Below are 576,716 nucleotides of genomic sequence, written 5' to 3'. Positions count from 1 at the left end.
ATGAAAGCTAATAGTTTCACTTTATCCTTTTAGATTTTTACTCTTGCCCTTGGATTTCTGTTTAGAATGTGGTGGAAATGTTGTTTTAATTAGCCACCTAATAGCTGGCAACATGGTAGGTCGTAAGAGTAATATAACAGCCTCCTTGTTTTTCCTCCACAGGTTTTGCCTTTTCTTGCCCTTGGAGTTGGTGTAGATGACGTTTTCCTTCTGGCACATGCATTTAGTGAAACAGGGCAGAATAAGAGAATTCCATTTGAGGTAATGACCAAATAGGGACTTGGGGCAAACAAAGGAAAATGTTTGGTTCAGACATAATGTATATTGTGCCTAAGATTCACGGTCTTGCATTAAGATGAAAACTCTTAGATTAGAAGACTTAGTTTTGTGGGGCAGGAGAAATTCTAGTCTGTCTGTTTGTTCAAGCAGATGTTTATAACAGCCCACATTAGCATGATATCTGAGAGCCCCACACACAAAATATATACATTCATATTTGCTTTGCAATGTAGTAATGGCATTGATTAATTTTCGCTTAGAAGTTTGATATTAAACTGATTTAAGAGTTCGTTCACAAAGATCATTATTCCTCCCTTCTCTATGCACCCAAAACTCCAGGGAAAAGACAATGTAAGTTTTGGACATAAAAGAAGGACAGGGTTGTGGCCTTAAAATGGCAATTTTTTTTGTATCCTTCATTAAGAGTATTACAGTGAAATGAAGAAGTGTCCTCTTCAGAATAAAAAATGTGTTATGTTACATAAAAGAAATTTGAAGTGATGATTTTAAAAAAATATACTTTTTCCTCATTTTTTTCATTGTTTCTTTTTATTTATAAAGAGGTGATAACTGAATAAAAGCATTATGATTGGTAACATATGCTATGAGATCTAAAATCCCCTAATTTTTAAAGCACTTCCACTTCTAGTTCTCAGTCTCAGGTTTCATATCTAAATTACAATCTGTTTGAAAGTAACATGTATTTGCCTGTTTTGCTTTTTATACTAACTGGGCACATCTACAAAACTACATGAGATGCTACATCACTGTAGTGATGAGCTACATTCCCATAGCTCATTGCTACGCAACGTAGCATTGGTGGGCACAAACTGTGATGCTGACACTATTGCACAGTAGCAGCAAGCTACTGTGCAGTAGCATGGGAAAAGACCCATGTAGCATCTGGACTGCGCAGAAATGTCAGTTACTGTGCAGTCATTTAGTACTTGCTTAAGCAAGTACTAAATGACTGTATGGTAATAACTGCACTGTCTGGCATCTGTGTAGATGAATGCATGCCTTCCATGCATTCTTTGTCTGTTGGGTTAGCATACAGGCACTAGAGACTTACTGTCTTGTAGTTTCCTCATGCTTTTAAACCAAAAGCAAACACCTGAGTAGGTTGGGAAATGATCCTTTCTCAATCTTTTTAACAAATTATTAAATTTTGTATGGTCCATGATTTATTTCTACATACTTTTCAACACTTGCAAATGAATAGTTTCACTATCAGGTTCATGCATGATTCTTTGTCTGAAAAGTATTTAAAATTATGCAAAACCTTGTTAATAAAAGATATGTTTGATATCAGCCTCAGTTTAGTTTTGAATTCTGGTGGCATGCTAAGCCTTCTCATATCATTTTCCACCTAGGAGTAGTTAATGGTTTATGTTGAGTCTGCTGTATTTTCAGATTACTGCAAGTATGATATTTTATTTCAGTATGAACTTGAAATAGATTTTTGTTTTCATCTTATAACATCTACGGAAGTGATCACTTGCTGTTATTTTACAGTTCAGTTTTCAGCACCCAGGCCTTAAATACCGAGTGTTGTATAAGTTTTACTATTCAGATACATTTTTGTTTTGCAGGACAGAACAGGTGAATGTTTGAAGCGGACAGGAGCAAGCGTGGCCCTTACATCTATCAGTAATGTTACTGCATTCTTTATGGCTGCCTTAATCCCTATTCCTGCTTTACGGGCATTTTCACTCCAAGTAAGTTTATATCATGTTATGCTAGCTCTAAAGGTTGTGCTTGTCATTGTAGTTTTCTGTATACCACACACCCCCAAATAAGACATGCACTTGATTTTGGAAGGCAGGATGTAGAGAAAAAGATTTTTTCTAGAGTCATGGCCAACTGTGTGACATAGAGTAAATTGTCCTGGAAACAAGAGTGCCCTGGAATAGTAGCATCCCAGGAGACAGTCTGGGGGAGGCAATAGGAACTTCCTGATGATGCCTGACAGTGACAAGGCTAGCTAGCAAGAGCAGTAGTGAGGCTGTTACTTCCTTCACTAGACATAGTTCTTTATAAAATATTCATGTAAATAATAAAGTGTTGTTTCCACATCACAAGCCTCATCAAGATACTACAGATTGCATGCAGCAGCTCACTTGCCCTGAGCTAGTTGAGTTGCTGCTTCAGGAACAAGCTATAGTGCTCTGCCACAGTAGGGGTTTGTGAGAGGGTTACAACTAGACTCTGCCCCTGCTGCTTTCTCAGCCAGAAAAGTAGTATCTGGGGAGCATCTTCCTGCTTCTATTCCAGCAAAGAAAAATCACTTCCCCATTTAACACATGGACCCCAGTTTTGGAGGGTTGATTTTGCTGGGAAAGATGCATGTGGTATGAGAGTAAATACATTATGATAGCGGCTGTCATTGTATCACAGGTGAGGCCTGGTTTTTCCCCATTCCAGTGACCGAGCTTTGCTCCTCTGTCTTCCATGTGTGTGGGGATGATGATAACACCCGCTCTCTTTTCCCTGACTCTGGCTTTCTTGACTGTCTTTAGCACAAAAATAGAAAAGTAAAAAACTAAATAGAAACATAGGTCCAGTGAGATTTGAATGTGCAATGGTCCAGAGCAGCAGGCTGCACCCCAGTTTCTATACTACAGAACTACCTGGAAATATAATTCCTTCATTGAATTTTGTCCTAAATGCCTCTATTACTGAGCATGCATACTTGCAAGTGTCACCAGCAAGATGCATTCCTGCCATGTTAGTATACACTGCCAGTACGTTTTTAATGGAGTATTGGAATAAATATATCAAGAACATCACATGCCAATGACTGTAAGAGGATGAGTGAATTTTATGAATGGAAGTTCCTCGCTCTCCCTTGCTCTCTTTCTCTCATATTTATGTTTGTGATGATATATCTTCAGAAAGACAAAAGTTTAAAGTATACTGAAAGAAGCTGCTTTTAAAAGCAAAGCACTCTTTGAAGAGAACTCCAGGAGGTTCTCCTCTTGACACTGCCCCAGCACACAGGCAATTTATAGCACTGTCTGACCTTGGTAAAGATCAGGGAAACTGTACTTTTTTTAGTAGTCATTTTTCTTCTGCTGTAGCCTGGCTCTCCAATCGTTTTTCATTCTACTTGACCCTTGACCTACTCAGAGGAAGTGAGAGCTGCAATTTTTCTTAATACCTGTGGCAATTATTGTAGCTTTCAGCAGCTCAGACATGCCCACAGAATGATAAGCAGTTAGTGATTGTGGCTGCACAAAGACCAATCAGCAGGAATCATTTTGTTTACCATTTTCTTCTTAGTTGGCAGCTTGATAGTGGCTCCAATGATGATGGTGATGAATATAGTCACTATCAAATTTCCTGTCAAATACTAGAAAGTACAGATGACTGTATTTTGCCTTATACAGGATGTCCTTTTTATGATACAGGCAGTGATCTCAAAAATAAGGGTGCATCTCTGAGTGCTTAGCAACAGTTAATTTCTTGGGAGTGACACAAACCTAAAATCTAGTTTTCACATTTTATGGAAGATCTGACAATGGAGTTCTGTAATATTTTATGGCAAAGATCAATTTCAGTGTACTTTGCTCAGGATTCAGTTGCTCAAGATACACTTTCATAGGAAATCATTGTTAGGAGATATTTTTTTAAATAGCTTGCTTATGAGCTTGTTCATAAGAGGGCTACGTTGCATGAATGATTTGTTATATTGTCTTCTAATCCCTGGTCCAAATTCAAGGATCAGTACCAACAGAAATAGCAGGAAGGGTATTGGGGATCTCCACTGGGAAATGGGAGAGAAATCATCTTCCCCCTCTCATTCACTGCCTATAGAGTGACTACAGAAGGGATTTGTGGAGGCTATTTCAGCCTGGTACATTGACCGTAAAGAAAAGAAATGGAGGATCCAAATGGAGCAAGTTCATGTAGCTCTATTCATGTGTTTTGTGGGGATGACTCCATGCTGAACAGGAGGTGCTCAAGCCGTGAGCACCCATCCTGAAATATATTAGAAATATGCTGGTTCCACTTTTGTGGGGTGTTCACAGAGATTGCAGCCATGTCTGATCTTGTGTATACTTTATATTAGATTTAACATCTTTATGTTCTTTTAGTCTGACCTTAGCATGTTGTCATATGTGCAACACTTTCAAAAAATAAGTTGTGTGACAGTATGTTCCCAATAAGATTTTAGCACACTCAGCACATTTATGTTCACATTATTCAGGACCACAAACATCAGGACATTTTCTCTTGCAAAGCAGTGATCAGTGTAGAATCTGCCTATAGAAACTTCCTTTTGCCTCATTAAATATTTACAAAATGATACTTGAGATGCCTAGACCAGTCTTTTTGTGTGTAGTGGCATGTTTTTTACACCTAAGAGAGGAAGCAAATGTTCAATATATATACAGATGCACCTTATGATTTATGATTTGCTCATATCTGAATGATGTGTGACCACAAATGAAAAAATACTAGAATGACAGCTTTTTGTTAGGAACAGGGACATCTATTGTTTGTTCTGTATAGCTTCACCAGGTGTAATCAAAATCAGGTGATGCATTAATTGCAGCATTCAAAATCAGTTAACCATGTAAGATTCGAATGGGTGGTCTGTATTTACATGTGGATTTCTTTATTTACAATCTTCTTTTTCCCTCTCCCTCTTATTAAACTTTGTTTGAACAAAAGAGCCTTGCTGTCTTTAATGCTTTCCAAATGAAGCTTTGGAAGCATGGAAATACAGCATTTTTTCTTTTCATAGATATTGATTTCTATTCATCTAGATAGAAAACCTTTAGCAGATGGGTTAAAAGGCTTGATTTGACCTTATTTCTCTCTTCATTCACTTTCTACAAGACGTTGCAAGATAACTGTCAAGTTTCCATGGCTTTTGAGGCCCAGTATTTGTAAAATAATCCAGCTGCTGAGGGAGAATAAATGGTTTCCTGACTAGTCACTACAAATGGAAACCCAATTTACAGCCTTGCGTATTAGTGCTTTCTTCCTTCTGAACGTCTGTTGTGTCAGAACTAATGGAGTTCTTCTATACTTCTGAATTGTTCATTTGCTTTTATAAATTCAAATTAAAATGGGATGTGTGCACTCTCTCCCTTTCTCTGTCGCACTCTCTCTCTCTCTCTCACTCGGTCTCAAAAGCTGAACTACTTTTTTTTTTTTTAATCAGACTTACTCTGTAACTTTAACAAATCTTACATGGTAGATTAACCATTGTTAAATTAAGAAATGCAAACTATCTTAAAATGTGTCATTAAAATGAATTAGTGGGTGGGGGGTGAGTATTTTGCTTTACTATGGATTGGTGATCTTTTTGCTTTCATCAATCCCAGGAGAGAGATTTGGAGAAGCTGGATGTCTCATGGGCACGCAGAATTCTTGAAGGTCCTCAGTACCTCACACAATTGGATCCTAAGTTTTCTGATCTGTGCAACCTTTTTAACATTAATTTAGGGTTTTTGGTTATATTTGCTACAAGAACTTCTTTAAAAAATAGCTGTTTGTTTTGTCTATATTGGAGGGGGAAATGATAAAAACTACGAGCTAAATGTCCTTAGTGATAGAATAGCAGTCTTTCAGCCCTTGTCGACTGAGGGCACAACTTCATCAAAATACACAAAGCTTTTGCCACTTTCACAGGGACTGAATTTAACCCTTAAACTCAAGGTGTTTTTGAATGTATGCGTAATGATGGGTGGAACTTAGTCCAATAAGTCATAACAGTAAGCATTTTTCTCAATACAAGAAAGACTAGCTCTTTCCTAAATACAAAAGTATGTTACAATGTGATTATGGTGGTTTTTGCAAGAAAGAATGTAAATTGCAAAACCAATTCATTATCTCTGTCTGCTGAATAGCACTGAAAAGGCTTGCCCCCCTCCTCTTATCCAGCTCCTTAAACTTTCTCTACTCCTGTCATGAGGACTTAACCAGCAAAATTAAAGCCTGAGGGGGCTGGGGGACGGGGCGGGTTCCTAGGCATATATGCTATCAGGAGGGAGTTGCAGATAGGCAGCAGTAAGGTGGAAGTCTGCCTGACATCCCTCCTCATCTGTTCATCACCTCTGGCTATGCAGTACGCCCAGTCTCCTTGGGTGGTCTGCCAGGAATGGCAAATAGCAGCACATACCTTGGGCAGGGCCCCAGCCTTGCTAGCTTCTCCCTCAGTGACTCCAGCACAGACTTCCATTCTTTTATATCAGTTAACAGTTACAGCCGCAGCCACCAGATTTTGAGGCTGTGGATTACTAAAAGATTCAACATTTGAGCTTCAATTAGAGAAAGCACCTACAAGTTTGGCTGCTTAGCCAAATTCTCTAAATGTTTCTGATGCTGTTACTATAGTGAACCCCTTCATCCCACACCCCCAAGGAGGCCCTAACTCCTTTCCCTCTTCCAGACTAATCCCAGAGCCCACTAGCTTTGTTGATTTTTTTTTTTTTTAGGCCTGAGGCCCTCCTTTCTCCCTTCTGACTGCTCCTGTTTGGAAGCCCTTCCCACTCCTGGTGCCTCTTGCAAAATCTCTACTTCATCATGGAGCTGCTGAATAAAGATTTCATTCTGCTCTGAGGCACCATTCCCACACAACACACATTGTTAACTTAAAGTTAAGGTTGTTCATTTCCTATCAGTGTAATCATAACAATTCAAGGGTATAGTCAGTTAAATTCATTCACATGCTTCAGTGCTCAAGCATGACCCTCTTCGGACACCAAACTTTTACAACAATCAGTAACACTGCAGGGATCATCATGCACCTGCCCCTGAAGATGGAGCTCAAATGTTCCTGGCACTGCAGCCCCCATGCACTAAGCCTAGGTCTCATCCTATTCAACCCCCACTCTGCCCAAGTCCCCCGATCTCCCTTGCTTCTTTGGATCCTCCAGAGTCTGACTGATGTACATTAGGTGTTGATTTGGGGATTCAGGGAGGTATGCTGAGCATCATCAGTTCAGTGGACTCTTCTTTGAGGTGTCAAATCAGGACCAATCTATTTCTTCTATTTATCTATTTCATTGTAAGAATTGAAAACCGTCATGCCCCCAAGTTATCCTAGGGAGGGGGGGTGTGTGTGTGTGTGTGTGTGTGTGTGTGTGTGTGTGTGTGTGTGTGTGTGTGTGTGTGTGTGTGTGTGTGAGAGACATGTAGAGTTGTTGGGAACTGAAATTTTTAAGCTATGGGAATCTATTAAAGCATTAGGCTCTTAAGGATTTTTTTATAAAAGGATTGTGTTTGAAATATTTTTAATGGGAAAAATCAACCTGTGACCAAAATAGCATTAGGGTAAAGTCAGTTGTCTTAGAGAGGAGTTGGTATATTAAACATTGAGACTAGATTAACCCATTAGACAGTTGTAATAGGGAGGAAATAAGTTGAAAGACTTTAAGTAAAATTCCCAGTGCAACCGTAATCATAGAGAACTAAGGGTCACCTCTATAATGCCTTGGACAGCAGCATATGCCACTCAATTACATAATAATTGAATTTAGCAGCAATTGAAACCCAAAGATGCTGGAGGAATAGAATGAGGCTGGGGAAGTCTGTAGAAGTATGGGGTGGTGGGGGCTTTAGGTGGAGGGTCTTTAGGGGTGCTGGAAGAAATGGGGACTATACTGGGACCAGGCCTCAAGTGACTTTCCCAACCCTCAAAAATGTTTGGATGAAGGTTGACAGAGGCTCTTACTTTAACAGAACTAATTACTCATGCTTTACAGATACTTCAACTGTGATTGATTTAGCAGAATTAAAAAGAAAACAGTTGTACAAACTAGGCTTAGTAAATACCTCCCCTGCTAAAGCAGCAGTTTGTTTTCCTGACAGATTCAATCCATTCTAGAAAGGATCAAAAGGAAGTCACTTAATTTTGCAGTCCTGGCTATGACCTTACATACCTTTGTGTGTGGGTATTTATAAATCATGGAATGGTCATTGGATCTCTTCCCTGAAAGAGTCAAGTGATGGTTAAATGCTAATTAGCCTTTTAAACACCAGATAAGGTCTGTTTCAATAGTTGCATCTCCAACCATATCAATGGGGGAAAAATCTTAGTTGAACCAGATTAACAATCTCAATATAAACAAGTAAAAGGAGCATCAGTATAAACCACTTTCATGTGCAGTTTATTTACAGCTTTAGAGTTAATATAACTAGATGTTTACATGACTGGTTCTGTCATCCTCACAGAGCTGTAACAATAGCTGGTTCTTCTACAGCGCTTTACAGCTTCAAAGTACTGTTCAGGCACCAATTAACTCATCCCAATAACACCTCACAGAAGTTGATTATTCTGATTTTACAGATGAGATGTACAAAAGAGGTTAAGGCCTATCTTTTCAAAAGCACAGTTTTTGGATTTCTCAGTGATTAGGCTACCAATTGTGTGATACCTGAACTGATTTTCAGAGGTACTGAGCACCAGAATCAACCATAGACTTTATTTGGAGTAGTGGATCTTTAGTCCTTCTAAAAATCAGGCCTAAGGTGTATCAGGGTTAGGCAGCCATAATTCAAGTAACTCAACTAGCAGCAGTTTTTTTTCAATGTTAAACACTCTCCCACATAATTCTGAAGTTATACTCAGGCAAGAACAAACCAGTCTTCTAAAATGAGTCACATGTACTGGGTTACAGTAGAGGTGCTTATTTCTGGAATGTACTGGATGATATGGAAGGTGCTAAAATTGTTACTTAGTTGTTGGTAGGGTTGGAAGGGACCTGAGCGGGTCATCATCCCGGGGCTTGTGTGCGGCCTCCACCCAGACAGAGCCCATGGTGGGGCTGGCGTCCCCCTCCCCCCCTGGCCTGCAGGGGATGTCTGTTGACTTTTCAAAATAATTTTGAACATTGCTCATTTACTTTTAAATTCTATGTTTTCTTTCTCTGCCAGCCAGCCTCCTCCTTCTCTACCAGCACTCCAAAGCATCCATTCTTAGTGGGTAGCATTGCCAGACACTACTGCAAGACAATTACATAACATAAATTAGCATTTAATCATCACTTGAATAACAGTGAATAACACTATTATTATTCCTGAATAATAGTGACGTGTCATATCAAAGGTGTTATACAGAATCTGAGGGGGAAGAGTTGAGGCTTGAATTTAATTATTTTTTTAATGTTAATATCTGTGACTAAAAATTAACTTTAAATTAATGTCCTTGTCCCATTTAAAATGCTCATTTTATTTAAATACTCATTTTAAATACTCATTTTATTTATTTAAGCTGGCTTATTAATCAAGCTCCACTAAACAGGAGTAGAGGAATTCTACAAAAATTCCTGAGATATTACTCGTTATGCTTTTATAGCTCAAATTTAGCTAATTACATCAAATATGTAGTACATTACCAAATAAAGTAGTTTCATTAAAGTTTAATTAGAGCTTTTTTCCATTATTGATTTAGTACTCTCTTGTAATGTTACATTGGTAGCCAAGTGACTTCAGCACCATTGAAATGAGAGCTACAGTTTTAGCCCCAGGGTTTGTTTTTGTTTCTTTTTGTATTAACAGAATTGCAGTAATGCAAAGTCTCATACAAAAATATTATTTATGATGTCTGTTTTTTCCAGTTTTAAAATCTATCTGTCACCAAGTCTCTGGGCATGCGTATGCAAGACCAATATGAAATTTCATATTAAAGACATTAATTAACTACTGTAGACATAATGAGACAGGAATGTAAAAATATCCTTCCCAGCACCCTCGGGCAAAAGCTTAAATGTGTTGATGAGCTGACATGATAAATGGGTAGACAGGTTGGAATTGAAAGGAGTTTGTATGCTTTTTAAAGCCTGTGTCCTTAAAGCATGAAACTTAGTGATGATATCTCTTCCCTTTTGCTTGGTTTTAGGCTGCAGTTGTTGTAGTATTCAACTTCGCCATGGTTCTGCTAATTTTTCCTGCTATTCTGAGCATGGACCTGTACCGTCGGGAGGACAGGAGATTGGATATATTCTGCTGCTTTACAAGGTGAGGCTATCTGGTAGGGTTACCATCAAACATGGTAATACATGGAGCTTAGTCTCTCCTCTTTTGTGTGCATAGCTCCCATTATACTAAGCAGAGTTTTGCCTGCGGAAGAACTGCAGGATCAGGCCTATAGTAAAATGTTGTCATCATGGTTTCACTGCAGGCAAGTAAAGCAACTGTCCTGTCTTGGTTTTCTGGTTGACATATGGTAAACAATAAGATGGCACTTTTGCCTTGCACACTGAGCCACTGCGTTCATTTCATCTTATGGAGACTGGTTTTCCACCATCAAAAATGTATGAAAAGATATCTCCTTGATTCTCCATCTCTTACTCATCTACTTAAAACCAGCCACAGTTGGGTTGGGTTTGTTTCTGGGGGAGATGTTTAACTTTAGTATAAAGAGTGAAGTTATCTCTTGCCATGTTTTCAAGGTAGTAGGAATGATAAATTCAGAGAACTGATTGCAAGCCAGGGGTACGAGGTAAAGTTATTGCTCAGAAAAGGGTAATAACTTTATAGCTGGTTTCTGTCCAGCTTAATTTGCATCTGTAGGCAATCTGTGGCTGAGAGACCATAGCTGCTGCAATCTCCAAGCTGCTGGGGAGCACAGTGCACCCCAGGACTGAGAGATCACAGCAGCTACAGCCTCCCAGCTGTGGGAGTGCAGGGGTGCTCCAAGCATCTGGGTGTTAGTTGCTCATGGTCCCCATGGCTAAGAACCCCATCAGGAAAAGGGGCTCCCAGCCATGGGAGCCTGCTTCTTGCTGATGCAAGGGAAGCCCAGGATCAGGATCTCCCTACACCAGCAGTAAAGCATGATTGGATCTAATGTGCAATCACACCTCCTGCCAGGCACATGTGGCTGGAGGTGTGATTGTGAGATTGAGCATTAGATTCAATTGCGCCTTTACCTGCATGTGTAGAGGGGACCTAAGTACAACAAAACATCTCAGAAGCACTTCCATTGTCAGTGCTTCAAATGGTGTTTACTGTCTCCTCAGTTTTAAGGTTTTTAAAGAAAAAGCTTATCTCTGATAATTTGAGGTCCATTGTTGTTTTCTCAAACAAGATATCCACTGTGTTTCTGTATGTACGAAGCTAAATACTTTGAGGGAAATCTGTAATTTCATCTCTTCATGTCGCTCCCTTCTTGGGAATTAATCCTCACTTATGTTTACTTCATTTTTCAAACATGCAGTCAGTATATGGCAAGTAGTTTCAAACTGCTTCCAATTTACTGTGGTTTTCCCAAAGGCACAAGATCTTATCCAGAAGGCCCAAATATTATTTAACAGTTGACTGATTCAAAATTATAGCTTCAATAATGCTAAGAAAATAATTCAGTTCTTTGTACGTTTATGTTTCAGTATCCTAAATAGTATAACCTTTAGCATGGCTATAACAGGTGCAAACCCAAATCCATGTTGTGTATGCAGATTGTGTAACTACATGTCTATTGACCTGATTTGCATGTGTAATTAATTATTTGCGTGAGCAATGCTAGTTTCTTCATGTAAAAGTTGGTTTTGTGGCTATTAGTGTGCTCCATAGATACAATAGACATTTTTTTCAGCCACATTGAAAAATAGTTTCCTTAAAGGGCAAAACAAAATCTTCATCTGACTATTTTACATAACTAAAGTGAAAACAAATCCAATATTAGTAGCAGTAGTCTCAGATGGAAACAGATTACACTGTCTAGTCTGATTAAAATGAGAATGTATCTGAATGTCAATGAGTGTCTTTTCTTTTTTCTTTCAGTCCATGTGCTAGTAGAGTGATTCAGATTGAGCCTCAAGCATATGCAGATAACAATGACAATGCTCGCTACAGCCCACCGCCGCCCTACAGCAGGCATAGTTTTGCACAAGAAACTCAGATTACAATGCAGTCCACAGTGCAGTTACGCACAGAATATGACCCTCATACGCAGGTGTACTATACTACAGCAGAGCCTCGCTCAGAAATATCCGTGCAACCAGTCACAGTGACACAGGATAACCTCAGCTGCCAGAGCCCAGAAAGCACAAGCTCAACGAGGGATTTGCTTTCCCAATTCTCAGAATCTAACATGCATTGTCTGGAGCCACCCTGTACTAAATGGACACTCTCATCTTTTGCTGAAAAGCACTATGCTCCCTTCCTGCTAAAACCAAAAGCCAAGGTAACTTGTGAGCTGAAAAAAACACATCTGGTTTTCAAAATTACTCATTTCTTCCTTGCCTAAGACTAAAAGAATTTGGTAAATTGCAGTTGCCCAAAAGAAAAAAGTGCATTTTATTTGAAATGCTGATTCTTAAATATCTTGTAGCTATTTTCAGGCTTGAAGTTTTTTACCATTCCTCTACAGTTTCTATGACAGTATTCTTACACAGATTATGAGTGGAGGGTTTGCTTGCATTCTGTAACTTAACTTGGTTTCGCTGTTCACAAACTTATTGCTAGATTTCTGACTTTACTTCTCTTTAAAGCTAGGAGTATTATTCAATTCCCATTGACTACAATAGAAATTAGATTGGGCCCATAGTATGAATCAGTGCATAGCATTAAAAGAATAATGCTTTGAAAGTTAATACCAGAATAGTTCCTGTAGTGTGGGCTATGGCTGTAAGTATTGTCAATTATTTGAAATGTAGAACTGACTGAATTTCTATTTTCTACTGCAGATTGTGGTTATTTTCCTCTTTCTGGGTTTACTTGGGCTCAGTCTTTACGGAACTACCAGAGTGAAAGATGGACTGGACCTCACAGACATTGTACCACGAGAAACCCGGGAATATGACTTTATTGCTGCACAGTTCAAGTACTTCTCTTTCTACAACATGTATATAGTGACCCAGAAAGCAGACTATCCCAATACCCAGCACTTACTTTATGAACTTCATAAAAGTTTCAGCAATGTGACATATGTTTTGTTGGAAGAAAACAAGCAGCTTCCAAAAATGTGGTTGCATTACTTTCGAGACTGGCTGCAAGGTAAGAAAGAAGTTGAATGGCTAGTAAAGATTTTCTGTGTCTATATTTTTTAAGAACAGTAGTAAGATCTCTGTATTAAGTAATGGCCTCCTGTTAAGTGTGCTGTGACCACTACAGACAAGCATTGTCCTTGTGTTTCTTTGTCAGTCTTTTGTTCCCTGTTATATACTTAAATTATTAGCTCTTTAGGAAAGCATCTTTTTGTTCTGATTTTGTTCAGGGCCTTAGAACACTGGAGTGCTGAGCTATGACTAGAGCTCCAAAGTGGTAAGGCAATACAAATAAATAATAAAGGATTATTAGGATTAGGATTATTATAGAAATTCATTCTGAAGCAAACAATTTATTAGTATGTAAAATAGTAACATTTTCACAGGTTTAATATTTCTTAGGTCTGAGTAAACAAATTCAGCCTAGAAATGCCTCTGACTCCTCTCCATCTTTCAGTTGGAAGGACTTTTAAGGAGCATTTACCAACTGAAAAATAAATTGCACTGACTTGCCAAGACTGCAAATTTTAGCCTTCATGGTTCACAGGTAGCTAATGTAGTAAATGATCCTTGAAAGTCATGCACCTAAATGCCTTTTGAAAATATGGTGGGCAGAATGAGGGAAGTGGGACATTACAGGACTGATTCTGTAAAATGATCAAGTTCTAGCTGTGCTTTATTCCTTGATATATCAGGCTGAGAGGACCCATTAGTTGTTATTTAAAACTGTAATTTGTCCGAAAGGCCTAGATCCACCCATCAGTTTTGCTTGCTTGAGTTTTGCTTGCAATATTTTGCTCAAAAACATACTTAATTGCAAGAGAGAAGGCAACACCTTTGAATATACATTTCCAGTACGCTCAGAGACTTCAACAATTTGGCATTTAGTTGAAACACGTTTCTCTCATGATGTTGCTTTTTACATAAAGCAGTTTTGAGGTAACAGTGGGTAGATCTGTCTTGCTGTTGGCAGCATGTGGTAAACCTCTTCATAGTGTATCACTAGAGTTGCAGGCTTTGTTACTTATATAAACTGAGCTCCTGGCACCTTCCAGAGACTACTTTCATTCTTCCATTTCTATCCCCACAGGCCACTTACATGCCATCCTTCCATCTTCTTTTATTTCAGGGACCAAAAATACTATTTTCTTTCTCAGTCACAATTTTTATATATTTAAATGTATCATGAGGATTTTTGGTGATCTGTAAATTACAGTGATCCTGAAATCCTCTAGAAATGATAGGCAGTTAACAATGGTTCCTTAGGCATTCTTTCAGATGCTTGTTAGTCGTGTCAGTGTACCAGTTCAATAAGAAGAAACTGGCACTGGTATTTTTTGTCCATGTCAGCAGCATTGTAATGGGGATAACCCATCCAAGTCAAAAAGCTTCAAAATGGATTTGGGACTCTAGAGGGAGGATCCAGATTTCTTCTAAAAGCTTTAGAATAAAGGGGAGGGGGAATAAAAGACTGGCATTTTTTTGCACATTTTACATAAGCATACTGTGAACACAATTGTATGCTTAATTTGCAAACACCAGTTGGGTAATTTGCATGCAAATAGATAATTCTCATTATTTGCATGTCTAGTTATCACTCTTTCTTTATATGATTTTCTTTTGATAATAGTCTGAAAGGTCTGCTTATAAATATTGTCTGTCTGGCATGGTGCCTTGTATGCTCATTTTACCAAGGAAAGTCATAGCTATTGTAATTTAGAAGTTAATCTGTGTTTGGTGGTCCTTCCTTCTCTGCCACATCCTCCTTGAACAGCCCTCCTTTTAACTCCCCAAATCATCTTTTAAATTCCTCCTTACGATAATAAAAACCCTTGCACTTAACTCCCTTAGTGCAAGAATTACCCTGACATTAGCTTTCTTTTAACATTATACTGTTTCAGAAAAGGCTTGTATGGAACAACACTGTATGCAGGAAGGAGAGATTAGTATTTTTCCACTTTCTAAATTATGTTTTACCCGCTCTGTCCCCCCCAACAAATAGAGCTTTCTTACTGGGTGCTTTGAAGTTCCTTAGATGATGATAGACTATCTGGTGTTAAGTAGTTGCCCCCTGTTTCTGGCCAGGTGCTGAGGAACTGTATTTGGCAGGTTTGTTTCATTGCTTTGTTCTGAACCTGTTGACTGTGAGTTGGTATGATTATATAGGACTACATGGGAGGTGGTTTTCCAGGGGGAGGGGAAAGAGTTTGAAAATGTGAATGAGCGCTCAGGCCCTAAGGCTGTGTCACTTAGGCCATGTTTTCTCTTCCAGCACTCTTATCTCTTTACAGCTGTAGCTAACCTATCAGATCTGTAATTATGGTTTTGATTACAGACTCACAGTGCAGCTGTGAGGTGGGTCGGAGCCTTTTTTTTTTTCCCCTCCCTCTGCCTTTTCCTTTCCTTCCCTGGACATGCGGTTTGTCATCTGTTCTCACAGAGCCTCCTTGTACTGGGCTGTGGCTTCCTGTTCTTAAATCTGATCCAAATTTGTGCTGTGAGGTATTTCCCCCCACAAAGGGTGGCAAAGAGGAAAATAACAGTTGCGAGTGAATAGGTGTTAGCTGTGATCTTTACACGTGCTGGCAGCAGATCCCACGACTTGTATTAGCTACACAAGTTGAACAGATGGAACAAATTGACAAAATCGTGTTCACTCACGCTGTGCTCAAGAAGCAGCTGAGTTGCTTTTTGAAGCTAAAAGTTGGAGTGTGGTATTTTTCCCTTGTAGTGGAATTTCTAGTCATATCATAGAGCCTATTGCCTTAGCCTTCCCCAGTAGCACAAGAGTTAATGAGAGTGGTGTGTATCTTCCTTCCTCTCTTTGATACACCTGGCCAGCATCTCAGAGAGGGAGGGGAGCATGGGGCATGAATTTCTTTCTAGACAGACTACATTTCTTTCTGATTTTGACTGCACTGCAGTCAAGGGATAAACTTGGTCCCTTCTGTTTTGGCACTGTTCACTGTTGGGTAAAACTTCAGCAGTATTTAGGGGGTGGGGCAGTAGCAAACAGCGGAGGTAATAAATATGATGGGATTTTGAATATATTAATTGGAAACCTATGGTTCATTAATACAGACACCTGGGAATGCCCCCTGTTTTGGGGGTACAAACTGAGTGATAGTTTCTGATCTAATTTGGTCCCTTGTGCAGGGGCAGTGCACAGCTGTTCCGGCCCAGGAGAAGCCCTGACAGAATTGTGGCTCAGAGTCATAATTCCTTTCCTGCTCTCCCCTTTCTCCTGGGAGGAAGCGGATTACTGCAGCCTTCTTCTAGGCACAGGTTACAGCTCCCTTTTGCTAGCTGAACTTGGCTGGTCAGCACAGGGTTGAACCAGTCTTTCTCCCCATGCCACACGTGTAGCCAGCTTGCTGTGTCCCCATGCTCCAACTACAATGTAAAAGGCCATAGTCCAGACCTGCATATTAAAAATGGCAATTACTTTTGTTTCCTTCAACTGTATGTTTAAAAGTTTCATTTGTGATTTACATGTTTCAACTTTCCCACTCTTCCCCAATTCTCTTTAGGACTTCAGGATGCATTTGACAGTGACTGGGAAACTGGGAAAATCACATATAACAATTATAAAAATGGATCTGACGATGCTGTTCTGGCTTACAAACTTCTGGTGCAAACAGGAAACCGAGATAAACCCATTGATGTCAGTCAGGTAGTGTCCCAGATGTCACGGTGACCATGCAGATATTTATGGAAATGCACAAACTGGTGGTATTAGTTGGAGAAATGGAGACTATTCTGTTGGTTTCTTGAATGTCTTGATGAGTTGACATGGCCAAGCCTGCAGTCTCACTTGAGTATCCCCTCTGACTTCACTAGGTCTGCCTATGGAAATAATGACTGCAAGGCATGTATTCTGTTACATTAAAAATTAATTCTTCCAAATGTCAGTGAAGTCTTGGGTGTGGTCTGTTAAATGTCTCTTATGCTCTCAAAGACATGGAATCTATGTTCTGTTCTCATTGAACTCAATGGGAGCCTCATCCTTGTATTCAAAAGTGTGGTTGAGCTTCCTCAGACTTCATTCTCCCCCAGCTTAACACCACTTTACTTCATTAACGCCACTTGCTCCCTGAGCTGTGAATAAGGAATATAGGTTTGGCCCCTTTTCTTGGTCCCCCTTAGAAGTAGATTCCCAGTTACTTAATTTATTCCCAACAATTTGTATTGAAAAATGGATTTTAGGAGGGTAATAGAATTAGAGAAATCGCATACAGTATAATTGTGTACTATCATTACTGAACATAATGATGTACTAGAATTAGGAATGTCAGTTGGTTAAGCTGCCTGAATAAAACACATCAGAACTCCTTTTTTATCATAATCATAAAATACAGCTGCATTTACAGCTTTTTATGATGATCACATTTGGAAGACAGAACACTGGGTTGACTCTTGATATCAAAATTAGGTTTTAAAACTATTAAGAAAAATATTGTAGTCAAATGGCTTCTCTTCTCTCAGAATCATACTCAAGTCTCTGTGCTTTCGGGCAAAAAATAGTCACTCTAATGATCTTTCCGGCAGCTCTGTTTATTGTCTGCCTTTTTTTGCTGGCATTAAAGGTGACAGATTTACGGAGTACATTGTTCAAAGTTACTATGGTGTGTAAAATACAGTGCCGTATGGCAACATGTAGCACACTATCAGGTCTGACAGGAGCCTGAGCTAGGAATTAAGCAAAGGATGGAGATGCCCAAGTAGTTTTGTTTGGTGGTATGTACCGGGTACACCATGGAACAAATGTGATTGGACCATGGCTGCTGATATAATTTCCTGTGCCTGGGAGGGAGAAAAGTGTGGTGCAACCACAGGGGCTGTGAGCTGTACTGTGCAATTCCAAAGACAGCTTGAAGACATACAGTTGTTGCATATCCTGTGGATTAATTGAATCCAGATCCTTGGAATTCAACTTTCTTTTTTTTTTTTTTTTTTTTTTTTTAACTGCTGTCACTGTTGTTTTTCATTTCATTAAAAAGACCTGAAACTGGAGTCAGGCCAGAATTTAAAATAAACAAAACAAAAAATACAAAATGCTTTTCATCCAGAAAGTCCTCGGGCATGGCTTTTGCTGTGCAACATTTGGCTATGAACCCTGGAAATACACCACCACTGCTACCCTGCAGATACATTTGCCCACAATGACCCAAGCAACACAGTGCATTCGTCTGCCTTCTTGGCGTTGGGCGTTTTCTGAATACATAGGTCATAGGAGGCAAGTGTTAGCAAAATTTATACAGATGTTGTTTTATTTTTATAGCTCTCCTTCATTTACTGGGTGGCATTTCCTTCAGTGTTAACAACAGAGGTTAACTGCACACAGACATGTATAGGGACTCTTGCCAGGTTTTTTTTTTCCTTCTTAAAATATTTTTGCTCCAACTTGGTCGTTTTTCCCCCTTGGCTGTAGACAGTCTTTCAGAATTCATGTTTAATTGGTTCAGTCTATTCTGGAACCATCTGCTAGGTTAGTGTTTGTAATAAATATCATATCTTGTTCACAAAATAAATACAACACTTCTGTAGTGATTTTCTTTTTTTGATATTTAGATGTTTTGCACTCATTTCCAAACAATAGTTTTCCTGTTCAGTCACTTCATGTGCAGTCACATACTGTATGTCCACATGCATTGCATCTTCCTGTCATCTTTTGTTTTAAGCTGTGCATAAAAAAAGTCCTGAAAAAACTCTGTTCTGAAAATCTTCTAATCTTTTCATTTTGCAGTTGACTAAACAGCGTCTGGTGGATGCAGATGGGATCATTAACCCAAATGCTTTCTACATCTACCTGACAGCCTGGGTTAGCAATGACCCCGTGGCCTATGCTGCCTCACAAGCCAACATCCGGCCTCACCGTCCAGAATGGGTCCATGACAAAGCAGACTATATGCCAGAAACAAGGCTGAGAAGTAAGTAAAATTTCATCTTAATGTCCTACAGTTTATATAAGTGCCTCACTCCTTCCTTCAAGGCTCAGTAACACTCTAGTTAGTTGATACTATACAGGTCCTGGAAGCATAAACAAAACAATATATTGTGTTACCTTAAAACCTCAGCAGACGGATATAGCATCATGTGGTACTGCTTCAGGGCTTTATCATTTTGAAAAATGCATTCTTTATAATAGTTTGTATCTAAGCTCTGAAACTTACAGTAGACAATTTTGAATATTGCTTGTTAATTTTATAAGTTAAGGAAGCCTTGTTGTAAGGTAGGATTTGTAGGGTATTCTGCCTTTGCTATTTCTGTGTTTCATCACTGAGAATTATATCATGTTTATCCTAAATTTGCCAAGTTAGCATGGAAGGAATTTTTGGCAAGTTAGGTCATTCATATAAGTCATCAACACCTGTATTATGCTAGAGATGTTTAGGTAGTGCAGAGATGTGTGGAAGAGTGTGTTCTCCTTCCTTTTTACCTACCCCCCATTCACCACTTTCCATTCTGAATTGGTAATCCTGAGTTGGTCTGCTTTGCTTTTACATTCGATTTATTTGGTAGATCTCTAGTTGAGTAACGAGGGGTGGAGGTGGAAGGAGAGTTTGGTTCTCTTGGAAATGTGATTGAATAACAAGCTAGTTGTGCTTCACTGTATCCGAACCCTAGAGCTTTGTGGCAGCCAGCCAAGTCTTGTCTTAATGAAAATTTATAGTTGAGATTATAATAAGTCAAATCATGTTTAGCAAGTCAACTGAATGACCCTGCAGGGTCTGGAACACACAGCAGCAATAACAAAATGCTTGTTGTGGAAGCCTTTTATTTCTTTTTTCTTTTTTTTTGGTATTACAGTAGACTTAGCATTGCATTCAAAAAGAAGCACGGAAAATCTAAATTTGTCAGATTATTAAAGGATAAAAAGTTATGCATTTCCTCAATAAACCATTACTTATATGTTTTTACCTCTCTTAGTGGATAATGCAACAAATACATTTCCCGACTAACTTTCAGACTGTTCAACTGAAATACTAAAAACTAGCAGGCCTCATTCACTACTACACTGTAGTTTGACCATGCCATTCCACTAATCTAAAAGAAGTATACTTGATTTTCATAGAACTACACCAGCATAACAATTGGAGTATGAAGTTTTACTCCAAACTAATTTGCTTTAAACAAAATGTTTAAGATATGGGGGAACTTTTTGAGAAGGCTGCTCTTTTATTCGTTTTGCATTATATACAGAAAACTGTATATAATGCATTTCAGGGACAGGTGTTATAGAAGTGTATATGTATACAAATCCATATGCATTTGCTTGTAAATAATATCAAGCTGATCTTGATACACACAATCATTCTATTAGGTTGTGTGGTAAAACATGTCCTGCTCCTATGCTATGAGGGTTTTTAAAAACATCCACTTGTCACAAAGCTTCTGGGTTTAAACTTGCCTCAAATTTAACATATTTTAGATTTTGCTTTAGAGAACAAAGTGCTTTCATCATGTTTACTTCTTTCAGATTTTTCTTCTTACAAAATCTGTATTGAAACATTATTATCTTTGTCCTAGTTCCAGCAGCTGAGCCCATTGAATACGCTCAGTTTCCTTTCTACCTCAATGGATTACGTGAAACTTCTGACTTTGTGGAAGCTATTGAGAAAGTGAGAGCTATCTGTAATAACTACACCAGCCTGGGCATCTCCAGCTACCCAAATGGATACCCATTTCTTTTTTGGGAACAGTACATTGGGCTTCGCCACTGGCTTCTCTTGTCCATTAGTGTGGTTTTGGCTTGCACGTTTCTGGTGTGTGCCCTCTTCCTCCTAAACCCCTGGACGGCTGGGATCATTGTAAGTTTATTATAAGGGTCTTTGTTGAAGTCAAATTCCTTTCAGCATAGCTCTTGCTGTAGTCGGAAAGGTTTTGTTTATGTCTGGGCCTCTGGTGGAGTATGTATATTGCATCATTCATGATATATTTATTCAACTTGAGGGGGTAGGGTTCATGGCAAAAGTTGTAACCCTTAATAACCTTAATCTTTGGGCCATTCTCTTGTAGCTTTAAAGCTTTCTTATAAAGTTATCTAAACTTTTGCCCTTGCTCAGATACCCAGCAAGATGAGAAATAAACCACAAAGAGAAATAGGAATGCTAAGTAGCTATTACAAATTTTTCTTTTTTCTTTTTCTTTTTTTAATTTCTCAAACAAAAATATTTTTGTGACCATTTCAGTGATTGTAGCTTGCCCATAAACAATAAATTCTTGTACTGACATGACCCTTAGAAAGATATGAGTAGTTAGGATGTTAGGAGAACAGTTGTACATCAATATGCACTAAGAAAGGAGTGTAATTTTTCTGTCCAAGAGAAAGAACAGTAAAATATTAATTGTATAAAATACTCCTTCATGTATTCTGCAAGGCACTGTTAGCCTTGCAGTAAACATTCATGTTAAATTGAAGGATGATGTTCCTGTGTTTAAATTCCATAAACTATTGTATAGCTTATAAAATGCCAGAGGTAGAAAAGCACAGAGCAGTTACTAGTTTTTGTAATGTATATTTGTACTCCAGGTATGTTAAAAGGTAAATGTTTAGTCTAGAATATTTTTCACAGCACTTAAGCAATTTATGTTATCATTCATGATTCATTAGCTTATAAAATCATTTATTGTAGTTCCTACATTTTTCTTGAAGAAGGGGGCTTTAGTCCTCCATCCCTTTTAAAAGAGTATGTATTTTTTTCTCTTGGCTCCAGAAACTTTTAAATCTATTCCACAGATTCCCCCTGACTGTCAATTTTTTTTACAAGGTAGATGAAAGAAAAATAAAAGCTTTCTTTTAGATTTAACTGTTTGCTTTGTCCATCCCAATCCCTCCACATTTCTTTAAAGCTAAGAGGCCCTCTGTAACCTGAAACTCATCAGCTGATTACAGCATTCACTTTCTTCCGGACTTTAAATTTACTCTAGAGTCATCTTCACTTACTCCATAAGTTGTACAAAAAGTGTTACATCGAAGTTCATTTATTTTATGTTTAGTAAAGTGAAAGCAGAAACATTATATTATGATAGGTGCAGACAGAGAAGAATAAATTATGTTTAAGATTGCATGGACAAGTTGTAACAAATAGAAAATCGATGTTTGCTCTGTCCACTGGGTCCTGGGGGAATAATTTAAACTGACTCTTGAGAGTCATTGCTATTGAATTAAATGAGATAAGACAAAACAGCTTGCCTTTGAGGGTGTGAGGAGGAATGCCGTAAGGGATGTATTTTATATCCCTGTATTGTTTTGAATCATCCTCATTTCTCTAGAGTACAAGATGTTACTAACGGACGTTTGAAATCATGTAGGTGGTGGTGCTGGCTCTGATGACAGTGGAACTGTTTGGCATGATGGGTCTCATTGGAATAAAGCTGAGTGCAGTGCCTGTAGTTATCCTGATTGCCTCAGTTGGTATAGGTGTGGAATTCACGGTTCACGTTGCTTTGGTAAGTACAACACTTTTTAAAGCACACATACTAAACATTTTGTTCACCATTTTTAAAACTACATCCTTAAAGTTTTGCTCCTAAAAACCCCCCAGATATTTAGAGGTATAAATAAGTGCTCTGATTTTTAAGGAGAAAAAAAAATAAGCTTGAACATTGCACAAGGGTTAGTGTACAAGTCAGATTGTCCTGATAAACTGTAATTGATTTGATATAATAATTAGCATCTATGAAGTCAGTGATGCAGTAAATAAGAGGTATTATTTCATTTCAAGTCAACAGTGCCTTATTAAGTGTTTGACTATTACATTACAAATCTCAGATTAAAGTAACACTAAAGTATGTGGTAGGTATTTCTGTGATCCATATGAAAATTTTGTTTAAGCAGAGCTGTTAGGGTCTTGTGTGTCAGTTCATATACTACTACTCCATCTTGGGCTTCTGTTGTTGTCCCTAAGTAAGGCTGAAGATCTTATAACAGTACACATTGTTGTGACAAACTATGAAGTAAAATCTGTAGTTTTCAATATCCAGGTTTGAAAATCTTGGGCTTTTAGGTGACATTTGTCATACCATGGTTAAGGGTCTATCTGGGCCCCCATTCTATACCCTGTTTCCTACCACTTCTAACTTTGATAAAGTAAACAGTTTGTTTGCAAACTGCAATTCCTGAAAAGGCACGTGAAATTATTTCTTTTCCTTGGGATGCAGAGTGTAAATTGAGTGTGTGTTCCTTAATGTTTCCTAGTATCTGATAAAGAAAGGGTTCTTCACAGTCCCAATCCAGGATCATTCTCAAACATTTATCAGGAAAAGATTTTAATATTTCTTGTCCATATGGAGTGGGGTCATATTAGAGAGACTTTAAGATCAGATGAGTCTGGACAAGCCAGTTGCACTGCTTTGGGAAGGATCATGCCTGTCTGTTACTATTTTCTGCTTTTCAGTAGTATCACTTAAGTCCAGTAGTATCAAAGAATGAGAGGAGAACACAAAACTAGAGGTTATTAAGTCTAGTCCCCTGCCATTTGAGGCAGCCTTGTGAGTAACCTTTAATCCAGAAGAGTCCACAGGAACATCCACTCCATCTCTACCCACATATCACAAGCCACAGCAAGGTCCCTAATATCTTTAACGAATGTACAACATTTAATACAAAATATCAAAAGGCTCAAGAACTATAGTATGCTACAAGGATGACAGGAGAGGCCAAAGGCAATAACGAACAGAGAGAGGAAGTAGGTATGGACTAGATCAGTGTTTCTCAGCCCATGGGTCACAACCCGAAAGTGGGTCACAAGCATATATAAAAGGGTCACGAGCAAACTTTAGAAATTGATCAACAAACTTTTTAAAATGGATTCTCCTTTAAAGGAGAAAAACATGGGAAACTGCGGCTTTTCCCTTGCAGGTTGGCAGAGTTCCAGCCTGCAAGGGGCTGCATGGGGCTCCCCATATCCCACACACCCACTCCCTGCCCCACACAGTGTGTGGCTGGGACCTGGCGGTGGGGGAGCAGTGGGTCAGGAGTGAGGGGCATTGGGTTGGGACTGGCCACTGATGTTTACAAATGGGTCCTAGTACAAAAATGGTTGAGAACCACTGGATTAGATGGAGTCTAAAACTAGAGAGCAGAACTGGGATTAAAGAGCTGGGGTGTTGAGAGCATCATTGGGTGATGAGACTGAGAAGAGAGGTTTGAGCATTGGAAATGAGAAAACATTGGAGAGCTGCTGCAGGTGAGTTGCACATTGTAGCTGTGGGGGAACCCTTAGTTTTAATTAAGTTTAAGAAGGTCTCAAAGGGTACAGGGACAGTAGGCCTCAAAGGATACAGGGATGACAAGTCCAACAGTGGTCAGACTTTTTGAGATAAACCTAGCCTACTGAGGCTTGGGGCAGGGATGATGGGTATTTCAGGGACCTCCAAACAGCCAAAAACTATTTTTAACAGCAAAGATTTAAAACAAAAAAATGAGACTATATAACTAGAAAACATTTGACTGTGGAATGGGAACTAACTGAAAAGACCAAACTAATTCATCAGATTTTTACATAAATTAATAAAATTACATATGATTTAAGTTTCAGTCTCCAGCAAATTTTAAATCCACATTTTTTCACATTAACATTGGAATCAAAACCTTCCAAAAATGGGTTTTACAATGAAAATACTTACTAGATCTTAAACCATAGCACCACTGCTGACCAATGTATTTGTAAAACTTATGGAATCTAAATATCCTTAAACCAGCATTGTATAAACAAAGTATGCAGTATACATAGTGTTGATACAGGCCTTAATTGCACTTTTTAAAAGCAAATTCACAATCCAGTTGTGGTTCAGCTTTTCACTGCCACTTGAGTTGTGACCTCATTTTTTAAATACCTACAAATAAATTCTGAAGCAACATTGCATCTATTGCATACTTCCTTTAAAATACACACATATGCATATTTTGTTTGTATGTTTATGGGTCTGATTCTACAACACTTTTACATCTTTTTTTGCTTGACCCATAATAATAGAAAGCCATTACTTAAACTTAGGTGAGTATGTATAAGATATACTGATCCTGCATATGCCATTTTTTCTTGGGTTACTTGCCTTGAATAACACACAATACTGTATGTTTTGAGTTGTATATTCAGCAGTGGTGGTATGGGTACTACGTAAATTTATATTCATGCTCAAAGGAAACACAATGGGAAGCAGTATAAAACCTTGAAAATGTTTCTAGATATCTGGCTACTGGTTTTGAAGTAGTAAAAATTGCAAATTGTAAATGCTTAGCTAGAAGGGACCATAAATGTAAAGAATAACAGCACAATCCTGCTGTACTTATTTATATTACTAGTTTCATTTAATGCATTGGCTCATATTCAGCTCCCCTTATTCAATAGGACATACTTTGAGCATAAAGAGCCTCTAATCTGGGGTCCTGTGCCCATAAGGAGACCTACACAGGCATCAAGGGATGCTTAAAGAGTGACAGAAAGATACGGGCCATGATTAGGATGCTCTGCTCAGTGTGATTGTTCATGTCACTAGAGACTGCAGAATTTTGATCAGATCCAAGTTCACAAACACTGCTTCTAGTTGTACAGTTCTTAATTCAGCAAAACTTGCCTAACATTAATTAATATTTGGCCTAAGTAAGACCTGCAAGAGTAGTCACATTTTACACCTGAAGTGCTTTCAAAATGAGACAAGGCTGTTGTAGGCAGGAACAAGCAAACATAGCAACAAATGAAACGCCTCATGAGATAGGCAGAGGGTCATTTGAGAAAATTATTGCTGTAGCCCTGACCCTGCAATCAATCCTCTTGCCCTACTCCCCTGACTTCAGTAGCAGCTGTATACAATGGCTGCAGGATGAGACCTTGTCTTGAACTCTAACCAGCTAAAAGATATTTTAATACACTGTAATTTGGAGTAATTGACATGGGAAAATATGCATGTTCTGAGAGAGGCTGAAAATTTTGAAAGGCTGTACATAAAGATCTGATGGCATGGACTTTATTATTTTACAGGCATTTTTAACTGCTGTAGGAGACAAGAACCGCAGGGCTGTCCTTGCATTGGAACATATGTTTGCACCAGTGTTGGATGGAGCAGTGTCTACTCTGCTTGGAGTGTTAATGCTTGCAGGATCTGAGTTTGATTTTATTGTCAGGTAAAGCATATGTTTGTGTATTGCTTTTCTGTTCTAAATAAAAAGAATATGCTCCATATTTGGTCAAACAGATTTATCTGCTGTTTTTTTTACCTTTATGCATGATGTGTCAAGCATGCTTACATCATGGTCCTGCTTTCTCTCTGCTTTATTAACTCCTTGTTATGTAGTAGTTGCAATAGTGTTTCCATTGCTAGTGCTGAATTCTGTTCCAGGAAAATCTGACTCCCAGCATAAATTGAAAAAAGAAAAAGGTCCTCTATGGCCAAGTTTGCTTAGTTCTAAAATAAAGTTAGTTCCAAACAGCTAGTATTGTCTAGCAGTTAGCTGAATTTGACCTGTAACCTAAGAGTCTTCCAAACTTTTTGATATGTGCAACATTTTGCATGGAAAGGATAGAAAGAACTGTAAACATCCTGAAACTGACACTCTCCTCCTGTCCCCTTCAGTCTCTGTTACCACTATCTGAAGTTTACAACAATTTTTTAACTGACCGAGTCGGGGGTGGGAATTAAAGTTCTCTTTAGGAACAAGAGAATCATAAGTATGAACACAGAACTTCATATGAAAATGTGGTGAAGCACACCCTGGAGGCCCTTCTGTTTAAAGGTACAGGCAAGCTGTTTCTTGTGGATTTAATTAAGAATGTGAATTTGTCAAGTAGAAGAAGGGAGCAAGTTTTTCTTTTGAAGGGAATTTGAGAAGTGCAATGAAACGGATCCTATTCTACTCCAAACAACCTGTGGAGCTCTGCAAAATGGCTAATCTTAGAAATAACACTGGTTCTTTGTGGCAGATTATGGCAAAAAAACCAGAAGCTGGACTGAGGTAGGGCTGGACCAAATATGAATGGTTTGGCAGATGACTGGGCTCTTCACTGAGCTCTTGATTTAGTTTACATCTGTTTAAGTAACAAATAACTATATACATCATAGAAGTCTAGATCTGTGCAACTTCTTAAATGTCTTCTGTGTCTGTATATTTTTTGTTGGTGATTAGGAAATGAGACAGAACAATTCAGTTAGGATCAAATCCTCGAAAGTGTGTAGCAGGATCAAATTGAAATTCATAGCATGTGTTTTGCTACAGTAATCTTTCATACTACACACATTAGATTGTTGCAAGCACGTTTTCTGACATAGCAAAGGACTGCCTATTTGATTCCAAATTGGGATTTGATACTTGCTGAATAAAAAAAATCACCCTTTCAAGCTTTTAAATTCCTTTGTTTCAACTTTGTCTGCTCACTTTTCTAGCATAATCTGACTTTAGTTCCCCTTGTTTTTCCAAGATGTTGAATAAACGAACAAGGCTCAAGCATTGTTACAAGGGGGGTGAAGAAGACACCAAGCTTCCGGAAAGGGATAGATTAGCCCACTAATATGTAGGAAGATTAAGTAAATTAACAGACATTGTATATGCTAAGTGGTCAGAACTATAATCAGCCTGTTTATTCTAGTGTTAGATGGATGAGATGCAAATGTTTTTTAATGCCTGTTGTTGATATATGTCCCAGTATAAAGTTCTGGTAGTTTACATTAGCGTAGGAGATCTGTTCGTTGATTTTTGCAAATGTAGATCTGAAATCCTAAAATGTTTACAATAGCAGGATATTTGTAGTTCTGCAGCAATCTGATATATTTGATCAGATGTGGAAACTTAGGCAGTAAAATTTGTTGCCAGCAAAACAGTGTGATCTGCAGAGCCCATTAGTAGGAAATTTGCCCCTATTTCTTCTTCTGCTCCCTTTGCCTCCAAAAAATTGCCCAAAACTGAGCATTTGAAATCATTAGTTACAACGCAGCCTTAAGTTTAGTCTGAGCTCCAGCTGTGCTGAATACCAACTAGTAAGGCTTTCCTTTTACTGACAGGTTTACCTTGGTATTCATGAAGGATCCCAGACCTTAGCCCTCAATGGTGGGAAAGGACAACCACTTGTGCACTTTCCTCTTCTTCCATAGTACTTCAGCCTTTATGTTTGAATTGGCTGACGCAAAACAAGAGTATTCAGAGATGCTAAATTGTTCAACAAAAGATTAGCCTGCAATGCAGCTCTGCCATTGTGGAGTGCTCTTACTCAGTACAATGCTGAAGCTTACTATAGAATGGGCAGCATTTTCTTTGCAGAAAGCTGGTTCCTGTGTTCTAAAAAGGTTGCAATTTGAGCTATTTGGTAAAACTGGAACTCACAGAATTCTAGGCGGAAAGTTGTGATTAATGAACGGCGAGGGAAAGCCTTACCTGATACACTAGAGATTTAATTAGAGATTCTGCTGTAAGATGCAGAAGCATTTCACAGTGGATTAGCCGCTGGGAGAAGTGGGCTTCTTTTCCTTCTAGGCTAAATTGTTTAAATTCTACACCCTTCACTTCATTTGTTTGCTACTGCTGGGTTTTCACTAATGGGGGCCCCTTTTCATTGTATTTGTGCTTTCAATCCATTCAGCCATTCAGTTCACATTCCATATTTTTGTGTTTGTGTAACACATTCATAAATAACATTACATGCCACAAGATTTTGGTAAATTAACAAACATAATTTTTTTTCTTTCCTTTATCAACTAACACTTTGGGTTGTGGAATGTAGCTTCTCTAACACAAAAGGTAAAAAAAAAAATAAGAAGTCATATACTGGTTTTGTCCAATATTTTTAGTTTGTGATTTTTTGTGTGTTTATTTTTTAAATAAAATTAATGCAATATTTTGAGAAGTGGAATGTACTCTTCTGTGTTTCTAACTACACTGGTATCTTTCCCTTTCTGCCTTCAACAATATTCCAGGTATTTCTTTGCTGTTTTGGCAATCCTAACAATTCTGGGAGTTCTAAATGGATTGGTGCTGCTTCCAGTTCTACTTTCCCTCTTTGGACCATATCCTGAGGTCAGTAAATCTCTGAGATGAAGAAATTAGCATCTTTAAAAAAAAAAAAAAAAAAAATCCTAGATACCTATTAGCTTCTTAACAGTTCTGATTTGTTTTAATCTCATTTTAAGTTTCCTGCTTTTAAGAACATGCTATTCAATGTGCTTTTCTTTTGAGAATTTGAGAATATCAAATTAGGCAATTTCAGTAATCATGATATGTATTTTAATAATGAATCATTTGGAGGTGATAGGCCATGGTTCAGATAAAAATGCTGGCTTTAGTTAGGTTTTTAAAGTGGAATTTAATGTGTCATCTATGCCGTAAGACCAGGGAGTTCCCTAACCTTTGCAGGACATTTTGTAAAAGACTGTTCATTCTGTAGACCCACCTTCCCTCTAACACCCTGGTTCCTCAATTGCTTTCCTCAAAATATTTAACTCAGTAGACCACCAGGAAGGGCCCCACACATCACTGGTGGTCCACAGACCACACCTTGATAACCACATCTTTAGACCAATAGTTGGCAAAAGAGCCCTTCCTTATGCACCAGTACACCTCCATGGTATCTGATTGACTTCCGTGAAGTTCTGGGCTGGCAAAGTGATCCATGTGGTCGATCCATTTGTATGAACAGTCTTACAGTATACAGTGGAAGTCCAGCTATAGGACTGTCATAGCTTCAGATTTATGCTTGATTATTCACTGAGTATAACATAATTATTCCTAGATGGCAGGATCACTGGCTTCTTTTGGGTGGTGCTATGAAAAGAGAATTGTTCTGTGGTTGTGTGATCGTGCATGTGTGTATTTACATTGAATTCTTGCTATTTCTGTCTGTGTATACAGGTTCATAAGTATTTATATTATACAGACATATTTTACACAACTACAGAATCATTCTTTTAATAGGCCGCACTAGAAAAAAAAGCACACATGCATACACAGACACATGTGAAATTCGCAAAAGTTTCCACAGAGAGAGACTATTTCTCTGTTTGGTACCACGCTGAGCAGAGTAAATGTTTAGCAAATAAATGCCTTCAGGTTTTTAGTGACATACAGAGTTGGCGGAAGGATATTTTTCTTGAAGACTAGTGATTAGAAGGGTTTTTAACTGTCATTACTAGGTTTCTCCAACCAATGGACGGAACAGATTACCTACACCATCTCCTGAGCCACCCCCTAGCATTGTGAGGTTTGCACTGCCACCTGGACAAAATAATGGATCAGATTCTTCTGATTCTGAGTACAGTTCTCAAACCACCATGTCAGGACTGAGTGAGGAGCTCCATCAGTATGAGCCTACTCAGGGCTCTGGTGCACCAATGCATCAAGTAAGAGTGGAAGCAACTGAGAATCCTGTGTTTGCCAGATCTACGGTGAGTTATCCATAGTCATAGCCTGAGGGAGAGGGAAAGACAATTTTTGAAGAAGGGGTCTTTCTCTGTATATGGGAATTTGGGGGTTTTGTTGTTTTGATTTTTTTTTTTCCTGACTGATTTCTGACTGATTTTTCCCCCCCCCCTTTCGCTCCCTGCTGCAAGTGCCCCAAACTTCAAAGCTCTTCTAAAAGTAGGGGGTACTCTGATTTTTTCCACCCTTTTACTTAGGAAAAAATAGGGATAAAATGGTGGGACTGAAGCACAGCACACATGCAAATGTAGCTGCCATTGCAGCTTGCTGGCTCCATCCCCAAGAGTAGGGCAGGCTACCCCCTTGATGACTATTCTAGATGCCTTTGTACAAAAGAACTCTGCAAATGGTACAGCTTACATTTTTCTCCATCAAGAGCCATGTGGTTCACCATCAGGCTGTACCTCTCCTCTAGCAACACATTTTAGAAGGGCAAGAGGAAGCCTTGTATAGATCAGAAAAAGGATGTTTCGGGGTTTGTTCTAACAGGTGGGTCTGCTGTGAGTCCCCACTCTGCCAGAGCCCTATGCCAGTGGGCCAGCATAACTTTAGTTTTAAAGAAAAGAAAAAACTCCCCTCCTGCCCCCCATGATGCTGCATGCTGAGCTGCAATGCGGATCTGTTTTTGTTCAGCAGAGGCCTAAAAATAGGTACAAGCAGAGCCACATTTGAAGCTGGTCACGGTTTATTGACTGATGTGGCCGCTGTGCTTCACGCTTTTTACAGAGATCCAGAAACCAGATTCCTGCCACCTATACAAACCATCCCACTAACAAACATCCTGCATTCATACTCTGGCTGGAACAGAGCCTTTTCCAAAGCCCAACAATTTTGATTATTGAACCACTTAAGACATAGTGCTAGCTGGCCAGGCCTTTGAAAAGACAGAGCGGCATGTGGGAGGTATATCTAGTGTTTTCAGCTCTAATCCTGCATTTATCTGTGAAGTTGTAAGTTGGATCTTATAACAACTTCAGAAGAGACCTCTCTGGGCAAAGCTAAGCCTCTGGAAAACTATGCTTTTAGGGTTAGATATAGAATGGTACACTTACGTGCTTAACCAGGGAAATATTTCTGAAGCAGATGTTGCACTTACTTTTGTCAGAGGCGTAACCACATATCTCATTTCTAGGTGGTTCAGCCAGAGAACAAGCATCATCAGTCAAATCCAAGATTACAAACTAACCCAGAAGCTGGGTCCCAGCAGACGTGGCATCAAAACAGACAAGCCAAAAGAGAATCAATGGAAGGACTGCGACCACCCCCATACAGGCCACGCAGGGACGCTTTTGAAATTTCTGCTGAAGGGCATTCTGGACCTAACAATAAGGACCGCTTGGGCCACAGGGCTCGTTCTCATAACATTAGAAACCCAGCATTTACTGCCATGGGTGCTTCAGTGCCAGCATACTGCCAGCCTATCACTACTGTGACTGCCTCAGCTTCAGTTACTGTTGCTGTACACCCTGCTGTGCACAGCCATAACTCTCGTGGAGGAGGCTTTCCATCCTATGAGGGATACCAGGAAACCGACCATGGACCATTTGAGGACCCCCACGTGCCTTTTAACGTACGGTGTGAGAGGAGACACTCTAAAGTAGAAGTCATAGAATTGCAAGACGTTGAATGTGAAGAAAGGACACATGGCAACGGCTCAGATTAAGGTATGTCTTGTGTCTTCATTTGAAGAAAAGATAACAGTTTCTGAAATAACCTTTCCTCCCAGATGCTTCATTTCTGGGCAGCTGTAATCCAGATTGTCCAGCCCATGTAAAATTTTGCTTTAAGAAATTAGCTCAGGTAAAACAATAATACATAGCCTTTTACTTTCATTAAGCAAATAAAGACCCTTCTGAGGTAAGTAAGTAAATAATTATTATCACATTTTTCCAGATGGGGACACTAAAACTGTGTCACACATCACACTATCTAGTGTTCAAAGCCAGGGAGTTGAGCCATAATTCAAGGTTTTCAATGCTTCCTTGTCCTGTGCTCTGATCGTTAAACCAGGCAGCCCCCTAAAAATCTTACACACAACAGTTGCAGGAAAGGCCTACAGCCACCAGCTACTCGCATTCAAAAGAAATTAATATACATGATATACAGAAAGGACTATACAGATTTATCAAGGGTTAAAACAACCTGCTGCCTCAGGACCTCTGTCAGAGGCATGCCAAGGAATGTGAAGTTTACATTTACCCAGCAGCAAACAAGCATTGTCCAGGAGACAGAGCTCTGTGCACTTGGAGATGACCAGTGGCTTCCTATATGGCAAAATTCATTAATCAAAACTGCATTTAGGGGTGGACTGTCATTATAAAAGCTGTTCAGTTTGCAATAAATATCACCAGGTTGCTCAGTAGAGGTATCAAAGGTTTGTCAGAAATTATTTCTGACCTAGTAGGATTTGGCCTGTGAAATAAAAGTAAATTCTTTCACAGAGTAGCCTTCATAGAGGAGACGATACTCTGTTTTATCTTCCAAATAATTTGTGCAAAATAAAACTGGAATCAGTATCTGTCTCTGACGAGATAAAAGGAAAATGAAAATTAGAAGTGGTCAATAGAAGTCCATATATTTCACCATATATTTAGAAAACGTTGATTCTGTTTTCTTCAGAAATTCTCGTAATCTTTCTGTTTGTTTTTTACAATAACAAAAACAAAATAGACCCTGGATCCTTTTGGTAGTGGAGTATCACTTTCTCATTATTTTTACTTTTTATTTATTCTTCCCTAGTAGAAGAAAAGAAACAAAATGTCTCTAAAACCAGAATGTAATTTTTTGTGGTTATAAAGACATTTTGTTTCTTTTCTGCTAGTAGGGAAAATAAACAAAGAAGTAAAAATAATGAGAAAGTGGTACCCTGCTACCAGAAGAAACTATGGACTATTTTTTTCTTTGTTCTTATTGAGGAAAAAACAAACTAAGAAAAAACAGCAAAAAATATTATGGAAAGTTTTGAAGAAAATTATTTAAAAAAACACTTTGCTATACTAAAACTTCTCTGCAAGGATCTCAGTGCTCAATAGTCCTGAATGGATTTATGCTCACTGAACTCCAGGGAAAATAGCAAGTAATATTATTCAGAGGAAGGACAATACTGAGGTAGAGAATCTCAGGCCCAAATGTTCAAAGGTGGATACTAATTTGAGTATTATTGTTGTGAATGCCCATTTTGAGGTGCAACATCATTCCCCCACACTTTTTGCTGACTTCAGTTGGAATTGTAGATGAGCGTCTCAAGTTTGGCACCCAAAATAAGTAGAACTTACAAAAAATTGGTCTTACAATTTCCTAACAGGAAGTCAGGGTCAGACAAAGAAAGAACTTATATTTCCTTACTCCAGGTTCTATACCTTAACCACAAGAATCATCTAATAAGTTTGGGGTTGGCTTGGTTAGTTTGTAATTCATGAGCTTTAAATGAATGGCTGTACTTTCTCTATATCTCTAAAGGGTAATAACTGAAGCAAAGAAGAGGCCAAAGATGGAAAACCTCCTCTTTCCAGAACTGCTTGAAGAGAACTGCTTGAAGTTATGGAAAAGGACATGCTGCATCAGGACAACAGTTCACTGTTACTGTAACCTATTGTATTATTTTGTTAAATATTTCTATAAATATTTAAAAGGTGTACACAGATGTAATATACAAAAAGAACAATGTAAAGTAGTATAATCTGGAGTTGTTTAACTCCTGTTAATAGAGTGGGAACAATATTGTTTTTGCTCTGTACTTAATGTACATTGATCTCTGTGCCACAACTAAGCTTAATCTAGTTCTAAATTTCAGCATATGTTGCTGCTGCTTAAATATTGTATAATTTACTTGTATAATTCTATGCAAATATTGCTTATGTAATAGGATTATGTTTTGTAAAGGTACGTGTCTGTTTAAAATATTTTAAATTTGCTTATCACAACCCTGTGGTAGTATGAAATGTTACTGTTAACTTTCAAACACGCTATGCGTGATAATTTTTTAATGAGCAGATATGAAGAAAAGCACGTTAATCTTGGTGGCTTAAATAGGGTTAGTTATGTGCAGGTTTTGTTTTGCTCTGTGTGTGTGTGTTTGTGTGTGTATGCGTGTGTGTATATGTTCCCAGCGTACTGTATTTTTTTACTGTATGGTAACCCTTAGTGGGCTTATACGCTCACTGATTCTGGCAGTGTAGATGTCCTTATTGTTAAGCACTAATGAAAAATACATTGGTGCTAAACAGTGGAAGATCCAGACTGCCATCATCAAAGGGCTAAAATAAAACAGAAGAGAGGACAGGGAGTCAGGGCTTGTGGTTTCTATTCCCATCTCTTCGCTTGTGGCATGTGACTTTGGGCAAGTTTCTTTACCTCCCTGTGCCTCCGTTTCTGCATCAGTAAAATGGGTATAATAATACTTACCTACCTCCCAGGAGTGTTGTGAGGCTTAATTACTGTTTGTGAACTGCTTTGATGTTATTAGTGAAAGGTGCCATGTAAGTACAATACATTATAACTATTTTTCTTAACTGCAAAGGTGCTGGATATTAAGAGGTGCTTGTGGATATAGAAATTCATTAAACATGCCTTATTTTGATACACATATTGTAGATTATGGACCAGCATTACAAACTAAATAATCTGGTAGTTAGGTGGTGAGTCATTGCTGTGTTCTTACAGTGTTACTATAACTGTATATTTTAGAGCAAAACAGTATCCTTCATCACCTTATTTGCATGGCAGGAAGCAAGTCTGTATGCAGTGAGAAAAATCAAATATAAGGAGAATGTTTTTAGAAGTCTTCCGTTTTAACTTTTAAATATAATTGATTTTCTACTGGATCCAGGACCATAATGAATGACAACTAAGGCCTGGAGTGATTTTTTTCGCCCCCAAGGTAACTTGTACTGCATTGGCACTTTTAATTAAATAGTTACACCAGGAGCCCTTTGTGAATCTAATTTAGCTTTTTTTTTCTTTTTAAGTTACATTGCTGCAGGTGAAGGGCCTCCAAAACACTACAATGGTTAGTCTCTAAAAGGAACAGTAATTTAAAACAGGGGTCGTCAACCTTTCACTAACAGCAGGCTGAATTAACACAGGTTGGACCTCCTTGGTCCGGAGGTGGCAGCTGATGGAAATGGCGGACTGAAGCAGCAGTTGACAGAAGCAGCCACTAAGTGGTGTGTTCTTGCGCAAACATGCATGGTGAGCCACAGGTTGCCAACCTCTGATTTAAAATACTAGAAAAGAAATCTTCACTATTTTTCCCTCTACCTTTTTTTTTTGTGTGTGCCCCTCTCCTACCTGTCTTTTCAGCACAGAGGAGTAGGTTAAAAAGATATATGCTTAAAACACATATGCAGCGTAAGAAAAAAAAAACAAGCTCTGTGTTGAGAAATATAAGTGGCCACTCCCGGTAGGCATTGCTTGTTTGATACAAAGCTATACTTCTCCAATGGCTGAAAGTCCTGTCCTTGCCTACAGACTTTCCCAGCCCAGCTAAGGAGCATGGCTAGCATGAACTAATTGTCATGCCTTTTTTGCTCACTTGAAAATCCTTTGACACGAGGCACTTGTTTACAGATCTCCAAGGTGAACATTCAGAGAACAGGTGATGAGCCTGGCTTTGCTCCAATGGTACATAAGCTACTGTTTAGATGCACACTAAGGGTTAATCTCGTAACTGCCTACTGGTCCAGCTCACTGTCTAACATGAAAACTCTTAATGACAAAAAGACAACAGGCCCCAATTTAGCACTAGCAGCGCAGTGACCTCAGATCATAAAAACTCTGCAACAAAACTGTATGATACTAATTGGAAGCTACCTTCAACTGCCAAGTGTATATGTTACTGTGTCAGAGGTCACTATGGCTTCCCACTGCTACTGCTTTGGTGTCTATCAGTCAGTCACTCCCCACCCCCACCTTTTTTTTCTGGTTGATGACAGGAAAGAGGGAGCAAAGAAGAGTCTTAATGTGTCCTATCTCCCCTAAATCCTTGTTCTGTATGTTTGTGTGTGGGTGAGCTGTCTGCTGCTTTCTGCACAATGTAGACCTTCTCCTATAGTCACATTGGCAAAGGGAGAACTCAGTGGCTGGCAACATTTTTGGTTTGTTTTTTTAACTTTTTTTTTTAATCGTGGGTGATATTTATATTTTTGTATCATAAGAATGTTTTCTTACAGTATTTGTCATGCCAGTTTATAACAAACAGAATGCAGGGATTTTATTTCTATTGGAAACACTATTACAGCTATGTTTTTACTTTTTAATGGAATTTTTATTTGTATAGTGTGCTTACTAATGTTAAATAGGAAAGAGTATATAACATTTACATTGAGGACTCGTCGTAGCTTTTAGTGTAAGGAGTTAAAAGGAAAAAATATTCAAACTGGGTCTCATTGCCTGCCTATTTTGGCAGGAGTGGGTTTGTGTCATTACAGTTACAAAGATAAAAGTATGCCATATAATTTATTTATATGAAAATCTATTTTTGTAGTGTACATAGTAGCCATCAAGTCTTTTGACAGAAGTATATTTTTAAAGAGTTTATATGTAATGATGATACCATTATGTTTTGGAACATTGCTGAGATGTGATTACCGTGCACACTTTTCCTTGTAAACCCCATTGTGGAAAAGAAAATGTTTAACAGTGTTAAGAAAGAAAGAGAGTGTGAATATTCATGCAATTCTGAACTGTGTTTTAGTTACCATTTGTGATCTAGTGTGGTTCTCATTTTAAACCTTGAGTGGAAATTGTACAAACTCTCTAAATATTAATGTTCAAACACTGATAGAAATTCTAACATGAATAAAAAATATTATAACTTATTGGTTACGTATTTAGTTGTTTGTAGAATGCTTTTTTTAAGTGGGGCAAAGCTACATGGCAGAACAGTAACAATCTCCTTGGAAGCATGGATTATACTGGTGGCAAATATACCTAATGCAACAGTCAGAAGCAGCAGTACTTGCACAACAGTTTTCGCTTTTACTGCCTGACTTGGGCCTGAGCCAAAATGTAGGTATGGAGTCCCATGTCTGAACTTCAGATCTCTATAGTTTAAGCAAATTCAGCATCAGATCTGGAACCTGCAAAACCTGGGGTTTGGAATTGGGGTCAAATAATGCCCAACACTGGTTATTTCTGCTTGGAGGAAATACAATCAACTCTATTTAGCTTTTGCATTCTGTTTAGTGTCCCCTGAAAGAGACAACTGATAGAGGAGTGAGATGGTGGATTTTGTCCACTCTCTGGAATGGCCAATGGGATTTAATTCCCAAATACCAAGGAACTACAATATCAAATTCTACAACAGTTTGCAGGTTCTTGTGGCAGTACTGCATTGGCAGGACCTCTGATATTACCTGCTTTCCAAGCCCCACCCCCATATCTGGTTTTGGAGAGGAAGATGATTTCTGTGTACTGAGAAAGCCAGTATAAGTATTGACTGGCTCAGCATTCACTTATAACATGATTCCTGTGTAATTTATGGCATGCAAGTGTCCATCAATATACCACAGAGCCATCAGGCCCCTCTCCACATCTTATTTATAAAACTCCTTGTGTAAATCCACCATCACAATCTTTGCCAGCCCTATTAATCAAAGACATTCTCTGACCCTGGTTAATTCAAATTAAACTCTTGAGTGTCCAATATCTGTTTTCTCTTTTATACAGCTTTGTATTTACATGCTCTCTAACACTGGTTATTATCAGGGATCCTGGTTGTCTCTGATAAAAAAAATCCAAAGTGTTCTGATTTAACAAACCTTCCTCCTTCCCCCCCACCCCACAAAATCCCATCCACATTTCTGTGATTAAAACTAAGTGCCACTTTAGAGAAAGAAAGAGGGCATTTTGTTTTAATCATGGAAAAATGTGGATTTGGGGGCGGGTGGTTAAATCAGAAAATTTTGGATGTTATATATTAATGGTGTTCATTTTTAATCATGAAAAAATGTGGATGGGTGGGTGTTAAATCAGATTTTTTTTATCTGATAAAACCAGGATCCCTGGATTAGTTTACATGTTAAAAACCTGAACCGCAACATTTATTTAAATGTGTTGTCATTATTCATAAGTAAGTCCAACGAGGTCCGCAGGACTTTAATGAAAGAATTAAGAAGGAGTATTCATATAAGAAATAGTTTGCATAAAACTCATAAAAATGGACATAAAATCATTCATTCTGCCCAGCTGGAGATGAATGGAATGGCCTTCCCTGTCATGGCAATTCACGGGAATTATTCAGTTCATCAGACTGGAAAAATATTAATAAGTTGACAGTTTCTTCCAGTCCGAGTATAGTGTATTTCTTTTAAAATCCCATTTTATATCAACAAACATCGCTATTTACCTTGAATTACTCTTCATGTTTATATTTCTTATAAATGACACATTTTCTTACTTTCAGTCTTATTAAACCCAGGTAAAACTTTAATCAGCGTTTTTGTCAAAGATCAGCCATATTTATTCAGGGCTTAAATAAACATGTGGCCAAATTTTTGTTGGCATAATGCACATATTTAACAGCTTCAGGAATGCTACATGCTGCTAAACTGCAGCAGCATTTATGTATAAACAGGTGTTTCATTTTGGGCAACTTACATCTCCAATAAGTATCTGAGTCATTGGCTGTTTATATCTGAAAATTACCTTTGCTGAGCTTTAATTACTTCTAATGACAGCCACAAGGAATGAGAACAATTGCTAGTTTCTTAATCCATTTAATCAGTCCTGTGCCATTGTTGGAGTCACAGTGGACCTCTTTGCTGGAACAGGATGCATGCCAGGAAACTGGAGAGCCCAGTGTAAGTGGCTTAAAAATACTTCCCCATTTTAACTTTGCACAGTTAATTTTAGCTAATAAAATAAATGAGAGTAAATGTGTGCGCTCTTTCTTAGAACTAAAAAGTAGAAAGGATGCTGTCACATTTAGGGAAGCCAAGATGCAGTCTACTTTTAAAGCACAAGTCAAAAACCCCTGCACCTCACATTGGCTCTGTCTATAACAGAATGCAAACCAGGGCCTAAACTATTGTTATCTTTGTTGGGAAATCTCTTTCTATTCAGTATAACTACTGCAACTTTACTGGGGGGATTATTAGCATAGAGTACTGGCATTGTGACCATGGTGCTATATAAATCTGCTCCCTACAGATTTAGGGTATATCTGACCTCCTCATGCCATCCTCCCCCCCCCCCCCCAATAAACAAACCCACAAAACATAAAAAATATGCTCTTGATTCAGATTGTCTTCACTGCCCTTTTAACTTAGATTTCACTGCAGTTCTATAGCAGTGGTTTTTACTTTTACAGGCTCAAGGCACCCCTCGGAAAATGCCAGCTGTTAGCTTTCATTTATCTTTTGACTGTCGAAAAATAATAGAGCAATTCTGTTGCCAAGAACTCAGGAAGACCACAACAGGTCAGAATATTCTTGACACTGTGGATTCCTATTTGAAATCTCTGGCTTTATCTTGGAATTATGTGTAGGTATTTACACATATAGCAATGCCCACTGTTACCCTTAAAAGATACCCCAGGGTGCTTTTAAGGGGGTGAGAATAATTGTCCCATAGGCTCTAATTTGAGCTGTTAATTTGTCTCAAACAAACTACCTTCACTGTGAGTTTAATTTGAGTTTGCCAACCAAATTTTAAATACAGGCTTTTTGGCAAAATAGCTGTAGCCTTAGGTCAAGGTTCTTCAACTTCTAAGCAGCTGGGAGGCTGCACTAGTGCAAGCCCTAGGTCCCCAGGTTGCACCGGTCCCCTCTGCTACACCATCCTCATGAAAGGCTCCCACATTGCAATGCTTCCTCAGCTCCCTCACTGCAATGCTCCCCTGGTACCATGAGTGTGCTGTCCTACCTCTTGGGGTGAGAGCAGGAAGGAAAAGGTGAGTGAGGGAGGGGGGCAGCTGCTCTTGGAGCAATAGGGGAACAGCAGCCAGGCAGAAGCCTGGGGGCAGGACATCAGCCCATGGGTTGCCAGCTGGACAGTCCTGCCTTAGAGGAAGCAGTGATAGGACTCCTGGTGTCATCTGCACCATAAATTTTCACGACAGATGCAGCTCCACTGGCTATACTGAGAAGAGATATTTTTCAGAGGGTCTCTTGTGGGCATAGAACCATTTGAAAAGGTTCTTCTTTTTTAAATATGCCACTGACTTATTCAGTGTATGGCCTTTCTGGTGACATTGTCAAGAAAGGGTGCTTGTTCATGTGACAAAATTGCTGTTTTTAGTGGTTTAATTGCTCTTTTACAGTGATTTAATTGCATTACACATTACACATGCAGTGTGTATTGCACTTTAATTTTATCACACTGTACAGATGCCGCAGTGTATTGTGATATAAATTACTTTGTTACGTAGCAAACTAAAATGCATCCCACTGTAATTTAAGTTGCTATGTAACAAATTGCAGTGATACATGCATCTCTGAGCTCGCTCAGGCTTCCAGTGCCTCGTGCACCATTCCCACTGCCTTCCAGCCACCACCATACCCAGCTTGCCCCTGGGGCAGCACAGGGAGGTGGCAGGAGGGCAGCTGAGTGTGCTGGCTGCTGGAGAAGATGGCAGGGACAGAGCACAGTGCACAGGAAGCCCAGGCGGACTCAGGAAAGCTCAGGTTTGACAGGCTTCCAGCACCCCATGCACCATTGCTGCTACCTTCACCAGCCACCAGCACAACTGCCCTCCAGCTGCCTTCCTGCACTGCCCCAGGGGCAAGCCAGCCTATTCCCAGGTGGTCCCAGGCAGCAGGAAGACAGTGGGGATCGTGCACAGGGCACTGGAAGCCCTGGTGGGGAAAAAAAATTGGCAAGGAGCCTGATCCTATTTTTTGGGACGGAGCCTGCCCACAGCTGGGAGGTGAGCTGCCAGTGGGCCAAGCAGCCCCTGAGCTGTGGGAGGCCCTGGTCCTTCCTTCTGTGGTGGCCAGTGGTGACAATGGGCAGGGGGGGCGGGCAGGAGCACCGGTGCGCCCCCTGCAAGCACTAGCCGATCTCTGTGATCGCTGCAGCCGCTTCTGGGAGCGGCTGCAGCTATCAGCCAGTGCTTGCTCCCAGAAGCGGCTGCAGCCGCTCCCAGAAGTGGCTGCAGTGATCAGCCAGTGCTTGCTCCCAGAAGCAGCTGCAGCCGCTCCCAGAAGTGGCTGCAGCGATCAGCCATGGCAGGATCACCTGTGGGGGACCCATGCCCCGTCTGCAAGATCACCCAGGGGGGATCCCTCCCCCCCGGTCCATGGGATCACCTGTGGTCAGCAGGACTGGTCGCACATACTCCCCCTGACTAAAGTGTCACCAGTCACCTATGGTGGCAGCAACACCCCCCAGGGCTGCCTGGGTGGGCTACTAGCAGGCCAGGTGCTGCCCCTGCTTGGAGCCAGCATCCGGCCTGCTAACAGTCTACCCGGGCAGCCCCAGGAGGTACCACTGCTATGAAGGAAAGGACTGGAGCCCCTTGCAGCTCAGGGGCTACTGGCAGCTCGCCCCCCGGCCACGGACTGTCCCCGCCACCAAAAAAAGGATCGTGCCCCTCACCATAACAGTGACAGAAGCCCCTAAATTGAAATGGTGGGATTTTAATCATTACAATTAAAAATCCACCAATTAAAAACCCACTATTTCAATTTAGGGGACCTAAAACCCATCAAGTGTACAAGTGGCCACTGGTGCTAATGCGCGTCAGTTAGAACAGACAGCAGACAGCACAGAGGTCTGCAAGAAAGCATCTCAAACACTCAGCATGCAAATCAAGTCTCTTTTATTGCTATAATAGATTGCATGAGAAGTCAGGGTTTAAGCTGATTATTCGATTAAGGGATACATTTCCCAGTATGCCCTGCATTTGAGCTACCTCAAACCCTGGTAGGAGGCAGCTCCTTAAAGCAGGCTGGTGGAAAAGAGCTGCTATAAAAAAAATCTCTATAAGCAAATGTATTCAAACTGTAGTTTAAAACATGGGTGGAAAGACTGGTTTTTCAACAAAAAGATTAGTCCAGATTACTAACCCTGGGATTTCCCTTTCAAACCTGAGGGTTTAGAAGGACCAGACTTCAAGAAAAAATGTATGTAGCTAACCTGAAAAGAAAAGAGGAGAAAACAAGTTCAGGAAAGGAACTCCACTATTTAATACACACAAGGGAACAGAAGAAAGTGTCTTGTTACATTTCCCTTTTTTTAGCCTAGTGTTTTTGGTGGTTTTATGAAGGTTGTTGTTTGTTTATCAGAAGCAACTCTCCCATATGTACATGAGTGTGTGCTCTTAGCACCTGTACAGAGGAAATAAAAGATGCTGGAGAGGGTTGAGAAGCAAAAGGCCATTGCTTCGAATGGGCTTTAGATCAAGCTTCTAGTTCCCCTGCAGAAACACATCTCCTGCAGGCTGCAGAAATTATTGTTTACTGAAAGTTTCAATTAATTTTGCACAGGTCACTAAATATACATTAGATGACAAATGATCTGTGGTTACTGCCAAAATGGTTGGATTCAAACCAGTAAAATTATCCAAGTATCCTTATCCAGTTACCGAGTTCCTAAGCCATTCATAAATATAAGTATAAAATTTACCTCTAAGAACCAAACAAATGCTCCCTTATCTAACAGGAGACAGATATCACTTATTATTTAAGACCTGAATTTGAGCTCCTTACATCAATACAACTACTCATGAGAGTCACTGTTTTCCCATATAAAAGGCTCACAGTCTCCCACTAAATAACTTAATAAATCCTCTAACAAGTATGGTCAGAACCTCTTTTCCAGGCAAAAGCAAGATTTCTAAAAGTCCATTTTCTGTTAGTATGCAGCATATTAATAGAGCAGTCATGACTTAGTTTAGAATATCTGCTTCTGTGATCATGTTGAAGATGTTTTTAGTTCAAGAGTAGGCTATTCATATTTTAGTTTTAAATGGACAAATAAGTGTCATTCTACAGTGCCACCAGGCTTAAAGTGTTGTATGTATGTTTAGTTTTAAGGTGGCAATTGAAAATTTGGAAACAATTTGATTCTAAATATATATTATAAAGTTTGTTGATCAGGCATATGGAAAATGTATCTTGTTTGTACTTCTAACCTGTAAAAATCATTGCAAAAACTGCAAAATTCTGGTGGCATAGAAGCTAGAAGGATGAAGAAATGCAGTAAGTGAAATCAGTGGTTACAGCTAGCTATTGTATTCAATAAGGAAGTAGAACTTTAAATCCAAGAGCCATGCACATCAGAGTAATTTGCGGGGAAAATATTGTAAAGAAGAAGGTTTTCTATTTGTTTTGGTTTTTAAACCATATTTTCCTGTGAAAATATTAAACCATTTTAGAAATGAAATTCCCAGTGAATTTTAGCACATGGATTTAAACAAACTTCAGTGGATGTTCTCTCTAACTTAATTGGTTGTAATGCTCCAAAGCAACCGTTACAGTCCATTGAATCAGTAGCCCATGAACTAACGAGGATTTACACATTAGCCAGTTATAGTTCCTTTGGAACTATTAAGAACTTTTCCCTTTTTTTACCATTTCTTTACTGAAATAAGTGTACACAGAGTATCGTGGAGCTTCCTGCTAAATCTAGTAGGACAGCTTTTAAGTCCCTCACCTATAAGGGTTTTAATCACATGCTTAATTTTAAGAAAATGAGTACTCATATATGGCACTTTTTCATTTGCCTAACTTCTTGCATGATTCAGCCCATAAAAAGAATAATGAAAGGAATGGTTTTGCTTATGCCCTGTTATCAAGTTAAAGTTTTCTGTTCTCTCCTTGATGTTGTATTACTTTATTGGTATCACCCTGTGAAGCTACTCAATGCATTTATAGTAGGCTTGCCTTTTGGAGCTTGGGTTGAGTCCCAGGCTTGAAATCTTGCTGTTCTGATTGGTGGAGCTCATCCCCCAATCAGGAGGCAGCAGGAGGAGTTCAGTCACGCCCCTTTCCTGATGGGAGGAGGAGATGAGTCTTCCCCCCCCCCCCCCCCCCCCCCGTGGACCTGATTGAAGACTGCAACACTCAGTTCCGGAAGACTTCAGGGGCAGAGCCCTGGAGTATATAAAAGGAGCTGTGTGCTCACCATGAGGGCAGCACATCCAGGAGAGCAAACAGAGAAGAGTATGGCTTAGAAGAACTGAGAAGAGCTGCTCAGCAGGGCGAAGCAGTAGCCCAGAAGTGCTCCTGAAGACTCCCATCAGTGGGGAATGGCAGATGGCTCCAGCAGCTAGGCTCTCAACATCCAGACCCTGGGAGCTGCATGAGGCAGCTCAGGTCTGCACCCTCTGGCATGCGGCTAGAGACACAGTGCACAGGCCAGTGCATGGAGTAAGACCTTTAGGAGCGCTCGGGCAGCTCAGGTCCTCAACCCCGGCACGAGGCTGGGAGCTCAGTGCAGGAGGCGCTGCACAGAGGGTCTGGGAGCGGACTGAGCCTGATGCAGCATGAGGCAGCCCAGGCCTCCGACCCATAGCAAAAGGTTGAGTCCAGAGAGCCAGATGGTGATCAGGCTACTGAGCCAGCCAACAGGGCCGAGCCAGAAGCCCCAGAAGCCCTGCATAGCGGAGCCCTGTTCCAGGGGACAGCGACCTCCCCCCCCACACCCCCCAAAGCCCACTGCAGGCAAGAGAGCAGCTTGGCGCAGAGGACGAGGACCCCCCTCCAGGCCTGGGAGCTGTGAATTGCAGGGAAAAGAGGATTCCCACAGGGGAGGGGGAGTCCCTCCCCGTTAGTTAAGGGCTCCTGAAAGGGGAGATCCCACTGAGAGGGCCCCCCTAAAGTTATCAGCTTCTTTGTAGGGCTTGGGAAAAGCCCAAGAGCATTGGGGTTTCCCCTCAGGATTGAGTTTATCTTTGGGGTTTATCTGTTTCAGATCAGATACTTACCTGTATCTGGAGCACTGGTATAAGGTTTTATGTCATTTACCCAGAGGGTATTGTTTATGTTACTGGTTTAGATATCTTATATATATACATTGTACATATATTTATATCCATGTTACTTTTCCTTGTGATAAGTTAATGTAAATAAATGAGTGTATAGTTAAATCTCCTGACTGTTCTGGCCAGGATCTATAGGGACAGAGGGAAACCGAGAGGTCTGCTGTTCCCACCCCACAGCACACCTGCCAGCTAACAAACCCCTTCAATTGGAGAAGGGGAGTATATACCCAGGTTACCTGGGCTGCACATTCATGTATCCATAGATTGGCAGCTTTTCTGATTTTCACTGAATTATGAGACATTAACTTGCACAAGAATATGCAATATGGAGCTGATGGGTTTTGCCTGTGCCTGTGACTGTGCATGTGCCAAGGCTGGGCAGCTTCCATCTGTGCCCATGCTGCTATTGCTTCTCCCCACCCTTCTGGCTCTGGCATAGGCCATGTGTTTTTGTAGAAAGAGGCTTTCCCTGTGGCAGCACTGGGGCCAGGCAGCTGGAAGCTGCACTTGTGCTGCTGCAACTTCACTCCAGCCCCTTATTCCCCAGCTTCTGTGGGTGAAGCTTATAGCCTCTGGGGAGCTGCACCAGGGCCAGCATCCCTGCATCCATGTCATCACTGCAGCTTCTTCCCCCTCCTCCCCAACTTCCAGATCATGGGGAGCCAAAGAGATGTGGGGGGAGTAGGGAGAAGTGGCAGCAGCATGGATGCAGTTTGTAGAAACCTGGTCTTGGCACATCTCCGTACAGTCTGGAAGGTGTGTTTGTACCATAGCCAGGAAGCAGTGGGCTGGGAGAAGCAGCAGTGGCATAGGCACAGCTCCCAGCTGCCTGGCCCCAGCATCAGCGTGGGGGAGGGCCCCCTGCTGCTAACGCACCACCAAAGCCTCCCAGTCCACTATTTGAATTATTTTGGAATGGTAAAAAATTCACGTTCAAGAAAAATGTTTTATGTTAAATGTTCTGGTCTAGAATGTACCTCTTTGTTCCTTAGAGGGGTTCTCTGGATAGGGAACTCCCCTCTGCTGCTGAGATATGAGGATTCAGCCACCTCTTCAACATCCGTTTTCTTTCCTGCACACTCATAATCCTTGTGGTGATCTCTCCATATAGGCTTAGGTCTGTGGAGTTTGGGAGGGCTAAGGAACAGTTTAGCCAGCATGGGCCCAGGATGGATATACATTGTCCCCACTGTGGCCTCCCAGAGAGGGGTGAAAAAAAGATTATTCAGCTTTAGGGTTATCTAAGCATTTTACTATAAGACTATGGGCCTGAAGGTAACTACTGCCAAGGGAGCTCCTTGACACGTGACTTCAATGGACCTATACTGCTAAGGAACTGGTGTGGAAGGCTAACACTTCTTGGAGATCCCTAGGCTGTGCCAAGTTTGGGGATGGGCAGGCCTGCATGGATCTCAGCCCGGGAATCATTATCATTAGAGACTCCCAAGACTTTCTTTGACGGGAAGGTATGATCTGGGCCTCTGCTTTTGTCCTATTTTGTGAATACATTTCCTACACATTTTTTGTGGCTCCAGTTTTATGTATTCCAGAGTTATTGTAATAATTGTATTACAAGCATGGATAGCAACTGTAGTTATACCAGGTGCACTTAGCACCAAGCATTCTGTTTCATTCAGGGAGAGGAATTCAGACCTCCATGAAGGGAAATGACCTGATCCTGCAACCACTAATCCATGTGCTTAACATTACTACAGTGAATAGCTGGGACTACTTCCAGCAGCACAAGTGAAGATGTGCATAAGCTCAGTGCAGTTTACAGAGAGTTTTTAGAGAATATATATTATATCCTTATATAGAAGATACAACACCTGTGTGGCCCTGTGACTAAAGAGGCAGCCACACACCACACTGTTGGCAAGAGTTGCTATAATTTACCTCTTCTTGCAGCAGCTCTTGAATGGGCCAATGTAGTTTTATAGCTAGCTGGCTGAACAGAGAGGACAACGACAGTTCACACTGGTGTCACTGCCTTACTACTCCATCATGCAAGTAGATGCCTGTGTAAGAGGGGAGAGTTCTCTGCCCTGAAAGGAAATGTCATATCTCAGAGGAATTGTCCTGAAGAAGAGGATTTATCGATGTGTGGTGTAAAAGGCCCTGGCATAATTGTGAATCAGAACTTGGCCTTGAACTGATAAAAACAGTAACTACAGCTACAGGCAGTCCTCGGACTTATAACACACTTGGTTCCTGAAAACCACGTCTTAAGTTAAAACGTTGTAACTCAGAACTGATTTTCCCATAGGAAACAATGTTATAAATGGGAGATTGGCTCCTGAACCAAGGTCCAATACCCTATTTTCACTAAAAATACCCCAGAATTTTGTACTCAATCAATTATAGATGAGTAATATAGCTACATTAATGTATTTATATTGTATCATATTGATTTAGAAGGACTTCTTTGAGGTGACTTTGCTGGACTTTTTGAAGGGCTGTTGGTTGGACTTTTTGAAGGGTTCTTGGCTGAAGTCTTCTCGGGAGTCTTGGCTGCAGGTTTTTCTGGAGTCCTGTCTGCTTTCTTAAAGAAAATGTCCAAGGAAGTTTGGACAGACGTTCCCCAGGAAGATGAGCGACACAGCAAACTTGTTCACTGTCATGGTGTTGCATCGGATCAAGCATTGTAAAGTCGAAACTGACATCATAAAGCTGAAACAGGGTGCCAATTTATAAACATTGTAAGTGCGAAATGTTGTAACTCAAAATGTTGTAAGTCGAGGACTGCCTGTACCTTTGATTTAAAAAAGTCACCTATCAAATCAGCATTTCCCAAATGACATTTCCTGAATTATTAGAAAGGGGTACCACCTGTTTGTCTCTCAAAAGGATGTAGGAAACCATTAGTGGCAGGGCTACAGTAATTTTAATATTTTACATACTATTATAGTCTTCACAGGAATAGGCTATTGTGGAATCTTTTGTATCTATATGTCAATATTGATGCAAAATTCATCACAGGTTATTCATGTCACCCACAGGTCAACTGGGGCCTTAAAGACTAAGTCCCTTTCCCTAGTTCAGAGGAAGTTTGCACTAAGTTGGATATTACACTTCTAAATGTCATAAAAAGAGAGAGTTGGGTTCATCTCTCTAAGAGATCAGCTCACCCTCCTTCCTCCAAAACCTAAGGCAGACCTATTAAAAGGAAGGATACATGCTGGACGCACCAGCAATGGAAGGAGAATGGATGAATGCATTTGGAATTAAGAATGGATGCAAGACAAACTTGGAAAAACCAAAAATAAGAAGTCAGAGAGACTGGAGAAACCACAACAGGGATCAGGATGAGAGTATGGAGAACACATGGGTCAGTAAAGCGGGGCCTAGGGTGAGGGAAAGAACAGGGACAGAGGAATTGGACACATGTGACAGAGAACTGGAACATGAAGGTACCCAGAAATAGGAGAGTAAGGAGTGAGGAAAGGGAAGGACAAACAGAGGGAGCTTTGCAGAGAATATTTAAAAAATAATAGAGCCTGATCTAGCACAGGTGGTAAAACAAACTCTGAATGCAAGTAAAAATGGTACCAAAGAAAGCCCACAATGACACAGATAAATAGACAACAACAGAAAATAAAAGAAAGGGGGAGAAGAAAGCAGGAAGAGAGAAATAACATGAGAGAAATTAAAAAAAATATATATAGAGACTGTATTTAGTACCAACATATAACCAAAAATACATGTTTGGCTATACAAAATCATCAGAGGATAGGATTCTGCAGGACAAGGGAGGCTTGGGGGACTTGGCTGTGAATGGGTAGTGGGTATAAGAGCCTAGTGTTCCTACTCACAGGGGAGGTGATAACCTGCTTTGGGAGATATTTTTTTATAATGTTGATACTGGCTTTTCAACCGCTTTTCTATACAGTGTGTGTGTGTGTGTGTGTGTGTGTGTGTGTGTGTGTGTGCATGCATGCGCATACTGAGAAATACGCAAGCACGTAGAGGGCACTGTGGTTTCAGTGTGTGGAATTTGCTACTGGCAAGTTATTTTAGCACAGAATCCAAGAAAAATACCAGGTAGACTTATTTTTTACATACTTTTTTAAAATATGTTTTAAAGGTCTTATAAAATACAGGAAGTTGCACCTGGAGGGTTTCAGAATTTTCTTAGGATGGGGGTCCCTGGTGCCCATTGTTTAGTGTTTTGTTCCCTCAATTCATTTTGTCTGGCAGATGCAGACCTGGGGAAAGGCAACTTGTAAGGAGAAGATACAGAAAATTGGCATTTGTAGTTGACTTTGTGGGGCTGTCCCTTCAGAGATCTCAGGCCCATGAGAGATTCTTGGTCACTTTCCTAACTCCTGAATTATTTTGATATGATTGCACCTTTGGGACAAGCATTGCGCGAACTGGAAGGGGTGGGACTTGTGTGAAATAATGTCCTGCAGTTTCAGCTTTCTAAGATCTATTTCAAGCAGATGTAATGGGAGGAGAGCCCTTTGGTCTGAGGATGCTGAGGTGAGGTATTTAAATAATTCGCTCTCATGAGCCCCTCCTTTGTAGGGCTTGCTTATGCATGAAGTCTGCTCTAAGTTTACTTTACTCATCTTAAAAAGTTCTCTATCTATGTGACACTGCTCTTCAGGTGCATTATCTGACCCAGAGCTGGCAGCCTGCGGGCTGCACATGGCCCATGAGGGGCTAAGATGTACCCCTGGGGCTTCTGCTGCTGCCCCCATTACTTTCACAACAACGGCAGCTGAAGTCCCTGGGCTCTGCATCCCTCCTCTGGCTTCCACTGCCTGCCTTTGCCCCAGGAGGTGGGTCAGTATGGGGAGCAGCACAGGGAGTGGAGGGGAAGTAGGCAGCCAGGTAGGAAATATGGGGTGGGGGGGATGTATCTGTGTGTGCCAGTGGTGGAGTGGCACCGTGTGCAGTAGTGCCTGTGAGAACATGTGCTGCAGTGCAGGGGGGAAATCACACTCATGTGCCTCCATACTGTAGCAGGGGGAGACCAATATTGGTGCAGTGGGGGGATGCATGGTACAGCGTTGGAGTCTATGTGGGGGTGAGGGCAAGTGTCACCTGGTGAGGCCTGTATGGCATGTGGCCCACAGGGCACTCAAGTTGGACAGCCCTGATCTCATTGTGTTAGTGAGAACCAATGTTCACTTGGACACCAGCAGGGCACATAACACACTGGCATTCATCAAGTGATGCATCTCATGTAAAGCTAAGGAAGTGATACTCTTGCTGTACTCAGCACTGGTGAGACTGCAGTTGGAGTACTGCATCCAGTTCTGGGCGCCGCACTTCAATAAGATTGTGGAAAAACTTGACAGGGTCCAGAAAAGAGCCACCCATATGATCAGGGACTTGCAAGGTGAGCCATACAAGGAAAGGCAAAGGGACCTGGGCCTCTTTAGCCTAAAGAAGAGAAAGTTGAGAAGGGACTTGATAGTGGCTTACTGCTATATCAGAGGAGTGCATCAGGACCTTGGTGAACAACTGTTCATTAGGGCACCCCTGGGGAAGACCAGGACCAATGGATACAAACTCCTGGAAGGCCGCTTCAGGCTTAATACCAGGAAAAACTCCTTTACGGGTAGGGTGTCCACACTGTGGAATAAACTCCCTCCAGAGGTGGTGCAGTCACCTACCCTGGAGATTTTCAAGAGGAGACAGGACAGTCACCTCGCTGGGGTCACTTGATCCCAGTTGTCTTCCTGCCTAGAGTGGGGGAATGATCTGCAAGGTCCCTTCCAGCCCCTAATAGTCTATGAATCTATGAAAACCTTGACTCCTCCAGTTGTCATCCTGCAGTGCTCTTGCATCCCACCAGGATGACTAAACTGATTACCTGTGTGCCTTCTACTGTTGTGGGGTAATGCCAATCTCAGGACAACCTGCAGAATTGTGCATGCAATTAGTAATCATATCTCCACCCCCAACGCCATATCCCCACCTACCAACCCACTGAGATTTGCAAAGCAACCCCACACTCCCAGGTCCTCCTCCTCAAAATCCACAAGGAGCATTCATCCACCAAACTTTCTCTGCACGAGAGGATTATTGCATTGGAGTTTCAAGGCACAGAAATAGCAAGATGGAAGACAAGCTTACCATCCCCAGAGCACATTAGTACTGGGAAGGGGCTCTAAGGATGGCATATGGAAAGTACGGGGAAAATGTTTTATTTAATCATGGGGCTAGGGAATTCTGTTCTCAAGCTACAGAGAAAAGCACCATTTCTGCCTTGGTAGAGGTCCCTTTAAAATGGGAAGCTGATTTATCTCTGGCTCCACTCCCTGACTGGGATTACAAAAGGATGTGAGCTGGGAAAAGAAGTCAGTTATGACCAGGTGTGGGCCTGAATCTTAGCCTAACCAGTGTTATGTTGAGAAGCATTACATGGCTGCCTAGTCAGAGTGAAACTGGACACTAAGAACTTGAAGAAAAATTGCCATCTCTGTCAAATGGGAAGTAGCATGTGTGTTGGTTGTGTCAGCTAGAGCAGAGATACAATAAGTTTTTGCTTTGTTTTGGGGTTTTTTGTGGAGCCGAGTTTTGTGGTTACATTATCTTAGCTTGTGTCTAGCCAATTGCTAGATTAATTTAGCAAGCGGGCCCATGGGAGATAAATAGGTGGGGTAAATAAGTAAGTGGAAGGTGACTGAAAAGGTTCTACAGAAAGCTCCAGGGGCACATCTGTCCTGGTGATCAGCAAAAGTGATAGATAAAAAGAGCAGGTTGAAATCTGCAAAGTTGCTTAAACTTCTGGAAGAGAGATGCTGAAAGACAAGAGCCCTACCATCCTCAGTCACTTGAGGACAGATGGACCAGCTGACTGAGGGGACTGTTAATCAAATAGCACAATCGTATTGCCATTTCAGTTATCCATTGTTGCTCCATTAAAATAAATTCTCTGCTTTAACAGTCTGGCTGGAGTTTTGTGTCTTACTGAAGCCAAATGGGGTCAAACTCCAAACTGGAGCAACAAAGGCAGCTGAAGAGGTTGGAGCTTCCAGTGAGAGTAAATGAGTAGTTTGCAGTGGACTGTGGCTCAGAGGACTAGAGTCTGCTGTGGCTGGGATGTCCAGAGATAGCTGCGTGAAAACAACCATGAACAGGAGAGGCAAACAGGATCCCAAGGAGGAGACAGAGTTGGAGATTCAGAAACAGACCAAGATAGGAAGTAGTCCAAGACATTACATAGGATGTTGAGGGGAATCTGGGCTCATAGGTAATCCTCACAGCTGTTCGAGGCTGGGACCCTGAGGAGCAGAGCGGGCCTGGATGCTTCTGCCTTGTCCCTTCCCCATTGAAGGGGCAGTCATTGATACCACCAGCTGGTGACATACATGAGATAATATGGTGACTGTTTAGTATCATGATAATGAATCACAGGAGAAGGATTGTTAAGATTCTGCACCTCCACCTCCACTCCTGGGGAAGTTCCTCTCTCACGGTCTCATAAAAAGCCCAAGGCAGAACTGATCTAAGTTACGCAGTTTTCTGTAAGAGGTGTAGTTTAGACTAGTAGTGAACAGAACACACATTTGCCCTTTGGTTCCACCATTTTTAAACCAGACTGTGTGCCGAATTTCTGTTCTGTTATGCGTGTAGACCAGTTTCCAATCACTTATACCAGTAAAAGTAAAATGTCTGTACCTGGCCATAGTGTGTAAAACATGATATGCAATTATAATCTATTGCAAGTATTGGCAGCAGCTTCTGTCCTTGTCATGTGACAGCATCAACTCATTCTTTAATCTCTCAAAAGCACCTAATACTGTTATTCTCCTCCTGCATAGAAAGTAGTTAAACAGTTCCCTTATTCAGTGGTTCTTAACTGGGGTCCCCTTAGGGGTATTGCAATGCAGATGTTGCCACTGCTGTGGCAGCCTGGTAAACCTGCCCTGTGTCCACTACTGCTGTGTTAGGGCTCTGATCAGTCTAAAGCAGGCAGGAGTTGGGCTGTTGTAGCCCTCCCACATGCCTCAGAAACACAGGCACGCAGGACTACCCCCTGCTTCTGTTTCCAAGGGGAGTGGAGAGGGGACCAGACCAGGAGGGGCTGCACAACACCTGAATACAGATCAGATCAGATCAGAGAGCCTAAATGCAGTAGTACTGCATTAGGTATTAAAGTGTTTGTCCTGTATTTGCTACAAGGAGAATGTTTTTTTAAGTTTGAATTCACAACTGTAATTTTTATTATAAACGTTAGTTTAGAATGGAGATGGGACTTGCTGAGAAGCAGCCTATGATGGCATACCTTGGAAAAGACTGTCCAGTGAAGTAAAGAATCTTATTATTAGCAGCTTAGACTTTAGGAATACACAGCCATATAGTCAAGGAAAACAAAGCTTTCAATCAGTGAGTTAACATCTTTAAAGGTGTCATTCTTGAAGTTTTAGATAAACTCCTTGTTTGGCTACTATATACTCTTTCATAGTTAGAAAACAAGCAAAAAATAGCAGCAATAACTTGACCCTGTGTCACATGTACAGAATTCTGCCTTCCCAAAAGCCTTTTGCATATTTTGTCTATTCAGTTTTTAATGGCTTCCTCTATGCCTTCTGAATGTATGTTTGGAACTTCAGTATCAGTCCTGTCTTGTTACAGCTCCTCTACACCTGTGCAATGTTGTACTTATGACTGAGAAGCAAACAGAGCCTCTGTACCATTTTACACTTGGTCTTTTTAAATATATCTTAAATATCAACATGAATGTTTAATACATACTTTAATATATTTAACTTCAGTTCTTTTGAGCCATCTGATATCAAGTGTGACTTGTCCCTACCTCTTCTCTTTGCTCCCTTTTCTAGAACGTGCCTAAGTTTCAGTTCTGTGCACAAGACTGGGAATATTTACATTTCATAGACTCATACAAAATTAGGGTCGGAAGGGACCTCAGGAGGTCATCTAGTCCAACTCCCTACTCAAAGCAGAACCATCCCCAGCTAGGTCATCCCAGCCAAAGCTTTGGCTCCAAGGATGGAGGGGTTTTTGGGTAGCCTGTTCCAGCACATTACTACCCTCCTCATGAGAACATTTTTTCCTAATATCTAACCTAAACTTCCTTTACTGCAATGTTAGACAACTGCTTCTTGTTCTCTCATCTGCCACCACTAAGAACAGTCTAACTCCGTCCTCTTTGGAACCACCCTTCAGGAAGGCTGCTGTTAAGTCCTCCCCTCTCCACCCCTCCCAGTCATCTCTTCTGCAGACTAAATAAACCCAGCTCCCTCAGTCTCTTCTCAGAAGTTGTGTGCCCCATCCCCCTTACCATTTTCATTGCCCTCCACTGGACTCTTTCCAATTTGTCTACATTCTTTCTGTAGTGGGGGGCCCAAAACTGGACGCAGTACTCCAGGACACCTATAAATGTGCTGGACATCTGCTCTGACGCATGCTAATTAGCACACGACAGAGCAGACTCGATTAATTGAGTCTGCCAGAGTATGTTCATTTACACGCTCCAGCAGCCTCTGTGTCACGTGTATTCAGCATCCCCGTGCTTCAAAAGGGCAGTGGGGGCGCTTGAACTAAAAGCTTGAATGAGCTTTAGTTCAAGCGTCCCCGCTGCTATTTTAAAATGTGGGAATATACATGACGCTGCAGGCGCTTTAATTAGAGCAGCTCTCAGAGCTTCTCTAATTAAAGCACTGCCACTCCACACCCTGGAGCACATGTATAGACACCCCCAGATGCGGCCTCACCAGTGCCAAATAGACTGGAATAATCACTTCCCTCATTCTGCAGGCAACACTCCTACTAATACAGCCTAATATGCCATTAGCCTTCTTCACAACAAGGGCACACTGTTGGTTCATATTCAGCTTATTGCCGACTGTAATCCCCAGGTCCCTTTCTGCAGAGCTGCTCTGTAGCCAGTTGGTCCGCAGCCTGTACCAGTGCATGGGATTGTCCTGTCTTAAACTGCAGGACTTTGCACCTGTCCTTATTGAGCCTCATGAGATTTATTTTGGTTCAATCCTCCAGTTTTTCAAGGTCTCTCTGAATCCTAGTCCTACCCTCCAGCATATCTATTACTCTTCCCAGCTTGGTGTCATCTGCTGACTTGCTGAGGGTGCACTCCAGCCCGTCTTCCAGATCATTGATGAAGCTTTTGAACAAAACCAGCCCCAAGACTGACCCCTGGGGCCATGAATGACGTGTGCCCCTGGAGGCTAGGGGGGCACGATGACCACCCGCAGACAGTGGTGGCAGCAGTGGGGGTGTGGCAGCAGTGAGCAGGGAGCTCCTGCAAGCGGCTGCGGCAATGTCAGTAGTGAGGGGAGGTTGGTGAGCACCGACTTGCGGTCGGTGACCACCTGCAGAAGCTGCTGGCAGTGGCAACTGCCCGCAGATGCCATTGGTGGGGGGTGGGGAGGGGGCAGGAGTGACAAGCAGCGACCATCCGCAGGCACTGCCAGCAGTGTTGGCAGCACTTGTCTCAGGGGTTGCACCGCCAATCTCAGAGAGTGCATGTGCACTCACGTGTACCCACTACACATCGCCAATTCCTGGCGCACTCTACTTGATACCAGCTGCCAACTAGATATCAAGCCACTGATTATTACCCTTTGAGCCTGATGATCCAGCCAGTTTTCTATCCACCTCATCATAGAAAGCAATTTGGCATGACTTGCCCTTGGTGAATCCATGTTGACTGTTCCTAGTCACCTTCCCCAAGTGCTTAGAAATGGATTCCTTGAGGACCTGCACCATGATTTTTCCAGGGACTGAGGTGAGGCTGACTGGTCTATAGTTCCCTGGATCCTCCTTCTTCCTTTTCTTAAAAACAACCATTATATTTGCCCTTTTCCAAACATCCAGGACCTCCCCCAGTCACCATGAATTTTCAAAGATAATGGTCAGTGGCTCTGCAATCACATCAGCCAACTCCCTCAGCACTCTTGGGTGCATTGTGTCTAGCCCCATGTATTTGTTTGTGTCCAGCTTTTCTAAATAGTCCCTAACCTATTCTTTTACCACTGTTGACTGCTCACCACCTCCCCAAACTGTACTGCCAGGTGTAGTAGTCTGGGAACTGGCCTTGACTGTGAAGAGTGAGGTGAAAAAAAGGCATTGATACTTCAGCCTTTTCCGCATTGTCTGTCACTAGGTTGCCTCCCCCATTCAGTAAGGGACCCACACTTTCCCTCATCTTCCTCTTGTTGCCAGCATATCTGTAGAAACCCTTCATGTCTCTTACTAGCTGCAACTCCATTTGTGCTTTGACTTTCCCAATTTCATCTCTGCAGTGCATACCCAAGCAATAATCTTATACTCCTCCCTAGTTGTTTGTCCAAGCTTCCGCTTCTTGTAAGCTTCCTTTTTATGGTTTAACTTACTGAAGAGTCCTCTTCTAAGCCAAGCTGGGTTTCTGCCACATGTGCTTATCTTCCTGTACATCAGGATGGTTCATTCCTGCACCCTCAGAAAGGTTTCTTTAAAATACAGCCAGCTCTCCCGGACTCCTTTCCCCCTCAGACTGGCCTCCCAGGGGATCCTACCTATCAGTTCCTGAGTGAGTCGAAGTCTCCTTTTCTGAAACTACTCTGCTGCTCTCCTTCCTTTCTTTCCTCAGGATCCTGAACTCAACCATCTCATGATCACTGCTGCCTAAGTTGTTGTCCACTGCCACATTCCCCATCAATTCTTCCCTGTTTGTGAGCAGCAGGTCAAGAGCACAGCCCTTATTTGACCTCTATAGCAGTTGCACCAGGAAGTTGTCCCCAACACCCTCCCAAAACTTCCTGAGTTGCCCGAGCACTGCTTTATTGCCCTCTCAGCAGATGTCATGATGGCTGAAGTCCCCCATGAAAACCAGGGTCTGTGATCAGGAAATTTTTGCTAGGTTTTTGAAGAAAGTCTCATCCAATTCATCCTTCTGATCTGGTGGTCTGTATCACACATCCACCACAACAAAACCCTTGTAGCTCTCCCCTCTTATCCTAACCCAGAGACTTTCAACAGGCCTATTTGCAGTTTGATACTGGAGCTGTGAGCAGTCATACAGCTCTTTTACAAAAAATGCAATTCCTTCTCTTCTCCCCTGCTTGTCTTTCCTGAGCAGCTTATACTGATCCATGACAGTGCTCCAGCCATGCAGGCTATCCCACCAAGTATCTGTTATTCCAACCACAACATAGTTCGGTCACAGTGTGAGGACTTCCAATTCTTCTTGCTTGTTTCCCAGGCTCTGTGCATTTGTGTACAGACACCTGAAGTAAATAGCTGATTGCCCTACATTGTCAAGAAGAATGAGAAGGCATCCTCCTGCTTGTGCTTCCTCCAGTCCACCCACTTCACCACTTACCTCTGGGCTTTGGTCTCCATCCCCTGGTGAACCTAATTTAAAGCCCTCCTCACTAGGTTAGCAAGCCTGTCTGCAAAGATGCTCTTCTCTCTCTTCATCAGGTGGATCCTGTCTCTTCCTAGCAATCCTTCTCCTTAGAACATCCAGTGGTCAAAGATGCCAAAGCCCTGCTGGCAACACCATCTGAGCAGCCTTGCATTGATCTTCCAGATGTGTCCACTCCTGCCTGGGCCCTTCTCTTTGACCAAAAGGAAGGAGGAGACCACCACCTGAGCCACCATCTCCTTTACTTTGCACCCAGAGCCCTGTAGTCACTTTTGATCTGCTCAGGGCCACCCTGGCAGTATCATTGGTGCCCACATGGAGAAGCAGTACAGGGTTGTAATCAGAGAGCTGGATAAGTCTCGGTAATCCTGCCATGACATCTTGGATCCAGGCTCTGGGCAAGCAGCAGACCTCCCAAGACCACAGGTCAGGCCGGCAGAGGGATGTCTCCATCCAATGCGGAAGGGAGTCTCCAACCACCACCATCCGTCACTTCTTAGTGGCAGTGGTCTTGATCCTTCCAATCTTGGGGATGCCTGGCCTGGCCCCTGCCACTAATGAAAAGTGCTCCTTCTGTTTCTAGGGCTCCATATCTGTTCTTCAAGCAAACCACCTCAGGTGGAGATGATAACTTGTACTTGCTGCCACAGGTCACAAGCTTCCATCCTCCACCTGCCTGGGAGTTCACATCCTCTTCCTTCTCTAGCACTGCCCTGGCAGTCCTCCCTCTACAGTCCTAGAGGTCTCTTCCAGCTTCAAATTGATGATATCCTCATGGCAGAGGATGCTTTGGAGTCTTGCCACCTCCTCTTGTAGCTCTCTTGCCTGTTCCTTGAAAGACATCACCACGAGGCATTGCTCACATTGCAGGCACTCACCCACCTAGCTCTCTCTGGAAGGTGCAGTCTCCACAGTGCCAAACCAGGGCCTGGGTGGACATAACAATAGTGAACAGTCCTGCCTGGACAGACACCTCAGGTGCAAGCAGAGGAAGAGCTGGCAGTGGCTCTGGCATTGTGATGTCCTCCAGTCATTTCTCTGGACCTCGTAATCCACTACCTCTCTCTTGCTGGCCCTTTTTTCAAGTAGACCTTTCTTAGCAAACTCCTCTGTAAACTGGCCTGTTTGCTGCTCTTTGGTCCCAAAAGGTTTCTTTTTCCCTGCTTCCACTCACCAAGTTTCGAATGAAAAAAGGTGAGAGACAGTGTGGCGGGCCAGTAGGGGGTGCTTCTGCATTGAACCACCCACCTCACTGCACCCGACCACCTTCCAGGCTCCGAGTGCCTCCCTGGGGGCACCTCATGTCTGGCCGACCCCCTTCCTGGAGCACACCCGCTAGCCTGGGGTAAAAACTGCCACCACCCAGGGTTGGGCTTTATTCTGGCTCTGTGTACCCTGGGAAACACAGGCCTAGTAGCCCTCGAGGGTACTTGATTCACTTCAAGCACTTGGGGGTGCTTCTCTAAGTTGGAAGCACAAGTGGTGGTCTCCCTTAGTCAGCCGAACCAAGGGGACCCCAAGGCATAATCTAGACCCACACTCAATAAGTCTCCTATGCTAGGTACAAAGGAGAACTTTATTGGTTACAAGGGGTAGGGTTGCAATAGGGTACAAGGTAGAGCAATATGAGAGAAATCCCATAGAGAAAACTGGCATGGCTGGGTAGCCTTTGATCATGCATCTGAGTTACTGCAAGCTATATATCTAGTTAGATCTCAGGTAGCTTACTTACAAGTATCATCCAGAGGCAGGTGGAGATTCCCTCTGGGGGCAGGCAGTTCCTTGATCATGGGTTTTGAGAGAGAGAGCAAGTTTCAGATGGCTCAGCTCTTCTCTGTCTCTGAATCTTCCTCATGGCTGCTGCCCCCTCTTCCTGGGCAGTCTTTAACTTATATAGCCCTTATGACCTCATTTCCCTGGTCCAATGGAAGCCAGCACCTGTTGGCTGTCAGCCAACCAATTTGAAATGCATCACTAGTTGCTGGTCAGACTGGCAGTTCCTAGCTCCCCAGGGAGCCCAAGCCCCTCACTCAGGTATGTGATGCCAGTCATGTAGGCAGAGGGAGCAGGTTTTCCTCCTCCCTCAGGAATGAATGCAGCTCAGGTTACCTAAAGAGATAGGGTAAGGTGTGTATCCCCTGCTAGGCCCATCCTAACCAAATTGTCACAGAGCAGAGTTTTTGGGGAGAAACAGAGGTGACCTTCTGCCACAGACAGTTTACAGGCAAACTCCCAAGTAAACTCCTCCTTGTTTGGGACTGTAGTTAAACAAGGGACTTAAGTATTAGTCTAACTGCTGAATTTTAGCTACTTACACACACACACACACACTATACCTCTACCAACCTGTTTTGTAACCTCTATGGTTCACTTGACAGTCCAAAACACAGTTTTACAGTTACACCATTCTTAGTCCCATTACAAAGACTTCACCGTGTACCTACACACCCATCACCGTCATCTTTAAACTATCAGAGTTACACAAAGGGCTGTCTCAGTTCCCTCCTCCCTATCCCCTCTTCTCTCCCTTTCTCCCCTTCCCAACTCCCCCACCTGTTTGACCAATCCTGTCACTCATCATTGTATTCATCATTGTGTCCATCCTCATCATTGTCCTCATCACCATCCTCATTGCTCTGTTTGGAGGGCTTGCCTCTGAAAAGTCTATGCCAGTCACTTGCAACCTGCTTGCAAACTGCCCTGTTTGCTGTCCCTGGTAGCTCAGGGAGTCTCCTTGTATACCCTGCTGGCACTGGCTCCATCCTCTTGTTAGGACTTTTGTCAGACACAGGCAGCAATCACTCAGCTAACAGCACTCCCAGCTACTCAGAGCACACACCCAAAACACATAGCCCACCAAACAAACACTCAGCAAGCCAAATACACATGCAGCCCTGGCTCATCCTGCTTCCTGGAGCAGGATCTGGTGCTTGGTGCCTGGCTCTTCATCCTCTTCCTCCTCTTGCTTCCAGTGAATTGCTTGCAAGCTGCCCTGGAGACTCCGTATGTTAATGTATTAGCCTTTCACCTCTGAAAGTAAAGGTTACATTTCAGTTTAGGTCACAAGCCACACTTATTAGAATTCTGTTTATTCTATGAAAGGGGCACTCTTTTGCTCTTGAAATGTCCAGGGTCACTTATTTCATTGGATGCTGGTTCTTTTATTCAGTCTCATATATATTAGAGGGAATTTTCAAAGCATTATTTTTACTATATGCATGTTCCAAAGAAAGTGGGTTCTGAAAACAAACTCATGAGTGTAGCTGCAGCTCTGTATTTTTCAGAATATTACCCCTTTATTAATTTTATGGATAGAAGATCATAGGTGGTTGTTTTCTCATTTTAAATAAGAGAAGAAAGCCGACTAGCTGCAGTTATCAAGTAGAGAGAATCATTTTGAAATTTCAAGGCTGTTCTTTAGATTGGTATTTTAAACTTTAAAATATGAGCATCTCTTATGATACCGTGTGTACTGTGAATATATTCCATGCTTCTGAATTCAGAAGGTGCACTAATACTGATAAAAAACAATGTCTGCCTCATCATTATGTTTATGTAATCAAGAATGTTTTTCTTGGAAAATGGGCTATTATTGTGGTTACTAATATTAAAGAATTAAGACTGTAACTGGACTGTACCAGGACTACTGAATGATACTAATGGATTCTCAGGTACGTCAATAATTATGAATATTCATTAAATGTCCTTTTCCTACAATCCTCACAGTGAGGAAAATATGGCAGCTAGGATTAACTGTGAAACATGTTGCTTCTCTTTTTTTTATCAAGTGCTAGCTACTTTGGGGACCTTAGCCACCAGTCAGTTTCTCAATTTCCCATTGCAAGAAAGACTGATGGTATTGAGACCAGAGGTATTCTACTGTAGTTTATTTACAGAATGTGCCCAAATCCTGTTTTTGTGAACAGAAAGGGTCACAACTTGCATACAGATCATTCCCTTGTGCAAAAATCTCAGCTAAGGCACCACAGCAGCATCACCAAGAACTTTCTGTATCTTGGGCCATGTCTGTACTACAGACTTGTGCCAGCACAGCTGTGTGTGTCAGGCACATGAAAAAATGTGACTGTTGCTTGGCCCAGCTGTGTCGGCAGTAGTGTAGACAAAGCCATACCAGTAAAATTGTGTTTTTTACTTTCACAGTCTGTTTTACTCATGCAGAGGTGATTTTAGTCCAGGAGTTCACAAACCACAGCTTTGTTGTTATAGCAGGCTTAGTCTACTCCTTAAAGGTTTGGCTGTGTAACTATATAGCAAGGGGTGTGAAAAGATCAATGTAATCAGGTCATTATAATGCAGCTGATAATCCATCTCTCCATCTGGATGCATCCAGGCTGGCAGAAAGATTCTACTGGCCTAGCTCCTGTCTTTCAGGGAAGGAGTGTAGGTAGCAAAGTTGGCAGAAAAATCCCCATTTGTTGTCATGCACCTCATTTCCACTAGGGGGCTCTGCCACCATAACTATGCCGGCAGTGCTACATCAGCCCCAAAATATAGAAAGGCTTGTTGCAGCCACATGAGAAGGACTTTGCTGGTGTAGGATACTGGAATTCCAGTACTGGTAAAGTACCCCTCAGTGCAGACACGGCTTTGAAGTCCTGGAGTTAAGACACTTCTGTCTCAGACCCGGCCTTTGATCCTAGAAATTTCCTACTGCAAAACTGACCTAGAACCACAACACAATGGCACTTCAGAAAAAAAAAATGACTGTCTAAGCAAAGGAGAGTGACTGAAACCCACATATTCATTCCTTGAATGACTATCTAGTTGTGGTTACTGCAAGTAGTAACACTAACATTTTCTTCAAAGTGGTTGATCTTGAGTCTTTGGAAGGTTTGAGCCCAAAGGATTGTATATGAATGACTCTTTCTTTAGTAACTTTCACCATGACTTCCTTCTACAGAGAGGTCCAAGGTCCATCCTACCACTCCAGTTAAAAAAATTAGAAATAATGTGATCTAGTACATACTGAGGTGTTGGACAAAGCATCTTTCCCCTACCATAGTTGTTGGATTAACTCTCCACTGTTTTCAAATATGAACCTAGGATCACTAGATTTCCACAGCTAGAAGAAAGGGGTCCATGGTTTATCACTGTGAAGGCATCTTGAATGTTTATATAAATGAGAAAGTGGGAGATGGATTCTTAGACATAACCTTTACTATAAAACTAAAAATGGATTCTTTATTCAAATGAATCTGAGTTAACTAGTTTGCATTAACACCTGGCTGAGGGTATGGCAATTGTAGCTTTCACACAAGTTAGCAGACAATTATTTTTTTTCATTCTGCAGCTTCCAATTTCAAATTTTTTAGAACTTTTCATGTTACAAGCATGTTTTTATGGCTGGAATCTTTGTTTGGAATGGAAAATTAGTTTGAAATATCAACATTTTCCACAAAGGAAAATTCCAGTGTTGAAGAGATCTGTGAGCAGAGAAGAAGTGGAAGAAAAAGCTTACTATAAAACAAGTTTTAACAAGAAATAAGATGCAGGGAGAGGGGTTTGGAAAGATGTATTTATGTGTACAATCCCTGAGAGCAAATAGAGCAAATAAATCAAATTCGGTCTATGCCAATATCATGCACCATTTGGAAGGAGTGGATGATGAGTAGGAGAAAAGAAAACTACACTTGCTATGCTCCTCTCGATACCACCTGGTAAGTTTGTTAGTCTTTCTACTGATGCCAGGAGCATGCACATTCAAACGGTGGATTCTCTTGAATGCAGCGTGTTATGGGGTAGAAAGTTTCAGAGCATGTGAAATTTGAAACTACATGCAGATTGTATACTATTGTAAGAAAGAGACCACCTCTTTCTTTGCAAAATATGGTACTTTGCATAATTGCAGATGATGGTATAAAATGAATAAATAACATGCCAGGGAGGTCAGAAATACTCAGCTCTTTCTAATGTCATCTTTAAGATAGGTGAATGGAATTCAGATGTTAAGGGAAAGGAATTAAAGCCTGGGTCTCGGGAAGCTCTTGAGGATGATACCCAGCAGCATAAAAAGGGGTAGGTGAGCAGGGCACTAGCCTTGGGTGCCCATTTAGAGGGCTGCCAGAATGGAAGCTCCTCAGAGTCAGTGGCGTGGCAACAGCCCTGCACTGCAGCTATAGCAGCAGAAGCAGCAGCAGCAGCAGCAGCCAAGTGCAGAAACCCCTATGCTGATGCTGTCAATGCCAGCAGCAGCAGTGACCGGGGTGGGTAGACTACTCTATGCCAGTAATAGCTGGGGCCTTTGGGTCCCTGGGGCAGGTAAGACTGACCCCCTTTTTCCCCACCTGCTCTCTGGGGCTTGGTACCTCCTTCTCCCAGCCAGGTTTTGCCCAGGGTACAAAACTTGCTGGTTATCCCTCTGATGATACCAGCTCTCTTAGAGCTTCACCCACTGAGATACCAAACATTTCCTGGAAGATGCTGACTTTGGAAAGAGCTGAGGACGTACAACTTGACAGGCTGGACTCGCTAACTGATGTACACCTAATTATTTGTTTTTATCCATAGCAGTAGCAGTAATATTGTGGTAGCATCTAGTAGCCTCAGCCATGGCCCAAGAGAAATGCACACTTGAATCTGTAGCGAAAATAAGGTTGTGTGAAGCCTCCTAGTTCTAATTTATTAGATTTCAAAATTTTATATCAGACTTTGCTGTTATGCTTTGCTAGATCTCATGACCTCTGAGTTTCTGTAGCAGCTAAAACTTTTATTGAAATATGGAACTGTGGAACTACATCAGCATTTCATTTTGGGACTACCAAGGTTTTTAAAAGCATTTGTCTTCACTAAAGTGATAATTTACCCTCTTACTTAAATCTGGCTCCTATTTCCCCTTTAGTCCATCCACAAAACCTTCTTGTCAAGCTTCGTAGCTCTTTAAACTTAGGTTCCCTAGCTCAGCCGAGGGTATAGGCTTAAGCCCTGATGCCTCATTCACTTAGACTAGTAACCCACTCACCAAGAAGTGAGGATTTAGGATAAACTACTCAAGTGATAATAGCCTTGAAGAATGTGTGGGCCGGGAGCGGTCTGAGGCTTTCGGGGGCGCGTGGCAGGCTATAGCCAGCAGCCCTGGCATGTGGGTCGGGGAATGCAGGTCAGCGGACTAGAATTAGGCACGGACGCGTAGCGGTTGATTAAAGATTATTTTACTTACACCGTAGATGGTCGCGGTGCAGGCAGGAGAAAACTTAGCTTAAGTTGCGGTTACAGATAGGAAAGAAGAGTGGACAAGAGTTCTAACCACGAACTGTAGTCCAAGGCCGGCTGAAAGCTCTAGAATCGCGAGCCCATCAAATCAACTGGAGAAAACAACTCAGAGAAGAGCTCTGGATATACACACACACATGAAGTTTGCTAGGCTCCGTGGAACGAGTGCACAGGGAAGGGTATGTCGAGGGATTAGGCGGTGACGGGGAGAGGCTAGAGGTTGATCAGGCCCCTGTATCCTCCTCTAAGGCACACGCGGGGTTTGTTAAGCTCCGCAGCGCTTAGAGTTCTCCACAAGATGGTTACGGAGTCTTCCCTTGGGGGGTTCTCCTCGGAGTTCTCCAACCTGGGCGGAAACCGCTCAAGCCTCTTATACGGCTAGCAAGCCAATCGCTAGCCGCCACATGGGAATAATTTAGAAACAGCCAATAGTGGGGAACAAATTTGCATGCGAATGGCGGGAACTCCTTTGCACCAGGGTTTTCTCTTTGCAACTGAGAATTGCACCGTGCAAAGAAAGCTCCTCATGGTGGGAAATAATTCTGCAGTGCCGAAGCACATACAAAATCATACCCTTGGATTATGACAAAGAACAGACAAGTTATCTCACAAATCTCTGGGAAAGAGCCAGGGATCAGTATATCTTCCTGCAGCACAAAGAATCATGAGATGTGCTAACACAATACCTCATGATACAAAGAGGTAAGTGCAACAGCAGTGAAGACGCAGTAACTCTGGTGTAGCTATCCATGCTTGGGCTAGGTGAACCTGGGTGCTCAGAGCTGTGCGTCAGTCACTCAAAGTAACTCATGTTCAGACATGTCCCAAGAGTGGGTGGTATAGTCTCAGGTAGCAAGGCATCCTTTTACTTTCATACAGTAACTGAGAGTTGACAGCACACACAGTTTGTGGGAGATGTGCTTAGTTTTGCTTTGCCTGCTGTGGAGCAGTGCTGACCAGATTTGGGTTGCGTACACATGTTCAAATGACCAAGGAGAATTCTCTTAGGTTTGTTTCCTGGTAAAAAGAAACTTACCTGGAGACACCTAAACAGACTTTTAAACTCTGAGCCCTTGAAGAATAGAAAGCTCACTGTGCTTTATAGGTTTCTTTAGTCAGCCTGGTGACAGATGGCAGCAGTGCACAGGGCAGCCCAGATTGGCTCATGCAGGTTGTATCCCTGCAGCACAATGTGGGGATGGTGAAAGGGACATGTTCTGCTCCCTGCTTGTCTTGAGCAGAAGAGTCTAGCCTGAGCAACACACTGTGTCTGGCAGGGGTGGGGGTGAGAAGGGAGAGGGCAAGACCAAAAGACCCTGGGATGGTGGAGGACTGTGCTGTGGCTTCTCTTAGAAGAAAATGGGTACAGAACTTGCTCTTGCAAGGAGAAACTTCTTTAGAAGTGAGTTAACTTTGATTGTTCCCAGGTTATTTTTCTCCCTGAGTGGCCATTTTTGCTTTGGGAAAAAATATCCTGAACATCTGTACACTCATAGTTTCTCCTGGGAGAGCAGTGACTCTCAGCAGGGAAGAGAAGTCACGCAATATGTGATTAATGTGAAGAAAAACTCTGAGTGCTTGGAAGACCTTCAGGATTAACAAAAGGATTTTCAATGTTTTCTTCAAGCAGATGCTTGTCTGTAGCAAAGCAGGCTGTTGTATGAAACCTAGGGATATTTTAAGATCTTGCTGGTATGCAACATAGCACTTCTGTGGTGGTCTCGTTCCCTCTAAATCTATGAGCCTGGTGAAGAATTTTGGTTACAAAGTAATGTACCCTTGCTAGATAACCAGGTGCCTCTCTGCCAAGATACTGGGACACTGTTTTGTTATATTTTTGGATGGTGGTTTTATTATTAATTGTCTGTTTGAGAGACTTGAACCATTTGGTGCTTGGAAAAATTGGAATCATTTAAAGTAAATAGTTTAATCTTGGCATCCTTTCATTCTAACTGCTGCAACTTGTCCTGCTAATGTTGGAGGGGTTGATGTTTAATCTTGAACAATCTTTTAGAAGAACAGAATTTGGTCTTATGAACATGGTCTTTTACACTAAAAGCACTGAATTTTCAAACATTGCATGAAAGTCAATAACTCATAGGCAGCCACAGACAGCATTTGAAACCAACAGCGCCTAAACTGAGAAGACACCCTTATATGTAAGTGGAACCTAGATAGTCCTGAATTGAATATGGGAGTATGAGTTCACTGGCCAGATTCTGTTAACTCTGTCTTGTGACTGAAGGTTGGCGTGGGAAGATGGATAAATGAAAAAACAGGGCTGGATAAAAAGGAGGTAAGAAAGAATGTGGGGGGAAGCCCCTAAAATCATGGGGACCCTGTCACAAATAAACACATTTGGTATCCAAAATAACTTAAAGTTTAATCAATACACAAAGACCCTATTGCTTGCTAGCTTTTATTTCATGCATAGATTTAATTCTTGAATAAAACAAATAATATAATCAGGAGTGAAAGGACAAAACATACTGCATTTATCCTGAACAGACAGTTTATATTTATGTAGACATGAGAAAACTTAATAGAAAAAACATACATGCATAAAAGTCAAATATTATAATCTATTCCATCTGAAAGAGTCTCTGATCCTGCAAATGTTTATCTAGTAAGTAACTTTGAGATATTTTCAATGTATGAAGTCAAGCACTGATCTGAGTGTTTGCAGAATCAGGGCCTGAGGATTTGCACTAAATCCTACTGATATCAATGAAATTTGGACTAGGCAATCAAAACTCTTAAAGTGTGTGAGTGTGGGTGTGCGTGGGGGTGTGGGGGGGTGATTGTAAGTGTGGACATGCATGCATGCATGCGCACACACATAGAGATATGATGTTAGGGTATTTTTAAAAGATTTTAATTGAAATGGTAATATAGAAATAAAAACACTTAGATATCACTGGAAATAATCTTAAATCAGGTGGAAGTAAAGTAGCTTTCAGCATCAATAGAGAAGTGAACATTGTATGGGAGAAAAATGAAGCAGCAAAATATAAGAGTTTTTAGTGAGAAGGCATGTTGACCAGGATATAAGGATTATCCCCTGTTCTTTCCTTAAGGATGAGACTCACTCTAGTGTAAAGAACTTATACAAGTTCAATGAATTAGGTCATCATGTAAGCTCGGTGTTACAGGCCCAAAGTGAAAAATAAGGCCTAGGGCAAGGGCTCTAAACATGCTGAGAAAATAACGGGACTACTTCGCCCAAGTTTACATGTAGGGATTTCAAGGATAGCAAAAGGATGTGTGTGTGAATAATTCTTGCTGTCCTAGTAAAGGCTGGAGAGGATTACTTTTAAAGCTCCATCACATGCATTATCAGATGATAGTTTCAACTATAAAATTCAAGGGTGAAATCTGTTAAAACGAGTAAAATCTGCATTTTTTTAAGTGATATTACTTTAGGGTTATATTAATATAATTAATAGCTTACCAGGCTCAAACGTTTCAAAGGAACTGTCTACATTGGGAGATCTTATAAGGTAAAAATAATTATTGTTATGGTAACTTTACATTGTAGTAGTAGTACCTAGAGGTCTTATATTACGAGGAGAGACTAGAGAAACTGGACCTTTTCATACGAGGAGAGACTAGAGAAACTGGACCTTTTCAGCCTCCGCAAGAGAAGGTTGAGAGGCGACCTTGTGGCTGCCTATAAGTTCATCACGGGGGCACAGAAGGGAATTGGTGAGGATTTATTCACCAAGGCACCCCCGGGGGTTACAAGAAACAATGGCCACAAGCTAGCAGAGAGCAGATTTAGACTGGACATTAGGAAGAACTTCTTCACAGTTCGAGTGGCCAAGGTCTGGAACGGGCTCCCAAGGGAGGTGGTGCTCTCTCCTACCCTGGGGGTCTTCAAGAGGAGGTTAGACGAGTATCTAGCTGGGGTCATTTAGACCCAGCACTCTTTCCTGCTTATGCAGGGGGTCGGACTTGATGATCTATTGAGGTCCCTTCCGACCCTAACATCTATGAATCTATGAATCTATGAATAGGACAGGACTCCAATGTGCTAGGCACTTATATGATAAGGTATCCTTGTGAGTTTTCAAAAACTTCAATGATTTTAGTAGCAAGAGAAATATTCCAAAGACAACAACACTTTTTGCAATATACTTGTGTCAACCAGCTTTGTTTGGTGCAGATTAATGTTTATAAGCTGTTTCATTAAAAACCTCAAGATTTATTTAGGAATTTGAGGTGAATATCTGAATCAGTTTCTATTTTATCTGAACTAATTGCTATCCTTGCTCATAATGCTGCCTGACATTATCCTGAGGAGAAACACTTCGACTGACTGAAGGTAGCATAGCCTCTTTAATTCTGTTAACATCCATTCTAAATGGATTTTCTCTAGTTTGGTTTCTGCTATCATGCTATAATCCCTAAAATCCATAGATTCATAGATGCTAGGGTCGGAAGAGACCTCAACAGATCATCGAGTCTGACCCCCTGCCTAGGCAGGAAAGAGTGCTAGGGTCAGATGACCGCAGCCATATGTCTACCCAATACATTTTAAATATAAGTATTTATTGTTTTATGGGAATTTCTAATTTGTTAAAACCAATTTAAACCCTGTCTAAGTTAAATCCCCATTTTCACCTACAGACTCTCTGGTATACCTGTATCTGGTATATTCATAATGATCTTGTCTGCGTGTACACACCATGCAGTTAGGATGTGGAACAGCTCTTGAAGAATATACATAAAGGGCTAAATTTTCAGTTGCATCCATTGTCTGCTGAACACAAATAAAGGGGAGGCACAGGTGGCTGTAACTCCCTGAGTTCTTGGCTATCCCACAAAAAAACTGCACCTTCAGGAGAGAATCTGGTTTATAAAAGATCTTCTCAGAGGCAAATTTCTCTGTAGCATTTTTTATTTGTGCGATGGAAGGCAAAAGCAGTCTATGTCTCTCACAAGGTCATAGACTAACTGGATAAATTGATTTGAAAAATAAAAGAGCACTTTGCTTCCACCTTTCACAATAAATTTAATTGAAACTATATGACGAATGGAATGTTGAGGGGTGATTTGAGCAATCGGACCCGTTAATATTAAGAAGGTGTAAATTCTCCAGAAAAGCTCTATGCGTACCAAATGAAAACACAGCCCCATGAAATAAATCCATGTGCCTACATTTGTTATAACAGTAATACTGACCCTAGTGCAAGGTGTTTCCTAAGGATTTTTTTTTTAATGACCAGCTGGAGTTAATGGCCTTTGGCTGTACCCCAGGCCTTAAACTCTGCCCAGCCAGTCATTAATCTTCAGGAAATGCTCTGCTCCTCAATTGTTACTGCTTAACTGAATGACAAAGTGGAGTGTAAATAGACTTCAGCATAGTAAATACGATTATTGTTAAACGAATATAGTGTCTTTCCTCCTAAGGGATCCCAGAGTGATTTAAGGACCCTAACCTGATAGAGTGAGTGGAGCAGTTTTACTCATCTAAGTATAGGCTGTACCACAGCAGGCAGGGGAATGAATGAACCTTCGTGCTTAGCGTGTGACTCAGAACTTGTACACCTATGTATCTGTCTCAACCAGCTGCTGGTTTGCTGATTATAGGGTGGAGAAACATTGCTGCCTTCCGACACTGAGCTTTAGGCAAGAGGTTCCATATGTTGTGACAATCCATAGGAGACAGGCCAGTTCTCTGCAGATACCCAATGCAGATTTCCCTTGCAAAAGTGCTGGGCTGTTTTATCTTTGATGTACTGCAGAAACAGATCTACATAAGCATAAGTATATGCCCATTATGTGGCTGTAAGTTATATCCCTGTATCCTTACAGCAATATAGCCTCCCCTGGGTTCAGACTGACAGCACACAACCAAACCCTGAGGGAGGGGACTAGAGTAGACCTCTGCTCTTACATGTGACTTGCAGGGTCGTATTAGAAACAATTACATAGGTATTATTAACCTAAGTTTATCAACTGCAGAAAGATAAAAAGCTGAATTTACCTTGCCAGGGCAAAATCATTGATCTGAGGCCAGATTCTCTACCAAAGGAAAAGAAATTTAGTCTTATTTTCCATCACACTACACTTGTGTCAAACTTGGCCTCGATCCTGCAAAATGATGGACAGTAATACCCTGATCTATCAAAGGCATATGCATATGCTTAACCTTACGCACACAAATAGCTCCATTGAATTGATTACCCAATTGCTTAAGACTAATCATATACTTAAGAGCTTTGTAAAGCTTTTAGGATCTGATCCTGTTTCCACAGAAATCAGTGTTAAAGCTGCCCATTGACTTATACTATACAGTTTTAGGTTTCTTATGCTTAGGCTGTTAAAATCAACCTGATATTTGTAAAAAGATCCTTATTTTTCAGCATGTTCCGGTTAAGGATTTTGTGTTAGTGTAACTATGTGGAAGCCGTGAGTAGAGTTCTATGAGAGTTCAGCTGACACATTCCTTCAATATATTGATTTTTCTGGCTTCAAAATATTTAATTAAATTAATAAGTATAGGTATAACAAAGATTAAACTGTACAACACAAGCTAAGTCCCTGTGATGCCTACCAAACATTTTTTTCACAATGAAGTGATTACAGACTTCTTAAAATATTGCAAAAATAAAAGTTTGACCTTTGTAAGAATCAAATAATATTTTTCATAGCAGTTTCTTCTTAGTTAAGGACTCCCTGTAACTAGGGATAGGAAAGCTTATTATACCAATCTAGTTACAAGTTCTCTGAACAAGAAAGAATAGGTTTTACTATGATTTTAAATGGTGTGCTGCTAAAGCTAGCTAAATGACATTTTAAAACCTGTTTTTCAATGGTGGCAGATTCTGTTAAAAGAACAGGCCTCTTGTATTTTCCCCCTGCAGTTTCTTAATTAGGTTTTCTTTATTACATCACAAACACTAATCACAACATTACGCAGTTACAGATCAGTCTTAACATGTCTTTCACATCCACATTAATGTACTGGCAGAGCTATGAGCACTGTTTAATAGAGTTTCATTTGTAATTTCTTTCTATGGCACAGAACATCCATTATTGAACAGCATGCCTTGCAAACTGTGAATCGTGGAGATGTCAGTGTTACTGCAATGCCAGCTCTGACAATGAAGGCTCCAAACCTTATAGAATATTTACTTTATCCTTGTTACAGCATGAGAAAAATTCCAGATGAGGTCAAGTTCTTAGTTCTCTCAGCCATCTGTTCCTATCTACAGCTTGGCTGTAGCTCATGCAGTATGTGATGGATTTTCTCATTAAAAGTAATGTTATATCCTATGCTTGTATATTGAATACCAAGTCAGGGTACACATTAGAGTTAACAAAGTACTATTTAAGTTATGCAATCTTTACACATGACTGTACATATCACATTTTTTAAAACTCACCACTAGATTGTATGTATGCTATTAAATGTACAAAATGTTTGGGATTTCACTGAAACCCAGGGCCAGATTAACCCTATAGTGGGCCCTAGGCCAACAAACTCATGGGCCCCTACTTTTTTCCACTCAATAATTATAATATGTAAAAGAAGTACAACTGGGCCTTTTCTTTGCTTGGGGCCCTAGGCATGTGCCTAGTTTGCCTATGTGTTAATCCGGCCCTGCTAAAACCTAGCTCTTCTATGTCTGAATGAATATTTCATACCCATCTCCTAATAATATTTTTCACATGCATAGAGCATCTTTAATATGAGGATCTCAAACTTAAATACAACAGTAGGTAAATACTATTATTTCTATTTTGCCCATGGAGGAACTGAGAGACAGAAAATATGAATTCCCTGCTTAAGGATACACAGTGAGGTAAAGGCAGAATCAGGAGAAATCAGCTCAGTTGATTTCTAACTCTTTGTTTTAATCATAAGATCACATTCCTTCTGCTACAACTATATCAATGTTTAGCACTTAGGTACTGCTTCTCAGCTGCACACCTCAAAGCAGAGGTTTGTCCCCATTTTACAGGTGGTGAAACTGCTGCACAGTATGGAGAAGTGACTTGCCTGAAGTTAGCCAAAAAGCTAGTGGCAGAACAAGGAACAAAGCCCATATCCAATTCGGTGTCTTATCTGTCAGAAAAAAACTGCTGCCTTTTACCAAGGCATAAATACCATCTCAAACCTCATTTAGCACCTTAGATGCAGCTACCTGTAATGTATTGTGATTCATATATTGGGTTCACTGGGGAAGAATGAAATCTATACATGAATAGAGCTGCTGTTACCACCCATTAGCACACTAAGGCTAGGTACAGACATTCAAAAAGCCTGGGGTGGAATCAATCTAAATTAAGCAGCTTTCTGTACATGGTGTAGTTTAGACTGAGTATGGACAATGTTAATATGACAATATTATTAGTATTACAATATCAATACAGTATTGTTTATATTATATTATATTATTAATATTATAATACATCTGTTCTATATGGATTGAAGGTCACTTAGCCTTAGTGTCATTTCTCTTTGTAGGGTCAATGGCTGCATGCTAGGCTGGGCCCTGCAAACACCCCATTTCTCTCCTGCTTTAGTTTGCCTATCCATTGAGGCATTGCCGCTAGAAAAAAATAGATGCAGGAGAAGAGGAAGGGCCCTGCAAGTGCAGAAAAGTTAGGTCTTGAAAACTGGGCTTCACAGACTTCTCCATTCACCAATGCTCTTACCCAATAAGTCGGCTGTAGATGGAAAGCCAGATTCACCAGAACACTTCATTTGCTTTGTGCTGCTCTGATGAACCAAACTATCCATAGACCCTGCAGAATGGGTCAATTTACTCTCACTGCTTTGCATTGCTCTAGTCTAAAAGCATTTAAAAGGAGAGGAGTTAAGGTTGATGATACATATCTGCTGTCATAAATATCATAATGTGTCATTGTCTTGGGAGTTTTGTTTAGCACTGTTTAGCATGGTAGACTGAGGATGATTCAGCAGCTTCAGCTTAGAAAAAAAATATAGGGCTATTATCATTTTCCCCAACTAAATTACACACACAAGTGATTCAAAGTTGAGATACAATTTAAATCTGCCCTATAAAGTTGTGCGGGCCGGGAGCGGTCTGAGATTCTCGGGGGCGCGCGGCGGGCTGTGGCCAGCAGCCCTGGCATGCGGGTCGGGGAATGCAGGCCGGAGGACTAGAATTAGGCACGGACGCTTAGCGGTTGATTAAAGATTATTTTACTTACACCGAAGATGGTCGCGGTGCAGGCAGGAAAACTTGCTTGAGTTGCAGTTACAGACAGAAAAGAAGAGAAGCAGACAAGAGTTCCTTCCATGCGAACCTCTAGCCCAATCTGGTTGAAGGCTCTAAACACGTGAGCCCGTCGTGTCAACCGAAGAAAACAACTCGGAGAAAGAGCTCTGGATACACTCACACGAAGTTTGCTAGGCTCCGTGGAACTTGCGCGCAGGGAAGGGGTTCGTCGAGGGATCGTTCGGCGACGGGGAGAGGCCAGAGGTGAACCAGACCCCTATAGCCTTCTCAAGGTACACGCTGGGTCCGATAGGCTCCGCAGCGCTTAGAGATCTTCACGAGACGTGAAGTTCTCCTCCTCCAGATGGTTGTGGAGTTCTCCAACTTGGGCGGAAATCGCTCAAGCCTCTTATACGGCTAGCAAGCCAATCACTAGCCGCCACGTGGGAATAATTTAGAACTGGCCAATAGTGGGACACAAATATGCATGCGGGTGGTGGGAACTCCTTTGCACTGTGCATTTCTCTTTGCAACTAAGAAATGCACCCTGCAAAGAAAGCTCCGAGTGGTGGGAAATAATTTAGCGGTGCCAAAGCACACACACATCAAATCACACCCTTGGGTAGTGACAAAAGTGAAGTGAAAAACCTTGTTAATGTAAGTAAAAGAACAGCACAAGTACCTAAACAATCTCAAGACCTTATGTCAATCCTGCAGTAACACCCTAGGTGAAAAAGTTTTTCCCCGAAGGTGTTACTGCAACTGAAGGGGTAATAAGAACCTGGTATTTTAAAAATCAGCTAAATCCAATATGGAACCACATACACTATGCATTAATCATCAACCAGAGATTAAGGACCACTAACTGCCCTGTCCAATATGGCTGAAGTGAACAACATGAAAAGGATTTGTTCAAGAATGTATCCCAGTTTTGTTCCATTTGTGACAGTGAAATGTTTGGATAGGCCATAGTCTGACCCTGCCATGCACACCGACCAGCAGTTGTCTCAGCATCCTTGGGAACGTCTTTGGAAAGCTGTGCTTCTTTCTTGAGGCTTATAGCCATGATGGACTTATTGTGCTAAAAGTTTTGGAGAGGTCAATTAAGGTAAGTAGACATCTTGGGCACATCCTCACATGCATGCACATGCAGTTTGTGGCACGGCAGACCTATCTGCAGACCCGTCTGCAGAGCCATGAACTGTATGCACCACACATTCAGGCGTTTGCTACACTGCTAACTTGTAGCATGGTGGGTTTTATTTGACACAAAGAGATTCTGGTGTCAAAAAAGGAAAAAAGTGGGGTGGTGTACATGGCAGCAGATTGTGCGACCCAAAACTGGATCTTGGCTGGCCAGAGCCAGGCTCTGGCTGTTGGCCAGGCGCTGCATACCTGGATTGCCTCTGCTGGAGCCCCAGGAAGCTCCCAGGACACCAGGTAAGGCTGCTGAGACCAGTCCCAGTGCTGGCCTTAGACTCCCCTACTCCACTTGGGGTAACTTGCCATGTGTCAGAGCACATGTGCAAGGGCATTCCCCAGGGACAACCAGTAGCAGCACAAGTATGTGCTGCTATCAGCTGTCCCTGGGGAACTCACGTTCCTGCTCATGGGAACCTCTTGATTTAATTCCTGGTACTTTCCCAGGATTTATGGGGCAATAGTAGATTGTATTTTTATTATTATGTATTTCATCCTGAAACTACAATGTTGACTCTGGGATTTTCCTATCTGCAATGTGCAAGAACAAATAGTTGAGGAGGAGTTGAGCTAGGATCTTTGTATCTTGGCCAGGGCAGAGATCTTCTGATAACTATTGCTTTTGGACTTGTTACCTTTGATCTTGTAGATTTTAATACTAGTTGGATCTTGATGCTTCAACAAACCTCATTCCCTATTTGCCAGAAAAAAACTGATGTAAATGCTCAATTAGGATTTGGGTTGGTCTAATAAAAGATATCAAATTCACCCAAGGAACCTTGTCTGACTATGTCCTTAGACCAACACGGCTACAACCCAAACCCCTGCAATTAGGATCCCACATTCAGTGTCATAGACTTTTCCAGGTATTTCATACAGTTCAGATGCTTTGCCACTTTTTGTTGAGGCTACAGCATTTTCCACTTCCTCCAGAATCAGCAGTGCAATTAAGGCACGAATGCATCTCTTTTACAGAATATTGTACAGCACATCCTCAACAACATTCAATTATGTGTTGTAGAGGCCTTTGAATTGCAGTGCCAATCATCATCTTATACATTCTCAACTTGATGCTAGTACTTCATCAGCATCATCACATCATTCCGTGGTCCATAGATGGTTTGGAGTGCTGCAGAGAATTACTGTCTGTAATGGCTGCCAGCATGTTGCTGAAGTTCTGCTGTAGCACTCCACCAGTGATCCTGCATGAGTTGAAATTTGTCTTGTATTTTGCAATAAATATTCTTATATCTGCCTTGATGGTCAGAGTTGGGATGAGCTACTAGGTTGTTTTTTTCATTTTCTTCAAATAGTAACTGAAGAGCTTTGTTATACCCATCAAACCAATCTTGGAAGTGCCTAGACACAAAATTAATAATTTGCTCAATAGCATGATACACAGTCTCAGATACTTTCTCATGGCAAAGTTATATTGATATCACTTAGGTCTCCTGGCCATATGATGATGTAATCTTGGGACCCTGAGCGCATCCATGACGATTTTTTCTTCTCCAGTTGCCAGGAAATGTTATTTGTAATAATGAGTTCATGCCTAGAGCACAGAATGAGAAACTTATATCCATTAATATGCGTAGTGCCAATTTAATGCCTATGTTATGCTAGCATCCTTACTTACACATAATGGGTGTGTTAAAACCTTCTATAACACTTAGTATGACAAACCTGGGGGGCATTATTGTAGATCAGTTTGTCTAACTTTCTGTAGCATCTCATCGAAATTAATCATGATTGGAACATATACACTAACGATCATAACAGAATCCACATAAAAGAGGAAACTGCTTGGGCATCAGTTGGTTATTTATGCCCTTAAGTAAGCCATCCAGTTTTGTGGCAACATCTGCACCATAATGTTCTTTAGCCATGTGCCCTTGCCACAAAAAAGTATAGGTTGCACCATTTACAGCCAATTGCCCTTTGTTCACTAATCTAGCCTCAGTATAACAGCAACATCCACTCTGTATTGTGCCACTTCCCTGGCAATTAATGCTGCCCATTGGCATATGGACGATACAATAGTACACATCCCATCTAGTGGGGGTTGGAGTGGTGTGGGCATTAAGGTACACAATTGACAGCCCAGAGGTCACAAGCTAGAGTTTGTAGCAGAAGTACTCATGGTGCAGCCCCGTCAGATCAGATTCCAATGAATCTGCAAATTCTGCTAAATAACTTGTTACAACAAGGACATGAGAAGGAAGAAAGGATCCCATCCAACAATAATAAGAATGTCCTTAATTTTTACTTTTGACTGAAGAGGGTGACAGACGAAGAGCAGTAATCTGGTCAGAGTGTTATATTTTGCAGACAATCTTCCCTAGCTCCTTCACCAAAAGTGGGCTGCTCAGTCACCCAGAAGATCATGCTACCACCAGCTTTGGCATCCAGTAATTGCATTCTAGGTTGCCTGGATGCAGGTTCAAGAGCAAAACGGTCAGGACCCCCATACCAGCCACTTTATAGCTTGCTTATCACTATAGGACTTTTTCTCCATATATTTTAACATGTACATGTATAAGAGGATGATATTGACTGTGGTTTTGCAGCACCACCAGCACTGACCTTCCCCTTTATTCAGAGTTCAGTAGGTCATGACAATGAAATGACCAGCAGGACTAGGGGAAACAGTCCACCATGGAGCCTTATGATTGTTGTGTCACATCATTAAGAGATTTTTCTAGTACTTTGATTGTACATTGGTGTCTATGAACATATTTTGACCTAGATTTGTAATGCCTGGATTTCAGATAATAGAACAGCCCTGGGATATTTTCTTACCCTTATGTTAATGGTACATATTCTCAACGTTAACTCTGTCTTTTACCATGACCTTTTTTATTGATTGGTGTATATGTATATTGTCTTACATTGTATGTACAATACAATACAGATACCTTCCATTTGTATAGTGCATTTATCTAATATCTGTTTACTTTTAAATAGTCCTGTTTATCCCAAGGAGCTTTACTAAGCTTCACATAGCACTTTAAAATGAGCGGCTCATATATATATAGTATATATTTAAGTGATTATCAGCTGTGAATCAGATTTACTATATGATGAATATGGAAAATTTTAAGGCAATCCAATGTAAATATGCAGTAGAACCAGTAAGGAATTTTAGGAAACTAGAGAACACTACTTTAATGAGAGAATGATAGGAAAACAAATTGATATTTTGTCTGGGATGTCATTAGGAAGGGACTAAATCTGAAGATAGACAAGGTTAAAGAAAGGTTAATACCAATAAAGGAAGAAGGATTGCTAAAACAACTGAGAGGAGATTTATGAAAGGGTGCATACCAGAGATTTGCAACTATGGATATTGCAGGCAAAGGAGTGTGGATGACAAACTGTTTAAAGAAGCAATGAAGACACTAGAATATCAGGGTTGTATTTCCTTCTGGAGGTCAAAGAAACACCATATTGTACTATTCAATAAATTAAGTGAAGGAATGGGGAATAAAAAGAAGACATTAAACCAATGAAGATGGTTAATGTAAAGACAATGAGGAGAAAAACTTGTTATTCAGAGCAAATTCCGTTTTCTGTAAAGGAGCAAAGGAATTACATTTATATTTTATATTTTGGTGATACCTATTTCTAGCTTCTGTGATGGTATTAGCCTAGAAATAGCACAATTCTAAAGACTTTACCACAAGCATAGTAGCTTATTCCCCAAAATGGAGGTTATTATCATATGAAAGGGGATGCTACAGACAGATTTACTGGTAGTGAGGTGACAAGTTTTGTAACACTGAACAAAGCAAATCTCCACTAAAGTACAAAGGTTAGTGCAATGGCCTAGCAGACATCGCTATGAAGGAAAGACTCAGAGCAACAGATGGAAAAAAATTGAATCCACTGGGACAATTTCCCTGGATCTGGTCAACTGAAGATCATGACAGGACACCTGGATGCTCTCTTTCCATCACTTCAACTTTTCCTTTCTGCCTTACATTTTTTCCTCTTGTCTTTTCTATTCTAATTCTGATATATCATAAAAATAGGTGTTGGAAACATTGCAATTAATTCAACCATTGGGTCAATATCTTATTTTCTTATTTTCTGATGTATGCTCCTTTTGTATCTGCTCTATACATTGGCATCTTGATGGTTTTGTTTGTTTTGGGAGAAAAAACAGGATTGAAAAAACTTAACATGTAATATTTCATACTAAATTATGAGAGTCTGGAAACTATGTATGCATCTAATATGTTTTGTTTTGTTTTCAATATGGTAGATGACCCAAATGATAAAGTCCCTGTACAAGAAAAACTTACCTACTTCAATTACTTACTCCTGGGCTTCCTGTTATTTTTCAATGTTAGCCAACCAATGCACTTAGCTGCATTTCTAGTATAGTGGAAGGTAGTCAACTTTTGCTTCCTCATGTATCAGATCACTCTGGGACCCTTATGATTTAGCTTACATAAAGCTGTATGGGATCACATAAAAACGAATGGTATGTTTTTCAGAATGCCTTTGTTTAATGGAATAAGAGATTAAAATAGCAAAATGTTGGAAAGAGTAATAGTTTGTAAGTACTATATGTCACATGTTGGTTCTAAATAACTATTAATGTATCTCATCAGAAAAAAAGCAAGTTATGTAAACAAGAGCTATATTGAATTTTCATTTTAAACTAGCAATCTTTGTACTTAATTACAATTTCAAACAAAAAAAATGGAGGTTGGTATTTGGGCTTGCCATTTTGGTATGCTGGCTAACATTCAGTAGTATTTAGTACATCATTATTATTAAGTACATAATTATTTTATATTAATTATGCTGGTTATTTAATTTTTGTTGCCAAAAAAGATAACTTGGAACTATTTTATTTAATTTGAATACACTAACAATTCATATATGATGACCAGGATTCAAATCATGATTTGGGTCATAAATGAACTTAGTTTGGAAGTTATATTTTAGCTCTTAAGAGGTAGTTGCCTACTCCAGAAAACTGCCGAAATTTATTCAAGCATGATTCTTATCTTCTCTTATTCATAGATTTGTCATTTTGGTACCCGTTCTCTGTCAATGAAATTAATGTTTTCCCATTTATTGTCTTGGTAAATACTAAAGACTTTCATGGTCTAAAATAAATATGTATACATTTTAGTTTAGGAGATTAATTAAAAATTATGTACAACAATAGATAATACATCCATATATTTAAAACTGCTTTATTCAAATAGTTTGCATTACTAGCAAGTATTAGCGAGAGAATGGGTCAAGACAAAGCCATTAAATTTCCATCCTACAGAAAGCATTTCTTGTCCTTTCCACACAAATCATAGAATCTTTTCAAAGAGAAACAACAGGGAATTTCATACAAATGAATCAGTTTTTTGCATCTGTGTGCTGTGCTCAGTTCCTGTGCAACAGGCTACAAAAAACACTCAAGACATTTATCAAATAGTCTACCATCCCACAACAGCAACAGGAAGCTAAGGAAGGTTTTTATGTCTTGCTGTTTTCCTTGGGGTCCTGGGAGTGACTGACTTCACTTGTGTTTTCTCTGTGGCACCTGCTGAGAATGGTGAGAGATGCAGGAACAGAAATTATTTTCACAGTATGAATCCACAAGAGAGTTTGTGATGGCAGAAATCTAAGCGATATTTAAACTAAGTACTTCAGCTCCTTTTAGAAGGCATATAAAAATATTGAAAAGATATGAGTTAGGACTCACCTTCATCTTTGCAAATCAGTAAAATCAGTGGTTTTATAAAGGGTTAACACATGTGTTATAAAAACTGCAAAGCATCAAGGGCACAGCTTGAACAAAGGCTGAAAGAACAACTAAAATTTTTTTATAATTGAGACCAAATTTCCCTGGCATACTATGGACCAAATCCTTCTGAAATCCACAGAAGGTCCTCTGTCAGAAGCTTGCCAGCAGCTCTGTTTAGACAAAAAAAAATTTAGTTTGTTTCTCTTGCCAAGAGTGGAGGCTGTAAATGTCCATAGTTTTCCTTATTAGGTAGGGATATGTTAAAAAAAAAGCCTGAAACTTGCAAATAAGTGGAAAAGAGCAGAAATATGATTCATACCAGCAACATAAAGATTCTCTTAATGGACTGCCTATGAACTTGTCTAATCAAGACAATCAGCTCAATGCACAGAACCTTGTGCAGGGACATGCAGTTTCACCTCTCTCAGACAAAGAAAATTTTAATTTATTATATAGGAAAATGCAGAAATAAGATTTTGGATGACTCAGAAAAATGAAGTAACACACCAGGCCAAACCAAACCAAAAAGATGTAGTATTGTACAAGAGTCAGGCATTTTGATATTATGTTGATTGCTGCCTAGAAATACACTATATGAAAGGGAACATTTTCATAGGTATAAGTACCAGTTAGAAATGGTACTTTTGTGACTACAAAGATTATCCTTAAGTGGTGAATAAACTGCAGTGAACTAATGAACTGGCTACTTGGTACCTATGACTGTCCTCTTTAGATGGTATTGGACCTGCTTGAGTGTGATTATGATGCCTTGTAGCAATTGTCCTAAACCAACCACAGTCCCATATCACACAGAGATTCTCCTTTAATTCATGTATCAAAGTTCTGTTTGTCCTTTTTTAGCAGAAGGTCTTGGGTTCTCTAATGCAGCATGTGTTGTTTAGCTAATGATTGTAATATGTATGAAATATACCACATATGTGGTGGTGATATGCATTGATAAATTGTATTTACCATGCACCTTTGAGTGCCTCACCTGCACTTTGTCCCATTAATCTGTCTCCCTCTGTATTTATTCTAACATTCCAAACCTCTGAGCAGCTTCAGACAGCTGTGATTTTTTTTCAAAATCTGCCTAAGATATTTTCTACTTTCTCCGCAACTGAGGGATTTTTCCCACCAAATTATGTCGTCCCAGGGACCAAGCTGGGGATATTTATCTCTGCATCAAAAAGTATAAGGTCTGGTATCTCATGGATCTACAATGCTATGCAGGGACTCTTTTATACCCCTGAAAAAATAAGATGCCCAGGATTCCAAAGGAACATTCAGTATTTATCTTTTGACCTGAAAGATTCTTTCCTGAAAAATCACACCATAAAATCATGGCACTCTTGTGTATAGGAATTCTGTTTTAAATTACTCTTAGATGTATTAGTTATAATATTTTCTCTTTGAGAACTGAACAGCTACATGCGCTGTAAACAAGGCACTTCATGTTACTGATACAAGAATATGAAAAAGTATCAATAATAATTTTTAGAACTTTGAAACACTTTGTTTTTTGTAAGAGTTGAAAACCGCATGCCTTTATTTAAGATGGCCTCCATAAACCATGATTTAGACCATTGCTACTTGTAACATGGCCAACCAAATGGGTGTCAACAAACCTATTAGGTATTCTTTCAATGTATTTCTCCATCCAGTAGTAAGTCTACATTATATATTCATGCATATGTAGACACACAAACACACTTACTTTATTCTCCATCTCTGCCATATAGCTAATCATATATTCCCTAAATACATATCCTTACTTTCATCTGTCTTAGATATAATCATTCCCATTACTTTTTTCCTATGGGATTTTTCTCCTCCCTTTTAACAACTTCTGGTGTGCTGTAATGATCTTTGGCTGAGAGCTAAAACATAAATGCTGGCAAAGGTAGAGGAAAATTACTATGATGATGGTGTAATGATAAGTTAATTTAATAAAGACAGCTTTTTGCTACTATAGGAACATAGAACATACCATGCTAGATTAGGCAAAATTTGATGGTACCCTATAAAAACTCCTTCCAGCATTGCTGAATGCATCTGCTAAATTGATCAGGAGCAAAATAGTTAATATTGTTGACATCTAAGGAAGTGTTAAGATAATTGATGGTTGTAAATATATATATAAGTTCATCTGTGCTTTTATTTGACAAGAACGAGAAGGTTAAAGAAATGTTTAAAGACGTGCATGAATTATGAATTGATGTCATAGTGTGAATATGGGCATTACACCCAAAGTTCAGTGTTGTTTTGCAGATGAACGTGGGAAACAACTCAGCCAGTTTGCCTCAGCAGGTCAAGCAACCTTGTCTGAAGAGCAATTGCTAGTCCTCAGAAAAGCAGTTGAAAACTTCTAAAATCCAGGCTTCTGAATTAATTGATTCATCTGGTATTAGTGATTATTAGTGATTAAACAATAGCCAAAAAGAAAGAAAACAGTGTAAGAAATATTAACATGTAATGCTACTGTAAGCTGCAGGGGGAATATATGCTCATTTCTGTAGGATCGTGAGTTCATTTGATAGGAACTACAGAAATAAAGCTTGGTGATTCAGAAAAGTGCTATAGCTGGAAAAATATAACAAATACTTCACAAGAATCAGGCATCTGGATATCAGATACATTGGTTTAAAGAGAAATCAGTAATGTTTTGCTATCTGCGATAGGTGGTATTCTAGCAATTCCGCAGAGAAAGGCCATCTAGAACACCTGACATAAACTAGTTTAACTTGGGGGTCTGACCCAAAGTCTAAGTCAATGAGAGTTCATGTTAGACCCATTTGAACAAACAGGTTGGAAAGTTTTGAGAGATGTAGGAAGGTACTTCTGGTATGATCTAGATCCTTTCAAATTGTTTCCTTTGTTTTTCTACATGTGGCCTAACAGTGAGTGGCTCAGTGGTTACTACTCTTTTAAAGAAGAAACTGGGACAGAATGGCAGAGACATTAGGATTTATTTTTTCACATGACTGGAGGTTAGGTAAGGAACTAAAAGTATTCTATGTGTTATTGCTCTTTTTTCAAAGGGGGGGGGATGCAGAAAAAGATTTGCTTAGAGGTTCTTGATTAGGAGCAATGGATGACTAGGAACATTTCTAGATGAATGTAGGAAGGGTTTGAGCAGATGAATCAGAGACAGAAATAACAAGATTTTAGGACATAAAAAAGAAAGATTGGATAAAGAAGAGTTAAAAGGTGAAGGGGTGTGAGGATGAGGAAGAGGAGGAATGTGAATAGAGGAGAAAAAAGAAGAGTTGGAAACAGCATCTGAGGATAGTTGCACTTGTTAAGAAGGATAACAAAGAAAATGAGTAGGTATATGTATGATTTTGGAAATGAAGAAGGAGCTACCTTCTCAAGTATTAAACTTGTTCACAGGTAGTAGATTTATTTGCAGAATTGCACCACTATTCAGCAATAGTAAGAGTGGCAGAATCTGGCCCATATTAATCAATTCACTCAATAGCAATTTTAAGTAGATGTACATATAAATGCATTGGCAGGCAAGACAGATGGTGTCTAGCGCAGTGGGGGCCAACATTTTTGGCAGGCTTACCACAAATGAACCCAGCACCTCCCCCAAGGGCTACTCCTATCCCGTTCCCCTGCATGATTCGCTGCTCTGGTTTCTGCTCCCAGCCCCGTGATTCCTGCCTGATCTGAGGCAGGGGGCTGGACTCGATGATCTTCTGAGATCCCTTCCAGCCCTAACGTCTATGAAACCTATGATCTGCTGCTCAGCTTTCCACTCCCAGCCTCATGCTCCCTGCCTACTCCACTGCTGTTTTCTGCTCTTAGCTTTGTGCTCCCTGCTTGATCCACTGCTCAACTTTCCACTCCCAGCCCCGTGCTCCCTATGGCATCACAGAGACCTGGTTGGACATCTCTTATAGCTGGAATGTCAACATTGAGCCTTACACTCTATTTTGGAAGGACAGGGTTGGGAGAAAAAGTGGTAGTGTTATCTTGTATATCAAAAAAACATACACTTGCTCCCTGGTTCCACAAAGGGATCCTTTGACCCTAGCTGACTTCCTGCCCTTGGGGCAAGGGGCTGAACTCGATCTTCCAAGGTCCCTTCCAGCCCTAATGTCTATGAATTCTATGAAATGAAACAAAGCTGAATGCATTTGAATGCAGAGGAAAGATGGTGCACCAATATAAAGATTGGAATTTCTTATAGACCAGCAAATCAGGAAGAGAAGGTAGATGAAGCACTCTTCAAGCAGGTGACAAACTTGTCCAAAAGCTATGAGAAGGTATTGATGGGAGACTTCAATTTTCCAGATATCTGCTGGAAGAACAATGCTGCCAAACATAAAATGTCGAGCCAGTTCATAACTTCTGTTCTAGAAAGTGGAGGATACAACTAGGGGATCATCTACCTTGGATCTTGTCCTGACCAACAGGAAAGAACTGATGAAAGTAGTAGGTAACTTGAGAGGAAGCGATCACGACACAATAGAATTCCAGATCCTGAGACAGGGAAAGCATGAGAGCAGCAAAATTAGGAAGCTAGATGTCAAAAAGGCAGATTTCATTGACTCAAGGAGTTAATAGGGATGATAGACTAAAGGATAAAGGCACCCAAGAGGGTTTGGAGCTTCTAAAGGGCACAGTATTGGAAGCCCAACACGAAATTGTCCCAGCACGATGGAAGCACAAGAAGAATGGAAACAGACCGATGTGGCTGCACAAAGAGCTTCTAAAATCCCTCAAATGCAAAAGGAAGCATACAGGCAATAAAGAATGGGCAGGTCACCAAGGATGCATACCAGGAAACAGGAAGAGACTGCAGGGACAACACCACAAAGGCAAAGATAAAGAATGAGCTGCACCTGGCAAAGGAGGATAAGGACAACAAGAAGAGGTTCTATAAGTATGTTGGCCAGAAAAGGAGGACCAAAGAGGGTGTGGGTCCTTATTAACAAGCCAAGGGGAACTCCTAACCTAGATACAAAGAAAGCAGATTTACTCAACAGCCATTTTGCCTCAGTCTTCCCAAAAAATTAAGCTGCAGCCAGACGCCTAATAAGGATTATATGGATAAGAAAAGGGGGCAAGCACAGGGAGGAGATAACAAAAGAGATGGTCAGAGCATTTTTGTTGGGTCTGAATGAATTCAAGTCAGTAGGGCTGGATAGACTTCATCCCAGCTGGAGTACTGCGTCCAGTTTTGGGCTCCACAATTCAAAAAGGATGTGGAGAAGCTTGAGAGAGTCCAGAGAAGAGCCACGCGCATGATCAGGGGTGAGGGAAGCAGACCCTATGATGACAGGCTGAGAGCCCTGGGGCTCTTTAGCCTGGAAAAGCGCAGGCTCAGGGGTGATCTGATGGCCACCTACAAGTTTATCAGGGGTGATCACCAGTATCTGGGGGAACGTTTGTTCACCAGAGCGCCCCAAGGGATGACGAGGACGAATGGTCACAAACTACTACAAGATCGTTTCAGGCTGGACATAAGGAAGAATTTCTTTACTGTCCGAGCCCCCAAGGTCTGGAACAGCCTGCCGCCGGAGGTTGTTCAAGCGCCTTCATTGAACACCTTCAAGATGAAACTGGATGCTTATCTTGCTGGGATCCTATGACCCCAGCTGACGTCCTGCCCTTTGGGCGGGGGGCTGGACTCGATGATCTTCCGAGGTCCCTTCCAGCCCTAATGTCTATGAAATCTATGAAATCCCAGGATACTGAAGGAATTGGCAGAGGAGATCTCAGAGTCCTTGGCAATGATCTTCATGAAGTTGTGGGAGACAGACCAGGTACCAGAGGACTAGAAAAGGGTCAATGTACTGCCCCTCTAAAAAAAAGGCAAAACGGAGGGAAACTACAGACCGGTTAGCATCACCTCAATACCTAGGAAGTTACTGGAGCATACCCTAAGGAAGGCCATTTGCAATCATCTGGAGGAGGAAAAGCTGATCACAAACAGCCAGTATGGATTTATGAAAAACAAATAGTGTCAAACAAACTTGATCTCTTTCTTTAATGAAGTAACTATTTAGGTGGATGAAAGGTATGCTGTGGATATAGTGTATCTGGACTTCAGCAAGTCTTTTGACAAAGTCCTGCACAACCTTCCCATAAACAAATTGAAGAAATGTGGGCTGGACAAAATTACTACAAAGTAGATAAATAATTGGCTCAATAGCTGCAAGCAAAAGGTAATTATTAATGGGTCCATGTCAGAATGGCAAGAGGTTTCAAGTGGAGTCCCACAGGGGTCTGTCCTGACCCCAGTGCTGTTCAACATGTTTATTAATGATTTGGATGCTGCCATAGAAAGCTTCCTGAGCAAGTTTACAGATGACATGAAACTGGGAAAGATGATGAACACATTGGAGGATGTGAGCGCAAGTCAGAAGGATCTTAGTAAATTGGAAAGTTGGGCTGGAGTTAACAGGATGAAGTTCAATGTGGATAAATACAAGGTGAAACACCTCAGGAGGAATACTCAAAAATATAAATATAAAATGAGTGACATCTGGCTGGATGCAGCACTATGGAAAAGGACTTAGGAATCTTGGTAGACCAAAGACTTGAGTCTACAGTGTGATGCAGCTGCACAAAACTCAAATGCAGTCTTGAGATGTATCAATAGAAGCATTGGGTGCAAGACATGGGAGGTGACAGTGCCTCTCTACTTGGCACTGGTTAAGCCTCATCTGGAGTACTGTGTGCAGTTCTGGGTTCCACATTTTAAAAAGAATGTGAAGAAATTAGGGTTCAGATGATAAAAGGCTTAGAAAGCAAGTCATATGAGGAGAGGCTAAAGGAGCAGGTATGTTCAGCTTGCAGAAAAGGAGCTTAAGAGGGGACATGATAGCAGTCTTTAAACAGCTGAAGCGCTGCCATAAAGAAGGAAAGAATCTTTTTTCTCTTGCTGCAGAGAGGAGGATGTGAACCAATGGCTTAAAGTTGCAGTGAAGTAAGCTCAGATTGGATATCTGGAAAAACGTCTTCACTCTTAGAATAGGGAGGCAGTGCCAAGGGAAGTTCTGGATTTTCCATTACTGGAGGTGTTTGAAGAGGTTGGATAGCCACTGCTGACAGTTGATCTAGGCATAGCTACGTCTCTGTTCTACTGTGGGTATTTGCCACGCTTCCTGGCTTTGCTGGTTGCCCCTGCCTGCCCCCTTCCTCCTTGTCCTTCCTACTACGTATGTCAGGGTGTTTTTAAGCCTTCCCCAGAGGCATTGGGTGTTGGCTACAGCCAAGGCTATGGACTTTGACTGAGCTGTGCCAATGCTCCTGCTGGAACCAAAGCTGGAGCTAGAGGGTCTCGCTCCTCTTCTAAGAGTCAGACCGATTGCTGGACTTGGGGTCAGAAAGGAATTTTACCCCATGGTCAGATTGGTATGGACTGTGGGGGATTTTTGCCTCCCTGTGTAGTGGGGGCATAGCCCTCTACCCAGGATCCCTTGGCCATATACAGGTTTCCCTCGCTTTATGCGGGTTCTGTATGTGCAAATTTGTTTTTATGCAATGACCCTTCTTATACCAAAAAATAGTTATATGCAAAGTAAATTCACTCATGTCATTGGTGTGATGGAAGCCCATAGTCAGCTGTTTTGTGCAGTACATCGTGGGAGTGACACACACCAAAATATAGTCTCCTGTGTGAATCTTTGCTCCTCGCTCATTGTCTGCAATACGCTTCTATAGTTGCCATCCCCATTATGGTAACATTCACCACCACCCTGTGCTTGTGTACTGTCTGCAGTTGGTAAGTACCAAAATTGCCTTGTAAAAGTGGTAGAAATGGGTCTAGGGGTCAGTACAGTCACGGTCTTGGAATATATCCCTATTTGTTACATTTAAGAGTGGGTTCCCTTTATGTGAATTTGAGTTATACGCCGTTTTCCAGGACCGCATGTACAGCATAAAGCGAGGGAAACCTGTATTGACAATGTTTCATAGAAGCAGAATGCTGGCTGCCTTGGTTCCCATGCTTTAACTGTGGCAGGTTGTTAGGTCTGGTTGCGTCAGGGTTGATGGCAGGTAGTCTTAAATAGATTTAGATTATGGATTGTATGGAATTGCTTGGATAGCCACCATCCTACTGCAGGCTGGGGGATGGATGAGATGGCCTTTGGAAGTCCCGTCTGGTCTGACTTCTCTGCAACTCCCTGCCTGATCCACTGCTGCATCTACTTTCTGCCGCTCCACTTTCCGCTCCCAGCCCAGGGCTCACTGCCTGCTCTGCTTTCTGCTCCCAGCCCAGTATTCCCTGCTTGATCCACTGCAGTGTTCTGCTCCCAGCCCAAGCTGCTACTCTGCTTCCCACGCCCAGCCCAATCCACTGCTGCTTTTTGCTCCTAGCCCTGTGCTCCTTGCTGCACCTGCTGCTTTCTGCTCCCAGCCCTGTCAGTGCTGCTGCTTTGCTTTCTGCTCCCAGGCCGACGTGCTGCACGCCTTGGCCACCCCTGTCCCTCCAGAACCGAGGCACCGGCTCCGGCTCCGCGAGGGGACCCGCTGGCTCGGGGAGCTGCGGGATGATTGCAGTGACCCCGGCTCTGAAACAGAGCCTAGGGTCTGAAGCACTCTCGAGCGCCCGCCGTGCGGTGGCGGTGGGGCGGCAGGAGGCCAGCGGCTTCTGAAACGCAGCAACACCACCCCAGACCAGTCTCCCAACCCGCATGTGCCCGGGGTTCGCGCCCCGCCCCGCCCCAACTTCCCTTGCACACGCTCGGGGCGCAGGCGCACTAAGGTCGTTGAGGGCACGTGTGACGTCAGCGGCCGCCGAGGACAGAGCGCGCGAAAATTGGAAGGCGGCCGCGCGAGCTGGGTAAGAGGCGGCGGGGGGGGGGGTCGGAGCGGCTGCCCTGCTTCCCGAGGCGGAGCTCCCCCCCTCCCCACCCGGGGCCGTTGGCGAACGCTTCCCCCCCCGCGTTCGCAGAGAGGGCCCTCCTTTGCACCCCCCTTGCTCTGGCTCACTGCCCCCTCCCCCACGTCCCCCTCTGCCAGCAGGGGGAGCCCCTGGCACACACCTGCCTGCAGTGCAGCCCCTGCCCCATCGCCTCAGCAGCCTTCCCAGGAGGTCCCCGGGGTGCAGCTCCCACACCTTTTGGTTTATACGCACCCCCATGACCCCCTGGGTGACCCCCTCCTGGCCCTGGCACAGCTTGCCATCTTCTCTGACCGAGAAGGAGGCTCTGGTCCCCTGGGGACTGTGGGACCACTTTTCTGTCCCTCATCCGTTATGTCTCTGGGCAGAGTTTCTCTGGGGAGTGTCCACTAGCACCTTGGACTCGGTCAAGGGGCTGTGGGGGCTGGCTGGGATGCTCGGCTCAGTGTCCCCCCTCAGAGCACACATTGACTTGTGGTCCCCCTGCCCCCATCCCTGTTTTCACAGTTTTTGTCCCGTTAAATCAGCTGTTGCATCTCCAGTAACTTCCCTAGTTACGGAAAGATGTAAGCGTTCCTGGTGGGCCTGGGCCCAAGCATCGTGATGCCACGAATAGGCCTGCCCCCGTTCCCCACACGTCTCCGTGCTAAGTTTCTCTAGGCCAGTGGTTTTCCACAAACCCTCAGAGGTCTGCAGACTATGTCTAAAGCATCCATGAAAGATGACTGAAAGATCAAAAGTGAATATGTACTCCTATAATTCAGAAGGGTCTGCACCTCCATTCAAAATGTTTTAGGCATCTGTAAATGAAAAAAGGTGGAAAACCACTGCTCTAGGTGGCATCCATTGGCTCCTTGGACTTTTTCAGGGGGCTGTGGGCTCTGCTCACTGTCGCCCCCCCCACCCCTGAGCAACTTACTGGCTTTTGCCCTCCATGTCCCTATTTCAGCTTTCATTACTCCAAGTATTCAGTTGTCACATTCGATAGCCCCTTATAGCAATGGAGGGGGCTAGCAGTTTCTCTGTGGGCTCAGGCCCATGGTACCCTGGAGAGTGACAAATAGGCCTGCCCCCACGTGCCCCCTTTTGACAGTAGCTGGCGCACGTCTGCCTACAGTGCAGTCCATCCACTGCCTCCTCGGCATCCTCCCATGGAGATCCAGGGGCATGTCTCCCTGTACCTTTTCGTTCATGTACTCCTTGTCCATGGCCCCACCAAGGCCCATGACCCCCTTGGCAACCTCCTTCTGGCTCTGGCCAAGCTTGTCATCTTATCTGGAGGAAGGAGACTGGCCAGAGAGGCCCCTGGTGACTGCGACTATTTCCTGTTCCTCCTTCACACACATCTCTGGCCAGAGCTTCACTGGGCAGTGTCCACTGGCTCCTTGGACCTGTTCAAGGGGCCATGCATGCTGCCCACTGTGTTCTGCTCTGTGTTCCCTCATTATAACCTTTGATTCCCCCACTTTCATCCCTGTTTTCACACTGTGTCCCATCACTTGCGTCTCCAAGAGTCCTCAATTAAGGGAGGCTTAAGTTTTCCTGGTGGGCATAGGCCTAGTGTACCGTGACACCACAAATAGGCCTGTCTTTCCTCCCCCCCACATCTCTGGGTAGAGCCCACAGCCCCTTCTCTGGGTGGTGTCTGCTAGCTTCTTGAACTAATTGAAGAGGCACTAGCCAGTGCACTTTGCTTGGTGTCTCCCGCTCGGAGCACTTGTTAAAACCTTTGTCCCCCCATCCCTGTTTTCATTTTAGTTGTCCCAGGTATTCAGTTGTCACACATTTAATAGCCCCTTCTAACAGTAGAGGGGGCTACCAGTTTCTTTGTGAGTCCAGACCTGTAGTCCCTTGTGTGTGTGACACGCCTGCCCCTTCTCCTAGGGGTGGGGTGCTGCAGCAGGAGGGTGTAGGTGCCCGTGCAGTAGCAGAGTGGGGGAGCTGCCTGCATGGTGTGCCTGGCCAGGGTGGGGAATGGGGCTGTGCACATGGCAGGCAGGGGGGGGGAGGTTTGCGGGCTAAGCAGCTCATGTGGCATGTGGTCCCTGGTGGTCTAGAAGTTTGACAACCCTGTTACAGACCCAGCCTCTCCCTGATACTAATGAAGTCAGTGAGGGTGAACCAGGGAGGTACGTGGTCTGGTATCTCCCAACTTTTCATGTAAAGTTTATAGTGTAACATTTATAATGTGACTCTCAGTGTTTAGTTATTCATTTGTGTCCACTATACAAGTGGGGGTGATGGAGGGGGAGCACCCTTTTTGGTAGGCATGCTACAGGTTAGCCTCACCCCCTTCCCAAGTGGCACTCCAATCCTCTTTTTCTACCTGGTTTACTTTTCTGTTTCCAGTATCTGTGCTCCCTGCCCAATCTGCTTCTCTGCTTTCTGCTTGTTGACTTATCTGCTGGTGTGTTGTCTGTCCCCTCCCTAGTTTATTGCATGCCACAAACAGAAGTTGCCTGTGCCACTTATGGTTACCCCTGCACTCTACCAATGTATTGTTGGCATTCACAGTGCTAAAGGAACTAAAAATTACACATAACCTGTTGAAACTCATGACAAGCACCCTTCATGGGTCTCACAGGTAGACTGAATTGCTCCATGTCCCATAAGTTGTTGGTGGAAGGACAGGGAATCCACTTTTTAGTGGTTACAACTAGGCCATTCTTCCTCCCTCCTGTCACTCTCCACATCACTTTGCCATATGTATTTGTTAAACTATGATGCCATACAGGTATTGCATACTGCCACTGTGCTTCATATGTGTTTTATAAGTGGGAGAAGATATTTAATTCCCCTTGTGCAATTCATCTTTCAACTTTTTCATGAAGATGCAACAGAATTGTTAATGACCAGTGACTAGGGTGGAGTGAATGGGGTAACTACCTAAGATGCCTGTTGGGGAGGTGAAAAAAGTGGCTGCAGCTGGCAGTCATGATTGCTCACAAACCAGAAGTCACCACTGCCCTTGTGCCCCAGGTGCTCGGTTGCATCCCTACATTACTGTTAATTACTGTCAAAGTTGGGGAGGGGGGACTTATAACTGAGACATGTCCATACATTCAGACATATATGGAGATTATGTATGTGAATTTTCATTTCATATGTCATTGAACAGCGCTCATGTGTTACAACTAGTCAGTTTTGCTCAATATTAATAAAGGATTGGACAGTTTGAAAACTTGAACTGGTGAAACAAAGGTGAAAGTCTAGTTTCCTTTTAGAATGCTAGTACTGGGATAGTGTAATAACTTCCTGTTTTCAAGCTAAAAGCGCTACAGTTCATGCTAACACTGTATGTGAGACCAGCATACAAGCACCCATCCAAAAGCCTTACTGACAGGGGAAGCAAATAATGTACAGCCTCATTTCTGATCTATTATAACATTGTGTCTAACACATATTATGCAAACTGAGATTTTTGAGATGTCTGTATTCCAGTGTAGAAACTGCCCATGTATATTATTTCTTCTGTATATATGGTTTCTTATTCAAATAGACATGGCACCTATTATTCTTTTTTCTTTTAAGAGAAGCAGCCAAACTTGCTCAAAGTTTTGATTCATATATGTAGGTAGGATTTCAAAATCATTTTGACAGAAATCTTTTTTAAAGTTGAAAGCAAGGAAGTATGGTAGAGATCCGTTCCCGCTCTTCTTTACTCATGGTGAGTGAGGTATTTCAGTTACTCCTGACACTTGAAATATGTCTGAATTGGTTTTCTAAAGATGACCCTTCCCTTTTCAATACAGGTTTCCCTTGATTTATGTGGGTTCTTTATATGCAAATTCGCTCTTATGTGATGAGCATATTTAGACCCATAATTCTTTTTATGCAAGGTAAATTCGCTGTTATGCGTTTAGTATAGATGCTGCTCCCCCCACCCCCAAGCAGGTAAGTCTGTGGGGGGAGGGGAAAGGGCCATGGCCCCACTCACCCCAGCCATTCCTGCAGCAGCCCCAGGAGCAGCTGGCACCAGCTGCCTGCAGCTGCTGGGCTGTACCATGCCCTGAACCCCCCGGGGCTCTGCCTGTCCCCACTCACCCAAGCTCCTGCTGCAGCTGCCCCGGGAGTGGCCAATGCCAGCTCCCTGTAGCCGCTAGGCTGCACTGTGCCCTGGTGCAGGCAGCTGACGCCAGCAGCTCCCAGGGCTGCTGCATCTGGGGCTGGGGTGAGTGCTGCACCCTGCACTGCCTGGGGCTCCGCTTGTCCTCATTCACCCAAGCCCGTGCTGGAGCAGCCCTGGGAGCAGCCATGGTGCAGCCCAGTGGCTACAGGGAGCTGGTGCCGGCAGCTCCCAGGGCTGCTACAGCTGGGCCTGGGGTGAGTGCCGCACCCTGCACCACCCAGGGCTCTGCTTGTCTGCGCTCACTCCAGCCCATGCTGGAGCGGCCCTGGGAGCAGCCGACACGGGAACCTATCCCTGTTTCTTACATTATAAAGTGGGTTCGCTTTATGCATATTGGATTTATGCGGCGTTCTCCAGGAACACACGTACCGTATAAATCAAGGGAAACCTGTAACGTTACCATATTCTGATTATAAATTGACCTTTCCCACTCAAACAGAGCCATCGCTGCAGTCAACTTATACTTGAGGGTACTCTATAGTTAAAACAATATGGTACTAATGTACAAAGCAGGTGACCCTGGAGGACACACAGAAAAGCCAGCCAGTGTGGCTCATAAGGGTGTTGTGCTAAGTCATCTGGTCTATCATGGTGACAACAGGTGCTGTTCACACAGGGAAAGGCCACATGGGTTGGGTGACCCAAATAACCATCATACCACAGTTATTGATCTGTCCTACAGGCTCAGGAAGGTAGGAGCTCAGAAGCCTTGGGAGCCCTTTGTCAGGCTGAGGCTATTCCAGACCCATGGCTCCAATTCAAGAAATTGAACAACTTGGGTCCCCACTTCAAGAGCAGTCCATGTTACAGGTCACAACTGAAGCCACAGAGCCAGGAAACAGTCCACCAGGTTTGGTGGCAGGAAAGCATGCAGTCCTTTTAGAACCCTGCCTATGTTTAGAATCATGAAATAGTAAGGCTGGAGGGTACCTCAGGAAGTCATCTAGTCCAGCCTTCAGCATCTGTCCCACAAGTGCCACTGGCAATCTCCATGTGTGGCACTTGGCAGGCTGGGTGGAACATAGGGCAGGTAGAAGAAGGTAGAGCAGCAGATTAGGCAGGGGGCATAGAGAAGGGAGCACAAAGCAGAGCAGCAGATCAAGCAGGGGAGGGGGATCCGAGGTAGGCGTTAACTTGTGGAACAGCTGGAAAAAAGGTTGTCCTGTACTGATTTAGTTCAATGCCTGTCTAAATCATTCTGGACAACTGTTTGCTTAACTTGCTGTCAACAAAGTCCGAAGTTAAAGATTCTGTAACCTCTCCGCAATTTACTCCACTACTTATAGTAAGGAAGTTCTTCCTGTATTTCCGTTGATACAATTTAAGCCCATCGTTCTTTGCCCTGTCTTCGGCTACAGATACTAGACTACCATCATCATTTTTATAACCACCCTAGAACTTTGACAATTGGAAGTTGGCTCAAAAACAGTTCAACAAAGGAGCATTATCAAAAAAAATTGTCAAAATTCCCAGACATCCACCCTCTTTTCCTTCTCTACATCCTTCAAAAAATAAGCTAAATTTAGACTTTGAACCTCTAAAACCAGGGTTGTTTGAATCACGGGTTTTGGCTCTGTGGGCCATTGACGTTGGAATCCAGAACTGCAGTTCAAATATGACCTTTCAATTAGGGCCTCTTATTGCTAAACCTGGGGACAATGTTTTTAGTTAAAGATATTTAAATAGAATTTTTAGGCTGCATAAAGTATAGTCAACTTAAGGCAAACTTATCTTTAGTGCTTTTTTATAGAGCTTTTTTAGTGAATTTATTTCCTTGTGTTGTCCTCACATTTTCCTTACTTTTTGTTAGGGTTGCCACTTTCCTTTTGTTGTCTTATGGGAAAGCACCTTTTGTCACAACCAAATAGTGATAGATTCTATCTCTGATAAATTTGGGACCCTTTAAATATATTGAGAGTTTGTGAGAAGCTTGAGAGAATCATTACGGTCACGTGAATTCTGGAATGGGTGGCAGACTGTTTCTAATGCTGCCTTTCATCCTATTCTTTTGCCTGTTTTTCCTCTCCTTGCTGTCTCATCTGTGCCTTCTCCATCTTTATGTAATATAGTGGATGTTTGTTCACCACTGCCATCTTTAGGATGGAAACAGATCTACTATGTATCTGTAGCTCACACTTTCTAGTGGTTAGCATGTGAAGTGGTTATAAACCCTACTAGTACCAATCCTTGAAATGGAGATTTTCCTTTAGATTATGTGGTTCTGGGTCAAAAAATCACGAGTTCTGTCGTCCAGGTTTCATACATGTGCTGTCTCTGTACCCTACCACTGATTATTGCATGCTACTATGTTTATGACTGAGCATTCATTTTTAGAAGGCAGAAGAGAGGCTGATTTGTAGTTCAGGTGATCGTTTTCCTTACAATGAGTTGCCCAGTCTGTTTTGTGGTCTCTTGGAAATGATTACAATAAATCAACATTTACAAGAAGATGCATTTGTATGCTGCTTTAATTTTAGAAAACTTTTAGCTCTGGAGAGACATTAAACAAATTCTGTTGATCAATATAACATATTTTAGATCAGGTTGCTACAAAACATGTGCAAAAGAATGCCTGGCTGTAAAGATCTTACCGTATTTATAAACAGTAGAACAGCTGTAATAAATTGAGTAAATTCTCAAATTAAACAATTTAAATTTCACCAAAGAAAGTATTTGTAGATTTTTTTTTAGTTAATATATAAATGGCTGTCTGTAGAATTAATGCTGCAAAAGTGAAGACAGTGATTACTTGTAAGTTAAAAATCTCTCTCTACATTTTTACTTGTAGTTTTGGGATAAAAATTATTTCTAGTCTGAGCCTTTACATGTTTAGATTTCGCATGGTGGCAAATTCCTTCCTTCTGCCCCTTGTTTGAAAAAAAGGGGGTGGAAGAGGATAATCTGCTTCTAAGTTATAAGAATGCAAAACATTTTTGAGTGAAATTTGGCAAACAGTTTCTCTCTAATGAGGACCAATCACTTTGCATATGTTGCAAAAAGAATAAAAACATGCTCTGGGTTTACATAGCGCGAATGTTTAGTTAGTTCTCAGTTGTCAATATAGATAATATTAACTTGAGAATGGCTATGCCTGGATGGTTATTACTTCTAACTGAGCATGCTTGTATAGTAATATGTACTTAGTCCTTTTCATCATCTTCATGTTTTATAAACTGTTCTTCAAGGACATGTTTAATATAGAAGGTGGGAATATTATTAGCATTTCAGATTTGTGACTGGATGGTTATGCAAGTAGACAGAAAGAAGTTTGGGAGTTAAGGCATGACTTTTCTTTTAAAAGTAACATTTTATAATGCACTGCAGACTTCCATGTTCAGCATATCTTACTAATTTTTCATAAAAGTGTTGCTCTTGTTTTAAGCCTTGCAAAAGTCTTCCTAGGCTCTAACAATTAATTTTACCTGTGTTTTTTCTAACAGCAGTGATAAAGATTCTTGAAGGTACAGGTTTTCCTTCAGTTATGACTGTGCAATCTCAAAGTAGATTGCACAGGTGTCACTGAAGGCAGTTGAGTTGTATAGATATAGGTGAAGGGACTAATTTGGCTTGTGGATCAATTACTGATGATGATGATGATCCATAGAGCCTAGGGGAGTTAAGGCAGGAGTGTCAAACATACAGCCCAGCTCACAGAACTGTTTTATTTGACCCACTAGTAGTCCTGCCAGATACCTTCCCCCCCTAACTTCAGGTATGGTCACTGGATCATGCCCTGTACCAGAATTCAGGCTCCACAGATCCTGATGGACATGGCCATTGGCAGCAGGGAGTGGGCTGTGCAGATACTGCTTTCACTTGCCCTGCTGCCACCTGCACTTGCACCAGCATGGCTGCTTGATGCCCAGTCCCGTGCTGCTTTTCAATGCCTGACTTGTGCTGCTGCCTGCCCCACCCATTGCAGATGCTGCTGACTCTACAGATCTTACACCGGAGGAGCTCTGCAGCCCGGATCTGACCAGGGGTGAGTTTGACACCCCTGAGTTAAGGAATGTAGGGGAGGAAACTTTTTGCTTGTAAATACATCAAGATTTGCTACAGTAACAAAGATATGCATTGAGTATGGAGCTTAATATATGGATGTTAGATTTAATAAATCATGCTTTGCAAGATTCCTATGAGGTAAATTGGTATTGTCCTGCTCATAGAGGGGGAACAAACCAGGCAGATGAAAATCAAATGACTTGCCTAGTGTCAGACAGGAGGGCTTTGTCAGAACTGGGCCTCAGACTCAAGCCTTCTGACTACCAGACCTGTGCTTAACTGCAAAGCTATCCTTCCTCCCTCCTACTGGACTTGCTAGGCATGTTTATTTTACAAATCTAGATTAACTATGTGACTGTGTTGAAATATTCTAAACAGTGACTACAATAAATATATCATAATGTACAGCTAAATTGACATATAAGAGCCTACAAGAAATCTGGGCCAAGAGACATACCACTATCTAATATTTGGTTCATATATTATGTATCAGAAGTTGTCATCTATCATCAGTTGACCTAAATTCATTAGGAGCTCCCTTCTATTAGAATACCAGAACTACACAGTTTTAGCTTTACTTCAACAGTAGCATTGTTAAATATGTGGTAAGTAGGGTAATGGGGCAAGCTCTAATACTTTACATTAAGAACACATTTTATTTTGCATATAAGACCAAAAAGTAAAGGCAACTTCTGGGATGGGAAAACTGAAATAAAAAAGTGATGAAATCAGTATTTCTAATTTTAGGGAGATATTTCTTACTTAAAAGCTACCGCTATCTATTTCAGATGTTATAAACAAATTACTATGACAGGTTTCCTTTTCTGCCATCATGTTGTATCTTTGTTGTGAAGGCTTTTTTAAAATTCCCCCATGCCTTCCCCCCACCCCCCAAAAAACAACACCCCCCTCCCCCGCCAAAACAAACCAAACCCCGAGGATCTACGTCAATTTGACTTTGGCAAAATGAAGCAATTGCAGTGTTTGCAAAGAGGAAAGTAAACATTTAATATCCGTTGCCCCAACTCTCTCTGTGATCACTTAAAATTGTTTGATTTTTTTCAAAAATATGTTGGAACAAAACATAAGATTTCTAGTCATTGTAAACATGCACAGACTTCTGAACACTAACCTCTGAATAGTGTAATTTTAGTAACAATAACATTCTTGAATTACTTTTCCTTAGTAAGCTCATCTTACTAGAATATTTGTTTTTATGCAAAAAAAAGAAGTGATAATGAAGAAAAATGAAAGCCTTTATAGCTTTATTCTCTTAAATTGTTCACCATTTGTTTATAACCAGAAAAGGAAAAAGTCTGACCAATAATTATAATTGTTCATATTAGTACATTTAAAGCACTGCAACAGAGCCTACATGAAAGTAATTAATTTAACACTTCTAAAATCAATTTTGTATTCATTTGAATGTAACCATTATATCTCCAGTCTTAAACTAAGTGGAAAATAAAGTCTAATATTGGAGCAGTATTTGTAGGGACTCTGTGAATGGTAGGTATTTCTTTTGCTGTAAAGGTATTCTTTTATGAAATCCAAGGAAAACACATCTCTTTCATTGAAAAGAATTAATGAACTGGTACAAATTGCCAAGAAGTGTTATGAAATCTTATAAATAAACCCATGAGGCAGGAGGATCTACATAAAAAAGGGGGCAAATATAAATTTTGCTTTGGGATGCCATAGAAAGTTATTTTTATTTTGTAGCACAATTAACCCATAGCTGCATGTGGGTGGACTTAATGTTATAAATTAAACCTTTTTAATTTAGATTTTTTTTTAGTAGATGAGTGGGATAATAGTTGAACAGAAGAATGAAAATTATTGAAGACTTGGAAGATTCTCTTACAACAAGTGGTTCTCACTCCTCAAGGCACACTTTAGAAAATGCCATCTCTTAGTTTTCACTCTTTTTTTCACTATAGAAAATTAATAGAGCAATTCTTCTGTTGCAAATAATTCAGAAACACCATCACAGGGCAGAATATCTGGGCTTATCTTGTGAATCATATTTGCATACCTAACAGTGCTAACATTGCATGGCACCCTGCAGCACCTTTGAAAGGACCTCAAAGTACCTTGATTGAGAAGCTACAACAATGTGCTAGCTAGTGCAATGCATGATTTAATTTGTCAGTGTGATCTCCTTTTACATTGATTATCGGATCATAGAAAAGTAGGACTGGAAGGGACCTCATAACGTCATCTAGTCCAAACGCCTACTCAAATCAGGATCATGCTTGACTAATCCCAGCCAAGTGTCTAACTTGCTTTTGAAAGTTTCCAAGGGTGGGTATTCCACAACTTCTCCAGGTAGCCTTTTCTAATGCCTGATTACCCTCAAAATCAGAAAGTTCCTCCTAATCTCCAGACTTAATTTCCCCTGCTTCAGCTTGAAACTTGCTTCTGGTCCTGTCCCCTACATTGATCTCCCTTTTTTTAAACATAATTTCACAGTCTCAATTTATACCAGTATAAATGCACACTTTTCCCTTAGGCCCTTGTGAGTGATGCTTTGGGCTCTTTGGAATTTCTTTGAAGGGTATTATCTCTGTCAGGTGTGTCATGTTATCACTTCTGTTATGAAATACCTATTGATTCAATGTGTTGCCCTTCATCATTGCAACTATCCTGATTTATTGAGCCTATGTTACTTGGGTTGAGTAGTGTGTTCTTTCCTGAGTGTGGAGTCTAATGGCTAGAGAACTGGAGTGTCCTGCTGGAGCAGGGTACTACTTCTGACTTTTTCATGGGTGAGCTTGGGCAAATTGGTTTATCTTTCTCTTCCTCACTTGTTACAGGCTGACCTTTTTTTATTAAGTTCTTTGGGTGCTTACAAGTACGTATATAAGATGGTTGCATAATATTAACATCAAAACTTTTTTTTAAATTGGATTCCAAAGTATTGTCAGAGTGGAGCTTATCTCCAGAGAAAAATAATTCACTTAGTATAAGCAGGAAGAAGGCCATGGGGACTGTCTTGGTATAGATATGCAATTCAGTATCAGTAAACAGTATCTTATCTTGTGTTCACATACTTGTGCTGAAGGGTTTGGGCTAGGATTCTTCTCTTGATTAACGTGAATCATGATTAACTTGATAGAAGCCATTTGTCTCTGATGTTTTAGAGGAGACATATTTTAGCATTTCACTGATAGTTTTAGTTTACTGCATAACAGAACATTGTTTTAGCGGTGAAGCCAGTGCTCAGGTTGAATGGTGTTGAAACCTGGTGAATGGAGGTCCAATTCCTACCTTGAGAGTCTTCTCCATAGGTTGTTCTGGCAGATATCTTTCTAAGCAGATACTTACCCACCAATGTTTATAGACAACCACAGACAAAGCTGTTTATGATGCCCACAGCTAACCCAGGCAGCCATTTTAATTGTGTGAAGAGTGCGAGCCATTTGCTTTCTTCCATCGATCTCAATGTTAAAAGTGCTGTTTAATACACATGCTGGTTAGTTTGTGCAAACTTGGCATGTGTTTATCTGCTAGCTTCTTCTTGTGGTTTGACAGAATTTGATTTTTATTTTCTAATAATTGTAACGGCTAACATCAATGTTTATTTTTAAGCATTTATTTCAATTTACATTTTCAATATTGCATGAACTTAAGGGTGAAGGGTGCATGTGCACACATGCACACATATATGCACAAACAAACATGCCTGCTTTCTCCTCCAGCCCAGCAAATAGTAGGCACAGGGGAAGTTGTGTACTGTCTGGCTTTCAGCCTGTTACCCCGTCCCCATGCACGGTACCACTTTCCTTTGTCCTGCGGCAGTCACGGCCCCTCCAGTTCCCTGGCAAGGAAACCTCCTGCAGCTGCAGCAGCGTCTGCCCCATGCAGCCAGTGGCTCTCCCTGCCCGCTTATCAACATTTGCCAATAAAAAGTGAATCCTGTCAAGCTTACTTGTCATAGAGTAGCTGCGTGGTCTCTCCTACGTTCTTTCTCCCTCCCCACCACACAGTCTCCCTGATACACTTCTGGTCATGTGCCTCCTCTCTCGCTGCACAAGCCACCCCAGCTTGGGGTAAGTGGTGGCTCAGCTCCAGCTTCAACTCTGAGCCCAGGACTGAGGCGGGAGCTAGCCTGCCACCTGCCTTGGGCCAGTATGCAAATCTAAAATGAGGCTTTTTTCCCCCCAAAATGTTTGTGGAAAGGGGCCTCATCTTGAATTTGCATAAATATGCTATGTTAGTCTGTTCTGAATAAAGGTCTTCCAGAAAGTGATTTCCAAGCTGTGGATAGAGAGTGCTTTTTTTAATGGTTTTAAATTCCTTATATCTGTTGGTTCGCTTTCAAAACAAGTCTTGTAATTTGGCAGAAGCCTGGAAGTAGCATCTGCATGACTAATAACTCAAGCATTGTCTCTTAATGCTTCCTGACTTGTTTACTGGGAGGTTGCTTCTTTGGAACCTTCCTAATTTGTTTGCCTTCCTATGTGTTTTCCCATAGCCCTTCTTATTAAACTAAACTAATACATGCATACAGTAAACCTTCCAATAATCAAAGATAGTTCCTATCCCAGTAGCCAGGTTATATATGATATTCATAAATTATTACAGATCAAACCCATGTCTTTTATAAGGCTCATTTTAATGTATCCTGCACAGTTCAAAATGATTGACTTATCCAGCACTAAAGAATTTCCTAATCCATGAACAGGGAAAATGTTTTATAGACCAAATTTTACTTCCCTGTGATAAAGAGGAAGGCACTAGAAGTTCATAACTATGATTAAAAAAGAAAAGAAAAGAAGAGTGATATAATAAATCACTTAGTTGAGACTTCTCTTGAGCTTCCTCAGTTAATGAGGTCATTGATGTAGATTGCCACTTATGTCCCCATTAGCACTAGAGGTGCACTGATACATTGGTCCCATATTGGATCAGCACCAATATAGGGAAAATTGACAGTATTGGCAGTTGACATTTTTTTGCTGATGTGGCCGATAAACGCCCCATGCATGTACGCAGCTGCAGTATGCATGCGGCCAGGAGTACTGCCCAGTGGCTTGGAGAACAGCATCTGGCTGGTAAGTTTGATGTGGGGGAGGGTAGAGGTGGGGGGGGCAGATCAAGGTCCCCGTGGTGAGGGAGGGAGTGGGGCAGAAGCAGGCACTGCCCTGCCGGGGTGGTGCGTGAGACAGTCGCGAGCAGCTTGTCTGGCACTTGTGTGGGGGGCGGCTCTTGCCACTACAGTGAATTTTGGGATGGCAACATCCCCCACCATAGTCCTGCTCCCAGCGCCACTGCTGCCCGCTCCGAGCACAGCCCAGCCTGGCCCAACCCTCTGCTGGGAAGAGCCTGGAGCTACCCCAGCTTGCAGCTGCAGCCCGCCTTCGTCCCGCTTGCAGATCTGTGGATACACCCCCCCCCATGCCCTCTCGGGGTGCATGCAGTGGCAGGTGACTCCCCCCTACACCCCCCAGACAAGCCTCTCGCGGCTCCGTCCTGATTCCAGTCCTGGCTTAGCAGTGCCTGCCCCTGCCCCACTCTGTCCCTCACCACGGGGTCCTTGATCTATGCCTCCATGCCCTTTCCTTTCCCCTCTCCCTTCCCCCACAACAGACTTACCAGCCCGACACTGATCTCCAAGCTGCCTGGCTGCATATCGGAATCAGATCAGTATCAGCCGATATGGCTTCTTAAAAATTGGCCATTGGTATCAGCCCAAAAATTCTCTATTGGTGCACCCCTATTTAGCACTCAGGGAGGAAGAATAGCTGGAAATAGATAAATATGGGTAACTTTCAAATCTTCATGCATTAAAACTTCTAATGATCTTCTTGATCCACTAGCTTCACTGTCAATTGAAACAGTGCACAGGGTATAGTCATGTGTTCATATTAGCCACATTGGAGATTGTGGTCAATTATTATTACTAAATCTTTATATTATAGAAGCCCTTCAGGAACAAGGCCTCATTGTACTGTGTATTTTTAGATGCATCTGAAGCTGTCCATAGATGCAATGGGTCATGGGAGAGGGATACTCTCAAACATATATATCATTCATTTTTTCCTTAAAGTAAATCCTGGCTATGCCCTATCAGCCTTCTATTTAGTCATCATCAGATGGCTAATTTCTCAGCTGCAGTGTGGGGTTTAGAAATGAGATACTTTAAAGATGTTGAGGGGAATAGTTTCATAAATCAGACCCAGCAGCAGCGGGGCCATGACAGCATGAGGCCAGGGTTCCCATGGAGGCTGGCCCCAGCAGCCCACGCAGCTGGGCAGGAAGCTGCTCCAGAGCTGGGATCTTGCAGTGGTGACAGTGTGGCCTGGAGCCGGAGCAGATCTGCGATCCACTGCCTGCCTGTGTGCCTCCATGGAAACCCTGTCCCCACTTCTCATGGCCCTGCTGCTGTTGGGGTCTCCATGGAAACTGGGCGCAGCAGCATGGACAGGGGCTGCTTGGAAATGGAGTCTGCTCTGGGCCTCATCTAGCCTGTGGGCTAGACTTTGCCCGCCCCGGTCTAACCCCTTAACTTGTTTCTCAATATAAAGTAAGTCCTATTTTCAATTTTATCTAAGTGCCAATCTTATATTATTGTTAATTTGTTTGGCAGTTAATTTCTCCAAATTGTTTGGCAAATAAGTTTCTAAATTAGAATCACTTTCCATCTTCCCCTGGATAAACAAACAAAATGAAACTGTTAAAAAGCATCTGTCCCCTGAAAAGAAATGTGTGAAGGGGAAAGCAGGGATAAATACTTTATCTTTAGAAAAATGGGGTTTCATTGAATGTTTATTACAATACTGTCCTGGAGGAGAGACTGAGATATATGAACTGAAAGATAATGCAATTGAGATAATGCCATTGTTCTTATCTAGTATAAATATGACTGTGTCTGAAATGGTATTCACATTGCACACACTGAGGAAAACCTCCAGACTGTGCTGGATCTCTTTGCAGAAACCTACCAAACTTTGGGCCTCTCTGTCAGTATTGAGAAGACTAAAGTGCTCTATCAGCCTGCCCCAGCTCATGAATATGACCTCCTCCTCCCCAAATTACCATTGAGGAAAAGACCCTGAAGATAGTCAAGCACTTTTCCTACCTCAGAAACCACCTTTCAGAGAGTGATCGCTGATGAGGAGATCTTTCACAGGATCTGGTACGCAAGTGTCTCTTTTGGGAAATTGCTTTGCAGTGTCTTTATTGATCACAGTCTTTGGAAAGATACTGAGATCCAGGTCTACAATGCTGTCAGTCATCATCCCTACTCTCTTTTATGGATGTGAAATCTGGGTGACCTACCATTATCATCTGAAGAGCTGGGAGAGGTATCACCAATGATTAGGGACCTGCTTAAACTGGTGGAAATTTGCAGCATAGCAGTGTCTTTAATCTTGCTGAGTGGCTGAGAGGCAATTAATGCTGTGGTCTTTGCTTCTTGGCCTCTCAGTGGTGGGAGGAGGAGAAAGAGGGGGAGAGGTGCATGGTGAAAAGAACAAGATGAAATGCGCTGCTGCACTGCTGCAGTACAGGACCCCCCCCCCCCCCCCCCACACACAAATCACACACTGCTGGTTATGACATATCACCCCTCCCTTGAACCTGTACGAAAATTTCTCAAACGATTGCAACCCATACTAGAAAGAGACCCTATTCTTAAAAAGATCTTCCCAGAGCCACCCATCCAAGCCTTCAAACAAGCACCGAACCTCACTAACCTCATCACCAGAAGCAAACTTCCTCAAGCCCAGAACACACCAAAAGAATCCAGACCGTGCCAGGACAAGAAATGCAAAACCTGCCAACACATCACCACCCCAGCTATTACTACACCCCACAACAGAGCCATCGGCATTCCTGGATCTTACAGCTGCACCTCCAGAAATGTAATATACCTCATCCAATGCACCAAATGCCCTGATGGTAAATATGTAGGAGAGACCAAAGAACAACTGCGCACCAGAATGAACACTGTCGGAGAAATTATTCGCTTAAGCTCCCAACCTGGAAAGGGAACACCTGCAAATACTCCTGACCCCAACGGGGCTCGTTTCCCAGCTGAGACTCAAATAAGCAGGAGACAAGGGTGTGGTCTTTTCAGTTTATTCGGCCGAAGGTCCTCTTAGAAAGGCAGAGGGGCCTCGGTTGCACTCTCACACACGTATTTATGTTCTCTGGTTACATGATATTTCGCATGCACAAAGCTTTAACGGAAAATGACTAGTACTGCATAACTCTTCTTTCACCTGCAGCGTAAGCTCCAATCAAAATAAAGTTTTAAAAAGTTTTACTAAATAAGGCACAGGTCTGCCGTTAAGCTTGTCTATCATGCTTAGTTACTATGGGGGAAATTGTGGGCCCCTGAAGATGCAGGCTGTGCTTCCCGTATTGCTAAAGGAAACCCCTTTCTCTGCGCACAATTTCTAACAACACACACTGGAAATCTGTCAAAGACAGAAATACCCAATTACCGGTGGGGGCACATTTCTCACAAGAAAACCACTCTCTCTCCAATCTCTCAGTCCTGATCCTGAAAGGAAACTTACACAACACATCCCAGAGACGAGCCTATGAACTCCACTACATCAACCTCCTGAATACTAAAAATCATGGACTAAATATAGACATTGGATTTTTGACACATTATAATCTGCCTGACAACTGACTCCCCAGCCCAGCCTCTGGCTTCTTTACTTTTCATTCCATCCAGGAAGAGCACACACCAACTGAAACTTTCTTAGCCTGACGAAGAGTTTTTGAACCCGAAAGCTTGCTTAATAACTGTTCTCCAACTATTTGGGTTGGTGTAATAAAAGATATCAGATTCACCCAAGGAACCTTGTCTGCTGCACTGTGAACTCCTGCCATGATTTAGGTAGGTCCCTACCAACGTTGCTTCTGGAAAGTCTTCCATATCAAATGGGAAGATCACTGCACAAACACCAGCATCCTTGCTGAAGCCAGTGTTACCATCATTGAGTCGGTGATCCTCAAGCACCAACTTCTCTGTACCAGACATTATATGAGGATACCTGATTCTTGATTCCCAAAACAAATGCTCTACTCCCAGCTTAGTTATGGCCTGAGATCTCGTGGTGGTCCAAGGAAACGCTATGAGGACACGTTGAAGGCCTACCTCAAGGAATTGGATGCCAATGCACGAGATGGGAGGAGCCGTCTGCTACATGACTCCAGTGGCACTGCAACCTCAACCAAGCAGCAGCACATTTTGGAGTAAAGTGTCTTGCCCTTGAAGCAAAGAAGAGAAAGCGGAGGATGGAAAAGGAGAAGAATCCCAGCCTACAGCCTAGTGTCCCTGTGAAAAGACCTGCAACTTCTGCAGACACATTTGTGGCTCAAGGATTGGACTCTTAAATCACCTCAAGACCCATCAGTGAGCTATGGTAGAGATCATTCTCATCCATGGACTGCTGTGACCTATTTATAAAACTTCTAAAAAGGTTACATGAATATATTGTCTCAAATAGTCTATAATTAGAAGCTGTAATCCCAGTCCATGATGATATTCTTGAGCTTTAACTATCTTTATATAAATTTAATTTTTTTTAAGCATCTTAACAAAAAAACTTAAAGAGATTAAATCAGAAAAATCCAATTTAAATAAAAAATCCAATTAGAAAAAAATTGTGGATTTTTATCCACCCTGGAGTTAATTAGTTTCCTGCAGCCTGATAGACATGTAGACAGGAGATGTTTACTGTGGAGCTAATCAGTGTATTCCACAGTGCATGTCTCGTGTAGATGCATCCAGTGTCCTGCAGATGATCTTCCTCATACCTCCTTCAGCTTTATGTGGCCTTTTCCAAGAGCTTAATCATTAGTATATATTTATTTTGCCTCTACAACTTAGCTCTGGGTAATTGCATCTGCAGACACAAATACAACTACTGTCTCTTTGTGGATGATTTAGAGATCTACCTCTTATTTAGAGATCTCTACTTCCAAACCCATTTCCTGCCAGACTAAAATCTTGGCCAGTCTTTCTGATGTCTCTTTATGAGCTGTTACCTCAAACTCAAAAATGACTAAACAGATCTTTTAATTTTCCAGCCTCACAGAAAAGACTTCCCTGACATCTCCTGTTTTGGTTACTGTACTACATCATCATAATTGGGCTTCAGTTGCAATGAGGGAGATTTAAGTTTAGGAGATAAAATGACTTTTTGAAGCTTAGGATGCAGACACTTGGAGCCCTTTCTAAAGGGGACCATTTGGAAGGGGCACAAGGTGTTAATTGCTGTATATGAATGAGCTGAGAACAATTCAGTGCAGCAAACCCCCTCCAACATTAACACTTCTTCATCCAGGGTTAAAGTTGGAACATTTTGGCTGCATTTGAATTGTTTCCAGCTTGTTCACACACAGTAGTTGGAACATGCTAGCAACTGCCCTTTTGAAACATTCCCCTTTTGAAAGGCCTCAAGCATTTGGGTGTCCTCACCCTTAGTAGCTAAACACTGGAACAAATTACCTAAGGAGTCACTGGAAGCCTTTAAATGGAGGTTAGATGAATGTTTGGGAGAATTTATCCTGCCTCAAGCAGGGTACCAGGGTCCCTTTCAGCCATATTTTCCTATGATCTTGCTTGTCACTTAGGCCTGTAGCCTGGACATCATTTTTTTTTTTTACTCCAGCTCTTTTTAGGTCCTATGAATATTTGTGGCTAGGTTCTATGGATGAGGTTATGTTTGTCTCTTGGATTTTTTTCTGCATAATAGCTCAAAGATGCATCTTTTCCATAAAACTCTTGTTCAAGCTCTTGTCATCTAATTTCAGTTCCTACAACAACTTTTTCACTGATCTTAAAAAATGCAGTCTTTGTCTAGCGCATATTCACACAGAATGGTATAAAGCCCATGACTTGTATTATGTCACTCCTTTCTTTGCAGTCCTTTCTATGCTTCCCTCTTCTTTATCAGTTCCAACATAACCTACTTGTCTTCACTTTCAGGACTCTTCACAGTCATTCCGTTCCTCTCTCTCATCTTTTGTTCAGTACCGAAAAGTTTGCTTCTGTCTCTTTTTCCCATTGGTTAAATTGGTGGTGCTAAACCTCCAACCTGCAGGGCTTTGTCATTGGGCCTGTAGGGAGCCCTGTGCACCAGGTGACACAGCCTCTGCCATTTGCCAGATTGTACCGATGCCCAGGGTTGCTTCGTGGCTGGAGTGTGCCCATAGACTGACCCTGTGTGCCGGCCCCGTGCCAGATTTGGCCTGTGAACTGACCCAATGCCACTCATCCTGCCTGCAGGGTCTGAAGATTGAGCAGCACTGGGTTAATGTTAAAAAAAAAAAAAAAAAAAAAAGACATCTCCTTTGCTGCTCTTCATGCTTGGGAGATGCAACTTCTAAACATCTGAAAAGACTTTTCTTTGTTCTGTTTCAAATCTTTCCTTAAAACTCCTTGTTGTGATATAGAATCGAGACAACTGTTAGGTAGCTGGTATGCTGAGACTGTCTGTTATGCTTTGCTATTTATTACTTTGTATTTCCCCATCTGTTTCTAATTATCTGTAGTTTCTTGTTTTGTGTTTGGATCACAAAAGCTTTGGGGCAGGGAATGATTGTGCTTGTAAAATGATTAGGGCTGGTACTGGTCCATGATTAGGGCTAGTAGGTGCTATGCTAATAGAAATTTAAGTATAAATGAGAGAGAGGGATATTTTTGCGAATTGCTAACTACTTGACATGTTTTTTGTGCAATCTTTCAGCCCAATTTTGAGCCTCTCTCTGAAATAGGATTACAGAGAGAGACTCCCAAAAGGGAAATAAATGGATAATCGGTTCTGTTTTCCCATGCTGCACTTAGTGAATAATTCCCAATGCCAGGCTTTCTTGCTCACCCTCACAAAGTACAGAATAGCAGATAAATACAGAAAAAGTCTCTATACCCAGAGCAGGGATTGCCAGTTTATGGCCCGTGGGCTGTATCTGGGCCACTGGATTACTATCAGGCTACCAGAAGTTGGTGGAGGGAAGCACAACCCTTACTGCTGCCAGCCCTACTGCGGTCATAATCATTGGCCTCTCCAGTCCTGCCATTGCAGCTGTTCCACATCCTTCACTGGATCCAGTCTGTGAGGAGCCCAGTTCCCATGGTCCAACTCTGGCCCAGGGCATGGGGTGAGTTTGACACCCCTAACTAGAGGAAACATAGTTACTCCCTGCTTTCTTGCATTTTTTGGCTACATATCCGCCAAAAGGGAAGGCCAGTGATCCAAATCAACATAAGCTGTGATAACAAGATACAGTGACTTCTTTTCAATGCCTTGTTAAATGGTTTTGGATCACTGGCAGCTCAGTGCAGCTCCTCAGATACCTGAAAGTTTTCTCACATCAGCCAGGGTGGTGGAGCCAACTTGCCACAACTGGCACAGGTAGACTGTGTGTGGCATGCATGTAGCACAGCAGCATATAAGGCAGGGAGCAGAAAGCAAAGCAGCAAATTGGGCAGAGAGTACACAGAAGGAAGCAGAAAGGAGAGCAGAAGATCAATCAGAGACTGGAGAGGCCACAATGCTGGGAGCAGAAAGCAAGACAGCAGATCTAGTAGGGGAAGGGGATAAGAGTGGCACTTGGGGAGGGTGTGGGGCTAATTTGTTCTATGCCTGCCAAAAAAGGGTGGCTCCTTTTGAGCTTGGCTGCTAATTCCCTGGTTGGTTCATTGTGTGCAACGACTCACCATGTCTGGGTCAGCTTGTTAGTTCCTTGTTTGCTGTTCTATGCAGACTGTGTATAGACTAGAGGTTTATTTAATCTTGGCTACTGTGTGTCCATGTTCTTGAAATATATCCTTTATATTCTGTTAGAATTCTTCCTTACTAGTGTTGAAAAATATTCTGGGTACTGAATTGCAATTATATTGATGATTCGTATAGTTTTGCTGCTCCTGGGTTGACTGCAATATTCCAACTAATATTGTCTTACTGTTTCCTAAATTTCTTACCAACAGCCTGAATTTATCCGCTGGGCTCAAAATGGTTTTATTGCACATCACTAGCATCTGGGCACATTTTTTCCTGTCAGTGAATTCAGGATTGCATTGCAGCTAGAATCAAAACACAGCTTGAACTGAGTTGTTAATTGCCCTAATAGTGTAACTGCAGTGTGACAGTAGATTGGTTGGCAGCCTTTTTCTGCAGTGCATATACACTGAGTTTTCAGAACTGCTCAAGTCAGACTGAAGATATCTTCCTCTTCATAGTTTCATAGTTGTAGGGTCAGAAGGGACCTTGACAGATCATCAAGTCCGACCCCCTGCCATGGCAGGAAAGGGTACTGGGGCCAAACGACCCCAGCAAGGTGTTCGTCTAGCCTTCTCTTAAAGACTCCCAGGGTAGGAGCCAGCACCACTTCTCTTGGAAGTTGGTTCCAGATCCTAGCTGCCCTGACTGTGAAGTAGCGCCTCCTGATATCTAGTCTAAAGCTACCCTTTGCCAGCTTGTGACCATTATTTCTTGTCACTCTTGGGAGTGCTCGGGGGAAAAGGGACTCCCCCAATACCTGCTGGTCCCCTCTGACTAGTGTGTAAACGGCCACTAGGTCCCCCCTCAGCCTTCTCTTGTGGAGGCTGAACAGGTTCAGGTCCCTTAGCCTCTCCTCGTAGGGCCTGCCCTGCTGCCACCTGATCATGCGAGTGGCCTTCCTCTGGACCCTCTCCATGTTGTCCACATCCCTCCTGAAGTGCGGCACCCAGAACTGGATGCAGTACTCCAACAGTGGCCTGACCAGTGTCACATAGAGGGGGAGGATCGCCTCCTTGGACCTGCTTGAGATGCATCTGTGGATGCATGACAAGGTGCAGTTGGCCTTCCTGACCGCCTCCCCACACTGTTGGCCCATGTTCATTTTGGCATCAATAATGACTCCAAGATCCTTTTCTGCCTCTGCACTGACAAGAAGGGAGTTCCCCAGCCTGTAGGTATGCTGCTGGTGGTTCGTCCCCAGGTGCAGTACCTTGCACTTGTCAGTGTTGAAACCCATCCTGTTCTCATCCGCCCACCCCTGTAACTTGTCTAGGTCCGATTGCAGCCTATTCCTCCCTTCATACACATGAGTAAAGATCTACTAAATTCATGGTTCTATGAATTTCACAGAAACTGGGAAATCTGGGATTGTCCATGAAACAAATTTAAAACCCTTAATTATAAAATGTTGGCTTCCCAGGGGGAACTAGCACTCCTGGCTGGCAGGGTGGCACAAAGGACAGCAACAAGATGGTGGCTGTCCTCTTGTCTCTTGATATATATCTCTACCTATTCTTTCTATTTTTTTCTCAAGTAATGAAACAGTGTCTTCCTATAGTCTTGTTCTGTCTTGGATTCAGTGATGTAGTCATTCCTGTCAACAGTGTCTGTCTCGTTTGTCATCTTTACCAATGAGATAGTAAAGACATTTTACTTATATGTTCTCCCCCTCATTACTCTTGGTCAGCTCTGTATGCAAACTTGTGCAAGACTTCTTTTCTTTGGTCTGGAAATGAGGCATTTGTAGAGGTCCCATTGCTTGCTTGCCTTTTAATCATAAACTACATTGTGGGTCTCAAGACTGATCACTGCCACTATGTTTCCTAATTCCACATGTTGAATAATAGCATGAAACCCTGCCAAACAACATGCTTAAAAGCCTAAATTGTCTGTGTATTAATAGAACTCTATCCAGAGATGCTGCAAATGTGGCTGGCGTTCTGGCCATGTGCATATCTGCTGAGTCTCTAGTACCAGTTGCAGTTATGCTGCTCCTTTCAAGTTATGCTTCTCCCTCCCAGCAAGTGGCGGCATGGACTAGTGGGAAAGAAGAAAAAAGGGGAATAAAGGAAATATAGACCTTATTCTTTGGGATCAGATCAGTTCCTGGAACTCTTATTGACACAGGGAGAAACTTCCATGGAAATCCAGGACTCTTGAGAGTCATTAGAAAGAGTTGATTTATAATCCTGGGCTGTTGACAGATGTGGAAAAAAACCCCAGGGCTTTACCGGAAGAGGCAACGCTTTTGTTCAACCCGGCTCCTTGGAGTCTGTATAGATTGCGTGCTTCAGCAAAGCTTTTTGGCACTTTTCTCTAATAGCTGATTGAATCAGCTAGAACTTCAACTACCTATTTCCATCAAATTTTCTCTAGGATATTCTTACACTAATATCAGCTTCCTAGATTCACATGCAAAATGACACCTTACAAACAGTTGTATACAAAAAATATTCACAGGCCATTGCACTTCTACAAAACGATAATCATTCCAGATACACCAAGAAAACTAATCCATAGCAGCCCTCAGATACCTGGGATTGAATCAGCTATTAGAGCAAAGTGCCAAAAAGCCCTGCTGAAGCACGGGATCTGTACAAACATTGTGTGAGCCAGGTCAAACTAACATGATGCCTCTTCTGGGCATGTGCTGCGCAGGAGTGTACCAAGCTTAAAGAGCTGTTTTTTTGGAGGGGGTGGATATCTGCAAGCAGTCCTGGTTCCTGCAACTTCCTGTAGCAAGGAACACAGATCATGTGGCAAGTTGAAGCGATCCATACAACAAAAGAAAATACATCTTTGCACAGGGTGGGTAGAATATGCGTGGGATCAGTAGCTGCTTCTTATTGCTCCAAAACTATCGGGCTCATCCTCCCCTGGATGTATTGTCATCTTTGGAGGAAGAAGGCTACCTATATCCTCACCCAAATGAGGTCATTGAGTGTTAGCCATAGGGAGAGGGTACCCAAAAAGTGTGTGAAAGGATTCCAGAAGCAGCTTGTTTCTATTCCCAGTCTCAGCAACTCACAGCAAGGGGTCAGTGTGAATAAAATTGTCCTGTGTGTACCACAGATTGCAGTGTTGCAACCTGTTTCTCATCCTGCTTCTAGTATCTAGATATTAGGGGACATACTCAGCAGCTCCCAGTTTAAAACCTTTCAAGTAAGTTCCTAATGGGAATTTGGACAATCTGTCTTGCAGATGACTGGCAACCTTCCCCTCCTTCCCCCTGCCTTTAGGCATTATCAGTTGATCTTGTGTGTGCCCTCTCCAGAATCACAGTAACAGTAAGATCAATGTTAGGGAAGAATAAAATCTATTTATCTCTTTGTGGATCAGAGTTCTGTATGAGGGATGAAGCTAAAGCAAATTCATGTTAATAGTTTCTGGAATAATATGGTTTCAGTGCAAATAAACCTAGCCTGAAGATACATATTAAATAAATGTCAACAGAAGGCAGTGATAGCCATGGAAAACTGGTGATGCTGTCATCAAAACAGATATCCAATTTTTATGGGCACCATATAGGAGTTCAGTTATATGGATCAATGAACAGTTAGCTTCTGATGATGGGGTTAGGGAGTTATGGGGGGACATAAGGCAGAGTTGGGAAGAATTTCTCTCAAGGCATGGTCATGGTGTGATCTTGAAGTACATCTTATGATTGTTTAAAGTCCTTTCTTATAGATTCCAGTGTGGGATGATATGTGACAATCTGGATTGTGCAGTATGGTGCTCTCTGCTTTGTAATCTCTGCCTGATCTGCTGCTTTGCTTTTTGCTCCCTGTCCTATCTGCTACTGTGCTGCCTGTCCACTCCCAATTGTAGTAGATTTGTATGGGATAATCAAATTATTCTAAAATGTACTTTATTTTTCTGGATTGTCCTTCTTAGGTAAAAGCAAATTTTAGATTGGTAAGGGTGCTTGTCCTGAGTATTCTTCTGGGAGTAGATATGATGATATCTGAGGGCTGCTATGGATTACAGTTTTCTTGGTGTATCTGAAATGATTATGGTTTTGTAGAAGTAAGTGTGGTGGTCTGTGGATATTTTTTGTATACAAGTTTTTGTAAGGTGCCATTTTGCATGTGGATCTAGGAAGCTGATATTAGTGTAAGAATATCATAGAGAAAATTTGATGGAAATAGGTAGTTGAAGTTCTAGAAGAAATCAGTGAATACATCCATGTCTTCAGTTCAGGTGCTGAAGATGTCTTTTTCAGATATTATGAGTATAGTGCAGGTCTGGTGTTAGATTTTTCTGAAAACTCTTCCAGGTGGCTCACAAAAAGGCTGGCATATTGGAGAGCCATCTGTGGGTGCCAGCACACCTCAATTGAATTGTTGCAGGAGTGTCTTTGAGCAGGAACCAGTTCACAATTGTTGTGGTTCAGAGTTGTCCGCATGTACACTACCAAGAGTTCTAAGGACTCTTGGTTATCTTTTAGGCAAGTAGATCTTTTTCAAGATGCTGCACAACATATAGGTGTGCCAACACTTACATACGATTCACAAGACAAACCTAGAGGTTTCAAATAGAAATCCATAGTGTCAAAAACATTCTGATATGTTCGTAGGTTTTTTGATTTCTTTACAACAGAAGAATTGCTCTATTATTTTTCTGTAGTCAAGAAATAAGTGAAAGCTATAAACTAGTGTTTTCTGAGGGGGCCTTTGAGTCCAAAAAGGTTGAGAACCACTCTTGTAGGCATTGCAGTACTTTTCATTTGCCGCCAGGAGGTGGGAGTGAGTACCCAGTGGAACATGCCTTGCCTTGCCTGCCAGAGTTTCTGCAGGATTTTCTTAGTGGACAGAGATAGATCCTGATTGGGAGGAAAGCTGCCTGGACCCTTGTTTCTTCACTCCCAGGGCCTGGGTTTTCAGGGGGCTGCCTAAGAAATCTATCGCAGACTGTAGCTTTAAAAAGACTTACCTTAGAAAGCTGCTTAATTTCTTTCAGTTCACGCCCCCCTCCCCTTCAACACTCTGGGGTTGGTGGCTGGGGAGGTGGAAGGGTTCATCTTTAATGGTGAACATCAATCAGTTGCTGGGTGAGGAAAAAACAGATCCACTGCACAATGAATACCACAGAATGTCTGTTAACTCTGTGCTCCGTCAGTGGAAAGTGGCTCATTAATTGTTAATTGTTCTTTGCCAGGCACGGATTAAGATTCACTGGGGCCATGGTCTCAGGCCCCCTCCCCACAACTGGGCTCCCCCACAACCACAGGCTCTGTCTCTAGCAGGTGCAGCAGGAGAAGCAGCCAGAGTGGGACACGCTGTCCCCCCAGGCCTGGGGCAGGAGCCACGGCCACCCCTGCCCACAGGTCTGTGCTAGAGCCGACGCTAGGGGTGCAGAGCCTCTGCCTGCTGAGTGTGTGTAGCACAGACGGAGCTCCGGGGGCAGCCCCTCACCCTACCGCAGCTCAATCTGACTGCAGTGGCACTGGCAAACAGCACCCAGAAGCCATAGTGTGTGGAGTCATGCATGCCCAGCCTGGCCTGGCTGCCAGTTTTGTCCACAGCGAGGCAGGGGCTGCTGGGCCCAGGCCCAGCTGGCCCATGTGTTAATCTATGTTCCTTGCCCTCCAAGCTGTACCCCCACTACCTGCCATGCCTTGCGTATTCTACCTTGGACAAACATCCCTTTGCAATTGCCTGCCTTGTAAATTAATTGAACGGGTTTCAGGCTCCCCCAACACTGACTGCTCCCCCAAATCAGCCTAGGATGCTATGGATTGAAGTCAGTTGCAGGCAATGGAAATAATTGAGTGGCTTTGTTGGGAAAGTCCTTGTAATGCTGGACCATGGAGACCTTGGGCATCCCCCCAGAGCACCCAGTACCCTGAGACCCCAGAAGCAGGAGCACCTTCCTCAACCCTGCTCCCCTTCCAGCCTGAGACACTGTGGAGTATGGTCAAGTAACATTAATAAATTTGAGGGCAGTAGAGTTCTGGCTGCATAGGGATTGGGGTGGGAAATGTAAGGAGCAGTACCGTGTGGAAAGCCTGGAGGACTGACCAGATACTGGTTATGGAAAACTTGGTGTCTGCATATAGCGCTGCAACAATTCCTGGAGAAATGCTTCAAAATAATACGTTATTATCCAAGTATACCGTTGAAACATTCCAGGAGGTTTAAACTGGCTTATACATCTGAATACTTGTGGTTTAAACCCCATTTAGAACAGTCTAAGTGTTATTTGTGCCCACACCCTTTGTACCAATAGCTGTACACATGATTTGGAGAAAGTGATGGTAAATGAAGGCAAAATTGTTGGGGAAAGATGAAATGGATGAGTTGAACAATATGCTGTGATGGGATAGCTGAATTTGTCTGTTGTATTGCAGATATTTGAGGCGTACCAGAAAACACAAGACTGTGATGTCTTGGTGGTGCGAGATACTCGTACAGATGGTGTTTTCAGAGGAGTGGATTCTGTTGAGGAAGTGTGCATCTTGTAGAAAACTTGCTTTTTGAATGCAGAGCAATTTAAGAATGGTTTCTACGAGCCCCAATGGTTTCTGTGAACCCTGAGCTACCCTCAGTGAGGGCACCTCAGTTGAATATGATGTGTCTGCCAGCATTTCCTTATTTGTCTCTCTTGGGGAATGTAACATGTTGGGCAGGCGAATGGGGGATTAATTTGTACAGTTTTGCTTGGGGCTGACAGGTTGGTGATGATATCTTTGAGTTAGAGGGTTAGCAGGGTGTGAGATCCCCCTTGACTTCCTTATCTGCCTTGTTGATATAGTCCTCAGGATTTAGGATGTCTGCTGCTCCTCCTTTATCTGTTTTGTTTTTGTTACGACAGTCAGTAGGTCTGATCCTACTCCATCCGCTCTTCTCTGGAGAGAAATTTGCCAGGTTCTGGAATGGGATAAATTGTTTTCACTCAAAAGTATTAAAACAACCTCTACTGTAAGAAGAAGATATGAATTATATTGCCTGTCGAAATTACCTCGATGGGAAGGAGGATCACGAGAGGAAGTATTCCCCTGCTGCCAATAGGGTACTGATTGGCTCTGATTCTCCTTTCAAGTTCGAAGGAGGCCTACGATTTGTGCCTTACTACTATAAGAAGGATACACTTTCCTTAATTTTAAATCAGCATTCATCAGCGTTTTTTTCTTTACAGATTTTCTTACCAAAGCTTCTGATAATTATCTCTAATTAATTGCTTTTAAAAGCCACATCCTATTTCTTGAACTTTATTTTATTTTACTAAAAATTACTCAAATAATTAATTTTCTTTCCCTAAATTACATTTTCTGAAGCTGTTTGCCTGAAAAGTATTGTGGGTTTTTTTTAACTTTCTGCAGTAGAATTAAGAACGTCTGACATGTTTTTTGTTCCAAAATCTCACTGAACGTATGAGAAAATTGTTATAAGTTAAAAAAAGAAGCTATTTGTGGGACTAATATAAAGCAATAAAATAGATGCAAAGCATTTGTTATAGAGAAACAATAAAAGGAGAAGACCATATGTATGTTTTGTTCTAATCTTTTTTTTGTTTTGCTCTGGCATTAGCCAAAAACATTTGTCATCTGTAAAAGATTAATTTTGTGGTCTGATCTTTTTTTATTCAGTTTCTCCTTTTGACTTTCCAGGTTGTAATGTCTTCTGCTATGTTTATTTAACATGTCCTTTATTTCTATTAAATCATCTTCAACTCTAATGTGGTAAAAGAAGTAAATGTTTGATATCTTGCAGTTATAAAAATGATTTTATAGTGCGAAGCCTACTGCTGTAAAGCTTAGCAATTTTTAAAATATCCATTAAATAGTAACAAACCACAAACAAATCACTGGTTTCCAGATTTGAAAATGTATTTGAATCAATCGAACACATTGTTTAGAACAGTGGGGGCCAGCCTTTTTGGCAGTCATGTCACAAATGAAGTTTGTGCCCTTCCTGGCTGTGTCTACACAAGACGCTGACTGCACAGTTGTTACTGCACAGTCATTTAGGACTTGTGTATACTAAATAGTACTTGTACTATTTAGTATTTGTATACAAGTCCTAAACGACTGTTGCCAAATGGCTTTTAGGTGATGCTGACTGCGTAGTAGCTTGTTACTACTGCACAGTGGCATTGCGTCACTTTGTGCCATGTGATGCTATTATGCAGTCTGTCTTGTGTAGACGTGCTCCTGAGTACCATCCCAATCCCCTTCCTTTGATTTCTGCTCCCTGCATGAACTGCCATGTGCCACACAAAGGCCAGGTACAGACATTACACTTTTACAAGTATAAGTAGGGACCTATTGAAATCATGATTTCATAGCTTTTTCGAAATGTGGCATTGCCTATGAAATCCGCAGGAAAAAAAAATTACTGAAAACAAAATGCTACCTCCCCAGAGGGAGCCCGTGGTCCTTATGGTGCTGTAGCAGCCCACTGGGGTTGGGTAGGAGGGAGGCGGGGCTGTCCAGTTAAAAAGCTGTTGGCAAGGTGGCTGCCACCCCCCCTTGACCCTCCCAGCTGATTGGCTGCAAGATCTGCCTGTCATGTGGCCCTGCCCCTCTCTTCCAATTGGCAGCAAGGGGCAGGGCCACATGACAGGCAGCCCTCACATCCAATTGGGGTGAGGGGCAGGACCACCAGGGCCCCTCGGCCCATCAGAGGCTCCACCTGCAAAATGAGTGCCAGGCCTGTGAAATCGGTGGGCAGCCACCTTGAATTCAGTAGTCCCTAGGTATAAATGGTTTGAAACCAGTCTAAGCCCATAACAGAACAGAAGTTTGGCACACATAGACTGGTTTAAAAATGACAGAACCTGGTCTAAGATTGCCGCCCCCTCCCCACAAAGGGCGAATATGTGTTCTGTTCGCTGCTGATGTAAACTATGCTGCTTACAGAAAACTGTGTAATTTAGATCAATTCTGCCTTGTTGTCAACAACTGCGCACCAGAATGAACGCACACCGGAAATCCATCAAAGACAGAAACACCCAATTACCGGTGGGGGCACATTTCTCACAGGAGGGCCACTCTCTCTCCAATCTCTCAGTCCTGATCCTCAAGGGAAATTTACACAACACATCCCAGAGACGAGCCTATGAGCTCCATTTCATCAACCTGCTGGGTACTAGAGATCAGGGACTAAACACAGACATTGGATTTTTGATGCATTACAATCTGCCTGGCAACTGAGTCCCCAGCCCAGCCCAGCCCAGTCCCTGGCTTCTTTACTTTTCATTCCATCCAGGAAGAGCACACAGCAACTGCTGCAGCTTCCTCAGCCTGACGAAGGGTTTTTGAACCCGAAAGCTTGCTTAATAACTATTCTCCAACCATTTAGGTTGGTCTAATAAAAGATATCAAATTCACCCAAGGAACCTTGTCTGCCTATATCCTTAGACCAACACGGCTACAACCTAATCCCCTGCATAAAGGAAAGGTAGGCATTAGTCTATGAGGGCTCTAGTTGTATTATAGTTTTTGGATAGCATTTTTACAGTGTGGATTCACCTAATTTATTTAGAAACTTTGGTTCTATACTATAAACAGTTTTGTATCTAAGTAGTATCCCACGATCCTCCTACCTATAAAAATGTCTTAACATTTTAATGGAAGCTGCTATTTAAAGAATGAAGTATTTAATTTATTGTATTTTATCCTGACACATCTTAATTACATTTTGGTACATCTTAAGAGATCACTGTACAAGCGCTCAGCAAATAATAAATCTTAAAGACAGTAGGAGCTGTGAAAGTGTTTTCCCTTAACTTGCTGTGGTAGTTAGCCTGTTTTGAAGCTGCATGTCTGTTTTAGCAAGTAGACTGAATAAGCAGCTATGTGATCTTTCAGTCTTGCTAGATCTGGCATGGTAAAAGGCCCCACCATCCCTGTTTCTCAAATGATTTCTTGCCATCAAACACAGTTTCCCAAGGCTATGGGTCTACATTTTGGAGGAATAATCTTCCTTTACACAGCATAATGTAAGGTGCTTTGATTTGCTTCTAGGATTGAGGAAAGGAGATGGTTACAACAGTGTTAAGAAAAGGTTTGGGTGTACTGTACTTTCCAGGGCAGGTTAATAGGGTGTAAGTAGATTTCCTGTCTTTTTGATTCAAGATGTTCATACTGTAGCCTCTGTAACTAGGTTTTGGAGAGATACTGTGTGGCAGCTGCATTCAAGAAGTCTGTCAGTCAGCTGCTATATGCAGCATTGCCCTAAACTGTGGAGCTGTGTCTTAGAATCTGGTAACAAAAGTTACTGACTAGAATGTTACATTTCAGACACTAATCCAGATAGCTCACTTGACAGAATAAAGCTAATCCATTCCTTGTTAGAATTGCTGCCTACAGCCTCTGAAGGACATAACAAATACCCCACGCCTAAACTCCACAGGGTTCCCCATTGCCGGAAAGTACAAAAAGACGGGTGTTTGACTGGGAGGTTCAGAGACAAGAGAAGTAAGCTTTTTATTACTTTTTTTCCCAAAAGGGGGAAACATAATTTACAGTTATAATAGATTTAAAAAAATTCAGTATCCATATTCTGGAACAACGTCACATGTAAATCAGGATTAGGTTTTGATTGTGGCAGTCAGAGTGGAAGAAGAGAAGCCCCAGACTAGTAACATGCCTTTTAATTGAAGATATTGGACTGGACCAAAAATAAAAAAAGGATCTGTACTGATAGTATGATAGGTGGAGAAAGATCTATTCGGTAAACTGGTCTAGGGTATCTGTTAGGATTCTGTTTTTATTTTGACAGGATCCATTTTTGTTATAGTCTGTACTGTAAGAAATTGCTCCCACAACCTTTACATGACCAGGAATTTCAGAAATTTTAAATACTGTTCCAAATTGATCTAACTGCCTCACCAAAAACAGAAATGACAACATTTCACAAAGACTAACACAATGGTAAATTGTAGTACACACTCCTTTGTATCCTAATGCTATATATCCATATATTTTCTATGGATGGACCACACTTTTTATACAGTAATGTCTTTATTGGCTCCTCTATCCTCTAATATATAATTTTGAAGACCACTGGTTCTCCATGTTTGCCCCATGCAGATCTGGGAGCACAGCTTCCATCCCCCGTGCCCTCCCAGGGTGTGTGAAGCAGCAGGAGCTGCCTCCCCCTCCCCGTGCCCCCTGGACAAGCCGCAGCTCCGTCCTGTGCCCGCCCCACCCTGGCTGGGCATCGCCTACCCCAGCCTCAGCCCCACTCCCTAACTGGGGGGGGGTGCTGATCTGCCCCCCATATCCCTTCCCTCCCCTCCCCCCTCCCCTTCCACCACAGAAGACTTACCAGCTGGATGCAGCTGTATCAGAAATTGGATCGATATTGGCCAATATGCCTCCTTAAAAATTGGATATCGGTACAGGTCCCCAACATCTCCTTCAGTGCACACCTAAATCTAACCCCTCTCCTTTTGCCTTACTGCTGTTGCATGTCTTCTGTCTTTACACGGCATACTATTATAGAGTGCATTTCAGCTGAGGATTTTGAACAGTGCTTTTTAAAAATAGTGTTACTGAGCATACTTTCTGAGTACACTGAACCATATTTAATTTCCTCAGCAGGGACTGAAAAAGCACACTTCTCTTGAAAATGTACACTAGAGGAAATGGCAAATTGTATTTATGTTAATAGTATATGGGGAACGAGGGAAATCATATTTTATCCATTCCCCGGGGGGATCAAGACAGGTGTGTTGAGGGAACTATGTATAAGAACTATGTATAAGAAATGGAAAAACAAATCTGAGCTGTAAAAATCTTATGGTAGAAAAGTCTGTCTTGTCCTATACACCAGTATTTCTCCTTTTTTAGTTGTTTTATTTACAAGAGTGTCTCAAATCCCTGTATATATAGCTCATGAGACTTAAGTCACAAGTCTCATTCTGTTCACTGGGGAATTTATTCTTCTCTTGTTCATCTTGAGTTGCACTGTTTCTTTTGTGGCATTTACTGGTATAAACTGTATTCCTTTTTGAATGCTAGTTTTGACTGGCTTGTGTTTCTTCCTTTTCCCACATGCATGTGGATGTTAGGCTTTTATTTTCATAAGTATTCTCTTCCCTGTGCATTCATTTTTAATATTCTTTATATAAAATCTTTAAGATGAGCAAGGCTGGAAAGGTCATCCATTCTTTTGAGTGACATGAGGTAGGGGTTTTCCCTTGATCAACAATTGACTTTATTCAGAGTTGAAGAGAAAGTGTGGAGGGGAGGTCTAACTCCTTCCCTGTTCCGGAGTTAGGACATGAAGTGACTGCATAGCTTTCTCTGGCTTGCAGCTCCTAAATCAATCTGTGTTCTGGACCAGTGGCGACAGCCTCTCCCTCCTCTGCCGCACCCCACTAGTGCAATATATATGGGATAAGGCCATAGGATCTGCTTAATCATGGGTTTTGTATTGCTGCATCTTGTTCCTTCCTATGTCTTGTATCTGTGTTGGCTCAAAGATGCTGTTTGTACAAAGGACTCCCCTGAGCAACTGCTCTGTTGGCAGCCCTCATTTTAAGCTGTGTAGAGTGCCTTTTCTTAGTCTTTCTTCAACAGGATGAATCTTTCTTGTGGAAATCAGATTGATAAGCCCCTTAACTTTTACCAAATGTAAAAATAAGATGTCCTCAGTAACCATTGTTTTAGCCCTCTGACAAAACAATGGTTACTGAAGATGTCTTATTTATTTTCAAATACTTACTAGCGAAGAAGGTTGGTGGATTAATACTGTGGATTGGTTTTACTGTTATTTGCCTATCTGTTAGTGTTTTATTGTTATTGCAAGTTTTAATCTGGCTTAGGTAAATATTGTCCCAAATTCGTTATCCACTGGGAGCCCCATGTGGAGGCACCAAAAACAGTGGCTCATGATTGGATTGCTGGTAAATTGGGAGGGGAGCTCCTACCTGCAGGGCAGGGGGTGGGCATGGGGTTTGTGGGTGGGCGTGGGGGTGTGTGTCGGTATGAGTGGGATTTGTGGGTGGGTGTGGGCCACATGGTGTTGGGCTGGGCTGGCCAGCTCTGTGCCTCCACATGGGACTTTCACCACTCCAGCCGCGTGTGGATGCATGGAACCAGCCCAGCCTGATGGCACATGACTCCGTGCCTCTGTGTGTGGCTTCCCACTGGAGTGCTCGAAGCCCCATGTGGAGGCGCAGAGCCTGCCTGGCCTGGCCCAATGGCGTGTGGCTCCCAGTCTGTGCACTGTTGGGCTGGGCTGGGCTGGGCAGGTGAGTGGGAAGCTGCATGTGGAGGCATGGAGCCCACCCAGCCTGATGGCGTGTGATTCTGTGCCTCCACGTGCAGCTTTCACTGGAGTGCTGGAAGCCCCACGTGGAAGCACAGAGCTGGCCTGGCCTGATGGTGTGTGGCTCCTGCCTGCAGTGCCGTAGGCCCCACATGCTGCCACAGAGCCAGCCTGGTCTGGTTTGAAAGCGCAGGCCAGGCTGGGCTGGCTCCAGGCTGCCATGTGCAGCCGACAGGACTCAGCTGGAGCCATGTGCCACTGGGAGCTCTGTCTGTTGCAGCCATGAGTGCCCTGAGGGCCTACCACCTGCTGCTGTAGAGCCGCCGGCTGTGCGGGCTGTGCACCATGGGGAGGTGATGAGGATGTGTGGCGGAGGCCCACATCCACCCACAAACCACACACGAATCCCGACAAACCCCACATACTCCCATAACCACCCCCCACAAACCCCACACACACCCACACCTCTTCACAACCCCCACAAACCTCACACATACCCACCCCCACACACCCTCACAAATCCCCCCCACACCCACCCCTCAACCATACAAAGTACCTGCATATATTTCTAAAGAAGGTTCACATAATATTATATTTAATTTATTTGTAAAAAAAAAAAAAAAAAAAAGGTAATTGATTTTGCATGATTTTGAATGTTTCTGTGCATAATTCCCTGGGGTATAACTGAACGACTTTAAAATGACTGATGGAAAAGCTGTTATACCAATGTTCACACTGTTGTGTATATTGTATGGATAAAAAGAGACACTGATTTTTAAAAAGGCTCTAAATCTATTGCTTTCGATGAACACTATATTTGCTGACTTTTCCCCACAAGGTTTTTATTAGAATATACTTATTTGTATATTTATTTTCAAGTCTGGAACATGATGGACAAGAGCTTTTTGTAACCTTTTAATTTTTTTGGTTTTCCATATCCTCTATCCCTTGGGGTAGAAGATTTAGATGTTCTTTGTGTCTGACAAATTATTTTTTTGACTATTTGGGGTTGGTAATACTGTCCTTGTGCTAAAAAAGCAGTGCTTTCTTAGGTGAATTGAAAGGTCCGGATTTTAACTAATTGCTATCAGTAATATAATACGTAATCAAGTGTATGATTTGTTTTAAAAAAATAAGGGGGAGAAAGAGGGAGATTACCATATTTCTTTGCATATGGCATGCCCCTGAATATAACATACACCCTATTTTTGCAAGGCCCCAAGAACAAAAAATCTTACCATGGAGTAGGGGTAAGTAGCAGGAATCTGAGGTCTCTGGGGCTGTGTACCAGGACTTGATACCCAACACACTGGTTGTGGGGCTTCATGGCATGGCTCAGGGACTGTGTGGCCTATCAAGACCTGATCCAGAAGACTGGTCCTGGGGCCATGCAGTGCAGATGCATGGTTAACTAGGACTCGATTTGTAATGCTGCTTCCAGCGAGGCGCTGGGTCTGACCCCCGACGCTGGCTCTGAAGTCGCGTGCTGAGTCCAGTGCCATGTGCTGGTTTGAACCTGGTGCTCCAACCACAGATCAACCTTACACACTGTCCTAATCTAGTGCCATGTTGGGGCAGGGGCGTGGTATGGGGGTGCTCTGCACATTTTCCAAGGGGGTCGGGGAGAGGGAGGTAGTGGTGGTAACATTAATTGCTGTGGCTCCCAGAGCTGCAGCAATTAATACTGCCTGTCACTGTTCCATCCTTCCCCACTCTCCAAATTTCCAGACCCTCAGGGAACCCTTTTCCTTACATGTAATGTGCACCCCAATTTTCCCCAGTTGTTTTTAGGGGAAAAAGTGTAGGCTTTGTGTGAGAATGTATGGCATTAAATTCATTAGACAGCTGTAAGTAAAGGGCTTTTTTGCATTAAAAGCTAAAAGACAATAACAGATGTAGAATTATAAAAACATTCCCCTCTTGATTACATCCTTCATGCTAACCTGAAAAGCAGAGACAGTTTAGATTTCTCCATTGTATAAAAATCCTGCAAGAGCTTTGTTTTGACTAATATACATGCACAGTTTCTTGTAAAAATAGTGGATGTAATGAGGAGTAATAAGGTTCATGCAACATGATGCATTTAGCTTGGATAAATTTGTATACTCGCACTTGTGTGCATGTGCAAGCTCGTGCATACTTGCACATTATTTTACTGCTCTTCTAATGAAACATTGGTGATGACAAATTCAGATAGTAAAAATTTGAGCCCCAGCTGGGTGACACATTTTAGGGTAATTTACTGATTACTATTCCACCACTGCTGCTTTGACACAAAGGGATTATTATTTTACTCCTTTATAATTTTAGAAGCTTCTTGTATTCTTTATGGAATGTATATAAACTTAAATTCTCCCCCACTCCCTCCCTGCAGATGAGATGTTAGCAGAAACATTCTCCCTCACCCTTCAGAGTCTAGAGTCAACATTTATATCTGTCTGATTGGAATTGTTACCTTTTCAGGGACAGAGGATGGCCCAAGATACCACTGTGCCTAAATTGAACTTTGAGTACTGGCTGAATAAAGCTGTTGAATGGGGTCAGACCACTACTTTGCAGTCCCAGCAAGATGTCTGCCTTCATCTGCCTAAATTACAGGAGTTTCTACAGCAGATTTATGAAACCCTGAAACATATGGTAAGTAACTTAAGTGGAAGAATGAACTGTTTTGAAGATGGCCTCAGAAACAATCTGCATCCCATGTTTTGACAAAACCAGAAAGCTAACGGTAGCAGAGACGTTTGTGGTATTGACCTAATGTATTGCTGGATCAGAGAGGCAAATTGGGGAAACAGCCACAGGTAATGCAAACAGGAATGTGTTTCCTGTGTCCCTGATTTATTGTGAAGGACCTTTTTCTTCTTGATTGGCTATGTTATCACATGGGATTTCCTAGCCAATCGAGCAGCCTCTTTTGAAAACTCTTTAAAATAAACAAGAATTTGATTCTGGTTGTCAGGTCATAAATTGGATTATTTAGAGGCCTTAACATGCAAAATTGTAACTGATCCCTTAAATCTTAGAGAGTCTGCTGACATGCTAACCCCAGTCCTATGGCATATATAGTGACTTCCATGAGTGTGGTCAGATCACTGGTAAATGTTGCTCACTGTTTGGTTTAGTGATTTGAGTAATTGTAATCTCTTGATTTCTTTGTTTTTTTAGATGAAACCTGTTTTAGGAAATTTTAAATTTTTTTTGTGACTTTTGAATAGCCTTCAATAATATCATCTCATACTGCAAGGTTAAAATGTTCACACAAAGATAAAAATAGGAATAATAATAACAAAAATCTTCTAAAATTAAATTGGATTTTTAAAAGCATTTTTTCAGAAATTGTAAGACAGCAGCATGACTTTTTAAATTTATAAGATTACTTCTTAGGTAAGTCACTTCTGAGGCTTGGATGAAAATGGGCTTTCTGTACATGGCCCCAGAAAGTCTAGGGCCAGCCACAAATGTGAGACAAATCTGAGGAATTTATTGCAGCAGCAGGAGATGGTTATCGTTTCTGCTACTTGCACATTATCTCAGCACAGTGCCATTTTTAAAAGCCTTCATTTATGAGACAGTAAAGCTACAAAAATGGAAAAATAAGACTGATTGTACACAAGAGTTTAAATAAGCCACTACCTACTACTTTTATAGTGAAGCTGCATTCTGTTTAGTAAAATGTGCTTTATTTGTTTGTTTTTTGGTAAATTAAATGCCTGTTAAATTGCAGGTTGTGACTCACCAGTTATGATATCTGTTAGCATATAGTGAGCACAAATAGTATCAATTAGCTATTTTAAGCTATAGCTGTTATTAGTTTCTTCAGATTCCACTGCATAGTATAAAAGTGTTAGAAATCAACAAACACATACTCTAATTGTGTCTTATCAGCAGGAAATCTGTTATTTACAAATACTAATATAGTAAGGGAAGACTACTATACAAAAAGAAAATTAAGTTTATTTTCTTACATAATTAAGGAAATGAATATGAGCCTTAACTAACCTAAGTACAGTATAAAGTAAGAGCTGACATCAGGAAGCTTTGGTTTTATTAAATTCCTGAAATGTTTTGTTTCCAACATGTACCTTAGCAGAAACCATGGGTAATGTCATTCACTGCTATGTAGGTCACTCATGATATGTGTTTGATGTACAGTACATTAAGAATTTTTTATTGTTTTCATTTACAGAATTCAGTTGCAGCAATCCAGAGGTTTCCCTTAATTGGTCAGTTATTAGGAAGGCTTTGTTGGAATCCCTTTGTTATAGGATATGGTAAGATCTGAAAACTAATTTCTAGAAGACTTGTAGATTTTTACTTTCACACTGTTTTTTTTTTAATTTCTGGATTAACATGGAAATGGGTCATATTTTTCCTCTAGTTGAATATGTACTTTTTTCTCTAGTTGGCTTATGTTATCATTCATTACAAGTGGTACCTATTATTCTGTAATCTATCCACTCCTTTTCAAAGGAGGATTCTTGAGGAAAATGACATTTATCTACTGAGTTATGACAGCATCTTAAATTTTCTGCAGGTACAATTGCATTCTGTGGCATGTTTGAGAAATTTTGACTCTTAGGCTCAGTAAGTTAAGGCCACTGAACATTCAGTTTTCAGGTGTTCCAATAATAATTGGTTTTAGAATGATACTACAACTTTGTATAAAAGTCTGTTATCTTCTTTTTTTGCTTTCTTTCATCTAATTATATTTTTATCTTGGGCTCCAAAAATGTACAAAATACTGAATTTGAAAAATTAAATTTCAGGTTATTTTCAACAAGATCTTCATTCTAACTTTACCAGAATGCCCCCATTCTGGTGTGCGAAGAAGTGTTTTTTTAATAAAGATTCTTATTTTAATTCCTGGAGTATCCTCATAAAAAGTAAAAAGGCTACAGTAAAATTACTAGAGTCTGTTCTCCTGTCCTTTTTTCTTTTGTACTTATTTTTCTTTTGTACTTAATGTCACAATAAGTTTCTTCTTTTATTTTATTTCCAGTAATACACATTAAAATTGGCAAGTGCTTAGACCCAAAAGGGAGAGGCCTGAGGAAATTGGAAACATTACTCACAAATTGGTCAGTAGGTGTTGTTATCTGAGAATACAGAATGGGGTGAAGTAAAAGCTGGAAGGAAATGACCCTAAAGGCTATGTTCTACCTCTCAGCAATTCTGGTGCATCAGCCTGGAATGGAGAAATTGCTAAATGAACTAAGATCCCCATCCTATGAGAGCTCTATCCCTGAGCCATTGAGCTAGCTCTCCAAGTAAATATTTTGCTCTTTGTTACTGTTTTTTTAAAGAAGCAAGTTACCCACCATCTAATGCCTTCTTTTGTTCCTGTTCACTTCAAAGGATGTACCTTTCATGGCTGTAATTGGTACTACTCTCAGTCAACTACAAAAGACTAAAAACAAAATAACTCCCCTTTCATCTTTGACCACTTAAACTGTGTTTCTTGTACCTGGAGCATTTTTTTACTTTTTCCTTTAAGACCATGAATATGGGGGGAGGTAAGGGGTGTTCTCCTTTCATTAAGAAAAACCTCATTATCTCAGTTGAACATACAAGTGGCTGAAGATACTTAAGGTAAACCAGCTGCTCAGTTCGTTTAAAGGAGGAGAAGCTTATCACTGGAGCAGGAGCTCTCTGAAATGGCAGCTGGGTGAGACAATAGATGAGGCAGTTTTTTCAGGTTGTGTCAAACTAAACTAACCTTCATGAAAACTTTGCCCCTGAGGAAGTAGGCTTTCCCTGATGAAAAGTGTCCTTCAAGACATCTGCTAGGTAAGGATTGCTGAAGACCATTTGCTCCATTTTTCCTTGACCTTTCCCGAAATACTTGATTGATTCAACAAATGTTCCCTGGGCTGCTAAATCTTAAGTGACTCTAGTTACTCCCCCCACCAGTTATTTAAAATCCTTTCAGGGGCTTCTTAAACTTCCACTATCTCTAGCAACTTGATGGGACAGGAATGCAAATTATTATTTTAGGATTTCTAAGTTGACTGCACAGCCCTTTTTCTCCAGTATTTAAGATAGCTACAGTGGGTCACAGTGGTCACAGAGAATGGAGCTGGGGTTGGGGTCTGTCAACTCAAAATATGAGAGCACAGTTGCAGATGCACTAGGTGTGTCTCTGAAGAGAATTGGGAACGCTTACTTAGGCATGTCTCTTGCACAGTTCTCTTTTTGTCTGACCTTCAAACAAGATCATAAGCATACCCTGTCTTTTTTTGTGGATGCCACTCAGGATTCTTTAAAAAAATGTGTAGGGTCTGTACCAGCTCCAAGAATATTGTAAGGATAAGTTTCTGTCCTCCTGTATATTGTATTCTCTGGCTGTGCTTTCCTCACAAAGTCTAGAAATCCTAATGAAGTCCAGTTTCAATTAAAAAAGTTCCCTGTCTAGGAAAATGGAGTCTATCATTAGACTTTTATTTTCAGTCCTGTTTTCTTCAGTCTAGTTAGTTATTTAGTGATTCTTTTTTATTTTTAAGTAATTAGATAAGGTTTGCTTGCACTTCCTTCTTTAGATTTTCTCTAGTGTTCAGTAGTTGGAATGATATTGCTGCTCCCTAGTGGCTCATTGGGCAGTATGGATTTGGACATGGGTTTGAAAAATAGATGTAAGAATTTCTGGCTGTAATTCCGCAGGCGGTACCATGTAGGAGATTAAATTAGATAATCTTAGTTCCTCTAGATTTAAGGCAAGAATTAATCTTCTCAAGCTGTCAGATAGTATATCCTTTCTGCGGAGTGAGAAAATTTTGGGAGAAAACCTGGATTCAGACTGGTCTGGCTTAACCGGACAACAAATGTATATTCTCCGGTGACTTCTGAGACAAGGTAATCTAAAATCTTTTTTTCCTTCACTGTGTTGATTTGTGGTCTCCCTTTACGTTTTCCCCAAACAAGAAAAAAGTGCTGCATATTAGGAGCCATGATCCCAGCTGCAAATGAATGGAGTTCATGAGGGTTTACTCTACACTGATATGTAAGTGTCAGACTTTTTTTTTTAAGAGATTAAAAAAAAGACCCCCCCAAAAAACAATCTCTCATTTTAAGTGCTGGAGTTAGATCAGGGGGATTTTTTTTTGTCTTCGGTGGACCTAAAGATGCCTGTTTACTCATACCTACCACTTCCTCTCTCTAGAATTACTTGAGGTCTTTTTGGACAGTTGACATTTCCAATTCAGCTAATTTTCATTTTGTTTGGCATCTGTTCTGAGTGTTTCTGAAGATATTGTTGGTTGTAGCAGCAGCCATCTGTTGAGTGGATTTCACATAATTCCTCATTGGGACAAATGGCTCATTCAGGCATACTTCTGATGCCAGGCCACCCAGGCAGCATGGGAGGAACTAATTTTGCTCAATTCACTGGGTTTTATACTAATAAATAGAGGAGGAAAAAACATCCTAATTCCCACCATGTCCAAACCACAATACACATCACCTCAGAAGTACGTCTTTTGGGGTGGGGAACTCACATGGCTGACCACTCAGTGCAGGAAACTTGGTCTCTAAGGAAAAATAATCTCCTCATAAACACCCCTGAGCAGCATGTAGCCAGGTTAGCCTTCTTAGTATTCAGAAGGCTAATCTTGGAAAAGCACAAATGCACACAGTCTCATGGCAGTACTTGCAGTCCTGAGCTACTGGGGAGGTATGAGTGTGGTTGTGATTTTATCAAGGTAGCCTCAACTTTCAATAAAATGTCACAGAATGTTGCAAATTGATGTAAAATGTATCTAATTTGATATGTTATTTCATCTTAAAAATGATGCATGAATGTACTGATAGCTAATCCAGTCACTAAATGAGGTGGTTGTTCAGCTATTACAGGCACACACATACAGCTCTCTGTAATGGGATCCTGCTCCTGGACTGGCCGTGATGCCCCTGGAGCCCCCCCCTCTTTGGTATCCACTTTGATCTTTTTTGGGCAATGTCTCCTTGCACTCACCTGCCACACCTTGATGAGATGATACGTTCAAAAACAGGAGGCTGCCCCAGGGCTTCCCAAGTCAGATCTTTTCCTCATGAGTACGGGTGACCCTAATCATTGCCTTAAGAGCTAATTAGGTGCTCCATCCTTTCCAATACCCACACCTGTGCTTTGCATATGTCACACATACTAATCAGATCATAACCACCCCTATGAGCTACAGGCTCCTGGCTCTGTTTGTCCATTATACCAGGCCCTTTTTGGGCTATGGGCACTCTGGGCCCCTTGGTCTCCAGCTTTGTCCCTCCTGGCCTTTGATTCTTCTCCTTAGACCCTGGTTCTGCTCTGAGGCCAGTTGAGACTCATGAGCTCTGGCCCCACTCCTACACCAGTGAGACCTATTGGCATCCTGGTCCTACCTGTTCCTCAGGACCTCTGAGCCTCTTCTCTTTTTCTGAGTCCCCTAGCCCTTGCCCTTTCTCTGAGCCCTTGGCACATCTGCAGGCTGCTTCTCTAAGAAACAGCCTGCCTTCTCTTAAAGTACACTCACCCCTTGAGATTTGTAGCTGAGCAGGAAAGTGGGTAACTGCTCTAGAGATGAAAACAAGGTACAAAATAACTACAGCAAGTATGAGCAAAATGGCAAATAGTCATGTTAAGCAGAGAAATGAAAAGTATCCAAAGGGCATATTTCTTGAAAGTTGTGGCTTGATGTTTTGAAGAGCATGTAATGTTGCCATGCATTTCAAGTGAAAAGTAAGCTATTGACATCTTGAGAGTACTTTGCATAAATAGAAACTACAATTATTTTAATTGCGGTAGGTCATATGAGTAAAATACAAAAACTGGTGATTGAACAATTTTGTGTGAAGAAAAATGAATTGTAGAACAGAAATTTGAACAGCTTGCAGAGGTTTGCTGCACTGTAGCACTCTACTTCATCTCAGACAATTCTTGTATGAAACCTGCAGAGAGTTCTGGGAAAAACATTGGTGACACACTTTGTTTGTATCCATTGAGAAAAATGTGCTTCTCATATCTTTTTTTGAAAGTAATGTAAATTACATGAAAAAACTGTTGAAAGAATATCTTGGCTTTAATTTTATTATAAATGGGACACCAGATGATGAAAGCAGCCATGTTCTAGATCACTGGTGCTTAATCTTTGGGTCCTGTGGGCCAAATGAGTGGCATGGGACAGGGTCTGGGATTGGGCTGCTCACACCAGAATTGTGTCCCATGTGGCCCTGGTAAGGTTGCCACTGATGCATCCCCAGAATACAGGACATCCCCTTGGTGAGGGGCAGCTCCCTTCAGCCAATCAGCAGTGAGGGGTGTATCCACCACCTCCTTGACCAGTTAGCAGCAAAGGATGGGACTGCTGGGCCCCTTGGCCAATCAGCAGCAAGGGGCAGGGCCACCAAAAAGGCCACCTCCCTCCCTCCCTCCCTGGCTATGAACCCTGCTTCTCTGGACTGTGCACCCCCCCTAGCTCTAGCCACAGCCAACAGAATCATGAGGGCAAGTGATTGACATGTATTTCTACCAGTGAACTGAAAAAGAGGACTTTTTGTAGTCCAGTCCTCATCGAGAAACAGACAGGGGACAAAGAGTTTAAAAACTGGGTAGTCTGGTATAAAACAGGACCAACGGCCACCCTAGGCACTGGTAGGCCCCTGCTCATTGGCATTGGGCACTGAGCATTGGGATCAGACTGTGGGGCCCTGTGTTGCCCCCTGCTGGGATTTGGGCCTGGGGTCCTCTGCTGCTCCTGCTCAGCCCCACGCCACCCTGCACACCCAGTCTAACACACAGGGTTGTACCATCTGTCTCATAGGACCCCGCACAGGTCTGGAAATTTGGTGGCAGGGGAGCACTTCTCATGGGGAACTCTGAAGGCTAGATGACAGGAAACTGGGAGCCAGATCTGGCCTGCAGGCCGGGCGTTGAGCACCCTTTGTTCTAAATAGTTTGGTAGTGGTGTATTCTTCTGAAGATACTTTCTGATGACTAAGGCAGGGGAGTTTGAAATGTAAGTCTCTTCAAATAGACTGTGCTGTGTTTCTAATAGGCACTGTGAACTTAATGTGAGGAAGGCAGTGTTCCGGGGACAAAGTGGGGATGACCTCCCTGCCTCCCCCTAGTGCCTGGCCCCCACATGCTTTGTCTATCCCTATGTCTGCTCTACCTGCCACTTACTCCCATGCTGTCTGCCCCCTGCCACTGGGTCCTGAGCCACTCTGTGCTTCTGCCTTGTGCCTCCGTGTTGCCCCATGCTTTGGTGTTGGGCCCTACACTGTCCCATGCATTGCCAAGTGGGTTTCTGCTGCCTCTCTGACTGTAGTTATTGCATCTTTACTTGATACTCAATTCTAAGACAAAGCTTTGTTTTCCCCATGTTGAATGGGGAAAAAACCCCATCTCCTCATTTTGGAATCACATAAATACAGTACTGGCGAAGCCTGTTGTGACCTATGATTAGTGTAGACAGCGAAAGATTTCTTTTCTTTTCTTTTACAAAAATGTATTAAGAGATGACGTATGTGGAATCAGGTGCGACAGCCTCATAGTGTAAAACTTCATTTCAGAACCAAGGCAAACTAACAGCAAGAACAAACTGGCACTGTCCTTTTTGCACAGGGGCCAACCAGCTAAACTTTTCAGTAATCAGTTATTATCGTACGCTAGTATTGATGTTAATAACAAGAACTTTTTTGTTTGTCATTTAATAGTAGTATGCTGGGATAGTGAAAACTGCTTAAAAGAGTAACATTTCAGTGAATCGTGGTAATCTCTTTTTTTGTCCCTCTGCCATGAAATACATTTAAGACTATGATTTTGACACAGTAATGTTAGTATGATGAGTTCAGCCTTGCTAAGGGATTTGACTTTTTTTTGTTCCTCGTGCGTTAGGAAGATTTTTTTCCACTCAGTAGTGCCACGATTATTCTTTACAGTTGTTTTAGTCTTGGCCAAAAACTAAGAAACCCTCTTTGTATATTTCTGTCCCAGTCCCAAACCAGGAAAGGAAAACCTCTCATCCTTTGAACTTCAGAAACATCTTCAAGGCACCCTTAGATATGTCAGGAAGAGGAATGGATTTCCTTTCTTGGATTTATTTCTTGGTTCTACCCAGCTTAACTTTTATTAGTAATTTATTGATTAATGTTATTGACAAACAATAGCATGTGCAGTTCCCTTTATGGTGTGCATAAAGTCCTTGTGGATAACAAAAAAAAACTGGGGCAGGAGGAAGGACATTTTATTCATAAGTCTCCAATTAAACCATTGTGTGTAATATTACAGGTACCAAAGTGTAACTTTCCCCTCCTACTCTCTTTTTTCCATTTGCTGAATACAATTTTGGTTGTGAATTATTAAATTTAATATTTTTCTCAAAAGAATAGGAATGCAGAATTGGAAGGCACAGGTAAGGTTGAAACTACTTGAACTATATTTGGTTTATATATTTTGTGTTTTAATAGATGGAATTGTATATTTCTGTATGTACAAGGTGTCATTAGCTTATTACTGAAATATTTTTATTTTTGTATTAACAGTGCAAGAATTTTGTGATCATTTTAATTAACTATATTAGAACAGTGGCTTATATTGCTTTAAATCTTCAGCTCCCAAAGTATAGCAGTATAATAGGGCTAGTTTGGAGAAAAAAAATGTATTTGTTTAATTTCTCTCAAAAATAACTTTAGGTCAAGATTGTTTTAAATAAAATGATGCTTTTGAAGGAGATAGCATTAGGTATAATTTTTCAAAGTGCAAAGTATGCCAATCCACAAATGCTAATTCCCATTTGCATTCGCAGCACAAATCAGAACCAGAAAATTTAGAACTTCTAGTGACTGGTACACAAGATGTCTCTGTTACTCTGATCTTATACAACATAGGCAATTATTAGGCTCATAAAAACCTATATGAAAAAAATTCAAATACACATAATAACCGTATGCCTCATATTATAGTTACTTAACTGTGTATGTTTGATAAGCCATTTCTGTGCAGAGATGTTAGTCAGTGGGAGGGCAGTGATGGCCTACAGGCTTGTTGGACATTTATTGAAGAATACTGGTTTAAATCAATATTAACATCTTTGATCACCTGGCAAAAATACAAAAGTTACTTAATGGAGCTTGTATTTCTTTTCTGCAGACTTTGCCAACAGAGTGCTCCTAAATGATACTGTTTATTACATCCTGGATGACAAGTATATTGAGCACAGCAGAAGTCATTGTAGGGGATCATTGTAACGCTGTAATTTCTTTTTCCACCACTTCCAAAACCCCTGCAGTAATACTGCTTCACATTGTTATTCTTATTAATAAGAATAAAATACTTCTTAAGTGAATATTGTATCAGAACTTTTTTACTATTAAGCTTAGTTATCAAGGGTTTATAATACACCCATAATTTTTTTACTCTGGGCTGCAATTTGGTATACAAGTTCTCAGACTATGCAAATAACAATTTTAAAAAGCATTATATGAAACTATATATATAATTATATATTTTATACAGTTTACACCTAAACTTGTTAAAAATGAAACTGTGGGAATTGTTCACACTCCTGACTGAACTGGCTACATAGTCATACTGACTTACTGAAACGCATTAGAATCTCGATACTCAGTTCTAGCCTGGAATAGTTTTTGTAACCTGGACAGGACCAGTACTTTAGGGTATGAAGCAGTACTGGAAATGACTTGTTGCTTCTCACACCTATACTATTATGGATCAGTACAACTGTGTTGTGTATTAGACCTATTGGGCATTTTCCCATTATCCATTCACCACACCATTCCTCTGATCCTGAAGAGGAAGTTGCAGTACAGCTAGATTGTGAAATCCTCCTGAATAAATGCCTGTCTGTCTGTGGTGTGCAGCAGAAAAGTCAGATTTCCAATGCATGTATATTCTTAGTATGTCCCCTGTAGGACCCTAAGATGGCACCCTAATAATGAATAATTTTGCCAATCCAAAACTGAAAGCCTATGAGACCCTTGACATCATGAAAAGAAGGCCTGGTGGTAGTGGCACAGAAGTTAGAGAAGTTGCCTGGCACCCAGAACTAAACTTGATTTACTTATGTAAGCTTCGATAACAAAGTGGTAATGAATTTTGTCTAACAGTGACTTGTAGTTATGGCTAATCATATCAAAGCAAAATACTGTATATAAATATTAGCTAAAAAGTTACTGCCCGCTATACCATGCATTCTTTTAAAACTACATATGAATAATACTAAGTTTGTGATGTGAACTTTATAGAATACTGAGAATACACTGAGCTAAAGTTGATATTTGGGTCATGGATATTTTGGATGTTATCTGGGATAAAGAGTTGTAACTCAGCGTCTTCGTTTTGAGAGGTTTTTTTTAAATGTAACCTTATTTGCTTCCCCCCACCCCCTTGTAGATGAAAGCCAGAAGACTCTAATATGGTGCTTATGTTGTCTGTACAGCAGTGAACCACAGAGCCCTGTGGAATTGAAGGCCAACAGCTGGATACGAGTAAGCGAATGAATCCTTCCCTAGACTGCTTTGAATTAAATTGATTATTTAAAGGTGCTACATCTACAGCATAGAGACAGTGTGTCATTTCAGAAACCGCTCCAAAAACAGCCTCCATACATACTGTGTTGAAATGTATTCCACTCTAATTATAACACAATCTGTGCTAGTCTGTCATTTTGAATGTTAAAAAGATGTGGTGTTTAAATTAGAATAATTTTAATGGTCTTTAATACAGTGGAGCCCAAAATCTAGTAACTTTAAGTAAGAAATAAAGACCACAGATCAGAAGGGAAAGAGAGTGCTATAAAAGAGAACCTTTCAATTAGGGTAAAATAAATAATCTGGAGAAATGCCATTGTTTGTTTTGAAAACAATTCATATTTGCTCTGTAATTTTTTTTTCCTTTTGTTTAATCTCTCTTTCCTTTGGAGAAACTAATTGTATCCAAATTTTCTTCAGAGACAGCTAGTGAAAAAAATCTTACGTGCAGAGTTATATTTAGTGAGTTACAAAGCGTAATGAATCCTTAACTACTTTTATGCTGGATATAGAATTTTTATATAGGCACACATCTGTGCATATTTTTTGTGCTTACATTCTGAACCAGCAAATAACTTAAGCATGTACGTACTTAAATTACATAATGCAAAAAGGTATTTGCTTAAATGCTTTGTTGTATCTATATTTTAGAACACATCATGTTACAGGAGTAGCATTTTGTTGCACTTATGCATGCACAACTTGAGACCCTAATTAGGTTATGATAAAAATACCAACAGTTAATGGAGCTCTACAGTAGCTAAGCCTTGTAGACAGTAGGTTATTAAGCCGACATAATGTATCTGTTAGTTTTTGCTAACAGTGTAGTTTTTAGAGGTACACCAACACATCAGTCCAATATCAGATAGGTGCTGATATAAAGAAACCTGGCTGTATTGCATATTTGCCTGATGGGGCCAATAATTTGGCTGATAAATGCCTGTGCAGCCGCAGCACAGCACTCAGGCAGCGAAGAGCAGAGCCTGGCAGCATGGAGAGCTGCCTGCAGCTGCAGTGTGCTGGAAGGGGAGGGGGGAGGGAAGGAGTCGGTGGGGGGGAGGGCAGATCAATGCCCCCTACGGTGAGGGAGGAGGCACGGATAGGTGTTGCCCAGGTAGGGCTGGGGGGTGGGGCAAAGCTGTGGCTCATGGGGTGGGGAGGTGACTCCCACTCCTGGTTGCAACCCGGGAGGGCATGGGGGTGGGGTGCGGAGGAGGCAGCTTCCACCGCTGCTTGCACCTTGGGAGGGCACGGGATGGGGGGTGCCCCCTGGATCTGCGCAGGGTTGGGCTGCAGCTGGTGCCGCACAGGGTTATTTTCGGCAGGGGCTGGGCTTGGAGTTGGCGCTGATGGTGCTAGGAGGATGCTGCATCCACCCCAGATTTCGCTGCTGCTCTGTTCCCAGCACTGCTGCTGCCAGCCACCCGGTGCGTGGGTGGAGGCAGGGCATTGAGCTGGGGCTACGCTGGGTGGCTGACAGTGGCTGTGCTGGGAGCGGAGTGGTGGCGAAATTTGGGGTGGATGTAGCATTTTCCCAGTGCTGCTGTTGCCCACTCTGAGCCCAGCTTCCACTGAGAAGAGCTCCGCACAGCCCCAGCTGCAGTCCACCCCTCCCTGCCCTGTGCAGATTCAGGGGGCAAACCCCCCCCCCATGCCCTCTCAGGGTACAAACAGTGGGGGGAGCCTCCTCCTGTCCCCACAACCTGCAGCTCCACCCCCCCCTGCCCCACCTGGGCAGTGCCTGTCCCTGCCCCCTCATTTGGGGCATTGATCTAACCCTTCCACTCCCCTTCCCTTCCCTTCCACCACACCGGACTTACTAGCTGGAGGCAGCTGTATCTGAAATCGGATTGGTATCAGCTGATATGCCTCCTTAAATATCGGCTATCTGTTGGTTTTGGCCCCAAAAATATCATTGCACCCCTATTAGTTTTTCTTCAGTTCCTTAGATAAAAAAAGAGTACTTTTTTATATAATAAACATTTGTACATTTTACAAAGTAAGAGATTGATATTAAAGATGGGTACATAAATGAATGTGGGTAGTCCTATTTATCTCAATATGATGTACATATCTATAAAGTCACATACATGCCTAAAGATTTGCTAGACAGGAGCGTACATCACAATTTTTCAATAACAAGGCTAACCATAATCGCATTACTTTAGTTACTTCATGCATCTCCTGACCTACTCCCTTCTGGAGATCCTGTTGGAAATAGTAGGCTTTGGAGCTTGCTCTGAAAGCCCGTATGTTTGGGATTTATTGTTCAGTAAAGTGGTTAAGTTTTTGGTAAAGGTGTTATGTAAAGGATACACACAGACACACGCATGCCTGTGCACAGGTGCGCGCGCGCAGACACACACACACACACATATTTTTTTTCTTTTAAAAGTTATGTCTTTTGCCCCTTCTTTTATGATGTTTCAGAGTCTGAAATAGAGAGAGGAGATTGTGCAGTCAAGCTTCATCTTGTCTGGTCACCTTCTGACCCCATGATTCTTGTATTTCTTTCTGGCCAGTGGCCAGCTTCAACAGGAGGGATGGGCAACCCAACCTATTCCGTAGCCTGGCAGTGGTTAGGCTTCTCTCTTGGGAAGTGGGGGTCATATGTTCAATCTCTCTCAGGTTGAGGAAACCCTAGAATTCACATTTCATTTTCCTACACAAGTGTTCTTGCCAAATGGCTATTGGGCAGCAAGTAGATCTTTTTTCTCCTCTGTTTTGGTTCAGAAAAGCATCTTCCTGATACATGATTTGGATTTTGAGATTGCATAGGTACATTGTATGCCGCCTGAGGGTGGAAATTCATCTGCCACCAGCACCATCCATGTGTGACTATTGGTATCTGGTAGTGCTGTGTCCCATCCCGGGCAAAATAGGGTTGTTTTCCTGAAATGACTCTTTTTTTTTTGACCTAGTGACCTCATAGGCAGCAAAACATTTTTCTCATTTTTTCTGTTTTTTTCTTTTACCTAAGAGATAGATTATTATATTGTGTTTTTTAACTTAAAATTAATTGCATGTTATCTTTAACAAGTACTGTATTCTGTCACATATACTATGGCCCTAACTAAGATACCTTGTTTTTGAAAGGCAGAATGGGGGGGGGGGGGGGGAGATCTTTCTTTGAACATGCTGGTAAGTAACTGAGTAGCAGCAGCAAAGAAGTCCAACATGCAGATTGTGCTGCTCCCTGTGAAGCATGTATAGCATTACTTTCACATTTCACATGCAGCGTAAAACCTGGGGGCTTACACTGAAAAAAACTGCTGTTACTGTATTTCCTCATTTATAAACTTGCCCCTAATTTCCAGCACCTTATTTTTGGGGAAAGGTGTCTTGTATGCAAGAAAACATGGCAATATCAACTTAAATATTTAAAACAATGGATCCCAAATAGTAGGCTATGGACCTCCAGTAACCTATAGACCTTTCAGGATCAGTGGACAAATGGTTGTTTACATGGTTTTCTATTGCTAAATTGGTTGGTATTCTAAAAATAGAAAAAAAAATACATTGACTTCCTTTCAAATACTATCTTCCCTTGCAAAGTGTTGCTCAGATTGTCATAGGCATAGTACTTACTTCTAAATGGGAAGAGGTGCACATTCAGCATTAGGAGGGAAATGTTTACAAGACTATATCTCTTCTCACAGACAGTCCACGTTGAGAATAAGAAAGAGAAACTTTGGCTTAATTTTGACTGTGTTTATCTTTAAGATATCTTACAAAATACAGTGAGCAAAGATAATGTTTGTTACTTAACTACAAGATGTATATTCTGTAGCATTTTAGAATTACATGCGATTTAAAAATCCAGAGAGATTTGTAATAGTCCTAACCAAGTTGTAGCACTGGAATCCAGTGTTCCTTTTTCAGGCACTACCCAGATATAGCATAGGAAGCCAAGATGTGTACTTCTACAGACTTCTCACCCATGAAATCAACTGTGACCTGGTGAAACCACTCTCTAAGAATGAAAGTGATTTAATTTCAACATTAGTTGACATCTGGCCTGCTCTGAGCAAAGATTTCTGAGACATGCAGTATGTGTGGTTGTAACATGGGCTTGCTGCCTGGTGGAACCGAAGCAGAATTGCCAGATTCATTTCAGTCATGCTGCAAGTTATTCTTGAGCTGATGTTCCAGAAACAAAAGACCAGTTCTGAAATATTCTGTTGTTAAAAGCCTTTCAGGCTTTTCTTTCCGGTATAATCTTATACATGTAAAACATTTTAATTTTTTTTCATAAAGATTAGTAGCCTTATTTAGTTGCATTACTTTGGAAAGCCACATGCACTTACTAATAAGTTTTCTTTGGAGTTGTGTAACAGGGCACCATCCCCAGGGCAGTCAAAAACCCCTGGAGGCACCCCAGAGTCCCCCTTTTTTCTGGCTCTCTTTGGGAACAGCGTCTCTTTGCTTCCCTGCCACGTCTTGATGTTCCTTCTGTTTCTCAAAGGGGAGGCTGCCCCAGGGCAGATCTGGCCTCACTCCAAAGAATACCCAGAGGTGTGGAGCTCTTGCCTTAAGGGGTAGTTTCATGGCTCCATACCACTCCTACACCATACTCCATGCCTTGCAGATTTTGAATCTCCAGTCGGTTAGGACACTTGTTCCGGCATCTCCAGGCCACTCTAGGCCTTTCCTTTTCCCTTTTCCCTTAGCCTTCTCGGCTTCCGCCCCTCTACTCCGCCTGGTTTCACAGCTTCAGCCCACTGTTCTAGGCCTGGCTTCTGGGCCCCCGGCCCCTGTCTTTCATTGTGCCTTGTGCTCTCTGCCCACTCCAGGCTCAGTAACTACTCAGGCCCTGGCAGGGCTCAAAGCTATCATGTGCCCCACGGGCACTAATGGGACCTCCTTATACTTCCTCACACAGTCCCAGCCCAAACTGCCGGTTTAAACTGCAACATAACATTAAGCCCCTGAGCTATAGCATAAGAAGAAAAGCAGTAGAGACAGAGTGTCTGCTTTCCAAGCACCTCTTTTTCTCTGGGTCCCTCTGTCCTTTTCCCTCAGCCTGCAGAGATATTTTCTTCTAGTCTCCTGGGCACTCCGCCACAGCCAGGTCTGGCCATCTGCCCCAGCTGGCTCAGCCCAGGGATTATATAGCTCTGGCCTGAGCTTTTTCTCAGTCATATGACATCCACAGTCAGCTGACCGGTTTGAAGGGCTACCACTTAACCCCTGCTCTGCCGGCAGGCTGTGCTCTGAAACCTCTGTCCTTAAGGGTGCCACCCTGCTTTCTAGTACCAGGGCTAGGGTTCCCTATTACAAGTTGGGAAAAGCAGTGGGAGAGAAGTAAGGAAATATTCCACAGTCACCTCAATCCTTATTAGTTTTTTTTTTCCTTTGTGCAAAGTACCTTCTTTTCATGCCTTGCTTCCTTGTAAGTATCATAAAGGATAAAACTGTGCAAGACAGAGGTCTGTCAACACTGCTAGAGGTCTGTCAATAACTGGTAGTTATTTTTAATGGCCTGCATTGTTGTTGAGCTTTCCTCTATGAACTGTGCAGTTCTTTTGAGTATCTACAGACTCAGTAAAGCCATGTTCTATTAACTACCTTGCAATGCAGTTTTGTAAATATTTCTACTAATTCTATTAATACTTTGTAACTTGTATGTGACTAGAATTATATGTGTTTGTTCTTTCACATAAAGCCATAAATATTTTCCTGTCACCTATGTTGTTTGATATCATTTTATTTGAAATGCCATATTTGAGGCTCACATTTCAGTGTTAAAACTATGATTTGGATAATTTGTTTAATTATGTCAAGTAATTTCTTAAAGTTCCTAAATTTGGAGTAGCTTTCTATATGAAAGTTTTAAATATCCATTAAATATTGTAAATAGGGTTGAGGACATTAATATTGGCATTTTTGTCTAATTTGATGATAAAAATTTGGCTTAATTTGGAACTTGCAATGGGCTGTGTATGAATGCCTGGGCATAACTCAGCTGTTAGTGGGTGCATCTATACATGTGCTTAGCTGCTCAGTAGACTAATTTGCTGCAGTGTAAAGCATCACAGTCTACATGTGTAATGCTGTTAGACCACAGCAAACTAATTTTCACTGCCATAAGATAGTACTGTTAGGGACAGTACTGTTTTATGGCAGCAAAAATAATTGTGCCTAAATACACATGTAAACACTGACCTGGGCATACATTTCACCTAGTCAGCCCAGGCAGCAGGGGGCCAGACCCCTGCCTACTACCTAGCCACAGGGCTCCATATGCTGGGGCAATCTTGTGCCCCAGTCAGCCCCATGACCTCTTGGATTCCCTGCCAGCCCAAGGCTTCTCCATACTGGCTCAAACTGCTGTGGTTCTGGGTTCAGTGTCTGCACATGCACCCAAGACCACAGCAGTTTGAGCCATCTACACATGCCATTAAGGCACTCTGATAAACACTGGTGCAAACTGGGCCAGAGTTTATTGCATCGCTTTAATGGCATGTGTAGATGGATCCAGTAGGTGCATCCCAATGAGTGTGTATGTGCTGTTTGGGGTGCCTCAGAGCTGTTTGAGGCACTGTAAACTGCATGCAGTGCACATGCACTCATTTGCCACACTGCTAATTTGCAGCATGGTGGGTTTTTTTTTACACTGGCCTGCTGCTGCTGCTGTCCCAGGAGGCCCCCAGGACCCACAGATGCTAGCCCCAGCCTCCCTTACCCCACGCAGGTCACTTTGCTGTGCCCTGGAGCACACGTGCAGGGCATACCTGGGGACAGATAGCGGCACAAATATGTACAGCTGTTATTTGTCCAGCAGGAAACTCATGTCCCTGCACGTGTGTGCTTATTGGGATGTGCCCAGTGAGTACTGAAGTGCTTCACTGATAGTGAAGTAGTTTTGTGATCATTCTGGATGCAGCGTCCTCCCGTTGCAAGAGTAACAGGTTAAAATGCATACTGTGGTGGACGTGGGCTGTCTCTTCCTCTCCTTTGCACAGCAGGGAGCATACTATCAGCAAGGAGTAAATTTAAAATACACCTTTGAGCCTTTTAGGCTCTTAGCATAGCACTATGGGTAGTGGGCCACTGTTTTGTTAGACAGTGTTTTCAGCAGAGTGACAAAACTAGCAAAGACATTTACTTTTTAGAAAAGGATTATTTTGCATGATCAAGAAACACCAGAAACACGTTTTACTACTGATTTTGTTGGAATTAAGAATTCTTTGCAATATCTTGGTTTTCACCTGAAAGTGACTTGAGACTCCCTTGCATTTTTTTTAATGCAAAACGCTTAAAACACACTGTTGAAAATGTTTTTCTGTCCCATAACTTTCCTTCCACCCCATAACTCAGCCCACCTTTACCTCTACTTTAACTCACTTGAGTGAATATAGAGAACATAAAACAACATCAGAATGGAAACAGCGTTTCCCTGTATGGAAGAAGGAATATAGAGAACACTCTATCCACCCAGTTCTTTTCACAACTGCTAAGTTTATATATTTATTTAGTTTATTTTAGAGGGAGTTCTGTCTCTTGAATTGTATTAGAGTGTTTTGTAGTGCGTTGCCACTCCTCAGTAGGCCAGATCAAGAAATTTACTGCCAATTAAGCACAGGATGTTTGAGATTTTTAGTGATATTCTCCGGATGACCTGGGTTTTTTATGATCATCTTGACTTTTTCATTAAACTACAATTTTAATTGAGTTGGCTTCAGTTAATGAAGCACTGACCTTTCATCCCCAATATTGCACCCACGTCAAAGTTTAAGGGAAAATGAGTTTTAAGCAATTTGCTTTTTGTGTACTGGACAATTTGTGTTTTATTTTATGCAAAAGCAGTTGCTTCATGTAACTGCTGGATAAGTGTGCCATTCTTACTCTGCTAAGGATGTCTAAAGCCATGCCTAATGTCTGGCAGAAGTGTCTCAAGCACACGGCACTGCTTTGGGTGGGTTGTCTCCTAAACTGAAAGCAATGTTGCTGTGTCTGGGTGGTGGTTTGGGCAGGTTAATTAGCATTGCTGAATGACAGCGCCACTTAGTTGAGCCCTCTGCTAATTATTATGCCCATGGCAGTGTGGATGCAGTATCACTGCCACTTCTGGAGGCAGTGATCCTGGAGCTTGTTTGAATCACCCTTGTTGGCTGGGCACAGTAAATTTACCATATAGGTAAAGTGTAAAGCTGAAGTACTGTGAAGATGAATAGATTTCACCTCAGAAATGGTAATCTCCCAATGTTGGACTAAAAATGCTGCGTATATATATTTTCACATAGGAGCTGCACTTGCACTGACAGGTTTGGTTGCATCCAACAAGAACAGTAATTACCATATTTACTTGAAGACAACCCAAAATATAAGACAACGCTCCCCCCCCCCATTAGATTCTGTATATGGATGATTCATAAATTTGTTGTTATTTTCCAGGTATCCCCCATAATCCATGTGATAATTAGCACCACCCCACACTCATTACTGGAATCTAGTGTTTTTGTTATGAATCCTGGGATCCATCAAAAATTTATATGCAGATGAGGTGCAGGGCAACCTGGTCCACCTTCACCTCACAAAGGGCAGGGCCCCACTGACCATATGTGACAGGCTGAGGGAGGGGGTAGCAGAGGGATTCTGGATGAACTATTTGGGGATGTTTGCCAGACATCTTAGGCTGGTGAAGAAACAGGAATCATTGGAAATGGGAAAGAACAGCATAGCTCAACTATGGGAGTGAAGAGGAAGTCAAAATGTATGCAGTGTCATGGAGCACCATGAGCAGAGCTTGCTTGGGTGATATGGAGCAGGTATGGTCTTCTGCCCTCCCTCCATGTGGCCACAGCTGCCCTCACAGTACTCCTCATGGGGATGAACCCTGTCTGGAGGAGCCCACACCACTCTCCTGCTCCACCCAGCCACAGCCCTGCTCAGCACACACAGCTTCCTGGCAGGGCTGCTCCTGGTGTGGCTACAGCCACCTGGGCACTGCTCAGCTCCCCTACCTCCAGTGGCTCGTCCTCCTCCTGCCCTTGCTGCACAGCTCCAGGCAGCAGGTAGTGCAGGGAAGGGCAGACACTTGCCAGGCACCACATGCCCAGTCAGGCAGTGGGGGGGAAGCTGCAGCTGGGTGTCTCCTGCCCAAACACGTGGGACTCTTGCTCCAGTTCCTGGTCACCTTCTACTCACTTGGCTGCTCGCAGGTGGCTGCTTATCACACCAGCTGTATTTTGCCTACCTGTGGTCTAAGATTATGTTTCCATCCAAAATATCACTGATAAGAAATGGAAGGAGAAAGAGAACAAAATATTGTATGTATTTTGTTATACTTTCCTGCCTTGTTAGTCAATTTTTATGAGAAAAGTTTTATTTGAGGGAAGAAAAGTGATTATATTTCTGTCTTAACGCAGCCAGTTAAGCCCTTAGAAAGCAAAAGATAAAGAGAAGATTGTTAAGAGCTGGACTTGGGAAGTCATTTGCAATAGAAAACAGTAGCATTATTGCTTACTTCTGAAGAGTGATAACTATCTACCAGCTAATGAACAGCGCTCTTCATTTCTGTGTTCCAGTAGATGGCATTCTTTGTATTTTCTATATAGACACAGATCTCTTTCTCTTTAATATAGTGTTCCAGTTGCATCATTCTTTTTTTATAGGAAACAGAATTATTTCAATTAATAACATAGTCTCCGAAACTACAAACAACATACTACTTTTTCAGTTTGTGTGGTTTTATTTTTGAATCTCTGCATTCTGATGGTATTTGCTTGGAGGAAAAATTCAGTACTGGTGGATTTCCCCCCTTCCCCCCTGCATTGTTTGTACCAGTTCAAGGGGGTAGCCACACTTATTTCACAATTGCTGCATCTGAATCTATGTGGCAGGACTCATTTGTGTTTCTCCTTGACGATAGCTAGGGAATAGCGATTGCAGCTAGAGAATTATACTTTTGCTTTTATTCATTGTTATGATGGTGATGATGACTGTGTGAACTTTTGTAGTGCCAAAAGGCCATAATCAAGGTCTGGGCTTCATAGTTTGCAGCACTGTATGTGCATAGAATGGAAGACATACTCAATTTCCCCTAAAGAGATTGTAACGAAAAATAGACAAGTCCTATAACAGATTGGGAGGGTCTCCCTCCCTTCATGTCAATCAAATCACTCGTGTAAAAAACATGTCCTGGTGCAGGGTCCCCAGGGATGACCGTGATGCTCTTAGGGCTCCGTGACCATGCCAGCTTCACCCTGTCGGCACCTTCTAATATTTCCTGCCACGTCTTGTTGATAAAGATAATAAGTAGGGAGGCTGCCCATGAGTTTGTGCAGCCATGATCCTGTTGAACCCCACTAGACCCTGCGGGTACTTGGACCCCTTGACAGGTCCCACTCCAAGTCAGTGTCTCATGGGACACCCTAAGCCTTATAGGCTAGATGTGTGACTCCAAAAGCTTCCCTTTCCCATGCCCCATGCCTTGCAGATGGTATATGAATATTGTTCCCTCTGTTGGGGTCTCAGCCTCCCCACCTGTTATATAACTAGGCCTTCTAGTTGGGCCCAGCTTTGAGGCGCTAGCTTTTAATCAATCTCCTCTTGTTACTTGGCTTCTGGCCCTTGTCTGCTGTGCCCTTCTGGCGCTGGGCTCCCCAGCCCCTGCAGCTGCACCCCTCTTGTGCTGGACTTTCCACAATTGTGTGCCCCCCTCTGAGCACTAATGAGGCCTCCACCTCCCCTTATAGCCTCATCCCAAAACCACTGGGGCAAATGACAATGTAAACATAAGCCCCTGGGCTATAACACAGCAATAACTATGGAGGCCACACTGTCCCTTTAAGAAGGCAAACTTCTCCCTGAGTATTGTGTGCTTCCTAGCCCCAGGTACCTTATTAGCTCTTGGAGCCCTATTAGTCTTGCAGGCAGCAGAGCAGGCAACCAAACATCTCTGGGCAACTCTCTTGTGCAGGAGCTCCTTTTCTTGGCAGCTGCCAGAGAACTAACCCCTGCCAGCCCCAGCCCTAGGGCTTATATGTGGCCAGGGCCTTGCCTCCTTCCAGTCAGCTGACTGTGTGTAGGTGCCAGCTAATTCTCCCATTAGCCTGCTGCCCTGGCAACCTGCAGTTGTGGAGCTCTGCCTAGCTTGCAGGGCTCTCTAGCTAGGCTGCTTCTTCCCTTAAAGCAGCAGGCTCTCCTTAGTGCTCATTTTGGAAATACGGAACACCATAACCAGAAGGAAATATGAATACATCCATCAAACAACTTCAAGGTAAACAGACTATTCCAACTTTTCTCTGAGCCTAATCTGCATATAAAATGAACTTTTCCAAACAGGAGATTTTACCACCTTCAACTCTCCTATGAAATATGAACTTTCATTTCTCCCCATAAGAACTTTTACAGTCTTTTCTCTGATGCTTGATGAAGGGTGTTTGCGCTTGAAAGCTTGCAATTAAAGAATTTTTTTTTGCAAAAATCTAGTTGATCTAATAAAAGATATCACTTCTACCACAAATGCTGATTATTAAAGTTCATGTATGACATGTCTACCACCATACCCCTTATTCACTAAGCCAGTTATGCTATCAAAGAAAGAAATCAAGTTGGTTTGGCATAATTTGCTCTTAAGAAATTCATAGTGACTGCCAATAATCATCTCCTCCTCCAGATGTTTCTGACTAACTTGCTCTAGTAATTCCCCAGGTATTGAAGTTGGGCTAACCAGTCTATAAGTTCCCATTTTTTCTTTCCCTCTTCCCTTGTACCCCTTTAAAGATAGGCATGCTATTAGCCCTTCTCCATTCCTCAGGGACTTCATCGATCTACTCTGCCTTTGCATATGTTATTGCCAGCATCTTAGCACCAAGGAATGAATTCTGTTAGGCCCTCACGAGAATGTATAGTGATGAGCTAATATCAAGTAAAGTAGCATGTGTACTAAATGTAGCAGTAAATGGAAAAATGGAAAAAATACAATTTGCTGTAATACCAAAGGGGAAATAATCATGAACGAATTAAAATGATACTTTCTGACATATCAAGAGAGTGCATTAATTGATGAGGTGGGGGAAAGAGTTTCAGGGTGTCTTCTAGGAAATGAGATAATGTCCAGCTCAGTATAAAATAGAGCTGAAGTAGCCCAACCACAGTTTGTGTCCTAAGAAAATTCCAGAAGGCAGACGTTAAAAGAGGAGTGTGACAACCTGTTATTTAAGAAATTGTAGGGCAAGGAGAGAATTAACAGAGTGAGTGAGCTCACTGAACATTATTGAGGAAAAAAGGAACACTTGGCTTACGTATAGACAGATATTTAAATAAATAGGTTAAAGGTAATATTCTCCTGTACCTAAAGAGAAGACATAATTAGAGAGACACCTCATGCTAAATATTTCTCTGTGTTATCATCAGGTTTCCAATAGTTGTTCTTAGAAAAAACAGAGCACATATGTGTGAATTTAATGGCCCCTTTGGGAAAGTTTCCTCAGACAGCTACTTTAGTTGTGTTCAGTACTCAATGTTCCTCGCTGGAAAATGTAATTGTTGACTATAGAGAGATAAGCAAGCATTTAAATAGCTTACATTTTGATCTGAGGAAAAAAACAATAGAAGAGTATGGCTCTGAGCAGCTTTGGAAAGACCCAGAGCTGCTGAGCTAAAGACTATAAACAGACTTCATCTTTGGAGCAGGATCAGCTGTGCCAGCATCTGTCCCCAGACACAGATGTTTCCTGTTGTCCTGCAGGCTTGGGCCTCCACTGTTCCTAGACAACTGCAAAGGAGGGCACCCCGGTTTCCCAGCTTGTAGATGCATGCCCAAGGAATCCCATGCCCAGGGTTCCTGGGGCATTCGTCTGCAAATGGGGGAATCTGGGCAGGCACTCCTGAGGCTTCAGGAGCCCAATCCTACATGCCCTGGGAATTCCTGTTCCTGGAGCATGCAGGATCAGGCCCCTGAAGCCTCAGGAGTGCCTGTTTGGGGTAGCTGGAGAGTGCAGGCAACTCCAGGCTGCCTGTGCTCTCCTGCTGTTATACTATCTATTGTCGCAACCACAGGTTTGGGCATTTGCAGTGTGACAAAGAGCATGGACATCCGTTTGCTTGGCCTTTGTACCTCAGTAAAAATATTTATGGTGGTACAAAGGCAATGTCTGTTTCCAGCTAAAGTAAAAGAAGTAAACATGTAAATTGTAGGTTATTGAAATAACACCTGGAGAGAAATTCATACAGTATGATGTAATTGTCAATCACAGTGAGGTCAAGATTATCACCAGCATGCCTGCTGCAGCAGACAAGACTTGTGGACAAAGATTCTTTGAAATGGCAAAAACCTGTACCTAGTTTAGCAGCCTGAACCAATCATCTGAATCCATTAGTCACTGTGCTTTTCAAAGACATGTTTTACTTTAGATCGGGGTGCTCAATCCCTGGCCTGTGGGCCAGATCTGGTCCATGATGCCTGGTCATTCAACCAGTGGGGCTCATCACAGATCTGGGAATTTGGTGGCTGCCAAATTTCTGGACCTGTGCAGAGCCCCAGGCCCTGCACACTGAATCAGGCATCTAACCCCAACATGAATAGCCAGCTCTTGCGCCTTTGGACCCAATCCCAGTGGATGGGGGTGGCACTGGGCCCCTGGGGCCTAATTCTGGCACATGAGAGTAAGGAGGTGGCACCAGGTCCCCTGGGCCCAATCTCTGCACACAGGGCTGCATTGGCAACATGTAGGGGGTGCATGTGGGTGCAAGTGCACCCTCTGAGATTGGCTGCTGCTGCTGCTGCCAGCACTCGCCACCCTCCCCCCGCTGCTGACACCACTGTAGCCGCCTGTGGAAGCTCCCTGCTCACCGCTGCCATGCTGACACCGCCACTGCCATCACCACTTGTGGGCAGTCGCCGTGCCCCCCCAGCCTTGGGAGGCACGTGACATTCATGCAGGACCAGGAGGGGAAGCACCTGTGGGGGCCAGAGGAGTTGGATTAGATGTACCCTTGGGGGCCAGAGGGAGTACCTTTTAACTCTGAGGGCCCAATCCCAGTGCATGGGAGCCGGAGGGGCTGTGCCAGGCCCCAGGGCATGATCTTGGCATGCAGGGCTTGCAAACTAGCCCTTTGGCACTCATCTGGCCCATGGAGCCAAAAGGTTGAGCACCACTGGTTTAGATGAATCGTGCCCAACCTCCCCACAGAGCTCCTTACCCATCTGGAAATTTGGTGTCAGGAGAGAGATGGCAGTATTAATTGTCATGTCCTTTTGCCAAATTCCTGGACCTGTAGGGAGCTCTGCCAGCTGGATGACATGGCCCCTCTGCCCCAGTCTCTCGCATGCTGGATTGGGCCCACCACCCCAGCTCTGAGCCCAGTCCCAGCCCCATGTGCTGGATAAGGTCTGTTGCCCAACTCTAGGTATCCACACATGAGCAGAGGGCCATATCAGATGGCCTGTGTTGCTTGGAAATTTGATGATGGCAGAAGCAATGGCAGCATTAATTGTCACTGTTTCCCCTGCCCCCCCAGTTGCATTTCTAGACCCTTGGGGAGCCCCACAGGCCAGATCACACAGCTCCAGAGGCTAGATCTGTATGGGCAAATGGGACCCAAGTCCCCTGTGTCCCAGAAAATGTTAACATTGTGTTGGATTTACAATAAATAATGTCTACATGGGACTATAGTTCTATATTAATGATACATATGGGTAATATGTGTTTATTAAAAGGATTGTGAATTACTACAGGTTATATCAAGAAATGATGTTTTCTCCTTGTCTAGGCAGTGTTGAAAGAGAGAGAGGTAGAGAGCTAAACTGAAATATTTGAATCAAATTCATAAACACATTTTACCAGTTATGTATTTTAGGGTAGTTACAAGACCAGAAAAGCTGGCTTATAAAAGATAGGATTTGTATTATAGTGGCATGATTTGAAATGAGTATTTACCTCTGAAGAGAGGGAAATTCATCAAGTTTAAATTTAGACTTAGAAATAACCTAGCAATAGCTATGAATTAAATTTATACCTACAACATGTTCTGTGTCATTTCTTATCTTTGTAGCATTTTGCCACAGGTAAAATACAGCTTAATGAGAAGAGAATGTGAATTGGGGGGAGTGGGGTAGGTGGAACAGAGGAAAGGGAGCATTCGTTTTCTCTTTCCCAGCAACAGTGGAGGAGGTAATCTTATGTTCCAGGGGGCATGCTTCCAGGAGAGAAATGGAAAATGTTAAGTCTCCTGGAGGCCAATGCAGTTCAAAGTTTGTTAATCACTTTCTGAGACTCACTCTTGTGGTTTTAAGGATTTCATAGCTTTTTGGTATGTTTGGAATAGAGGAGCTGTCATTCCTCTTCTAACCTATGCAAATAACCATCAGGCACTTTGATCACTGTGAAGAGATACAGTATATGCCTCCAGATGAAAGACATTTGGTGGCAAGTGGAGTGTGTATGTATGTCTTTCTAGCTTATATTTTTCCTTTTTGCCTTTTGTGTGGTTTTCCCTTTCCCTCTGTTTCGTTTTTGGTGGTAAACACTGAGCAATCATATATAGGGTTATCCTTGACCCGAAACTAAGGTGTGTATGTATTAAAGGAGGTCCAAATACATTTCCTCAGGAAGTGGGCTAGTGTGGGTGGAGGTAAGTGAACTTGCACCCACTCCTTGATTTGCAGCCTGCCTCTTTATCTCTAGTATATCCTTTTTAAGCAGTTGTGTACACTCTGTAGAGCAGACTGTCCCTGAAGTATAACCTTTGCAAATTAGGAGCATCCGTGGAGCCAGCTATTGACAATATGTGTACAAATTGCCCCAGTTATTTGGAAATGGAGAGTACCAACCATTGTGCATTGAGTAAACAGTAACATTGTATTGCCCGGTTCATTGTGTTGTATCACCAAACTATGCCATTGCAAAGTCTGTTATAAAGACTTTAAAAATATTTCATTATTTTGGGCAGTGGTCTGTATTTTGAATATAAGTTTTTAGTAGGCAGTCCTACATTTTATTCTTGTATTCAAAAGGATATGTTAATGTTTTAAAGTTAGCTTTATAGCTTAAATATCAAAACTACTTACAGAAAGAAAGAATATGTAATGCATTCAGATCTTGGGGTCATTAGTAATGTTCAGCGTTTGAAAGCACTTAATAGACAGATGCATTTGTCGTCTGTTAATGTTCTCTAGGTATATGGTTAATCCACATAATTTCAGCAATTTAAAGACCTAAGGTAATGACTTAACTCATTATAAAAAGTGGGGTGAAGTGTGTTAAGTGGGCTGTGTACCTTCAGATAATAGAGTTAAAGCAAATGTTTGGGTGGTAGGTCTCTTAGTTATTCTGCAAGCTATCCTAGAAGTCAAAATGTTTTCATAAACTTGAAAGACCAGTATGTAAAGTATCCAGTTTTCTAGCCATTTGTGCACATTAAAAATAACTTGCTATTCATGTTCGGTGGTTTTCTTGTTGGACAATGTAAGGGGACTTGCCACAACACATGCAACGGATTATAAGAAGACTGCAAATATAATAATTACAGCATGGAGCAGACTACGCTGGCAGATACTAGAACACAGAACTCTCTTTAATCATAGTGCTTCCCATAGTGTGGGTGGTCACAGTCTGCAGACATTTCAGCCAATCCGTTCCCCATGCAACAGTGATTGTAAAACAGAACTGAAGTAAACAGCATTCCACAGACTTTTCAGAGTTTTTATTTTGTGATAGTATAGATTTTCTGTTGGGTAGTTTTTTTCTTTATTTGAGTGGCTTGCTTTTGTCAATCATTACCATACAGGACATGCTGCTCACTCTTTGACAAAATCACTTTTCTTTGAAGTAAACAAAACATACAGTATGATGAAGAGGTTTTTTTCCCCCTCCCCCATCCACCCAGTCCACCTTTGCTTTAAAAAAGGTGCGTGATGTTTTAGTAATTTTTAAACGATGTTGGGATGTTTTGGTCCTAGGAATCAGCATCTGGTAGGATATTTTACTAAGCATAATACAGTAATGTTTACTTTCTCTCTTTTTTTTAAGCCTTCACTTTTCTTTCCCTGTATGCTCTCTTTTTTAGTTTTGTTTTCCTTTTGATACTCTGCACTGTTCAACTGTTTCTTAAAAAAAGAAAGAAAGAGAGAAATCAAGAAAGCCAGTAACACAGCCATTCTTCCCAACCAAAACAATGAAGATTTTATTTTTGCACCTGACAGTCTGCTTTGGAAGGAGAATCCATTTCCTTAATGCTTGACATTCATCGACTTTGGATCTTGGATTTGATTAAATAAATAAAAATGGGGACGTGAAATTTAGTGTCATATACAGCATGCATACAATTACTTTTCAACAGTTATAGCTTTTACAAAAGCCTGTGAGAATAGGGCACAAATATTTTAAATCTACTATGGAGGTATGAAAAGCTTAAATATGGTTGTATGACCTTTTTAATGTTGTGTCTGTAAAACATGCATACCTACCTGTTGATTGTGCACATGAAAGCAGAATATTTGTGTTTCAGGGGTGTACTTGGTAGCCATGTTGATCTGAGACAAAAAGACATACAAAAAAATAGAACTCTCGGTTCCAAAATGATACCTTTTATTAGACCAACTGAAAATAGGCAAGAAAATTGTCCTTTTCTGCAAGCTTTCGGGATCAAAGTCCCTTTGCCAGACTCTGGGAAAAGTGTAGATAGTACAAGATGGTAAGAAGTCCCCATAGGTAGGAAATAAACTTCATTTTTGCACAGAGGGAGCTGAAGATGGAAGGCTGTCCCTCTGGGTCCATGAGAGTGTCTTTGTGAGCTGTGTTGAGTAGCTCTTTGATGTGATGGTCAGGTAGAATTCCTTCCCTGTAGGTGTTAAATGGCAGGCAGGGAGGTAAAATAACTTCCTTGTTGTTCTCCAATGAAGTTTAAAATCCAAAATCGGCTAAAATTTGTCATCTTCCATGTTTCAGGGGTGTACTTGGTAGCCGTGTTGGTCTGAGACAAAAAGACATACAAAAAAATAGAACCTTGGTTCCAAAATGATACCTTTTATTAGACCAACTGGAAATACACAGTTTCCAATTTATTTCCAGTTGGTCTAATAAAAGGGGGGTATCATTTTGGAACCGAGAATTCCATTTTTATATGAATATTTGTGTAGAATTTAAATTTATGCTTTTATTTGAAAAACTGGTCTCAAGGGAATATAGAAAGTTAAAAACTTTCAAGCAATGAAGAAAACTTGTTTAAAGAAAAAGGGTGATAAAAGAAGAGAATTTACAGTACTGGGCTTGAAAGAAATCTTGTTATTCTTTGCCTGGAAAAATTATGGTTAAAACTGAGACACTACTTTTGAATTTTTATGAAAACAGGAAACAATAGATTCTAAATGGAGATATGCCTGAACTTTTAAGACCTGATGTAATTGGTAGGAGCTTGGTGGCTCAGCGGATTCCTAATGTGATACAGAACTTTTCAGTTTTTAAATCACTCATTAAAATCCAGCCTAAAGACCAATATGTGGCCTGGTTTATAAAGCCCCAAGGAAATAATCAACAATGGCGTCTCACTTCTGTGCCATCTATTTCCATCACATATAGCATGGGAAGAGTTCACATAGTTGCTCCATCTCCTCCACAAGTAGATGGGCAGGAGGAAGCTCTACTTTGGTCTGCCCCTCAAAATGCCCAAGAGCACAGTATAGATCAGCTGCAGTCAACTCCTTTTTCAGAACAGTAGGGAGATAAGGAAGGAGGTTCTAGACAGGGTTGATGAAACATGCTGTCTCCTATTCTTTTGTCATGCTGTCCCTTATTCTTTTGGGATCATTAAGTCATTATCTATTCCCAAATTGTTAGTAAATTTAAATAATTATATAGTGGCACTTAAGTGGTTTCAGTTCTTATTGGGTGCATCTACACGTTGCTATGCTATGGTGCCAGACTTTAGTGCTTCCTTTTGAAAGTACTAAAGCACGGCGCAGTATGGGTGGTTACTGCACCATGTGCATTGGGACATGGTTAGATTTTGCTGCTATGTCATGGTAGTGGTGTGCTATACCACGGGAGCGCGCTGCTATGGTGACATAGCTGGCAATCACCCAAGTGATTGCTACATCGCCGTGGTGCACTGTACAATGATGTAATGCGTGACTGTGTCACTGTAGAGCGACATGTAGGTGCACCCATTGGATACGTATTCACATAGTTGAAGTAATCACAATGAAAGCTAATTAGTGGTATAATTGGCATTCTCAACATAGGAGTTAATAACTAAATAGACATAGAAACTGCCCTGTCCTCTACTTCCTAGAAATGGCCCCCCGGATCAGGACAGAGGGATGTACTGCCACCTCTGCTGTGCAAATAGGGGTATTGACCATTTTGTTTCTTTCACAAAACGTAAATTCATTTAGAAGAAAAAGCAGAAAAGATGACTGGACATTATTCCGATCCAATGTGATCTCCATAAGCACAGAATCTACTGCATGTTGTATAAACAGTCTAGCCTAGCTGATGTCTTTCACTAGTTACTATATGACTTGCAATACAAATTTATTTTCTGTCTGCCATGCATATTTGTAAAGCCCCTCTGTATTTGACTGTAGTCTTAGTTTGATATAAAAATAAGCCTAGAAAGTAAGCATTGTTGTTTTATGTCAATCAAACCATCCATTCTGAAATTCTTTAGTTAAACTCTTATAAATAGTTTTTAGTTTCTTGATTTGCATATGATTGGTATTAGTACTACAACTGGTTGTGGAGTTATTTCCCCTGTAATTTACTCTGGAAGTTTAAATACTTGTTATGGATCTGTAAAGAGAAGATCATGTTTAGCCCATATTAAGTGCATGCATATTTCCTGGGTGTCACCATAATTGACAGGTAAACCAGAACATGAAGGAGCAGGGTAGAACAGATAAAACCAGGTAAACAGTAGTTAAAGTAAGCACTAATACTATAGTAGGAAAGGTTAAAATAAAAATAATAAAAATAAGTCTTGGTTATTTTCCCTCTCTCCCCCACTCTGTGGTTGGGCCTGTCAAAAAGTAATGGGGTTCCAGTAGTAAAATAATCTTGTTACTTTTTAGTAATAGGAATTAGTAGGATTTAGTAAAATTTGGTTCTTTACTGAGATGCTGCTTGCCACATTCCAGGACAAAATTAATTTGATGTTAAAAAAAATTAATTTTTTAAATTAATTTTGAAAATGTTTTTTCACTCCTTTATGTACAGTCTATTTGTTAAAAAAAAAAAGCAGCCAGTGTGCTGTGGGACCATGTGTAGGGTACTTCTTGCATTGTGATGGGAACGCATAGGATTCAGTTAGGCAGTGGAAGATATCTTAAATTAATTATTTTCTTCTTTTTCCATAGTGGATTTTTCATTTTTGTAAATGTTGTCATTGTTAAATGTGATCTATGACTGCAGACAAGTAAATAAGCTTAATTTGATATGTATCTTGCTATGTATTCTAGTATGGTACACTGCTTCACAGTTTTTTAAAATTTATAATAGCAAGATGTTAAATGTAGTTTCAGATCTTTTATAGTCTTCAGAATTTATGTGATGAAGATCTTCTTAATTTAGATACATTTTACCTATATTAATAACATTTTATAAGCTTTAGCCTCTGGTAGATTTTAAAAACAGGATGCATATGTGTTCATAAGTGTAGTCTCTCTACAGTTGAATGGGGAAAGATTGAAATGATTACATGAGAGATTCTACAGAATGATAAATTGAAGACCAACAAGTCACGAAGAGAGGGATGATGTTATATCCAAGACTTCTGATGAAATTTAAGATTGAAATAGCAATTAAGTGGCAGAGAAAAATATTGAAGGGTTTGAGATATCCCCATATGAAGCAAGAATGAAAAGATTAGAGCTGATATATTTTAGTGGGAAAATACATGAGTGGACATAGATATTTTGTTGTTATTTTACAAAGTGTGCTGTTAATTTTTGGAGTATGTTGCCACAAAGTATCTCCCAGGGAACTAGTTTAAGTTTGTATTGATAATTGTTTTAAATATTAAATATTGGTATATTAGTTTAGATGAAGTCTCTTTATTTTAATTTGGGATTCTAATTTGTACGAAGGGATCTCTGTCTATTATGGTCTGTTGTTCATTGTACTGTAGGATGTAAGCTCAGGTTATTTCCTGACCCTCTCTCCATTAGTGTCATAACTAAGGTTTCCAAGCTTTTACTTGGCCCTCTCCATGTGGGTAGGATGAACATAGGTTCATAGATTTTATAGATTTTTAGGGTTGGAAGGGACCTCAGTAGATCATAGAGTCCAACCCCCTGCCTTGGGCAGGAAAGCGCTGGGGTCAGATAACCCCAGCTAGGTGCTTGTCTAGTCTCCTCTTAAAGACCTCCAGGGTAAGGGAGAGCACCACCTCCCATGGAAGCCCATTCCAGATTTTGGCAACCTTCACTGTAAAGAAGTTTTTCCTAATGTATACTTTGAGTCGGCTCTCTGTCAGTTTATGGCCATTGTTCCTAGTAACCCCAAGAGCCTGGTAAACAGAGTAACCACTATTCCTTGCAGCCCTCTCCCCAATGAATTTTTAGATGGCCACAAGATCCCCTTTCAGCCTTCTTTTGCGGAGGCTGAAGAGATTCGGGTTCCTCAATCTCTCTTTGTAGGATTTTATCTGCAGGCCCTTAACCATACAAGTAGCTTTCCTCTGGACCCTCTCAAGGTTATCCATAGATTTTCATAGACATTAGGGCTGGAAGGGACCTTGGAGGGTCATCGAGTCCAGCCCCCTGCCCCAGGGGCAGGAAGTCAGCTAGGTTCAAAGGATCCACATCCCTTTTGAAGTGTGGTGCCCAGATATGTTGCTTTGAGATATGATTATTTGCAATATTAGCTGTAGGAATATTATTTGTTATGTTTAGGGACCTACCTATTTCGTGGGGGCTGCCCTTTGATTTCATGGGCAGAACACCAGGCTCCGCCCACAACAGGTAGCTATGTTGTGGGCAGAGCATGGCAGGCTCCCCCCCATGCCTCTGATGGACTGAGGAGCCCCAGTGGCCCTACCCCTCGCTGCCAATTGGCTGCAGGGGCTGTCTGTCATGTGACCCCCCAACCCCTCGCTGCTGATTGGTTGCAGGGCTGTCCATCATGCAAACCCACCCCTTGCTGCCAAAGGTGAAGAGGCCATTTGACAGGCAGCCCTCTCAGTCAATCAGTGGTGAGGGGCAGGGGGGTAGCAGCCGTTTTGCCAGAAGTCCTTTGAGCGGGCAGCCCCCGCTCCCTACTCCCCCCCGTCAGTCCTGGCTCTTCTTGCTTATAGTTCCTACATCTTCTTTGTCAAGTGCTCTTCCTTTGTTCTCAATCCACTGGGGTTTCTGGGAGTTACAGTCCAAACTACAGTCAGCACAGTTCTGTTGGACTTCTCCCCCTGTCATCACACGCTCCATCAGCCATCATTTTTCTTACATCCCCTTTCTATAAATCTTGATTATTGACAATGGAAATATGTTTTCACTGGCCTGTGAGTGTAAGGTGAAATTGATGTTTATCAATGTTTATAAATAAAAAAATTGAATCTTGCCAAACCTAGTTATATTTTGCATTTTAAAATAATCTGCATCTTACTAAATCATGCCCTGAATATTTTTCTTCCCTTTTTAATTCTTAGCAATTTGATACTCATAAAGTCTAAAGAAAAGTTAATGAGTTCCATGTTGGATCTCATATTCAGCAAGTTTAAAACACTGAAAACATTAATCAGAATAAGACCAAGGAAATTAGATGAGTTATAAAAATACTTTCATTGAAATGCCCTCTGCACTGTCATGTCATAGTTTTTGGACATTTTGGGCACGTCCACACGAGTGTGGATGTTTGGTTCCCTGGGCACAAGCAGTGGCGGTGCACCTTGAGCTGCCACTGCTTGTCTCCAGGGAATGCCTGTGCCACGTGTGCATCGGTAGGCGGCAAGTTGCCTTGGGTGGGGAGGCTGGGACCAGCACTGTGCTGGCCCCAGCAGCCTTACCTCAGGGCCTCCTGGAGCTGCATCTGTGGCTCTGAGTGGCCCAGCTCTGCTTTTCAGCAGTGCGTGCTACCCGAGCATGCACTGCTCCGTTTTTTTTTTACCTTTGGATATCCAGGGATCCAGAAAAACTAAAGAAAAAAAATGGAGGAGCGCATGCTCGGGCACCATGCTCTTGTAGCACAGAGAACACTGCACTGTGCGGTATGTGTTTGCCACGCCACACACCGCATGACCGTGCTTGTCTGGTTGTGCCCTACGGCTGCTGATAGACATGTTAAAAAAAGAAGACGTGCTTTACCAAAAGCAGCAATGCATTAGTTCAGTGTTTCCCAACCGGTGTGTTGCGGCTCACTGGTGTGCCCTTAGGTAAGTCCAGGTGTGACGCAGCATTTTGGGCAGGAGCCACACCCCACTGTCTGCTGCTGCTGTGGATACAGGCTGATGGGGGGCATGGCTCCAACCCAAAATGCTGTCTGGCTGGCCGCATGCCACCCCTCCCTATTAGTCTCTGGCTGGCTGTGTGCCATGCCCCCCCCCCCCCCCCCCAATCGGTGTCCGGATGGCCATGCACCAGCCCACCCACCCCACTCCATGTCCCATGTGCCATGGTGCTTTTGTATATAGGTAAGTGTGCCATGGGGCAAAAAAGGTTGGGAAATGCTGCATTAGTTTGATCCAGCTCCCCAGCATCTGTATAGATCGGATACTTCAGCTATTAGATAAAAGTGCCTAAAAAGCCCCACTAAAGCGCCTGATCTATGAAGAGGTTGGGAGAGCCAGGTCCAGCTAATGCAGTGTCTCTTCTGGACATGTGCTTGGCTTGGCATGGGGGCATGAGGGTTTAAAAGTGCCGGGATTTTTTGTTTTGTTTCGTTTTATTTTTTACATCTGTAAGAAGCCTATCATTTCTTTTGCAAGTATGCATTTCAGTAAGGAGTTAATGTACTTAGAATGCTTAAATGGGAAATAGCAGAGAAAATGTGATGAAAAATTACTTTTATACTGAATGTCAAACTGATAACTTGGTATTCTGTAGGGATCTGAACTGTTTGGGGAGAACATGTCTATCAGTAGCATAGAAACTGGTGCGTTTGTTCTGTGCCAAATTGTATTCATCTTTTCCTAGAAGTTACTTAGTATGCCCATTTAAAGTTAAGTATAAAGGTCCCTGAGATATTCATTTTTTCTAAATTTGGACACTGCCGCTGTGTTTTTCCCTACGATTGTAAATGGGTTTGAATGGTTATGCTACACCTAGTAGGGTTGCTTATACCTTGGTTTTTAACCAGACTAGAGATCTAGAATTGCATTTTCTTCCAAGTTTTACTAAAACTAAAGAGTTTTATGGCTGACACTGCTAAAGCCATTGAATTTTCTTTGTAAATTAGAGTAAATATGTGTTTTATTTCAGCAACAAAAGTATCCTTTTTAACAAAAGAGCAATAACTTTTTCTTGGTAGGTGTATTCAAGATAGAAGGGTGAAAAAAGGGAGAACTGCATTTGAAACTGCTCTTCCTGTTTGAAGCCAAACGTAGACTCTGAGGCTTGCCAGCCCTGTAGTTCTGCAGCTAATTTCTTACCATTTCCAAAGGTTTTGTTAGTGACTTGCAGATGGAACTTCAGGGTTTGGAACTTATCCATTAAAAAGTTGTGTGGTCCTAGCCACAGTAGTAGTACAGCATGTTTTTCCTATACTAGTTTAACAGAAGTTAACTTAGCTGGAATTGGTTCGAGAAAAATAATGCAGTTTTTTCCTTTATTTTCTTTTCCCTTACTGCATATCATTTGAAAGGATTGGGTTCATTTTGGATTATAAAATATAAATATGATATTTATCTCCTATTGAAGAAATAGAGGCAAAATGCAAATCTGTCCTTTTTAGTAAGCTGTAGGCTGTAAATATGAATTTATTTCATAATTGGAGATTAATTTTTCAAAGAAAAATTCATGTCTTCATGTCTTCACTCCTGAATGGTTGTGCTTTTCTATTATGTGTTTGTTCTAGGTTCTTTCTTCTACTTTACCTTATAAATATACTTGCTTTTTTGAATCAAAACTAAGTAGACTTTAAACAAGTTTAATGTGTTCTTTTTTGTATCAAGTCTAGCAAAACACTTAAGTAATTCTTAACTCTACACTTATGAGTAGCGATTAAAGTGGGACTACTTGTTTGCTTAAAATTAAGCATGTGATTAATTGTTTTATTGTATTAGGGCCAGAATGGTCAGCACTTTGTAGTATAGAGCCCATTGTACTTTGTGGAAATGTATAGAAGCAGTTAATAAGGTGTGTTGGTGCACAGGTGAGTTTTGAGTAGAATTTCTGGTATGTCATTAGAAGCACAAATTCCATAGATTGATAGAGATAAATTAATATTTGTGAAAGAATAATATTGGTCTTAAATGACCCCATTTTAGCAAAGTTTTGTCTCAATATGTTCTGTGCTTTAGCCAGTGAAACTGTTAGTAGTTGCTAGAGGTGCACTGATACATCAGTCCGATATCGAATTAGCACTGATGTAAAGAAAATTGACTGTATCTGAAATCAGGCTGATAATTTGCCCGATAAATGCCTGTGCATGTGCTCAGCTGCAGCGCAGCATGTAGGCAGCGAGAAGCACAGCCAGGTAGCTTGGAGAGCTGTGTGCAGCTGGTAAATCTGTTATGGTGCAAGGGGAGGGGGGAGGGAAGGGGTGTGGGGGGCAGATCAAGGCCCGCCACTGTTAGGGAGGGAGTGGGGCTAGAGCTGGGGCTGGAGCAGGTGCTGGCCAGCTGGGGCGAGCCTGGTTGCAAGATGGACCCATGGCTTTTCTGGGGGTGTGGGGAGGGGGGGCGGCTCCCTCTGTTGCGTGCACCCCAGAAGGGAACGGGGTGGGCGGGTGCCCCCGGATCTGCACAGGACAGGGTGGGCTGGGCTGCAGCTGTTGGCTGGGTCAGGGCTGCACCGGGGTCTTCCTGGTGTGTGGCGGGAGGACTTGGGCCTTGGCTGTGCTTGTGGCAGGTGGCAGCGGCACTGGGCGGGGGGGCGGTGGGGGGGTGGGCTATGGCAAATTTTGACTGCAGCCCCCACATAAACCCCTCCCAGTACCACCTCTGCTGCCCACCCTGAGCCCATCCCCGGCACCGGCCCCAGCCCACAGCTGCAGCGCACCCCACCCTGCCCTGCACAGATCCAGGGGCACATACCGCCCACCCCTCCACGCCCTCCTAGCAGTGGGAGCCGCACCCCCCTGCACCTCTTGGATGAGCCACGGCTCTGTCCTGTGCCTCACCCCAACCCAGCTGGGCATTGCCTACCCCAGCTCCACTCCTCCCTCACCACAGGGGCCTTGATCTGCCCCCCCATGTCCCTTCCCTCCCCCCTCCCCTCCCACCACAACAGACTTACCAGCTTCATGCAGCTCTTCAAGATGGCGGGCTACATATTGGAAATCGGATCGGTATTGGCCTATATGCCTCCTTAAAAATCTGCTACCGATATCAGCCCCCAAAATCTATCTTGGTGCACCCCTACTACTAGTTAGTACTACTACTACCCCTCATACTAGTTAGTATTCTCAAAATCCAATCACCTCACGTCAGTACAGCTTTTGAGGTGAATCATTTGTCTACAGTCATCTTGCCTTGCATGTTTGTCAGTGGAAATCTGAACCAGAGCAGATGGCAATTCCACATGAAATGAGGAGAGAATTAAGAAATACTGGACATATATGTGTGGTAGTTTTATTTAATTAACTTTTATAGATTTAGCTAATATAAACCATTCCATTAATATGAAGAATGTGGATCCAGAAAATGGGATAAAACAAAAATGCTTCTTCTGAAAACATTTTTAGGATGAATGCGCCCCACTAGCAGCTGGGAACTTTGTCCCTGATCTAGCAAATCACTGAAGTATATTCTAGGTTTGCTTCCATGGGAGTTCTTGCATGCTTAACATTAATCTGATGCTTAAGTGATTTTTGAGATTAAGGGGCAGGGGTGGTTATTGAAAAAGACTAAGTCTGGGTAAAAGAGGTAATTTAAAAATTTTAATTCTACCTTTTATACTGACTAGTTAAGCTGTGAAATACAGGTCAATGCAAAAAAAAATATATGCCCCTGAAATATTAAACCTGTTGTTTCAACTTTGTTTAAAACATAATTTGTTCAAAGTAGTGGAGCAGAAGTTGGAGCTCATAGTTAAGTATCTGTATGAGAGCAAGTAGTTTCAGTAATTCTTTGCAGACATTTTAAAATGCATATATTCATAGTGAACCTACATATTCAACATGAGTATACACTAATACAATTTCTGACTTTCTGCATAGTTTATTAAAATTCAGATCTGATAAAATGTTGAAAAAATGGTATAGACTAGCAGTATTCTGAAATATTCTGTTACGTTTATATGTATACACTGTACATCATCAACCTTATTTTCTTCTGCCTTTTGGTTTTGGTTTGTGGAAAATCAATTTTATGTTTTTTCCTGGAACTAATGAGTGAGCAAGCAAGAGGTCTTGTAAGCAAAATTAAAAATTGCAGACTTTGTTATGATTGGACTGAAGTGTGGAAATTTTGTGAATTGTGTTATGTCAGCATCCTACTCATGGAATAGGCTACGTAAACAGTGGGTGTTGAGACATTCTATGAATGAGCAGGCTTCCTTTTCATTTGCAGACTTAACCACTGCAATTCTCCAGATTTATTTATTTCATAAAGAGGTTCTAAAAATAACAGACTAGTTTCCATTTTGTTGTTGTTGATAATTTCATTTAGAAGGCATGGGATATTGTAAAACTTCTTCTAAAACTTGCAAGAAGATTTTTTAAGGAAACATAGTGGAAAAGAACCTGCAGAAATAGTGACAGGCGTTGGCTATAGATTTCTTATACCAGTCCCAAAGAAGCTGTCCCTCATGTTTTCCAAATGTACTACCCATTTATTTTTAAAGGCTGCTTTTAAAGATTTTATGGACCGTAAAGATTTTTAAGTGACTGTGTGTTACAGATTCTAGTTTTATAAATCATAACATTTATTTTAGTTTCTTTCTATTCCTCCCCCTCCTACCTCCAACTACCGTAGTAACTATTTCATATGTTTTACAGTAGTTTATACACAAACAGTTCTAAGTCTAAAATGCTTGCTGGAGCATGCTGTTTGGTCATATAATAGAAAAGTAAGGTTTGGATTCTGGAAAAATCAAGTCTGGTATCATGCCAAATGATCTAAGTAAATCATTTGAAACTTGTAAAACCTAACAGATAAGTTGATATGTATAGAACAGTAAACTAAATTAAAAACCAAATTTTCTCTTGACATTTGGGTTTCAGGCTTCTGTTAAAAAATATGCATTCAAGGGAAGGAGTTGGCGCTAGGAAATCTTGGCGTAATTCAATAAGTTCTGTATGGCACATTGGAATCTGCCTTAATCAATAAAAATAATTAACACAGTCTTTAATAAACTTGGAGTCTAATTGTACTCAAGAGTTTAGAGAGATTTTGGGGTGGTCTCTAATGAGGTGGATAATGATGTTTTCTTTGAAACGCTCTTTGAGATCACCGATGAAAAGTGCTGTGTAAGACCTAGGTATTAAAGTAATTGCACAGAGGGAACAAGAAAGAGCCTATAAAACAATGCATACTTTTTCTACTCAGTCTACTCAACAATACAGCTTGCTGAGTTTTCTTTGACAACAGCGTAATAGAAAGATAACTAGTTACTGGATCTGGTAATTATTCTTTGTTTATTTGTCAGTGTTTTCCTTCTTACTGGGACTGGAAAAAAGGAATTTGATATCAACACTTGGCTCTTCTATCATACCCTTGAATTTCTGTTACTAGTTTTACAGGCGTCCTTAAATAATACATCTCTCCAAGTAGTAGTTTCAGTGGTCTCAGTAAATCTACTTTCTACTCCATGTTAGATCTGTATGTAAAATAGCTATTATGTTTCCTTCTTTTGGGACATTATGTACATGGCACCTACCATCAGTACTGAAGGTCCTCAGGGCAGGGGTTCCCAACCTTTTCAGATCACGGACCAGCAAACCGCAGACCGAAAGTGACCGCGGACCAACAAACTGAGGACCGGCAAACTGCAGTCCAGCAGTGACTGGCATACTGCGGAGCGGCAGCCAAGCCTTTTTTATACTCAGTATAAAAAAGGCTTGGCTGCCGCTCCGCAGTATGCCAGTCACTGCTGGACTTCTGGTCTGTTAGCCAACCCTCCTGCGGACTGGCAGCCAACCCTGTGGCCGGGGGTTGGGAACCTCTGCCTTAGGGGATACCTTATGAACTTTCTGTAGCAGTTTTGGAAGCTGTAACTGGCTTGCCATGTGGGAGAGTTAGTTTCCTCAGTTATGTTTCTTTTGTATCTTTAAGTTTTGGAAGAGTGGTGCTTTGTTTTTCGCTAGAGTTGTTTTTCAGAACTAGACAGAATTTTATATAAATGAGGTAGCTGTTCTCATCTCTGTCTCAGAACAATCTGCTATCCCCTAAAAAAAGTTCTGTTTTCTTGATATGAAATAGGCATTGCCATCCTTCTTCTTGTGACCAGCCATTATTTAAATCTAAGCAAGTGTTGGTAAGCTTTGTAATAAATGTCAGAGAGCTCTTCAGATTAGGTAGTTGTTAAGTGGCTAAAAGATTACAGCCAGGAAAGAAAACCACCACAATTTGTCAGGTCTAACTCTTCCAGGAACATCTACTTTCTAGGCTTTGAGGCTCTAGTATTTGTTGGTTCCTATCTGCAAGACAGCTCTATGGATCTTTCCACCTGCAATTGTCTGCCAGCATCAGCTAGACAAGTACCCTCCAACAAGAACCCTCTGGGTTTCATTGCTTGTTGGATTTACTGATTTTCAAAGCTGGCATAGGAGAAGAGGGGCATACAAAATAAAAAGATTACTCACTGCTTTTTTTTTGTTTTGTTCCTTTCTCTCTCAGCAGCTTTTCTCCTCAGGCAGCATCACTTGGAGTAGTTTCCTATCTCTAACTGTGCAAAATAGATTTTTTATTACAACTGACTACCAGATTCACCTTCTGCTTCTTAGATGGAGCCATGAACTTAATTGTTGAAGATGTTGCTGGGCATACAATGGATTATTATTTATAACCTCCATCTGTGGGCCACAGCACTTTTTGCTTGTTGGGAGTATTTTACTGTTTTTGGCCTCTGAGTCACTCCTTACAAGATCGAAATACACATTTGTATATTTCTATAAAGTAGCCTGTACAATACAATGTCGAACTGCATCTTTCTTCAAAACACAATTTTCCATAAAGAACAGCACCAATGTGGAAGAAATATGTTATAAACTCATTTGCTTGCCTTCTAGCTCAGGCGTTGATAACCCTCAGCATGTGTGCCTGGGTGACATCTGAAGGCATTTTGCTTGGCATGTGCCCTGGGGCAGATGGTGAGGAAGTAGCCAGGGCTGCGCTGCCACAACAAGGATTGGGCCCCTTGCAGCTCCTCTGCCATCCACGCCTTACAAGTCAAGGTTGTGGGTGTTTTTGGCACTCTGCCCAAAAATGTTGCTGCCCCCTGTACTAGCCTCTCACTTAACATAGTGTGTAATAGCATTAGATTTGCCAATTATAACCAGAAATAAAAAAAGCAGTTTAGGTGTAGAACTACATAAGGTAAATGAGCCATGCTTTAACAAAAGATGTATAAGATTTTCTGGACAGAATGTTTTGGATAAAATGAAACACTGAAGTTAGGTTAAAGAAACACACGTTCTTTGAAGCATTACTCTTCAACTTCTTGTCTTTGTAGTCTGCAGGTTTGGCTCAGACTTTGCTCTGGCAGTAGGGTTTGTGAAATGAATGATGTATGGAACAGATAGAAGCTGAATTCTGATTTCTTGTATTTTTAAACATAAACCATCCATCTATTCTGAACTTCCTTCTGGTTTTGCTGGCTCTATTATCTCTTCCTTTTTTTGTTTCTCTGATGTTTACTGGCCATTTCAAACTTTTTTTTGTGTTTCTTGGAATAACCCAAGCAGGTTTTTGATATGCTGATTAATGAAAATGTTATTTTCCAGCTCTGGTAACATGCAATAATTTTTTTTTCCTCCCTTGGAATCAAGGAACTCATAGTCTTATGAGTGCTGAGGAGAAATGTGGAAATGATTTTTGAATCTAATATCAACATAGACAGTATTTGATTGATTTCATCCTCATAATAATGCAGTTGTGTGGGGGAAACCTCCACAATCTATTTTAGTATATTACAAATGAATATGCAAATTACTATCCCTTGATAACCTACTGACTCCACGCAATCTGTATGCCTAACCCAGTGATTCTCAAGCAGAGAGCTGTGACATGATAGCACTGTTAGGTGTGCAAACTTGATTCACAAGATAAACCCAGAGATTTTGAATAGTAATCCATAGTGTTAAAAACATTGTGACCTGTTGTGGTCTTTCTGAGTCCTTTGCAGCAGAAGAATTATGCTATTATTTTTCTTTAGTTACAAATCAAGTGACTACTAAGAGCTGACATTTTCCAAGGGGTACCTTGAGTCTACCTTTCAGCTCTGCAGAAAAGGTCCTGGGGGTTACAGTGTACAATAAGCTGGATATGAGTCAACAGTGTGCCCTTGCTGCCAAGAAGGCTAACACCATACTGGGCTGTATTAGTAGGAGTGTTGCCAGCAGATCAAGGGAAGTAATTATTCTGCTCTATTCTCCACTGGTAAGGCCACATCTGGAATGCTGTGTCCAGTTTTGGGTGCCCAACTATAGAAAGGATGTGGACAAGTTGGAGAGAGTCCAGTGGAGGGCAATGAAAATGGTTAGGGGGCTGGGGCACATGACTTCTGAGAAGAGGCTGAGGGAACTGGACTTATTTAGTTTAGAGAAGAGAAGAGAAGAGAAGAGAAGAGAAGAGAAGAGAAGAGAAGAGAAGAGAAGACAAGACTGAGGGGGGATTTGATAGAAGCTTTTAACTATCTGAAGGGTGCTTCTAAAGAGGATGGAGCTCCAGGGGTGGGCAATTATTTTGGACAGAGGGCTGCTTACTGAGATTTGGCAAGCCATCGAAGGCTGCATGACAGGCAGCCTGCGGCAGATAAATATTAATTTTCTAAAATGTTTAGGGGTCCCGCGGGCCAGATAGAAGAATGGCCTGGAGGGCTGAATCTGGCCCACAGGCCGCATCTTGCCAACCCCTGTTCTCAGTGGTGGCAGATGACAGAACAAAGAGCATTGGTTTCAAGTTGCAGCAACGGAGGTTAAGGTTGGATATTAGGAAAAACTTTCTCACTAAGAGACTGTTAAAACACTGGAATGGGTTACCTAGAGAGGTGGTGGAATCTCCATCCTTGGAGGTTTTTAAGACCCATCTAGATGAAGCCCTGGCAGGAATGATCTAGTTGGGGATGGTCCTGCTTTGAGCAGTGGAGTAGAGTGGTTCCCAACCTTTTTTTCTACCAGGACCCATTGATAACCAGTCCTGACCCCCTGCCCCTCACTCCTGACCCACTGCCCCCAGCCCCACAATGTGTGGAACAAGGGGGGGGGGGCATGGGGCATGAGGTGCCCCAAGTTGCCCCTTGTAGGCTGGAACTCTGCCAGCCTGCAAGGGAAAAGCCCATGTTTTCCTTCTTTAAAGGAGAATCCATTTCACCGCCCTTTCATATACTCTTGTGATCCACTTTTTGGTCGTGACCCAGGGGTTGAGAAACGCTGGACTAGATGACCTCCTGAGATCCCTTCCAACCTTACTTTTTAATGATTCTAAAAAGGTTGTGAACCACTAGCCTAAGTTTTTTGCAAATCCTTCCTAAAAGCTCTGACTACCTGCTCTTCCTAGGTCTTAAATCCTTTTGCAAATCTTTTTTGAGCATTCAGACACTCTTTTTATTTTCCTAACCGTCTTGCCAGCTCTCCCAAAACCAGCTTGCTAGCTCCCTCAGCTTCTCAACTTGCATTCCCATTGGCTGTCTCACCCTTTATCTCGTTCCAGTTGCTAATCCTTCCAGTTTCCAGGCGGACACATATCTGAATATTTGGTATCTTTCTAACAGCTAATTTAAACACAAAATGTAATTATGAGGTTATATGTAATTGTACTTCTTACATATATATTAACAGCATAATTATGGAGACATTGGAACTTGTAAAGATTTAATAGATGTATGTAAATTGCTATGATTATATTTGGAAGCTCACCTATTATGAAGTTCCTTTTTAATACCTCTATCTTTTTATCCTTTGAAATGAGAAAAATACATTTTAATTGCTTCTTTAAAAGGGTTGTATAAAATAATCATTATAGTGTTTTTTCCCTTCATCTTAGTTTTATGAAAAGCTGTCACTAGATGGCAGTAGAACAGCTACTTTTTCTACAAAGGTTATAAAATAAATCTTTGTAAACAAGTAGTCCAGGCATCACCCGAAATTTGCAGCAGAGTAAAAGTATGTAGAAAAGAATACAAATTATACAAACACTTGAGACAGGTTTTGTCTTGATATTCATGATTTTCTTTATCTCTATTTTCTTCACTAGAGCGCTAGTGTATTTTTACTGATTGTATGTTATCTCTTATAAATAGTACATCAAGTACAACACACATTTAATTCCAGAGGACCAGTGAACCAGTTAATTAAGGATGTCCAGTAAAAGTACATATAAATATTTGGGTTGGATTTCTGAAAGCAGAAGTGAGCAGACTGGCTCTTTATTCTTTTTAGCTTAGAATCTTGGATTAGGTTCCTCACATAAAAATAAAGTAGATAAGGATGCCCAAGACAATAGAGGTCATGGGACTTGGGTCTGTACTTTCCTTCAAAATACTTATTTTAATTAAAAGTCTGTTTTTCATTGTCTTCTAATCTTGGCTCTCTCAGTTGCAAAACCGAGCTTTGATACTCGTTAAAGTAGTACAGGGGTGTCAAAGATATAGTTCATGGGTGGAATCTGGTCTGCAGAACCCCATCATTCAGTTCCCGATGCTACCTCTGGGTCTGAGCTGATCCACACATGGCACATACCAGACCAGCTCCACGCAAAACCTGTAACGCATGTTGCTGTGTGCAGCATGGGTCCGGAGCTAGTACCATGTGTGCTGAGTCCAGCATGCAGGGAGAAAGAGATGAATAAAGAGGTCTGTGGGCTCATTGTGGCCCATGTACTGGCCATGTACTACTTATTTGGCCCACAGGGGCAAATGAATTTGATACCCCTGGCATAGCAGCAGTCATTTAGAATTTTTTATCAGTTCAGTGATAATATGTAAGGCCCTGATTCAGCAAACACCTGACATCTTCCTCTGAAGTAAAACGCTCAGTATTTTGTTACATTGGCATACACCAGTTGAGAATAGGATATTAAATGAACTATAAGAAATTGAATCAAGATAAATATATGTGCCAAACAGAACTTATTATAATGGAATGAGCAGCCTATTTCCATTAAAAATTGTCATGCAATATACAGTGACCTCAGGTAGGTTGGAGCTTGCTTTTGAGATTTGGCCACAATACAGCATGTCCTGTAGAACGTAGCTGGGCCATTCTTTTCAGGGCATAGAATGCCACCTACAGAATCATAAGGGCATAGACTGCTCCACACAGACTTGGCCAGGGCCATTGTACTTTCTGTTGTACTTTTACAAATGTATACTTGATTTTATGACTTCATATTACTATTTGTTCACATTTTCTTTTTCTGGATATCTTTCTAGCACTTTTTAAATTTTGTTTAAAACATTTTAGTAGAGAAAAGATGTAAATGTTATCATCTTTGTAGCTAGAGGAATGAAAATATAAGATCAGATCTTTCATTACACCCAAAATACACTGAGCAGAATTCAGGGAGCAGTGTGAAAAGCTAACATAAATTTTCCTCTTGCTCTGCTCTGACCCTGGTGCTACTGTGTGAATTTTTCAGGTTTGTACTGTGTTAGAACAGTCTGAGGGCTATTCTAAGTTATACCAACTTGGAATGGCTTCAGGGGTCTAAAACCTTGATCAGTCTAGTTTAGTGGCATCTTGTTCTTTTCTTGTTTTGCTAGCACTGGTGTAATTATGAGACATAGTAAGCCATTGCAGCCAAAATTGTCTTTCCTGAGAAACCCAGGACCCCTTCTTTGTCCAAACCATGCTGGTGAAGTGGTGTAAGGTGGCCATATACCAGAGGATGTGACCTATAACATGGAGAAAAATCAGCAATATCAAATGGTTGGTAAAAATATAAAGTTTTAATTTATTTTTTTCTTTCTTTCTTTTTCATTCTGTTGATTTCTTCAAGACTTTGTTGTGCCATCTCCTTTCATCTTCTCCATGGGGATCTAAGGAAGCTGATACCAGTAACTTTATTTCAGTTCTTGGCTACACCTCTGAAGATTATTATGAGAAATTGGTTGAAAATGTGAGTATTTAGTGCAGTGGAGATTGCGTTAGTAACAATTTACCAGATTATATGTGTGTACATGAAAATGTCATTGTTCTAAAGAAGAGGCAGCAAATTTTATCTTTTCTTACTTTAGTAACTGTATTCACTTCCTTCCAAGACATGGGTTATTTCCCCATTTAACAAAGAGGGGCCAAGAAGCCCCTCATCTTGGAACGGTGTACAAGGCAGTGGGGGACAGGGAGAATGGAACCTGGGGCTGCTGCAGCTCCGGCTCCAGCCCCAAACCCAGTTTGGAAACAGAGCTGCAGCTGCTGTTGCATCCCCCCCAAGTCTCCTCCCCCACCGCCTCTGCATCCTTGCCTCTCTCCCCTACCCTGCAGCTTGGGGGCTCCCCATGTTTTCTCCCCCTTTTCCCTATTTCCCCATCTCCGCTCCCCCCCCCCCCCTTCCTTGCTCTGGCACCAGCAAGCTCCATCTCTACTCCAATGTGGGGCATGGAACATGGCCCAGCTCAGTCCTGTAGCAGCAGTGTTGGCTCCAGGGACGAAATTAAGATGATCCTCCAATAATTATATTTTATTCATGGAAAAGTATAACACATTTATACATTTTCCACATATAGAATATAATTATTGGGGGATTGACTTAAATCCAGGGTCGTTTTGGATTTGAATGAATGTGGTATTCAGGTCATAGGCAGGCACCAAAGTAAATGTTCAGGCATGTGTGCTGAGTCACAAATCTCAGGCACAAATGTGTGCTGCTGCTACTACTTGAGCTGCTGCAAGCTTATGTGCTTGCATGTGTGGACACACCCATAGGTTTCCTCCAGTTTGCAAATTTCCAATGTAACAAAAAATCTTTCTTAGATTTTACTTTAGGGACAGGATAACAAAAAAAATTTTAAAAATTGGGTAGATGTGACATATCTTATTAGAACAACAGAGTAGTTGGAACGAAGTTATTTGCAAGCTTTTGGGCACAAATACTCTTCTTCAGGCATAGGGAGATTTTGCTGTTGTTCTGAGATCTCCATATACAGATGGATCTATTTCTTCCGGTAGAAATCATGAGTGTACAGACGTTCCAGCTTTTTCTCCGCGAGCAAGAATAGCCATTCTAGGAGAAAAATATCCCAACTCCAACAAGGTAGAAGTCGCTCCCAGGAGACCTTTTCCAGAACAATAAATGTCTGCACACTTTCCCATGGTTTAACTCCTCCTGAGGACCAAGAGGGCTGTGGCCACATGCTTCCATGCCTTCTAGATACCAAGGTCACCCCCATCTGGAGAAGGTGTAGGGTTCTGCTGCTTATTTTCCTTCCAAAGACCCAGAGAGGAGGAGATAACAGCTACTCCCTACCTGCTCCTCACAAACAGGAGTCCCCATTGTAAGAAGTGGGGGAAGGCTTTGCCTCACTGTTCCATCTGCTTGGCTCCTGGACCATGGGAATTGAGTGCAGGGAGCAGAGCTGCCCCTGCCTGCTTCTCACTCTGGAGTCCCTGAAGGAAGTAGACTTTCCATCTTTGGAGGTTTTTAAGACCCGGTTAGACAAAGTCTTGCCTGGAAGAATATAGCTGGGGATGGACCTGCTTTGAGCAGGGGGTTGGACTAGGTGCCCTCCTAGGTTCCCTTCCAACCCTCATCTTCTTATGATTCTATGATTCTAAGTGCAAAGAAAACAGGAGGCTGCTTTGCCCTGCTACTCTGTCTGCTCAGCTAGAAATTAATATTTTGTATGCAGCCACAGTCTATTGAGGGAGAAGGCTAAAATGGAACGTGACAAAGGGGGTTGTGGAGGGAGTTTTGGCTAGTTTATACTGATGTGAATATTTTATTTTATTTCTTTTTTTTTTCATAGATTTCGTAGACACTATGAGCTGTTTTAAATTCTTTTGTTATCCTGTCCCTAGAGTAAAGGCTAAGAAAGATTTTTTTGTTTCATTGGAAATTTGGAAAGAATCTATGGGCACGTGCGCTTGCAGCAGCTCAAGTAGCAAGAGCACAAATTTGTGCTAGAGATTAGTACCTCAGCACATGTGCCTGAACATGCACTTTGGTGTGGGGCAAATTGTGCCACGTGGGGCAAACTGACCTTGCCCAGCTCATCCTGGATCTTCAGCCAGGGGGAGCTAGAGGCTGGGTCCCATACCTGTGCTGGCGCCAACAGTATAAAAAGTCCTGGTGAGCAGCTCAGGGCTACTTGCCCTCAGGAGCTTCTGAGGCCCAGCCAGTTGGTATCTGGGGATACTACCTCTTGTGCCAGCTGGACTGCTGAAGCAGCCCTAACCTTGAGTGGCCCCTGTACCCTCTACCCACTGCATCAGTCTGGCAGTGGAGGCTGCTGCCTGGCTGTGACCTGCTGCCACTTGCAACAGCATCCGCCCTCTTGGACCTGTGACCCCATGGCTGCACACCTGCCAGACCCAGATAGGGGCCGCACAGCCACCTGGGCTGTAGTATGGGCACTGTAGTAGAACCTTCTGCACCTCTGGGCCAGCTGCCAGTGGGCCGTGGTTGCACAGTTGGCCTTTGTGCGGCACTGCTGTCATGTCTTCTGGTGCCCCTGCTCTAAGCCTGGCTCTGGTGGCTTCTCCTACTTGGAGCACTCCCCCATCCCTGACCCCTGTCTCTTTCACACACAACCCTGCTACCACCTCCAACCCTTCTCCCAGCCCATCACACCCCTCAAGTGTTTCCTAGAATGAGAAGTTCCTGCAGCCTGCAGTCGCATGTCCCAGCACTGACGTGGGCATGGGGCAGGGCCCCAGGGTTTGTGGTTGGGTGTAGGATTTGTGGGGGTGAGGTTTGTGGAGGGGGCTTGAGGGATGTGAGGTTTGTGGGTGAATTGTGGGAGTTTGTGGGTGGGGGGACTGTGGGGAAGGGGTGGGTCTCCCAGCCGCCCCCATGGTGCACAGTCCCCACTGCAGCAACGGGCTGTCGGGGCACTCGTGGCCCACTGCTGGCAGAGACTCCTGGCAGCACATGGTGCCACCTGAGACCTGGGGGCTCCATGTGGTGCATGGAGCCAGTCTGGCCCACTGGCATGCGCCTTCACACAGGACTGGGCTGGCTCCTGCCATCACCCAGGGCTCCTGGTGTTGCAGGCAGGAGCCACATGCCACTGGGCTGGGGGAGCTCCATGAAAGCAGAAGCCGGCCTGATCCTGCCTGAAGATGTGCACCAGCGGACTGGGCCAGCTGGAGTCCCCGAGTCTTGGGTGGCATTTCATGCTTCTGGGGTTCTCTGCCAGCAGCAGGCCATGAATGTCCCGATGGCCTGCTGCTGGCTGCTACTGCTGTGGCAGGGGCTGTGTGCCATTGGGAGAGGATGGGGACCCACCCCTTCTACACACTCCCCCACACCCACAGTCCCCCCACCCCCACATCTCTGCTTACCAGGGGCAGGGCCTGGGTCCTAGGCAGCTCCGAGACACTTCTGGCAGCATTGCCCTGCTTCTGTTTCCTCCAGCACACTGAGGCAGCATGCTGGAGCAGCAGGGGTACCCAGCAGGCATAGAGACGCTCTGACCAGGTGCTATAGAGTGTCTCTTTGGAGGACCCAGCCTCTGGTTGCTTCAGGGCATGCTCCCGGCACGTGCCCTGCACCGCTTTTTCCTAGCATGTATCTTTTTTTATATCAGAATTTCCCAGTATCAAACTTAGAGTGTGCACTGCAGATATGCAGCACAGAGAACATTTTTTCATTCCTAGCGTGCTTCCTGCAGTGTCTCAAACTGCTTTGAGACGCCGCAACAGTCATGTGCTTGCTCATCTGGATGTGGCTGATGTGGGATTTGTTTGGCAGAAAGTAACTTTTTGTGTGCTTTCTTTCTGACTCTAAGCGCTGTTATTCTCAATGCTCTTTGAGCCCTAAATCTTAGGGAGCCTGTTCTTTCATTTATTAAGATTATGGAAGTAATATTTCATAAGATGAAGACATTTAATAGGTAAAACTTGTTTAAATACGTAGTGACACTTTTAAAAGTTGGTTTTGTGTCAACTTTTGGGAAAGCAGTACTGTAATAAATCACTTATTTTCTAGGTGTCTGATGGGAAATTTGTATCATTGGTGTTCTGCAAAAAGTTCTGCAATATAATTTATCTTTTTTAATTGGCTGGGCAGCTTTTACTTGGCCAAGGAAAAAATATTTTAAAAAATTGAGCCTACAGGGGAAAATACTAACTTCCACGGAAATGTCACTCATACACAGAAAAATGCAACTCATGTCAGCCTATTTTGCAGCATGTATGTATTTTAGTGTCATTGATTTTGTTTAACAGATGGTCTTATCATTAGTGACACAACTCAGGGGAAATCGGTTGACTGGATTTAACATTCAAGGGAGGTAGGTGTTATCTAAACATAATTTCCAATAAGTGTTCGTATGGATTGTTAAAGTGAGATCTTTTTTATAAAATCTTGGGAATGCAAGTATAGTATTTAGATCAAAATTGAAATTTTAAATGTATTTCAATGGAGTCATGATTGTATATATTTTCTGTAATGGACATGTTAGTTAAGTGGTACCTACAGATAACCTCAATTTTTAGGTGCTGTGTGACCCCCTATAGCTGGAAAAAGTTAGTATAATTACCTAAGAGTTACTAGAGGGAAAAGGGGTTTTTTCATGTTAATGTTTTGAATCAGATTGTAGTTTTTTTAAGACTGAATAGTAATTACTTTGGAACTGTTAAACTGACAGAGATTGCTCACTTTCAGTTGGAGGTTCTGTCATGCTTATATTTTAGATTTCTGTTTGATAGAAAATGGCATGAGGGTGGTACAGATTGACTGCCTTCTACAGAATACTTTACATATGCTGCTGTGCAGTTTGGCCCTACTCTTTCCTTCCCTTAATCATCCTGGAAAGGAACAATGCAGATATTATACTTAATATTTGAAATCAGAAGGGCAGTTGTCATCATTAGTATACAATTAGCGAGAGTTCAGATTTGCAATCCTTATTCATATTGGATGGTCCCAACTCAAACAAGTAGTTCCATTGAACTCAATGGGACAATTCACGTGAGTAAGCCCTCCTCAACATAAGTATCCTGACTGCTTATATGCAATTAAGTGATGAAAGGGCATTTGATTGAACAGGCGCTGATAAACACTATTGACAGAAAAAAGAGCAATAAATTTGCCTACTCATTGTTTTCCTTACCATGTTGGACATGCTTGCCGCTTTTCCATATAATCTGGGCATTTTGACATATAGACCATAATCTTTTAAAAAACATTTAAGAAAATATTATTTTTACCATACATCAACAGAATCTACAAATGCTGTCTTCAGTCCAGTTGGTAGAAAACACATTGATATGTATCCATCTGTATTAATTTTCCAGTGGGTGTTTTTCTTACCTTGAATGGATGTTTTTCTTACCAGATGGACTATATATGCAAAATATCGCTACCTGAATTGCACTTGTTACTGCCTGCAAACTCACATGCGTGAATTGCACATTAACTCGGGAAAACCTACTTTCAGTTTTCTTCATGTAACCTTTTTTCCCTAGTCACTAGTCTTGCCCTCCTGTGTATGCCATATGGCCAGCATTTTTTTAAATTTATCTTAAATAACAGATGAATCCTACACTTTGGATCAATCTGAGGCATACCTTTAACCTTTTACAAAAGTGCAGTTTTGATAGGCAGGGTTGAATTCTTGAAGTCTGGAAGTGTTACACATTCTTCCAGCTGTAGATCTTTGAGGTCATTGGCAGACATTAAAGTAATGCAGCGATGGGATCTGATTCCTAATCATGACAATCATGCATCCTTCCCTATCACACCTGCATGGCAGGATGTGTAATTTTCAGGATCAGGGACTGATTCCAATTGCACAGTTATTTTAAGGGGAACCTTGCAACCTTGCTCTTTAAAGTACCTTGTTGTAATGAGTGCTGGGACTCATTGGAACCTGGCACTTTAAAGAACCTTGTCCCGCAGCTCCTATAAGGGCTGCAGGTCAGGACAGAAAACATGTCATGGCTGAGAGGGGGAAGATCCCTTTCAACTCATGTGCCCAGCACGCATTATCAGCATCGACACCTAGGCTGTTTTGGTCCCAGTGATAACATTCAGCTGATTGTTGGCATCAGGATGGGGCAGCCCCAGATCTGAGAAATGCCACATGGTCAGTTTATGGCTCCATACACCCCTGTCACAAAGATGGTTTGTATGATATATGAAACATATTTATGGCTGGTTTACTATTTTATGGCTGAACATGTGGCGTGTTGCTATTTATATCATGATTAACATGTTAATTGTGCCATATGCACCACCATAGTTTATGCTTAAATACTTGAGAGCAGCAGGATTTATGCTGCTTTGTGCAAAGGAGTAATTCCTGCTGAAAGGAGAAAAACAAATGAAACCACAGAGACCTTAAACCACCTTGGTTGTGTCCTGTGAGAACCTAGGAAATACATGTGGGAGCTATGAAACTGTCATACCCTCTCTCAAAAAGACTTTTTTGTTCTTTACAAAACTGGGCAAAATACTCATTATTAACAGGCCAGGAGTAATTGTTGAATATCACCAGTGCATTAGAACTTGGTTGAAGTCCTCAATGCAGTATGCTGCATTGACTCTTCACCTCAATGCTTGACTCTTCACCTAAGAATAGGCAAAGCTTTAAATATTTACTCAATTTATACAGTTTTTTTGCTGTCAGGCACATGGCTATTAATATTTGGCACTGAATCGAGTTAGCTTTTGTTTACATCATAACTATAGAATTTCAAGCTCTTGACTTTTTTTCTAACAAAAAACTTATTTTTGTTCAGAATTTCAGCTGATCGTGTGTACACAGTTTCCCTTTTCTGTGTTCCTCTTATTACTTTGCCTGATTTGACTCCATTACTAGAAGCTCTCCTTACCCATCATGGAAGCAAATCACAAGAGGTTCTCAGCTCAGAGTTTTTAGAAGCTGTGAATGAAGCCTTTTTAAGGTAAGGAACACAGGATATCCAGATCACCAAAAAACAAAACAAAACAACCCCCCCCCCCCCCCGACTTATATTCAATTGAAACTGTCATTTAATTAATTAAATTGTCATTTAATTAATTTATATGCTGAATTAACGGAATGTCTACTCTATTGTAATAAAATCTTTGTGTGCTGAGTTCAAATTGGAATCTCCTTCTCCTTCTCCATCTTGTGTCCTTGTCATAAACCAGATGCTTTTCCAGAATCATGCTCAAGTGATGGCTCTTTCCGTAGCTGTAGCGAGGTCCTCCTTTGTACAGATCTCATCAAGGAGTCAGCAAATGAGCAGGTGCTCCATAGTCTGCACTTCACTCTACTCAAATATATTTGTGTCATTAGAGTAGCCCCATTTGATCATGTTTGTTTTTGTGCGTAGCTGATTCAGGCATAGCCATGTTGGTTAGTCTAAATCAGCCCCTCTGGGAAGGTCTTCCTGGGGTTCCAGATGCATTTCAGAGCACCTAATTTTGCATAACCTTTCCTTCCATAACCTCAGTTATGCTCTATCAGCCGTCATGTCCAGCTGTGCAACATTGGTTACAAAACCCTTTCACACTTTAAGCCATTTAGTTACTTCTGTGTGACCATAGAGTGGATGCTTGAGGTCTTTCATCTGCTGTGATCTTTTTTTTTTTTTTTTTTGGCTCATTATCTTTCTTCTGAAATCAGGTGATGCAATGCCAGCCAGTAAATATAAGCTGTCCTTTAGTATTGGCTGTCGTTTAGAACTGGATCTATTTTCTTAGCACAAACTGACCATTCCCATACTGGACATGCATATTGTGCAGTGGAGTAGCACAAGGCAATAGCAGTGGTTCGTAATGTTGCTAGATTTGCTCCCCCCATTGAGGTGACCAACTTTCGAAGTATATTGTTGCGGGCGCAGACTTTCCTTTTCATATTCTCTACATGTGTTTTGAAGGTAGGTTTTTGGTCCAATGTAACCCCCAAATACACAGGGTTCGGGTGATGAGTCAGTGGGATTCCTTCCCAGGTGATGTTTAATTTCTTCTTGAGATGCTTATGGCATAGGTGAAAAGCTGTGGCCCATGTCTTGGTTGGGTTAATGTGAAGCTGGTTCTTATTTTAGTAATCTGAGAGGTTGCTCAGTTCACATGTGAGTCAGTTCTTGAAATATAGTCACCCTAGTTTTATTGGTAGGAAAGCAGAATTAGCAGCCACAATACACTCTGATTTTGACTAAAGGCGCACAACCAAAATAGATTAACCAAAACCTTAGTTTGCAAGTACTCTTGAATTACTCTTCAAGAATAAGTTTTCATATAGCATGAATAATACATTCTATAATCTCTAGTCCAGGAGTGGGTAATTATGTCGGCTGGAGGGCCACTTAATGCCTTTCCCTTTCTTGAGCCAAAAATGAGAATGGCCTGACAGGCTGTATCTGGCCCGTGGGCGGTTTTTTGCCTGCTGCAAGAGAGTCTCCTCTAGTTATTTAGGAGACTCTATTCCACATCAGCAGATGATGATTTGGCCCTGATCATAGAGATCTTTGTTACCTCCTAGATTGATTATGTCAATATCCACTTATTACAAAGCATCAGCCAGTACATACTACTGGACTGAAAAATGAGGGCTACTGAATAAACATCAGACCTTTCCTCTGCTCTACCTGAATTTCTTCCCCCTGCACCTAGAAGGTATCAGATTCAAGGTCCTGATCTTTATCTTCAAGGTGCTCATTGGTCTGTGCATGGGACAAAGAAAAGGTCACCTAAAGGTCAAGGGTGACAACTCATTTTTTTAAGTCAACAACATAAGAGTGACAGATATCCACTAAGCGATCTATAAATGCAAGTTACATTTGTTTTAAAAGACACTTTTGGAACCTATGTGAACTCTTCAGATTTTTAAAGGGTCATTTGGGACTCTTTTACCTTTGGTTTTCCTTTTTTTCCCTTTTTTCCTGAAAGGTCCTAACAAGGCCCAAACAATACTTTTCACCAAGGCACACAAGCCAGTGTATTGTTTCTAAGATGCCCAGCTGGTCATAAGCTATTCTTTTCTCCCAGGGCTTCAGCAATGGCAAATTTAAAAGCTGGGATAATTAGCTAATGGCAAGGCCATGACTTCTAACTTACGTTTGTCCACATGTTCCTAGACACTTCATCAGAAACTAATAAAAACTATTAGTTTTGGAAAAAAATTATCTAAAAATCCACGGTGAAAGATACTGTCCAAAAGAATGGGTGGTCTTTCACTTGTCCAATTCCTGTGGCTTCAGATCAGTGTGTTCCATCAGGAGTGGTAAAAATTCTGGAAAATTTCCCAGGACAGCTGCCCTTAGATAGACCATCCAAACTGAGTCAACATCACTGAGTCAACAGGCAATCAGTCATTACAAATATTTTTGCCTCCACTTAATATGAGTGTGAATGAACCGAAGATTCAGTGTTTATTGATTTAGGCCATATTTTTCATTTAGGGCCTTTAAAAGTAGTTGAGGGTATCCCTGTGAAGAGATGCGGTAGCTTGCTGCCCTTTTACTGAGGTTGTTGTACCCTGAAAGGGACTTAAATTACATTTTCCACTGGAGTCATCCCTCTGTATTTACCTCCCTGTTCTCTACTTTGCAGATACACTCAAAACCTCTTCCTTCCAGTTAAGAGCCTTATGTAGTTAGATGTGCAAGAAGCTTGATTCATGATTTAGCTGTCGGTAAAATGCTAGAAAAAGTGTGTCTTGTAACCCAGTATAGAACCCAAAGATGTCCTTTGTGGCATGTTCAAGTATCGCTGACACAAGGACAGAAAGAACGGTTTTAACTTCAGTGTAAGAAATATTTTCCTGGACATGAGTTAGATTTTTTCTGTGTGCGCTTCAAAGTTGCCCTTTTCCAAAAAAAAACAAGAGGAGTGTTCAGCTTTGTCTATGTAAGCAATTTAAATCCAAAGAAAAATGTGAATGATAATGCATATTAAATAATAAAAATTATAGCATTAATAAGGAAAGAAGATAAAAGAATGTAAAATGAGCTTTTCAGCCTTAATTCCCTTTATTGTCGTATACCAGTTATATTGCAGTACATTGCTTTCAGTATGTAGTAATTAGTGCTACTTATGCAACTTTTTTGAAACTATACATTGCTTCACAAGTTAAAAGGATATTTTTTAATGTTTTTTCCCCATTTCTGGAGATGCGCAGTTTTATGTAAAACAGGCATACAGGGAACAGTTGCAATAAAACATATACAGGTTTTCATTCACTATCAGAATCCTAAATATTTAATGTTCAAATCATGTTTAATTTAATGTGTCATAAAACACATTAGAAAACAAAGTAAAACAAATGTTAAGCCTTTTTCTACTTTTTTGCTTTTCCAGTAATTATGCTTCTTGTAATAAAGGCTCTTTTAATCCTAACTTAGCTTTGTTTAATTCTGCATAATTGGATGTAATACTATGACACCTTTTTAGAAACCTTTTAATCTGAAACCAATCTAATATTCAGTTTATAATAGCTGTAAAAATATTCTGGTGTGTATATTTTTGTGGTGAGATATCTTTTCCTCTTATGTGGTTGCTGTACTACACTTTTGATCTTGTGCCTAGTACACCCACATTGTGGTGTCCCACCATAACCTGTTCCTGCTTTAGTATCTTATTCCTAATTATGTAATATCTTATTTTAGCTGAATTATAATGGAAAGCCACTTTAGGTGAAAAGAGATAGTTATCTCTTAAAACATGAAAGGGTTTCCGTCAGTGTTGGTGGGCTCAAGCGCTGGTCTACTTTGTTTCCTCATCTCTGCAGAGACCAGGTAATGCGTTGAATTATAGCCAGCAATAAAATTATTTAGGACCCTTCTGCTTGTTGTAGTTACTGAAGCTTTCTGAGCAATCCTATCTTAAGGAAACAAGCCTCTGGTTTAAAATGAAGATGATTTAAGTTGGAATGTTATCTTTGAGAATAACTGAGCTCCAGAATATTAATACTCCACATGTCCTTTTTCTATGACTTGATCAGAGTCTGGATTTGTCAGTCTTCAAGACATGCTGCTCATTAGTCCTATAGATTATTTATTTCTTTATTAGATTTATATGCTTCCCCTTCCCAATAAAGGCTCAGGGCATTTAATAGGGAGTTCTCGTTATATATTTCTTTTAAAACTGTGCTCACATTTAAGAAGTATGGTCACTTAAGTAGAACACTATGATTCTAATCTCTGCTCTGTGACTTATTTCCTATATGATCTTTGAGGAAACCACTTAATTTCTCTATCTCAGTTTTGCCATTTGTAAAAAGAGCATAAGAAATGGGAGGCACTTTCCCCTAAAACATTGTTAAAGTATGCATGTCTTGAATGCTATATGCCATTCTTTTAAATATTTATTTATTATATATTCATTATGTTCATACAAAACAATATTTTCCCTCTGATTTAGAAAGAAGATTGCCGTCTCAGAATCAGCTGTCTTCAGCCTGTGGCTTCGTCATCTACCCAGTCTTGAAAAAGCTACATTGGATCTATTAGAAAGATTAATTTCTAATCAAACAACTTCACTGGAAGAGGTGGTGTGTATCATAAAAGATTCATTGCTGGTACGTATTACAGTTAGTATATTAAACATCACCGTTTGTACTGAAGGATCTCCAAATGATTCCCAAATATAAGCACTACAAAAATCCTCTCTGTGATCATTGACAAATCATTAGTGTAGAGCTTGTTGGCAGTAGTGGGAAGAGAAAGAGTTGAACCAGAGGTGAATCTTACTCATAAAGTTTCACAGTATGTTTTCTTATAGAACAGATCACATCTGTCTCTCTTGGCTTCAAGGTTTCATTTAGAGGACCAAGAGAAGGCAAACTGAATTGGGGCCCGATTGACAGAGATACTAAGCACCCACTTCTCCCTTTGGGAATTAGGAAAAAAAGTCCCTTTTTATGTCAGATTTGAATGGAGATCAGGTATTTCAAATGCTTACGCCGCTCAACTGTCTTCTTGAGGATTATTGGATTTTGTGGTTATTTACATATTTAATGGCTTTTTCAAGTAAGAAGTTCTTAATTTTAAAACATTTGTTGGCTTTTAATAAATTTTAGCTTTAGGATTTATTAATAAATAAGCTTTCCATCTCCATTTCACTTAGAAATTTACAGTTTCAGCAGCCAGTTATTGGCCATAAAGAATGCCATTTAAAAAACCAGTAAAAAGCAAAACAACCCCCTTAAGTAAGCAGACAATTCAGGATGTATAGATATATCATATGGATGTGTCTTTAATATTTTTATATTAAAATTCTTCATGAATTACCTCTTCAGGTTGTCATTTTAAGAATTTTGTATCATGTTCACAAGCCACATAAGTGCTAGCATTGGTACTACTTAGGTCTGTATTTAAGTATCTGAATATTCCACAAACTAAGATATAAAAAGTCCTATCTCTGTAGACTTTCACTTCTCTTTTTTGGTCTGTGCAGGGGTTGTCTCTCTTATTATCCTTATCCCATTATCCTTATAGTTCAGTATTTTCATCCATTGGTCCACATTTCTAAACAGCTTGGTGTTTAATCACTTTACATGGTTTACAGAAAAGCTCAGTTCAGTGTAGAAAATAATCAAATCTCTATATTACTCTTTAGGTTATTATTATTTATTAATTTAATAGTTGTATTTTATTAATGCTCATCTCCCTGAGAATTTTATGTTGTGTATGTTTTCCCTTGTCTCAGATAATTTGCATTTTAAGATGACTTTCAGAGGAAGAGGCAGGACTAATTGTATTAAAAAATTAGTTTAGAGCCCGTATTGTCTGAGCAAGACCTGACATGGGTAAAGGCATAAGTAGGCAGATGATCTTCCTTTGTGTGGAAGAGGTGATGCATCAAGACACAAGAGCTTGCCAGAGGGAGTTGTGAATTGAGTGATAATCCCTTTATAGTCTTTAGGTCCTAGAATATTCAAATTACTGATTTGTACCACTTATCAGGTCCCCTGCGTGTTATAGGTATTGTGCCTTTAACTGGGTAATAGTGCATTTACCTGGAGACCAGCTACATGTTCAAAGTAGCTATCGCACAATAAAAAGCTCCAACCAGCTATAAAGTTAGACCTTGAAAATGTGTACTAACTTTATAGCTGCTTGCTATCAAGCTTTAATTTGCACGTGTAGCAGGGTATCCCACAGTGGAGCATCATGCCTAGTGTAAAACCCCTGAGCCCTAGGGATCATGCCTGCCACGATCCCCAGGGTCCAAGGGTTTCAAACCTCTCCCTCTCTCCCCCCCTCCCAACCCCAGGGATCATGGCTGCTATGATCCCTAGGGCTCTTGGGTGCAAGAAAGCCCTGGGGCTGCATGATTGCTGCAGAAGCAGACTCCCTATCTGAGGGGTGCAGGAAATCTTTGGGGCCAAAGGATCATGGTGATCCTCCAGCCCCAGGGTTTTCCCATGGCCCCAGGATAGGGGGATTACCTTGTGGCCTCTGGGGTGGGGGGATTGCCCCTGAGCCAAACCTCTGGCCTGGGAGTTTCCCTGCCTTGGGAGTTTCATGCTCCCTTGGGGCAGGGAGACTAACGAAGTAGGGATCCTCAGTCCTGGGGGGGGGGCTGTGGGGCACCTCAGCTGGGGTGCATGGGGCTCCCAGCCACAGGAACTTGCATCTTGCTGGTGCAAGGACACTCCCTTTACACCAGCAGTACAGTGTGGTGGGATCTAATGTGCAATCCTACATGTGGCATGGCAGGAGGCACAATTGTGTGAATCATGCATTAGATCCCATTGGGCCTTTACCTGCACATGTAGAGGGGGGCCTTTTTATGCTAGAAGTTGTGTGGCTTATGACTGTAGTATACAACTCCTGTCAAGTAGATGTTCAGGGTCAGTTTATAAAGAAGACTTTTACATAGTTGACTAGGTGAAAACCAAGAACTTGAGTTTAGTGCAGTTAAGCAGGATATGAGGAAGGGCTCGGATCCAGAAACGGGGATGATACGGTCAAAGCAGTGGTCAGCAAGTCCATTAATTCCTTTATTACATGCAGTTTTACAGGGATATTTAGACTATAATAAGTAGGCAGGCACTTTAGTGAAGAATGTATTCTGTTAAAATATATTTAGAATATTTACTTAGGAATCTGTGGGGTTTTGTTTAATTTGTTTGATTATGCAGTGTTCAGGATATGACCTCTATAGTTCAGGGTAATTTCAGTATGAAATGATGGGCCAAACATTACTGATTTGTTTAGATTGTTTTTCCTACTTGCAATAAAAATAGGGTGGTACAAAAAAAGCAACAGAAAATACTGGCAATGTGACTGAGCGATAAAAAAGGTAACTTGAAAAAGCTTTCATAATTACATCATCTGACTCATTTATCAAAATGAAATATCTTAGAACAGTGACATAACCGTAGGTAAATGTCTTTGAGATCTACGGGACCCAGATAGTAGAAAACTGCTGTGCTTTATTATGAAAGAAACTTGATATCTAATACTGTTATATATTTGGATTCCAACTGTAATTAGAGTGTGATGGTCTAGTAACTTGTATTTTATATGGTGTGCAGTTAATTACATTTCCATCCTTTGGGAAAAGCTGGAATTAGTAGTAGATATCCTTCAGTTACTAAGAAGTAATAAAAACAAAAGATAAATGCTATATGCATTGCACAAAATGAAATGAGCTACACAAATATTCTTTATCCCATCAGAAATGTGGAGGTCTTGCATTTTTCAGAATGGTTATACTGTGTGTCTGCATATCTATCTAACGGCTATGAAGTTTACTAAAACTAAAATTTTAATTTGTAAGTTAAAATGCTTGTGTTTTGCTGCCTCAATTTAAAGAAATATTGCATGTTTTCCCTGCCTTGTAGTGTCCCTATGCACATAGGTAAGTCCCAAGGTTAATATTAGTCTGTTTCTATGCTTTATGTTTAATATTTGAAAACTACAGTACAAGAAGACTTGCATCTTTTAATTTTAGATAAAGACCTTTGAAAACTTTTGTCATCCCTAGCTCTGTAAACTACTCTTTGATCATACAGTTCTTTTGACATCCCCAGCTTCCTACATTTTGTCCTTGAATTGGTCTGTTATTCTATCCAGTTAAAGTTAATGTTGTAGTGCCTCAGCTCCTGTTGAGGTGACACAGTGACACTGTTTACCATATAGGTGGGCAGAGGCTTGGGGCATTATCCTTATTCCAATGCCCTTACATGCTTCTTGATTTGATAGATCCACATGTTTATGTTTTGGCTGGATCCAGACAACCTTTCAAACCCAGACTTTCCAGTGAAATAGGAAACAGAGAAAGGTGGGCGAGGTGAGAAGTTGGAAAAAGAAGACCATTTTGTTTTCAACTGGATATCCCTGCAGAGTGCCCCTACTAAGTAAAATTCACTGGATATAATCATTGTCCTCCACAGTGTATATATTTATATTCAATGTATCTGAATGTGTGATCATTAAGTCACATGTGCAGTTCCAGTTTCCCACAATCTAGGTAGATTTTTAAAACAATGGTGCAAAGGCCCCAAAGATGTGCTGCTAGTTTTGCGGGGTCAGGTGTTGGGGTGTTCTGGTTTAATTTCACAAAGACATAGGCAGGATTCCTTTTTAAAAGATAAGGTGATAATTTATGGCATTCTGAAAATCCCATCTCTCCTTGTACAAACGTGAGAGTCCGCAAAAGCGTCTGAATTGCCACTGTACTGCTGCGGTCAGGTAGTACAAGAAAGATTCGACACCTGTAGCATGCTGTGAAGTTCCAGGGAAGCCCCTGAATATAGTTTGTTGACTAAAGCCCCATCATATTGTTTGACAGCACAGTGCAGCTTGACCCTGTGCTCACTGAACCCAATGATAAAGCTTTATTTCTATTAAGTATGAGCAGATGGTATCACAAATATAGGCTCTTATAGCAACTGCAATTTCACTGATTCCTGTTAGAATTTCTTTCTTTGTAAAACAACCTCTAGTGCCCCTGGTTTTGTGCTAGCTATTGATACAACACTGGGTTGCTTGCATAGACCCCTGGCAGATATTATATTTGTCACATGTTATGTGCAAGTATCTTGCAACAAACAACAGCATTCCAGCTGGCCATGTGTTAAAATTATTGTGGGAATATTGTGGGAATATGGTGGGAATTATTGTGGGAATATTTAAATATTGTTAAAATTATTATTACTTCCACGTCACAAAAGTTGCTGTTCAATGACCTACCAATTGTCTCAGTAAAGGACTAGCAGTGTCTCTTGTCAAGGCAGTGTATACTTTGCAGCAAACAGGCAAAATTCTACAGGAAAGGCCATCTAGCAGGTGCCTATTTGTTTTACTAGTCCATCCAGTTCATGTCCCTGAAGAAACCCTTAATGTATCTACTTTCATAATGCACAGTCACCTTAGCAACAAAGAACACCAAACTTTTATATTGTCTACACTACTCATTAGATCACTTAATTTGCTAAAAATTGTATTTAACTCTAATTCTGCATCAGTGGCATACCAAGTGGGGGGAGGGGCGGACATAGGGAGCCATGGCTCCTGGGTGCAGGCCTGGGGGGTGGGGAGTGCCAGCTGGAGAGGCCGGGGTGCCTCCCGCGTTTTGTGTGTGGTCCACCCACCCACCTGGCAGGTTGTGGGCTTCTTTTGTCATTCTGGCCGGTGTGCTGCGCTGCTAATTCTCTTGCAGATGTGCCGTGGGGTGGGAGGTGGGGCCCTGCACAGGCTGATTTGCCTTGGGACCCACATCCTGTTTGGATAGTCCCTGGGGGCACGGGGACGCAAATGCAGACATTCACCCTCGGGCACTGGAGACCCATGGTACGCCACTGTTTTGCATATGGATTAGTCCATGAAAGTATGTTGAAGTGATGATAACTGCATGAATTCTTTCAGTGTCTGTTGTAAAATGGCAGACAAGGTTCTTTGGGTAAATCCGATAACTTTTATTAGACCAACTCAAAGAGATGCAAAAATTCTTCTTTGCAAATGTTTGGGTACAAATACCCTTCATCGGGTATTTGTACCTGAAAGCTTGCAAAGAAGAATTTTTCCAACTATTTGAGTTGGTCTAACGCAAGATATTGGATTTACCCAAAGAACCTTGTCTGCCTATGTCCTTAGACCAACACAGCTACAACCTACACTCCTGTTCTAAAATGGGGCTTGTATATAAGTATAGAAGTGATGTTGTTTCGAAAAGATATATGTACTGACTGTAAAGAAGGAAAAAGATGCATTTGAATAGCTAGCCTAAAGAACTAAAAGGTTGTTTTATATTTTGTAGTGTACAGTGTCCGAGTACCTTAAAATGACAGTATTTTTCTTGTCCCCCAAATTCATCCATTTGTTTTTTTCAAGCACTTGAAGTTTAGAGACTTCAAGCAGGCTGTATGCTGTTTCTCACACATCTAGGCAGCCAGCTGTGAATGCTCTTGAACACTAGATGGCATACATTCAATATGACAACTTAACTACAGCCATATGACCAAAAAAAAATATGAGTGATAAATCATGAAAATGAGGTGCCACCTAATTTTTCCAATATGGTAAAAACAACTGTGAGAAACATGGACTTCATCTTTTCAAAGCTTTCCTAGATCATTTATTCCAATGGCTGCCTGCCTCTTGACGGTTGCTCTTTCAAGTAACTCCCCACTTTCACTGCAGCTTGAACTATATGCACAGAATATGTCTCTGCATTGAAGCATCAGGCACTTTAAATAATAGCCATTACAACAGCTGAATGCTGAAGTCTATAAAACTGAATTTTATTAGATACATTTTTTTCAACAGTATTGTTCAAGATTTGCTTGCTCATTGAATCTTCACATATTGTCTTAAAACATAGGCATCACTTTTGCTTACAAAGATACAAATAAAGGTTTATGCTAGTCGTTATTTTATGATTACAGTTATGCATTCTGTATAAAAGAAAATGTACAAAATTCAGACATGCAATAGTAGATTCACTAGTTCATATAATAACTGCTTTAAAATGTGGTAATCTTGTTGGTGGCATTACATCACGCTGCAGAGAAGAGTAAAAACTTTACTAGTTTAAAAATATACTTTTGCTCTCTAAGATGTAAATAAACATTTTTAGGTTACCTGAGATGCATGAAAGGGTATGATAGCATGAAAAATCTCCTACCAAAATGTATGCTGTATTTTCAGAGCCAAGGGAAATAAAAGAAGAAAAATTAGTTTTTTTATATTTAATTTTGTTGACATAGCCAAAAAATGTAAGTTTATCCAAGATGGATTGTCTATAAAAAGAAGGAAAAAGCTACTTATTTTCTCATGTCTCTAGCCAGTAGGACTTTTATGAGTAGTAATCCATTTTCTTTCATCTGTCACTCTTAGTATTTGTAGTGACAGTTGCCGTACTTAGTTCCAGATCCCAGCTTTGTGCATGTATTAAACAGTCTAGTCTTTATTACTGGTAGTCTCAGTTCTTCAATTGCTACAATAATTTTCAAGGGATATTATCCTGAGAGAGGTGTGAGCAATTTCTAGGGTATTGTCTAAGATCTGTACTAACTAAAATACAGTAGTATTCACTGGCAATGTTGCACACTTGTATAATGAATGTGACATTTTTGCATCTCCTTAAATAGTGTCTAATTTACTCCTTTTTCTTTTTTCATAGCCAAAAGCATCATGTTATCCTGCTATCTTCAGAATAGTTGATGACATTTTCAAGTAAGTTTTGATAATTTTACAAAGAAAGGTATTAAATTACAAACTTTTAAACTGGCCATTGATCTAAAGGTTTATGGCTGAGAACAAGGAAGACTAAGTTAGGGTTCTTGGATTCTACTTTTGGTTATTCTGCTCTTTAGATTTGTGATCATTAGTGAACTTGGTGCCTCAGTATTCCTCTCTATAAAATGAGTATAACAGGTATTTGTGTCATATCAGATATTGTAAAGCCCAGTGAATGTTATACACCTGAGTTCTCTTGTATAGAGGGTATTTTGCAAGAGCTGTTGATCCAAATAACTGGAATATATTTCGGCCTCCAAAAATAGAAGCTAGAATTTGGTTAATACTTTGGCACAGATTTGTGGTTTAAAAGTAATATGATATTAAATAAGTAGATACCCATGGCAGCGTGAGTGCTTGAGGACTAGCTAAATATTTTGCACTCATTTTTTAAAAACCTTGTCTAATTTTGTTAGTAATTTTTAACCTTACAGCCTTTAATGGATTGTACTTGAGAATCTTGGGCTTTATTGAGTTTGGCTTTAGAGCCTTGCAGGCATGTTTTGCATCTGTAGCATCCCACAGAGGATGGCCAGTGCTGACAAGTAACATGGATGCAAACTTCTATTAGAAACTTGAAGACACATAGGACAGAATCAAATAGGAAAGTATAAGAAAAACAAGAATCATGAGAAAGGCTTGTTTCATTGTTTTCTCACACATCTGATGATGTTCCTTCAAGCAAGTGATGGTGAGACAGCACACAGAGTCCATCTTCTTCCAACTCCCGGTCTTTCCAAGATACCTTGATATAGTCTCTCTAGTGCCTTCCAAAAATTCCCTTTCTTAACCAGTCTATCTATCTGTGCACAGCTGATTGAGCCACTTGTTTACCACTTATAACTGATCTCATGACTGAGAGTTATAATGACAATAACCTATCTTTTTCCCACTACACTTTTTAAGCAAGGCTTTACTTATGTCAAACTTTTTCCACGCACAAACCTCTGGTCCTCTTTATACCCTGGTTACGTTACAGCATTGCTGTTTTGTAAAGCAGGCTATAGCATGCCATTCCTTCTAATCTTTATAGTAGTAAGGGGTTGAACCAAGAGTAGATTAGGAAGATTAATTTTTCAGTGTATTAAATATTATTTAAAGCAATGTACACAATTCACCACGTGGGGGCTTCCAGGTCTTTGTAGTTGGTTTTCAGTGTTCTTTCTTTTTTTCCCCTCTTTTGACTATCATTTGCATGCAAATACTTAAATCATTCTTTTCAAGGGCAAATAGCCCTGTTTTTGCACTGATCATGCAGTTTTAATAACAGTAACAGTTTTAAGAGCACAATACTTTTTAACTAAAATCGATGAAGTACAGCTCATCAAAAGTTCCATAAGAACAGCATTTCAGGAATATATCTGTTCCCTGGGAATTGAATTGGATTTACAGCTCAGATGTGGCTTCAGGTTTGCTTTTTTCAAGCATAGAATGTTAAAGCCGAACTGTCTTCAAAGGCAGCGTAGATTTTTTAGTACAAATACTGAATTTAGAAAGATTTCTTTGATAGCTATAAACCAGCTCTGAGTGGAGATCTCAAAAGATACCTGTAAGATACTCTTTCATACATGTTTGGGAACCACATACTTTTCAGTGTTTGACACCTGAGAGTAATAATAAAGCCAGGACCTGTTGATTCTGTGATGTGGTGAACTTAAATTCTATAAGAAGGACCACAATTTTTGGACAATATTTTTTTTAATAAAAAATCCCTTTTATGCCATTAAGCCAGTGAATTTCAATCAGTGTCATGAGATCCTTTGAAGGTATCCCTCCCCTCTCACTGCCCTCTCACTGCCTAGTCCCTATATGAAGAAGTAAGTGCAAGTTTGTCCTTGCCCACTGCCCAGTCCCTGTGCAGTGTAATAAATAAATTTGTTTTTGAATGATATAAAAGGATGCTGGGAACCTATAAATGTTGAGAACTGCTACATTAGGCAAATTTTTGACCCTGTGTTTAGGCCAAGTTTGCAAGATTGGTGCAGGGACTGACCGGATTTTCTGCTTCCGGCTATGAAATAGCAGTGGAGCCACTCTACAGTTGCTTTTATAACAGCTCTTTTCTTTTGTGGTGGCCCAGTTTGTGAATTGGACTTGAATGAGCACTAGATCTGAATCCTCAAAGACCTACCAGCCCTTCTCACAAAACTGTTTTGTGTACCCCAAATTTAGTACCATCCCAGAGCAGACCTATATAAGTTTCATAATGTTAAGTCCTGACATGCTCTCTTGGCTGGTTTGGGCTCTCTGCTCCACAGCAGGGCGGGCCCCTCCCCTCTGCTCCCTGGCTGCAGCTTCATCAGAGATTGCAGGCATCTTCCTGGCTTCCCCTAGCATACAACATGCTGGCTGTGGTCTGTGCTGTGGGAGACTGGTTCCTTCCTTGGAAAAGCTGTTTAAGAAGAGTTTGAACTAATGGAGAGAGGCTTTGTTTTCTGATGGGGTGATAAACATTGTGATCAATTCCCTGCGGGGCTGCTCAGGAGTGGGGGGCACCCCTCCCTAATCAGAGCCTGCTACTGGGGCCTGGCCATACCCCCCTCAGCTCAGCAGTGTGGAAAGGAAGGGAGGACTGCTCTAGCATCCCCCGGCTTCTAGCCTGAGCCACTGCAGGCATGTGCCTCGATTTCTGGGATGTCTGTCTGGTTACAAACCAGTTTAGCCTAGCCAGATTAGACTAACCTGCAAAGACTGAATTAGTTCAGGCTCAGGCTTTTTCAGGCTTTGTCTGTCTCTAACCAAGGTGGCAAGAAGGAATTTTCATAATTTATGGGTTTGTTATAATTGACCGTATGTAACACGTGCTATAAAAAAATCATGTTACAGATGTAAAGGAACATCTCTTTTATAACCATTTGTTTTGACAGAATAAAATTATAGACAACAGAAATTAAAGTCTAGTCTTAGATCAGCTAGTCCACCAAAAGGGCACAGCAGCCCCCTTCACTCTCCAGGGAACGGGCAGACCTTCCGCATCTTAAAAGGAAGACCTACAAAGGATGGAGGACTGGAACCGCCATCAAGGAGGAATACTCTGCTCTGGTCTGGACCTGCAGAGAGCAAACCAGGAAACCCAAGGCTGCGATGGAACTCCAGCTAGCTACAAATATCAAGGACAATAAAAAGTCCTTTTTTAGATATGTGGGGAGCCGGACGAAAAGCAAGGGCAACATTGGACCCCTGCTAAACCAAATGGGGCAACTGACAACCGATACCCAGGAAAAAGTTAACTTGCTAAATGGGTACTTTGCATCAGTTTTTCACCAGTCCCATGGGATGGCCCTACCCACTGTGGGTCAGGGAGGCCCAGGTGAGGGAGATTCCTTGCCCTCCATTGAAGCTGACCTCGTGAAGGAACACTTTGACAGGCTGGATACCTTCAAGTCAGCTGGTCCTGACGGCTTACACCCAAGGGTACTCAGGGAGCTGGCAAGCATCATAACTCAGTCCCTGGCATGGATCTTTGAGAGCCCTTGGCACTCTGGTGAAGTGCCCAATGATTGGAAGAGGGCCAATGTGGTGCCTATCTTCAAGAAAGGGAGGAAAGGAGATCCGGCAAACTACAGGCCCATCAGCCTGACCTCTATCCTGGGGCAGGTCTTGGAAAAGATTATCAAAGAGGCCATCCTTAACAGTCTAGCTGAAGGCAATATCCTGAGGGATACCCAGCATGGGTTTGTTGTGGGTAGGTCTTGCTTGACCAATCTCATTTCCTTTTATGACCAGATGACTTATCACCTGGACAAGGGGGAAGAGATCGACATTGTATATCTTGACTTTAAAAAAGCTTTCAGTCTGGTATCCCATATCTGGTCACCTCTTGGCTAAACTGGCTAGCTGCAGCCTTGACCTCACCACGATCCGCTGGCTGGGGAATTGGCTCCACTGTAGGACCCAGAGGGTGGTGGTCGACAGGAGCCAATCGTCTTGGTGTGCAGTCACCAGTAGGGTCCCTCAAGGCTCTGTCCTAGGACCTCTACTATGTAACATCTTCATCAGTGATGTAGACATTGGTGTCAGAAGCGGCTAAGTTTGCCGATGACACCAAACTCTGGGGTAAAGCATCCACACCTGAGGACAGGAGGGTGATCCCAGCAGATCTTGACAGGCTCATGAAATGGGCGGACGAGAACCTGATGGTGTTCAACACCGAAAAATGCAAGGTTCTCCACCTTGGGAGGAAAAACCTGCAGCATGCTTATAGGCTCAGCAGTGCTGCACTGGTTAGCACTACAGATGAAAGGGACTTGGGGGTCACGACTGACCACACAATGAACATGAGCCTTCGGTGTGCTGCTGTGGCTAGTAAAGCGAGCAAAATGCTGGCTTGCATCCATAGATGCTTCTCAGGCAAATCCCAGGACATCATTCTCCCATTGTACTCGGCCTTGGTGAGGCCACAGCTGGAGTACTGCATCCAGTTTTGAGCTCCACGATTCAAAAAGGATGTGGAGAAGCTTGAGAGGGTGTAGAGGAGAGCCATGCACATGATCAGAGGTCAGGAAAACAGACCTTATGATGAGAGGCTGAGAGTCATAAGACTCTTCAGCCTGGAAAAGCACAGGCTCTGGGGTGATCTGGTGGCCGCCTATAAGTTTATCAGGGTGCTCATCAGGATCTGGGGGAACGTCTGTTCACCAGAGTGCCCCAAGGGATGACAAGATTGAACAGTCATAAACTCCGCCATGACCAATTCAGGCTGGACATAAGGAAGAACTTCTTCACTGTCCGAGCCCCCAAGGTTTGGAATAGACTGCTGCTGGAGGCGGGTCAAGCACCCACTTCGAACGCCTTCAAGACACATTTGGATGCTTATCTTGCTGGGATCCTATGATCCCTGCTGACTTCCTGCCCCTGAGCAGGGGGCTGGACTTGATGATCCTCTGGGGTCCCTTGCAGCCCAAATGTCTATGAAGTCTATGAAATCATTTTGACAATGCTGGATTATGCCTGACTCACCTTAATATTTTGCTCAGTCTGATTTTTAGAAGTTCCAACAGATTTTTAAAATTCAGCATGTCCCTTGGGATACTGTGATGCAGCCTGATAGACCTCACTACAAGGAAGAAATATTTTTTCCTCCTTGTTATTCAGCTTACACTTCCTTTTCTTATCCTTTTCTCTCTTGTATCCCATTATATTCACTTCATACACTCTGTACAACAGTTCCTTCCCATTCTTGGCATTTGATCTCTTGGTTATTTGAAAATGACTATGTTCCCTACCCCTGTACTCATTAGTAAATTAATCTGTATGTACTAGGTAGCTTTAATCATTTCTGATCAGGTGGTCCCCACAGCTTTGTGTTCATTTTTATTGTTCTTCTCTGAAGTCCCTCCAATTTTAGTGAGGTTCTGCCCAGAAATTAATACCATATTTCAGTTTCAGTCACAACAGGGAGCTTAGGAAGCTACTGGTCTAGAAGGACTAGTATTTTCCTGCTCTATGACTAGATATACAGTTTTGTATGCTTTAGATAAATAGTCACCTTTTTGCAGTCATCTTCTCTTAGACATTTATACCTGGATGATGACCACCCTTTTACCTCTTTTAGCATTACTGTTTTCCATGTTTTATATACACTTCACTGAGTGTATGTGTTTTGATGTATTTTAGTCCAGACATGTTACTTTTTTATTTTTCTGAATGGACTCTTACTTTATTGTTTTAAAGCCCAGGTTATCGCTAGTTATTTTTGTATTACAGCTATTCCTTGCTTCAAGTCATAGTTACATTCTTGAAAAATGCGACTTTAAGTGAAATGATGTTAAGTGAATCCAGTTACGTGACAGTAGTTACCTACTAGCAGGCAGCTGCCAAGCAACATAACTGAACATTGCACAACTTTAAACGAGTATGTTCTTTAATAGATCAGTGTGGCAATGCACTTGCAGTACCTGCCACTTTAAGAGCTGAGTCAAGCAGCCAGCAGGTGCTTGATTGCGGCAGCCATTTTAAAACACTGGCTGCCTATATAAATACAGGAGTTTGCTGCTGCCAGCAGAGACAGAAACATTGCCTAGCTGAGCTGCAGCAGAAACAACGAGGAGGTAAGGGCAAGAGCTGATGGGGATGGCTAGGAGGTTCTTGGTCCTGGGCATGACCTAAAACTCCGCCCTGCCGGGTATGGGTGGCCTGGTGGGACTCCTGGTGGCATGGGAGTCCCCAGGAAATGCCAGGCCAGTTACCACCCCGGTGAAAGGCGGGTTGGGGCGCCTTAACCCCTAGTCCCCGCAACACTGAGGTACAAGGGGTCAGGCATAGCTATGGCCACCTGAGCCCAAAGAGGATGCAAGATCCAGGTGGGGCCAGGCACAGCTGCAGCCACCTGAGCCTCCACAGGGGAGAGAAACCCTGGAGCCCTGAAGGAGGAAGTCGATGTGTAACCCTAGAGAGGGGGTGGTAGTGAGGGCCCAGAAGAGGGCTGAGGGTCAGTCTGAAGGGCAGCCCAGCGGGGGTGTGCTGAGTAGGGCTGTGGGACAGCCTGAAGGGCAGCATATGGGCCAACCCCCTGGAGAACAAGTTGAGGGAAGTGTGGAGTCCCAAAAAGGGGAACAGAGGACTGGGAGCCCAGTGCGTGGGGCTTGGGGCCCAGTGTGTGTTTGTGTATGTGTAACCCTGGGCGCGACACTACATGCACCCTCATCTGAATAATGGGATCCTGGGGTACCCGGTAGCCAGTAGCCCTGCCCAGCCCCCCTGGGAAGCTGCTGTAGTGCCCTGAGCGGAGAGCCTCCCCATACAATCAAGCACCCTTGCAGACAGTTCTCAAACTATTTACAAGATTTAATTATTACATCATAATAAATAATCATTAAATAAACACATGGATATACTGTCTAATAAACCCTTGAGAACTTATTTACACAGTCTCTCACTTGCACACGATGTACTGGGGATCCTGTGTGCACTGCCCCTGGCGGGGTATCTCAGGTAGCAGGACTGTCTATGTCCCTGCACGTGGTCTGTGGACGCTCCCTGGCGCTGGTGTCCGTCTCCGTGCTCCTGGGGTCTCTGAGCAGCAAGCAGCGGCTCCTCTGCAGTTCCTGCAAGACAGCCTTCCCCTGCCTTTGCCCCCCTTCCCTGGTTCTGCTGCGAGCAGTGTCTGGGCTGCAGGCTGTAGCAACCCTCCTTCCCCGCACAGCCTCACAGCCCCAGCAAATGCAGCCCCTCCCTGGACTTTGCCTGCCCCTGGGGCCCCTCACCCCTCAGGGAAACTAGGGCAGACTCCGGCAGTCCCCACCCCGGCTCTGCTGTGCTCACCCAGCCACACCGGCTGCAGTCAGGTCTCTTCAGACTTGGGTTCTCCACACCAGCAGTCCCTGCCTGATCCTGATCCTGCTCCTGCCACTGCAGCTTCTCCACTCGGGTCCTGCAGGCCTCTCGCAGGGGCTCTCCGAGGGACCACTGTGCTGAGACTCTCAAACCGGTCTCCAGCCTGTCCCTCAGCCCCCTCTCTCTCTCTTGTTCCCCCCCGCAGGAAAAACTGCTCCCCCTTTTACCCAAGCCTCTCAGCCAATCCCAGCTCAGGGCCCTTCCCGGGCTTTTGCTAACGGCTCTCTTTCAAACTGTGCTGGGGTTACATCACCCCTCCCACTTTCAACAGGGCTGCTCCCAAACAGCTTCACTTGCCCTCAGAGCCTACAGTGTCCCCTCGGGGACAAACTCTGTCTCTCTGCCTCACAGCTCTTCCCCTTCTGTTCAGGTGGGTCCATTTTTTAGAGGCTGCTACTTATGTTTAAGTGAAGCTGCCCCAGGAGGGGCCAGGGCAAGCTTGGCCCAGGTCAGGAACTTGGCTGGCCACTACCCAGGTGAGGATCACAGGAGAGACCCAAGAGACTGTACGTCTGCTACCCAAGGTGTGATCTAGGTAAAGCCTATGGCCTACGGGATCCACTCCAATGGGAGCAGGGTGGAACAAGTTGTCGATGCGAGAAAGAGACCCTGTGAGAGGGGGTGGAGCGTGAGAGGCCCTAGTGAGAGGAGGGTAGAGTGAATGTGTGTGTGAAAGAGGCCTGACAGAGAGGGCTAAGCTTGGCGCGGCTCTAGGCCGGGAGCATAATGACACTATGGATGCCATCTATGAAGCATAGGCTGCGGTGTAGGGGAGGTTTGGAGCTGCAGATAGTGCCCCCTGGCATCAGGGCATGTAATGGGCAGTCTCCCGTATTTTACCACCCATTTTGAGAACAGCAAAGTTGTGGCAGGCGAGACTGGGTGGGCTGCCCTGTAGAGACAGGTGGGCAGGTAGGCATGAGCCCCGGCCCCGAGAGTTGCTCCCTGTCACAATCAGCTACGTAATAGTGAAAAAATGTTAACTGGAACAATGTTAAGTGAAGAGTACCTGTATTTCTCTGCTTAATACTTGTGATTACATCTGTTTCCCATTTGAGATAATCTCTGAACTTTAACAATGTGAAAAGGCTAAATAAGTCCCTCTGGTTCTCTTCTAGGCAGCTTAGCCCCAATTTAATACACTGCTCTCAAGAGAAAAGCAAAGATTCTCTATTTTCTATCAGTACAAGCCCTTCAAAAAGGGAGAAAACCCTGCCTCTGTCTCTGGCAGCCCCTATGTTGCTTTCTTGACTTGTTCGGGATTACATATAGTGTGTTGTGGAGCACCGGTTAGAACACTGCACCTTCTTGACATATGAAACCCCCCAGGATTGGTTTTTGTGATTTTATAAGTGAAAGCATTTTGAAATCCTTTGGCCCGTCATTATGGGACAGCTGTACATGCCTTTAGTATAACATTAATTTCTGTTGGTGTAACTGAATGGGTTTTTTTAATTGCTAAACGGCGGTAGTGCCTGCACTGCAATGAGCATTACATTCAGTCTCCTTGTATATATAGCCTTTTAAAATTCATTAATTTTTTCCATTGCCTCACCTAAATACAAATTGGACTGAACTGCTTCTTTCCATGCACAGTAAAAGTGAAACAGCCAATAGTTTTAAGCAAGATGAAATGCTATTCTTATACTCTGCAATATGCCCAAGAAGATTCTACTTGTTGAAACCAAAACTTTTTATAAGCCGTGAATCAGCAAAGCCTGAATCCCATGCTTAAAGTTTGTGAGTAATCCCAATGAACTAAATCAAACTATTCACACACTTACAATTAAGCTTGTGATTAAGTGTCTTGTTAGATTGGACCCTTAAAAAGACAAATATTTGGTATCAGCCTGCTTCATAATTTTGCCCTTTTTTCTCTGATCTGTAGTTGTGTGTGTGTCTGATACATACACACTGAGAACAATATAATTTTGTGAGTGCATGTGCGTGTGTTATGTTTTCTTTAAAACTGTCACTGAAGTAAGTAGTTTCTTTGGTTTCCATGCTAGCATAATAGCCTGATGAGTTCAGATACAGCTTAAGGCTACAGCATGAAAAATGTGTGCTCTCTCTTTTTTTCTTTCTTTCAATTACTAGTGGTGTGACTGGCAGACTAATAATCTGACCTGTCATAATTTAACTTTTCAATGCTCAGGAATGCAGTGTTGGAAACAGATGGAGCTCCAAAAGTAATGCTGATAATACAGGTGTTTACACAGTGCTTTGTCCAGGCTCACCAGAATGATAACAAGCAGGTTAGTTGACCTCTATTTTTTAAATCTTTTTTTTTAATGAGAGGTTATAAGATTTTGCATGAAAAGGATGATTTTATTTTTGAGTATTCTGATGGGATTCAGTAAGCCAATGATGGTGTTGTTTTAATGCTGGCAAATGCCAGGGCTCAGTCTGGGCATTTTAACTGGCATTAAACATGGAGCCTTCAAGGCAGAAGTAATTTCTCCGACATGTCAGAGCAGTTCCCTAACATAAGCCATGATTTACATGAGTGGTATTATCTTGGCCATGCATTATGTGACTGTATACTGAACTACAGCACAGCCCTCCATCTCGGACTGAAAATCTTTCTTTTGTAGCAGCAGGGATCATACAGAACAAAGAACTAAAATTAGTGAGAAAAAAGAGGTAAATATACTATAATTACTTGAATCCGAGATAATTTTGAGCTGAAGGCAACCCCCCCCCCCCCAATAATTAGATTCTGTACATGGAAAATTACAAATTTGTCATAATTTTCCATGTATAGAACCACTGTAGACATGCTACAGTGCAATAAATTGTTTTCTACCATTTCAGAAATTACTGTGACCAAAACACAGAAAGCTCTAAAGCGCTTCATAATGACACTATAGCTTGAAGGCAGTTATATGTCTGTACACTACTAAAGTGCTACAAATTAAAAGTGCTTTAAAAATGTCAGGATATGAAGTACTTTATGTCTGTCCATATCTCAGATGTTCAAAGGACCAGAATATATCCTTCTCTTACTGGGGCTGCAACAAATGAGGCAAAGGGTGACAGAGCTCCACTCAGTCTAAGCCTCCAAAGTTCCCCACTCAGAGTCTGATTCTGCCCTTGCAGAAGTTTTTACGCTCCTCTTACTAAAACAAATTCTGCTTTTGTATCTGGGTAACCTCGAAGAGAATCAAGACTTCAGCTTGAAAACTTCAATATGGCAGATTCACAAAAATCAAAATATGTTCATAGGCCACAATCCTCTTCCAGGTTCTCCATCCAAAGCATAATTTCACACTGTGGTCAATTTTTCCTGTCCACTTTGATATGACATAAGCAATGGCCGGGAGGCTATTCTATTTAATAATCTGCACCCTTAAACTCCAGAGAATTTTCACTGCTTTGAATTTCCACTTGATTTTGGGAGATGGTAGCAAAGGCGTGGGTCTTCATCACAGAACTGCTAATATACATGCTTTTAATTAGTGATTGAATCCGTCTTCTAGTCTCCGGCAATAGGAATTAAAGCTGAAATTACAGCTGTCTAATTTGATGCATATAAATGCTGCACAGATTAATTTTATGCCACCCTGACTGCATGGCAGCAGCACATTGTGCAGCCCTAGGCATATAGGGGTGGCTGGGTGGAGACTATAAGTAGATATCACACACCCTTCAGCTAGCCAAAAGCTAAATCTGTGGTGCCAGTAATGCATGTGAAAACGTTTCACCTGTTGACATTGAGTTATAGACTATTACCCACCTTTTCGATGCAAAGCTGTGACTCAATATTGTATAGTTTCATTCACAGTGCACCTGATTAAGTTGCTGCCTGACAGCATTTCAGTTACAAACCCTTTTTTGGAGAGTTTAAAAAACAATTGTAAAATTTGCTGAAACTTGGCGCACACGATCTTGGATCAGGGCTACCTTCTATGTGTGGTCTGTACTGTTATTGTTGTTGTTATTATATGCATCTATAAAACACCTATTTCTATGATACCTATGATACTTCAAATAAGTATAGTAAATTACTTATAGCTGAGGATAAGGAGAGAACTCATCTGAAACCCCTGGAAATTTATAATTCAGTTTAGAAAGGCTAGGCAAACAGATGTATCCTGAAATTCTTTCTAAGAGTCAGGTTGTATCCAGCAGCTGTGTAAGATAAGAAGAAATTGTGGAAAGCCTCCCTACTCCTAACCGACTGCAGTGGGTTGGTCACAAGCAAGAGTCCTACTAGTTTCTGTGCAGGCCACTTAGAGCTGGAGATTGCATCAGGTGCTGTTAAGGGAAGATGGCAAAAATGTATTATCTCTTGAGTTTCTGAAAGCTTACAGAAATTAACGAAGGGGAAGAAACCATGATCAGCATATTTTGGAAATCGGACTACTCATGCAGATATCTAAATATGGACTTAGGGACAATTCCAAATTGACCTTGTAGGTACTGCAACAAGATTTAGGCAGAATTTGGCTGACCACCCTTCCTTCCAGCAGCTACAAAAATGCTTAAGCTACTACATGCATGGGGCACTTTCAGTTCAATTTGAAAAGTTTCCTAAGTGCTTAGGTTACTGTGTGAACAGATCAGCCATCTACTTACCTAACTCCTGCCTAAGTTCTGTTGCAACGCAAATTGGCGCAGGAGAGCACTGAGGTCTGCGCAAATCCCTGATTGTTTAGCAGATTTAGTCACTGTTTGATGCTGATTGCATGCCTGCAGCTCATAAAAGAATGTATGTGGAGAGGGAGGATGTGATGGTGGGGATGGACATTTTTGCTCAACAGAGCATTCACCCAGAAGGTGGGGGACCTAGGCTATCAAGCTATCATCCATTTTGCCTGGAAATTCTCATTTAATATATTTCTTAATAGGTTTTTTAATTATTAGTTGAATACATTTGTTTTGGGGTACTTTTTATATTAATTGTTCAATTCAGTCACATCTAAGCTTGTTTTTTCTGATGTTACTTTGTTCGCTATTTGTGATATTTTGCATATGTTTTTGTGTTCTGCATATGTTTGTAGACACGTACAGTAACACTAGTTCTGCTGTGTTTGTGTGCTAAGGTGGTAAACATTTTTATTTTGCTTAAACTGTCTCTATGTTGAAAATCAACCTCAATTTATGAATGAAAGCAGTCTTGCAAGTGAAATTTATTAATAATTTGGTTAGTAAGCATGATCAATACTGCTTTTTCATGACAATTTTTGGAGCACACCAATGGAGTGCATGCATATTTTAGTATAAGAATTATTAATTTTTTAATTAATCTAATTTCATTTGATGACCTTTGATGGTTTGACTGTCTTATGCCAGTGATGGAGTCTGAGGCTCCCATGTACTTTTCTTTGGATTTTAATTTCTCTTTAATTGCTGTTTATAATGCATACTTAGAAATGAGGCACAGATAAAGAGAAAGCGAATCATATTGCTTTGTTTCTGAATGTACTTCACAAAATCTGAATGCAGTGAGGTTGGTACTCTTAACATAGTACTCAATGAATAAGAGCTAAGATCTATAAATCTATCACATGTAATTGGACACAGTTTGAAGCTTGAACCTAGTTTATAGATTAACCCAATGTCAATAAAATTGGGGAAACTTGAGTTTTATCCTTGATTTCACCTATATTCTGCTAAATCTGTCCATGGGAATTTTTCTAATCCTGGATGTATTTCATCCAAATTAAAGTGCACAAAATCTTGTATGTATCTGACAGGGGAGAAGTCGCATATATTTTTGTTTCCTGTCACATGTAGCACTATAGGTCCAATGCCACTATAGACATACATTACTTTTGCTGGGAATCTCTTAAACCTAAAGGAACTTTAAAAAGTTAATTTTTATTTCACCATTTTTTGAAGGTGATTTTTGTCAAGCATGAATTTTAGACTAGTTGGTTTCTCTTTCTTCTTTCTAGCTCAGATGCATTAGGATAGAGTTATTTTTTCTCTTTGCAGACACTAAATGGGAACATTTAGATTTAAACCCTCACCATCCCCCCATGTAAAACTTGTTTGCATTGAAGTAAAAAGTTCCATTAACAGTAATAACTATGTTTTGAAAGCTGACTTCTCTTCCTCTCCCTTCTTCATACAGAATTGTAATGTTAGACATAAAACTAGTTATATGATTCTTTATGGTCTGTAGTTACTACATAAGGCAAGCTTTTAGTATAGTTAAGGTTTATGTTCTGAGAAGCTGACCACAAAGCTCATTTAAAAATTAACTTTATATTTTAGCATAAATTTCCATTGAAGGCCTACTTTCCTCACCGCCATCTGCCTCTTGTGATAGCTTTACTCAAGCATCCTTTTGGTAAGTTTTGTCATGATTTTTTTTGCAATTTTAATGGAACTTGCAGTTATCATTATTTCTCTACAGAAAAAGTAACCTTGCATATAACTTGAAGAGGAACCAAAATATGGTTAGACGGGCAACCTTAATTCTTCCATTTCCTGGCTTCTAAGTTCTTGATTTAGGAAACTTAGTGGTTTTTCTAATGTGAGGTGAGGACTTTTGTAGGTGATCTCTTTGATTGAACCAACTGAGTAGTTGGGACAGACAGACAAACTGTTGAATGCATTGCACTGCATTAGAAAGCTTGTCGAAGAGTATCCCAATTGTGCAGTTGGTTTAATATGATATCACCCACAAAAATCCTTCTCTCATGTTTCCTAGACAATCACAGTCACAATATCACTTCAACACTACCAAAATATGTTTTTAATTTTTTTTTATTTGTAGGTATCTATTATATATAGGGGTGTACTCAAATTGTGGTTTTGTGTTTTTTGTGGAAACTGTGAAAAATGGTGGTTTCTATAAATACCAGAAAAAAACAGCAGTTTGCACAATGTTGTGCAGAATCACTGGGAAAAAAAAACTTGCTAAAAATAAAATGCTGGTTCCCCAGTGGGAGCTAGTAGATACTGCAGCTCAGCCTTGCAACCTGCCATGGGGGAGGAAGCCGCCAGCATGAAGGGGAGTAGCCAAGATGGCAGCTGCTCCTTCCGCTGCTGATTGGCTAAGAGGGCTACCTTTTGTGCAGGCCTGCCCTTCTCTGTTAATCAGTGGTGAGGGGTGGGGCCTCATGATGCAGCCCACTTGGCCAGTCAGCAGTGAGGGTCAATCAGTGGGTGGGTTCTACAAAAAGACCGAGAAAATGGTGCCAGATGCCATGAGCAGCCCACGATTTTTCCTTTGGTTCAGTGTGCTTTAAGGAGATCCCTAAATATACATTATGCAATGGATAACATTTAAACAAAATTAAAATGGGACTGAATAGAAGACATAAGTTAATAGAAGAAAAGTGAATTAATTTCAGTGTAGTAAAGGTGATGCTAGGAATTAAAATAACTTGTTAAGGCCTGGAAAACTAATCAGTGTTCATGTCTTTTTAATGGTGCCTTCTTACTGCTCCCATCTTAAACATCATATGCATTGTCTTGCCAGGCACCTGGGAAAACACGAATTATATTTGTCTTAAGAAACAGGTTTGGGATTCTTTTGCCCCAATTTAGGTGCTTCAGAAAATCATTGCATTAGTGTGTTTCAGAAGGTAAAGGCAACTTCTAAACAAAGCCGTTTTGTGTACAGTGATTGGAAAACTACACAGCAGCAAGGAACACTGTTGAACAGCATTGCTGACTGCACCCATCATTTATGACTATGTAGACAAGCCATGTGGTTAGTAAATGATCACTGCACACACACTGGTTTGGTTTTGAAATTGCTTTTGTTTTCTGAAATACCCTTGTACAATGTGGTGTAGTTCTTTATGATTCATGATTTCTGGTAAGGATGGCTGGTTGTAGCAGGAATAAGATGGTGGTTTGAAGTGGGAATAATAGTTCTTAATTTTAATATCACATCAGTATTAAGAAATATTTTATGTAGGATAGTTATGACCAATTGGAAGAATAGGCTGAACTTTGAGAAGGATTGTGGTAGTAAATTACTCTTTTTCCTGAGAGTATAAAGGTACAGACTGATAGCAGACCAATCAGGCTGGGCCCCACTCTTTCTTTAACCTTGGTGCAAGAAGGAAGCGATGCAATCAGCACCATGCTCTGGCCTCCTTTACCTCCAGGTAACTCCTGGAATCCATTGGATAGGAGGCTGTGCTGGAAGGGGAAATGATGAATAGAAACCCACCACTCTCACCTGGGATCAAACCCAGGTCCTTCTAATCTGTAGTTAGGCACCCTATCACCTGAACTATGAGGCTCCCATCCTAAGAATATACAGTAATTTTAAAACTACGTATGGGTAAAAAACACAACTGGGAGTGTTTAAAACTTACTTGAAAACTGAATCCTATGTCTTACATATTCTAGCACTAGCTTGATATGGTTTTGTATATTATTGTTTTGCATATTTCATTAGGTACAATTTCAGTTATGATTGTCTTCCAGATTTGCCAGCTACATTCTGGTCTCAGCACTTGAAACACATTTCTGACATGCTAAAAGCAGCAGTAGAAGATGAAATCATTAGGTAAACAATACTTATCACTCACCTTTTTTTTTCCCTTTACATTTACTACCCTGTAAAAAAAATCACGTAGTTCGCTACCTTGGTAATTAGGTTTCTTTATCTTTAATTGCCATGTTCTTATTACTTCCTAAATACAAGTTTAGTTTAAAGATTGGAAAACAGGACATTGTAGAGTGTAAGGAAGCCTGGAAAGCTTACTTAGAACCTGGTTCTGAGCTTTTGAGCACTTGAAGCTTCAGACAATTAGGCTTTCTAATTCCAGCCCTTCATAAGAGCTAAAAGTGGAATCTCACAAAAGGAAAGCATATTTGTCAACTGTCCTGTTTCGGCTGCAGCTATCATGGGACTTTCCAGGCCTGGAAGATTTCAGCCAACATTTTTCCTTTTTTTTTTTTTTTCAAAAGCCTTTTTTCAAAAGACAGTGCAATGCCAAGCAGACGTATAGGAGGCTGTGTTGAAATGTTCCCTTCCTTGTGTCATCTACTCCTTGTAACCAGAACATGAAACTAGTGAGCAGAAATCCTCATCTTATTTCCTGCTTTTTAAAGCAATACAAGTTGTGATAAACTGCCAGTAGGCATATATTGTGGGGAGCATGATGGGGCAGAGGGATTTGACACATACTACAAAGGTGAAAATTAAATGGCTCTTGAATGCATTGAAGGGAGAGGACTTTTCACAGAGTAAGGCTTTCTGTCCTGTCTTTGAACACACCAGAGTGGGATTTGACCAAACATTTCTCCCACTTCTTTAACATAACAGAGGGGACCTTCCCCAAGAAGAGCAGGTACAGGTAGCAAGAGCCTATTGTCACGTAGAGTTTTATCTGAAGATAAGATTAGCCTTTCACAGTTCTGCATGAGCATCTAAGCTCCAAATCTTTCAACATTTTAAATTAAGGTATTCATTTTGGCCTACTAATATTCCTCAGACAGCAAGCTGACTCCTCAGTGACATTACTATCCATGACTGAGATGGAGAATTATCTGTCAAATTGTTTTAAATTATGACACTGTGGGTTATTGGGTGCATGCTTATTGTGGCAAAATATGTGTTAGTATGTATGGCTTTGTGGTGTAATAGGTTGCTCATTTGACATATGGGAATATTAAAAGGTTGTGGGTTCAGGTTTCACCAGACTCACGGTTTATAAAAGAAACACGGCAGGTAGTTCTTCTGGCTCCACAGGAGCAGGACAAAGGCTAACATTTCAGATAGGGAGTTTTAGGTTAGATATGAAGAAATGTCCAACTATGAGCGTGCTAAGGCAGAAGATCAAATTACTAAGAGAGGTTGTGAAGTTGCGATCATTGAAAGCTTATAAATGCAGGATAGATGAATATTTGTCTGGGGTGGTTTAGACAGGGATGGATGTCTTAAGCATAGTGTTTGATTAGATGACCTACTGAAGTTCCTGCTGCTTTAAACTCCTTGCACTATGAATTCTTTGTCTGATGAAGGAATGGGGTTATGTTGAAGGCAGCTTTGTCCCTCAATGCCCTCAGTTCGCAGCATGAGGATCTGAGGGATATGTCTGTTGCCCGATAAATGCTGCTGACTTCAAAAGCCTTTTGGTTAAATGTGCACCCCCAACGGTTGAGTATGTATATAGACTAAACATCTCAAAGAACATCTGTTACTGTATGGGTGAGTAACCTGTTTTCTAAAATGTGTGGGTGAAATTTTGGCCCCACTGAATGTAAGTTTCTTGATTGACATAAAGAATTTCACACTGTGTTGCAACTGCACCGCCATTTTAGCTTACACATTTACAAATCTAATGGCCTCTCTACACATGCAGGTAAAGGGGCAGTGGGATTTAATGCGTGATCCACATAGACATGCTTCCTGCTATGCCATATGTTCATGGCAGGAGGTATGATTGTGGGATCATGCACTAGATGCCATCACATTTTATTGCCAGTGCAGAGAGAGGTTGGCAAGAAGCAGATTCCTGCAGCTAGGAGCCTCATGCAACCCTGGGGCTGGGAGATCACAGCAGCTGTGAACTTCCAGCTGTGATAACAGTCCCTGCTCCCCTCCCCCGCCCCCCTGCCTGGGAGATCGCAGCTGCGCCCCATGGCTGCGAGGACCCAGAGTCCACAGCTGCCCAGCGCTGTCAGAGCTGAGAGTTGTTTCAGCTGCAGGACTTCTAGCCCCAGCTGTATATTGTGCACCTGACAGGGCTTCCAGCTATGGGAGCAGACCCTGTTACATGTGCAAATTAAAGCTGGATAGCAACCAGCTATAAAATTATTACACATTTTTGAGCAATAATTTTATAGCTGGTTGGATCTTTTAATGGTGCATTTGTTAATTTGCATGTGCAGCCAGTCTAAATTAATTGTACAATCAGCTTGGTAATTGCATGATACAGGTAATGTGTAGAGGGGACCTAGTTAAAAGCCATAAAGAAGTGACTTACACATACTTCCCTGCAGTACCAGGAAAAGTACATACTGCATAAAAACAAGAGAATCATTAAAGTAAAACAAAGCAGCTTGGTCAACAGTTAAAGTAGACAGGCCCTCATGCCATCAACCTGTCATCTTTCACAAGAATTTAATAAGCAATAGCCAAGAAACTGAACACATTTCATTTTGTTACAGATCTTATGCTGACCTCTTTGAGACCTGGTATTTGTTTGTTCATTTTGGAGAATGGATTGATATTGCTGCAGAGCAGGTGCTGAAGTCAGGATCCAAGTCTTCAGATGCTTTGCTGTGGTTATTGGCATTTTATTATAATCCATACAATGAAAATCATCAGAGGATTCAAACAATGGTGGGTGAAGTAGGCATGGTTGGGTGTATTCAGTAGTCAATCTTACTCTTAAAGTGAGACATTTTTCTGGTGGAAAGGGCTGTGTTTTGCAGGATCTTCTGTGAACTGTAACATCTCCAGTAGAAGGGCTCCAGGATAATTGTTGTGGCAGTTCTAACTGGCATCTAAGAAGCATTTTTTAAGTGTACTCTGGGGCATAGTGCCTCTGATTACACTTTTCTCAAAAATATTTGACTCTAATCCATTTCATTAGTAGTTCTATAACTACTCTCTTGAAATTACTATGGGTAACCTTTCAGAAAGCCTATGAAGTAGGGCCCCCAACACAGTACCACCTTCAAAGTGAATTCACTTTCAGTACTGTAATAGCAGTCTTCCATTCTTCAGTCACATCTTGCAACACTGAATCTTATCTAACTGTATATAACTTGATTTTGTTGCACCTATCATCCTAATTTTTAAACTAGTGATTCTCAACCAGGGTGCTGGGGCGCCCGGGTGTGCCACAACATCCTTTTAAGGGTGCCAGGAGGTGTGAGGAGAAAAGCAGATAAATACAGGCTCAGACTCTTCCCTGCCTGGCTATTCTCCCGCCCTCACTGCCTGCCCCTCTGCAAGGATGTCAGCACTGTAACAAATAAGTTAGTTTTTTGAAACAGGGTGCTTCTCAATTCCCCACAGTTATGTAGTGGTGCCATGAGTCTAATGAGGAATGCCTTGGGTCTAAAAAGGTTGAACCGCTGATTTAGACTGTGATCTGATGATCTAATTCAGTTTTCCTGTGTTAATTTGTGGCACGACCTACTTAGTTTTGCTTTAACCTCTAAAGTCTGGTTCAAGTTGTCGTATCACAGAAGCAGAGAGGGGAACGGACAAAGGAAGACCATATATTACTTTCACCTCCTCTGTTATTGAGCCAATATGAGACCTGCTGGGCTCCCAGGGTAAATAAGCATTTTACAGGTGTTTCAACTTACTGTTGGCTTCCGGTGGGCCAAACGAGTGTTGAATCAGGTAAGAAAAGCTGGAGACAGCCACATGCTAGTTATGTACCATGTTACTTAACCGGAAACCCCATGCTTGGAATATGTTATATGATACGGAGAGTTTACAGCACCTTTGCCTAATCTAGGTAATCTGTTCCCCAGTGGCCAGATTTGACTTGTTTATTGCTCCTTTACCCTGCTGGAACCACACAATGAGCCATTGGGCCCCATGTAGATAATACACCTGTTCTTGATCCTACTTAAAACCTCAAGGTACCACTGAGGGTCTTTGTGTTTCTGAAAAGTATCCTGGAATTTCCTATGTGGATGAGCAGAAGGCACAGTGTAACAGTGTGGTTAAAGGTCCATGGGATTTATATTAACTCAAACAATAGAGGAAAAAAGTGTCCAGTGCTATAGTTGAGATTTTTTTTTTTTTTAAATCATAGATACCTTTTTTAAAGGTTAACAATACTTCAACCCTAAAAGTATTTATGAATTGATAATTTTATCTGTAAAGGAAGAGGAAGGGGGGGGAAGAGAGGGGAGTGTTTTGTTTTGTTTTGCTTTGCAGCCAAGAGTGGGAGGGAGGCGTTGATGTTTTAATAATAAAATCTTGGCACACTTCTTCTGTGTGACAAGAGAAACCTTCTGTTTTTGTCTGTAAATCACAATGAAAGAACTTTCCTCTCCACAAAATTGTTCATGTATTTCCATTGAGGTTACCAGTTTCAGGAAAATCCCAGTCAGAGTGTGTGTATGAATTCCTTTCTCTCTGTCCCTTCCAACAAAGGCTTTGGTAATGTTGTTCTTGCAACTTCACTTGATATACAGCAAAAAGACTCCTAAGGATTTGCTGCTATGTTATAAACATCTGGGAGCTAAGAGCCATACCAAATGTTTGGACTGGAGTTCATGCCTCTCATTCATAGATGATCCACTGAGACTCTGATAAGCAAATACAGCTACGGTATTTCATCTAAGCAGACAGGGAGGGGGGAAGATCTCCCCTATACAGTGAAGGTCTGTAGCTGTACATATAGACAACTATATTTTATGCTCTGTGTTCCACTTTTTCAGGTCTGCAGAACACGTGGGTGGACAGCTTATTTTTTGGAGTCACTTATTCCTAGAATATGCTTTCACTTAATACTTCAAATCTCTTGCATAGCTGTCTCAGGGTGCACTTAGGTGTTATTATAGTGCTCAACATCCTGTCCTATTTGAGTTCTTTTTTCTCAATCTGACATGCCTAAATTTCTTAGGAGGAAAGTAGGAGATTTCCTCTCAGTAAAGGAATGAATCACTTAATGGGATTGAAGATTAGTTTTCACAGATTGGTTTTGCGTGATATCTTTTCAAATGTATGGCTTCATGTTCTCCTGCACTTATCCATGAAAGCCTCCTTTCTGGTAACCACTCCAGCAATGAGAAGGATGAGAGAATTAGGGATTTAACCCATCCCTTGCAAGTATTTTTCCTGGACAGCATGTCTGTTCCCATAGTTGCCTATCAGTTGAATTTAAATAAAGTCACCCACTTACTGTTTTACCCCAAAACCCCATTCTAATTGTATTAAATCTGGATTACATGCCCTGGATGTTAGGAGGGCCCTTGCCAGTTATCTTCAAAGTTTATTTGTATCCTTTGCTGAGAGGATGAGAGAATGACCTGTTTTCCCCAGGTCACTGCCCATGCAGCTCTTGGAACATATAACTTTGGTATCATCAGTTTGCTGAGTTAGATGTGTCAAGCCTTAGTAGGGTTAATTCTGTCATGACAGAAACAATCACTGCTGCTGCTCTACAAAGCATCTTTGAAGCTGTTTTATGTAAAGCTGTTATTTGGGACTATGCACACGCTTTACTAGAAGCTGTGTACTTGAGAGAGACCAGGGTGAAATGCTGTTTTTTGCAGATTATTCTTTCTGTAAGACTGTGTGTTCCCACCACATAGTCAAGATCCCTGTTTAGGAGGCACAAATAACTAAATATAAAACATACTTAAGAATCCTGATAGGCATTGTGTCCCTTCCCACTGGCTAGGGTGTATAATTTGCCTTTGTATTTGCATTTCCTGGGTTTTTTAATCCTACCGGTTTGTTTTAATGTGGTGAATAGAATTATTGTTACAAAATTATTTTTATAATTAGTAGCCGGTTATGATCCTCTAACAATTTATATTGTTTAGAAGCAAAATCTTCTGTTTTATGTTCTGATTGTAAAATAAGCCTGTTATAAGCTACTCCACAAAGTAAAAGCACTTGTTGCAAACAATACAGGAAGAAGCAAACAACTGGCTTTCTTATCAGAACATTTTATCAGTTGAGGTCAGATTGCATGGAGGTTTAATTGATTTGTAGCTGCAATATTGAAGTGAGCCCTCAAGGAGCCTTCTGTTCTTTTTCCCACAATGTAAAAATTTGACTGCATTCTGCTGAGGGACTTTCTCCATTTCCTTTCATTACCAAAAAGGTCAAATCTTGGCTTGATGCCCTGGCTGCATAATTTGCAAGACTGAAGAAAGTAAGAAAGTTCCAGTCTGTCCATTTATATTTATGTGAACTAGTGTAAACTGAATGTGAACTGCCCCTCCTGTTCTGCTTTTTTTCTGAAATACAAGCTCTGTACATGTTTTGATGGATTCTGCCTTCTGTTAGTGAGTCAAGTCCAAGGAAATGACCACAAAGATGACTTTTCTCTAATTCTTTATTTTATGGAATTGTTCCCAAAAGGTAGAAACTAGAGCTGTGTGTGACCACCTAAAGATGCTTTTCAGCCATACAACCCTCTCCATCACAGATCTGGAAGCTGCAGCTAGCAGGATGACTGATACAACACAACCTTGCACCAAACACCTTATCAGGCATCTCTTAATTAGCTTTTTGCTCTTTTCTTCTGGTGGACACAAGATTGCCCGAGAATTTGTTTCACATGTAAGTGTGTGTTGTTTTTTTCTGCTTGAAGGCAGGTTTTTTAAAAATTATTATTTGCATATTGAAATTTCTGCTTTTTACTACAATAATGATAACAAAGAGTTGAAAAAATGTGTACATCAGTGCTAGCCTAAATTATAACTACAGCCAAAATATTTTCCTTTTACAGACAGTTTTCCCAAGGTGCCACTGGAGAAGATGCTGCCCTACCTTTAGAGCCACAGAATTTTTTTGAGTAATACTTAGCAGTAAAGGATTGCACACAGTTCCTTCAGACCTTTCGTTCTCTACATCAAGAGTCTTTTCACCCATCTGTCAGTTCCTTTCTAGCTGGTAGCTGCAGTGGTAGTGAAACTATCTCCTTCCCATTTTCCATCATGAAGAACAGATGGAGTTAAGTAGAGCTGGCACTGACTGTGCATATGCATTTGGGGATTTAGGAAGGCCAGAAAGGAAGATGTATATAATACATGTGTATGATGACAAGGTATAACGAAAACCTGAATGAGGGATTGAGGATGGAAACAAGAGGATGCCTGTTGGAAATATTCAGGGGAAAGAAGTGACAGAATATAGTTCTGCTATAGTAGCTTTGTATTTTCAGGGAGGCTTCAGGAATCTCTCAAAACGCCAAAGAGGACAGGGTGCTACAGAACACAAAATGATTCCAACTTCAGGGCTGACTACATCCTAAAGATCAAGTAGGTTAAGAACTAAAGAGGGTGCCCCCTACCATTGAGTGAGAACTTAGAAAAAGGCCTAATGATGGCTTCTGGTAAACACAGGAGAGTAAAAGAAACAAGGTAGTTGAAGGCAGCATGAGAAAAGAAACAGGTTTCCCAGCCATGGTAAAAATAAATCCTCCTCAGTGTGGGGGTTTGGACTAAAAAAATCTCTTGAGGTTACTTTCAACCTTAATTTCAATGGCTCCATGATTTGTTTAAACAAGAGGTAATAGAGTGGTTTGCAGAGCACCATATATAAAGAAATGTGAGGCATAGAAGGGTGTAAGGTAGTAGTGGTAGAGTGCTCTGCATACGTGTAATCTTTGACACCATCAAATCAGCAAATACTTTTAGAGGAGAGACAACAGCAAAAAGAAAAAACAAGAAATATAGCTGGAAGTTGGAGAAAGCAGTACATGTTGCAGGAGCAGTGTGCAAAGGCATGTGTTTGCCTGGGAGGGTGGCTATAGTTGCAGTATGTCTGTTCTGGGGCACATCCAGAGGCAGTGCACAGGTGTGCACCCTTCCTTTCAGACCATGCTGCAGGAGAAGCAGATAGGGGACTTTTTTAAGTCCACCTATTTTGGGGTGAAAAATGAAACGTTCCAAAATTGTTCCAAACAATGCCTCACTGGGGTTGTAGCTCAAGCTTCCATTCTTCTGTATGGGCTGGAGCCTCTGACTTAACTACATCTCCCAAAATGTACCACAGATTGAACTTTTCAATGGAAAAAGCATTTTTTCAGTCATCTGACAGCCAGACTTTCAAGCAGGAATGCTGGGGAGATACCAACAAAGAATCCCCTCAGGCCTATACTGGGAGCCAAATAACGATACTTGTATTTGAACCATTTAAAACTGGTTTGGCCAAAGTTCTTGGATACACTGAAGGAAGTTTCACATTTTCAGGATGGACAAAAAAAGTGATCTGATTGAATAAGTTCTTCACGTTATTAATAAAGGCCTTTTCGCCAAGTCTTATCTATGTGGATTTCCCCTTAATTTTCTATCTCAAATAAATGCAGTTCTTCAGTAATGTTCCTTTTGGAAGAAGAGGACTGCTCACAGTTCCCTATGGAGGCCAACAAAAGGCCAAAAAGCTATTTGGATGGCAATATGAAGTTCTTTATTTTGAGGACAGAATATGCCTTACCAGCACCCTGCTTCCATGCTAGTCTGGACTTGGTTCCTGATCTCTGATCTCTTATTGTATTGTCTTTCTCTACTAAGAAAACATACAATTGGTTGCTAGTGGCTGTAAGATAGGTGTCCCATTTCAACCCTGAATGGCTGTTTTTCCTTGCTGAATGAACTGATCCTGTTATATATTGTATACAGGAAAGTGTTAAAGTCTTTTTAATAAAAATAGTGCTACATAAATATGAAGTAGTTATTATGCCCCTGTCTAGTTCGAACATCATCTACAAAAAATGAAGAAAAAAAAGTTTAGCGTTACGGTACATGCAAGTTCAAGTTAAGATTTCCCAACATTACAGTTTTGCTTTAGCACTTTGACTGGAAAATCTCCCTCCCACTTTGTAGTCCATGTGTATGTAAAAGGGCCTGTGACACACTTGGGGAAATTCATTTTGCAACAAATGGAACCTTCTTGTTGCTGATTACTCTTCCTGCCTGGTATTAGGCAAAATAAACAAATAAAATTTTACTTCCTTTAAGAACCGCTAGGATATGGTAGATGTCTTGGATGCATGCTAGGAAATGGCTGATTATTCATTAGCTTGGGGGAGTGGTATGTAAAAGATGTTTGGAAGTATGCATCATATTCCATTTGGTTCTATTTATTTTCCCAGTCTTATGCTGCTGCCTTTCCTTCATAGGTCACTTAAACATGTTAAAAGATAGTTTTGACTCCAGAATCTTTAAGAAAAGGCAGAAGTCCAGACCCTTTGTCATCTTACACTTGTAACACAGGGAAACTTTAAAGCTGCCGGAGGGTTACTGTAGGAAGGCAGTCTTGACCTGGTATATGTGTAGCTATGCTAGTCCTTTCTGTATTCCCCACCTCTTAGCAAAGGGGAATTTTGAAGCAGTGGAAGAAGGGGCATGTGAGAGGGGGGAGGATTGGGGGAGGGGGTAGGGACCAGAATGAGATGTGCTCCAGTGCATTTGGCTGATTGAGTAGCTCTGAGGATTAGCCAGGCAGAAAGGTGGAATAAAATTACTTCTCTGTGTGCCAAGAGCTGCTCTATTATATCTTGGGTTCCAGCCCTGAGATTTCTATACACCCTTCTTTCCTTCTAAGAAAGGGGGTTATTTTCAACTTTGAATATGTTATGGAATTTAGTTTCTTCTCTGATCACAGAGAATGAAATGTTTCTGAGGGTTAGTGGAAGAAAAAAGTAGCTTTTTTATGTAGTTAAATTCTTGCACTTTGAGAAACATAACTAATTTAGATTATTTCCTCTCTTTCCCATTGCTTTCCCCCCCTCAGATTACAGAGGCAAGGGATGCAACCCATGAAATTTTTGCCAGTCTTATCCGTACAGCTTACAGGCTTAATCATTTTGGAGAAAAAAACCAAAGGACTATAAAGTTGGTGAATGAACTTCTTCAAGGACTCACATTTAAGATTTAGTATTTGTGATACTGTCCAGTGATCCATTATTGAGGGTAAGAGAAAAAACTAACCTCAGCATTAAAATTTTGATCTCCTTGCATATGAAAATAATTCTCTAAAAATACCAGAATATTTTCAATAGAATATAATAGAAATGTTAACAAAGACTGAAAATGTTCTTATTTTGTTTTACAAGGGATCTGTGTAATATGTAAAAACTTTTTTGCAGGCGTGTAATCTCCTCATTGTTGGCAGCAGTTATTACCTGTTTATGGGTTTAGGTTTTGTTTAATCCAGGAAATACAAAAATAAGAGGTAAATCAATTATATAATTTAATACTGTTAATGAAAACTATTTGAATGTTCCAAGAGGATAAAGTCCAGAAAAAATATATGAGAATTATTTGTTGACTATTTCCTGCTATTTGTAATTAAGTTTATTCTTGATTCTTCTGTGAGCCTAAATCTGACCACATGCAAGTGAATGATAGTCACTCATTCTGAAAATGCCACTATGAAATACTGCCTCATGAACTGGAAAGACACATCAGCACCTCAAATTTCACAAAATCAGACTCATCTCAGATTTGCTTGATGGCATCTCCAAGACAATAGTCTCTCCAGGTTCTGTCTTAATGTCACAATTACACAGAGAGGATTTGGTGCAGATTTTATTAGCTTCCTGGTTCATTTAACTGATTCTCCCTTTTAAGATGAACTCTTCTACTCCAATAATCACTTAAAGTAAAACAAATGTAGCATAGACTTAAGGATGCTGTTCCAGTCTGAAAGGGACAAATTTTCAAAAGAGAGAACTGTGGCTGCACCTACATGTGCTTATATCTTTGTGCAAATGGAAGTGGCTGACTTGATTCTGTACCTAAATGGCTGTTCTCTTGTAATGACAGGAGCATGGTAGAAGGGCTGTAGGCCAATCCTCCGGCCACCTTAAAAATACGACCCCAAAGTTTTGGGAAACTGTTTTCACCTACTTAAGTAGAAAAAATAACAACGGAGAATAACTGTGGCGAAGGGTGCTGCTGTATTTAGCCTTTCCTTGTCATCAGTTACCTGATTTTAAGCTCTGTACTTTATGTGCAATAAGACACTGTTGATATCACTAATATATCAAGCTGCAGGCATCCAGGATTAGTTGTGTTTCTTTTGGAGTAGGAGAAAAAATGCTTACCTTTTGTCCTTTTTCAGTAGAAAGAATAGGAGTTTGCTGGAATGCTATACAGTAATTTCTTACAGTAACAACCTTAGCAAGTCATAAACAGGGATCCAGGTTTTCGGTTCGCCACGGAAAAACGCAATAAACCCCGGATTTTCTCATTTCAAGGGGCTGGGGGAAGCGCAAGAAGGGCGATCCAGCAGGGGGTGCCACATGCATGTGTGTAGGTACACATGCACATGGTTGCCAGGCAACCTGGAGAGCAGCTCCCCTGTAGATAAGTCTGGAGGGGGGAACTGAGGCCCCCAGACGGAGGGAGGGAGGGAGTTGGGCAGGGCTGAGGCTACGCCTGGGGCTAGGGCTGCTGCCCAGTTTGAACTGTACGTGGAGCTTCGGGCTGGAATGTGCAGCTGCAGGGCCCTGGCAGGAAGCAGGACGGAGCCACAAGCATTTTATCAGGGGGGAGGCTGGGCTGGTTCCCTGCCACTGTGTGCACTCCTGGGGGACATATGCCCCCAGATTTGTGCATGGGGTGGGCTGCTTGCTGTGGGCTCAGGCTCCGCACTCTGCTGCCCTCCCCCTGGGGCCTCTGCGGCCCAGCAGGTGGGACCCAGCATGGCAGAGCAGTACTCCCTGCCCACCTAGCAACAGTGGGGGTGGCAGTGTGGAGCTGTGCCCCCTGCTGTTGCCAGGAGGGCAGGGGTGCCTTGCCACAACTGGGCTGAGCTCCCAGCAGCGCCACGAGCTTCCCCACCTGGCCCTACTCTGCCCTGCTGCACTGGGCCCAGGGTGGGGACCCCTCCATGCTGCCCGTGGGGGACAGGAAGCTGGGCTCCATGCTCTGCTCCACTCTGCTGCAGCAGCTGGTGCCTCCCATGGGCAGCAGCCAGGGTTCAGGCACTACTGCAGGGGTCAGGGGGCTACTCTGGCAGCTGGGGGCCCCTCCAGCAGGACTGGCGAGGGAGGAAGGGGGCTGTGGGTGGGGAGTGAGGGGCACCAGCAGGGGTGAGGGGCTGTGGGTAGGGAATGAGGGACAATGGCATGGGCAGAGCACTAGCATAATCAGGGCTGCTCAGCACCACAAAGCAGTGTGGGTGGGGGGCCGGTGACAACTGCAGCTGGACCCGTGTCCTGGTGAGTGAAAGGGGCAGGGGGAGCTCCGGTTTTTCATGATAAAAAACCCCAAATCAAATGACAAAATGTATAGGTATTTAGAATTTATTTTATTATAGTGATTGCGACACTGGTAGGCTTCCAAATTGTTCAAAACAGTAAATAATCAATAAAATATTGTGTTCAACTGATACCTACATATATAATGGCATTTCATTATGGAAATACATGGATTTTGGGGGATTTTAATCAGAGAACTTGTGATTTTTAAACAGAGAAAACCAGGATCCCTGGTCATAAAGTAAGACCAAGTAACAGAAGTTACATATCTTTCCTCTCCATGCATATAAAGTGTTTTGTAGTATTCAGTGTAAATACTGCAAGAGTAAATATTTCCTACAAAGAAAGTTTATTTGAGGCAAGAGAATATTTTAAATAAAAAAAGTTAAGAGCAATCTATTGACTATCTGTAATCAGCAAAGCCGGGCAGACTACTTTTCTGTTCCTGGACATTGCTTCTGAAAGGCATGGGAGAATCTTAAACTTAGGAGACTGTCTGGTTACCGGAAAAAAAATCTAAGGAATTTGTCTACTGGGAACAAATCTATGGAATGTCCTCTCTTGTATGACCAGGAATCTAAAATTAATTTGCTTTCCGAGGAAGAAAAATCTTTTCCCCTTATGCCTTATATTGTATTTACACATGTTCAACCTGGATTTAAAATATAATATATTCAGCTTTTATAAAATAAAGCTACAAAAAAGCCAGCACTTCGTTCTAGTGAATGATATTTGTCAACACTGAATTTACTATATTCATCTGAATTTAAAGTTGCTAGACGTGCACTGTAGCCAGATGAAAAGCCTCCTTTCTCAGTAGTCACTCTGCCCTGCCATCTATCAAAGTTTAAAACTCTTCTCTTTAAACAGAAATGATGCTGCTGGGTCTGCTCAGGTAGGCAATATGAAGGAAAGGCTCTGGGAAAGAAAATATATTAGTAGTAAGAAATTACATTCCCATTTTTCATGTTTGACTTCGTAGGAAGGGCTGCAACTTATTATTTGTTAGGATGCTTTAAGGAAGGAAGAGGCCATCAGTGCCATCTATAACTTCAAAAGGAGACCTCTGCGCTTGCATTCCTTGTGCTCTCGTCAGCATGGTTGTTATAAATCTTTGCTGTTTTTTTACTGCATGCTCACGCTACTTAACTATGATTTACGTTTTGGCATAAGTACTTACTTTGTGGTGTGATACAGTCCTGTTGCACTGGTCTGTTAGAGGTTTCCTCATATAGTGTCATGTTGTAGAAGCTGCCAGAACAGCCTGTCATCTCTGCATGTTTGGAAGAAAGGGGTTGTGGCCAGATCCCTGTCTTCCCCACTTCCTAAAAATCTATTGGGGGATTACAGTTACTCTATTGCAGAGCTGACCAGCTGGCAGCCTATGGGCTCCCGGTCCAGGTAGCACTCCTCCCATGCTCCCCTCCCTCTGCCCCAGGTTTGGGGTTTGGTAGCAGGGTGAAGGGAGACTGTGGCCATACACACTGGGGGGGACTCTGTGTGGCACAGCATGGTGGGGACACATGGCATGGTGTGTCATTCTGGGCACAGGGCTCTAACAAAGTGCACTGGGGCATGCAGCAGGTGTGGGGGGGATGCAGACAGGCATGAAAACTGGACACATTAGCCTAGGAGCCATTGTATCAATGCTGCTTATGAGGCAAGATCATTGCTTTACTGCTTGCATTGTATTAGTCCTTCTGCTACCGCTGTGCTGAGGTTGTGTTTATGTGGTTAGTTAGGATAGCTTATGCTTTCTGAGCTGCTGTTTCCTAAGACTGCCTCCTATCTTGTAATAACACCCCCCATTCTGTGTTGCCAAGCACATTTGTCAGTGTTCAAGTGCATTCAAACAAACTTTGCTGGATTGTGAGAAGATAACCAGGAAAATCAGATCAGTCTGTAACAGGAACTAGTTGCTATTATTTACTGTTTCACTGAACTGTGTCACCCATAAACTTTACCAGCAGAGATCACTGTATTTCATCTAGGTTCATAGATGCCTCCAGTGAACCAACAGCTGATCCCTGTGGGATCTTCTCAGTTTGACAGTTAATAGCTACATCTTGATACATTAGCAAGCCAGTTTGTAATTGATCTGATGTTGTCATTCCCAAAGGGTGTACCATGGCACACTAGCTTGCTGCAAGAGCAGCAGAAGCATGCCATGAGATCAGCTGATTATGCTACATTAGCTACTAAGGATTTATTTATTCCTCTCATCCAAATAAGATGCAGCAAACTGAGAAGCTGAGCGTGGACGTTAGCTTTCTCCCAGGCCTGTAAGAGGCTGAGAATGGCAATGCTAGGGTGATTTTGCAGAGATAAGGTACAGGGACAGTATTCACGCTCCCTCACTCACAGACCGGGCTGTGTTCTAGGATCTGCATTTTTATATCTTCTAGGCAGTCTGTAATTGCTAGTTAGGTTACAAAATCAGCATATTTTTCTGGGTGGCAGGAAAAATTATGGCAACTGTAGCTATATTGGCTGGTGCTGGAGGCCCCATCTTGTTCATGATTCATAGCAACATTCACATGTGGGCCTGTTTAAATCCGCCTACCTATCTGGCTAGCATTTGCACCCTGTGATGTATGTTTTCCTCCAACTGTTTGTCTGAACTTTTGAAAGATATGCTCCTAGTAGCAGTTTCAATAGCTGTCTTAGCAGGGAGTATCTTTTTCTGGGAATTTGCTGTGGGGTGGTCTGTTTGACAGCAAATGCCAGAAAGGAGTTTCCCTTGCTTGAATTGGCCATCTTCCTTTAACCATCTGTCTGGCTACAGGAAAAGAATAAACCTCATGAGTCCCTTCTGAAGGGCTTAAGTGTACTCAGAGTGACTGGGTCCTTTTAATGGTCTGAGTTTGAGAGCCAACTAGGGATAGGCACTGGATCACTGTTCAGCTCTGAAACAAAAACCTGGAATATTGTCAGATGGCAGTAGTAAAGTTTCAGTACTATAGTCAGTCTTACCAAGCACAGATTTTGCCTTACTTAATAGAGATCATAAAAGGATCAAGAAAACTTGGTAAGATCATTACTGTCTGAGATGCCTATTTCTGTTAACCACAGCACAGATACTTGACTGGCAAATAACTCCATAGTAGACAATTCACCTTCACAGAAAATGTAGTGGAAAAAATTCTATAATTTTCTGTCCTTGCTTATAACATTCATACCCCTTGCTCACCAAAAGATGCCTGTCACAACCCTCACCCCCAAGGTCAGATTGGGTAATATGCCATAATTTTAACGTTTTAAAAGATATAGAGCCTCTTTTTCTAACATTCTGAAGCAAAATGTCTTTTTGAATGGGTTTTGGCAATCTTTTCAGGCACATTCTCTATTGAGATGAATTGATCTCCCTCCCTGGCTCTGGATACTTAACCGTCTTTCTGCTTCTTGAGCATAGTTACTGTACATTGTTTGGCTCTTATGTTCTGGCTTTGAGATTGTAATGAACCAAGGAAAAACAAGATTTCCACCTGCCTTTTGTCCACTTCTGCACAAAGATTTGTAAAAAAGTATCAGGAACAGGTTTATTTTTTTCATGATGGCTCAGTCTTGACTGGCTAACTCTTGACCTGTGCAAATTGTACAAAAATCTGACAGCAGTCTGATTTTGAACAAACTTGGAATGGAAGATGAGACTCTGACCTTCCTGTCTCTCTGAAGAGATTACCAGTGCTTTGTTTTAGCATTCTTAATCCTATTATTGTTCATTACTTCCACACCAGCATGAGATGTCTGCAAGTAAAGAAGGCCACTACCAAATAAGAGCTGCAAGGGGTAGTCAAATGTAACAATGAATAATGTCTGAAGATAGAAACTCTTGTTGAACATATGCAAATCTAAAGCACAAATTGTGAGTTTTTGGATAGTTAAAAATTACCACTTCTTCTGAATGTTGGACAAAATGGGTGCTCTTTTCACAAAGACCATGGACTCTTGCTGTCGCACAGGACGGAAAAAAAGAACAGTTTAAAAGCACAGATGTTCTTCTTTCCTTGCCTCTGGCTCCTTTGTCCTCAGAGGTACTCATTATGAGACATCAGTGCTGGCTGAAATTTACTGTTACAGATTTGTAAAGGCTGCACAAACTATTCAAATAATCTAATCTGACCTGTTACTGCTGGGCCATCAAACTTCCCTGTGTAATTTCTGTCATGGTCATTTCTTCTGATTGATCTATAGCTTATCTTTTTTTAAACTGCTGTAACCATTAGGCAGTAGAGGTATACTCCTAATTCCTTGAGCTCTTGTTTGTGTGTGTTACATGAGACAGTCATCGGTTAAAAAAATATGAATAACCATGGCAGCAGCAACTAGATCCTGGTAATCTCCTCCCAGGGGAGTGCCATAAACTGTAGGCTACAGTCAGGCACTCTCTTGTTTGCTGTCCTTCTGGCCTCTCATCTTGTGCACTGTTGGATGCACAGTGGTCCAGCTTCAACAAGAGGGGTGGGGAGAAACCTACCCTTGCCTACTCTACAGCTTGGGCACAATCCTGGGAAGTGGGACACAGCCATCAAACCCCCCTCAGTTTGGATCCTGACCTCAGGCATTACTTGAGAGATTTCTGGCCTCCCCGACAGTCATTCAGAAGTTCAGAAATGGGCACGGGATTGCAGAGGACTGAAAAGCCCTTCTCCAGAGAAGCTCTACTGTACTGGGCAGTCATTTTCAATAAATGCATTGTCTTTCCTAAAGGCAAACTGTAATTTTTTTCCCCAGGGGATACTAAGAACTAAGTGCTTTCCTTGATTCCAGCTTGAGAAATTGGGCTTCACCTTTTTCAAAACTACCAAAAGCCTACCAGTGCTTTAGTGAGAAGGGAGAAGAATGACTGAGCTGGTGGAGTGACTTAGGAGGATACTGCAGTCCTGTCTAGGATTTTATTGTTTTGAAAAAATGTCACTTGTATTGTTCAAAGCACAGGACTGTGGCACACAACCCAGTTGTGGGGTGGAGAATAAGCCTGTGCGAAGTGGCTAGTATTTGCTTCGGATTCAGCTGATATGGGGGAGTGATTCGATTTAGCGATTTGAATCACTGTCGTGAATTGATTCAGCCGAATCCGATTTGAAGATTCAGCCGCTGCCAAATCAGCCAAATCTCCAAATCAAGCAGGCCCCATCCTCCGCCTGCTCTCTCAGCCTCATCAATGGCTGCCCTGCCCAGCCCCAGCCTCCTGGCTCCTAAAAAAAAAAAGCCTGGCACTTGCTGGTTGCTGCCAGGTGGTAGAGGCAATCCCCGCTGCACCCCACTGCATGGGGAGACTCTTCCATGATTCCCCATCCCCTGCCTGCTCTCTCAGCCCCAGCATCCCAACTCTTTAAAAAAAAAAAAAAAAAAAAAAGCCTGCACTCACTGGCTCCTACCAGGTGGAGGGTGATCCCTCCTGCACCCTATTGCCCTGCACTACCATGAGCCCCCAGAAGCCCTGACCGCCACTGCAGCAGCCAGTGAGTGCAGGGATTTTTATTTATTTATTTTTTAAAGAGCTGGGAGCTGGGGCCAGGAAGGGCAGCCATGTGGGGGGAGGCTGGGAGAGTGGTGGGGATCAGGGGAGTGCTCAGGGGACTGGGGGAGCAAGCAGGGGAAGGGGCCTGGCAGGGATCCCCCTATGGTGCCCCCCCACCCCCTACTTACCGGCATGGAATCTGGGTCCAGCTCCTTGCAGCAGTGAGTGGGGACTGCCAGAATCTCTGAAGCTCTCTGAATCTTTTCTGAATCAATTTGGAGAGCTTTGAATCTATTCAGACCTTTTTATTGGTCTTCTGATTCGATTTGGATTCGGAGATTTGGTCACCGAATCAGGCCAAATTTCCTCTGAATCGAATCAGCACCCAAAGCTTCGCACAGGCCTAGTGGAGAATAACTGCTTTTTTAGGCATTACAATCATGGTCTTTGTAAAGCTCCTGCTGGCACTAGCTGGTTTGGTGTACTCTGGGAAAAGGTGCCAACAAGGTCAACAGAAGTTGCAGTTGTGGCTCCTCTGGAACAAATGCTTCAGAATTTCTACTCCTGGTAGAAGGGACCATCGTTCACAATGGCGTTTGTGCCAGAATGCTTCACTTTTCTGTGATTAATACAAACAGGGAGAAATTGTATGCTATGGGCAAGGGAGTAATGTGTCTTTAGCAGAGATTTGAAATGATGTGCAAAGTTGTGACCTAGGCCTGTGGACAAATGAAACATTTGAAATGTTTCCAAAGGTGAGTGTGCTGGTGCCTGATAAAACACTCCAAAGGGCAACAAAACTCTACCTGGAAGACAAAGGTGCTATTTTGTAGTTTTTCATTTTTAGACACTTGTGTATGTTAGGTTGGTCCTTGAGGCATCCCACAATGCAGTGCTCCTCCCTCTGCCACCCTTGGGCTCCCCACACCATGGGTAGTACTGAGCTCCCAAAGCACTGGGAGTTGTGGCACCCAGAGCTTTGTGCACTGTTGTGCCCACAGCAACCAGAATGCAGGCAGCTGTATTTGACTGTCCTCTCCGCTTTGTCTCCACCCCACTGGGGTGGGGGGGACAGGGGTGAGTAGAGCTCAGGGACCAACCAGCCCCATTTAGTGGCCTGTGGCAGGAGAGCACTGCTGCATGGCCAGCATAGCAATTTGGAAGTGCTTTGGGTAGCAGGGGCTGTACATTTGTCTATGGATGAAGCGCTCCATTCCAAAATGACCCAACAGAGAAAGCCCTGCACTGGAAAGCTGGTCTTAGTCCATCCTAACCATGCAGTTGGACCAGTACAAGATGTCAACCACAGAAATCTTTGCTTCTCCATTATTTAAATGTTTCACACTCTATTCCACTTCAAAACACTTTCAGTGATACATCTGCCTCCGCCCTAAGAGGCTCGTGCCTCACTTCGACAAGACTGTGCAAAGGGTAGAGGGTTTTTAAATAACAGGGACAGCTTTGATGTGGATTGTTAAACACATGAGGAATGTGTTATCGGGTGATGTAACTGCACTCTCACACCTGCTTTTGAATTGGAAAACTGGAGAGAGTATACAAAAAGAGCATTGTCATAGTGAAAGAAAGGAGGAAAAGGTATTAAGGAGGGTTTCAGCCTAAGTAGAACTGACAGACTCTCACATGAGAATATGGCAATGATGCAGTTAAGTAGCTGTCCTAAGGCAATGGACAACTTCAGGGTCAAAGATGACACCAAGCAATAACCAAACAAGGCACAGGGGGGCAAAGGGGAATACCCTTTTTTAATGCAGTTTAAGAAAACAGGAATGAAATGATTAAATTGGTTAAAGCTGCAGTTTAAATGGGCTAAAAGCAACAAAAGATGCAGAATGGACTATAATGACTGCTGATGCACTGTGACTTGATTCCATTTTGTACTGGTACAGCAGATAGCACAAAGGGCCCCTGGCTCCTGCCTGGGGGCTCTCAGACACTGTAGGAAAACAAATAAATAATAGAAGTACAGGAATGACAGAAGGACAAAGAGAGCTGGCACTGTGATATAACTAAGCTTGAGAAAGTGTCACAGGGCACAAATAATGCCTTAGAGCAGGTTGTCTTGGTGCAGAGGCTGTTACCACCAGACTTCGGAGGAAAGTGTTGATACGCATGTAGAAACAGAAACAGCAGGAAAGCAAGTATACCTGCAGAATGAGCTACAGGGCTGAAAGCAACAGCAGTGCCCAGGAGAAGGAGTAAAAGTGAATGCAAATCATGGACTCAAAAATGTAGCAGCTAAGCGACTTAAAAAAAAAAAGAAAAAAGGATTTAGTTTGCTTTTGTTCTGGTGGCATGACTGAGACCTCTCCTGGGAACACTCAACTAATATAAACCTGCTAGTTTGGTGAAAATTAAATTCTGCTTTCTGCTTGGTTAAAATTTTTGGAAAATACAGTAGAGGTTAACAAAAGCGTAAGTTTTAAAAACATTCTTATTTCCTTCCTTGCACGTTGTAGACACACTGATGTGAGCTGTGGGTGGCAGTCTCTTCCGTTCCTGGTTGTCTAAGTATTCAGATTTGGTAGCATAAATGGCATTTGTGGCACTTATGCACATGCAGGAATTCTGTTCCGGGCTGCATATGCATGTAGCCTAGGCATGACAATGGGCAACAAAATAAGCAAGACTTGCCCCCGATCCCCACAATTGCTGAGTGGCTAGGGCAGTCACTGGAGAAGCCATCTTCTAGGTCTACCTTGCCATGGGAGGTTTGAACTCGGGTCTCTCTGATATCTCAGTACAGCACTCTAGTTATCATGTCAGAGGTCTGGCATTTCAGGCTCTTTGGTGCACCTTTTGAAGCTAAGCCACTACCACACTTGCTGGAAAAAATGGGAGGGAGAGAAAGTTTTTGCTTCACTGGTAGTAAGAGCTTAGGCTGAAATCCAGGGCTCTTTTTTCTTGGGCCAGTAACCTACTTTATTGAGGTGCACAGCCTTTGGCTTGCTTTCTTCTGGCCCCACCCCTCCCTCACCTTCTCCCTCTACTGGCTTCCTAGAGGGCTAGCTTCCCAAGACTGCCAGAGAAGAAACTGGCTAAAGGCCCTTTTGTGGGGTATTAGTTACAGTGCTGTACTAGGAAGCTAGAGACCCAGATTCAAACACCTTCTGGGAATGGAGTGGCCTAGATACAGCTCCTCCAGCTTCCCAGGTGAGTGCTTTTTCCCTTGGTTCAAGTCCTGCTAGTTGTGAGTTTTGGTCACCACTTTTAGGCAACTAAGGCTACTACATGTGCATAAGGGGCACCAACCAGGATGTGTACCCAGCCAATGGGTAGCCTACTGTGCCTGCCTAGTCTATGCATACAGGGGTACGTGGCCAGAAACAGAATTTGTACTGTGCCTATATGCCAAAAATTCCAAGACAGACAATCAAATCTGGGCACTTAGCTGACTGGGAAGGGACTAGAATGACAGACCTAGCCTATTTGCTTTAATCGTAGTTTAAACCAATACACTATTTTGTTCAAAGGCAATTCCCAGTGAAGGATGATACCTTGTGGAAATGTTTACATGTTAAGACATCTTTATAACATGCTAAATAATCCAAAACTGCAGAAAACATTCCTCATATTTAGATATTTCATGCATGCCAAAAGACATCAGTTCCTCTCCTTTAAATCATTTGTAAAAATAACCCATGAAGGTATGGAATTTCCTTGCTATTTTGGCACTAGAAACAGATGGATTTGTAGCCAGCAATATTATGCACCAGAAAAACCCATCTCTCAGCACAAAAGGATTAACTTGCACCACTGCACGCTAGTATTGCAGCACATATGGCATGCGATACCACCCACTGTTCAGATATCCCTAGCACAGCCTGCCACAAGGCCAGTTGAGCTGCTGTTTCAGACCCTCAGGCCTGCACCCTCTGTTTCAGAATCTCTGTGGGATGCAGCAAGCATCGTGGGATATATATATATATTTTATTTCTTCTATATTTCTGTTCAAGTTTCTTGGTCAAAAAGAAAATGGAAAGGATGGCTTTTGGCCTTATGGTAGAAGCATCCAGAAAAGCAGCACATCTGTGGCCTTCTGGAGCAAAAGGATGTCTAGCTGTGTACAAAACAGAAAGAGCCAACAGGCACTACTTGTTGGTTCTTAGGTGCTCCTTCCTCCTTTTCTCACCTTTTGAGTTTTGGTAAGAGAGATTCTTCTCTGCCTTCTAGGGACTGGGGAGGGCCTACCTTGATCCCTCTCTCAGCATTAAAGTCCCATTGTGCTTTTAAGATGGGTTTGGTTGGTAAGTCGAGTCAAAATCTGGGGGTGGATGACGGAGAAAAGGAATTGGTTTAGAATTAGCCCATCGGGGTGAGAGGAAATTATCTTAATCTCATCTGCCATTTCTCAGTAAATACTGTTAAGGGTAAGTATATTTCTCCTGAATTTATGTGGTTTAAAAAAAAAAATTCTAATAGTTTGATCCTTTTGCATTGCTCAGGGTAAAAATACCCTTTTGGGACCCTAACAGGTTCCCTGTTATATATGCAATATCATCTATATGCATAACCTCTTAATCTTTTTATTGTAATTAAAATCCTCCATAGTTGTGATGAGTTTACTAATGTTATCAAACCTTACATGATTGATAGATCCTGATGGAGGTAAAATGTCTGAAGCCAGCTGCAGTGCTCCAGCCAGCGTTCCACAATCATCATCTTCAACAGCAGCATTCCTTGTTTTACGTGTAGTATTCTATTTAGTAGTGCCTAAAATCCCATTAGTCATCGTTGCTGCAACAGAACAGTTGATCTCCATCTTCACAGCCAGTGTTGTGTGTAGTCTGCTGCACAAATGAACTGTTTTATTGTATCCCCATGAAGAACTGGTCGTTGATTCCCGGTTGAGCTGTGCAAGCTTTGGCTCAGAGTGGAAAATGTTCATTGATGATTGAGTACTGTGTATTCCAGATGGTCGAGCTCTACAGGCTTCAGCAGGTTCAGCGTTGTCTGGGCAGACCAGCTTGGACTGTCCTCCCCTTAAAGGAGGGAGAAGCTTGTAGTCAACTTCAGTGACCTGTTTCTCGGCTCCTTCAGCCTCAAGTGCATCTCAATTCTCCAGGTTGCCTAGATGCCCAACTGGCATTTCTGGCTCCACCTAGGCTGACAACTGGCCTACAGCCTGTTCGATGGTATGCAACAGTGAAGGGGGCATGCACTGGAATGCAGTTAATTCTCTGTTAAGGAGAAAGGTGCAGAGAAGTGCCAGAAAGGCTGGGTGATGGAAAAAATATGTTGGGAACCTGGTTCTAGCCAAACAGTGCACTAAGCAGCAAAAAATGTTGAACTCTACAGCGTCACTACAGAAAGCTCAATGTGAAAGCCATGCAATTGCAAAATGGGGCCCTGAACAGTGATAGTTCATGTATCTTGGAACTATTGTTGCAGGCACTTTGCAAACCAAAGTTGCGAATGTCTGGCCTCACATTTTTTAACTAAAAAAACAGATTCTGGAATAGGTCTCTGCAACAGCGGTCAACTCTAAGGCAAATCACATAGTTATAAAATGCACAGGTCCTCTTCTAGCTGTGATTCTTTTCCATTTATGGTATATTATAGTCCTTAACAAGAGATATAGGGGTCAGTGCATGCTATTTAGGTTCAAAATGCACTTTATGTTGGTCACATTAAAATCTTATCTATCTTAGGTCTGCCACTCCAAAAGTGTTAACTATATTGCCTGTTTGACACCAACAGTAAATTTGCCATTTTATAGATAAGGTCACACTCAAGGTAATAAATAACAAGTAAGTACAAAAGGAAAGGCCCCCTTACCTGAAGCATAAACGAACACACCATGAGCTCCTCAATTATTAACCAGTATCTCTTGCTTACACTGTAGTCATATGCATTGTTACATTACAGGTCTATGTTACATCTTGCTTGACTCGTACCATTACAAGACTAAAGTTCCTTATGGCCATATTGTTGAACTGTGTGTACTCTTGTTAAATGCAGCCTACCCAAGCACAGCAAAACTGAATCATAGTCAACCATAAGCAACACAACATATTTGTTCATCAGTCAGTTTGTTGTTTTTTTTTAATTTGGAAGACCATGGCCATTCTCCTTTACTGCTGTACATTCTTTGTTCTGTAATTCCCACCCTTTATGACGGGGGTGGGGGACAACCTTTTTTGGAAGGCATGCCACAAATTAGCCCCACACTCTCCCCGAGTTCACTCTGATCCCCTTTTCCTAATTGCGTCCTCTGCTTTATTCCTGATCTCTTGGCTCTGGTTTTTGCTTCAGTCCTACCTGCTGCTGTGCTTCCTGGCCCTTCCCCAATCTGCTGTGCACCCCACACACAGGCTGCCCACGCCACTTGCCCCTGCTTCATGGTAGTGAAAGCTGGTTTCAACAACACTGCTGGAGAGTGACAATCAGTGTTTCCTATTAGATGGTTACAGTAGGAACTTTCTCACCCCTCCAAAGTCTACCGCTGACGTTCTGATTGTTGCTAGGCTGCTTGTTCCACAGTGAGGTGTGCTGTAAGGCAATAAATAAAAACAGCTCTTTTGGAGGGTTATCTTTACCATAAGCAAATTGTTATTGCCTTCTCTTTGCATGTTTATGGGCTAGATCTTCAGAGGTGTGTAGAGTAAATGTCAGAGGATGCAATAATTGGCATGAATTCCTGTATTATTCCCCTGCTTTTCTCAGCTGAAGGCAGGGAAAACTGCAGTTCAAGTAGCAACATATTCAAGTACTCCAAATAGCTTCCTTTTTATGTTGAAATTATAACATTTCTTGTCTTCTTGGTTAGAGTTTCTTCACCAGTAGAGGGAAGGGCAGGAGGAGGGCAGAGGGAGATTGTCTTGAAGTCTTCTTGCAATGTGATCTTTACATGGTTTAAATTTACTTTTATTATTATTGCACATATACTGCTCAGGGCTTGACTTATGCTTGGGGTGCTGTCTAAGTCAGCTTTATTCAATTCTGAATTGTTTTCCTTGTGAAATGGGCACATCTGTGTTATTAGTAGGACCCTGCAAGTATAAACTGTGAATAAAATGATTGCAGTGACACTGCATTTGAAAGGCTGAATCTGAGCTGCTTTGCTGACTATAGCTAGCTAGGGGTCTACTCAAATCAAGGACACAGGCAGCCGATTTATGGGCAGATTGCAAGGCTGACCATTTTCACGGGCTTAGCCCAGTGTCCCCTCCCCTAATTGGCTGATGGGCCTCAGTGGCTCTGCCTCCTGCCACTGATTGGTTAAGAAGGCTGTCTGTGATAAGGCCCTGCCCTCACCACTGATCAGAGAGGGATGGGGCTGCAGCCATTTTGCTCACTCCCCTTTGAACCTGCAGCCCCCCTCCCCCCATCAGCATTTTATTTATAATAAGTTCCCTCCCTCCCTCCCCCCCTGTGGATTTTGTGGACATTGCCCAATTTTGCAATTTCTGCAAAACTGCTATTTGAGTAGGTCCCTAACTATAGCCTAGGCCAGCAGTTCTCAACCTTTACTCTAAAAAGGCACCCTTGGAAAATAAACAACTCTCCTGTCATGCAAGGGTCAGAATATTTTTGACACTATGGACCCTATTAGAAATCTCTGGGTTTACTTTGTGAATTGGATGTAGATGTCTGCATACCAAACACTACTAATACTGCGCACCACCCTTAAAAGGATTTCATGGCACCCTTGCTGAGAACCACCGCCTTAGGCAACTGAAAATGTTTCCGGATTCTGGTGTGGCAGAGACCATCCCGAGAAAGTAACCAGCTCTGCTGCGTTGTGCCTGAGATCATCATGGAACCAAATGCCAGCAGGACACAGGTTTTATGCTACAAGAGGGGTTTTTTTAACTGTTTGCTTATCATGATTTTTTCCTGTCACTGTTTGTTAACCAAGCATATTTCATTAATTTCAGTACCTCCTTCACAATAAAGGAGTAGAGAAGTTTTAACAGAACAAATAAACCTATAGTAAGTGTTATGAAATGACTATAGTTAAAAATGTACACAACTTATAAAAAAATACTTTATTTGTATAAGAGTTCATTGAGGTAAAATAAGTATACAAAGCAAGTGTGCACAGTTTTGTTTTGTTTTTTAAGAGGCCCACTGTCTGGAAAGAGCCTCAAAACTGATATCCCACAATCACTCAAGCAGCAATTTCATGGGTGAGAAGAGCTGCATTTGATACATTCGCTATTCACACTAAGTGAGAAAAAAGCATTTCTGGTAATGGAGAGTCTGCCCATTGTACATTAAATAGAATTACGTGGACATAAAGGCAGCTGATCAAGATTGTAGCTGCAATTTTTTTTCCAGTCTAGATGAATGATTTGCAGTCATTTTTCAGCGAATTTAGTCTCAAATTGTATGTCTTCTAGCTACAATTTCAGATTATTTCCACACCAAACTAAGAGTCAATTATGTCTAACCTAGACATCCATTAGGCTACTAGTTCAAGAGATCACGAGTCATTTTCAGAAATCCACCTAAATTGCCTTCAAAATAAAACAAAGCAAAACACAAATCTTCTACAGAGTTTCCTAAAGGTTGTGGTGTTTAGTGTGAGATGCACAAATTGTCTTATTTCTATATTGGCCCATTTGCTGAACTGCATACAAAATACTTATTCAAATCAAGAGTCTTCAGCACCTCTTTGTAACAGACTTGTGCTGTTTTGGTATTTGGAAACTGCAGTTTTTCTAACGTGATACAGTAGAGCTTAGTAACCATAAATATCATCAAATGGCTTATGCTAGGGCAAGTAGCTGGAGTCATAATAATGTCATCCTTTTTTTTTCTCAGTGCGTGGTCGCAATAAGCCTCTGGAAAAGATAACTACTGAGAGGTAAATGTTTCTGTCAGGTGATTGTTTTAGCAGTCACATAATCTTTCCTTTGATGTCCAGGGTCAATGAAATCCTAGTACCACCATGGTTTAGTAGTAGATATATTAAAAGGATTTCTCTGTGATCTTTCCTGCAACGGAAACAGCAGTAAAATTTATTACTCTGTCACAATAAAGAGGTATTTGTATATTCTATTGTCCCAGTATTTCAAAGGGAGTTACTCTTTAGGTTAGAGAGACAAAGTCCTATAAATATAGTTAGTGGGCCACATTGTCAAGTGGTATATTGAGCTATCCTGATTTAAACCAGGTGATGGTCTGGCACAGTATTTATAGAAGACAGTTGTGAATGAGAATTACTTGATATTCATATGACTGTCATATGCTTTTCCATATAACTTAGCATCAGTTAAAAGAGCACTTCTACACTTCCCACAATGTGGGAGCATAGTTTCTCCTATTACTACCCTATGACAGTCACACGGGTGTACAGCAAGGCAATTACAGTTTCACTCTGTAGACATCAGAACAGTTTTTGGAGAAGAAAGGTTAATTTGTTGGGAAGAACCAAAACTCCCCTAAATTTAAGATGCCAGTAAGTGACTATGAAATTAATGCCATAAACAGATTAAAAGCTGGTATAATGAACAATATTCTACAACCATTTTGTATAACCACATACCTTTACATGTTTTACCATAAGTAAAAAGCCAACAGTTGTTTTTGGATTACTGAGGTAGCTTCACCACCTCACAACCCCTGGTGTTCATCATCAGAACATCACAGTCTGAACCAGAGTTGACTTCAGAGAGAAAACAAGTGTTAAATTGTTCATGGGCACTTAGAAAAGGTACATCTTTTTGCTTTGGGGCTCGACTCCTGTTCCTGCTGAACTGAGCCAGTATGTAAAATCAGAACTGATATCAGCTCAGTAGGCACTGGAGGACGGGTCCATCCACAGCCTGGAACACCAGCAGCAGCCGTTAAGTGGCAGCTCCGGCCGGAAACAATCATTTCCTGAAAATAATACATATTGCTAAGCTACAACTGCAAAGAAATCATGACAGCATTCATTAAACGAGATCATACCTTACAGAACAAAGCTTTACAGACAATTCTGGCTCAGAACCATAAACATTCATTGCCCCTTCGTTTCTAGAAGGGCATTGCTATTACATTACAAGAGGTATAATCTTTCAGGAACACTGATTGGTTCGTTGTGTAGCCAAACCTGAGTTTACTGTGCATTCCTTACATTCTTGACAAAAAAAAGGTTATAAAGTCTTTGGCCTTTTCCAAGTCTCCGCCTCCTACTCTCTACCAACTGGATTTCACACAAGCTTTTGTTATAAAAGTACACATCAAGCAGCTGTGCATCTCAGCCAGTAAACTCATTCTGCCCTGGACAGGCTGACAATTGAAATGTTTCCATCTCACCTTCTCTTCAGGTGCAGAACTTAGCCACTGTGAACAAAGGGGAAATCAATCACTGTTCACCAATCAGCTAAGCTCTGCACCTTGTCAGAGAGGTCTCCGTCTGAGCATAATTAAAAACCAGATGAGGTTCTTCCATGTTTGCTCCGTTTGTGTTCTGAATTTCTTTTCTACGGACGGACAGGGTTCCAACGTAGTTCTGAGGCAAGTATGACAACTTTCATAACAGCAGCCATGGTCATGGCTCTGTGGTAATCCCTGGCAATGTGATTTTAATTTTAAGTCACAAATCAGCATGCCAGGAACCCAAACAGCCACAACACTGGGAAACACTTGTGGTCATTCTCCCTTTGCATGCTCAAGTTTAAAACAAGAACATTTCATAAGATAACGTAACGTAACAGACACAGCAAGATGAAATCTAGAAGTGTTGCCCCCTTAAGGTAGCTGACTATGTACAATTATTTGGATCACCCAGTTGCCTTTCACAGTACTACAGAAATACATGCTAATTCTAGATGTCTGATGGCAAATATACAGCAGCAAAGTATTACTATCAGATTGGCAATCAAACCTTTTTACTTCAATGTAATCTCGCTCTATATAAGAAATGGTGGGAAGAGACCTTCCCTCCACGTTGCAGAATAATCCTTTCTAACTGCATACATGTTTTCTGGCCTTCGGCGCAGTTCAAAGCACTTGGAGGCATTTAGTGAACTATGAAGATACTGAATATGATTTGAATAGGAGCTGTGATGAGATATTTGTGGTTGAGGGGGAGGGTTTTAGACATGCACAAGCTGAGCGTGACTCTGCATGCAAACATTTTGTTGTTGTTGCCCTTCTAGTTTTAGAAAGCGACTCCCCATCACCGGCATGCTGGCAATCTAAGCCTCTTCCAAGCCCACCACAGAGTTTTCCTGGCAGGCACAGTTCTTGTCTATATCCCAGAAGAACAGGGCTATTCATAAATAACTTGTTTGCCCTGCATCTGTCCTATTCCATATAAATAAAGTAAATGCCGCAGGCTCAAACGGAACCTGATTTCAAGCACTCGCCACGTGTAGGCTTGAATGGAAGTGGAATTAAGATTCCTCTTCAGTACCAAAAACTGAGCAACAGTTTTCCTGAACTAGATGTCTGAATTCTGATACCACAAATCGACTCTAAAATTATGTGAACAACCAAGAGAATCAGTCTGGCAGATGGGTTGTATCATAAGGCAAAAATCTAAGGAATCCTTGATCTTCATACCAAATCTAATTGGCAATGTGTTAAATAGGCATGTACAGAAAACCGCATAGGGTTACCTCTTAGAGGGTGTTAAAATAGTAAAATATTTACTTCTTTCATCCTATCTTAATGCTATATAATGTAAAAGACAAGTTTATAAGCATATGAGAAAATGTCTCCATTCTGCATCTTTCTTGCAGTCTTGCTTTTTTTCATCTGTTAGTGAAATGACTTCCCCAGTTGCCCCTTAGCCATTAATTTAAAGGAAATCAAAATAAAGTCACATATTATAAATAAAATGTGCACGCACAACGCCCATTAGTGCATGCTCGTAAACAGTTCATTACTTCCTAGTGAGGTCAAGACTAATCTTACTTACCTAAAAGGATCTGACTACTCTTGAAGCAAAGTCAAGTCAGCTACATCTGTTGTCAAGCACGATTCTGGCATCATTTGCTTGTTTTAAAATGCATTACCATGTCCCATGCAGACATGGATTCTTTTAAACAATTCCATTCCCCCCACCCCCCCAATCAACATCATGCTTTCTTTTTGCTGCCCATGTTCAGCTATGATCATGTTTAGGAAGAAAATGTAAAACACTGGTAGAAGACTGGGACTGAAAGGGGCCACCTGGTCCTGAGCCATCGCATGCAGTACTTTGCCATGTGATACACCCCTGTCTCATGAAGGCAATTGCAGGTCTCAATATAAAAGCCTCCCTGCACTCAGGAGTATCACACAGTGTTTCTAAACCCTGGGTCATGACCCAACAGTGGGTTGTGACAATATATTAAAGGATCCCAAGCATACTTCAAAAATGGATTCTCCTTAAAATGTGGGAAACTGTGGCTTTTCCCGTGCAGGCTGACAGAGTTCCAGCCGCCCCCCGGCCCACACACCCAGCGTCTGCCCCACACACTGAGGGCTGGGGCCTGTGGTCCTGGTGCAAAAAAGGTTGAAACCACTGATCTAACGTACTGCATTTCAAACAGGTTTAACAAGAGTGATTCTCTGAGCTGAGTAGCAGCAAATCCTGCCTTGTGCCAAATATTACTATTTCCAGTGGGGTCCATATTCTCTCTCTTGCTATAGGGAAACCTGAGCATAAAATATTTTAATCAAAGAAAAATCACCTCTTCAAAATAACATCTCGGCCACCACTTTGGCTGAGGACATATCCATTTGTTCTCTTGCTGCAGCAAAGCATTTATGGGCAAGTTCTTGTTGTTTTGCATCTTCATTCACCATTAATTCTCCATATAGATACACACCCATTGCCTGCAAATAGAAAGAAAATACCTATTCTTTCCATAACCAATTACAGCTGGCTTTTTGTTTTCTTAAATGCAAATGTGATCCTCTTAGCCCTTGAGACAATCCTTGTAGTACTGGCTTTCATTTGATGTGAAAGACCACTTGTTTTTGAACATGTACACATTTTTTTCCCTCCAGAAAAAATTCCATCTCTGAGGCTATTCAGCCTAAGGAAACTTGTCTGCATGTTGCATTAAGTAAGTTACAAAAAGAACATTTCCACTGGAGATAGATAACTATTAGCTAGAATCAGGCTTCTTATGTTAGGAAATGCTTTCCAGCTCCATTTTCCCCACTGCTTTTCAGGTTGAAATCTGTGTTTTCTTTTATCAGTAGCAGAGTTGTTGCCAAATGCCCCATGTGTAGGAAGTCTGCCTTCTGCTAAGAGAACAGAAATGTGAACCATTTTTATTGGTTTGTTTTTCTGTCCAAATTGGGAACTTTCCAAAAGCAGCCCAGGAGAGGGCACATCAGTTGAAACAATCAATTCTGCAAGGTCTATGTGACAGTTTTTGGCAACTGAATTCAGTGGGAAATAGTAGGTTTGTTTTAGGCTGTATATTCATCCACTTGAAGGGTGATCTCTGGTTTGGTAGGGAAAAGGCAGCCTCCTCCCACTGCCAATTTTGGAATAATTTCAATCAGGAAAGAAAATTAAGATTTTGGGAATCACCTGCAAAACCTTCCACCTGCTATAACAGCACTAGGATGTTACCCTTATTTTCCCAGCATCCTGAGTTAGATTTGCAGGATCAGGACCAACAAACTGAGGTGACAATAACAAGACTCCTGAAATAAGCAAGGACTTTCATACACGAACACAAGTTTGTAGACTTGGTCCCATCACATTGACTTGAGACTTTAATATGTTGACAGGTTCATATGTTAGCAACAGTCCAATTGAAACCCTGCTTATTAGTACAAGCTGACTACAGTTCACACAGTGTAATACCATTGAGTGCCAGAAAGGAGAATGTAGGTAGCATTCTGGCAAACACTGCTTTTCATTTAATATATCTCGATAATTTATGAAGCTGATCTGGACCTACTGGAGTTTGAGAATCAGCAGCTCTGGGGCAGCTGCACTAGGCAGGCACTAACCAGGGCTGTTTCCTTTAATGGAGAGTTTGGAAATTCTTGGGGCTTCTTCTGAATAGGACTGACCTCCATATAGTTCTAATCATTTTCCCCAAAATCCAAACATGAAAATGCAGAACACACTGGTCTTCTGTTATTCCCAAACAGATTGAATAGTCACATTTGCATTTTTCCCAGACTTTTAAAATAGCCAAGTCTTTCAAGATCGGTAAAGGCAAGAAACTGCTTTGACTTCACATGCAATCATTCCAGAACTTAGTTGTGCCACAGACTATGTACCGCTGGAGTAAATTAAATGAAGGATATCAAAGATTGTAGCATTAAAAAACACTGTAGTTATGGTTTCAAAAATTCTTTCCACACACAGCAGAAAAATGTTAATCCTTATTTGGCATAATCACTGCCTTAAATATACGGCAGTTCAGTTTAACTTTTAATGTAGAGCTGAAGCATAAGTTGCTTTTCACTTTCCTTTTCTCTTTCCACTTGTACTGGCACAAACTGCACCCGCTTTACAGAATAGCCAGGTAAAGACATTATACTTTTACACGGTATAAGTGATCAGAAACCAGTTTATACCCATAACAGAACAGAAGTTTGGCACATGTAGACTGGTTTAAAAATGGCGGAACTTGGTTTAAGATTTGACCTCCCTGCTGCCCCCCCCCCGGGCAAATGTACGTTCTGTTCGCTACCAATCTGAACTCCGCCTCTTACAGAAAACCACGGAGCTTAAATCGATTCCACCTTGGGCTTTCTGAATGTCTGTACCTAGCCAATGCATACAATATACAAACCCATCTGCACAGTTGGGTATTATTATTATTATAAAGACATTTAGAATAACTTGTCTGCTAAGGATTTGGACTTCTGCCCGGGAAGGCAGGAATACAGGAAGTGGATGCTAGATTTGGGGGGAAAGTACTGTAAAAACCGTGGCATTGCGGTGTGTTTGCGTGTGTGATTGGACATTAATATTCTCATAACATTTTGCAACTGTAGTGAGAATTGTTACAGCATAGTGTGTGGCATGTAGGCACATACATACTATATGAACTTAGAAACATCATGCATAAGTTTTGAATTTGTTATGCTTTGTAAGATTTTTGTAATTGATTACTTATGCACAAATGATCCTAGGGGGTTATTTTAGCACAGTCATAGAAGGAATCAGATACGCATTTGAACTACAGGGATACAGTGAGTAAAAATAAATATGAGTAACCGCATACGAATGAATGGTTAGATATACAAAAGCCTGATACTTAACTACCACTTAACATGCTTAAGTTTAGATACAGAACCTCGATGTGACTGCCTCGCAGCCTCAAACCTTCAGGTGCCTACAGACCCTGTGTGCACTAGTAAAGTTCCCAGGGCATCTGCTCCTGGACAGGTTTAGAACAATTTAAGTGTTGACCATGCTGTGTAGCTCAGTCCCCAGCTCACAGACAAGCCCAATGAACTTCAGGAAGTAGGCACTCCTCCCTCTCTGAGACTAGACCTTCTCAGGGCATACCTACAAGGTCAGACCTCAAGCAAAACAGAGAAGGTGGTGCTGCTGCCAATGCTCCATATCTACCCACAGCCTAGCAGTGGCAATACTCACCTGGAAGGTTCCAGTTCCTGCTCTGGTGAGTGTTTTGTGTGGAGCAGGAACTAGAATCTGATTCAGGTATATGACCATTTACAGTTAGACAATGTATTTACCCTCTTGACAGTGCACAGTGATGATACTGAAAACATTAATAAATGGAACCAACCTGATCTTCCCAGAGAAATTTTTCAACAGCACCGTACCCTGCTGCATATTTATGCTTCACAACAAGCTCACACCATCGATGTCGAACCTTTGGGAAAGGCAAGTAAATATTAAAATTAATCTGGTATCTGCAAAAACAAATGCAGATAAATAATACATTTCTCAACAACATTCATTAAAGCATTTGGAGAAAATGTGCTTTGTGAAACTCATTTCAAGTACTTCAGCATGTCAGTCTTGTTTATAAACCAATGTGCCTCTAAATATGGGTGCAGCAGTTATGATTAATGACAGATGCTGTTTTTAGCATTGGAATATGTGCTTTTGAACTGCAATAGGTAGTATTAATAGTATTCAGATTAACAAACTGCCCCACCTAAAATAAAAATAAGCATCAATTTTTGACCTCCCATGTATCTGGAAAAACAACCATCTTCAACTTGTTAATGAACTGGTGTGTCCACCTTCAGCTTAAGGTGCCCAATCTGTTTAAATTATATTTATTGTAAAAACATTTTTCAAGATACAGATGTATCAGAAGAAACACTTTCTCCACTTCTGTAATAACTCTTAAGACAAAAAAAGAAGAGGAAGTGAATGCGTCAGACATCTAAAAGCAGACACAGGATACAACTGAACAATTTCCTTGGGTAAGTGTCTAACCCAAGAGGTGACAAGGCTAAAGCACATTTTTGTACCAGCTGTATTTCTGGGACGAGTGCTGTATCTACACTGAGATTAAAAGGATAGAAGTGAAATACAAAAACATGAAACGAAGAATTTACACTTGAGTGAACCAGAGCTCTGCCAGTACAGCTCTGCCAGAATGTGTCTAAATCTATTCACGCTCAAGAAACAGGTCTCTTGTACAAATACACTTTTAAAGGTAGCTATTGGCATACTGAAGGAAAGCACAGAATCCTGCATACAAATGCCTAGTGAACAACACGGCTATTTAAGTAAGCTGTGCAGACAATCCAACTTTCAAATACAATTTCTTTATTTTTTCTTGCATTCTGCTGCTTTTAAGTTACTGGGTTTGTTTTTAACCATTCACTGCTGTAGCTTTAAGTGTCGCCTTACACTACATCAAGGTTTCTTCAGTTTTAATCGATGAGAAATCTACCATTTTATATTCCATTACTGGCTCAGCACTGGCCCTAAAGGAAAGTAGTTAAGTGCATTAAAAAACTTACGTTACATTTTGTTTTTGCTGCCTTTCAGAAGACAAGCCAATATGCCAATAGCTACCTTTATGATAATCAGCTTTTGTAGTAGTCCTAAAATGTAAGTAGTCTGACTGCTGCAACAGCACTCAAGTCCAAAATGAAGACTTCTCAAAGCCTGTGCTCAGCAGCTGTCCAACCCTGAGGCACCAGAGTTTTCACTGGTAACATTTATTTGACACTTGGAGATCTTGAGGATGCCAGCTGGCAACTTGGTGGCTGACTCCATTGGGATCCACAAACTGCACTCCTCCACATATCTCACCTGCAGGGCCAGATGCAAACAAAGAACATACTTCCTGGACCACAGCCACAGCAATAGGAGGGAGGAGGAAAAGGAAGGTGTGGGGGTAGTGATGGTGCCAAGCCCCATTCTCTGACAGCTCTCACCCAGTCCCACCTCTGCTTGAGGAGAATTGGAGCTGCAGGTCTTGAGTGCTTTAACAACCAGGCTACAGGGTGTCCTGAGACAACAGCTTTTTCAGTTCCTCAAGAAGCAGTTTCACTTTGTAGGAACTGATTCAGCACTAAACTGAGCTAGGGGCTCTCCTGCTCTCCCAGTATTTTCTCTGGAGAAGGGGGTCACTGAATTTGGGCTGTGTATTCCAGCAGGGAACAAAGCATCCAGAAGTTAGGTGGTGCAACACACAGTGCTGCTCCTTGCAAATCTAGCATCATAATCTCACTAGCTTGTGTGGAAGAGAAAAGAGGCTCTCACTTCTTGCTGTACTATGTCTCTCATACTGTCTAGACTATATATGGCTCCCTGTTCAATATTTATCTTTGTTTGATGCTCTGATCTACAGCTGCTTCCAGAAGGGGAAAAAATGGAATTGGTAAACCATCTATTTCCTTAGGTTATCACTTTCTCCACAAGGTTTTACACTTAGCCTCAATTAAAATATTTAGAAAAAAGGTCTCTCTACTGAACCAGGTTTGGGGCAGCGCACATTTCCCCTTTCGGGATCAGAAGGAGAAGGAGTAAGTGGCAGTTTCCCAAAGGTGAAGTACAGAGAACACGCTGTTTGGGGCAGAAGCAGCATGTCTCTCCTCTTCCGCAGGCAACATGTTTTCCTCCTGTTTCCACAAGGGCCAAAAGGCACTTCCAGTGGAACAAACTGCTGGAGTGAGTCATGGCCAGAGCTCGTGCAGATGCAGTATTCCACTCACTTCTGTTTATTTATTCATTAGTCACGTCCAGTGGCTCCCAGCTAACAGCAAGCAGAGCTGCATGTGGCTTAGCTTCAAGACAAGAGAAGGCCAAAATAACACAACCACACCTTGGTTAAGGCCTGCTTTCAGCACGTACCAACCGAGCTGGTGCTGTAGTTTGCTCTAAGCTATAATTAAAATTAAATATAAACACGCTCAGATACGTATGCCATCAGTGCAGCATTGGGGAGTTCTAGTATAGATCAGGATCTAGTCCCCTGTTCATTAAATGAGCATTTTATATTGCATGGGAAGGACAACGGGGGAAAGGAATAGCTCCTTGCTTTACTTCCAATACTTTAAAAAAGGTAGAAGTAAAGTGAGGCTTTGCAACAATATTAATGTGCCATTTTGACAGGCATTTCAACAAACAGAGAGAAAAAGGAAATACTGATAACTAAGGAGCTTGTGGTGGGACTGGACAAGCCATCTAGCACCCTGCATATGCCTCTTCTCTCCTTTTCCTGTTCTCTATGCGGCAACAAGGCAGAAAAGATTTGGTGACCAAAATGAGAACCAATTACTCCTTTTTTTGATTACACCGAAAGCAGGTCAGTCTCTCTCCCCTCCCTCTGCCCTTAGAAGGTTTGGAGGTGAGCACCATGTGTTGTTTTAGCTAGTTGCACCCGAAATAGCACAAACTGAACCAAAAAGGTAATTTACAGTAACTCTTCCTGTTGCTGCTGGCACAGTTGATTGTGCTTCATCTGGCTCTTTTATGTGCCTCAGATCTGAAGTAACACCTGTAACCACACAAACACAGTCTGGATTTGGCAGCTGCAGGGGCCAACATGCCAAACTCTGGAATGTAATTTATTTTCTCAGCCTCAGGATCTGGGTTTATGGTTGTCCTTCTGACTGTCTTAACTGCTGCCTGACATGCAAGAGGAGGGAGGGAGGAAAGCTTTAGGGGCTCAGGAACTGTCTACAGGTCTAGTGGGAGGTCAAGTTTCTAATGGATCACCTTGATCTGCTGAAAATGTTTGCATGTTCCCGGCCTCCAATCAGTCTTTTCATAGATTACATTGACATTTCTACCATTTCCCTTTTAATAGCTGGACAACTGTTGTCACTATGTATGAGCTCCCTGCGAATTGTAGCATATAATCATGTCGGCACAATTCAAGGAGGGAGAATTATTTTTATTCAGTGCTACAGATAAGCCATTTGAAAATAAGCCCTTTCAATTTCATGACAGTTACAAAGTAATCACAAATTTTTTTTTTTGGCCAACCCCAAGAGGGAAGATCTTAAAATAATTACTCTGACCCCACACTGGAAGCTTTCTAAAAACACAAACTTATGAAATATAAAGATACTAGAAGTGTCTCAATTTTGTTTGCATTTAAAAATGGGATTTAAAAAAAGTTTTGTGGTTTTGGTTGCAACTTAAATCTGGAAGCCTTTTCCTAATGCAACCAAACCAGAAAATGAAAATGACTAGAAACCAAGTGACACCAACTATATACTTTTAAAAAAGAAAAGAAATGCACAATCCCCCCCCTCCCCCCAAACCCCCAGCATAAAGAAGTTTTACTTTAAAAGAAATGCATAATGTTAGTATTAATACAGATATAATAGGGACATTTATTTATTTGTTTACATATACATGCCAAGATACTTGAAAAAGAGAGGCTTAAAGCTGGGTAGCTAAGTAGCAAAATAAATAGCCTGATTTTCAAGCATACTAAAAGACTAGCAGCTGCTCAATGACACGTCTTTATTTTGACAGTACATTTTTAGACCACTTTAAACAGTCCTTGAAGTGAAGTCATTGCATTTAGCATTTGAAACCTAATTCACTGATCACTTTGCCTATTCTTCTCATGACTGCAAAACCAAAAAATAGCCGGACGGGCATAGACAAAATGCACACACGGCTAATATACTATATCATAATGACAAACATTACTGAGATTCTTCATCCTATGCATGCAAACAAGGAAACATATACAAAGACAATATTTTACCTCTGAGGCTTTCAAATAAGCTTTAGATGGCAAGTAATTTAAACCATACCTTTTATTAAAAAGAAAAAACGAAAAGAGTTTGTGCTAAGCCTCTGGTCTGCAGAAGGGAGACTGGCTTCAGGCGAAATGCATAAATATTGCTAATAGCTGGATCTAATTTAAGGTGTGCCAGGAGACAACAAACTGAAAACTAAGAACAAAAGCAACATGTTTTGCAACCCTAGAAAATAAAACATTTTCTAAAAATCTAGAGGAGTCTTTTAATAAGTCGTGTTGTCAGACTAAAGAATATTTGTAACAGAAAAGCACTTAGGCAAAAGCTAACAAACCTACTTGACCTCAAGCAACCATGGTTCAGCCACGCTGCTGAAAGGTAAAAGGTTCAGAAAACTAGAACTATAAACCCTGCAATAACTAGCCACTGATAACCCTCATGTAAACACACCTGGCAACTGAAAATACTCTTTGTAGATTCGAATCTTTTTCCAGTCAGAAAAATACAAAAAGAGACTTTGACAAATAATTAAAGTGAAACAATAGATTATTTTTAATTAATGAGGAAGAAGGTGGATATTTTCCTGGGATGCCGCTCTCTTCCATCTGAAAAATTACAATGAAAGGAGATTATCTCCTTATCTCCTCAAATTGGATTCAGCTATTGACCAACTTTGGGAACAATTAGGGAACCTCATGGAGTGTCACAGACCCTGTTTGAAGCTAAAACAAGATTTACAATTGGCAAGTACTGAATGCAGATTTAAAAGGTTACCCATTTTATACCATTACTAGAAAAAAAATAACGCTTTCATTTTTTCCTACATTGCTGTACTTGAACAGATTTAAAAGTAACTGGAAGAGTTCCAATTTAAAATAGAAATCAACTAGTGGCAACCACTGCGTCTCATTCTGCAGCATTTGAGTTTTTTACGTGAGCATTAGCATCTGGTATTCTATAGTATATACTCAGGAATTTTACCATGCAAATCCTGTTTCAGTGGAAACTTACCCAAATAAGATCTTCAGCAGTGCTGAATCAGCTCTGAAGGAGGTGGCGATGTTAATAATGGAAAGATCGTGTACGCAACAATTGCACTGACAGCGTATCGGTTCGGCAACCCGAGAAAAAATATTCTTACTAGCTAAAATCCTATTAAATGCAAACAATGTATTCATCATTCTTTTGACAAGGATTCTGAGGCCGAAGAACACTGTATGTGCCAGGGGTTTGTCAGCAAGAAGTATGAGCAGGGAAACTGCCTTGCCGTTTCAACGAAGGCATGTTCTGGACAAAAGACTTGCAGACTGTAAGTAGTGGTAGTAGTCATTTCACAGGGAATGAATCGTAGCATCCCATTCAATAATGTTACAGAACCAAAGAAAACAGTGGTAGCACCTGCAGTAGGAGTCTCCTGGCCCTGAGATATCACTACGCCAATGAAGTTTAATGAACAGTGTCACGTCCAGTTCCTTGTCTTAAAGCACAATCAGAGCACTTTCTAATTGTGGGACAGGAAAGAGCTCAGAACTTCATTATCAATTATGTCTCTCCCCAAAATGGAGCAATGATGGCAGGTAACATGGGATAGAGGAAAAGATCTCCCTACAGCCCTTGGGAGGTGGTGGTGTTAGCCAATCCTCTGGCTACAGAGGCCATGCAATGTTAAGGCTGCTTTTTTTTTTCCTTACTTGTACGACTGCATAAAATTTGTTGCATCATAACAGCTAGAATTCTAGGGCAAGTTATCTCCTTTCATCCCTTCTTCCTCAAATCCAACCAATACTCCTTGCTCCTAGGGCTGGCCCCTTTCCCCTACAAGGGCTCCAGCTTCCTCACCTTGACAAATCACTTCTTCTGGGACAGCATACCTGGGCAGACATGACCCTTTGGTCCCTTCCTATAACCACTGCTTTTATGAATATCTTCTGGAAGGAGCAGAGGAAGTGGAAAAGTGGAAGTGGAAAGTCATCGGACCTGGGTAGCTTCCTTAACAGACACAGTACTTTAATCTTTGAGGGAGAGTCTCTGTAGGTCATAAGCCTCCCCACACTTGTACCCTCCCTGGCAGTCTCCATTTCATTTACAAAGGTATCATCATCAAAAGGCAAAAATACCAAACAGGAAGCTAAGGATTTTCTAGCCTGATTCTGCCAGTCGAATTTGTGCTGAATACCATGTCACTACTTGTTAGGAGTGCTTGGGGCCGGGTGCTATTGACTGAGTCTACAAGATGCTGACTGTGCAGTTATTACTGTGCAGTCATTTAGTAATTGCATATCCAAGCACTAAATGACTGTGCCATAACCATCATTACTGCAAAGTAGCATCCCCACACAGCATCCTAGTAACACTGACTGCACAGTAGCTTGTTACTACCATGCAGTAGTGTCACATGGTTTCTGCTACCATGCAGTACTAATGAGCTACTGCGTAATAAGTGCCTTGTGTGAATGCGGCCACAGTCAGTATGAATGAGGGTAGCAGAATGGAGCTAACTGAATCCGCCCAATGCCACCTGTGCTCGGTCTGATTGTACTCATCAGGACTCAGGAGTCATTCGTGCTTAGCTTGTATTGCTCACAATTTTTTCAGTAAGCCTATCTAGGCACATTGGTAAGGAGGGATCCTGGTTTTCTCTGATAAAAAAAATTGCAAGTTCTCTGATAAAAACCCCAATGCCACTATGTATATAGGTATCCATTGAACACAATGTTTTCTTGATATCTTTACAATTTTAAAGCAAATTGGAAACCTACCACTGCCTTAATCACCATTAATAAAATAAATTCTAAATACCAATAAATTCTGACATTTGATTTTGGGGTTATCATGGAAAAATCAGAGCCCCTCCTGCCCCCTTCGCTTACCAGGACACAGGTCCAGGCCCCTCACTACCAAGCCACAGCCTCCCAGCCCTGCTGGTGCCCCTCACTCCCCAAACCACAGTCCCCTGCCCTACCAGGCCTGCAAGAGGGCCCCCCAGCTGCCAGGGACCCATATCTGCAGCCCTCTGCTTCCCGCAGCAGTGCCCGAGCCCCAGCTGCCACCTGTGGGACACCTGAGCAGCAAGCAGACTGTGGAACCCGTCTCTCCCTCCCGCATGGGTGAGATGGCCCAGGCAGAGCCCGCTGGGGAGGGTGGAGGGGGGAATGTGGGCTGCTCGCTGCGGACTTGGGCTCCCTGCCCTGCTGCCCTCCCTCTGGGGCCTCCACAGCCCAGCGGGCAGGACCTGGTGCACCAGGGCAGAGTAGGAACGGCCAGATAAGCTCTTTGCCACTGTGAGCCCTGCGCTGCCCTGGTGAGTTGCCGCCTGCTCACCTGGCAGCAGCGAGGGGCACAGCTCGACACTGCCATCCCCACTGCTGCTGGGCAGACGGGGGGGGGGCCTCACCAGGACTGTGAGGGGCTCGCAGCAGCAAAGAGCTTCCCCACCCGGTCCCCCTCTGCCCTGCTACACCGGGTCCCACCCGCTAGGCTACAGAGGCCCTGTGGGAGGGCAGAGGGTAGGGAGCCTGAGCCTGCAGTGGGCAACCGACCTCCGCCCTGCCCTGTGCACAGATCTGGGGGGCATGTGCCCTCCATGACCCCTTCCCGGGAGTGCGCACAGCAGCAGGGAGCCAGCCCCCTCACCCCTGGGATGAGCCACCCATGGCCCCACGCTGCTTCCCTCCTGGGACCTGCAGCGGTACATGATACCAGGCCCCAAGCCCCACCTGTCTGTGCAGCAGCCACAGCCCTGCCCAACTCCTTCCCTCCCTCCCTATAGGGGCCTCATTCCCCCCTCCCTGCCAGACTTACCTGCGGGAGCTGCTCTCCAGACTCCCGGGCGGCCTTGTGCATATAAATGTACATGGCACCCCCTGCCTGACTGCCCTCCTCCTGCTCCCCCCAGCCCCCTGCAGCCTAGAACTGTGCCAGCCTGCAGAGAGCTCTTTGCAAAAGTGGAAAATCTGCGTGTTTCTCCGTTAAAATAAGAAATCCATGTTTTTCTCAGTTAAAAGGGAAAATCTGCATTTTTTTCTATCTTTCTGTTAGAAACAGAGAACCTGGATCTTTGTTGATAATCCAACAAACTGCAATGCAATTATTAAACAAGTGATAATGAAGATTTGCTAATCAAAAATACAATCTATCTTTCAGATTTAATTGCTGATTTTCAGCAAAGAACAACCTTAGATAGCTAAGCTAATTTTAAAAGAACACTAAATGTATTCAAGATGTATTCTAAATACAAACAAGCATGCATTTGTACTGCCATATTGATAACAATACTGTACACGCTAGCACAGTTGCTTGCTCTGTTTGGTGTTCTAATCCTCTGTTATTTTGCATTTCTACTCAAATTATCTATCAGCACAATGTACAGGACTGAGAACCTTGAATATTAAGGTCTCTATTCAGCTTTGCACAGCAGAAGCAGTGGCTGTACAAGCATTCCCCACAAGGCTCTCTTTATAGGTCTTATTTCTATTCCAAAGGAAAAAGGAGAGGCACTTCATGAGCTAACTTTTCAGAAACTGCTACATCAACAGAGCTGGCTAGAGGACATCTAAGTATATCCACAAAAATCAAGGTGTTCAACAATTAACTGCTATAATTTGCTTTCCTTATCCGTTGTGCCTGCAAATGTTGCAGGTATAAGCACAGAAGCAGGGTTGAGCCCTCTGGAAATATTAGGTCCTGTAGGCACAGATTAATCTTAGTACTGCCTCAGCAAACTGCATCCAATTTGGATTTTAGCATTTAGCCAAATCTTACTAGAAAGGTAGTTCTATCGAATGCATTCCCGGATCAACAGAAGCTTGACTACATCACTTGAACTCCACAGCTGCTTATATGCTGTACTCAAATGAGTCAAGTTTCAGATAAACTTCTTTGTGCATGTCCTGCTATCCTCTCATTCCCTCCCACCTACACACAATAGTCATTTCCCTCACAGTAAACACATGGAAACCTAGAAATAAAACAAAGTGCCACTTGTAAGAAATCAGACTGCATAAGCAAAATGTGTGCGTCACTGCATTGCTCTCTTCATCTCTGTTATACCCAGAAAGACATGGCATAACAATCTTGCTATCCTTTATCCCACTGCAAGAAGTCCACATCAGGAGCTATGGCACTGATTTAGGAAAAACCAAGCCCCACTTTCTTTACTTCTTAGTAAATACAAAGGTTCAGACAAAGAGAGTGCAGAATTAGAGGGCTAGGTGCTCCTTCCCCACACAGGCTGTATCTGCAATCAATACCATTTAATATCATGAAGGGAGGTTTTTAAAGGATGGTTGAAATGGTAATAGGAATGAAGAAGCCATGCCTAATCCTTCCTGAAAGGCAGTATAGGCTGTGCCTTCCTTCTGGTGTCAAAGCTTTCCTGTCAGTAAGGGCATTGTTATGCGTTTCTGATGTGGGGCCTGGCACTTTTAATTAGCGAGCTGTGCTAATTAAAAGTGCCTACACATCACTTGTATCAGTGATACAGTGCGTCCCCGCACTGAGAAAATGGCAACAATGCGCTTTGAAATAAAGTGCATCAAAAGTGTTTTAGTCCAAAGCGCACCGCCGCCATTTTCTCAGGGCAGAGGTGTTCTGCACTGCTGGTACACATGACACACAAGGCTACCAGAGCACATCAATTTACATGCTCCAGCAGATGCACTTAATGGAGTCTGCTCTGACGTGCTGGATTTCTACTGTGTTGGAGCAGGTGGTCTGGATTTCTACTGTGTTGGAGCAGGTGGTCCGCATGTAAGTGCCCTAAGTGACCAGGAAAAACATGTAATTCTGTAATTCCATATGCTCTTTTGGTCACCTTTTGTTTCTGCATTTCACAAAATTTTGCCACACACAAGTGCACAATTCCTAAGATTTTTGTTTGCCTTTCACTGTAAGCAAATAAAGTGATGATAGGTTAGCAATATGCAGCAAGCTCTGGAGAGAAGGGAGGGGAAAGCAGGACAAGCACCAAGGCAGCAGCTTCAGCAACATCTGTGGGAAGAGATGATTCCCCTGCAGGGCCCAAAGTCTTCTCCTACTGGGCTTACATTTACACAACCACAAACCCCCTTCTTAGAGAACAAGGCTTCTAGCTCACAAGGCCAAATGATGCAAGGCAACATTTACCACAGCGTGCAAACTAATTCAAACTAAAGTGCTTGAATTCAAAAGCTTGTTTTTTTTTAACCCCCCCCCCCAAAATATTCTTCTTGTACTTGATCCTCTCCCCTTCTTGCAACTGTTTGTATAGCATGTTCGTATTCAAGTGCCTTTTACAACCTATGAACATGGCTGAAAAGATGCTACCAGCTGCCCTTTATCCAGTTTTCCTGGAAATACCTGTTGAGTCTTCTTTTACTGCAGTGCTGCCAGCTTTGGGAGATACCATTACATAGTACAGCTTGTGGATCACGTCAGACCAAAGACTTGCTCTGTTCCTCTGCATCATGCTGCAGGGTACAGGAAAGATGTGTCCCATTTCACCAGTGGAGGCTGACAAAAGAAGTTACTGTAAGTCTCTTATCACCTCTGACCTTACTCATATGGTTGAACCTGCCATGATAGACTGCTTGATTTCTCAGCCAAAACTGGTCTGACAAACTAATTCATCAATGGTGAGAAAAATCTCTTCTGCTCCTGAACCCTATTAAGCACACAGGGCATCTTTACACATGGTCCTAAGCACGGCTCTAATTAAAGTGCCCGCAGCATCTTGTGTATTCAGCATCTCACGCTTGATTCAAAATGGCGGCAGAGGCACTTTAGCTAAAGCTTGTTTGACAAGCTTTAGTTAAAGCACCCCTGTTGCCATTTTGAAGTGTGGGGACGCTGAATACATGTGACGCCGAGGCTGCTGGAGGGTGCCAATTAGCACACTTCAGCAGGCTCAATTAATTGAATCTGCTCGGACGTGTTCTAATTAGAATGCGTCAGAGCAGGCGTTGGGCATGTGTATAGGTGCCCACAAGCACCAGGAATGTGAAATGTGAAACACTTCATGCTGCCACAGAACAGAGGGTATGAGCTTTCATGCAACTAAAACAAACACCCTTTGCCTGATTCTTTAGCGCACAGCTGTCCAGGGGCAGGAGGCAGAAGCTGGAGGAAGGAAAGAGAGCCCAGAAATCCTGGCAGCAGCACCAGGATCAGTGGGAGGAGTAGCAGGAAAACCCACAAGCTGTTTGTTAATCCAGTGCAGGTTATATGCAACCTAGGCCACCAGTTGGACAGCCCTGATGTAATGGACAGTGTGAAGTGCTCAAACCTCAAGCTACCAACATTTATTCAATCTTTTAAAAACTACAAGCTAAACAGAAGTTCAATCTCCTATTCAACAAAGAGTAAAGACAAAGCCATATGCCAGTAGACCAGCAAAACCCTCCTTTAGTTATATCTCTCCACAACTTAGCTGACAAGATAGATTTAGTATCTACATTGTCTTTTATGACCTCCAGATGGTACCTTCCTTTCCCATTGTTCCTGATGAAGACCTGGTCTATGTATTTGTCTCCTCTGAGGTAGAATCTTGTTATTCATTGAATTCAAAGCTAAATATGCAAACAGTATACAGCCTTCAGCAGTAAATAACATGGTTGCCTGATTTATCCAGGAGGCAAGGAGTTGGCACCTTTTTGTTAGTAGGTGGCTGAATGAACATAGTTCAATACTAAGCAGGCTGGAAGCATCAGTTGTTACAATATTCTGCCACTAGACTGCACATTCTTGCACAAAATTCACTAATGGTGAGATATATAAACTTCTGTGACAATTAGAGGTGCACCAATATATTGGGTGCCTACCAGACAGGCACCGATAAAAGAGAAAGCCAATTTTCAGTTATTGGCCTTTTTTTGGCTGTTGTAGCTGATAATGTTTACCAATAACTATGCCTCCTGGCCAAGACCCCAGATGCCTGGGTTCTTTCTTACCCGTGGCACCAGGGCCCCTGGACACCTGGGTTCTCACCTGCGAGCCAGGGTGACTGAGTGCAGAGAGCCCAATCCAGATATAAGGACCTGAGCCATTTTCCATCTCCACCCCCATCCCCTCACTGGCAGGCCAGGCCGGGCTGGAGCAGAGCACAGCAGAGTAGCTGGGAGTGTCCTGGGTGGTGGACTGTGGGGTGGAGCTGGGATGGGTGCTGTAAAAGGCAATGAGTGCCACACAGATGTGACTGGGGTGGGGAGGGGCAGGCAGAACTGCCTGGCCCAGCCCGGCGTACCTCAGCCTGCAGTACCTGCGGGTCTGTGCCCCAGGGACAGAGCCTGGCAGAGGCCAAGGCAGCCATGCCCCCCTCACTGTATGCAGCAGGGCCCTCCCTGAACCCCTCAGCCCATCTGGGTCCTGCCCTTCCCAGGGCTGGGTCCATTCAGCCTCCCTTGTAGAGCACAGGAGTTTGCCCTGCCCCTGGCAGCGGCAGTACCAGGGGGGAAGGGGCCCTTCTCCCTGCTGAATTCCAGCTCCCAGGACCTGGGGACCGGCTGTAGGGGAGGAATGGCCTGGTTTCTTCAAGCCTAATATGGTCCCATGGCCCAGCCCTGGGCAGAGGGAGGAGAGCAGGGAGCTTGGCCCAAAGACCACTCAGCCCTGGATAGCCAGGAAGGCTCACACCTTCTTGTCAGTCCTGCTGGGCAGGCTCAGGCAGCTACCCTCGGGGTGGGGTTCAAGGGCATCATGTGCAAAAGCAGGGGCTAAAGGGCTCTGCATAGCCATGTGCAGGCACTGCTAGAGCAGCCCTGCGTGCTGCAACCGACACGGGGACTTTTATATGTGCTCTAGAGGTGGAGGGGCCAGTGCCCTAATTAGAGCAGCTCCAACAGCCACTCTAATTAAAGTGCTGCGGTGTCTCATGTATCAGCATCCCCATGCTTAAAAATGCTGGTGGAGGTGCTTGAACTAAAGCTTGTTCAATGAGCTTTAGTTCAAACACCCCCACCACCATTTTTAAGTGTGGGGACACCGTTATGCAAGAGGCTGGTGGAACGTGCCTAAAAGAAAAAGGTTTACTTATGTCAGTAGTTTAAAATGCCTTGTATTATTACTAAATATTGGTTATCTGATCGGCATCAGCCAATACGGTTGGTTAATAATCAGCTATTGATATTGGCCAAGAAAATCTTTATTGGTACACCCCTAGTGACAATACCATTTTTTGGCGTTCTTGGTGGGTTTCTAACCCCTGGTGTAAGCTACTGTGAGCCTATAAGGCAATGCTTCCCTGGTGCCTTAATTAACAGAACAAGCACCAGTTATATTAAAAATTAAGTGTTGCATCTATGAATCACTATGACAGCTATACAGATTGCAAATCCAGGAAAAGACCATGCAGGAGCTTTGGAAGTTTGCAAGCTAGCTGGAAATTAATATCTAGAACAGAGACAGTCTTCTCAAAAAGGTGAGTACCATGCACAGCTTTCCAAAACATCATTTTGGTTTCCTATAACCAAATAGATTCCTATAACATGCAATTATACACACAGCCTATCCTTCTGACTGTAATCCTAAAGGTACTTTTCAGGGAGTAATATATTTACCAGGAGGTCACAAGTTTTCTTCTGTTGTAATAATTTATAGATCGTACCCTTCACTGTATCCAACTGCCTGGGCCACTACGTCCTCTGAACCCCTTTTGGGAACAGAAGCAGTTTTCACAAGTTTCTGAATCCTAGAGGTTTGCTAACCTTTCAAATCTATAAGTTTGGCTGAAATCCAATTAGTACAGGAGAGGCATGAATTTTCATGGGCGCTACCTTTTACTGGACCAACTGCACAGCTGGGATAGACCTAGACAAGTTTTGTGGCATCACAGTACCCTTCCTTGGGTCTCTGGGAGAGATGTAGACATAGCAGAGCTAAAGCCAGACTGGGAACAAAAAATAATTAACCTGCTGGACACTAAGAATAAGGTACTTAACACAGTGAATTATGGCCCATTATAAATCAACCTGATACCTGCTTATCTCTACGCAAGGGGTAAGCAACCTCTAGCACATGTGCCAGAGTGTGGCACACAAAGGCATTCTGCTTGGCACATGCACCTCAGGGGGGATGGAAGGGGAGCCACGAGAGGCCCAATCCTTGTTGTGGCATTGCAGGCCCAGACCCTTTCCCACTGTCTGCCTCAAGCCGTGCCCTGCCGCTGGCAAAGAGCCAGGCCAGGGCTCCACAGGCCCAGGAGGAGCTGCTTGTAGACCTCTGCTGCTTGGTGTGAGCACCCCAGGCACTGTGGTGGGCAGCAGAGTCCTGTCTAGAGCCCTGGCAGGCTGCGGCAGGCAGCCAGGAGGCTGCAAGTGGCTGCACTGCGGTCCACAGAGCACTGGCCTGGATCACTGCTGGTGACAGGTACATGCACACCCTGAGGCAGATGGTAGGGGAAGGGAATTTGGCTGTGCTGCCACAGCAAGGATCGGTCCCCTTGTGGTTCCCCTGCCATCCAACCCTGGCACACCAACATCCTGCAAGTCGAGGTTGCAGGTTTTTGGCACTCTGCCCAAAAACATTGTCGTCTCCTGCTTTATACTTCATAGGTGATAACAACCCTCTTGAATTATCTTGTTCTTCCACTCTCAGGTTTTTACTGCATCTCCCATCTGTTGTCTACCTGATAATTTCTCTTGTATCCTATTTTTATTTACATATGGAGTTTTACATAGGCTTCTCTCCACAGATGCCAGAGTAAGGGTCACTGTCACAAGAAAAGGGCCTCTGTCCACAATACAGCCAGTTTAACGAGCCTAACAAGACTGAACGGACCACACAGGCCGCAATAAGCTAGGTCTGGTTCCTCTGACTAAAGCAATCAGGGGAACCAGGAATACGTGTGTCCAGAGAAGCTTGCTCTCCCACTTTCTGCAACTGCGTCTTGGGGACAGAGGACTTCAGAATCTAAGCCAGTCAATTTCATACCTCTCATATGCCACCATCCTCCTGCCCCCTGACATACAGACAAAACCTTAGGGGAAATATGCTTTATATTATAAACACAGTAGTTGTATTGAAGTGTGAATACTAGACTCGCTCTTACCCAGTTTTCTGTTCTGCTTCTTTTACAAACATTATTACTTTTGATATTTCCAAAATATTTTAAGTCAAGGAGAAGCAACACTACTCTCTGGACAGCAACTGCATTGCAACCCCAAAAGGAGTAAAAATGATAGGGAGAAAAAAAACGATAGTAAAATTCTGGTGGGGAGAAAGCTGTGCCTATATAAAACAAAACTCATTCAGAGAGACGCAAGTTTTTGTAGGCAATGAAGTAGGCTGTTGCCTATGAAAATTTATGAGTCTCTGAACAAGTTAGTTTCTAAGGTGCCACCCTCTCTTGCCTTCTGACTAGCATGGCTAACTGCCTCTCTGTATTACAAAGTTAGTTAGCAATGGAATTCGAGTTGAGGTTGATTTAATTGTGGTGAAGGTAATTATGTCTGAACTAACTATGATCAGCAATTCTGAATGCACACATTCCTTGCTCTACCAAGTACCAATGTCTGTAGGGAGTCAGATTTCTGGCTCTGTGGCACTGTCCACAGATGAGCAAAATCTATAGCTAACTTTTACAGAGAAATGAGCAGAAACCAAGCCACTCCAAAGCAGCATTGTAAGTTATTTCTCCCAAGTAATGTTGTTAAAGAGGGCCTGGTGTTTAAATTACTACACTAAGATGATGTTCCAAGAAGGTAAAGATAGCCACAGTTTCAAACTATAACAGGAAACACAGATCCTAATTGCTGCGGTTTTTGTTTGTGTGTTCAAACACTGCCTCCTCTACACCCTCCTGGCTGCTATGCAAGTGTTATTGCATATATACAAATAGTGCAACCTTTTAGATTTTATGACAAGGCCAGGCAGTTTGTATTACGGCAGTAGTTTGCCTTTCCTACCCCAGGGAGCTGAATACACATTCAAATATAGGAACAGTACCCAATTTAAAATGCCTCAGAATTAATCACAATCTCAGAGGACCCCCCCATCAACCCACTCTCCTTCCCTTAAGGCACATTCTAGAAAAGTGGGAGTAGTTTTCAACCCCTGTCCTTGCTTCTTTGAATAAATAGAAAGGAGAAAAACAATTCCATATTTGGCACTCTCAATCCACTTCCCAAGTCTGTGTTGTTAGGTTACCAGATAAGGAGCAAATGAAGAGCTGAAACCAGTTTAAGCGATAACCCCAAAGTTGTGGCTGATAAGTGGATGACACTGGGTAATGCACCAATGAGAAGGCTGGAAATTTTCGCTAATGCCACCCAGGAGCACATGAGATCACTTGGAACAAACAAACACTGCAGTTGGCTCCTGGCACTATTAGGATGCCAGGACCGCTGACTGATGCGATGCTATTTCGAGTGCCCAATAAATCTTGCGCTCAGAACATGTCCCTAGGAGAGTTAATGCTGATTGTGAGATTTTGTGTACTTCTCAAGTGGCTGGAAAAGCCCCCGTGCTCTTCATGTAGCAACAAAACAAACCCCAAAAAACAGTTACTTGCATCTAGTTAGGCAAACTTACATATTAAACCCCAATGCATCAACTCTGCTATGGCAGATTTGAGTGCCAGGGTCAACCCAAAGGGACAATTTTCACTGTTACTATTGGAAGCTTTTTCCTTCATCTTTCTCCAAAATCTTTTTTGCCTAATAGTCATTCTTGGGCCTCCTTTTAGGGAAGTGCAGGGCAGCTACTCTCCCAGATTGTCTTCTAGGGCACAGTAAGAGGTATAAGATGTTACTACTGCAAATGAGTAGCTTTGACCAATTATTAGCTACAGAAAGCACAGTCCTAGCTCTGGAGTGTTTGCACTATATGTAGGGAAAGCACAAGTGATAATATCAAAGGAAGAAGTTTAGAGCAGTAAGGTGGGATGTATTTTAAGCTTTATTGTGCCCACCAGTCTCATCAAATTTCGCCTGAAACTGCTTGTGTGCTGGCTTGTATCACAAGAGAGAGGGGTATTTTTGGAGGGGGATGAAGGAGGGGAGTTGATGAAAGTTCTGATGCTCCTTAGGGAACAAAAGCTGAAGATCTCAGACTTATAATATTAGAAAGATTTCAGCTCTATGAAATTCTCCTCTCATTTTCAGCCATTTAGTGGGAATAACAGTTTACAAGTAGCTGGTCTAAAAACTCAAAACATGGTTTATTCCAAAGACAAAAAAAATAATCACCAGCAATTTAACAGTTCCACGTGCTCTTTTCTAAGCTGCGTCACTATGTGAATTACTATAAGGTAGAAATGCCTATGGATTATATAGAAAACAAAATTGCAACTAGAGAACATTACCCTTATAAAAATACGTAAGTACTTAACTAGATAAAGCTGCCATGTACACTTATGTATGACCATCTGCTAGCTAAGGGAAAGTAAAATCTCTTTTGTTGTTTTCTTTGTGACCACAACCATGGAAGGAAAAAGATAAAAGAGTGATAAATTATCATAACAATTTTGAAAGTCTGCCAAAGACTGAAATATCTCTCTAAATTAAATTAAAAAATTAAATTAAAAATCAAATACATAAACATTACACACACCACACACTTTAATTTTTGTAAAACGGCAGAGTTCATCTCTCTGTTAACTCTACTGCTTTGGTTGGAAGTGGCCCAGTATGTTTAAGAACATGAATTTTGGTCTAGCTGATATACAAGGAGAAATGGGATTTTATTTTGCCCAGTAATTCTGTTTTTGCAGGGTGGGGAGGAGGGAAGGGACAGAAAAATGCTAAGCTTACGGGCACAAGCTGTATATCCCATTCTTCTGCCTCAGTTCAATATGTGGACCTCCTATCTATGGATTCAGGCTGAGGGCAAGTATTGTATAGCTATTTCACTAGTCATTTGCAATGACAGTATGAAACACTCCTGTATTTTCCTCTGCAATACAATATGACCATGTCCCAGTTAAAAAAGCTAAGAACTAAGACTTCAGGTGCATAGGAAAGCTGTGTGTAGTTAAGAATTGAGACTTCAGGTATTTAGGAAAGCTGTGTGTAGATATCTGCACCCAGCTAAGAGAAACCTGCACATTTTATATAGTATCAAAAGGTATAAAAAGCTGCTGAACCATTTCCCCAAGGCCCTAAGTGTACTCTAAGAAAGAGTATTAGCTGGGTGACTCTTCTGAAAAGAAAGCACACTAATTGCCTCTTCTGTTAGTCTGGTAACATGGTTTGACCTTTCCTGACCAATTCCCATTTTCCATCCAATTTTACAATATACTGTACAGAGCCTTGTTCCATAAGACTGCTTTCTAACAATGTTCAATGACAACTTGCAGGACATCTGGATAATGCAGCAAAAGAATGTGCTTAAGTTAATGCAGTGACCACTGGGAGGGAAGCAGAGAGACAGATGCCGCATTGTAGTTCATCTGTACTCTTATGTCTGCCAGTATTTCATGGTTTAGGAAAGATCAATGGATTGAAGTTATTTTGTTCTAAACACAATTTTCACTATTTTTAGGATGTCAACCACCTTGTATGGTTTATATTAGCATGACTGGATCTCTGTCAGTGAAATAGGATGCCACTACTTTATAGCTTTGGTTTCATAGGCAGACCCCACATACAATAAAGTAGTTGTGTAAGAATGGCTTTATGCCACCCACATGACTTAGGATATTATGATGTTAACTCATTTCACTTACATTTTCTGCAAAAACAGTTATAGCCCCTACCTTCCTCTCTCCCCACCCCAAATCTACCACCTAATGATCCTGAAATACAGGGGAAGCATTATGAAAATGAAGAGCATTTCAGCCAATTTGCTGAGACAAGAAAAACTAACAAAGCAACTTTCCATATGCTAGGCAGGCAAGGCGTGTTACAGAAGTGTTTTTTTGTAGGCTAGAAGGAAAGGAAGAGTAATTCTCCTGTGAAACTAGTGGAGAAACAGCATAAATCTGTCAGATTTATCCAAATTTCACATTTTGCATCACCAAATCTTTCATCATCCAATAGGAAGTACAATATAATTACCCAATGTCCTTCGAAATCAAACAGAACTGGAGCAGATTAAACATACCCATTTATGCACTTTAGTGGCCACCTCAGTAGTTTTGTAGGCAGTTCTCTCTGTTCCAACACCTTTGTTATTATTCTGTAGTTCACTCGCAGGTACTACAGCCTGCCTACATTACTTTATAAACTGCTCCCCACCCCATCTAGAATGAAGAGAAATAATAATTGAAAATAACAACAGGGTTGCATGTTGCTGATTAGCAATGCTTTTGAGACAGAGTTGTAAGCTTTCTCTAATGTTGTAACAGGTTTGTAACTAATAGATTCAAATTCTTCAAACCAAACTATTAAGACTAAATTTTCTCAAAGGGCAATGCCCTAATGTGTTCAGCCTACACAAACCTATCAAGAGAGACACTGTCAAGGTTATTAGGGTTTAAAAAAATATTAACTGACCTTGGACACTTGGAAATTCCCAGCTTCTACACAACAAATATAGGTTTGTTTTTCTCCCCTTTCCTTTCAAGCTGATCTGGAGACCCATCCAAAATTTTAAATATAACAGCTGATACATAATGTTCTCTAAGAACAAGCCTGACCCTCAGAGCCGTTTCAACAGTCTAGGCCTGTTCAACTATGCCTATGGTACGTGAAAAGATATCCACTCGTGCACAAAAATAGGGCATGCAACCACAAGCACTGTGAATGCAATTAAGGAGTGTCTGGCCTTAAGCTTCTGAGGAAACCACCCTAAAACCTTTAAAAACTAAAATAACCAACCTAAACCTTACAAAATTAGAAAAACTTGGGCTTTTCTCTATATACAATTGAATTTGTCTTTAAGAAGAAAACGTTCACTCTGGGCAAAAAACAAAATATTTTAGTTTGGACTTCGCTGTTGCATTGCCTCTTGGGAGTTGTATTTGCTTTGTGTCATATATTATGTCCCAGTTTTCCCATTCTGGGACAGGCTTCCCTATGAGGGCTTCATTTCTCTCGACACCCACAATCATGAAGTCAGGGAGATAGTGCTGCATCATGGGAATCTGATAAAGGACCTGTCATGTAGCAGGAAGTGACAGAGCAAGGAGAGAGAGGAAAGGGAGGAGGTAACTGAATTATTATCCCATGCAACTGGCTACCACATGCTTGACTGAAAAAAGGGACACACAGTGGAGAGCATGAAAAGGTGATGAAAAGGCTTTGAATAGAGAAAGCTCCACAACTTTCTGAACTGCTGTTCAGTGATGCATTTTACATGTTCATTTCAAACATTTCATGTTAATGTATTTAATAACTAGGAAACAAACACCATGCTTTTTCCAAAAGTCCCTGCTGTAAGCGGACAATACAATCATTGTTTTCCATAAACGCATTCAACAAAAAAACAGGAAGGTTATACTGGAACTATTTACAGAGTTGAGAGACACCCTAGAGCCTACCTTGCTGTTCAAGGCTATGAGCAGGCCAGTGTGATATCTGATTAGACCAGCACCGTATAGCCTGTGGCCTTGAAGGCTCTAAACTGTGGCATTCACCAGCAACTTGTGGTAAAAAGAAAATGTGTATTTGATTATGAATCAAAAACAATGTTTCTTGGCTTGTGGTTTTTCAAATGAGGTGTTTAAATCAGCCCCGTTGCTACAAGCAGAAGGCAGGGGATGACTTCCCCAAACACCTCCCACTACCTGCCTCACAGCTGTGCAGTAGTTTAGTGTGAGCCAGGACTATTTTCTCTATGTTGCAGCTGTTTGGCAGTCCCTTCCCACTGGGCTCCTGTGGCCTGGCAGGGGAGGGAGACTAGGTGTGGTTGCTCCATTGCCCCCTAGGCTGTGGAGAATACAAGGGAGAGCCCAGCAGGTGCTCCACTGGTTCTGCCGTCTAAAGGAGTACTTGGCAAAGGCCAATGGGCCTTTTTCTTCCACCTAGTTAATTAGGCAAAACGTGTGAGGGGAGAAAGTGAAGATGCTTAGAACAATCAGAGAGATACCTTCTCGAATACTGCCCAGCACAAGTTGGAGCAGCCTCAGTGTTGTTCAAGCATCTGCCAACCAGCTACAGTCCCCCCTGGAGCTATTAAAGTATCAAATACTTAACACTCAAAGTATTAAGTACTATTAAAGTAAAGACCATGCAAGTAAATTGAACTACCACCACTGTCCCTTCCCACACACAAGATACTTCAAGGCAGACAGTATAGGAGTGAACTCTTTGATTTTTGTGTCACCTAGGGGATGCCCTCCACTTTGGTCCTGCAGGTGGCACTTCTTTTGAGGTGCCTGGGCAAAACAAAGGGTACAAAGCAAGGCAGATAATCTTCCCCAAAGGACTGGTTCTGCCCCCTTGGTTTTTTTGAAACAACGTTTCTTCTAAATAATAAGTTTCAACACGAACATGCCGGATGGAAGCGAGGCATGAAAAACGTTGCATCTGGGAAACACCTATTTCACAACAAAGCATACTTAACAGGAACATACCTACTCAGTGCAGTGCCCAAATGGCTAGAAGAAAAACTGCAGTGGAACAGAAAGTGTGTTAAACCGCAAAGAGAAAGGCCAGTGCTTCAGAAATATATACAAAAGTGTCAGGATCCTTGAAGGAATGGTCCATACTGTACTAACATATGGTGAAATGCTGAACAACGACTTAGGAAGGAATAAGCTGTTTTCTTGCAATATTTCCGAAATTCAAGAAAGATTTACATGCCCAGTGAGAGAGAAGTCTGTAATGTAATTGTAGGCAAGGTACAAAATAGCTCAGGGACAATGCACCCCATTTTCCTCCGGGCTGATCTTACATAATTTGCTCCCTTTCTGGTCCCATGACTGGTTTCAATGTTGTATCAATGTTGCTGTGCTGGAGTATGAAGGCCTTTATAAAGGAAATTAAAGTCTTTAAAAAAAGAGAGAAAGACAGGGAGAGTGGGAGGGACACACACAAAATGCATCTTATTTCATGCCCACAGTGATGAAATGCTGCTCTTCCCTACTCTCTCCCAACCTGTCCCTAGATCTACAACTGACTGAAGTTAAATCATTTAAATGCTTTTTGTGTTCCCCTGATTAGCACTACAAAATCTGGAGCACCACTGTGGATACACAAGGGATTAGCGGGTAAGTGAATAGTCTGTATATTCCGCCAAGTGATAGGTCCTTTAACTACTCACAAATGTCAGACAGAAAAGCTCCCAAAGGTGCACTGGATGTTCAATGGACAGTTTTTGCTAACAGGACCATGTGCCACAGCTTACTTAAAAATATACATATCTTAGGTTGCTCCGGTACTGCACCCTGCTAGTCTGATTGTGGCTACTGTCTAGCACCAGGATGTATATAAATATAAATAATTCCTTTTTAATAATTAAAAAGTTTGTGTTACTGGTCTATTGGCTACTAGACAGAAAATCAAATACAGAAGATCCTGAATAAAAAGCTGTGATAATGGTTTTCTTTTGAAAGCACATAATATTCTGCTCAAAACTTTGAGATCCCATAACTGTAGCACTAACTATAACTAATTAAAGTCCCAGTTAATCAAAGTTAGATACTACCAGCTCAGGTAAAACCTTGGATCAGAGTCTTCTAATTCTCTGCCCCTGTGTCACCATAAGAAAAATTTTGCCCTGCACTTACTGTAGTTTGAGACATGAAAGGCCCCTTCCTCATGTATGCAACAGTGGGCAAACTAACATTCCCTTTAAAGGAATGTAGGTGTCTGATCCCATGACCAGTAAAAGCCTACTGGTAATGTTATCTTAGTCATGCTTCTTAAAGGTCTGTTAAGACCTTGGCTTCACCTTGTAAGATGAAACTGATTATGCTCCTTTTGTTGAGGTCATAATTTTACTTCTCAGAGAAAAAATATTTAAAGGTCACTGGTATATAGTTAAGAAAAATTCAAAAGAGAAAAAAAAGCCCCAACCCCCAAAATAAAAGTCTGTATATTTAAAGGAACCAAGGGGGGGGGGGGGGGGGGGCGGAATCCCCAACCTTAAGCCCAGGGCCTAGACCTCACAATTCACTGGCATGGAACAGCCGCAACAGAGCCGCTGCTTTGATCCCAGCTCCCTACTTATTCCTCTTCCCATTACAGAACTCCTGACATTTCATTGGTATTCAGAGGTGATTAAAATATATCCCAATTCCTATAAATAGGAACATCAGTTTGAATACTAATTAAAAATAAGTCTGGCATTTGGAAACTCACATCAACAAAAAAATAAAGAGCTGAAATAAATAGCAACAGTTGAAGTGTTGCCCAGCAAAGTGTGGGTTGTTTTTTGGGGGTTTTTTGGTGGGGGTGGGGGGGTCAGAGAGGAAAAGGCTAGACTTCAACACACTGGAGTTTTTAAATTGCCATTGGGATTTATCTAAAATGTACTACAGTGACCACCCTAGCCATTTCAGTGCAACAGTAATGAGAAAGATTTTAAATTTCTGCTTCATTTTTAATTACTGGCATAAAAGTCCAATTATAACATAAGCCATGCACAGTGAATTTCTATGTTGTTCACAGTAGGTTTTAATAACCTAGGAGCTAAATATCATGCTAAGCTTTGTAGTGCTCCTTCATTATGTTGGTATGGATATAGTCTCCTCAATAACTAACCAATTCTAATTTAGAAATATCATACCAGCTTCTATACAACATGCACTTCCCTAAAGCGTCTCAACTCTCTCTGCTTGAGAAGCCCATGGGATTACACACAGTACTTATGTCCGGTAGTATTAGCAGGACTGGTCCCAACTTAAGAAGCCATGTGGGACAGGGAGCCTACTGTCATTTTTGTATGCAATGTACCAACCTCATTTATGGATACCATATAAATAAAATATTTCCCCTATGCTTGTTAACTGGATGCAGTTGGTTACCACTGGTTCCTCCTAAAAACTCATAACCCACAAAATAATTTTTTACTCTTTCATAACATCACAAATTTATTTCAAGAGTGAGGCCTCAGTTCTAACTGAAAGCAAACAATGTAGGCTGACCATGAAGAAGAATTTTAGACTAAATCAGATAAAAAAAAGTGACCTCATTCTGAAGGTACAGCAAAACCATAGCAGTTTCAATATACAATATTTATTATGCCCCAAGCAATTTATTTTGTGTGCGTGTACACTCTAAAGGTGCGTGCTGTACGCACACATAGACATACTGGAAATTATGTAACATGCTAATAATCTTATATAGCCTAACTATGGTATGCACTCCTATTGAAGAATACACAGCATACTCTAATGTAACACACACATTCATGCTGAGGCATACAGAGTGAAGTATAATTTACCTGTGCCTCTTCATTGTTAAATACATGCAAGTTTAAACTTCTCTAACAGTAAATTGAGCACAAGGTCCTAATGGTGTGCCAGCATTCCTAGCCAATAGAACCATATCTCAGTTTAGTATCTCAGTGGGACTGCTAATGAATTACCTCTGCATCCTGCTCCTGGAGGCGATACGTCTTCTCTAAGCACTGAAGAGTTCGGGGACATAACGTTTTCTCCTCCAACAAAGACTCCAGAAGCAAGACCAGCTGGTCTGGGAGAAGCTAAAAGCAAAATAAATGCCTTATAAGAATAAAACCATGCTTACTGAGCAATTAAATTGAAACAGATCAAAGAGGACAAGGCTACAATAACCTGTGTAATTCTAGTATGTGTTTGAAATGTGGGAAGACCTTCTATTTGATTTCTGAAAAACCTCAGCGTTTATAGTGTTTGTATTCTGAAAGACTCCATTCTAAGACCTAATTAAGACTCATTTTCTGTGGCTTTCCATTCCTATATTTAGATCAGATGAAAACCATGTTTATCTTATTGAAACATTATCGTGACTTATTAGGCTCAGATCTTTATGGAATACATATGCGAAGTAATTCCATTTTGCTGGGGTTCTGTGAGGGTAGAAAAAGAGGATAATTTATAGTGCATCATTTCAAGAGTCCACCAGACATATGACTGTTTAACTACAACAGTGGTTTATAAATTAATGGGCACTGTATTCCTGTACTGTACAAAAAACACAATCTACATAAGTGGCAAACAACACAATAAAGATTGTAAGGGCACATTTCTAGTGTAGTTGTCTACCACATTGAAACAGGGACCTCCAGACCTAGAACATATCATGTGTACTAGAGCGCAAAACCTAACCTTTTTCAAGTTGAAAAATGGCCTGAGAAGAAAAAGTGCAAGCAGTCTCATGTAGTAAGTGCTTAAGTGCTTCATTTAATAGGCTTACTGGATGAACAAATAAATAATTCACAGAAAGCTCAGAGAGAAAGCATATACACTAGCTGCCAGGAAATATATATTGGAAATCAGAGTTCAGAAAGTCCTAGCAGAGAGTTCCTTATTCACTCAAATATTTTTTTTCCCTTTCCTGCTATTATAGGAAAAATCCACAACTGAACTGAAGCTCTTGCATGTAAAATAGGAACCCAACATTATTCAGCTTTAAGGTTCTGCAGACAGACTATTACAAACCCTGCATCCTCCATCCTAATTCCATTTCTATTTCATTTTAAAATCAGATTTTGGACCCCTTTGAGACTTCCCCTTTCTGTGCGTAAGAAATTCTTCTCCTGCACCACTGCCTACCATACGGCCCTACTTTTTCATTTTGCTAACCAGGTGCAACTGTACCATTGTACACTCAAAGGCCACCACTTTCATTTTATTCTCCTAGACACATACTGCAGCCAAGGTCAGTTGCTTGGAGTACTCAAGTCCTCACCTCACAATTAGTTTGAGATGAAAAAGAGTTGCCTCTAATTCAGCCCCGACTCTAAAGGGAGGCTAGTATCGAAGAATTCCTAACTGTTTTCTTCTGTTTTAATGACCACCCCTTACAAACCAAAAAGCAGTGTCTGGCAGCAAGACCATGAAATGATCAAGGATTTTCTTCTCAAATCTCAACCTGTAAACCTTTAGCAGTTAATAACTAAACAAGCAAGGAGACAATCTTCACTCTCAAAATGACATCACTTGGCATTTAGCACATAAATCAAATGCTAATAAGGAAGGACATAAATCACCAGCATTTTAACAATTTGTTCTGCTCTGCAAAACATTCTTTTATCATCAAAGCTGTTTTCTGAGGATTTGAAAAATAGTCACATCTTACTCATTCTTTCTAACTGAAAAAGTTTCAAGGTAACACCCAAACCTGTCAACAGTAAGGAAAACTGAGTTGTTAAAAATAGTAATAAAAGGAAAAAATAATTTTTCAATGTCAGGACAAAACACTAAAATACCAACTTGGATATTATTGCATAGTCCAGGAACAGCTGCTTCAGAAAGAAAACAGGAAAGACTTCTGGGAAATGGCTCTGCTTGGAAACTGAATTCATCTTGAATGCTAATAAAATTTGAAATGTTGCAGAACACCATTCACTGAAGGTAACTTCTTGTTTAGAAAGCTTTCACTGTTAGGCATGGGATAATAAAGCCACCCTTTGTTTTCAGAAACTGCAGGGTAGTTGGTTTTTTGACACAATCTTCACCTTTCTGTTATATGAATTCACATACAAAGTGACTGCTTAAAATACAATAATATTCGGGAATCTTTATATTATTTAGGCCAACAAAAGCAAAGAGATTCAAGGGTGAGGCAGTAATCATGTCCTTAATTTACCTCACTGCGTCACTGTGCTGAATGATAGGCTCAGATTTTCAGAGACTACAATTACGGATCTAACAACACATGGGGAGGGGGAGAGGGAAGAGAAAATTATAAAAAAATCTGAAACCATGAAACTAATCTCCTTATATTGTAAGTCCCTGGGATGAGACCTTATATGCCAGGTTCCGGTTCACAGCATGATTTAAGGCAAGCTATGAGCTACTGAACAGAGCACAGTGGGTGAGGGCATTAACAGGGAATGCTGACAGACCAATAACTAAAGTGGCACTAGTGGGCGCAGTTATAACACTTTGTCCTTTCTCAGTCACTTCAACTAAAATGCTGGGAAGTAATGTATATTCCTTCAACATTTTCCCCCTTCCTTAACAAAAGGAGACCGGTTAACACAAGATGTAGATTGCAGAAAAATGAGGAAAGCTCAACAAAGCTTATTAAACAGACAACTATAAAAATCCCATTTTGGTACTTATATTCTTTCTGTTCCGATTCCTCCCGATGCAACAATATGAATGTTATTTTTAAAATAAACTATTTTTAAAGGTCTTTATAATTTCATGAAACATTAATTTGTGCTTTAATTCAACTACACACAAGCCTATTTTTTTTTTTTGTTTCCCTGTTCATGCCTACTCCCCTGCCCATCCTCTATATGGTTGCGCATTCTCATTCACCTGTTCTACCTATCTTTCATTTCAACATGGGAAGTTCTCGGGATACAGTCTGTCATTTAATAAGTATCTGTACTGTGCCTAGTCTAATGGAGTTCCAGCTTCTAGGTGCTATAAAAATATGAAATGTTACAGAATAATAGTAATAAATTCCTCTTAACAATGAGAAAAACATTTAAAATTCATGAGAAATGTAATTCTCTTACTTTATCTTAAATATATGGTGGTCAGAAGAAATGTATCGTGCAGGCACAACACAGTACAGCCTGACAAACTTTAAAGCGTCAATGTGTATTTCTGTCTGAAAAAAGGACCAGCAGTTTTGTGACAAGAAATAAAATATATGTGATGCCAAAATACTCAGATTCATAGTGATTATTAAAGACGATTTAAAAAATATGGCCAGAATAAAGATAGTTTATTTACAGTGCAAATCTAATTGCCACCAAAAATTGTACAATGGCAATATGGCATGACAGTTTACAACATTATGCATTTATGTTGCAAAGTACATTTTATAGCCCCAGTTATGTCTACACCACAGAAATTAAGTTATTTTCCTCTTCTTCTTTTTTTTTTTTTGCCTATCGTGCCAACAGTACAGACACGGAATGAATTAGTATGTTGTGGTCTAGCACACTAGAGCTTTTTGTAATGTTACAAACAATTAAACAATATCCCAGTTAGAAGGCTATTTTCTCAGTACCATGTACCTTATTTTATTTGTCTTGACTTTAAAGTTGCATAGCTTCTGCTATATTTACCAGGGGATTGAAAAACTGTACTCTGCTTTTTAGAAAAATAATTGCTGGCATATTTTCATTTGTTGCCTTGTTCAGGGGTTTCAAGTTTGGACTACTTAAGATATTTAACTTTAAAGCATAACTTTGAAAAGAGTCAAAGATGATTTTCTATTCAAAAGAATCTGAAGAAAAACAGAAAAATAAAAAATATGTAACAAATGGAAAATACAAACTGTTGCCAGATAAACTACAACTGCAGATTGTCACAAGTAGCTTACACATTCTAAATATTGAGATTCAATGTTTAGTAAACACTGAGAGACAGGGGAAAATGCATATATTGTATTCTATCCATAGGAAACTATGATCCAAAGTATTTAAAATTATGCTGCAATTCAAGTATCTCTGAAAACTTTAAGCAGTTCCGAGAAAGAATTTCCATAAGGCTTCTTGGAACAAAAATATTAATTTTCTGAACCCCACCCATAACCTGTAAAAAAAAAAAAAAAAGCACAATGAAAACAAATCTAGCCTCTTCAAAACTCTCATATTACAGCTACAAAGGTCACTGGCCTCACATCCCGAAAGACCACCCACACTAGGGAGATGATTTATCAATTCCTACATTAGCATAATGCAATAAATGCCACATTCACCATTTATACTAGAAAAATGTCATTGAAACATTTGGCTACTGACCTTTCACAGCCAGGAAATGTGACATAGATATATACACTTGAGCATCTACAGCACCACTGCTTGCACTGCACCCCTAAGCTGGGACACAAATCACTAAAGTAATACAGCTGGTATGCTGAATATCCCATTTGCTCCAGTCTGCACTTGAATGAAGTCATTGAAAGCCTCCTTGGAGGGGAAATGCGCCTCAGACTAATGCAGCAACCAATTGACAGTGGCGTGATTTCTATTATTACTCCATTATCACACTGGGATCTGTGCCTAAATGAGCATACTTCCTCCCTGATGCCATTTCCTTTTATCCTGGCTGTAGTCTAAAAGCGGATCAATGGGAGTAATACATATGATGTCACTTCAATTTACAGCTACTGCCTGCCTCTCTCACATGCACAGATAGATCAATTCTTTCCAAAAATGGTTAAGAAATGCATGGGGAGACTCTTCTCCCAGAAAAGGGTTCTCTGCTATATTTGTCTATGTTACTACAGCAAAGAACTGTTTATACTGAGAGAAAACAAGGGGGAAAGGAAAAAAGTCACTACTGTACACTGGAGAATGCTGGCTGAAATTCAACACAAACAAGGCCGAAAACAGAATTAAAGCAATTTGGCCTTTGCAAATCATGTTGAAAAGGCTATGAGTTTGAGAGAGACAATAGATTCCAAACGTATTTCCTCACTTGAAGGTAATCCTAGAAAAAAAAATTGTAAGATTCCTTTTCACTTACATTTTTACTAGATCTCCCAAAGTCAAACAGAATTCCTTCCCACCCTTCTCATAAGAGAAAGAAAAAAAGGTGAAAAAAAAAACCAACCTCTCAGCCAAACACAGCTCTGATACTGAATGGTTCCCTTCAGACAGTTTCCTCATTAAACACAGATAAGAGAGCATTGCTACCGGTCCAACAGACAGGATTTATAGGGCCAGGCCATCTTTCAGCCCATACTCTGAACCGACAAAGCAACCCAAAGAGAAAAAGAATCTTGTGTCGTAAACTCTCTGCATGGACATTTTGCCTTCAGGTCTGTTTTCTGCTGGTTGCAATTAAACAAAAACTTTCTTAAAACAAAATCCCACCCCCACCCCCTTTCTGCACCATATCCAGAAAAGTCTCCAAATTCAAGTCAACACTACTTAGTTAACAAACATGTTTAGAAAGATCTTGACACAGTTCAATTCAAATTATGTTTTTAAATAACCTTATTTGCGCCCTTTGTCTCAATTCATTTAAATAAAAACAACAGTATTTTTCCTTCAGCAACTAAAATATGCTCATATCAAATAACATGAATTCAACAGCACTTTCCACGCAAACAGCTGTTAACTAGTATATTTTGATACGCTGTACTTAAGGGGGGTCTAACTCTTAGAGAACTAGTCTGCAGTTGGATTAATATACAGAAACATATATGTCATGTGCAGCTGACAAAAAAATGCTTTGAAGTGAATCGCAAAATAACAACAGCCTATTCCGGAGACTAACAAAATTTAAGAAGTGCACAGTGAAGCAACTTGTTCTGGTTAGCTTTATTTAGATCAATTTGTTTATTAAATTCCTCAAAGGGAAAAATGAGCTGGCTTTATAATTCAGGACATTTTAAAATGCAGGTGGGTAGTCTGCCTCATTTCCAAAAAGTAACATTAAGAATATAAAGAGCATTAATGTTTTTATCTAGATTTAAACATGATCAACGTTGGTATCTATGGTTATAAACTAGCTCTGACTCGACTGTATTACCCATTGTGTGTAATTTTAATCAAATTGCTTCCCAGAATATCCTAATTTTTGCTTATCAAAAGATATTCTGGTGTCTCCAAAATCTTTGGCATAAGTGGGGACTGTACCAACATGCAGCTGCTACAGAAACAGTTCTGTAAAATACTAACATCCAGAAGATTATTGTCAAGGTCCTTGAATACAATGAGTATAAAAAACTCAAAAAGTCAATATATGATGTATTTAGAAACATCAATTTGTGTCAACTAAAAGACCTTGTAGAATTACTGCTGGAAAATACAACATTTAAAGGTTGGATGGAGACTCATTTATCTCATGTAAGTATATTTGCAAGGGTTTTCCCAATTATTTTCAGTTCTATAACAACAAAGTGAAATGGTTTTTATCTTTTTTAAAGTAGACCGTCTACATTATTTGTTACTTTTAAAGTTATCGTCTGCCAAAATAAATTACATATTATTTATTCAGTCTGTATTTTCCATATGAAAAAATTGCTGGATGAAGGACTGCCAATCAAAAGAATGGTACAAAAAGTACATGTGTAACACAAACAGAAGAACTAGTTCTCTCAGACTTCATGCTCCCTTTCAAACTGAAACGTTTAATATAGTGCAACTGTCAACAGAAAAGTTACTAAACACTTTACATTATAAGTTACATTTTATGAAGACTGCTGGAAAGATTGTCTTGTTCTTTCTCTCTTTCTGTTTAATTAAAATTTGTCTCCTGTACATACAACTGTTAACAGTGAAACTCTAGGAAACTTATTCTAGATAAAAAAATGCATGTGGTATTAAAATAAATAAATGAATAGCCAAACTAAAACACCCATGATCCACAGAGGGCCACATTTTCAAAAGAGAGGACACTGAATCACTAGGAACTGCTGGGTGCAGAGCACCTTTCTAGATGTGGCCACATCAGTGAAGTGCCTGACTGAGAGCTCTGCTCTTCTGAAAAACAGGGTTCTAAATGGTCATGCTGATAAGTCAAGTCACACATCCAAGAACAGCACTGTTTGCCCTTCAATGGCTTAGGCCCTCAAAGCACTTGGTATTACTCATGGGCTTAAAAGTAAGAATGCATTCTTAAAGACTTTCTTAAAATAAGTTCTTAAAAATTAAGATTTTGACAGAATATGGGAAAGGTCCTACCCCTCTATCACTGCCCTTTCCAATTGCTAGATATTAACATATAAAAAAAATACACTTATTTTTAAGCATTGCAAACATATGTGAATAGCAATATTAAAAACAGAACAAAAACAAACAAAAAAGAACTGTGGAAATAATTAGTGCTTTCCACTGCTTTGTGTTGGAATTTACAGTATAAGCACATTCTTAAGACTCTAGTCTACTATATTTTTTTTGCTATTCTGGCTAGGCATGACCATTAGTGCTTTTTAAAGGACCAAGAGTTGCTACCAGCTCCCAAGATGAAACAGTTTTTCTTAAACCACAGTACAAAATATCTTCCAATAATTTACTTAATGGAGAGAAGATCCACTTAATAAGAAATTCAACATCTGCAATCTAATGTAAGTGCATTGAAATGTCATAAATGATTAAACCTATATGATCTAACAAAGTGCTTAGCCAGCAAAACAGAAACCAGGTGGTGTCTGATACAGGTTCAGTCAGGTTATGCAGCATTTTCCCCCAGCCCTCATTCTCAGAAACCAATGTTTCTTTATATCTTTACCCTTGAACATTTTTTTAGATATAGCTAGTTAAATCTTTAACATCTATAAATTAAACGCTTCTTTTTCAAGTATTTCATGTAGTATTTTCAGTTATGCATCTCACATGCTCACACACACACACACACACACACACACACACACACACACACCTTCAGTTCCACACCCATTGCCAGGATTCAATCGAGTTCTAATTCCATAAGGCTTTCAGACTACTTGTTTTTTCCATGATATATAGTGAATGAACCACCCAACTCTTCCCACCCCCAGACTATTCCATGGCATAGTCCACTTGATCATATTCAAAACTGGCCAAGAAAACAGAAAAAGCAGACATAAGAAACCCTTTTGAACATCTACACACTGCACAGGGCCCACTTATGTAGGTACTGGCTAGAAACAGTGCGCAGAAGCAGTACAAACTAAAGTTAACACTGACCAAAGGCAAAATCTGTTGACAAACAGCCCAGAACCTCAGCAGTGATGAAGCATCTGATACCCCTTGCACCTCTACAACCTTGTTGGATGACACCAAGTGTCCTGTGCTAGACCAACACATCCCTCCCACCTTACTCAACCCACTTCAGGCTCAGGCAGTGCATTTATATTCCTACCTACAAACAAATCCAAAAAAGGTAACTTCAGGCAAATTCATTCATCTGGTAACAAAAGCCAAAAGCAACAGATGGTATGCCCAACATTTACGAACAACCGCAGACTAAAGAATTCACAGAGACCTCAATGATTTCTTGTCTAGATTTCCTGTACCAAGAGATTTCAGAACAGACACCAACATGGACTTGCCACCAATGCAAAAATGGTGGAACTCAGCTACTTGCTTATCTCCCTGAAAACTTTCAGAGGTTACTCAGGTCCAATCCACAGAACTGGTCATACTCTTAACCTGAACATCAAGATCACGGACATAACAAGCCAGCCTGTTTGGGACTGAACACCTCTATAATAAGGTGGTGGTCAGAAACCTTCAAACTCCCAGACAACAAAAAAAGGAGGAAGAAAAAAAAGATATACACAGCAGTGATCCTGATTAGAGAGAAAGACTAGTAATCCTGATTGAACCATGAAAACTTAATGGATTCCAACAAATTCCAAAGCCTGGTAAAGGATACCAGCAGTCCACCCCATGGAAAGAAAAGCTTATGATCTGAGGAGTTAAGCACTGACCGCCAGTAAAAGGTGACAAATCTTGTTCCCAAGAAGCTTTGTTTAAATTACTTCTTCAGCTCCAAGTGCCTGCAACATGCAGAAGAAGAGAGATCAGATACTGTAAAGAGCTATCGTCTTAGTGCAAAAGAATGACACACATTTGGGAAATCTAAAACAGCACGGATCTCTTGTGTCTAGACCTGCCCACATGAATTCCCAGAGCTCACTCATCAAAACATTCTCAACAGCCTAGAAGAACCACAATCCAAGACTTTTTAATTCAAACATCATCCTTCCAAAGACAGAATCTTCTATTCCTTCAAATCTGCAACTAACACAGTTGGATACATCAACTTTAGCTACTCTCTAAAGGTGAAACATCTCACTCCAGAGCAAACTGATACAGAAAACAAACAGAGGGCAACTACAAGCTCATGTCAAGCTAATTTCTAGATCTGTAACAATCTGAGACTGGGACATAGAACTGAAACAATCTTAATGGCACTGATGGATGATGTCTTCCTAACAACAGCAGACGTAGTCTCATCCTCCTTTACCTGTAGGCAGCATATGGTGCCGCAGACTGTAAAATACTGCTGTTAAATCTGAGACAGGTGACAGGGGCAACGCCCTAGAATAGCTGACCCAACCGAGGAGAGACGTTTCCAGGCACTGAAGGAAAACTACAGCTTCACCCTAGACTCCTCATTTATGGAGTCCCACAAGGGTCAGTTCCCTTTCCAGTTCTTTTCAACTTCTACATGAAGCCACTAGGCTGTGCTCATCTCTCTTACATTTTACCATATTAATAACAAATACAAACACTTGCAACTAGACTTCCAGGTCTAGACAAACATCATTTCCTTGCTGAAATGAAGTCAGGTTCTTGTTCTTCCTGTTTTAAGTGTACCAAATGCAAATGCCAAGCAGCTCTTCTACCAAAGCAGCCTATTCTTTGTTTGTTAAAGGGCAGCTTTCCTTCCTTCCTTCCTTCCACTGTGGGAATAACCATGTTGAAACAAATTCAGCTAACTGGGCTGAATTCTAGCCTGGAGTTCTGGTGAGGAATACTTTGGTGGGCTCAGCCTGAGCATGCCCTGCTGAATATAGTTTCATAAGCAGGGCACCCAGATGGCCTTTTTACATACCAGCATGGCCAGGAAACTGTTTCCTAATTGGTTTCCAGTAACAATATGTTTCATTGTATTGAATTGTGTCAGTGTGTTCACTACTAGTTTTCTAACAGTTGTGTTGCCAGGATGGCTGGCTGTGCTGGGGAGAAGAGAAAGAGGCTGAGCGTTGCGGGGAAAGATTAGATCCAGGGAGGATACGGTAGAGAGAAAGGCGCAGTCCCAGGAAAGACAGAGAGAACTGCAGTGGCCCAGTAAAGACTTTCTGTTGCTAAGCAATCTGCTGTGCTGCTTGGGACATAGGCACTCTATTCGTCATCCCCCTCTTCTTGAAGAAGAAAATGCCCTCCTTTCCAGGAGCTGACTGAAAAGAAGCAGCTCTCTGAGGCGGGAGTACTATGCATCTCTGGGGAAGCCAGCGACAGAGAAGAGTCAATGTCTCAAAGTCAGAGGCTTGATCCTTGTGAAGCCACATCGGGGGCTGGCTTCAGGAGGATCCTTCAGGAGAGGGAGACCAAATAAGGCTTCATCCTGGAGTGTCCCAGAGCAGTTACCACTGAAAGGGGTGTGATCTGTGACACCATGAACATTAGCCAATATACACCCAACTATATTTGGATGACTTGGACTCAAGAGTTAGGAAAATGGGACATTATTAATAGCTCTATCCATCCTACATCACAAATAACAGTACCACTTTCACCATTCTGCCAAGTGGTTGAATGAGATCATTTCAAATGAGATGATGAATTTTGAACATTTTGAAGAATTTGTAGCCATGGTACAGTCTCTTTAGGCTCAAGGTATGCATCCACAACTCCATTCAGTTTGTGACTTAGAAGTACTCTTGGACTTCTTCCTGACATTTAATTCTTAGGTAGCAGCATCCATGAGTAACACTTCCCAACATCCCCAGTTGATGAGAAGACATCATCCCATTATGACAGATGATGACCCTACCTCAGTGCTGTACACCTTCAGTTCTTCGCTTGACTACAGCACTGCAATATCCCAGGACAAGAAGCTTTTAGTACCTGGCTGGGCTGCAGCATTTTGTACCAATCAGCATTTCTGACCTCCTCAGTGACTTTCACAGGGTACTGAAATGCCATCCATCTATCCAATTGCTTCCCACACAATTCAAATAAAATTCCAGCCTCATCCATATTTTCATGCCATTCCATAGTCAGGGACCAGGATATCTAAAACATGACCTATAGTGCGAAAACTACAACCAACCACTATACTTTTTTTTGGCACAACAGATTTCTCTATTAAAGATGTAAAACTTATCTGTGCAGGAGAGAGATCTCTGAAGGAAGTCAGTCCAAGACTGTGAAATTAATTCACCCAGGATCTAAGGACCATCATGGTCACCATCAGGTGCTGGTCCAAGTGTACGGTAAATTATTTTGATCTTGCCTTCCCAAACGTAAATACACAGCTACATGCTTAAAAACAACACAGCCCCCCAGGGAAGAAAAAAAAAAAATCAAAAGCTCACCCCTACTGAAACAAGACACTACTCTGTGCATGCTTCTCCCCAGGGAGAGAGACAAATCACAGCATAATGACAGATGTTAGTCATGTTTCTTAGTGTACTTGTAAGAGGCACTTGGATACTAAAGTGATGAGCACAATAGAAGAGCACAGTCAGGATATTCAATACTTTTAGTTATTATTCAACAATATGGGAAATGGCTCAGATTTTATTTAAATCTGTTGAAGAGGACAAAGATTTTTGTAAGTCATTCCTTCTAGCGAAGCTGAGGATATTCAGATGAACATTATATAGCATTCTTATTGGGCTTAGTGCTCTTGCCATGTTGCCATGGTCATTGTGTGGGCAGCACCTCTATTTTCAAGGCACTGACTTTAGACAGATAGACAGACAGATAAGCATAATGTGATTTTACTTGGCTATTCTTAAATACAAAAAGTCTAACAGATGAATATGGGATTAGTCTGTGGGTGCCAAAGCCATTCTTTTTTAATTATTATTAAGTAATAAGACATTTGAAATGGTGAGTGAGTTTTTCAAAAAGGCTATAGCTGGACAAAGTGTAATAGGAGATGAATTGCACAGTGGGTATTACTCAGATGAGAATCTCTGCAATGCCAATAAAGAGTACTTGCATGTTTATGAGATGAGCGGGACTTGGCCCATTATAAATACTGACTATGGGTTTTCAAAGCAGTTCCATCACATAAAGAGGTACCTTTAATAATTAGTTTTATCTTCTGGTAATAGGCATGATTCTTTGCTCGCTACTACAATTTTACACAGGTATAATTCCATAAGTCAATGCAATCACTCTGAACAATCAGTTTTTAAAGTATTATCAGTGAAACAATTAAAATATTTTTCTAGTATCTCTGGAAACACAAACTTAATAGGTAGTTTAGGTGACAGTAGAACAGCAAGTAATCAAAACCTAAAAAAAAAAAAATAGGACTCAAGGAAGAAAGGGGAAAAGGTAAAATAGCAGGAAATTTATTTTGGAGTCAATAGATTAAAACTAAACTGGTAAATTAACTGATGATGCAATATGCTCAGGAAGCGACATAATTTAAAATATCAGAAACTAATTTTAGTTTCAGTGCTGGGATATCCTCAGGCTCCTACAATATCCCAGCACCATGGTAAAACAAAAAAGTTTGCACTCTTTATATTCAATATATTAGTGTATGGCCTTAAAACACATACTGAAAGTTTTACAGTCTTAAAATGTGTTTAATAAAACCTTGGACATCCCTCTCTCGCACACAAAAAATTCCTCACTGAAATGAATCCATGCATTTTATTTTTAAAGCAATACTTGGGTTTATTGATCAGGATTACTTATCCAAATCACAGATTTTCTTTTTCCAGAATTGTTTCCTTCCTCTTTAATTAGAAATACACCTCACACTCAAGTATATGTGTATTACTTCTCATTTAGCATATTTACAGCAAATGCAAACACTTGCAACTGCATTTCCTGATTTAGGCAAACAATTGGGTTTTTTTAATGAAAGAGTCCACTTCAGTTAACTATTTCAAATGTACCCTACAGACTCCCCAGCAGTTCTCTCACATAAAACATGTTTTCTCGTTATAAAGCTTTAATACTGGGGTATTAACCAGGAGTATTGCCTCAAAATATTATAACTCACTACAGACTGAACAGGGAAGCACAGGCTGGGACTCGGAACAGAGAAGCACAGCTGTTGCAAAGTAAAAAAATAAAAACAACTTAATGTAAAGCGCACACAACTTAATGTAAAGCTTTTCAATTCTGTAAATGAGCACAGAAGTAATTCAATTCACTGCCAACCACTCCCTCATGTTTTTCCATTCAGTAAAATGATCTAATATGTATTCGGAGTAGTCTCCTGTGTGCCTCTCCTATGCTGTGTACCTTTGGATTCCATTCTTTTATATACAGGCTTAACTTAGAAAAGTTTTATGTGGAAGAGGATGAAGCATTACATTATTACTGGCCACCCCCTAGACTTGTAGTAAGGAAGCATCTAGCAAACCATATAGTGACTGAAAGCAAGGCATTCTACCACCCTGTATGAAAACGTTATGTCGTTTCATCTATCGTGGACACGGCTTGGTACTATTAACTTCCCCTTTCCAGTGAAAAGGGAAACACAAATAAAACACGGAGAAAATAGCTAACTTATAGCCAGCTTCCATACTCAAGATGCAAAAAAAATCTCCCATTAACTTCAAGACAAAGCTTATTTGTGTAAGAAGTATACAACAGGACCTTAAGCACTGCTGTTACATGCAAATGAAATCACAAAAGATGAGCAGACAATAAAGAGAACAGACGGCTGACTACAGAGCACCTGAGCATTATTTATGTACTAATGGTGGCTCACTCCTAAATTAAGCACTGCACTTCAACAGTAATTCAAAAGATCATCTGCTAATGGAAAAAGTTGACTGAATGGTAGGTTTGAGCATGATGAAAAATATTGTGCACAGTGACAGGGTGGAATTTAATGATACAGAAAGTTTAAACTGTAATCCTACATCTCTTTCACGTTATCACTTGTTAATATGTTCATCTTTAAAAACTCACTCTCTTGTAAGGAACAAGTGCCTGATCATTTGAAACGAAGCTGTTCTATGCTTTAAAATCAAGAGCTCACAATCATTCTAAGGACTAAAAAACTAACCAGCGGAGCACACTACTAACCCTGGCCAACTCCTGACTAGTGAATTTTGGTTCAGAAGTTTCTTTTCAGATGCATTTGTGGTTAAAATGAAGATAGGTTCCCATTATAAACAACAGTCCTCAGGTGCTATAAAAATTCCCTCCAGAAATAGTTCTCAACTCAAGAGATATTTTTTTATACGTGAATGTTATTAATATCATGGCAAAGAAAATGTCTGCAACAACTTACTGATTTAAAATGAAGAGTCTGAGCATGTAGAACAAAAAAATCCAATTTATACAGAATGAAATTTAGCAAATGATCATTCTATGATTAGTTTAATTAGTCTTGGTATACTGGAAAATTAAGACTGCTAAGACACGGAACACTGGAAGATATTTTCATTATGGTTATTTCACAAAGTATTTTTTCCCAGGTGCCATATATATATATATATATATATATATATATAAAAAATCATCTTTTAAGCTAGCCTCTTTTTAAAAAAAGCATAAATATACATATACATCTATATATACGTACACACACTTCCCACACACACACATATGGGGGGGGGAGGGGGGGAAGTGTTCCATCTGGGAAATTCTAATCTGGCTTGGAAATGCTATGAATGTAGTTCATTGTTAGCACAAAGTAAATGAATGTTTAAAAAAAAAAAAAAGAAAAAAGACCCAAAGACAACCGCATAGTATGGGCACAACCACACAATTGGCATTGTGTACCCTGGAGGCAATGGCATTGTATGCATGCTTAGGGGTTTGCAGGACTGGGCCCAGAAATGCCTGTTTTGAAAAGGCAATATTACAATAAGGAACTGTGATGTCAAACTGTAGAATTCTAAAGCAAATATATATTTATTCTATTCTTTAAACTTAGCCTAGAATGTTACAGAAAGTCTGTTCTCTATTAAATTATATAGATTTTTAGAATAGTTTCCATGGAGCCCTGCTTAAATTCTATAGAACCATAATGGATTTATTACATTCTATACAGCTTTACCAGTGTTTTTTAACTTGTACATTGATCAAAAATATTATGAATTCCAGGAAATGTAAAAGTTCATTAAGACTCCTTGTTCTTAACTTACACTACTCTAGACAGAACCACAGAGCAGAGTTTGAAGCTTCTCAGCACCATTCTGGCAGTCTTCAGCTGAAGGATCACATAAAGCGCCACACACACTGCAAACATACACAAGTTCAGAGCTTCAGGTGATGTTGAGCATCTTTGAGTAGCTGAAAGGAGGACCTCAGCACCTCCCAGCCAATAATCGCATATTTAAGTGATCATGTAAGGCAACAAACTCTGAATTATCTAGCTTTTCCTCAATTTTATGTGGTAAACCTTACAGCTGTTTAAGCATTGAACACTTTTTAAAAAGTGTGTGCATTTATACATTTTTGTGCTTTATATATTTTTTTTATAAGTGTATAAGGGATTATTGTGAAAGCAATTTGTCCTTTTCACAAACATCGCTGAACTGCTTTGTTCTAAATCTTGCTCAACTGTCAACTCAATTTTAAGCTTCACTTTTTATCATCGCTGAATATTTACCAAAGATTTGAGATACTGGTCATGTATACTTCAGGTAAACCTGGACAGTTCCATTTATTTTAATACTGGACAAGGAGGAGCTAAGTTTGTCTTAAATAATCCCAAGCAGCTCTACCCTGCGTTTGAAAAATGTCAAAGAGATGCGTAGGAATGCTTTAAATTCGCTTCTCATTATTTGCTTCAAGATGAAAATTTCTGCTTATAAGAAAGTCGAATATAAATAGAAAAAGCATACATCCCAGTCTTAGTAGTATTACTTTAATATTACAAGATAGACAGTATTTTTTTTCCAAAGACAAAAAGACAACATCATTGAAACAAATGATTAAATGGGACACCTAACTTTCTTTCCTTTCAATAATTACTTTGGGGTGGTAGAAGGAAAGAAAGGGGCTGCAAAGAGAAGTGCACCAATATTGAAAATAAATTCCATAATTACAAACAGCTGAAATACTACAGTATCGGTACAAGATATGATATAGCAGAAACATATTTTAAATAAAGTTTATAAAGCTACCAACAGTCTTATTTTGTTGTTTTACTTTGCTTTGGGGTTTTTTGGTTTTTTTGTTTGTTTGTTTGTTTGTTTTTTGTTTGTTTTTACTTACTATTGCTCATCATGCCAGGCAGCTAGCTGGCGCTTAGAATCTTTTCACTTGACTATACATTAGGTATCTGGAAAATATATTTTTCAGACCAAATGCATGAGCCATTCTTCTCAAGCCAAACCCAATTCCAAAATAATACTATTATTGTTCCACCCTTGAAACTACACGTCATTGTTGGTGATCAAGTTCTGCCTCTCTCTTTCCCTTCTCCTCTGCAACTGCTTCCCCTGCCACCCCACCCTCTTCCCCCGTACCTTTTCAATGCTCTCTTAGGACAGTCATGTTTCACCCAGTAATTACATTAATTAGAAGATTTAATTTCAACGTTTGAACAATTTAAAGCTAGTTTCAACACATTCTACAATTCTAACAGTAACATTAATAAAAGTATAAAAGACTTTCTCCTATGCTTATTGTGTGAAAGAAGCTTAAAAAAGTGCTTATAAATCTGTAATAAAAACTTTGGCATTCACCAGGGAAACAGTATCTTCTTGCCCAACCCTGGCAAGAAGACAACGTTCAATCATGGAGATTATGAGCACTCCCAGGTGCAATTCCATTGGCTTTACAAAGATACCCAAGGATGGATTTATCTCTTCACTTTAAATATTTGAAATAGCTGGCAAAGACACTGAAGTCTGTCGGTGCTGGACTAGTATTTTCACAGTAGAATTTCTTCAAGCTGCGGATGGTTGGGCCAAATTTTATGTATAATTTCAGTCTGAATGAAGCTATACATGCTCCTGAACTGTGGTTTGCTGTTCATATACATATGTTAAAACCAGAATATTGGTTTGCATGATGCACAGTATCAACTTCTGCTTGCAGGAAGTAAGGGTGGAATTAGTGACTAAAGCCATAGGCTTTAACCAAATCCAGGTCTGCATCAGTAATGTAGCCCATGTGAATAAGCAGCCTTTCCATTTCCAGTGTTACAGTCATAATCTTCACAGACAAATTGTTCCAAATAAAATAAAAGCAATCAGAATGACTCTTTTGTTGACTGTCTCAGAACAAAGCAATCCATATCACATAGAGTCATGTCTCTTGAGAAAGAAGAGAGGGGGGAAACAAAGACACACTGTGATATAGTAATGTGCATGATGAGCTTCAGGAAGCTCCAAAGACCAATGTAACGGGGGGAATGGTTCTCTTTAGAAAGGTTTTGTTTTCCTTGCAAGCATTCCACAGCATGTCCTTTTCAGTCAAAAAATCCCATTATTTTCTTTGCTCCTCACAAATAAAATGGTTCGGGAAAAGGGAGATGAAAAGGAAGATGCTATTTAAATGGCTTATTTTATATCCCAACACCTATCTGGATCCCAATAGTAACTGTATATGTACAAAAAACAAGCTGGTAACTACTATATGAACAAAATAAAATACAGAATTCAGATCAAGTGCAAAACTTACATTTCTCTCCCCCGCCCCATCTTTTTCTTACATGTTCAAGTATTCCAACCCATCAGCACCCGCTTTCCATGGCACAAGGTCAGAAATGAAATGTTGTCATATAAACCACATCACCATATCAGAACATGGAGCTGAGCATGAGAGACATGCAGTAAGAAAGACTTGTTTTAAATATATTCTAATCATGGAGCTGAGCATGAGAGACATGCAGTAAGAAAGACTTGTTTTAAATATATTCTAATTTGCAAAATCACAAAACACAAAGCAGGAGCTGGCAAGTCTAAATGTCGGGTCCTGAAAATCATGGGAAAATGTACTGTTGGCTTCTAGTCAAATAATTTGCTCATTGCCCCTCCTCCCCACTCCATTTGTACCTGACACTCTTTGGAGCACTAAATCAAATATTGCTGCACATTTTTAAAAGTAGATTGTAGGTTATCTTTAAAAAGCGACAATTTTCAACATAGTTACATCTAAGTCTGAATTTTTCCACCTACTACTTTTGCTAGTAACAGTTAAGATTATTTTTTCTCCAATATCTGTCATAGGGATTGTCTCTATGTTCAGTATGTTTACTTCATGCTTCATGTGGCATGGCTTCCCCTGAAAAGCCAGTTTCCCCAGTTGTTTGCCAGAAGCCTTCACACAGCAACTCGGTTGAGAACAATTAAAAAAAAAACCCACACAAAAACAAAAACAAAACAACAAAACACCAGGAAAACTGGATTGTGAAACCACAGAAACTGGCAAAACAACAGAGGCAAGAGAGCCACCTTGCATTATTTTTAACAAAATGTTTTGAAGTTGACTAGACTTCAAGTTGGCAGGGGTTGGGGGTTTTTTTGTTTGTTTGTTTGTTTTTAAAAAAGGAAATGAAAAAAAGCAGGCTACACCGGAACATGCTTTTTTTTTTTTTTTTTTTTTTTTTTTTTTTTTAGAGGACTCTAGTGAGAGTTTTGAATGCAACAAAGCAGTTTGTTTGTATTTTATTAAAATTCAACTAAAGGCAAGAAAATGCTGCAGGAGAAAAAATATCTACTGACAGTATGACATTTTCTACCCCCAAATTTTTTTTTTTTTTTTTTTTTTTTTTTTTACACATTCCAACCTTTTACCACATTTCAAGCCCTCAGTTATTTTTTTCAATGTTTCAGTAAAACTAAAATTGAAATGCTCTTCTGTTTCTTCTTGCATTTTTCTTCTTTAGTACTTTTTTTAGAAAGAACAATTAAACAAAATATTCTTCCTGTGAGCAAGATATAGAACACAATTTAAGAGAGTTCAGCTAAACTGTGAAATATTGAAAGTGAACTGTAGCTATGAAGTGAAGGTCTGTGCACATACAACAGCTATGTACTCAAATAAGCAGCAAATATACACACACAGGTACAGTACAAGAAACAGAAAACCAAGGGAACACTCTGTCACTTGGCACTGTAACGTCAGAGAATTAAATTTCTATTTCAATTTCAAAGTCAAATTCTCAGTTACACTCATGCAACTCTACAGAGCAAATAATGGACTGCAGTAACATTGTATGTTTACAGGATATAAGTAGACATAAAAGGAAGTAACTCCCCAAATCTGATCTGTGCTATTTAACATTAAAAGAAAGTTATAGTAATTGAGAATATGAATGATAATCACCAGGCACCACAATAAGTTTTTAGCAGGGACAGTAGGATTCTGATGCATGAAAAAGGCCATGCTATTATTCAGGTACAATTTCCCTCAGGAGGAAATAAACACATTTTAACTAAAATGATCTTGAGAGAATTCAATATTAAACAAACAAAAACACTGCCACCCATTCTAGCTGAGTCACTGTTTTAATGCAAATAGAACACCTCATATTAGATGCCGAAGTAGTCCATAAGATCCCCAAAGTTTCAAATTCAGGGACAATATCCAAGTTATTATATAGAAAGAGCCATAGATAAAATGGTGGGATTTCACCCCAGCACTATGAAAATCTCTTTGCTCTAAACTTTTCATATAAAATGTCATAAATATTTGACAATGAGCTCCTATTTGAACAAGGTATTCAGCTATTAACATCACATACAAGATGGGCAGAAAGATTAAATTAGACTAGATGGATGCAGAATTACCTTACAATGAAACAAACAAATAATAATAATAAAAAAAAAAAAATCAACTTAGCAAGAAGGTCAAGCATGAAAACATGGCTAAATCAATGACAGAACACTATTACTCATGCTAACTTTGGCTTTAAAATTTCCAACTGCATTAACTCATTGTGTGCATTTTTCACATTTAAACTCTTTATACAGCATGACATTTTAATAGGAATATTAGACAAAACACTGCTGAACTTTATTTGAGTGTGACAGGGTGGTCAGGTATTTGTCTTATATGATTTACATATTTCCCCAACTGCAGCTGCTACTATATTCCTGTAGCTAAAGAGAATTACATTTTCTACTTAATACTAAGTATTTGCAGCTTCATAACTCCCTCAAAGGAAAACAGCATTTTATAAAGAACAAAAAATAGCAAAAATGGATTTTAAGCATAGACACAGGTTTACACTGCTTACGTAACTGACATCTTATGCCATTACTGATGAAGAGAAAACCATTACATATAAGCCCTAAAAGAACAGGGAAGACAACTTTGAAGAAGTAATCCTTTAAATGGATACTTATGAGACACTACAAACATTAATCTCCTGGATAGAACAGGCTCACAGCTAAATTCTTTTGGAGAGAACCTCCGAGAACCCATCATCTACTAACAAAATTGGGAAAAAAAACGACGACACGAAAAGTGAGGACACACCCCAGGTTTTCCTGCATTAGGTGTAAGCAAGCCTGGTTAGTAGACATTTTATGCTATTGTAATTATTAGTTACACTAAATGGAGGATGTGCATATTTAATAAAAAGGCTCACACATTCTTAATATTACATATAAAACTGTTTTAACTAAGTTTATAATCACTTTTAAATCAGAATTATCTATTATCCATTTAAAGACAGAATAAGTCTAATTCTGAAGTACTCAGGCAGAAATCCTGGTGACTTCAATGAAATCGTCTGTAAAGACTGCAGGGTGGGGCACACAGCACCTGGTGAGTAATCATTTTAACTTACACACTGTATGATCATTTATATTTGTCTTGACATTTTATATTCTTCTGCTAGCTTTAAATATTCAGAGTGAAGTCAAAACATGTAAACACTGCAGAGCATAACATGAAGCAACGTGCCATAGACAAAAATTCTGTTCAAATCTAAAAGAGACTCAGATTAACATATAGCATACCCCAAAAATCATATTTCGCGTAGATTTTATTAAGGACAGCTGAAAAAGGATACTATATTTACTTATAACGGTTACAAACTTCACTGAACACAGGAAAAAGGTCTTCAATCCAGCTCATTTGTGCAAATCAGTATAAAATGACAAAGCACAGTTATTCAACAACGACTACATAAACATTGATACGCCATACTTCAGACATAGCTTTATTTCTTAACCCTAACTTGCACAATCTTTTTTGGTAGCAGTAAGGGGCTACAATGGAGTCAACATGAAAGATTGATCACTACGCAATAAATATTTTTGATGTATTATTTGATATAGAAATATCTAATATTCTAAGAATGTGTCTAGAAAATTGAAATTAGATGATCAGCTCTAACTATTAACAATTTGCAGATGGGTTGGCAGATATTAGCAGTAAGTCTCAGCTTTTGCAATTTGAAACAGCCATATGCGCATGGGTAAGCCTTGAAAACGGAGGCAGACTATCCACTCCCTGACTAAACACTCCAGAATGCCTGCAAGTTATAAAGGTGTTATTTTTAAAATTGCAAAACCAAACCAAGATACACTGCTGCAAAATTACCAGTAGGGGAGAAGGGCATGAATCAATAAATCAACGTATATGCAAAGTTTTGAACCCAACCCCTCCATTTCTATACAACCAAAATTCACCTCGACTTACATGGCAAAATTTACTTGTGAAGCAACGGCATGTTTATGTCGAAGGAATCTTTGCTTCCAATTTACAGGACACAAGTCTGCTATAACAGTGTTTTTTCGACTTTATAAAAAGAATAATTGTACTTTTGGCAAACATTGCTGTATAGAGAAAAGACTTACTAAATGTAAAGAGGTTTAAATATTTGCAATGTAGCTTAAATGTCCTTCTCTGCACAGGCCTCCTTTCCCTGGGAACTGAACATGAAATGAGTTGGTTGTTCTAGTCCAGTTCCTAGTAAAACAATATCTGTCTCGCCAAAGCTGCCATCACAACTAGCAACCCCGATGGCCATCACAATCAAATAGGCACGGAAACTGAATTACACCCTTTCCCTTTGTAGGTGGTTGCTACGTATCAACATAGGGAGGAGTGTGTCGAAAGCTTGCAAAGCTATTACTCTTTGTTCTGTGGATACAGGCCTTAAGAGCATGACACTATTCAGAGGCACTAAATACAATTTTGAAAATCTGTCTCTGAAACAGTAATTTAAAATAAATGTCTAGGACATTTGTAATAAGAACTCTCATTGTGGGCTCCACCTAATCTGATTTAAGCATGATTTTGTTTCCATTCAGGAAGTTTAAATTAATTTAGCTGTTTCTGAACAGTGAACAGAAAGGTGAAGAATTTAGCAGGTAACGACTACAGCTCCTGGGTTCAATAGCCAGATTTGCTACATAGTCAGGATATGCCAAAAAATTGTTTGCTTTAGCTACCATTGCACAGGGGATTCATACTACTCTGCTATTATCCATTACATTTAGTTTTTAGACTTGCACAGATTGTGTAGGAACCATAAGCACACAAGAATTCAGTCTTCATGCATGCAATACTACCGGCTGCCAGAAAATCCTTGGCATATCCCCATACTGGAGTTTGATCAGATTTTGGTGTTGATACACCCCAACTTTAACAGTCTGATGGTATCTGGTTTCCCAGTAAGCACTTGTTATTGCTACTTTCTTACTGTGACCGGAAAGAAATCAGAAAGCACTTTCCATCAGGAACATGCAGAAATGGAAATCATATTGGGGAGGGAGGAAATGGGATGACACCATAAAGGCTCCAATAACTACGAGTCTGTCTCATTACTTCTAAACACAAACTAAGTGTACGCAAACAGCACGTCCCAGCATCACAAACAGATCTGCCAACAACTTCAAAAGAAAAGCAACTCTTACAATGTTTAGAAGCAGACACTATCAAGTCAACTTGGACAAGGAACCACGTCTCCTTGCAGGAGACTTCCTAACCTTCAGGATTCTCCTTGGTGCTGTCCCTTTCAATAAGCAGAAGAATGAAAGCATCACAGGCCAAATGCACTGTTAGGTAAAACTCCAGTGAACTCAAACAAGGGAGGTATTTCATTTAAAGAACCAAGACCTGCTCTTAGATGGAAACCATTTGTCCTGGATACTTGGAGGGCAGACAGCACCAGGCAGTTTACGTATAAAATGCTCCCAGGCTAAAGGTACAAAGTTGTCTGTAAGAGGGCCGGGGGGAGGGGAGGAGGGAACATCCCACACACAAGGCTTGCTTGCATTTAAAAAAAAAAATGTTCTCTCATCTGCACAGCCTTTGTTTAAGAATTAATCCCTAGCAAGGAATATATGCACATCACAAAACCAAGCAGCTTTTAAATACAGTTGTGTTTAGTCCAAATGACTTGACAGAATCCTTCTAATAATTATGCAGACAAAGCTTGCTAATAGTTTGCTATCCACAAATGGCAAAATTACAGAACCTTTACACAGTTTTCCTATTAAAATATGAAATGCATACACAAGTCAGGAAATACTGTAAAGGTGTAGCTGACTGCACTCCTAGAAATAATAATAATAAAAAATCATAAAAAGTAACAGTAAAATGCAGTCTCCCTTTAAATTACACCTTTAAAAAGAGACAGGAAAAGATACTATTACCTAATGTCTGAAAATGTGTAAAACAAATTCATTCATGGAAACTACTACTGCTACAAGTGGGATGAACCAAAATTTCTTTGCGTTTATTATGTAGTAAACAGCATACCTAGGTGTTTTTTTTCTACATATGCCTTTCTGGCAGTTATATAAATTTCCATTTATTAAGCACAACTAACATCATTCTTGAGGCAGATAATCTAATTAGCACAAAATATGCTTAACAAGATAGAATTATGCAAGCTCCGTCTACACATAAAATATGCTACAACAATTTGTAGCATGATCCCCCAAATATTGTATGATCTTCGATTAATAAAACCATACAAATTCATTAAGTAACATCACATCCTTTACACTTCAAGTGTCTTTCTGAAAGAATGGCTTTTGTTTGCAAAGGAACCATTCAAAATTCCTGCATTTACTTCAGTATGCGATTTAATCCCATGACAATCACATCGTTTTGGGGATAATTCATGTGGCCATGACTGTAAATGCAATGTTTGTAACCAGTCCAAAAAACAGACAAGATCAAAAGAACTATATAAAGGCACCAGCATTTCGAAGTATGATAACAGCAGCCTGTATAGTCTCAAAAACAGACATGGTATTTTTAACAGGTACACTGTTAAATAAAAATCAAACATCTGAAACTTTCTTGGTCTAAAATCTGAAAAGAAAGCTAACTTTGGTATTCCCCTATGTCAAGGGAAAAAAAAAAATCAGATCAACACACCACCAAATAATGAAAGGAATATTTACAAAGTAAGGTTTCTACTGCACCCAAACTGGGAAAAATATAGCATGCTTTGAATTCCAGTGATTTCTGCTGTACTGTTTAGTAGGTGTACAAGGCAGAGGGACATGATAACACTGCACTGCTTGAGGGTCTTCCACACCTCACTACATTCATCTGTAACACCAGCATTTCTGGGGTGAAATAACTGCTCTATTTTATATTTTCTTGGCATCAAAAATCAAGAGATTTAAAATTAATATTTAGAGTTTAAAAATATAAAAAATATCAACCCGTTAGAAAAAGAATTCTTAAGCATCCAAGAACTTCTCCAAAATCGGATCCATTTTCAACTGCTTTCCAACCAGCTGCCACACCATGAAATTAAAAAAGAACTGTTAAGAGAAACCTACTTTCCACCCATCCCCTCCAAAGCACGTGGGGGTCTAGAGTATTCTATAAAAGCCTCTGTAAAGGCAATATTTCCTCCTACCCTTAAAGGACACTTCATTTGACACAAATGCCATAATTTATTTTATGTCTCCATTAAGAGTGGTCTGAAACAGATCCTGCTCTTGCAAGTATGCTGAAGAGTAAGAGGTAAAGATGCAGTCTTAAAGCAGTTTGTTCTAGCAGATAAATTCTGCCAATAAAATACAGAAGTGCTGGAAGATTGGTGGCTATTGCTAAACCATATTTTTGTAAACCCTTTTTTAATGACACATTTACTGGAGCATCTTAACACCCGGTTAAAAAATAGACTTCTGGCCCTCTGAAGCTAATGGTTTGACACAGGATAAGAAACAGACAAAATGTATTTCACATTTATACTTTTAAAATAGTGAAGAAAGACAGGAGTATTCCAGCAGCAGGCTTCAGAGAACTCAGAGAGCTGGTTCTTAGTTCAGGTACCACCAGTCAGTCTATTTCTTTATGGTCTTGGATTCCACTCTACATGAATACAATGGAACTCAATTTTCAGGTGTAAGTTTTGCCCACCTGTGAAAATGTCATTCTTTCCAATTGTCCGGAGCCTACAGCGTTCTTTCTTACAGTCATATCTTAACAGGACAGCAGACAATGCCAAGAGTTCAATGCAACCATTTGCGAAGAGTTAAATCATTACTTAGGCTGCAATTTTGCTTGAGAACTGTGAAGCCAGAGACCAACAGCCATTCACAGACATACTAAAAAGTCAGTAAGAGTAGGGCTTCCAAGTTAAATGGTTCTGCAACAGTTGAATTACCTCAGATTTGTGGATCCCAAGGCATTTAGACCTGCAGGCCAGCTGGCTCTCAAGCTACCCACTAGTCTGAGGAACCCCAAAAGAGTTCTGTGAAATAAGTTGGCTCAAGTATTTGGAAACCAGGTGGTTCCTTGCCTAGGGCAGACTTCATGGCCTGTCTTGGAAGCCTTCGTATAGCTGGGCAAAATCTATTTTATATTTTATTTGACAAAGAATAAATGTGGATTTTGCCTAGCTATATACCACTGATGACCTGATGGCATTCCAGTTTGGATAGGCAATGACATTCTTCCTCTTTATATTCCCCTGTAGTTCTAATTAGATAGAGTTTTCTTTATATTTTGACCTAAATAGTAGGCATTATCATCAAATGTTTGCTAAGTTCTACTACAGAGGTAGGCTGCATTTCCATGGCAGTTGAAGAGATTCCCGAATGTATGGTTTGTAACGCAATTAAAAATCATTAGGTGCTGCATAAATGTAAGAAATGATTATACGATGAAAACATGGAAAACTGGCAACTATAAATTACACATTTTTTTTAATAAAACATATTTACATTAGTAGTTTTATGAAGATGGCACGGACTGTATTTAGATACTCATCTACCTTCCCTTAATTGTTCATTATCAGATCTTTAACTCAATGTCTCATTTATTTTCCCCTTCCTCCTTCAATGCTCTCTCCGGAACATGGACAGAGCAGACACTCCTAAAAGTTTCTTTGTATATTAATAAACCAAAGGACATCTGTGTTCTTTTTCTGCGCTTCCTATTCTAGGAAATCATCACTTCGTAAGAAGATTTAGGCTATGTTAAGGTCAATATAGAGCCCAGCTCCCAACAAAGTCAGTGGGAATTAAAAAACAACAGGATCTCTTGGAATATACTTGTCATCCTGAAAAGTCACAGCCTTTGAGAACAAAGGAGGAGTGTTGCATTTCCTATTGCTATTGAGTCAATTTGGCTAAGCACACACAGTCAAAAAGCCTAAGGCTGAATCGATTTAATCTTTGCAGGTTAGTCTAAGGTGAACAGTCTAAGCAGCTCTCAGTGGAAAGTAAGAGTACCCGAGAGCAGGATTTAGTTTGTTCCTCTTCCCTAAAAAACACTGCCAAATTGCACGGCCAAAGCTGGAAAGTCTTGCATACCCTACCTCAGACTGCTCTGCTATTCCAGCATCAGGTAAGTAGTTTGCTGCCTGGGTTATACAGGGAACATTTAACCACACAAGGAAGATACTCTGTAGCCTCTTTGGCTGATCTCTAAAAATAAATAAATAAATAAATAATAGCAGAGGTAAACCTCATCTGCTGGCGCAAGGGTTAAACATGTTTGACCCCTCAAACCAGATCCAGACCACAAGGCTCCTTACAGGTGACATCTGGACCGACTTGTGGAGGGAGGGCAAGTGGTGGCAGTGGCTTGTCAGCTCAGGGAGCTGCACAGGCTAATGCAACCATTGTTCACCCCAGTGACTCCTAAAGGAGCACCCAACAAAGCCCCATGCCCTCGAATTCAGCACAGGCCCTAACCTTGTTCACCGAGCCCCCATATTCCCAGCCCTTCTTGAAGCCCCACAGGTTGGATGACTTGGCTCCACACATGGGACCAGGCCCAAGGGCCAGGTGTTTGATTCCTCTGTACTAGAGGAAGGTTGATGCAATATGGGACACTGGTCAGGCAGAACTAGGAACAATGAGATCATCCTGCCAGGACCTCCTCTGATAGAGAAGTAAAAATAAATCATATTGCATGCCAATGCAACTGTTTTTGTCAATGCAGTGTTTTTTTGCCCTTTTCTGAGCAATACCATGAGTGAAAGAGTATTAGGACTCCTCCAACTGTATCTAACCAAAAGATAGTCAGACAGACTGACTGTGGTCACAACCCCCAACTCCAAAACACAGGCTTTAAAGACTCCTTCAACAAAAAGTTATACACAATCACAGGAAGGATAACAATCCTGCGACTCACCAAAACCTATAAGTTCTGGTATAACTTCTAAAGAATTGTAGCCATTGGAAATCTATGGGATGGACCTGATTCTGAGCCGATATAAACAGTCATTGATCCATTTACTTTGTTGGATCTGTTACAATTTGAAGCAACTGAAAACCTGATTTTCTGCCTAAAATCAAAAACAGGTATTTGGTAATGGTTTCATGATGGAGCTGATGGATGTAAAAACACACACACAATTTATCTATATGGTAGAAGATTTTCTTTTCCATGAGGTTGTTGGAAGTGGAAGCACACTAGATTAATCAAAACATAAATGTACTATGTAACTGTGATTTCAGAGAAGGAAGCATCCTCTGTCCTTGGATATGCAGCCAGCTCAAAGGGATCTATCCTGAGGGCTAAACTTTGTGTGAAAGCTGAAGAGATATTTTCACATATAGTTAGATCAAGAGGAAGATCTTATGGTGAACACAGACACTCAAGATGTTTTTATTTGCCTATAGTCACTAAAAATCTCTCTCCCCCCACAACCAGCCAAAGGTTGTGGGGATGGTAGAAGTCATATGCTGGAACATATGAACTGCAGCAAAAAGCCCTGCCTGACCAGGTTTTCCCAAAGAGAAAAATACTTGCAGACTGGCCTAAAGTAAATCTCGTCACACTTGTAACAACATTTCAGTCATTCAGCAGCAAATGAGATGAAGCAAAAAAGAAACAAAAACTATAACTGGCTTCTGTTGACTTTAAATAACGTACAGAAATAGGTTTCCTTCATTACTGAAGTATAATTTATCTTGGCTAATGACACACACAAAACACATGCAATTATATACAGTAAATTACTACAGCATGAGATAAATATTGTACTCAGATTAACTGGGAGGAATGTCCACCTGTGTTTTAATTTAAAGTCTAAGACCATCTGAACCAATAATGGCTGCCTAGCAATGTTACACACATGCACACGCATGCACGCACACTGTGGGGGAGAGAATATATCATACTTCCATATTCTCTCAGGATTCAATTTACAGGTTAATAAAAAGTAAGCAACATGAAACAGGTGGTTGTTACCCACTGCTTCTTTAAGAAGGGATCTATGTAATACCTTAAATACTGATTACGATGTCTGGTAGAAAAGTCTGGGCAAGGCACTAAACCTAATTGTATTCACATTTACCAGGTCAAATCAACCGTCCTTTCACTGCATGTACTTTAACTGAAAGAGGGACAGAGCTTCTTTTCAACTTAAGTCCACCTCAGTCTGATCACCATTTGTGAGGTTTTCACAGCTGCACCATCCCCAAGCACTCTTATTTTCTTATACTACTTTCTCCTAGGTTAAGGTGTGAATTAGCACATGCTTGTCTTCTTGTTCAGTGTTTTGAAATATCATGGAATTCAAACTCATTAAGCCTGCAATAAGCAAGAAGTTTCCTCCTTCTGGAACCAGCTGGTACTCTTTCTTCAATTACAGCTACATACTCTGTGACTAGGGGCGTGTGTAGACAAAACAGGGACCCTAAATTGAAGCAGTGGGTTTTTAAAAACACCGCTTCAATTTAGGGCCCTTTAAACCCCCATGCTGTGCACACACCCTGCTGACTTACCTGCCTCTGGCGGTGGGGAGGGGAGGGTGAGCTGCCGGTGGGCAGAGAGGTCCCTGGGCTGGGGGGGGGGGGGGGTGCTTCCCTCTGTGGCAGTAGCAGCCCCCTCCCCAGCCAGCACCCACCCGCAGGCACCCAGCTCGGGTAGTCTTCGGGGGGGGGGGGGGGGGGGGGGAGGCGGAAGATCAGGCTCACCGCTTTGCTTGGGCAGAGCCTGGTTTCACAGGCTACTGCCAAGCTGTCTGCAGGGTTTCCTGCAGAGCCCCTGAGCTGCACGCAGCCCGGTGCTTTGCTCTGCGGCTGCAGGGGCAGCAAACTAAAACTCCTCAGAGAAGTTTTAGTTTGCTGCGCCCCAAGTCATTTAAGGCACATTATGCTGCCGAATTTGCTACAGTGGCTGTAATTAATGCATAATATGCCACCAACATGTGCAAACACCAATACCATTAAAGTGGTGCAAAAGCATTTAGTCCGCTTTAAAGTGTCGTTCACACATGCCCCACGTTTCGTCTACACACAGCCTAGGGTGCCATACAGATAACATTATCATACAAATTGTTATTCGTTACAAGCTTAGAGAAAACTGGTACCTCCCTAAAAATATAAAATGGTGCAATGAGTTTTATATTTTGATGTAAATACAGTGCAAACACATTGCAAATAACATTATGCAAATGGACAGACGATAAGTTTAGGTCAAATTTATAGTAACCTTTTATAGTCATCTATATGTTCTCTAACCCAAAGACCTCAAAGTATTAACCGAAAACTAATGTAGGGATTCACAGACTTTCAAGGCATACGCCGGTTTTAAAAAGTCCACTTCCTCCTTTTTGCATTTCTGATATTATAGTGGCAACTACTGGACTTATTTACATGGACTAGTAATATTAGGGAAGTACTTAAGTGTTTCAGTTAGCCCAGAGGCTACAAACTGGACATCCCTACACCGAGTATTGTTCGTGATAGGTCTGCAAAGCAGGTAAGTGTTAGGTCTTCCGTGTGTAAATCGAGGAGAGTACGGGAAAGTGATTTGTCTAACAGCACTTGGTATAGCAGCATCAGAACTAGAAAGAGAACTCAGCCAGCCCCTCTTCTAGTCATTAAACTACACTGCCACATTAACTTTACTGTAAGAGCGGAAACAAATCCTTTCAAGTGAGTTTAAGATTTCACTGCAACCACAGATTATGTGGCAAATAAAGAAACCACCAAAAAATCCAAACCAAAACTAACAATATCATCTTTAAATTCTCATAACAGTAACTACTCGTACAACAATACCACTAAATCCAAGTTTCTTTGATTATCAAAGAATTTCCTTGGAGTTGAAAGTTTCTCCCTTATTCTCCGAAATCAGGAGGAAGTGTTCTTGAAACAAATATATATCATGGCAGAAAAACAATCAAGGAAAAGGGCAAAGGGGTAGAAAGAGCAGTTTATGTAATTTAGATAAAACACTGAGCACAAATGACCTTGTGGTTGGTGTTCAGCAGAATAGTGCAAGGGACCAGGTTTGATTCAAGTTCAGGTTCCTCTCTGGAGTGCTGTAAGCTGAATGCAATGTAAGACAACGCCCAGCCTTGAGGGAGGGAAGCAAGCAACCAATCTGCCTTGCCCTGAAGTGACTTCTCAGATGGATGCAAGACAGTGATATAGGCAGGGATGTTCCAAACATAGCAAAGTCCTACAACTGGGTAAACCAGTTTAGCCAGAAAGTAGGTCAGTGTGATGCAAAAACCTTGTGAAGCACAAGAAGGGTGCTAAGAAGCACACTTCTCCTCCCTGGAAAAATATGGAACATGGAAAATAATTGAACAGTTAGGAGCTCAGAAGGAAAAAAAAAATCACAGCAAGCAGGAATGAATCCAAGGGTTCAAATGACAATACTACCAAGCTAATTATTTACTTATTCATATGGAATATTGCAATTGAATGACAGAACAAGGTATAAAACAACTGACAGACAACTTACAAAGAATAGCACTGAGGGATATAGCTACAGTGACAGTTTTAGATTTGATATCTATCGCAAAGTATTGCCAGTAGCCTGGTGCAGGTCTTCAAGGCAACCATTAAATGATAAATAGGACATTCCTCTGTGATGTGTGCTATAGTTTGGATTTCCAAACTTTGGGAATACAAACTGAGCTAATGAAAACTATGGTAATGGCAAAAATGGGATTAATAGGTATTTGTACCGCAGTTTGAAGATGCAAAGCATTACTTATGCATAAAGTATTATTGTTATGCCAATCCATTGCAGAAGCTATGGGGCTAGTTACTGCTCATTTATTCCTAATGGTCAGAATGTCCTCCTTCCCCCCAAAAAATGAATGAAAATGCTATTGTTACAAAAGGGCACGAAACAGAAAGAGACTAGCAACTTTAGGGTTAAGAAAAAAGCAAGCACAGATTTATAAATTGACAAAGTCAGAAATAGTTTCCAAATGGTTTTAATTCCCTCTGGGTCAAAAGATCTCTAAAACTCACAGACTGATTACAGACAATTCATACCAGCAACATAACATTTATGCCATTTAGTTAGCATGGCTTTATTTTTAAGAACAGTGGAGCTTGGAATATTTAGTGCCACACACCGATCCCTTTATTTAATTGGAAACAATATATTTTCTAACTGCACATCTTAATGAAACATATTACTATTTATACAAAGGAAAAAGTCAGGGCTCTATCAGCAGAGAAATTACAAGTCAAAAAAGAAGAAAATGCAATTTCACTGTCGCCCAAATGTCAGAGGTTAGGCAGGAAGAAACATCAATCCTCTCCAGGACACTACCTTTTTCCCCAAGCACTGGATAAGTGGGTAATCCAATCTTTTAGGAGAGTGAATGACTTGGGCAGCCTGACATCAAACCCAAGTAAAATAATGGAGCAGCTTATAAGAGATCCAATTAATTAAAGGAAGGGAATGCAATTAGTATTAGTCAATCTTTTCCAGAAAATAGATGTATTAAATTAACTTGACTTCACAATTTGATGAGATTTCAGGTTTGGCTGCTTAAATTTAAATGTTTAACAACATTCTAAGTATATTGATTGAATATTCTACAACATTCTGATAAAAATAAAATCACCACTATACAGTATCAATATGCACATATAATATGGATTAAGAAGTGGTGTGAAAAAAAAAAATCTCCAAAAAAGTAGCCAGGAAATCACCACCAATGGGGATGAGTTTAGTGGGGGGTTTTGCTTGGACTAGTAATGATTTGATACCAGTCAGCATTCAGACACCTGGATACACACGCACACACAAAAAATGGACAAGCAACTTAATACTAGCTCCCAGGGATGTGCCATAACAAAAAAACAAACAAACAAGTGATCCTTGAATGTTGAAGTTTTGAAGCAGTGACTAGAGGTAGGGGCGTGATTTTACCTATGTGGCAGATTAGACTGATACTGGGATACAGCGTATGGTTCTGGGCCCTCAATTTTTAAAAGACTACAAAAAAACCCCTGAAGATGGCACAGAAGAGAACAAAAATGATGGAGGGCCAGAGAACATGCCTTACAATAGAAGAAAAAAGCCTGATCTGTTTATCAAAAAGAAAACCAAGAAAAGATGTGCTTACAACAGTGCATTATGCGCAATGCTGAGGGAAAACTACTGGGCAGTCACAGCTTTACTGAAATAACAAGAACCACTGACCAGAAGCTTTAAAAATCTAAAATTTAAATGGAAAAGCAAAATACTTAGCCATTTTCCTTGTAAAGAAAGTCTTCAGAATGTAAAGCAAATGGGACTCTAATTCTATCAGGAATAGAAGCTTGTCACTGATTGCTCCCAAAGACCCTTGTTTTATTACAGCTCCCTAAGGCAGACTTGGAGGTCCAGAAATCTCATAGTCACTTGTTCATAAAAATTTGCAAGAATCCAAATTAGTTTACTGCTGTAGAGTGCAATGTCACCTAAGCTACTGCTGATGGCAACAGAGGTGCTGCAAAGCTGCTACAGTTGGATATCTGCAGCTGAGCCAATTCCTCAGCTGAGCAGTCAGCAGGGCCTCTGGCTGAAAAGAGGAGTAGCCCCACAGCATGGGAGGCAGGGACACCTAAACAAGGGACTAAGCTCTGCTCTTAACACAGATTCTTTCTGAAGCTTTGCTCAAGTCAAGTAGGCCATAATATTTAAACTTGGTTGGAAAAAGTTAGGATGTTTAATCCAGAGATGCTAATACCTGTTAGCTTCTGCAAATCTTCAGTACCTCTGGAAATAATGCAGTTGCTTTCCTATAAATTTTGATGTTTTAACTACACTGCCATTTGCCTCTGAAAGCCTGTTTTCACATCTGTCACATAATGCTAATACCACCTACATTATAGGGAGATTGGCATCCTGAACTAGTGAATGGTTGGCAAAGTGATATACAAACCTTAATGCTCACCAAACGCATGCAAAAGTGAACAGCGGCCAAAACTGAGTACCTTCCAAACAGCCTGGCTTATTTGGATATTTCAGACTTTCTAAATGTTGCCTATTCATGAACCTCAGTAAAGAAAAGTTCTTGTAGCAAGAAGCTGGAATAGAATCTAATACCCACCTCCCCATCCCAGACCTTAACATATACTACATATTATTATTGGCACCATGGTATCACTCACAATTTAACTCTTTTCAAAGGCCTCTAGCCCTAGTTAGCACCTAGACACTGTCCATACAGAGACGGAAATTCATTGTGCTTAATCATCGAGTAAAGAGTCCAGGTAAAAAGTGGGAGAAAGGATTTAACATACAAATCATTTCCCACCCCCTCTATAAATATCAGCCATCCCCAAGTAGCCACCAATCCAGTTATTATACCAGTAGTTAAATAGTAGGATAATATTTGTAGACATGATAATAAGTGGCATATGAAGGAAGTAGCAGCAGTGGACTTAGGTGGCTGAATGTAGACTGTTGTAGAAAAAGCTGACAAATGAGAGGTCAAAGTTCCCATAATTAGGCTATTTGGAAGGGGCATAGCATGAAATAATCAAGTAAAGCACAAAAGCTAGTAAGTTAGGGTGGGGCAGGATTGTAAAGGGACAGCTGCATGGTAATTGTGCGCCAAGGAGTCATTTTATTACCTGTAGATTTTCAGATAGATAATGTAGATAGCAATACATTGAGAAAATGAGAGTTATGGACTTCGAGCTCTGAAAAAAAATTCTGAAGTTCATTTTTCTGTTCTGCCCCCAACCTCTACCCACACTTGTTTAAGATGTGTAGGGAACAGCCACTACTCGCTCGGACAGAAGGGACATTCTCTTAGCAAGGAAGGGCCAGAGAGGGCACTGGTAACTTTGGTGACACTCAGCAGCTGTCAAGGAACTGAGACAGGAACAGCTGCTCCTGAAGGACCTGCAGACAGGGCACTGTTTACTATAAAGACTATAAAATCCAGAAAAGCCTTTGCGTGACAATCTGAACAACTACTTCACTGTGATGAGGGATGTCCTGGTTAGCTAATTAAATGACATCTAAGGCATAAATTACAGAGTTCAGAACCACTGCCCTAGTGAATGAGTAGAAAGAAACCCACTAAAAGAGGGGGAGGGGAAAGGAAGGGAGAGAAAAAGAAAACTGTTTTGTCCAAAGTGGAATACTGACTCTCTTGCTAATAGCGCCTCTTCTAAATCTGCTTTAAATAAAGAAAATAGCATCCTTTGCAGACAGCCAATCTGTATATACAAAGCCATGTATATCTGGTACACAGATGTTTGATCTTGTATTTGTTAGCCAGGCACGAGAATTCTTCTTCTTTGGAGTGTGGTTAACGGAATGACTTTGCTCTTTATCTTTTCTTTCTCCTACTAGGTCTGCCCTAGATTGTACTGTTTTTTATGAAAGCAAGGGATTGAAAAGGTCTTTTAAAGCTATGAAAAAGGAGCATGATCACCAGACACACTAGTGTCCTGCCATACAACACCAGCCTCTTCTGAACGGATACTTCCAATTTTGCCAAATTATGTGATAGATGAAATGATGTAAGCAGTTAAGGGCAGTAAGTGTGCTCCCCCTCAGTACGGTCTCCCCTGTGCTCTATGCCCACCCTGCAGAGTCTCCCACATGCTTCTCTCTTTGTCTCCCCTGCGCTTTCCACTCTGCTAGGTCTCCCCCCATGTTCCCCTGTGTACCACACAATCATTTCCATGCTCACCCAAAGCATGCTCCCTCCCCTGGCACACAAGCCACCTTGAGCCACCCTGGCCCTGGCCAGGCAGCAGCGGCAGCGGCAGCCCCAGCCCCGGTACTGAAACCCAAGACAAGGTTCCCCCTCAACCTCATGTTAAAAATGAAAAAAAACCCTGGTCTTAGATTCAAGCAAAATACAGTAATTACAGTTCACTTTCAATACCATCCTGCTCTATGCAACCAACTGTCTATATAAATAGAAGGCAGAGAAATTAATACTTTTTTGATAGAATAAAATTATTTGTTTTGCCAGTGCCCAGACACAGCCCCATGGGCACAATAAATGAATACAATAAGCAAAGTGATCACAAAATTGCATGTGTTCTCTCTAGTAATTAATGCAGTTGGCCAAATTCTACCATCTAACATACAATACTTTACAGAAGTCTGTAGTCTGCATGAGGCCTAAGTCAATCTAGAGTCAGTTAGACAGTAAAAGAAGCATGTAAATCAGATGTAGATCAATTTGCTTTTGAATTAATATTAAAATGGAACAGGTAGCTATTTATTGCATGGACTACAATATTTTGGACTGTAAAAAGCAGTACATTTCACCATTTCTAGAGCTTTATATCACTGAGCAAAATTATGAATCATGGATAAAGCAAGAGTTCTCACTCAAGCAGCAGACAGATCACTACCACCACCTTCCATGAACAGATATAACCCATTGTCATCCTGACATTTAGCACCCAACTCATAAGTAAACTTAAATGACAAAAAATAATTTAGAAGGCCTAATCTGCAAAAGCAAGTTCAGTGGCCACAACCCGCCTGAGCAAAAACTTGCACTGATACATGTTAATGGTTTAATTGGACATTCCATTTATGGTCATTTCTCCGCTAAGTGCTGAATGTCTTCAATTCTCTGCGACTTCTCTGCAAGCCAATGGTACTCAGTAACTTGCAGGTTGTTTAGTTAGGCCTTGATCCTGCAGTAAACTTCACATGAGACAAATATCCAGTACTGGCCACATGTATTTGGGCAACAGCATGCACTGGTGATGAGATCATATAAGACTATGACGTTAGTGTATGCAAATGAAAGTTTTTAGAGACATATTGGCTGCATTTGAGTTTGACAGTGGTTCCTAATATTTGTGTCTGACCAGATAAAGGAAAAATAAACAGAATTGAAACTGAAACTCTGCCCTTCTTTTGTTTTTGCTGTTTTATGGACAGCTGCACATATACTGTGGAGAGCCTTGGAGAGGGGGACAGGAAAAGTAAAGAATGAGTTTCCACTTGAATTCATAATTTCTTGGCTCTGGGGGTCCTCCATAAGACCATTTAAATATATGGTTTTGTGATTCAATTTCATTTCTCCCTTTCTAAAGGTCATAATTTACAAAAAAAGAACACACACACAAATTGCTACTGACATTTAGCATAAAGGAGTTCAAACAAGGCCAACAGACCATTGAAATGTAACCAAACTGCTAGTAACTCACACTATAGTAGTTCCTGTTAACAGTCTATGGTATGAAAATCTAATAGTGGTAGTAGGCATTATGGATCAACAATATGGCATAATACAAATTGACCAAAACATACTCTGAGCACACAGATTTTAAGTTAGAGGAAGAGAGGGGAATTGAAACCAGTCATTTTGGGGGGGGAGAAATCCTAAGTAAAGGCTACACTGGTGCAGACCCAGGACATTTCCTTGTAAATCTTACAACGCTTGTTTTCCCTAAAGTCTCATCTCCTGAAGACATGCAATATTGTGGGGGAGAAAAGCCTTAAAACAGAACTCCTAAATACTTGGCCGGGAGAGCGGGGTGAGTAGGAGGTGGGAAAAGAAGTTAAGAACTTTGTGTGTTTGTTTGTTTGAATAGGCTTTATTTTGAAGTCAATATAAATGTTTTTAAGGGCTCAGTACTGCCAACACTGGGTGCATCTACACATGCACTTAATTGCACAGTAGACTAATTTCCTGCAGTGTAAAGCATCACAATCTACACATGCAAAGACTTCAAACTAATTTTCACCACCCTTAAAATAGTACAGTCAGGGACAGTGCTACCTTATGGTGGTGAAAATAACTGCACCTGAATGTGTGTATGAAGGCTGTCACAGGTATACATTACAAAGCTGAGTAGAGACTTCAAACCCTAATACTTTCTTCTGGGCTGCCTACTGATGTGGCTGATGCAGAATGTTCCCCACTGATCCTGGGCTCATGGAATAGCTTTTTAGTTCTTCCTACCATCTCAGCACAAGGCAGCCCTGAGCATACTGTCCTGGGCCTAAACAAGCACACGCAAGTAGGGATGTATGTTTGCCAGCGGCACAATTTTGTGCCGCTGCTCTTTGCTGCTATTCACATCCCTGCACTTGGGGTTTGGTGCAGGACACAATGCCCCGCTTCTAGGAAACAACTGATTCCATGCTCCTTCTGGCTCTCAGCATGCTGGAAAAGCCAGGGGACAACTAGAGGAGGAGAGATGCTCTGGTAGGCAGCCAGAGCATCTCCCTGAAGGACCCTCTTGTTTCTGCCAGCTTTTTTTGTGGTGGTGTTTTTTGATACTGGGAGTTCCCAGTATCAAATTTTGGTGCCTCACTGTGAACAGTTGCATGTGCATTGCAAACTGCATGTGTGCACTAATCTGGATGCACCGCCAGTGGTTTGATCAGTGGATGGCTTCAGGATGAGAAAGAGAGGGGAAAACATTATAAATGCTGTTCCAGTGCACCTGAGGAGCTGACCTTCTAAACTTGATTATTAATTCCCCAGCATCTGATGAAGCAAGCTTTAGCTCATGAAAGCTTGTGCTATTTTTATCTATTTTGGTTAGGCTATACGGTGCAAATCTACTTGATTTCAGACTAACACAGCTTAACTATATTCGTCTATTAATTCCCCAACCAGTTGTGGTTGGGAACTGACACTGCTCAGGAAGGCCCTGTTCTGCGGCAGAATGAGTTCCTCACATTCTTTCTGAGTAGTAGTAAAGCAAAAACTCTGTCTATCCTACATCTCCAACGTATTGGAAAGCCTCTGTGTAATCAACCACAACCAACACGGGGAGAAAACTGAAAAGAAAGTCAGGGCAGAGGAGACAAGTAAATATAATGCCACGCTCTTCCGCTGCTAGAAACTCAAGATGAGGTTATTTTTACACAGGTTAGCTGCTCAGTGGTGTCTCTGCACATTCATTAATGTGCTGTAGTTACTGCGCATTAAGTTTAGTACTTGTATAATCAAGTACTAAATCAATGTGCAGTAACCGGCATTACTGTGCGTTAGTGCCAGCACACATCTTTTTAGTGATGCTACTGCGCTGTAGCACATTAGCACTGTTTTTGATGCGACATGCTACTGTGCAGAAGTATTAGGCTACTGTGCATTTAGCATTTCATGTAGACACACTCTGTAGCTAAGTGGATTGGGGGGGGAGAGAATCTACCCTGAGAATAAAAGTCTATTGAAGATCAAGCAGAAAATCCATGGGGTTTCAAACAGGACAGAAGTCCTCTGCTAACTCTTCCCAGCATCTGCCTTCCCCAAAGACAGAATGAATAGTTCATTTTTAATAAAAGCACATAACAGAATCAGAAAAGTGGTAAAAAGGCTGCTACTTATAACTTCATCTTAAAATAAAATGCTATGAAGAACAGTTACAAACTCAGTTTTAGATCACAAATTATGTTTTTTTCTTAGAATATTTGCCCTGAAAATACAGTAATTCCTTTTGAGATTTTTCTTGCATAAAAACATTACGTCACATTCTCACTCTACAATTAAGAAGCCAGTCAGCAATTTCAAAAATAAGAGAGATTATTTTATGTCTGAATTTTATAATAGACTACAAAGTGACAAGACAGGAACACTTACATGTCTGTGCACTGCACTGCACAATCGGGACATGATCTTTGACTGGAACTCCTAGGAACATACAAACTATAATAACAATAATAAGAATAAGAATAATACAACTATCCCTTGTAGGATGCTTATAATTTTCCATTACTTTGTATGTTTTCTATAGTTCTTTTGTCGTTCTGCTCTAGCCTAGACAGTCTGCCTACACAGGCAATAGTCCGAACTTGTATTTTTCCACTACAAACTGACTTCAGCCCACAGCCTTCCCACTAACTATACAAGGGTGTGTAGGCACAAGAAGTGTTGTCCTCCTAAATGGACTGGGTGTGGTAGCTCAGATGTTATACATTCCTCCAGTTAGTTGAAAATTATGTCTGTGCTTTTCAATGCCTCAGTAAACAAGTGACTTGGAAAGGAGGAAGAAAAAGAAAAAAGAAAAGGCATACCTATTTCTAGTTAGTCATCAATATAATCTGATACACAGCAGAAATTATGGTGCTGGCAAGCCAACTGTTATCTTTCAAAATAAAAATGTGAAGACTCAAAACATGGTGGTGGCACCACTGGCAGCTGGAAACATTTAAATTAATAGAATGTTGATTGACAAGTTTGCTAGCAAAGTTCAGACTGAAGGCTCCTATGTGAAATTTCACAAGCATCAACAGGTCACATGGTAAGTATTTCAGGATTGGTCAATACATAGCAACAGAATTTAATTCCAAAAAATATATCAGACCCATTTATAGGAGCCATATTCATTCTCTTAACATACATCTTTCCCAGTGCTGACATAATTGTTGTTCCACAGCATTTTTTTCTGGAATTTCTATGATGCTGTTAATACATTTCCTTTTATTCATCCAGTTGGGTATGCCAACATGGAAAATGATTTTATAAAATATTGATCCTTGGAGATTACATGTACTCTTTCTGAAATACTTAAGGCATCTTAAGGAGTTTTTAATAATGCATCCCTCAATTACTCAGAGGAAAGTCAGCTAAACATTAAGAGAAGATGTTTATTTACTGAACATGACAACTGCAAAACAGCTCCTCTTCTCCCAATGCTAATTTTATTGTTCAGTTATCAAAATCATTGTACTTAAATGCAATGGATCTCAAACTTCCTCTATACATAACTACACTAGAACTGATTTAAAGGAATCGCAAGACCTACTATCTAGTCTGAAAAAACATTTTCATTCTCAAATATGGTTTGCATTCTAATTGTTTCCTGAATGAGTCAGCTTCCTAAAGCCTGGGAAAGATAGTTCCACATTTGATAGAAGTGACAGAAATTGTAGGATTAAAAAAAAAAAAGGAGGGGAAAAAACATTCATACAGTAAAGAGAGTGATTTTAGCGAAAATCCTCTGGCACAACATTCATAGAAATAGGAATACAAAAGAAGATTTGCATATGGCAGGGAGAAAACTCTGCAAACTCCAGCTTCCTGGAGTCAGACTGACTGACCATCTACAATCATACAATAGGCAGCAATTGTGAACACAAATTGTTCTCTATGCTGAAATGTCAGTATTGTCTGGACCAGACCTAAATCTGTCTGTCTATGGATTCTAAGCAGGAATTTTCTTAATAGTCCTACTTTAAATGGTCAATGAAGAACACACTTTCCAAGATGCACAGAACACTAAACAGTTCATTTTGGCCTTGACAAACACATCCCCAGTTCCCCAAAACTACTGGCTTGTTAACAGGCACTTGGAACATTCTCTCTGTGATAATTTAGAAGTCTACTTCCAAGTGTAATATCAGTTGAAAGGGAATGTTTTTTACACTATTAGTAACAACACTGTTTTCCATCAATTTCTATTTCAGTAATTAAGTCCTTTTAAAAATGAGTGTCACATAAGAAAAGGAGTTTCATGTAGCACCATTTACGTAATTACTTTTTCATTTCTTTCCATTGCCTTAAATTGTAACCAGTTCCTTCCAGAAGGCACCATATTTTTATTTTGCTTTTTCTATTTAACAGGTAGGCTTCCCACTGCTTTGCAATCTCAGAATTGAAGGTCAGTTGCGTAAATGCATGGCAACTTAGTGCACAGTTGCAATGAGAAATAAGATTCACTACAAACCGGATATTTAACATTTTTCCTATATAGGGGGAACCCTTTGTTTGGTATTTGCTTTATGTTATGCTTTAATGTATTTAGTTCTGCAGCAACTCATTGGAACAATTTTAAAAATGCTTGAACTAATTGAACCTTTTCATTCCATCCAGGAAAAGCACACACCAGCTGCTGCAACTGCCTTAGCCTGACGAAGGGTTTTTGAACCCGAAAGCTTGCTTAATAACTACTCTCCAACTATTTAGGTTGGTCTAATAAAAGATATCAGATTCACCCAAGGAACCTTGTCTGCCTATGTCCTTAGACCAACACGGCTACAACCTATACTCCTGAACTAATTGAAAACACAGAATGCTTTTTTGTTTCAATCACAGGGATTTCCTTAAAATTTCAAACTGGGTTTTGACATTGTCATAGCCTTCTTTTACAGAGGCCCCTTAACTCTGTATCTGCTCAGCCAGAAATCCCATATGCAGTCAGAAGACTTTAAGAGTTTTCTATTAAATAGTGAAAACTCCCTTTCTTGCTGTGAATTATAAAGGCTCTTTTTTTTGGTACCAGACCTGGGATGTTCTCCTTAAGTGGTCTACCTGAGGACCAAATGGACAGGGTTTGATAATGTGTTCAAAAGGAGCCTATGTTAATCATCCTAATACCTTAGTCAAAGAGGACTACAGATATAAGATTTATATAAAAACAACATAATAGATGGAGTATGCAAAAGTGCATTATGCAGAAATTTTATTGAAAACTAGCTGAGAGTTATTGGCTATGTAGATAGGTAACCTGTAATGTGCCCAGTGAGCCTGTCAAGCGCTAAGCTACCTCAATACTCAGCGGGAGGGAGAAAAGTGTGCATGTTCTTGAGTCTTCATGGAACTGTGGTTCTATAGGACACTTCTTAAAAATCTTACCAGACAAATTCCCTTTGAAACTCTGTATCTCCAGGAAGCTACTGGGGGACAGGGATGGACAGACATCAAGCAAGCACAGTGGGCTTTTTTCCTATTTAAACTCTTCTTGCCTTTCTTTCTTTTTCTCTAAGACAATGACTAGATGCTCTCATCAGCTCTCTTAGCTACAACCACAGCCAACTGTAAACTTTCATCATCAGTTTAGTTTGATGGGCTTCCTTCTTTATGTACATTAAAAAAATAATTCTTGTTTCACCTCTCGCTCAGTATCAGACAACTTCCCTCTCCCTAGCCCCCACCATCACATTTGTCAACTGCAATGTCAGTTTTTCTTTGGATTCATCTTTGAGACAATTACTTTCCTGCTCACCACATGAACAGAACTGGTTTGCCTACAGTTCTGCCATTAAAATCTGGTCAACTGAAGCATACCCCTTTCCTCCTAGTTCAATATGCAGCATTCCAGTTTGATAAGGAGTGAAAAATACTACATTTAAAAATATCAAATGAATTATTAGAACAATTTTCAATTTTTTTTTGCAGATTGAGGGATCACAATAAATACCAATATTCCAATGAACAGAACAGATACCAGACCCATCGTCTCTCTCTACTTCTAGGCATCTCTAAATTTATCCTATGTTTGGCCTTTGTTGAAACAGTCAAAGAAGGATTCCAAGTAATACTGATCATGATAGTCATTTTATCTGACTACTATGAACTAAAGGGAGACAAGCAGCTAGTAGATATTTCTGATTTTGACTGTTCCCAATCTCAGCTGAAGCACTAGTAGTAAGACTCTGTGCAAGCACCACAATCAATCAGTTACCAGAATTTTTAGTACACTTTGAAAACATTTAGGCAGGGAGATTCCACTCAACCGAACTGCTCTTTCCCTAGTAGCGCCTTATGCACTCCACAAACTACCCTGAGAGAGCCATAATCATTTACATCTCATCGCATCTTATCTATTGCAGGAACACTCTCATTCAGGCCTCTGCTAGGCCTCTGCAGAAGATTGGAAAAAAAAATGTTGTTATCTAAAGTGACCAGCGGAAGTTCATTCAGCTTCTGAGAGCTGCAGAGTGCCTAGCTACTGGTTTTCAGAGTGAGAAAGAGATTAACTGGGGAACATAACTTTGGTCTATCCCATGGCAGTTCTGAATGATGCTTCTAGGCATGAAAAGCAGCATCTTACGTTGACAATTTTTGCCAAGCATTAGCCAGATATAGACAAAAATCTGTTTGGAAAAGGTATGTACAAATGGTAGCCAGGAGATCCTGGATTGTTCATACTCAGGGGGTTTACAATTTGCTAAGATCGCAGCAGGTAGGCAAATTAGAGTCAAACTGTGCACTTGTTTGCTTCAGAGGGCACCACTTTTCCATTCAGCTCCAACTGATCAGCGGTCCCATGCAGCAGAGCAGAGAAGCAGCACCTATTTTAAATTAAAGCTGTAGCAAATAGCTGGAGCATCTCAGTGGTCCTACACAGCTGGCTGTTCACAAGCCCTCATCTTCCTGGGGAGGGGGGAAAAACGACCCTGCAAAGTATCCAGGCTCTACTGTAATGAAGATATTGGTATTCCAAAGGGAGAGAGAGACAGCTATGCTCTGAAGGTTCCACTGCAGAAAAATAAACAGTGTTACTCCTTTCACTCCTACTTCTTTTCTCACAAGCAAAAACTCACATTTTTTCTAATTCAGAAAGATCTGAATGAGGTAAGGGACACAGCTTAACTAAGGTTATGTTCATTCAGTTTAATGCAGTACCACATTAACACATCTCTACTTGCATAGGCACAAGCCAAAAAGGCACCGTAGTGAAGGACTCTGCCTGCAATATACCCTCAATGTCTGGGCTAATGATGCGAATCAGGGCATATTAGCCCAGGCAGAGTCCCATACAACATGGCTATAGGGCTTCCAGGACCCAAGTGTCTCTGTAAAACACTGCACTGTGCCATGTAAACAAACATATATGTGTTAGTAAGTTTTCACTATTCTAGAGACGGGTCTAGAAAGTGGGATTGCCCTCTATGGGGGTACCATGACGTGTACAAAAATTATATGAAGGTGTTCAACATCAGTGTAGAAACCTGGGAGGACTGTGCAGAATCCTATCCAATCTGGAGGGAATATCTGGCGCTAGGTGCAGCTGAAAATGAAGCAGCTTTGATCCAGAGGACGGAAGCAAAGCGAGAAAGAAAGAAGTGTGCTGTAAACTTGAATTTCAATGGATCTGTGAAACTTGTAACAACCTGTGTCACCCTTGAATTGGACTTGTCAGCCATAAACAGATTCATCAGGCACTTGACTAGACCTCTTACATGTACACCATAATCCAGAGAATCCATGGTTGCCTACTAGTATGGCCTTCATCACTGTGACACTAAGATTCCCTAGTCACTGATGGATTTTTAGTCTCACAACAGCCCTTTATGAAAGGAGATGAACAGGATCCTGAGATTTGGCATCAATTATACAGCAAAGAACGTGTGTGCGTGTCTGCAGGGGGGACATGGGGAGGAAGACACATGAAAGGAGACCAGGTTAGAAATGCAGGCAGGGGAACAAGTGATGCATGAAAATGAAGACAAAGACAAAAGATCAAATGTATAGTGCAATGGAAAAACAAAAAGCTAATGGTTAATTCTACATGTTTTCCTTTACCAAAAAGGTTGCCTATAAACAATGTGCTAACCTTAGAGGTAACAACAGGAGAGGTACCAATTTGAATGTGCTAGTGGCTGCCAGCATTTCTACTGCTATGTTGTGTCATCTAATTCTGTCAGCCACCATGCCACCAAATTCCCTTTAATGAGTAGAACATTTTCAGCATTAAATTACAAAACCCCCCCCAACTTCATAGTAACAGATCACTTCCAAATTTAATCTAAAGTCGTACTCAGTGTGTGGCAGAAATGCCATTTATCTCCAGAGTTCTCATTATAACAGCAATGCAGAAAAGTCAGAGTAACTTATTACAAAAACAAGACAGAACCCCCCTACACTACACCACAACTGCCATAAATATAGAAGGGTAACAGATCAAGAAAACAAATGTGCAAACTCCATTTTGGCTGGTACAATGCAAAAAAGCCATCAGCAGCACAACCAAGGAAGAAACTAGCCAAAATTCAGCAGCCAATAGGTCTGTTTTATACAAAAAGAAAAAAAATCCAGCTGAACAAATCAAAGCTATAAGTATATGGAAAGGTGTGTGCTGAAATGGTGGTAGCTTTAACACTGAGAAGAAAAGAGGGTTTTGTTTATGGGAGTTTTTTTAAGGGGTAAAAAAAGCCCAACTTGGCAAAACCTGTTCAAGACATGCCATATATAAAACTTTTTGTAATCTGGCTATATTTTGGACCCCACAAAGAAAACATAGATGAGAACGGTTTGCGTCCCAGTTGCTTGTTCAGTCAGTCATATGCTTCATAAAAACTTCAAATAATTCTCGTCTTGTAACCATGCCTAATTTAATATGAAAGTCAGAATTTTAGCTCAAACCCTTGGGGCACTCGGCTGGATTACTGTTAAATCTTTGCCAGTACTTTGGAAAAAGTCAGTGCTGCAAAAACCTACCCAAACCACTCCCATAGCCCTAACTAAGCCAAGATGGTAATAAATTCAATAAACTGGAGAAATCCATTTGCACTGTGCTAGTGCCTAGGATATCAAGGACATCCTTGTAAGGGCATCTTTGGCTTTCCATACTCTCTCCTTCTCCCCCACCTTGTAGCATTAACAACAAACAACATAATTAACTGCTGAATTCTTCTAACCTGTAACTTGAAGCTAGTATACTCTTATGCCTTACTTTGAAACATTCAGCAGGCCAATAATGGCGCCAACTGTAATACTTGCAGACAAGAACAGAAGCCTTCCTACTGGCAAAGGAAAAACTTCTGGAAAAATATGTTTTAACTTTGCTTTTTGCAGTTCCTTTCCTCCACCAAAATCCCCCACCCCCCCTTTTTTTTTTTTAATAACTAATGCTTTGCACAGCAGAGCAAGTGTTGTCGGCCTCAAAGAAACTATCCATGCTGATGAACATTTAGTGGTTTGGATACTCTCCATTTGGGCACTTATTTGTAATATTTTCTTCACAAACCAGCATATCTATATTCAGGACAATAAAAGCTAGCATACGTTTATCCAACCTCTCCCTAGCTTTCCAGTTTTTAATGTGTTCTATGAGAGCCAAACTATTTTACGTTTGTTCTGAAGACAAGTAATCCAGAGTTCATGCCGCTATGTCCATAATCAGATTTTCATAAACATTTTAAAAAATAATATGGCCAATTAAAACTCAACACGTTATACCTTCCAAAAGTTGCTCTTTTCATGGCAGCCTGAGCTAGTGTTCATTTTTCTGACACCCAATCAAAAATATTACAACCCAGATTATGCAAGTGATTTGGGGTATATTAAAAAGCTACAGATAAAAGGGCTTTCTGAAGTTCTGTCAGGAGAAGAGGTGACACACAGTGTAGTGTGCACTGATGACAGCAGCTACATTTAAGCATTGGTTAATATATGGTTTGTAAATAAATATGGAGATGCACTGCAGAGCAACTCGACAGAAAGACTAAAATGATAACAATTGGGATCAAGTAATGTTTCCCCCTATTTCCAAACTAACTGTTGTCTTTTTTTGGCACTGTGCAATAACAATTAGCAGTGTTCTGGACTTAAATAGCCCCTTCAATCCATCAATCCTGGCATGCTTTATAAACATTAAGCCTCTCAACTAACATATGAGGTAAGGTACTATTATCTCCATTTTACACAGGTATAAATGGAGGCACCAAAATCAGATCCTATGACTTCCTCTTTGTAGCCATGGAGGACTCAGCATGGCTTTGGGATAGAGACAAGTGAAGAAGAATGGGTTTCAATCAGTTTCTACCCTACATACACCATAGAGTACAGTCCTATAGAAGCTTCTTGGCCCAAATACAAATGACAGATTTTGTGGATTGGGGACACCAAGCTACTCAGATCCACACTTCTTCCTTCTTCCATGTTGGAAGGAAAGGACACATCAACTATGTAGTAACTTCATGGCCTAGGTTAAAATAAAGTTACATCTCAAGAGCAAACCGAACAGTTAAATAGGAGTAAACGGCAAAACCTATAAGAGAACTTGGCACCTGTGACTCCTAGACCTGTGCTTTATCTTATATTAGAAGTCCATATAAAAGGTATGTAGTAAAGCTATAGATAATTAGAGTAAGAAAATAGTAGGACTTCAACAATTATTGTCTCACCAGATTGTAACCCAAACCACATACCGTGTCTGATTTAGACCAAGATTCAGAAAGATGACTGATGTAACAGGCAGGACATTCTTCTATATTAAAGCAGTTCAAAATTCTGTGTAATATCATAGCTACTCAAAAACCAAACTGACCCCTAAAATAAAGCTAAAAAAAAAAAAGTGTAAAAGAGAACCCCAAATAAACAGCATGCTTTTAGGGCCAGACAAAGGATTAGAGTTACATGAGGAAATCAAGGTTGACTTTTTAAAATCTAAAAATAATTCTAAGAATGCTTCCTGTCTCAGGGCTTCGGACAAGAGAAAACAAATGAAAAGACTTACTGTCTACACAGCATCTAGGTCATTGGTATTACACAACATCCCTTTTTTAAAAACACACTTCAAACAAATTCCTATACAGGACATTCACAGGCTATAAGTGATTAAAAACAAGCGCAAGATACGAAACATATCCTGGAAGAACAAAACGGTTTGTTTTCAGGATTCCCAATGTCACTGAAACTTCACAGGAAACCAAAGAAAGTTCAACAATCTGACCAACTACTTATGATTAAATTTAGCTCATTAAAATAGAACACTATTTTAAAAAATGAACCATACGCTGAAAATAGTCCAATAGGGTTGAAGATCAACAGAGGGAAGAGAAGTACAAATCACGAGATATTCTGAGCCACAGCATACAAACCCCAACATATATACATTGAAAAAAAAAAATAAAGCACCAACCATCATTTGGGAAATTTATAGTACAGAATCATCAAATATTTATCCTCTCCTTCTCTGTGTTCTTGCTTCTTGGAATCACTTGCTTCTTTCTCTTTCCTCTATGCTTTGTGAAACACACACAGGCATGTTTTTCTCATGCTTTGCCGACCCCCAAATTACTAACCCCAAATACTAGTGCCTGAAAATATTAACACAAAACCTATTTCCATTCAAAAATAATTTAACAATCTTTTATTGCACATTGCTATTTCACTTTGTATCAAAAGTTATAAAAGTGCTTGTGCTGTCCCTTAGATACTCTAGACAGTTAAATTATAATGCAACATACACAGACACAGAAGTCTACTTTCAACATCTCTATCCAAAATTAAAATTGATTAGAACTTTAATAATGGCATATTTATTATTAATTTATTTCTGTATGACCTTGGCCAAGTCAATCTCTCTGTGCCTCCTTTCAGTAGCATTGTGAGAATATATGCATTAAATGTTTGAGAGCTATTCAGACATTACAGAAATTAGAACTAGAATTAGGAATTTGGTTACCAATCAAAACAATCAATAGCCCCTTAAATTCTGAATGTCCGACTACAAACATTGTTTGCAATTAATCTATCTAATATAATAAAACAGAAAAAAAAGAAGCCAAGTTAGTTTGATAACCCAGAACTGAGGAAATTGAGAAAGGGTCAATGAAAGACAGAGAAGATAACTTTGTTTAATAAACTATTAGCTGCAAATTATTATCAGCATGTATTGAACACTACATACTAAGCTGGCTGGGTTGTCTTACAAAATTTGAAGTCAACTCCGTATCTTGAGTTTCTCACGTGAGAGGCCCTGAGGAGAGCCAGATCAGGCATAGTAACTGATGAGGAGGGGAAGGCCGGGAAACACAAATACTGCAACCAGGTTGAGGCCTCCTTAAACAAGATAGGGGGAGTGGGGAGGGGGAGGACAATGGTTTTGTCTATGCTATGGGATAAAAGGAAACCTCTCTAGGAAATTAAGAGAAGGCAAACTCCATCTTCAATCAGAAAAGTAGTGGCTTAGAAAAGGGCCTTAAGGAGGGATGATTAAGGCCCTGGTTCAGGAAAACTTTTAAATATGTGAGTAGCTTTGTGGCATCCTCAGAAGTCCAGCCAAAATGCAAAGAAACCTCTTCGATATAAACAAAAACAAAAAGACAACTATATTTATTGCAGATCTGGCCTGTAGTCATTCTTTCTTTAAAATAAACAGGATCTCAAACATGAAAATGTTTAATGCTCTGTAGCTTGATTTCATTTTTATCCTGCAATTGGAAAGCAAGACTTCACTGGCCTTGGGCTCCAGGCAAGGTCCTTCTCCTTTCTCTCAGATGGCTAAGAAAACCGATTAGAAGGAAAAGTTCTTTTCATGTCTGCAACAAAGACCTGGCACCCTATAAAATTATTTACCATATTCTGTACATGTCCTAGGCAATACATACAGGGCAGAGTTAAAAAAAGAAGAGGAAATAAGTAAGATACTTTCTTAAGGCAGGGCAGTAAAGCAGCAAAACAATAACAACAACAACAAAACCCCACTTGTCCCTCCCCACCACTACCCCCTGCCCAACCTGTTCTTGTACCTTTTCTACTAAATTTAACACAATATTACCAATTTTTGGTTTTTCACAAAGGGCTCTGGGCAAACAGGGAATCTCCATGGGCTGAGCTCCCTACAGTGTCAGGACCTTCCTTAACGGAAAAAAAGCAAAGGAAAACATTTAAATTTGCACCCATACATAGTAAAAGCTGCCTGTTCCAATGCAGAGCCATAGCTGCCTTACATAACTTGAGGTTTAAATGGTTTGTTAAATCTCAAGTCCCCCTACAAACCCTACCAATTTACATGTACAATATTGAGATTTCTATTTTAATGCACATTCTAAATGTAGATATTTACATTGTGCGGACACAATCCATGGGCAAGTCACTTGCACACGGAGAGTGGGTAAGTCATTCAATCTGTATTTGCCAAAGCCAAAATTTGCAGGGAGGTGGCATGTGCACAAACTATACATGTATAAAACTTAAGTATTAACATTTAAGGTTTTGATTCAGTGCGTTTAGTACACAATATATGCTAACAAGGATCATCTTTTTATTTGAACCTATATTTGGTACCAGTGTCTGTTTCTAAGACTACAGCCACTGAAAGCAGATTTCAGAACTTTCAAAAATCTTTGAAATGTCTGTTATGAAATGTATGCTTTGTCCTCTGTGTCCATATATTTACTTTAAATGACAACATCCACCATTCCAAACTATTATAAATGGACTTTTACAATATATGAACATAATCTAAACAGATAAGAGACACAGAACAAGGACAACGGCTAAAAGCAGTCTCCGTCAAAATGTTAATTCTATTTCTGACAATACGCATTATATAGAATACTGAAATAAAGCATACACTTGAGCCAGCAGACCATTAAGACTTCTTTGAGTCATTACAGTCAATCACATCAATATGAACTTGGGGACATGTAAATCAAGTGGATTATTCAACCGCCATGCATAAGTCTGCGTTCTAAAAGTCCATATGAAATTCCTGGAGAAGAAAAATTATGGAGTGTTTGGATGCTGCTCAACACTTTTCCAAATGAAATAAGTCAGTCATTCAAGTTTCTAAAATGTGCAAAATGTGACACATTTCTTTCTAGTCCCCAGGCTCAATACATTTTTGCTCAGAATTAAATTATACAAACACAAAGGGAAAGGAGACAAGGTTCCTTGTACAACCTACACCCCTGCAAAGGGAAAGGAGACATTTGAAAAACATTTAAAACAGCCATGTGCTTTTTTCTTCTGCATTTTGAAGAGAACAAATAGAATAAAATGAGAAAACTCTGTGCTTATAAAATGGGGAAGAAGGAAATGTAAAGGTGCTGGAAAGGCAAAATGTCACTTACTCAGTTTCAGCCATCTAAAAACACAGCTTTGTAACAAAAAACACTGGCAGACCCTAAGTGGCACTAAATGGTGCCGCTAAAATAATGCACCTTATTAGTATCATATGATAATGTGCACAAATGCTAACTCATTAAAATGCCTCCAATGACAATTACTGGCAAGTAAAGTGTCCTAGCACAGAAGTGTAACTAATTCTTCCTACAAATCAAACAACGTCCCCCCTCTAAAACGGCCTTTTTTTCTTTCCTGCATAAACCTTGTGTTTCACATTAAAGTGACCTTAATCTTTCACTGCACAGGAGGGGATGGCTGCTGGCACTGAATCACTATAATTAACAGTGATGTAATTATCTGTAAACTTTAAAGTATTTCAACACATGGTTGCGCTGGCCCAAGTTCTCCTAATTTAGAAGTGGTCATCTCAGACAAGGAAGGGGAGCTAGTGCATCATACACATGGCAAGGAGTTGTTGTCACTGCAGCAAATAGTTGGTTTAATGGAAACTGACAGACGGGTATCATTAACAATAATAAAAAGTGTCTAAAGAAATGAAGTTGACACAGTTGATTCTACATAACAATGCTTACACACAAGTATCTAAGCAAACTGAAAAAGAAACAAAGATTCCAATATCACACTGTTATTAAGGGGCAACTGAAACCAACATCAGAATCAGGCTCAATTTTTTGTTATATGACTCCATCAAAAAATAATTTCTAATTAAATATATGTTTGCATGTACACACATGTACATGCATGCACAAAATATTTCCTTTTTAATGCTGAAGCCACTGTAAAGAACTTGAAGGCTATGCTGACATAATCTTTATAACTTCAAAAAGCTTTATTTTTAAAAATTAAGTGCTAGACAAATAAGTCCATAAATATAGGTATTTGGAGATGTGAAGTTAAATCATAAAATATTTATTTAAATGAATAACAATTATATTTGTGCACGTATTTATGGATACAGAGTGAAATATCAGGGTTATAACTCCATTCTAAAAAAATGATAGAGCACTGTAATTAATATCACAGCATTTATTGTAACAGTTCACATGTATGAGGTACTGCTGAATCTCACAAATGAATTATTTTTCTGTTTCCCTAAGGAATGAAATATTATACGTAGGCCATGAAAGCTTGCTAGAGACTTTGAAGGAACCTGCAGGTTTCAGCAATAATACCAAATCTGGCAAGATGCAGATTCTTTTGAACTCTTACACTAATCACTCTCTGTATGGGTTCTCATCACACTTTTTTGACCAATGGTATGTAAGTTAGGAACACAGAAGTTGCTTTACAGAATCTGTGAATTAAGCAAGAAAATTCAATACTGTTTTGAAGTTAGAAAAACCCTATATTAAAAAAGAAAATATATAAATATGGGTGGTTGTAGAGATATGACATATTTATGTCATCTGGGGCTAATGCATTAAATATTATATGCCTCCTTTGACTACTGTTTGCTTCCCTCCAGTTTTAAATGTTGCACGTAAAAGCTCAAAACCACAATTATATATTAAAACAATGACGGAATCCATTTATTCTCTTTCAGTTACATGGGTTAATTTATTCTCAAATTATGAAAACTGCTTTATTATTATTAGGAACTTAACCTGGTGTTTCAGAATCAGGTTTTTCAGGTTATTGTCAGAACTTGAAATATTGCTGATAATTGCAGGTCTTTGGAGTAAGAAGAAAACAAATAATCATCAACAACAAAAACTAAGACAATATCATCTTTGGTAACCAGAAGATTTACAGAGATGAAGAAAACCCCATTTCTAAGGAAACAGCATGAAATATTCTGCAAAAGTTGAATCATCAGTCAAAGATTCAAAAGAAGACTCAAACTAAAAGGTTAGAAAAAATTTAAGTGCAACTTTGATAAAGGATATTTATTGTCCTGATTATTTATTTTGTACATGCCCTTCAGAGTCATTTCACATTCCTGGTGCCCTATTCTAGTACACTGATTCTCCCACTCAGAAGACATCCATTGTTTTCAAAAAGTAGCTTGCACATTAATTTTCAAATTCCAGGCATCTGAGGCCACACTGATGCTGAAATCTGGGGTGAACCAACATTCAGAATTTCTAGTCTACTAATAAAAAAATAAAATATTTTCCTTCCCTCAGTAGACTCAGATCACATGCACACTGTGACACTGCTAAACTAAAATGTTATTTTCTTCTGGATAGTCCTCAGAACTGGCAAGAGTAGTGGAATTTCTCTCTAAATAGGCACAGCCCAGTACAGCAATACTACTTCTCAGATTCAGAGTATATTAGGAATCTTAAATGATCCATTTTTAGAGTTCTACCCTACAAAATGTTCCTCTGCTGTACATTTTCTGTCCTGATCCACACTAGTAATCTGTTAGATCTACTTACTAGCTCATAGCTTGGGTGAAGAGACAGCAAAATAGGAAGATCTACTGAGAAGACAGGAAGGGCAGTATGAGGGAGGAGCAGGAGTGAACATATACAATATAGAGGGTAAGAGAGATTGAAAATGAGTGGCAATGGACTACTGTCAATGGAATACAGAGGATAAAGGGGAAAGAATTCAAGAGGTGCCATGAAAAGGCAGTCACGGGAACTAAAAGTAAAGAGAAAACAGAAGAAAAGTATCACAGGAGTCTGAAAAGGAAGAAGAGGATGAAAAAAAACTAGAGGAGATTACTGAAGAAAAGGTAAAGCACTAGACAAAAAATGACAAGAACAAAGAGGAAGCTGGAACAAGGAAGAAACAAAAAGGATGCAAGAAATGTGCAAGGGACAAACAAATGTAAAATAAAGATAGCATAAGAAGACACCCTAGGAAAAAGAGAACTTGTAATTACTGATTTAGAAACTAGCTCTCATCTACAGCTATTTGTTATATCGTCTTAATTCATTCTGCTCTGCTCCATAGCAGAGCAGCACCACATTTTTAGACAAGCTTCTCCACTGTTTTGCACTGCACTGGAGCACACTTACCACTGCTGATTACAACAGCTCATAGTCAGCAACGGATATCTTCAAACACTATTTTTAAAAAGTATATATTAAAAGCCTGCTTTTGAAAACTTGACTCCTAAGAGGTAGCTTGGTGCCCCTGCAATCCCCTGCCTGTTTCAACAATCTTCCCTCATAAACATTTCCCTTATTCTAAAAAGGGATAGTTATCCCTGTTCTATATTCTGCACTTGGTTGCAAAAGAGCCGCTTTGTTTTCTTGGTGTCGTGCAAGAGAACTGAAAATGTAATTTTCCTATTGTAATGAAATGAAAACAATGGGCAGAGGAAAAAGTCAGCTGCCCTAGGAAAAATTTACAAGGCACAATAAATGACTTTAGTCCATGCCCTAGAGGATACGCAAAAAAACCCCACAAAACCAAACAAATCAATATGCAATTCAGTTTTGAAGCTGTGGCAAAACACACTAGGTAACTTTATTTGAACTACACTGGTGATATGTGCCTAACCAGCTGGTGACAAACACTGCTTTTCTGTTGACTCTCTCTTCTCCTTGCTTCTCTCCTCCCATTCCATGTCCCCGCCCCTACCATGCATTTTTCTTCAAAGCCCCCTTCGTTTTACACTGCTCCCTGTTAAGGAACAGCATGTACATTTTTGTTTGAAATGGTTTCTGGTGGTTTTGGACTCCAGGATGGACACAGTCAAACATGTGAGCACAGCTCAGCACCATCTTCACTGACTAGCCAAATCATGTCAGAAACTATTTCAGCTGGAACCAAGTTTGAAATCAGGTCTTTAACACAGTTTAGCTGGGTCAGAATCTCAGAGATCTTTCCCTTTTTTTGTCCTTTTAAAGCCTCCAGTCCCTTCCTCAACATCCAGCATTGCAGCCATCACTCTTCTATGTGAAGAACTCCACGCTGCAGGCCTTGTCGATTCTGTTTCTATACCAGACAGGAGGTCAGTGATAAACACTTCTTCCCTTCCCCTGGGGTTGCCAGATAGCACTCTGAATCTTTGCTGGTCAGCAGAGTGATGGACTAAGAACCATTAATATTTATGCATATAAGGAGAAAGTGTATCCATTTCCCATTAATTTTACTTCAAACTTCTCTACAGTGGTACAAAGAACCACCATTGAAAAAGTCCCATTGAGCCTTTACACTATTTTTACATCCAGTTTTTGTTTTTTTTTTTAAATACAGTAAATATTTACATTTCTAATAAGGCTTCTCTATGTTCCAAAGTTTTATCATTTTAACTAAACTGGTGTAATTATAATAGGAAAACCTCTACAGTATGAAAAAAATTATAGTACTGTACAATTGCTCATACTGGCAAATATAACTGACACAGAAAGTGGAATAAATTATAGTAGTTTAAGGTTCCTCTACACCAGTCTGACTGTGTCTAAACTAGAGGCTGTATAATTAGTTTAGCTTAAAAAAAAAAAAAAGTAAAAAAATCATGGCCCCACCCAAAGGGAGCAGTACAAAATTTGTTTGTAGACCATGCCCAACAGTACCTGGAAAATGTGGCTTTTCCTCAAGTTACCACTTTCACACCATACATTATTTTACAGTTTATACTTTTTTGCTTTTTTTTTTAAATAATTCATTAACTCTAGTATAATTCTCCATTGTATCTGATATACAAAACTGTATGCAAGCCCTCCCCTCACATTATCAGTTAATAATATGGATGGAAAATGAAATGTTTGGTACGATAATTTAGTGATATGCCTGCACAGACCAGAAACTTGCATATTAGAGAAACAAACTAATGTGTAAAAATGCATGCATTATTCTTTTACTGCATGGCCTATCCCTATAAGAAATAAACTAAATTTACCCATTTTTAGCAATTGTATCCCTTAAATTGACCAAAAAACTAATGTCACACACAACACACTTTGTAGACGTTTGTCAAATACTGCAATGCCCATACTAAGGCAACACATCCCAGTAGTTGGCAGTCATGCTATCAGCAAGAATTTGGCTACAGAATCAGCAGTGATTCATCATACATTCTAGAAGCACTGTTGAAGCAGCAAAATAGCACACTGCTATTTTAATCCTTCAAAGCTAGCAATAATCTTCTAAAAAAAATATTAAAAACAGGTCTCAGTAAATTCAAAATAAGAAAAAAAATTTGAAGGTTCTGGTAAAATATTTCAAAATGGATTTTTAATTATTAGTGCTAAGTGGTCTCAATAGCAATGCTTTCAAAAAAAAGTTTAATAAATGTTAAATGTTTTCTATTAAACAGGAAAAGCAGCTAGTCACTTACCTCATTACAATGTAAATTTAAGGTTTAAAATTATGGTAGTCTTATAGCAGAACTACAAATAAAAAAAAAAATCCCGATTAAAAATATTTTGAATTAGTTTAGAAGATAAATCAAAGAAATGTTTTTGTAGAGGTTTTGGAGTAAACACCAATGTACAGCAGCCATGTTTTTATGGATCTTTCTCCACTACAAATGGAAGATGCTTTCAAAGTGCACATTAAAAAAGTATCAATGTGTAATGAAAATATTTATTTCTGTACTTTTGTCTCATTTGCTCATGAGCACCCATTACTTTTTTTTTTATTACCCTATTCTTAAGAATAAAAAAAAAAAGCATTTTCCAGCTGATCGTAGCTGAACTTTTTTTTTGCAGTGGCAAATAATAGCACAGGAACTGTCAATAACCTTTCAAGTACTACTGCATTTTCTCATAGATCTTTCCTTCTCAAAATGCCTGTGTTAAACAGAAATGTAGTTATTATCTCAACTAATTATGGGATTCCTGTTAGATTATGTATTTCTTTACATAGCAAATATACAGTGAGGCATAAAAACTTTTTCTTGTGCGTGGTGTTTTAAGTACCTAGTCAGCACAGCTTACGAATGTTTCTCTTCAGATCTGCGAAGAGTGTCCCGTGAAAGCATTTAGGATGTACCGCCTCTCTTCCCATTATATAAGTACACATCAAGAGCCCGTACCTTTTGGAAAGCCACTTCATCCTGACCTCTCTTCCTTTTGCTGCCTTTTCTGGCTCTCCGGTTTACTTGAATCCATTTTGCGACCTGCAGTTCAAAACCACAGTGCTTTTTAAAGAGGAAAAGATGCGACCTGAGTGCAGCTACTCAGCATGAGTAAGAAACTATAAGCAGAGTCAAGGCACAGTTTTCCATTGCTTCATTGGGAAGAGGGGGGGCAAAAAAATCCCACTTGTTCAGTCTAGAATGACAGGCTCTTAGGTAATCCAGTTAGTCGCTTGTGCATGGTCAAACTAGGTTTTCTTCCTTCATCTCCTACAGTGACTTTTCCTTTCTTTTTCTTTTTTTTTTTTAAACCTCTCTAATGCAACCTCACTGCCCAGCTTAAGTTTTTTTTAGCATCAGGAAATGACACAGCTGATGCCGCGAAGTGGCAATCATCTCGCTGGTGCGTGCCCGGACCCTAAGGAAAAAAACCTCTGCTGCTTGCAGAGGGGTGTCCAACCACCCTACCGCTCAATCCTTGCTCCCGGGTGGCAGCGCCAACTTTCAGTGAGCGGCGCACCTCTGTGCAAAAAATAACACGGGGGGCTGGGGGCTCCTGCCCTCTGAGCAATACCTTTTCCTTCGGGGCAAGGTGGGGGGGGGACCTGGGAGGAGGCGGAAAGGGACAACAAAGCACAGACGGCCACTAACTGCAAAAGCCCGGGTCTCTCCTCACCTCGGCAGTCACTTGCTGGACGAGGCGACCCTCCTTCCAAGTGCGACTCTCTTCCAGCAGAAGCTACAGGGAGGGGAGACATAAAAGGGCAGGTTTACTCGGGCTTCCTTGGCTGCAGCTTGTGTGCAAAGAGGCTCCCTCCCTCCTTCCTTCCTTCCTTCCTTCTCTGTCCCCGGCATCGGATGCAAAACTTTGCCGTGTCCCGGCGGGCGGCGCGGGCTGGACCCCTACCCAGCGCCCGGCGCCGGGCAGCGTTACCTCAGCGGCCGCCTGCTCCCCGGCCCCGCTTCGGAAATGAAACACCTAAGAGGGGTGCCCCGCGCTCCGGCCTCTGCCAGCCCCGGCGGGGAGGAGGAGCCTGCCTTAAAGATGTAGAGGCTGGGCTGCGCCCTCCCCTCCCCTCCCTTGGGTCCGGACCGAGGTGCTTCCCCGCCGCCGGCCCCGACTCTGTGGGCTCGGGTCGGGGGCTTCCCCGGAGCTAGTGCCAGGCCACGTGGGAGCCGCCTCCGTTGGGGGATCAGACACAGCCAGCACTGCTCCTCTCTACAGCAATGTCCGGGGTGTTTCCTTCCCCGCAGCCCCGCTGCATCTAATTTACATCGGACTGAAATTTCCAGTCATTTGAACGTGCACACGATCTTGTAGGGTGGTTCTCACGGAGCCGGGAGTTATTTCCGGGAAGAGAGGAGGGCTCCGTTTATGAAGTAGTTAAACAGCTTGATTTTTTTAAAGGGATTCACATCTACCCTGCCTTCACCCAGTCAGGTGATTTCCACTGGAGACTCTGAAGGGCATTTAAAAAGCAATAACCGAGTTAGCTGTGTGCTTGCAGCCCTGCCCTGTCTAGGAGTCGGGTTATATAGCACCGTGCACTTGTCACTTCGGCCCCGATTCAGCAAGAAAGCTGTGCTGGGGCCCATCTCCCGCCAGTGCACTTATTTAATCTCCCTGTGCCTGAAGAAGGGTGTTTGTGCCCCAGCACTTGCAAAGAACAGATGTTTCCAACTGTTTAGTCGGTCTGGTAAAAGATATCACATTTACCCAAAGAACCTCGTCTGCTTATTAACCCAGGTGTTGGTTTTGTGGGTCTGTAGCACTGGCTTCTCCCAAAGCCAGCTTCCCTTTGCTCTGCAAGTGATAACTACTTCCCTTTCAAATTCATTAACAAAAATGAGATTCAGCTCTAGCAACAGTTCTAGCTTGGACTGGGACTGCTTCTTTCTCAAACCTGGTGCTTTTAAAGCAGCTGAAGCCTGAAAGTTTCTCTTCTTGCTCTCCCAATTATACAGGCTGTTCCAGCAAAAGATACTCATGTGACAAATCTTGCTAAATGCAAGGGCATTTGGCTGAGTATCATAGGACTGTCCCCTGTGCATATATACAAAATATTCACATGTGCAAAATGTTCAGATACCCATTATACAATGGCACCGAAAAGAAAGAGAAACATAAAACCAAAAATCATGCACAATGGTCAAGAAACAGTATAACTGTATTACAAACAACTTGTCCAGGCACCTATACCCATTATTTTGCATTTCTGATAACTATGCTGGGAGTTCATAGGCTCAAAGTGTTCCTATAAAAAGGGCTAGCAAGTGAGGTTCTACAAGTACGGGATTTAAATACATTTTTAAATGCTTTCCTTGAACTGGCAACTTAAAACTGGATATACAGAAAAGGTGAAATCAGGCAATTTATGCCAGAGAAAATCTGAAGGTTGAAAATCCATAAATCAGGATTTAGTACCATATTTAAACATTGTTATAGACAATATGCACAAAAAGGACAACTTTGTAAAGTAATCAGGTGGGACACTTACAAACCTACTGCTACTGGTAAGGTATTTTAAAGCTTTTTAAAAATACTTTTTTCCTCAGTTATATGTGGAACAATTCCTTGAAAGCTTCAAATAGAAAGCAAGCATCAAAGTATGTATTTTATAGAATTAGATGGACTCTGCAGACAGATGTAAGTAAATAAGGTAGGTCAAACTAGTGCCTACTAAATCTTGACAATATCCCTTTAACTTTATCACTTTTCTTTTAAAAAAATCTGTCCTACCCTTTTTCCTTTATTGCCACAACATCCTTCTTTCAAGATCAAAAGCCTCAGATCAAAGCCAAGATCAAACTCCATGCTTTAAATAGCAGCAACTTTGCCATGAAGTATTACACAAAGAAGAACTTCTTAATAGAGATATCACAGCAGAAAATCTTATTTCAGTCTTTTATTTCACGCTCACAACAGAACTACTTAAAAAAGACATTGACATAGCAATTGTGTTTTATACAAACACAACAGATCTGCTAGTGAGTGGTAGCTCTGAAAGCTGCCATAAGCTAACACTTTAGCTCCCTGTGCATTCAAATGGAGAAAGAATATCAGAGCATAGTTCAAAAAGAGAACAATCACAAATCTGAACAAGAAAATTAAACCGCTGACAGCACATTTAATTTAGTGCAACTACCTTAAAAAAACCCACAAAACACTTGGATAAGTTTACAGCCTAAATCAACCTTTTTGCACACAGATATTTTTTGGAAGGTCATGGTCAAGAAACTGAGACTGTCCTAAAATATTTTTAAAACAATTGCACCTCCCCTTCCATCATATGGGAGAGGTCCAGGGAAAACAGAGTTACACAGGAACAACAACAATTTAAAATTATGACAACAATAATGATGATACTGCCTGGATGTTAGTTCTCAACCATGTTTTCAGATCCAGTCACACTGCATACTGTTCACTACCTTAAATAATCTTCAAAGAGTGCAATTTATGCATATGTCTGGGGTAAGTGCTGTAACGCCTAGGCCCCTTCCAGTCTGGCATCTTCCCAGTGAATGACATTGGGATGGAGAGGGGTTGATGCTACCCCCAGCTGCTCTCAGATGTTATTTTCTTGCCTGCCATGACTTTGATCTACTTTCAGTTAGGGAGTTAGTTCCACTCTGTGATAAGTCCAGGCCTGTTGGAGGAATTTCTTTGTGGGGCTCTGCCTCCCCTACACTCCACCCTTATCACTTCCTCAATATTAACTCAACTTCTCTTTTAGGGGGCTGACCCCTTGTGTCCAATTTAGGGGCCTCTTCCTAGGGTGCTGGGATCTCGGTCAGGCCCTCCAAATTAATCCCCTGCAAGTCAACCAGTCAGGTCTATTTTTCACCACTGTCTGCATAGGGATGCTCATTTGCTCTCATCAGTGAACTAACAGCCCTCCAAGATAAGGCAACTCAAGTCAGTTTACCCTACTCAATAACTGTGTCATAAAGGTACATTGGCTGATGTCCCTTCCCACATTCAGGGTTGCCACCTTGTATCAATTCCTTAGCTGACTCAAACAGGTGGATTTATCTTAGCCCACCCCCTTCAGCCCAGGGTTCATAGATTCATAGATGCTAGAGTCAGAAGGGACCTCAACAGATCATCGAGGCCGACCCCCTGCCTAGGCAGGAAAGAGTGCTGGGGTCAGATGACCCCAGCCAGATGCCTATCCAGCCTTCTCTTAAAGACCCCCAAGGTAGGGGAGAGCACCACCTCCCTTGGAAGCCCATTTCAAATTTTGGCCACCCTTACTATGAAGAAGTTTTTCCTGTTCCTTGTTACCCCGAGAGGTGAACAGAGCATCTCCGATTCCTTGCTGTGTCCCCCTAATGAATTTGTAGGTGGCCACAAGAACACCTCTCAGCCTTCTCTTGCAGAGGCTGAAGAGGTCCAGGTCCCTCAATCTCTCCTCATAGGGCTTGTCCTGTAAGCCCCTAATCATGTGAGTGGCCCTCCTTTGGAACTTCTTGAGGCTATCCACATCCTTCTTAAAGTACAGCGCCCAAAACTGGATGCAGTACTCCAACTGCAGTCTTACCAATGCCGCATAGAGGGGAAGTATCACCTCCTTGGTTCTATTTGTCATGCATCTGCTGGTGAATGATAAAGTGCAGTTGGCTTTGCTGATGATTTCGTCACATCGTCAACTCATGTTCATCTTGGATTCCACTATAGCTCCAAGATCCCTTTCTGCTTCTGTGCTGCTGAGAGGGTCACTTCCCAGCCAGTAGGTGTGCTGGATACTTTTGCGTCCTAGGTGCAGCACTCTGCATTTGTCCTTGTTGTACTGCATCCTATTGTGTACTGCCCACTTTTTTAACCTGTTCAGGTCTGCCTGCAATCATTCCCTACCATCCCAAGTGTGCACTTCACCCCACAATTTAGTATCATTTGTGGACTCCCACAAATATGATCCTTCATTATCTTTTCAAAGACCTTTCCAAGGATGGAGGTGAGACTGACTGGGCTATAATTACTTGGCTCCTCCTTCCTCCCCTTCTTGAAAATAGGGACCATATTGGCCCTTTTTCAGTCCCCCGGGACCTGACCAGAGCACCACGAATGCTCAAACAGCTGTGCCAGTGGTTCTGCTATGACACCGTCCAATTCTTTCAGTACTCTTGGATGCAGCTCATTCGGGCCTGCTGACTTGAACACATCCAGTCCATCCAAGTGACTCTGCACCAAGTCGGCGTCAGCAGTTGGTGGGCTTGTGTCCCTCTGCCAATCTAAGAACCCATTAGGAGTCTTATCTTGACCCCTGTTCAGGAACACCAAGACAAAAAACTCATTTAATAGGTCAGCCTCACCCCTCCCCTGTCTGTCACTAATTGCTCCTCCTTGTTCAGTAGGGGTCCTATGCTGCCCTGTGCCTGCCTTTTACTCCCTGCATACCTAAAAAAAGACTTTCTGTTGCCTTTAATTTGTGTTGCCAGCCTCAGCTCTGTAGTTGCTTTGGCCTTTCTAACTGCCTCCCTGCAAGTGCGGGCCAAGTAGGTATATTCTTCCTTGGTAGCTTCCCCCTGCTTCTACCACCTATATGCCTTCTTTTTTGCCCTTAGGCTCCCCTGGATTTCCCTGTTTAGCCAAGGAAGTTTTTTGGCTCCTTTCCCTGTAGGATTTTCTTTGTCCCCAGTGCCTTTCCTTTTACAGCATAAGATAAAAAGCAATATGGAGATAACAAAAACATACAGTGGAGCAAAAGGTAATAGTGAAAGGAATATGATAAGTATAATATGCAGTGGTCACAGCACACCACCTGTCTAGTCAACCATTAACTACATTTAATGATGCTTCAAGAAGATTTAACTCACGATCAGATGTGGAAAATTCACTTGGAAATCTACAGGGATAGTGAAGGTCAATGCTGTGAAAAACAGCTGGTTATCTGGTCTATCTCCTCCATGCCCTAAAGTAACATAAAGCTTTAGGGGAATTAGGGAGGAAGGGGAAGAAGCTTCCACAAGGTGCTAGACAGAAATATGATCAATGTTATCATTATTGAGATATTACAGAAAAGTCCAAGTAATAAACCAAATAGTGCTAGATGCACTATACACATGAAGTGAAAAGATGGTCCCTGCCCCAGAAAGAGAATGACTCCATAGGCCTTCACCTACCTCATATGTCTACGTCATTCAGAAATAACTCGGGAGATCTGAATTCCCCAGCACTAGAAATTAAGGAGCAATTCATTTAACACCTTGTACTTGCAGCAGTAGAATAAAAGCATAAGGATTTTGAGATACCTGGATAGAGCTAGAGGTTTCCACTAGCTGGGTACAAAACACTAAGGTGGTGTTCTCTTATACATGATTAGCCTAGGCAATAACCTGTACCACCTATACTTAAAACAAGGCCTGATCCCAGGCATAAAATAAACATTCAAGATTGTGGTTCAGAATTTATTGGATATATTTATACTGCTAAATTTTAAATGGAGATAGAGGAACTGGCTTTGAACAGTTCAAGTATGATTGCTACTAATGACACTTCCTGAATCAATAAAAGACTATCATTGGAATATACCTTCCTTTACATATTGTAACCAAATTTCTATAACTTGAACCTGTCTAGGATCTCAAATGCTAAAGCATTCAATATTGATAAATTTAGAAGGTCATTCTATCTAAGGTGAACTCTATTTAAGTGGCCTTGATTGTTGGCTAGTCAGTAGTCTTCAAAGACACAAAGTGTTGAGGAAAAAAATAGATCAGAAAAGGGAGAGGTAAAATTTTATTGTAAATGCATTTCAGAAGAGCAGCTGAACAATGGTGGAAACAAATGGGTGGTACAGTTTCGTCATACAAACTAGCCCCTCATCTCTTGGGACCTGATTTTCCTCTTAGTCACTCCAGATTTTACAGTGGAATTACACACACTCTTATATATGTTATATTTATTTCTAATAACAAGGATATATAACACATATGGTATAGAAAGAACACTTTAAAGCATTTTATAGTCATGACCATGGGACAGCATCTACACTTTGAGGGGGACCTTGCCTGGATGCCTTTTAAATTTGGAAGATAGCTGGCTTCATCTCTCTAGAAAATAAGATTTTTCACTTTACACTAGTCCTGGTTTAGTTTCAAGCAAACAGAACTTTAATTCCCTGACTACATTTAAAAGACAAAATCCTTGTCCTAGTAAAATCAACAGGTTTTCTTCCAACAATTTCACTGAAGCTAGGATTTCACTTGAATGTATAATTGGTTTTCAGGTGCATGAAAGAAGTTAAAACAAAAAAGTACAAGGATACAGGTTGAAGGTAAAATATGAATTTAACTTGAGAACACGGGAGAGATGTGTCCTCAGCACCACTTTAAAGTTGCTTTGTGAGAAATGACCTGACTTCCCCCACTAGTCAAAAGTAAAACAAATCTTTAGAGTTAGAAAACACAGTGGCTCACTAAGTGATTTAATAACAGTTTAAAATATTAGATTAAGGCTCTATTGTCCCACTGTGCAATTCAAGTTCTTATAAGACAATAGTGCTTTCAGAATTTGGGAGACAGGGGAATGAAGCAGCAGACCAAGACTGTGCAAAAGACTGATCCCTAGGCACCATGGTGGGAATGAAGGGGAGGAGACAGAATAGGAAGCAGCATGCTGGGAAGACCATCCCTTCATTTTAGGAATTACTGTCTCTTGTGGAGATGTACTTAGCATTAGAGGAATCCTATGGATTCTCTGAAATAAGTAGAAGCTGTCATCCCAAGTCATCAGGCTAACTCAAACTACACAAAACGCTGCTAAAGGGGAAGCCTGAGGCTAACAAAACATGAAGTCTTGACACTGGTCACATCAGAATTCTTGACATACAAAGCACTGCGAAGAGGAACATTAAGACCAGTGCATCAGACTGCAGGAGAGTTAGTTCACAAGTAGACAAAAACCTCATCCTCGACTACATCAATATTTTGAGGTATCTTGGCAATGGCAGTAAGGACTGACATTGAGAACTTTAAGGCAGTCCCTTGATGAGTAGGCCCCAGGGACACCTCTGTTGAGAACTAGGAAAACACTGGTAGGTTATTAGACGTTGGTGCCAACAGTGTTATTGGTAGGGATCCAGAATGACTCAGCAAGTAGCAAGCTCCTCCTTCCCACTAAATGCCAGTAATTCAGCTGCATCAAAATCTATCCAGAACTCAAAATGAGTGTTCTGTCAGGGCACTCAATTTGGAAGCAGCACGACAGTTAGCGCTGCCTGATGCTAAATGGGCATCGTTCAAGGATGGTGTGTTCCTGCACATGAGACGTGTGCACATGAGCATATATCTATCCCTGACCTTTATCTCAGACTTTTTCATTCGCAGAAACACATTTGTAAAACCCTGAAAAACTGGGATTTTTTTCTGGAGATTACTTAATGAAAAATATATGTGGTTAGATCTCCTTCCCACACATACACGCACACCCTTTTAAAAACCTAGATCATTGAGGATGTAGGGACGGAGCTTCAGAAAAGCAGTGACTTATTCTTTGCACCTATGATTTTCACCAAGCCTCAGATCTCTGGATTTCTAAATCAAAAATGTCTGGAATATTATTTCTTAAAGCAGCATTTGACTTTTGATTATTTTATCCACTGAAAAAAGTGTCAAAAGATCTAAAAACTACTTATAAGGTCTTCTAAGCAGGAGAGATTTGAGTACTATTTGGAAAAAAACAGCTGTAATTATTCCAAAAGAAAAGTTATTTTCATACAAGGTAACTCACAAAATATTTAAATTCCTCTACGAATTGTTTCAGTTGGCCAAGGAAAACAAATAGGCAGGGTAAAAATTAATTTGTTTGCTAACCTCTGCTTTTCTTACGATATTTTTGCAAGCAAAGGATTAAAATCAATGTTTAGTGCTATCCGGGCCCAGCTGTGTCCATATTAGGAGAGCTCAGTTCAACATTGCTGTGTAAAAAAGGACCTATCCTCCCTCTCTTTGCTATGTTTCCATCCCTTGTATACGTAGGTGGGAGAGTGGGAGCTTGGGAATGTGAACTTGATCCAACATTGATCAGCCAGGCAGCAAAGTCTTATTGTTCTTTAGATACCAAACATAACTCCTTTCTAGTAGGGATAAGCCCAATCATTCTGCACATAATGCAGCTTTTGTGCTCAGCAGTGCGATTAACAGAAAAAGGGAACTACAAAGAGTATTAGAGATTTATTAAACTTAAAACATATTCTAATATGCAAACCTTCAGAATCCAGCTTACAATTTTATAAGCAATGCAAAATTTGTTTGAAAATAGGCTTCAGTTTCTCCCCTTTTGAGACTGCTACTCATTCCAGTTTACTATAATATGAATATTGTAGCTCAGTTATTTATATATAACACTGAAAAAAAACCTAAGAAAAAGAACTAAGAGTTTTGCTGCTTCTGATCATGGAAGTGGAGGGTAGAGTGAACCATACATTACATTATAAGCAGGGCACTAAACTAGAACCAGTGGAGTATGCTGAAGAGAGTCCTTTATTTTAGTATTCAGACTATGCTCATCTTGAAAGGTGAAATAATGATTTGCACCACTTTCTAACCCATCACCATCCTCAGAAAGCACTTCATCTACTTTACTCTAGGAAACATTATAGAAAAGCTCATTAACATTTCTGTTAGCTATTTATATCCCAGTTTGAAAAATAAGAACTGAGGCACAAAGAGATTATGGCCCACATTTTGAAATACTGGGTCTAACATTAAGAATCTAGATCCCTATCAGGCTGCAGGCCCATACGTATTAAGCCATCTAAATGAGGTTTGGTACTCAGTCTTAGGTGCCACATTTTCACAAGTTTGGCTTTGATTGTCCAGACTCACATAGGAGTCTGTGATACTATTAATTTGTTTCTGATACCTGTTCCAAAGTTTTACCCGCAAGACCAGTCACCATAAATAATTTTGTATCATATGCAGTAATGATCAGAACACTGCAGAGAATAATCCTGGCATGGTAGCTGAAATTTCTCCAGAACTAAACAAGGATTTTTTTTAACCATTTATGACATGCTATGTTGTACATCCAAATGCATCTGAAATGCAAATTTCTAGCCATTCAACACAAAATATACCCAGAGCTGGATCTTATCCTTCTTCTGTTTCAAGTAAAATCTATAGAAATACCTAAATGCTTTGCATTTCAAATTTTTGTGAATAACCATCCTTAATTCAGATCAATGTAAGGTTTATCTAAAGAATGTTAACTTATAATATACTTTAATATAGTAACTTGCCAAAGCATAAAATATTTCTTCTGTCAAACTTTTCATATGTTTACTTGATTTGCTTATTGTCTTCATACTCCTCAAAGGGCTAACATGATAAAGAGTTAACAGTGTAAGGAGACAGCCTGTTTCTACAATCTGTCTTGGTCTGTTTCTCTTCATGAGTCATCTGCCATTTATGTACCTTACAATCATCAACAATTCTATATTTCACAAATTCCCACCCGAAAATGAGATGGAGTGTTGACTGCATTATTGCTAAATTCTAAAACGATAAACCAATTTTTTAAATTTTTTATTTCTAATGGTGCATCTTATTCATGATCATTATTATTAGAGATTTAACTAGCCAATTTATGTTATTGATCTAAACTAATTTCAGCACTTTAAAAGATCTTTTAATCTCCCACTCTCCAAAGTACATCCCATGTTAAACATCCCAATGTAGCAATTTTTCTTGAGGTACAGTATCTATTCTTCAAATTATAACTATTTACAAGCACAAATACTTCTCACAAATACATTCATAATTTAGCCTTTTTTCAAGATTATAACTGAAACATCAAGTGATTACATTCTCTGTAGTGATATGAAAATGTCTCAATTATATAAGGCCAAAAGACAGTTTCAAGTGAGCTTTTCAGCAAACTTAAGCACTAAAGCTGCAACATATTATTCCTGTGGCCAGTAATTCAATGCTAGATTTGAAACAGTCACTGTTAGGCTTCATAACATGAAAAAGATTAAATCATAGGAGAAGAGAAGTTCTGTTCTGAGTAATGGGTTTGAATAAGATTTCCCTAAGCAGAAGTCCTTATTGCCAATTCCTACAAACATAACCTGTACAGATACTGAGGTTTTTAGTTGTTTACTGCTTCAGTGTCACCTTCTCCATCAGATACATATATATTACATTCAGAAAGAAAATCTCCAAGATAAGAGATGAAATATCAAGCCTTAAGTTACATACTTCATTGAAAACAATGACCCAGAAGGAGTTATTTTTCTGCTGAGTGACTCTCTATACACACTGCAAATCTTAGATAAATAACTGATAACTATCATCTAGAGGTATAGCAAAAGCATACACTGCAAAAGACATTCAGATTTGGTCATTTTGCTAGTAATTGACCATAAACACTAACCTGTGGTGCACTGTCTGTGAGAAGTATCCTGAAAGCCCCTCACTCAGTCACTCTCTTAGTAAGAGGAAACAGGAAATCTAAAAAGTTTATAACTGGGGCTAAAGCCAGTGGAAAAAAACTGCTTTTCAGTTTTTACAGTAAATACATGCCCTATTGTTGTAACATTCCTCAAAAGTTTATAAAACCACAGAAAGACATTCCTTGGATAGATTTTTGGCAAATCACAAATTATATTTTTGCTTGATTGTATAACTACTATGCAAAATTGGGCCTCTAGCCCTCCAGTAACCCTAATTATCCCATTCACTGTCCTTTTCGAACAGGCCAGTCCAAGAGTCAGCCAAATGCACAACCATACATTTGCTGATATAACGTGCAGTATGTACAAAGCTGCCATTAAGAGGAATAAAAAGGCCATGAATAAATGAATGCCAACTGGTGATAGAATTCTCTTGACCTTATATTTATAGGAATACAGCATACAGATGGTGCATTTGTTTACAAATAGCACTAAAAGATGGAGCTTAAATTGCAGCTTTAGCAGAGAATGTCATTCTGAATACAGAATTCTGAAAATAGGAGTAAGGACAGAAGCAAAACCAGCACTGGAAAGAGGAAATAAACACTTAAAAAATGGCAGATTTCGTGGAAACGGTGTGCAACTGTATCCTCAGAATTAGTAAATTAAGGGTCCTATTCTGCCACTCTCTGGGCACATCCTGACAAGCACGCACATGCAGGAGTGTGTGTTTCCAGCAGGACAAATAGCAGTGGCACATATTTGTTCTGCTGCTATTTGTCCCTGGGCAGCAGTGGCACCAAGCTGGCCACTTTGAGCCTAGCTGGCAGCCAGAGCATGGCTCTGACCAGCCAGGCACCCTTTTCAGTGGCACCGCCCTGCTTTTTTCAGCAGCAGGTTTTTTGACACTGGAATCTCCCAGTGTCAACCCCCCCACCCCCACACAACTGTGGTGCTAATTAGCAGCATGGCAGCAGGTGCATGTGTGCTGCATGCAGTTTGCATGTCTCAAACTGCTTTAAGATGCCACAAACCACATGTACACACTCATCAGGACCTGCCCACAGGGCGCATCTACACAAGATGTTTACTGCAGAGCTGCCTAAGTAATTACCTCTGAAGTAAAGTCTCCGTGACTACACTTGCAGTCCTATTAGGTTGCAGTAAACAAATAAACACTGCCAAAGGTTAGTACTTGGAAATAAGACTACTATCCTGCAGCAGCAGCATTTACTGTGTAGCAATGCCCATGTAGATGCTGATGGGGCTGGCTGGGGCACAAGGGTGCTTCAGTGTGGGGGCTGCCTCCTGGCTAGACCCACACTAAAGCACCCTCATGCCCCAGCCTGCCCCTCTGCAACATGTTAAGCTGGGTCGGATCTGCTAAATAGAACTTGACCTAAACATGAGTGCGTCTACATGTGCAATTAATGTGAAGCAATAAACTCCCCACCAGCTCCCACGATATGTGCCAGAGTTTATTGCTTCACATTAATTCTACATGTAGATGCACCCACATTCAGGTAAAGTTCTATTTAGTATGAAGCACCTATTGATGGAACTGTTGTCATTGGCAAGTACTACTTAATGTGGGCAAGAAGAGCAGTCCTAAATAGGAGAAGGCAGAGAGAAAAAGAGAGGGACATAGCAGTGTTTCCAGCTCTTGCAATTGTATTGTAATTGTTGGGATATTTACTACGTTTTTTAACCCCAGGAACCTGGGCTTTATGTGATTACATAAGACTCTCAGATTTCACTTACAGAATTTTTACCACCGCTTTCATAAGTCCAGTTCAAGCACCAATGGAAAATGTGTGTCATGCAAGGGCAGATTGACCACATATTTTTGACTCAAGAAGAGAAAGTTAATTTCATGTGACCCTGGGGAAGATCATTTCTATGATCATGAAACAGCAAAAAACAGCAAAAAAGGCACACCCATAGAATAAACAAAATAATTGCTTTCCAGCCTATAGGAGCATGGCTATGAAATAATGGAGTTTCTAAAGAAGTGGAAGAATATATAGATATTGTATAGAATATATAGATATTGTATAGATTATATAGAATGTATAGATATTAAAATATTAATTTTCTAAATTTTTTAGGAGCCCCACGGGCCAGACAGAATGGCCTGGCAGGCCGCAACCAGCCCACGGGCCGCATTTTGCCCACCCCTGAGTTAGAGCTTGTTTTTAGACCTTCCTCAGCTTGAGGGGACTTGTACCCATACCCCTCACCTCTCAGACGAGTGTCTTATCACTGGACTTGAAGATAGGCTGGGCTTGGCATTCTCCACTGCTTCTACTGCAGCTGGGCCACTAAAGAGTATCAGATTTATGGAGCCAGAAAGAAAGTAATCAAGAGGAGGGCTGACTTTATAGCCTATAAACTAGGGGGAAGTCTTGAATTTGAGTTCCTGCTGTCAAGATAGCTTTTGTTGTCTGTTTTTTGTTGCACATAATTGATGATAGGAGCACTACGCCTCAGAGTCACATTCCTTCTAGCTTGCTCTCCTGGCCCTACAAGTCTTCTGTTCCTGGTTCCACAGAAACCCAGCTACAATTGATGGGATACAAGATGCCCCCATCCCAGTCCAGTCTATAGCCAGAAGGTCAAAGCACCCTTTAAAAGCTGTGAGATATGGGTTTGCATATCCTCAGACTGAGGGTGTACAACCCAGATCTCCCAATTCCTGGGCAACTACTCTAAGCGCTAAGTTAACATGCCATGATTGCTAGGCATGTGCGAAGGCAGACTACAGAAGCCTAAACAACTTTCAGATCAAGAAAGGGAGCATCTGAAGTCTGCCTAAGTCTTATTTTAAGCACTTAATCCTTTGTTGTACCTTGCCCAAAAGCTATTAAAGAGGTACAAGGACTGTATGGTAATTATCACTTAAACACCAATTAAGGAGAAATGAAAGTGGGGAAGATAACTGCTTATGCTTAACTTTAAAAGCATTAATTATTTAGGGCGGAAGAAGAAGCTATGAGTAATCAGATGACCTAAAGTAAAGGGAAAAAATAGACTACATAGGGAAAATATTCCTTGATAATAAGGTCTATCAGACTGTAGTCCCAATTGTGGTGTGGAATCCCCATCCTTTGAGACACATTAAACTAGATAGGAAAAAGCTCAAAAATACATGCTTGAGAGAGCAGTCCAGCAGCTGTGAGGGTAAAGTGGACTTACATGACCTAACGGATGTTTTCCAGCTCTGAAAGCAACTGGGTGGTTCTGATTCCACTCTGTGTCAGCTTAACTCGTTGACTAAAGTTAGCAGTGTTAAATCACTATTAGGTGAGCACAGGATGAAAAGTTGCTATAATCCTGTGGTGAGTCACCTCTGAAACTGCAGTACATCCTGACAATTGTTGATGTTTGATCTAACAAACAACATATTCAACAACACAATCCATTTGACCTTATTTAACATAGCCAAGATATGTTCCAGGAAAAAAAATGTTCAGAAAATGCATGCTGCAGAAATGTTTACTTTTCATCACATGCACCTTAGGGCCTTATGTATTATCAAACCTTATTACAAGGGAGGCAAAAGATAGCCAGACTGTTCTGTGGCATTCTTCCACATAGGAAAGGATAGGCTGGTCATTGCAACACATCCTAGTTTACAAGGCTAACCTTTAGAAAATGTGGAATCTGGAAGTGCAACTTGGCAAGCAGCAATTTTTAAATAAGGCATTAGGCCAAATTCTGTTTTTACTTATCATAAGTGACTCTCCTGACTTTGGTGGAGTCATTCTTGATTTACACTGAGAGAGAGGAAACTGGCCCAGTGTTTCTAAATTGAAGGAAGGACAGAATGCCTTTACTATGACTGTAATACAAATGGAGATTTGCTGGTATTCAAGTTTACCTAGTTATTGTTTGCATTAATATATAGGCATATCTGCGTAGTAGGGCTGTGTGAAACAGCGTTCCACTTCAACTTCTGTTTCGATGGAACAGTGTTTCGTTTTGAGTTTCGTTTAATTTCGAAAGCACTGTTCCATTTCATTTCATCGAAACAGTTTCGCTGTTTTGACGTTTCGCCCATAGGCTATAATGGGTAAGCATGAAACAGCCTATAACTTCCCCCCATCGGGCTCAGTTCCCCAGTGATGCCAGCCACTGGGAACTGAGCCAGGTGGTGGGAGGCACTTCCCCCCCACCGGGCTCAGTACCCCAGCACAGCTCAGTGCTGGGGAACTGAGCCCGGTGGGGGGTAAGTGCCTCCCGCCACCAGGCTCAGCTCCCAGTGGCTGGCAGTGCCGGGGAACTGAGTCCAATGGGGGGAAGAGCCTCCTGCCACCAGGCTCAGCTCCCAGTGGCTTGCATCCCTGTGGTGGGAGGCAGAGGACATCCCTGGCTCTGCCTGCCTCCTGCCACTGGGCTGAGCTCCATGGGGCTGGCGAAGCCAATCGGAGTGTAGCCCAGCAGCAAGAAGCAGGCAGAGCCGGTGCTACGCTCCCATTGTATCTGCCAGCCCCATGGAGTTTAGCCCAGTAGCAGGAAGCAGGGAGACCCAGGGCTGCATTCCCCACCAGGCTGAGCCACATGGAACTGCAAAGCCACTTGGAGCACAGCCCTGGCTCTCCCCTGCCTCCCACCACCTGGTTAGCTGCTTCGAAACTCAAAATGTTTCAAAACCTTGTTTCATTTCAAGGCTGTTTTGAAGCCCTTCATTTTGTTTTGATTTTGCTGTTTCGAGCTTGAAACAAGTCAAAACAGTGTTGAAACAAAACAGTCGGCAAAGCTTCTCACAGCCCTACTGCATAGTTCTGTTGTGTGGGGGAAGATTTGGGATAGCTCACAGGAAACAGGCTGTGTGTAGGAATGGAGGATCTTCCATTACATAGGTCTTCTGTCTCATGGCAAGAGATTGTAGAGGATACAAAAGGTATTTCCTCCACTGGGATGTACCATATTTAATTGAATAAAAAAATGAGGGTTTTTCTCCCCAAATCTACATGTTGGGGGAAGCCTCATCTTAGATTCAAGTACCAGCCTAGGGCAGGTGGCAGCTCAGCACTGGCTTCGGTCCTGGGCCTGTTGACTGAGCCACCACCTGTCCCAAGCCAGGGTGTCTTGTACAGCAGAGGAGGGAAACTGTGGCGTTGGGTACAGTCGGGGAGACCCTCACTGTATGGCTTACAGGTGCAACCTGTCCCCACACCACCTGCTCCCTCCAAGACACTTGCCCCCACCCTTCCTCCCGCCCACTGCTTACCTTCAGTTCCTCCCCAGGCCCAACCCAGCTAGGCCCAGAGTTCCCACCTCTGTTTCTGCTTGGCAAGGCTGGGTTAGGGCTGGGGACACCAACAATGACTGCCCTGGAGCCAGAGTCAAAGCCACAGCTAGAGCCAGAGTTACTGTGCAAGGTAAGCAGCAGGAGAGTGCAGAAAGCAGGGGGACCAGCCACTGGGTCATCAGGCACAGTCATGGGGAGAGAGGCGGAAAGGGGCACATGGTGGGGGATAAGTAGCAGGAGGCACAGGCACTACTAGGAGGAGCAAGTAGTAGGGAGACAGGTACTGGGGGGCAGGCCCAGGAGGATACAGAGGGGGTAAGGGGTGGGGGTCTGGCCCCTCAATCCTGTCCCTGCTTTCCTTACTACAGTGGTGGGGAGATGAATTTAGGATGACCCCCCCCCTAATAATTAGGTTCTATAAGAATCTAAGAGAAATTATAAAAAAGTATAATTTTCCATGTTACTAGGGTGAGGGGGTCTTCTTCAATTCAAAGTTGTCTTGGATTTGGGTAAATACAGCAGATGCCCAAGTAGCACTGAGTTCATGGCCTCCAATCATGGAAACAAATTTATATTTCCATCTAACATCTGTACTAGGCTCCACCCAGTTTCTGAAAACTTGACATTAGCATAAGGATTTAGAAGAGGGAAAAATAAAATTAATTTCCTTTAGTGTTTACTGGATGTATAACAATCATCTCTACAGAACATCACACGCTAGAGCATGTGGTATGTTTGAATATAATTCTAGATAAAAATCTTACAAACATTTTAGTAGATATAATCATAAACCACCTGGAAGAGTGAAGTGTTTTGCTTGAAGAAAATAGAATCCATTCCCTACCCTATTCTACCCATCTTAGGAAAAGATTAAGCAGTTTTGCTGTCTCCCTGTACTGTTGTTTATAACCAGGGATCCTGGTTTTCCCTGATAAAAAAAACCAACATAAATTCTCTAATAAAAAACCCAAAATGCATGATTAAAATGAAATGCCACTATATATATAGGTATCAACTGAACACAGTGTTCAATTGTGCCCGCCCCCGCCTCGCACAGATCTGGGGAGCACGGGTCCCCCCTGGCCTCCCCGGGACTGCACACCAGCAGTGGGGAACTGGTCTCCCATACCCCCTAGATGAGCCACCCGCAGTCCAGTCCCACTCCCTGCTGGGGCCCTGTGGCTGCACATTCTGGCCCTGGACCCCAAGCCCCACACACCACCCAGCTGGGCAGCAGCCCCAGCACCAGCCCTGCCCAACTCCCACCCTTCTTCCCTATTGGGGCTTCACCCCCTCACCCCCTACCTCTAGACTTAGCTGTGGGAGCTGCTCTCCAGGCTGCCCCCTGCCTGACCACCCTCCTCCCGCTCTCCCTCAGCCCCTTGCAGGCTGGAACTCTGTCAGCCTGCAGAGAGATCTCTGCAAAAGTGCAAAATCCACGTTTTTCTCCATTAAAATGAAAATCCCTGTTTTTCTCAGGTAAAAGGGGAAATTAGGTTTTTTTCATTTTTCCATGGGAAACAGAAAACCTGGATTGTCCCGGCCACCAGTGGGAGCATTTGGGATTGAAAGAGTGGTTGGGGGTAAAAAGGTAAGAAAGGTTTATTGACTTAGCAAATACACATAATATAATGAGACAACAATGACAGACAATAACAATTCGCATCGGCAACTTATTGACAGTCCCCTCTGATGCCTGATGTACAACAAGTTTCTTTTTTATAATGCTTAGTGAAGTTAGGTGTCCCTGATCTGCGCTGTCTGAGGGTTACTGGGAAGGACCCTGGTATTCAGTCCTTGGGCTCCTCAAGATCTACGGGCCTACCGAATATAGGTCAACAGCTAATTTTTAAATTAGTAGCTTCTCTCACAGTGCTGCATCTTCCTTCTGATAATTTCTGGATGTGGTAGCCAATTTATAACTTCTGAGCTATGCTGTGGACTCACAGCCACTCACGGCGAACTTTCTTTATGACTGACTAATAGCAGTACAAGCTTTTGCATTTTTTTGATAAGGTTAATTTTAACTGGCTACTACATACAAGGCCTTACTACCTTTAAGGCTTCACTAATCTTACAAGGCCTCACTATATACAAGGCCTTACTAGTCTTTGACTTTAATTAAGCTCTTAGCAGCAACTTACAGCATGCAATACATGAATAAACGACAAGAAACATCTGGTCTAATCCTCATAGAGCACTGAGCAAGCACCTTCACCATACAGACACAATTTTCAGCTGTCACACTGGATCCCTGTTTATAATAGTGTTTCTCAACCTGTGGATCGTGACCCAAAAGTGGGTTGCAAGAATATATGAAAGGGTCACAAATAAACTTTAAAATGGATTTTCCTTTAAAGGAGAAAAACATGGGAAACTACAGCATAACCCTTGCAGGCTGGCAGAGTTCCAGCCTGCAAGGGGCTGCTTGGGGCGAGGGGAACAAGAGGAGGGTGATCAGGCAGGGGTAGCCACATGCATGTGCACAAGAACACATGCACATGACAGCCAGGCAGCATGGACAGCAGCTCCTGTAGTTCCCTACAGGTAAGTCTATGGGGTGGGGCATAGACATGGCATCGGAGGGGGTGTGGGAGCACAGACAATGCACCGGGGTGGGGGCATGGGAGGCATGTGCCCCCCCAGATTTGTGTCCCCATAGCAGGCTTGGGACTGTAGACTGGCCAGACTGGCACAGGCAGGAGCTGCCTCCATGGCCCAGTGGCAGGTGGCAAGACTGTTGCCACTGCCAGGACCCCCACACCAGCAGTGTGAGGAGTAATAGATGGGGATGCTGTATTGCCCTCACTTCCTCCCATTGCCAGCTACTTGCATGCTGCCTGTGCCTCTACCCCGCCACCATGGCTCAGCTGCCCCACTGCTGCCACTTCCCTCAGGCTGCGACTCTACCCTGCGGGGGAAGTGGGGTGGGGGGGCAACATGGACAGCCTCAGAGGAGCAGCAGTTTTTTGTTTGAAAGGTTAGTTGGTTGGTTTTTTAGGGGATTTTTTTTTTTGGGGGGGGGGGGAGTTGTTGGGTTTTTTTTTTACAGAAATAGCTAAAATCAGCAAATCCTGTTGGTCTTCAAAGACAATTTGTGGCAATTTATGGCCTGCTGAATTCGGACCATTTTTCCTGTACATTTTGCCTGTACATGTATTACATGCTTGCACAGAATATTGATATTACTTGTTAGTAGTGCTGGAGAGTTTCAAGTTGCCATAGTCATGCAAACATAGTTTTCAAATTAAATCAGAAGTATTTTAAATTTTCCTTTCTTTCTTTTACCTTTCTTTTCTAATTTTTTTTTATGTCATTCTCATAGCTCCCTACAGTGATGAATAGACTTTAAATGCTTGTGAGCTATTTGATGACTGAGTATTAGTATGCCAGTTCAACGGCACACAATTAGCAACACTTTTTTTCCCTTTCCCTCAGGGCAAATGTTCTAAACAGCAACCTTGTTGTTTGCTGTACAAAATATGGAATTCAGCTAAATATGCCTACTGTTATTCCCAGACTCCAAATCAAGCTGTGATCCCTAATGACATCAAGCTTTTCATAATAATCTGCAAAACAACCAGCTTTGTGATGTACCTAACATTTTTAGAGAACTCACTCTATATATACCAACACAAGGCATTATTAATGCAGAGTTAAGGTTGCTCAATGATGCTTCACATCCTTCTAGAAAAACGAGTTCAAGTACATTTAAACCTCCAAGTTAAGGCAGTGCATACTTTAGGGCAGTGCATACTTTAACCTCTCAAAAGCCCATAAGTGCATGGTTACACACAACATGGCACCACAGGGAAATCTTAACTTGCATTAACTCATTTTGTGGCAGTGAATTTTCTATTTTTTTCCAACAGAAAAAGCTATTGTGTCCAAAAGATGGTGTTGAGAGAAGCTCTAAGAGTCATGTGAGGGACAGCTGAGTAAATTCAGGCCAAAGAGATGAATAAAGCTTGAACTGATAGCTCTAAGAAGCATGAACTGCTTCTTACATCTAAGTGGGTGTTCTTATCTCACTTGGTGCTTGAGCGTTTGTATCATACTCTAGGCATGTTGTTCTCAAGTCCCTACTGACCCTTGCATTCGGCATCCCCATTCCTCTCTTTACCCAAGTCTCTGCACTGTACATCTGTAGCAAGGTTAGTGTTGCCGCACCTGTGATAGTACAGAAAATATCCAACAAGCAAGACTACTTTGCACCGAAAAGCTTGTTTAAAATCTGTTCCAAAGGTACAATTGATCCAACAAAAATATCACTAAAAAACCCTTGCTTCTTGTACGTCTGTGGCACACTCTAAGCAATCATGTTCCCAAGCTTTCCATCCTCTCCCAGCAATGTGTGCCCACATCATGCACTGAATATGCTTGTTTGCATCTCTGTACCCTAACTTAACATGGTGGTGGCAGATTTTGAAGGTGGGGACAGTAATGAGGGGATGAGGGTAGGGAAGTTTGGGAAGCAGAGCTGAGGGCCTGCTGAGATCCCCCACAGTATGTCTCTCACTTCCTTCTTTCCTCCTCAAACATGCCCTTGCTTCTCTGACCTCTTTTTTCCTTAGTATCAGCACGCAGAAGAAGAGGGTGCCTGGACACAGGATAGGGGAGGAAATGAGAATAGGTATGCTCAGCACATTGCACAGGCTCATTTGCACTAAAAACAAGGAAGGAGATAAGAAAACTGATGGAGATTATACCTCTCAAAACTCTTGTTCTGTTCTGGGTTCCTTCCCGTGATCAGAAACCAGTGGGGGAAAGGGAAGCCTCTCAAGCGCCTCTTAGTCCCTTAAGCCCTCTCTTAGTCAGTCTGAGAGATGTACTTGTACTTGTTGGGAAAGTGAATACTGAGGGTTAGAGCACAAATGATTCGATTTCCCTTCCTCTAAAGCCCATCACTTGGGTTGAAGGCACCCACATTTTCTCCCTTTTTAGTTCTGCTCTGTGAGCACATCTGAACTCTCACAAAGAGAAGTCCCTTTGAGGGTGATTTTTCTTTCACTGTAGGATCAAAAAAAAAAACCTAATGCTTGGATTAGTTCTTAATCATAATCACTGAACTGAGTTTTGAAATGCATAGTGTTGGAATGATCCCTTAAGAATCACTGGGTAGGGGTGAGCTGACCCCTCAAGAGTTGTGTCCTAATACAGTCCTAAGAGGCAAATGCTGGCAAAGGGGCAGAGTTCTTAAGCTTCCTTCTAACGTTCACACCAACCTGTACTGCTCTGACTTTCTGCCGTGTGTTCCCTCTTTATTGCTATCAGTTCCTATATTCCCTGTCTCAATACTAAAATTTATGAATAAGCACATTTTATGAGCGGCTCAAATCAGGGGGTTCTGTATCAGGAACCAAACCTTGACCAAAAAGCTACTTGCTTTTCTTTGATCACACTCAGCTCAGTTGTTCAGGAAATTAGAGAATACTGTGAATAACAATTTCACCATCCTAACTGCTTAGTATCTTGTCTAAGTAATGTTAATTGCCTTTATACTGATTTCAAAGTAAAAACAGATAGAATCTGGATTTTACAGCATTTTACAATATTATTCAGAAAGCAAGTATTCTGGTCTCAGTGCAAAATTTCCAGAAAAAGCCCTGCAGAATGCAAAGAAAAAACAAGGAAAAGATATCCTTATCCATTCTCTGAAAGTGGCTAAAGGTAATGCTCAAGCACATAATACATGGGTACAACTCAGATTGAATGACCATAACAAGTCACCTTGAACTACCCAGATATTTTATTAAGAAACTGCCTGAAAATCTTCTGGCTTCAACAGACCCCCTAATCTTATTTCTTATATAGCCTCTTTTAGGCTCCTTAGTTTAGCATGTACCAACTTTGTCCTGTTTCAGTATTACTTCTCCCAAGAGGGCAGTTGGTGCCAGGCACTAGCTAAAATAAATCCCAAGTGACCAAAATCAGTTTGGGGATGGAGCAGAGGTTTGAATATAAACAAGCCCCAAATTTGAATCTAAAAAAAACTGCAGAATCAGGTGATTATGGTTTGGTTTTTTTCTGGCAGGGCGGTGGGCAACAGTATTTTGAGACCTTCTTGCTCAAAAGAGCACATATTTGGACTAGTGAGGCATGGCAAATATTATGAAGACAGAACAAAGGATATTATAAAGAAGAACAAGGATTTCAGAGATTTCACCTTTAGTCAACCTTTAAATCAAAAGGTTTACCACATCTTATCGACAGTAGTGCTCTACTGCAATTAATGTAATGCACTTAACAAATTCAGAAGATTTATGAACAAGTCTCAATATTCACAAAATATCAAAGTACAAATAATTTAATAGTTATTGAAGTTATTGCTGTCAGTGTATCTGTCAGTAATTCACAAATTAACATCTGTGAACAATGCTCCTTACTTGTAGTGGAACCCCACTACAATACCTCACAGCACACTTTCCAGTGACAAGAGTGATTAGTAATAAAACTGTAAGATTTCCCCTTTGGCAGCTTTGTTGAGATGAAAGTAGAAGGAAAAAACCTGTAACTGATCAAAATTGAGCCCACATGAATACAGTATAAAGACACGCAGAGCAGATGTCATCAAACGAGAGATTTATTTTGTGCTGTACCTGTTATAAATACAGACAGTGATTTGAACGATGTGTTTGAAAAAGTCATTGTCTGGAAACTATTGAAGAGAGGTATTTTCATTTACCTTTGGTATTCCAGAAGTGTCAAGCCAGTTCTGGAAGATACTTTCAACAGACAGCCCATACCTTAAAAATTAAAAATAGAAGTTTAAACTCGTTTCATGGAACACAGGCATAGATGTAAATTTTCCAGAGGAAAAAAAAACATGTTCTGTGGACACATGGTCTTATAGAGTAAGCAGTGGTTTTTAATCCAGATGTATTACATTCTTGTTCCTTTTAATTAATAACATTCAGAGATGACACTTGCGAATTGAAGACAGATTGGATTTTGTGTGTTTAAACTTAAAATGATAAATTCAGTGCTTATGAAGGCTGACAGGGCAAGGGCAAGAAGCTAAACTGCATTTATGAAACACATGTAAAGTATGAGCAGGTGCTCTCTGGTTCTCTCTGTGTGGTTTTGCTTGGGTTCTTTTATTTTTTGTAAGAAAGCCACAGTGGGGCAAAATTAACTGGAGACATTTAAAATTAGGGTTTTATTGAGGCAGAAGTCAAAATGTAAGGGAAAAAAGGGCAGAAGAAAAACTGCAATGAAATTTGAACCATCTTAGATTTATGAGTTTTAAAATGCACTGCTGGACCTTAATTCTCCTCAAAGTTACTAAGTCTCAGTAGAGATGGATATCAGCTTCTCAAAATTTTTTGTCCTGGTAACATTTATGGTGAAATCACAATATATTTTGAAACCACAACTCCTACAAAGGAAATAATTTGTCACAACTGAACTCAGTGAGACAGTTACCTACATGCATAAGAGCTTGCAAGCTGAAAACTTAAATTAGTATCCTAAAGTTCTTTTTAAGCAATTTTGTTTGACCAAGGTTGCTCAACATGAAATATAGGCAATTTCCTAAATAAACCAACATTATCATTTCATTTTCCTTCTTATCTTGTCAGATACTATACCACAGTAGGTTTAGACCAATAACCTGCAAAGGATCAGCATAAAAAACAGCCATTTTGAAGTCCTAGCATGAGGGGCCATTTATTTTTTATTCCCACTTGATGTTTATTTTGTGAACTCTCAACAAAATAAAAGAAACTTTTTTTGGTAGAGCTGTGCTTAAAGTTTTGATTCCGGAGATTATTTATTTCTGGATTATACCACATGAAGGTCTTGTAATGAAAACAGTGAGAAAACTTTAGGTTCACTGATTTTAATGACACTGCCATGAAATAAAAAGAATTCATCAGCAATAAAAACAATAGTGCTTGGCACCTACAAAGCAACTTCTAGTTATGGTTTTCAATTGCTTATAAGCTTTAGATTTCTCTCTCTCTTTGAGACAGATAAGATCTATGTATCTGATTTGCAGCTGGGAAAATGGAGGCAAAGAAATTCTGGGACTTGGACAAAGTGAAGCGATGTGTTACTGGCTGAGCTTACAACAGATTCAAGGAGTTCTGCTTCTGAGTCTTTGGTGTAACTGCCTGGCAACATTAAGGAAAACATCTTGACACCTCATAGCTATTTAGATAATGAAAAAAAGTTTTCAGTTATTGGTGCTTCTTTTTATAGCGGTAGCATTTTCTCCAGACAGTTATTTCTTGATTGAATGCAAGAAATAGAAGAAAATTTAGGGAAAAAAATATTTCCCTTCAGAATCTCTTTTATAGGACATCAGGCCCACAGCATACAAGTGCCTCTCAAGTAGTAATGGCTTTATCTGCCCAGCCCTGATGTAAGGTGCAGAAGAACTGACAGAAAGTGAGATTGCAAGCAAGATCCTATCACTGTCACTCTTATTCAGCACAATGCCAGTGTGAAATCAACTGCAATATTCAAGGAATGAAAACTGTTCAGTGGAAGGATGGCCAAGTCTGACACAAATTAGAAGTCAATGAACTGCTCATTAGGATAACTGTTCAGCAATATGAGTAAAACATACACAATCTGATGCTAATGGGCTGGCTCAAGGTGGCACAGAAAAGTCTGTGGTGAAGCCAGGAACTGATTTTCTTGGATGCATCTATATGAGACATTTACTGCATAGTTGATTAATTAACTGTGCAGTAAGCATCTCAGCTTCTACATGTGAGACCTAGAATTAATAAACTCTGCAATCAGGATAGGACTTGTAAAACACAAGTCCTACCCTTCTGCAGAGTTTTTTCATGAGCAGCAGCGCACATGTAGATGCTACCACAGCTGGCTGTGACAGAGGGCACAGAGTGCTTCAGTGTGGAGCTAGCCAGCAGGCAGCCCCCATGCTGAAGCATCCTTGCACCTCAGCCAGTTCCTCCACAGTACGTGGAGCCCAGTCAGGGCACCCCCAGGCTGGCAGGCTGACCCCCTGGGTCCCCTGCCAGCCTGGGCTGCTCCTACCAGGTTCCATGTGCTGTGCACAAAGAAACTCTGGATCAATATGCTCTGGTTTCTTGCTCCTGGGAACACATTCAAACAGTGTGCCTGGAGGCAAAAAACTCTAGTAATAAGCTCTGGAGGTTATCTGTGTGCACTAACTGGACATGTACACGTGCCCCTTATGTTTCACCCATAAGGGAATTCTTCCTGAGAAGTACTGTTATGTGTCCTTCAGAACGTAAAGCTTTTCCAGAGACCTGGAAGATCACACCCTGGTAGTCATCTGCAGAAATTAACAAAAATGGTCTGGGGACAAAAAAGGAAGTAAAAAAAACAAAGGACTTGAAAAGACTGAGATATCTATATTTCAAGACAAGATAATTTAATGCTTGTCTGCGTTGTGCAAGTAATTTACATAAGACAGTGTTGGCAGATGAAGTGTTTGTGGTGGGACAAATCCATCACCTCCTGAGGAAAAGTTGATAATACATGCAACTTAGGGTAAAACTTTCTCTCAGAAGTATCTTTGTGAGTCAGGGATGAAATTCACCCCAGGCTCTGAGACAGTAGTCTCTGCCATGAACAGATAGTTTTCCCCTCATGTCATGTGGTTCATATAATGATATTAGTCTAGCAGAAGTATTTCCACTTAGCCAGGATCCTGAACTTTCAGGAAATTACCATTCTGCATGTCTGATCACTATGGAAATGGATTTTTTACAGATAGCTAAGAGTATGCAGAACACAGGAACATATTTGTATATGGCAGCATTCTATATTTGCATGGATTATTTAAATCCAGACCTGACCATTTTTATCTCGTACCTGGCTGCTTGTGCAAGTCCACTGGGTTCAGTGCATTTAACTCTGTCCCTGAGACAGTTATTTTTCTTTATCTGTTGCTGATAACATGATTCAAGCATTCAGACTTGATCTGCTCAACTACTGTTAGCCACAATGAATACCCAAAAGATGTTATGTTCTTGCATTATGTTGACCCTAACAAAGTGGAGTATTACAAGTAATAGATGTTAACATCCAAGACTGTTATGTTATTTGGAAGAAAAAATAATTATCAGTATTTTGACATTGAGAGAAAAGCATATAATCAAAGTCAATGAGAAGAAATACAGATATTTTCTGAGAAATCTGTAACTTGAATGATTAATTGAGAGTCCTGAGGGTTCCCTGTCACTTTACCTGTCATGTTGCATTTGAGAGCAAAGGGGTACACTGATAACACTTATCTTTATCAGGGGATTGGTTTATTTGATTTAATACTTAATGTTCACCTTTCTGCATTTCCTAAAATGTTGATCTATTCCTTCTTTTAAAAATAGCATTACAGTACAAGTATGTTCAAAGAAGTAACTTTATTTTTTCCTTTAAGAGGAAAAAATAAATATTTCAAGCCCTTTAGCACCTCAGAATCAACAAAGCTGTAGAAGAGAATGAGCTGACTTCTATTCTGCCTCTTGCATCATCAGCAGCATTAATGACATTCCAAGTACAGAATTTTGATTTTGTTGGTGCAAAGTCAAAAGGAGCACAGCTTGATATTCACAGTCTCAGTGGAGTTTGCCTGCTAGCAGCTAGAGGAAAAAAATAATACTCTTTTACTTGTAAATTTGATCTGTTTTTCATTTAGGGACAATAAACGCAGAACACCACGATGCTAGTTTTAGTCATTTTTTTCCAGAGTATAGCTATACTTTAAGGATATGATTGTTTTTAATGAAGATCAATGAAAAATAAGCGTGCTTCATTTGCAGTAGCTTCAAGATGCCTAAATCTTTATTTAACTTTCTCTGGGTTCAGAATCAACAGGAGGGCATTTCCAAATACGGACTTCGAAATGAGCATATGATGTGAGTCCCACTGTTAAGTCACCATGCTATCCAAGGGGAAAAAAATATGCAAATGTGTTGCTCAGATTCTACAGCAACTCTAAAAGGCTTTCTTGAGAGTGAGGATTACAGCCTGCTCCCCCAACAACCCACACTTTTCTGATTAGAATTCAGATAACTATTTCAATGCAACACAGTGGGTGCATCTATACATGCAATTAATGTGACTCAATATACTCTAGAATCTAGCTCAATTTGAGCTGGAGTAAGCTAATCCCAACATCACCATCTACATGTGCATTTAAGTGCAGTAATTTATTATGCTGCTGGATACCACTTGTACTTGATGGGACTATCCAGCAGCACAGAAAATTAGTCTACTGTGACCTAATTGCCACGCATGTGTAGATGGTAATGCTTTACTGTACACCAAATTAGTCTGCTGCACAGTAAAGCATCTCATGTAGACGCATCCATTAAAACCTAGCGTAGACACATCCTGAGTGGTCTATTAGTGTACCCCAACATACAGTATACTGAAAGGATTTTAGTCTGGAGATAACAAAAAACCCTCTGATATAAATGGAAAAACTCCTGCTCACTTGGGGCTCAGACAGAAGTGACATTTTTTGTGTGATCTGGCCCCTGAAAGTGCTCTACAGCTGTGCCCTAACATAAGTGCACACCTGGAGAGCACTTCTAAAATAGCTGATCACGCAAAATATTAGCCCTCATCTAATCAGACTGATTAAACTGCTCTGCTTTAGAACTTATGTTCCCCACCCCAGCTCAGACAGGGCATAGCAGCCTGGCAATTGCTGCTGCTCCCTTCACTCTCTCTCTGCTGACAGCCCTGGAGCATTCAGATGCACTTTGCAATGTCCCAGTATAAACTGTTAGTACTTCTTATCCTGTGAACCTTTTTAGGATTTATCCTAGGACAACAGACATGGACGTCTGCCCCAGGATAAAATGGTTTACCGCAGTAGAGATGCAACGTCTGTTGCTAGACATGGATTACTGTGGCAAGGCAACTATCCCAGAAAAAGGACATAGAGCATGATATTTATAGAAGTCTGTGTTTAGGAAAAGTTACTTATTCAGGAGGGGTGTTTATCCACATATTTAATTCTCACTGGCCACTGATGTCTCCATGTGACCTAAACCAGATGCTTAAATTATTTTCTAAATTAAGACAAAAGAGAAAAAAATTGGCCTTATGATAAAAGTACTGGACAGGGATTTGGGAACCTGGGTTTAGCACTCAGCTCTAGCACAAGTTTCATATGTGATCTGTGGTACATAATTTAATCTCTTTGTGCTTCAATTACCCTTCTATAAAATGGGGATAAAAATGCAATAATACATCACGTACTATTTACACTGTTTATTTACTTAGACTTCAACTCTCCAGTAAACGGATAATCTATTAATAGGTGTATGTAGTGTAATTAAAGCTCCAGTCTCAGGTAAGACCACTACACACCACTGTAACACAATTATTAATCACTTTTAGTTTAGTATTTTAAAACAAAAAAATTACATCAGATTTTCATCCAAAGTGCCCCAAAACACTCAGAAACTTTATGCACAGGAATCATTTACTTCACTAATTGAGGAAAAGAACTATTTTTGTGGTAGAATGTTGTAGCTGTTAAACAATTCATATTAAAAAAACAGAGTTTAGTACAGGAATGAAGAAGACTGCCGTATCTAATTGTCAAAGATTTTTCAATAATGCCTTTTTATTCCTTCACCTGGTCCTACAAATTCTTTAATGCTTAAAAGAAATTCCAGCAATGCAACTAGGCATACCTCCAAAAAAACCCAAAACTCAAATTATGATTTTTACCATTGAGTCCCTTTGATGGTGTATTTTTGCATCAGCATATGTACACAGAATAAAACATTTTCTGAAAGATTTTTTTAAATAGATTTTCATTAGGAATTAGTGCCTATCAACTATTTGTGCTTTTAAAATCTCTTACATTTGACCAGCAAAAAATTGATGTAAATTGAAGAGACAAGGGGTAATTCTGTAACTGTGTATTTTGAAGTTATAACATCATTTTAACATTAACTTGGTGCTTATCTGGTAATTTATGAAGACTTGCAAAGAATGCACTTACTAAGCCACAGTTACTGAAGTTAAAAATATCCAAGCTCTAACAGAAGTTAGCCCTAGGTCTGCAATATAGTGCAGAAATTGAAGTTTTAGTGCTTTTCTTAGCATTTGTCATACTGAATGAAAAAAAGAAAAAAACACAAAGAAATATAACTGGATTACTGAGGAGATGAGCCACACAGAGCTCAAGCAGCTGCAATTCTGATTTATCTGGATCAGATGAAAATCGCCCTCTGTTGCTGGGGCTTACAAAAACTGAGACTTTGCATGGCTCACATGCTGGACAGATGTGAATAGGATGAATTTGCAGCAGAGGGTAAAAATTACAAACCCCAGAGGAAGTTTTGATCAAACTTAGTGCAGGATGGTACAGAGATACAAAGGAAAACAGGTTTAAAAAATGGTATCAGTTGATTCTGAAATTAAATAGCAGAAATAAGATGTTTCATCATGGATGGGAAGGACTTCAGGCTTCCTAAGGAGAGGCCAAGAAAGTTGGGGCCTTTGGAGCCAAATACTCTGTAATAAACATAGGACAACCTGTCAGGGCAGAGCAAGGTGGGTAGTCTCACTGACACACGCTAGCCTTACTGTATTAAATTAGAAAAAGGGCAGAACAAGGGGTCTACAAATATGCCAATACAGTGTTTTCTGCCCTGGCTGGTACTGGTCTCCAAACCAAGATATAGAATCAGAGAATAGTGTCCTGAAGACGAAATTTCAATAACTGAGCTGCTATCAGAACTGAGCCAGGGTAGATTATGAAGACATCCCCTAAACTAGGCATTTAATTAATTTCTCATAAATCTTAAAGGTAGACAAGAATCAATGAGGATGTCACTTGTGATGCTTCATCCAAATGAAGAAGAATCTCTTCAATGTTAAGAGACAACTGAAAAAAACCCCTGTAATAAAAACCTAAAGCATTCATATAGTGGAGGGAATTCACTGGTGGGAGAGTACTTTAGATGTTACCAGATGTATCCCATAGGAAACGGCAATATGGTGTTATTTAAAGACATAAACCTTCCACTTTGTCATATGAATATTTTCAGTCAGTGCTAATTCAGGAGTTTCATTGCAAAAGTCTCCCATGGGATAAAATCTACAACCAGTTACATCATTACAACACTATTGTCACAGCATACATATAGCTGAGGGTAAAATCTTGTCCAACTTCATTCTATTAAATTTAATCAAATGTCATTTTAGTACTGAAACTAAAAAAGCCAGTATTTGGATAATATTAAACACTTCCGGTCCCCAACACACACACACACACACACACACACACACACACACACACACACACACACACACACACAAATATAAATCAACATAAAATATAAATACTTAATCTAAAATGCTTGGACTAGCAAGATACAAAAAGCACCCTTATCCATAGGCAATGCGGGGGGGGGGGGTAGAGGGAGGTACATGCCCCCCTTGAGAGCTGGTGCCCCCCCGACAACGAGCACTCTGGCTGGTAGCAGGGCACAGAGAGCACTCACTGGGGCTCTCTAAAATTATATATATTATCTATACATATAGATTAAGTATCCCCTCACAAACACTGGGGAATGGAAGTGTTTAATATTACCCAAATACTGGCCTTTTTAGTTTCAGTAGTAAAATGATATTTGATTGAACTGAGTAGATGTCATCCTTGAGACAAAAGCTACATCTAAAACTTTCTATCTGTAAGTATGTTTCATTTCAATCTCTGAAATTATAAGTGTTGAACTAGTCACTACTGGAAGTTGTTTAAAAAAATTATTTTGGATGGACCTTCCATCCCCCTGCCCTTGCTTTTTTGCCCAGTTTATTCAGGAATTTGCACATAAAATCAGAGGATGTTCAATAACGGAAAAGTATCACTGAAGCAGATAAAGAATAAAAGCCTGTCTTATATATAGATGATCTGTTATACTTGGCATTATTATTGATCTCTTCATCCAGTGTGATTTTGGCAGTGTATAAATTCAGGTGTACCGTATGTCTGGTTATAAAGTAAATGATCATAAATCTGAAATCCTGCCCTTACATTCCAGAGGGCAATGCAAGAGCAAATGGAGCCATACATCCTTTGCAGTGGTCTTACTTAAAAGTTAAAATTTCCTGGCACACATCTATATCCAAAACTGGTTTCCTTGTTCGAATAAAACTCTGTAGTGAATCTAAGCTTAGGGAAAATGGAAAAAGAAAGGTTTATTGACCAACCTAAATATATTAATCTAATTAAAATAAACTAGTTTAACAAGCCTTGCTGTTTTTCCTGACTCTTTTTGGTCTAGAAAAACATATAACATTATTACCACAACTATTATTGCTGATGGTTTGGAAGTGTTGGGGGAAGGAAATAAAGAATGCAGACTGAACTCAGTGCTACCAGACAAATCGTTTGGATGAAAACTAGTTCTTCACAATGTTAGCAATAAAGTTTAAATAACTGATACTTATCCCTAGGATACAGAATGGGAGCACATTTAATATAACACCAAAGGACACATTTTAAAAGGTGCTAAGAAATCACCCAACATTCCTGAGAGATAAGGGCATGAGTGACTGGTGCCTCGCGAGTCTGGGGGGAGCATCAGCAGGGCATGACCAGCTGGTGACCAGGAGTGGGGGGAGTCCCCCAGCAGCCAGTTGCCCCAGCAAGTGCTCTCCATGCCCCACTACCAGCTGGAGTGCTCACTGTCAGGGGGGGCACCAGCTCTCAGGTGGGATACGTGCCCCACCCCGTGCCCCTCCCTACATGTTACCTATGGATGAGGGTGCTTTGTATCTTGCTAGTCCAAGATTACCAAGGAACAGCAAAAATTGGAACTTCCATTACCATCATCTTTTGTGGACTGTAGAAAGCATGAGGTACTTGTATCATATTTGAAAAGTTAATGTCTATAAATACTGTATATTCTCTCACTCAATGCATCCCAGAAGATATGCACCTTGTTTTGAAAGGAAGAATAAAGAAAAAAAGATCTTTCCTGGTAGCAAGTAACTGAGTAGCAAGCAGTTAGGGAGCCAAGCCTGGTCATTGTTCTCCTTGTGTGAAATGCTGCAGACTCTACTTTCACTTCTGCCCAGCATACAGCAAAAAATGCTCTTACTACACTTCTTGCATTTAATGCACATTCCAATTTCCAACTGCTTTTTTGGGGGGGAAGGTGCATACCATATGTGAGAAAATACAGTATCCACACTTAAAACCATTTATCCCTGCTCTAGTTTTATCACACACACAACTTCAGTAGAAATCATATATTCATCTATCCCCAAGTCTAACAACTGTCAAGATAAAGATACAAATAGCTTTTTTCGGTCAGCAGAGAACATGCCCTTCATTCCCCTTTTACCCAATTAATTTCAGCAATCCCGGTTTAAGAAAATATTCTGACACAGAATAGGTTTCTTTCCTCCTGTTCCTCCTCAGCAGAACTGTGAAAATAGTTGATCCTCAAGTATGCTAACTAAACTAAGACAAATCCAAAAACCGAGTGGGGGAGGAAGAATTATTTTGGATCAACCTAAAATTAATTTGTGTCAGCAAAGTAAAAAAGTATTTGAAAAAAATTCATTTTCTTGATGGATTGTTAAACATTTTTTAAATTAAATTTCGGTAATTTGATATCTGCCCATCCTCTGAAATCAGGCATGCCTGCCTAGGCCAGGCACCTGAGTTTCTACACCTGCCCTCATCTCTGACTAATGTGACTACCCCAGTTCTCTGCAACTGGATTGGCTGCTGAAGGCACCACTCACTCCTTATAAGCACACCCAGGGCCATCCCTTGGGGGGGGTGGGGACACACACACGAATTGGGGCAACCACCCCAGGCCCCGCGGTTGTCCCAATTCGGAGCTGGACAGAGAAACCGCAGCCCTTCCTGCAGGGCTCATCTAGTGCTGGTGACTCTACACAGCTGGCACTGGCTTTGCATCCAGTTGATTGCCCCCTGCTGCTGCTGGCTTCTTTGCATCCAGGCCCCACACAGGCTGATTTGCACTGGACCCCACACCCTACTAGGGTTGTCTCTGAGCACACCTGCAGCCTCAGACTGAAGGCATGCCTTCACACAGCCTCTCTCTCTTCTGGCAAGCCTCATGCTCACTGCTCTCTGGTTCTCCTGGCTCCTGACTCGGCTTTGGCTTTTTCTGACCCTGATCTTGGATCTCCCTTGGAATTCAGTACTGAATCTCTGGCCCCTGGTTTTGGATTTCACTTAACAGACTAAACATCTCAGATCTCCCCTTTCAGCTCTCCGGGTCCCTGTGCTCTCTGGTCTTTTAGTTCTAACTCCAACCTGTCATTTGGGTATTCAGTACTCCCACCTTGCTGACCCCCAGGTCACTCTTAGTGCCCTACCATAGGCCCAGACACAAACCTTCACAGTAACTATCCCGTAGGAAAAATTAAAATACCATATCTTCTTACATATAATATGCTCACGAATATAGCACACAGCCTGCTTTTGGTGGAGCAGGGATAGGCTGGGTCTGGCCACAAACTAACCCCACATGCCAGTCTGATCTGGTGCACTGGCTCCAGGGCCACATACTAAGTCTGGGGTTTTGCACCGAGTCCAGCTCTCAGAATGCAGCCAACCTAGCATGTGGCTCCAGACCTGACGTGAAATGGAACTGACCCAGCACATGGTCTGGGACTGACGTGCTGGATCAGGCTGATGCGTAAGGTCGGTCCATATCTGAACCCAGCCCACTCCAGCAGAAGTAAAAGGTTCACAGGGCTGGTGCCTAGAGCTAAGCTGTGACTACTGCTGCCTGCCTCCCCTTGTGTCCTACATGTCCACAGCTGGAAAGAAGGCAGCAGACAGAGCAGCCTGCAGCCCTGGCTTCTGATTGATCAATCATTTTCTCAAATGGACCCAGCATGGAATATGACCTCAGACCTGGCACACTGGGTCTGACCCCATGTGCTAGGTCTGGCCTGGACTGACCTGTGTTCCAGCTCAATCTAGAACACTGTGGGCATGTCTACACATTGCCCTATGATGGCATTGTTACTGTGGCATACTTTAGTACTTCCTTTTGGAAGTACAGATAAACTGTATTAATATATTTAAATAGTATTCTCAGCAGTGATAAAATATTTGCAAATGGAAAGACACTCATGTCAAATTGTCACCGTATTGTCACGAACTATAATTTTGGCTAAAATCAGCTGTTGGTTTAGAATTCCTTTGAGACTTTAAAGTTTTGATACTGGACTCAAGGCTTGAGGCTTCATAAATGTTTTTAGAAGCTACTAAATATCCAAGAGCATAAGAAATAAAAGCTGTCTTCTAGGCCCTCTGATTGAACAATGAGCCAAACAGTTGTTGTAAAATGGAAAAAAAATAACTGATTACATGTATGAATAGACACTGGTCTTCAGAGATATGTATATGCAATTTGCATTGAAAGCAATAAGCAATGACTTGTACACACATCTCAGAGAGCTAGCTAGGTCACATATAGCTTTTACCAACTATAGACAGCCATATTTTTTCATTTTGTATTTTCTTGATTTCAATTAAGCTGCCTAAGACACTAAGTAACATTTTCAGGGTTCTTCTCATAAAGATCAACCTATTGCTTGTTTTAGCATCTGATTTGCTGTTAATTACTTCACCCCAATTCTGATTTCCTTGCACTCACTGAGCAATACTTCACTGTAAAAACAGACATGGCATTTCTCCCAGGAGAAAACGTTTTGTTACCAGCTAACTTTACGTGTGAAATATGCAAAATACAATGTGATAACCCTTTTTTTCTGAGTCAATGCTGTGTTCCCAGGTCATTCAAGTTAATTGCCAGAGAGGCAACATGCGTCAAGGGCTGAGCAGCTCGTCTTTCATCCCTCTTTTGACATGAATCAATCAGAACTGCCTCAAGAAAGATGTCTGTTAATACACTTAATCTCCAGAAGTTCCACTAAGGGCAAGGAGGATTATTTCTGGAACAAGATTCACTTTGACTTGAGTAAAGACAGAAAAAAGCTGACCCGACAGTAGTGTACTTTCTGGGAAATTGGAAGTTATGTTGTTTTAGGAAAGGGCAGTATTTTTGCTGAAACCCAAAACAGAGAAACAAAAGCTCAGAGGTCAATTCAATGCTCTGCTACAGACTTTCTTGCACACGTGACAACGAGCCACCAAATTTTCATTGTCTTTTGAATCTCTTGCCCTTAACCTCTCTTCACCTGAGTTTTTTTCCTTTCTGTAAAACCAAATTAAATACTTTCCTACTCAAGAGAGTGCTATGAGGTTAAATGTTGTAATGTTTAGATAGTGATTTAAGATACTCTGATGAAAGGTGCTATTTGTGCTATTTAAGTGTGAAATATTCTCAGTATTAACAATGCTATTGAAATTTGCCTGTACTTGCTTTTCCTGTTAATTTTCTGTACTTGAGATCTCACTTAAAACATATGAATGTTTGATAAATATAAAACATGTGCACGTGCAAGTCTAATATATAAATGCACACACATACATGCACATACTAATACAAGTCAACATAAAAATATAAATCTTGAACCTCAACTATATTAAATGAGAACTTTTGCTAACATTTCTGGCTAGTATATCTGATCTATACATCTGACTTCTACTCTTTAGTCCATATATTTTCAACTCTAATTCTCACTTACCCTTTTTGTTCGGGGATGTCCTCCAGCAGCATGTAAAGGAAATCCTGGCAAAGAAACAAAGTGCCCCAATTAATATGCCTATCAATAGACAGCTCTGGGTCTACAGCACAAACAACAGAAAAACAGTCCTGAAAACACTGCTGTATATTTTAACAAAATTCTATATTTTTTCCTACTTAGAAAACTATATTATTAAGATTGCAAAGCTCAGCATGCAAAAGTTAAGAAATGCCCCTTTTTCAGCCCTTCTGTGAACACGCATTCTAAAATAGTCTTTAATTATATAATCACATGCTATTTTCTTTAAAAGTATGTCACTGATACAAATGCCACTCCCTGACAAATTTCAAGATATTGCTCCCACACCTAGCAGTTTCTAGAACTTCTCAAAGAAATGGTTGTGAAAATTGTTTGATGTGGGCTGAGCATCTTCTTTCTTCCGTTCTTTTGCATGCGCGTACTCTCTCTCTCCCTCTCTCATTCTTTGTCTCAAATTGCCTCAGACCAGCACCTGGAATGGAAAATTTCAGCCCATGTGGCTAAAGTCTGGCAAAATTATAAGCAACCGAATGTATAGTCTTACGAAGGAAAATGTCAGGCAACCCTAATTATAAGGGGTACTATAGTACAGTGTTTACTCTTTGTATAACTACCTCTTACATACTAAAGGTTTTTTGGCACCCACTTAAAACAATCTCATTTTTACATCACTCACTTCAATACAACACACTTACTACTTGAATCACCATAACACTCTTATGAGAAGAAGTACTATTAATTTGAACTTGCCATTTTTTATACTGAGCTTCTTTTTAGCAGGAAATAAAGTCTATCTATATTCTTTAAAAGAGGGACAGAAGTCTAGTGATGTCCTGCACTGCAATGCAGGGGAGCTTTCAGATTCCTGAATGTGAACTCTCGCTCTTCAGGCCAGCCCAGTGTTGTGTTAAAGGGAGCAAAATTAATTCAAAGGAATGGTGGCTGTCTCAAGATATTCAACAACTATTTTGATGTGTGATTATTATATTGTTCAATATCAAAAGAAGAGGGATTACATAAGATAATAGGATCATGGAAGGGACCTCACAAGGCCCACTGCTCAAGGCAGGGTTATCCCTGTCTAAACCATCCCAGCCAAGTCTGCGCTTGAAAATTTCCAGGAATTAAATGTTCAAAACTTGTCTAGTGAGCCTGTTCCAATACTTGACCACCTTCACAGAAAGAGAGTTCCTCCTAATCTTCAACCTAAATTTCTTCTGCTGCAACTTGAGGCCATTACTCCAGTCCTGTCACCTAGGGCCACAGACAAAAGTGTATCTCCATCTTCTTTACAATTCCCCTTCAGATATTTGAAGACTGCTATCAAATCCTCCTCAGTCTTCTCTTCTCCAGACCAAATAACCTGAGATCTGTCAGCCTTTCCTCATAGGTCATTCTTCCAAGGCTTCTAATCATTTTTGTTACTCTCCACTGGGCTTTCCAATCTCCCCATATGCTTTTTGAAGTGTGGGGCCTAAAACTGGACATGGTACTCCAGGTGAGTCCTCACCACTGCTAAAGAGAGCAAAAGAATGACTTTCCTTGACTTGCAAGTGACACTGCTGTTTATACAATCTAATATACTATTGGCCTTTTTCACAAGAGTACACTGCTGGCTCATATATGGCTTATCCAGCTACTGTAATCCCCAGGTCCTTCTCTGAAGTCTTGCAATCTAACCAGGCATTCCCCACTCTGTATTTGTTCACTCAGTTATTTCATCCCAAGTACATACTTTGCATTTGTCCTTCTTGAATTTTATCTGGTTAATTGCAAACTAATTTTCCAGCTATCCGGGTCATTCTGGATCCTAGCCCTGCTCTCCAGTAGGACAGTATCTGCAGCTTCACCAAACTTGGTGTTGTCTGCAAATTTGCTAACCATATGCTCAATCCCAATGTCCAAATCATTAATGAAAACGGTGAACAATACCTTTGGGGAATCCCACTTGATTCCCATCTAAACATTCAAAATTGTAGATAGAACAAGCAGGACAAACTGAAGATGTGAGACATCTGCTATATGAGCATCCCACAGCACACATATGTTTGAAGTCACGCAGGAGCTTCCTCACCAGCACCCAACCTCTCAATGCCACACCCAAGAACACATGACTGTAGATGTGGAACAAGAGGCTAAAAAAAATAACTGACAGTGAAAAAATTTACATTTCAGCAGCCAAGTCCTTACCACCAGGGACTGATGATGGGAAATGTGGCAATATCTCAACCGCCTACATACCAGAGTCAGACATTCCAAGGAAGTAATGAAGAAGTAGGGCTACACCATTGGTTCAACCACCTGTGACTGTGGCACAGAGCCTAAGACTATGCAACACCTGCTGTAATGCTTGCTGCTCAAAGGCACGTGTACAATGAAAGATCTTGCAAAGTAGAATAAACAAGCACAAGCATGTGTAACAAAATGGTCAAATGTGGTGTAGAAACATGAGAAGAAGTCTTAGACATTGAGCCATTGATGAACATTCACTGACAATGAATATCCAACGAATCCTCTATATCAAATCCCACGAATACTTTGGAAATGATTGTCTTGGAGGCAGAATCACTTTACACTTAGGACAACAGCTCTGGAATTAGCCATCTGATGGTTTTTCAGCTTGGAAGTTTAAAAAGTTATAAAATTGCACATCATGTTCATCTATCCACATGTTCCTCAATCTCATCTTCAGTGAATCTATTGTTGTCTACTCTTTCAGCCTGTCTTCTATTGCCTCTGTGAACTCTTTGCCCTTTTATTGCATCTCTTCTACAACATCCTCTTTGCTCATCTGTTTCATTGTGTCTTACTCTTGCCATTCTTTCTCCATTCAATTGTTGTGTAGTCTCTGCTTCACACACCGTCTCTGCAAACCCTTTGCCTTTCCATTGCATCTCTTCTATGACATCCTCTTTGCTCATTTGTTTCATTTTGTCTTACTCTTGCCATTCTTTCTGCATTCAATTGCTGTCTGTTCTCTGCTTCACCTTGGTATGGGTGTTGTGGGCTAAAGTAAGCTTTGTTTGTGCCTTTGCAATTCTGCCTGTCACGCTCAATTCTCTGGACTTTTAGTGATTGATTTCAATTAGTTATGATGTATTCTTGATATCCAAGCAAAAATTGCCCCTTAACACTGTTATTTTTACTTTAGCCCACAACACCCATACCAAGGTGAAGCAGAGAATAGACAGCAATTGAATTCAGAAAGAATGGCAAGAGTAAGACAAAATAAAACAGATGAGCAAAGAGGATGTCGTAGAAGAGATGCAATAGAAGGGCAAAGAGTTCACAGAGGCAATAGAAGACAGGCTGAAAGAGCAGACAACAATAGATTCACTGAAGATGAGATTGAGGAACATAGTTGTGGATTGATGAACATGATGTGCCAATTTTATAACTCTTTAAACTTCGAAGCTGAAAAACCATCAGAAGGCTAATCCAGAGCTGTTGTCATAAGTGAAAAGTGATTCTACCTCCAAGACAATCATTTCCAAAGTATTCATGGGATTTGATGATGAACTGGAACAATGAGCATTACCAGAACTTTAAAACAAACATTCAATTGTACAACATATATAGGGAGTAAAAGGAAGACCCAGGGAGGAATAGGACCCCTGCTAAATGGGCAGAAACAATTGGTGACGGACAGGGGGGACGAGGCTGAACTCCTCAACGAGTTCTTTGCCTCAGCGTTCCTAAGTGAGGGACACGACAAGTCTCTCACTGGGGTTGTAGAGAGACAACAGCAAGGCGCCAGACTTCCATGCATAGACCCTGAGATGGTGCAGAGTCACTTGGAAGAACTGGATGCCTTTAAGTCGGCAGGCCCGGATGAGCTCCATCCGAGGGTGCTGAAGGCACTGGCCGACATCATTGCAGAGCCACTGACGGGAATATTCGAACACTCGTGGCGCACGGGCCAGGTCCTGGAGGACTGGAAAAGGGCCAACGTGGTCCCCATTTTCAAAAAGGGGAGGAAGGAGGACCCGGGCAACTATAGACCAGTCAGTCTCACCTCCATCCTTCGCAAAGTCTTTGAAAAAATTATCAAGGCTCACATTTGTGAGAGCCTGGCAGGACAAATTATGTTGAGGGGAAACCAGCACGGGTTTGTGGCGGGCAGATCGTGCCTGACCAATCTAGTCTCTTTCTATGACCAGGTTACGAAACGCCTGGACACAGGGGGAGGGGTGGATGTCGTATACTTAGACTTCAGGAAGGCCTTCGATACGGTATCCCACCCCATACTGGTGAGCAAGTTAAAAGGCTGTGACGTGGATGACTACACAGTCCGGTGGGTGGCGAATTGGCTAGAGGGTCGCACCCAGAGAGTCGTGGTGGATGGGTCGGTCTCGACCTGGAAGGGTGTGGGCAGTGGGGTCCCGCAGGGCTCGGTCCTTGGACCGATACTCTTTAATGTCTTCATCAGTGACTTGGACGAGGGAGTCAAATGTACTCTGTCCAAGTTTGCAGATGACACAAAACTATGGGGAGAAGTGGACACGCCGGAGGGCAGGGAACAGCTGCAGGCAGACCTGGATAGGTTGGACAAGTGGGCAGAAAACAACAGGATGCAGTTCAACAAGGAGAAATGCAAAGTGCTGCACCTAGGGAGGAAAAATGTCCAGCACACCTACAGCCTAGGGAATGACCTGCTGGGTGGCACAGAGGTGGAAAGGGATCTTGGAGTCCTAGTGGACTCCAAGATGAACATGAGCCGGCAGTGTGACGAAGCCATCAAAAAAGCCAATGGCACTTTATCGTGCATCAGCAGATGCATGACGAATAGGTCCAAGGAGGTGATACTTCCCCTCTATCGGGCGCTGGTCAGACCACAGTTGGAGTACTGCGTGCAATTCTGGGCGCCACACTTCAAGAAGGATGCGGATAACCTGGAGAGGGTCCAGAGAAGGGCCACTCGTATGGTTAAGGGCCTGCAGACCAAGACCTACGAGGAGAGACTAGAGAAACTGGACCTTTTCAGCCTCCGCAAGAGAAGGTTGAGAGGCGACCTTGTGGCTGCCTATAAGTTCATCACAGGGGCACAGAAGGGAATTGGTGAGTATTTATTCACCAAGGCACCCCCAGGGGTTACAAGAAACAATGGCCACAAGCTAGCAGAGAGCAGATTTAGATTGGACATTAGGAAGAACTTCTTCAGAGTTCGAGTGGCCAAGGTCTGGAACGGGCTCCCAAGGGAGGTGGTGCTCTCCCCTACCCTGGGGGTTTTCAAGAGGAGGTTAGATGAGTATCTAGCTGGGGTCATCTAGACCCAGCACTCTTTCCTGCTTATGCAGGGGGTCGGACTCGATGATCTATTGAGGTCCCTTCCGACCCTAACATCTATGAATCTATGAAAACAGTGCATTGCCTGTTGAGCAAAGATTATTGTGATGAGATGTATGATCCATGGACCACGTACAGGACTGAGTCCAAATGCACCATTCACGGAAAATCATCAATGTTTGAAGAAATAGCCGAAGGATTTCAGAGAGAAGACATTTGGAAATGTTGATGGCTACCCATTATCTAGAACAGGCTTGTCCAACATGCGGCCCACGGGCCGCCGTGCAGCCCTCCAAGCTGTTTTCTGAGGCCCGAGGTGCTGCGATGGGAAACGAAAGTAAACACTGTACTTTCATTTTGGGGAGGGTGATGTGATATTGCTTCCTGTGAGGTGTTTGAATATGGCTCGCTGGCCCACTGGGTGATAAAAAGTTCATGATCCAGCCCCACATTCAAAAAGGTTGGACACTCCTGATCTAGAAGAAGACCAGGCAGAACAGCTCAAGTTGGAGATGACACAATGGATAACAGAAACGTGGTACCCTATAACAAGTAGCCTATTTTTGCCTGTTATTTTTGACAGGCTTTTACGCTAGTTATGTAATAATCAATTAATTATGAAATCACATTACAGTGTTTTCATTTAGTCTGTATTTCCTTAGCTTGTTAATGAGAAAGTTGTGAAAGAAGGTGTCAAAAGCCTTGCTAAAGTCAAGGTATATAGTGTCCACTGCTCGCCCCCCATCCACAGAGACTGTCATTTTATCATAGAAGGAAATCAGGTTTGTCAAGCATGGCTTGCTCTTAATGAATCCATGCTGGCTGCCCCTGATCATCTTGTTCTCTTCTAGGTGCTTCACAATGGATTCCTTGAGGGCCTGTCCCAAGATCTTTCCAGGAATCGAGGTCAGGCTGACTGGTCAGTAATTCCCTGAATCTTCTTCATCCCTTTCTTAAATATGGGCACTATACATTCCCTTTTCCAGTCATCCTGGATCTTACCCAACCTTCAGGAGTACTCAAACAGGATAGTTAATGGCTCTGAAATTCCCTCAGCCAATTCTTTCAGTACCGCTGGGTGCATCTCATCCAGTCCTGCTGACTTGAAAGCATCTAGCTTCTTTAAATAACTTCGAACCTGTTCTGCCATTACTCTAGGCTGTTTGACTCCTTCCCTATCTTTGCTGCCAACCATGCTCATCATCTGGTAATTGACCCTATTTGTGAAGACTGAAGTAAAAAAAGGCATAAAATACTTCAGACTTCTCTGCATAATCTGTAACTAGATTGCCTTCTGCATTCCATAAGGGGCCTACAATTTCTTTGGTCTTCCTTTTCCTCACTTTTTATTGCCTTTTATATCCCTTGCTAGTTTCTCAGTTTGCTTTTTTAAATTCTAAGAAATTAAACACACACAAAAAAACCTAATTAAGGAACATTAGGGAAAGTTGAAAGTCAAGCACTGAAGAGTTGAGTTTGCTGAGGCAAACTTCTTTCAGCCACATTGCTTGTGCATTTACAATACAGCCTTTAACCACAAGGCCACATGCTGTTTTTGCCACAGGACCACTGCCTCATGCAGTACTTAGAATATTGTGATCTGGATATAAATCCAGGCCTGGTAATAAAAGTGGTTGTTGTAATGAAAGTGGACCTGCACTTCATTTTGTTTGCAGAACCTGGTAGATCTGTAGATGTGTAATGAATAAGGCAGGGGAGTACAGACAGAAAAGGAAGGTCTCAACTGAAAACTGCCCCAGAGAATTTAATTCTATCCCTGTCTCTGCCCAAAGGTTCCTGTATGATGTTAGTCAAGTTACTTAATTCAAATCTTTTATGTATAGTCATTAATCATGTGTTTCAACTCAAGCCACGTGCCCAACCTGACCCAGTGAGGTATGACTTGCATAAGGCCTTAACATGGCTGCAACTGAATTGATGGGAACCATGTTTTGAGCACATTAAATACTATATACAATGTTAGGTACTCTGAAAAATCAGGTCCTTGGTATCAAATTTAACCAAATTTGTCTCAAATATGATTTAAAACTCGTTGTGCCTCAGTACCCTACTAGTTTAACACAGATAATACCACCTACACATGACAAAGGAGTGTTGTGAGACAAATCAATGTCCATGAAGCAGTCAGATGCCATTGAAAATGACCACCATAGGAAAGTGTCCCAGGAGAGAAAAACAAGGGAGGGTAAAACAAAACTACTTACCTTCCACAGGAGCCGCAACGCAACAGAAACAAAGGGAGAAGTGCATGTGGCTCATTAGCTGCACCTTTATTCATCTGAGGCCAGCCAGTGATGTCACGAGGAATCCCCAAACGAAGGGAATAAAAGAGCCGGACAGATGAGGAGAAGGGGAGGAGAGGAAGGACCCAGGGAGCGTGGGAATGTCAGGCCCCCCTTCCAGTGATATCACTGGGAAGAGCAGTGAACGGGGAAACAAAGGAGGCTCCTGATGCCCGCCACGGCAACAACGGTCGGAATCAGGCCGCCAGTGCTGGAGGTGAGGGGGAAGTGGCTCTGCCAGCCGGCAAGAGTTCTAACAGCAGGGGAGACAGTGGAGTATGCACGGGAATCCTCACCACAGGTGGGAGTAGTGAGGGCCGGAGGGAGGAGGGGGAGCTCTACCTGGACAGAGAGCACCAGCCGAAGCAGACAGAGGGACTGCACAGCACTCATGGGTCAATCCTGAGGGCGAACCGGCCACTCACCAGGGAACAGGGAAGCCTCCAGATAGGAACGCTCCAGAGAGCAAAGGAGCAAGATAGCCCAGGGCTTATAAAGTCAAGGGAAGGAGGAGAAGAGAGGACCCAAGCAGGGTTAACTCATAGCCAAGCTGTAGGGAGCTCGGTGCCCAGGGTCTCTAAGGCAAGAGGCCTGGGAAGGGAGTTGCTTTATGTTCTTTTTTTTCGGTATGTTTCTTTGAGTTTCCCCAAGTGAAGGGGTTGAGGAGTAGGAGAAGGGATGAGGAGTGGGAGAGATGGTGCAAAATTCATAAGACGGCCCATCAAGCTATGTTCAGAGGGGAAGCTACTCCCAGGATAGGAAGGACCCCATGAGTAAGACCGACAAACATAATGCGGGACGGAATAAGCCAATTGGCCTCAGAAGTCGGTATCCTGCAGAAGCGTTAAATCGTGAGGCTTGGCAGTAGCAGAGGAAAAGGTACAGGGTCACAAGCTCAGAACAACTCATCGAGGTGGCGTGAGGACAGGGTGTAAGGGTGGTGGAGCCTCGCTAGTGACCACCGGGACCTCCGTGCCATGGAAGAGCCTCAGGATAGCCACTCCCTCCACTGAGAAACATTCAAGTTGTGGCAGGCGAGATAGGGGAAAGCTTCCCAAGGAGGGAACATCAGCACGGCACTTTTCGGGAGGCTGCAGGGCGTACACCCCACCCCGTGCACGAGCCATGGTAGCACATGACCGATTACTCAAGACCCGGCAGTCACAGAAAGCTAATGAGGAAATTAATTAATTTAGATTCAGAACCACTTACAGTGTCAAACAGAAAAAGTATTCAAGGGACCAAAATATGATATCAAAACAAACAAAAATCTGTTTGTATGCAGATGAAATACCCTTATTTGTTACAAACTGTAACAGGCCTCAAGTTCCCCATGGTGCTTTGTGCCCTCTAACAGCCCACTGAGACCTATTAGGCACTCTGCCCCCTGCACTGGCCACCTCCCTTACTCTTGCCTGTCATGCCTTAGATGTCTTTATAAATTTGGGAGGCTGCTCTCAGACCACTAGAGTGACCCTTTAGATGAGGGGTGGGCAATTATTTTGGGCAGAGGGCCGCTTACTGAGTTTCAGCAAGCCATTGAGGGCTGCATGACAGACAGCCCAGGGAAGATTAATATTAATTTTCTAAATTTTTTAGGGGCCCCGCGGGCTGGATAGAATGGCCTGGCAGGCTGCATCTGGCCCTTGGGCCATATTTTTCCCACCCCTGCTTTAGATGCTTCACTCTAACCTACTCATAATTGGTCTGGCATGGTGACTGATCTTTTAGCACAGTTCCATAAGCGGTGGGGGAAAATACCCCCACCCCTCTCTCCTGCAAGGCTGTTGTGGGGCCAGTGCGCGCTGGTGCTATATGCAGGGGCGGCGAAGTGGCTGCACACCAACCAGCACTAGGCACTGCAGAACGGTAGCACCATGGTGCTGCATCTGTCACCAGCCGCCATGAAAAGTTTGCGGGGGCTAAGCCCCATTAGCCCCAGCCTTCCGCCGCCTATGCAGTCAGTTTCCTGAGCAAGGCATTCCTTGCTTTCTGTAGTTTCAGCCAACACCTTTTTTGTATCTGTTCTTGGGGCTCACTCTTTCTCTAAGTGCTCCCAACCAGCTACCCTCTTCCAGGCCTTGCTCTTTCTCTGGCACCCACACATGGCTTATTCATCTCTGTCTGACAGCCTGTTTCTGGGCTCTGTTGCTAGCCCTTTGTCTAACAGTTTCTTTCCAGGCCCCATTGCTAGGCCCACTGGCTGTCAGTCCCTCTCTAGGCTCTATAGCTAGTGCCTCAAACTGGAAGTCTCTACCTATCTCTATGCTCTAAGCTTACTGATCAAACTGTGCAGTGTCTTTCCTGGGCACCTATCATGGCCTTTTCTCCTCTACAACCACACTCATGCCTCATGGCCAATACAAACCTTGAAACAAAACCATAAGCAAATTTATCTCCCTGTGTCTCCTTTCAATTTTGCAGAGCTCCTTCCCTAGTCTGGATTAGACTGATTCCTCCGCCTAGGAGCTGTTTAAATATCCTGCTTGGTTTCACCCCTTCTAGTCACCTCACTCCTCTTCCCTAATGGGGCACAGGAGTTCCTCAGGTGTACTGTTCTGAAGCCTGCTTCGCTGTGGCTACACCTGCAGCCTCCCCCTCTGCAAGCAAGGATACAGCTCTCCAGTCTGCCTCACTGCTGCTGTCACCCTGCACTCAGTAGCAAAGGTTAATGGCCCTCTTGACACAAACCCATATCAATCTATTCAAAATGTTGTGCAAGCAGTAACCAAAGAATTAGGCAAAATTATCTAACTGATAATTTGGAATAAATTAGTTAGATATAGCCTGAAGTGATCCCTCTACAGAGGCATTCTGATGGCAACAGACAAACCTCAAGTACCTTGGCATCCGGTTCTTAAGGAAATTAAAGGCATAGTCAAATTAACCTAGGCCCATTAATTATACAGTTAGCAGGAGAGTTAGTATGGAAAGCACTACCCTTTTCCCTTTAAGAAAAATAACCTATAAAATTAAAACTAATGTCCTTCTTGGATCTTGTTTATTTTGAATTCCTTCCTTATCCATATTCCTGCCTTTTGTTTTACTGAAACTAACATATTGAGACACCTCCTGTGGGTTACTGATAACAAGCCTAGATTCTCCCTACAAAGACTACCACTTCCTATCAAGATAGGTGGTCTAAGATGCCCCACCTTCACACACTATTATCTGACAATACTCTTTAGCCAAATAGGGTGATGGCTTAACTTGGGGCAGGCAAAATCTGGCCCACAGGCTGGATTCGGCCCGCAAGGCCATTCTTTCCAGCCCGCAGAGCACCTACAAAGTTTAGAAAATTAATATTTATCTGCTCCTTGCTCCCTGTGAAAGCTGACAGGAGCCAGGGGCAGTAGGGCTCAGGGGAAGCCAGCAGGAGTCAGGAGAAAGGCCAACCTGGCCCAGCCTCACCCTCAGGCCCCTCCCGCCTCCAACTCCTTCACCCAGAAGTGTCTGCCTACGGCAGCTTTCCCTGCACACGGCTGCATCACTGGACTGCAGGAGCAAGGGCACACCAGTACCCTGGGGCCAGGAGGGGAGGGGGTCTGTGTGTGCAATGAGGGAGGGGGAAAGAGAGGGAGAGAGCAATGAGGCAAGCACACAGTGTGTGTGTGTTCATAGGGTGAATCCCAAAAGCACCTCCCACCATACACATGTACCGACACCTCCCCTCGCACTGCCATACACACAGACACCCATACCCACACCCCCTCACACATCCGCCCCCACAAACCCCATACCCACCACACCCCACATATCCACACACACTCACATGCTCCCTCACCCCACACCTATCCATGCCCCACACCCCTCCACATCCCCACACACCCACAGTTACCCTCCATGCCCCCCACATCCCCATAGTTTACAAGAGTAAGGCTTCATTTTAAGCTATTGTGCAATCATCTCTGTGTACACTACATAAACACATGTAAATCAGGACAAAAAGATTTTTAAAATCAAATTAATGAATGTTGTAGATATTTGATTTTTAGAATATAATTTGGTATTTTTCTGGTTCTGAGCTGCTTAGGGGCACATGGTGCCAATGTCCACCTTCCCATCTCATCAGCGAAGTTTAGGTACCTTTTTAGTGGTGCTGCCCCCTGCTGGTGGGGTGCGGGCACCTGGGAGGGTGGTGGCATTTCTTATCATCCAGTGGTAAAGAACAGCCATACCAACAGTGCCTTTGGGGGGCAGAGATGCCAGGTGGTATGAAACTATATTTTAGTCTACATCACCCCTCTTCTCAGGCCTTCACTCCCTCTGCCAATTCTCTGCCTGTGCTCAGATGCACCTAAATAAAAGCCTTTGATTGTGTGTTTTTGTACATCATTCCCTCAAAAAGCTGTCCTGGGGAATTCAAACCCTCCATGAGGGCAGGAGCTCTGCTAAGCGTGTTCTTAGGTAATGGCATATGGAATGTAACTCCCAGTAACCAATAGCATTGGACCAGGGGGAGGTGGCCCCTGAAACCCATTGTCGCACCCCAGTGTGCATAGAAAGTCCGCAGAGGGAAGAGAAGATGGAGGCTGGCAGCCACCATCTTTAAGCAGTGTGGTCAGGGAGTGCTGGGGGTGGACTGGGTTTCTAGCCAGCACTTCTCACACATTAATTCATTTTTAACTAACTCACTGAGTGCCTAACTGGTCCAGTCAGAGCACTTTAACTGGGCCATCAAGTCACAATTTTTGTGGCACAAGCACAGGTATATGAGCAATTTTCAATTCCTCTGCACTGTGCAGAACACAATGCCCCTCCCCTCTGATAAAGATTTCCTTCCTGCAGTGGTGGGTGCTCATGCACCCCAGTGTGCTGATGGACCCCAGTAGACTATATTTTAGTCTACACCTCCCCTCTTCTCGGGCTTTTACCCCCTCAGCCACCCTGAGCCACCCTTCTGCTCGGGCTCAGATGCACCTAAATAAAAGTCTTGGCTTTGATTGTGTGTTTTTATATTTTGTTTTCATGTGTTGAGCATGAGCAGAGGGGTGGCTGAGGGGCTGAAAGGCTGAGAAGAGGGGAGATGTAGACTCCCTCTCCTCTTCCCTTTGTGGACATTCTATGAGCACTGGGGTACCACATCAGCACCCATAATTTGTGGGGAGGCAATCTTTACCCACTGGGGCAATCTGCATTCACACCTACCCCTGCACCTAGCTAATTCCCCAAACTGTTTGCCACACCAGACCCCAGAGGCATTCCCAAGCTATAAAACACCCCAGTGCCCTAAGCCACCCCTGAGCTATGAGCCATCCCCATAGCTAGGGACCTATTTAAGTCACAGTGAGATAAAGGGTGCTTTGTTGCCAACTTGCGGTGCGCAGAGTCAATTTTGCAGGCTTTTTGCAGAAGTCTTGCCCTTCAGTACTGCTTGGTAGAGAGAACCCAGGGAGAGGAGGGATGAGGGGGTGGCCACCATCTTGATTGCTGGCTGCCCTTTGAGCAGCCCCACTCCTCAGTGCAGATTGGCAGAGAGGCCCCAGAGAGGGAGAAGGGACGAGGGGGAAGCTGCCATCTTGTCTGTTTCCCTTTGTGCTGCCTTGCCAGCCAGCATCTTCTGCTCCCAGCAGCAAGGACCACTGGCTCCCAGTGGGAAGCTGGCATTTTATTTATTTTTTTGTTATTGTTGTTTTACAGACAACTCTGGATTTTGCAGTTTCTGAAAAATCTGTGAACCTGTGAATTAAGTGCCTACCCATAGCTCCAGAACACACTACCAGCCATCCTTTCCCCCAGAGTTGCCAAAACTTACCAGTGGCTGGTGTGGTGCCATCCATTTCTGCTTACTCAATGAGAGTCTTGTCTGAGCTGTCCCCATCTTGTGCGTCTTGGGCCAGGGTTTGGGCCTAGGTCAGGAACAGGGCTTGGCTGGAGAACAAGTCCACACAACAGGCATCCTTGTGCTCCTTCATGGCGGTTTCGGTAGTAGGTGGCAGAGGGGAAACTCCGTGATTGTTTTCATTGTCAGTGCATCATGCCAGGACCACAAGTATAAAGTGCATGGTGTGGTGTGGACTGATGATGTGGTCCTCCTCCAAGATCTTCAACAGCTCCTCACAGCAGGGAACCATTTGACTTTGTTGGCATGCTCCTAACATACTGTAACTTCAGGCACTTGATTTTATTGAAGATTTGCATTCAGTCTCGCTAACACCCCCAAGCCATATGGGGCACAATGTGCTTGTAGACTACCTCGTGTTGTCAGCTGTCCTCCTTGCCCTTGGCAAAGGTGGCAATGATTCTCTCCTCACCCCAGATCATAATGAGGTCCAGCATCTCACCACAATTCCAGTTCAAGGTCTGCCTGCTGGGATCTGAGCAGGGTATTCTCTGGTTTGGTTCTTTGGTTTGGTCCAGTTCAGGAAGCTTGGTGATCACTAGCACCTGAAAGCACTTGAACCTTGAGGGTATCAAAGGGTGGTGCCATATGGACCAGGGTCACACCTCCTGGAATTGGGTGAGGATGTCTTCTTGAGGCCAGTAGCACCCCCATTGGGGTTAACACCCCCCCCCCCCACTCAAGCAGTAGAGTATGGGACGGTCTATCCACCCACCAAAAGAACTGATGGGGGCATTGAAGCAGTACATCCTAGGATGCTGGAGGACTGCAAACTGCTTGCATTAACTCCATGGAGCAGTCCAACAATAGCTGAACGTGTGTTATTGAATACAATCTGGAGATACTTCTCATGTCAAAAGTTGTAACTTTACGAGGATACAAGTGCACGTAGCACATGTTTAACTGACTAAACAGGTTGACACTTGCATTTTAAGTGCAGTTAGCATATACTAAATGTAACATGCAACTTGGCCCCAAGGTCCCTAGCCAGGGTAACTCAAAACTCCTTACTGCAGGTAAACCTATCATTTGGCCTGAACAATTAGGGAAGGGCTCTTTATCATCAGTCACTTAGTAAAACATATGTCTTCCTTCTCCTTACAGTAATTTAGGAAAGTTCACTCTAAACTCTAGCAGAAGGCGGTATTCTGAAAGATAGCCACCATAGCCTCATTACAGGCAGGTGATGTTAGACCATCCTCATGTCCTTCTGCAATCAGGTAACTTGCCACCTAGATAAGGGAAATGAGGTTGATGTCATATACCTGGACTTAAAAAAGGCCTTTGACCTCGTTTCTCATGAAGTCCTCATGAAAAAATTGGGAAAATGCAGCCTCAACTACTTTATGGTCCAGTGGCTATGTAACCGGCTCTGTGGCAGGACCCAGAGAGTACTGATTGACATATCTGAGTCATCATGGTGGAGTGTGACCAGTGATCAGTACTTGGAACAGTGCTTTTCAACATGTTCATCAATGATTTGGATCAGGATATTAAAAGCGAACTAGCAAAGTTTGCTGACAACACCAAACTATGGGGGAGCATGGTCATGCTCAAAGACAGGCTGGCAATACAGGCTGACCTGGACATGCTCACAAGGTGGGCTGACCTCAACCTGATGTCATTCAATATAGATAATGCAAAGTGCTCCATTTGGGGATAAATAATCCACAACACACTTACAGGCTTGGCAGTGCTACGCTTGCTAGCACCACATCTGAATGAGACCTGGGTGTCGCGATAGACAACAAAATGAACATAACTCAACAATGTGATGCCATAACTGGCAGAGCTAATCAAACACTGGCATGCATCTACCGAGGCATCTCGAGCAAAGCTGAGGATGTCATCCTCCCTCTCTACTCAGCCTTGGTGAGACCACACCAGGAGTACTGAGTCCAGTTCTGGGCACCACACTTCAGGAAAGACGTAGAAAAGCTCAAGAGAGTCCAAAGGGGGTCCATAAGCATAATTAGAGGCCTAGAGACCAGGTCATATGAGGAGAGACTGAAAAATTTGGGACTGTTCAGCCTGGAGAAGAGAAGACTCAGAGGGACTTGGTGGCAGCCTATAAGTATCTGATTCCAGTGGTCTTTCCTGCCCAAGTGCAAGGGGACTGGACCCAATGGTCTACAAGGTCCCTTCCAGCCACCTAACACATATGAAACTATAAAGACTGAAAAGTGGCAATACATCAAGCATATGCCATCTCTTATCAATTTAGGCCTAATGTTTGTGCTATCCTAAATCTACCTAAACTGTTTTCATTTATTTAGTTACTTAAATATTAAGGCCTATAGGAATACTATGTACATATCTGGTTAGCAGATATGAATTAAGTCATTAAATAAAAAATGAAATGGGGAAATAAACCAGTTACTCACTGTTAACCAATGGAACAAATTCTAGCTAGTGGTCTCAACTGTTTCTTGGAATTCCATTTAAGATTAATCCATCAGAAAGTCATGTGGAAGATGCATTGGACTCCCCTCCAATTCTTTAAAATACATGCCACTAAATCAGACAAATGCTGGCGCTGTGACTCAGCAGGCACTAATTTAAGCCATATGCTTTGGGAATGTTTCTATAGCTATTTGTTCTGGGTAGAACTTAATTGCAAATTATTTTTTTCTCTATCACATAAAATTGAGTCACAAACTGGCCATGTAATATTAAGCCTGATAAATGCTAAAGGGAAACTGAATCATCATGAAAAAAACACAAACCTCCTGGCTCAGCAGAGCACCAATAACTGCTAAGGTACTAATGTTATAGAAGTGGCAATCCAAAAAGTGCCCCATGGAAAGAACCATGTACTGTAACAGATTTGCTCAACATCAGTTCTTAGAGACATGGAATGCTCTCTGGGAGGTAGTTGAATAATTTCATTTAATGTTTGGGCCCCTCCTAGCCTGCCTGTTTTCTGCCCACCTCTACCCAACACTAGCCTTTTCCCTTTGTTTCTTCTCTGTTCCTTTTTAAAACCATATTTCTATTTACATAAACTCATTCTAGCTCTTTCTTTACATTATCATTCCCTCTTTCATTATTTCTGTACTGAAAAGCTAGTTGGAATTTTATAAACTAATATTGTGGCCTATAAAATATATCGTACAACTAACTGACCTCTTTATTAACCATTCAGATTGTATATAACTGTAAATGTTTTAAGTGTACTTAAGGTGAATTGAAAATTATTAATATTTTAAGAAGAGCTTAAAAATGTGACTATTTTAAACTTTAACATATACACACATATGTTAAAACTTAATAAAAAGTATTAATAAGCTTCTCTGATTAACTTCTAAATCAGAAAAAAAAAATGACTAGCATGAAAGAAATAAAAGCTGGGAACACATGGTGACCTATGAAGAATTAAAACAAAATGCTGAAGGGTTGCTCATTAAGTGAGCACTGCCCTTTCTATACAATGAATGAAGAAAAGTTCCTTGGAAAAATTGTACTGTGCTCACGTAATTAAAGACAGTCTTATGCACGTGCCAAGGCAGCAGAATTAAGATCACACTAGCAACGTTAGTTCTGATTTTTCCTAATTTTTGAGTGTTTGACTGTAATCTTAACAATCTTCTCTTAACATACGTGTTGTGTCTAATAATAAACAGGATGAATGAAGCTGCAAGTTACAGCAGAGAAGTAGTCTTTATAAAACATGGTTTCAGTCAATTATTAAGATAATCTATAAACATAATTTGAATAATTATGAATATAATGGAATACAATTACATTCTCAGTTACTTTAGAATTAAAATTTAGCTTTTAGTTTAGAATGAAATTTTAAAAGGTTTTATAGATATTTCATGTAAATTTTATTATCTAAATTGAAACATTTCTTTTTTTGTATGACATTCAGTTTGGAAAACAGAAATAGAAGTGACAGTTTTACTTCAGTCAACTTAAATTCACATCCTGATTCTTACCTACATTAACCCATCACCGCCAGTTTTCAAAGCCAGTACAGTGGAAAATGAAGGTTGCGATATGGCAAGCTCTTCTGCTTAGGGAATCTCTAAAGCCCATGCCAAGCCTTACACAAGTCAGCTGGTGTTCACTCAAACTCACAGGTTTACAGGTGCAGAAAGTTTGCAGGACTGAGGCCAAACAGTATAAATATAATTTTGAGGATAGATTTCTTTAAAAAAAAGAATCCATATGTCTATGTATGAAAAGGCTCAGATTTCTACATGTCTACACTTCAACCTTCAATTATGACATTTTTATGAACAAATGGTTAGACAAATACACAAATATTTTTTGTATGTGTAGGTACCCACTTACCATATAAAACTGTATTATATAGATCTGTGCATGTGTATGTGTGCACATGCACGTACACATACACATATATATACTTGGTCCCTCTCGATTAAGCACTTGCTTTTAAACTTCCAGAACAATAAATTAGGATTTTTTATTTTGGTAACACTGCCTTCTTAAGTGTTTGGGGCTACAGCAAATTAAAACCCCTGCAGAAAAGGGATACAAGAGTTCTTACTTACTATTATAGCAGATGCAAGAATATGAAAATGAAAGTCTACAAACAAAATGATTTTCAAGGTGTTCTTTTTTCTCTATCAACCTAAACAACAGCCTTAACCACACCAGTAAAATCAGCAACTTGCATGCAGTTCTATTTATTTATAGTCAGTAACACTCCATTCATTAAAAAAGAAAATACTCATTCAAACCAGTTATTAAATGAATTCTCCCACAGAAAGAAAAATGGGAGATTTTTTAAAATCCTGCTCAAAGATTCCAGACTTGCTTTACTTGTCGGTTGCTAACTCAACTAAAATAAACAAAAACTACTATTAAAAACATACTGAGCACACAATCAAAATGAAGGAAAAAAAGCAAACTGATTAATGTTTCACATCTGAAGTCATTTCCTTGCACCTGCAGCTCTCATCGAGGAAAAATACTACAAATACCACTGAAAACAAGACTAGTATTCAGAATATGGGCAATTATTTGCACTGTGAGTTTTTACTTTCCCTCTTCCCTACCACCTAATGATGGGAACCCTTACAATTATTTTGGACAAGGTGAAAGCATGACAACACAATATTTAAACTTACCACTTGCACTTCTATTTATTTTAAATCTCTTATTCGTTTAAATGCTGACAGCACATTTGTTCAAGGAACTTGAAAAATTAAAAATGTTCTGCTATTACTTCATTACTTCTATATTTCATATCATGTTTGCCTACGTACAATTACATATCAACCACCTACACATATACAATGTTAAAATGAAGATGTCTAACAAAAACTCAAAACATTCAAAATGAACCATAAAACTTGCATCTCCTTGCATTTTATTACATGGGTACATAAACAAAGCCAAAAGAAGTAGTATTAAAACTTGGTTCAGTAGTATATTTATGAATAAACACTGGAGTGGACAGTATCTTAGGGACCTGACTTAACTCCCAATGAACCTTTTAATAACTTCAGTGGAAACGAGTTCGTCCCAAAAAGAACCACAGGAACAGCACATGAAGCATAAAAATGGCCTTCTAGCCTATTCACCATTCATAGATTCATAGATGTTAGGGTCGGAAGGGACCTCAATAGATCATCGAGTCCGACCCATTATAAATGTTTAGCAAAAGCATTTATGAAGATTCAGATATCCAATTTTAGTACATCTTTCTCAAGTTAAAAAGCATACTACTTGTGATCAGTATACTCTTAAAACATCCATTACTTTTCAAACTAAAATTTCTTCAAATAAGGGAGAACATATATTTTCTAGTCCACCCTAAGCAGAAAGCCATATCTGAATTTTTACACCAATTTGTTTTTATAAACTAGACACATTAAAACACAGCCTGAGAAATCTGAGATGAAAAATGCCCTATACTCATACTTGAACAATCCAAAAATGGCTGAACAAATTTTTATTAAACTTCTGTGAATATTCGCTTCTGGGATAAGTAACAAGCATTAAATGATTTAACTAGAAAGAGAGCAGCTGGATAGGCTACAAATTCATATTTCACAGCAGAGGATTGGGGTGAGAGGAAAGATTACTAACAAAGATTAGTCGCTCCATGGTAATATGATCTGGCCATGATGACTAATAGCATTATGTGTTGGGACCTTCCAACATTTTGCAATATTTATAAACTCCACTAACCTAATTGATTTCTTGTCAAGCTAGTAGCTCTAACAGCAACAAGCTGACTTTTTCCATCTAATCCAGTACTTCTCTTGCAACCATTTTAAGAGAATTAGACAGCTTCTTGGTTGCAATGGCCTGATACTTTCTAAAAGTTTCCAGCTGTTGCTAACACAGGAGAAATGGTATTCACACCTTCAGCAGCCCCAATGTAGACAAAATCCCACAATCTGGAATTTTTTGCACTGTACATCCTAAACTCCTTAGAACAGGGGTGAGCAATTATTTTGGGCAGACGACCACTTGCTGAGTTTCAGCAAGCCATTGAGGGACACATGACAGGCAGCTCAGGGCAGATTAATATTAATTTTCTAAATTTTTTAGGGGCCCCAAGGGCCGGATAGAATAGCTTGGCGGGCTGCATCTGGTCCCCGGGCCGCATTTTACCCATCCATGCCTTAGAACAAGTCTAATAGACATGGTATAGAAAACAGCTGAAGTAGTGAAAGCTATGTTGCCCTTTGGTTTCAGAAGGGGGGGGGGAGGAGAGGTTAGTTGGGGGGGGGGGTTAGGGAAAATTTTTGTGTTCCAAGCCAAATCAGCCAAATCTATTCCAAATCCATCAGTAAAGAGCCATAAGCGACCCTACTACCAGCAAACGTCCTCCACCCCCACCTGGGGCTTCAGATGTTTCCAAATCATTTGGCAGGCATCCTACATGCAGGACCAAGCCTGGAGGCTTGGGGTTCGGATGCCCCCGAGTTTTGCCTGCCTTCAGCCGTATGGCTGCAGGAGCAGGCTAGGGAGGAATCTGACATTTCCATAAAGTGGGCATAAAGCCAAGATCTCACTCGAGTGGCAAGTGGTAGGTTAACCTCTGTGGGTACTACCCCATGCCAGAAAAGCAGTTATCCTCAGTGACTAGGAAAACTCCCTTAGTGGTTACGGTATTTCCCCTGTCAGGTGTCAGAGCTAGCCCCTATCAAATACTGATAATGGAGGTGTATTGTAAGCCCTGCCTCTTTCTGGGACTTAGGCCCCTTGCCCCTGATGCACAGAGAGACATTTATTTCTGACCAGTATTCAATCACCCTCAACCATTCCTGAGAGTGTAGCACCCAGAATATACAAACTCAGGTTCAAATCTTTCCTCTGCCCAAGGGAATTTGAACCTTCTGACTGTAACTTGAACAGCCAAGTTATAGGGAATTCTGGCATGGGGCTCTCAATCGCTGCGGCTGAAGCTATTCCACTTTTCACAGAACTGGGAAGACCTGGGTTCCCTGGTCCAGTGCAGGTTTAAGTGTATTGCACTGCATTACATATCCATTGAAGTACAGACTGGATCCAGGGCTCCTTCACCCCAGGTGAATTATTGAGGAACATTCCCTCTCTCTCTCTTTCTAGTAGCTTCAATATCAGTTGGATCTGACCCTAACAGAATGACAGGAAAAGCCTATGATGTGTCACCATGGCTTTGTAACTTGCTCCAGTTCCCTTTATATCTGATTCTCAAATATAGATACCAGTGAACATTCAGACGATCAAGCTTTATTGAATCTTTCCTAAGGCACAGACACCAAAAGTTATCAGTTTTCCTCAGCCTGGGTCCCCAACCCAGGCAGCCCTGGGGAGCTGAAGGGAATTCCCCACCCACCCTTCCCAGCTCCTGACTGCTTCAGCTACTGGCACAGGAGGGAGGAAGAAGAAGTCCTCCGGATCAGGTGCCTGCCCATGCAGCCCAGCATAGGGACACTGGGGAGCCCCTGCCTTGGAGGGCTTCCCCCACCCCAGCCCAAGTTCCCCCAGCCCTAGGCAGCCCCAGGGAGCTGAGGGGAATTCTTCCTCTCCCCAACCCCAACCCCTTGATTTAGTTGCTGCGAGTCTCAGGGATAGCCCAGGAAGCAGAGGGAAATTCTTCTGCTCCCCTGCATTACTTTTGCCTCAAGACTCGCAGCAGCCAAGGCAAAACCAGCTGTGGAGGAGCAGGAGAATTTCTCTCTGCTCCCTAGAGCTGCCTGGGATTTGAAGAGGCTGAGGCAAGCAGCTCTGCCAGGTCAGGAGAGGAAGAATTCCCCTCAGCTCCCTGGGGCTGCCCTGGGCTGGGGTGGGAGCCTGCATGGGAGGACTTCTTTTCCCTCCCTCCTGTGGCAGCCGCTGAAGCAATCAGCAGCTGAGAAGGGGGAGTGGGAAGGGATGCTGGGGTCTGACAAGCCCTTACCACCAGCATTCCTTTTAAGCTGAGCAGTGTGCACGCCTGGCAGCACGGCATGAGCGTGCCTGTGCAGCCATACATGCCACGCAGCTTAGAGGGAGCAGCAATCTCTTCTCTGAAATTCTTCATCCTGGCTGACCCTATACTTTAAAAAGAATCACTTCTCCTCTGATTGGATTCTAGTGACTTTTAGCATTAAAAATTCTCTCTATAGTGCTATTTACCCAATTTACACCATGCATACAGCCCTTCCAAAGTGTGTGCAAACGCCCAAAAAATCATTCAAGTCCAGAATCTTGACAGTCCCATGCAAAAAATAAAATTCTGGATTCAGTTCCCAGATCACTGTGATTGTACTGAGATGAAGCTGTTGCATCAAAATCGGATACAGGTACTTGTACCTGAATAAATGGGACCATATCAATTAATCTGATGGAAGTGCAATTTCTAGGTACTCTGACACCACAGTGATGACTGCAGGATATATTGCATATTAATATAAGACAACATCAGATAAAATTGCATACCTATCAATTCCATTAATAATCTGTTTCTGCTTCTACAAAAGTAAAAACAAATCACTGACTGCTGGAAGAACAGGATCAGTCCTTCCAATGCAAGTTAGTAACAGTATATATAATAAAAAATTTGCATTTTCCCCATTCTAAACATGTGTTATAATAATCAAACCACTTTTAAAGACAGTCTGTTTTATTAACACTAAATTAAGCATAAAGACTTGCAAGAGCTAACACTGAATTTGGCAATAAGGTAATTGTTTAGCAGTCTTGGCTTAAGTATAAAATCTCTAGCAATACTCTTTATTTATATCACTACATGTATAAAAGTTAAAACTGTGAAGTGGGAAACTCTGAGACATCTTAAAGCCCGGTTAAAAATAGTTCATTCAAAATCAAATTTTGTTCTTCAACATTAAATGGAGTTGGTTAGTCTGCATGTAAACACCTGTTCTTTGCCACAGAGAATCTAAACTACTATATGCAATAGCCCCAACAGTTAATGGAGATCACCTTTAACCAGATGGCTGAGGCCTGTTCTTTTGAAGCAAAATAATCTTTTTTCAACCCCTGTAGCCTTGAGGTTCCAAATAACAACACACACCACTCAAGACAGCACTTGTTATGCAAGGTTTAAAGTTCTTTAGACAGGAAGGGAAGTATTAGTATCTCCATTTACTAACAGGGAAATTGAAGCACAGAAGTGAAGCCTGACTGGTTAGTGCTCAAGCTGGAAGCAGGATCAGTTTTCTGATTCCCAGTCCTCTGAAATGGTATTATGTAAAGCACAATAGAAGCCTTACATAGTTTCATAGTTGGTAGGGTCGGAAGGGATCTGAGCAGATCATCAAGTCCGACCCGCTGCCATGAGCAGGAAAGAATGCTGGGGTCAAACATGGCTATAGGATGTGTTATATTATTTATTCACTTTCATTTACATAAGCAATCAAAGGTTGTCAGGGAAAAGAGATTTTACCCAACCACTGATGCAAGAACATCTTGAAATCAAGTTGTATTCTTTTTGCTTTCATGATCTACAGAGGCAATACTGCTGTCAACAATAGAAAAAGCTGTTCTCTCAGTTCATGCAGATGAGACTTAGAAGAATCAGGAGGAAAAAGATCATTATGATAAATACATACACACACACACAAAATGTGTGTGTGTGTGTGTGTACACTGGGGTGGGCAAAATATGGCCCACGGGCCAGATCCGGCCCATGAGGCCATTCTATCCAGCCTGTGGGGCCCCTAAAAAATTTAGAAAATTAATATTTGTCTGCCCTTGGTTCCTGTCAAAAATGACAGGAACCAGGGGCAGTAGGACTCAGGGGAAGCCCGGCGGGCTCCTGCAACAGCAGGGCCCCCCAGCCTTGCCACCCCAGCCGGAAGCCCCAGCAGGGGCTTCTGGCCTGGGACCATGTGGCTCCCTGGCTACACTGGTGCGGGAAACTCAGGTAAGGGGTTGAGGGGTGGGGGGCGAGGGGGAGGCAGGGAAGGAGCTTGGGGAAAAGCGGTCCTCACCCGCCTCATGGCTGGCACTCCCTGCTGCAGCCACTCACAGCCTGCGCAGGGCTGTCCTGAGCAGGCACAGGTCACCCCACATGGGCTGCGAGTGGCTGCAGCATGGGGCACCAGCCACAGGGCTGGGGAGGACCACTTTTCCCCCGCGCTCAGCACCAGCTCGTTACCTGCCATGGAGCAGGGGGTCGGGGCTGCATGCTGCCCCCTGCCTATACCGCGGGGCTGGAGGCACTGGGAGTGAGCGGGAGCATGAGGCCCACACCGGTGTCCCAGGGCCAGCACTGGCAGGGCAGGGGGGCAGGAGCACAGGGGTCCCAGATAGCAGAGGCTCCATGGAGCCGGGCCAGCTCCCCCCTCTCCCTGCTGGTGCAGCCCAGCCTGGCTCCACAGACCCCTGCCAGCCTGCACCCCACTCTGGGCCCCACTGACGCTGGCCCTGGGACATTGGTCCCAAGACATTGGGACACTGGTCCCAAGATGGTGACCAGGGGGCGGGGCACCTGTCAAGGGGCAGAGCTACCCATGCAGCCCTTGACAGCTTGCCAAAACTGGGTAAGCGGCCCTCTGCCGGAAATAATTGCCCGCCCCTAAATTATACACGCATAAGTATGTGTGTGTGTGTGTGTGCGTATGTATATGTGTGTGTTTATGTATACACACGTGTGTGTGTGTGTGTATGTGTGTATGTGTATTTTAAGGGTAAGACTCAATCTGGCCAATGTACCACTTTAACTCATCTGGTTTACAAATACATTGTAAAAGCATGTACCTCTCTGAAAAAATCCGAGGCCCACTGCTCCTCCCATGCTAGACAACCTTAGGGTTGCCCAAAGGTTATAGAAATAGAAGATGAGCTAGAAAGCAAAGGAATGAGAATGACTGCTTACTGCTGATGCTGGAGGCCACGGGCAGCTTGAAAACTGTCCAGAGAAAGAAAGAGCAAACATATTCCATACATTTCCTCTGGATTAGGAGCCTAGCACCTAAGCAATGCAGAAAGGGATGAGTATGTTTGCAGGGAGTGGAAACATGGAAAGAGATGTAGAAAATATACAATGGCTGTGATGAGGAAGACAGATGCACCGATGTATGGTGAGAGATGGCTTTAAGAAAAATGGACTTGGTGGGAAGGAAACCATCCAGGTAAGAAAAAATGAATTATGGAGTTACCAGAAGTCCATGAAAACACAAAACTAAAATGAGAACAAAAGAAAGAAATGGAAAAGGCAGGAAACACATGTACAATTACTATACGTGGAAGTTTTTATAAACACTAGCCTTTTATTACATTGCCTTCAGAAAAAGGGAGGTTGTTAGGAAAGGATAGAGATCTGCTGATCTCCTAAGTGGAAAAGTAAGAAATCAGGTGCAGACTGGGATGCATGCCAGGCAATTTTGAACTTTCCAGGGCCAGTACTATTACTGTAAAGTGCTTTAGAAACAATTTTTAATTACAATAACAAGTGCTCAGCACCTTTCAAGAGTATCAGCACTCATGAAAGAAACTTATTCTTCTGTGAACTGTCATGGATTATTTAATTTGCCAGTTATGACCATGTGTTACATTGAAAAGGTGGTGCCACCACAGCTCTCCACTGCATCCTGGAAGATGCAAGCATTTTCAAATACTGCCATTTTGAAATCTTTTTCTTTCCTGCACATAACAACATTTCCAAGACTAGTGATTTAAATGGTCAAAAGAGAAAATAAGAGGAAGTTATATATTTTTAAAAAAATGGGAAACATAAACCGGCAAATACCTGAGAGAGAATCAGTTGTCCATGAAACTTTTGGACAAATTTTCTTAAAAATGTAAAATATGTAGCCTCTCCTATTCTTCTTGCTAAAGATCGCAGAAGAAAATAGCCCTGAAACAAATCATGCCAAAGACAACAATTAAACAGGTATTTAATGAAGTGTTTCTAACACTGATGGCAGCTTTGACTAGAAGTCAGTTAAGCACTCTCACCTTCAAATAATGAACCTGCATGAAGATTTTTTCTGCTTTAAGACCATGTTTGATAATAGATGCTCCAGACTCGCTCGTTTCTCCTGTGTTCTCTTTTTTGGGCCTAAAAAAAAAGTTGGATAAGTGAATAAATAACTGCTTCATCACAAACTTTCAAAACATGACAGTAACTTTGGTATCTTCAAGCCCTCCTCCATAGTGCATTAATCTGTGCTACTTGGTCTGAGTTGGCATTTAAATGTAATTATTACAAAAAGAAGAAGTAAAAAGTAATCTGCATCACTGTAATGCAATTTTGTGTGTGGCTGCACAAACAGCTGAGACTACACAGAAAGTCAGTGCTAAGCTGGTGTAACAGTACTCACTCTTCCCTCCCAGACATGACATCATGTTGCTTGGCATTCCATTAAGACATACTACATGGACAGCAGTGTCATTTTACAAATAAAGGGAGGAAAAAAGGAGATATTTGAGAAGTGGGGAAGAGGGAAAAAAGAATACTGAACTCATTACACCCAGCTACATAGTTTCACTTCTCATACCTGAGCACTGGCTTAACAGCTCACAAGACAACACCTGCAAGAATGAATAGCCTCTTTCATCTACACATAACATACTGCAGACAGTATAAACTTTCATTTTGTCTTTTCTTTGATTTGTCATTGTGTGCGCATGTTTAAAGACAAGCAACCAAAATTCTGAAAGAGAGAGCCTGCCACACACAGCCTTGGGGTTTCTCATCTAGACAGACAGCAATACCCAGAACAAATTTAAATTTTAGAACTGGATCTTCAACTTGTGAAGCTCAATAGGCAAGTCAGAAATCTACATGTGTGTTATAAGTACTTAAGAGCCCTATAAGTTTAACCATAGAGGGAAAATTAAGAAGAAATTATTCAAAAAAGGTTTCTCTCCTCTGCAAGTGGTGTCTCCTATATCAGACACACAGAACTGAAGAGCCCACTAATTCTCACTCCTCTCAGAACCTCTTTCCAGATGGTATCAAGCTAAGTCACCAGGTGGCTGAAAAGTACAGGACGCCCTTAGAAGTCTACCTACATACCTGTGAAATAAAACTCTTAGATTCTAAATGTGTATTTACTACTTCTGAAAAGTGCCAAACTAGCAGTTCTGGAGAGTACTTTTTCCCCCTGCTACAGTATAGCAACAGCAGAGGCAGCAGCAAGATTAGCCACTTCATATCTTACTATCCACAGGTCTCTGAATGATCAACACTTGGGATCAAATGTCAATACCCGTATAAACCTAGGATTCCGTGTTACAGAAGACTTTTCCTCCCTTGCACTTATATAATAGTTTGTTATTGCAGGTTTGCCCAAGAGTGCTGAGTGTGTGTGTGTGTGTGTCACATTCACATCATTAGAAAACAAACATGCAATTTGAAATTAAATGAGAGAAAGGAAGTATATGCATTGTTTATTTTGTAATGACCTTGATAGAATCCCTTCAGCGTGCTGTATTATGCTTTTAGAATGAAAGCCCCACTTTAAACAATAAGAAGAGAAGAAAAGGAAAAGAAAAAATATATAACTTGGGATCCATTTCTTCAAGACATTATCTGTAGTATGGATAACTAGGTGACTAGGGCCTTGTACAGACATTCAGTTTCTCCTGGGACAGTGGCTGCTCTCCCAGAAGAAACCAAGGGTGTACAGATGTTCAAGTATTTTCAAGGAGAGTTTCTCCTCAGGGAGTGAAGGTCTGGACATGCTGTGGCTTCTCTCAGAAGAGAACATAGTCCTCCAGCATTCCCCCTCTCTCCCTGCCCCCAAAAAGACAGTCTGCAGCTCACTGTACTCTACTGCTCCAGCAGAGAGGAACACACCCCCTTCACAATCTCTGCATTGTACTGCACAGAAACGCAGGCTGACCACGGGCAGTCAGCATCAGCCAAGCAGGCCTGCTCTATGCATTGCAGCCATCTGTCACCAGGCAAAATAAGGGAGCCTACCGATCACATTGAGATGTGTGCACAGGGTCCCCCCTGGCTATATAGTGTCAGCACACCAAGCTCTCCACTCTACAGGGCCTCTGCATGCAAATGTCTGTACATATGGTACTGTGTAAATTTCTCTACCAGAAGAACAGATCTGGAAAATTCTCCTAGAATGTGTATATACAGCCTGGGTGCCTGAGCTTTATGCCCACAAGATCAGGATCTTTTGAAGGGTTTTCAGTAGGAAAACACACATGCGTTCTACCTCCTCATGCTCCTGCACAAGGACATAAAGATCAGAGCAATCAAAACCATCCCTCAGTGCCATCATGTTTCAGCAGGCTGCATGTTGAAGACTCTAAAAAATTGGAATGAAGTGCAGGTTGTCATATGCACAGTAATAAAATATCCCAAAGAATCAGAGGTATCGCCACTAAAAGACTATGAGATACCCCAAAGGACTCTTCTATCTGAATACAGCTCCTAAAATATCCAGAGTACATAATTTCTTTTTACTCAGTGCAGCATGGTGTTCAGGAAGAAAACAGTAAGACATGTACCTAATCGTACTCCAAGACAACTGTAGGGATGAATTTAGGGCAAGGTCTCAAAACTGTCTCTGAAACACCATATAAGGAGGTTCAGATATAAGGACTTGGAGTTAATTCACTGAACTGCCTATCTAAAGGCAAGCCAGAAGGAAAGACAATCTTGAAGACAGGATGATACAGGAAGCATTCTAAAAGCAACTAAAAGAAAAGCACCACGACACTTGGAAGGGATGCAACTGGCATCTCATTCAGAAGCAGGCTCTCTTGCCAGGGAGTAAATATGTAATAGTTCTTTGAGAAATGTCTATACTGTCCGGTGTAAGAAGATTAACTATGATTATAAGACAGATGATTTCAGAGTTGGCAGTCAAAAACTGCGATGCCACAGCTACATCAGCATAATGACACGCTCCCTCAGTAGAGCGCAGCACTACAGTTACGCAGCAGCATAAAATAACCATGCACCATGCAGACTGTGCAGTGCAGGCTGTTACTGTGTCATTATTTAGTACTTTCACTTTTGGAAGTACTAAATGACAACGCAGTAACAATGGCATAGTAGGAGCACGTGTAGATGTGCCTAAAATGTTTTAAATTAGGGGTGCACTGGGTAGTCATGTTGGTTTGATATAAGAAGACATAAAAAAAACTAGAACTCTTGGTTCCAAAATTATACCGTTTATTAGACCAAGTGGGAAATGCCAAGAAAACTGTCCTTTTTTGGAAATTCGGAAATTTCAGAAGGTGTTGAATTTTAGCTGATTTTGGATTGTAATCTTCATTGCAGAAAAACAAGAAAGATTTTTGACCTCCTTGCCTACCATCTGACACATCCAGGGAAGGAATTCTACCTGATCTACACATGAAAGAGCTACTCAGCACAGCTCACAAAGACACTCTCATGGACCCAGAGGGACAGTCTTCCAACTTCAGCTCCCTCTGTGCAAAAATGAAGTTTATTTCCTACCAATGGGGACTTCTCACCATCTTGTACCATCTATACTTTTCCCAGAGCCTAATGTAGGGATTTTGATCCCGAAAGCTTGCAAAAAGGACAATTTTCTTGCGATTTCCCAGTTGGTCTAATAAAAGGTATCATTTGGGAACCAAGAGATCTGGGTTTTTTTATGTTAAATTAAGGATGCATTGATAAAGATTTTCTTGACCAATACCTATAGCCAATTTTTAACTAACCATATCAGCCGATGCCGATCTGATAACCCATTTGCTCCGGTTAAATCAGTAGGGCAGGGAGCAGAACAGAGCCATTAGTGCCTTGACCAGGGTGCATGCGGGTGGAGGAGTGGCCCCCAGGCATGGGGGGACATGTACCTCCCCAGATTTGTGCATAAAGCAAATGAAGGCTGCTCACAGTGGACTCCAGGCTCTCTGCTCTGCTGCCTTTCCCTTGGGAGCCCTGCGCCGGTGACACACTCCCTGCCCCCCCTGGCAGCAGTCAGGGCAGTGAGTTGTGCCTCCCAATGCCAAGTGGGCAGGGGACACATGGCCGGTGCATGGCGCCTGAGGCAAAGGCAACAGGGTGGAGAGCCCCAAGCATACAGTGGGCAGCCTGCTTCTGCCCTCACTCCACTCCACTCCGCTCCACTTAAAAGGCTCAGGGCTTTCCGCTCTGCTGCCTTTGCCCTCGGAGCCCTACGCTGGCCACATGCCCCCTGCCTGCCCAGCAGTGGGAGGCACAACTCACTGCGCCCACTGCTGCTGGGTGGGCAGGAGGTGCAGAGCTGGCACAGGGCTCCCAGGGAAAATGTAGCAGAGCAGAGAATCCCAAGCCCACAGGAAGCAGCTTGCATCCACCCCGTGCACAAATCTGGGGCGGGGCACATGCCTCCCTCACAGGATATATGCACTGGCAAGAAGCCGCCGCTCCCCGCCCCCCTGACCCCCCCCCAATCCCTCTGGACAAGCTACCCATGGCTCTGTCCCACTCTGCGCTCTGGCCCCAGGGTCCCATGCACTGCCCTGGCTGGGCAGCACCCCCAGACCCTGCCCCACTCCCTCCCTCATCATGGGGGCCTCAATCTGCCCCCCCACCACAGTCCTTCACCCCCCATGCCCCTTCCTCTCCATAGACTTACCTGCAGGGAGCTGCTCTCTACACCGCCCAGCTGTGTTCCTGGCCACATGCATGCATGCACATAAACACGGAACCCCCTGTGTCTCGCTCTCATCAGCCCCAAGCAGGACTCCTTGAAAGCTAGAATGCTGCTCACCTGCAAGGGGAAACCTGCCATTTCCTGAGGGAATTCAGATGTCCAGGGGCTCTGGCCCCATGGGGGAGTAGGAACTCAGGTGTCCAGGGCCCTGGCCAAAAGGCATAATTATGGGTAAACATTATTGGCTACAACAGCCAAAAAAAGCCAATAGTTGATAAATGTAAATTTCCCTTTTATTGGTGCCAATCCGACAGGCTACCAATATATTAGTGCCTCTATTATTATATACCTCTATTTTAAATCCAACATGCAGTCAAGATTCTTCAATATTAGAGTCCCTAGATTGTATTGGGCAGTCTGTATCTGGATCTGTGATATCAGATCCAGGCACTCTGAAAACTGGCTGAGGGGTTGAATAGTTATCTACAAAACGTATTAAATAGACTGGTTCAATAAAACTGAGTGTGGCTCTCCTGATCCCTGACCCACTGATTACTACCCCATGGTACTAATTCATGTGGGCACCAATGATGCGGCCAGGAGAAGCCCAGATCATCTGATAAAAGACTACCAAGCTCTGGGGGGCAAGCTGAAAGAGATGGGCACAGTGAGCGGACATGGACAATGCCATGAGACTTGCATCAGAGAGGTCAACTTGTGCCTTCCGGAATGGTGTCTCGAGGTGAGCTTCGGTTTCTTGGACCATGACCCATACTTCAAGATGGGACTTCAAGAAAGGGATTTGGTGGTAGGGGTCTGCTACAGACCCCCACACCAAGGGGAAGAAATAGATGCGGGGCTCCTGAGGCAACTCTCGGAGACCATAAAAGCTAAAGAGGCGGTAGTCATGGGGGACCTAAACTACCCAGACATCTGCTGGGAGACGCAGACAGCAAGGTCCCATCACTCACGCAGGTTTCTAACCTGTGTACAGGACCTCCACCTGACACAGGAGGTGCATGGTCCCACTAGGGGGAATGCCATACTGGATCTGGTATTGGCAACAGGAGATGACATGATAGGGGACCTCCAGATCGGTAGCCATTTGGGAGACAGTGATCACCTTATAATAGAATTCAACATAAGACGGCGAGTGGGTAAGGTAACTAGTAGGGTGAAAGTGCTAGACTTTAGGAAAGCTGATCTCAATACACTCAGGCGATTAGTCAAGGAAGCACTGCAGAGTAGGAGTTTTGATGGGATGGGAGCCCAAGAAGGGTGGCTGTGCCTAAAGGAAACGATCCTTCGGGCACAAAGCAAGACGATCCCCAAGCGAGACAAAAGAGGGAAAGGGGCCAGGAGGCTTCCATGGCTGACCAGAGAAATCCAGGGCAGCCTAAGGGCCAAAAGGGGAGCACATAAAAAGTGGAAACAGGGTGAGATCACTAAAGATGAATATACCTCCTCTGCTCGTGCTTGTAGGGAGGCAGTTAGGCGGGCCAAAGCTACCATGGAGCTGAGGATGGCAACCCAAGTAAAGGACAACAAGAAATTGTTTTTTAGATATATTGGGACTAAAAGGAAGGCCCAGGGAGGAATAGGACCACTGCTAAATGGGCAGAAACAATTGGTGACAGACAGGGGGGACAAGGCTGAACTCCTCAACGAGTTCTTTGCCTCAGTGTTCCTAAGTGAGGGGCACGACAAGTCTCTCACTGGGGTTGTAGAGAGGCAGCAGCAAGGCGCCAGACTTCCATACGTAGATCCTGAGGTGGTGCAGAGTCACTTGGAAGAACTGGATGCCTTTAAGTTGGCAGGCCCGGATGAGCTCCATCTGAGGGTGCTGAAGGCACTGGCCGACATCATTGCAGAGCCACTGGCGGGAATATTCGAACGCTCGTGGCGCACGGGCCAAGTCCCAGAAGACTGGAAAAGGGCTAACGTGGTCCCCATTTTCAAGAAGGGGAGGAAGGAGGACCCGGGCAACTATAGGCTGGTCAGTCTCACCTCCATCCTTGGTAAAGTCTTTGAAAAAATTATCAAGGCTCACATTTGTGAGAGCCCAGCAGGGCAAATTATGCTGAGGGGAAACCAGCATGGGTTTGTGGCGGGCAGATCGTGCCTGACCAACCTAGTCTCTTTCTATGACCAGGTTACGAAACGCCTGGACACAGGAGGAGGGGTGGATGTCGTATACTTAGACTTCAGGAAGGCCTTCGATACGGTATCCCACCCCATACTGGTGAACAAGTTAAGAGGCTGTGATGTGGATGACTGCACAGTCCGGTGGGTGGCGAATTGGCTAGAGGGTCGCACCCAAAGAGTCGTGGTAGATGGGTCGGTCTCGACCTGGAAGGGTGTGGGCAGTGGGGTCCCGCAGGGTTCGGTCCTTGGACCGATACTCTTTAATGTCTACATCAGCGACTTGGACGAGGGAGTCAAATGTACTCTGTCCAAGTTTGCAGATGACACAAAGCTATGGGGAGAAGTGGACACGCCGGAGGGCAGGGAACAGCTGCAGGCAGACCTGGATAGGTTGCACAAGTGGGCAGAAAACAACAGGATGCAGTTCAACAAGGAGAAATGCAAAGTGCTGCACCTAGGGAGGAATAATGTCCAGCACACCTACAGCCTAGGGAATGACCTGCTGGGTGGCACAGAGGTGGAAAGGGATCTTGGAGTCCTAGCGGACTCCAAGATGAACATGAGCCGGCAGTGTGACGAAGCCATCAGAAAAGCCAATGGCACTTTATCGTGCATCAGCAGATGCATGACGAATAGGTCCAAGGAGGTGATACTTCCCCTCTATAGGGCGCTGGTCAGACCGCAGTTGGAGTACTGCGTGCAATTCTGGGCGCCACACTTCAAGAAGGATGCGGATAACCTGGAGAGGGTCCAGAGAAGGGCAACTCGTATGGTCAAGGGCCTGCAGACCAAGACCTACGAGGAGAGACTAGAGAAACTGGACCTTTTCAGCCTCCGCAAGAGAAGGTTGAGAGGCGACCTTGTGGCTGCCTATAAGTTCATCACGAGGGCACAGAAGGGAATTGGTGAGGATTTATTCACCAAGGCGCCCCTGGGGGTTACAAGAAACAATGGCCACAAGCTAGCAGAGAGCAGATTTAGATTGGACATTAGGAAGACCTTCTTCACAGTTTGAGTGGCCAAGGTCTGGAACGGGCTCCCAAGGGAGGTGGTGCTCTCCCCTACCCTGGGGGTCTTCAAGAGGAGGTTAGATGAGTATCTAGCTGGGGTCATCTAGACCCAGCACTCTTTCCTGCTTATGCAGGGGGTCGGACTTGATGATCTATTGAGGTCCCTTCCGACCCTAACATCTATGAATCTATGAATAAGATGAGAAACATGCTCGGGTGGGATGGGCTTCACCTCTCCCCCAAAGGTAAACGTGTGTTCTCTTTCAGGTTGGCTGATCTCCTCAGGCAGGCTTTAAACTAGGCTCGTTGGGGGAAGGGAAGGATGGGGTCGGAGGGAGCTTTGGAACACCAAACCAAGTGTCGCCCACAAGAACAGTTCAGCCAAGCACAAGAAATACCCAGGTAAGAGACCCAGTCCTGGGATTAGGGGGGGCGGTGCATACACCTTCAGGAGGCCTTAAATGCCTATACACTAATGCTCGTAGTATGGGGAACAAGCAGGAGGAATTTGCCCTCCTGCTAGCTAACACAAACCCAGACATAGTGGAGCTCACTGACTCGTGGTGGGATCCAACGCACGACTGAGTGGTGAACATCAAGGGCTATAGGCAGTACAGGAGGGATAGAACAGGGAGGAAAGGCGGGGGTGTGGTGCTCTATGTCAAAGAACAATTCACATCCTCAATGAGCAGCACTGGGTCAGAGGAGGGGCAGACTGAAGTGCTCTGGGTCAGAATACAAGGAGGTCGGGGGAAAAGGGACTTAACGGTGGGGGTCTACTACAGACCACCCAACCAGGGAGAAGAGCTAGACCAGGAATTCTCAGGTCAGCTCGCGGAGGCAGTTAAGTCAAAGGATGCGGTCATCATGGGTGACCTAAATTATCCAGACATTTGCTGGGAAGAGTAGTCAGCCAGGTCTGACCGCTCGTGTAGGTTCCTAGCCGTATTACAGGACCTCCGTCTAACCCAGGAGGTCTACAGTCCCACCAGGGGAAATGCCCTGTTAGACCTGGTCCTGGCCACAAGCAACGACCTGGTGAGGAGACTGCAGGTGCTCGATCACCTAGGCGATAGCGATCATCGCCTATTGGAATTCACCATCCAGCACAGGGTGGCAAAGGCCTGCAGCAAGACAGCAGCCCTGGACTTCAGGAAGGCGGATTTCATTGAGCTAAGGAGACTAGTCAGGGAGGCACTGAGGTCCCGGAGGGGAGGGGAGTTGGGAGTCCAAGAAGAGTCTTCGTTCCTGAAGGAAACAATCCTCCAAGCCCAAAGGGTGGCAATCCCCACACAGATCAAAGGGGACAAGAGTGCTCAAAAGCCCCCATGGCTCACCAAAAGCATCCAGGAACGTCTCAAAGCTAAGAAGGAGGCGTACACCCAACGGAAGGGAGGGGCCATCACCAGGGAGGACTATACCTCTGTTGCTTGGGATTGTAGGGGGGCTGTTAGGAAGGCCAAGGTGGAGATGGAACTGGGACTAGCAACAAGGATCAAGGATAACAAGAAATCCTTTTTTAAATACATAGCGGGCAAAAAGAAGGTTCCAGGTAACATGGGGCCTCTGCAGGGCACGCTTGGAAAACTGGTGGTCTCACCAGACAACAAAGCTAGCCTATTTAACAGTTTCTTTGCCTCCATTTCTCTGAGCAGGGACCAGGTCATCCCCCCCACCGGGATCCCTGATGTTCCCAGGGGAGGCACAGCCAGGCCCACGGTAAGAGAGGACCTAGTCAGGGAACTTCTGGTGGGACTGGACATGTTTAAATCAGCAGGTCCTGATGATCTCCACCCCAGAGTGTCGAGGGAATTAGCAGTGGTCATTGCGGGACCCCGGCACAGCTTTATGAGCACTCGCGGTGCTCTGGCAAGGTGCCAGAGGGCTGGAAAAGGGCCAATGTGGTCCCCATTTTCAAAAAAAGGAGGAAGGAGGACCCAGGAAATTATAGGCCTGTTAGTCTTACCTCGGTTCTGGGGAAGCTCTTTGAGAAAATTATCCAGGTGTACATCTGCGAGGGGCAAGCAGGGGAGTGTATGCTTAGGGGCAACCAACATAGGTTCATTAGAGGCAGGTCCTATTAGACCAACCTAGTTGCCTTCTATGACCAAGTCACAAAATCCTTGAAAGCAGGTGTTGCGGAGGATGTAGTCTTTCTGGACTTTAGGAAGGCCTTCAACACTGTCTCTCACCCCATTCTCATTAAAAAATTAGGAGATTGTGGTGTCGATGCCTGCACAGTCAGATGGGTCGCCAGTTGGCTAGAGGGTCACACCCAGAGACTGGTGGTGGACAGGTCATTTTTGACCTGGAGGGACGTGGGCAGTGGGGTCCCCCAGGGCTCGGTTCTTGGGCCCGCACTGTTCAACATCTTCATCAGTGACTTGGACGAGGGGGTGAAAAGCACCTTTTCAAATTCGCAGATGACACTAAGATGTGAGGAGAAGTGGGCATGCAAGAAGGGAGGAACAGGCTGCAATTGGATCTGGACAGGTTACAGGGGTGGGCGGATGAGAATAAGATGGGATTCAATACTGACAAGTGCAGGGTACTGCGCCTAGGGAGAAAGAACCAGCAGCACACCTACAGGCTGGGGAACTCCCTTCTTGTCAGCACAGAGACAGAAAAGGATCTTGGAGTCATTATAGACTCCAAGATGAACATGGGCCATCAACGTGGGGACGCAGTCAGGAAGGCTAACCGCACCTTGTCATGCATCCACAGATGCATCACGAGCAGGTCCAAGGAGGTGATCCTCCCCCTCTGTGCGACACTGGTCAGGCCACAGCTGGAGTACTGCATCCAGTTCTGGCCGCTGCACTTCAGAAGGGATGTGGACAACATTGAGAGGGTCCAGAGGAGGGCCACTCGCATGATCAGGGGGCAGCAGGGTAGGCCCTATGAGGAGAAGCTACGAGACCTGAACCTGTTCAGCCTCCACAAGAGAAGGTTGAGAGGGGATCTGGTGGCCATCTATAAACTGGCCAAGGGAGACCAGCAGGCAATGGGAGAGGCCCTGTTCCCCCGAGCACTACTGGGAGTAACAAGGAATAACGGCCATAAGTTGATGGAGAGTAGATTCAGGCTAGATATCAGGAGGTGCTACTTCACTGTCAGGGTGGCTAAGATCTGGAATCAACTTCCGAGGGAAGTGGTGCTTGCTCCTACCCTGGGGGGTCTTTAAAAGAAGACTAAATAGACACCTTGCCACGGTCATTTGACCCCAGCATTCTTTCCTGCCCAGGGCAGGGGGTCGGACTTGATGATCTGCTTAGGTCCCTTCTAACCCTACCAACTATGAAACTATATCAAAAAGTTTTATTAGGTGGAAAACCTTGATAATCAGACATGTAGAGTTATAAAGAGGTAGAAGAAGAAAAGCTTTCTTTTTAAAATGTCTAAATTAAGTTTTAACTTTTTTTGTTGGATCTAAATGTCTCCATCACCACAGAGACAACTAATAAGCCAGGATTAGAGTAAGCATAAACATGTTTAAACTTCTTCTTTAGGACTTGGTATTGTTTTTCAAACCTTTTCACTGGAGCATAAATAGCAGGTGTCTGCCACAGGGCTGCTGAAAATTCTCTCTCTCATATTTTAAGTGAAAAATTCTAGGTGGATTTGATGAAATCCAGGTATCAAGCAGTCTATGGGACTTCTCTGTATCACAGAAGTCTTAATGTTCAGTGTCTGTTATCTTCATTAACAGCATTTGAAAAACTTCAAAATCACTTGGTGCTATGGGTGCCTGAGTTAATACATCATCTGGCAGCTAAAAAAGAAAAATCTGCAGGAGGAAAGGAAGGTTAGTGCTTGCTAAGTCTCAAATTTGATGATGCCTGTAGCTGGTGGCCTAGTTAGAGATGCTTATGGAGAATGTGATCTCCAATTCCCACAATGAAAAGGAGATCAAGCCTGAGCTGGTAGACCCCAATAGCATGCATAGTACATAGGGTACACAATGCTGACCCATTCATTGCCAGCCACAGCAATGTAGTGGATACTGAAAAAAGAGGCTCCAAATTTTCTGACCGAGTCACCTGATAATTCAAATAAACTAGGTATATACTTGTAAGGAGTTAGAAAATATGAACTGGTGACAAAGAAATGGGATATACTTCCTGAAGGGTCACTTCCAAGATACCAGCATCTGTTCCAGTGCTAGCAACAATCTTGGTACCAGTTTCATCCCTCAGATAGTTGTAGAATCTTCCAATAGCATTTTTTCTGATATCGTGAGTAACTCTACTGACAGTTGATGCTGGTGCCTATACAGTTATCAGCATCACTGGAATGATTTCCAGGGCATGCTTTACCAGTACTGTAAGTATAGCCGGTTCCATTTTGCTTGCCCATTCTATATGTTTCTGGATGTTCTTGGTGTCTGTTTGAGCACACTGAGCAGTGCCTGAAAGTTTAATTTCTATGCTGAAAAATGTCATCTATCAATATTGGGATTCAATGATAAGGATGTTACTGCCAGCTCTTTTTTCAGCATCAAGGGATTGCCAGTACCAGTTTTTGGAGCTGTGTGCCTATTGTAAAGGATATTCATAGACATTTATTTCTTAGGTATCTGACAGGTCTTAGGAACTAATTTCTTAAAAAGTCCTAAGTGATATCTATGGACTGCTTTAATAAACAGGGTTTATGATAGGCATCCCACTACTTATGTACTCTTTGTGAAAAGGAGTGACAATATTGTGTACCAGTCTAGTATACAGCCAGATACAGTAGGTCGCATGAGTCTGCAGGAAGCATCTGACTACTGCATGATGGATAGGGCTTAAATCCCAAAGAATCAAAGACCAGAAACCATCAGGTTTGGTGTCCACCATCAGGAGAAACTGCAGGGAAGTGGATTACTAGTCCAATAGGAAAAATTATCAAATGTTAAAGAGTAGTAGGGTGATCGGGCCAAGTTCTGTCACGCTGCCATGGAGGGAATAATTGGGTGGCTTCTTCATCTTTCATATCTTTACATGGCTATTTCAAGAATCAAATTGCACATTCACAAACCCAACAGACAATGTTATTCAGAAGAATCTCCTTTCCTGTATATGAGGCAAAAGAGTACTTACATTGACACATACCTAAAGAAGAGAGAGAAATTAGCGAATAAGCAAAGTAAAGAACTAAATCAAGCCATAAAGTGGGCACATCTACACATGCAAATAATCTGGGAGCCATTTAACTTGAGAGCAAACTCTCACAGGCATGTGTTTAAATGTGCAGGGATGCAGGAGCAGATTTGCTGTTCCTAGCAGCAGATTGCTTCCATTCCCTGAGGCCCTACAACGGGTCCCTGCAGGCACCAGGGGGAGCTCTAGGCTCCCTCTAGGAGCTAGACCATGAACCAGGAGACAGCTGTCTCCTGGCAGGCCCCGGGAGCTGCCTGCTGGTGGGGTGGGCTCCAACACTGAAGCCTGGGCTGGGACAATGTCTCCCAGCCCCCGCAGCAGGTAGCTCCCAGCCCCCGCTCTGCGATCACAGGGCCCAGGCTGGGAGAACCTTATCTCCCAATCACAGTCCCGCAGTCACGGTGCCCAGGCAGGAAGATTTTCTCTCCCAGTGCCAGCTCCAAGTTCGCATGGTTCGTGCCGGGAGATCCTTCCCAGAAGAACCTCCCAGTGCCAACCCAGCAACCACTGAGCTGGCTCTGGGAGAGAAGGATCTCCCAGCCTGGCCCTGTGACTAGGGCTATGTTAGGCTTTGGACAGAGCTTCGGATCCGGAGAAGCTTCAGACGCTTTGGGGTCCAAAGCGGCATGTCCAGGTCGAAGCGCTGGCCTCATTAGGCTTCCCGAAGCAGTTTTGGAGCTTCCGAAGAGCTTTGGAGCTGCCTCGGAAATCCAGCCATAGGGTATAATGGGGAAACAATAAAATATCTATAACTTTGTTGCTTTTTGTCCGATTTGGATGAAATTTTCAGGGGTGGTAGACTCTGCAGAGAGGATGAAGCATGCCAAGTTTCAAGAAGATTGGTGTAGGTGTTTCGGGGGAACAGCACCTCAAGCTGTGGACAAGCAAAACTCGTGCCATGGGTGCTTGGGGGACTGTCTGCCTTGGAGCGGGGAGGGGAGACACTACTGCAGGCCTGGCTGCTAAGCAGCTGTGTTACCAATCAATCAATCATGATTCACTCAGGGACAAGGGACTCAGGGACCAGCTCAATACACAGGACCTAGCTACTACATAATGACTTAACGAGCATTAATTAGCACCTACAAAACCAGGCTAACCAGAGGAAAGAATCAATACACACTATCAACTGCCCCAAGACAGAGACAGTCTTGGCACAAGTTTTGCCTGTCAGCAGTAAGGGGTGCAGGACCCCAGAACCCCCCTGTACCAATCTCCTCGACAGCTAGCAGGCGTCATGGCCACAGCACGGGCCACCATCCCTGCAGCTGTCACCCCGCTGCGCCTTAACACATGCAGTGTCACCCATGGCATGAGTTTTGCTTGTCCGCAGCTTGGGGTGCAGTTCCCCCCAAGCCCCTGCATCAATCTTCTTGAAACTTGGCAGGCTTTGTGGCCTCAGTAAGAACTACCACCCCTGCAGTTTTGACCTCCCTTTGTTGTAACACAGCCATGACATGAGTTTGGTTTTCAAGAATTTGGGGTACAGTTCCCCCAAGCCCCTGCACCGATCTTCTTGAAACTTGGCAGGTTTCATGCTCTCAGCAGAGGCTACAATCCCTGCATGTTTCATCCAAATTGGACAAAAAACAACAAAGTTATAAATATTTCACTGATTTCCCCATTGTACCCTATGGCTGGATCTCCGAGGCGGCTCCGAAGCTTCAGAGCCGCTTCGGCCAGATCGAGGCGGAAACCCAGTCCGGAGCTCCAGATCAGATCACAGCCATCCGAACGGGCCAGATCTGAAGCTGGATCGGATTGCTTCCGACTTGCACAGGCCTACCTGCAACTGCAGCACTCAGGCTGGGAGATAAGGATCTCCCAGTGCCAGCCTCACAATCGTGTAGATGCCAGTCAGGCATCTACATGTGCGCTACTATGTGGTAACTACTCACAAGTAAATTTGCTACTTGCAAGTAGCAAATTTACTCACAATTAGAGTCAATTACTGTGCAATAAGCATCTGCATGTGCAGTTGCAGTAATTAGCTCTACCGCGCAGTAAAACGTTTTGTGTAGATGTGTCCAATAAGCAGTAGAAAACCTTTATATCCTGTTGCACTCAGTAGAATGTTCTTCTTGAGATTAGTGAAAATGAGCCACAGAAATCAGAAGCAAATGATTGCCAAACAGTGATCTGGCTTTAGGTAGCCTACTGTGAGACTCGTATTAGCAGCATAGTCTGAGAGAAGAAATAATCACTGTTACTTTTAATTTTCAAAGAAAAATCCCTATTCAAAAGGCAAGCACCACAGAAAAGGAGCAGAGCATGGGACATCTAGAGGGGGAGATGGAAAAGCATCAGTGTTGATTTCAAGACAAATAAACCCTACTTCATTGTCAAACTGGAAAGGGCATTTCAGCTATACAAAATATTGTATTTTGTTATGCCACACACACAGAGGCTTTAAAAAGTAACAATGGTTTAATTAATGAAAAAAAGGAATACACAATTCCTTAACATTGAAACAAAGGAAAGCAAATGTCTAGATAAGCCCTCTATCACAAGAATCCATGTTCCTAAGCTAAAAATATTTTATTTAAAAAACACCCCAAACAACAGCAACTGTCAATCAGCGATTGTGTTGCTAGCAGCAGTATGGTGGCTAGTGATAAGGCTTTCTTTTGTATTTGTACCTATCATCAGACTACACGCTTGCAAATGTGTAACCTGTCTAGCCCAGCTTACAAGTTGGATATACAAGTCATCAATAAACATTAATTAAAGTGGCTATTGAAAAGACTACAGTTATGCAGAGCAGGTTACACAGCCTGAAGCATAATACTGTCCGAGGCAATAAGAGTGTGTTAGAAGGAACTTCTGGATAACTTGCTTCTTTTGAACTACATTATACCAAAAGGGAAAGCTATTAGGCAACAATGGAAAAGTCTGGAGTTTACCACATGCTAAAGTATAGTCAAAAAAAAAGAAAAGAGAAGACCAAGGGGGATTAGATAACACAGTCTTCCTAAACATAAAAAGTGCTCTCAAAGACAATGAACAATTGTTTTCCATAGCCACTGGGGTAAGAGGAAGAAGAAATTAGCTTAATTTGCAACCAAAAAAGATTTAGGCTAGATATTGAGGAAAAAAACAATCTTTTGAGGTGGAGAAACACTGGAACAATCTACCTACGGAAAACTGAAATCTTCTTTATTGGCAAGTTTTAGAAAGGGTTAAGACAAAAATCTCCCAAAAATGGGCTAGCATACTTGCCTTCGTGCTGGGGGTTGGACTAGAGCAGTGGTTTTCAACCTTTTTTCATTTGTGGATTCCTAAAAAAAAGTTGAATGGAGGTGCAAATTCCCTTTGGAAATTTCAAATGGATGTGCAGGCCCCTTTGAATTGTAAGTGTGGGTATTCACAGGCCCCTTTGAATTGTAAGTGTGGGTATTTGCATACTTTTGATTGATTGTAGTTGTATTTTGCGGACCTCCTGGGGTCCACGGACCACAGGTTGAAAATCACTGGACTAGATTTCTTGAGATCCCTTCCGGCCTGGTAGAAACGATTCTATAATTTGGATATAAATCAGAAGCAAATCTATTTTCGTGGCCATGGGGTGGGGTGCCACACACTGTACATTGTAGGGAGATTACACAGTCACTCCAGTTATCTCAAGGTAAAAGAATATGGCAGACCCCCAAGAAACCAGTCAGAACAGCCCAGATTGTTGAGTCATTGTTAGTGAAGCAACATGAAGTAATTCCTTGTTTGAGGTATTTCCTTGGTTACAATTGGAGGTGAGAAGAAGCCTCAATTTAGGTAACTGGAATACACACAACAAAAAACCTTTGTAAATAGCATCATTTACTGCTAAATAGAGAACAGGTCTGTATATTTTTAAAGCATTTCCTTTGAGTTTATGAACTTCATTCAGCCTGCCTCCCCTCTATGCTTATCTTCAGCCACAGAACAAAGTAACTGTTGTGGCTCAAACAGCAAACTTTATTCAGGAAATGGCCTCTTGCTATTTCCCTCAACAGAAGCACTTTTAAAATGTGTAAAGACATGTTATATCAGACTAAGCCCTATATTTTTGAAGATTTTTAGAGTAAAATCACATTAGACAGAAGATGAGTAACCTAGTTCAATTTAATTTGCGTATATTTCCCTACTGAAAGAAATAAGGAAATGTGATATATTTAATCAGATGATTTGGATGCATTTCCTTTGAAGGGGGAGGATGGATGGAGCAGCAAAATAGGAATGAGAGAGAACGAGCAAAGGAAAACATTATACCATCATATTTTTACCTTAATACTTGCAGCTCTTCTTCAGAGTTCCGCACTTCATCTCTGAGCCGTCGCCAGCGGAGCAAAGCTTTCAGTTCCTGCTGCTCTCTTGCTTCATCACATGGCAGCTGCTTAGTATACAAAAGCACAGTTCATTGTTGTTTGTTGTTCTCAATGGTAAATAATTTCCTGATGTAAAAACTTGTTTTGTTTCCCTTTAACATGCAAAAGGAACAGAGAATGGTACAAACATCCACACCCTGGTTGGAAATCCATAGCTACTGTACAAAGAGTTAATAGCAGTACAGAGGAAATAGGAGCCTCACTGGGTGCATCAAATCAATAGTCAGTTAAATATTTCTGCCTGAGGAAGGAGATAGGCATGTTGTTTTCCCCTCGGTGACTGGGAATAAAAGAAACGAACATACAATCCAGATACCTGGCATATCAATTCTGGCTGCATCTTTGCTCTTCCCAGCCTTGAAAGCAGAAAGCTGTTCTGTGTCCTGATTTCACCCCTCTTTCCTAGTATCTCTGCCATGCTGGTGAAAGCTCTCTGTTGTATCTTCCCCTTTCCCCACCTCCCCCACAACCAAAGGAATATTTGCAGTAATGTTTTCTAATAAAATATACACCAGTTTGTTGCTTACAAGCTAAAAACTAACTGTTGCTTTCCCCTTATGGAAAAATGGTTTGATATTCTCTTGCACTACCGTAATATTTCAGCTGCAACTGAAGTTATTGTGATGTCAGAGAGTATATTTGCATTCTAATTAAAATACAGCTATAAAACTACCTAATGGTTACAAAAAAAAGAAAAGAAAGAACAAATATTTTTTATAAATCAGTAGAGATATAAACCATCCAGTTGTGATTTTTGTTGCTTGCTCCTTTCCTGCTCTCCAAAATCCTATTTGATGCCCTGTAATTTTTCAATTGGCTCAAAACAGAGTAATGACAATGAACCAAAACAGCTTGCAACAGGGGACTGACATTCAAGTGGGAGTCTCAGAAGTATTTGAAGATAGGAAGGGAGATGTAATTGAATAAAGACAACCTTTTTCCTCCATAAATGTTGTGCTGATAAAGTTTTTAATTTTACTTAGTGTAGTGCCATAAATACGCCTAGTACTTTATTAAACAAACAAAAAGTGTCATCCAAGAAGTATTTGCAAGGTAATGCCCCAGTCTTACAAACTGCTTAATACATATGGAGTTACATTGACTTCAGCAGTGATCTACATGGCTCTACATGGTCTACACATGTAGATCAGATTAAAGGACTGGGCCTAGTTAAAACAAGAGGAAGGGGAGATGAAAAAGACTCAGGAAATGGCTGAAATAGAGAAATTTGATGATTACAAGAATGATAAGATCAGTGGTATCCAACTTGTCTGGTCCTGCAGACTGGATGAGCGGCACAAGGTTGGTCCGCAGGCCCAATCCAGTGTGTGGGGCTGGTCTGAGGGCCCAATCCAGCGCACAGAGCTGTGTCATCACACCAGCAGAACTCCACATAGGTCAGGAAATTTAGCAAAGGAATAAGTGGCAGGCGTATGAATTGTTGCAGTTCCAGAAGCCACAGCAATTAACACCGCCACCGTGCTCTCAATTACACATTTAGAGACCTGTAGGGACCCCTGTGGGCCAGATAACATGGCTCCAGGGACCAGATCAGGACCCTGGACCATATCTTTGTCACCCCTCCATAAGATCACTACAGTGACAAATACATCTTATGCATCTCTTAAAAAAACAACAGATTAATCTTGTTTAGCCTCTTTGAAGAAGTTTTGAGGAGGAATGTAAAATGAGGAAAGGGTGAAGATATGTTGAACAACATCAAAAGGAAGGTTAGTAACAACTCTGTTATCATCTCTTGACATGTCAAACCTATTTCACCATCATCATTATCCTCCAGATGCCAGGAAAGTTACCACTTTCAGGATTACTAGCATTGTCTATTATTTCAGATTTGAGGAAAGAGTTGAAGTGAGTGAAAGGTTGGAGAGCAACTAACTAGGCAATTTTGAGTAGCAATTTTCTGGCTTGATAGTCATCGAAACAAAGATGTTTCAGCTATTATTTGCACTGATCTATACCTTTGAAAAGATTCGGGTTCATTGTCAATCGATGTGGGTATAAGTAACGATAAGACAAGTTTAGAAAAACATAATCCAATGGTATCATAGCAGAATTAGCCTGCTAACCTACTACTATTAAATACAAATTTACAATAATTTCATTCAAATTAATATTAAAAGGCATTCAGTTGGGAATCTTCTTGATTTCTGCCATATAAAACAAAGAGGCAGCTTATTGTCTTCGTACCTGTTGTGCTGCTGCCCAAAATACATCCTCCAAGTGAGTAGCAAACCCTTCACTGATCCATTCTTCAGTCCAATCACGAGCACCAATGGCCAATCCAAACCAAGCATGAGCAATTTCATGGCACAGACGTGTTCCACAGAGATGGCTCCCTCCAGGTAATACGCTCTGTGACAGGAAGATGATGTGTGGGCTGCATAATATGAATGAAGGACAAATATATTATAGACCAGTTACAGCATGCATTGCATGGCTAGAGTAATATGTAGACTTTATTAGTCTTGTCAGCCTGTTATTACTGTATGCATGCTAGGTCATGACAGATAGTTTATAGCTCAGGCGCTTTTAGGAATTAGGTTGTACTTTATTGTTGGCTGGCAAAGATTCAAGCTAAAATTCTGCCAAGCAGTTGTTTCATATTCAACCATCAAACAGCTATTACCTGTAATAAGTAACTTAAACCACAGTTTTATATTTTTCAAATTACAAGGCTAATTTATTTCAGTGGAAGCATTTATATTAAAGCCAGGACAATAAAAGAAGAGCAGGCGTGAATATGGAAAGCAGGTATTTATCAGTTAAATGATCAAAGCTGGAAATAAATACAGAAAAAAATGTTTTAAAAAGAAAACAAATCACTATCCAAAAGCAACAAAGAACATATGAGGTAATGTGCACACACACAAGTCATATTTGATTTGTTACAATCAAGACAAGCTAACATAACACAGTATAAGGACCATATACTATTATCCCCTTAGGAGGTGGAGAGTTGGAGTTAACAGTCTTTTTCCTTCACCCATTTCCATAACGTAAATGTGGATGTATGGTGTGTTCTTTCCCACTCTAGAAAGTCACCTACATTATGTAAAAGAATTCTTGTAACTCTGGGGTGCGGCAATCAGATATGGCAAGAAGATGGGAAAACAGCTAGTATATGTGATCTGATCCATTCAGGAAAATACATAAATTGTATTGCATGTCTTCTGCCAGAGCTAGACACAGGCATGGGCAAACCAGGTGGCTGCCCAGGGCCCGGACAGAAAGGGGCCCTAAAAATGGTAATTTTTTTCCATTGTCCGATTATTATCATCATCTCTGGCGAAAGAGGACTCAATACTAAAAGTTTGCCCCGGGCCACCAGGAATCTAGCTATAGTGCTGTCTCCTGCTCTTATCTTCTGCTCTAAGCTAGGCTGTGCCACTCACATGGTAAGTAGAAATTTATCCACCCTATGGAGATATGTACTACTCTTGAAATAAGGTGCCACTCAGTCCAAGTGTGACAGGGTCCCCAGGGGCTACTACCCAAAGGGCTAAAGGAGCAGGAATGGCTGCTAGTGCCACAGATAGGAGGATTAGAAAGGGCAGACAGGCACAATCCTTTCAAGCAGATAGAACAACATCTGAAAAATATGCGATTGCTAATCCCAGGGTTTCTCTGTCTCTACATAATCCGTATCCCAACTGTTTTCCCAGGTCCAGACAGCATGCGGCGGCAATACAAGAGTAAAGCTCCAAAACCACAAGACTTTAGAGGTAAGTTTAGTTTCTTTAACATGGGAGGGGAGCACATGGCCTTAAGACATTTCCAAGAGGCAAATATTATTCGTCAGGTTCCAAAGAGCTTCCCCACCCTGCCTTACCCTTCCGTTAGAAATGTTAAAACACCTACAGCTTTCTTGCAACTAGTCTACATGTCTGGATCTGTGAATCTAAGCTATTATGTTGTGTGCCTAAACCAAAGATGGCTATTGTGTGTGTTTATTTTTATACAATAATAAGTCTAAAAAGCAGATTAATGCATTCAAATCAGCTAATATCACAACAGATATTGCAAGAAGCTAAACTAGCAAAGGAATTAAGTCACTGAGAACAAAGAGAAAGAATAAACAGGACCTCTCCAAATGCCTGCCAAAACCAGCTCAGATTATTAAGAACAAAAAAAAGTCAGAGAGAAAGAAATAAAAAGTACAGAAGCTGCAGAACATGATGAGACACTCCCTTTTATTATAAAGCCCCTGCTGAGAAGAATAACTGTAACTTGGAGGTATTACTGTGGTCATTTTTAAGTAAATGACCCCTAACTGTGGCATGTGCAGCACTACAAAGAAAAACCATAGAAAAGCCAAGTAAATAACATTCCAGACATACTGCTGGCAGTGTTTCGGCCATTTAGTTAAACAAAGCAAAAGTAACTCCATGCCTTATAAACAGGCTCACAGGAGGGTTTGCATTTCAAGTATCCCCTTTAAGGATGTGAAAAGCAAAGGTAAAAATTCTGCTTTCTGGTCTCACAGTTTTTAGTCTAAGGTACTTAAATAATAGGAATGTCACATTTTGACAATATAGTCCTTTTATGAAAAAATTACAAAGATAGTTTTGGTGAGGAATTGCACAGGTGTCATGTTTGAGCCTCAGTGCAAATACTGGGAAGTGATTCTCAACCATGGTGCCAAGGCACCCTGCAGTGTTGCAAGATCCTTGCATATGAGCTGCTGGAGTAGTAGCTGTGCTGGTGGGGGCACCTCTTGTCCCCTCAGGTACAGTTTTGCTTACCAGGACTAGTTCTCAACCTCTATATTTCCAAAAGTTATGGAGGGGTAACTTGAGGCCAAAAAGGTTGAGAATCACTGCTGTAGAGCTTCCTATGAGTCTGGAAAATAAAGGCACATGAAAAGGCAGACTTTCATTTTAGGAGCAATTATGCTCATCCCATCCCTTCCCCATAAAATACTTCTTTTCAGTTTGTTCTCTTTCATCATTCTGACTCTTCTTTCTGCTCAGAGTATCCCAGACAGAGGTCTGACCACAGAGCAATTCAAGGTAATTACCCCAGTGTGTCCCAGCCTCACTCATCCCAAGGTCTAAACTCGTTGCCTTCACAGCATTTCCAATGCTCACTAGTTTGGGAAGAAGTCTGAGTCTTCAACTACAAACCTATATATTTGCCTTCTAGAGATAGGATTTTCAACTTCTATTTGAAGACCCTAGGTTTAGTCCCCTCTCTCCTCAGAGGACATTATGTTCTAATGTACAATACAGGATGTCACCCATATTGGTGGCTACAATATTGTCCCTCAAGTCTTGATAAATGCAATAGTGTCTTCATATAAAAGCTAAGATAATAGGAATAATGATAAAATTGTAGCATCCAGTAAAATTTCCCAAAGGTATGGCTTTCAACAATTTATTGTTAGGGACCACTGTAATTCAGGCTTCAACAAGGGGAAAAGCAGGCTCCCTGCAGGCCCACCAGAGGCAATTTCAGGTATTTTTCTCTCCAGCCTCTGACTTAGGGAGCCTGCCATGCAGTTGAGTACCATTGAAAAGCAGCGCACAGGCTGTTCTACAACTGTTTAAAAAAAGTAAAGCTCACAATTTATTAAACAACAACTTTTAAGTAAAGCTCACCACTTAGAATTCTTAATGAAACCATCATAAATAAATTTTATTAAGCATCAACTTTTACTTAGGGTTGGAAGGAACCTCAGAAGGTCATCTAGTCCAACCCCCTGCTCAAAGCAGGACCAGCCTCAACTATATCATCCCAGCCAAGGCTTTGCTTAGCTGGCTGGATGTGGGGTGAGTGGGGTGAGGCTGGGGGTGAGGGACAGTTCCCCCCTCCCAGGTGGCTGCCCCCACATCCAGGTGTGGGGCAGGGACTTACCTTACTCCAGCGCAGGGTCTTTTAAGCCCTACTTTGTTCTGCTGCCACGTAGGAAAGTAGGGGAATTTTCTTCTCCCTTTCTCTGTGCTGCAGGGAAGAGCAGGGCTCAGGAGATCCATATTAGGTGTCTGCCCCCATGGCCAAGCATGGGGCAGAAGGTTCCCCCACTGCAGGAGCTACCCCACCCGGCACGCGTCTCCCAAGCCCCGCTCTGCTCTGCTGAGCAGAGAAGGGGAGAAGGATATTCCTCTCCGTTCCTGCGTGGCAGCAAAACGAAGTGGGGATTGGGAGAGCCACACCTGCTAGGGGGAAGCCCCTGCAGCAGGGTACCCTGCGCCCCACAGCTGGCTGTGGAAGCAGACACCTGGCATGCCTATGTCCGCAGCCCCTTAGGGCAGTGGGGACCTTACCTGCTCCACACTGGGCAGGGCTTTTAAACTCTCCACGAAAGTGGGGAATCGAACAACCTAATTGGCTGAGCTCGAGCAAAGGCTCAACCTGTACTAGGCTGCCCCCGGAAACATGTGGGGCTTCCACAGTGTTTCTGGGGTTCTGCTGCCTTTCTTCTCTGTGCTTCAGGTATTTAAAAACTTTTTTCCATGCCCTCCCTCTGCCCTGTGGTTTCAGGCCATTTCCAGCCAAATTACAGTTTTCTGTGGCTTTGGGGTAAATGCTAAATTCCAGGCTTTCCCCTGAAATCATATGCCTGCATTTCTGGAAGAAGGGAATATCTACTGACCTCCATATCAGTTCAACCATTGCAGGTTAGGCTAACCTGCAAAAAGTGGATCAATTCAGGCTCAGACTTTGTGAATGTCTGTCCCTAGTCTTGAAGATCGGATACAATATTTTAGCCTGAATTAGTGTGATCTTTATATTTGATACAAAATCCCAAGGTTTGCAATAATATCTGTGCTGGTACACTTTGGTGCTTTTCATCTGAATTCTTCCAGCTTTTATTTTGACAACTGTATTGTGTCACCTTAAATATTTCCACAGTACAAAACTGAAAACAATGGACTATCTCCAGCTGTTTATTTTTTCCCATTTAGAAATCTGGTTTGCTGAATAAGAGAGAGACACATAATGTCTGACCTCTGGTCTTACTCACTGTGACAGATCTTCTCTATCAATGACATTGTCAAAATGAAAATATTGCTGCTGTGTTAGGTGTAGATTTTGCAATTTATTCTCAGGCACTGGATGGGTGTAAGGTTTGAAGTAATTTAAACACCTTTGAACCACTTCAAAGGCTGAGGAGACAGATGTATATGCCTTTTGTAGGACTCCAAAAAAACAGCAAAAGCACTCCAAAAAGAATCCTGTAGGAAACAACTGTTATTTTAGAAATGCTTCAAAACAAAACGCTCTACATGATCTACAGGGGGTGTGGTCCTCCAACATCCCAAAGTGCTCTGGTCCTTTCTCCTCCCCCAAGGGAAGGGGAGAGAACAAGTGTTCTTTGCCTCTGCTCTTCCTCAGCACCCCTCCCATCAGAGCCCCCATACCACCTGCCACTCTCCTGGCTTGTTGGCATGGGGAGGGATGCTGGGAGGTCACAGGGTAGTCTGTGATAATAGAAAGTAGAGGCAGCACACAATGGGAGCCCCTATAGACATTCAGGTAAAGGTGTGATAGGATCTGATGTGTGATCCACACAATTGTGCCTCCTGCCATGCCATGTAGAATCCAGCATCAAATCTTATCACGCCTTATTGTCAGAGGAGGGCGAGCCTGGGATCACTATCCCAGGCTTCCTCTGCACCGGCAAGTAGCAAGCTACCTCAGCTGTGGGATGCACTGGCAAGGAGCAAGCTCTGCAGTTCCATGGGGTGCTGCCAGGACAGAGAGTCCCATCAGCTGTGGGCCTCTCTGTCCCAGTAGCCATGGGTTACTGCCAGGATTAAAAGCCCCTTCAGTTATTGCACATTTTCCAGCTCTAACTTTATAGCTGGATGGACCTTTTGATTGTGTGATATTTACTCTGCACATAGAGCTGGTCTAAATTAATTGTGCAATAAACCAGTTAATTATGTAATTGTTGTTTGTCCTTCAAATTTGAAGATGACCATGACATCACCAGTTGGTTTGGTTTCTGTGAACATGTGAATGGCTGATCAGGCCAATTTGTACTTTGAACTATCTATGGCACACTGAGCAAGAAATGCCGTTTTGGGGTGCTTGATCAACAGCAGACATGCTGGTGTTGCAAGATTTATGCTCTTTGCATTTCTGCTCTGCCTTAGCAGTTCTTCTCTGCTCATAGATGGTAGCTCCAGTATGGATGAGGCTTCATCAGGTGGAACGATCATGAGCAAGTTCTTCCCAGAACTTCGGGTCAATGTTGAAATGTTTCAAGAATGACTTGAAGGAGTCCTTGAAGTGTTTCTTTTAGCCTCCCTGAGAGCCCTTTTCCACAATGCTAACTGTGTAAATGAGGTCTCTCAAAGTTATTTGAATGTAAGCAGAGCTGCAATTGGAAAAAAAATTGGGAAATACTCTTGTAAATGGGACGTAAGCATCTAACTTGCTTTATGAATACCACTCCCAGACCTTGGCCCCTAAAAGCTACATTTTGTGACATTCAGTGTTGCCAAGTCCAAGTCCTTTGTGGCTGTGACCAAACTAATGTAATTATTATACTGAAAAGAATTAAATTGTAGACACGAGTATATCTATGTGAGACATTTACTGTGGAGTTGCCAAATTAGATCCACAGTAAGATGTCACCATCTTCACATATGGTGCTATTAGGATTCAGTAAACTAATTAACTCCACTGCAGTATAGTACTATCCTGCTCCGAAGACTGCTTATATGTCTTTTTTATTATATAGCCAGTGGGTAAAATGCATAAGGACCATTTGAAACGGGTATTAGATGGTGAAGGCACATATTTGAGCTTCCTCAAGCTAAGGAGGGCCAAGAATCCAGATCTTTCACATTATGTGCAACTATTGTCGAACCACTAGGCTAGTAATATCAAAAGTGGATACTGCAACCACTACCAATGATTTTGAATGAAAGTAGTCATGACTGCTGCGCTTTCTCTATCTTCACAGAGTCACAGCTAAAACTAAGCAGCATTGCAAGAGATTTCTTGTTATCCCCCCTCCTCCACCCACCTGCAACATCCTGCAATATGCATTTGCTTTTGATATCCAATAAACAGACTCAGGGCAAGTTCTTCCTTAACAAAATCAATCACTGCTCTTGTGGCTTATTCAGACAGCAACTGATATATATGTACTCTTAGTAGCTTTTGAATTGGAGTCTTGGTCTTTCAAAGACTTTGTCTATTTTACTTAAAGAATTTTATTTAAAAATTTCCCCTGGAAACAAGGGTACCTTGGGTACCTTCTGATTAACAAAACTATATTGGAAACATTTATAAGAGCTGTAAAAATATGACTTGCTTATCCCAAGAGACCTCTCCTTTTGCCTGAAGAAAAACTAATCATATTAGGCTTAACTAAAATGGATGCAAGAGGTCAAATCCTATTCCACTGATTGAGCATTTAAGTGGACTTAAGTGCCTAAGAACAATTCTTTCTATCATTTTCAAGTACCTCAAAATCCATTAATCGACCTATTTTTGTAACACTACATCATCTTACAGTTAAGAATCTGCATCACAAAAAAGTAGCAAGAAGAAAGAAGACCCACCCACTTATTGTATTAATAGTTTTTCAGGGACTTGAACAGGGTGGAATAGGATCATACTTGGGCACTTAGGCATCTATACATGTGCAGTTTAATTAGAGCAGCTCCAAGAACCTCTCTAATTAAAGTGTCCACAGTGTCACCACATCTATTCAGCATCCCATGCTTCAAAATGGCAGTGGGGACACTTGAACTAAAGCTTATTCAATGAGCTTTAGTTCAAGTGCCCTCGCCACCATTTAGAAGCCCAGGGACACTGAATAGACGTGATGTGGAGGCTGCTGGAGCACGTTAATTAACACTCCAGAAGACTTTATTAATCAAGTCTGCTCCAACACATGCTAATTAGCTTACGTCAGAGCAGACGTCCAGAACATATTTAGGTGTCTGTAAGTCCCAAATGCATGTTTAATAGGTAGAAAAGAGACTGGCCCAAGGTCTCAGTTGAAAAATGTGTGTGTGGGTGTGGGTGGGGGGTTGTATATGTGTGTGTGTGTTGATGCATTTTCCTGTGAGCAATCTAACCACTGCACAAGAGAACTAGAACATCTTACACACTGCAGCTGGCTCCTCATAATTAAAAAAAATCACCAATTCAAGAAACCTCAGAAGAGATTTCTATTCACAAATTAAAGAGTAATATAGTAGGCTCTATAAACAGTGTATTGGTACAACTTTGTACATGATTTTTCAGTTTTGAAGGGTCACATGACTATAGGTCCACACCAAAGCTTTGAAAATGTAAACTCCTAGCCTAGTAAAAACAAACAAACAAAAAACCTCCACGCCTGAGAAACTTATTTTTCCTTCTAAAACTGAAACAACAAATTCAACTGCATTATAACCAAAGCTTTCTATTAAACCACCATTCAAACAAATGTACCTCACATGCAGGATTTGAACTTCTAAGAAAAAAGAGCCCACGTATGAAAGTGGGGTTAATTATCTCAAGAAACCAAGTTTAAAACGTACAGTAGTAGCTGTTAGGGCTGTGCGAAACTTTGGCAGCCATTTCATTTTGGAGGTGTTTCGGCACCCGAAACACCAAATCCAAAACAAAATGGAAGGCTCTGAAACATCTCTGAAATGAAACAAAACCATCTGAAACGTTTCAGAAAATTTCAAAGTTTCAGAACCAGGCTTGCAGGGAAACAGAAACTAAGAAGAGGGAGAGGGAGGAGGGGGGGGAACAACTGCTCTGATATTGACATCTGTAGCTGGCCAGTGTCTGTGATCTGTCCCTGAGGTCCCTTCCAATCCCAGTGTTCTGGGGGACGGACAGCAGCCTGTGGTCATCCCACACGGAGATCTGGGGGCCTGCACCCCTTGAGAGGAGTCTGGCACAGCCCCACAGCCCTCACAGAGGGCGCAGGCCCCCGGATCTGCATGTGGAATGACAGCATACTGCCACTGCTGGTTGGGACCAGCACCAGCACCCGAGTCTACTCGGCGCAGCGTGCACTGAGCACTGGAAAGAACCCAGTGGTGGCGCTGGCCCTAGCCTGCAGTGGCAGCCTGCTGTCATCCCACGTGCAGAGCCAGGGGCCCACGTCGCCTAGGAGGAGTCTGAAACAGCTGCGCAGCCCCCCCAGGGGCCGCAGGCCCCCAGATCTGCAAGCGGGATGACAGCATGCTGCTGCTGCCGGCAAGTGATACGAGTTTTGCTTTGAACAGTTTGAGGTGCACTTTCACAGAAACCCCTGCATCTATCTCCTTGACACTTGGCAGACTTCATGGCCTCAGAAGGGGCTACCATCTCTGCAATGTTCATCCAAATCAGGCAAGAAATGACAAAGATATAGGCATTTTAGTGATTCCCCATTATTGCCTATGGCTGAATCACCAAAACAGCATCGAAACTCCGAAACAGATTCAGCCAAATGTAAACGGAAGAGTGATCCCAAAACACTAAAATGAATCACTGTCCCTCCAAAATGGCCAAATCCGAAACCAAATTGAAACATAGCCATTTTGCACAGCCTAGCAGCCATTAAAGCAGGGGCTACCTTTACGTAGTTGAATAAACTATATATACATGTATGTTCAGGTGACAAGCAAAACTTCCAGAACACTGAACTCAAGCATTAGTCTTAACAGCAATCAATCAATCCAGGGCTGTCCAACTCACAACCCATGGATGGCATGCAGCCCACAAGGGGTTAATGTGTGGTCCCTGGGCTCTCACCCAGCCACCACTCCTTCTATTGCTCTGGCTGCAATAGCAGCCAGAGTCTCCAGGCTCCCCCTCCTTTCTCCAGATACCATTTCCTGCCTTTACCCCTTGCAGCATTGGCGAGTGGGGGAGGGAGGCATGAAAATCTTGCTTACACATCCAAGAAGCACAACAGTAGAAGGGAGGTGCTTTCATGAGAATGTAATACAGTGGGAAGGATGGGTCGCAATATCTGTACGGCACAGCTGGTGCAGCCAAAGTAGCATGTGGCCCCCTAGACCTTAGAAATTGAACAGCCCTCAATCAATCAATTGACCAATCTTTCTTTCCTTATTTTCTTCCTTCCTTTCTGTTTAATACATTAAAGTTTGGAGTTCGAGGCTCAGTTCTGGCTTCAAGTGTCCCAGACAACATTCGATGAGACAAGGCAGCAAAGTTACCAAAATCTTTCAATGAGGACTTCTGAGTTTTTCTCCAGCCCCCTCTTAATTCTTGTTCCCATGCTTCATGGAAAGAAAGGATATAGGATGTAAATAGGGCTACTAATTTCTTTCAAAAGCTCCTTCTGATACAAGAAAAAAAATTCTGTAGGTGTCATTATAGTCAAAACATAATGTAACTTGCCTGGGGTTAATGCTTTCATAAACTGTTCTAAGTCTATTTTAAAAGTTCTTATTCAAATGAAGAACCCAGTTAAGAGCAGGATGAAGGCAGATCCAGCTCAGCTCTTTTTGGGCTGTGAACTGAATGACCCAACCTTGGGACTATTTTAATATGAACTGTCAATGATGGTTATCAAATGCCACTTCCTTTCTGGCCAGATGAGAGCAAAACCCTGAGTAAAGTGGAGAATAAAAATAAAAATCCTTATTCAAATCTCAAAGCTGGTCATGGAGAGGCTGCACATACAGGTAGCACCCCCATGATGTCAGTCCTGCTATATTCCAACCTCTTGCAATCCTGCTTGTAGATGTATATTAATGAAAAGAAATTCCAGGGCATGTTTTGTGGATTTTTCCTGGACAGTATTCTCCCTCCAGTGAAAGTACAGCAGTACCAAGGAATTTAGGCCTCCTGTATCTGCAAGATATGTGCGCTGACCATCTGAACATAGCTGGGCTGAAATGTTAGTAATATAATTATCCAGAGGACAGTGGCAAAATTTATCAGCATCCCTACATTCAGGGAAATTGCTTTCTGGCCAAAGGTCCATTTTTAAAGGGGGTCTTGGAAGTGGACTTCACTAGGAAAACAGATGAGGTTTGTGTCATTCTTTGCTTCTTTTATGATGTAGAAAAAGGTCCTGGAATAATTACAGACAGTTATAAGGTGTGACAAAAGAACTAGACACCTCTTCAATTTCCAATTTTTATCCAGATTTGTTGGTCCAGTGTTTGGGTCAGATCACAATACTAAGTATTGCACATCCCTTATAAAAAGTTTGAACAGCATTTTTTGGTAGTAAATGTTACAGTACTCTAAAATAGTTTGTGTTAAAAATTTGTCAGCTTTCAAAATAAAAATATTTTTGAGCTAAAAGTTGCAATGCTTGGTCTGTCAAAATATTTTTTTCCTTTTAATTTAATGAAAGTGGTAAGGGAAATCCCTCAAGTCATCATGACTTCATAAATACACACACCTGCCTCACTGTAAAATATCTTTCTACATTTTACTCACCCAAATGATTAAAAAACAGTTCAACTTCTAAGCACCGCATGAGTACTCTTTGCTGAGTACTAGCTTCACTAAAATTTGGAAAAAAAATTGTTTCTTTTATCTGAGAGACCGGAGCAATTTCTGCTCTCAGAAGAATGTATAATGCTCCCATGTGACTTCAAGGGAAACTACATACACATATCTAAGAATCTGGTCCATCCATAATCTGGAGGATGAAACTTGGATCCAGATTTTGCATGAACTGATTTCCAGACATACTTCTACTTCCCACCCCTCAAAAATATGATGGAAGTTCTTGCATTATGATTTGTTTCTGTAAGAATGGTACAGTTGCAAAACTAAATGTTTGAAAATGCTCAATTTAATATTACTCATTAGTATTTATTCTTATTCATTTATATGTAATGTGGCAATGTAGAAGCACCAATCTAATTTTAAATAATTATTTAAGTAAAGAAAATACATGCAAAATGTGACCCCAGTTTAACATCCTAGAAAAAGACCATTTAAATATTATCATAAGAGTACTGTGATGGAAACAGATACAGACTCGCAATGGAGCATAAATCATTCCCCTGTTCTCTTTTCACAAATACAAAGCATGTTCTTGCAAACCACCCCCCCCAGCCCCTCCCCTCCCCTCCCCCCCTCCAAACTCTCCCTGTTCCCCTTCACAACACATCCATGGAGAGGTAAAAAATAATCTTGTTTTTTACAGTGGAAATGCACATAGCTTGTGTCCTCTTGCAGCCTTTTAAAAAATGAGACTGACACTTAACTTTCAGAAGACTAAGCTCTCCCATCAACAAGATCTTAATTAGCAGACCCCAGCTCTGGTAATTCAGATTAATGGTAAGACTGGAGAACACCAAGTACTTCCTGTACCTCAGAAGCCATCTCTTTCAGAAGGCTGACATCAATGACGAAATCCAACATCACCTCACATGTGCATGTGTAGCCTTTGAGGAAATGGGTGTTTGAGGATCATGACATCAGATGCGAAACCAAGCTCATGGTTTATCAAGTAGTTGTGATTCCCACCTTACTCTACAGAGCTGAGATGAGGTCAACGTACAGAAGACATCTCAAGATGTTGAAGAAGTACCATCAAGGCTGCCTGCAGAAGATCACTGAATCCAGTAAGAAGATGGACGCACCAATATTGATGTCCTCTTGCAAACAAACACCACAAGTATTGAGGTGATGATCATCTGACCTCAACTTCGCTGGGCTGGCCACATCATCTGGATGTCCTACTCCAGACTCCCAAAGCAAGTCTTATTCTCTCAGCTCAGTCAAGGTGTGTGCTCAAGAGGAGGTAAGAGAAAGTGTCCTCAAGGTCAGCTTGAAAAATGCAACATCAACATCAACGCATGAGAACTATTGCACAGGCCCACCCCAAATGGAAGACAAGATTGCTGCAAGGATCTCAGTTCTTTGAAACCTTACAATGACAACAGGAGAAAAGCAGAAGTGGCAAAACAGTGCATCATGGACCAAATCAAGAATCTGAAATCACCCACCCCACATGGAAATATGCGCCTGGAGTTGCCGCAGAATGTGTTGATGCTGGATCAGCCTTGTCAGACAACTTCAGACCCCCAGACAAGACAAACATGGATGACAATCATCCTTGACTGCGAGGGACTGCAGAAGAAGATTTACTTGAATATAAGACGACCCCCCAATAATTAGTTTTTATATATGGAAAATTTGTCAATTTATTATAATTTTCCAGGTATAGAAGCTAAGTATTGGAGGGGTGTCTTGAATCCCACACCCGCCTGCTACAGCAAGGAAAGCAGTAGCTGGTGGTGGGGTGAGGTCAGATGTCTCCTTGTCCTCTGCTCCACCTACTTCTTTCCCCTTCAGTCTTGCTGCTCTCCTGACACCTGCACCACCCACCCCAGTTCTCCACAACCTCTGCCCTTCCCCCAACTATTCCTCCCAGTCTCTGCCTCTTTCCCTCAAGTTTCAGTCTAAATGCTGTCTTTTGTCACTAATGACAGTTATTACTTGATCATGGATGGTTTTTATTATTTGTAGTTTTCCATCAGGGCTGTTACTGGAAGCCCTGTATTTCCTTGTGTTCCTTTGCGGAGTTTTAGACAGATATTAACAAAGCTGAAAGCCAAAGTGTAAATAACGTAGTAAGATAAAGCTTTTTTACATATGCTTACGTAGCAGCACCGAGCGCTTTGAAAAGGGCCCAGCGGTGCAATGCATGCAGTTGTATAAGCAGCAAAATGTGTCAGAGCTAAGCAAATGGTGGTAGTGCACCTCGGAGGTGCTTTAGTTCAAAAGCGCACTGCCACCATTTTCTGCACGCTGATGAGCATTTTGCTGTTTATACAACTGCACATGGCACAGGGCAGTTCACCTCAGCTCACATGGATAGCACACTTGATTAATCATTAGCATTAATTGAGTCTGCTTCAATTTGACAGATCTGTGGCACATCTCTGGAAAAAAGTATGTGTATAAATGCCCATAAGCCCAGACAGAAGGGGCAAAATTTATCTGCTTCTCTATATTCAGAGGAATTTCATTCAAGTTAAGGATTTGCTTTTTCAAAGGTTCTTAGAGATAGCCTGTAGAAAGGGAAAAATGGTATTTATATCAATTTTGCTTTTAATGAAATATAAAAAGGACTAAAAACTTCCCCCACATCTCCATCACATATGTCAGCAAAACAAGCAGGGGGAAAGGTTTGGATTGCTCCTTAAGCCTTTAAGAGTGTGTCATTTAGCAAAGAACTATGAGGATTATTATATCATAGAAAGCAAGGAAGTGAAGGTTGGCTGAAGGAAGAAGTGAGTTTTTTATCCAGACTGTTTCAAACTAAATTTGTAGTTTGTTTTTGTTAGCATCTATTTAACTAAATAATTGAAAATAAAGCTTACATGGTTAAATATTTTAATCCACTATTATTTAAACTGAGGACTCCAGACCTGCTTTCTCAGTCATCCAAGAGGTCCTTCTAACCGTAAGAGTCAAGACAAAGATTTACATTCCTGATATTTCTAAATAAAGCAAACAAAAAAAGAACTCATTATAACATTATAATTAACATTTATAAGAAAAAAATTATATCAGCCTTTCTTGAATATAAAAATGGCGTAGATAATTACAAAAATATTTAACACATTATTCTTTTTGCAGCAATAACTAAATATGGGAGAAAATGGTGGCATGAAACTATCTAAATCATGTAATGTACAAAGTCTAATTTTTGCCCATTAAGCCTATAACTTTAGGCTTCTAAGAATTAAGACCTAGCAAACTGCAACCTATGTTCTTCCTTTTAATATAAAAGAAATCACAAAGGTTATGAGTTCAATATTGCCTAAGTATTTCAATATTTCATTCAGTATGCCTGAATTGTTTCACTTTTCTCTCGCATATAACTATAGATTTTATAATACGTTATATTCCTTATTTAGAATGACCTGAGCCTTTTTAGGGAACCAATCCAGCAATCCTTCATTACAGTGGGCGGGGGAGGAGGGGTTCATATCAGCTTCTACAAACAATATGGAAACTGCACATGGTGTGAAATAGATGTTTTCAATTTACTAAATAAGGATTCACTGCTTCTTATTTGGATTAATGAGATATATGTTGTTAACAAAAAAAGAGAGAACAACATAGAAGAATAAGTAATGGCTCCAAAATTATTTTTTTAGTTTATTTTGTGCAGCAGCTATACAAGCCTTCTTTTTTGTATGTCAAGTCAATAAGATATCTGTTGTGCTATTACACAAAGAACAAAGATGCCTTTATCAATTCTCAAAAGTCTGTAGGACAAACCATTCATGCTGTCAAACCCCCTAAAACCCTTTCAGCAAATAATGAAATCCATCAGTGACAAATGTCAACATACTAATTTGTTAAATACGGAACAAAAGAAACATTCAGGCGAAGTGCCTCATTTCATGTTATATCAACCCTCCAATTTGTAACAACTTTATGGCAGCCCACAGATCATGTAATATTAAACAGAACTGTATTATAATGACTCACACTAGAACAATATAGTTTCCTTAACAGAAATAATTAACAGTTCAACAACTGTTAGAAAACTCTTATAATCTTTCCTCATTTTAGGAGGGAGAGTGTGAGCAGGAGGTGCCCCACCATCTAGTGTACATAAACTATAGGGATAGGACCAGACATTACACATAAACCAGTTTAAGTGATCAGAAACTGGTTTGAACCTGTAACAGAACAGATGTTCAGTGCACATAAACTGGTTTGAAAATGGCTGAAACCAGTTTGAGATAAACCTGGTTTAATGCAGTACCAGACTTAACAGATTTGGGTCAAACCAGTTTATGCAATGTTTGTCCCAGACCCCTTCCTGGTTTAAGTTAAATCAGAGTCCCCCAGCATCCCAGATGCTTTGCTGGTCGTGGCTCTGCTCTCTGCTCCAGTCCAGCAGGCCTGGCCCCTCCCCAGAGTTGTTTGGGGGGGGGGGGGGGAGAGATCGGGGCAACCACCCTGGGCCCTGCACTTTGAGGAGCCCTGTGGACAGTGCCATTGGCATGTGCCGAGGGCACTAACACTCCGCGCAGCCGCCAACTTCACTCTTCAGCCAGTCACCACCCCCACTGCCATTCCCCTTCCCACAGGCCCCACACAGACTGATATGCCCTGGGCCCCGCACACCCCTAGGGTCAGCTCTGCCCCTCCTCTCTGCTCCCTGGCTGCAGCTCTGGCAGAGACTGAACATACAGCAAGGTCTGCTTGACTTTCTCCTGCTCTTTAGAGATAATCAACAGGTAGCTGGTAACGTCCCTCCATTCCGTCCTTGGAAAAAATTGTTTAAGAAGAGCTTGAACTAATAAGAGAGGTTTTGTTTTATGATGGAGTGCTAAATGCTGAGAACAGAGCTGATAAATGCTCTGTTATCAAGGAGCGGGGGAACTTATCCCTAATCAGACCGTCCTGCCAGGGCCTGGCCACACCCCACTCAGCTCAACACTGTGCAAGGGAAGGAAGGGCTGCTGTAGCATCCCCCAGCTTCTGGCCTGAGCCAGTGCAGGCATCTGCCTGAATTTTTTCAGTCCAGAGGTGGATGTCTGTACACTTACAAACTGATTCAGCCTAGCCAGGTTAGACTAACCTGCAAAGAGTGAATCAATTAAGGCTGAAGCGTTTTGAATATCTGTCCCTAGCCTAGTAGAACAAAACTTACTTATCTCTAGGACCTTGCTTTATCCACCAAGTCATTCAACAAGTAAAGCACTATGTAACCCTAATTCAGTAAATTAAATGAGGCAGAGGTCCTATGGAAAAATAGCATGTGGCCATAAAAGTAAAGACTATCATGAAACATATGCAAAAGAGGACCAATTAAAAACAGTCTAGACAACCATTAGTCTTTAATTTCTAATTTAAGAGCTTGACTTTGCAAAATTAACTTTTTAGTTTATGGGTTTAATGCAATTTTGTAATACATAAAAAGAAAAGATATAAATTTAATTATATAACCATACTGACTCCCAGTTTCAGTCATTACTGGGGTTGAGACCTTTACATTCACAGCACAAATCTTGCTGGTAATAGCAGTATGCTCTTAATCTCTCTGTGGACCCATCATTAGACTGCAAGAAGGCATACAGGTTGCCAGAAGGATTTTACAGCTATCTGCTAAAAGAAAAAGATAGAGCAGTGGTTCTCAACCTTTTTGGACTCAAGGCACCCCTCACTAAGGTCTAGAGGCATCCCACCATAACTTTTGTGATTTGAGTGGCACCCGATTTCAAAAACTAATTTTTAAATTACAGTATGTTGCAGGGCACTAAGGTGTGCCTGCTCTTTTAAGGGCAGAAACTGCCTTGACAGAGGGCCCTAGGAGCCAGGCAGAAACACCCCAAAGGTGCAGGATGCCATAGCAGCAGGCTAATGAGGGAATTAGCTAGCACCTGCACTTGGTCAGCAGCTCGGAAGAAGGCAGGGCCCTGGGCAGATATAAGCCCTAGGGCTGGGGCTAGAGGCAGTCAGTTATCTGGCAGTAGCCAGAGGGGAAGGAGTTCGTGCATAAAAGCTCCAAGGAGATGCTTGGCTGCTTGTCCGGCTACTGGTAAGACTAATGGGCTCTACGAGTTCCTGAAGTGTCTGGGGATAGGAGGCACACATTGCTGAGGGAGAAACTGGCCCTCTTAAAGGTGCAAAGTGTGGCCTCCAGTGTCATTGGTATTATTATTGTTAGGTCATAGCCCAGGGGCTCATATTTTTGTTGTTGTTTAATCTGCTGGACTGGGCTGAGGCTATTGGGGAGGAGGAGATCTCATTGGGGCACACTACTGTGCAGAGCCCCAGCACCAGAGGGCACAGTTACTGAGGCTAAGGGTCCAGTGACAACAAAAGGCCAAACTAAACTGAAGCCTCATCACAAGAGACAACGTCTAAATACTATCTGCGAGGGATGGGGCATGGTAAAGTGGCAGTTTTGGAGCCACGCATCTAGCCCATAAGGCTTAGGGTGTCTCACGAGGCACCTGCTTAGAATGGGACCCAGCAAGTAGTCTAAGAACCCTCAAGGCTTAGTGGGATCCATCAGAACCGTGACTGCATAACAACCTGAAGGCAGCCTCCTTATCTACTATCTTAACCAACAAAGCATGGTAGGCGAGACTAGAAGGTGCCCGCAGAGCAAAGCTGGCACAGTCACAGGGCCCTAGGGGCATTACAGCCATCTCTAGGGACTCCACCCTGTTACAAAGTACTTACCTCCTTGTAGAGGGGCTGGACAGGGGGTTGTGAGATCATTCAGGCAGGAACAAGTCTGAGCCTGAGTTTATCTAGTTAGCTTATCTGTTGATCTCCTCACACCTCCCTTACCTCCTCATACCTCAAGGCAGCCTTCAAATGTTCTGGTGGCACTGCACCCCGGTTGAGAATCACTGATGTAGAAACTCCAAACTCCCATACCCAGTACCAATTTCTCTAGGAGAAAATTCAAACCCTATGTCCCTAGATCCCTATGCTACTATTAAACCTGAGCCCAATCCTCAACAAGTTAAATTTAAAGAAGAGCTGATGACACCTCATTACAAATGTGATGGTGATGCCTGCATATGTAAATACAGGTGAAACTGATGTTTTCCCAAAACTACCGGAAATATCTCTATTAGTACTTGATTTGTGTTTTGCGGGATCTTACTGAATTTATATTTCATGTGCATAAAATGCACCCTCTTGGCTTTATTAGCGCTACAAAGAAATAGCAATGCCACTGGAAGGCAAGAACCCAATCTTAAGAAACAAGTAACTAACACCTAATCTGGCACACTGAAAATAGTTTGTTATTATACAGAATGACAACAACAAGAATGCTTTCAAATTTGAAACCCATCACTAAATGGTTGTAAGAAAACTATAAAAACAATTAGATGGTAATCACTGATTCTGCTATTTGATATCATTTAAAACCCTTAAGTTACATGAATGTTCTTCACTCAATATGCTTTTGAAGAAAATCTAATCATTCAGTGCATAAGTATAATTTTGTGAATCTTATCTTCATTGCCTCTTCAGAAAATGACAAAGAGGTAAGCAGGCTACAATACAGCACAAATTTATCCTATTTCTCTTTACTTCTTTGTTTTGTAGATCATCAGTAAAAATTGCTGGAAAACAAGTTTTAAAATTAGCTTCCTCTTTAAGCTATTTTTCTGCCAAGAAGTTAGTATAGTGAGGAAGAGGACTTTTTAGCCTGCCAGACTAGCACTGCTACAGAGCAACTCCAGAGATGCTGCACTAGCTCGGTAGCTGGCCTCAATATACCCATTCACAGGGATATTCTATGCTCCTGCCATATGCCTTTTGTGGCCTGGCACATAGGGCCTCTCTAAATAGATGTCCAAACTGCAGTAAGAATTGTACAGCTTAATGCATACTCACAGAAGACCTACTATCAAGAAAGGAATGTCACAGTTATACCACCAAGGGAGCCAATACAACAGAGAAAAAAGAGAAAGATTTTTTTCCCCTGAAAGAACCAGGATCTGAAGCTTTTTGAACACACAAAATCTTAGCAGCTGACACAAAACCACATGAGCATGCATTCAGTCACTATGACAAACCCCTGACTTAAGATCTGATAGAAAAAAAAAACTTAAAAAAAAAATGTTTTAAAATGAGTCTTGGTAAACTAGAAAGCCTGGTTACAACTCTTTTTAAATGAAAAAAAAAATACTACCAGCCTTCCATTCCTGACCCTCTTTTCATAGTTTTAATCTTTCCAATGACACATCATTAAGTTGAAAAAACAACATGAGAACTAAAACACAGTGAAACAGTGAAGCCATTTCACTCTCTTACTGATTTAGCATTCATCCTTCAGAAAGCCCTTGTCCTTTGTTTATCTTTCCTTGCCATGCCAGGGTGTTTAATTTAAGGCCCTTAATCTGAAAATCATACTCAGTGGGCATGGCTACATATTTATTAATGTGTTTTTGCTAATGTGCATTAAATTCAGTACTTCTGGGAACATCTACACATTCATTAATGTGCTTTAGGTAATGCGCATTAAATCTAGTACCTCCATTGTGAAGTACTAGGAAAATGTGCATTAGTCTATTTTAATGCGCATTAACTAAAGAGCACTTTTTTTGTGACACTTCAATGTGTATTAAAATAGGCTTATGCGCATTAAAGCGCATGTGTAGACATGTCTTCTAATGTGAGGTACTAAATAAATGCACATCAGGCTTCCCTAATGCGTAACAGCAAAAGTGCACGCTTTTTAGTGACACTTAACACACAGTACCCTATTTTTCCTGAGCATTAGTGTATTAGCACAGTTTTTGATGTGATGCTTTAATGCAAAGTAAAATAGGCTATTGTGCATTAAAGTGCAGGGGTAGACATACCCGGTAAGTGATCCTTAACCACCTTCCATTTTATTGGTTTCTAAAACACACAGACTTCTGATGCTATAAACAAAAATAACATTTCATTTTGCATTTGAATAATTTCAGCCTAATATGTTACCAAACTGAACGGGATAGTCAATATTTAAATAAATAGAATGGTATATCCTGTACTTATTCACATAAAACACACCTTTTTCTCCAAAAGCAGCTTCCTGAAATTGGGGTACATGTACTAAGCAGGAAAGCTTAGTAAACACCTGATATAGAAGCATCTTGCTTTGATTCCTGCTCCACAATGAAGCAGCTGTGGCATTAGTATTCAGGCAGGTGAAGGAGCCAGTTGAATTAGTGGTTCATTACTCTTCACTCCACAGGTGCTAACAGTCATCTTTCCTTTTTAATGGTCTTGATATTCCACTAATCATGCTAAACCTTCTTAGGGCAATTTTGCTGTCTGCTAGCTGCTCCTGGTCTCTCCTTCTGGCGACTCTTCAGCTCTTTTTCAAAGTCTTCAGCAGCAGCCAGGGTTTGAGGTTTAGTTAAGCAGGAAAGGGACAGCAAGTCAGCTGAAGATTAGGCTCTGTGAAGCCAAAATTCTGCATAAAACTTTCTTTCTTCGCGGTGCCTTACAAAAACAGGTACATATTATATTCTGTTGTGTGTTTTATGTGAGAAACTATGGCATCATGGGAGTAGCAATAGTAATCTGTTTATTCAGGCTGCCTCACATGCTTCATTTTTTAAAAATATAACTTTTTCTTATAAGTACTCTAACTCCTCCAAATTCTATAGTAGGGACTTAGATTTAAAGCTTTCATCAACAGTGAAGCCTCTTCCTTGGACATCCATCTTTTCTTTTCCTTATTTTATAGTGCAGTATTTCACAGATTAAATTATAACTACTACCTCTTTGAACGATATCAATTCCTTTTATCACAGTCCTCTGCAACTACTGGGCTTAACTGAATTTTTACTGTCTGTTAAGACTATGGAAGTCTAACACAGCTAATTAGAATAGAATGTACATCATTAAAACCTTAGAATTATTGTGTGTGAAATGTTGATGTTCTAAAAAAACAAATGTAATGATACAACCTAATAAATAAGGGTAGAGTGGTAACAAATACAGCAGTGAGTTGATTAAATGGTTATATAATAGCAAAATAAAAATGTAAAGCAAAACCTTACTTTAGTTCCAATCCCTTCTTGCAAAGTAGACACATCTTTATTGAATTAAAATAAAACCTCTCCTACCAACTGCTGAAAAGAACATATCAACCTTTTAAGCAGTGCTTCTTTATGAGAAACACATTATTTCATGGTATACAATGAAGATATGCCAGCTAGGGCTTTGGATGTACACATGCTAGATATGTTTAGTTCCATGAACTAGATTTATTGTATTTAGTTCTATGAACAACTTCTTACAGTAATAGATATCATGCCTGGTATCAATGCAACAACTACCTTTCGGCCAAAATAAATAAATAAAAAATCAAGGACACTGGAGCTAAAAGCATGAATTTAAGCAACTTGACTGAAAATCAAGGTTCCTAAGGTGCAGTATGTAACATCCTAGACCCACTGTTAATTAACACAGAAAGGGACTTATAGCACACGCTTGCCAATGGGTTACACAAGCATTTGCAGGACTGAGCACTAGGGTGGCTAAACAGACCTTTAAGTCTTGTTTTCGTCAACCTGCTACACTCCTGACACCCTTTCCCCTTTTCCTCTATTATATAGCAACCAGGGTTCTCTGTGAGAGATTGTGAGCTCTGACAGCTCTTGATTTTGCTCCTTTATCTCAGAAAAAGACAAATAAAGGTTGGATGAAGGGCTGCTGAGAAATTATAATGGACTCTAAATTCTCTTACCACAATCATGTTGTGGGAAGTAGCAAAGTAAATCACATTTCTCATACATAATGGGGTGGCCAGTAGGGCTGTGCGAAGCTTCAGTAGCCAATTCGATTCAGAGGAGATTCACCTCAATTTGGGGACCAAATCTCTGAATCTGAATCAAATCGGGAGACCAGTTAAAAGCTCTGAATTGATTTGAAGCATCTGCATCAATTAAGAAACAGATTAAAAAAAGATTTGGCGATATGGCCATAGACTAAACAGGCAGCTGGTAAGTCTGTTAGGGTTGGGGAAGGGAGGAGTGAAAGGATGTGGGGGAGGGAGAGATTGGGGCTGGGACAAGCTGCCTAGCCAGGGTGGGGGGGCGGGACATGGGGAGGGGGGGCGGGGGGTGCAGGATGCAGGTGCAGCTGCACTCAGAGTGGGGGCTATGCCCTGATGCCACTTGACCAGTCAGGGCGGGATGCAGGCACAGCTCACTCCAGGCGGAAGGGGACAAGTGGCAGCAGGACATAGCCCCCACTCCCAGCACTGCCTTGCCCACATCCTGCACCTTGCCATGCCGGCTGGAAAGTGGTGACAGCAGCACCCGCTCCCCTGCACCCCACCTGTGCTGGCCTGGCAAGTGGCCACGGTGCCTGCCCCTCTGTGCCAGCACGGGGGGGTGGGGTGCAATGCAGGCATGGCAGTGCTGGGAGTGGGGACTATGCCCTGCTGCTGCTTGCCCAGACTGCGTGGGAGTGGGGGGCATGATGCAGGCACATCCCGCACCCCCCCCCCCCCCAGTCTCAGCTAGGCAGTTTGTCCCAGCCCTAGCCCCAATCCCTCCCTCCCTCCCCCCACATCCTTTCCCTTCATCCTCCCCCAACCCCAACAGACTTACCAGATGGAGGCAGCTGTGTCAGCTGCCTGTTTAGACTATGGCTGAATCTCCAAAGTTTCATCAAAACTTTCAGATTTGATTCTGCCAAATTGAATTGGGACAGTGATTTGAATCTTTGAATTGAATCACTGTCCTCCGAATTGACTGAATCCAAACCTGAAGCGAATACTTGCCACTTCGCACAGGGCTAGTGGCCAGCTATTTTCTCTTTCAGCTGTTTCAGCAATTGTGAGACATTCTCATTTCTAGTGCTCATTATTGGACTTCACTCAAAATACTCCAGAATTCCAGGAAGGAAAAGGTAGGGAGTCACTTACACAAAATTGTATTTTTTTGTGAGTAGATGTGTTCCTATTTTGCTAAATATCATCCTGTATTGACCTTAGCAAACAAGAATCCTGATGACTTAAGGAGGTTAGCTTTCCAGCAGTTCAATTTTTCCTTGAAAAATATAAATCAGCAATGAAAAAAATTAACTGAGTACTATAATAGGTGCATAGATACATTATGAAATAGTGTAAGTACAGTAGGGTCATGGTTGATATATAAATCACAGCATATATATAATTAATATAAATGAATATATCAAATGAATTGAGTATCATAATAGGTATGTGGATAAATTATGAAGTAGTGGAAGTGCAGAATAAACCAAAAATACATCAATGTATATGGATCTATATTGTTATATCAATGTATATATTGATGTAACACCAGTACATAGTAGCTTCCATTTATAAGCTGGTGATTATACAAATAACATGCTCCTAGTAGCATAGTATGTATCATTGCATTTCCCTTCCAAAAACAGGAAGGAAGCAAGGAAGGAAGGAAGGAAAATTCCATAAACTGCTCTGCAAAAGTCTCAAAACTGACCTAAATTTAGCCTTGGACCTGTCATAAACAAAAACTGCTATGTAAGACTTTACATCGTTGGAAGACCAAAGATACTTGAAGCAGTATTGTAACGCTGACTAGGAAATTAATCTACAAGACTATCAATGCTGTTATTAAGGAACTGAAATAACTGTTATTGAAGGAACTGAGACAAGCACACAACATTCTGGGAAAAGTAAATGTTAAGAAAAAACTAAGGAACAAATTAATCAGAGTGAAAAGTTTGATGGTTGTTTTAAAAACTATTTAAAATTTCTTTTAAAACTATTCAGCCGTCAGACAAGAATTCAATTTTGATTTCAAGCTCCTGTTCTACATGTACATGAGATTAGAAATAATTTAATTAGAAAATATTAAATACTATTAAGTTTTAATAGTAAAGGTATTAATTTATAGAAATAATAAAACGTCACCAGGCAAGTTTGGCTTCAAGTTCATTGAGTAACTTGTAAAAGATGTTGAAAGATGACTTCCAGGCTTCTCAAAAACATTCTGAATTTTTGTTTTTAATGTTTGAATAATGGAAGTGAAGAGCTTTAACAGGGCTTCCTTAGTGCACTGCATCACTTGATGAATCACTCTTCCTTCCTAATATAATATACACCTATGGATGCATTGGGCCTTTGTAATAAAGGCAAAAGAAAATTTATACCGGACTTGAGGCCAATCCAATTCCCACTGAAGTCAATGGAATATTGACTTTAAAAGTAGACAGATTAGGCCCTTACTATTTTGTCTTATTCTGATACACACACTTGTATTTTCATAACCAGGAATATAAAAAGACTAAATCTGATTTAATTTATTTGTTTTAAGTGACGTAAAATAACCCTATCTCAAATTCTAGGCACCTTGCTGTAACAATTAAAAAAATCAGTACACGGATCCACCTAAAACAAGTGAACAAGAAAAATACTGTAAAACTTCTCCACCAATCAAATTCCTGCAAAGGCCTCAAGCCTACCTCTTACTCCTCCCACATCAAGGGCCGGATTAACACATAGGCATACTAGGCACATGCCTAGGGCCCTAAGTGAAAAAGGGGCCCAGCTGTGCTTATTTTGCTGCAGCAGTGCTGCCCGGCTCGTTTTCCCTTCTAGGGCTGCACACTGCAGCTCCAAGCACTGGTAGTGGCAGCTGCTGCTGCTGCCCTACGCAAACCAACTAGATGCATAATTTATTTCCCTAGGGCCCACTAAAAGGTTTATCCGGCCCTGTCCCCATCACTTGATGGCATGGATTTGCAGCTTTCTGGTCATTTCTGGGAGTATATCCTAAAGTCAAGGGACCATCATATGGGATTTCCTGTCATTCTCACATTCAAAGATTCTAGTCTCAGTCATGGAGAAATCACACATAGAATGAGGCAGTCATCAAGTAGACAGAGGTTAATTGTTCAACTTAAACATTCATACTAGGCTTAGGAACCAATATCACTATTTGTTTTACTGCTGTATGTAGGAGCCCTAGTCACATACCAGAACACATCATGCTATATTGTACCAAGAATAGGCAATTCAAAACCAGAATCATGGTACCACGCCAGGAAATGGACCAACCTTACTAGTAAAAGGAATGAAATCAATCATTCCTTTATGATCCCAGAGAGAAAGCAAGTCCAAGGAACCAAAACAAAGTAAATCCTATTAGTAATCCACCATCTTCAAACCAACTTTACCACCTAGCGCTAAATCCTCAAGATCAAAGGCTCCATCTATCCACTTCCAAAAAACAAAACAAAAACCCACCTTTCCCTATCCCCAGTTACTTCAGTAAAAAGAAATACTCAACATCCTCTTCTACTCTGAAATAGTGGCATTGTTGTTTCTGGATTGTTAAAAGATCAGCCACTTCACACAAGCATAATCCTACTGATTGCATTGAGGTAACTCCCAATTAGGTGAAATCCAAATTAGGCCCAAAAGAAATCCCTAATAATAATAAATAGAGACAGCACACATGAGAAATGGAGCCTTTAGTGTATCTTGCAGAAACACTTAGAAAAATTAAAAGATGACATTTTAAATGCTCAGTCAAATTTCATAATCTAAACCATCAAAGCTGCTATCCAATCATGGAAGGACAAAACTACAGTAACCTCAATATAACAGTTTAAAAACATAATTTACTCTGACTTTTTGTATGTACTCTAAGTTCCTGCTTTTCTCCAATAGGAAAGGACCTTGACAAAAAAAAAAAGTATTAGGATATCATTCACTGAGGTCTCAAAATAAGTTAGCAATTAAAATGGTCTCATTCTACCCTACCTTGGGCAAAAGTTTAGGCAACAAAATTAACACACATTAGGAGCATAGTGAAAAAAATGGGTATTTCTTTATTTCTTTAAGAAACTAAACAAAACAGTACAACTGACAATGTGATAAAAGAATGGGTACTAAAATTCAGCAGGGCAGCAGGGAATAGGAGATGCTCTATTTACTAGGGCACCCCCCAGAATAACTAGGAACAATCGCCACAAATTGATGGAGAGACAATTTAGGTTGGACATTAGAAAGAACTTCTTTACAGTAAGGGTTGCCAGAATCTGGAATGGGCTTCCAAGGGAGGTGGTGCTCTCCCCTACCTTGGGTGTCTTCAAGAGGAGACTGGACAAGCACCTATCTAGGGTCATCTGACCCCAGCACTCTTTCATGCCCAAGGCAGGGGGTCAGACTCGATGACCTACTGAGGCCTCTTCCGACCTTAACATCTATGAATCTCAAATAAAATTAAAAAAAATACAGATGAAATGGGAGATCAGGTGATGAAGAATTCTTTCTAGAGGGCACACAATTTTTTTTTCATAGATTCATAGACATTAGGGCTGGAAGGGACCTCGAAGATCATCAAGTCCAGCCCCCTGCCCCAGGGGCAGGAAGTCAGCTAGGGTCAAAGGAACCCAGCAAGATAAGCATCCAAACATTTCTTGAAAGAGTCCAGAGTAGGTGCCTGCACCTCTTCTGGAGGGAGTCTGGGGGCTCAGACAATAAAGAATTTTTTTAAAACAGTCTTGGAGGAATTTATGATTGTTGGTCCTTGTTTTACCTTGGGGCACTCTGGTGAACAGATGTTCTCCCAGTTCCTGATGTACATCCCTTATGTACTTATAGGCAGCCACCAGGTCCTCTCTGAGCCCACGCTTTTCCAGGCTTAAGAGTCCCATGGCTCTCAGCCTCTCTTCATAAGGCCAATTCTCTTGCCCTCTGATCATGCGTGTGGCTCTCCTCTGGACTCTCTCAAGCTTCTCAACATCCTTCTTGAATTGCGGAGCCCAGAATTGGATGCAGTACTCCAGCTGTGGCCTCACCAAGGCTGAGTACAGTGGGGGGGATGACATCCTGAGATTTACTTGAGAAGCATCTATGGATGCAAGCCAAAGTTTGGTTAGCTTAACCAGCTCTGATATCGTATTGGTAGCTCATGTTCATCTTGTGGTCAATCACAACCCCCAAGTCTTTTTCAGCTGTGGTGCTAGCAAACGTAGCACTGCCAAGCCTATAAGCATGCCATGGAGGGTTTTTTCACCCGAGGTGGAGTACCTTACATTTATTGTTTGTATCCACCCACTAACTAAGTTTATCCAAGTCAGCCTGGATCACTAGCCTGTCCTCAAGTGTGGACGCTCTGCCCCAAAGTTTAGTGTTATTGGCAAACTTAGCTAGTGCGTTTCTGACACCAATGTCCACATCGTTGATAAAGATGTTAAAGAGAACCGGTCCAAGGACAGAGCCTTGGGGGACACCACCGGTAACAAAGTGCCATAGTGATTTGCTAACATCGACCACTAGTCTCTGGGTCTGACCTCAGAGCCAATTTCCCCGTCATCTGACTGTGGTGTTGCTGAGGCCACAGTTGGCCGATTTTTCCATGAGGAGGTCATGGGACACCAGATCAAAGGCTTTTTTAAAGTCCAAATATATGACATCAATCTCTTCTCCTTTGTTACCTGGTCATAGAAGGACATGAAATTGGTCAGGCAAGATGTGTTTTTAATTTTATTGGAAATGCAGGTGCTATGGTGAAACACGTGTTACAAATTGTACCAACGTTGAGTCTTTTCATTTGAATACTAATATACTGCCAATGTGCATGGCAGTTGAAAGATCTGTTTTTTCCTTTCAGACATCAGAAGACCTTCTTTGCTATGAAACACTACAGCAAATAACCTATTTAACCTCCAACTCGCTCTACAATAATGAATTAAGCCAATCTGCAAGAGAAATACTATCAGCTTTATTACCATCTAGTCTCACATTTTCTTGCATTGTGTCAAAATAAGACATGCCCCTTATTTCAGGAAGGCAGAAAGAAGGAAAAAAGGTCTTTCTAGAATATGTCACAGCCTAGACTCACCAGGGCTGAATGCCGACCATGCACAGAGTCAACTTGTCAGCATCACTCAATTTCTAGCTGCAGCGTCAGAACTACAATTTTAATCCTGTCATGGCCACTGCTGAATTGGTAGCAGCTTTTGGGTGCTCAGCCAAAAGCTACTGCTAATTCAGCAATGGGGGCTGTGACTGGGTTAATATGAATGGTGGCCTGAAGGGTACACTCCACCTCTCCTTCCTGGGCTGGGAGAGAAGCACAGACTATGGCAGCCACATTACAGTCTCAGTGCCTCAATCCCAGTGCAGAAAACAGCTTCCCCAATTAAGGCATGCACTCCAGTTTTGGAAGGTTGTTTTGGGGGGGAAAAAAGCGCATAGGGTATGTGAGTAGAGTAAATACAGTCCAAGACTGTCATCAGTGTTTCTTTACTGTCCTCACTTCTCACACCCACTGGAAGATGATTTGGAAAAGACTGACTCACCACAGGATTTTACTCTGTCTGTAAAATACAAACTTCAACTAAAGCTGCTAGTGGTATGGAAAAGAAAAATAAGGTATATGCGGCAATTATCGTACAAAATAATTTTTTCAGATGCTCTGCAAAAATACTCACAGAATGCCTTTCATTTTTCTTGCTTTATTTCTGCTTTCAGAGTCAAAGAACAAAACCAAAACAGAATATCAAGTCAGTGTTTCCACCCCAGCAACACTATTACCATCAGTTAACAAGGCTCATCCTTGACCTTTTTTATTGTCATTTTTTCCACTTCTAATATTGTTTAGTCAGGTACTTAATTAATATTCTTCATGAGTGCCATCAAGTACCTAGTTGGTCACATCATGGCATATCTGTGCACGATGAGCCAGTAAACTCCAAACAGCCTTCTCTCCTTATATTTATTCACTGGGGGGGAAAATAATGAAAATTCAAATAGTTTTCAGTACAACATGAAAGAAAGGAAATGTAGTGCCAAGCAAGCCTAACACTGGCTATAGCTTGGAATCAGCAAACTATAAAGTTTAGTAGAAAGGGAATGGCAAAGTTGGTTGGAATGCTGGCTTGACATTTGAGTATTAGTAGTAACAACAGCTCTACATTCTTAAATCAAGCCATTCCTGCAATAAATGAAACAGGATCAAAATATCAAGAAGTGCATGCCACTACTTCAGGTATATGTCAGATTTATTGTTACTGTGAAGATTAAAATCACCCACCATTAAGAACTGTGTGTATGCATCACATTCAGATGTCAAAAAGCCTAAAAATTATGTGATCAAGAGAAAGTGGTTCCTAGGTGGATGATAAATAAAGGACACACTTAAAATAGAAGAGTTGAGAAAACATCCAAAGAATGACACATAAAAGAACAGACCCTTGCCATCATTCCTGTTGAGAGCAGTGGGAGCAGGATCAGGCTCAAAGTTATCACAGTAATAGTAGTGACACATTTGCCTATGGCTTATGATAGCAAAGCTAAAGATAGGAAGGTCATATGACATTACCATATTAACAGAAATGAGCCAGCTCATTGGCACATTGTTATAATTATGGTTTCAGTGTTGGTATCTGTATGTTCTCAAAGTGCTTTCAAATGTAATGGGTATTACATTTATTTATTTCCTTGAGCGTATGAGTGAGGGGGACAGGGAATCCTATTTTGGTTTCTCATCAGCCCTCTTCTGTGCAGGAGAAATACTGTATGATTCTATAGCAGTGAAGACTCCTTTATGTAAAAGAAAAATCTAAGCTGCCAGTATGCAACAGCTACTACACAAAGCACTATCAACGGGGTCTGCCAAAGGATTTTGGTACCAAACGACATTTCAGAGGTAAAGATCCAACCCCACAGGTGTTGAACAGCTTCATATTTGGCAGAGTAATTATCAACTTTCTGCCAGTGATTCTCACCCTTTTTAGCTTCCAGATACCCTATTCATACTTTTTTTTTTTTTTAATTCAGCAGCTCTTTAGTTGAGACCCACTGTTATACCAGATCAGCTTCTCTCAGTAGTTCTCAACTGGGGTCTTGCTGCCAAGTGGAACTGCCCCACATACCTCCTGTAGAGGCAAACCTGGAAGTGACTGCAGCAGGAGCGTGCTCTCCTACCTGCATTACAATTAACTAAAAAACCAGAAGCAAACAGAAGCATGCACTCCTGCCACAGCCCTTCCCAGCTCAACCCTGTGCACCCCTGCCAGAAACAGTGCCTGTGCCACAGCACCTCAGCTAAGAAACAGTACTCTGTGCTAATTGAGAAAAAACATCTATAAGCTGAAGTTGAATGGGTGTTAACATTACAGTGGACTGTTGCCTGGTCTACCCCTAGAGGCCCAAATTCGGAAGAGATTTGCAGATCTTCACTTTTGTGGATAGCCATCTTGTGAAGCTCAGTATCTGCAAATAGTGACAGAAGCAAAAACCAATGCTTCTGCAAAGGAGCTGGCTCTGTACCTGGATTCTAATTATGAACTGACTCCTTCAAGCCCTCACTGACTCTTTTGGATACAGATGGATCCTGAATCCTAGAGCAGTGTGGGGAACACTGAGGGTATATCTATACCACCTCTGAATGTGGTAGTACTTCACCAAGAAAACACTCCCTAACCCCCTTGCTCCCATTTTATGTATCCTAATTGCCAAAAAGTCTAAGGTAACAAAAGCTGACATTAAAACGGGCTGAGCATATGTTAACAAGCACAAATAAAATGGTCTCGGAAATATCCGGTATTATGCCAATGCAACACAAAACATATAGTGGAGAATGGTGTGGAATATGTTTATGTATATATCCACAGGAACACACACACACACACACACACACTAAGGTCAAGAACAACCAATAATATATTTTACTAGAACTGATGATCTTCCCTCAGATATGTCTCCTGAAATCCATGACAGCCAGGTCTGCATTGGGAGATAATATCTGAGCTTAACATGTCAATATAAAGGTGAGGTCCCAAAGAATGATGCTGATATACTGATGTGGTTTATTCAGAATAGATTGTATACAGCACTGCTTTTTCCAACAGCAGTAAGGATTTTTATTAACATGCTGCTCCATAGAGTAGTTTGTTTTATTTTGTCGATCGTAAGCTTTTCAAGCACTTACAGACAGACACACATACCAGCTCTCCAGTTTATGAAGGAATAAACTCATGTGCAGAGATGCAAAATGAAGCTGCTAGTGAAGTCACCTGTCCAATTAAGCAGCAAAGTCAGGAACTGAACTCTTTACCACCTTACTCCCCAACCTTATCAGGCCTGTTAATTTTTTTAGTTGAAACTTCCCTTAATAAACAGGCAAAACAAATAACAAAAATAGTCCTTTGGTTAGTGTAGACATCAGCAGACAAGCCTTGAACACCCTCATTTGCCTGGCACAATGGAAAAAGGCCAGCAGTTCAAGAACTGAAAAACAGGAAGGATTTCTCTCATAAACATGTTACTGTTCAGCCTCTCATTTTCCTGGCTAATGTAATGCTGTTGCTTTATTCAATAATTTGATGTCGTTAAAATGAAATTTAATTTGGCCTGGTTAGGAAAGCAGCAACAGCAAGGTGAATATACTGTTATGTGGGAGATCTGTGCTAAAGGATTCTTGTTCCCCAGAGCTAGGAGACCAGGTGCAATTATGTTTTTGTTCTTTAAGTGAAAACCCATGGTCCCACCACAGTGATATACTCTGCTAATCTGGCTACAGCAGTATCTAAATTGTGGAGGTAGAACATGGTTGGGGACAAGAAAAAGGAGAGCAGAGAAAACATGGAGGGAAAAAAGGAGAGAGGAGAAATATTTGGAGATCAGAATAACAAGGTGGATTTTGCCAATATCCTGCGTAGTTTTGGAAAACCCCTAACTGGGAAACAAAAGGAAATTGAATTAACAGAGTATATTAGTTTGAGAAAATGCTCAAAGCCAAATTCTGCCTCTGATGCATGTATGTGGCTCTTATTTCAGTGGGAGACATGCATGCATTTGAGGCCAGAACGTTATTATAATATTTGCATGCATAAGACTACATATTCAAAGACACAAACCTTTGGGCACATTTAAAATTGAAATGGAGACTCTATAATAACTGACTGGCAATGACTGGCAGCAGGAACATAATCCCTGGGGTACAGATTTACCCAAATCCTGCTGACAAGAATGGAAGTTTTTTGATTGATTGAAGGGAGCTGAATCAGGTGTTGACCATGAATCACTACCAACACCAACTACTTATTTAGTCACAAGGGAGCACTCATCTAAAGTCTTTATCAAACCAAAGCCTGGGCAAACAGATGGGCTTTGCACCGTGGCCTGAAAATATCTGAACTTTGGCAGTCCATGAAAGGGAAAGAGTTCTTAGGCCTTGAGTCTAGTGAAGTACAGCATACAGACTGTTTATCTGAACATTTCAGATGATTGCCAGTGTTGGAAATGACTATAAAGGGACAAAATATTTCAGGCAGTCATATCCCAGACTTTTTATGACTTTACAGATTAACATTAACAAGTTGAACTGTGATGCGACTGGTATTACTACCCTAAAGCAAAATAAAGAGCACACAGGAGAGATCATTACTAAATGCCATGTGTTCTCCCATATAACACATGCTCAAAAAGAACATGCACCATTTTGAGAAGTCCCCAAGAAGGAATAAAGCTCTCACCTTAAAGTACAGGTAAGTATTTGAGGGCTGGGTCTCCACAGCAGGAGCCATGCATGGAGGATGGGGGGCTGGTGGGTTGAGTTGAGCACAAGGACTGGAGGACTGCACACCAGGGAGGCTGGGGGACTGGAGGCCTGCACTCCAGGGATGGGAGTCTGGGTGACTGTGTGCTGGGACTGTGGGGTATACACCAGCTCTGAAGCTGTGTGCTAGGACCTGATCCAGTCATGCCAGGTCCATGGACATTTGCAGGGTCAGACCTGGTGCACTCGGTTCAGCCAGCCCAATCAGGCATGTGTTTGGGGAGGGGGTATCCCAATGGGTCCAAAAATTTGGCAACAGAGAGCAGGGCAGAGAGGGAGTGGCAGCAGTGTTAACTGCCATGGATCCTGGAGCTGCTATCATTCCCCCTCACCAAATTTCCAGACCCATTAGGAGGTTTTTTTCTCACATATAATGCACACCTTATGTTCCCCAAGCTGGTTTTGGGGCATAGGTGTAAGTTACATGCAAGAAAATACAATAAGTGGGATGCCATACCCTGCACTACACAAAGATTCCAAGTTATCCTCAAAAATAGCCCTTCCAAAACTAGGCATGTTACAATAAATAAGCCACTCACCAGAAGGAGCAAGTAAATCCCTACCAATTTCTCCGGAAGCTTTCTCTTTCTATAAGTAGCACCTCTGACTTGACTGCACTGAGTTTCAGCCAACTGGACTTCACCCAACCCCCTAAATCAACCTAGGAGAAAAGCAGAAAGACTGTAGTGTGATGAAAAAAGAAAAAGAGTTGAATGTCATCATCTTACTGCTAACTTGGAAAGACAAAATATTTCCAAGACTCCCTTCAGTTCCCTCACATGATCATTTAGCAAAGGAACTGACAGAAAAAATCTTGACATGAATGACACAGATCTCAAAGCTGATAAATACAACTTTACTCGCTGGAACTTTCACCAAGAAAGTCCCCATGAGCAGTGTTCAGCCCCAGGTGACAGCCCAGAGCTGCCCAAAAGCACACAGCCCTGTGCTGCACCATGCCGAGCCAGGCAGCAGCAGCAAGCTATGCTATGGCAAAGGCAGTTGATACCTGGTGGCTGGGACTGAGCCATGTTGCCCCCTCACCATGCAGGGGGCCAAGAGCACAGCTGCTGTTGCTGGTAAACTATAGGGGGGTGGAGCCAGGCAGAGAGCATATGTGGGGTATGCAGCCAGGCGGGAAGTGCAAGGGGGCCTGGAGCCAGGTGGGGGCTGAACGCAGGGTGAGGCGGGGAATGGAGTCAGGCAGGGGCCGCACAGGGGGCTATAGCTGAGCAGGGAGGCAAGCGGGCCGAGCTTCCTCTCATCAGGGCACAGATCTGGGGGCTCGCACCCCAGAGAGGGCTGCCGGGCTGTGCCAGACTCCTCCCGGGGATGCGAGCCCTCGGATCTGCACCAGATGAGTGGAGGCTCAGGCTGCCACCTGGGACCAGCACTAGGCGCAGCCAACAGCCAGTAGTGGGGAAGACTGCTGCTGCTGCCAGTCCTAGGAGGCAGCAGCAGCCTCCTGTCATTCAGTGCATGGATCTGGGGGCTCACACCCCCAGGAGGAGTCCGGTACAGTCCCACAACTCTCCCGGGGCTGCAAGCCCGCATGCTGGATGACAGGAGGCTGCTGCTGCTGCCTGGGACCAGCACTGAAGCCAAGTAAACCCAGCTTCAAAACTCAAAATGTTTAGAAACTTTCAAAACATTACAAGTGCCCTTGTTTCATTTTGAAGCCTTTTGTTTCATTTCGATTTCGCTTTTTCGAGCTCGAAATGCATCAAAACAGCTTCAAAACAAAAAACCCGGTGAAATTTCTCACAGCCCTACTTCACAGCTATGTCACAGGACCTCCAATGCTACAATTATTCAGATTCAAAGTAGGACATCCGCATGTGTATACTAGTCAGATTCTGCAGTTCATCTACAAATCAAGGAGACTTACAAGTATCACACAAAACAATGGGACCTACATATTTGTAGTTACTTTTCATAAAAAACATCTTTTTTTCAAATAAAAAGACACCAGTGGGCAATAAACAGGAAAGAACAACTTTAACTATGCTAATAGCAGCCGCAAAAAGTAACAGAAACTGCAGTCTGGGAGCACAGTAAAATGCTTTGTCTCCAGCCAGATGGCAGTTGGAGGAGGAACTGAAGGAGTGAGAAGCACCTTTTCTGCCTTCACTAGGAAGCAAAAAAGTAGAGCAGGTGGCATGCGTTAGGCAAAAAGCTCAAACATATGAAATGTGTGCACACCCACAATGGACAACCTTAGTGGAAAAACCCACAATGTCCTAAAAAAAACCACAAGTTGCTCTGACCTGGACTCTAAAAAGGTAACAACCTAAGTACCATGAAGACATGAACTCCACCTCCCTTATTTCCAATCCTGTCTATAAAATAAGAATGAAAGAATTCTCATAGATGGCTGTCGGTCTAAAAACAGTATCTTTGGCAGGTATCTTTCATGGTGACTGTGACATCCTGAAATGATTTATAAATAAATAGTATCAACACAGATGATGTAGTCACCATGAACAAAAAGCAGCTTCAACACCACCAGATCAGTGCTCAATAAACTTAGATGGAAAATCTGCAATGTAAAAAAGTGGTTGGAAAACCAGCAATTCTCAGTTTAACCTTGTCCTGAGAGCTTGCCTAAAGCAAAATGAAATTAAGCAGTCTTGGAACCAAGAACTTCCTATATTGAGATCCAATATTCAAGTATAGGACTATACTTCTAGCACAACTATATTCCTTATTTCTCTCTATTTTTACTTATTCAGAAGAGTGCCCCTAGAAAGCTACATTAGAAAATAACTGGACCAGCTCAATCATCCTGTCATGTTTCCACAATCTGATGCTGCACCCATTTATATCAATTGAAAAATTTGCCATAAATTAATATACACAGGCAGATAGATCCTTACAGATTTTTATATAATGCCCATTAAAACAAGCATTAAAAAAAAAAAAAATCACATGCCACCCGTTTATCCTTTTCTGAATCCCCAACTAAGAATAGCTCCACCCTACACTCTCAGGCAGCATAAAGCAGTCAACATGGTTCTTGGATTTTATCCATCTGTCGCAAACTGCAACACACATATAATGTGTGTGGCTCTTACCTGCATGCAACATACACCAGAGGTATTTCACAGAAATCTTCAGGTTGCATATGAGTACTTTTACATGCACACTAGTGAATCTGTGTTATTCATCTTCAGATGAAAAATCATTTTAATTGCAGCATAACTGTACATAATTGTGACTGCTCTGAGCTTTATGGCTAAGTAGATAATCAACAAGCCTGAAGCTGAATCGATTCAAACTAGGCAGCTTCCTCTACGTAACCAACTGAACTGACATTCAGTTTTCAATTGGGAAAGGCAGCGGGAGGCCTGAATTGAGCCAGGCCAGTAGGCGAGGGGTGCTACAGCACATCTCCCAGCCGGCTGGCCACTGCCAGCCCAGCCAAGTGTCCCCAAATCCCTGCTGTCCCCCCACAGGGGGTTAAAGAGCCCCCTGTCTGGATGCTGGCCCATCTTGGGAAGCCACCCCCTCAAGAGGTTTTCCTTAGCCTGGGGTCCGGAGCCAAGGCAGCCCTAGGGAGCTAAGGTGAATTCCCCTACTCCTCCCTTCCCAGCTGCTGACTGCGTCAGCCTCTGACACAGCAGCAAGGGAGGAGAAGTCTTCGGGCCAGGTACCAGCCCATGCAGCCCATCATGGGGGCACTGGGTAGCCCCTGCCTTGGGGGGCTTCCTCCCACCTCAGCCCAGGGTCCCCCAACCCTGGGCAGCCCCAAGGAGCTGAGGGGAATTCTTCTGCTCCACAACTTGCTTTAGCTGCTGGGAGTCCCAGGGATAGCACAGGGAGCAGAGGGACATTCCTCTGCTCCCCTGCATTAGTTTTGTGTTAGACTCACACCAGCTAAGGCAAAACCAAGTGTGGAGGAGCAGGAGAATTTCCCTCTACTCTCTGAAGCTGTCTGAGACTCGCAGGAGCTAAGGCAAGTTTTGGGAGGGGAAGAATTCCCTTCAGCTCCCCAGAGGCTGCCCTGGGCTGGGGGACCCTAGGCTGGGATGGGGGGAAGCCCCTTAAGGCAGGGTTTGCAGCACCCAGCCCAGAGGACTCCTCTTCCCTCCCTCTGTGGCAGCCGCTGAAGCAATCAGCAGCCGGAAGGGGGACTGGGAAGGGGAGAGGGTTGCCAGGGTCTGAAAAGCCCCCACCACAGGGGATTTCCCTCCCTCTACTTGCTCTGTGACCCTGGCTGGGAAAGGGGCTAGGAGTCTGTTCCCCTCCCCCTGCCTGCCATTGACTGATGGACATAGGCAGCAATCAAGCTAAAGAGCAGAAGAGCGAGGCCGTCCCTGCTCCACTGGAGCAGGCAGCATAGCCCAAGGCTGCAAAGCATCCTGGGATGCTGGGGGACTGTGAGTGAACTTAAACCAGGAAGGGATCTGGGGTAGAAGTTCCATAAACCAGTTTAACCTCAATCAGTTAAGTCTGATACTACATTCAAACAGGTTCATCTTAAACCGGTTTTGGCCATTTTGAAAGTGGTTTATGTGCACTGAACTTCTGTTCTGTTGGACGTTAAACCAGCTTCCAATCACCTAAACCAGTTTATGTGTAACTTCTGTCCCTAGCCTATGGCAATGTACTATGGTATGTTAAAAACAACAAGTACAGCAGAAGTAGCAAGAAAAATATGAAAGGCTAACATGGCTTGAGAATGTGACTGAATAAAATGTTGAGAGCCTCTGACATTTTTAGCCAATTCAATAACAGAAAAAAAATCTGTATGATAACAGTTTAAAAACAGGAAGGATTTATTTTCTTATCAACTCAGAATGGTAGGAAGAAAATCTAATAAAAAAATGAAAAGAAACAAACTAGCAGGCTAAACCCCCCCCCCTAATGTAATATAACCATTTTTATATGATATTAGATCATTACCTTCACAACAAGATTATAGGACAATGGTATTACATTCAGATCTGGATAATTTGTGCTTGATTACGTCTGGGTATGCAAAAGATATAGAGTATGAGGCAAGCTTTCCAGAACATCCAAATATCAGTTGAGACTTGGTTAATTTTTGTTTTATGGGTAATTTTTATCCAAATAAAATCTCAACCTGCAAACTGATTTGGATTAAACAACGTTTAATGATAGCTTTCAATTTTAAGGACTAAAATCAGTATACTGAAATTGCCTTGCATTTGCAGCCACTGCAATAAAAATTGCTTTTACATAAAGCCCTATACATATTTATGGCAATCTATGTTTTTCTATTTAGGTATTTCTCTGGCTCCCATAATCTTGGTATCTAAACACCAATCCATATGTTATGTAGTTAAAAGCAAATGACCATGCTGCCCAGATATGAAAGCAAACCTTCCACTGACGTCAATAGGAACCCTGTGAAGAAAATCTGAAGCCAGAATACAGCCCAGAAGACTTTAAATATAACATCACAGAGCTTGTGTAAATCACAGGCAAATGGCTATTTTTTCCTTTCTGTGAACATGCGATGCCCGTTAATGTTAATAGGATTTATGCATGTGATTCAAGAGAGCAGAACATGTTGTACCCCCAAATCAAAGTTTCCCAGGCTGGTCATGGTATATCAAATTTCCTTGTTTGCAGAAAGCAAAGAGTAGTGATCCAAGTAATGCTGAGCACTTCCTGGAAAGTTCTAAGCCCAGTTCTTAGACCTGTTAAAGTTAGTGGAAGTTGAGAGCACTGAGCACTATAATGGGATCAGGCTTTAGCAGAGATGATTATAAGGTAACAATATTTTCAATAAGCTAATTCCCAAATCCTGCCCAAATGCTTCGACTCTCATTGAATTTATCAGACAAGTCACCAAATATTTTACATGTTATGTGAAAAATGAAAGGTAAAGATAGAATTGTGTCCTTTTCTAAGGCAAATACACTACCCAGACAAACATGGAGGATGCAGCCAGGAAGAATAAGCAACTCAGCATAGAACATACTCAAGGAGGGCAACATGAGAAAGCATACCCATCATAGAACAAACCTGCATGTAGAGTTTAGATATTTTAGTAGTGAGTGAATTATAAATAGAGACAGGAATGGTGTGAACATCAATGTACTGACCTATAAGAATGCCAAAAATTTGCTTCATTTAACACAGTTGAAGCATTAATGCTGTCTGTATTTCACTAAGCTATTCACGCCAACCTATTTCACTCATATATAAACTATGCTCAAATTCATAATAGGCAATAAATCACAAAAAGGGAGGAAAAAGCTGTTCTCACAGCTTGCAAAGTTTTTAAAGCACTATGGTCATGGTAACATTATTTATACATAATCTTAATTGTACATGCAGAAAATCTGAAACAGAATAACAAAACTACTTCTGGATCACCTCACAATACTAACAAGCCTTTTTTCTGCTTTCAAGGTGGTTATTATTGAGAAGTAGTTGAGCTTTGACATGTTTGGCATTCTTGTCTAGCAGTAGGCTAGACTGTTTAGAAAATGTTTTTATATAGGAGTTTGAACATCTGTCCAGTTTAGGTCAAATTACTGCAACATCCTACAAATAAGATTCTATAAGCAAATGCAGCTGTCGCATATTAAGAGAACAACTTCTTCCATCATTTTGATATGGGATCACATTCAAGATACAAAATATATGAAAGAAAAGAAATGAAAGTAAAGCATAGCTCTCCTCTTCAAGATGTAAACAAACAATTGTTTCTGATTTCAACCTGTTTAAGCAATGTATTAAGAAGCAATTTCTAATACAAATGTGACAGACAAATATAGCGTTTCAGTTGACTTACACAGGGCACCTTAATTAAAAAGTTCCTCCGTATGAGCTGTAAGATCTTTTGAAGTTAATTAGCTAAATGCTGAAAGAATTCACAGCTTGCCCCTTAAAAGTTAAACATTTGGAAAGTATTTAAATAAAAAAAAGAAAAAATCTATTCTGCTCTACAAAAAGTTACAAATCCTGTACACCTTGAAAAGTTGTTTGAAACAGTTTCTTTTCTACTTTCTTTGAAATGTTGCAACTTAGCTTACCCCCATTTTAATTTAATTCAAGAAATACTTTTAAGACAAATTAGTTTAAGGTGCATGGAAGAGTAATATCAAAGTAATAACAAACTTCTACTTTGCTGTATATTTTGGTAGAGAATAGGCAATATGGGTAATAACTTACTTTATTATTACTACTACACATATTAATTTATACCTGATGGCAATTTTCACTATTACAAAAATAACAACCACATCACTGCACTGTTGTACTCCATGTTAACTAAATTTAGTATTTTTAAAGTTATACCATTGTCTATGGCAAACCTTTAAGATTCTCCAAAAAAGTCACTTACTGAAATTTTCAATTTTATTCTTTTATATTAAAGAACTCTTATTTTATGCCCTGTTATGCAAGTAACAAGCCCTATATCAAACTATCTAAGAAACTTTCCATACTGACTGCAGCATTACTGAAAATAAGTTTAATGAAGTCACAGAAAGACAACAGAGGTTCAATACTAGAAGCAGCAACTGATAAGGAATGGAAAGCCAATAAAATACATATAAATAATTTTAGAAGATGGTTATGCAAAAGAAAGAAAAAGAAAGTAGTAGTAGTATTTTTTTACAGCTCTCACTAAAATAATAAAATGAACAATAAAAGTATATATAATATAATAATATGTATATCATTTATCCTTTTTTCTAAGAGTGTACAATAAGATTGCATGTCCAACCAGTTTAAACATTTTAAAAGAACATGATATATGGTGATATGAAAAACAGATCAAATGAATCAGTGGACAATAAAGAAAACAGGGACATTCTATTTGCTTCTGGTCCATAGTCTTTGTGCAAGTAATGCAAACACACCTCAGGAGAAATACACTGTACAGTTATTTTGGTAGACACCTATTCAAATTATCTGAACAACTGAATTTAAAAAAACCTCTGTGCAGAATAAAGAAATAAAAATTCCCAGCTTAAAAATGTTATAAAACGTTAACACATTTAAATGTTTTATGAATTATATTTCTTTATGAAAATGCTATTATGAGATGTATTGCCCCTGAAAACTTTCCTCCTAATGACCCTTCCATGTTTAAATAAATTACTTCTGGAAATCTGCATTAACAATGTATAAACAAAAACCAATGACTGAACAGAATGGCTTTAATTAATATAAACATACAACAATATAAACTTCTGAAAAGGCTCCTTAAAATCTCCCAATCTAAATAAAACATCTGTGTGGGCAGCCAAGTTTTATGGGGCAAATTTTATGCTTGGTTTTACTTGCGTGACTGGGGGAACTGAATCAGAGTGAAGTAGAGTTCATCTGCACTTTCACTAGTGTACGTACCATGGTCATCTAAGCATCTTGCAGAAGTCCATCATACTATGTTACTAAGATGTGTCCAAGGTCATTTGTTTTTGATCCTCTCTCTAGGGCAGGGTTGGCCAATCTGCATTGGGTGCCACAGTGGCACAGGCAGTACCTGTGAGTGACACGTGGCAGACTGGAGACCAGACAGGCAAAACAGTGGCAGAAAGGGCAGCAGCTCAGCAGCAAATCAGGTAAGGGAAAGGAATCAGAGTAGCATTTGGGGAGAGTGCAGGACTAATTTGTGAAATGCCTGGCATAAAGGTTGTCCACTGCTGCTCTAGGGAGAGAAAGCATGTACAGTGGTGTGTCTTATTTTTGCAGGGGGGGAGGGTTGCTTTCAATAGCTATATACATTAGTAGGTATTTATTACAAAATAGACAACATAAAATAAATATGTTTTGCTCCTTGAGCAAAAGGTGATAAGGTTTCTGATGGCCCATAGTTCCTAGGGAAGTTCATTCCACAGTCCTGTACAACCACTAAGACAATTCTCTTGCAGACTCTTCTTTCTTGCAGAGAGTTCTGTTGTGCTGAAAGAACAGTTATTGACTTTGGCTTTCAACTCAAAGTTTTGGGTGACGTTTTAAATGTCCCATGCCCAGCCATGAAGCACTTTGAATATAAGGATGGAGACTTAGAACTTGATTCAAAATTCCAGGGGAGATTAATCTGGAGAGCATAAACCAAGCTTGATGAACCTGCAGAAACCTGTATTGTAGAAGAGATATACTATAGTACCTGCTGTACCTAGAGTTTCCTAATCACCAAGACTTCAGGCCCAGGTACACTGTATTGCTGTAGTCCAACTATCAGGTAATAAAGGCTGATGTGAAAAACTTAAAAGCTTCTGGCTCAGTAGTTCCAACTCAATAGTTTGCTGATCACAAGGGTCTACCATGAAGATATTCACTTTGGCATACTGGTCTGCTGTCAGTCTATAGGCATCTGTGACAGCTAGCATTTCTGAATTATCTTATGGTAACTCTCATCCCTTCTAGCAGCTGGGCTGACGGCCCCTGTTATTCAGCATTCTAGCCTCTAGTACTATATCCTGGCACAGGCCTATATAAGATTTCCAGTTTAGCATGTCTGGGAAAACACCCATCTCAAGAGGTCAACATGTCTTGGCTTATATCAAGCAACTGGCTTCTGTGAACTTTCCTAATGATTCGTTGTGGTGTGTGTGACACCTCCTAGGGTTCAGGGCTCCAGAAGGTCCTGGTTCTATTCTAAATAGAACTTATTAGGATGATGTTACGGAACAGGTTCCATGCGATCTTCGACTCAATACTGGTGTCCTGCTTGGCTGATTTGAAGGACTCAGCATGGTACTGCTTCTGTGTGGTACACTTCTGTGACATGGTACACTTCTGTGACATGACTTCTTCAGCACCTGTTGCTTGCAGGACTGATCTTGAAGCCTTTGTGATTTTCATATTCTGATCACCACTTTATAATTACAGTTGAGTCAGAAATGTTCAGTTTAACAGAAACTTTCATTCCTTTTTTGTAATAATCAGATTTTTTATTTGTCATGACAAAAAGCAAACCATTCAATATAAACTATGAGCAACATCTGAATTTTCATGCTGGTTTGATGAATATGAATTGATGCAGACAGCATAAGAGTTCAAAAATCACTCCTTTTGCCAATTTTTCACTGGATTTTCTCACTTTTCTTTGCTGTCCTTTCCAAGAAATCTGAAAGGTATTTATGAGTATACCAGCTCTTGTGAAATTATTGGTTTAGCATCTCTGGCATGTTGGTCTGATATCATGAGGTAGATCTCTAACATACTAGCTCAGCTTAGATCTTTGCAAGCTCATTGGTTTAACAGTTAGCTTGCACATTTGATGTCAATATGCAAGCCTCAGTGATGTAACTTGTTCAACATCTCTATCTTAAGTGATGTTAGGAGACACACTTGGGGAATCGCTTAATTCAGCAGCAAATGTTTATCTAGTTCAGTGACCTCAACATGTGTAGCATCAATACCTTGCTGGGTTGATCTTACAGCACAAGCCTCTGAACATTTACTGTCTCAGCATCTCAGCTTCCTGTATTTATTTCAAGACCTAGGCCACTGTGATATGACTTGTTCAGCATCAATAGCTTTCCAGCCTGAAGCCAAAGCATAGCAACAAATCTGTATCTATTCCACAACAACAGCAAAGAAGGGGACAGCATGCTCAGAAGCAAAAAAGAATAGACGGCCAAGAAATAATTTGTAAAGGCTCAGATTTTTTTTCATGGGCCTTGGATCTAGCATTTTCTATGATGTCACCCAAGAAGTTGTGAGTCAACTTGCAAACCAGTATGTCCCAGGCTGTTTGCAACAGTTCTGTGACCCAGCAGGGCTCATCAATAACAGTGATAAGCGCCTACTAGTTTTACTCACCTATATTAAGGGAAAGAAAACAGATGATGTGCAGATGACAGCAGACCATTTTTGGACCAGGTGCATATAAAATGGATGCATTTTTATGTCACTAAGGAACTTGAAAAAATCCACATATTTAAAAGATGGCAACATGAGAAAGCAAACTTCAACACAAGAAAAATTCTCTAAAAGAAACACCAAGTCAATACCTTTAATACCACTGACAGAAAACTCTGAGGACAGGTAACAAAGAACAGAAAACTTTTTGTGGAAGGTACAGTAAGATACCTCAACACATTCCTACCCAATCCAAGAAGCAAAAAGCTATAAAACTGTAAAGAAAAGGAACATTATACCATACTATATTGATTTTAAAATTGGCTGGAAGGGATACATAGTGTGAAGGAGCCAAACAGAGGAAGTTCTTTTGCAAAATGGGTATAGAGCTGCCAATGTCTGATGGTGACAGTGCTGAGAAATGACTCCTGCATCCATAGCCAAGCAGCAGCGGCAGCCTACTGAAGGTTGTAATCAGAGCTCAGGAGTGGATTCAGCAGCAAATATAACTAATCAGCATATAAACTTCAGAACTTTGACGCCAACCAAACAGCCTGGATTAATTATTCTGAAAGCCTCAAACAGCACAGAATTTATGCCAAATGAAAGTGATGTTAGCTGGCTTTTGACACAAGATGGCATCTCTTCAGAGAGATTACAGACTCTTGCTGCTGAGGTCATGAGACTGAGTTTCCCTTGTACAGTCCCATAACACATCACCACAAATGTAACAAGAGCATCAGAGTTTTGCTGAGAAAGCTAATGGACCAGCTGGCACAGAGAGAATGGTCTGGTTGAGGGGTAGGCAACCTTTTTCCGCTGTAGGCCGGAATGACCCACCCCAGGTTGCAGGAGGGTGGGCAGGAGCTAAGATCCTGCCGCCGATGTTGCTTGTTTCGCTGACCACACAGGGAAAGCATCCACACAGCCTGCACATCTCCCTGCAGTGACATGGGAAGAGTGCCTGCAAAAGGTACTCTGCACCACCAAATGCTGCCAAAACCCCACATCTGTAGGCTGGGTTCAAAGGTTTTGCAGGCTGGATCTGGCCCACAGTCCACAGGTTGCCAACTCCTGGTCTAACTAATCACTCTGATGGGGAAACTGAAGTTTAATTTGGGCCGTCAAAGAAATCCTGAGAAACAAAGGGAAAAAACACGAAGGAATAAAGTAGTGAAAGAGAGATAAAAAGAGCAAGCTGAGAGTAAAATAAGGAGAAAGCCAGCTGGATTTTTTGTTTTAAGTTATTAAGTAGTAATGAGAGCACAGCACTTCTACTATTCCTGGAAGTCTTCCCATTTTGATATATTCAATATTTAAACAGAAGCCGTCAACCATGCCAGAGCAGCCACCTGTGTTTATATTTTAAATCTCCTGTATGCAGACACTCAGCCAGAATTATCCTTACTATAACTTCACTGGAGTGCATAGACTTACACAAAGCATGGATTGGCACCACGGCGTGAATGTGGTAACAAAGCTCCCTGCATGGTGACGAAAATTCAGCGGATCCTCCATTTATAAACTGTGTTAAGGAAATTAAACCCTTCGCTGCTGCACTTCCCCCCCTGTAAAATGCAGCACTATTTCAAGTTAGAAAAGGCAGCCTATGAACCAGACTAATTTTACTCTATGTACAAAGTTGTTTAGACAGTGCTTTGAATGGTTATGTCTTGGGAAATGAGATGTGAAATCAATTTGGAAAATAATAAGAACTAACTCAAAGTTTAGAGGCATAGGAAGAAAGACGCCGGATGGTTCCCGAGATTGGTATCAAGTTACTGAGAAACATTTGCCTCCTAGCTCCTTGTTTTAATTCTAACCTGTCAGAAGTTACTGTCTGATGGATATTTGGTGACCTGTATCATCACTCTGGTGGTCTCAACACAGTTTCTTGGAACAAGCCTCAAAATGATCAAAATCAGTACAACAACTGACATTAATACCTGCTTTGTCCATCTCAGAAAAAAAGCCAACACCTGATGAGGCCCAGTGAACTACATTCTTCACCTGAAAAGCAGATGTTCCAAGTTACAGGTTGAGGCCCATTCAAAAGTTATATGAAAGTTTGTACTCTCCACACTGTACAAATTCTGTGTAGAGGATCTGATTCTCTAAAGATCTCAATCCAGCCCCAATCAAAGGAAAAAATTAAAACAAAATTAAGTCCTGAGTCCAAAGTTCCATCCACAAAACCCTTTCCTGGCTTGAATGACTTGCTTGTGCATCACAACCAATGACACTGAACGTAGGTAACACCGTCTAACAACACAGCTAACACTCTTCCCACAAGCTCTCCAACATTTCCCAATTGCTTTATCTGAAGTGACTTAACTTTGGAGGGCCATAGGACCATCCAAGTCAAATCCAAAGTACAATTTTTAATTGTACAATCTGCAAAGCTGTCATTGGGGTTTTTTTTCAAGAATCCACTTACCCATGCCAGTAAAAAGTCATGGTAGCAAAGAAATGCCAATGTCAAGAGTGGGAAATATGAGAATTGGAGAAACCTGATGATGATTTATGAGAAAAATTGTTTTGCAGAGGCTGACGCCACTAGTGGATTATACAACAGATGAAGGAGAGAGACTTTGGGTATACAACAATGAAGGAAAGGGGGCATAGGGTGATCGAAAGGAGAGAAGCTAAAAAGGTAGAAATAGAAAGAGGGAATAAAAAGAACTAAAAATAGAGTCTAGAATCTTACTAGAGGTTCTCAAAGAGGAAATAGAGATAAATAAGAACAAAAGTTGCATTAAGATAAAACAAGATGAAAGAGCCACAATCAGATGCAACAAGTGTGTCATGGAGTACCTGGAGAGCACTGTAAAATTCTACAACATCCAAGTTCTTATTACAGAGGAATATAATAAATAAAGTGCCAACCAATTCAGTACACCATTAAGAAAAATGTTGTAAGTCATAGTGCTGGCTGTGCTGGTGGCTAAAGAAGTGACATTATTCTTTAATGGTCAATCCAAAAACAGTACAACGATAAATGGTAGAGGTCTATGATATAACAGTCTTTTTCCTGATAAAGAATGTGTTACTACGAACGCTGGTGCTACAAACCAACCCAAACACATATTTTGAAAAATGGGGCAAGAATAGACGGTCAGAACAAAAACGACTCATTGTGGTGAAAGATCTATTCTTTATCACTTCTCAGCTGGTGTTCCAAATGCTCTATTTGGATACTATCCAGCCTATATTCATTTCCTCTTTCCTTCCTTTTCATTTGTCTTTCTTTCCATGCTTTCTGTAAAAAAATGTGGTTCAAACCTCTGACCCACAGTCTATGATTCACCATCTGTATGTTTCACCAGATTTAAAGCCTGTGTCTGTCACACACTTCTAAAGTTACCTGGCAATCACACTTCATTTGGAAAAAAACCAAAAATGGAAGCAACAGAAGGAGCTCAACCAAATCCAGACAGGGGAGATATAAATCTTATCTGAAGCTATTCATTCTGTTTGTAAACACTGCATGTTCCTTGCATTCATTTGACAGTCCTCTGCATCATAGGCCTGATTTCTTCAAATTAAAACTTTCACTCTGATTTTTACTTTGTTGAGAGGAAGGAGGGTAACAAAAAGGAAACAATATTAAAAGTAGAGTGGTGTTTCAGCACCCACCAAAAGCTCCATGAATCATCACAAATACGCCATCTGGAAGGAAAAATGAGAACTAATACAAATTAAGTGATGTGACAACACATATTCTCAGGAGGATTTCAGATTTACCAGAATGGTAGCAGTATAATGGCTAAGTAATTAGGATTTGTTTAGTATGGTTAATTGGAAAGGCATTTTCAAGCTAACTTGTTTTTTTTTAAATATATCCCCAACCTTCTATAGGCTATATAAATAACTGTAAAATACAAAAAAAACCCAAAACCCAAAAACTCAAACTTACTGTCAACATTCACCATCTGTCGTCAAGACAGCATCTGGATCATGATAATGGACTTGCAAGGTACTGAGTTCTCTTACCCCCCACTCTTAGCCAGTGCAATATATTATAAAGAGCTCTCAAAACCACAACGACCAACCCTGATAAACTGAGTGTCAGTAGCCAAGGCCAAAGGATCCTGGGCTCACCTGGAAGTCAATAAAAACTGTATGCATAACCCATGATAGGATTTACTTCTAAGATTTGTAAATTTCAGAAATATAATAAATCAGTTGTCTTCATTTTGCAAGGCTAACCTGAAAAATGCAGTAGTAAGTAAGCTCTTTAAGGCAAGGAGCATGTACCCACTACCCAATCTTTCACCAAAACCTTTGGGTATTACCAGAATGGACATACAAATGAAGTACCACTACCTAAGCATTATTGCTACAGCACTTCCGATTTCTTTGTGCATATTACTTGATTTACAAGCATCACAGATGCAGTTCTGAGGGTACTGAAATTAATACTTTTATATTACGTTATAAATGTAAATATGCTCTTTTCTCTCTAATCTATATAAAATATAACTGTCAAAATCATTGTCTTTGTCCATCAATTCATCCATGTCATCTCTTTCTTTGAACACACCTACTGGTTCTTCTTCACCACATTACTCTTGTCCTCCCTTTCAAGGGTGTACACTACTCTGCCACTTTCTACATATCTAAGGCCATATACACATATTCAGTTTTTACTGGGAGAGTCCTTGCTTTCCAAGTAGATATGATGAATGCATAGATGTTCAGGATTGTCCTCCCAAAGCCAAAAAAATGGCTGGTCTCAGAGAAAAACAACCCAGGAATAACCAGAGTTAAATGGCTCCCATAAGAGTTTCTCCCAGGATACCAAACTTCTGTCCATTTACCTTCTGAGAGAAGCCACAACACAGTACTCTGGCTTCCTAGAGTGCTTTGCTCACAGAGTCCCCACTTCCCATGGGTCCAGGAAGACAATGTGTCACTTGAGCTGGACTTTACTGATCTAGCCAAGCAGGGAGCCCCTTCACAATCCCTACGTTGTGCTGCAAGGAGAGAGAGCCTGCAAGGCAGTGTGGGTCAGGCAATCAGGGCTGCCCACTGCACCGCTGTCATAGGTCACAAGGCAGGCCAGAGAACCTGCAGAGTACGCTGAGATATGTGCATAATGGCCCCCTGGCTGTGCAGAAGCTCAGCATTTGAACATCTCATCAGGGGTACCTAGATCAGTTTTTCTACCAGGAAAAAAAAAAGAGAGAGTATTTTCCCTGGTCATTTGAACATGTGTATACAGCCTTAGTTATCTTCTCTCTCTCCGCTGTTCAGCCCCACCATTCTGCCAATTTCATCAGCCTCACTCAGTCCAGTTATCTCACAAATGTACGTGTTTTTTCTCCCCATATTGTCCCTAACTTTTTTTAACATCCTTCCTATGGAGAGATAAAAAGAATATTGGCTTAGGTTAAGTATAGACAGTCAAAAAGCCTGAGGCTGAATCAATTCAGTCTCTGCAGGTTAGTCTAAACTGAGCAGATTGAACTGATTAGCAAATACACAGACATTCACTTTTGATTCAGGAAATGCAGCCACATGCCTGCAGTGGCTCAAGCCAGAAGCCCAGGGGGAACTAGAACATGCCTGACAGCCACTGCCAAAGAGAAGGGAAGACAGAAGCCCTCCAAGGCTCTCACCTCCTCCCTGCTCCAGAGGAGGGGGCGGGCCTAGCACACTGAAGGGTGGGGATTTAAATCCCCTCCTTGGCCCACATGGGACTCTAGCCTGGGTCTGTGGGGGTGGTGGGAAGGGAGGCAGTGTCTCACAGGCTTCTGCCCCACTCCCCCACTCAAGGGAGGGGGGGCAGCCGCTGCCAGATTTGGGGGGGGGAGGCTAAAAGGTAGTGGCAATGAATTCATAAATGCTTGAACAAAAATAGTCCTTTCTCTGGCACAAGCACGTATTACACACAGCACTTCACAACCTCATGCACATGACAGAACGACCAAAAACCTTCGCCTAAGCTAAGATACAGCCCAGTAAAACATAGTGAGAGCACACACAATACAGTCTAACTTGAAACACACAGCGCAGTCTAACTTAAAATGGAATGTAATACACCAAAAAGACAAGAGAAAGCCTTGCGTAAGTCTTATGCAATCCTGAGGGAGAGTGTCTCCTTACAGCCAGGTATTCAGGAAGTCCTTGCTTAGGTATTCCAGTCTCCCACCTTCTATAAGTTCTGCTTTATAATTTAAATGTAATTCTCTGCTTTCTTTGGTCACATTAGTTCAAGCTGTCTGTGACCCTCTCCTGTTCCTCCATCTCCAGCACACACATGTGATGATAGTGCCAGGTCTTTGCCAACACCTCCTACCTCTGTCTGGTCCTGCAGGGCTTTGCTCTGTGCTCGCAGGGCATGTCTACACATGAGCTTTAATGTATATTAGCCTATTTTAATGCACATTAGAGTGCCTCATAAAAACCATGCTCTTTACTTAATGCACATATAGTAATTCACAATGGAGGTACTAGAGTTAATGAGCATTAACAAAAGTGTGTTAATGCATGTGTAGATGTGCCTACAGATGGCAGGGGACCAGCCTGGTTCCCCAGCCTCTTCATCCTCCCCCATGGCCTGGGAGAGTTGAGAGGAATTATGCCCTCTTCCTCTCCGCTTATCAACTGCTTGTAGTTCTCTGCTTTCTTTGGTCACACCAGCCCAAATAGTCCCTCTCCTGTCCCCTTAGCTCCATCTCCAGCACATCTCATACTACATTCAACCAGATTTATCTTAAACCAGTTTCGGCCATTTTGAAACTGATGTATGTGCACTGAACTTTTGTTTTGTTACAGGTTTAATCCAGTTTTCGACCACTTAAACCTGTTTATGTGTAACTTTTGTCCCTGGCCTTAGTGTTTTTCAAATGCCTGGACAAACAGACCACAAGAAATTAATTAACCCATGTTTCAGTAGAAGGCAGCTAGGTTCACACAGGTCTGAGAATCTGTCTCACCGTAGTAGCACCGATATCTAATAAAATGGCTCTGGTGTCTAGGAAGAACTCTGCGCCAATGCACCTATATTGTTCCCAGTGCCCCAGCTAACTCAAGTATCTTTACGTTGTGTTGAGCAAGTTTTTTGGAGCAAAAATTAACTTGATCTTTTCATTTGCACAGCATCTCACACATTTTGGATAATATCACAATAAAGATAATGAAAAGTAATTAGGCTTTAATAATTCAGTACAAGCAGACAAAAAGTAAGTATTTACTATGGTAAGTATACATTTTTGAAAATTTTAACTCTAACAATTTAAGTTGCACATACACAATATGTACGAGCCAATATTTAATCCTGATCTACAATGCAAACAAAGATAATTGAAAGAACACTGATTTTCACCTGGGTAACTAGGATCAAAATTCTACTTGTAGCAATGTATTCAAAATAGGGAACTACATGTGCATTTGAAGATTCTCGTCACTTAATCTTTGATTATATGTGCAAATACATATTATGCCCACAGATTCATTATTTTTAAAATTTGGAATCAAAATCATCATCAGGTTGGCATTTAACAGACTAAAAAAATACTGAGGAGGAGGAAGGTGAGGTGAAAAAGTAGCTAATGGGAACATTTCAGACAAAACATTTCAGATTACCCACGATCATATGATGTCTGCTTTAAATTGCTCAGCTTTATTTTACCTTATTTACTCTAATCCAGGATCAGGCTCTCCGCACCCTCCTCCTCCCCCCCCAGCTGCCCCCAAATCAATATGTGGGATAAAACCTCATCTTAGATTTGACTACCAGCCTGGGGCATACGGTGGCTAGAACCAGAGCTAAACTGCTGTCAACTCCTGGCCAGGGTGGACTGTGCAGCAGGGGAATAGGCACACAGCTGAGGGAGTGCAAGGGGAGACCCACAGTGGGGTTGTGGGGGGACTTGTGGGGGAGACTGCACAGCCTGTGCCCCCTCCACCACTTACCTTTTCCTCTGGCTCTGGCCCCTCCAGCTCCAGCTGCCACTGCCACTTCTGCCTCACCAGGCAGGGTGAGGCTGGGCCAAAGCCACCACTGCTGACTCTCCTGAAGCAGGAACAGAGCTACAGCCAAAGGTATGTGAGGCCAGCGAATAGGGGATGGGGCAGGGAGGCAAGGGGCAGGAGGCAAGCAGCAAAGGGAAGTAGGGGATTGCAGCCAGGTACAGGGAGGTACAGGGCACAGAGGGGCAAGCACCAGGGGTGCAAGGAAGGCAGAGAGTGCAAAGGGCAGAGATCTGGCCTTGTGCCCCCGCCACTGTTCTTCCTGTTATAGCAGTGGGGGTGGAGGGATGTGCAAATTTAAGAGAAACCTCCAATAATCTGAATCTGTACATGGAAAATTTTAACAAATTTATAATTTTTCATGTATAGAATTGAATTATTGTAGAAGTCATCTTACAGGTCATTTTAACATCATACAGGTAAGATTTGTAACACTTTACCACATAAGTGCATCTCTTAGTCCTAGTAAAAGTGTTGTTTCTACCACCTTCTTGTAGGTCTTCTGAAGAAAGTAAAACATTACACCCTCATTAACCAGTATTATTCTTCAAAAAATGTACTGACAAAAAGAAAGCAATGATGACACTGATTTCACTTGAAAGACCATACACCATTATGTAATCAGCATGCAGGTGATTTTTCTATTTGTTACTTGGAAGTGTACTAATGTTTTTGTTAAAAAGTCATTTCTGATTTGAAGCCACAAAGGTAGAAAAAATCATAAAAAGCTAAAGTTTCATCAGGTGCAATTTACACGCCAGAAAATAAGTCCTCATACACATAACTATCCCCCTGGATGGGGGCGGAGAGGGCCAGAGAGAATTAGATCTGATGTATCCACTTCAGAACTAAGGAAACATTTAGGTAGCAGGGTGAGGGGCATAATTTTAGAATTTACATAGACCATTTATCAAAGCTAACCTTGTACACTGTAAATAGCACATTTTGAGTACTCTGTCTATAGTACCTAAGCATACTAAGATGTATAGCTGATCTTGGGACCCTGGCTGACCAAATCCAAGACTTGTGTGGGGGGCCACACCTTAAAATTTATCACCAAGTGTTTATTTTTTTTGGAGAGTGTCAAATTCTGTCTTGCCAAAAATTAACACTGCTGCTGCTAAAATGAATTAAATTTAATTTCAACCTTCACTGTAATCTTACTGAACTAAAATGAACTCTCAGATGAATAGGGAACTGGAAAATGAGTTAAGGAGCTCACCTCAACTGCTTTCAGTAAACCAAACCAGCCAGCAAGATTAATGACTTAACATTCCTAGATAAGAAAGTGCTTCTGGCACCACTGACTCCAGCCAGAAAAAATATTCTGTTGAACTTGGGTGGTAAATAACAAGTCCTCTTGGACTGAACTAGTACTATTTAGTACTAGCCAATTCTAAAAAGGCAAATTAGACATTTTTCCAAAGAACTAAACATACTTTTAAACAAACTGCTAAAGAGATGGAGAAAATTTGTTCATTTTCCTAACATAAACAATGCTATAGAAATTTGACAGCAGAGACAGTCAAAGGGATACTATTCAGAGGCCGTGTCTACACTGACTGCACAGTCATTACTGTGCAGCCATTTAGTACTTATATAAGCAAGTACTAAATGATTGCCTAGTAGCCTGAGTTGCTGTGCAGTAGCGCTGCTGAATGGCTTGTGACGCTGACTGCGCAGTAGCCCCAAGACTACTGTGCAGTACCATCGCATCACAGGTTCTGCCATGTGGTGCTACTGCAGAGTAGTCTCCAGCTACTGCATAGTCAGTGTCTTGTGTAGACGTGGCCAGAGTGTACCAGCCATGCCTTCTATTGTTGAAGATTTTCCCAGTGATTTCATTCTAAAAGCTTCATTCTGTTGCTTATAATTTCTTTAAGCTTCCACATGGGAGGCATAAAATTTTCTAGGGCCAGATATTTAAAGTTTGAGTGAAAACATTCCTGATTCTTTCAAGAATGGGAAGGGTAACAAATACATGTATTTTTTCAATTACAAAAAGAAAACAGCATTTTTTTTCCTGAGGTTACTAGCAGCACAAAAACAGAATTATAAATTCAAAACTTAACAGACAAATGCCCCCCTTGGATCAAAAGCATGGAGAATGCAGAGAGGACAGTCTAATGCAGGGGTGCTCAACCTCTGGCCCACGGGGCAGATCTGATCCTTGGAGCCATGGCACAGGGATCCTGAGTCAGGAAATTTGACAGTAGGGAGCAGTGGAAGCTCCACACAGCTGGATTGACCTTTGCCTGGGCTACTGTTGCATGGCAGGATCAAGGCTAGGCCCAACCCCGCACAATCAGATTTGGCCCGGCTGCTCCCAGTGTCCCCCACAACCCGCATGCATTCAGTTCAGGGCCAAGTTGTTCTGCCCTCATCTCCCACCCCATGTGTCTGGATTGGGGCCCGACTGTTTCTCCTTCTCCCTCCTCCCCCCCTACCATGACCAAATTAGGCCTCTGCCACACTGGCCCTGCATACTAAATCAAGCCATCTATGGGCTGGATCCAGCCTGCAGATGGACCTGGCAATGCCCATCTGGCCTACATGGCGAAAAGTTTGGGCACCGCTAGTCTAATGGGTAGAGCAATGAGGCTTGAGCTCAAGAAACCGGGTCTAATGCCTGCTTATTCGCAGACTTTGTGCCTTTCCTCAGAAAATTAGCAAGTCTCACTAGTGACTTTGAAAAATCTCTATTAATCTATGCTGACACCTAGCTTTCTATCTGCATAATGGGGATAATGACTCCATTCCTTACAGAGGTTTATTATGTTTTAATAGATCTCAACTTGAGAGAGAAAAACTAATTTATCACAGAACGAAAGACTAGTGGTAGCTAAGCAACATGTGATAATTACTTGATTGCACTTGTTTTTGAAAAAACAAAATAAAGCCCAAACCCATAATTTATAACTAGTGCTTTAAAAAAAAAATTTCAAAAGCTGAACATATTTATGAGCCAAATCAGAAGGAAGAATTAAACCAGGAAAATGTTAATGGTAACTAGGAACTATTTAAGAACTGTTCATGAAAGGCTCAAAAAAGCCACAATCCCATAATCAAGAAAAAGGCCATACCAATTAAAAGAAACAAACACATTTGGCTTAGCAGAGAAGTGAAAATATGTAGGCAAAATAAAATGTTGTACATACAGAGCAAATAAAAGGAAAAGGAAGTTGATAGTAATGAATATAAATTGGATGGTAGGAACTTTAAACATTGATAAGGAAAGAAAAAAAGAAATCAGTGTCTAGAACATTTGAGAGTATTAGAAACACAAGGAATCTTAAAGCTGGTACAGTCTAAAATGCATAGAGCAGGCTCATTTGGCAGTCAGAAAGTCGCCTGATGTGGGGTGGCAGTAACTGCTTTAATCCCATCTCAGCCACTCCCAGTGCTGTGCTAACAGAAGCCCCGAAGTTCCTTTCAATTTCGAGGTTGCTATTAGAGCAAAGCCCTTTGAGTAACAAGACAACGAGCCTTAAGGAGGTGTACATACCTGAGATCAGTCCCATGAATTACCCAGCATGCCTCACTCTGCTTAAATACTGCTTTTAACAGCAAAATCAAAGGGATCTGGCAAATAGCTAGTACCATTTGTCAGATTTCAAATGGCTGCATCCCTTACCTAAAAGGTGGCTTATGCTGTATTGATCCATTACTACACAGAAAGAGATAGTTAGCATGTTAGTCAGAAGTCAGGAAAAAGGTAAAGCAGGGTGGCACTTTGAAGAGGAACACATTAAAAAATGTACCATATTTTATCTCATATAACCTGAAACTTTGCCCTCTAAACCAACTGGGGACAATTGGGTTATGCAATATATGCAAGGAAAAGGGCTCCCCCACAGGCCCCAAAATTTGGGGGGCGGGAAGCAGTAGCAGCATTAATTGCCACAGCTCTAGGGGCAACAGCAGCTAACAACATCACTATTCCCTTGCTGTCCCCCCTCAGCCCACTGACATATTTCCAGGCCCATGGGGAGCCCCCCAGCTGACTGGAACAGGTCACAGATTTGGTCTGCAGCTGGACTCAGTGTTCCAGAGCCAGTGCATGGTCTCAGGTGCAGTGCATGACCCTGGAGCCAGCATGCGGGGTCAGACCTAATGTGCAGCCCCAGCACAGCTGGTATGCCAGATTGGGCCCTGGTGTGCTGAATTGGGCCTTGCCACACAATGAGCCCAAATACGCCAAACTGGGTTGTGCCTGGGCAATGCACAGCCCTAGCAGAGCCAGAGTGCTAGATCAGGCCTCACTGGGCAGCCCCAGCACCAGATCAGATCATGCCAGCCCCAGCAGAGCTGGTGCAAAGGACTGAACCCTGCCACACAGCCCCAGAGCCAGTGTGCTACAGCCAGTGCTGGGTTGGTCTGCAGGTTTATCCAGCACACAGGGCTGGCAGCAGGTAGCTGCTACTACTCAGCTACGAGGAAATGCAATCTTTCTTTTTTTCCTTCAGGCTGTCTTTCCAACACACAGTGCGTACTATATGTGGGGACATGCTATATGCATAAAATATGGTGATAGCCAACTTTGTCAGCCTACTATGAATGAGCTAGGCCGTCATCTACAAAAGCTTACACACTTCTGAACAAGTTAGTCCTCAGTTGCTGCCCTGCCCTGCCTTCTACACAGAGATGGTAGAATTTTCAACACTAATGCAAAAAAGGTAGAAGCACTCAATAAATATTCCTGTTACATTATTTGGTGTTTCCCCAAATATTGAGTCGTATCCCTGGGTGATGATGAACCATTTTTCTTTCCAATGAACTCAGGCAGATGTTCAACTTTTACTCAAGTCTGACATTTTCCAAATCAGTAACTCCACTTGACTGGTGTTACTTAGATGCTCCATTGTCTAGCCTCTAACCCTCTGATCAGGTTGCAGACTTCCACTCTTCCAGTCCAGCTCTAGCAATTAATCTTTTCTCTGGCTGACAAAATTCTTCTCTATGTAGATACATAACTGCAGGCTGCCAGTCTCTGTGATGGTTCATTTCTTATGGGGCATCATGGTTTCAGTTTTAAGTTCTGAGTTCAGAAGTGGAAAGACTGGAATCTTCAACCTCTCCTTTAGTGCTCTGGTGCCAGGGTATTAACTTTTCTCCTCTTCTTAAAGTCCTTACAGTGGTTTCTTGTCAACATTGACAGGTCCTGCTGTATTGGCAGGACGTAACTCAAGCCCAACAACACGTGAAATGTTAAAACATCTTTAATTTCATTTGCAACATTAACATTTGCTTGTGCTTCAGAGTTTTTCGCCATGACACTGTTGATAAATCCAATTATAACAACCACTATAGAACACTTTCAAACTTTTACTAAATACACTGAAAAAGGATTAAAACAAGTTAATTATCTGAAATGTAAGAATTTAGTCAAACTTGCTTTTAGGTTTCCTTTTTTCCTCTTCCTCTTCAATTGTTTGGGATTTTACTGTGGAAAAAATCTTTAAGAATTTTAAATATAAAATATCCTGAAGGGGAAAAAGAAGACAGATGATCTTTAGCTGGTGGTGATTGTTGAAGGTCAATCCTGTCTTGCTGTTAGACAAAATAAGACAAACATATACACAAAAACAGGAGATTCACAGCAACAGAATAGCCTTTGTGTCCTTAAATGCAGGCTAGTTCCTGGGAAAATCCAGAGGCACACTATACAATCTTATCACTTTCTTCAAAATCCACCAAACTTTTACTGGTATGTTCAAGTACAGTTTTTATCCTGACTTTTCCATTACAAAAGTTCTGAAAAGGTGGATTTGTCTTGGCCAGTCAAAGAAGACTTCAATTAGTCAGGAGGTAAAACTGGGAATATAGAAAAGAGGAGAGAAATAAGGTGGGGAAGGAAAAAGACACATTATGGAAAAAAACAATATCTGACTGTCAGATTCATGTCACAGCATTCAGCCAAACTGAAGGAAGGGATCGGTGTTATTTGGTTCCCCACTACGTACTCTGGTGGTCAGAACATCTCTCAAGATCAGAAAATTATAGTAGATTTTTGGGGCCTAGAGTAAAGATGAGGGGGTGGAAAGCAGGACTATTATGGTAATCCCTTTTCCCTTACCTACCAAAATTATCTAATCAAAATAATTATTCAGAGACACCAATTGTGGCACTTCCTTCCATTAAACTTCTACTAAAACAAAAGTTCAGGACATTTTTCAACATTTTCCCCCCAGTTTCCCGCATTGATATCCACTAAAACCACTGATTCCATAGATAAAACTACCCAAAAAATCCATTGCCCAGGAACATAGGAAGGACGATAAGGCAGGTCTTGCTCCTCTCCTTTCCCTCCTGTCCATGGAGACTGGAGAGGGAGTCCTTGGAGCAGCTGCTCAATGACCTCATTAATATAGGAAAGTGGAAGCTGTTGTTCTCCTACCTCAGGGGCGGGCAGTTATTTCAGGTAGAGGGCCACTTAACAAGATTTTGTGAACTTTAAATGGCCGCATGGGTAGCCCCGCCCCTTGACAGTTGCCCTGCCCCCTGGTTGCCATCTTGGGACTTGAAATTCCACCCCTAACCCTGGACCTGTGCCACCGGAAGTCCCTCCCCTTGCCCCCTGAAAATACTCCTTTTGGGAGCGGGGGTTGCCATCTTAGAACCACAAAAAAACCAAATCATACACTAAAAGTCAAACACCAACTATAACATATTTTAAATTTATTGCGACAAATATTTTGTCATGATTTGTGTTTGTGTACAATAACTCCAAAATAAACTCTTTGTCTTGTATATTGTGTGTATGTGTGTGTGCATATGCGTGCACACACACATGTATGGTGGAGTGTAGCAGGAGTGTGTGCACGTGTTTCTGAGGAAGGACCCGGATATCTCCCCCACTGGCACCCCCGAGGGCCCTGTGGGTGGCACACCCAGGCCTAGGGTTAATGAGGACCTTGTCAGGGAACTTCTGGAGGGACCAGATGTATTTAAATCCGCAGGTCCTGATGATCTCCACCCCAGAGTGCTGAAGGAACTAGCAGGGGTTATTGCGGGACCTCTGGCACAGCTCTACGAGCACTCATGGCACTCGGGCGATGTGCCGGAGGACTGGAAAAGGGCCAGTGTGGTCCCCATCTTCAAAAAAGGGAGGAAGGAGGACCCAGGAAACTATAGGCCCATGAGTCTTACCTCGGTCCTGGGGAAGCTTTTTGAAAGAATTATCCTGGCACGTGTCCAGGAAGGGCCAGCAGGGAAGGTTATGCTCAGGGGCAGCCAGCATGGGTTCATTAGGGGCAGGTCTTGTCAAACCAACCTGGTGGCCTTTTACGACTAGGTCACCAAGTCCTTGGATGCAGGTATCGCAGTGAATATAGTCTTTCTGGACTTCAGGAAGGCCTTCGACACGGTCTCTTACCCCATTCTCAGTAAGAAACTAGGAGACAGTGGTGTTGATGCCTACACGGTCAGATAGGTCACTAACTGGCTGGAGGGCCGCACCCAGAGGGTGGTGGTGGACGGATCTTATTTGACCTGGAGGGATGTGGGCAGTGGGGTTCCCCAGGGCTCGGTCCTCAGGCCCGCACTATTCAACAACTTCATCAGTGACTTGGGCAAGGGGGTAGAAAGCACCCTGTTCAAAATCGCAGATGACACTAAGATGTGGGGTGAAGTGGGTACACTAGTAGGAAGGAACAGGCTGCAAGCAGATCTAGACAGGTTACAGGGGTGGGTGGATGAGAACAGGATGGGGTTCAACGTTGACAAGTGCAGGGTAATGCACCTGAGGAGGAAGAACCAGCAGCACACCTACAGGCTGGGGAACTCCCTTCTCACCAGTGTCAAGACAGAAAAGGATTTTGGAGTCATCATTGTTGCCACAATGAACATGTGCTGACAAAGTGGGGACGCGGTCAGGAAGGCCAACCATACCTTGTCATGCATCCACAAATGCATCTCAAGCAGGTCCAAGGAGGTGATCCTCCCCCTCTATGCGACACTGGTCAGGCCGCAGCTGGAGTACTGCATCCAGTTCTGGGTGCCGCACTTCAGGAGGGATGTGGCCAATATGGAGAGGGTCCAAAGGAGGGCCACCCGCATGATCGGGGTAAGCAGGGCAGGCCCTGCGAGGAGAGGCTGAGGGACCTGAACCTGTTCAGCCTCCAAAAGAGAAGGCTGAGAGGGGATTTAGCGGTAGTCTACAAACTAGTCAAGGGGAACCAACAGGAATTAGGAGAGTCCCTGTTCCCCCGAGCAATCCCCGGTGTTACAAGAAACAACAGACACAAGCTAGCAGAGAGTAGTTTCAGGCTAGACATTAGGAGGCGCTATTTCACTGTCAGGCTGGCTAGGACCTGGAACCAACTTCCAAAAGAAGTGGTACTGGCTCCTACCCTGGGGGTCTTTAAAAAAAGGCTGGACGAACATCTGGCCGGGATTGTTTGACCCCAGTACTCTTTCCTGCCATGGCAGGGGGTCGGACTTGATGATCTGCTCAGGTCCCTTCCGACCCTACCTACTATGAAACTATGTGTATATGTATGGTGGGGTGTGGGGGGCCTATGGGGGGGGCTATGGGGGTGTGTGAGGGGGTGTGGCTGTGTGCATAAAGGAGCAATGGAGTATGTTGGGGGGGTGTATATGGGGGGTTGTGGGTTCAGGGTGTGGGTGTGTGGCACCTGTAAGGCATGAGGGAGGGTGGGGAGGTGAGGAGCCCCCCCTCCCCTCCCCTCCCCCATGGTGTGTAGCAGCAGCAGGCGTGTGTGCTTGGGGTACTCATGCCCGGTGTATGGCTCCAGCCCGCACTTCACAGCGTGGCAAGGAGAGCAGCCCGGCCAGGCTGCCTCTATTGCACAGCACTCCGCGTGGTGCACATATAGCTCCCGGCACTCATGCGCTACACAAGGGAAGCCCCATGTGCTGGAGCTGGCTACCTTCTCCATTCCCTGCCTCATAGGTCCCAGGACTCCACAGGGAAGCAAGGGCTGGGGCTCCACTCCACTTCTGGTGGAGTCCCGGGATCTGTTCAGCAGGAAGCAGCAGAAGCAACCAGCTCCAGCCTGTGGGGCTTCCCAGTGCTCACGTGTCAAAGAAGGGAGCTGCCAGTTCACTGCACAGAGCACTGCATGACAGAGGTGGTCCAGCCAGGCTGTGCTCCTGGCCACGATGTGCAGCGCTGGCCAGAGCTGTACACTAGGTATGAACGCCTGCACGAGGCGCAAGCACCCCAAGCACCCCTACCTGCTGCTGCTGCCACCGACACAGGCTGTGCACGATCAGGGGAGTGTGTGTGTGTGTGGGGGGGGGGGTCGTTACACCCCTGCATCCTCCCTTACACCCATACCCTCCCTACCCATCTAAGCTCTGCGCTGCCACCACCCCCTGGGCATAGGCTTCATGCAGCCGCCAGCTCCAGCCCCAGGCTTCCACCCACCTGCAGCTCCCCCGCCCTCACCACTTCCCTGCTTGGTGCTCGTGGTCAGCAGGACACCGAGGAATCCAAGCAGGTACCCTAGCGGCTCCAGTAGTGGCAGCAGCAGCCTCGCCCAGAAACTGCGTGCTGGCCGGGGCAGGCCCTTCTGCCCATGAGGGTGAGAGTGAGGTGCAACAGGGTATGTTGGCAAGGGGATGTATACACGGGCGCCTCTGTCCCACCCTCATGGGCGGAAGGGCTGGGCAGGGTGCAAATTATTGGTGGGAGCTGCAGGCTGGATGAAAGTGCCTGGCAGCCTGGGTCCAGCCCATGCTCTGTATTTTGCCTGCCCCTGTTGCACCACCTGAGGTGGTAGTAAGCAAGCACTCATCCCTAACACAAACAGGACAGAATCAGAATTACTATATAACAAATCCTATTAAGTGGAACATGAAGTGAAATATCAACATGGGGACCACCCATTTTGATTCTACACAATCTTCCTTTACTTCAAATCTCTGAGTCTCCTTTGCATCAATAATTTCCTTCTCATGCTCTCACTTTCAGGTGTATCATTTTCTTTTATGGACATGGAAAGCAAACAAAGCTAACAGTAACCAGGAGGTAGCATGGACCACACCTAATTTTTTAAATCTAAGATGATAGCTATAGCAAGACAGACCGAGACTAGGTAGGTAATTACACACTGGCACTGCAGAGAAAACATTACACGTGAGTGTAATGCAACTTTGTTGCTGCAAGCAGAATTTGTCATGAAGACTTGATTTAAAGGCTAAAGACTCCTGCCCTTTAAGGAGCTTCCTAGGTGGGAATGCCAAATTGCAGGCTGTTATGTCTGACCAAAGCGACTATGCAGCATGAAAGGCTGAAAATATATAGAGCAAACCTGGTAGAGCAAGTCTGCCTGGAGAAGGAGCTGAAACTCCTTGGACAATAACAAGAAACTGAAACTCCTCGGACTATTTCTCTTTTTTCCCCTCTCAAATGAACCTGCATTGTGGCCAACCAGTTCGAGGTGTTTCGTATTACTCTTAATAAGCCTCCATGGCATATGCTATAAAAACTCTCTTTGCTGTGATTGTTATTAGCAGTCTCAATTTGATTCATAGAATGGATTGAACTCTTATGAAAGTGTATGCTGCGAATACATTATTGAGTAGTGTTTGACTGTTTCACTACTGTTCCATAACAAAGTATTTCTTATCTTATACAACTCTGTATTACAGGAAAAAAATTATTCTAAAAATTAGTTTCCATTGCATGCCAGCTTTGATCCTGCTTTCTCCTGACAATACAAAGTATGGTTATTAGCTACTTATTGCTGCTGGCAATTATTGTTTTTGTTCTTTCTTTTGATCTTTTTTTAAGAAAGATTTTTTTATTGTTAAATCCTTCTATGACATATAAAAAGAGAATTATTTTTGTTATCTATCTTTATATATATGTGTGTGTGTGTGTCTCTGTGTGCATGCATATAATATGGTGCATGTGTGCACATATATATACTTTTTCTCTTAAGCTGAGATGGTTTATGCCAAGCTTACGCTGGGAAAAATTTTTATAGCCAAGTTATAAACCACTGAAATACAAGTTCATACTGGAAATGCTGAGACACCCTTAACTATAATGATGCTAGTGGGCGCAACTATAATTCCAATCCCAGATTTTAATAAAATGCAGTCACTCTTCTACAGTAACATCACAAAGAACCCTATTAACTATCCAATTACTAAATGAAGAAATAACATTTTCTGTAACTCGAGCCAAGGGAAAAAAAAGTGCGCTTCACATTCCAGCTTAAAACACTGCTTTAAAGTAATGGGACATATTAGGAGGTCTATTTCATACAATGTAATGTTTATTTGACTCATTTGAAGTAAGTGAACTTCTGTAGAAGAGCCAATTTAAGAATGTTTAATAAATAAAAATATGTAGTTTCTTGAGTGTGCTTCTAATTGCAATGTTAGTTCCAACTTTCTTAGAAATCTCAGATACCATATCTCCAGTCAAGATTCCTTTTTGACAATTTCAGGTGTTCTAAATTAAGTGAAGTGAAAGATTTGGGATTCATAACAGACCATTTCTCGTTCAATTCAAAATTACAATAGTAACTAATGGGCTAGGGACAGAAGTTACACATAAACTGATTTAAGTGATCAGAAGCTGGTTTAAACCTGCAACAGAACAGAAGTTCAATGCACAAAAACCACTTTCAAAATGGCCAAAACCAGTTTAAGATAAACCTGGTTGGAAGCAGTATCAGACTTAACTGATTTAGGTCACTGCAGACCTTCACCTGCCTTTCCCAATTAACTTCTGTCCCAGATCCCTTCTGGGTTCAAGTTAACTCACAGTCCCCTAGCATCCCAGGATGCTTTACAGCCCTGGGCTATGCTGCCTGCTCCAGTGGAGCAGGGACTGCCTCACCCCTCTGTTCCTTAGCCTGCTTCCTGGCTGCATCCATTAGGCCACAGGGATAGGTGGTTAGGGGAACAGACTCCCAGCCCTTCCAGCCAGGGTCCACACAGTACATGGGGGGAAGAAAAGCCCCTGTGAGGCGGGCATCTCAGAGCCTGGCAGCCCTCTCCTCTCCTGACTGCTTCAGCAGCTGCCACAGAAGGGAGGAAGATGAAGTCCTCTGAGCCTGCTCCTGCAGCCCAGCATGGGGGCACCAGGGAGCCCCTGCCTTGGGGGACTTCTCCCCACCCCAGCCCAGGGTCCCTCACCTGCAAGCAAACAGGTGGAGTTGGGAAGAATTCCCCTCAACTCCTGGGGCTACCCAGGGCTGGAGGACCCTGGGCTGGGGTGGGGAGAAGCAGGCAGGGGCTCCCCGGTGCCCCCATGCTGGACCACAGGGGCAGGCACCTGGTCAAGGACTTCTTGCTCCTGCAGCAGCAGCTGAAGCAATCAACAGCTGGGAGGGGCGAGGGGGCAGGCGCCCCAGGGCTGCCTGGGCTGGTGACACCCCCTCCCCCCCCCAAGGTAAGCCAGCACCCGGATAGGGGCTCCTAAACCTCCTGTGGGGGGACAGCAGGGGTTTGAGTGTACTTGGCTGGGCTGCTAATGGCCAGCAGGCTGGGAGATGTGCTCTAGCGCCCCTACCTCCTGGCCTGGGGTCAGTGCAGACCTCCCCCTTAAAAACTGAACACTTCAACCTATGCAGCTTAGAGGAAGCTGTCTAGTTTGAATTGCTTTAGCCTCAGGCTTTTTTACTTTCTGTACTTAATTAGCCTTGGGGTTGTAGATCTGAGGTCCACAGTATTTCATATAAACTCAAATGGGCCTCTTTTTATTCCTTTTTTGCATCAGAAAGCTATTGATTTGTTTGAAATAGAGTAAGACTTGGTTTTCTCATAGTATTGCTCTATCATCCATGAATGGCAGGACCATAAAACAGCCAAATCTTGGATCATTTTGACCCTAACAAAGGCTTCTAGAGTATTAACAAAAAAGCCTGTGGAAGATGGACTAAAATGCAAATACACATGGATTCTCCAAACAGAAGTAAAAATTCTAGAATCTACACAAACCAAAGCTGACTTGTTTATAACAAACATACTGCTTTAGGCATGCAACATCCTACAGAGTTTAATCTAAAAAACACTTCTCTTTATCTTCTAGGTACTTAAATAGAATCACAGAGAAACAGGGCTGGAAGGGACCTCCAGACTAGGGACATAAATTACACATAAACCAGTATTAATAATTGGAAACCGGTTCAAATCTGTAACACAACAGAAGTTCAATGCACATAAACCACTTTCAAAATGGCCAAAACCAGTTAAAGATGGCACCAACGTGTCAGATGGCGCTTCTGTTGACTTCAACAGTCCTTGGCTAAGATTACAGATTAAAACAGTACCAAATTTAATCTTGCTGCTGGATAAAAAAAAAAGTGGACACATTCAAAGCACTTTGTTTAGAGTAGCCTTTACCTGTATGTGTCTAGAAGAGAGTAGATTTGTTACTGCACTTCCAATAGTGACCTATCAAAGCGGTGATTCAATCCTTGATCTGCATTATCAGCCAAGCACAAGTTCATGATGCAGAAAGAGAAAGGTAGCTCAAAAGTAATACAATTGTGGATGGGGTTATAAAAGCTAGTCCAGATGATGATGTAAAAATCCATAGTTTCTCTTCAGTCCATACTTAACACTGTAGCAGAAAGCCCCCTTCTCCTCTTGCCTGCATTTGCTCTCCCCTCTTTGGATATGTTTCTCTTTTTCTACCTTTTCTTCCTTCCTCTCTCTTTCACTTTAAGATAAGGAATTGTGTTTTAAAATTTGTATGTGTGCATTTTGTATCTCCCCTTGTAGTTTGGTATTTTTATCTATTTGTGTGCCATGGCATTTGTAGCTTATATTTTATACTCCTCACCTTTCAACTTTCAACTAAATGTGTTTAGTTTCATAAGTAAGTTATACATTGTAACAATGTTAACAAGGGCAGGAATCAAACTGCCCTTCCCTGTATCAGGCTGGCCCCTGAAAGAGCGAGTGAATCAGTGATTGAATGTGTAACAAGGTAGCACACACCAATTAACACCTGGAAGCTGCAGATCAGCCAATGGAAGCACTCAATAGAAGACAATGTAACAACCGTGAAATCTCTAAATGTCACTGATCAAGGGCTAGAAGCCCTGGCCTGAGTTAATCAATGCCGGGGACCAACTTCTGAGCTGAGTATCTCCAGATCAGCCGCTCCCAGAGCTCTATTCTAAATTCATCAATGGACTCCCAAACCTGCACGTACATGCGGACAACCCCTGGGGCTGACAGATGCCGTCCAGTAGCCACCCAGGGGGGGGGGAAGTCCCACGAGGGTCAATGACCCCTGGATTGGGCAAACCTGAAAACTGGGAGTCACCAAAGTCTGCCAAGGACAGATAAAAGGCAGTGAAAAGTGACCCTCAGTGGCGCCCTCTTGATCTCCAACTCGACCAGACCTGTCCAGCCAGAAGGACCAGCCGGTGACCCCCTTCTGGAAGATAACACCACGCTGAAAGAAGCCTCAACGACAGACTCCAGCGCTTATAGGATAGGTATACCTGACTCTGTAGCCTGCTACTGTGTGTGTGTGTGTGTGTGTGTGCATGTGTGTGTGTGTGGGGACCAGCCCCAAGGTTTATGATTACAGTGTTTCAATCCGCCTAATAAACTAGATTTTTAAGGATCCCGAGTTGGACATTTGTAGCCAACAACACAATCTCATTTGTATCTCATTATCTGGACTAGTTTTTATAACTCCTCTGTCCCTATGGGTTTGCTGCCTTATTTAAGCCTTTTGACTTCTTCAATCCTCCTTTGCTTCTCTCAGCAGTTCACCTTTTCCTTTTCTTCCCCTTTCCCTATCCTTTATATTTAAATTATTGCTTTCTAGTTGGAAGCCCTCCTCCCTGCAGGTTCATTCACAGCAGCTAACAATGTTAATCTGTTGCTTACAAAAGCTTATGCCTCTCAATTAGTCTATAAGGTGCCACTTTAGCCTGTCTTCTGCCTGAATTCAGACTAACGTGGCTACTTCTCTCTGCCTTACAGGCAAATTAAACCAGTAGTACAGCAATTAATAAAATAGGAAAATTATTTTTCCAGTCATAATCCAAGAGAAAAAATACATAACACTCTAAGTTTTAAAAGTGACTGATTTTGGATGCCTTACATTTTGGGGTTCTCAATATGGAATGACTAAGAAAGGTGTGATTTTCAGAGACTTGCATAATACCCAGTACAATGGGATCCTGGTCCTCGGCACTACAATAATATAAATAATAAACAACAGTAAAAAAGTATTTTGAAAATTTAGACCAACTTTGTGACTGTTGACTTCATATGGCTCACCTAACTTAACAATTTTGACTTCAACTTAAAAGCAACACCAAGCTCCTACAATGGATGAGAACAATCGTACACTTTCTACTGCATCAAGCAAACAGCTTTTTAGCTACAGAGAAAGGTGATAGCTATTAGCCTCACCCTACTGCAGGCTTGTGTTCAGAAGACATCTGTTAGGAGTTAATAAACGAGCAAAGCAGCTCAGTATGTTACTAAAGATATATCTTGGGCCTGCTATAGTCCAAATCCTGTTTTGATCCCAAATGACAACTGGGTGGAAGACTGTGACTGCACTAGTAGCAAATTTCACTTTAGGCTCCAGCTAAGAGATTGAAAGTGTTCTCAGTGTCTAAATATCACCAAGTTCATACACAAGTGTTTTGTAGACACATATTCCAAATTACTGTTATCATTGCTAAGGCTTCAGCATAGACGGTCCTTGGCTGATTCTGTCATCTTGGCATATCCAAGAATAAAGAGAGCACACTGCCATAGCACAAAGATGAATAGCAAATTAATTGGCTATTTATAATTGGCTAGACCCAACAAACAGCCTAATAATAGCTTATTTTAAAAGCACTAAATCCTGCAGCACTGAAAACTGGATCCAAATTCCTAGGATAGTGATACATTCAGGCTGGGCTTCAGACAGAAGAGGAGATCACAGAGTAAGAAAATAAAGCTAAACTGGCTGATAGACGATCTCAGAATTCAAAGTTCCCAGTTTAGGAAAATTCTCAATGCCATAACCTCCAGTACAGCCACTCCCCCAGTGAAAATAAAATAAATTCTTTAAATGGATATCACATGCATCCTTGTCTCCCTCTAAAGCCCCCCCACCTAGTGATCAACCTTCTCCTCTATTCTAACAACCAAGCCCCTAGAGCTCTTACCCCAAATATTTGTTTTTTATAAATATTATCTGTAATATTATCTGTAACAGAGGGGCTACTCTAACGGAGTGTGCAGGGCTTACAGAAACCTTCAAAATAACTATCAGAATAGTTATTACCCAAATGAGGGAGCATATTCAATCGCTATGTAGCAAATCTATCTTGGTATTTATAATTTGCCATCACTACTCATAGATCACAAGCATAACGACTACAAGAAGAAAATAAGAATTTTAGAAATAATTTCTGTGTGATTTATGAAACAAAATCTGTCACAGAAAGAGGCTTTTCATCTTGAACAGAACTCAGCCATCAAAAACATCCAAAAGAAAGAAATATAGTATTAAAAGTAATTTGCAACATATAACATTTGGTTTGTGCTTGATTTCATTTCATCAATATTATTTATTTATGATTTGTATTGATATGTAAAGAACAGAAAACATTATTAAACAATTTCCTCTGCTTCCTTTTTTATCTTAGAACTATTAAGAACATCAAGAATGATTTTCCTCCAAGTGTGAATTTTGAGCTCTCAACCCTACATTGAAGAGCAGCATGTTGAATCTTTAGCAAAGATGCCTTTCCTCCTGTTATTGCTAAGGATTTTGCCTTCAGTAGATGAGAGCAAACTTGGAAAACAATTTTTATAACAGTCTGTAAAAAAAAACCTACTTGTTTTATTAGTTTCACTTGCCTGATGTCTCTAAACCCATACAGGCTCCAACGCTATAAACATCTACTACATATTCACTGAAATTCACTCTGTTTGAGTAGATTCTTTGAGTTAATTTCACACACATAAGTGGCTTCATTTAGGCAGATGCAGAATTATTTGTAGGATCATTCCAGTTAACCATCAAGCTATTTGCAATGTCTTTTAGAAAAACAAGTAATAAAACTTTATTTCCTATTCTAGGAAAAGAAGCAGGAAAAAAGTTTAAAAGATCAGGTCTTTGTAACATTATAACAACTCTATAAATGACCTTACAAAAGTTGATGCAAAGAAGAGAAGTGAACTGTTAGCACTGTTGGATATGCCATCAGCTATATATAAGTAGGGACCTACCTACCTAAATCGTGGCAAGACAAACGTTTTTTTGCAGCCCACTCAGTGTGCCAAGCCAATGTTGCAGGCATTTCACAGTGACCTTCCCCCTGCTCCTCAATGCTGATTGGTAGAGAGGCCCAGGGGTGAAGAGGGACACGGGGGCAGCTGCCACCTTGATTGCTGGCTGCTGTTTGTGCTGCCTGGCCCCTTGGTGCTGATTAGCAGAGAGGCCCTGGTGGGAGAAGAGTTACAAGGGGGCAGCCGTCATCTCTGCAGCCCCTCATGCTACCCCACCAACTGGTGCCCTCCCCTCATGGCAGTAAGAACCACTGGCTCCCACGGGACACCAGCATTTTATTTAATTTTTTTTGTTATTGTTGTTAATTTTGCACATTTTGTGGACATTCCCAGATTTTGTGGTTTCCATGAAATCCACAAAACTGTGAATTAAGTAGGTCCCTATATATAAGAAGTAGAGGCAGGACTGCTAATGCATAAAAAAAAAAATGCCAGAAATATTATTCAATTGATTCAGCTCTGCAAATTAGTCACAAGATAAGGCATCAAATCTTTTCCACAAAAAATTAAAGCCCAGGAAACTGGCCAAATATAATTTTGCAAGGTTGCACATAATAGAAGAGTAACATGAGTTGGAAAATGGCAATATTACTTGTGTTGCTTTTTCAAAAGAGAGGTATTTTTTACTCTTAAAATGATTACCAAGGACCATTTGAAGGAAACAGAAAAATGGGGACCAAGATTTTTTAATACAGGAGGCTAAATTTAACATGCTAAAACCATAGGTAGACAGCTAAAGAGTGGGCCTGAGTTTCACATAGTGGGCACATCTGCACTTTCATTATGTGCCATAATAACAGATACTAAACTTAATGTGCTAATCGGCACTACTGCTCATTAACACAGATGAATGGTTTTTAAGTGACATTAATGCACATTAGACCAAGTCTACTGCGAATTAGAGCATTAACACAGTTTCTGCCAGCCACACTAGTGTGCAGTACAATTCATCTAATACACAGTAAGTGTCTCATGTAGATGTGGTCACTGAGGACCAAACAGCTGCCACTAGCTTTAAAGGGCTCACCAACAAACCCCTACTGGTGTCAAGGGAGCTCAACATATCTGAAGTCACATCACTTATTTTGGAATCCAAATAAGGATCAAATAGCCTAACTTTAGACACCTAATTTGAAAATCTTGGCCAGGATTTGAACTGCTTAGGAGTTCCTTTTGTTCTAGCTGTTTATTGGCTCTACTATGTGATAACACAGAGTTTTATGTCATGTTCCTAGCTAGGTTACTGATACACAGAGCTTTGCTAAAAGACTGCTCCTTTGCTGGTGCTCATCCAAAAACTAGTACATCTAAAAATAAACCAATAAAACAGCAAAGGACATAGCCTCTATCATTATTTAAAGCCTCCATGTTGCAAACTGAATTTTAAGTTCTATTATTTGTGAAAGTACATTTCAATTTCAACGTAAGTAAAGCTTAAAGTCCTCTGAGTGATAAACACTAGCACCTGCAAGTTAGAAAGGTAGAAAGATGGTACTGGAACCTCCGAGGACAGAGAAATGGAAACTAATGAGCTTATAGCAGAAATCCATGGATAGTTGGTAGGCCTGTGTGAACCAGCAAGCATTTGCTTTGGATTCGGCTGATTCGGAGAGATAGTGATTTGATTCGGTGATTCGAATTGCTGTCCTGATTTGATTCGGTCAATTTGGATTTGGAGATTTGGCGCTGATTCCGAGATTTGGCCATAGACTATAATGGGGAATCACTAAAATGCCTATAACTTTGTGGGGGGTTTTTACAGATTCAGATGAAAACAGCATAGATGGTGACCCCTTCTGAAGGCATGAAGCCTGACAAGTTTCAAGGAGACAGGTACAGAGGTTTCTGTGAAAGTGCCCCTCAAACTGTTGAAAGCAAAACTCGTATTACTTGTACATGTTAAGGCAGAGTGAGGTGAAAACAGGAGGGAGCTCAGAGAAATAGATTGCAGTCACTGGCAGCTACAGATGTCAGTATCAGAGCAGTCTTTCTCCCCTCTCAGTCTTTTCCATATATGGAAGATCACCCCATCCCCCTCCCTCTTCTCAGTTTCTGTTTCCTGCAAGCCTTCTGAATCTCCCTGAATCAATTCGGAGGCTCCCAATCCGATTTGGACCTTTTAACAGGTCTCCTACTTCAATTCAGATTTGGAGATTGGTCTGCCAAATTGGGCCGAATCTCCTCCAAATCGAATCGGCTACCGAAGCTTTGCACAGCCCTAGTAGCACATATGCAGAAAAGATTATTTCAATGTAAGCAGAGAGTGACAGAAAATCATGGACTTGATCTTGATGACAGATAGGTCAGCGGGTGCAAAGAAGGACTACGGGTCTCTGTATGTAACAGACTTTCTTGGGGAAACCAAAAATTAATCTGTTTCTTGAGCTAGGGACAGAAACTACACATAAGCCTGTATAAGTGACTGGAAACTGATTCAAATCTGTCACAGTTTTTACTGTAGTGAATAATGTAACTATCTAAGAAATTGCAGCTATATTCTTCTCTCATGCTAGTATAAAACCAAAAGAAATGCTACTGAATTCACTAGAATCAAAATTGGTGTAAACACAATATAGCAAGCACAGAATAGATCTCCTGACTTCAAAAGAGGAGTAAGAAGCAGGAGGGGATGATTGTGATTATTATAAACAATCAAGATCCTGTTTCTATACAAAAGCCCTTAGTAAATTAAAAACTATGGGAAGAGATATACAGAAAACATAAGCAGAATGAATGGAATTTTCCCCATAAGGCATCTGTGGAGCTTTAATGAAAATGCGGCTAATCTGTAGCATTGGCTGCTGGAAGAGACAACAACTTAAGGTTCCTAATTAAACGATTCTATTCAAGAATCACCATCATTTCATAACACTGAAACATGGGGTAACACCTCCTTGAATAAATGAAAGTACTTTGGGGTATAAAACCACAGTAACTTTAGGCTAATGAGGAACAGACAAAGAAAAATGTGAAATGCTGTAAAGCCTTAATAGTTGAGATAATGACTAAAATTTATGACTGCTTCCTTCCCTGGCAGACAGGAGTACAATTAGAATTCTCAAAACAACAGCCCCTTTGTGCTTGCATGCTGCGTTATGTTTGTACTGCTACAGATAGACTAGATGATAAAAAATAAATAGTATAGTACCCTTGCTAACCCAAGATAACAGCAATCTTTTTATACGGTTCTGGGCCTGGGTTTATTCTGAAAACAGAGTTTTAAGTCATTATAACTGCAATGGCCAGGAATTAACCATTTGGGCCATTTGCTATGCACAGAAGCTTCTGTATGCACAAGGACACAGGACAAGAACAAGCATGCTCTTATGGAGCACTTTATAATTTCCTTTGTGGTCCAAAGACAGTCTACCATTTAAATAACTGAAAATTATTTATTTCTTTAAAAAAAGAAGAAGAAGAAGAAGAAGAAGAAGAATGTCTTTGGCTTGATGAACTGTTGAATGAAAAGCTTCAGGAAATGCACATGCTTTTCCTTTCATCTTTTACTTATACCAAGGATACGGATCACTTGGAGCTGACAGCCGTTAGAGTAAGCATAAGGAAATATGAGTATAGGTTTTCTCATCTCATTCACAAAGGAAGTACTATTACTTCTATATTCTGAATACACAAACTTGACTCAAATGACCACAGATGGTTTTGCAACAGAATAGCCTAAGGCCGTCTTGTCCCTAAGAACTCTGGGAAGGACATATGCCCATGGAAGCTCTAACGGCCTCCCGAATAATATTCTCAGCCCTGTAAGACCATCCAAAGGCTTTCATCTATTGTGTTCTTTCTGTTTGGGCTGCCCTCTCCCTCCCTTCCCACCTTCCCTTTATGTGATGCACACATCTCCTCCTCAGGTCTAAGTAGTATGAGTTATGACATCAGTCCTAAATCTTAGTTAAGCATACAATGCTGTCGAAAAGCTCTTGAGAATTATTTCTTGCAGGCATGCTACAACAGGCAGTAGAATGCAAGAGGACTCTCAAAGTAAATATCAGAAATGATCCCAACACAGAGATAAAGCTCATTTCACAAACCAAAAATAACCATCACTGAATTCCTTACCTTCACTTTCTATTGTTTTATATATTTAAAAAAAAAAGAAAAAAAATACTGCAACACCATATACCACAAACTATATGACAGGACATGTTGGCCAAATCTCCTGGTTTTTTCCATGATGAGGTGAAACATCATTAAATGTTGCATAATTCAGCACTGCATGTCAGTGCATATCAGTGTAAATTATAAGTAGAAATGTACATGAATGAGACATTCATGTGGCAAATACACAATAAACACTTAAGATTTATGATTGGATTAATTTTCCCACATGAAATTTACATATTAGAAATCTATATGGGGTGAGCACTCTGGATCAACAATTACTGGTTGGCCTATCTGGAATCTAGAGCTGCCTCATATTGCTGTTCTAAGACACAGATGGCTGAAAGCAATCCTACTAGTTGTTAGGAAAGCACTGGAGCAATGTAGCAATCTGGAAATACCCACTACTCTGAAACCACTACCCTCTTGTCTTTCTGTACAACTAACAGCATCTACTTAACTGTGGGCATTATGCAAACAAAAATACCATTTTAATCTTCTGCTGTTTGCAAAAATTGCCTCTAGACTGATATAAATAGTCTTTAGAAACCAAAAAAGCAACAATGGCATTTCAGTTGGTACATTTCCCCGTCTTAATATTCCAAAAAAAATTCTAATACAGTTGCATGATTTAAAATTTTATTACAGAAATAATAAAATTATTCCATTTTGTAATATCCAAGGACTCTCTAAAAGCTTGGAGTGATCTGTGTTCAAAGGTTTCTTAGTCTTACAAATAATTGTTTCAGTTAGATAAATCACAAAAGGCTTATGAATAAACCCCAAGTTTAGCAGATTTTTGTATGCTCATGTTTTGCTGGGAATTAAAGGGGGAAAAGCTACTACAAGAAAACACCACAAAAGCATCAAAGTATGGAAATGAAAAGAAAAGAGGAAAGAACTTTAATTTGGTTAATGGGGAAAACTCAGAGCCACATGTTTAATGAGCTTATATATTTCCCTTACCCACACCCTAATAAAGCTGAAGATCATAACATAAAGGATGCAAATAAACCGTAACAACATGAAGCAAAATTATAGTTCCAAAAATCAGTCCAATTAAAATAGTGCAGCAAGCTAGTACTGATATGAAGCTGAGATTGCTAGCTATTGGATAAAAGAAGTCTAGCTGTTTCTGTTTACACTAACCCCACCTGTGAAGTAGGAACAAATAAAGGCTTGCTATCATTTGGTCTAAGAGCCAACAGAGAATGCAAGAAGATTTCAGTTTTCAAAGCAGTACTGGCTGATTACTCCTGAAAACTCCTTTTAGTATGTAGAAATAGAGCAGCTGGCTCAGAGTCATAACTCAAGTTGCTTACTTTCTCCATACCATCTGAGGAACAACACAGATACCAAATGCAGATGTGGCCTTTAAACAATCAGTCTGACTAGTTAAGAAAAACTGGGATGCAGCAAAAGCAAAAGAGTTATAAACTTAAAAATAAAAGTACATTAGAGAGGCTTCTTTCTGTACCTGGCCATTCCCAGACTGGAAAAGTTGGAAGGGACTATCAACACATCAAGCCTGGAAAAGGGATGAGTACCCAGTGTAGCATGAGCAGCTGACAAGCATTGAGGAATCAGCTCAAGCAGTATCTCTGCACAGAGGTCCTTCAGGCACCATGGAGCAAAGACTCGATGAGGAATGACTGGTTGAGATGTGGCACCAGGATTTTGGAACCGGCAGGGGTATTCCAAATGACCACAGCCCCCTTCGACCAACCTATGAACAATAAGAAGTGCAGTGGTTTAATTTGATATTAGAAATAGGCACAGCTAGATGTGAATACTGGAAGTTAGGATCTTCTGCAGACACCAAGGACACAAAACTATAGATGGACTTGCACAGAATGCTGATTCATTTGTGTTCTCAGTACAGCAGTGAAAAATTGTGCAGCAAAATTAATAAACTTGGGTGGAATTGATTTGGCTACTCCAATCTACAACAAGTGAAAGTAGTAACACCTTGTTTTACAGCAAAAAGGCATTAAAAAAACATGGGTTCAAATGCAACTACTGTACAAGCCATAACTGCATACATTTGTGTCTGTGTGCATATTTTACAATAAGAAAATATGGAAAAGTAAGTGAACAAGAAGAATCAAAGTAACTGAAACTAAAAGAATGATACAGAATTTCTAAGATGAATGTTTTGAAACACTTCAATATTTAACCAAGGAACAAAGTCTGGATTCGTTTTTCCTGAAATAAAAACAGAAATATGGCTTCAATAAAATAAAAGTTCAATTTTGTAAATTAAAAATGCTTCTGGAAAAAAAAATTATTAACAGCTGTTCCTACTAATAAAACAGCAGTGGACATAATTTCAGTCTTATCACTGATAACATCTGAAAAAGAACCACTTCAGAACCAAATGTGAACTGCGTATCTTCTATGAAATGGTTTCTATCAAAGGTGGAGTTGGAAAAAAACCTACACTTCCTAATGCTTTTAAAAGTAGGTATTTGTCTAAATGAATTCAGCTCAAAGAAAAATCTGCTTCATAGATTTTCACCTGCTAGCTTCTCACCTCTACAACACAGTTTCTCTTTGGTGGATTGTGTTTTTGGTTGGTTGGGTGGTTTGGTTTGGTTTCTACTTACGGGACAGATTTTTCAAATACTTTCTAGTAGGTGTAGTGCTTATTATTACTATGGTAAATATTAGCACCCACTGCATTTGCTGAAATGCTGGCATGTAACTATCTATGTTAAAAAACTATGCAATAAACACCACCCAACATTTATGCAATGCCTCTTTATCTGAAACGAACCCTAAACAATTTTCACAGATCTACACAAAGAAACCTCACCCAGCACTGAAACACAACGATCTCTAGTGAAAAAATGCCACACTTATTTAACATTATAAGTGAATTTACATAATATTTTTCAAAGGGTGGTGGCTGAGTGACTTTTTAAAAAATTTATATCAGTCAAAATGTAATTACCAGGCTTGAAATCTGACAAGGGCATGAAAGTAGGCACCCTGAATCCTTTGAATAATTGCCCAGGATTTTTCACAGATTAATAGACAGGAATCTAGCTTGATGTCTCTGGCTCAGTTTTATGCCTTCTATGATGCTGCTCTAACTGTCAGAAAAGCCTCCCTCTTCTAGCTCCTCTCTCTTCCTTCAAACCAACAGTGGAGACCCAAACTTTTTGTTGAGAATGTTTTCCTTTTTTGAGAAATCTGCCTTTAAGATTTATCAGATGAAATTTATATTTCAGATGAGTTTGTACATTTTCAATGCCTGTAATATGCCTAGAGCTAGAAGTATGTCCAGGCATCAAAATCAAAATAAATACATCCCACCTTAAAATAGCTTTCTTTCAGTAGTCCATCCTCATTTCCTTATTTCTCAAGAACTTCTGGTCTTCTCATTTGACTAACTGCCCTATGCTTCCCCTGTTTTATCTACCTTTGGGCCCACTCTTCATACTTTCATGACCATGCCAAGTGCTGACTACACTGATTTCAGTCTTGTTGACTACAGTGGGTAAGAACTCAATAGTAAATATTATGTAGAGAAATAAGGGTTAACAGCATCTAAAACTTAGACTCAAAAATCTCTCAGACAAATATCTGATGACTTTTTCTTTTGCAAAACACCCCCGCTCACATACATTTGCCTTTGCTACCTGGACATCCTGCATTCATTTTACCTACAACACAATTTTCACGTAAAGCCATCTAAATTAGAACTTATACCTATCTCTCATTATGTACAGGATAGTCCCTTCTTGCTTCACCTGATCAAAAGATGTTAAAATAAAGTGATTTTATTTTCTATAAAAATAGTATTAAAAGTTTTTCAAAATGATATAGCAGTAAGTAGAATAAAAAATTATAACCAGTTTTATATTTCTCAATAAGCAGCAGCAAATTAAATCCTGAGGGGAAGGACTAAAGAATTCAACCTTTGAATAAGAAAGATATGAATTATGAAGTTTTTTGTAAATGACAGAAGCCAGATTTGCATTTTGTGCACTTTAGTGAGAATCGCTGCAGTTAAGTCACACACTGATGTTCCATATGTACAGGCACAGGCCTTATCACTATTTATGTCTGGTAACTCCCACCACATGCTAGGTGCCATATAACACAGAGACAAGACAGACAGTAAGGGAATGGCATATGACATGCAGTTTCAGAAGAGGCTGGCTGTATCATCAGATGATAGATGTTTTAATAAGGTGACTTCTTTTAAAAAGAAAAAAAAAAGGCATATCTACTAGTGACCATAATTAACCAGTCACAGTCTGCCCTCACAGTCAAAAAGGAACTTGAGGAGAGATTTTAAATGACAAGAGAGTTACAACAGTTGGTTCAAGGAGGACAGGAAGGCAGGAAGACAGTGGTAAGAGAAGTCTCGTTGGTGGAGCAGTGAAGACATGAGACAAAAGCAACTACAGAGCTCAATAATAGGGAAAGTACTAACTGGAGAAACAGACAGTATTTGTGGGATTTACATTAAATGTATACCAGGAAAGATCCTATTGTAAAGGCAGCAAAAGTCTAGTCCAGAGGATTTTTCATTACTGAAAAAACTTCTCTGTTCCTGGTACAGTTTGCTTATTCTAAGAAGTTATGATTCAGCATCCAACAGACATACAACAAAAACAAACTCCCATGGAAGAGAATGCGTAAAACAAAATAAAATAAAACCACAAATGGAAAATACTTGATGCTGCGGATATTAGGGTTTGGGGGTTTTTTTTTTATCTGAAAAGGAAGACTTTCATGCAGTGGTTAAAACATATACAGCCCTCTGCTCTGTTTCTACCTCTAATATGATCTTGGGCACATCGCTCATTCTCTCTGTGCTTTTATTTTCCCATCTATAAAATGGGCATAAGAACAATTCTACCAATAAGATCCTCAATCACACTACACTGCTCCATCCAGGCTCCACAGGCAAGCTATCCTCGGCCCTATCCTTCAGCAATGCCAGGTAGGGTGGAACACTTAAGGGTACTGCTCATGGAGACAGTAAGTTTACCATATGGTCATTGCCCGTATTTACATACCAAATGTTATGAAAGCACTGTCTGAAAAAGTTAGAAAACAACATAACTAAACACTTGCAACATTTTTAATGTAACGTATCTGAATAACTAAATGTCTCTCTTTTTTCATAAACACATAACATAATTAATTACAGTAAGATCAGCAAAAAGTACAGATATTAAAAGCATGGCACATTAGAGAGGAATGTACAACATAACGTAACTGCAGCATGTGAAATTCTGTAGATACAACAAATATATTCACAGTGGGGATGTATCTACAGTATTACATGTTGTGTTTTGTCAGATACAGACACGTCCACAGTGGCGGCATAAGTATGGAATGATTTTTAAGGTACATTTAATGGTATAAAAAAATGAAAGTTTCAAACCATATTTTTCATCTCATTATTTTAAAATAAATGAAAGGCTCTTTTTCTAAAGTTCACTGAGATTGTTATTAAAATTAACACAGCATCAGCTCAGCAGGAAAGTTAAACCTGAGAGCCCATTAAGAGATGACTATTTTGTCCTCCATATACAGAATCTGACTAACAATACTGAAGCACTGAGGTCTTTACAATCCATATTCTTAGCAGCAATAAATGGAACCAAAACAGCTTGAGTGATTTACAAACCAATTTAATTGGCAAAAAATAAAATAAAAAAAAATAAAAAAAATCCGTACATCAGATGTTTAACTGATTAAAAGCTAAAAGGATGTAAGGACCTTGTGAAACTGGAAATAAATTGCAGCATCTAAGAATTCAGTTAGCCAAATTAAACACATGTAGAAACTAATTGTCTTGATCTGTGAACCTATTTTTTTCTACAGAAACTATACACAATTGCCCATCCTTCGCCTCTGGACTTACTTGTCCAATAAAACTTCTTTCTGTCTTGATTAAACATGTTCATCTGTGATCCCTCTGCTCACATGAATCACACACATTTCACAGACGAAATGGAATACTCCCTCAAGTGTTTATTTTTCAAAAATATCCCAAACACCAACCTGAAATCAGCCTTTGAAAATGGCAAAGAGATCACATCATTTGTCATGACCTCAGTTGCAAGAGATTCCCATTTAACTTCTATCCAGTACCCAACAGCGATAGTGAAGGTGGATGCTGGCATTGGCATGGTCACATAATAGTTCCAACTGAAGATACCTATGAGCAAAAGGGAACAGCAATTACTTACTAGGTTACAACACACATTTCTAGTATCAGGACTCTGAATTGTAATGCACAAATATTTGGAAAACCTCTTCCCCCATCTCTCAACATTTTTTCTTCAAGAAGGAAACAGATAACCAGATTGTCTTTCAACCACATTACTTAATACATTGATAGTTACACGTTACTTCTGCTGGAGGGTGAAAGACACATTAGGAAAGAGTTTAAATCTAAAATGGAGCTTATACTAATATTTATATCTGAAGATTCTGAATAATCTGCCAAAAATTAAACCTAGCTTTGTGATGTTATAAATGTAAGCCTTAGTGAAACATTAGGATTATAGGAAAGTAGGGATGGAAGGGACCTCATGAAGTCATCTAGTCCAGCCCCATGCTCATGGAAGGATCATTCTTGACTAAACCATCCCAGCCAAGTGTCTGTGTAACCTGCTTTTCAAAATTTCCAGGAATGGAAATTCCACAACTTCTCCAGTAGCCTGTTCTGGTACTTGACCACCCTCATCATTAGAAAGTTCTTCCTAATTCTAAAGTCGTTCTACATTTTGTATTAATAGTCCAAGCCCTTGCACCATACAAGCAGGTGTGGAGTCAAACAGGATCTTCTGCCTAGAAAAAGGGATAAGCATTATTCCCCAATGAGTGCGCTTATGAACTGCCATACAGGTAATAAGATATGAATAGTTGTTGTTGGCTCTGCATCACCATATAACTTATTTCCAGAGTTTTAAAGGCTGCACAGAGAAGGTGAACAGAAAAAACCATGGTCGCTTACAATTTCATTAGAAACAGTAAGGAAATAAAATATTTTAGTCAAATGAAAATCTTTGGACATCTGAGGAGGCTGAAAACCAGCAATGTGGGCACCAGGGAAAGCGGTCTTATAGGACAAGACAATTCATTAGTACTATGAAATCACAAGTTCTTGATGTTGACATAAACCACACCAAGGGTCCAAGCTGCCTCCCACTGAAGTCAGTGGGAGTTTTGCCATTGCCTTCAGTGGGAGCGAGAGCAGGCTTGGAGGCAGTTTAAAACAATACTTCATTGTGTGTAGCATCTGTCATACATGCAGTGTTACAAAATGCTCCATCAAGTTATGCTAATAGAGCAACTTCAGAGTTTAATGGCAGCAAAGGAAAAGAGAAATTTTCAAGGATCATCATGAAAAAAAGTAGTGTGTTTTCAGCTGAGTTTTGAAACAAGATTGAAAGTCAATGAGGCGCAGAGACAGAAAACTGTTCCAGACGGCAGGAGGTGTAAAGGAGAACACTCTCACAACAACAGTGAGGAAACTGTCTAGTGGGAAAGAGAGGAGGCCAGTGCTAGACAAACAGAGGGAGCAGAGAAGGTTAGAGTGAGAAACAAGTTCAGTGAGGCAGGCTGGAGCAAAGAAAACTATGGAGTGTTTTAAAAACAAGGGCAATTGGAACAGGATGCTGAAATGAATGGGGAGCCAGTTTAGCAGTCTAATGATGTGATGTGTTTATGCACCAAGTAAAGGAAGGTGGGCAGCAGCATTCTGCACATAGCAGGGTTTAAAGAGCTTTGCTTTTTTTTGACTACCTCCAAAACCAGTGAAGAACAGAGCTCACCACCCTGAGCACATTACCCAGGCTGAGCACCACTACATACTACTCAAAGCTAGAAGAGCAGCAGCAATTACTGATGAAAGAAAGAATCCTGAAAAACAAAGCACCAAAGTGGGACTCAAGGGCAGGAAGAAACTTGTTTTCCTCTTCACATATTCTTTCAAAGTCCTATATATTAGGATTTATAAAACCAACTCTCCCATCACCAAATCCTGAGGCTCCTACTGTGTTTATAAGCCCTGTTGGCCCTAGTTCACTACTGCACATATGTGTCTGCCATTTTTATAGCCCAGAATGTATCAACTTGAACAATTAACAGAAAGTCTCTAAGCACATGATGAAAGGGATGAAGTTACTCCAGGATAGGTGGCATTTCGTATTACTGACCTGGCCTTTCTGCAAGGCATGATTACTACCAGTGAGCAACATGAGGTGCTGTTTCCGTTAACATACTGTGCATTTTTAATTCTTTTGGTCTCTCCTTCACTCTCCTTTCCCATTTTATCTTATTTGTTTCTCTTTTAATAACTGCTTGGCCTCTTCCCATTCTTTCTTTCTTTCTGTCCTGCCTAATGCTTCCATAGATATCCTGTACTCTCTCTCTTCCCACCTTTATCATCCTTAGCATTCATCTTTCGTCCCCCTTCCCCTGGTCCCTTTTATTTTCCTTTCTCTCTTATATGCCCTCATGTGGCTCCCTTGCAAACAGCACCACCTATAGGGAATGGGAAAGCAAAGCAGCTGGACTCAGTGCAGTGCTTCCTCCTAGTGCAAGTATGTTATCACTGAACTGTTAGGCAGAAGGTAGGGTAGATTTGCACCTTACAGACTAACTAAATCAAAGATCCATAAGCTTTCATAAGCAGCCTCTTGCTTTATCAGAAGTTTAGCATCTGATGGAGCAAGCTGCTGTTTATGAAAGCTTATGGATCTCTGATTTAGTTAGCCAGGGGTTGGTGACCCACCAGGGATTAATTCATGGCTCCCAGGCTCCTGCCTGACTGCCACTCTTGTCACTGCTCCAGTTGCAACAACAGCCAGAGTCTCTGGGCTCCCCTTCCCTCCCAGGGGGCAGGGCACTGCAACCCAACATGGCCAAGTGAGTTGAGGTTAATAGGTGTAAATAGATATGCTCTATATCAATTAGTTTTTGAAACTGGGTGCCAAATAGTTTTTGGAACTGCTTTTAATTTGTTTTTGAAACTTGAGGCACCCCTCCTCCCTAACATTTTACAAAAGTTAGGGAGGGGTGCCTCAAGTCAAAAAAGGTTGAGAACTCCTGTATTAACCATATCTGCACTATATGAGGGTTCATGGGAAAAGAGCAGAATAGCTGTGTGGGTTTGCTTTTTAATGGAAACTGGAAGCATGATGATAAACCTTAGGTTCAAAACACCCCATCATCTACATGGGCTATCTATTCATAAAACAGCCTTGCTTTTAAATCACATATTACTAAGACATAAACTGATATGGTAAAATCACAATACTTGAAAATATTTTCCAACAGGTTCTTTTCAAAGCTCCATTTTTCTAATTGGACATCTGTTTTGCAACTGCAGTATAAACATACATGGCCTGATAGTTGCATAATTACAAAAATAAAAAGCCTACTACACCAAACTGGAGGGGGGACTTCCAAGTCATATGTTAACTATTTAACAGTGGATTTAACAATACTAGGAAACTGTAATCCATTTAAAAGCAAGGAAAATACCATTCTTGTTCTCATCATGCATTTAAGCTATATTTAACAGTTTCAAAAACAGTTAAGAGTCCCAGTTTGTTCATACCATACCTAAAAAAAATCTGAGTGTCACTGTATCTTATCACTTGACTTAAGAAAATAAACATATTTTCTTTAGTTTAGATAGCACCTATCACCTCTAAAAAGTCTTTGTTGCTTTACAATGCAAATTGAAATAGAGACCATACTTTGCCATGAAAATATAGCCATGTCTAATGGAAAATACAGCATCTGCTGAAGAGTGCACAATATCCCTACACAACAGTTGTGAAAGTGAAAAATAGGAGAGAGACATGAAACCACAACTAAATAAATTGAAATTACCTAAACTAATGTTTGGCTGAGACACTGGGATTAAGAACTATTATTTGGCATAGACCTTTTTAGAAAAGTTTTTGGTGACTGTGCAGGACCTGGACTGATCTTAGGTGAAAGACAGAATTTCCAATATCAGACTGCCCTGGCCCCATGTTGGAGCATTACGCCAACACTGGCTCACAGGGAAGCCTGCTACTTGAGGAATCAGCAATGCCACTTGCTACAGCACCTGTCAGACATGTCAGAGATCAACCAACTAAAGCACTTTCCTTGTGAAAGGGGGGAAAGGTGTTTCTCTCTCTGCCCATATTTATTCTCTGCAGTAGAACACATATTAAACTGGTCTCCAAGTTGAATTATGTAAATAGTGAGGGAAAGTGAAAATGTTGATACCATAAATGAAAAAAAATACTAGGAGATGTAAAAATTCCACAATTTTAGGCCCAATGTGAATGCAAATAGAAGCATCCATTAGAGTATGTGCATTTGAATTTAAAAAATGTCTTTTTGCTGTTTTTCCACTTCCTGCTTTTATATTTACTTTCTTAAAGAAAAATATGAATAGCTAACCTATATGATTATCGAGCCTTTTTATACAGTCTACTGCAAATCAAAATTCTGTCTCAACCCGAGCAATGGCATTTACTTTACACTATATTTTAGAATTTTGCAAAATAATATTTTTCAGGAAATTATTTAAAGCTCTAATGCACAATGAACCTAAATATACCATTCAATTTCATTTATGCAACCTGAGAGACTTTAAGGGATGTGCATACTTGATAACAAAGGACAAAATTTGCTTCAGACCTTCAAGTAATTTTATACGTACTATGTATCCATGTGGATAGGCTAAGTACAATATTGAATGGGTTAAAGTACAGCTTATTTCTAGCACTTGTTAGAGTTTAATTGTTATTCTCCCATCTACACCCAGATTTCAAATTTCCAATGTTTTCTCTACATATGAAACACACACCAGCAAAAAAGGTCCATACAAAATATCTGCTTATCACTGAATTATTTCGTATGTTTCACTGTTATCTCAGCCTGCCACACTTTTTACCTGCTATTCCCCCATTCATCTATATCCTTCATCACTTTCTTAGAGATGGTCATTTTTTATCTGTCTACATACTGTAATTCCTCATTCTATTGGTACTTATAAACCCTCATCAGAATACAAACAATAACTAATATCAATAACAAGGTCCATCACAGTAAATCTCTATTATTCATTGTTTTCAAAATAATGCTAATAACTAAATGAGGTTACAGTGATGCACAAGAGCCCTATCTGGATCATCTACACTGCAGTGAATTTCATCCTAAGAAAAATAACTTGCACAAAAAGAAATGCAAGAATAGCTGTTCTTTTTCTTCAGTGCAGTAGAAAAGTCATTGCCATTGTCACTTTCCTACCAAAGAAGCCAGTTGTAATGGAGCATTTGGTCCTTCCCAGTCCATTTCACACTTTTCATTCAGCACATCATTAGTACATAAAAGTTAAAATGAGTCATTTCCCCTCTATTGGCCTTTCCACTGAAATTCTACAACAGTGTTTCTCACTTTCTTAGAATTCTTTGGGATAGAAATATGCTGGATTAGTGTTTGGAATATTAAAAAAAATATATATCTTAAATCAACTTGTAATTACCAAAGAAGAAAAAAAATGACTCATTGCAAATACTGAAAGGAATTAAACAGATGCCCTTTCTATTCTCCCCAGAGCCATTAAATAGAGCCTGGATGACTAAGCCTCAACAGTCACTCTTAAAAATATGGAACATTGATGTAATTTTCAACACTTTTTCAACAACATTTTGGAAATGTCTTTTTACATGGTTAGTTTTTCCCTAATTAAAAAAAAAATCATGGGAAAAAGTTAAATTGGCTTCTTTAAATCACAGGACTGCAAAACTGTATTGATGAGGAAATAACACTTCCATCTGATTCATTTTCAGTTAGCTAATAGGTATAAAAGAACATTGATTTCAACTGAGCTATGACAATTTACACTGGCTAAGGATATGCTAGCCTAGTATTTGTTAAACTGAGAGAATAGGTAGCTTTCTATTTTTAGAGGCACAGTTACAGGTAAGCCTCCTCTTCCCTCTGAATATTGACATAAGAGATTCCCATCACTGGGAGACGTGATAAGCAGAAAAAACCCATTAAAAAGGGTATAGACAGACCGAACAAATGTGTCGATATCAAAGGACACTGATATAAGCTGTTATGATGCAATGGTAAGATTTTCAAGATCCTATAGCAATACAAGGGTAGAAAAACTGCTTTACTGACTTTGAGCCAGCTTCATTAAATCAAAGTTAAGGTAAACTGGCTAATTTGTACCACTACAGGCTCAAGCAGAGGTAACAGTCACATTGTAACAGTTGATGAGAGCGCTAGAGCAGCAACTCCCCCTCCATTTTTAAAGCAGCTAAAAAGAACATCTGTCTATATACCCAAGGTGAGTTTGTTGATATGACTAATTAAGCAATGGTGCTAGGACTGTTTCACCAATACCTGGAATCTAAGTTTTGAAAAACCTTAGAATGTATTATAGAGGTGCATCGATATATTGGTCCATATCATATTGCCACCGATAAAAGGAAAATTGACATTATTGGCAATCGGCTATTTTTGGCCAATGTGGTCGATAATGTCACCAATAAATGCCACATGCATGCACAGTTACTGAATGTGCATGACCAGGAATGCAGCCCATCAGCTTGGAGACCAGCGACCATCCAGTAAATCTGGCAGGGGGTTGAAAGAGGTGTGGCGGAGAGAAGGGGCATGGGGGTGCAGATCGAGGCCCCCACAGTGAGAGAGGGAGTGGGGCTGGGACAGGGGCAGGCACTACCCAGCTGGGGCTGGGTACCCAGGGGGAGCTCTATGGGCCAGATGCAAGGGGCGGGGCGGGGCGGGGCAGGGCATGGGATGGAGCCACGGGTGGCTCACCTGGGGGGAGGTGGCTCCCATCACTGCACACACCCCTGGGGGATGAAAGGAGGGTATGGGGCCCCTGGATTTGTGCACAGGGCAAGGACAGGCTGCCTACTTCAGGGCCAGGGGCTGCATTAGGCTGTTCCCAACAGGGGGCCTGGGCCAGAGCTGGGCTTGGGGCAGGTGGGGGCCAGGTGGGCAGCAGTGGTGCTAGGAGAGGGGTGGGCTACAGCAATCCCAAAATTCACAGTATTGCCCCCACCCAGCACCACCACCCGCCCCTGCCAAGAAGAGGCCAGTGCAGACCCCGGTCCTGAAGTGGGAAGCCCACCTTTGCCCCCCACACAAATCCTGGGGGCACATGCCCCCCCCATGCATCCCCCGGGGATGCATACAGCACTAGGAGTGCTCCCCCCAACCCCCAGATGAGCCACCCACAGCTCTGTTCCATGCCCCACCCTGGCCCGCCCCAGCTGGGCAGTGCCTGCCCCTGCCCCACTCCCTCCCTTACTGTGGGGACCTCAATCTGCGCTCCCATACCCCTTCCTCCCCACAGACTTCCCAGCCGGATGCAGTGTCATCAGCGCCTTTTTGTAGGGGGTGCACTGACACGCTCACGGGGTGCACATGCACCTGCGTGCACCCTCTATGTGTCACCCCTGCACTGCGGGCTGTAAGGTCGGGGCGTGGCAGCAAGGACTGCTGGCTGTCACTGGGGAGCCAGAATTATTTTCATTAACTTTTTTTTTAAACTGATTTGACAGACAATCCTGGATTTCACAGTTTCTGTGAAATTGTGAATTGAGCCGACCCTTAACCAGACATACTTGTTCATATGTGGATTTTAGAGGCGTATATCTATGCATTAAAGACTGAAAAATATGACTTGGGAAGTTACATCATTTCCCTGTACTTTGCTGTTCCCTGCAGCCTGAAGAGGGAAGCTGAAAAGAAACACAGAAAACAGCATCAGCCCACACCTCACATCATGGGCAACTGGTGCCTCACAAGTTTGCGGGGGGGGGGGGGGTGAGGGGGGGGGAAGAAGGTGTACTAGACTGCCAACGAGTTTGCGGGGGGGGGGGTACTAGATTGCCAACTGTGGGGGGTCCCCCAGTGGTGGCCAATCGCCAAGCCAGCAGCAAAAATGGAAGTGCACTTCCAGTTTCATGGCTGGTGCTTCCAGGTGGTGCACGGCCAATCTCAGGGGGCACACGTGCACCCACGTGCAACCCCTATGTGTTGCCAATGCCTCACACAGCGCTAAGCAGGGAAGCAGTAGCGAGAGACTGCAGAGATGCCTTGGTGCCAAAAGAAGTGGAAATAAAGTAGAGCCCTGAGGGGCAGTTGGCACTGGATGGAGAACTTCAGCTCACTTCACATACTGCTCACCAAACAGATATGATACAATAATGACTTTCAGTTAGTTTTACCATGGGCTATATTTGAATTGGAAGTATATCATGTGTTATCAATACCTTGAGCTGTCCAGAGCCCAATTCTGATACTTTATGTGCCAAATACTATGTGCCAAGCACTTAACTGCAGGCTGATTAAAACTAAATCAACTAATGAGAGACATTAACAAGGATTAGGCAAATTAAGGAAAGATTTTTATATAAAAGCTAAAATCAGCAGGCTGAGGAATGGAGTTAGAAAACCTAAGTATTCTGCCCAGTCATGTTACTGGTTTGCAGAATGACCCTGAGCAGGATATTTCTTTGAAAATTGGAAATAGCAATGAATATTCTTTCTTTTTTTTTTGTTATTTTCAGACTGAAGAATAATAGTCATAAAATAAATGCTAAGCTTTACTGCTAATTACAATTTTAAGAATACTTTACTGGTGTTATTCCATGCAATAAGTGTACAAAATAGACATAGTGCACCTACCTTCTTGAAGCTGTATTGGTTCTGCTGAATTTTCACCACTCATTAAGACAACAAAACCTGTAGCTGCTCGGACTGTAGCTTGCCAGGTTGACATGGCAACCGGTGGTTCCTGGCATGGAAAAAGAGCTCTGTTGTTCAGTGGTGATCCCATTGTATAAACACAAGGCCTATAAAGAGAAGAAAAAGGTAAAGAATTTAATCTTTTTTTCTTATTGTGGAATTTGCAATAGTAAGAGGTGAGTAGAGTTTTCTATTACAAAGAGAAATTCAAACCTGCTAACTGGTTTTCAAAATCTCAGGTTTCAGTCTAAGACAGTGGTGCTCAAACTTTTCCCTCCATGGGCCAGATGGACAGTGTCCCATCCCTCCGTGAGCCAGATCTAGCTGTTGGTTCCCCTCCAGCACCCATGGGGGGCATAGCAAGGGGGTTAGGAGGCAGGTGGCAGCTGTCCCCAAGACAGCCCTGCAGAGGAAGGGGGTATGGCTTGGCCCCACAGGGGAAAGGGGATGTGGCCTGGTCCCAACCTGGCCCCATGAGGGGAAGGGGACATGGCCCAGCCCCAGTGTGTCCCTACAGGGGGATGGGGGGAAAGGAGGAGGGGGCAAATGAGGTGGCAGAAAAGGAGGTGTGGCCTGGCCCCATGGAGGGGCAGGGGGCATAGCTCAGCTCCAATGCAGCCCCATGGGGGAGAAAGGGCATGGCCCAGCCCTGATCCAAATGTGGAGAGTGGGGTACAGCTTGACCCCACAGGTGTATGGGGACACAGTCTGGCTCTGACAGGCTGTGTAGAGGTTGCGGTTTTTGAATTTGGAAGGGCAGGGACAGTGGTCATATTAATGGCTACTGCTCTCCCACCAGCAAATCTTCCATCCCAGGGGGAGCTCTATGGGCCAGATGCAAGGCTCTGCAGACTACATTTGGCCCAAGGGCTGGATGTTGAGCACCCCTGGTCTAAGATAACATGAATGGATCAGCTAAAATGCCATCTTTTGCTACCTTTGGTATAGATATTCCCACCTTTGCTATATCCTTGATTCTGTGGACCCAGACAGTTCTCCCATTACAGAAAACCATGATACCAAATGACCAAATATTACCATTTTAAAGCATCACAAATTGATTAAGTTTGCCAAAGTTACCAGTGTCTCATGGTCACTGGTATTTTTAAAACCCACACTCCTGAAATTAAGTGATCAACTAAAAACAGTAAATTTATAGACCCTCTTCCCTGTTCCACAAAAGACCTTGAAAATGTCACTTGCTTGCTCCTAGAGACTTCTCACAAAAGAACAAACAAGTCACTTTTTAAAACCTCATGATTTTTAAAGCCAGTCTCATAGATTTTGGAGACTGGCAATATTAGGAATGCTTGGGGTTGGCAGTACACAAGTAAATTTTGTGCGCGCACACATACACACACATGCTATATGTGTGTGTGTACATATATATATGCATATGTGTATATATATATATATATATATATATATATATATATATATATGTATGCATGTATACACAAGTATATATGTATATTTGTTTATACATGTGTATATATGTATGTATATATATGTAGTATATATATGTATGTTGTGGTTTGGGGAAAAAAAAGTCATGAAGACAGCAATTAGGTTTTAGTGGCTAAGATCTATAGAAGCGTTGAGCTTCTCCTATGAAGTTCCTTAATTTTCTGAATTTATTCACTGAATCCTTTCACTAAGGCCGAACCCTTGCTGTAGAGCAGGAATAAACTGGAAGATTTCAACTGCATAACAGTACAGAGGAAAGATTTCTTGAGGCTGTATCAAACGTTTATGTCAAATGTGTCAACCTTTCTTCTGGAAAGACAGAAAAAGTCTACTGAATCCTGAATTAGTGAGGACATGTTTAACCCAATAACTGACTTTGCCTACAGGTGGCACTATGAATTATACACCCTATATCTGAAAGCAGAAATAGTATAATCAACACTAACATGGTTCTGTGCTGAGGCTAATTAAGTCAGCCTCTCTAACCCACCCAGAATAATGCAATAAGGCAGTTATGCAGCTTTTGATTTGCAAGGTAGTGTGCATGCAATATTGTGGCACATTTTAGCATTGCTCAGAATCTTCTAAAATGTGACCTCTTGACAACCAGACATCCACTAGAAATATATGTGTCTACAATATATATATGTCAGAAAAAGGAACAATGCACAGCACAACCCCTTCCCAGAGAGCATTTTAGTTGCCAGAAGGAGGTGTGAAGGAATGGCAGGCACTCATTCCCTTTAAGGTACCCTTTCTTCCCCAAAAGAGTAGAAAAGAAATAGTAGACTAACTAGTTATCCTAGGGCCACGGTTAGGATATCTAAATTCCAGGATCTAGGAGAATATGACTATCAGCCTATTCTCGCAATATACAGAGCAACATAATTTCATAGGATCCTAGGAAAGTAGGGATAGAAAAGACCTTGAGGCTAGAGACTGACATTCAAAAAGCCTGACCCTGAATTGATTCAATCTTTGCAGGTTAGTTTAATCTGGCTAGGCTGAAGTGGTTTGTAACGGGACAGACATTCTCTCTGGACTCAGGAACTTCAAGCACATGCCTGCAGTGGCTCAGGCTAGAAGCCAGGGGTGCTAGAGAAGCTCTCCCTTCCTTTATACAAAGCTGCACTGGGGGTGGTGCATGGCCAGGCTCCGGCAGGATCTCTGATTAGGGAGGTCTGCTTGCACCATCCCAGGCATTTCCATGCCGGCTGCTCAAGGGGCAGAAGTGTTGCCAGACTCCAGACCCCTGCTAGCACTCTGAGGCATGCGGGGTGTGCAGTGCATGCATCTGTTGATGATACGGAGCTTCTCTATCTCCCTCCATGCTTCTTTATACTGTCTGTAGCAAACTTTACACTGTCTGCAGCAAGCCAGCAGGGGGCTGATAATCAGGGATGTGGGTTTTCCATTTCCCACGGAAAAACGGAGACAACCATGGATTCCCTGTTTTTAATCAGAGAAAATGCGGATTTCCCCTTTTAGCAGAGAAATCCACGGATTCTCCACTTTTGCAAAGAGCTCTTACAGGCTGGCACAGTTCCAGCCTGCGAGAGCTAACTGCAGAAAGGGCAGAAAACCCTTAGCCCTGCCTGGAGGGGAAGGGAGAGGGGGAATGGCAAGGCCTGAGCCTCTGAGCGAGCCAAGGCTGGGCTCAGGCTCAGACTCGCCTTTTGTCCCTGGAGCCTGGAGGTAAGTGGGGCTTGGAGGTTGGGGGTGGGGGGAAGGTGGCTGGGGGCTGAGGGGGCATGCTGCAGTGCCTCCCTACCCCCCACGTCAGCCCGCTCCCAGGAGCAGGGCCAGGGGTGAGAGCAGGGGTGCCCCTGTGGGCCCCACACGTGCCAGCCAGTTGGGTGGGTTCGCACACAGTGGCCACCACAGCAACTCTGCTGCCGCGCCCCATGCTGCCTTCCCACAACTGGCCACACGGCTTTGCGGGCAAGTGGCGCAGGGCGTGGCAGCAGCGGTGCAGTGGTGCCCGCTGCATGCGGGCACCACACATGCAGGCTGGCCAGCAGGGGCGGGAGAGGGTGGCTCACATGTGACGGCGGCTCACATGTGACGGCCACCACCACACCACCGCTGCTACCCCATAGCCGGCCGCACAGCTCTGTGGGCACGGCTCCATGGCGGCAAGGGATGGTGGTTCTGGCAGCTGTGTGCCAGCCGGGGGCGGGGAGGGGGGGTAGTACACGACCACTGCTGCTGCTCACCTATGGAGCTGTCCCTGCAGAGCTGTGCAGCCAGCCGTGGGGCAGCACAGTGCAGTGGCAGCCGCGGCCACTGCGTGCAAGCCCCCTGACTGTGGGCACAGCTCCTCAGACAAGCGGCAGCAGTGGTGTGAGATGGTGGTGGTGGTGGCTGCATGCCGGCCGGCAGAGACAGGGAGGGGGTTTCACATATGGCGGCCACCACCGCCTCGCACCACCACTGCCACTTGTCTTCAGAGCCGTGCCTGTGACCTGGCTTGTGAGCCCCTTCCCCCACCCCTGGGCAGCATGCAGCCACTGCAGCCACCACCCTGAACCGCCGCGAAGCCATGCAGTCGGCCATGAGGCACAAGTGACACTGCACTGGTGGCCACCACATGCAAGCCTCCCCCTCCCTCCCTCCCCTGCTGGCCAGCCAGCACGTGTGCAGCCTATATGTGGAACCCACCACCGCACTGCCACTGCCGCGCCCTGCACCACTTGCTTGCAAAGCTATGTGGCCGGCCGCAGGAAGGCAGCACGGGGTGCAGAGGCAGAGTTGTGATGGTGGCCACTGTGTGCAAACCACCCCCATCAGGCCAGCCGGCATGTGTGTAGCCCACAGAGGGGCACCCCTGCCCTCATAACCTGGCCCTCTTCTTGGGAGTGGGCACAGATGCATGATCCCCCCCCACTTCTTGATCTGGCCCCCCAGCACCTTCCCTTCTCCCCACACAGTTACCTGCTGGGGTGAATGTCAGTGTCTGTGCCTGTATGTGTGGGGCTGGGGGACTGTTGTGGGGGAGTGAGGGGCATCAGGAGACCCGAGGAGGCTGGGGTGGGGGGGAGTGAGGGGCACCAGTAGTGCCGGGGGGGTGCTGTAGGGGGCCTTTAATTTTAATTAAGGATTTGGGGTTTTTAATCAGAGAATTCGCTGATAACAGTGTTTATCACCTCCTAAGCAAAACAAATAGCCTCTCTCTCCATTAGTTCAAACTCTTTTTAAACAGCTTACCAGCTGACCTGTTGATTAGCTCCAAAAAGCCCTAAACAGTCACTTTTCTGTCTGCCTGTCCCAGTGAAATTGGAGACACACACACACAGACACCTCTAAGCATTGTGGTGCTGGAGTCCATGCTGTGGGAGATGGGAGGGAGGAAGAGGGGATCCCTGCTTGTCTAGCAAACAGCAAGAAGGGGGAGGGGAGGGCAGGGGGAAGCTAGGCAGACCCTGCTGTACCTGTAGTCTCTGCTGGAGCTGCAACCAGGGAGCAGAGGGGAGGGACCAGCCCTGCTGTGGAGCAGAGAGCATACCGGGATGCTGGGGAGTCTGGTTTATCTTAAGCCAGCAAGGGGTCTGGGATAGACATTGCATAAACCAGTTTGTGCCAAATCAGTTAAGTCTGGTACTACATTCAACAAGGTTTATCTCAAACCGGTTTCGGCCATTTTCAAACTGGTTTTTGTGCATTGAACATCTGTTCTGTTACACGTTTAAACCAATTTCTAATCACTTAAATCGGTGTATGTGTAATGGCTATCCCTAGCCCATGAGGTCATCTAATCCAGCCCCCTGATAATCCCTAAATAAAACATCCCAGCCAAGTGTCTATCTAACCTGCTCCTGAAACTATCCAAGGATGGAGATTCCACAATTTGGCATATTGTTACTATGAATTTTTATTTACATTAATGTTACTAGGAAAAGTACTGCCTCAGTAGAAAGGTACTACTCTGGAACCTGGGAAACCTAACTTTGGTTCCCTGCCCTGCTACTTGAGCAAATCATTTAGTCTCCTCCCTTTGTGGAACCCATTGAGGGAGCATGCTTGTCACATGTTCCACCAAGTTGGTTATAACTTGCAGAACCTCTAGTACCACTGATAACAACATTACTTTGGTATAATGTGCAAAAATGAACAAACAAATTATGTTATCACTTAGAGATCCTACCCAAGACTGGAAACCCACTGTGGTGGGTTTGGTCTAAACAATAACACGATATAATCTTTTCCCACAGTAATTCTACCACACAGGTCTCATCAGACACTTCTCATGAGTAGATCTCAAGGAGCTTTATGAAAAAAAAGGTCAGTGATATTTTACAATTAGGGAAACTGAGGGAATGGAAGGTAAAGTCTGCTGCCCAAGGCCACCCAGTAGGTCAGCAGTAGAGCTGGAAACAGAACCCTAGTCAACAGGATCCCAGGCCACTAGATGCTGCCTCTGTTACTAGACATAAATAAAAATTGCACAATGTGCACAGGAAGTCTGCTATTTTCAAATACATCCACATTATTGCCTGAAGTATTTCATCATGTTAAACTGGCATATAAATATGGTAACAATTCTATGCAAGTATGAATACTTATATCTCAAGTACACAGGAACATCAGAAGGATGGAAAGGAGCTGGAAAAGGGCTATAACATTTGATCAATCCACGGTTGTTATAATCCTATTTTGGTTCAGTTATACTGATTAAATTTCATCACTTCTAAACCAAATTTCTTGAAATATGTCAGTCTGCCATGAAAACATCAGTGGTGAATACAGAGCCCTATTAAAGTTAGAGAAGGAACTGTCAGAACAACAATTATATCAGTTTCCAGTTAGATATTCATATATTCATGTCATGATCACCTGGAGACTATGTGATTGACAGGCCGGCACCAGCTAAAGTGTCAGCCAATATTGAACCACCTCTCATTCCATTTTTAGAGAGGGGAGATTTTAGAAGATCTGCAGAAAGGAAAACTCTCATGATTTATTCAAAAAATATCTTTTCTTCTTTTTTTAACCTGCTTTGTCCTCATCTTTACCCCCCAAACAAATACGTAAACATTAGATTACTTCCTTTCCTTCAACACTGAAAAAACATGGTTGACATTAATATATATTACTTTAATATGCATTTGCAGCAGCTTATGATGTCACTAATGTGATGGTGTTACTTTATTATTGTGTACTGTGTAAAAGTCAGTGTTTCCCATTGCAGATCAGGCTTCACAATTCCAATAGGTGAGTGCGCGGGCCAGAAACAGAAAAATCTTAACTGAAATAATCTTTCCACACCTCTCATACAAAGTAGCAGGGAACTGCTGGATCGTTTGCTATCTACCCAAGATGTGTCACACATAATAACTAGTGGTTTTACTCTGCTGGTATCAGATATACAATTTATTTTAACCGTTACACGGTGAGAGAGAGAGAAATGGCAATTCCCCTCTCCCCTTCTCTGCTGTTTCCCATCCTCTTTGTTCTTTCCCCTTTTTACAGTCTCTTTCCCATTCCACAGTTAACACTTCTAGATTACCCTCCATTAAACACTTTCTTTATGATTCCTTTACTAATAGCTGGGTCCTTTCAGCCATTTATATGATTGTGTCTTTACAACTTCAAAAGATGCAAAACCGATAAAGTGTCTTTTGGGACCTTCTGTAGTCAAGGCAGAAGCTAAAGAAACCAAATAGATGAGTGGGCAGGCAGTCCCCAGATCCCTACTTCTTCTCCCTTGGTATTACTGCAGAAATGGGAGTCACAGTAGAAATATAGGTGCCTAAAAGTGTTAGGAAAATACAGAAGTTTGAGAGTCTAATATTAAAAACTGAAATAATAGAAGAAAGATATTTAGAATCACATCAACTTTATACTTGCTGGTCTCCAAATACAAGGAGTCTGAAAGAGATCTGCTTCATTCCTCTCCAAGGCTAACTACAGACAATCAAAAATTCTGAGGCTGAATTGATTCAATCTTTTCAGATTAGTCTAAACTGTGTAGGTTGAACCAAGAAGCAACTTACCAGATATTCCAGAAATGTAGCCACATGCTAGAAGTGGCTCAGGCTAGGAGCTGGGGGGTGCAAGAACACACCCTTCAGCAGTGGCTAGAAGGAAGCTAGGAGAGAAACCCTCCAGGCTTTTCCTGCTTCCTACATGAGCTGGGAAGGGTGGGCTGGTGAGGCCCGCTGAATATGATTGGGGGGGTTAACCCCTCACCTTGGCCTGCAGGGACCCCAATCAAGGTGTCTCATGGGGGAAGGAGGAAGCAGCCCCTGCCAGACTTTTCCCCTGCTGCCCACTAGAACAAGGAGGGGGGGTGTGGCCAGACCCTGGCCCATGCCAGCATGCTGAGACAGAGGGAAGGGAAAGGGGCTTTAAATCTCCTTGCTTGTATGAGACCACAGGAGAAGTCTGTTTGGCCGGGGTGCAGCAGCCTCTGCCAGGCTTTTCCCCACTCCCTGCTCGAATGGACGGGTTGTGGCATAGCCAGCCACTGGCCCCGGGCTGACACACTGCAGCAGAGGGACAGGAGAGGGGTGTAAACTTAAGCAGGGAGCAGGCAAAAGCCTGGCAGAGGCTGCTGCGTCCCTGCCAGGCAGACCCCAGCTAGAGTCCCGGGGCAGGGTCTTAAAGCCCCCCTTCCCCCTGCCTTGCCCCAGGGTCTGGCCACCCTCTTCCTCCGCTCCAGTGGCAAGTGAAGGAAAAGCATGGCAGGCCTGATTGCAATCTGGAACCCAGCCCCTTCTCAGCCAGTCGGAACAATGATAGTGCTCCCTGGAGCAGACAGCCCTGCTCTCTGGAGCAGGCAGCCCAGTCCACGGCTGCAGAGCATCCTAGGATGCTGGGGGATTGTGAGTTAACTTGAATGAGGAAGGGGTCTGGGACAGAAGTTCCATAAACCGGTTTGACCTAAATCAGTTAATCTGGCATTACATTCAACCAGGTTTAACTTAAACCAGTTTTGGCCATTTTAAAAGAGGTTTATGTGCACTGAACTTCTGTTCTGTTACAGGTTTAAACCAGTTTATCATCACTTAAGCTGGCTTATGTGCAACTTCTATCCCTAGCCCAACTAATCAGTAAATACAGGCAATGTAATTTTCATGAAGTGGTGGCAACCCTCAGTCCCAAATCATGCTGAGATTTCTTTTCTGTTTTGTATGTCTCTTAATACATCTGCAAGTTCCCAGTGACTCTAGCATCAGTTCTTCATAGTTTAGATGTTCTTGTTTTCGTTCTGTTGAACAAAATGTCACCACATGACAACCCAAGCTTCAATGGTGCCATTCTGTAATTTAACAGTGCTAAGTATGGATCAGGGTCTGGCTCCACAACATTTTTTCTCTAGGTGCTTTATTATCCTGATGTAATTTCCCATTATCCTCTTGGTAACTAGGTGACATGTCTAAATCTTCAATTCAGTGCAAACTTCTTAAACTCTTGCCTGCTCAGCTGTCAAACATTATGATGTCAGGTATGCCATATCTAGCAAACGTGGAATTGATCTGCAGGATCACCCCTTTAGATATAGTATCTTCTAGTTAGGTTCTCTCTCAGGGAACTAAAAATAATAGTCTAGGACAAGTACAGGCCCTTTTTTCAAGTCAATAAAATTATATCTTTGTCTGGTTTCCTCCAGGAGTCACTATGGGCAATGTTGCACTTGATTTGGTCTCTATTTTTAGTATGTGACAAGCTCTAACAGCTTTCTCAAGGTCAATTTTCACTTCAGACCAGTATAACAACTCTGTGACCCTTCTTTCAGGTTTTTCAATACCTAAATGACCTTTGAGTATCTTTTTCAGTTTTTCTGTAACATCTTAGGAATCACCATCCTGGGGCCTTTAAACAAAATCCTATCTAAGGCTGAATCCCGCTTAAATTGAATATGCTGTCCTGGATGCTCTGTACTAAGAGATTTAATTACTTTCTGCACAATTTCATCCTTTGCAATGACTGTCACAACGACAGGGCATACTTCATCTGATAACACAGCATTGTGCATTGCATTGTGTTGTGTTTTTAAACAGACTGACAGATACATAACCTACCTCTAGACTCTGCCCTACTGCACTTTTGTAAAATATTCTACTACAGCATGCATTTGCAGGCACCAAATCTCTCTAAAGGCTGGATGCAATCTGCAAGTCGTCACTGGTAACTGAAAAAATATTTTCTGTTTCTGGGAGGGGAAGAGAGCTATTGCCAATGGTGACTAACACTGGATCACATAAATAAAGGCTAGGGGTGCACCAGTACAGATTTTTGGAGCCAATAGTGATAGCCATTTTTTAAGGAGGCATATCGACCCATACCAATCCGTTTTCTGATACAGCTGCATGCAGCTAGTAAGTCTGTTATGGTGGAAGGGAGAGGGGAAGGGGAGGGGCAGATCAATGCCCCTGCGGGTGAGGGAGGGAGTGGGGCTGGGGCAGGCACTGGGATGGGGCAGGGCGTGGGATATAGCCACAGCTCATCCGGGGGGCACAGAAGGGGAAGGTGGCTCCCGTTGCTGCACGCACCCCGGGAGGACACCGGAGGGTGGGGGGGGTGTGCCCTGAATATGTGTGGGGCGTGTGCGAGGTGGGCTGCAGCTGCAGGCTGGGGCTGACATTGGAGCAGCCCTGGGCAGGCGGTGGCAGTGGCACTGGGAGGGGCTATGGGGGAGGGCTGCAGCCACCCCAAAGATCACTGTAGCCACCCCATAGTCCCCCTCCCACCCTGCACAGATCCAAGGGCACTCGCCTGTTCATGCCCTCCCAGATGAGCGGTGGGAGTAGCAGCAGGAGCCACTGGATGAGTGGACAAGCTGCCGAATGAGCTGCACTCACTGGCAGGAGCCGCCCTCCCCCCGCTCCCTGGTATGAGACGCAGCCCCATCCCGTGCCCCCTCCCCTGCCCCACCCCGGCTGGGCAGCACCTACTCCAGCCCCACATCCTCCTCACCATAGGGGCCCCCCCCACGCCCCTTCCCTTCCACCACAACAGACTTACCACACAGCTCTCCATGCTGCCGACTGTGCTCCTCATGGCTACGCACATGCACAAGCCATTTATCAGCCGAACTATCAGCCACTTCAGGTTGATTTCCAATATAGACAATTTGCTTTATATCGGTGCCAATCTGATATTGGACTGATGTACCAGTGCACCTCTAATAAGGCATGAAATTTAGGCCCTATGGGCTAAAGCCAAAGCTACCTTCTCTATAGCTACAAAGAGACATTCATGTTACAGGATCAGCTGTGCTGGGACATCTCTCAGCACAGCTGATGCAACTGATTAGCAGAAACAGATATCACCAGGGACTGTTGTCCTGCGGGGTTAGACCTTGCCACTTGTTGGGCTTCAGGGGCCCAATTGTGCAGGATAACAGCCTTGGGGGCCTGGCCACAACCCAGAGGGGTTCCGGGGAACCCCACTGCATTCCCTGCTCTGTCCCTGCGGACACATGCCCCACAAATTCCCTTGCAGAGAATCCTGAGGTGCATATTTCACACTGCAGAGCAAGGGAACCCCATGTGTTCCCCCTTCTGTGTTTGAAGGCATGGTCCCAGGAATTCCCTGTCAGGAAATCCCAGGGCACACATTTCATGCTATAGGGCAAAGGAACCCCACATGTGCTCAGCTTTGTACTTGCAGATGTATGCTCCCTGCAGGGGAATTCCCAAGGTGCACATCTGCAACCATGGATCAGAGAATGCTTGGTGCTCCCTGGGGTGCTCCTGGGTCGGGGGCAGGCATCTGGGGCCATTATCCCACAGAATCAGGCCCCTGAAACCCTGGGAGCACCTGCCCAGGGTGGCTGGAGAGTATGGTCAGCCCCAGACTGCCAGTACTTCCGCACCATGACCAATCAGACGTTCACCAAGAAAAGGCAGCATAGACTATTACAAGCAATCATTGTGTCACCAATTTTGGAGTATCTGGGGTATAACAAGAGGCAGGAACATGTGTTCACTTAAGTTTTGTGCTGTCATAACAATGTTTGTGCTGTCAGGACAATGTCTGTTTGTAGCCTACATAAACAAGCTGACGTTCAGTTTGTTAGTACCCATGACACACAATCCATTGGCCTCCACTTTTCACCACACTTCTATAAAAACTGTGCCAATACTCTCCTAAGCAACCTGTTTTGTGCTTACTGTTAGAACACCTCAAGTCTGGGGCCTCTTAAGATTTGCATTCCATATCTATGGCAAATCGCTGCACAGCAGCATAGTCATCTTCCTGGTTCAGGCAGCTAGATTATGCACCAATGTCCCTAAATAATTCACCATTCTTAAGAATCTTTCTATACCTCCCTTGTTGGGAGGAGGAAAGAGGGGAAGCAGGGCTCTACATGCTGGTTTCAACTTAATACTGGCTTAAAACTTGTTAATACTTCTCCTGGGATTACTATTTCTTTACACAAATTTACTTTTTATTTGTTTTGGGGGTTTTATTTGGAGGGACTAGTCGTGTGAAGATGAAGGGGAGGGAGAGGACACGATTGCTTCAGTTTCTCTTTAGGCCTCTGGTTCTTTTCTAAACTGCTCAACACCTCTGGTTGCACTCTTTGACTGTTTGTCTACAGGTCAAAAATGTCATCCAGGTATAGTGTGTGACCATGAAAAAAAAAAGTTTTATTCTTTATTTGGGTGTCAAACACATCCCAAATGTCAGTCCAAGGATATAGTGGCCCCTCACAGGGTATGCCAGGTATCTACAAACATGTGCTGCTCTAGGGCATCTGCCAGAACCATGCTGACACATCAAACAGATAAAGATCTGACATCAAGCATCTCTTTAAAATTTCTCCCCTTGTACATAATGGGAAAAATTATCTTTTCATGCAATTATTTCTTTTAGATACATTTAGAAGTGAAAGGTTCTATCATTTTTCTTCTGCATGATCATTAATTGTGTTCACGCAGATAGTTCTACTTGCTCTATGATTCCCAGAGCAATGAGCCTATCCAGTACCCTTTCTAGTCTCTACCTTAGGGTAAGGGAGAACTTTTTAAAGGCAAGATCTGTGAGCCCTTTCAACATCTTGTACTCTTCTGAGAGCTTCCCGCCTTGGAAAGGGAAGCTCTCCAAACTGTTCCTCAGTTGTTTCAGGCTGCTCATCCTCCATGGAACACATCTCCCTGATCAGACCAAGAACCTGACATATCTTCAACCCAACCGTACACTTCCCTCTTCTCCCCACCCCGACTGCTATTACAAATAATATCTTTTCCAAAGTATTTACACATACATTTAGTTCCATACTTCCTCAGGTGAGTACAGCTCACCACTGAAAACCCTGAATGTTATGCCTCACCTTCTACCTGCGGCTTTTCTACAGTGCATATATCATTGTTTCTAGCACCACATTGACTTGTGACCCACCATGCAACATAACCTGAATATATCTTCCATTTGCCTTTAGGCTGATATTCCATTAATCTGCCCCAACATCAACCTTTGTTCCTATGAAGAATTCCTCTGACCAAACAGTGGTGTTTTCCTCTGTGCAGGGTGTGCACACAGCTGATAATTACAAACAATTGCAAAGGTATGTAATCCTTTGCAGGTCTTGCAGTTTTCCAAATGCCAGGTGTTGTCTTAGCTCGTGTTGCTTTCTCAAGGCTTTGCTTCCTCAAATAACTTTTCTTGTAGTATTATGGATTCTCTGTAATATACACAATGCCAGAACACTCTCCATCATCTCCAAGTTTCAGTCTGGAATAGGCAGCTTCCTTTACTTGGCAAATTCTAATTGCCTTATCAAGGGTTGAATTGGGGCCTGCTAGAAGTCTCTCTCTGGGGGTATGCCTACACAGCACAATATCCACATTTTCTCTCAGCAGAGTTAATTAGTCCAGCCAGAGCACAGTGTTAATGTACCTGTACTTCTTCCAGAACCCAAGCTAGCTCATTCAGAGCTAACTCACGTATCTCTACGTGGCATGGCACTGTGCCATGCAGACATAAACCAAATGCTCTGGCCCAGGTCTTAGCCACGATCTAGTGTCTTATTAAGAATTCAGTTAGCCTGCCAAAATTGCAGAATTGTAAACAATCGAGGGTGAAGAGCCAAATTCTTCTATATTTTCACCTTCTTTTTGTTCTTTATTGAAGTCTCTCTCCTAGGTTCCTTTTTGCATGGAGTACAGTACTCACATTTCTGTAATACAGTTTCATAGCTGGCCTCTTCTTCCTGAGATAGCCGAAACTATTAAAAATATGAAAGTGATTCAGAACCAGCTACTATCAGAAAAGTGTAGATGTGTACTGATATATCGGTCACATATCGGATCAGCACTGCTAAAAGGAAAATTAGCATTATTGGCTATTGGCTTTTTTTGCCCAGTGTAGTCAATCGTGTCACTGATAAATATAATATGCCTTCTGGTGGGGGTCCCTGGACGCCACATGCATGCACACAGCCAGACAGTGTGGACAGCAGTGCTCTGCAAGTGAGTCCATTGAAGGGAAGGACTGTGGAGGAGGGAAGGGGCATGGGGTAGGGGCAGATTAAGGTCCCCACTGTGAGGGAGGGAGTGGAGCAGGGGCAGGCACTGCCTAGCCAGGGCAGTAAATCAGACCCCAGGGCAAGGAGCAGGATGGAGTGGCTCGTCCAGGGGGTGCTGAGGGTGGGGAGGGAGGACAGCTCCCCTCCACTGAACGCACACCTAACGGAAGCGTGGAGGAACATGTGCCCCCGCCCCACTACCACCCCCATGGATTTGTGCACAGGACAGAGGTGAACTGCCCACTGTGGGTTCAGGGCCAGGGGCAGCACCAGCCTCTTCCTGGTGGGAGGGCTGGGCTGGGGATGGGCTTGGAGTGGGTGGGAGGGGGGCAGGCCCAGCAGCACAGGGCAGGTGGGTGGCAGTGGCAGGGGGTGCTATGGGGGAGCCAAGGCAAATTTTGGGGTGGCTATAGCTGCCCCTAAACCTCTAGAGCCACCCGTGCTTGGGGCACTCTGCTCTGCTGCACAGAAGAGTGCCCCGAGCAGGGGCAGCGCAAGGAGGGTGCTTGGTGGGGGGCTATAGCTGCCCCAAAATTTGCCTTAGCTCACCTGTAGTCTCCCCTCCAAGCCCCGCCACCCACCCTGCTCCTGCACACTCCGAGTCCAGCTCTGGCATAGCTCTCCCACCAGGAAGAGGCTGGCACCACCCCTGGCCCACAGCCTGCAGCAGGCAGCCCACCTCCACTTTGTGCAAAAATCCAAGGGCCACATGCCCTCCCATGCTTCCCCCAGGGATGTGCACAGCAGTGGGGAGCTGCCTCCACTTCCAACCCCCTGGATGAGCCACCCACAGCTCTGTCCTGCTCCCTGCCCAAGCCCCAGGGTCACATTCACTGCCATGGCTGGACAGCACCTGCCCAACTCCCTCCCTTACTGTGGGGGCCTTAACTGCACCCCCACACACATTACCTTCCTCATGTCCCTTCCCCTCCACAGACTTACCTGCAGGGCGCTGCTCTCCATGCTGTCCTGCTGTATTCCTGTAAATCGGCTATTGCAGGGGTTTTCAACCTTTGTTAATAAGTGTACCTGGTGGCTGGCCCCGGGTGGGGGGACAACGGGACGACGGGACCAAGGGGTGGCACACGGCTGGATGTGGAGCAGCAGCAGCACAAGGGGGTGGGGGTGGCAGTGGTCGCTGTGTGAGAGCTTCCCTCCCCACCATGTCCGGCCAGCTGATAAGCACCTCTGCTGCCCACAGAGGGGCGCCGCTGCCTTCGCCCCCACCGCCCCCAGCCCTGCTCTTGGGAGGGAGTAGGGTGGTGGGTGGCGTCACTCTGTTCCTGCCCACCCATGCATACCTGCTAGGGCCTTTCCAAGTACCCCCGGGGGTATGCATACCCCCAGCTGACACCCCCGGGCTACTGGATCATTATCAGTTGATATGGCCGCTTAATAATCAGCTATCAGTATCACTCTGTGCTGGCACCACAGCTTGTAAATATAGATAAAAGCACTGTTTAAACCTCCTCCAGGTTTTCTCTACATTTCTTTTAACTGCTCTATTCTTCTACACAGCATTTCACTTTACTCCTGGAGTTGCATGTTGTTCAGAACTTGTACTGAGACAAGATGTCTGTCAGAGGTCTTCTTCATTCAGCATCTCAGTTCTAACTGCTTAATATGGGCACCTATACACATGCTCCAAAGCGTTCCGATTAGAATGAGTCGGAGCAGACTTGACTAATCGATTAGAGCGCCCCCACTGCCATTTTGAAATGTGGAACACTGAATACACGAGACGCTGCAGGCTTTTTAATTAGAATGCCTCCTGAAACGTCCTGCACTCCACCCCGGAACGCATATAAAAATGCACCAGGCAACCAGTTCCAAATGGCTCATGTCAGAGTCTTGAGATCATTTCCCACAGGTGGAAGGGTTTGTGATAATCAGCCTGCCAGCTGTCTAGACTTCAGGCTCCTATGCAGTCACTAATCTTGCTTCATTCCATTCTCTTTCCAGCACTAAGGAGCAAAAAAATGATCCTCACTACATTTCGTCAAAAAATAAAAAAATAGCATTTTTAAATTTGAAAGCATCTGAAATTGACCCATTTTTCATTTTTATAAAGCATCTTTCAATTTTCATATTTTCCTAGAAACATCAAAACCTTAAGAGCTCAGAGAATATGTCAGACTGCATCCTGCTACAGCAAGTGAATTTGTACTGGAGCTCCTTTTTCCTTGATTTCTCCCCTTCTCTAACTGTATCATGCCTTTTTCTCTTTCCTTCCCCTTCTTTTATTGGTAACAGGTAACTCCATGACTGAGCCTCATCTGCTGAAACCTCAGAGTGGACTTCAAGGAATATCATCAAAAGCTGAGAGCAGATCTTGGACCAGATAGAGAGGATTATCTAACTGAATCAATCCAAACTTTCAATATGTTTTGCTACATGGCCGGCACGGGCAAGCGGTTTCACTGAATCAGTAGACCCACACTTAATTTCTACATAGCTACTAAGTGTATAGTTCCAAGTCTGGCCTCTAACTACTACATTGTCCAGTTAAATGTTGGGAAATAGCTTCTCATTTGCTGCACAACCCACAGGATATAAAGCAATTCTTTCAACCAAGTGATGATCTCTTAAGCTTTCATTTAATTCAATGGGGGCCAATCTTTGTGGCAGGTATGCCTACCTCACCTTATCCTGTGCTCCCTGCCCATTCTGCTGTGTGCCACACAAAGAGGCTGCTTGTGCCACTAGTGTCACATATGTCATAAGCTGGCAACCTCTGATTTAAATAATAATTAAATCTGTATCCTCTTAAATTTGCAAAGATATTTGTCTGAATGCAAAAGATGAAGCCTTGCTTTATTCAGTCTACAGAGAGACCAAAGTACCTTAGTCATGGATGCAAACTGCCTCCATATAGTTCTATAACAATGGGGGCTGCCACAAATTAAACCCTGTGGCCTCCCTGAGTGCCACTCCAATCCCCTTCCCCTACCCAACTGTTGCTCTGCTTTCTACTTCCTGCCCTGTGCTCCCTACCTAATCTGCTCCTCTTTTTTCTACTGCCTGCCCTATTCATTGCTGTTGCCATATTTCATTTATGGCAAGCGTGTCATAGGTTGGCCACCTCTGTCATATAAGATCTTAACTATGAAATCTAATGATAGTGTAATTAGTCAAAAACCATTCTTGACTCTCTGCAAATATTTTTAGAAACGTTACTTGCCAGTATAAAAATATTCAAAATTAAGAATGGAATAGAGATCTTTGGTTACAAATATCACAAAAGTAGAAGGTGATCATGTGCCTTTGTCTTTAGTTTCTAAACCAGTAGAATAACTGAGATGGGAGAGCAGGGGGCTGCAGCCCTGGGCACTACCTTTGGGAGTTACTACGGGGTGCAAAAATAGTGTCACTGCCAGCAGCCAGCACTGCTTGGTGCAGAACCACTGTCTAGGATGCAGCCTTTGAGATCAGAGGTTCTAGCTGCAACTATGAGTATCTTCTGATTTCCGATTTCTCAATAAGTGCTCAAGAAACATGTTTTAGCTACCCATATGCTAAATAAATCCAAACAGACTTTAAAATTAATTGATGAAAAGCTTTCAAAAAGGGACAAATATATTAACAAACCCACCATTAACTGACCCCAAAAGAAGAGATGGTAAAGGTTCATCCAGGTTTGATGAACTAGACATGGATGCTCAACCTTTGGCCTGTGAGCCAAATGCAGCCCATGAATGCAATACATTTAACTCACAGGGCTCCCCACAGGTTGGGAAATTTGGCAGCAAGGGAGCAGTGGCCATGAATACAGCCACTTTCCGCACCCCCACCCAAAATTCCCAAGCCCCACATGCTCAGTCAGAGTCAGGTCCTGATCCCTTCCCCCTGGAAGGCTGGGCCACACACCCCTTTCTCCAAAGGGCTGGGTTCGGGCCAGCCACAACCCCTTGTCCTCCATAGGACTGGACTGGGGCCGGGTGATGCCTCCTTTTTCCCAACAGGGCTGGATTGCGGCCAAGCCATACCCCTTTTCCTTCCCACAGGACCAAGCTATTCCCCCTTCTCTCACTGGTGGGCCCAGGTAAAGTCCCATTCCCCACTTGAGGGGTCAGGCTGCCCCTCAGCCCCCCTACACATGGTCAGATTGGCTGGACGTGGACCATCTAGCCCACGGTCGAACCAGGCACTGCCCATCCAGCCTGCTGAGAAAAAAGGCTGAGCATCACTGGACTACAGCAGTGGTGCTTAACCTTTTGGCTGCACAAGCCAGAGGAGTGGCATGGACCCCATCTGTGGGTCCACCAGGCCCCAGGCCTGGCACCACCCCCTCCCTGCCCCATGGTCCAGGACTGGGCCCTGGGGCCCAGCACTGCTCTTTTCCTGCCCCACGCACCAGGATTGTGCCCCAGGGGCCTAGCACCACGCCCTCCTACCCCACGCACACCAGGATTGTGCCCTGGGGTGGCTGGCACTGCATTCTCGTGCTCCCTGTGCACTGGAGGCACATCCCCAGATCTACCACCTCCCAGGCTCCCACACCAAAATTGGGCCTTGGGACCCAGCATCACCCCTGCCCAGCCTGAGTGCTGGGATTGGGCACCAGATCCAGCACACATGACCCAGGGCTCCCCAACGGGCCGGAGATTTGGCAGCAGGGGAGTGGTGCCACCGCTCTCCCACAGCCATATTTCTGAACCTATGGGGAGCCCCACGGGCCAGATGGCACAATGCAGCCAGCTGGATTTGGTCCATTGGCTAGAAGTTGAGCAACCTGGGACTAGAATATTTCAGAGTATGTTTCCTGAAATAAATTTACTGAATTTCTGCTGCATGTTAGTGTGACTGACAAGATACAGACACCTAGCGTTAGAATCACAGAAAGTTAGGGCTGGAAGGGACCCCAGGAGGTCATCTAGTCCAACCCCTTGCTCAAACTAGGACCATCACCAACTAGATCATCCCAGCCAAAGCTCTGTCTAGCCGGGTTTTGAAAACCTCCAAGGATGGAATTTCTACCACCTCTCTGAGTAACCTGTTCCAGTGTTTTACTACCTTCCTAGCAAGGATATTTTTCCTAATATCCAACCTAAACTTCCCTAGGTGCAACTTGATAACAGGATAGTCATTGAAGTTAAATACATGCATAAGTAGATGCAGAATTTGGGCCAAAGACAGTTAGCTCTTTGGGACACAAACAGTCTTTATTTATTCTAATTTTTGAACATCAAATAGAAGTGTATTTTTGTTCCGGACACAGCTATGTGGAAAAAAGAGGACGTTCAGGTCATATATCATCAATATGATTGTCAAATGAATTAAAATTGCAGCATCCTTATTAGAAGGAGTAGTGAGAGTAAGGCAGAAAGAAGCTAGGTTAAATTTCACAACCCAGCTCGAGCTCGCAAAGTTGTCCATTATGAAAATTACCTTTAAAAAACAGAATATATTTAATTTTCATAAACATTAAGCATTAAATACTAGAATTATATTTTAATAGTCCTAATTAATCAAAATGTTTGAATAGATGCCTAACTTTGAGATTCTGAATAGTTTCACTGACTTCTGTGATGCTACTCCCATGGTCAAAGTTAAGAAAACATGCTTAACCATCTTCTCGAATCAAGAAAATAGTCATTTTTCACAGTCTTCAAGTGATATCCTATTCTACATATCCTTTCCATAAGGATATTGATACAAACCCAACACTTGTTTTAGAGATGCTTTTGTAAGGCCTGATATTAATGGAAATGTTTTCATTCATGTTCTCTAGTAATATTTTGAATGAAAATATACTTTTGCTTAGCTTTCAATGTTATCTAACATGGATAATATTTACTACCCAAGCACTGTAACCCAAATATTGCAATATCATGTATAACTGGAAAGTTAAACTTTAAAAAATAAGGAAGAATCAATCAGCTTTTTCATTGTCCCAGATGAGTACCATGTACAAACATCAGTAAAATATATGAAAACATTGTTCCATTTCAATATTTATGTAATGATGGGTAAAACTGGTGAGTATTTTTAACTGTAATATTCCATCTAACATTGTCTCTGAAAATCTAATTTTTGGAAGAAAGCAAAAAGGAATGGTTTCATTTTTCTTTTTTGCCCCATAATTCATTGATTTTGTAGAAAGGATCCCAAACACCTGTTATTAACTTATCAGTCTAACGCCTCATGGCTGGACACAAGCTCTTACTGTGACCATTAATACATTTTTCTAGTATCAAAAAGTCACACAGGGAATCACTGGAATTCCATGTATTCTGCCCTATGCTGGAAAAAGGAATGTGCTCTACATGTCCATATTAATTTCCTTAAAACTATTTCCAAATATCTCCACTCATACAAATGCAGCCAACAAATCCTTGTCTAGCACAAGTGGTGTTTAAAACAAATAAAATAAACGCCTTATATAATACTTGCTGGACACTCCACATTCAAAGTACTGTACAAACAAGCTAGGGGAAGCTACACTTAAAATCAATATGTTTGTTTCTTATCATTCATTTGAGTAACTTTCTACAGAATTAACATGCCAAATTATAAACTCCTTGGGGGAAAATTTAATACTGGGTCACTGTAAAACACCATGCACATATCAAATATATACATAAAAATATGTGCTAATATATAAATAAAATAAAATAAAATGACTCTTCACTCACATATTAGCAATATACTTTATTTCTAGAAATAAAGAAAGGAAAGAAGAAAAATAAAGGATAGTATGCTGTGCATGGGGCAGAGAAGCCACTCTTTGCAGTATTATCTTCTATTAAATCCCATATCACAAAATTTGAAATAAAGGATTTTAATAACTGTGATTCACAAATGACTTATTCTGATGACAGGAAGTAATTCCTGGAATACTTTCATAAAAAGCCCTGTACTAGACAGAAAAATAAAGTGCCTGAGACTAGCTGTACCATCAGACTTTCTAATGCAAACATCACCAAACATTAGCCTTTCTAATACAAACATCATTGTCTTTTCTCTTCCGCATGAAAGCCTACACACTTCTGTGAGACTCCCATGAGCTGCCTCTAATATAAGCAGCAAAAACAAGAGCACGATCCTTTGGAATGAAAAGAGAAAAAAATTCAGTTCAAGGGGACTTAGCGATTCAGTCTATAAAAATTCTCTTGATACTCAATATATTAACTAGATAAACCCTCACACACACAAGTCCCAGGATAGCTGATTTTGAGAAAGTTGTAGCTTCAAGGCTAAAGTGAAAACCAGGAAGACACTGATAAACCAGTGTGACTGTGGGCAAGTTGGGCTCTTTATGCTTCATTCAACATAATGGCAAACAAGGCAGGACTTCATTGGAAAAAGAAGAGAAACCATACCAATGATATCTCCCGATAAAGATAGAAAATGTCTATTGATTTGTAATCAGCACGAGCCAAGCCATTCTCTCATTAAAGACAGTTTCAAGGTTCGATACTAAAATGATCTAAATGTCCTTTATGAAACTGCAGGGCATGAAGCAGCTCTCAAGTTGCACAAGTGTGATTAAGATAAGATACTCCAAGTCTCTTTTAGGGGATGGGTTGCAAGTGTTTATTGAACCTGATTCCTTCCCACACACAAACTTGATGCCACAGCAAATTTGTTGCTGCTTCTCAGCTATCTCAGTCAAAGAACCCCAGACCAAAATGCAAGGATGCTAGTCTGAGAGACAAAAACACTTCAGGGAAGGGGTCTGTACCTTTAAGAGTTCTGTACAACACCATGCACCTTTACAAAAGCTATCTATATGATAACCATGTTTCTCACAAACTCAGTTGACAATTTAGTTGTGGTCAATGTATTTTGCATGATGTACAAAGGGAATTTGAGAAGTTGGTTAAGCAGGAAAAGGTTCTAACTATGATTCAATACAGTATTTTTTAGGGAAGAAAAGACTAGTTTGTGATCACTTCTCTGTCGAGTATTATGCATACCAATGTTTATCCTGTGTGATCTGTTCCTTGTGCAAGAAAAAGGAAAAAGAATGTAGAATGCTTAAAAGTGAAAGTAGTCTATCATGTACACATCCTCTTCTCTAGCCTGCACCTCCTCACTCCCCTCACCTCCCTCAATTTATACTCAATATGCAGCACAATCATTTACTCACAGCCCTGAATAAGCAGACTGAACAAACAAACACACACAGCGATGCGTCTGAATTGGGTTCATCTGCTTTTCTTCAGCCTGGCAAAATTCAAAGTAAGGATGAAAAGAAAACAGTGGAAAAGCACGTTCATCTGCTTCACATGGTTGCTCATCCTTGAATGCATCACTTTAAATTCTTTTCCCCTATGCACAAAATTGCCATGTGTTTAGCTGTACATACCTGCCACTCTGGTCTGTGGTCCACGTAACTGATCTTCCCTCTGGCTTTGTTTTGTAACAGATCCTTATTGCACGAGGAAAGTCTCTTGGTATCCGAATCCCTGCCTTCCTTATCTCCAAGCTCCAAGTGCTAGTGGTAAACAGAAGCTCTCCACAACCAGGCGCCTGGCTGCAGCAAGTGTAATAGTAGAGCTGTTCCTCCCACCGATCCGCAGGTAAAGTCACAAGTTCATGTACAATCTGATTCCTGAGATTTCCCAGCTCTTCTGAACCCTCAGTTAGCTTGGCAGACCTTGTAAATTTTTCAATACCTGGCACAGCAGCAACATCCACCTCCTCGACCTTTAACACACATAAATCACAGCAGTCCAATACCAGCAGAAAATCCTCACTCCCATGATTCTCTATGTCACAGCACTTCTTTGAACTAGAAATCCCAGAAGCCTGTGCCCTGTTGCTATGGTTACCATTTTTATCAGAAGTATCTTTTTCACCTTTACCACAGACAGCAAAATCATTATATCCAGTTTTAGATGAGCAGGCACTTGCATTTGTCACAGGAATGTGGCAGAGTTCAAATGCCCGAATTTTGAAGGTTTCATCTGACCGTGGATGGCAGACTCCTTCCACACTACTGCCTACTTTCCTGAAACTGCTTCCAGTCTCAAAGAAGAGAACTATGCTGCCTTCAATAACTTGGCTTTTAAAATCCACATCCAAGTCCAATACGTAATGCTTCATTAGCATGTGGCTAGTGTTGGCCATCAGTGGCAAATCATCCTTACTAGGGTCTAGCTGTGTCTCCATGTTCCAGTTGGCTAGGCAACAGCGTTACCAATTCTTAATCGCTTCTTATACAACATACTTCCAGTAACAGCCAGGGTGTTCAGCCTCCCAGTGCTATAATCGTTGATTAATATAAGTTAGTATAAGGAACTGCTGTTTCACCACTTCTCTTACTCTGTAGAGAGGAAAACAGAGAACATTTTAATCAAGTGCAATGGGTATATTACAAAGTTATCTACCTTCCTCTGCTAGTAAAAATTCAGAACCTAAATTCCTATACTGACACTGAGCCTGTTACCCAAGAAAGGACTTCAGGCTTTGATAGCTAGAGTAGCAACCAGACTAATTTATCAGACAATTACAGAATGTGTCAGAAAGAAACAGTTTCTAAAAATAATAATGTTTACCAACACAGAAAGATATAAACTTCAATATAGCCTTACTAATGACAGTCCTCTTTTTGGTCCAACACTCAGGAAAAGAAAAATTGCTATGCAAGACCAAACTTAATTTATTACCACATATCTTGTTTTTAAAAATGCTAAATGCATTGTTTCTAATTCCTTGCCTGAAATGAAGGTGATTTTTTTTCTACTGTGATTCTAAGTAACAAGTGTGAATGAAAGCTAAATGGTCTCATATGTTTTATACTTTGAGAGTAATAATTTAATACATACAATGTAACTCCAGGGATTAATGTACTTTTCACATTATGACTGCTCTCATATCAGCACTTCTAGTAAATTACAAGAAAATGAGCCAATTTACTAGAAGTGCATTCTAAGTATTCCTTTGAGATTGCTCATGGAGATTTTTCAAATTTATACTTAAATACTCAAGGTATATCATTGCATCTTAATAGCTAGAAACCCATTAACATTCTGGATAATAGCCTTCTTATGGCAAACAAAAGGTCTTTTCACTGGAAAGGAAAATATGCAAATACCTATAAAAAGAAGAAAAATTAAAATGCATCAACATCTGTCACAACAAAAAGGCAGAAGTTCTTCATACAACTTTTGAACCATTATGGATTTTTTTTGTTGCACTATAGTGATCAAGCTAACATAAAATTGTACAAAATAGTTTAGCTCACTGATGCTTTCTTTGCTGAACCAAAATATTTTCTAGCATATATTATATTCTATTTCTATCCATGTACTGAGTATGTGTATCAAGAAACCTCAGGATAAGAAAATAAAAAAAAACCCTCTTAACTCAAGCTCTTACTGTTCCTTCTCTAGGGGAGACTATTGAATAATATAACCTCTGAACTTGTGTATGTATCATTCTTTACCTTTCTAAATGTGTTCGGTTGTTAGTTTTGGTTTCTTTTGAAACTAGCTAATTTAAATCTCTATTATTCAAGATTTTAAAAAATGAATTAAGGCATACTACACACCATATTCTGGTGACTAGAAACAGAAATTCTAGAAACCCACCATTAGGACATCTAGGTCATGTTCTGTTAGGTCAGGAACACTGTAAAACAAGTATCCAAGCTCCTTTCAAAAAAGTCTACAGTGGCCAGGCATTCTTGAGGTATTGTTTCACATCCAGAAAGACCACTGACCAAGATCACCTGAGACATTTGCACATTGGTCTCCCATGCAGAAGTCAGCCTCCTCCATAGCTGCTTGTTTCTTTTGAGAGCTTGTGGAACCTCTATTGAGCTCCATGTCCATGGGAAAAGGACTAAACTGTCCTTCACAGCCTCAGGGAGACCACCCAAAATAAAAGTAGTACAGCTTGAGGCTCTATTATCTTTTCTATGACTTCCCACCTCATAGGAATATCCCTCAAAAGGAGGATTTCTCAGTCCTGGTTGCACAGCTCTACTGAGCCACTAGGATGCAGGTGGCAGCAAAACCAGGCTGACCACACGAGGCCTTTACCAGTGGAAATTCCCAGTACGTACAGAATAATTTAGAAGATACCTTTGTTGAGGTTCTCCCTGCTAGTTTCTTCCTGCTGATATTTCTATCTGAGAGAAGGTTTCCCTGTTTAATTCTTTTACTATTAATTATAACCTTTTGTGCCACTCTTGATGCTTACATACTATAACCTTTGTTGGCATTCTTGATGCTTACATGCTATGAATATTTACAAACAGTTATTGTGCTCCCCTGCCTTCTTAATTATCACTTGGCCAAGCTTTCTGAACACAATCAGCTCTTCTGGAATTGAATCCTTCAACCGGATGCATTAATACAGACTCCTAAACTAATGCAGTGTCCCAGTGAAATCAATACCTTTGCACAAGTGTAGGAATTTGCCCTAGCAGATCCAAATGCAGACCTAGCTCTCTCAATTGTGGGTCTAACTTCACCATTTCCTTCCCCCAGACACCCTACTTTTATCTACTTGTTTATCTTATATGGACCCTATGACTGAAGCAGAAAGGGACTCTGTACTCAGAAAAAACAGATGGAATAGGAAAATTTGGTGAACACTGGTAACAAAAACCACATCGAGATTCAGGAAACTGAACACGGACAGAAGAGCCATGTCTTCTGTTCATCCATCAAACAATGACCCCACTCTATATCATGCTTTGTGTTGAGGCCCAAATGAAAATATAAGCAGCAGAGCCAAAAGCTCTAAATACTACAATGTGTGCTCTAATATTGATTTTGCAGTTAACTTCATTTTCAGTCATGAGTGTGATCTGGATTTTGTTCCTAACTATCACAAACGTTCTGTCTGCCTTCAACAAATATCTTAAGTTTGGGGAGGCAGTGTTAGACAAGACAGCATTTGGATCTCCTGATGAAAACCATTATATCAAAAGTAGGAATTGTCATTATCTCTTTGCCTCAACTTTCCATACATAACATAAATTATTATTATTATCTGTACCTCACAAGGATTTTTGTATACTACAAACTATACTAAATTCTCAGCTGCTCTCATGAGGCATACCATGGACTATCCTATAATATCCTAAATGGAAGTTCTGTGCACATAGAACAAAATGTAAAGTTTAGAAGATGGATTAATGTATTCATAATTAGGAAAATGTGATTAAAAGGTGACAAAGATATTGTATGACTTCTATTCCTGAATATGCCCTTACACTGAATTTTAATACCACTCCTCTGGTAAGACTGTGTAAACAAGATAGATGTATTTATGTTTAACTTTTTTCTATATATATTCTTTATATGTTCCTCCCTCATCACGTGCACTCTTATCTTACCACCTTCCAAAATTAAAAATTCTGCACATTAAATCTCAGTCTCTCTCTTTTCTGCCCAGCCAGCAAGGAATGGATTTAGTTTATTTTGTGTTGATGGGCTTCAGGCTTGGGTTTTTGGTCTTTTTGGTTTTTTGTTTGTCTTATTTTTTTAAACAGACTCTTACTGTAGGAAGACTGTCCAAAGCCATAGGTTTAGGGGTTTTTTCTGAAAATGCTGAGATTTTACAGCCATCCTAATATTTTCAGTGGTAATCCCAACTATATGAGCCCACCATCAAGAATGCTCTGTCCTCTGTTCAAAAGTTGGTCTCAAGACTGACATTTCCACTGCTGCAGTGGAACATGGATGCCATTTGAATCCTAGCAAATCACACAATCCACTTCACAACCTGAGATAATCTGCTGCAAGACTCTAATGAGCAAAACCAAAAATTTAAATTTGGCTCCAGTACTCAGCAGGGAAATAATGAGACAGCATAACTTAGATTTTTAAAGGTTCAGGGTTATACCCCCAGGTACAAAGATTTACAGAAGTCATAAATGCATGAAACAGGTTATAGACTTAACTCTGAGAGGTGGTGGTATAGGCCATTCATGGAATCCATTCCAGAATCAATGAGGAATCCAAGCAAGCATAAAGTTGTGGACATCCCTGACAATTTGAGGGCAAAAAACTTCCATGTCAAAGCAGCACCAGCACCACCCTCAATGATTCAGAGCTTCAGTTGTTTATATTCGCCATACCATTCAGTAAAGAAGAGATTATGCCACTTGGATTTGATATGGAAGCGACGTGGGTCTGTGCATCTTCTATACATTTGCTGGTATTTTTCCATCCAGACAAATGTCCCATAGTATTACAAAAGCTTCATGTATTACAAAAACATTAAACAAGTTGGGGAGGGATGAACCACAGCATGGGTTCAACCACTGAATGGGTTCCAGAGATAACTGTTCTGGAGCAGAGAAAAAGGCTTCCAACTGTCAGAGAAATTATTCGCTTAAGCTCCCAACCTGGAAAGGGAACACCTGCGAATACTCCTGACCCCAATGGGGCTCGTTTCCCAGCTGAGACTCAAATAAGCAGGAGACGAGGGTGTGGTCTTTTCAGTTTATTCGGCCGAAGGTCCCCTGACCTTAGAAAGGCAGGGGGGCCCCAGTTGCACTCTCACACACGTATTTATATTCTCTGGTTACATGATATTTCGCATGCGCAAAGCTTTAGCGGAAAATTACTAGTATTGCATGACTCTTCTTCAACCTGCAGGGTAAGACCAAATAAGGCACAGGTCTGCCGTTAAGCTTGTCTATCATGCTTAGTTACTATGGGGGAAGTTGAGGGCCCCTGAAGGTACAGGCTGTGCTTCCCGTATTGCCAAAGGAAACCCCTTTCTCTGCACACAGTTTCTAACACAACATAACGCTAACTGAAATTTGACACATGTTGTGCTAGCCCCTAATACAGAAGCACTGAACTCACATTAGCAAATGAAGAGCATATTTGTCTATCCTTGTTGCTGTGCGGGCCGGGAGCAGTCCGAGGCTTTCGGGGGCACGCGGCAGGCTGTGGCCGGGAGCCCACAACGGTAGGGCGGGGACTCTGGCACGACGGATTAGAATTAGGCACGGACTCGTAGCGGTTAGTTAAAGATTGTTCTACTTACACCGTAGGTGGTCGCGGTGCAGGCAGGAAAAACTTTCTTGAGTTGCAGTTACAAACAAACACAAGTGGAGTTTGCTAGGCTCCACCGAAGACACATGCACGGAGTTTGCTAGGCTCCGCAAAACAAACACGACAGAGCTCTGGATACCCTTGACGAGCGCGCAAAACCGTAGATACATCTTAAGAATTTAACGAACGAGACAGGAAGAGGTTGGTGGTTGATCAGGCCGCCGAACTCCTCTGAGACACACACAAAGTTTCTATTACTCTGCCGCATGCTCAGAGTCCCCACGAGATGGTTGTGGAGTCCTCTACAACTTGGGCGGAAACTGCTCAAACCTCTTATACGACTAGCAAGCCAATCGCTAGCCACCACGTGGGAATAATTTAGAAACAGCCAATACTGGGAAACAAATTTACATACGGGTGGCGGGAACTCCTTTGTGCCGGGGTTTTCTCTCTGCAGCTGAGAATTGCACCGTGCAAAGAAAGCTCCATGTGGCGGGAAATAATTCTGCAGTGACGAAGCGCACACACAATCATTGGGTCATGACAGTTGCCTCCCCTAAAGCAGCTCTATACTGCTTTAGGTTTGCGGGCTAGTAAAGACAGAGCTAAAAAAGGACCACAGTTCAATGGCAGTATTTCTCTTACATATCTTTGTCTGTCCATGCCCCCTAAAAGGGTCCCCAGGTATTAAAATACCCTGGAGGAGTTTGAGACAAAAACATTAGCATGTTTCTTGGTTAACTTACTTAGAAAGGAAAGGTCAGATAAGAATAGTAGTTGGAGACGCTGCTGTGACAGGCAAGCAATTGTTTCTTAGTGCATAGTAGCTGCACTATGGAGTAGTCTTGGAGTAGCTTTTACTCTTTACATACAAAGTGTTGAGAACCTGAGGTCCTAGTTGCTTTGGATACTTTTTCATGGGATGAATCAGTCATAGACAAAAGCTTTTTTCCTCTATAGTACTTCTATAATTTTTGAAAATTGAAATGCAAAGAAGAAACGTGTTTATGTTTACACCCTCTGTATTATTCCCGGAATTTCAAGAGACTGCCATGTTATCTCACCTTTTTTTCCAAAAACCAGCCACTGGAAATTTCAGTGCACATTATAAGCAAGAAATGCCATAACAGCAATTTCTGCCTTACTGGATGAAAGAAAAACTAAAACCTGCATGTGACTCATAGGGAGCAGAGCAATGAACAGACTCAGCTCCTAGCTGCCACTACTCAAATACTTACAAGGAAAGATTTTTTTTTTGTAATTCTGTCTTGCAAAAATGAGGTGTACATTTTATTCTGAGGCATGCTGTATGCAAAAAGTGTGGAATTTAAACACCAATGGTTTTATATTACACAGGTCTTAGATACGCACAAATAGCATTTGATGTTATATACAGGGGTTAATTTTCTGCTAAAGTTACAGGTCTGCTGACTTCCAGAAATGTTGCCAATTTATACCAGTAGGAAACTTGGTCCACCTTGTGTACCATAGTTACGGTTTATGTGGAAGCCAAATATAAACATAAAGACTGGGAAAGGGATGAATACAGTAGAACTAAGATATGCCCATAACTAGAATATTCCTCAGCAATGTAAGAAGCACATCAATGCTAACTACAGCAACACGAAACCAGGGAGAAAAAAGTAGGACACGTTTTGTTTATTATTTTTTATAACTACAAGCAGCCAAAATTGTATATAGTGGGATAAAAAAAGTCTGTTTTGTTTATAATACATGCGACATGTAATGTGGCACTCGGACACCTCCCTGGTCCCCGTGCTGCAATCTACCCAAACACGCATGCTGACCTGGGAATCTGCAGTGCTCACTCCTCAGAGGACATCTGACCTACAGGCAGGATCAATCAGTATTGAGAGCCCTCCCCTTTCTGAGCCTGCTTCCCCTCTTTTAAAGCAATTCTCTCAGCTTGACAGTGGCTGTAAGTAGACTAGGGTGGGGCCAACCCAGCCCAGCAGCTTTCTTCCTCTTCCTCACCAGGGGCTAGCTCAGGGGTCAGCAATGTTTTTGGGCCGAGTACCAAAAAACCAACAACCTGGACTTGGAAGATGTTGGTGTGCAAGGGGCAGATGGCAGAGGAGCCACAAGGGGCCCAATCCTTGTGGCAGAGCAGCCCCGGTCCCTTCCCTGCCATGCTCCCTAAAGTGCACTTGCAACCACTGCCAGCAATGAGCCAGGTTGCGGCTCCAGAGCCTGGTGCAGTCGCTTGCAGCCTCGTAGCTGTTTGCTGCAAGCAGCATGGGCAGGCCCCTACTGCCCTCCACGAAGCCTGGGCTGTTTGTAGCAGGCAGCCGCAAGCCTAGGCCACCTCGTTGCTAGCAGTTGCTGCACACACTTGGGGAGCACAGTGGGAATGGGGCTGGGCTGTACTGCCTCCGGTCCCTTTCCCTCTGTGAGCCCCAAAGGCACATATGCAGCTACCACTACCACAGAGACCAGGCTGCTCACAGCAGGCAGTGCGCAGATTGCAAACAGCTGCACCAGGGCCCAGCTCCATGGCAGCAATTGCTGCACACATGCCCGGGGTGCACGACACACAAGGGGCCAGGATTGCACTGCCCCAGGGTACGCATGCAGTCACCACCAGCCGTGGAACCGGGCCAGGGCTCTGGACCCCAGTGCACCAGCTGCAGCCTCCCAGCTGCCTGCCACATCTGGCTGGGACTCTGGGCAACTGCTGCCTGCCACAGAGCTCCAGGTGCTTGCAGCAGGGCTTGCAGCCTCTCTGCTGCCTGCTGCGAGCAGCCCAATTCCATGGCCAGCAGCAGCTGCCTGCAGCCCAGATTGGCTGTGGCATGTCAAACTAAATAGCCTCAACTGCCATGCTCTGGCACAAGTGCCAGGGGTTGCCAACCCTTGAGGTAGCTAGTCCATACCATCACAATGCAAAAAATACACATGAAGATGACATTGTAGCATGCAGCATAAATAATATTTTGTGGACTGGAGATTAAAGGCAGGGAATGGATATGATCCTGTGTACTAATTACCAGGAATCCTGGTTTTCCTGTGACAAAAAAATTGCAAATTTTCTAAAAAAAACCCCCAAATTCATTATTAAAATGAAAGCCCCCCCAGTCCTGCTGGACAGATCTGTGCATGGGGCAGGCATGGGCTGCCCCTCACTTCCCACCCACAGCCCCCTGGCCCTGCTCTGCCACTCACTCCTCCCTCCCTCACAGCTCCCACAGGCTTGCTGGTACCTCTGGCCCCCCCACCTACAGTCCCTGCTCCCCCAGCCCTGCCAAAGGGGGCCCCCCCAACTGCCAGGACTATGAACCCAGGCCTGCAGCCACCTGCCCAAGCTCTCCCCTGCTGCCTGCTCAGGAAGAGGGGCAGCTCCCTGCCACTGTGTGCACTCCCAAGGGGCAGTGGGTCCCTTGCCCCACAGATCTGTATGCGAAGCAGGCACAGGCTGCAGGCTCCCACCCTACTTCCCTCCCTCAGGGCCTCCAGTGGGCAAGTTCCCTCTAAGGTGCGTACATGCACAGCCGTCCACAAAAAAAAAACTTTGTCACACATTAACTTTGTAATGCAGCGCACCAGCCCAGAGAGAAGCTGGGCTGCAGCTTCCTAGAAACCCAGAGTGCGGCAGAGGCACTGGGACTGGCAGTAAGTTACTGCTCGGCTGCGCTCCACTCCTCACCATGCCAGCATCCCTGCAGGGAGAGAAAGCAACGTGGGGCAAGCAGTGGCTCCTCCCCGAGGCAAAGCAGAAGTGGGGACAGGGGCTGGAGCTTTGGCTGGGGCTGAGCCAGGCAACACGTGGGCTCCGCTGGCTCTGGGGAACTGCTCTACTCCCCAGCCCCTTCAAACAAGCTTTACCTCGAGCCCTGACGCCATGTGCCTCCTCGCTGCCTGGTCTGCCCAGTGGCAGGATGCACAAGACTCCATGCTGCTTTCAAAGGCTGCGGACACATGGAGGCAGTGTTGATCATTTTTGAAAAAGTGATGAAATCTACCAGATAGGGCAGACCAGGCATACCTTCAATGTTTCACAGTACCTGAAAGCTTTAGAGAGTATATTAAATGATGTGATTTATGTCTTGTCTCGGACGGCCAGAGCCGACTCGAGGTGATCTAATAATTGCTCGTTCGTCGGGCGGGCTGGTGAATAGAGAGGCCGACAAGGCTTAATGGTTGTAAAACTTTACTTACGCCCCTAGTGGTTGTGACGAAAATGGTCCGGTCGTCTGAACAACTATGTCAGTTGTTCCAGCTGATAAGGCTCAGGCTAGCTCATCCATCTACAAATCAAGCGGCGGGAATAGGGTACGTCTGGGATTGCGCTCGGTGACGGGGAGAAGAATCGATAGGTGATCAGTCTATCGATCAGCTCAGCCGCAAGTCAGATCTCTTTTAGAAGCACTCTGCAGCGTGCTCAAAGTTCTCCGACTTGGGAGGAAGTCGCGCGAAATTTTAAATGGCTAGCAAGCCAATTACTAGCCGCCACGTAGGAATAATTTAGAGCTGGCCAATAGCGGGACTCAAATTTGCATTCGAATGGTGGGAACTCTCTTACACCGGAGGTTTTCTGCTGCAACAGAAAACCTTTGCTTTTGCAAGAGGCTCTCATGTGGCGGGAAAATTCCACCGTGCCGAGGCACCAAAATCACTGGGTTGTGACATGCCCCCTTGCCGACAGCACAACTGGAATTTTAGACACATGAGCACATCATACGGCATCTTTGTTTCGGGATTTACTGACCAAGCAAAGCTTTAACAACCAATATATATATAAACAAACAACTTGATAGACCGGTCTTTTCAACAAATTACAAAATACAATAACTTTGAACATATAACAACAACTGTTGATCATCATCTGATTGGAGAACATCTGCTTAGGACTTCCCTCGTCTGTAGTCGGTCTGTCCTCTCCTATTAACAGACAATGTCAATAAAATGCTTAATAAAATGAGAAGAGAGTGTTATAGCAATTCCTGAGCAAATGGACGTTCGCCGTCTCAGTGTCTCCTTCACAACCATCACTCTATTGATTCAAACGAACTGCAGTCTGGTGCTCGATGAATCTTACAATCGGGCGGTTGTGGATAACTACTTTTCTGGGGTTAGACCTGTAAAGAAAGAAAACAACAACACAAAACAAAAAGACTCATAATTGGATTTACTGTAAGGATATTGGGGGAACGTTGGAACGGCGGGTCATCCAGTTGTGATGAACAATAATAGGAGGACGATCAGGCTTTTCTTCTAATTGAACAGAATAGGTATTAGGATATTGTCCCGATCGTTGAACTGTTCCTTTATGAACTTGTGGATGAGACTGATGGGGGTGCGGTACTGAAATCCACACCAACTCATCTGGCTGGAACTTGGGTTCCCATGGTGGAGGTCTTTGGACATTAGCTTCGTCCCATAACGGTTTAGCAGCGTTTAGTGAAATGAGAACATCATGATTGAATTTAGTCCAGTTTTTAAACGTCCTTCCTCCCTGGAGGCGAAGTTGTTCTTTGTACAGGCCTATGTGTCTTTCCACAACACCGTTGACTGCGGGTGGTACGGCAGATGAAAATGCCAGGCTACATTATGTAGACAAGCGAATTTGTCCAGAGCGTTAGAGTTAAAAGGGGGTCCTCCATCAGACTGAATCTCATGAGGGGGTTGCCAGGTAGCAAATACAGCAGTCAAAGCAGAAATGACAGCAGTGGCATTGCTTTTCCGTAGGGGGATAACCTGTAACTGTCTTGTTCCCAAGTCAACAACAACTAATCCTTTGTTTGGCAGCTTAGACCCTGGGAGGGGTCCTAGCAGATCTACCTGCCAAACTTTTCCTGCTTGAAACTGTGAAGAATCGAAAGCTCCGAGTTGGTGCTTGGCTCTATGGCACTTTTCTTTTGCACATATCTCACAGGCCTGAGCTACCTTTTCCCAATCATGCCGAGCTCCGTATGAGGCCGGCTCCATAAGGGTTCGGCACCAACGTTGATGGCAAGCTCGTGGTCCCGGGTGACCCCAATTTTCATGAAGCCATGCGAGGAACAGATTTACTTCAGGACCGGAGGTAGATGTGATAGGCAAGACTATGTCGGTTCGAAGTGGATCTTCTAAGAGCTTATCAATTACTTCATGTACTGGATCAGTATCCAGACGATGGGACTTAGTGTGCCTAACCAACGGAAGGCGCACAAATTTAGTTAACGTTTCCCAGATGTCTTGCCAATCATTCAAATTTTCGGAGGGAAAAGCTGTACCGGTAAGAATTTTATAAATGTATTGTGAATCAATGGCGATGATTGGAACGGGAAGTGTATCATTATGATGTGTCAGACAATGTTCTAGTACCTTAAGGAATCCTAATAATTCACATTTTTGGGCCGAATTATCATCTGGGTCGGCTTGAAATATTTCCCTATCGTTACAAGCTTTGCAATAATACCCATAGCCTTCGCCATGTTGGGAGGTTCCATCTGAGGCCATCCACGCCGGGGCAGAAGTTCCATACAATGTAGGGACCTTCTCCTCATCTTCCGGGCTTGGATCAGGTACCGTGTCTTCCAACCTCCAACAATGCCAGTTGTAATGGTGAGTAAGCACTAGTGTATTCCAGGTCTTAGACTCCCCCTGAAAATGTGGGTCAACTCTTTCCGCATCCAGCAAGGGTAACAATGTGGCACCGGGAGCGCGTAACGTCCCATGCCCCCTTGCTAAAGGTTCCACCAGTTGTTCAGCTAGGAGGATTTTTCCTATAGCTCCATATCGATGTTGTGCCGCTTGAAGCGTTTTATGGGCTGTATATACTAGCTCAGCGTGAGGGTTATGTGCGACAGCCCACACATGGTTGGTGGTGAACCCGAGGGTTACGGTTAGTGACTCACCCAGATCGATGGCATGGAGTTGTGTATCTTTAACCGTGGCTAGCAGGCGAAGCAGGTTCCGCTGATCTCCTTTTGTCCAAGGTGTGGACTTTCGGGATTTGTTACGGATCTGTCGCTGCAATTTAGTGAGGAGTGACAAATCACTAGGTCCAATATAATGCCGATACCAATTCAAATGACCCAAAAACTGTTGAAAGTGCCTCTTAGTAGTAGGGAAGAGTGTTTTTAATGGATCGATGTTAGGACCCTCATGCGAAATTCCGTGGCGGATGGAACCGATGTATCGGGTACCAAGGAAAGTAATGTCATCTACAGGATGTAAACACGACTTTTCCTCGTTGATCGTCCATCCCTCACTCTGAAGGTGAGCGACTAGTTGATTGACTATACTAGTAACTACGGAACTATCGCGACCCATGATGGCAATATCATCGACATAACTCCAAATTTTTAATTCCTTCTCCGGGGGAAGAGAGTATGAAGCTTGAAAATTCTTTAGGGTGTTATTCATGGCACCAGTGGCTAGTGATGGAGCGTTACGATATCCTTGTGGACAGACTGTCTACCTGTACATAATGCCATCAATACACATATTTAGTATTCCTTCCGGATCAGTTATCGGGATGGAAAAGAACATATTTTTTAGATCCAATGCGACTCCGACCCACTTATTTTGTTGAAATTGTGCCATCTCAAACATACATTGTGGCAGAGTAGAAGGATTAGGTTGTTGAAGTACATGACACCTTTTGTTGACTTCTCTATAGTCCACAACCAACCGGGCTTCATTAGGCTTTCCAGGTTTCACAACTCCCCATCCTGATGACAGGTAGGTGCTGGCTGTTATGGTCTTAATACAGCCTTGTCGCTTGAGTCGCCGCAGGAGGTCAGTAAGGGACTGTTTTAGAGGACCCTTAGTTGGGATTGGTCGATATCGCCAGGTGGAGGTGTTACGAAGCATTGGTCAATGCCAATCCTGTTCTGGGATAATAATGGGTAATGCCTGTAGCACTTGTTCTTTAAGGTCAAGCGCTCTTATCCCCGGGATCCCTAAAATGTTGATGCCCCCTAGGACAGCCTCTAGGGGGTATCGGTGGCCTCGGACCCAAAATTTGCTTCCAGGGGCATTGGAATTGCCCCAGGGTCCGATAGGTGGCGATGAGCCCATCTCTCTTTGCGCTGCACGGCTGTTAGTCCCATTGGATTTGTTCTTGGGCTCCATGAGAGATATGACACCCCAACTATAGCCAGGAGGAGTTGCTCTGCAGTAGCCTTCTGTGGACGACCTTCGTGCCAGGTGTGAAATTTGTGGGTTACCTGTCCCACTACGAGCGCCTGGAGCGGGATGGGCCAGTGGGCACTATCTGTGACCACATTCAAGTTGGTAGCACGCCCTCCGCTCCATGCCGCTTGTCGGGTCAAGGCACTCGCTTCTTCTTTGTCTAAGGTGTCAGATCCAAATTCCACTATTAATCGTCCTAACCACATGGCCAAGGTTTCTTCTGGTTTTATTTTAGATTCCTTGCAAAGTTCTTGAATTTCTGGTCGGGTGAGTGTGCGTGAGATAACAGTGGTACGCGTAGCACCATCTCCATATGCTTCATCACAGCTATCGGGTGAGCTACGGTAGAGGAAGAGTTAAATTCTTCATCTGGGAGCGTTGGGTACATCCCTCCTCCCATTTCCCCCTCCCTGTGGCAAGGAGGTGGGGCCGTTGGGAACGACATCACCTCAGGGGGCGGAGGCGCTAGGCAGATCCCCGCCGGGTCTTCTGGAGCTCCGCCCCTCTTTTCCAGGTTCCCCGGATGGCTCGCGCTTCTTTTGGCGCCATTTTCTGCTAGCGGCATCATGCGGCCGGTGCTTTTGATAAGCGCCGCTCCGGAGCTTTTTGCTGTCCGCTCCAGCGACTCCTTACCCGCCGTATGCATCTGTGCCTCTAAATTTGCGTATTCCCTTAGTAGACCTGCTACTGTACGGAACAGCACATTCATCATTTTTCCCTTCTTCCATTTAGTTAGACCCCATCTCGGCACATGACGGCCCTTAGTTTCCAAATCCTCCCGGAGCTGAACGAGGAGCTCATGGCCCCACGACTCAGGCACCAAATCTGGACAGTTGAACCAGTCCGTGGGGGTGGGTTCCCCTCCTTCCCTTAAGTATCGAATACATTGAGCAAACTCCTGAGCGGGGGTCAGCTTCTCTGCCTTCTGTGCTTTCACCCCGGCTAAGGATATGGTTGAGGTTTTCTCCGGGGGTTGATAATAGACCCGGTCGCTCCCCATTATGCATCCAAACTCCCCAAGGGATAGCTTAGTTCTCCATTCCTTCACTATGGCTTCTTCTCTCTTTACGGAGAAGTAACCATCAATATTTCTTTCATCCCCTTCTACCGCCTGGTGGTAAGCGATATGCGCCCATAGATCGTTGGCATTCTCTACGTGGCGGGTCCCGGTGTGCCAGGGGCAGCACCCGATTAGGTTCTTCTCTATTACCGTGCCCTTAGATCCCATCCTCGTCGCCATGTCTCGGACGGCCAGAGCTGACTCGAGGTGATCTAATAGTTGCTCGTTCGTCAGGCGGGCTGGTGAATAGAGAGGCCGACAAAGCTTAATGGTTGTAAAACTTTACTTACGCCGCTAGTGGTTGCGACGAAAATGGTCTGGTCATCTGAACAACTATGTCAGTTGTTCCAGCTGATAAGGCTCAGGCTAGCTCATCCGTCTACAAATTAAGCCGGCGGGAATAGGGTACGTCTGGGATTGCGCTCGGTGACGGGGAGAAGAATCGATAGGTGATCAGTCTATCGATCATCTCAGCCGCAAGTCAGATCTCTTTTAGAAGCACTCTGCAACATGCTCAAAGTTCTCCGACTTGGGCGGAAGTCGCGCGAAATTTTAAATGGCTAGCAAGCCAATTACTAGCTGCCACGTAGGAATAATTTAGAGCTGGCCAATAGCGGGACTCAAATTTGCATTTGAATGGTGGGAACTCTCTTGCACCGGGGGTTTTCTGCTGCAACAGAAAACCTTTGCTTTTGCAAGAGGCTCTCATGTGGCAGGAAAATTCCACCGTGCCGAGGCACCAAAATCACTGGGTTGTGACATGTCTGTCACATGAAATCTTTTGCATGCTCTCTTCAGGTGGAGAATTATACGTAAACTTTTCTGTTTTGGTAGGGTTTTGTATATTTTAATTTTTTTTAATAAAATATATAATATATATAGTTTAGTATTTCAAGAATCTTTTCTCCTAAATAATGTTGTGAGAATAATTTGATAAGGGGGAGGCAAGACCAATACAGGAACAGCCCAAAGTGGCGCGCTCACGGACCAAAGCAGCGTGTTCACAGATCACTAAGCCTTAGAGGGAACATTGCCAATGAGTGCGACCTGGCGCAGCAGGGAACAGCGGAGCCACATGGAGAAGCTGCTCGCCGCTGCATGCTACGCACTGCTCTGGCGCCACACCTCCTGACATGGGGCTGCAGTGAAGGCAGTGGCGTGTCAGCTGCTGGGTCATGCCCAGTGGGCTGCAGAGGCCCCAGAGGAGGGAAGCAGGGTGGAAGTCTGAGCGTGCAGTCTTTGCCCACCCCATGCACAAATCTGAGGGGCACGGGTCCCCCTGGCCCCTTGGGAGTGCATGCAGCAGCAGGGAACCAGCCCTCCCCCTCCCCCGGACGAGCCACCGGCAGCAGACCCACCCGCAGCGGAGCCTTGCTCCCCGCTGGGGCCCTGCAGCCATGCATTGCAGCCCTGGACCCCAAGCCCCATGCACTGCTTAGCTGGGCAGCAGCCCCAGCCCTGCCCAGCAGCCGCAGCCCCCTCCCTCCCTACAAGGGCCTCAATCCCCCTCTCCCTTCCATTTACCTGCTGGAGCTGCTCTCCAGGTTGCCTGGGGCCATATGCATGTAGATCAGGGGTGGGCAAAATACAGCCCGCGGGCCAGATCCAGCCCACGAGGCCATTCTATCCGGCCAGCAGGACCCCTAAAAAATGTAGAAAATTAATATTTCTCTGCCCTTGGTTCCGGTCAAAAATGACAGGAACCAAGGGCAGTAGGTCCCAGGGGAAGCCCAGCAGGCTCCAACAGTGGGGTCTGCCTGGCCCCGCCCCCTAGCCAGAAGCCCCAGCCAAGGTTTCTGGGCTGGGAGCATGTGGCTGCCCTGGCGCAGGAAGCTCAGGTAAGTGGTGGGGAGGAGGGGGACCCCGGACAAGGAAGGAGCATGGGGGCAGGGGGAAAGCGGCCCCTCCCCACCCATGCCCAGTGCCCCATGCTGCAGCTGCTCGCAGCCTGCATGGGGCTGCCTGTGCCCGCTCCAGATAGCCCCATGTAGGCTGCGAGAGCCTGCAGCGTAGGGTGGGGGAGGGGTTGCTTCCCCCCCACGCTCAGCTTTTCCCTGGGCTCCTTCCCTGTGCGGAGAAAAGCGGCCCCTCGCCCACCCCCTGGCCAGCGCTCCCTGCTGCAGGCGCTCTCAGCCCACGCGGGGCTGTCCAGAGCAGGCACAGAAAGCCCCAAGCAGGCTACGAGTGGCTGCAGTGTGGGTCGCTGGGCATGGGGCGGGGAGGGGCTGCTTTCTTCCCCCCCACCCACGCTCAGCACCAGCTTGTAACCCGGCCCCAGTCAGGCGGGTTACAAGCTGGTGCTGAGCGTGGGGAAAAGTGGCCCCTCGCTCGCCCACCCCACGGTCAGTGCCCCGCACTGCAGCCACCTGAAGCCCGCATGAGGCTGCCTGTGCCTGCTACAGACAGCCCTGCATGGGCCATGGGGCAGGCGAGGGGCCACTTTTCCCCACGTTCAGCACCAGCTTCTTCCCTGCTGGCGAGCAGGGGGTCGGGGTTACGCGCTGCCCCCCACCTGTACCACGGGGTGGGGGGGCACTGGGTGTGAGTGGGCCGGGAGCCAGTGAGAGCACAGGGCCCGCACTGGTGTCCCGGGGCCAGTGCCGGTGGGGCCCAGAGCAGGGTGGCAGGAGTGTGGGGTCCCAGCTGACAGGGTTTCTATGGAACCGGGCCAGCTTCCCCTTCCCTGCTGGTGCAGCCCAGCCCAGCTCCACAGACCCCTGCCAACCTGCGCCCCGCTCTGGGCCCCCCAGTGCTGGCCCTGGGACACTGGTCCCAAGACATTGGGACGTTAGTCCCAAGATGGTGACCAGGGCACGGGGGCACCTGTCAAGGGGCGGGGCTACCCATGTGGCCCTCGACAGCCTGCCAAAACAGGGTAAGTGGCCCTTCACCCGAAATAATTGCCAGCCCCTGATGTAGATGCACATGGCACCCCCTGCCTGACTACCCTCCTTCCGCTCCCTCACAGCTCCCTGCAGGCTGCAACTCTGCAAGGGAGCTCATTACAAAACTGCAAATTCCACAGATTTCTCTGGTAAAACAAGAAATCCATGTTTGTCTCCAGTAAAAGGTAAAATCCATGATTTACTCCATTTTTCTGTGGCAAACAGAAAACCTGGATCCCTGCTAATTACATACAAGGTACTGTACAACACAGCACAATCCTCAATACTTATATTTACATACTAATGAGAGAAAACTCTAAACATCTACCAGTCATCCATTATCATGAATCTGAGATGAAATTCTGGCAGCCTTAAGTCAACAGGAACTCTGTTAATGTTTTTAGCAGGACCACAATGTCATTCTTTCTTTTTATTGAACATTTTCAGCTTAGCTGCTCAACTCCAAGCACAATTTTTCAAGATTTTTACTTTGGGGGGGGGGGGGGGACACCCTTGATAAGAGGTTTAAAAAACCCTCAAGTAAACAAGAAATAGCAAGGTTTCTTAAAAACTTTACCAAAATTATAAGCACTCTCAAAGCAAGGCCATCTTTCTGTAATGTATTTGTATGCATCTAGTCCACAATTAGGGACATAAAATGCCACTGAGCTACGAACAACCAAAGGGATTTTCAACAGAACCTGGGCTCTAGTCTCAGTATCACTGTACAGGCAACACCCACTTAGCGCTCTTAATTGGTTCTAAATAAAATAAGCGTTAAGCGGAACCACACTAAGCAAAACCCATTTTCCTATAGAAATGAATGTATATAAATGTAATTGGCTCCACCACTTGTTGTTGCTCCTTCCCACCTGCATTCTGGCACCACCTGGCAGCTTGGACCCTGCACTCCTGCCTTCCCAACAGCCCTGGCCCGGGCCGCGCATGCCTGCTGCTCTGTGCTCCAGCCCAGGCTCTGCACTCCTGCTGTTCTGCTGGCTCCTGCCCATCCCAACCCCTTCTCACCACCACTGCCCCTCCCTGCGTGCCCACCGGCCGCTCCAGCACTACATGGCAGAGTGGAGCCCGTGTTCCCACCACCCTGGGCCCCCACTGGCACACACTGTTTCACTCGACACCGCCAACACGACTTCTCCCTACCCCTGCACTCAGCATTATAGCGAAATGTGCTGAGCGCTAGATAAAACCAGGTAGGTATTTTAAATGAGTGCTATATTAAAACTGTGTTAAGCAGGGGTTGCCTGTATGTTACAGTTACTATCACGTCCATTTTCTGCTCTCTGCTGCTTACTTCTTGATCCTGTACAACAGGATTCAATCTATGGCTAGTGGGCCAGGTCCAGCCTGTGGAGCCACTGGATCCAGCTTTTGGAGCTAGAGCAGGGGTGGACAAAATACGGCCCGCAGGCCGAATGTGGCCTGTGGGGCCCCTAAAAAATTTAGAAAGTTAATATTTATCTGCCCTTGGTTCCTGTCAAAAATGACAAGAACCAAGTGCAGTAGGACCCAGGGGAAGCCCGGTGGGCTACCACAACAGCAGGGCCTGCTCAGCCCCACCCACCCAGCCGGAAGCCCCAGCTGGGGTTTCTGGCCTAGGACCACATGGCTGCCCCAGTGGCACCGGAACCTCAGACAGGGCGGGGGGGAGGGCAGGGGAGGACCCCGGGCAGAGAAGGAGCCCAGGGAAAAAATGAGCGTGGGGAGGCGGGGGGAATCGGCGGGGGAATCGGCCGTTGGCGCAGCAAGCAGGGGGGCCACACCTGCAGCTGCCAACGGGCAAGCCCAGAGCTGGCGCGGAACCCAGGCTGGCAGTGGGGCTGGGTTACAAGCTGGTGCTGAGCGCAGGAAAAAGCCGCCCAATGGTCGCCCCACGGCCAGTGTCTCGTGCTGTAGCTGCTTGCAGCCAGTGTAGGGCTGCCTGTGCCTGTCCCAACAGCCCCACGTGGGCTGCGAGCGCCTGCAACAGGGATTGCCAGCCACGGGACAGGCAAGAGGCTGTTTTTTCCTGTGCTTAGCACCAGCTTCTTCCCTGCCAGCAAGTAGGGAGTCAGGGCTGTGCACTGCCCCCTGCCTGTACTGTGGGGCTTGAGGGCACTGGGAGTGAGCAGGTGCGGGAGCCAGCGGGAACACGGGGCCCACGCCAGTGTCCTGGAGCCAGTGCCGGTGGGGCCCAGAGCAGGGGGTCCATGGAGCTGGGCCAGCTTCCCCCTCTCCCTGCTGGTGCAGCCCAGCTGGCTCCACAGATCCCTGCCAGCCTGTGCCCTGCTTTGGGCCCCACTGGTGCTGACCCTGGGACATTGGTCCCAGGATGGTGACCAGGGACCGGGGCACCTGTCAAGGGGCAGGGCTACCCATGCAGCCCTCGACAGCCTGCCACAACTGGGTAAGTGGCCCTCCGCCCGAAATAATTGCCCGCCCCTGAGCTAGAGACTTAGCAGCATTCAATGACAGAGGGCTTCACCTGTGCCATGCAGCAGCTGGGCAGTCAAGCTGCAGGGCCCCTTGCCTGTCACAACACAGTCAGAGAAGCAGAGAAGCGGATACAGTGGCTAGGTTCTAGCACTAACACCTCAGACCTGAGCAGGGCTATCCCAACCTGCCACCAGAAAACATTGCTCACCACTAATGTACAGCATCAGCATTGTAAGTGGCCTCGTATGGGTGCATAGTTACATCTGGTATAGGAACAAAACGTGCAAACAAGAAATAAATCTGTGTTAAAGGTGTTCTTTGGAGGTTTTTTTGTTCTTTAACCCTTTTGGTTTACTTCATTTCTAAAACATTTTTTGTTCATGTCTCCTCAAATTACAAATAAATTATACATAAAGCAATTGGCATTAAAGTAGCCAAAGGAAACACTGATTTTTTTTTAATTTTTCATGGGGGGGGGGGAAGAGGGGAGAGAAAGAAACGACACTGGAAATCTTAAATAAGTCTCACATATATCTTGGAGGTAGGTACTGTAAGCAGTTTTTCTTCAGTATTTTCATGTGGACAAATCTTAACACAGAAACCCTCTTGTAGATCTCTTCCTTACTTAATTCAATGTCTTTACTGTCAATAATTATAGTTCTCAGATAAATGAAAAAAATTGGACTATTTTAGATAGATAAAATGAAAATTAAACTGGATTTAATCTGATGATTGTTATGCTTAGTTATACCTCCTTCCCTCATTTTGTAAGTACTCTGCTCATTTCATTTCCTTGGATGTAGGAGCATTAAATGTAACAGTACCAAATTTCCCATTATCGTCTGAAATTTTATGGACCTACTATATTAGAGTTTAGTTAAAGCAGTCTTATGATTTAAAAAATGCAGCAGTGATTTGAGGCTTGCTTTCACATTTTGGGCAAAAGATTTTTAGAAATCCAAAGATTCTGCTAGAAAACTGAAGACAGGGATGAAGCCTCCTGCTGAAGATCACACTTCAAGGCAAAAAGTGAGTTAACTGGACCCAAGCACACTCAGTTCCCCGCTCTCATCCCTAACCAATCATTCTTTTACTTTGGTGTATCCTTACATGACTGGGAAAATGAGCACCAGAACACTTCTTACCAGATTTTACATCTAAGCTGAGACTTTAAAAAGGAAGAGATTTTAAAAAGCACACAGGTTTAAATCTAGAACTCCTTTTTCATTGCATTACAAATTGTATAATGTGGACATCTATTTATTTAGTACTTACCTGCTGCTTTACATAGCCCCCATCTCCACCAGAAATTCATTTGGTAGGTATGATTTGTGTAAAGGTCAACAGTAGTTATCTTGGCAGGATATTTACCGAACAAAAGAAACATTACAAAACTGTGCAGTCATTTATAGAGATATCCTTCAGCCTTCATTAAACTGCTCCTCTGGGGCTAACACACAGTCCTGTTATACACAGCTCCATAACAGCAGCAACTTTGTAATGTTAACTAGCAAACTGACCATCAAAAATAAATCTGTGCAGAGCCCCCTGGCTGGAGCAGGACAAAAATCACCTCAAAGGGACCCTCACCAGCCAGGGCATGAAAGGGGGCTTCTCTTAGATCCCCTGGCAGGGAGAACAGGAGTGGAGCCTGTCAGTTAGCTGTTGAGGCACCACAACATGTTGACCAGCTCAGCTCTTGTCCCTCTTGAAAGAACTGACTGAGCTGCCTGAAAGCCACCCAGAACTGCAACAGGTGATCCAGTGGTCTTCCCTGCCCAATTAGCCATTGCCACTGCTGTAGGCTCATCAACCGCCTTGCTGGCACTGCACTCTGCTGCCACTGGGTGGCCACAGCTAACCAGGCTGCCTGTGAGCCACCAGCAGTGGCAATGGCTGACTGGGCAACAGGGGGAAGCTGACCCACTCCACTGACCAGCTCGGCGGCCACAAATCAGCTGGTCAGAAGAGCCAGGCAGCAGCAGCTCTTTAGCAGTCGTTGCACTTAGTCACCAGTAACTGGTGGTCATGGGAGCCAGCTACTCTTTTCGGAGAATTATTTCTTTACCACATTTAGACATTTTTACCCCAGTCACTTGACCCACAGAACTATGCTGCAATATTTGAGGAGAAGGGGATGTTTATTGATGGTTTTTGAAGGAGGATTTTTCTTATTGGGTTTAGGAGGGTTCTTTATATCTCATTCACAAAAGACTCAGAAATGAGGGACTGGAAGGGACATGAAAGGAAGTCATCTGGTCACTAGTCCATCCTCTTGGACTTGACAAGATCAGCATACCCAAAGCCTGTTCCTACAAGCCTTCATAGTTGCTAGGGTCGGAAGGGACTCGAGCAGATCAAGTCCAACCCCTTGCCATAGGCAGGAAAAGATGCTGGGGTCAAACAATCCCAGCAAGGTGTCTATCTAGCCTTCTTTTAAACACCCCCAGGATAGGAGTGAGCACCACTTCCCTTGGAAGTTGGTTCCAGATCCTAGCCGCTCTGACTGTGAAGCAGTGCCTCCTGCTACCTAGCCTGAATCTACTCTCCATCAGCTTATGGCTGTTATTCAATGTTACTCCCAGTAGTGCTTCGGGGAACAGGGCCTCTCCCATTGCCTGCTGGTCCCCCTTGGCCAGTTTGTAGACAGCCACTAGATCCCCTCTCAGCCTTCTCTTGTAGAGGCTGAACATGTTCAGGTCCTGTAGCCTCTCCTCGTAGGGCCTGCCTTGCTGCCCCCTGATCATGCGAGTGGCCCTTCTCTGGACCCTCTCAATATTGTCCACATCCCTCCTGAAGTGTGGCGCCCAGAACTGGAAGCAGTACTCCAACTGCAGCCTTCATTGAAAGAGATTCCCCAACCTCCCTGTTGCAGTGCTTTCACAATCTATATACGTGAAGTGTTTTCTAACAGGCTACCAACACATTCTTAGCTGAAAATAAAGCCAGTTTCTTCCTGTCCTACCCTCAGCAGACATGAAAGAAAACTGATCTCCTTACAACCACCATCTACATAGTGGAAGGCTGTTACCAAGTTCCCTACCAACATCTTTTCTAAATTAAGAAAACCCATTTCCTTCACCCTTTCCCCATAGACCATGCTTTCTAAAGTTCTTGCCATTTTTGTTACTTTCCTTTGGATGCTCTCCAATTTGTCTGCATCTTTCTGGAGCGTGGTGCCCAAATAAGAACAGTTGAGGGACTCAATAGTGTTAAGTACAGCAGAATAATTACCTTACATAGCTCTTTCTTTTTTTTATTTTTACACACACACACACACACACACACACACACGATTTTTGGTGGTCTTCAAGAACACCACCAAAAATCATGAGAGTTAGCAACACTGATGCTGGTAAATTTGATGTCTTCTTAAGCGTAGTATTTTTCCCTTTCTTTACTGAATTTCAGCTTCTTCATTTCAAACATTTCTTTGGTTTAAGATCATTATTTGAATTCTAATAAAATCCTGTAAAGTGCTTGCAACCCTCCCAACTTGGTATTATCCATGTAAAATGTATTCTCTATTCCAACATCTGAATATTATTCGAGTTTGGCACCCCTGCTGTACATCAAGTACTTGCTACTTTTAGGCCTCTGCTTGAATTATTAGGATTAATAAGTGTTTGGATACTAACCTGTTGAGGGCCACTTAAGTATTCAGATTAGTACAGCACTTTGTGAAGTTGTTAATCCATTTTCAGTGTTTACCTTCAACATATTTTAGTGAAGCAATGAAATATATTGATCTTACATCCAACCCAAAAGGTTACTGTGATTATTGTGGAAATGTGTAAAGAAAGCCACCTTTAGTGAAATTTGCTGCTACTTGCTCGTAGCTACCCTGATGTGAGCGTGATATCCAGTTAGATGCCTAGACATCGATTTCTTATCTAGTATGATCAGAAGCAAATACTGTCTGTGTTGACATTTATGATTCCTTAATGAATTCATTAACAAATGTGTTTCATGAACCTTTTCTCCTCAGCACCACCTGGGGTGACAAGGAACAATGGTAATAAGCTGATGGAGAATAGGTTTAGGTTAGAGATCAGAAGGCAATATTTTACAGTTAGGGTGGCCAAAATCTGGAACCAACTTCCCAGAGAAGTGGTCCTCGCCCCTACTTTGGGCAAATTCAAGAGGAGGTTGGATGATCACCTGTCTGGGGTCTTGTGAACCCAGCATTCATTCCTGCCTGTGGCAGGGGTCAGGCTAGATGATCTGTTCAGGTCCCTCCTGACCCTAGCTACTATGAAACTATGCAACCACGTGGTTGAGTTTTCAAAACCCATAGGAACTCTAGCCGCATATCCTCTATTAAGTTCAAGGAAGTTATGTGGCTAAATCTGCAGCGGGTTTTGAAAATCTTGTCCTAAGTACACAGTTACAAGAATGATCGTAGACCCATTCACAATGTTTCAAGAAAAGCTGTAACATAGACATTAGCGAACCAGCGTACTCACAAAAGACTAAGAAAGAAACCTATATATCAAGAAATTGCCCAGCTTTTTACTGTATGCCAAGAACCAGTCCAGAAGACAAAAATCTGTTCAAGCCACAATGGGGATCTTTATTACACTCCCTGATTCATTCTACATACAGAAATTCTGATACGGGAGTTCTGTACTTATCTCATACACAGTGAGAATCTGCAATGTGGACTGGAGAAAATTTTCATTAAAATCAAGATGCATTTTTAAACCTTTTATACTACAAAAATACACACTTTGGAAACTAGAAATCCAAGAAGCCATGTGGATTTTGTCAGTAATCATTTCATTTGTCTAGTGAGATACTGTTAAGAAAGAAGTTACAAGTTATACTTTTAAAGGAATTTTCCCTTTTTTATTTACCATCCAAAAGAAAAGGGTAGCTTTCAATCAATCATTCACAAACTGAAAAAAAAAAAAAACTACCTGAAGAAAAGGATTTAAGTTACAGTACATAAATTTTAAGTCTTTATTACACAGGTTGGGTTACATGAATTTTAGCCACTGTAACTCAGAAGTCTTTATGAAACTCTTAAAATATGTGCATAAGTCATGTTACAGTAATCCTCAAGCTTAACAATATTTTATTATAGTTTTCTTATGCAGTTACTCACTTAACTTGCACCAAAAATAGTTTCTCCTCATTTAGATCAGGCTTCAGAGGAGCTAATGTATCCTTCCATGAGTGGGAAACTGATGTAGAAAAGCTGAATCCACTTTGGAATAAACCAGCTGAAGTCAAACATATTAACAAGTCACACCTGTCATGCATTTTTTTTAATCATGTTATCTTAACTGATATAAAAGCATAGATTACACAAATCCTTCCAAATCAAAACATATGTTTGAAATCACTGCATATTTGAAATCACACCACAATAAACAAACATTGTAGATACTAATAGAGCAACATTTCTATATACCAAATTGTTAATAAAGCAAGTATTAACAAAATTCAAAAGCACAACCATCTCCTAGGTACATCTATTAACAAAGGAATACTCCCAATAGATCTTGTTTTGGAAATTATACATCAATCAATCAGTAACACATTTGTCCAGAATTTACAACTTAATCAAAGACATTTTAAATCTTCAGGTAGCTATAATTAGCAGAAAGGTAAACATAATCTAATCCAAAATATTGCATACAGACAATGACACACTAGAAAACAGAATCTGTGCTTTAAACAATAATATACATAGAGGCCACCATATTAGGAGCCATGCTAACCATTCAAATGTTCAATTTATGCCTAGAACCTGCAACAACCTGGACAGACACTTCTTAGGAGTCTTTGTGAAATCAATTAAGCACATGCACAACTCCCAAAACCCACTGTGCTTCCCCCATCCTATTCCTACTGCTAGCAACAAATGGCTGATCTGAACTAAGAATCAGGGATCCTGCTTTTCTCTGATAAAAAAAACAAACAAACAAACACCCCAATTTTCAGATAAAAAATAACCCCAAATCCACATTTTTCCATGATTAAAATGAAACACCACTAATAGATATATCAGGATCCCCGCTGAAAACTCAACCAAGTGGTTCATGAAATACATATATACAGGCAGGTGGCAGTACCACATATAAACAGATACATCTATTAGTGGTGTTTCATTTTAATCAAAGAAAATGTGGATTTTAGGTTACCTTTTTTAATCCAAAAATTGGGGTTTTTTTTAAATCAGAAAAACCAGGATCCCTCCTGAGAAGACAGCAAATTAGTCCAATTTATGACTGAGATCCTATTTAGCTTACAAACTGCTAGCTTACAGAACATGACAGTTTGTGTGGCTAAAATCAATAATTAAAAATAACATTTACCCTTAAGTGGGACATTTTATTTGCTGCTTTCATGCCCCATTCTTTCATTACCCTTCTTCCCTTCCCCAGCCACTTCACTCTAATTTTTGTGAGGCGCAGAAATTGCACATGAAATATCAAAAATAGGAAGTAGGCAGCTCATGATAAAGAAGGTTGTACAGAAATGACAGAAGTTGAGGCAGGGTGGGAGAGGCAGTAAGACAAATGGGAAGAAACAAAACTTGATACAGGAAGAAGTATTTAACATCAGACCTAAAACAAAGCAGCTCTCTCTCCCTCTCTTTCAATTGGTATTGAAGATAGTGCCACCACTGCAAACAGGGATAAATAAATCTAGTTGTTGCGGCAAAGCTTGCTTGACCCACACGAGAGAGATCACGATTTACTAAAATTGGCATTACCATTTCTATACTGGCAGGGACACCATGGAAAGTATGTATTTGAAGTTTACTGCCTACAGTTCATGCTACATTTAACAAAAAACTGAGAGGACATAAGCCAGATAAATAGAGATGGGAGAAAATGGAAATAGAGATGAGAAGCAAAACGAATTAACCTAGCTGCAGGTATGGGAAGCATTTTTATATGTATTCTTCTATATGCTTTATTTCACCTCTATAAAGACCTCATAATTCAAATAATCCTGGGAGTCTGGATGGAATAGAGGCATAACAATGTAGCTCAGCCCTGGTACTAGATTCCAAAGAAAGCCCAAACGCATAAACTCCTGTGTGTGTGATTTCCATGACTACATGATTAAAGCAGAATAAATTTACATCACTGTATGTATAGTTGTACATACTTAAGGTAGAGCTAATCAAAACTCTTTGGTGAAATCACTGGGAGTTCCAAGCATGCACAGATAAAAGCCAGGCCTAGATACATGGAGACAGTATGCTCCCCACTCACCTTTGAACAATAAAGTACAAATCGCTATCTTTGATGCATCAAATGATCACAAATAACACATTTTGTATTGATGGAACTCTCAGAATGATACTTGGTGTTACATATTTACCTGGATATAATGAAAGGTTTTAGCTTTTTTACTCATTTGTTTTCCTTTTGAAAAAAAACAACAGGTTATGATTGCAAGTAGCTCAGAACACAAATTTAACAACCCTCCCCTCACTCCGCCCATCTATGAATTGTTTATATAGTTGTTACACATTATGATTTTGCCGTATGTTGTTTTAATACTACAGCACATATGACTAACCTAGTTGTTGTCCAAATGATTAAAGAGACCACGTTTAAATGACTCTTGCTTACCACACAAGACTTTAAAAATGCAGAAGATAGGGTAGATATGCACTTTACAGAAAATCATAGATGCTTGGTATAAGCAGTGGCTGGCTTACTTCAACCAAAGCAGACCACTCTGGACTACTTTTATAGGCCAGCTGGGTTAAGTTTGAAGTTATATTACTCACTCTATCTTCTCCCAAAGATTTATTCCCTTTTAATTTCTCCTTAAGAGAATTACAGAACACACTAAACAAATCTGCACAGCACAAAACTATTTGAAAAGTAAAAGCCAATAATACCATAACCCATAACACAGATATTTGTTGGACCAAACAGAAACCGCTGTTGCATATTTAAGTTTTGCCTGCATATGGAAAAGTAAATTCACAGATTTGGGAGTGCCATTTTTTAATTCTGTCATGCCTCATACTGTCACATGCCCTTATATAGTGCGCACAGGTACGTTACTGCCATCTTTTCTGAGATATTTGGTTTCCATGGTGTTGTCTTCCGGAATATCTTCTATGTCAGAGGTGGGCAAAATATGGCCCATGGGCCGGATCCAGCCCATAAGGCCATTATATCCGGCCCGTGGGGCCCCTAAAAAAAATTTAGAAAATGAATATTGATCTGTCCTTGGTTCCTGTCAAAAATGACAGGAACCAAGGGCAGTAGGACCCAGGGGAAGCCCGGCGGGCTCCTGCAACAGCAGGGCCTGCCTGGCCCCACCCCCCCAGCTGGAAGCCCCAGCAGGGGCTTCTGGCCTAAGACCATGTGGCTGCCCCAGCACCAGAAACTCAGATAAGGAGGGGTGAGGGGGAAGGGGAGGAGAGGACCCTGGGCAAAAGCAGCCCCTCCCCCGTCCCGTGGCCAGCGCTCCCTGCTGCAGCCGCTCACAGCCAGCACGGGGCTCTCCTGAGCAGGCACAGGTAACCCCATGCAGGCTGTGAGTGGCTGCAGCACAGGGTGCCGGCCATGAGGCAGGGGAGGGACCACTCCCCGTGGGCCCCCCAGCACTCAGCACCAGTTTGTAACCTGGCCCCACTCCCAGCCTGGGCCCTGTGCAGCTCTGGACTCGCCCACTGGGGCTGTGCCAGGGCAGGAGCAGCTGCGGCCCCCTCCGCTTGCCGTGCCAGGCAGTGTTTGCTGTTGCTGCCTGCCCAGAGCTCACATGCTGGGTAGCCCAGAGGCGGCGGTGGCAAACACTGCCTGGCGTGGCAAGCGGGGGGGCTGCAGCTGCTGCCACCATGCCACAGCACCAATGGGCGAGCCCAGACCCAGCGCGGGGCCCAGGCTGGCAGCAGGGACGGGTTAGAAGCTGGTGCTGAGCGCGGGGAAGGGAAAGGGGAATGGCCCCACCCCCGCCCTGTGGCCAGCGCCCCATACTGCAGCCGCTTGCAGCCTGTATGGGGCTGCCTGTGCCTGCTCAGGACAACCCCGTGCGGGCTGTGAGCAGCTGCAGCAGGGAGCGCTGGCCATGGGGCAGTGGAAGGGCCACTTTTCCCCCACACTCTGCACCAGCTCGTTACCTGCCAGTGAGCGTGGGGTCGGGGCTACATGCTGCCCCCCGTCTGTACTGCAGGGCTGAGGGGGTACTAGAAGTAAGCAGGTACATGGGGCCCGCACCGTTGCCCCAGGGCCAGTGCCAGTGGGGCCCAAAGCAGGGTGGCAGGGGTACAGCATCCCAGCTGGCAGGGGCTCTATGGAGCCAGACCAGCTCCCCCTTCTCTCCGCTGGTGCAGCCCAGCCTGGGTCCACAGACCCCTGCCAGCCTGTGACCCGCTCTGGCCACCACCAGCGCTGGCCCCAAGACATTGGTCCCAAGACATTGGGATATTTGTCACAAGATGGTGACCAGGGGGTGGGACACCTGTCAAGGGTGGGGGTACCCATGTGGCCCTCGACAGCTTGCCAAAACTGGGTAAGCGGCCCTCCGCCTGAAATAATTGCCCGCCCCTGTTCTATGTCTATACTCTCCCTATAGCAAGTGTACCACTACCTGGATTCTAAACAAAACAAATGAGGTACTTACAAAATAATCACCAGTTCAAGCCGAGATAATATCCGCATCATTTGGTAATTCTCCTACTTGCTATTAAGAAAAAGTCACACAGTTATTAGAGAGTTTTGGGAGTATAAAAACAAATTGTTACCAGAGATTATTTATTTGGAATAGATCATGATTCAATTCACTTCCATTGTGAGGTAGCTAGCCATGTCAATCTGAAGTCATGAAGAATTCGGGATAGATTTGCATCTTATACACTAACTAAATATAAGATGCATAGGCTTTTGTAAGCAGTAGGTTGCTCAACTGATACTATAGTATCTGATAAAATCCTGATGACATTTTATAAATACCTCACTCAATGCATCCTAAAAATGTATTTGCCGTTTTCATCGCTGCATCACACTGAAAGCTCTTGGTCATTCTGTTAACAGGGAAACATCCATAATTCCCAGAAGTACTCCAATATCACACTGATGTGCAAAACAAGGCTCTTATTGCACCTTCCTGTTCCAAAAATCTGTTAAACATGTAGGTCCCAAATAAAGAATACATCTGATATCAAACTGATAAAAAAAATCATCTGCTATGTTTGCCCTTAGCCAAAAAGACAGAGTAACACTGGTATTCCCTACAGTTCTGCAGTCCTACGTTGAAGTACAGTTTGCAACCTCATGGTAACTTGAAAAACTAACAGGCTGATACTTCTAACAGTATTTAATCAATTTGTAATCCTGCCAATGAAAGGGTCCTTCTTATCAATTCAAGGCAAATAGCTTATTTCTTGTTCATTCAGGTCACAAACCAAAAGGAATCTGACAGAGAAGCAAAGTAACAGAAATCATTCTCAACACCCCTCCTCTTCCCCTCCCCATCCCCCCAAAGTATAAAAGTTTTAAAAAGCCCTATTCTAGGATCCAGGAAACAGACCAGGGAGAGAACCTTGACAGAAATCCCAGCAACCCCCTCACTTTCAGCAGCCTGCCTTTGGCATAACATTCTTCTTATGAACATAGCACATAAACGGCAGTGTCCTCCTGGCTGTCACATCAGTCTCTAACTGCTACATGCAATATAAAATTTTATGAGTCCCCATCTAACATGGCTATATTTATAGATATTGCATCTTTATATGCCTCAAGATATTATCTTACTATTTTTGTATGATGGGAAACTGCAGTCTCTAACACAATGTTATTACAGATGTGTGCAATTAGCCTTGTTATTTCCACTCAATATGCACAGTGCAAGGAGGTCTGAATTTTCTCAAGAGAGACAGGTAATTGGGCAAGTGAGGGCTTTTCTTCTGTTCCCACATAAAAACCATTTCACTCACCATCTATAGCAAAATCTATAAGGGCTTGAAAGTTTCATCTACTTAGTAAAAGAGCTACAGAATTTTTCCCTAATCAGAACTTCCCTAAACAACACTCATGCTGGGGAGACAGCATTTCTCTACCAGTCCATGTAGAAATGATCCAGGAGCCAAGTGCTCCACTCTGACAGTAACAAACTCTGAGACTCTGGGAAAATCACTTAACCACTTAGCCCTTTTCTTCATCTACAGAATCAGGATAATGACTTATTCCTTTTTGTAAATCATTTTGGGAGCTCTAGATGAGAACATGACTTGAGGACAACAAGTGTTACCATCCTTCATGAGTTATGATTAACCTCCAGAGGTTACCTGTAGACATCGATCAGAAGAACCAGGGAGCTAGCTTCAGCTTCACTAATCCAATCATTCAGACCAAGGTTGCCAAATATATGGCCTGCAGGCCTGATCCAGCCCATAGAGCTGTATGATCCAGCCCACGGGTTGCTGAACCAACCCCATGTACTGGACTGAGCCCTGAGCACTGCCTGCAGCGCATGGGCTGAACCCAGCACTGCATGGCCATCATAGCACAGCAGTTTGATTGGGGACATGTGCTGCATGTGGTGCCCCACGACACTGGACCTGTGTATTGGCTCCAAGACCAGTGTGTATTAAGCCATCCTGGAATCCACACACTACACTCCCTGTGCTGCACACCACACAAGCAGCCAGTCCAGCCCAGCATGCAACACACACCAGCCCCGAGACTCACTGCGCACATGGTATGCAGGGCTGGCATAGGGCAAGCGCTGCAAGTAGCACAGGAACTCGCGAGCTGCATGCACCTCCCTGAACCGATGCCCCGTACCGCCTACAGTGTTGGATCCAGTCCCTGTGCAACTGCACATGCCACCAGCCCCAGGGCTGCCCTGTGCTGCATGTGGCATTCCAGCTGAACTCAGCACCCTGGGGAGCTGTCCCAGTCCAGCACACGGCCCAGCCCCGCAACGCCAGACAAGTTTGACACCCCTGATTTAGACTGAACACAGATGGCCAGTTTACACCCGGGCCTGACTGCCTCAGGTTTTTAGGTGCTTTGGAACAGGCCGGGACAACGGCTTCTGTGGCCAGCTCAAACCAAAGACTCCTGGAGGAGTCGGGCTGGAAGGGAGCCCCAGGAGTCGCCGAGTCCAAGCCCTGCCTGAGGCAGGACCATCCTCGTTCAAATCCAAACTCACATTCGCCTCCGCTGCCCGGGGGCAAAGCGTCTATCTGGCCTGCTCAAAAGGGGGACAAGGTGCCCGTAGGACCCCAGGAAAAATCCTCAGCCCTGGTGTAAACCAGCCACCTGCTTTCAGTCTCAGCAGACGGGCACCCGCGGCCACCAACCGGGGTCCCAAATGCCGGCAGAGCTCGAAGCCCTGAGGCTCCGGGACACCTGCGAGAGGCGAGAGCAGCCGCAGGCAGGGGCCGGCACGGCATGGACCCGCCCCGCCGCCAGCACTGACAGAGCCCCGAGCCCCGCGCGCTGCCGGGACGGGACGGGACGGGGCGCAGCAGTGACGCCCCGTCCCCTCGCCGCGGGCCAGCCGGCTCTCGCTCACCTGACGCGCTCGCGGCTCCAGCCCAGCCCGTCGCGCCGGCGCCTCCTCATGACGTCACCGCTCCCCCAGTTAAGGTTTCCAAGTAGCCCCGCCCATGCGATTGGCCACGCCCCTTCCCTCGAGCCCCGCCCCCTGGCGGCTTGGAGCACCACCCCGGGTGGGCGGGGCTAAGGCCAGAAGATGTGGGAGGAGCCAGGGGCGGGGCGGGGCGGGAGGGTGACAGCCTGACTCCCCGGGGCCTGACCCTTCCACATCTTCTGGCCTCAGCCCCCTCCTGCGGCTGCTTGTAGGTGCCAGACAAGCCCTGCTGCCGCTAGTGACCCAGGCCTTCTTGCCTGGCGCCCTCCCAGCTCAGGCGGTCTGCATAGCCCCTGCCCCTTCCAGTGCCTAAAGGGAGAACAAGTGGATGTGTCGGAGGGAGCCTGCCAAAAAACGGACAGGCCAAAATACAACACCCCACTCCTCGCCCCTTGGATAGTGTTGAATCCAGCCAAGCGGAGGTGCCCCTCGCGTGCTGCGTTGCATACGGACAGAACAAGTGAAACTGCTCCCTTACCGGTTGCAGTGACATCTGGGGCCCACTTCATGTTGGCTCAGCAGCTCCAAAACACTCCAGCTACTTCTGGGGATTGTCCCAATCCCCCCCAGCTTCCACTGATATTAACAGAGGAACTGTTTCAGTTTCTGTGCCTTCATCCTGGGCCAAATGCCTCCCAGCATAACTGTGCTCCTAATTTAGATATACCATCTGGTGTGTGCGATCCTACCAAAGTTTGGCTATGAATCCAGAAACGGAACCAGTAAAATAGAGAACAAGTGGGCTTCTGCTATTCCACCAAAATAACCTGGGCCCACAACATATTTTTATATAAAAAAAAAAAGCTGCAGGAAACCTCATTTGGCACCTGTCTGTACCTGGATTGGTTGCATTCCAGCCAAGAACAATCCAAGGTGATATACATTAATGATGTGGTACCAAGAATAAAACTGCACAGTGCTTTGTCTTCAAAACAAGCTTTGTTCTCCACTTTCTATGCATCATTTGTAGTCGTTTTAAATACAGTACCGACAAGAGACCCATCAAAATCAGGTCTCCAATGCTTTGAATGTTCTAGCAATTCAGAATAACTCACACTCCAGGTAGTTTTTCCATTTCCTTCAAAAGTAAGTAATTATCTCTGTAGCCAGAACTATCCCTAGTAACAATTTCTATTAAAACACCTTACAAGATAGAAGATCATTTTATTAACATGAATATTAATATGGTATGTGTGATTCAACAGCAGTTAACACATTAGTATTTTGAAGAAAAAGGTCATATCATAGTTTTTCCCCACTGAGAATGATCACCTTGTACAAAGAGACACTATGTGAGGAAAGGAGTCAGAATACAGTCATGTTAACAGGTAAATAAATGGGTTTTTTATTTAGTTTTTAGTAGCCATATTAGTAGGGAGGGGGGTGGTTTAACACAAGGGTGCTCAACCTGTGGCCCATGGAGCCATGGTATGCAGTCCATGGGTCTCCCCACAGGTTGGGAAATTTGGCAACAGTGGAGTGGTAGCAGTTAATACTGCCACCTTCCCCCCCTGCCAAATTCTCAAACCCTAGATCCCAAGCAGTAGGTTGGGGCTAAGCCACACCCTCTTCCCTCCCACAGCTGGATTGGGGCCAGGCCATGCTCCCTCCCTGCTGCGGAGTCAGGTTGTCCTCCCCCCTCCCCCCAGTCCCCACTACAACCATCAGATCAGCATCGATTGGGATCACCAGCCACATCTGGCCTGCAGACTGTCTGGGCACTGCCTATCTGGCTCACCAGCCAAAACGGTTGAGCTGGTGAGGGGGTGTTGGTTGTAGCCATGTTAGAACAACTTTCCCAGCCACAAAACAACCACCAGAGAAACACCACCAATACCTTACAACATTCCAACCTCATATTTGGTGAAACTGAAAGAACCAGTTAACCCTCAAATATTATCAGTCTCTCCACACACATACCAAAGCTGAAAAATCTGTCCTCTCTAAAGTTCTTTAAAAAAGGTTCAGAAAAATACCTGACCAATACTGTAATAATATACCACAATGTGGAGAACTAGAAGAATTTTCCTGATGCCTCCATCTCAAGAAATATTTCCACAACCAAAATTAATCCACTTCCAACAATATTTCATCCTTTGATAACATTGAGGAAAAGATTAACGCCTCCGCCCCCCAAAAAATAAATTCAGATTGGATACCTTACAGTGGACAAAAGTCAAACCTTGACCATTATATTGACTGCTTCAGGGAAAGAACGAACAATGAAATAATCAACAACAAACACCACCATAATAACCTCTGCCTCTCAGATGGACGGGCCATAGAATCTCTAATATGAATGAACGCGCACCAAAAATCTATCAAAGAAAAAAATACCTAATTACCTGTGGGTGCACACGTCTCACAAGACAGTCACTCTCTCTCCAGTCATTCAGTTCTAATCCTCAAAGGGAATTTACAAAACACCTTTTGTAGATGAGCCTACAAGCTTCGCTTCATAAATGTACTGGATACAAAAAAACATGGATTAAATATGGACATTGGGCATATAGACATTGCCTGCCATCCAATAATCCCAGATAACCTCTCCATTTTTTACCAGCTACCATAGACCTGCATTTTGCATATTGGCTTCTGTTCCACCCAGGAGAACACAAAACACCAGCAGACTCTCCCTATACCTGACGAAGGGTGTTTGTGCCCAAAAGCTTGCAAAGAACATTTTTGTCAACTATTTAGTTGGTCTAATAAAAGATAACGCATTTACCCGAAGAACCTTGTCTGAGCTGGTTTACCACATTTTTTTCCATTTTACTTTGCTTCTTAAAGTCTGTAATTGTTTCTAAGCAGTGAGAATGAGAACTGGAAACAGTACAAATTGTAAAGCATAAAGGACCATGGAGACATAATTTTGCAGAGTTAGGAATGCACAAACTATGAGAGACTATGACTAAATCTAACATGTTGCCATCAATAAAAGTAGGGACAGAATGGAAGTGGTAGGAACTAGTTCAGCTGCAAAAAGCAGGGTAAGATAAGAAATATAAAGGATCAGGAGCCATAGCCAGTTTCCTCAGTAATTAGAGGATGTGCAAATAACAAAAATGAACCACCTGACTGAGCCTTCAGTATCACTAGCATCACAATCGTGCCAGGTCTAAATCTGACTTCTTTCCTCTCCACTAATTAACTCATACATCTTATCTTGCCCCTTGCACTTTCCAGCTCATCTACACATATTTTAATTAATTTACCCTTAGGACTTACCTCATCGGATTTTTGTGTTACCATCATCTTACATATATATCCACTAATATAAAGAAAGATATAGTGACTTCTCAAAGGTCCTCCAGGAACTAACATCAGAACCTGAATTCCACTGGAGAACTCTTCAATCTAAATCTTCTATTCTAATCCCATAGAGCAGGAGTGTCAAACTCATCCAGCCCTGTGGGACAAATGAGGATCTCTGGACTTGTCTGCAAGCCAGATCACAGCACAGCAAAGCCATCATGCAGAGACAGTCCAGTGGGACACTGTCTGTAGCGTGCTCCCTCTGCCAGCCCCCTGCACCTCTGGGCAGCATGCACTAGCTCTGCTTTGGGGCTTGCACTGCCTGTGGTGCATGGACTGGACCTGACACAAGGGGACTGTGCGGGACACATGCTGCATGCCCTGGGCACTGGCTCTGGGTATGGTCAGGGTCCAGTCCCAGGCCATCTGAGCACACTGGAGATCTGGTCAAGCAGACTGCCCTGCATGTCCTGGACTGCTCCCCTGTGCTCTGTGCAGTGCCAGACAAGTTCAGCCCACACATTGGACTGGTTCCACACACTGCATGCAGCATGAAGGGTCTGCCTGAAACCCCCATGCTGGACAATATAGCTTCATGGACTGGGTCTGGCCTGCAGGCTGTGTGTTTGGCATCCCTGCCATAGATATAAAAGACGTTATTCTGAGAATGGGTAGACAGAAAAAGTTACATGTGCTAAAAACCCCAACTGCCTGAAGCTGGAATACCCTACACTTTGGTTGAATCCTGCATTTTGATAGCAGCTATCATAATACTTCTCCAACTTATCACTATCTGACATTCTCAGGACATATTACAAATAAATGACAGTTACTGTATTCTGCAGCTAATTAAGATGCACCTCAGAATGGCTTCCCTCAGGTTTCTCCATACTCCATCTATCTGGTGGAGCTTAAGCTACCGCAAAAATTATGGAAGTTTGTATCCTGTTGGTATATTTTTGAAGTGTCTGCTGCTTTTTTGTCCTTTGCAGAAACTCAGTGCCAAATTCTCTACTGACGGAGCTGTGCCAATTTACATCAAAAGAAAGTCTGGCCCACAAAATATGCACTGACAGGGCAAAATGAGTGTCCTAACCACATATTTTCTCTTTCCCCTATTTCTGGCTCAATGGCTAACTACTTACAAAAAATGGACCAGTTCCCATAGGATAAATGTAAAAAGTTTCTCCCCAGAATATACAATAAGCGAGTTATTATAGTACTCCTCTGGGATTTGAAAACAGGCCTCTCACCTCTCATGTGGATTCCCTAAGAAATGACACATACTCCCTTCATTTTTTGTGCCAGACTCAGTCTTACAGGAATGCCCAGAGAATGCTTACTGGATTGCATGAGATAAATGGAGAAACATTATACTAGGTCTTAGAAGCTGAGCAACTCAGTGGTGTTTGAACACAGGTATTTTGCACCTGCCCAGTGAAGGAAATTTAAGTAAGCACAGGATCTTATTGGCAGAAATACAGGTGCATAGAAGGTTAGGCAGCAACTAGGAAAATCTTTTTAGGTTGCCAGTAGTTCAGTGGGTAGAGTGGCAGTTAAATGTACAAGGTCCCAGCTGTCTTTCCCGCTTGTTGCAGGGAGTTGGACCTGGTGATCTTCTGAGGTCCCTTCCAGCCTTACAATCTATGAATCTATGGATTTAAGCCAATGTCCTCTAACTCTGCTTAGAGCTAGGCTAATGGAGACAGTGCTTAAAATGGCAGAAGGATTCAGCAACTTGCCTAGTAGAAATGCCAGTGTTGCTATAACCATCTGCATGGATATTAAGACGGCTGGGAAAGTGGTAGAATATTACTCCCCATGTTCTCAACCTGAGGTCATGACCACACAACCCCTTCCAAACTTACATGGAGAGGGGATCCTGACCGAGTGGGAGGCTCTACAGGTGTCCTAGTCTCAGGTTCAGAATCAGTGACCGAGCATAAGTAGGGCGATCACTGATCACAGCCAGCAGAGGTACCCCAGACGGTATCATAATGTCTTTGAAGTGTCAGGAAACTGATTATTGAAATTATTAGAGACCCACATATTTAATAATCTCCTCTCAACACTGGCATAAGTGAAAACTGCTCTACACCAGCCATGTGTTTTGACAGTGTTTTCCAGTAGTAAGAGCTAAGTGCACATGGTGGATCACATTTTCTGGTGATTTAAATTGGCAGCACTCAGTTGAAGTGAATGAGCTTGCGCTGGAGATCAAGGGAAAATAAGCAATCTTGGCTATTATTGCCATTATTCATAAGTTTGACAGCCTTTTCTTGTCATTAAAATCTGGCTGAAAGAATGCATTGTTCTAGCCCATGAAAAGCTGAAATAACAACATGGCTCGATGATGAGCATAAATCAGCCAGTCTCTTCCTTCATATTTACCACAAACCTTTTCATTTTTTGAAATAACTCCTCTGACAAACAGCATATCCTATCACTGTCCAGACACATTCAGCACAATAAATCACTACCTCTCCTGCCTACAGGATCTGCAGTGAAATAGCCTGGGTAATTCTTGTCAGTTGACTACCAGGTAGTTTGATGCTGTCTGTAAATTAATACTGCAGGTTCTGAGACTTTGGGCATAAGCAAACCAAGCAGCTGCTTATGATGTCAGTAACAAAAGTTTCTCTCTTTTTTTCCATTAAAATAATAACATCTAGTGAAGAGTCCAGCTGTTAGTCTCCCGAATAACTGAACGACTCTTCAAGAGAATGGCATTTTACTATCTTATGACTGTTTAGCAACACTTTAGTCATGCCAACAGCCTGGACTCCTCACAATGAGAGTTCAGACCAGAATGAACAAGTACCTGCAGGAACAGGGGGAAACCTCAGTCTAAGCAAGAGTTTTTGATACCACAGTTGAGCAACATTCAAGACCTTGGAGAAGTGGATGGTGCAGTTTACTTCTTTCAACAGAGCCTAGAGCAGCAAGATGGCAACCTCTAATTTCTCCAACAGCCCTTATGTGGAGCCTGACAGCTGCACAATAGAAAGGGTGAATTGGGCAAAATTTAGGATCACAGACAATGTGGCAAGTCACATATTTAAAAATGCACTTTAGCATATACAAAAAGCAGAATCTCAGCAAACAAATAGCACTCGTTGGTGAAAGTAAAGTTGTTAGATGTTAAAATTTTGTTCTTTCAGGATGCAGAAGATTGGGTTGCATACACAAATTTGGAAGGCATCAAAGCTCTGTTGAAAATCTGTCCCCCTCCTGTGCCTTCTGACTTTATTCTTATTAATTATATTTACAATTGTTGTGTTTCAAGACCAACCCATTGTGCTAAGTGCTGTATAAACACAAAGCAGTATTGTTTAAAATCTAATTAGACAAGGCCGGTACAAGGTAGGAGAAAGGAGTATAATACTCAGGCAGACCAAACATCATTTAGTTCTGCGATTTTTTTTATTTTTTTTTTTTTGGGGGGGGGGGTATGACAGAGAGCCAGGGACCTGGGGAGAGGAGCAGCCCAGGGACAGACAGGGTGCAGCTGGGGCTGGATTGCCATACAGAGGAGGTAATGAGATTAATTAGCAAGCGCCTGCAAGCAACCCCCTGGAGTCACCTGACTGGAAGGGGGCAGGAGAGATATAAAGCAGGGCCAGAGCAAGGGCAAGCAGTTTGGCTGTGGAAGCTGAATAGGGAAGAGCTCTCCATGGGTGCCTGTAACTCAGAAGCAAATGGAGTGTGCTATGCCCTGAGACAGCTAGGGAAGCTGCAGGCTAACAGCTAATTAAGATCCAGGGTTGGGTTGTAGCTTTTTTATAGCCAGAAGGGCTTCTGTTTGGTTTCGGTTTGGTCCAGTAGCTGGGGGAGAGGACCAGTGGGAACTAGATGCTTGAAGGAAGTCCTGGTGGTTTGGGAGGGATGGTGACAGGTGGTTTGGAGGTCCCCGAGTGCCTACCAGAGCTAGAGGGCTCAAGGCAGAGGCTGGAAAGGCCAAAGCCCATCATGGGAACAAAACCAGGCTCACTCTAGCTCCCTCAGGCAGCCTCCCTCTTTTCCAAATAATAACATTAAAAGTGTGGTGGGTGAGTAAAGGAGGTGAGGACCGCTAGAGTTGGAGCCAAGGCAGGAATTGCGTGGCCACCAGGGGGTGTTGCAGCTGCCCCTGGGACCTGAACCTGTCACAGGGGTGCAGAGGGGTATTTAGGAATGGACACATAGGCAGCGAAATGGGGTGGGCCGCCCAGGCCATGGCCCGATGAACTTGTAGCACATTAATTTAGCTAGCTATGCAGTTATAAAAACAGCCATATATATTTAACTGGAATGACTACTGTGCATTTGAGGGTTATATAAATTAACATGCTAAAATTTGGTCTGGCCATGGCCCGGGCGTGGCCCACCCCATTCTGCAGCCTATGAATGAAAATGTAAAACTGAAAGAAAAGTAAAGGCAGTAGGGGTAATGGTGCAAAAGAGAAGAGTGTAAGAAGGGCAGATGTAGAGTAAACCTGAGTCAAAGTGCTTGTGAGGGAGTAGAAATGCAAACAGCCAATCGGTACAACCCAGAAAGTCCAGTCAAAACTGAAGAAACATCTGTGAATGTTCAACAATTCCTGCTTATGCCAGATCTACTGGCTGGCTCTTCTCTGCAGTTTTTTCCCAAGACCATACATGGCTAGGGAGAAAGGAGCGAGGGAAGGCACCTCTTGGTCCTTGCCCAAGAACCGTGTCACGTGGAGGGGGTGGCCCTATCTGGGCTCTACTTTATCCCTTTTCTGCAGTGCGTAAGTCCCTGCCTGGGTTATTTCTGCAGCTGCTGCTACTGGCTAGAGTCTCTGACCTACTTTGTTTTAACTAAGGTTAAGATAAAAGAAAGCTACTGTTAAGATAAAGGAAAACTATGTGCAAGTGATTGTTAAATCTTTAAAATTTAAGACACATGATATATGTTGAAGCCACAAAAGAAAATTTGCTGAGGAGGCACCCCTGAACCTATAGGGCAGGTCTAAAGGAGAGGGGGGAAAATATAGGCTTTGGGGTCTTTCATGGTCCCATGCCCTAAATAGAATAAATAAATATTAAAAGAGAAATCAATAAAAACAATAACGCATTCCAGATGCTCTGCACTGCCCAAGCTACAAATCCCTATACTATTCTTTCAGAGGTTTTCATTTGCTGCATGTAAAGGTACTGCTCATACAGGACACTGAACTTTTAAAAGAGGTTCTCAGAAGATTGAAAATCAAAATGTGTTCTTCAGGTTAGGTACTATCTAGTGCCCCATACTGAGGCACCATAAATGATATCATAATGGCTACTGCTGGTAGCTCAGCCCTTTTAAAAATATGGGCACTTTTTGAGGGAACTAAATATGGAGCATAAACACAGGCTCTAAAGGGACACCCCAGTTATTGAGCCTAGTCCCTTGTGATTTTATGCAGTAGAAATTTAATCCCAAATGATCCATAAAAACCTCAACTCCAGCCCCTCTCTCACACCACAGGTAATGGTAGGTAATTTGCTAGGTAAAATTTGCACAGATGATCCCAAGGAAAGCAAAAATCACTCACATTCCTTGCCAATCTGACTTGAGGAAAGTTTCCTTTTTGATCCTATACCCATTTGTTCAATCATGAGAGTGTGGGGTAGACTTTTCAGCATCATTACCACAGCTACATCTGAGTGGATATTGCAGCTGATGGGTGTGCATTGATGTTTCTTTGTACTGATATAGCACATAAAGAGAATGCATATTTATACCACCATCTTACAGAAGAGTAACGTAAGGAACAGATTTTATGAGACTTACCCAATGTAGCTATTAAGTTACAGTCACTGAAGAAACCTGTTCCAACTCAGAGACCTCAATCTTTACTTTTTTTCTTTTTACCCCATCTAACCTGATTTGTATTCTCCCATAATTCTCCCCTCAAAGTATGTATTTCAAGAACAACCCAAGAAACCCATGGGGAAAAAAATAACACTTGTATTAATTCTAAAGTTTGTCCCAACTTGATCCCATGCTCCTCAGGTCAGTAGGGTCTGAGATCCTCCTGTGGCAGTCATTTGGCACAGTCCTGTGGCAAGAGAAAGGGAGCACCTTGTTTTGTTCCCAAGATCTGCCCTCCCCCCTTGTCCAGTTGACATTGCAGAATAAATCAGTGCCTGCAGAGGGTGTAGATTTAATAAGCTGGAAGGAAAGATCAGCCTACTGTGTACCCTTCAAGCTGGTCTACAAAAAGGAAGATGCATGGAGGGAACAATCAGAAGAAAGCTCCTACTCAACCTTTCATCTAAAAATATATTGTAAGCAAAGCACATGTAACGATATGCATAATTGAATACTGTTCTGTAGATCTATGAGTATTAATGATATCAGGTTTTCTATCACCAGGAAATGGTAATAACAGCACACAGGAAAGGGCCAGGAATACATAAGGTATTGCAGGTCAGGACTGAATAAGCAAATAAGGGGATCTAGAGATCAGTTGAGTTTAAGCTACATAATTAAGAGAAGGTGGTTGTGGGTAGAAAGCCCTGTAATGCTACAATTTCCAGAGTTTCACATATTTGAAAGGAAGATATCATCTAACCTGAAGAGCACAGATTGACCAGTACTAAATTAATCTTCATTCAATGTTACAGATCCCTTAAATTACCACTCAGCTATTTGATAAGCAACCTGATCAAGAATTATTTGTCAAAAACTAGACTTCTTGGGTTCTTTGTCAAATACCAGTCTCCTGGAACACTCAATACTCGACACAGTAAGAGCCTTTATTGCTCTAACTAACAGCCTTCTTATGTCCATAGACAATAAATATCCATTTGTCTTTACCATCGCGAGATGCATCTCTGCAGCATTTGATACCGTTGACCAGTTATTCCTGTCTGACCTCCAGAAAGCTGCAGAGCTTGAATGAAATCCCTGAACAGTCAAGTCATTTTCCTCAGACCACACAGAAAGTCATTAAGGATAAATATTCTTCCATTCCTGGGATCTCCATTTATAGAGTGCCAGAGGCTCGGTTCTCTTCTCCATCGTATTGAATACCTACAAGAAACCATTTGGGGAGCTGATGAGACAGTAAAAAAAATCAAAGTGGGTTACATGAAGCTCTACAACTTTACTTCTTATTAGCACCGTCTATGAGTATCTGCAGTGTTTACCTCATCAGCACCTGACAGCAAAGCCATTGCTTGAAATAGAACCCAAATAACTTTGAGTGAGAGAAGAGGGAGAGAAGTAGCTTGAAAAATGAATTCCCTGCATAGTGTCTCTCATTGTGGGGTATCCATCCTCTCACTGTTATACCTGGTTCTCAGGAGTCCTAACCTCCACAGAAGCTGGACCAAGATTCATGTTAACAAAAGATAAGTGATTACTAACTTCACTACATTTAGAACTAAATGCAAAACCTATTTTTTGTCTTGGTTTATCCTCAATAATTTTTTCATATACCTACACAAAACTACATAACTATACATTGATCAGGCTATTTAGTCCTACAGGCTAGGAATAGGGCAGGGGAAGAGAAAAATTCTTTCCATATTAACTCAAATCTAAGATGACCCCAAATTTAAAACAACTCTCCAGTTATTAGATTGTAGACACAGAAAATTATAAATTTGTTTTAATTTTCCATGTCTAAATTCTAGCTATTGGAGAGTCCTCTTAAATTTATCCCTCCCACCACTGCCACATGGAAAGTAGTGGCAGGGGAAGCAGTGGCTGAGGGGCAGGCAGCTTGCCCTATGTCCTTTGTCCTCCCCACCTTGACACTTGCCCCCACCCGTGCCTACCCCCGCTGCTGCCCATACCTCCCCCAGTGCCTGCCTTCTCCTGTCACTTGTCCTTCTCGCATTTTGCAGCTCTTTCCATTGGGGGCATGAAGCACCTGGCCAGGTCAGGCAGTAGTAATGTCTCTGGCTTCAGCCTCCAGCTTTAGTTGGGATCAGGGCTGGAGCTGCAGCTGCTCCCCTGCTGCTCCATGCATCTCTTCCTTGAGCTCTCAGTTGTATGCATCCCTTTCCCTGTGCTCTTCCTGCACCACATTTCCCTTTCCTGTGCTCCTCTTTCTCCATGCTCCATTTCCCCCGGGTGTTCCTTTCCACATGGCACTCCTCTTTCTCCACGCATCCCTTCCCTGTGCTCTACCCAGCACTGCATACCCTTTCCCCTGCACTACCCATGCACTGCGTGCCCCATCCCTGTGCCCCCCTTGCTCTGCACTCCATTTCCCCCATCCTCTGTGTCCCTTCCTCTATGCTTGCCATACACCATGTGCTCCTTCCCTGTGTTCTCCCTGCACCACACATGCTTTCGCCATATACTGAGCTCTTCTCATTCCAAGTGTCCCTTTCCCCATGCCCCCCTCACTCTGTGAATCTCTTCCCTGCAATCCCCCTGCTGCCCTTTCCCTAATGCTCCCCCCACGCCACACACCCCTTTCCCCACTTTCTCCTGTGTACCCCCTAACTGTGACATGGCCCCATCTGGAGCTGCAGCAGCTGCTTGCCTGACACATACTTGATTCTAAGATGAGAAGTTTTTCCTCCCATGTTGAATGGGAAACAAATCCTCATCTTATATTCCAGTAAATATGGTATTTTTATTTATCAATACTTGAGAGGTGCTAAGATAGTATGGTGATGGGTGACCTAAAAACACTTCCTTCTTCACTGTGATCATCAATGGTAAAATGTATATACAATTCTTACCAGAATAAAGAAGATCCCCTTTGAAAGTAAAGTTCCAATTTGAACCAACTTTATGACGATTTTGCCATAAGTCCTCACAATTTTCAGAAATGTACATTAAAGTTGCTCATTATAATGAGCACTAAAGTGGAAGTAAAAGAGTAAGAACACCTATGTTAATTTACAAAGGGGGTGGGGAATAAAAGAATTAAGGAGCATTACTTGAGTTTGATTTAATACACATCTGGTAGTCACAGATTATTTTTTAGTCTGATGTCCTGTATAATACAAGCCAGAGGTTTCAAAAAACAGGAATTCCCTAATGTGGAGCCATAAAATCAAAGATGTTTTCTTAAAAGGGATTCAGATTGTTTGCTGCTCACTAGTAAAAGTCCCACTGCCAATTAAAGGGTGCTTTCTGAAAAGATACAAACAGGTGCAAAACATATAGCATGAATTCATTATTTAACAAACTAACTCCTAAGTTAGAATTTGTAAGAGTTGATAGAACTTTTTCTTAAATTTGCAACAAAGTCCAGGGTTTCCTAATATTCATTGAACTGTGTGGACATGTCCTCAGACTTTATTATGTATTAAATATCTCCAACAGAGATAATATTTCAACCAAGTACACATATATATTCCATGTCTTCAGAACTTTCCTAGAATTATATTACATTTATAAGAAGAACATCAATTAAGCAGAACCATTTGTTTCCTAACATTTATCTATTCACTAGTCCTGTCCTGTAGTCAAGGAGTTCTGTCAGCCGTATGAAATAGCACTATTCTCCATCTCCAGTATTTATGCAGAATATTTAATCACATGCATCTGAAAGAAAGAAAATAATGGGAACATCATTAACAAACAGACTTTAAGAATAACAGCATTATATTAAGTCTAACCCAAGTAGTTCATTTTGGCTGGTACAAATTGTAATTCATTGTTTGCATGATTTATTATGAAGGAAACCTTGCCAAATCTTTACTAGCAGCTCTTTTTATAATAATTTCAGCATCTTTTGTTCCATACACATTTTATGTGGGCTTTAAAGATTTCTCTAAATTACATACTATGTGACTGTAACAATCTAGAACCTTATTTATCTTTGGAAACAGCACATCTAAAGGGAAAGAATGCTGTCCTGCATGTATCCTATTCAGTTTACAGCTCTTGTGTTTCTTTGCTAGAGATGGTGTGGGTGAGTTTGGTGTTAATGAGAGTCATTTAGCACATTGGCATGAGCAAGGCATGGTGCCAGGAGGTACAATACAATCTGCTCAAAATCTCATTTGTAATTCACAACACCTCTGCTACTCCCAAACCTAAGCTTCCCTTAAGAAGAGACTATCAATCATGTTTAAATGCATGACAGTGATAACTTGTCTATTTAAAGGTTTTGACCAAGAACATGTGCTCATCCAGACTCCTAGAGAGGAACAAGTGGATCACAAATACTGTTGTCCCACTTACTCCATAATAACTTGCATATTAGTTGTCAGTATCATAAGATTAATGGTTTTGAAGGCTGCAGAATAATGTAACAGTATCAGCAAAGCTCATTTGTTGCTTGTTGCCTAGATTTAAGTATTCTTGTTGCCTAGATGAAAGTATTCCCACGATGTCCTGACCCACAAGCAACATTCCTTGAAGCTATTTAGGTACCACATTCAGGTCTGAAATATGAGAGTGCTATATTTTAGATTTTGACAGGCTAAAACTTAGGTTTTCAATAACCTTACCAAGAAAGGGGGATTAGAGAGTAAGTGGCATTTAATAAGCACATTTTAAAGGTTTGAGTGAGATTTCTTTGGTTTCCAGAACACCCTTTTTAATGATTTAGAAAACAAAGTAGGCCAAAAGCTCTTTGTATGCGGCAAGATTCAGGTCCAAGTGTATGAGTAGACAATTTGGGTAAATTAAGCAGAATACAGAAATACTTCCACTAGCCTTTACTGGGTTGTTGCAATTATGTCTGAAAAGGAAACAAAGGATGCAGCTGGATCCAAGAAGCTGCTTTAGCTTTAAGATGGTTGGGAATAGCTGAAGGTGAGAATGTCAAAGGCAGGGGCGGGCAATTATTTTGGGCAGAGGGCCGCTTACCCAGTTTTGGCAGGCTGTCGAGGGCCACATCAGTAGTCCCGCCCCTTGACTGTTGCCCCACTCCCTGGTCACCATCTTGGGACCAATGTCCCATGGCCAGCACCGGTGGGGCTCAAAGTGAGATGCAGGTTGGCAGGGGTCTGTGGAGCCGGGCTGGGCTGCACCAGCAGAGAGAGGGGGGAGCTGACCCAGCTCCATAGAGCCCCTGCCGGCTGGGACCCTGCGCTCCTGCCCCCTGCTCTGGGCCCCACCAGCACTGGCCCCAGGACATGGGTGTGGGCCCCGTGCTCCCACTGGCTCCCTGCCCGCTCATTCCCAGTGTTCCCCAGCCCTGTGGTACAGGCGGGGGGCAGCGCACACCCCCAGCCCCCTGACCGCCAGCAGGGAACAAGCTGGTGCTGAGCATGGGGAAAAGCAGCCCCTTGCCTGCCCCATGGCCGGCGCCCCACGCTGCAGGTGCTCGCAACCCATGCGGGGCTGTCTGTAGCAGGTACGGGCAGCCTCATGTGAGCTGCGAGTGGCTACAGCACAGGGCACTAGCCATGGGATGGGCGTGGGGCCGCTTTTTCCCATGCTCAGCACCAGTTTGTAACCTGCCCCACTGCCAGCCTGGCAGTGGGGCTAGGTTACAAGGTGGTGCTGAGTGCGGGGAGCAGAGAAAGTAGCCCCTCGCCTGCCCCATGCCTGGTGCCCCGCATTGCAGCCACTCGCAGCTGGCCTGGGGCTGCCAGTGCCAGCTCTGGACAGCCCTGCGTGGGCTGCGAGTGCCAGCAGCAGGAAGCGCCAGCCATGGGGTGGGCGAGGGGCCACTTTTCTCCATGCAAGGAAGGAGCCCAGGGAAAAGGTGAGTGTGGCGGGGGGAAGTGGCCCCTTCCACACCCGGTGCCCCACACAACAGGCACTCGCAGCCCACATGGGGCTGTCCGGAGCGGGCACAGGCAGCCCCACATGGGCCGCAAGCAGCTGCAGCGTGAGGCACTGGGTGTAGGGCAGGGAGGGTCCCTTCCTCCCCGGCGCTCCTTCCTAGCCCGGGGTTCCCCCCTGCCTTACCTGAGCTTCCCGCACTGGGGCAGGCACATGCTCCCAGACCAGAAACCCTGGCTGGGGCTTCTGGCTGCGGGGTGGGGCCGGGTGGGCCCCACTCTTGGAGCCTGCTGGGCTTCCCCTGGGTCCTACTGCCCTTGGTTCCTGCATTTTTGACAGGAACCAAGGGCAGAGAAATATTCATTTTCTACATTTTTTTAGGGGCCCTGCAGGCCAGATAGAATGGCCTCGTGGGCTGGATCCAGCCTGCGGGCCATACTTCTCCCACCCCTGGTCAAATGGCTTTTTATTTCACTAGAAAGAGTTCATCAGACAATCACAAGCGAAAGAGGTGTGCATTCAGTTTTGTAGATGTGGCAAAAACAATTTCAGAAAATTGTCTGTCATTTGGCAGTTGGGAACTTCTTTGCTAAATGTGCTGTCTCTATGAATAGCCAGATCTCTCAGGACAATGAATCTTGAAAAGTCCTTTATTAGGTTATTTAGGAACTTTGGCCAAACCAAATAAAGAACTTAGGTGTATCAAGTAGAACTTAGAATTTAGGAGCCTAAGTCCAATAATACAACCCTTAAAAGCTCACTCAGCTATTGCCTAATCCTGGGCAACCGAGCCTTTGCTACTTATGGGCCTATACAAGAGCAGTGAGGCTGCTCCAGTGTGCAGTAATTATAGTTCATCAGAGCAGACTAGATTAATTGAGTCTGCTGGAGCATGGTAATTACCGTGCTCCAGACTCCATCATCTTGTGTATCATTGTCCCCATGCTGAAAAATGGTGGCAGGGGTGCTTTAACTAAAGCTTGTTCAATGAGCTTTAGTTAAAGTGTCCCCGCCACCACTTTTCAGCATGGGGGTTGCTGATACATGGGACGCTGCTGCTCTGAGAGCTGCTCTAATTAAAGTACCCCTTCCCTACTCCTGGAGCATGTGTGTAAATGCCCCAAGTACCGTACTTTATTTAAAAGTTTCAAGAAACCTAGGGTTGTACCTCTGTACTTCTCAGGGCACACATCTGGGAGGGAGGAGTCCTGAGGTCTATTCCCTGCTCCCCAGACTGTTTCTGTTTTATATTAAACAGTCATGGATAAAATACAGATTTAGAGACAAAAGCACACAACCATCCAATTAAAAACTGACACTTTCATAATGGTTTGTGCAGCTGCACTGTATCAAAATTTACAACACTTTTCCCTGCATGGTGCAGTCAGCCATAACAAATGTTAAAATGACACAATTCCACTTGCAAATAAAAGAAATGACTAACATTTTGATTTGAACCTTTCAGTCATCAAACAATTTTGAAATGTATTAAATTGAGCTGATCCAGGATCAGAGAGAAGCCAATAAAAAAGGTAAAAGAGAAAGGGAATATTTTTTGTTACATAAAATATTCAAGAGTCAAGTAATGCAAACAGTTTATTTAATTGATTGAAGATGACAATGCAAGTCACTGAGGTTTCCATTCTCATTTACCAATCATAAGCTTTTTGACCTTGCCTTTCTCTTTCACTCTTATATCCTAAAAGGTGATAAATAAGTATGCTTGTAGATGTGCCAGGAGGCTGCTCCAATGCGCCAATGCTCCAATGCTCCAATGGCAACAGAAGTGTTTTTAAATAAAGCTGGTTTAACAAGCTTTAAAGCACCCCTACCACTTTGAAGCGCAAGGATGTTCATACACTAGATGCTGCAGCATTTTAATTAGAGCAGCTGCTGTAATTAAAGTACCCCCGGCCCCCCACCCCCAGAACACATTTTAAAAACGTCTTAAGTTTCCCATCCTCTCTTTTAAAAGTTAACTTTCTTTCTTTTATACCTAAAACTGATGCTTACATATAGACATGCATAATGGCTACTTTAAAAAAATAGTTCAAGCAGATGTAATTGAATAAATAAACCTTATAAAATTACAAATCTAACAGATTTAAAGCCCCAACCTGCTGTTACAATAGCCCTTAAAATTAAAAGAAGAGGTGCAATAAGAGTCCAATCTACCACACGGTATACAACATGCTAAGTAACTTGTTTTGAAAATCTAGAATGGACAAGAAATAATACACGTAACACTTGCTATACTATTCAAGCGCTAATATGACATCTTAATCTCAGTCTAGATGAAGCTATGGCAAATGCTGAATACAGAAAATACACTCACAAATACAGACCCCATTTTACTGTCATGTTAGCTGCTGGTAAAGGGTAATAGCTGTCTTAGCAAAGCACTAATTTCTTTTTGAATGATCCAACTAATTATATATTTATAACATGCAAAGGTTCAGGATCTGGACCTCATTTTGTTACTATCCGTACAAACAATGCGAAGACACTCTGGGCACATCCAGACAAGTGCACGTGTGCGGCTTACAGTGCTGCAGTGACACAAACTGCACATGCAGATATTTGCTGTACTGTTAATTTGCAGCATGGCAGTGGGGTTTTTTTGACACTGGGACATCCTGGCATCAAAAAAACCCATGCCAGAAAAAAGTGGGGTGGTCCACATGGTAGCAATGTGCGCTGCCTGAAACTGGAGCCTGGATGGCTAGAGCCACTCTCCAGCTGCCAGCCAGGCTCAGTGTGCCCAGATTCAGGGGCGATGCATAGGGGGTGCATGTACACCCCCTGAGCGTGGTTGTACACCCCCTACAAAAAGGAGCCTCCGCTCACTGCCCCCACCCCTGCTGCCGACACCACCGGTGGAGTCTGTGGGTGGTCAGCGATCCCCACTGGCTGCTGGCACTGCTGCCGGTGGCATCTATGGGTGATCGCTGACCCCTGATCAGCGCTCGCCAACCCCTCCCTCCCCTCCCCCTCCGTCACCGACAATGCTGGTGGCGTCTGCGGCAGCTCCCACTTACCACCACACTGCTGCCCTCCTGCCACTGCCATGGCTCCTCAGCTGCCAGGGGCACGCTTTGTTCATACCCAGATTGCTGCTGCTGGAGCATCAGGAAGCCCCTTGGACCCCAGGTAAGGTTGGGCCCAGCTTCCCCTCCAGAGCATTTTTCCCTGCGCTAACACCGCAAGCAGGAGCATGCACTGGGCAAAAAGCAGTAGCACGAATTTTGTGCTGCTGCTTTCTCCCCCACCCCCGCCATGGCAACCGCACACTCCTGCTCACGGGGACGTGGTCTATGAGTCTAAAGAGCTTGCCATCTAAAACTCAATTAACATGAAGAGCATAGTAAGATATCATCATACTATATATTTATTATTAAAATAACATGCTGACTATCCTCAGCTACCTTTTGAGCATCATTAGTTGTCTGATTTCTTATAGACATCATGGAAGAGGTGGATCTTTAGAAGAAATTTGAGGGAAGAGAAGGTTGTAGTCTTACAGATCCATTATCATTAGGCAATTCTCTGAATAAAGGTAAGCATAGACATCAGCTTTAATACATTTCTGATCAACTTGAGTATACTAATTAGAACGTTAAAAAAAGCAGTGTCTACTAAATACCAGTTGCAACTGGAGGATATCAGGATATAGACAGATGGGATTTATATACAAGTATAAAATGCTCACGTTTTACACCCTGTTTAGGGATGCCACACATTTCATATACTCAACTGTAAAGTATACAGTTTTGAAACTGCAGCAAAAGGTTGGAATTTTTACCTAGGATTTTTCTGTATTTATGAAATTATTACATGCCCCCAGGAATTTTTTTCAATGGTTAGAAAAGCTTAAAATATTTTGAATAATTATATAACTTAAACTTTTCCTGAAACATTTTCCTTACAGTTAGCTGTTATTGTCTGACAGCAAAAGAACACAAATTTACCTTACTATAATTCAGTGCATGTACAGCCCACATTAAAGTCTGAGCTAGTTCTTTGTCTTCAGGACAAGGGATTAAGATGAAATGTGTTTAGTCATAAAATAGTTCTATTATAATAAAGACTACAGACAGGCAAAAGGAGTAATGTTTAAACTGTATTAGTGCTTGGCTAAGGTTCAGAGTTGAATCCTACCAAGATATTATCACTTACTTCAAGGATGTGGATCAAATTCAGCCCTAGTATAATCAGGTACAATACCAATTTACAACTCCACAGATCTGTTTAATTCCAGGCTGAATTTGCCCTGAATTTAAGTTTTCAGTTGAAAAATACCACTGTATCACCCCAAGAATATAAACACAAGTTCAATCTCCAGTCGTCCAAAACCCCCAATACCACAGAGATATACACAAAATAAATGCTTGTCATAATAATTTCAAAGCCAAAGTGTTTGCTGGTGCCTTCCTGCTGTAATGTGTACACTTATTTTCATCTGTTATTTTTTTCCATAAACAAGGACACATTGAGAGTTCATTATTTTCCCCTGCTCTTTATCTTGTATGTACATTAGAATTCTCTAACACAAGCATTGTAGATGTGTATGGAACAATTCCTTCATTAAAATATGACATTCCTGATGTGTATTTTAAGCAAAGCCTTTGTCAGATCAAGAACAGAGGGTTAAAAATAGTTGCCACACTCAGACAAACTTCAAAACTTTATTTCACCAAAACCCCATTAGCCTGACACATTTCTCTGTGTAGTTCCTTTCCCACCATCACTGATGAGTACCAAGGTGTTTCTGTGTAAACAAAAGATGTCTGTCTCCTTTCTAATTGCTCATCATTTCTGACATCAAAACCCCATCTTTATGGGCTCAATCTTACTTTCATGGGAAGAACTCATGAGAAAAGATATATTGTTAGACAAAAGAGCTAGATGTGTTTATCTTGCACATCTTTATCTTTCTTTTATATACATTGAGATGATGGCTTCATGCAAAACAAAATGATGAGGCTGTATACAGTCTGGGGAGTGCCCAAAAGCACAAGAGTATTTTATGTTATGGCTTCTAAACTAGACCTACAAAGCATTTTCTTTCTAGATATACCCCCCAACATCTCTAGCAGCTCCCCATACTGTGGTTGTTTATCCCTACCCCCTCTATGGAGAAATAATGCTATAATGAGGAATATAATGCAGGTCTGCATCACATTAATCTCTACAACAGTATGCCATGGTGGACTTTTAACTCTTCCCCAGAGAGCATGGTATATAAACTACCTGCTTTCCAGTTCTTATCTGCCCTCTATCTGCCACCTCTAATATGCCAGAATCATGTGGGGACAGTCTATGAGCCCCTTTATCCCACTAGTGAGCAGTTTTTTGCACTGAAGTTATTTGGAGTACTCCTGCAAGTAACTGCTCATAAATGAGAATAAAGGATTCATAATCTGGCCATGAAAAAGGCATATCATCAGGGATCCTGGTTTTCTCTGATAAAAAATTCCCTATTTTTCAGATATAAAAAAGTAATTCATGATTAAAATGAAACACCACTATATATATACTAGGTGAAACCCACAAAAGATTTGTGATAACATTTTTATTGCAAAAGTATTTATTTAAATGCAGGATTTTTAGTTATCCTTTGACCAAATACTTTAATGGAATTAAAACTTCTCACCCTCAAAAAGGCTACATAAAGCTGTCCATGTGTAAACACAGGCTTAGGAATATAAATACATATTTTGTCAAAAGTCTGACCTTGTGACTTATTTATAGTTATAGAATAAGAGGGCCCTTGTAAACATGACTAAGGGCCCTTGTACATGTGAGGAAATTGCCCCTTTTGGTGGTTTAATTGCCCTTTTTAACAATTTCAGTGCGTAACAGCCTACACTTTCAGTGGTGTATTTCGATTTAAATTACTTTTTACGTAGCAAACTAAAACACATCCCATGTATTTTAGTTTGCTACATAACAAATTACAGTGATATTCCTCATGTGTACAAGGGCACTATCCAGAAAAGGCGGTAGAGATGGTGCCTGGGGTGCTGGAAGCCCGGGCATGCTCAGGGAAGCTTGGGCTTGGCGTGCTGAAAGTGCCCCTCACACAGTCTCTACTGCCTTCTTCAGCTGCTAGCACACCCAGACATCCTTCTGCCACCTTCCAGGGGCAGCCAGCCTGGTCCCAGGTGGTGGGAAGGTGGCGGGGACAGTGTACCAGGAGCTGGAAGGCTATCATGGCCAAGCTTCCCCATCGGATCTGGCGGGTGCTACCTATGAGCTGGGGCTGCACCAGTGCAGATGGCACCCCACCCAGGCAGCCTCAGGGGATACTTTCATTGTGGAGGGAAGCACTGGGCCCCTCTTCCCCTCCCCGCCATCCTAGCTCAGGGGCTGTGCTACCAGCAGCAGCTTGCGTGGGCAAGCTCTACAGAGGGAAAAAAAAAGTGGTGAGGGGCCTGATCTTTTTTTTTTTTTTTCTCTCCCAGAACCTGTCTGCGTCTCCCACAGCCAAGGAATGAGTTGCTGGCAGGTCATGCAGCCCGAGCGGGGGACCCTGGTGCTTCCCTCCATGGCGGTGGCACCCCCCGGCAGCACCCACCCACTGGCACCCTGCTTGGGCGGTCCCAGGGTGCACTACCAGCATGGAGGGAAGCACCAGGGCCCCTCTTCAGCTCAGGGCCCATTGGCAGCTCGCTGCTCAGCTGTGGGAGAGGTAGACTGGCTCCAGGGTGCATGGGGGAAGGATCGGGCCCCTCACCTCTTTTTTTTTCTCCCCCCCTTTGGCAGTGCCTACCCGCTCCGTGGCAGAGGGCCCTGGTACATCATTCTTGCTCCGACTTGCCTGCATATCTGTTTGAAATGCCTCAGGATCTTCTATAATAATAACATGCTTACTCTGTCTCCCTGGAGTACTCTGATTGGTTGTTTTAGTAAGCATTGTGATTGGCTGCTGAGACAACCAATCAGAGTGCTCCAGACAGACCGAATAAGCCTATTATTATTATTATTATTATTATTGATGGTGGCATTTCATTTAAATCACAGAAAAATGTGGGTTTTGGATTACTTTTTTATATCCAAAAAATGGGGATTTTTTTTAGCAGAAAAAACCAGGATCCCTTCATATCATGTACAGTAGCCACTCCTTTGGTCTTGTCCTCACCCAGCTCTCTCTCATGCTTTGTGAAGGATGCATTTGGCCTAATTATTTTGACACCCTTGATTATTACACATTTGATGACTTGACTTTATTTTTGTACTTTTGAATGCCATTCCGTCTAGTCTCTCTCCACTCTATTGATCATCTCTCCCTCTCGCTTGTTGTGTCCTTTTTTTTCATATAAAGCCCAAACCTGCAATCTGCTTCAAGGAACTGGACTTCTGTACCTGTACATAGCTTTGTTGACTTCAGTGAGATTCCATGTGGGTATAAAAGCTACATGGATAAGATAGCAGGATCAGGGTGTAGAACCCAAGGGGGGTAGACACTAGGGGTGTGCGAAGCAGGCCCTATTCAATTCGGATTCAGTCCGAATTGGGGACAGTCATTTGATTTGTTGATTTGGATCACTGTCCCTGATCCGATTCAGCCAGATCAGAATCTGAAGATTCGATGCTGATTTGGAGAATCAACGATTCGGACATAAACACAGCTTTAAATGTTTTTTCTACATACCTCGAGGTACTAGCACAGCTCGTGAACGCTGTGATGTTGGGGTGGATGGTGTGTCTGACAGGAGCACGGGGGGGGACCCCCACATCCTCGGGAGCTAACCCGGAAGTGGACCAGAAGTAGTTCTGGTCCACTTCCGGGTCCACCAGGGAGTGCACTGGAGGGCCCCCCACACCTCTCCAGCTCAGCAATCAGCCAGAGGGGGGACCCCAGGTCCACTTCTGGGCCCACTGGAAAGTGCACGGGGGAGCCCTCCGTGCCCCACCCTAGACCCAGGAAACACTAGTCACCGAGCCAGGGGGACACAGGGGGTCCCCCCCGTGCACTCTCCAGTGGACCCAGAAGTGGACCAAAACTGCTTCTGGTCCACTTCTGGGTCTGCTGCCAAGTGTGCTGGGGAGCCCCCTGTGCTTCTGTGGGGCACTCCATGTGCCCCAGCGTAGCAGTGTTTATGAGCCCCCTGGTACCTAGGTGGTATGTAGAAAAAACTTTTCAAGTTGTGTCTGTCTCCATGTCCAAATCACTGAATTGTTCCAAATCTCTCTGAATCAATTCAGAGGGTTCTGATTCAATTTGGAGAGGTGACAGGGTCCTCTGATTTGATTCAGATTCGGAGATTTGGCCACCGAATCGGGCCAAATCGCCACCAAATCAAATCAGGGACCAAAGCTTCACACAGCCCTAGTAGAGAACCTGGTGCCTACCTATTCCCCCTTATGGTTGACCCTGCTTGCTCCCCTTTTCCGATCCACCCTCACCTGTAGTCTCTTGGCTGCTCCAACTTTGGTGTTGCTCTGCTGGTTGTCAGGACTCAGTCCCTGAGTCTGTGTGTATCCTCATGGGTCCTGGTACTCCTCCTTTAAGGGGGTATTCACATAGGCTTCTGAGCACTTGTCTGGGTTTCAGCTATTGCAGCCTCAGCCCTTTTTCTCTCTGATGGTACCCTGTGCCTTGTCACTGTTCAAAATCTAAGCCTCTGGGAATTGGCCTTGTCCTGATAGCAGCCCTCGTTTCCTGGGCTTTATGTTGGTAGTCTCTTCCCCTCTGCCTTGGGGCTGACATCTAGTATCTATTGCAAGGAACCACACTCAGGTGCCCCTGCCTAGGTTCTCCTCTGCCCCTGTAGCCACAATCAGGTCCTCTGGTAACAAGTCCAGAATGGAAAAACAACTGTTCCAGAACAGTTACTACCCCTCACTTTGAGTAAAGCATTTCATAGTTTCATAGCTAGTAGGGTCGGAGGGGGCCTAAGCAGATCATCAAGTCCAACCACCTGCCGTGGCAGGAAAGAGTACTGGGGTCAAACGACCCCAGCAAGGTGTTCATCCAGCCTCCTCTTAAAGACCCCCAGGGTAGGAGCCAGCACCACTTCTCTTGGAAGTTGGTTCTGGATCCTAGCCACCCTGACAGTGAAGTAGCGCCTCCTGATATCTAGCCTTAATCTACCCTCTGCCAGCTTGTGACCGTTATTTCTCATCACTCCTGGGAGTGCTTGGGGGAACAGGGACTCTCCCAGTGCCTGCTGGTCCCCCCAACTAGTTTCTAAATGGCCACTAGATCCCCCCTCACCCTTCTCTTGTGGAGGCTGAACACGTCCAGGTCCCTTAGCCTCTCCTCATAGGGCCTGCCCTGCCACCCCCTGATCATGCGGGTGGCCCTCCTCTGAACCCTCTCAATGCTGTCCACATCCCTCCTGAAGTGCGGCGCCCAGAACTGAACGCAGTACTCCAACTGCAGCCTGACCAGTGTCGCATAGAGGGGGAGGATCACCTCCCTGGACCTGCTTGAGATGCATCTGTGGATGCATGACAAGGTATGGTTGGCCTTCCTGACCGCATTCCCACACTGTCGGCCCATGTTCATATTGGCCTCAATAATGATTCCTAGATCCTTCTCTGCCTCTGCACTGACGAGAAGGGAGTTCCCCAGCGTGTAGGTCTGCTGCTGGTTCTTCTTCCCCAGGTGCAGTACCCTGCACTTGTCAGTGTTGAAACTCATCCTGTTCTCTTCCACCCAACCCTGTAGCCTGTCCAGACCTGATTGCAGCCTATTCCTTCCTTCTAGCGTGCCCATTTCTCCCCACATCTTAGTGTCATCTGCAAATTTGAACAGGGTGCATTTTACCCCTTTGTCCAAGTCACTGATGAAGATGTTGAACAGTGCGGGCCCAAGGACTGAGCCCTGTGGAACCCCACTGCCCACATCCATCCAGGTCAAATAAGACCCATCCACCACCACTCTCTGGGTGCAGCCCTCCAGCCAGTTAGTGACCCATCTGACTGTATAGACATTGACACCACAGTCTCCTGGTTTTTTAATAAGAATGGGGTGAGAGACCATGTCAAAGGCCTTCCTAAAGTCCAAAAAGACTATATCCACTGCGACACTGACAGCGGTGCCCACAGGCCCTACCTTTCACTGGAGCCTGCTCACCTGCAGCTCCCCAAGGCAGCTTGTGGGCTTGCATTTGCCTCCAGCAGCTTTTTTCTCAGGCTCCTCTCCCTGCTGCAAGCAAGGACCACCCTGCTGTGTTCACTCAAGGACTAGGTTTCTATTCCCCAGCCCAGCCTCTTTCCAGTCCCTCCTCCCCTAAGGCCATATGTAGTTAATTGCTTCACCAGTTGCCTGACCCCTGGTTCCTTACCTAATGAAGCCATCCTAGTAACAGCAGTAGGGGTTCCCTGTTGCACAGGGCCATAGACTAAAATCTCTCTAGGGAAGAGAACCATATTCTCTATGTTCAGATTATCAGGTTTTTAGAATCACCAAATAGTGTGAACAACTGAAGGGAGGATAATGAAGTTTGCTGTGACATATCAGTATCTTCATCATTTCTAATGATAATAAAAGAAATATAAAAAAAAATTGTGGGATTTTGTTAATAAAACTCTAGTTTTGAAAGCTTACCTGAGAGAGAGTGGACTTTAACAGATTTTCTCACAACTAAAATAAACTGGTCTTTTGCTTGTTCCTGTTTATGTCTTTGTTAAACACAGATGGTATAAGGAATCTCTGAATGCCAATTATAATTCAAAAAGGTAAAAATTAATTGCTTACTCTTAGTTTCCATTTGTCTTGTTTCACTACAGAGAGGAACTACTTCTTGCTTAGTGAATGGCTATTCTCTCTGACCAACTGCGGTAGGAATGGAATTGGGTCTTGGCAAGAGGGTATGGAACAATGTCAAACTGGCACAGTAAGTAGGGCTGTGCGAGGCTTCGGATCGTGCTTCAGATCCAGGGCCACTTTGGACGCAGAAGCATCCAAAGCAGCATGCCTGGAGCAAAGTGCAGGCTCAGTTAAGCTGTCTGAAGCAGTTCAGAGCTTTCAAAGTGCTTTGGAAATGCTTTGGTTGCTTCGGACTCCGAAACTGAAAGTTAGAACAGGGAGGAGGATCAGGGGAGGGAGAGAGAGTGGGGGGTGGGGAGCACGGGGGAAGACTGACATGTGTAGGTGGCCAGTGAGAAGGATTTCTCTTTGGCTGCCTTTCCAATAACAGCGTCTGGGGGGAGGGACCTAGAAACAGCATAAAAGCCTCTGTTTGGAGCCATGCTGTTCCTTTTCTTAGCTTGTTTCCTCTCAGGAACTGCATAAGAAAGGAATCCTCAGACTCAAGCATTTCAGCTTGCTTTTTTTTACTCAGTAGTTGAACTTGTCTGCTCCTTTTTCTTGTTAGAAAGGATTGGGTAGGATTTAGCTTATCTTAGCTTAGCTATTCAATTACTATTACTATTCAATTCATTTCTTTGAATTTATATTTGCTCTTTTTTTTTTTTTTTTTGGAAACTTTGAAAAAAGAAAGCTGTGTTTTCCATGCCAGTGTGATCCATCACTGTGTAGGGAGGCATAGATTGCATGCATGCACACACACACACACACACACGCACACGTGCACGCATGCATGCACACACACACACACAATATAAAGAAAAATCAGATATTCATAGGAGAAGACAGACAGCACACAATTTTTACATAACTCTTAACACTGAAGCAAACAATCAAAGAAGAGGCCAGTGCACACATGCCACAGAGGGAATAAAACACACAATACAAAAGGATTGATGCACACAAAGAGAAAGATCAGCACAGGAAAGATCAATATGAAGTGTGCTGGAAAGGCAGGTGCCAGGCCTTCTGGCAGGAGAGGTAGAGGGGGTAAGGGGAGAGCTGCAAGCTGCCCCCCCCAAACACAGACACATTCTCTTCCCAAGCAGCCATGACATCAGTGCTGCCAGTGGAAGCAAGAGGGTGGGAGCAATGTCTGCACCTGACGTCCCTGCACCACCTCTGCTCTGTCCAGAAGTAGGCACCAGCAGTGGAATCACTGTCTCCTCCACCCCAATTTCATCTCTCAGCATGAGCCTAGACCTAGATCTCCTCCGGAAAGCAGCACCTCAGAGGAGGCTGAGGTTGTAGAGGCAAGTGGCTCAGCTGAGGTAGCTCCTCCTGCTGTTGAGCCTCAGCCTGTTGAGGAGTGGGATAAGACAGGATCCTCACCCTCAACCCAGAAGCGGGAAGTAGTGTAGTGTGGGAGCCTTTTGAGCTGGCAGATGATCCCAGGTTTGCCATCTGCCAGCACTGCCGAAGGCACATGAACCATGGCAAGGATGTGAGACACTGTTCCACCACGGTGATGCTGCTGCAGCACCCCCTTGCCCTTCTTCCTGCTCAGCCTGGCACCAGTGCGAGTGTGCTGAAAGGGAAGTCTCTCACTCGCTCCAAAGTCCCCTTCCCCCCAAAGCAGAGGCAGGCCACCCTGGACCAGTGGGGGAAAGATGAACAGAAAGGGGGACACATTCCCAAGGCGAGCAAGATCACCCAGAGCATTGGGGAGATGCTTGCTCTGGATAGCCAGCCATTCTCCCTAGTTGAGTGGCCAGGGTTCAGGTGGTTCGTAGCACTTCTGGCCCCATTTTACAAAGTGCCTGCACGTACCACCTTGAGCAGGATGGTGGTGCCCTCCCTGTATGAGGTGTGCAGGGAGTACTTGAGGGAGGAGCTGCACAAGGCAGGGCCACAGGTAGCCTTGCACTTCACCTCTGACATGTGGAGCAGCCGGGGTGGTGATCACGCCTACCTCTCCCTCACAGGCCACTGGTGCGACAGTCAGGCTGTCGGTGGGCTCTACTTCAAGCCGAGGTGCTGGATGAGTCCCACACGGCAAGGGAGATCATGGGGGCCATGAACCGCATGGTGCAGGGGTGGCTCATTGGGCAGGCTGAGCTCACCCGTGGGTTCATGGTCACCGACAACGGGGCCAATATGGTGAAGGCTGTCCGTGATGCCAACTTTGTTGGTATCCGTTGTGTGGCACGCAGGCTGCACCTAATAATGAGGGAAGCCTTGGAGGGGGACAGGGCTGCAGGTGACAGTGCCACCACCACTACTGCTACAAGCCAGCTGATTTTGAAATGCAGGAAGGTGGCAGGCTACTTCCACCGCAGCATCAAGGGGGGCAAGATGCTGCAGGAGAAACAGGCAGAGCTGAGCATCCCGCAGCACAAAATCATGCAGGATGTGGAGACTCAGTGGAACTCCACATACCTGATGCTCCAAAGGTTGGTGGAGCAGCAGAAGGCCATCCATGAGATGGCCTTGCTTGGGGAGATTGGGATCAGCGGTCCCCTTAACAGAGCTGAGTGGGTTACCATCTCCCAGATCTTGGTGGTCCTCAAGCCCTTTCTCAAGACCACTGAGACTCTTAGCACTGGTGATACCCTCCTCAGCCAGGTGATCCCCCTAGTGAGGGAACTGGAGAATCAAATGGAGAAGTTCCAGGGATTCAATGTTTCTGGCTGGGGCAGGCTGCTGTCACCAGACATGCAGGCACTGGTGAGGTGGCTGAAGGAGGGCATCAGGAGATGGCTGGATCCCTTGCAGTCCAGTATGGGCCACATGATGGCAGGCATGTGTGACCTGAGGGTAAAGGGGAGCATGTGCACTGGCAGCCCCAAAACCCTTGATCACTGGACGCAGGTGCCGGTGAACAAAGTCAGGGAGGCCAAAGTGCAGAGGCAAGGGGATGTGGAAGAGGGGAATCCACTTTCCCATGCCAGCACTCCCAGCACCAGCACTGGTACCAGCACCAGCCAGTCTCCTCCACACCAGCCACTGCCAATGTGGGCCATGGGCATGGCTTCAATGCTGGGGTCCAAACACACCAGACCCCAGCCGCGGGCAGGTAGCGCCAAGGCTTCGGTGGCTACCTATCTTTGCTGAGGATGTGGAGCCACTGGACTGCGACACCTTGGCCTACTGGGCAAACTGCAGCCAGATGTGGCAGGATCTGGCCACAGTTGCCTGGCAACACCTGTCCTGTCCACTGACCAGTGTTCCAAGCGAGAGGGTGTTCAGCATTCCTGGGGATGTTGTGACACCCCACCGCACCTGCTTGGATCCTGCTTTGGTGGAGCAGCTGGTGTTCCTAAAGGTGAACGGAGGTTCCCCAAGCTCCACCTGCAGACGGACTGAGTGCCACCCTCCTCACTCCCTCTCCACCAATTTCCTTTTTTGAGTTTTTTAAAAGCTGAATAATGGCCCACTTTCAGCTGGAGGGGGCACTAACTGCATCACCAGCCAGCAGGGGAAGAACATGTCCCTGCTGAGCTCATTCCCCTGCCAGGATGAACTTGGAGGTATGGGATTGGAGCTATGGGGAAGGCGGAGGCCCCAGGGTAGCGGGGCCTGGTGGGACTGCTGGCAGCGCGGCAGCCCCATAAATGCCAGGACCAATGATCCCCTGG

General features: G+C 42.3%; 3 protein-coding genes and 1 long non-coding RNA gene across 19 annotated transcripts in view; 2 read left to right on the top strand and 2 right to left on the bottom strand.

The window, feature by feature from the left end:
* PTCH1 (patched 1) overlaps nt 1-37,445 on the top strand; it is a 78,230-nt gene extending 40,785 nt beyond the window's left edge. For all 5 annotated transcript variants that reach the window (XM_019478072.2, XM_006266607.4, XM_014608746.3 and 2 more), the window contains 14 exons: nt 163-261; nt 1,872-1,997; nt 10,133-10,251; nt 12,016-12,418; nt 12,921-13,230; nt 16,751-16,893; nt 18,967-19,150; nt 20,751-21,031; nt 22,536-22,673; nt 26,207-26,349; nt 29,130-29,229; nt 30,342-30,593; nt 31,760-32,291; nt 34,087-37,445. In XM_019478072.2, the coding sequence (XP_019333617.1) occupies nt 163-261; nt 1,872-1,997; nt 10,133-10,251; nt 12,016-12,418; nt 12,921-13,230; nt 16,751-16,893; nt 18,967-19,150; nt 20,751-21,031; nt 22,536-22,673; nt 26,207-26,349; nt 29,130-29,229; nt 30,342-30,593; nt 31,760-32,290 (2,829 nt within the window). In that variant the 3' untranslated portion in view covers nt 32,291; nt 34,087-37,445. The remainder of the gene's footprint in view (nt 1-162; nt 262-1,871; nt 1,998-10,132; nt 10,252-12,015; nt 12,419-12,920; nt 13,231-16,750; nt 16,894-18,966; nt 19,151-20,750; nt 21,032-22,535; nt 22,674-26,206; nt 26,350-29,129; nt 29,230-30,341; nt 30,594-31,759; nt 32,292-34,086) is intronic.
* Nucleotides 37,446-89,874: 52,429 nt separating this feature from the next.
* On the top strand, nt 89,875-233,475 carry FANCC (FA complementation group C). Of its 3 annotated transcripts, XM_006266606.4 has the most exons (16): nt 89,879-90,081; nt 126,705-126,878; nt 128,428-128,512; nt 137,620-137,714; nt 172,950-173,069; nt 177,338-177,402; nt 179,855-180,019; nt 184,464-184,620; nt 191,676-191,728; nt 201,282-201,381; nt 205,349-205,424; nt 207,524-207,605; nt 210,215-210,389; nt 214,110-214,310; nt 217,488-217,666; nt 230,039-233,475. In XM_006266606.4, exons 2-15 carry the CDS (start codon nt 126,714-126,716, stop codon nt 217,629-217,631), a joined length of 1,683 nt encoding a protein of 560 aa, XP_006266668.1. In that variant the 5' UTR covers nt 89,879-90,081; nt 126,705-126,713; the 3' UTR covers nt 217,632-217,666; nt 230,039-233,475. The 3 variants fall into 3 exon arrangements, with proteins under 3 accessions (XP_059580825.1, XP_059580824.1, XP_006266668.1); XM_059724842.1 differs by lacking the exon at nt 214,110-214,310 and having other exon boundaries at nt 89,875-90,081; XM_059724841.1 differs by lacking the exons at nt 217,488-217,666; nt 230,039-233,475 and adding an exon at nt 214,480-217,106 and having other exon boundaries at nt 89,876-90,081.
* Nucleotides 233,419-547,411, bottom strand: AOPEP (aminopeptidase O (putative)). 10 transcript variants are annotated; one of them, XM_019478015.2, is made up of 18 exons: nt 547,352-547,411; nt 544,454-544,513; nt 514,678-515,637; nt 492,365-492,531; nt 483,680-483,836; nt 479,130-479,378; nt 404,745-404,934; nt 402,435-402,544; nt 385,258-385,360; nt 385,049-385,156; nt 359,419-359,462; nt 346,490-346,550; nt 323,831-323,893; nt 323,113-323,196; nt 265,883-265,999; nt 241,099-241,185; nt 238,057-238,201; nt 233,419-234,384 (listed from the first exon to the last, which is right to left on the bottom strand). In XM_019478015.2, exons 3-17 carry the CDS (start codon nt 515,481-515,483, stop codon nt 238,061-238,063), a joined length of 2,487 nt encoding a protein of 828 aa, XP_019333560.1. In that variant the 5' UTR covers nt 515,484-515,637; nt 544,454-544,513; nt 547,352-547,411; the 3' UTR covers nt 233,419-234,384; nt 238,057-238,060. The 10 variants fall into 10 exon arrangements, 9 of the variants coding, with proteins under 9 accessions (XP_019333560.1, XP_019333561.1, XP_059580820.1 ...); XM_019478016.1 differs by lacking the exon at nt 544,454-544,513; XM_059724837.1 differs by lacking the exons at nt 265,883-265,999; nt 547,352-547,411 and having other exon boundaries at nt 544,454-545,270.
* A 9,996-nt stretch (nt 547,412-557,407) lies between these two features.
* Nucleotides 557,408-566,091, bottom strand: LOC109280754 (uncharacterized). Its single transcript, XR_002087165.2, has 3 exons — nt 565,745-566,091; nt 560,075-560,183; nt 557,408-557,705 (listed from the first exon to the last, which is right to left on the bottom strand). It is a non-coding gene; the product is annotated as an uncharacterized LOC109280754 (long non-coding RNA).
* Between the last annotated feature and the right edge of the window lie 10,625 nt (nt 566,092-576,716).

This window comes from Alligator mississippiensis, chromosome 3 (assembly GCF_030867095.1).
Source record: "Alligator mississippiensis isolate rAllMis1 chromosome 3, rAllMis1, whole genome shotgun sequence".
Classification (NCBI taxonomy): domain Eukaryota; kingdom Metazoa; phylum Chordata; order Crocodylia; family Alligatoridae; genus Alligator; species Alligator mississippiensis.
The sequence above is the reverse complement of the archived record's forward strand: the minus strand, read 5'-3'. Positions and strand labels throughout refer to the sequence as shown.

What these genes read in the sequence shown, in the direction of transcription:
- AOPEP (XM_019478015.2), bottom strand. Translation starts at nt 515,483, where the DNA reads ATGGAGACACAGCTAGACCCTAGTAAGGATGATTTGCCACTGATGGCC. An exon ending in ACCAATACAGCTTCAAGAAG is followed by an intron (nt 483,837 to 492,364) that starts GTAGGTGCACTA and finishes TTTTGCTCATAG; the next exon opens with GTATCTTCAGTTGGAACTAT. An exon ending in GAAGAGCTGCAAGTATTAAG is followed by an intron (nt 385,361 to 402,434) that starts GTAAAAATATGA and finishes CTTTTTTTTTAG; the next exon opens with GCCCAAAAAAGAGAACACAG.
- FANCC (XM_006266606.4), top strand. Translation starts at nt 126,714, where the DNA reads ATGGCCCAAGATACCACTGTGCCTAAATTGAACTTTGAGTACTGGCTG. An exon ending in ATGAGAAATTGGTTGAAAAT is followed by an intron (nt 173,070 to 177,337) that starts GTGAGTATTTAG and finishes TTTGTTTAACAG; the next exon opens with ATGGTCTTATCATTAGTGAC. An exon ending in CCCGAGAATTTGTTTCACAT is followed by an intron (nt 214,311 to 217,487) that starts GTAAGTGTGTGT and finishes TCCCCCCCTCAG; the next exon opens with ATTACAGAGGCAAGGGATGC.